At 42.0% G+C, this 502,717-nt stretch overlaps 13 protein-coding genes across 16 annotated transcripts; 7 read left to right on the top strand and 6 right to left on the bottom strand.

Annotated features, from left to right (window-relative positions):
* Nucleotides 1-15,654: 15,654 nt before the first annotated feature.
* TMEM181 (transmembrane protein 181) lies at nt 15,655-49,179 on the top strand. Of its 2 annotated transcripts, none has more exons than XM_058020889.1 (17): nt 15,655-15,844; nt 27,383-27,486; nt 31,390-31,445; nt 32,710-32,800; nt 33,340-33,458; nt 34,532-34,651; nt 36,259-36,339; nt 37,284-37,383; nt 38,097-38,227; nt 38,837-38,928; nt 39,986-40,043; nt 40,676-40,778; nt 40,875-40,926; nt 41,515-41,597; nt 42,670-42,759; nt 44,364-44,430; nt 45,325-49,179. In XM_058020889.1, the coding sequence occupies exons 1-17, from the start codon at nt 15,714-15,716 to the stop codon at nt 45,401-45,403; spliced, it is 1,557 nt and encodes a 518-aa protein (XP_057876872.1). In that variant the 5' UTR covers nt 15,655-15,713; the 3' UTR covers nt 45,404-49,179. The 2 variants fall into 2 exon arrangements, with proteins under 2 accessions (XP_057876872.1, XP_057876874.1); XM_058020891.1 differs by lacking the exon at nt 15,655-15,844 and adding an exon at nt 23,179-23,401.
* A 2,835-nt stretch (nt 49,180-52,014) lies between these two features.
* On the bottom strand, nt 52,015-57,113 carry DYNLT1 (dynein light chain Tctex-type 1). The gene is made up of 5 exons (XM_058020619.1): nt 57,017-57,113; nt 54,299-54,340; nt 53,014-53,137; nt 52,722-52,799; nt 52,015-52,425 (listed from the first exon to the last, which is right to left on the bottom strand). Exons 1-5 carry the CDS (start codon nt 57,041-57,043, stop codon nt 52,355-52,357), a joined length of 342 nt encoding a protein of 113 aa, XP_057876602.1. The 5' UTR covers nt 57,044-57,113; the 3' UTR covers nt 52,015-52,354.
* Nucleotides 57,114-63,444: 6,331 nt separating this feature from the next.
* On the top strand, nt 63,445-92,952 carry SYTL3 (synaptotagmin like 3). Its single transcript, XM_058021022.1, has 16 exons — nt 63,445-63,554; nt 64,961-65,176; nt 69,180-69,244; nt 71,806-71,857; nt 73,273-73,345; nt 74,229-74,301; nt 77,637-77,761; nt 81,220-81,360; nt 84,082-84,260; nt 86,403-86,505; nt 88,685-88,852; nt 89,071-89,167; nt 90,408-90,516; nt 91,307-91,512; nt 92,727-92,828; nt 92,921-92,952. Exons 1-16 carry the CDS (start codon nt 63,445-63,447, stop codon nt 92,950-92,952), a joined length of 1,851 nt encoding a protein of 616 aa, XP_057877005.1.
* A 962-nt stretch (nt 92,953-93,914) lies between these two features.
* Nucleotides 93,915-131,249, bottom strand: EZR (ezrin). The gene is made up of 13 exons (XM_058020114.1): nt 131,095-131,249; nt 113,556-113,639; nt 108,571-108,666; nt 107,506-107,780; nt 106,630-106,713; nt 105,827-105,973; nt 102,349-102,445; nt 99,115-99,278; nt 98,093-98,223; nt 97,268-97,428; nt 96,903-96,995; nt 95,746-95,997; nt 93,915-95,411 (listed from the first exon to the last, which is right to left on the bottom strand). Exons 1-13 carry the CDS (start codon nt 131,104-131,106, stop codon nt 95,247-95,249), a joined length of 1,761 nt encoding a protein of 586 aa, XP_057876097.1. The 5' UTR covers nt 131,107-131,249; the 3' UTR covers nt 93,915-95,246.
* Nucleotides 131,250-156,186: 24,937 nt separating this feature from the next.
* LOC131081060 (T-cell activation Rho GTPase-activating protein-like) lies at nt 156,187-224,195 on the bottom strand. The gene is made up of 5 exons (XM_058019918.1): nt 224,069-224,195; nt 222,415-222,565; nt 157,625-157,820; nt 157,063-157,180; nt 156,187-156,362 (listed from the first exon to the last, which is right to left on the bottom strand). Exons 1-5 carry the CDS (start codon nt 224,193-224,195, stop codon nt 156,187-156,189), a joined length of 768 nt encoding a protein of 255 aa, XP_057875901.1.
* TAGAP (T cell activation RhoGTPase activating protein) lies at nt 166,218-211,149 on the top strand. Its single transcript, XM_058020195.1, has 12 exons — nt 166,218-166,268; nt 173,572-173,660; nt 202,840-202,881; nt 203,308-203,392; nt 203,500-203,553; nt 204,138-204,204; nt 205,635-205,807; nt 206,842-207,003; nt 207,447-207,556; nt 208,242-208,437; nt 208,881-208,998; nt 209,191-211,149. The coding sequence occupies exons 1-12, from the start codon at nt 166,218-166,220 to the stop codon at nt 210,366-210,368; spliced, it is 2,325 nt and encodes a 774-aa protein (XP_057876178.1). The 3' UTR covers nt 210,369-211,149.
* RSPH3 (radial spoke head 3) lies at nt 222,287-230,007 on the top strand. Its single transcript, XM_058020196.1, has 8 exons — nt 222,287-222,440; nt 222,577-222,661; nt 224,058-224,211; nt 224,741-224,886; nt 225,462-225,665; nt 226,643-226,805; nt 227,866-227,952; nt 229,346-230,007. Exons 1-8 carry the CDS (start codon nt 222,322-222,324, stop codon nt 229,549-229,551), a joined length of 1,164 nt encoding a protein of 387 aa, XP_057876179.1. The 5' UTR covers nt 222,287-222,321; the 3' UTR covers nt 229,552-230,007.
* A 1,439-nt stretch (nt 230,008-231,446) lies between these two features.
* On the top strand, nt 231,447-275,954 carry PLAGL1 (PLAG1 like zinc finger 1). Its single transcript, XM_058020693.1, has 8 exons — nt 231,447-231,519; nt 248,783-248,825; nt 263,856-264,011; nt 265,076-265,188; nt 267,429-267,578; nt 270,995-271,114; nt 272,671-273,167; nt 273,564-275,954. The coding sequence occupies exons 2-8, from the start codon at nt 248,807-248,809 to the stop codon at nt 274,837-274,839; spliced, it is 2,331 nt and encodes a 776-aa protein (XP_057876676.1). The 5' UTR covers nt 231,447-231,519; nt 248,783-248,806; the 3' UTR covers nt 274,840-275,954.
* A 16,037-nt stretch (nt 275,955-291,991) lies between these two features.
* LTV1 (LTV1 ribosome biogenesis factor) lies at nt 291,992-300,591 on the bottom strand. The gene is made up of 11 exons (XM_058020201.1): nt 300,501-300,591; nt 299,709-299,840; nt 299,041-299,229; nt 297,903-297,990; nt 296,880-297,000; nt 295,956-296,205; nt 295,147-295,274; nt 294,520-294,659; nt 294,261-294,313; nt 293,359-293,559; nt 291,992-292,751 (listed from the first exon to the last, which is right to left on the bottom strand). Exons 1-11 carry the CDS (start codon nt 300,501-300,503, stop codon nt 292,638-292,640), a joined length of 1,419 nt encoding a protein of 472 aa, XP_057876184.1. The 5' UTR covers nt 300,504-300,591; the 3' UTR covers nt 291,992-292,637.
* Nucleotides 300,592-309,088: 8,497 nt separating this feature from the next.
* Nucleotides 309,089-412,807, bottom strand: PHACTR2 (phosphatase and actin regulator 2). Of its 3 annotated transcripts, none has more exons than XM_058021552.1 (13): nt 412,429-412,807; nt 354,856-355,023; nt 347,809-347,889; nt 344,806-344,964; nt 334,624-334,857; nt 330,721-331,267; nt 328,807-329,015; nt 326,164-326,320; nt 324,021-324,076; nt 317,721-317,782; nt 316,600-316,737; nt 314,226-314,302; nt 309,089-310,661 (listed from the first exon to the last, which is right to left on the bottom strand). In XM_058021552.1, the coding sequence occupies exons 1-13, from the start codon at nt 412,439-412,441 to the stop codon at nt 310,646-310,648; spliced, it is 1,917 nt and encodes a 638-aa protein (XP_057877535.1). In that variant the 5' UTR covers nt 412,442-412,807; the 3' UTR covers nt 309,089-310,645. The 3 variants fall into 3 exon arrangements, with proteins under 3 accessions (XP_057877535.1, XP_057877532.1, XP_057877536.1); XM_058021549.1 differs by lacking the exon at nt 412,429-412,807 and adding an exon at nt 382,370-382,474; XM_058021553.1 differs by lacking the exons at nt 334,624-334,857; nt 412,429-412,807 and adding an exon at nt 382,370-382,474.
* A 30,850-nt stretch (nt 412,808-443,657) lies between these two features.
* On the top strand, nt 443,658-455,700 carry FUCA2 (alpha-L-fucosidase 2). The gene is given in 8 exon segments (XM_058021554.1): nt 443,658-443,762; nt 443,765-444,030; nt 446,478-446,665; nt 448,344-448,683; nt 449,302-449,512; nt 450,841-451,031; nt 452,176-452,284; nt 453,602-455,700. Coding segments are annotated over 8 exon segments (1,551 nt in total). The 3' UTR covers nt 453,743-455,700.
* Nucleotides 454,898-474,979, bottom strand: PEX3 (peroxisomal biogenesis factor 3). The gene is made up of 12 exons (XM_058021555.1): nt 474,859-474,979; nt 467,654-467,785; nt 466,259-466,340; nt 462,340-462,383; nt 461,116-461,240; nt 459,736-459,802; nt 459,583-459,637; nt 459,158-459,314; nt 458,220-458,290; nt 457,293-457,415; nt 456,061-456,157; nt 454,898-455,697 (listed from the first exon to the last, which is right to left on the bottom strand). Exons 1-12 carry the CDS (start codon nt 474,929-474,931, stop codon nt 455,614-455,616), a joined length of 1,110 nt encoding a protein of 369 aa, XP_057877538.1. The 5' UTR covers nt 474,932-474,979; the 3' UTR covers nt 454,898-455,613.
* A 44-nt stretch (nt 474,980-475,023) lies between these two features.
* Nucleotides 475,024-484,824, top strand: ADAT2 (adenosine deaminase tRNA specific 2). The gene is made up of 6 exons (XM_058020291.1): nt 475,024-475,106; nt 475,275-475,379; nt 480,861-481,011; nt 481,552-481,658; nt 483,347-483,419; nt 483,535-484,824. Exons 1-6 carry the CDS (start codon nt 475,050-475,052, stop codon nt 483,573-483,575), a joined length of 534 nt encoding a protein of 177 aa, XP_057876274.1. The 5' UTR covers nt 475,024-475,049; the 3' UTR covers nt 483,576-484,824.
* The last annotated feature ends 17,893 nt before the right edge of the window (nt 484,825-502,717 follow it).

Here is a 502,717-nt window from a genome sequence, read left to right as displayed (position 1 = left end):
ATTCTCTGGTTTCTTTTAAAAAAAGGAATTTTGGGGACAAAGAAAACAAAAACAAAAGGGTGGTAAAGTAGCTTACCTTGCTTCATGAACATCCCAGCTATGGCACAAATGAGGAAATCCTGGCATGGATCCTCATAACGGACCTAGGTTACCATTGGAGTTTTGCACGGGTCTGTGCTGGATCCTCACCTCTACACCTTATTCATGGGTGGCCTAGAAAAAGTTTGAACACTGAGCTACAAAGTTTATTGATTATGTGAATTATTCAAAGTAGTAAAGGCAATGGGCAATTGTCAAGAATCTCAGGAAGTCATCATAAAACTTGACAATGAAATGGCAGGTGAAACACGGCATAGGTAAATGTGAAGTGATACATGGGGGGAAGAAACCATCCTAATTTCACATTTTCAATAGTGATATCTGCAGTGATCTCTGTTACTCAGGGGAAACCTTTCACCAGAATGATAGATGGTGCTCTGAAAACATCAGGTGCTGAGCAGCAGTCAAAAGAGGAAACTAAAATATTGGTAATGATTGGAAAAAGATTTGACAGCAAAGCAAAAGATGCAGGATCACTGTATAAAATTCCAGTTCACTGCACGTCACAAACTGTGCAGTGCTGGTCACAGAAAAGGGAAAGAGATGTAGAGGAGATTCACAGAAGTGCAGCAGAAGGCACAGATCAACATCTACATGAGGAATTGGTGTGAAGTCTAGAACCCTTCACCCTGGAAAAGGAACAGCTTAAAGGAACTGCTGGAGAACCACCTGGACAGGAGTAGTGTTGAAAGGTGGATAGGGGTTACCTGATGTCTCTTCCTGCAGGAAAACTAGGAATATGAAATGAATATAAAGTCAGGCTCTGGGAAGAGGAGAAATGAAAGACTCCCAACCTCATGCCTGAATGCTTTGCACTGCAGCTGTGAAAAGTCCTCTTGTAGCTCAGAGGAGTGCTGGGGCCCTGCCAGTGTTCATTAAATCTTCCTTAGCTTAGCTAAGGCATATACCAGGGTTATCTGATGAGTTTTCAGATCAAACTGACTTCTACTAAAATACAGAAATTATGAAATTAATAGTTAAGTTTGGAGACAGAGAAATGGAACAGAAATATAGCTTCTGGTCATGGCACTTTTCTTGGCCTTATGCTTTTTTGCTTTGGCTATAATGCCAGTGTTTACCTGAATTAGTATCTGGCCAGGTGAGCTGAGCTGATTAACACAGTTTCCTTATAGATCAAGGTTCCAGAAGTTTTCAGGTTTTTCCTTGTTTCCTTGTGAAATATATTGACTTAAAATGCAGTAATCTTCTGCTTCCCTGCCCTTTTTGTGTTAATTTGGGGGTGTTCCGGCAGCTACAGCACTGGTAATTGATTCAGTCGGAGTAACAATCTGTATCTGCTTGGCTCAAGGGAGCTGAGCAGGTGCAGTTTGGTTTGTTGTTCCAGAAGGTTGGTTTTGGAATGTCCCTTTCTGCTGGGTGCAACCAGCTAAGTCAACACTTGTCACTTGCAATTTGTAAATAAACGTCAGACTTGTTGCGTCACCTTCTCCACGTGTTGGAACGGGAATGTGAATAAAAGAACACTGAAGCTGTAACTGGCTCTGGAGACAGAGGAGGTACGAAAGGAGGCAAACAGATTTGGGGAGGTGGCTTGTTCGGGGGAGACAGCTACTGAAATTTGCCTGCCTGGAAATAGCAGGTGATGCAAATGCAAAATTTATCAGTAACAGGGGCTGCAGCAAACAAATAAAAATATAGACCTTTAGGAAAATACCCTAGGAAGGTTCCTGTGATTGTTTTCTTGCCTTATAGAGGGACTAATAGCATTTACTTATTTATGTATGATTGTAGTTGATAATAATACAATCTTGTTTTTATGGTTTGAGTGAACACAAGGGCTATTTATATATGCCAATTGCTGCCTGTTGTAGAGGTCAGGATGTGCAGGCACTGAGGGAACAGTATTTAATCTGGGGCTTTTAAAAGACAAGCTGGTAATACAGCAACTATACATATAATTAAGTTTGTATATACAATTTAATAACTACTGGCTAGATCATGAACTTTTTCACCAAGACAGATTATTGCTGCTGATGTTCTCTCAGCAATGACATATTCCATTTTATATTGCCATTCCTACCAAAATTACTATCGATAATAAAATAGCAATCTTTACTTACTGCTAATTTTTTCAGAAGCAGCCCAGCTTTCATTATACAATTTTAATGGGATAGGAAGCTGAGTAATTACCTAGTTGTGAGAGAATTGTACAAGATCAGAAAAAAACCAGAACAACCTGGAGCACTTCATACCAATCACAATTCATCTCAGACCTTTCATCTTGCTCCTATCCATTATAGATGTCTATTGCACATCCTCATTTTCTGTTCTGTTTAAAACTGACAAATTTCAAATCTTTGTTAGATCAAAGAGAAATCAATTCATCTGGGGGAATGTTTTGCTTTGTTGCATCTCCTGATACTTGTATCCTTTCCAGCTGTTCCGCATTTTCTTCCATTTATCACTTCCCCATGGATAAGGAGGAAAGTTAGATTTGAACTCCAGGAAGTAACATTTCTTTGTTCTCCTTTCTCATTGCTCTCTGTGGCAATAGTCCTCTCTCTTAAAACAAGAGTTTAGTCATTCCCTTTGTTGCACAGTTTTTGTGAGATTAATTTCTTCCTTTTTCTTTCAAAGCCATTTACCTATTTCTAACTTTTTTTTAATCTGAAATAATGTTTATTTTAGAGAAGAGTCTGTATAAGGCTGTTATAGCCAAAGGAAGATGCTAAGATGATTTAAATGTCATGGAGTTTTCTAATTGCCTCATGGAGAGGCAGCCAAATGCAGAGTCTCATCTGCAGAAGTCATGTAACTGTGATTTGACTTTTAAGTAACTTCTCTGTCTCATTTATGATTTTCCTAATGAGAGAAGCATCCTAGTTTTCATCAGATGAACATACCTTAGGATTTTTGTCCTTGAGCTGATGTGGCAGCTAGAGTCATCTGATGTGGCAAATGGCACATGTTGTCACTTGTAGTTTGTAAATAAACTTGAAGCTTCTTGTGTCATTTTAACAGGTTTTATTTGTGTGTCTTAGAGGGTCTCTAAAGCTGATATTCCAGTTTTGTTCATAAACCCACTGCTAGTATTGCTGTGATTTATATGATACTAATAATTTTATCTGAAGCTTAAACAATACACAGGTAAATCTGTGAATTTTAGTAGATTTGTGTCAAAAGAATACAAGTGTGAAAAGACAGAAGGCATCTTTTTAAAACCCCCAGCACATACATAATTCACACTGGAAGTTCTGCTATAAACTGCAGAAGTTCCCAATTCTGATAGTGTCCTCTCAGGCCATAAACTGAGAGAGCATCATCTGGAGAACTGCCAGAATCCACAATTAGATTCCACTTTTGGAGATTATGGAAAACTCAAGCAAGAGTGAGAATGACACAGACTGAGACACTTTCATCAGAAGCACTGCAGTTTGTGCATGACAAAAAAGTTCTCCAAAGAGCAAGGCAGTAAATCTGAGAAAGGAGAGGTTTCTGGGAAGTCAGGGAACATGTGGGATGGGGGACCAGTAGCATATGAGGCAGAATGTCAAGTAAGGACAAAAAAACCCTCCTGCCGAATGGAAGCATGAGCATAAATCACTTGTATTCAGATCTATTAATGCAAAATCCACAATGATGGTCATCCATGACATCATCACTAGAAAGACAGTGGCCATGGAAACTTTTTTTTTGGTGGAAGTTTTTACTGTGTGAATATTAAATGTGAAAAGAATCAAAATACAGATGGTGGGAATGATGGCCTCAAGTCTAAATATTCTGAAACAGAAAATGTTGCATACTAAGAGCAATTCCCATTCCATAAGAAAATATCTTCATTTATTCAAAGAAAATAATAATAAAAATATAATTTAAAAAAAAAAAAAAAAAAAAACAAAAAAAAATTAACAATCTCATAGAAAGATTGCTGGCATCCCTGAAGTTTATAAGCAAGCCAATGAAGAAAATATCCTAGATGTGCATCTAGATAGGTCTGAAAGATTAAAACATGGAATTAATGAAGATAAATCAATATTTATGATGTGCCAAAAGCTGTTGCTTTAATCTACTATGTGTGGATTCCTGAGTGCAAGACACAAAGTTGAAAACAATTTCATCAAAAGAAAAGATGATTAAAATTATTTTGACAACTGATGATGTCAACTCATCAGTCTTTAAATTGGATCTCTACATTCTTTTGGAAGAATTCTAGTGTGGCATGCAACTGAGAAGTCATCAGCTAAAGAAATTCAAAGAACAAGATGTACAATGAAATTTGTTCTGAAGATTTTTATGTTAGGCAATAATTACATGAATGAGTTAGTAGTCATACAGTGCAACTGACAGCCAAGATTTAACCTATTAACTTTAAGATAACTCATGAAGAGTTAGTTAGTATGACTTCAAAATATCAGGTGGGTGTTAAAACTTTGCTAGAAAAGTTTGAGGGCACAGTGGTATGAATGAGGCAGATGCTGTTAATCCATTTACTGCTCAGCCAATTTCCTCTCTGATGTTGATAAAATATTAAAGTCTGCAAAGTTAAGGAAGAACATCATGACACTGGGAGGAATTGTTTTAGACATAATTCAGCTGCATAGTAACATGAAAAATAGACATCCAAGTAGAAAATTAAGATGTTTTCAAGGACCAACAGAAAGAATGGAGTTGGAAAGTGTGGGATCTCAGCACCTCAGGATGAGGGTGCAGAGCAACCAAGACCACCCTTGGGGGGCTCGGGAGTCCTGGAATGTTGCCAGAAGTGTCTGGTGACAGGACTTTGATCCTACACAGGAGATGACACCTGTATGAGGACTGGGAGGATTTCACTGGGTGAATGGTGAAGGGATAAGTTAGTTAGAGTATAATACACAGGGTTTAGGATTTCTGTACAGGGGGGCCTAAAGAAGTAAGATGGAGGAATTGGGGTGTGTCCTGTCCTTCTTCTTCTTCTTCTTGGCCTCCATCTTCTGTGGTGATGGTGGCACTGTGGGATTGGTCTTTACTAAAAGTGCACCGGTTAATAAGAATAGAAGGTATTGGGGAAAAATTATAAATATTGTACACGTAACTCTGGGTATAAAGATAAGTGACCGCCCCGGAGGCTGCGGAGTGTGCCCATGGCTGACTTGCTGTGCAGACCTCTGTTGGGCTGAAAGAAAATCTTTTAGATAAACAATTAATAAACACCGAGACCGAAACAAGATCAGAAGTCTCTCCTCGTCCTTTGAAGCGCCGGGCTGCCCAAGGCCACTCTGGGCCTTTCCAGGTCTTTGAAACAGCCGAGAAACCGAGCAAGTGGCATCCCTGAGCTATCTCCGGACATAAATCAGCCAGCCGAGAGAAACAGAAAACCAACAAGCATAAATCAACCATAAAACAGAAGAGAAAGAGAAAAATGAAACTCCGACAGGAAAGTACTTGGGAAAGGACACTGGACGAATTTCCTAGGAAAAATATGAATTGTTGCACAACACAGAGATTAAGGATTCCCTGGGTATTACCGAGGCACTGGCAACACTGGATTGTTACAGGTATGATTCCTGCTGCTATCGTCATCTCTGTAACTACAGAATGAATTTTATCCAAAGAATGAAGTGATAGCTAACTGTTGGCACCATCAGGCCATTAGCACTAACCAAGTGAAATTTCAAAATTCATGGAATGTTTGATATTTCCAAAAGATGGCAGAAGAAAGAGAAATGTTCAGATTGATGCAACAGAGGGTGCAAAGCTTGTGTTCATTTCAAGAACAGAACTGTGGAAATTAGGAGAACATAGAACTGTGTGGCTATGGAAAAAGGTTTTTAATCCCATCAGCAGCCCAATCCTCATCAAATTTATGGCAAAACAGCTACAATTACCACTGAAGACTTACTTGTACTTGAACTTAGACTGGGATGCTGCAATTTTGTATCTTAGCCAGAACATCTACTTAGCCGATGATTGAAGTACAAGCCTGGACAAGATTAACAGGCATCTGCGAAGTCAAATGCTCCTCTGAGGCTGATGTTTGTGGATCTGAAACAGATCTGAAGCCTCTGTGTCTTGTTTGGGTTGTTAACACTGCTGGGAGTGAGGAAAATTTGGGAGGCAGAAAACTCATGCAGGTGTAGTACCAAGATCAGATGCCTTTGAAACACAGGTGAGGTGAAATCCTGTGGTGGGCAGTACTTGGTGTCACTTGGTTTCTTGTGACACTGAAGGGTGAAGTAGCCCTGCTGTCCATGGGCTATGTAAAGTTACACTGGAATTTGGAGGCAGCTCCCACAGTGCAAACCTCTCACTCAGTCCTGTAAAGTGTGGCCAAGCAAGTGGCACCCAGAAGAACGTGGACAGGGAGTGGATGTTTGGATCCTCCCCACCATGGCTGCCTGTCACAGTTATTGTCAGGTGTGGAGTCTGTGCTCACTGTACATGTCAAAATTGGTAATGCTGCTGCTTGAACAAAGAGCTGCAAACTGCAGCCCTCTGCAGGTGCCAGCTGCAACTCTTTGCCTAACAGAAGATCAAAATAAATACTGAATAATAACATAATTTCACTGAGATATTAAACAATACAGGGGAATTATTTTGTTTGAAATAGAATCTTACAAGTGTGTTATTGTTTCTAAACATGTTAAGGTAAAATACTGTGTTGTCTGTTTAGAATGCTTTTAAACAGTAAATGAATATAATTCTAATTATATAAATTGTCAATTTTGTTACAGATAAACATGTGAAGCTTAAATGTTACAATGCATAAAATAAGTTGCCTACAGACAGGGCACCATGTTAAAAAGCTTAATCATTACTTTGAAGATACCAAAGGCTGTAGGATCTGAAAAAAAATCTGGCAACACAGATGTCTTCAAAAGCATTATTAAAGTTAGCTTCTTCAAATGACTCCAGCATCTGAATTTTCTGACCTTGGTTCATTGACTCTATGAGCTGAATGCTACTACCAGGAGCTTCACGCACAGCAAGCTCACCAAGTTAGCTGCATATTCCCCCCAGGTGCTTCCTCACAATGATTTTCTAATGCAGTGACACAGAGAAGCCCTCTAACTACAGTTATCTGTGCTTGACTCAGAGTGATTGAATAAGCCAGCTTTTCAGCTCCACAGTGTTGCATTCTAATAGCTTCCCTTTTATTGCCTTGTTCTTTATTTCCCTGGATGTACTCATCGAGCCAATCAAAAAGGACAAAAAATTCAAAATAAAACCAACTTCAACACAACACTTTGGCTTTCCAGCTGTGTTACACCGAGCATACCAGAGAGCCTCAAAGGAATTTGATCTATTGGGATGGTTAGGGTGGAGGGGGCGGCAAGGGTGGCCAGGGCCTTTTCATGACACCACAAGAATGAACAATAAACATCCACAAAGCAAACAGCAGTTCCTGAGGTGCACCTGTGGTAGGAACAGGAAGGCAGGACTGTTCACCCTAATTCATTGGGCCTGCATGAATTCATTGAGAGGGGAAATTTCCTGTGGAGCAGGTGATGAACAAAGATACAGATTGCACCAGTAGAGACTGAACATAACCTTTGGAAAGCCAAAGATCAGAGAACTGCAGGCTGCAGGAGTGTCTTATAGAATGTCACAAAAATAAAGTGACACAAATCCTTGCTGCAACAGAAGTCACATGGGACTGCAAAGCAGTGGGTTTCAGCTAACTAGCAGGAGGAATACTCATTGTAATTCCCTGAGGGACCAGACAGTACACCCACAGGCAGCCAGAAGAGACAGCTTGGATCATCAAAGAATTTTGAGTCTTGAGAGCAGTGCTGAGATGTGAGAAAGCAAATTGTTATGCTGGATTGCTCATGGTACAGATGCAATGAGGAGTACCCAGGACGTGGATTTGGTATAAAGTGGGATCCAAAGAACTGTAATTTTAATACTTCTCAGCTCTCTCTTGTGGACAGCAATAACTGGGTGGAATCCTACTATAGCTTGAAACATACTGTACAGTCCCCTAATTAAATGTTTCTAAAGAAATTCCTTTCTCACATAAGAAAAGTATAGAGGCATTCGGCAGTGTATCAAGAGATTCAAAGTTCTGGAGCCAATTCTACAGTTTTAGCTCTAAAGAAAATCATCTCTCTCCAAAGTACATGAGGTACAAAGTACATGAGCTAACTTTGAGAAAAAATGTGGGAGTCTACCAGCTCTACTTTGTCACCCTGAGCAATGCAAGATGGTATCACACACTCCTTGCTGTGGGAGAACATATTGCTAGACTTGAGCACAGTTAACTCCTTCCTTCCCTTTATGCTCAAATACATGGGAAAATCAAGCATGTCAAGTCTCCTGCCAAACTCATTCCTCAGTATAGTTAGTGACTTGCAGTAGTAACCAGAACTGATCTCGGTCAATTCATCCTGTTTCAATCTTTTTTGAAGAGTTGAGACTGGACTAGTGGTACATCAAGAGTGGCACAGAGCAGGCTGAAGAGAATTCCAGCCAACTGGTGGGCAGTTTTCATGTATTTTATACAGTCTGTTATATTCTAGGAGCCTGACAAAATGCTTAGCTAACAATATTTGAAAAAGAATATAGACAGCAGGAAGTAGACCAGCCATGTGGGCAAAATAAGAAGCCAGATTGTACTGGAGTCAGTTGAAAACTGGAACATAAGGATGTAAACCTTGAGAAAGTATTTTAATGTTATTCTGGAGGAAAAAAAGGAGTTCTTATTCCACCATGTCCTTTGACACTATTTTTTGAGGTTATTCCCTCAATTTGTAGATAAAATTTCATTCACAGGACATTTGATAAAATAGTGCCTGGGGTTTCAATAAAGAAATTGGCAATAGCTCGTGCAAATGAGGTGGGCTTTAAATGGATTGTGAATAAAACTAGGGATCTTACAAAGTAGCCTGCAATGGAATCCTTGCTGAGTGGAGCATTTCTGGTGGGATTTTACAGAGACAAGTGCTAGATCTGACAGTAAAGAGGGCCTAAAAGTAGATACAGCACTGTGGTTGATCAAATCTGTATGTGGCATAAAACTGCCAGAAAGACGAATAGCACTAAGGACAAGGTAATAAAACAAGGCTGACAAAATGCATTTTTAATGCAGGCAAATGTAAAGCTATGCATTTAGGAGCAAGGAATGTGGCCATGTCTCCAAAATCAGTAATTTAGCTCTAAGAGCTGGGGAACTGATGGGAGGCATGGGTTAAAGCAGGCATCTCAATAGGAGAAGTTAGCAATCCTGAGATCTTCCTGCAAAAAGAGCTAGTACAATCCTCAGATCTGTAAGTAGGGCAGTGGGAGGAGGGAATTGATTCCACCTGATAAAATACTGGGTCTGCTACTGCTGGCCAGGCTTCTAAGCTGTCTTACAAGAAGGGAGAGTGTTGAAAAACTATAGTTCAAAAACAGAAGAAAATGCCTCGCAGCAAGAGTTCTGTCTGCTTAGCTTATTTCAGAGAAAAGCGTAATTAAGTAATTTTCACTATCTTAAAAAACTTAACTGAATTAAAATACTGGTATCAAAAGGCACTTTAATTTAGCAGGAAAAGGCTCAACAAGCAGTAATGTCTGGGGGCTGGAGCCAAGTACAAAAAGAAGCAAGACACACTTAATGATGAAAATTATTAACATTGGAACAAGCTCAAAGAAGCTGTAGATTCTCCATTCTATAAAGTGTTCCAAACAAGGCTGCTTCAGTTAGATGAATTTGGATAGATACAGAGGTAAATGTGTTAAACGTGCAATGACCAAAGGCAAATTGTCTCCAGAGGAACAGGCAAGGTCTTGGTTCTCCCATCAGCCAGATGTTGACCTGTCTGGAGGACACTGCTGCTCTTTCGCTGTCTGCATGCCCTTGGGAACACATGTTCCCAAGGCTGGGACCTTAGAAATATGCCCAAGTGCTGCAAATTAGCTGTACTCTTAAATGGCTGAAAAGGATACCCATTTGTTGGTTTGCACAAGAAAAAGCTAATTCATTCCAGTGGGCTGCAAACATGTGTTGAAACTCCTGTATTTTTAAAGTTTTTCCATTCGTTTGTAAAAAAAAAAAGTAATTTGCTATTTATAACAGGGTATTCATCTTTGTAGTTCAGAGCAGAAATGCCTGACTGGAGAAAGGAGACTTCCAAGCAAAGAATGAGGCCTCCCCTGGTGATGCTGCCTGTTTCTAGTTAGATCTAGCAGCACCTAGAGGGTCTCACTATTCATTAATGTGTGACTGCATATGTAGGCAACAATCAGCTCCTAAAAGGTGAGAAGCTTTCCAAAATATCTGTCACTTTTCACTATTTCCACATTAGTTTTAATTGCTTCCCTCGAGATGTACAGACAACAGTTCAGACAGGGAGGAATGGTAAACAATGGAAAAGTACCATGTAACCTCCTGTGTGAATAATGCCCTGCTCTATGTGGAGCAGGCAGCCAGGTGCTGGCAGGGGGAGCTGCAGGGCTGGGTCCTGCGGGAAGGGGACAGCGCTGCCCTGCAGGATGGGGACAGCTTCAGATTGGACCCAGCTCAGGACACAGCTGAGCACACACGGGCACAGCTGGTGGCACCTCTGTGGAAATATATTTAAGTTAGGGCACAGGCAAGAGGAGGGGACAAAAAGACTGGGTAGCAGCAGAGGAATGAGAGGAAGAGTGGGATTGTCTTTACAAACAAGCTGTGGGTCTGCTGGTAGGTAAAACTAGCTCTGGCAGATAAAAGAAACAATGGGAAGGATTCCACTGATTGATGAATGGAAAAAGATATTTGCCTTTGCAAATAAACTTTAGGTTTGCTGATAAATGAAATCAAACATTGAAAGATGAAAGAAACAATGGGGAAGAAAAACCCCTAAATTCTGTAAGAATTAAAAATTAAAAGGAGGGTTATACATTAGAGGGAAATCTTTGGTATTGAGCGTTTTGGGAAGTCTGTACCTCTTAAGTACCTCAGCCAAGGGGGAAAGAGAAGGGAAATGCAGCCGGGAAATTGGGATAAAAAGGGAAGCTGCCAAAGGCCTCAAAAAATTTGAGAGACCCCAGGGGAATGCCCCATGGCCTCTCCCTTCATTCGAATAAAGTAAAAGGACTCCTCTGTCTTCTTTTTGGACATAAACCTCTGATGTTTGTGTATTAATCTTCCTAACAGGAACACCAAGGTTGGAGGAGGAGGAGGAGGTGCTCTGTTGTGGGGTAGGCCCCCCTTCCCCAAAAGTCTGTTGTTGTTGTTATCCAAATCAGTGCCCAAACGTTTATCTCAATTGACAATAAATTAAGTTAATTTCCCTGAGTAAAGTCTAGTTTTCTCCCAGCAGTAATTGGGAATTGATCTCCCTGTCTTTATCTCTACTCATGAGCTTGTTTATTCTGCTTCTTTTTATTTTCTCCCCTATCTAGCTAGTTTCAGGGAAGGGAGTAGGAGTGAGCAAGCAATTGGGTGGGAGTTTTATTGCTCATCCAGGGTCAACCTACCACACATTTTTAGTCTGAGATGATAAAATTTGCATGATTATTAGTCAATCCTAATTATTCTTGAGAGATAAGACTGTTTCTCACAAGAGACACGAATTTCAAAAGAAGAATAATAGGCATCTCAAAATCAAAACAAAGGTGTTCTGCCTAAAATAGGCATAGTAAAAGTGCTGGATGTGTCATTACATGTATTTTCTCAAACATTGTGAAACCTTTTAGAAAAATACATCTATGTAGTTTGAACATAGTGTTTAAAATTTTCTTTGAAATACGCCTGCAGCAATATGCTGTGTGAGAACTGAAAAGTAAACATGGTGATCTATTTAGTGGACTAAGATAACTAAAATACAAGTCACTGCAGTTAAAAATATGCAGTTGGTCTAAAGCCTTCACTAGTTGTTATCTAGATATCAAAAGTTGTTGAGTTTTTATTTCCCTTAGTCATATTCCTTTTAATACCAGTGGGATATTTAAATTAATAAATGCCACTGGTAATTATTATTCAAGTGCAGTTGGCATTTGAAAGCCAGTAATCAGAGTGAAACACCGTATAAAATGTTATTTATATATAGGACAGGCAATCTAGTTATGCTCCCATTTCAATCTTCCCATTGCTCTCAAAGTGACAGTCGAGAGAAAAGCAGCCCAGGCAAGAGAAAAGCAATCCCAACCCAAGAGGGACACAGAGCATGAACAGGTGTGATCAGCATTCCTCTTTGTCTTCCTTGAAATCACCTCATAAGAGATTTCTCTTCAATTTTGATCAAAAGAGATTTTAAATCTTATTTTATTTTCTTGTTCTCACATCTCTTCAAAGCAGGATGGATGCAGGGAAGATTCATCTCCAAAGAGACAGGGAGGGAGTGCTGAGTGTTTCCTGCTGCTGCTGTGAGGGTCAGGACTGCCAGCTGCAGCCCACTGTGAGGAGCTTTATTCCTCCCAGCGATGACAAGAGCAGCTGCAGCTCCAAAGCCGCTGTCAGCTCAGAGATGATTTGTTATGGGTGATGTGCCATGGGCTGTCCCAGCTGTGCTTCTGTGCCACCTCTTCAAATAAAGGAGAAGCTTTGCATCACAGTGAACACTGCCCTCCTGCCGAACAACGTCACCTTGCTGTCCCCAGCACGCAGAGCAAGGGCTGCGTGACAGCAGCTGAGTCACGCCATCCTCACATCGCTGCTTGGCTGTGACAAAGCAGTCTTCTGGCAGGAGAAGGCAGCCAAGCCACGATGGCCTGGGCAAGGCAAGGGTTATTCTCCTCCAGAATTAAGGCAGCAGCGAACAAGAGGACAGGTGGACCAAAGTCACAGGTTTTCTGTGGGGCTCAGTATGGTTTCTGCTCTGTGGTTTGGGGATTCTCAGTGACAATGTCCGTATGTGGTGAGACTCAGGGGCATAAATGAATCTGTGTAACAGCAGCACAGGTTCTCTTATCTGGCAGTCACACACTGCAGGTGTGTGCTTGTTTCTGTATCATCTAATGTACCCATCCTTAATTCCAGAAAGGAAGGAAAAAGGCAGTTGCTCCTTTCAGCCAGCAGCTGCCACTACTGTCTTTCTCTGTCTCAAAACAGTTCTGAGGGAGAAAGTGTTTGTTAAGTAGGAGGACTTCTGTTTGTTTGAAGGGTTTGTTCCTTTACTGGAATAAAAAAAAAGGGGAAAGAAGGGGACTTGGCAGCATTTATTCCCTTAACTTCTCAGTACCAGCTGCTTTGCTTCTGAAAGAGTCCAGAGTAATAACCCTGGTGCTTTTCCATGGATTGCTAGGCTTTGTATTTAACCACTACCACAATACAATACATGTGGCTGATGCTGCAAAAGGCTCACTATACATAGGGGGAAAATGAGAAGGGGGACTTCTGATAAACTCCACCCTCAAAAATAAACTCTTTCCATCTTATGTGATATGATGCAGTGCAGATGTTGATTACACCTTAGTCTCAGACTCTTGGGGCTTTTCTCTCCCTCATGAAGTCCAGAAGTACTCAGGGGATGAATTCAGTTCCAAATGCTTAAATTCTAACTGAGATTTGTAAGACTCTCAGCAGTACTTTAGATTGGTTTGTTCTTAGATGTGGTTTGATGCCACCTCTCTTTTATCATGTGCTGTGAAAATCAGCAAAATCAGGCTGACACAGGAGGAGCTGTGCTTGGATAGATGAGCTGGGGTACCCTGAAATGAGTGGGGTAAGTCATGCCCCAGTGCTGGTTATCTGCTGGTGACTCTTGCACCTTATTTGCAAAGCTGTCTATGAAACCTTGGCCTCCCTTTGCTTTTACTTAAGTTGTGCTTCCTACAGAACCAAACAGGTTTCTGTGCCAGCCCAGTGCTGTGACACCACTGGACAGGAAAGATGCACAGCCAATCATGGGAGAAGAATGATCTGTTAGGTCTGCAAGGCTGGGGTAAGTGAGCAGCAAGCTAAAATGTTCCATTCATCAGATATCAGATCTTCACAAAAGAAAATGGATTGGTGGTTTTAATAGAAGTGTCTGTTCAATATTAAAAATATGTTTTAATGCTTCTCTTGTTTACTAAAATAAGGAAACCTGAAACTTCTTTGACAAAAAGGTTTGGATGCAAGCTAATTTTTTTTTACCTTAAAAGTGTTACTTAGGAATTGCATACAACCCTGAGTACTGCTTATTTTGTCCATGTATTGAAGTGTTGTGGAGATTCAAAATGCATTCTTGACTATCTTAGAGTCTTTTGAGTGTTTAATATGGACCACAATGTGAATATACAGTTGCTTGTGTCTTCCCACAAGTTTTGCTATTCACAAGCCTAATTTTAATACTATAATATCTGGTATTTGTTGGCTGAAACACCATCTGGTTGTTTTGCTTTTTTTTTTTTTTTTTTGATAGGAGAAGTTGGTGGGTTAATATGTGGTCAATGCTAACAGCTTCTCTGTGAATAGCCTGCCAGCCTTCCATAGAAGGTGTGGAACTCTCCCATGGCATTTGAGGTGTAGAGAGACAAACACCATTGGAAGCCAGCCTACGGAATGTTCAGCACAACAAAGAACATTGTGTGTCTGGGATGATGCTGCTCTAGGCTCTCAAAAAATGAACAAACCAACCAAAAAACCCCTTTGTCTCTGACTTAAACGTGCATGTGGCTTTTATATGCTGCTATGTCTTCTCAAGCTTAGAAATATTCATAGGTAGGAAATGGAAATTCTTGGTCAGAGATGAACCTTCCTCTCTCCCCCACCTGCTGGGGAAGATGAGTTGTCTGTCCCTCTCCCACTCTGCCACCAGGAGTAACCTCTTCCCAGCACACATTTGTGACAGAACAATTTAAGTAAAAATGCCTCTTCCAGTCTTAGTATATGATAAAATACAGACTAAGGGCAAGGCTGGCAAATAACCCAGCCCAGCTTCCTGAATGTTATGGCAAGATGAGCGGAGCAGTACAGAAGACTTTGATATTTATACCTTCTAGACACAATGACTGCATATCAAGAGTAGCGGAATTTTTGATTTTAATATGGATATCATCTCTGCCATTAATTAGTAGAAATTAAGGTTTCAACTGATTTAATAATTTAAACGAGTTTAAATGTGAATTTGTTTATGAAGGAAAGTTTAATATGAATGAAGCTAACATGGTGCTCTGTAAACTGACTAGAGCTCAGTTCAGAGATTCTAGATTTAGACAGTGTAAACAGCATCATTCTTAGTTTTGGACCATTTACAGTGTCATGACCATGAGAAGAGGATTTAGCATAGGGTTTCTTTTACATACCTGCAACGTTGGGGAAAAGAAGCAAAAAAAATCGGGGCATTTATTTTACACAGAGCCGGTATGCTTTTGATAACAAAACAGTTTTATTTTTAAAAAAAGGAAAAAGAAAAGAGATACTTTTGGCAGAGGTAATGCGAGCTCGTTGCTCGCTTCCCGGCGCCGGCCGCCCCTCTCCGTGGTGCTGAAGCGCTCCCGCCGCCCCCGAGGGTGCGCGCCGTGCGCGGAGGGCCCGCCCTGCATCCTCCGCCCCTGCATCCCCTGCTGCTGCTGCCGCATCCCCATTCCTGCATCCTTCCTCCCTGCATCGGAGGCCCCTGCATTCGGCCCCTTCCCTGCATCCCCCTTCCCTGCATCCCCCGCTCCCGCATCCGCTCCCCCCCGATCGGCCGCCGCCGCTGCGGCTCCAGCGCCGCCCCCGCCGCGCAGCGCCGGGCGGGCTCCGGCGGGGCTCCATGGCGGAGCGCGGGGCCTGAGGCGGCGGCATGGAGGCGGATTTCACCGCCTTCGGGAGCCCGCTGTGCGGCGAGGTCAAGCGCTTCTGCCGGCGGGTGCGGGAGACGTACCGGGAGATCCAGGAGGACCTGACGCCCTACAAGGATGATCGCTACTACCGGTACTGCGGGCGCGGCTCCGCCGGCATCGGGGCCGAGCGGGGGCGAGCGGGGGGTGGGTGCCGGGCATCACACGGGGACCCCCCGGCTGAGCCCCCGGGAGCGGCCGCCCGGCCCCGGGGCTGCTCCGGGCGAGCGCCCGCATCCATCCCGCAGCCCGGCGGCCCCGCTGCTCCGCCCGGGAGATGTGCTCTGGCAGAGCCCCCCCGATCGGACAGCCCCACGCCTCTCTTCCTGCCCTCACCTATTAACAGCCATACACAGGCAATTTCCATCTGCGTCCCTCCGTGCTACCGCTTTTCCACTGCCGTAGCAAGCGAGGATGTGTTCTAGAGGCAGCCGCGAAACAATCCTGGAACGGGGTAAGAATAGATTAGGAAAATGAGAGTGGTTGGCAAAGGTTGAGGTCAGAAGGGACAGATACACTGCCTGGGCTACACCCACATTTCTTCAGAGCCTTGCCATATCTGCTGTTTCTGTGACTGGCCAGTGATGGCTGGAGAGATGGATGGTTTGAGATTACACAAGGCTAGGACGGGCTCCAAGGGTATCGGGCACCTCGGTTATAAATGAAAACAATTTTTGAATTGGAGGAAGTTTCTGAAAAAGTCCAATGAACATCAGGAGAAACAGGTGCCAGGAACTATGCAGAGAATGGATGCTGTTCAGCTACACAAATACAAGCTGGGGAGGAGTTATATGACATTTTTGTCTTAAAAGGGTATAGAAATTATAATCTTTTATAAAATAGCCTCTTTCAACAATGACGTTGTCTTGCACACATGAAGAAGGTAAATGTACAGTGGAAGCATAAGATGTGAGAGTTACACCACCTACTTTAGTCAACACTCCAGACCTTAGTGCAAGCTATGTCCAATTCTGAACACCACACTTCAAGGGCCTGTCAGTGGAAGAGAGGATAAGACAGGGATCTGGATAATCAAGTCTTGAAAGCATAGCTTTGAGGAAAATTTGAGATTACTCCCCTAAAACAGCAAACATTGAAGTTGGAGGAATAGGAATTTCTGTAAAGAGAAACTTCATGTTCATCTTGGACAAAACAGTACAGAGTAATATTCACTGAGGCAATAAAAGTTCTTGTTAGACATCAAGAAAAAAAATCTGAATGGGAAGGATGGCAAAACACTACAAGAAAGGATTATCCAGAGAGACTCCAGCATCTCCATCATTGGAGGGTTTTAAAAACTTTTGACAAATACATCCCAGGAAAGTCTTAGATCCGGCAGATGCTGTCCTAAGACAGAGGGAAGGACGAGGTACCTTGTAAGGTCTCTTTCAGCTTTATTTTACTGTGCATCTGGGCAGTCTGCTTCTGCACAGCACTCCAGCTGTTCTGCTTAAGTCATTTGACTTCAGAATGTGGTTCTTCCCAGCGAAGGGGCAGGTGGTCCATTAGATTGAGTTTGTCTCATTATTCACAACATCAAAGACTACAGAGTCACAGAGCTTGGAAACACTGACAGCTTGGCAGAATCTAGTAAAACCATGGTCTTTCCTGGCAAAACAGTGGTTCCTTACACTTGAGTGTGGTGTAAGAAACCATGGGAGGTGATAAGGAGTGATGGCAATGTATGTACCTCTGTGCATCTGGCAGCACAATGAGGAATTTTGGCACTAGAATGGAGAAAGACGGGAGGCATTAACTTGTTGAATTAACAAATAAGAGGTCCTGGGAGAGGCATTTGTTCAGCTTTATTTCTAGAAGAATCCTGAGCTTTCCAAGATAAACTATTATTAATTCATTTTTATGACTTAAGAGTGTATGGCGGGACTTTCTGCATTGAAAAGAAAAGTTGCTACCTCAGTGAATCAAATGAGCTTGCAGAGTTAGTGCTACACTGCTCTTTCCTCAGTGACAATACCCCAAGAGGTATCATCTAGAATGAAATGGAGTTATACTGGACTCTTAGCATGGAAATAATACTTCCTGACTTACAAGTCATGCTAGTAATTCCCTGCATTCCCAAGATCTTAACCTAAGTGACCTGGTGTAAAGTGAGTTACTGCCACTGCATACCTGCTGTTCTGGTGAGTGCTTGCCCTCAGCACCGTGGGTGGATGTAGCAATGGCACCTTGCTTTTTAGATTCCTGGTGTGAAGGAGGGTTCCTTGATGCTACCACACAATCTCCCTACAGGCAACTCCCACTTACAGGAAGGAGAATTAGATTTTTGATCCTCTTGTCCCTCTTTGTTTTACTCAGGACGTTTGGTCAGGTTATAAATGAGCACACTCTGGGATGTAACGTGGAGACTTTACTTCTCAAGTGGCAACTCCCCTGCTTCTCTAAGGCATTTTGAGTAGACTATGAAAACAGCTTAGTACCAATTTTACTAAAACACATTTTTATCTCTTTGACGTGCTAGCAGTGAGATACCAAAGCTTACCAGAAGATACCAGGCTTCCCAGTCAGCTGACAGATATTTTTCAGCGGGAATTTCATAACTCTATCACCTAGCTGGTGTTGAAGAGTCCAGCTTGCTGGAAACATTTTGAAGAACTGAAGAGCAGGAGGGTGTCCAAATTGTGGTCTGACATCAGAGTTGCATAACTGCAACTTGGCATTCCTGAAAAATCAATTTCTAGGTTAATGAACATGTCCCACTGGCCAATCAGCTTATACAGGGAAGCACAGTGTTGATGCTGAATTTAATAATAATACTGAGACTGAGATAAATGTCCTTCAATCTGCCCTGCTTTACACAAGGGATAAACTTTAAACTCCTATAATGTAGTAATATGACATTTTGTACATCAAAAGGAAAATACTATACATAGGACATCACGAAAAGTATTTTTTAACTTGCAGCTTTAATTAATGCTTGATGTTACACAGACAATCTTCAAACCATATGGGAAAATTTCACTGACTGTGGTTCTGCTCCTTTGGCAAAAAGACCTGAGAATACCACATCATTTGACTCAGCAATAAAGAGAAGCTGTTCATTTTTCCTTAGAGAACTGGTACCTGTGTGCTTCTGAGGAGAAACCTCAAATTGCCAGAGAAGGCTGTTGTGATAAAATATACATTTCTTCACACCAATATGCATCTTCTACTAGGGCTAAAGTGCAAGTCTGTGAGAAGCCGTGGGGTCAACAAGACCCAGTCTAATTCCTGGAAGGTTCATGCTGCCTTCAGCCTTGACCCAGGCAGGATCTTCAGGCTGCTTTGAGCCACAGCTGGTACCCTTCTCTTGTTCTTTCAGGGTCCTGGCTGTTGGAAGAACCTGAAAAACCCCAATGGGAAGTATATAGCTAGGGCCAGAGGGCTTGAAACAGAGAGGAGGATGAGACTAACACTGTTGCTTTATGATTGCTTCAAGCTGCCATAAGCTGGCTCTGTGGCTGGAAAAAGCCATCGTAGCTCTCATTTCCCTGGTCACACATTTCTGCTCTTTCCTCATCTGCCTACAATTAATCCTTTATCTGCACACTGACTGAGCAACTGATTCCTAAGTGACCTTTAACTCAGATGATTTCCATTATTTGATTCATCAGTGCACTGCACTAACATGAGTGTTGGCAAAATTGAAAGAGCTCCAGCTAGAGAGGCTGGATTTCACCTGTTGTCACTGGAGCTGTGACTCTGTAGCTGTGAGCCATGAAAGTGTAAACTGGCCATGAAAGTACAGCTTTAGTGCTGAGGTGTTCAGTTTAAGTAGAATCCCAGCTGAGTGAGCATTCAGCCTCCTGTTGACAGCTCAGTCTGCTTCTCTTGCAAGCCTCATTCATCCATCACACACTGTCCAGCTCCTACAACCAATGAGGCAGACAGCAGCTGCTTGCACTATTTCATCCCAGAGCAGGTCAGACAAAGCACTCAGTGGCATCTTCTTGGAAGAAGCAGAGACTGACTGACTGTGAAGAGAGAGGAGTTTCACAGTGCCTTCCCACCAAGTGTTTAGGTTGTGAACTCAGTGCCAAAATTTTTACAAAAAATAGCATGAAATGTATATGTTTACAGTGTATTCACAATCCTTCGAAGGTTGGTAGAGAGCAAAGAGAAATGTGATCCCATGGCTATTTGAAGTGAGCTGGATTACAAGCTCTGCCACCCACACAGTTCTTCAAGTGACTTTTGGCAAGGCTCAGACTCTCTGTGCTTCAAGTTTTCCTACCTACTCAATGAGAATAATATAGTTTTGGTTTGAGGATAATAAACTGAGGTTAGTGAGACACCTGAGTGCCAGAGGGATTGGAGCAGTCCTTGGAACAGCTCAGTTGTGAGCACATAAATAGACGTGTAACTGCAGAGAGTCATAACTCCATAACCACGCTACCCAGAACACTGGGAATGGTCACAGATGCTGTAAGCACCGCTCCATCATCTTCTGGCTGGGGACAACTTGTTGGAGAAGCCTGAAGTGTTTGCTGAAAGCAGCACAATGCATGTTATAGTCATCCATGACCTAATGGCCAACTGTGGCTTGGCAGTGATGATAACTTGTTCCGAGCAGATACACTTTGTTAAGTTGTCCTGATTACTCAAAGCTTTATATTCTTTCCCCCAGTTAATTCCTGTCTACAGTTTAAACTCTTGTTGATTTAAAATGCGTGAACACCTTTTCTTCACTAATTGGTACTATGTATTTCTCAAGGCAGCTGTCTTTATGAGATTGCCAAGTGATCATCAGTGCTGTAAATGTATCCCATCACTGATGGGATAAATACCAGTATCAATGACTAAATTAATTCCCAGCATGATTTTAGGTTCAGTGGTGTTACACAAGAGTGGTATATTGGGTCCCACAGGTCACAAGTAATGACATAACTGCCCCTAGAGTAATGGAATAAAATTAATAATATTATTAATCCTACGTACTTTTAAAAAGGAAATGTAATAAGACCATTGCATTTGGACTCATCTAAGTAAGCTTTTAATGAAATTATTTAACCGTTGAAGAGATAATTTTTAAATTATTTGTTGACTGATCTATCTAAGCATTTCTTTGGGGGTCAATCCAAAGTGGTTCTGCCTTCTGTATATGACAAACACCAAAGCCAGGCAGTTACTCTGAATTTCATTCAAGACTACACATAAGGTATTCCCACATGTTTTAGTAACGGCGGTGCTGACTTTCTATGAGCAGATGTTAGAGTTATCAAAAATTAGTACAAAACATAGTTTGGCTAACCCTTACACCTTCCTACTCTTTGCCATCACTACCGAGGTTGACAATCTTTGTTGACTAGTCTTAGGACATTTAACAGAAATTCAGAACAGAAATCCAACTTTATCTTAACATTGTGCAAGAACAGAACACTGTTGGGTGTGAACTAGAGATTTTTATTACATAGTGTGTTTAAAGTAGTCGCTTACTCCTAGGATTTAATTTCTCTTGCTCATGAGCTGACTGAATTCTCTGCAAACACGACACATCAATCACATCCCTTGAATACCACAAAGCTTCGTGCAGATGACTGCAGTGACAGCATTTTAATTCCACTGAAAGAGCTGGTAAACAAATTGGTTATGACCCAGGTGGGCACTAAACATGTGAGTGTTCAGCATGGATACGTCACACTGGGCCTTTTGCCTAAAATTGACAGGTTTAGACTGGATTCAGAACCACTTCTGTGTCCCAAGTATTTTCTGTTTATATGGTTAAATTTCCCTCTGCTACCGGGGGTTGCTACTATTACAGCACAACCTGATAAAACACACTAGAAATGTGGAAAATACTGCTTTTATCCTGACACAATGACATGTTTGGCCCATAACCAACAGGATGAGGTTCAACTAGACCAAACTCTGGGCTCTACACTTTGGTCACAACCCCAGGCAGGGCTACAGGCTGGGGAAGAGTGGCTGGGAAGTGCCTTGGCAGAAAAGGACCTGTGGATGCTGGTCAGCAGCTGAGCATGAGCCAGCTGTGCCCAGGTGGCCAAGAAGGCCGATGGCATCCTGGCCTGGATCAGCAATGGTGTGGCCAGCAGGAGCAGGGCAGGGATTGTCCCCCTGTACTCAGCACTGGTGAGGCTGTGCCTTAAATCCCATGATCAGTTCTGGGCCCCTCAGTTCAGGGAGGACACTGAGGGGCTGGAGCGTGTCCAGGGAAGGGCAACGGAGCTGGGGAAGGGTCTGGAGCACAACTCCTGTGAGGAGCAGCTGAGGGAACTGGGAGTGTTCAGTCTACAGAAAAGGAGGCTCAGGGAGACCTCATAGCTCTCTACAGCCCGGTGAGGGTTGGTCTCTTTTCCAAGGAACCAGACACAGGACAAGAGGAAATGGCTTCACGCTGCACCTGAGGAGGTTCAGCTTGGACATTAGGGGGAATATTTTCACAGAAAGGGTGAGTAGGCATTGGAACGGGCTGTCCAGGGAGATGGTGAAGTCACCATCTTTAAAGGTGTTTAAGAAAAGACTGACGTGGCATTCCGTGCCATGGTGTAGCAGACACGGTGGTGTTAGGTCATAGGCTGCACTCGCTGATCTTGCGGAACCTTTTCCAACCTATCTGGTTCTCTTATTCTGTGTTACTGTCATTTTGAACCCGCAGGCCAGGACCAGCCGTGTGCCGGCGCTGCAAGCCGGCTCACCAAAGAAAAGCTGGCGCCCTATCGCACTCCCTGCCGAGGGGTCTCTCCCGAGGGATCTCTCCCGCTCTCCCTCTCCCACACCGGGTCTCTCCCGGTCTCTCTCCCGCCGCCCCGGCGGAGCGCGGGCCCGTGTCCCCTCAGGCTCGCCGTAGCTCCCCCGCCCCCCCTCCTCTGTTCCCCCGCGGCCGGGGCGCGGCGGGGCCCGTGACGTGTGGGGGCCGCGTGGCGGCCGCGCGGTGACGCACGCGGAAGGCGTCGCGCGGCGCCGGCTGTGCCACGGCGGCGGCGGCGGCGGCGCGCGGAGGAGGTGCCGGCAGCGCGCGCGCGGCCCCGCCATGGAGCCGTGAGTGGGGGCGGGGGGCGCGGGGGGCGCGCGAGCCTGAGGGGCGCCGGTTCGCGCGGGTCCCGGTCCGGGAGAACGAACCGCGCTCTGTGAGGGAGGAGCGGAGTGTTGTCATTGACGGAGTCACAGAACGGGCGGGCTCGGAAGGCACCGCGGTCATTGAGCGTGTGGTCCAGCCCGCCTGCTCCGGCGGGGTCCGTCCTGGAGCACGCGGCACGGGATTGTGTCCTGACGGGTCTCGGGTATCTCCAGGGAGGGAGAGCCCTCAGTCTCTTTGGGCGGCCTGAGTGTAATTCGGTTTATACAGGTTATCCTCGCTAGGGAAATCAGCTCGCCGAGGGTTAAATGAATGTTTCTGAGGTTGTGGTTCGCCGCTCAGAGCCCCCAGGGTGACTGCCCTTTTCTTTAGGTGAACGCTGTGAGTTTGCCTTGTACATGGCGAATAAAACCTCCCCCCAATCCCGCTATCTTCACTCTCAGATTGCTTGTTAAAAGAAAAAGAAAAAACTTGTTTTCCCGGATATTTCTTGGCATGGACCATGAAATGCATGACCAAGAGCCATAGCCGTGATTAATTATTCAGACTTAAATGAATACAACGGACAACAACTAAAAAAACAAAAAAGCCAAACCCACCCCGTGCACACATACAAAGGTAAAGCGTAGCCATGTTTATCTGTCAGTTGCCATGTAGATGTCCTATGTAGTACTGACAATGTTAATTTTATGCCTCTTTTTGTCTATTCATGTGCTGCCTTATTAGCTATTAACCCTTGTGGAATACATTTGCAAGAAGAAATTCAAGGTCTTCTGAGGGACACCAAAGCCGGCAATGTATTTAAACCATGAGCAAGTGCAGGGTGTATGGATAGCCCCAGTACTGTCAACGTAGGTAGAATATATAATTATTCAAATCAAAGTGGGTTTGATGGTTCTATTTGGGAGAGAGCCTAAAATAGAGAAGAGCATTTGGAGGCAGAGATGTTGAGGCTAGAAAAGCTGCCGTGCATAAAAGCAAGCTATTTCTGATTTTAGTATCAACTCTGTGCCTACATACTGCTTAATCTCAGTTTCACCACAGCTTTCCCTTCTTTAAAGTCAGTCTTTAGCGAAAACTGCTATATAACAGGCTCTGTTTCTCATGATGGTCTTCATGAAAGACTTTGTTGTGCAGTCATAAGAAATGATTTGAAGGTGAGGAATATCCTGAGGAACATTTTGCTGACCCTTTGGAGACTTTAGTCTTTACTCCAAAAGCAAGATGTAACCCTCCTTTACATCTCACATATGAATGGCTCCTGAAAGATTGCAGTAGTTTTGAGTGTGTTTCCAAAGTTAACTCTCACAGGCTGCACTAGAGCAGTTTAGTTTTACTGACTGCTATTTGAGACATGTAAGTATACAATTTCTCTGTTTGTATCTCAGTGTTTTCTCCTCCTTTGCAGTCAGTTTCAGACATAAGTTAATTATAAACCACTCTGAATTAGGGTAAAGCTGAGTGTAGGTGGTAAAAGCTGCCTGAAAGACCTGCAGACAGTTGGATGCCTAGTCTTGAGCTTTGGACTGCTGTGGTTGGGCTGATTAAAGTATCTTCCACTTGGCTTGGTAAAGCAAAGCAAAGCACAGTTCCTTACTTGTTTGAACAGGTGCATCCAGAGGGAGTAATCTTTTTTGATTTTCCTATAACTGTGTTTCCAACATTTCATTTCTTTCTTGGGCATTTCAAATGTAAGATAGAGGCTCTCAGTGGGGCATCACCAACTTGCACTTAGGTATGTTCATAAACTTTATGTAATCTCTTTCCAAAAGGCAGGTGTTAAACAGTGAACTCAGGGGAAGGTGGTTTGACCTGCTTTGTGTGTCAGCTGGTGGTAGGTGCAAGGAGGCACTTAAATCTGCTCAAGGAAGTTCTGCAGCTGCAGCAAGGGGCAATGGAGCGTGCATCACCTGATAGGAATGCTGTAAATTGTGGCTTGCCCTCATGAGAAATGCAGTTAAGGTTTGGCTGAGTTCTTACATTTGCTGTGACTAAAAGTGTCCACGTTGCCTTGCTGACCTCTAAAGCAGCACATTCAGTCAGGGGCTTAAATGAGACTTGAGGAGTACAGGTGTGAGTGAAAGGAAAACACGGGGTGTGTCCCTGCTCTCTGTCTCCACTCTTGGCTGGGGAGGTAGGTGTACACCTACCCATTCCAGCTACTAGGTGTTCACCATCTGGAGAGCAGCTGGAATAAAGAATGAGCCAATGTCTGGAACGTGTTCTTCAAAAGCTCACATCTGCTCTGGCTTCTGTGTAAACCAAGGTGCTAATTGCCAGTGGTTGTAACACTCTTGCCTGGGTGAGGAACTGGTGGCTTTCCTGTAAGGAGTGTGGGGAGGGAGCTGCTTCTCATGTCCACATCGTGCATTTTGAAATGTCTGCAATGCAAAAACTTTGAAATTAGGGAAGTTCTGAAAAGAACCAGGAACATGCACAGCAAGTCAGGAGTATCCTGCATCAGCCTGTAGCTGTCAAGTGGATGCCCAGATGTGAGCTGTTCAGACAGCACAAATGTATGTTATGCATAACTGCAAACATGATACCCTTCCAGCTGTCAGCTGTGCTCAAGCCATGGACTTTCCTGTGCTGACAGATCCTCAGTGTGTGCTCTGCCATGAAGCATTTGGTATCCACTTGAACTCTTACAGTTAATTTAGGCATGTCCACATTTTATGTACTGATTTTATATGTCAGGGATTTTCTTGCTAAGATTAATACTTTGGTGTCTCAAGATAATATCCCATACTTGGTGTGCTTGGGAACACCAGGTCATCTGTGGAACTGAAGGAGCCCCTGGAGCTGATGGAAAAATGCACTTTAATTAGTTGTTTTAGAACTATTACAGATTTAACAGCTTTAACATGGTTTAAGTGCATGAAGGCTGAGGTTTTAAGATGTTGATGTAATAAAAATACTGCAGTTGCATCCCTGCAAAAGTCGTGCAGACAAGTTCTGCTTTGAAATGCCTCTATTTTTGGTTTTAAAAGTCAACTTAAAACCCTATTTGTCTATGAGGCTTCTGTGTGCTGATCTGATATTACTTTTATGGTAATTACTTGGTTGTTTCACGTATGGTTTGCCTTTTTTGGCTGTATAGTCAGCTCTTCTGACCTCTAGACTGATGCAGAGTTTCTGCTGTGTGTAAAGGTTGTGGCAAGTGTTTTACAGGTGCTGTGCCTGGAGTCCTGTTTGTGCAGGCTCGTAACATTTGCAGCTTCTTGCTTGCAGTTCTCATTACTTCTGTGGGGTTTTCCTCCCTTTCCCACCTCCTTTCTGTGTTAATAAATTAAGATTTGAATCTCTCAAACTACAGTAAAGAAATAATGCAAATGGGTTTTGGTAGTGCTTCATTTGGGGAAAATGCAGTGATTCTCTAGAAAACAGAGGTTGTTGTTATTAAATCTTTGTAGTGGTTTAAAGTGATTGTTTGCCTTGCTTTAAGGGCTGCCATGCATGCAGCTCATGGTACCTGGTCCTAGAGTTCAGGCTGGGTTTATGGGGAGGATTTCACCATCTGTTCTGCAATTCTTTGTTAATGTGGTGAACCAGTAAGAGCACCATTCAGCTGGAGAAAAGAAGAAAGAAGTTTTATTGCAAGCTAAAAGGGAGTGCTGTCATTAAAGTCTTAAAGTTTCATTTCTTTCCATGGTGGTGCTCCTACAAATGTATTGAAAAACACCACCACCCCCCCATCAGCCCCCCCAGTCCTGCAGCTTTCCCATGTAAACTGTACAGATGCCTATGATCATACCTCCTGGAACAGCAGTGGAAAGTCAGGTATGTGGTGGCTCAGTTCTGGTGTAACTCAAGAGGAAATGTTTGCTGTATTTTGAAACATGGTGGATTTGTCCACCTTATGTAAGATTAGTTATTTATTCATATTTCCCTTAGGCTAACAGAACTGTTTTCCAGGGAATGCAGTTGGTATTTTCAATGCACACCACACCCCTGCCCCCGTTTTGTCTTTGCCCTAATGATAACCACCAACGCGTAGTGCAGGAGATGTCATTGCTTGTATGTGTATTTGTATTTAGGTGTCCAATTGCAAACCTGAGTTCAGGTTTTTATTTCCCAAGCTTTGGTGGAGCTCAGACAAGAGTTCAAAGCCTGAGCATGCAGATCTGGAGTTCTGCCCTGCTCCTTGTTAGGGATGATTCTGCTAGGTTGAAATATATTTATAGGGTATAGACAGCTCACCAAGATCCTGTGCAGGTAACTGAGTTGTCAGTGATGTCTGTCCCTTTAGATTGAGCTCTCATTGCAGGAGACATAGGGTCTTGGATGTTTAAGTTATTAATGTATGAAATAACACAAACAGCCTTTTCTCCCTTTAAGAAAGGCTTTCTGTTGCTCAAGTTTTAGGACAATAGAAAAAATTCATACATTTTGGAGCACAGATGTGTGCATACATACATGTGTTTAATAATTCCTGTTATCTTTGCTCTGTGAAGCAGCATTAATATATTTTCTGTTAGTGTTACATGTTACCTCAGTGTTTGGTTTAATTTTCTTTGTTGAAGAATGAATGGGGTTTATTTTCTGTCCCTTTAGAAATATGACAGACACTAATTCTGTGGTTTCTTTTGCTTCCTGTAGGCTGGCCCCGATGCGATTGTATACGCTGTCCAAAAGGCATTTTGTTCTGGTCTTTGTAGTATTCTTTATTTGTTTTGGTCTGACAGTCTTCATAGGAATAGCAGGTAAGGATGTTCTCTTTTTAAAAGATTACAGTTCTCATATACTTTGTCTAAACCTGTTGGTATTTACAGATGTATTTACATGCTAATGAGCTTACTGCTCCTGAGATGTCTGAGAAAGCCTTTGTCTTGACAGAGACAGGGAAGTTTTTCTTCTATCTCACTTTTTCATAGAAGTAGTGCCTACAAAGACTTGGTATTTGCAACTGCTTTGCAGGGGAGAGACAATAAAAGGAAACAAGCAGATTCACTGCAACATAACTTTTCAGAAGACTGCTACATTAATTGTTTTCCTTTGTATTTCTGTATGTAAGATAATAGTGCTAATACTTGATTTCCTGTGAGGAAACTCATAACTGTTTGTAAAGCCTTCTAAATGCTTGGGTGATAGATGCCATATAAATACAAAATATTTTAGTGTAAACATATGAACTTCACTTGTCAAATGTATATGAGCTTAGATCTCTGGTTTCAGAGATCTTTGTGAGAGTCCTGACATGACCTGGGAGGCTTAAGCACATAAAGCCTGGGTAGTCATCCTGGAGATCAGAGAGATTTGTGCTAGTCTGGTCAACAAAGATGCAGCATCACTAGGGAGTTGAAAAGCATGGGACCCTTCTTTATTTCATGCCAGAGGGCTTTTGCAGGGCTAAAACGTACTTGAAAAATAAGTCAGTGTGCTCGCCTAGCAGTGTTAAATGTACTGATACTCTTCTGTCAGAAGAGCTTTATCAGTACAGAAGTGACAGGGAGAAGGAGAGTGACTGGTGCTCATCAAGCAACCCACCCCTATATAAGAATTACTTTAGCTTGCTACCATCTTCCTCTGCTTTACTGCTGACTTCCACATCACTCAGCATGTCCAGTGTGTCCCTCTCTGACACTTTTTGGCGTGTTGGGTTTGTCTCTGCTCTGCCCTGTCCTTCACCTCCTTTAGAGTGAGAAGGGCTCCTAGGCCTCGGAGCCATCCAGCCCTGCCTGACTTGGAAAGAAGGGTGGGTTAATTGGAGGCAGCTGTTTGGGCTTTTTATGCCCATCTGTGCCTTGCAGGCAGTACATTTTTCATAATAGCCTTCAATAATAAAATTTGTCTGAGAAATAAAATGTTCTTTCTTGCTGTTTGATTTATTATAGTAGCCAAAGGTCTAAACTGGATTTCAGTTCATAAAGGTTAACCACTGATATTCCTGTGACTTGCTGAAGGGTGCTGAAGAGCATTATTTGGCCACTAAAATACTGCATCAACACATTTGCAAAAATGCATGTTATGATAAAGGGGAGAAAACCAGAATTATTTAATTTAGTGTAATTGGGCTATTTGGCTTTAAAATTGAACAATATTTATAGTTGTGTACTTATACTGCCAGGCTGCAAGAAATGAAAGAAAATTGTTTTATGTAAGACTAGGCAATGCTCCTGGAAGAGAAAACTGAGTGTTTTGTTCTTGATCAGTAGCAGAACCTGAGAGGGAGCTGTGCTGGTGTACTGTGTCTGCATGCAGAGAAATCCGGTGGTGTGGTCACCTTTGGCCCAGGGGATTTGGCTGCTGTAAGCAGCACTTGGTCATCTGTCCCATGCTGTGGTCCCAGGCCTTGCCTGTGATCCCCTTCAGGAGCTGGCATGGCTGTGGGATTCTTGTCCTTGTGAGACTGGTTTGCTGGACAGTTTGGCTAACAGTGTTCATTATTATAACTGAAATGTTTTTAAAAGAATGCTGTTTACCTTGGGAGGAGATCCACTGAACAATTACTGTGATATTCCTCACAGCTTTTGTTGACAGCTGCTTGGTTCCTGTGAGTAGAGGGAGGGGCCCTAACGAGAGAATGCTCCCTCGTTAGAGAGTACAGTCTGAGAAAAGCTCACCAAACCCACTAAGTAAATGAAAGTGTGGGAGATGCATCCATATTTTCTGTGCTACTTAAATGTGCCATTGCCCACACCCAGCATCTGTACCTGCAGTTTGGGAAGCCTGGCAGAACTCTTGATTTTCATCTGAGAAATCAGTTTGATTGGAGATGGATGCTGCTCTTACAGTTCCTGTAACCCAAAGCAGACACAGACTTGTTTGGACTTTTTTCCAAGTTGCACTCACTTTCTTTCTCTTTTCACAATGGGTCTGTGTTATCTTTGGGGTGAGACAAGTTCAGAGAAAATCCAAGGTGCAGAACTCATTTTGGTAGCTGTGCAGTTCATCAACTCAGGGTAGTTCTTTGCCTTTTTCTGTTATTATGTTAAGTGAGCAAGAGTAAAAGAAAAACAGTAAGTATTTAAATTAGTCTCCAATTAGTCTCCATGAGCCACAGCATCATTTTGTTTCAAAAGCTTTTATTTATCACTTGCTAGAGAACAAGCAGTTATAGCACTAGAGCTTCATTATTTGTTTGGTTGCTGTTCTTAAAAGCTTTGACTGTGATTTCTCTGTGCCAACATTGGTTCGTATCTTCCAATTAAGAAAATAAAAACCCTTAAAAAGGCTATTTCTAGTTGTTTTATCAATACCTAATTACTGATATACGATGACTTACCAATGGTGAGCACCTACTGAAATTCAGTTTTGCTTTTTAAAACAAAAAATGCCTTTCAAAAATCTGGTTTATATGTACTTGAGAGCTGAAAAGTTCAATGATGCTGAACTGACTTTATAGTGAGTGGCTGTTAGTGATGTTGCACTGCAATTATATGAAAGTCTAGCTGTGATGGCTGAAATTCTTAATTTTTTTCTTTTAAGTCTGTAAGATGGTTAATATTGTTATTAGAGTGGTTGTAGGAGCCCAAGCAGTGCTGCATGTTTAGAGCTGTCATGGCAGCTAATCCATCTTGGACAGAGTGATCCTATGCTGCTCATTTATAAACTTCCTTCTTTTCCATTCTTTCTTTGCAGTAACTTTGAAATGTTTGGTCTGTGTGAGAAACTGCTTTTCTTGCCTAATTTTTTAGTACTGAGCTTGCAATTGAAAGAGCATATTTTGAGGGTTAAAAAAATCCATTAAATTGCCAGACTAAATATATACAGGGAGAGACCATTGGGACAGAAGGATCTTCCTGGCCCAAGTGCACGTGTATATGTCTTGCTCATGTCCCTACCTGCCATACATCTTCTCTGTGTGTTCACAGCCTGCTGTGTAGACACAGATGTTTTCCTGCTCTTCCTTGTCACTTTCCTGGTTTAGTCCTTGTGTGTTTTGTGTACGTAAAAACGTGTGCATTCCTCTTGTCCTCAGTACTCCGTGCTCCTACATGCCTAAAGGGAAATTGTACCACTGTCTGGAACCACTTTATCAGGGGTTACAAAGAAGATGAGGCTTTTCTCAGAGGTGCAGCATAAGCTGGAGCAGAAGAAATTCCAGTTAGATCTTAGGACATTTTTCCTACTGTAGTGGTAGTTAAAAACTGGAACAGGTTTCGCAGACAGGTTGTGGGAGTCTCTGTCCTTAAAGATGTTAAAGACTTAACTGGACATGGCCCTCAGCAGCCTCAGATGATTAAACAAGGGGGTTCTGTAGCTGAGTGCTTTCATGACTGCATTCCTATAAAATCCTGGGAGATATATATACATATATAGATAGATAAAGATAGAGATATATATGAATAAAAAACTACTACTAAAATTGTAGTTGTTTAGAGTACACATTCAGGGCTTTTGACGTGGAGTTCTTGACTTATAATTTACTTTATTTAATGATGTGTAGAAATACCATGGCAGAGATGCTTAAAGGAATATGCAGGTCAAATTTATAAATTATATTGAGATATCTGAGTGCTTTACCCTTTATCTGAAAAGTGGAATACCATTTACCTTCTTTGCAGAAGGTATTTTGTACAGTCTTTTGAAAACCTATATTTACATCATCGCTTGTATGTATACTTCAATATTATTTTCTTTCTTCCTTCTTATATATTGTGTAGGTCCTAATGTAATTGAAACTTCTGTAGCAAGAACTGACTTAAATAACAGCCTAAAGGTAAGAGTTACTAAATATTGTTGGATTATATGAGTGGCTTTATTTGATGTTAGTGATGTTAAACATTTCTCTCCTTCCCCCCGAGTCATTTTAAATATTTAAACTTTTACTGCAGAATGTCTTACTGGTGCTTTCCAGTTTGAAGCTGATCATGCAATATTGTACTACCACTGTGTTACTTCATGAATAGGCAGCAGCAATTTCTGGTCTCTTACTGCTGGGAGCAGGTCAGATAGAGATTTCTGGGGTGTTTCTGCACAGCAGTTTCTGATAAAGAAGCATGTGAGTTTTCCTCTGGTGAATTAATGTTGGAGATTCTTGTAGGGGTTCAGAAATAGAAATTGAGAACATGCATTGAAAAACGCTGCACTCAGTGGCAACTAATGCTATCTCTCTTGTGATTTCCCTTTCTATCATCTGTAAAGAAATATTTCTTGTTAATTGTTAGCTATCATGTGACCAAGACGTGGGATCTGGCTTCCTAAGAGGAACGTTCTTAAGTGCTTTCGTATTTTGGTTCTCAGTTCTTGCATTTTTGTTTGTCTAACTCTTCATTGTCAACCTGATGTCTAAAGTATTTTTTGTGAAAGGGCTAAAAAGGTTTTTTGTGTGTTTTTTTTAAAGTGCATTTCCTTTAAATACACCGGGACACTGCTTTTTTTTTTTTTTTTTTTTTTTTTTTTTTTACCTCCCAGTCACCTATATGTGTTTGTATTGATACAGTACTGTGGGTGGGAAGCCCATCTTGGTTTCACATTAGAGAAGTCTTTCCTGCATGTAGGTTTCATCTGTTAATGACACCTTTGATTCTTTTGAACTCAGTGGGGAATTTTTAGAAAACCTAGTGCAAAATAGGACTTTTTTGTAATTATAGTTTAAAAAGTTTAAAACTGTGTAGCAGATAAGGCCCACAAATCTGGCTTTTGATGTAAAATTCTAAACATTATTTCTTAAATTCAAGCTAGGCCTCAGGATTTTGGTTTTCACATCTGAACTTTTCTGTTTTATTGCTGCTGCTTTTATAAGGTTTTGGTAGTTGTACCTTTCCTTACTTCAGTGCTTTGCAAAATATGTGTGCTGTTTAAGCTACTTCTGTGGAAGACTCTATGTGAGATGCTTATCACGCTGTCCACAGAGTAGCACATACAAATCTCTTCTCAAAAACATTGTCACAAACATAATTATCATGCCTTTCATTATTGTAACTACACATATGTCATGTAGCAGTGTAAAGGCTGTGCTAACCTTGTGGGGTTTCTTACAGCTGAAGCCATTTAATTTAAGTTCGCCACCACTGTCAACTTACAACCAGCAGCTGTGGCTGACCTGTGTGGTTGAGTTGGATCAGCACGATGGTGAGAATCTGACCTAATTCTCAGGAAACTGCTATAGCAGCCTGTCTGTTGTACTTTTAATTCCATCTGTCACACACATGATCCTGTTGCTTTCTGGCTGTGGTTGGTGGGTTCCTCCTCTGATGGGCTTTTCTTCCACCTCACCCCCCTCCCTTCATAAAGAGATGGACAGCACTGATTGAATTGTAAGCAACAGGAGTAGGGGACAAATTGTTTGTTATTTTTGTGAAAACAATAGTATCTAGATAATCTGTGTATTTCCTTCTTCATTTTGGGGTGAATTAGATGTGTAGATTGTAATGGTATTGATTTTTCAATACAGCTTCCCTGGATATATGTGAGAAATACTTTATTAGTAATTGTTAATCTGTAGATTCAGTACCGGCCTATGTATAAAAATACTGTACCCTACTCCAGTAATGTATAGCTGGTAAGTCTGAGTAGTATTTGGATAGCATGTTTTAAACAATTTTGGAACTCTATTTGAGGTTTAATTTCTGCAAGTAGCAATAGATTAATGTTTGCTGTTTTAATTGCAGTATCCCTCAAGAAGAATGTGACCATGACAGTCAGAGTGCTGGGAGTGGTGAAGGATGGCAGCACACCATACGTTAACAACCAAGTTCACAATCGGACGAGGTTACTCACTTGTGCACAAGTATGCACTTGCTTAAACAAAACTCTGATGCAGGGCATTTTCTTTAAATCTGTGTGCATGCTAATTTACAAATTTGCAAATAAGAATTTACCTGTTAAACATGTCTCAGGAAAGACTCTACGGGACAGTTTTATTTGTAATGGCAACGTAGGCAGTAATGCTGACAAGACACTTTCCTGTCCATCATTTTTCTGTTCAGTTCTGTGACTTGTGTCTGTTGACTGTTACAGACTCCTCTTGTTAGAGTTACTCTTTGTCAGGAAAGCAGTGGGTCCTGTTCAGTCACCTAAACAGGTTTAGCAGCACTGAAGAAAGGGATGTTGTAGCAAAAGATTTGATATGGGGTTCCTGAGGAGAGAAAAATTCTTCTCCAACACCTTGTAGAATCTGCTTGAAATCACCTGGCAACTGTGTTCTGAAAAAGCCACATTTTTTGCCAGTGTGAAGAAACATTTGGAGATTCTAATGTAATTTTCACTGAAATTTTTAAGCTTGAAGACATTCAAAACAGCTTCTCCAGATGCAAATCCTTTAGGAAGGACATAGCTGAAGTTTTTAATGATAAGCATATATAGTAAATCAAGTATTTTCTTTTTATATAGATACATGTATATATCTATGAAATTTGCAGAAATTAATTAATACTGCTCCATTAGATTTAATTACACAGTCAAGAGAGCAATATAATTCGCTTTTCTCTTTTCTCCTGTTAAGTTTTTAAGTGAGTTAGTGTAAGGTAGGCCCATCTCACCAGCGTGAGTTAGTGACAGAGTTATTTGGTTCCATCCTGGTGCTGCAAGCAGTTGCTGTCACTGGCTCAGGTGAAAAGCTGGCTCTTCTAATTGAGTTTATTGTTCAGCCACTGATCCACCTGACTCACTTTAGCAGTTTCCTCTGCTCTCTCTGGTACCTTTCAAGAAAGTCTTGATTAGACTGACTGAGAGTGGTGAGATATATAATAAATATCATCAATATTAGACCATTTAGGAGCAAATTTTCCAGCCTATACTAACAGTGCCTATTCTGGAATAATTTGAAGACTTCTAATTTCTGTTCTCTGTGTGTGTTCACAGAAATGCAGTGAAATCATTGTTGCTCACCTGGGCTACCTGAACTACACTCAGTACAACATATTTGTTAGCTTTGAAGATCGGAACAAGTTAGCATCCACCATCCAGAATATTACTTTCACAGTAAGTTTAAAGGTTTAGACTGTTAAAAAAAGTCTCTTTAATGCTGTATTAAAGTGTGCTTTAACTGTAACAAAAAAGTATCAGATTTTTGAAGATTAATAAAAAAATGCATAATAATTATTTTTTCTGTCACTACTGATGTCAGAGCCGTTATAGAATTTACTGTTGATAAGGGTCAAGACTAAATTTTTTAACTCCAAAAGGAAAAAAATTCTCTCAGAACTACTGCTGCTGTATTGTGTAATAGATAAATTTAGTCTGAATGCTGGGAGATATTTTTTACAATAGGCAAGCTAGATTAGAACATCCAGTTTTCTGCATTTGCTTATAGAGATGCTGCCTGTCTGCAGGATGTTATTTTTTTTTCAGCATCTCCAGTAGGTGTATTTGAATTAGCAAAGTTTTCCAGACTTCATAGAAGTGTGAACTGGAAAGGTTTAACTAAGTCAAAGGAAAATGAAGAGATTTTTTTTGAGGAGCACTGTGCTTATGAGGAAGAGAATTGGTTTTTTTCAGCTAACACAAGCAGGTTACTAAAATAATTCACTCAAATGCTCTCCAGTGGAATAACTATCTCAGTTAATAGTGCTTTATATAGTGTGTATCATAGTATTGGGGCATTTATAGTTGTACAGTTTTTTATCTTCCTTTGCAGGCTGCCTTTAAGGCAGACCTGTATGCAATCCCAAAACAACTTCAACCCAAACTTTCCTGCAGCAACTAAAATTGTCACATTTATTTCATTATTACAATTGTTTGTGGTGATCTCAGTTGAAATCAATGGATTGCCTTTTGTATAATAAGTTTCTCTACATATAATTTTCGTTCTACATTTACAGTTTAAAAAGACAAGACAGATGTTGACAGATTTAATACATTGAAAGGTAAAGCTTGTTCAGATGAGCAGAGCATGTGTTTGCCAGGGAGCTTACATTTCAAAAATGGCTTCAGAAGCATGCCAGGTATGAGATAAATTGTCAACAGAGCAGAGTTTATGTAAACTGACATGTTATAATTAATATCTATGCCTTCTAATAACTAGAGTAGAAGAAGGAGGCTTTCCTCCTTAACTTGTGTAAAGATTTCTGTGTTTCTGGTAAGCTACTTATCCTTCCTTTACATGATTTTCTCTTTTTGAACTTCTGAGACAAGTGAGTAAGCTTTAAGAACAGACTCCTGACAGGAAGTACACCTGTACCTTTCTGACTTCTTCATTATCAATTTATGCATCTGACCCTGGTAGTACAGAGCAACACACTGGATTTACTCATTTATTGGCATTCAGACTTTGATTGAAAGTGCAGTGAGATCAATGGAGACTATCCTATTTGTCCTGAGAGTGCTTTACATAAGACAGCACTATGTTAGGAAGTGGCAGGATAAAAGAGAAGCAAGGTTATTAGGCTGCTTTTCTTATCTTTTTGTCAGATTGTCCTGTGATTACAAATTTATCTTTATTTTTCCATGGTGACACAGTGGAATTTGGTTATACCTTTAAATTTTGAAAAGCCACAGAACTTTTCAGTATCTGCAGTAAAGTGCTGATTATTGATGTCATATGTAGTTTGTCAGAATATTACTCATTGGGCTCTTCTGTTTTCTTGTAGTGGAAGACCTACAATCCAACCTTTTCACAAGTGGAGATTTGGTTCCGATTTGTCTTTGTAGTTCTTACTTTTATGGTCACGGTAAGAGTCCTTTGCAGCTTTTCTGGAGTTTATTGTGTAGACAGCTGATAACAGTGCTCTGTGATGCTGTGTTTAGGAGTTTAACCCCAGGCAGCAAAGTTGACATGTCACTGACTGGGTGTAAAAATGTTTCTGAAATATTAATGTAGTTGCTGCTTTTATGTTTTTACAAGTGATATTGAAGGGATATTAAGAAAATAGGATAAGTGGGAAAACTTGTTTTTCTAAACTCTGGGTTTGGATTAAACAGAAAAAAATTGCTTAGACAAAGGAGATTGTGATGACAAAAGGAAAGTATTATTTTGCAGTGTAGGTAGGCTCAGGAATAGGATGGCCAGAGTGTGGGCTGCTTGACCTTGATCTAAGATGAAAGTTATCACTGCCTTGCATGTGAGCATGGGCCAGATGACCTCCAGAGGTCCCTTACAACCTAAATTATGCTATGATGTAGGTGATGTCTCCTCTCTAACCTGTCTTGGCTCCTGGAAAAGAAGTGTTTGGAAAAAAAGCCAGAATAAAATCAAAAATCCTGAACTTTCAGAATAGGGGCACCAAAGTACTACATGCTTCCATAGCATTTTTCTTGCAGGTGACGTTGCTCAGGTAATTGTGAATATAAAATGCAATCTGCTTTTTTAGTAAGTGAGTTCAAGTGGAAGTCATTGATAGTGTGTGATCAGTAATGAGGCAACATCCTTTTTTTCACATGTTGATTTTCAGGTACGGGCTGCTTCACTTCCCAGCTTGCTTGAGAAAAAAGTAATTTGCATTGGGGTCAGTGAGCAAACTTGAAATAGAAACTAGGTGACCTAGTGTCCATTTTACAGTGTTCTCAGTGCAAAGGCCTCATGAAGTAGCCTTGGCAGTGTGCTCAACTCTGCCCTAGCTCTGGTTAAACCATTGAAGGCTGTATTCCATCCTTACAAATTGTTGTTGTTTTACAGTGTCTGTTCGCACATTCCCTGCGGAAATTCTCCATGAGAGACTGGGGTATTGAACAGAAATGGATGTCCATCCTACTGCCTCTCTTGCTACTTTACAATGGTACTTGTATCCTTGAATTTTTGGAAAGGCACCATTTTAAAACAGAAGCAGAAAAGGAAGAGACAAAAAGAGGAGGCAAAATGGAATTTCTCCTTGAACTTATTAGCAGTTGTTTATAAAGCTTCAGAAAACTAAATTTAAAAAAAACCAGCCCTTTCCAAGTGTAGCAAATTCAAGGGCATGAGTGGGTGTATTTTGTTCTTCTCAGTCACATGGATGTCAACTATTTATTTAAAGCTCTGATTGGAATAGGTGCTTGCCATACTTAACCTTTCAATTTCTGTTTGTCTGCTGTCTTCATTTTTCAGATATTCACACTTTAGTTAAAAATGGAGGCTACTTTTGGTCCAGTAAAAAAATTCTGCACTTTCTAGCAGTACCAAAAGAATATTTGCATCTTATTTATACAATATTTTTTTAGATTGTCACCATTAACAGTAGTTTAATAGGAAGTCAAATAAAGCCTAAAATCCTCTAGAAATGTTGGCAACCATTCAAGATTATTCCTACAGCAGAGTGGATTGCTGCTGGAGGCACCATTTTCTTTGTTACTTTATTGAAAATAAAGGAAGCTCCAGTTTCATTTACTGGGGTAAATTGAAAAAATCTAGGCTTTTTTTTGTTCTGCTGAAGTTAGATTTTGGTTTACTTTTCATACTGAAAGGCTTTTTTTCTCTCTGTTTAGCCTTTTTTATGTTGTTGTTTTGTTACAGATCCATTTTTCCCCCTTTCTTTTCTGGTGAACAGCTGGTTTCCTGGAATGCTGGATGATCTATTCCAGTCACTGTTTCTGTGTGCATTGTTGTTGTTCTGGCTTTGTGTTTACCATGGTATAAGAGTACAGGTAAGAGATGCAACAGTATCTTCTACTTACTGAGGAGACAGGACTTGTTTTGTTCAGTTCTCTCAAAAGGTGACAAGAATGAAATCAAATTCTTAGAAAACAAACATTTATTTTATTCATAAAGTACAATGTGACATACGAAGCTTTGGAGTTAGAATGGTTTATGGTGAAGTAGATTATTTTGAGTCAACCAAGCCTAAATGCAATAGATGTGATAGTTGTCAGAATTATGGTGCCATTATGCTTCATTCTTGCTTGAAGAGTTTTGATGTTGTATGTGGTAGTTGATTGTTTTTTTTTAAACTAATTTAAAATACTACATAAGAGAAATAGGAATCCTGGAGCCTATGCCTGTATTTGCATTATCAGTGAAATATGTGGGACCTTATAAATAGGATGCTCCAACTCTAATTCATCTTATTAACACAAATGATGATACAATATAATGTCTTCTTTAGTCACTTGTGCAGGATAAAAATACAAAAGATGAGTCTCTTAATCCAGTTCACATTGAGTGAAACAAAGATGACAGTTATTTTACTTTGTAAAGAACAAATAAAATCTGAAGTATGGGTTCACACTTTCACCACCCTCTTGTTTTCTTGACAGGGGGAAAGGAAGTGCTTAACTTTCTATCTGCCCAAATTCTTTATTGTTGGACTGTTGTGGCTGGCCTCTGTTACACTGGGAATATGGCAAACGTGAGTAATTTCAAATGTATTGTGCAATATGAGCTGAGAGTGTTCAAGAATGAGAATACTGTGTGTACCTGGTGTATCTGTTTCTTAATGCTCGGATTGTGATACAGGAATGGAGTTCAAATTCTTCATCTTTCTGTTCTGCAAATTGTGACTGATTTGAAAACTGTTCTCCATGGACAACCTAGTAGAAAATAATTTCATTAATCTGAGTGTGATGTAGAAATCATTCTACTTTGTCAGTATGTTATGGCTCCCTACAAGAATCACTTAGTGCTATGACTCAATTAGCATTTGTAGCTAATTGAGTAGCTGAAGCAACAGTTTCTCTGTGGCTAATTATGACATAGTTTGACCAGACTTTCTTGGCTATTAAACCTGCACAACTGGTACTGACATGGCTTAGTCAAGCTATGCTGTCTTTGCTCAGAACTCTATTATTTTGCTTGGTTTAGTGGTTCTCCCTTTTTTCCAATTTGTTGTGTTAAAGGTGTCACTCTTCCCCACCCAGAAAACTTCATCCATTTTAGTACATTTATAGTTTTATACTGTTTTAGTTTCAGGTGTTTGTCCCTTATTTTATCTCTCAGAAGAAAGATACCTTCTAACCTTCTCCTTGCCGTTGTGCATTACTGAAAGCAGTGCAGTTGCAGGAAATGCTCATGCTATTAGTAAAATTGCTATGAAGGAAGGCCTCATGCCACAATTTTCTAAGGGTAAAATGTAGACACTGAATCATGAAGACTTGTAGAAATCTTGAAGGCTTGTAGGAATTTATGTGATACACATTTTCTAAAAAACAAGTGGGGAGATTAGACATGATCCCAATTTAAATCCTCCATATTTCTTCAAATTTAGTTTGCTGTATATGGTATTGTCATGACTCCATTAGAATTAATGGCATTGTACCAACTTACACAGCCAAACCTTTTTGTTATAAGCTGTACATAGTAACCTTAAACCTTTTCTTTGTGAGTTGGTTCTTGGTCAGCATGTCTTTTTAACCTTGTCTGGAATTGTGCATTTTTAATACCACTTTTTGATTTTTAATCTTTTCTAGTGTGAATGAAGTACATGACCCTACATATCAATACAGGGTTGACACAGGTAATTTCCAGGTAAGTCAAAAATTACTTCTTGCTGTCCAATTGTCAGGTACACTTAGGCAATATGAGGAGATACAGGCCTGTTCTTTTATAAAAATGTATAACACAGTTTAGAAAACAGAAAATGTTGGTCAGACAGTCTTATTCTGACTAGAGTACTTTAGTTTTTGCTTTAGATCATGAATACACCATATTGATATCTGTCCCATTGAGAAAAGTAAATTGTCTTGCAAATCTGGAGACTAAAATTGAAAGAAAAAATTTTTAGTCTTTTGTTCAGTTTTGTACATCTTAACTCCCGCCAAGGTCTCCATCCCTAGTACATTTCAGACTTTATTGTTGTAAAGGGAGATTTGATGTACATGGGTCCTTGTATTGTTCTTGGGAGCTGTGTTTTTAGAGAATTATTGAGATTCAGCCAACTCTGAACTCAGTTAACAAAATCCTGGTTTTTATTAAGCATCCTTTCTTTACATTCCCTAAAAACCTCCCTGAATGTATCACCATCCTTGTTTCATGAGCCTACTTTCCCTGAATAAATGGACCATTCTGTGTTGTGCTTTTGGGAACTAATTATTTCTGTTGACAGAAGAAGGAATAGATGAAATCTTAATAAATAATAAAGCCCAACACTTTCCTTATAGGGAATGAAAATCTTCTTCCTTGTGGTGGCAACCACATACATTCTCTACCTTTTGTTCCTGATAGTGAGGGCATGCTCAGAACTTCGAAACATGCCTTATGTTGGTAAGGAATACTTCTTCTGATTCTTCCCAAACAGGCTTGCTTCTCCTAGATGTAGGTGTAAATTCCCTGATAACAACTTTTCTCAATCTTTTTCAGATCTCAGGTTAAAATTCTTGACTGCATTAACCTTTGTAGTGCTTGTCATTAGGTAAGGCTTTTCAAAGTACATTTGTTAGTACTCTAACTTTTCTAACCTTTTTTCCAGGGATTTGAATACAGTTTGTTGTAATAAGTTAGTCAATGAAACTGAAGAATGCCTTTTAATATTATTGTGATGGCAGTAATTTCTTAATTTTTTAACCCTTCTGAGGTTTTTGAGCTAAGTTTATATTATTTTGATTACCATGGCAGTGCACAAGATTTAGAAGTTCACTTGGCAGAGCTCTTCTGGAGCTTTGTAGGCTTCACTTAGTCAAAGTAGAAGTTTACTGTTAATTTCTTACATTACTGTTAATATCTGTTTTCCCTACACCAAGCCATTATTTCAAATAGCTGTTGACTATTGGATTGTCTGTAGTGGATGAAATCTGAGGATTTCTGCTTTTCTCAGCTGAATGCTAACTGTTAATCACAAAAGAATCATTCTTAATTTAGAACTAGCTAAGCAAATGTATCTTAAAATAAGTGATCTGCGTGTTAACATAATTACTCTCTGGTATACTTTTCTATAAACCTGCTATTTCAATTTTGCAGCCTAAGGACACAGTACCTATATGCTTTATTTTTTTCCCCACAGCATTGTTATCCTCTACCTACGCTTTGGAGCACAAGTTCTACAGGACAACTTTGTTGCTGAGCTGTCAACTCATTATCAGAACTATATCCTTGTGTTGTGATAGTGCTCAAGTAGGAATGTTAATCTGTTTTCATGCAGAAGGTGCTTTAAAATGATGTACCTAGGACTGAGACCTTTGACTTCTAGGTGGACTCTTGTAGTTGAGTCTGTTTTGTTTAGGATTTCCTGTCAGCATTTTGCCATGGCTCTTGTAAAAGTTGTCTCAGTCTAGTGTGTCCACCTGACATGCATCACAACTGCTTGTGATACTCTCCAAGAGGAATGAAGTCTTAGATATGCATACCTTATGCATATCTAACTAATTTTAATGAGATATTGTGGCAGATTTGGCTGTGTTTGCTGCCTCAGTTGTTTGCTCTATACTTACCAGTTGTCATGGTGCATATTAAAATATGAGAAATTAATAGTTTTGATGTCAGTAAAAATACATTTGTGTATTGGTCCAAGTCTACATGTGATACAGGTCACAACAGAGAATTCAAGTGGCTTGGGAAGGACTGTTGCTGGTGTCTGTTGCCAGCAGGACTGTGACCTGTATTCCTGGCCCTGAACCATGAGATCCTTGCTCTGTATGACTGCAGCTGCTCTGATTGCTGATTAGCTTAGATATGAATTGGCAGGTAGGAGAAAACAATATATAAAACCTTTAGTATTCACCTAAAACAATGGCAAGAAACCATCTTCAGAGTTCTATCCAAATGTAGTTCCCTTCTTCATCAGTGTGCCAAGGAAGAACTTTTTGAAAAATAAACCAAACTAAACCCACCTGAACACCCAACTTACTCTGCTTTCTTTCAGCATTCAAGCAGAACTATTTGATTGACCATACACTCCACTGCTCAAGAGCAGACAGTGCCACCCCAAATGTTACTTGTGTTAAAGCTTTGTTTTCAATGGGAGCTTTACCTTGAGATAGGATGAGTACATTAGTTGTTATTGAATTTAAAACATGCAGTTTTGTTTAGCCACTCATGCTCACAAACTTGAGTAAGGTAAACATTCTTTCCATTGAAACAGCCTGTGTATGGGTTGGGTCTTGTTTCCAAAGTTAATATGTATGGAACTATATTGAGCAATATCCTTAACACTTAGTACCAGCAGAATTCTTATCATTTTATGGGTTATTGAACTTTTATCTCTACACATTAGCCTTTGTGTATTCCCCCTCGAAGAATGCACTATATGGTAAGTGTGAGCCATTGTCTGGCAGCCTGCGTGACAAGAGCTGCCATATTAGCAGATGCTGTGCAATGCCTTTGGATTCTGGTTGTCTCATTACTGTTCTGGTTTGCTGTGAGTTAACATAAGCAGAAGCTGCACTCACTGCTCCTGAGCAAATAGTATTGGAAATATGAAGGAACACATAAAATGTAATCAGCTGATTAGCTGGGCTTGAATTCTTGTGCACTTAGCTCAAGTTTACAGTCACTATGATGTTTGCATGTGATGCACCAACCTTTGAGGTGACTCACAGAGAGCCCTTAAGGAACAACATCACTTCATTTGTACTTTGTTCTAACAAAAATTAATACATGCATGCTGGCGAACTGGACTGTGAAATCCAAGTGCTGTTGGAAAAGTAGGAGTGAAACTGATCTCTAATACGGGAGAAATTTTGGAGAACTTGCTATGGGGAGGGCTGCACAGGGCCCACGTAAGGAGGGACAAAGGATTGAGTCAGTGGCAATTCTGGTTTTGCATTGTGATATAAAGGATACAGTCTGACTTACATGATGATTATAAAGCACTTCCCTCACCAAAAGATAAAGATCATTAAAATAAATATTTTTGCTGAGTATATTCTCCGCTTTAAGCATTCTGTTCATGGTACAGAACCACAGAAAGAGCCCAGGTTGGAAGAGACCTGGAAAGATGATGTGGCCCAACCTTTCATGGGGAAGGAGGCCTGAGATTGTCTAGCAACCTGTCCAGTCGTATTGTGTATGCTGAGAGCATGCAGGGGGAAGGCACTAAATAGTGGAGGTTGTTCTTTCTCTAATTTAGAGTTGAGATGGACAAAACTGTTCCAGAAAATGCTATTTTTCCATCCAGAATGGAAAAAGAACTGGCTGGATGCAGATAAAGCACCCAAAGATAAAGCACCCCTTCTGCTGGGTTGCAGAACTATTTGTTTGTGGACAGCAGAAGGTAAAATGCCAGGAAAAAGTTGCTATGGCAAATTGCTAGATCGAATTTTACTTGCATATAACTATGAACTGCAGCTAAGCAGCACAGATTATGCAAGAAATTAAGCCCTTAAGCTAGAGGGACTTGTCATAAATAGCAATTGGAAGGTATGTGCTTCTTTTCATCTCACCATAAAGGTGCAAGTTGTTCCTTCATCTCTTTCAAGGATAGAGAATAACTGGATAATCACTGACTTGCAGTCAAGGGATTCCAGCTTTGGTCTACTGTATTTTTAGCTTAGAAATTAATCAAGAGGTCTGTGCTGTTTAAATGCATATGAAATTTTGATTAAGAATAATCAATTTATGTGCAGGTTGAAATATGACATGGGAAATTGCACAGGGGAGGAAATGAACAGACAACATAGAGAATATTTATCTAAAAATGAGATAATTATGTTGTCTCTTTAACTCTTAAGAGCACTACAATTATGTGGCTGAAGGGTAGTGAATTTAAAGGAGAGAATTCCTGTTTGATATAGTTTTGTTGAACTGTAGTTGTGACTGCCTTGGAAGTTGTTGTGTCTGTTGCTACAGTGTTGAGTTAGCACTACAGTCATGTTCATTTAACACACTAAATTAACCCTTATTTGTGTTTTTCAGAATCACAGTTGAAAGACAATCCTGCTTTTTCTATGCTGAATGATTCAGATGACGATGTGATTTATGGGTAAGATTTAAAAATACCTGTGGAGAATTACTTCTGGTGTGTTATTTTTGTAATATTCTTTTACATATTAATTACGTGAAGGGTTTGTTATTGGAAGTTTTCTGCCTAAAGAATAGAAGTATAGCCTTTTCTGAAACAGAAATACAATGAGAATGCATGTTTTTTTCTTTTCCTTGGTTTCTAAAAGGGATTGCCATGGCACTGAAACAAACAGGTAAGAAGGTATTATGATGCTGGTAGCTCATGGAGTGAATGCAGTAAGAGCTGTGAAGGGAAAGGGCTTCCTTTTTACATTGGGAAGGACTGCAGGAGTCAGATGGAATTAGCAAAGAGCCATCTCATATGTAAATGCTTCAGGCAAGGAGAGTGGTGCTTTTTAAGTCTCCAGCACTTACTGAATGAGAATAATCAAGTCTAGCAAAACTTCCTTGACTTGGATGATTTTATGTGATATGAGAATTACAGTAGCACTTGAGACCCATCCCAATCAGGTGTCCTGTGTTGACACTGAAATACACCCGTGATGTTTTCACCTCTTACCAAAGACGCTGAAGTGGCTGGAACAGTGAGGATGGGACCAACACTGCAGTAACCTGAACAAGTTCATGCTGGGATAGCTTGCCTTTGGTTAGTTAGATGAGTAGTGGTAGTGCTAGCTTGCTTCTTGCTGTTCTGTGTGAAAAATGGCTTTCACTGGAATAACTTTTACTGTGCATCATCCTCTGGAGGAAAATCATGTGCTGTTCATAGCTCCCACAAGGAAGAAAAGCAGATACCAGCTTCTTACCCAAGTAACAATTTTATGCCTCAATGTAGTTTAGAACTTTCCTCTTTATTTTCAACTTCCTATCTGAACACCATGTTCAGAAGTTACAACACGTGTCTGTTTCACAGGAGTGACTATGAAGAGATGCCTCTTCAGAATGGCCAAGCTATTAGAGCCAAGTATAAAGAAGAGTCTGACAGTGATTGATTGACTGGTTTCAGTGCAGACAGACTTGTGCATCTGGAGTACAGCCAGTTCTGAAGTTTTCCTAGGTGGACAACTTCTTTGGGTTCCTACAGTCTGCTGTCACCTGAACACCAACTCCCAGGAAGGACATTCTGCTTCTATTTCTGTTTACAAGGATAAAACTGAGAAAACAAATGATGGAAATGGTTGTGGTGAAAACTGAAGAAACCAAAATTTTTACATGTCTTATAAAATGCCTAATAGCAAGATGTCTGTGGACTAAAATCTTCATCTGTTTCTGTTTTAAAGTCTCACAGATTGTATACTGAGTTTCAAATTGCTTCCTTGCTGCTTGGTTTTGGTTTGCTTGGTTTTTTTGTTGTTGTTGTTGTTTTTCTTTTTTGTTGTTGTTTTTGTTGTTGTTTTTTCTCTTTAGGATGATGTACAGCCTACTGCCATCCATCTGTTGCATTTTGCATTAGCTGTTTTGTATACTGTCCGCCGTGGTATGAAGTGCCTCATTTCCCTTTCAATTTTGTACCTTAGCCTTTTGAGCTGGAGGCAGTGAATTCAGTGTTTTGGGTTTTTTTAATCAGTGCAAGAAGACGCAAGTTTTCTGTTCTTCCTTCAAATAAGTGATACAGACTTAAGGCCATTTTAAAAATACATTTCAGTAAGTTTACCAGATCTGTAAGTGGAAGATACGGGCAAATAGGCAAGTTGTAGTGAGCTGAGCCAAAATAATCTCAGTGGTGCAAAATTATTTGTATAATTATGTGTTTCATGACATGCTTTACTGCCACAGCAGAAGTGTCTGTGTTGGTTTTTTTAAACAGCCCTTTCAAATGGAATGAATTATTTCAGCCACAACAAATCTCAGAGGGAAGCCAGTACTGGCTTTTTACTGGTCTTCCTGTATGCTGGAGGAGATTGTTACTTGCAGGGAATAGAGTATGAAAGTTTTCTAAGGAATTACAGTTTCAAACTTCCAAACATTTCATTTTTAGAGTTTTTTTCCTAAATCAGTTTTCCCTTAAGTTGTATTTCTAGATAGTTACTCTACATGCTAGGAACAGTTGTAGTTGCTCATGTATTGAACGTGCCTGAGAGTCAGCTTGTGAGCATGTTCTGTGCACATTTCAGCTGCTTTGTCATACCAGTCGCCACCTGTATGATGGGAACTCTTACTAGCACATGTTGTGATTATCTGTATTCCAGTCTGTGCTGGAACAAAGTTATATGGGAATTAAATATTCCTTGTACAATGCTGCTGCTTCTCTATTTAGAAGTTGGTTTTCTCCTACACCATTGTTCGGTTCTTTATTTAAGATGTTTGTTTGTAACTACTTTTGTTTTCAGATACTTGAGTTTTTAAAAGTATCTCCTTTTTTCATGTACTCACAATAGAGATTTACTCTTGTAAATTTCTCATGCCCTGCTGCTTTAGAAGATTCCCAAAAGCACTGTTAATCTACTCCATTATGGTGCTGGGTTGCACTAGGGAATTGTGTTCATCATTAAAGCAGTTTAAGCAGAATAGTGCAATGAAGTCCTGCTAGACTTGCTGAGTCACACTGGGGAAAAAGGAGATTTGTTCTGCTTTAATGCAACAACTGCTCTAGACCGTGCCCACTGCAGTGACCTTCTGGTGGCTGTTCAGGATCATGAAGGGGAGGCTGCACAAGGCAGCAACTCACTCAGAGAGGACCAAAGGAGCTCCAGCTTCATGTGGTTGTGCCCTTGCTGTCATAGAATAGTTCAGATTAAATCAGTGCTCTGCTAAAGATGTGTCCTGAGACTGTGCGTGTGAGAGAGAGAGGGAAAACTATCTAAAATTATATGGAGCTGTGAAATTTTTGGGGAGTACCTGAAATTAAAACCTTTTTGTGCCAGGGATCATTTCTTTGTTGGAAGCCAAAGCACTGCTGTATGGCCAAAGCAAGGAAATTGCTGGGGAGGAAGGGCAGGTTTTTCTCTTTACCTTCTTAGTCGGTATTACTTTAGAAGAACATATAGGAAAACACTAAAGAAGTAATTCAAGTTAGTGGTGGTTTTCTTTCCAGAAAGTAAAAGGTACCCTCAGCACTTCTTTTAAGCCTGTTTTGAAAGGGTGTGGGAGATGCTCTGAATCCTAAAATTGTAGAGTCCATTCTCATTTTTACTGTTTTTGAGATAACTCTCCGTATTTGAATGTGCAGAATCAGACTTGGCAACCAATTTGGCATTGTTTACATAAGCCAAATCCTTTCAAGTTCCATTGGAGTAACAGTGAGTACAGGAAGTGGGTTTTCAAAAACTGATATTTACATGATTCTTATATACTCAGATATTTTTCCTCTGATATTTTTTAATTCTCTCCTAAATTGTTATGAAAGATAAAATTTGACCAATGTGCAAAGTACACCAGTGTTTCTTATCACAGTCTGCACTGGTTGTTACAGTTAACTCAAATAGTGTCATGCCTTGAGATTTCATTTACTAAAAACATATTTTAATCTAACTTGGAGATTATTTTTTTCAGCTGTTTTCAACCCATTTCTCTTGCTGTTTTGTTTCACTTCACTACATCACTATATTCAAAGTGGAAATAGAAAAACTAAGATTGGGAAATGTGTACTTGAAGTATCTCACTATGAAAATAGTGAGAAAATAATTTCTGTGGTCATTTTTAGAGATTATATTTAAGCAATGTTTGCCATGCAAAATAGCTTTCTGTTTTGGAAGTGCTACAGTGTTATGGTAGCTTAGTTGAATCATTGTTGCATCAAATTCAATATACAGTAAGATGCCAAAAGCAGTGAAGCAGATGAGGAACTGATTTTGCTAGCAAGACTCCTCTTATTTCCGTGATTGGACAGCAGACAGTATTTGAAGAATATTCCAGTATGGGTTGTAAACAGCTTGGGAGTAGGTGGCATAAATTCACCTTCTGAGTAAAGTATTGAAATCTAAGGGTCAAACAGAAGAACTCTTTTTAAGAAGCTAGCCTGGCTTTCCTTTTATTACTGCTAAAGTAGTTATTTGCATCACTACTGCAGCTGTACAAAACAAGAAATGTACACAGGAAGGCCCCACAGCACACAGTGATCCTGGCTCTAAGGGAGACATCATCCATTAATTACTGCAAGACTTCCACGTACACAGTGATTACAAGGGATAAGAAATCAATAATTGAGTGCAAGCCAGTCATACCAACTACTTTCTGTAGTATTTGCTTTACAAATACAGTTGGTGTTGAAATTGGTGGAAACTTTCCTAGGAGTGGCCAAGAGGCAGCCAAGGCTTAACACCAGTGAGCAACAGCTTGTGCATTGGATCTGTGGTACCAATATTGGGGAGAACAGTTCCAGCTAGGAAAGACTTCGATCTGTAGTCTTTCTCTGAGCCAAACATTTCATCCATAGTCACCTGATTTCCCCACCCATTTCCTTTTGCTTATGCCAGTAATAACTTTTGCATTACTGTAAAACTTTTTTTAGGAGTTTGTAAATATGTAAAATGAAAATACGGAAAAATTGTATACCAAAATGGTATAAAAATGTGTAAGATAAATGCTCTGTTTAATGAGAAGCTGTAATTAAATGCTGCTTTGAGAAAGTGTGCATGAGGACATGTTAAATATTCTGTGTATCTGTAAGTTGTGCTAATAACAGCAAATTATCCATTTATGTTGTAAAACTTCATGCTAATGTGGAATATGAAGGAAAACGGAATATTTTACTTCAAGGAAGTTTCTTGGAAGACTTTATGTGCATAATCATTGTTAAATATGTTCATAATAAAATTTTATATCTTTATATTGTATCCTAGGTTTATTTTCCTTCTACTGAATTTTAGTTTCCTTCTCATAAACTGTTTCAATGACTTATACATATTTTCAGTTTATATGCATTTTAATGCATATTTAAGCTTGGTTAATTGCATAATGATGGGATCCAAGAAGCTGTGTTATTGCAGATGTTTTGTATTGTTTTTTTTTGGGGGGGGGGGGGCAGTTTATTACCTTGTCCAGAGTTGAAGGTGGAAGGACAGGTTGCTAAGTTTTTTTAATACACCAGCCAGGTTTCATAAGGGACCGAGCATTTTCAAATGGCTTCACAGTGGCTTTGCAAAGCCATGCTGGCAGTGAGAATTCTCCTGGTGGATGTTAATAGCAGTCATAAAAAACAGGTTTAGAGAGTGAAGATGCTGATGTCATACATCAACTTTTTACAGCTCTGTCTTCCAGAAATCTGCTCATAGCACATCACCTGCTGTTTGGGGTGATGCCATTTCTTGTAACAGCTCGAGGGGAGACTGAAATCTGTGCTGAACAAAATGGCCACAAACTTCCCTGTGCTCTTTTAGCAGCAGCAGTTAATCCTGGAGCCATTTCCCTAGGTTTTAGTTAACTCAGGTCAGACTCCTCTGTGGCAGCAACAGTAAAAGGCTTCCCCCTTCCTCCTCCTCCTCCCCTGCAGACTGGCACTGCCATGGCCCCCATTTCTGTAGCTGTAATCATATGAAGAGCCACAGCAATAAGCAAGTGACAGCAGAGACTGACTGTGTAATTACCTTGAATGCTCCATCCACAGTTTGGGTTTATTTTTTTTAAGGCAAATTAATTACCTAGAGCCAGTACTCTGCCAGCTTATCACCCAAATGCTTTACTTTGGGTGGAAAAAATGCTAAAAACTAAGGAAATGAAAATTTAAAAATCAGTTACTGCAGAACACCAAAACATGCAATTTTAAAGAAGAGCACTGTTTGAATCATGGGAGTGGAAACCAACACCCAAAAATCCACAGCCTCTAACCCCCTTCCTGTATCCTAGAACTTACATTGGAAGTACTGATTATTGCTCACATTTAAATCCATCTATAAAACTGTATCTGCCTTTCTGTAATGCATCTCCTGTTTTAATGCAACAGGGGTTTCTCCTCCCATGCAGCCTTTACACTGACAGGCATCTCAAAAATTTTTTGGGGTTTTTTTGCAGCTCAGCATATGCATGAACCAAAAGCACCAAAAGCTCAAGGGATTTGCTATTCTTAACATGAACAAAGGACAAGGAACGTCTGGATGACCAAGAAGCAAATAAAAACTCAAAGTGCACAACACTGTTTCTTTTAAGTGTAAAGAAATAGTTCAGTAGGTACTACACTGCCAGCATCATTCTGGCATGATGGAAAGGAGAAAAAGTATCTAAGCATCCAGATGAAAAACTTCCTTAGCAACTCAAGAGAGCAAAGATTTATGCTTTTCATAACAAGTTTCTCTCTGACCCTGATGACTGTTTTAGGCATGTTATTCAATCTGCTTTTAATATTTTCTTTTTACAGGTGTTGTATCATTTCTGACTGAAGACTGGATCTGTACTAAAGCTCTCTTACAGCAATGTAAGGGATGTGCTCCTCAGGCTAAGGTATATACATACACACTCTGTACAGCCTGCAGCACTCACTAGACATATGTGAACAGAATGAAGTGGCTTGTCATGAAGGAGATGCTTTTACAGAGCTGTCAGCAGAATGGAATGTCAGCAGAAATACAGAAGCCTTACAGCTCTATTAGATGTCTCATACACCAAGCTGCTGATACATACACCTGTTTTGTTCTTCTGACAGCAGATATGGATTGAAGAGAGTCAAAACCTTGCCTAGCACAGGGCTTTCCACAGTCTGACTACACTGAGCAGAGTTAGCACAGAGCACATAACACTATGGCAAACAAATCCTCTCCTGCCATTTGAATTTGTAGTATTACATCTCTCCAGACTGTGGAATCACTGCTGTATTAGCAACCATCTCTCTCTTGAACAGCTCTAGCTGAGAGCCAGATTCTGAACTCATTAGACAGGGCTTCCCACAAAGAAGCAAATCACAGATTGCTCAAACTGACTCCGGCCCAGAGATGCTCTCCCACATGGCTCTGTAACTCTTTCAGCTTCATTAGCAGTGAGCTACTGCTTGCAGAAGCAGAAAACCTGTTGGTACAGGTTTTCTGAAGTTCATAGTATGCTCCCATTTCTTTAATTAGCTGACAAAACATTACCCAAGCCTATGCTGAACACTTATTTACTTGTTATTCTTCTGCAACTTTACTCTAGAAGGAAGAAGACTTACTTTCTCACATGTCATTTAGTCACATCACCTCAAGGCAGCTTTTTCCCCTTTCAGAAAGGATCACATTTCATCAGCTACCAGAACTCATCACCCTCACTATCAGCAAAATTGACAGGGCCTGTAGCAAGTCAGTTCAAGACCTACTTAACACATGTAACTGACTGCAGAAGTGAATGATTACCCAGGTACAGCTTGCTGAGCACTTCCAGAATGGGAAAAAAATTTTTACCTGTCTTTGTTCAATGAAGGTAGTTCTTGTTCCATGCCCTAAATACCATACAAAAAGATTAAACAGGTCCCAAAAATGCCAAGTTACTTTTTGATAAACATAATCTAATTTTCTTGCAAAGTTGTCATGACTTTGGCAAAATTATGAAAGTGCTTTGCACTGCAGTATTTACCTTGACTATCTTGAAGAGAATTCTCTATCTCTGACTATCTTGAAGAGAATCTCTTCTCTTGAAGAGAAAACTGAAACCTTTTCCCCCAATAACAAAAGATCTAAGTTTAAATGAATCACACCAATGGTTATGAATTTCAATAATTTAATGCTAACCAAAAGTACAAAGTTGAAAGTCAGTGTTTCATTTATATTGGTCTAAGAAAAGAAATGTAGAGAAAGTGTTTATACTGCAGCAGACTTCAGTATTAGCACCTTGAAGAGAAGTTTTTAAGTGATAAAAAAGTATAGAAAACACTGGTATGGTACTAGGTACAAACATAAAACAGGTAACAGCATGTTTTCAAATTTCTACCTTTGAAGAAAAGTTACTAAAAAAAATGCCTTAAAAACAATTTCAGGTATTCACAGTTTGAGTGGAGATGGAATCAAGTGCTGGAATAGAAAAGAGAAGAATGAACAAGGCAATTATAATGCAAGTCCAAAGGCACTGACAATACAGTACATGGTCTTATTCTCCCATCTCACAGTGCAGGTTCCTGCAAATACAAAAATAAGGGTTTCAGAAACAGAAGGAAGTTGAAGTGATTACATGCATGCCCCTACATGCATTTTTATACTTGTTTCCTTTAAGAATCTTAATAACAAACCTTTCACAACAGCTAAGCATTTCATATACAGCCCAGTTAGCATCACAGCCAAATGGAAAAAGTACCCAACAGTATGCTATTACTCCAAAACTACACACTTGGGGTGGGGGGGGAGTGTGCTGCCTAGTCTTAAAGAGACTGGCATTAAGCTGCTAGTTGGAAAATCCAAGAGTTGTTGTCCTCACCATCACTGGAGTTGTCCCAGAAGCAAGAGCTTGCTGTATGCAGCCCAGCACCATTCTTTTGCATAATCACACAGGTCACTGTTAGTGAGTAGAGAAGTTTTGATTAATTTCTCACACACATTAATTACATTTAGCTCCATTTTTGCTCAGCTCAGCACATATACATACACAAGCAAACATGCATGCTTGTGAGCAGTTTACAGACAAGGCTCGTCCTAAGATCTTCCCCCACCCCTGCCTACATGTGCATGTGACTGTGCCAGCTTTCAGAGAAAAGGGAAGCCGAGCTCACCGATGTACTTGAAGGGCTTCCCCAGCTTTGTGAGCTGGCTCAGGGTTTGTTCCACCACGCTCGTTGTCCACTGGTTCACTTTGCTGTGCTGGTAGGCGTTGCCGCCGATAGCGCCCTCTATGGCCTGCGGGGGACAAGCAGGTGAGGGAGCTTCATCCACTGCCAGGCACACAGTGACCCTTCCCAACATGGACCCATAGCCACAGAAAAATCCCAAATGCTGCTGCTCCACACTGGCTCTTGGAAGTGTTTTCAGTTATTTAATACATGCAGGTCAGAGTCTGAGCCAGGCATAGGAGAAGTCATCATAGATCCCACACTCTGTTCATTTTGTGATATTTAATATTATTTGTGAAGTCCCACAGCCATAGTTATGAAAAGAGCCCTACATTTAAACAGTCCTGAAGAGAATTAAAAAAGGCACAGTTCATTCACACATATTCTTCTATGGAAATTAATTCCAGTTTTAGAGCAGAATCATTTTTGGGAAACAAACCCCCAGACTAAAACAGAAGACCCATATATAGTCGCTGGTTACTAACAGAGCATAAGCCTCCAGCCAAATAATCCATTTTACTTATGAGGATAGTTCCCCTTTTAAGATATAAATAAAAGTACACTATACCTACATGTTTTTCATTGGCACATTTTTTCATCACAGAGATTATTTCAAAAATAACCATAAAACTGAATTCAGAAGAGACAGGAGTATGTATTAAAGCATGTGTATTCAACTTACAGGGTTTGACCAAAATAGTTATTTCACAACAACAAAAAGACTGCACTAGTCTACAAGAGGAATTTCAAATCCTGCTAGAAATTTTCTAGACAGAAAATTCATGTTTCTTAGCAACAAGAATTGTTCAATCATTCCAAACAAACAATTCACTTTGGAGAAAAGCATCTTGAAAGAACACAGTAACACGCATATGCAGACAGTCTACAAAAAACTCCTCTATTTTACTAAAACATAAAATCTATTTCTACAGTGTTTAACATAAGACATCCCCCTAGAAATTCTAATAGGAGTGCACTGCAACCAGAGAGGAGTGTATGAAATTACTTTAAATGTCTCTTGGATTTGTAACATATATCACAGCTAAAGCTTGGTATCATTTCCACTGAGGTCCATACACGGGTTAAATCCACAGTTACCTGCACTTTGACAGCAACCTATCCAGAAATCTATTACATATCAGTTATCACATTTTTCTGAATGCCTTTTAGTACACATCATACAACATATCAAATTTCCACACCAAAAAAGTGAAAATGTTTAAATTACCTCTTTAATGATGCTGCTGACTTCATCAACAAGAAAGGCAGCCTACAAAAGAGAAAGAAGAATTTTATATAACGAGGGGACGCATTCTTCTGTTTATGATGTTTGAGCTCTGTTAAGAACATGCACTAGAAGTTTAATTTATCCCTGTCAGATTTCTGGCAAGTCAAAAGATACCAAGTCTGCCTTTATTTGCATATATATGTACTCTAGCTCCTTCAGCCCAGTCAAGTTCTTAGAAAAGTAATGAAAAGTAAGAGATGAACTGATATTGGCTGGCCTTTTGAGTAAAGAAAGCTTTCAAATTTTAACTTGGAGACATTTGAAAATAACAACTATGGCACTTGTGTTCACATCTATTCCCCTTTCTCCAAAGCAGTAATTGTCTGCACACCACAGTGGGCTCACAGAGGAACCTCAGCTGGCAGCTAAACGGAACCGACATCTCCAGGGCACCGATGTGGGCAGGATCTCAGCTCAGAGCTGAAGGAAAAACTGTCCTGACAGGCTCAGCCTAGGGCAGGAAAGCTGCTCCTTGGATACCAAAGGGGAAATGTAGCTCACTGCACCCTCAGCCTTCAGGGAGCAGAGATTAAGCACGTGGAATCAGACAGTGAAGGCCCCAGCATTTGACTGATCTTCCGACTACCACCCATTTACACGTAGGGTTAGTGGTTTGTGTGCTCTTGTTTTATTCCCTCTGCTCTTCCTGCTGCCTCCCATGTCAGGGGGAGAACAAGCAGCCACTGCCAGGGCCAGGGAGCAGTGACTGGGGGGACCCTGTGCTCACGGCCCACCCTGCCACTGCTGGTGTCTCACAGCTCACCTCACACCAGCACTAAAGAACAGCACCGAAGCCAAACTGATTGATTCCAGAAGACCCAGTGAGAATGTAAAGATGAACATAATCCATCCAACTGTTGATGGATTTTCACTGGGAGGTCAGTCAGCTTCCCCAGCTGACAGAAACAAACAACACTGTAATTCAGGATGCAGTTACACCAGTCTAGCCAGCTTCAATGACATGTGATATTCAGAAAGATGAGAGAAGTTGGTCATTCCCCACGACGGAAGGAACAGCACACCCTGGGAGACAAGCTGGGCAACTCCTTTTCTGTACCCATCTAGAAGTACAATTCAACATTTTAAAAAGCTTTTATGTGCTGTGGCAAATTGTTTTTTATTTTCAGCTTCTTGACTTGCATTTAATTTGAACACGCCTCATTTATTTTCATGGCATACTGCATTTTACAGGTGCACCAGTGTATTTAACCAAGTAAGAGCTACAATTATCAAAAAACACTCTCTCCCACAGAGCTTAAGAATATGCATGGCAGACATGCTATGCTGGCAGACATGAAGACTGCTGTCAAGCAAGATGCTAAACCACATACACTTTTCTTCTTCACAAAATCTGCTTAGGAATGCCAGAGTGAGTACAAACATGGTTCACACCAAAGTAAAATTACTTAAATCCAACCCAAATTCTCAAAGGTATTCTGAAATCTAATTTGTACTGAAACAATAGAGAGATCTGAGAATTCACTTCTAGGGCTGATGTCACTTTTCAACCATCTTCCTTTCTTGGAATGAGAAAAATGAACATAAATTTCTGATATCCAGATTTGGGATATATGTGCTGTAACTGGACTATGAAATAACACAACACTACCCGTTTTATAATTATGTCATCTTTTAATAAGAAAATTTTAATAATAAAATATTTCCTTATGTCATCTTTTAATAAGATGACATAAAAAATTTTGTATTAAAAAATGAGGAAAGAATCGGTTACTTTGCAGTTTCCCTGCCCTACCTCCCTGGCACAAAGCAAGCAGCCAATGTTTCCAACACCTTGTTTAAAAAGGGTGCTCCCAAGCAACACATGCAAACTGCAGAGCAGTACTACAGCCTATAATAACTCTGGAGACCTTTTTGAAAATAGCTGTAAGAATTATGTTCAAGTATGTTAATTATATATTGAAAAAAACCCCAGTCCGTGACTGTAACACAGGCCAGGCCCTGGACGAGGCTTTTAGAACAGGACAAGGCTGACACACCTCGCCCCTCTCGCTGCTTCGCTATTGTGTCACACCGCGGCTGTTTGATGGTGCAGCAGCTCAGTGACCCTGTCCCTCAGCTCAGTGGCACTGTCCCTCTGCAAAAGCAGCACGGGCTGCTTCCTCCTTAGCGGGGGGACATCGGGGGGTCATTTGGCACGATAACAGACTGAGACCCTTGATTTATCCCACTCGGTATCTCGTGAATGAGCCCCATCGGTGTGCCCGTAACACGCAGACGAGAGGCTGGACTCCTGTTTCCGCACAGAAACAGCCTGCTCGAGTCCTGCCCCGGCCCAAACAGCACCGGCCGCCCTCCCAGCACGGCGCTCGGCTGCTCCTGCGGGGCCAGCCCGCGGCCACCACACCCCTCACGCCTTTCCCCCGAGGGACCGCAGCAGCAGGGGTAGAAGCCGGAGTGGAGGAGCCCAGTGAACACCCGGACAGGGACTGCTCCCGGGGGCGGCAGAACAAAGGCCGGGCCCGTCCGCCGCCGGTGCCGGGACACGCGGCTCCACCCCGGGGGAGGGCGACAGGGATGGCGGCGGGGGATGCCGAGGGGTGGGAACCGGGGCGGACGGGCAGCGCCTGAGACCCTCCGCTGGCCCTGAAAGGAGACGCCGGACGGGAAGCTGCGCTCCGCCTGCTCCCCATGCCGTACCTCCTCTGCCGCCTGGAACTCGTCCATCTTCCCGGCAGAACCCCTCACGCCGCCACCGACCCCGGCACCGGCACCGCCCCCGCGCCGCTGCGCCCCTCGCCGGCCGCCGCCCGCACTGCGCCTGCGCACCAGCGCCCGCCGCCGCGGGGCTCTGCCCGGCGCCCGCCAAGATGGCGCCGTTGCCACAGCGACAGCGGCCGGGAGGCGGGCGGGAGATGGCGCTCGGCGGGGCGGCTGTGGTGCTGTCACACGTCCCAGAGCCTGTGGCTGAGAGAGGCAGGGGGCCGCTGTGCTTTTCGTACCGATAGCTTGGCATTCGTGTTCAGCCATCCGAGAAGTCCTTCCCTGGGAAGTCTTTCCCTGAGTGATCCTCATCTGCTCCCCAAGGAGGAAAGGAGGATCTTCTTCTTGTTTCTGGAAACAGCTTATAAAGAAGGCCTAGGTCACAAACTGAAAAAATTAAAAAGTAGAAAAACTCTCGCTGTCTTTTAATTATATTCCCCCCTCACCCTGCGCCCAGCCGGAGGGAAATGACAGGGCAGCTGTGGTGGGTATCCGACATTCAGACAGGGTCAGCCCACCACAGAAGAATACCCGAATTCTTAGAGTTCTAAGCAGATCACATGATTTTTAGCAGACACAGCAAGAACCAGGAGAATGAAATTAAAGGGCACCCTTGTCACAGTTCCTGGATGTTGTGGGTGTGTGGTGTTTACAGGTTGCCCGAATCAGTGATGCTCCCAGCCCCTGAGTGCTGCTCCGGGCAGTGGGAGAGGCTGGTCAGGCTCAGAGGGGCCTGGATGAACTGCAGAATGAGCCTGGATGGAGGAAGAAATAACTTACTGGGGACAAATACAAAGAGCTGTATGGAGGCTGGAATAACCAGCTCTACAAGTGCAGGTTCAACTCACTCAGTAGCTGTTCCATAGACATGTGGAGTAGGGAGGTGTTTAGGTACAATTTATCTCAATTTCTCATATGGTGCTGTTTTAAAAAATATGGGAAAAAAATTAAAAAGAGGACATAGATCCTGGAAGCAGTATTCCTATTGCCCTCTCTGCAGTAAGGCTGCACAAGGAATACCGTGTCCAGTTTTGGGCATTGTATTTCAAGAAGGTAGAGGGAGTTACAGCTCCTGAGTGTGCTGACTGAGCAGTTTTGGTCCTGTCTCCAGTCCTTTGTCAGGCTCTGCCTCCTGTTTTTCCTGAAAAAGGAGACCCTGACCAGCCACTTCACTTTGGGGCTCTGTGGTCCCCCTATGGGCAGCCGCAGCTCCGCTTGCTCCGGGGGGATGCAGTGGGAGTGCGGCTGGGTGCTGAGCACATCCTCAGCCCCATTCCAAGTCTTGTTCTCACTGCTTCCAAAATACAGAGACAAAAAGTGAGGACTATGGGAAGAGTGAACAAGTGGTGCTTGATTATGTTTATACAGCATAAACAACTGTATATTCAGTTATATTCTTAGCATGTATAAAATACTGTAGCAGTTTCCCAGGTCCAGGAGTGAGAGGGAAAAATGCAATGAGTTAAATACGTGGCAATTAAGGCTTTGATTAAATATTAGGGGGAAGCTGGTAGTAGGGCTAATATTCCACAGTCTGGATTTGGGATACAGTTAATCTGTCACTGTGGGTAGTTAGAATCCTCAGGTTGCTTTTGGCGTCTCATTCAATTCAAGTTTTGCCTAAAATTAAGGCTCAAATTACCCAAATATGGTGCATACCCGCATAGCTCTATGCCCCACTAACAGCTGCTTTCTCTTCCATGATGCAGTTGAAGAAGGTAATTAAACTTGACATACACAGGTGGAAATGTTTGAAACTATTTAGCTTGATGAGGTTATAAGAAATGCAGACTCTTCAACTTTGCCATTTGAGTAGAATTGCTGTGCTTTGTTTCATTTTGACTAGAAATCACAACTCTCAAAACACCAGTTAAGAAGGGCTTCTGTATCACATGCACAGTTTTGTAGAGCCAGGAACAAGAAAGGAGCTTGAGCTGTAAGAATAACTTCTTTTTTTTTTCTCCAGACTTAGAAATAATTGGTATGTAATTTTGAACTTCATTACTCACACTTGATTCTGTGATAGACTTAAGATGTCCAGTCTGAATAATGCTTTGACTTTCAGTTGTTACCTGAGATCAGATTTCCAGTTGTGAGGTAAAATAACTTTCTTCTTCTTGCAGATGCATAAAAACTGACTTCTCTTGAATTTTTATCTATGCTAATTGCTTTATCTTATAGACCTAAGAAGAAAACTGTTTTGTTTTCAGGAAAGAACTCCTTATGATACAAATCAAGCTTTCTGTGTAAGTCCTAGAGACATTGAGGTTAGAAGCGTTTTCACATTTACGGTGAAAAAGAAAAATGTATAACTCAAAGCCACTTCTCTTCCTGTGTGTAGCTTGAACACTGAGCATATTTTGGTGTATCAGTCAGCTCTTGTAGTCTCTTGTGCTGAGTCTCCTTTTACTATTAGAAAAACAAATATCTTTGCTTGTTGCTGGTAAAAAAACCAGAGATCTGGCAAAAGCTGTTGTAACACTGGAGCTCTTTGTTGAGTGCATTTGCTTTCAGCTGTTTTAGGGTGCTCCTCTGAACACCCATCAGTGGTTTCGGTGCACAGAGGAAGGAAAGGGGGTGGAGAACAGCCCCCAGTTTTCTTAAGGAGAGATAATTAAATAGTAAGACTGCTTCTCATCTTTTAAAAGCAGTTTACTTCCTGGTGTCTCTCTTTGATGGTTGCTGAAAAGGTAAGGACATCATTTTACTCTGTTCTGTATGACATAGCACAGGGGGATGCATTTTTGTTTACTGGCATGTTTTTTTTTTCAAATTGGAAAAGGTTTAATGGAAAAACCACACCTGCAATGTAGTTGTTTGTGTTGGGTTTAATTATTTGGTTTTATTTTTACTCTGAATTCTGGGATGGGAAGTTATTAATATTAGAGTCTTGATTTTGGTGAAGCATTATCAAGGACTTAATAATTTTCATGTGTATATGTAGGCATGTAAAAACTAAACTGTTGCAGCTAGGTAGTACCAAATAACGCTTGCAATTTTCTTAACTAAGAATGAATTTATGTGATTGGTCTCAGCAGAATAGAAAATGGCCACAAATTGCAGTAGCTTTTGGGACTAGTTTTACTCTAAACCTTCTTAATCTGTTCCTCACTACTGATGTGTTACAGTCATCTTCTGGGTTAATGGATAAAGTTATCCCATTATCTTAAGTAAATGAAGACTATGACTTTAGAAGATATATTAATTTATAATTATTTAATTGCCATTGTTTTGTTGAAGCTTAAGGATCTGAAAGGAGATCAAGTAATACATTACTTGTAAAATTACTTTGAGGAAAATCTTGCTAAGCCAGTCATTTTTCAGTTTAAAATCTTAGGAAAGAAGCTGTTTTTGCAAACATAATCTAGTGTAAGGTATGCTTTTTCCTTGATCTTCAGTGACAGAACTACATGCTATTTTATCCTGATAGGAAAAAACATGTTTTTTTGAGGTTGTACTCTGTGCACGCATGAATTTCTCTCGAAAAGGGTAGCCCCATTCGTCATCCCTTATCCCTTACAATGGCTTTGGGATTTGTTATGATATTTTCAAGAAGTTACTGAAGGTGCCTGACCCTGCATTCATTTAAATACAAAATGTAATGATAAATATATAATTTAAGAAGTGTTTCAACAGAATCTTTTTGTGAACATTGTGCTGAGAAGGAAGAAGTGTTGTGGTATTTACTAAAGAGGTTGCTGCTACTTTTGGTTTTATGTAGGAGATGGTCAGCTTTGAGGTTAGCTGACTGTGCAAAGCAGCTAGCTAGCTGGATTCAATGGGTGAACTTGAAAGGAGGGCATCCCTGAAGGTTTATGAGGTTTTTCCTGTCAAAGAGGGTCATTACTGAAAACACTATTACTGACAAAAAACTGCTCTAGTGCAGACAGCTTTGGTGTAAGAGAAGTTCTTATTTCGCAATGGTAGAGAACTTTTCAGTCCGGTTTGAACACCTCTGTGAAATAATTACAACTTCAAATTTGTTGTGGGGTCAAGGATTAGCTCTCATTTTGGGGGTTGTAATACTTTTAATACTTTTATAATACTTTATTTATTCTTAAAGCTACCTCATCATTCAGCTAGATATTTTTAAAGAATTTGAAGGAGACATCAGATAGCAACTCTTTCTGTGCTTGCTTAACTGCAGGTGTTGCTCTTTGTAACTATTTTACTGTGGCACATTCTTAATAGCTCTATAAGACATTAATGTATTTTCTGTAAGATCACCAGAGCAGAGTTTTATTGGATCCACTTAGTATTGTCTGTCATGCAGTTAATTGCTGCTTTACTGGGATTTTCTGGTGGTGTTCTGGATATGCCCAAAATCTTACAAGTTTATGGCAAATGTAGCTTTCCCTGTAATGGATGTTTTGGTGCCCTGTGTAAGGAAGAGACACCAGAGTTTGTACTGACTCCTCTTTAGGTTATGCTGACTTAAATGGAGTTGATGGTTTTAAACATGCTCATTAATCTCAGGAGGTATTCATAAGGTAAAAGATGAAAGCAAGTGAAGGATGCAGGGGCCTTTGAAAATGACCTATATTGTGTAAAAAAAAAAAAAAAAATTGCTCAGCCTTTTTATGTTTCAAATGAGTAATTTCCTGTGAAATTGCAGTTGGTAAGGAAATAAAACATGACTATGCCTATCTCTGTCTCTCTTGTTTCCACAGGAAACCAATCTTTTTTTTTCTTGAACAAAAGCTTCTGTGAAATGGTTTGTCCTTTTGGTGTCTGTTGAAGGGTTTCATGAAAAAATCCTCATAGACAAATGGAATGCAACCTGTTTATGTAGCCATGTTTTCACCCTCTCTTTTTCTGGTGGAAAATTAAGTAACTTAATTGGGGCAAGCTGCATGTAAATTCCCTGCACTGACAAAAATGCATTCTCACTATATAGCTGAAGTTTTAGTGGGTTCTTTTGGTGGCTTAGCTGTTTGTTTTAAATTTAAACCTTAGTATTTGAAAATAATGATCCAGCAATGCAGAAGTTGGTCAGATTCTCAGCTGAGGTCCATCAGTGAAGCATCAGTAACTGCTTTGGGAAAACTTTGCCCTTCTGTCCCAGTGTCTACACCTGGCTAGAACTTGACCTTGTGTATCTACTTCAGATAAAGTCTGAAACAAACCAGTTTTCATATATCCATCTTTATTATTGGTGTACCATAAGTGGACTTGCTTTACATTTCTACTAATATGCACTAAATCTTAGGCAGTAATATCTAAAATGAATATGCTGTGTAAGCTGGTTTAGGTTGAATAATTGTGTTCTTTCTTGACTCTGCTGCAAAGTATATTAAAGTTACTTTGTATTTTAGTGGCGTTTTGCAAAAGTGAAGGTCACTGTATGCAAACTACAGTTTTGATTCTGTTTCAACTTTATACTTGCATATATTTGCACTTTATCAATTTGGGACCAAAATCATTTGTACACTGAGCTGGAAATAGTATATATCTTAACATTTTAGTCTCTCTGTGTATTAGCAAAGATAATAGCATTATTTGGTATCAAACTGTTTCTCTGGACTTAACATACACAGGTAATTGATGGAAGTGACTTAGAGGTCTTTTTTCCTCTTAGTCTTGTGATGTCTTTTCAACAAAATGAGATTATAAAAGGACATTTTTTTCTCAAAATTTTTGTCTCAGGCAGTATGACAGTCATGGGACCTGTAGGCCTGTATTCAAAACTAACTTAAGCTTTTTTATTGATTGTTTTATGTTGACTGTACAAAAATATGAAGGTATGTGCCTGAGTGTTATGGACAATATGGTGAGCCTCTCTGAAGAACAGAACTATCTTAAAACCTCTCCTGTGTCTGAATTACTGCATGAAAGGTTTGAGTATAACAAAATATGTCCTTCACATTTTTTGAAGTGTCTTGAAGTGGTGAGAAGAGATAATGTTTGGTTTTTTGGTTTTTTTCCCCTTAGGCCCAGAAACTCCAAACCTAGAAGAGCAAATAAAGAAACCCAAACCATTTCTGCCACTCCTTTACACTATCTCTTGACGAGTTGTCCCTCTCTCTGTTGCCAGTTCAAGCCCTATCTGGAGCATTGCTGCAAGCTCTCATCTTTTTTGGAACTGCTTTCAGTGGAAAAAAGAAAAGGAAGTTAAAGGACCTATGAGAAAGTCAAGACTGCTGTGTCCTTGATAACTGTTCATATTCCCTGTGCAGCAGAGACACTTAAATGATGATCCGTGTGAAGACAGACAAAGTTATTTTTCTTTTCAGGGGTATGACACAGTGAAACTCATCAAGTGGGAGTACAGGCATTTAGGAAACACCCAGACCAGCACTCTGGATGAAGTGGAGCCCATAAAACAGGAGTTTATGAAACAAGTGAAATAGTGAAATTTGGCAAAAATGGCGTGTGAATTTAATCTGAACTTCCTTAAGGAATTAGAACGAGAGGCTGTTCTGGAAGTCCTATACCGTGACCAGATGGTGAGGAAAACGGAGGAGGAAAGAATAAGGTAATGCTGTTCCCCTATTCCTGTTTTCTGTTGTTTTTTGTTTTGTTTTTTTTTCATTTTAAATTACTCTTCTTCCTCTTGTTGTCCCAAATGTACTCCTCTTATAGCTTCTTGTTAGCTAATGCCTTTTTATTCTCTGGAAAAATCTAAGGTTATCCAGAGCCTCTTGTTTTTGCCATTCTATTGACTCTACATTAAAGATCAGCAAATCCTGTTCACTGAATAATGTACTTGGTGAATTTTACTTCCAGCTTTCATAGAAAGTTCAGTTGCTGGCTGCATTTTTTCTGTGAAGGCTTTATGGCATTCTCATCATGTTCCTATGTATGCATATGTGTAGTCTTGGTAACATGGAACATGTTCAGATCTTAGGCTGGCTTGTTTAGCTTAGATTGTGCCAAGACTGGAGTTTAGAATCATTGGATACCTGCTCATTGTGCTGAATCCATCACTGCTCCTCCTCACACACAACAGGCAGTGAGCACACCACTCTGCCTTGGAGGATGGTGCTTGTGTCAATTGGTTAGGAAAGGATTTTATTTACTAATTTCACACTCTGCCAGTGAGTGAGGATAAAGGAAAATTTTCCAGCACTTTATTTGTTTTATGTCTTGGCCAGGACCAGGATTTCCTAGTACCTTGTATCCTGCTTTGTGATATTGCATCCCCCTGTAAAACTAGGTATTGGTGTGGGTAAGATATACATTTTTAGTCCCTTAAATGTGGAAATTTAAATTTTGCTTACACTAAACATTTATATAAGGATAATGGGACACATTAAGCATAAAACAATATTAAAACAATAGTAATTATGTGAAGGGCTATATAGAAAGTCTGAATTGGTTAGAAAATCCTTTTCAACTACTGATGATGTTACTATCAATTAAAAACATAGATCTTGATAATTGGTACATGCAATGGAAGCAAAGTTAATGACAAGGAAAGGTTTTGATATTTTAGGCTGTGTGCTGTTTTTGTTTGGTTTTTTAGCTTTCAGATGATGCATTTGTTATGATTATATTTTTTCTCAGTAGAATATTTAATTCTTGGATAAATATGGTTTTAAAAAAATAAATGGAGGGGGGCACCATCTAGTCTCAGTTTTCGGAGGTAAATGCATAATCACTTGCATAACATTATTTCAGAGTGGAAAATGGGCCTGAAATGAACAAAACCCCATTTGTACTAAACTGTTTCTCTGCTAGTATGCACAGTTCTGATCACACTGCAGAAGTGCTACATGTGCAGCTTTTCAAACAGTGCTCAACAGAGGTCACACTGGAGGGCATATCTCCCACTAGAAATGGCACTGCACAACCAGGGTATTGCTAACTTGTGCTTTCCATGAGGATTTCGTCCTCTGTAATTTTTTTCTTTTTTTTTTTCCTTTTTACCGGTGGAATTAGGAAAATGAAGCAGCAGCTGCAGCAGCTTCGGTGGAAGGGGGCAAAGAGCACAAGGCACGAGTACCAGGAGAGGTGCTGTGCTCGCTGCCAGAAGTCTCTGGGGCTGCTGGTGAACAGAGGCGCCGTGTGCAACGGCTGCAGCCACCGCGTGTGCTCCGAGTGCCGCGTCTGCCTGAACGCCTGCCTCTGGAAATGCACCGTTTGCTATGCTCATGGGTGAGCAACTCTGCCTGCCTGCAGAGCCACTGGGGGAGTGAAAATGTTGGCTGAGGTCCTGGTGGTGATGAAATGGATGGAAATTTTGGGTTGTTCCTCACATGGCGGATGTTTCCCTTCCTGTGTTTAGCAAAACGGAGCCTCAGGGTAGGCCAATGGTACTGTGAGCGTGACAAAGATGATAATAACAAAGCATAGAAACAGTCATGAATCTGAGCCACTGAGAGAGCTCCTTGTTAAGAAAGCAAAATCTCTAAATACAGGAGCTAAAGTGATATCCTCAAGTGGGCAAGGCGACAAAACCTCTGGGTCTGCCATTTCACCTCACCTTATTCTGTGTCAAAACAAACTGTAGGTAGGATGCTTTTGGTTCTGTCACTTGATTTGAAAGCCTTTTAGGTATTTTAATGACTTCTTTGTAAGTAGCAATGCAGACAATTAAAAAAAGAATCAGCACTCATATAGACTGTACCATTAATTTTCATACCTAACCAGCTCAGTATTGAACCAGTGCATCCTCACAACCTGCTGAAGGTGCTGTGCTTTGATGTAGTATAGCAAATTTCTTGACAATTTCCTCATCATTTTCTGCCTCTTACCACTGGAGCAAGAAATCTGGTTGACAAATAATTTGAAGTCATGCTTTATAAAATTTCAAAAGGCAAAACCAATTAGTAACATTACTATGGTTTATTCAAGTATGGTCAGAAATACAAATTTTTTTACTTTGAATTAGTTGCTTTTTTTTCTTTTACTACACCACATTTTTGTATTTCAGGATTCAGGAAACAATCTCTTTTACTTTATTGATACATTTTTTTTTTTTTAAATATCACAATATTCTCCTAGTCCATTCCATTAAATGCAATCTTTAAAATGGTTTAGAGATATTTTCCCATTTGATGAAAAATAATACGTAGGTGAAGAATGATAGTTGGTAAAATTGTTCAAAAGCTCTGCAGGATGATAAATATCCCTGTAGAAAAGGGTGAGGGTTTGGATGAAAATTTACTTTATGCCAACACAAGATGAATCCACCACTCCACTCCCTCTGCAGGTGCCAAAAGGAGATTAAAATAGAGGGAAATACTAGGCAAAGTATTGGTCTCAGTCAAGCAAATGTGTACTAGTTTGAAGTATTTTTTTATAGTTTGGAAGAGAGTTGTAAACTATCGCAAACAAGGTATTCTCTGAATCTTCAGCTTATTTTGCAATTAATATGCAAAATAGGGAGTTCAGCTATATTTATACTTGATACAAAATATTTACTAGATTTTGATTTGTGTGTTTTGCTGTGTTTCAAGCTATGTGCACTAAACTGAAAATTCAAAAGTTAACTTTCCATATGCTTGTCTAGATAACCCTCCCCACCTCCTCTTGCTTTAAATTAGTTTCTAGTTATTTGGTGGAAATCCCCTATAGAGTCCTTGGTTGTTAAGCTGCTTTGTGTAGTGCTGGTGCTGCACATCCTTAATTATTTAATTAGCTTGTCCAGATATTTAATGGTAAAACCAAGAAAACGTTATCTAGATTAATTAAAAGACCTTTTTACTTTTCCTGCAGGAAATTACCTTTTTTTTTAATCTTGCTAATACAGATGGATATGCCAGCTGTCATTGAATTTCTCTTTATGTGAAGAGAGAGTACATTTGGTCTTTAGTCATGATGTAAATCAATTAAATTCAGACTTCTTCCTTCAGTGATCTTTACGTCAAAGCTGCAAATCTCAAGAAGGGTAAGGGAGTGCAGCAATGTGGTAAATGGTACTCAGCCCCGTTAGTTTATCCTGGTGAGGGAAAATAGGATGGCAAAAAATGGTAAGAGCTAATTTCCAAGTCCCAAGTAACTGTAATTTTGGGTCTTACTTATCACTACAATAATTTTTTTCCTGAACCAAACAGCAGCAGCAGCACTATGGGGGTTCTCCCCTAGATTCTGGGGTCATGTTTGCAAGGGATGTGCTTAAACACCTCAGTGAAAGAGCATGTAGGGACAGGCAAATTTTGTATTTCTTACAAAATAAGAAATTTTGAAAACCTTGTGAACTGAAAAAGTTTGTATCTTTCACCTGGAAGAGGCATCTTTTATGTGAATGGAGTTGGTATAGTATGTTGGTTTTTTTAAAGGAATCCTATATTCTAGGAGTCTAGAAAGGTGTTTGTTTTGGAGGAGTTTGGTCTATTTTACCTGACAAAGGGTCTTCATTAGCTTTGTTTTCATACTTTTGGTCATATCTTAGTACACTCTTTATTTTAAAAAAAGATATTTTCAGATCTATTTTCATTCTGTGTGTGGTCTAATTGTCATAGAATGGTTTGGGTTGGAAAGAACCTTAAAGATCATCTGGGTTCCACCCACCCTGCCAAGGGCAAAGACATTTTTCTCTAAGACCAGAGCCCCAGCCAGCCTGGCCTTGAACACCTCCAAGGAAGGCATGTCTGGAACTTCTGTGAGTAGATTCAATTATCACATGGATCTGTGCAGAAGTGGAGATTAAACTCTGGAAGATAACCAGGGAGAGGTGGGAATAATATAAAGGGGGGCCTGGGGTTGAATGGAAGTCAAGGGACAACCAATGCAAAGCCCTTGAAGATAGAGATTTCAGACATTTATTAATTAATAAATCTGCATCCAAAATTAGTAAGTATTGCATCTCAGTTATTTAAACCTAATTTTAGACTCATCTGTGTTCAGTTATGCACAGGGGTCTATGGTTAGGTATGAAAATTAATTGTACAGTCTTTATGGGTGCTGATTTTTTTTTTTTTTTGGTCTGCATTGCTACTTACAAAGATGTCATTAAAATGCCCAAGAGGCTTTCAAATCAAGCCAGAACCAAAATCAAGCCAGACAGAACCAAAAGTATCCTACCTACAGTTTGTTTTGACACAGAATAAGGTGAGGTGAAATGGCAGACCCAGAGGTTTTGTGGCCTTGCCCATTTGTGGATGTCACTTTAGCTCTTGTATTTAGAGATTTTGCTTTCTTAAGGGAAGGTAAGCCCTATATGAATTTAAAGTTTGTATGCTATTGCCAGTGTCAAGCAATTTTGGCTGAGGGAATGGTAATAAAGTGATTAATTTTATAGAAGGAAAATCAACAACTGGGTAGACAAAGTTTAGCAGTGCCTGTGCTGAGGAAATCTTTGCGGCGAGACTCCATCTTATAGTAAGCATCACAAAATTGGCAAGGAAGGGAGATATTATACATGCCTTAAAAATTAGTAAGACATTTAGATGAGAATTTGGAACCTGAAGGATCCAGAGAATCTTATCCTCAGTTCAATTTTTTTTGTCTTTTTAATAATGGGTGAGTTTAAGTCGCAGACTTCAGGAAGAGTAATATTTGTTGAAAATCTGATTGTGACAGAGCTGTTTAATTTGATATAATCTTGTACTTGCTAATCATTACTTTTCTGTTCCTGTGATCCTGGTGCCTTTGTAAGACATTGATGTAACTGATGGTAGTCTCCAGAAAATGGGGAGATGGGCCATGAAGCCCCTGTGCTGCCAGGGCTGTGTAGCTCAGTGCTCCCTGGTAGCCATCCTGAGTTCTGCCAGGAGCCACGTCCTCTACCATGGACATTGCCAGCTTCTCAGACAAGGCTGCAGCTGTAAGCAGCCAGCTCCCCACTCAGCACAAGTGCCTGGGCTGCTTTGTAAGTTGGTTGTGCAGACTGGAGTGCACCCAGGGCTCTCCTGCCTTCAGAGCAATGGCCAGAGCAGGGTGTATCACTTTCCATGGCCAGTCCTACACTGCAAAAGGGAAAAGAAGCTATCAAACAAAACCCCCTCCAAAACCAAAACAAATGTCCCCAAAGGATTCTTGCCCTCCATGTTGTTTTCAGACCCACTGCAAAACCACTCAATAGGTTGAGTAGTCATGAAATCTTAGTTTTACAGTAAGATTAATAAAGGATGTTGGATTGTTACATGGTAACTGAACATTTAAAGAAATGCATTTGCAAACATTTTGATTCTAATCTCTTTTGATTGTTTTCCAGAGATGTGAAAGTGAAGGCTGGTGAATGGTTCTTTGAGGAACGAGCAAAGAAATATCCAGGTGAAGGTAATCACTGGAACAGATCATGAACTGCTATGTAATGTGTAGTTGTCATCTAAGTCAAACACAGAATGTAGTCTGACACTGTATCCAGTGTTTCTTCCATGCAGTCCATCTGTCTGTGCAGTAAATAAAACATGAACACAAATTAGCAGAATGCGTTTAAAAGTATAACTTATTTTGTTGGAGTAATAAAAAGAAGAATATTGCTGGCCATATTTGAATTAAATTTGAATTCATGAGCGTGTAAGACTTCTAAGAAATACAATGATGTGAAATTAATATTGAAATGTTATATGTACAGGAAGAAAATGATCTTGCATTCATCATTTGTCAAAGTTTTAACTTCAGTTGCTTTCACTGAGGAGTTTAAAGAAAAGAGAATGGAATAAACGTCCCCCATGTCTAGCTATAAATCAGGAGAGAACTAAACACTTTTGTTACCTTCATCCAGCTGGCTGTGCCATTGCCTTTTGCTGGGCCTTTTCAAAGCCATTAAAAGTACAAAATTCTAAAAGAAATTATAGAGGATGTGGATGGAATGCTCTATGGAGAATGTGTTTTGCCAGCAAAGGAGCTGTTAGTGTTTGTTTTCACCTACAATAACTAGCAAGGTGGAGAAGACTTGTTTTCTCTTTCCCTTGAAGTGCTGCTTCAGGTAGGCATCTACTGAATTTTGTACCTGACTGTAGTTAAATTATACAGTTTCACTTCCAGTATCTGCATCTATGTTTGAGAGTAGTTGGTAAAATGGAAAGAGCCAGGCCTTAAACCTCTATTGGGAAGCTTGAATAGGAAGAATTTTATAAAAGGAAGAGCATAATCAGGCAAATTTTGGGTGGTAGGTGTTTGTGAAAGGCAGCAGGCAACATATTAAGCAACTAAACTAAAGTTTAATTTCCTGTTAAAGTTTTGTTTTCCTGTTAAAACAATTCATTTAAAATTTGAAAGATTTCACTAAAGTCCCTTCCAGCTAACACAATTTTTGATTTTAAAGTGTTAGCTGACCGATCTTTTTAAAGCACAATTTTATCCAATAACCATTGACAGTAATTTCCCCTCATTCTTTTCAATGAGTACAAAGCTGGTAGTTTTATCAATCTCTATTAATAATATATTATTATTATTGGAAAAGGTTGTTCTTGGATATCGAATCTCATAATGCAAGTTACAGACAGTCTTCTTTTCCAGCAAAATAAATCAGCTCTCACTTTGAATTATGAAAGCTTTGTGGGTTCTAGAAGCATTTTGATTAGTTGGTCTAATGGTAATGCTGTTGACATCACAAAGATCTAAGGATATACAGAAGATAAACCTGCAGGGAGAAATATGTTTTGTTTAGTTCCTTTGATTAGACCAACTGATATATTTAAAGGAGTTTTTAAAAGTGACCAATTTTGAAACACAGCAGCCTTTATGCAATCTTCAATCCTGGAGGGACAGTGCCCTCTTTTGGTTTGAAAATATAACTAATGTAATTGCTAGAAGGTAAGTTGAACTGAGAAAAAAATTTTTATAAGGAAGTTTTCTCATGTTGTGTAGTAAAAAAAATATAAACACATTGTTATGCTTTTTAATAATGTTTTTGTATCTTCTACCTAAAGAATGAGATTAATATTTTCCCTAAAGTGGTAGATTACTTTTCATGACTAATCAATTTAAAATCTAAGATAGCAAATGTTATTTTTCAATAAGAGAGAATTCTAGAGTTCTGATTGAAAATTCTAACATCCTTGAGCTGTTATTGTTTCTACCACTGCTAAGGTCTATTACTTTCGTGTAAGTAATCTTATAATTAATGACAGTAAAGCATGGATCACATGTTGCTTACTGTATCAGGAATTACTAGTGATTAAAGTCACGCCAGATAATTTCAGTTCACCATTTGTTATATTTGTGATTTCCCCCAGGAACAAACAACAGTTTTATGAGTCTTCATTGTTGATGCCTGATGGAGCTCTTGCTCCTTGGTGTCTCCTTGGTGTCAGCCACATCCTGTGGCTGCTCAGCTCAGGGATGTGCCATGGTTGCTGTTTCCCTGCAGGGATGCTCTTAGCAAAGGCTCTTGCTCATGTTTGTGAGCTAGTCAAGCATTTTCATCGTTGCTCAGGTCTCTGGTAGGAAGAGTGAAAAAAAATTCACGAGGTGCAAGAGTTGACCATGTGCCTATTCTTGTAGATGTTTTCAAGCTTCCCTTGGCACTTGAGTTTTGTGGCTGAAGTGTGCTTTAGCGCAGTGGGCCCATGCACTGCCTGCCTCCTGCACCCTGGGAGGCTGACAGCCCTTGGAAACCTAGGAATGGGCATGTTGGCATCTCTGTGTGATTGTCCTTAGCATCTGTGAACAGTTATCTGTGTGTCACCTGCAACAGGGGAGGGTGGAATCATGGTACAGTGTCAGACTTGTGCGTTGCTTGATGTGTGTGCTGATACATCAGCTGGGAACTGACTTCATTCCTGACTTGTGTAAGGCCAGTTCCTGAAAGGCACTGGTTTTAAAAAGTGTTATACAGGCACAAGTAACTGATGTTGCTACTAAATTATCTGGGTTTTTTTCCTCCTTCATAGGCAGACATGAAACAGTTGGTGCAAAGCTCTTGGAATCTTACCAGAATCTGAGGTAAGACTCCTAAAAGGACAAACAGTCCTGGGACACAGCAAATTTGTATGGCTGATATATTTTATTATAAACCAACCAGTAGTTTGTATTCCTTTATTATGAAAAAGAATCAGTACTTTTGGAGTTCAAATGATAAAAGCATAGAAAAATTTTCACTTTTAGCTGGCAGCAATCCACAGAATAGGTCTCACATACAACAGAGAGTAAGTATCATGTTTAGAGTAATAGTGTCTTCCTTGAAATGAAGGGATGTGCATTATCTTTGTTTTATCTGCTTATATTTTTTGCTTAACTATTTATACAATTATCTGTTAAATTTGCCAAATACTTCTAAATTATTGTAGATGAAAGTTATTTTCTAGGTGTCATAACAGCATCATTATTTGTTCAGTGGGAGATATTGCTGATATGATAGTTTTACAATAAATGGTAGACAAGAAGTTAGACACTTCCACTTACCAAACTTAAAAAAAATTTAAAAACCTAGTTTACAGTGAATAAATATTTTGACTGGAGGGCAATACATGACCATCCTTAACTTATTACCAGTGATATATTATGAAGTAACAGTCTGGTTATTATGTTATGAAAGGAGCCTCTGCTTTAAAATAAACCAAACCAAAAACTACAACACCAAGCAGCAACAAAAACAACTACTACCAAAATCCAAACCAACAAAAAAAAATCCCCAAAAGGCCTGTGTAAAATAAGATATGAAGAGGTGATATCAATTTATTATAATTGTTTGGCAAGGCACAGCTGCATAAGAAAGAAACTTATATTCAGCTGGATAAGATCCTAACCAAGACTTGCTCTTACCTGGATGTGATAAAAATTAAAAAAGAATGAAGAAGCAAGTTCACCAGCTACCCTAGGGTCCGTGATTTTGCTGTGATAACAGAATCGGGCAGATTTTTTTTTTTTTTTCACAGACCAGGACTATTTACCACAGATGGAATGGCAGGAATGTTTAAAGGGTCTTTAACAGTTCTGAACCCAGGCAAGGAAAGATCCTTCTAGTATTGTAAATAAAGATGACTACCTTTTGAAAACATCTCTGAGCAAGACATGGGGTGCATTTTACAGCAATTGTGTTTTAGGATTCAGGACACAGACTGTGATACTCCCAGCCATATAGAAATCTAGGGAGCTTGTCCTAAATTTGATCTTCCTGATAGTTCTAATGTAATAATTTTACCTGGAGCACCCCAAGATTGAGAAGGTAGAAAGGTAGTCCTAATTCCTAAGAACAGGCGATAAACCTGTGCTGCAACTGTGACAGACACAGGATGTTGACCCAGACCTTTATAGAGTGCAGGAAACATGGGTAATGAAGGTATTGTGCATGAACATGTTTTATTCATCTATTAGCATCATATATTAATTACTGCACTGTTTATCTCTTAAATTTCCAGTAAAATTTCTGTTGTACCTCCAACTCCACCTCCTTTCACAGAATCACCAGCAGGAACCAACGTGATGGGTAATGTATGTATCTGCAGAATATACATATGAGGGCATCCCTTAAGGTGTCATTCATATGAAAAGGTCAGCCACAGAAATGTGGCAAATAACTGCTGCAACATCCCTCTGCAATATAAATGCAGCCTTTTGCTACTTTGTCATTATTTTTATGCTGCATGGGTACTGGGAGAGAAAGTTTAGAAGCTACGAGGGCTATTTTCAATTATTTTTCAGTTTTTGAGGGAAGTGGTTAACCACTCTACTTGAGATTAGAATGTTGCATCTGGTTATGGTGCCTCATCACAGGAAGACTGGACTGAGATCTGAGTTCTACTCCAACCTGAAGGATCTCGTGTTCCTGTGACATTCAGTGGTCATGTGTCACTTTCATTACTGAGTGAGAAACAGTGAATTTGATGGCTGCCTTTGCATTCCAGTTTCTAGTGGGCAGAATAGTAGAACATGGCTTGAAACTCACAGAAATTGCACGAAATTACTGTTTTGTTTTATTTTGGACTGGCTCCTCAGGCCCTGCCCTGGGTTTTGAAGCCCACTGCAGTTCTGTAAGCATTCTTATGTACGTACCCAGAGTTTGATGAAAACTCTTTGTCCTGTAATAGATAAGAGTATTAAATACCTTACCATAAATCAGTGATGTAATTAGCTGTATTCATGAATTTATGATGTGATCTTTCTGTGAGGAGTTCTGCTTATATGTGAAAGACCACAGAACTGAAAAGATGATTTTCCATACATCAATGTATGTCCTCAGATATATTTGTCTACAGAAGTGAGCAAAGGGCTGCAGCTTTACCCTCTGTCATGAGGTCTGTAGATATGTAATCATGGCAACTTTAAAATTACAAATATTTTGTGTTTTCTTCCTCTTTGCATCTCCCATATGCAGGAACTTGGAGAGTCTAAAAGGTTTAATAAATCTGTGGAAAACTTGTTTTTGTCTCTCACAACACATATAAAAAGTAAGTAGCTTTCACTCTCTTGTCATTCCAGGATAATGTAGTCAAATGTTTTGATTTTTTGGCCACAGTGTTGGCCAAGAAGTTGTTATAGAAAAGGCTCTCAAGTAATGGCTGAAACTATTAATGCCAAGGTTGTGCCAATCTGAAAAACAATACAGGAAATCTGATTTTCCTTAAGTATTCTGCCAGTTGTTAAATAAACTGATTCTTTCAAACCAGAACACCTTTCTTGTAAAGATGTGAAAAGACTGTGTAATTTTTTCTTTTCATTTACCAGGTGTTCAAATCCAGTATATTTAATTCATATTAGAGTAATAACCAATTTCTGATCTTCATGTTATCTGGCTGAACCCCAGCTGACCTAGTTAAAGAGTCTGTCATTTAACAGGAGTTTAATATTTTCATTCACTGACAGTATTCATGAGGACTTCCTTCCTGTTTCTCAGTCTAGTTGTCTGGAATTTTTCAGTGCACATTTCTGTGCTTTCCAATCCTGACAGCTCCTGTTCCCTTCTGATGCTTTTGGTTCCTTTCATTCTCTTACACCACCTGCTGTTCCTAGGGATGCAGACTGTGTGTGCACCTCTAAGGCTGACTACACTGAGGACAGTCAGCCTTTTTGAAAAACAAATTAAAGGCATCAGTGACCAGAGGAAAACAACTTCTGAGCTTTAAGAAGATTACAGGGGCTTGTGAATTTGCATGGATTTGAACAAACCGTAGTATTTTCTTGCTGGCTTCAATTTACACAACCCCATATGTGAGATTAGACCTGAACAAATCTGACTTCAGTGCCTTTCTGCCTTTCCCCCTAACTCTTCTTTTAGTTCTTGTTTGGTCTTTCCTTTAGCTTCTTCCACCCATCCTAAAGACCTATTCTCCTTGAACTATGCAAATTTAATGTTGTGTCTGCGAGAACTCATATTAAAGCTATACAGAGACGTGGTGATTTGCTCCTAAAGAGAAGCATACAGTGGTGTAAGATCCTGGAAACAGTAATGGTTGCAGCATAGAACTGGATGCAAAGTAATTTATGCAGCTTTCTGTTAGTTTGAAGCCTGGCCATATCCCAGAGTTACTGGTAAAAACTGTCAGGACTGCAGCAAACTAATTTATTATCTTCCTGCTACCAAAAGGAAGGTTCTACTCCACTTGCATCTTTCTTTTCTCTCTGTTTCGAGCCTTATGCTGGTATAATTAGCATCTGGAACCTTCTGGAAATTGGTTTGTCTAGGTTAGTATTAACCTAGACAAAACACATAGGTACCTTTCTGCTGTTTTAGTGAGTTAAATGGGATCAAGGTAAGATATATGTTGGAACATGTACAATAGACAGTGCTGGTCCATGTGATTAGGAGCCATATCAGGGATGGAGAAGAGCAGAGCAGGCATTCCAGAGGGAGATGGAAGCAAGCTGTTAGCTCAGTTCAGCTACAGGTGAAACCCCATTCAGGTGCTCTCATCCTCAGTTAATGTGGAGCAGTTTAATTTGGGAGAAAATAACAGGCTGTTGCAATCATTGAAGTCACTAGTTAAAAGAAGTGTTACAGAGAGAAAGACTTGGGTTTCTTGCCTTAAGAAAGCAGCTTTTTCAGACAGTATGGCTTCTCAATGAGATCTGGTACTGTGCTGATAAATGTTTTTGATCACGACAGTCTAAAGTTGTACTCTGTATCTTATCTAGATAAAAATATCCTGGTTTGCAGAGGTATTTAGTACACCCAGCTCTTGTGTGCTGCAGTAAATAAACCTGGAGAAGCTTGCTGTGCCTCTGACTCTCTCACTGGAGGCAGCGTGTGTGTGTCTGAGCGCAGCAGGAATGAGGGATGGGTGTGTGCAGCACAAAGCTGCCACTGTACATCTGCTCCTTTGTGCTGCTGCCTCCTGTTCCAGGGGCTTGGCAGCAAGAGGACATTCTAATCCAATGGTTGCCTTTTGGTGAATGGAAAATGAATTACTGGTTGTAGTTTTATTTGCAGTGAAAAATTGCCCTTGGCAGTAGAGAGAGTGTCAGTCTTAATGATATTTGGGTAGAGGAACCAAAAGAGGAATAAATATGAAAACGGAACATTTGTGTTTTCTCACACAACAACCTGTTCTGTAACCTGTTCCTTGTAAGAGAGTGTGAGGCAAGGCTGGTGTTTCTGCCTCTACTGCTGGTCAAGCTCCTCAGATTGTATCTATTCCATTAGAACTCTCAATTCCAGTCTCTTTTATGATCTCTGATTTCATTGTGTATGTTAAAAACCTGGTTTCGTTTACAGAGATGGCTTAATTGAGCCTGCCTTTGAATGGGTCACATGGTGCCTTAATGGTGTACACAGAGTACAGTAAACATCTGAGGACTGATTGCTGCTAAGAACAAAACTAACCCAGAGTGTCTTTAAAAATCACACTTGAGTGCCATTGTTTTTGAATACCATAATGTTGTATTGTCTGCTGTCTGAGGTTCCTCCACAGAGGTTCATGTTGTGAGAGAAGTGTTTATTTCTTCTGTATGAATTAAACATATGATAGCTATTTCATGTGCTACTTATAAATTTTTAATTCTTCATGAGAGTCTATGTGGGACTGACAACAAAGTATCTGCAGTTAAGCCTGCTCATATTCAACTTCAGAAGTCATGGATGAGTGCTGCCCTTCCCTTTAAGCAAAATTCTGAGTGTACACTAAGGAATAAGAAGTGGAAAGTGGGCCATCAGATGTTCAATCACCCTGTAGATTTATTTGCCAATAAACTAAGTGCAACTGAAGTGCTAATTCAGTGAGATGCTTAAGTATGGACATAAGCTTATCCATATGAATAATGTTGTTGAAGTCAATGCAGGCTATTCAGGTTCTTAAAATAATATGTGGTTTGGGACCAGAGTATGTAACAGCCTTCCTTTCATCCATATTTTGGGATACATTTCTAAATATTTTCCAATATGATCTTCTTTCTACTTCTCATTGTCATGTTGCTTTATATTGTTGTAATGATTTTGCTTTTATCCTGAACCAAACCAAACTGGTTTACAAATCAAACTATACATAGGAGCTGTAGTAGCTGCTTCTGAGAGGAAACTGTATTTGATGGCTCACCATTCCTTGCAGCAGCTATAATGATAGGCAGCAAGGAGTATAATTTCCAGTTGAAACAGCATGAAAGGTTTAGGCAGGCAAATATAATTATATACAATATGACAACCACTTGTCTTCCCAGCTGTTTCTTACTCTTAGGAGATCAATGCTAAAGGTACAGGATGACAGTTTGAAAGCTACAGAATTAGCCTATGAATCTATAGGATTGCTTGCAAAGTTTGTTATAGTGGCTTTTCTCTTTATTCTATCTTCAGAAATATCAAAGTCCCAGAATGATATGGCTGACAGATGTGTCCTAACCACAGATTATGGGAAGAATGTGGAAAGAAGAAAGCAAAGAAGGAGCCAGTCTGACACTGCAATCAACATTACAAGCAGGGTATCCATATTATTATACATAGTCTCTAACTGTAAGAGCTGTTTCAGGGTGAAATACATTTGTGAGAGCAATCATGTGCACAGTGGAATTTTTCTTTTATTTTATGAACAGGACATAGCTGATGTTCACTGACTGGTCAGAACTCTGATTCTTCACAAGGTTTTTCACAGATTCTGTACAACTGATGTCAGCCCAGAGTCGAAATGTTAACTGGGATTTTTAACAAGGGAGGGAAGGATGGCAAGGATGGGACATTTTGCTCTCAGGTGCTCACAGATTCTCTTGAGGCTGAATTGATACCTGCTCTATGTGACTGTTAGACTGAAGGGAGGTGCTCTGTCTTGTCTTCTTCCTGCCCCTTTTGCTGCTGAACAGAACAAGCTATGACCATCCTGATATTTTCTGAGCATTTTTTAACTTGTCAGGGAAAAAGCATTGCTGTTAGTTGCTATGCAACCTCTCTTTTCCTTTTGCTTTGGTTACAGTCTCTAGCTTTCAGTGTTTTCTTGGGAAGTTTGGGAAAAATCCAGTCAAATGTTTTCCTATAAATTGTGCAGGGCTGAAGATGATCTCCCATTTCTGTTTTAGAGTTACACTGAAGATTGTTTTGTACACTCTCAGCTCTCAAGTGACTGAACTTTGTCCATACTCCGTTTTGCACATTGTGGTCACTTACTGAATTGCCTTGTTAGTCTGAGTGAGGTCAGTGTGGTTTGCTAAGTGCCTGGATTAGATGCTGAGAAAAGCCCTTGCTTTGGGCCAGATCTTGTGGCACACATTGCTCACAGCTCCCATGTGCACTTTTTCATTTTCCTCAGAAGTGTTGGGTGCTGATAAATGGAAGAGACAGGATGTCAAATTGCAGGGACTGGGCAGGTTGAATTGGCCCAACAACATCTGAGAACTCTGTGAAATTAGTTCTGGTATTTGTATTTGCAAATAAATTATCAATAGAATTGGCAACAATTATTGGTTACCTGAGTGCTGCTTTCATTGTGTCAAGCCACACTTTGGTATTAGCTTTATTCCACAGGCAGAGAACTGCCTCTCTAGTGCATTGAAAAACATCACAGTTGGAGGCAATATGAATTCAGACTATGCTTCACTGCATGCTGATCACAATCAATCTGCCACATTTAAAAGATGGGTATGGATTCTTTGGCTTAAGAAATTAATTAGTAGGGGAATCCAAATTATTTGTGTGGGTTTTTAATTGCCTGTTTAGAAATTTAGAACTTATGTCCACGATTTGCATTGCAGGTTTTGAAAAATAGGTTTCAGTGTTTCTGTGCCAGAGTGCTATTTCTCTGAGTCATTTCATCACTGGACTATATTTAAGCTAAAATTTTAGTTTTGTGAGAAGTAATGTTGATTTTTTTTTTTTTAATTGTGAATGTCCTTCATCTTTGTTTTCCTTTAGAAAGTTATGGGACAGAACCTGTTTTAAATTACACTTGCCAAACAACTCATTATATTTATAAGAAAATATCATGTTGAAATCTTACTTGTTATGATTTCCACCCCAGAAAAAGCTTTTGTTTTCAGAACATGAATCAGAAGAGTGGCTTTCCCCCTTAGAAACTGTTAAACTGTTTTTTTTCTCTAAGGAGTGACTGTGAAGTAGTAACTGTAACCACAAGTTTGAATTTGCAGTTTTTAAAACTGGGGCACTATTTAAGCCTCAAGGATGATATCTGTTTCTTAAGTTTGTTTTCTAAATTTGTGATGTGTGCAGAGCTTGATTCCTTTGGATTAAAATTGAAAGAGATTATACTTAAACTCAGTATTAGTGAGAAAACCAAATCCAATGGCAAGAAGTACCAGCCAGTGTAAAATCTGGATTGTGAGGGCCTCTCATCTTTAGAATGCCCAAGTTTACTAAGGAAGTGCAGCTATCCCTGCCTCACTGGGGAGCAAGCAGGCATGAGCCACGTTTGGGAGCTGTGTGTGGTGCACTGGTAGCTGTGGGATTACCTCTCCTGTGGCAACAGCAGCAGACATGGGCTGGGCTGGGCTCTGTGAGCTGCTGCTGAGTTTAGCACTACTGGAAGCTGAGTTGCCTTGTCAGCCTCTTCTGTTCCGTACTGCACAATAGCACAGTCTTTCTGATCCAAGTAGAAGCTAAAATTCAGTGTATTCAGCTTGTTTTGGTTAGCAAGTGAACGTCGCCTGTGTTTCAGGTTTTATAAAGCAGAAGACACTTTCTCTGCTAGGAAATACTATTTTGGGTTTACTTGGGGGTTTTTTTGAGACTATTCTGAATGCATTTTCTGTCTGTTTCCCTCTCACAAGGTAACTTAGTTCTTGCATCTGTTCTTAAGGCAGGGCACTTAATAGACATCACAATTTCTGTGTGCTATAGTAACAGCAGACTGGTTAAGATTTTGCACAACTTATTTTTTTCAGAAGTAATCTCACTGAATTATCTCGCCTCTTGTCCTCATTCTCTAGTGCTGTCTGCTGCTGTGCAGGAGGGATTCTTTCACATTTCCTGTTTCCTGTGTGCAAATAAGTCCTAATCCTTGCTATTGATTCAGTCACACTATATTCTCTTTAGTCTTTCAGGTAATCTGTTACACACCTTTTTAAAATAACTTAATTTTCTTAGATCCTAACCATGTAAAATTTCTTACTTTGTTTTTTTCCTATCCATTGAGATGTCAACATACTTTTCATAGATTGTATTATCCCCAAGAGGTGGTGTGCCACAAACACCAATATTTTGAGCATATTTCCAGCCCTATGTATTTGTATTTCAGCACTTCATTCTATTAGCTGTTGTTCTTGGCAACAGAGGTGGCTGAAGATAAATCTCAAGGACTTTTGATTAATATATATATAGATATATAACTCAGAAATTATCAGGGTTTTCATGGGAAAATTTGAAATGTGAATGGACTTAGTCAAAGCAAAGTCAAGAACACCTTGGAAATTTAAACTTTTTCTATAAACAAAGAAAAGAGAACTTGTCAGTCTGTTTCTATTTCCAAATCTCTTTCAACTTATGTTTATTCTTGCATAAGTAAATATGGGCATGTGTCATGCATATTGCAAAACACAGTTTTTAATTTCCTGGAGGCAAGATTATATTTTCTTCCAAAATTACTGTTTTGTTAAGGCTTAATAAGGACTTTTATTAATATATTGCTACTTTTGGTGTGTTATTAGTAGACTGCTGTTAGTAATTGCTAGTGATTGAGGTTGTGACCCTTAGATTAGCTGGTGGTATGTTGATTTTTAAAAATTATTAATATAATGAGTGTACCACTAACTGGGTTGAGAGAGTTATAAATCAACATTTAAATTAAGTTGCTACATTATCTTTGAAGGTGTGCCACTTGCATGACCTTAATCAGAGTCAGTTGTAGATATTTACTGAGTTTTTTTCTGATAACATTCTTGAATCAGGACATTTTTCTTAAATTGAAAAAAAAAATTACTTTCTGAATTTCTTACAGATGAAAAGTACACCCAGTCTGCAACAGCTCATCACTGGGGCCCAAAATGACAGTGAAACTCAGAGCAAAAGTAGTTGCAAGGAAGAAGACATAACAACCAGTCCCACGAGTGATACAGTTTTCTGTGATGGCAAAAAACATGTAAGTTAAAGGTGAAGCCCAACAGAAGAGGTGTTTAAAGGGAACTGATAGAAAAGCTTGTGCAGAATGTTGGTGTATTTTGGATTATATCATAAAAAGAAGGAAGAATTGCACTTGAGTTTGTTTCTGATGAAAGACTGATGCCTTTGACACAGTCCTCATAGTAACACTGTGAACCTTTTGAAGCATGAGGCAAATTAATAATGGATAATTGATGGATATATCATCCACTGATAATGAATAATTGATAGAATAGCTTCTTCTGAATTTTGCCAATGCAGCTAATATTCTTCCCATTTGATTCTTAGGATTGGGATTATGAATGTGGTACTTTGTCACCTGGTATCTGGCTTTTTCTCTTCAAGCTTCATTTACCAGAAGGGTTTTGTCAGTCTGCAAGAACTGTGGTACTGGAAATGTCAGTGGAAATTCAAATGTCAGAATGCCAGTGAATGAAGTGGGAACTGACAGTGATGGAAGCCAGGGTAGCAGTTCATAGGCTTAGGGGATGACATTGAATCATCCTCTGTTGGATGGCATTTTGAGTACTGCAAATGAGAGAGAAGGAAGCTGGTTATAAATGAATTCAGCACAGTGCTTTAAAGCCTCTGTGATTAACTGTGGAAGCTAATTTCTATATATTAGTGATGAGGTTAAGCAAGGTGAAGTATACAAAGAATTCCTGACTGATCTTGTAAGGAAGGGAACTCAAATGACTTAGGGACTCACAGTTAAACCAGGCTGCTCACTTGACAGAGAAGCAGAAACACACACCGGGACCTGGGTGCTCTCTTGTAGCTCATTGCACTGAGGAGTCTGAGGTGTTCAGCTGACAAATGGAAAACAGTTTTGTGTTGCATTTGTGATTCTAATGACAACCATTTGAGCTGGGGTGCAGAAAGCTCAGTCTTAGAACTGAAATATTTTCTGCTGTCTTATAAAGGTGGAGGTCAAAATCCATTAACTTTCTCTTTATGGGTAATTGTTGGATGTTGAAGGACACTCCATCAAAAATGTATCTCCCAGAACATCAGATGGCATTGCTCCCAGCCATGCCAGCAGAAGTACAATATGTTAAGTCATTGCTAAATCCCTGCTCACTGAACCTAAAGTGGTGACTTCCACATAAAATGTGTGGGATGCCTGATCAGGTGGGAGATGTATGTAGTGATATTCAGTCCAAAAATCATTAATCACAACCTATCCAGCCTTCCTAAATAAATAGGGTGTTCTGTGGAATACGTATGAGGGACTTTCACAGAATTTTGGTTTGGGACATGTGAGCTTAGGACAAAACTGTTTGCATTCCATTGCCATAATAGGTTTTGGTGGGAAATAAACATTTTCTGGTCTGGTGAATAAAAATATGTTCGGGAATGAAAGTGCAGAGCTGAACAAAGCTGCAAGTTAGACTGATTACGCTGATACACTTCTTGTGAAGGGAGCAACATTATTTGTGACAAGCATCAGGTCAAAACAGTCTTTTAACTTCCTCAGTAAGCATTCTGACCCTTCTTTTGACACGTGTGTGTTGCTTAGAGCTGAAAAGAGAGAGCAGATAGCCCCTTTAATAAATCCCTTGGTGTGAAATGAGTATTTGGCATGCTGTACAAAGGAGGAAAAGCATCTCCACAGCAGGGAGATACGATCTTGCAAACATTGCTTTGCACTTGTAGCTGCTGGGTTGTGCAATGCAGAACTCCTTGGCCAACCAGTCCTGTGTGGGTTGGTGTTTGTTTTCGGGGGGAGGAGTGATCTAACACAGATATCTTAGCAATCTAGGGCAGTGTTGCTGAGAAACTGATCACAACAGTGGTGCCTTCGTGACAAATGCTGTGTAAAAAGTTTCTAGGGCTCACCTTAAAGAATATCATTATAAATGAATGGAGATCAAACTGTTCTGAGTTGATAATTTGTTGCAGTGAAGGCAATAGCACCCTAGAGTTACGTGTCTGGACTGAGCCACCCAAAGGATTGATCTCTTCCTGCTTTGCAGAGTCCTGCCTTCTGTCAATGCTAGATGCAAGTGCTCTTTATATGTGGTTCATCCACACATATAAAGCATCCACCCCTTTGACCCAAAGGTGGAAGTAAGTGAAAGGAGAATAAAGTAGCTGAGCTCAGCTAGGGAACATATTTATGCACCTACAAGCAACAGCTGGAAGTATTCATGTTTTAATCTCTCCTGAATGGTCTGCAATACAGAATACATAATTTTTATATGGAATTGGGACATCTTGTAAAGCATTTACTAGATACACCGGCCACTTTGGTATTTCCTCTAGTGCATGGTAGAACCAAATGTCTTGATAGTGTACCCTACTATGAGCAATGTATTAAAAACAGTCTAATTCAATGGGGTTTTTTCATGTTTTTAGATTTTAGAGGGTTTTTTTACTCTCAGATACTTAGCCCATTTTTCTCATGGGAAGCAACATAGCAGTTTTATTCAGAAACAGTTTCTAGATCCAGAAGTTACTTAAAGCATTTTCTCACCCTAGAAAGTTTACTGAAGAGGGCAAAGCAGTAGAATTGCAATTACAGTTGTGATTTTCAGGGATGTTATGGAAGCAATGGAATGTTTTATACAGATTACTCTAAATTTCATGATTTGCAGTAGCTTTACAGTCATATCTGTAAAAATATTGACTACTGATGGAAATAAATGTTTTGTCCTGTTTGATCTGAAGCTGCATTTACCAAGCATTTGTCTTTTCTTAGGGGAGCTTGTATAGTCTTAGCAGCACTTGCACTGAGTCTGGATATTTTGGCAAGGCTAACATCACAGGAGAAATAGAGTTTGCCTTAAAATACAACTTCAAAGCTTGCATCTTGGAAATCTGCATCAAGGGATGCAAGAACCTGGCTTATGGAGAGGAGAAGAGGAAAAAGTGTAACCCGTAAGTATTTCTGTAGAGAAGAAGGAACAAAAGGAAAGCATTCTGGTTTTTACAATACTGATGCATGTTCTGAGTGAAATGGATTGATAGATGATTGTGTGCAGTACTGGCACCTTCTGAACATCCAATATACACACCAACCCTCTGTACAGATGCACACTGCAAGACACATAGGTTTCATACCAGTTCCTGTTCCATTGTGACCATTTTCTGCTAGGAATTCTCTTTCCCTGCCTGTGAGCAGGAAGCTGGGGATGTCCTGGGGCCTCAGGAATAGCTGTTCAGTTTTCAATTCCTAAGTTGTGGCTGAAACATGAGATATCCTGTTTCTAATTCATCTGCTGACCCATTGTGGGTCACTGGGTGGTTGCTGTGCTGCTTGGGTGCATCCATCTTCTCTGATAACATTTCTTCCATTTTCTGGAAACATTTCAGCTGCTACAACATATTTTTAAAATCTAAAGCTGTTTAATAATTATGCACCATTGTAAGAGGAAGCAGTAGATATTTCTGTGCATAAAACATGCCACAGAAAATCTTGGTTGGATAATTAAACCTTGGTGATTTCTCTGTTTATCACTAAAGAGTCCTCTCTGACCATGCAGCCACTGACAGGAGATGACCAGGTAGGATCCCTGACTACCTGTTCTAGCCCCTGCTGTCTCACTGTGTTTGAGCATTTGAGGGGCCTACATTGGAATTGTGGACTTGCAATCACCTTTACCTAGAAGGACGATGGATTTTGTGCAGATCTTGCAGAGAATGCTCATAAAGACAAGCTTGGTGATGAGCAGTGCCTGGCTGGAGGAGCAGCCTGTGGAGAAGGGCTGTTTGGAGCACTTCAGAAGTGGGTCAAGGTTCTCTAAGTCCCCTGGTAGTTAAGCCAGGCAAACAGTTGCAGGAAGCCTGAAAGGCAATGAGGGAAGTGCTGTGTAGTAAACATTATGTTCTCTATGGGTATATATTTATATACTTCTGTTGGTTTCCAAGTCAGATGAAAAAGTACAGCACACTTATTTGACATGCTTGCTGAAAAGCAGGCTTTTAACTGATGTTTAAAACCTGATTAATTATTTAGCTTATTTGCTGGTTTGAAGTCTGGCTGGCTATGTTTTAATTAAAATGATCTGGGCTCACAGAGCAAGAGGCTAAATCTTCTAGTACCTGTATATTTTAGAAACTAGCTTTACCTATGGATCAGTTTGGAAAAAAATAGGGAGTATGTGTAAGTTCTGCATTGATGATATGAGATACAGCTGATTTTATCTGCCCAGTAAGTTAATCAAGAGGCTCTTTTAAAATTCATTTAAATCATAATATCTGAAATATGTTTAAGTACAGTTTAAAAGTATTTTGTATTGTGTAAACAGCTGCTCCTTTACCTGGCAGGCTAGAAGCACTCTCTATTGCTGAAATTCTTTAGTTTGGAAGCCATAACACAAGTATAGCCTACTGAACTGATATTAAGGGAAATATTTAAGTATTAGTGCTCACTTGACCTACACTTGAGAAACTTTGGGTATGAGTCATTGGTGCTTGATATTGGTTCAGCTCAGCTTCCAGAAATTTTTTTTGGCTGGTTTTTCTTGAATCAATGTTAGGGCAATCTTGAGCCCTTGAGACAATCTCCCATTTTTGTTCTAGTTGCTGTTAGAATAATTAGCATTTGTAAGACCTCCGAGTTATTCTGTATTATTTACCTGATGTGAAGATGAGATTTTTTTCATGAATGTTGGGGGACAAGTAGCAGTGATTCTAAAGTTGATTAAGATCACATTTTTTCTTTGAGCACATAATATGCTGTTTGTTTTCATCATAAAGCTGTCACTACAACTGACAAAGTGACTTCTTTAGGGGGCTGTTTTATCAGAAGCCAAGAGTATGACAATAGGATTCCTATTCAGATCTTAATCTCTCCCCAGCTGTAATGGAATTGAAACTCATTAGCTGAATGGTACACAAAGATAGCTGAATATCCACAAGGATATTGAGAAAATATATAAGTAATATTCTGCCATTTCATTGCTTGGGAACTTCCAAAGTTGCTTAAGAATTAAGAAAAATCTCCTCTCATCTAATTGTTTTTTTCATTTGATCCTCCCTGCTCCTTGTGATCCCTTTCCATATATCTTTATCTCCAAGGTATGTGAAAGTTTATTTACTTCCTGATAAATCTCCTTGGAGTAAGAGGAAGACAGCTGTCAAAAAGAGCACAGTGGATCCAGAGTTTGATGAGACTTTGAAGGTATGGTTTGCAATCCCATGCTGCTAACTTGTGCATTTCCATGGTACAATCCTGCATGTTCTGAACTGACCTGATGGGACAAATTTAGGAATCACTGAAAATAAGTCTAAAAATTATGGTTTTTCAGTCTAAATAAGAGAGAGTTGCTTTTGGAGCTGCAACAGTAAATGGCAAACCATTAGAGAAGTCTGCCTTTGTCCAAGAAAGGACTTTTAGTGAATACTGGTATTGGTCTGATTTACCACATGGCAAAAGCAAAATGTCTTCTATAGATGCTTTTTCTTGTACATTCAGAAACTGGATGAATTGGAGAGCAAATATCCCTTTCAAGTGACACCCTTTGGTCAGTGCCACTTGAAGTGTCTCTCTAGAGTTAACTGTGTCCCAGCTGAAATCCACCATCTCTAAAAAATGTCTCCTTCCTTTTCCCTCTGCAGCTGATGCCAGGCTGTTTCTTTGTACTGTCTAATTTCAAACATTAATTATCCCATAGAGAAGAGTAGTTATGATTTCAACTCCATAATGCCTTTTAGTATTGCTTCTTGCATCCTTGTTAGAATTGTGTATAAGAAACAGGAATCATTATTCTTACCTCCCAGACACCTCATTAAATACAAAGCTGAGTGCTGTCAGCCAGGAGAGCCTGCCTTAGTTCGGTTGTTCCCAGCTTTCCCAGCTCCACTTCTCTACTCAGATCACTGTAAACCATTTTTTTTTTTTGTGTGTGCTTTGGCAAGCTGCAGTAGGACATAAGATGATGAGTTCTTCAGTTGTATATTGTCTTGGAAGTGATATGACACAAAGTCAGTGGAGAGGCAAAGTTGTGTTGCTTCTTGAACTACACAAAATTTTCAGTGTTACCCCCAGTTCTTGGTGTGAGTGAACATCAAGAATCAATAGTGAGTGAAACAAACAAAATGTTCATAAAGGCAATAGTTAAAGTTTGATGATAACATAAAAGGATTTTTGTAAAGTATGTGGTTCTTATACAGCCCAAAGCCTATCTATAGGGTTTAAACTGGCAGAAAAAAAAAATGGCCAGGAATTGAAATCACTGGTCCTAATTTTATAGTCATTTTTCCATGCCAGTCATGCAGAAGTGATTAAGGAGAGTGAGAGCCATGCCTGAGCTGGCTGCATAAACTCTAAAGGTGTTTACTTGGAAATATTTAAAAATTGTTTAATTATTAGTTTATCCAGAGTATCACAAATGGTCAAAGGTGCATAGCACTGCTGCAGGTGAGCTCCATCATGACACTGACATCTAACTGGGTGGGATTCAGCTGCAGGTTAAGGCACCTGCATTTGGAGGTAGCTGCATGTGTGAGGGCTGTGTGAGTGCCCTTGGGAGTCACTGGAGCCCAGGGTGACTCAGGGTGATGAGCTGCAGAGCCCACACCCAGCTTGTGATTCAGCAGCCTAAATATGGGCACTGATTTCCTTGCCTGTGCCATTGCCTCCAGCTTTCCATGCAGGTCACCTGTGGGCTGGGTTTGGCAGTCTCAGGGGTGTATTAGATACCCAGCAATGTCTCAAAGGGCTCTAACTATGTTTGGAGAGTGGATCAAGGCTTTCATTAGTCATCAGCTGAATTACTTCCTTCCCCCTGCTGACTGCATTAAGTAGATGTCCACTGACCAGAATGGGAATTTACGAGCCATCATTAGGTGTCTTCTTCTTGAACTGGCTTCCAGTGCAGCCACATTCTGCTGGGAGTGTAAACAGAAATATATATATAAATATATATATAAAAACATATATATGTATATAAATGAAACATGCAAACAGAAAACCCCAAAAAACCAAACCCAAGCAAACCGAAAACATGCAATCCCCCAAAAAACCCCCCCCAAACCAAAAAGAAAAAAAAAAAAAACAAAAAACCCCAGCAAAAATGGTCAAGAGTTATTTAAGTTCTGAATTTATAATCAAAAACTTTAGCAAGGCAGGTCAAGGTATTCCTGGAATGTTGTTTCCTATTTGAATGAGCATTATTCAGCATGTGTAATATATAGGTAGTTGGGTTTTTTTCAGATTGCAAAGCACAGTCAGACAACATGGCTCTGTCTGCATCCAGAGGCCTTCAGTCATGCTGTGGCTGGGCTTGCTGGGAGCAGGTCATGAGCTTGGGCTGCATTCATGCTGTGCACTGCTCTGTAAATGCTGTTTGTCTTTCTAGTACAAGATTGAGCACTCCCAGCTGAGAAGTCGGCAGCTTCAGATCTCTGTGTGGCATGCAGGAGCTCTCAAATACAGGGTGTTTTTGGGGGAAGTGGTGATTCCTCTGGCAGCATGGAATTTTGAGGAGGACTTGATGCAGTTTGACTGGTACCCACTCAAACCCAAGGTGATTTCAAGTTTTTTGTGCTTCATTGTCCCTTAAGAGCAAGATAAGGTGAAAGCTGTGAGAAAGATCACCCCTATGAGATCATTGGGGGGAAGGTGCTGTCAATCCAGCCCATTAGCAAGATATGTTGGAAGCACAAATAAGCTGTGAGAAGGATGTGAGAATAAGCTGTGAGCATGATTGCAGTAATGCAGACTTCTGTGTGTCCCTTTCTTCAGCTTGAGAAGCCTGAAGATCTTGTCCAGTACAGTGCTGAACTCCTCGTGTCTGCAAGGCTGTCGGTACCAGGCCAGTATCAGAACCTCCAGTCTGAAGGTATGCATGCACAACTGCTTAACAGTTGCTCTGTGATCCTAATGATTTAGTTGCTCAAGATCCTAATCAGCAGATCTTCTAATGATCTTAGAGGTCTTTTCCAATATAAATGATTCTGTGAATTCCTTGGCTAGAAAAGAATCCATCAATGAAGGATGGGCAAAGTGTCCACGTATGGGTTTTTTAACAGCTACAGCAAATGGTGTTTTATATCTTAGGTTACTTAGAATCAAAGCATTTTGAAGATTTTTATTCAATGCATGTTCTGTTTAATGCCAACAAAAGTTGTTCATTATAATGGCAGCAGTGTTGCATCCAGCTGTTTTCCAAACTTGTGCCTGTCATGATGTTACCAGTAAAGGTTATTCTGAGGGTGAAACAGCAGTTCTGCTGTCCAAGGCAGAGACTGCCAATTTGGGAAAATTTGGAACGGAAGTATCTGCAAGGATACCAGACCAGCACCCTTGGCTTTCTCCAGTGGTCTCATCTTAGGGAGACTGTTTCACTTGAAAGGTGTTAGGTTCAAAATGTATAGTCAGGATTTAGTTTCTAGTAATGAAAACTTGTAAGTACACTAAGTATTGCTGTAGTATGTCAGAGCAAGCACCTGCTGCTGGAGTGAAATAAACACTTTGGGAGGGAGGGATGGGAAAACCTCCTTTTCCTTACCTCCCTAGACCTCAGTGAGGTGTACAGACATTCAGAGCTCCAGAAGTGCTCTCTGTGTCAGGACCACAGCAACAGGTAGAGACCAATGGGGATCTCTAATTAACTGTTTTGTTACTATTGTTCCCTTTGCTTTCCAAATGACCCCAAAGTTACCAGCTCTATATCTTCTGGTTTTCCTCCCTGTGCAGGCCTGTGTTTTGGGTCTGCTCTGTGCCTTGAGCTGTGAGTGGAGCAGTGCCACACCATGGCTTTGGCTCTCTCCACTGCTTCTGACTGTTCCAGAGAAATGCTTCTGTGTGTACTGCCCTGTATTTGCTTTTCACAAACACAACAGAAAGCTTTGTCTTTGGAACAGGGATCACAAAGCAGCCTGCTGCTCACTGCTTGGTTTGCTTTGTGTGTGAATCATTCACTGTACAAACATTCAAATCTATGAAATGTTCCTAGTCCAGCCTTATGACTCCTTATCTCAGTAGTGCCACTTAGGCATTCCCCTGCTTACTTTTAGCAGCATCTTAAGCTATGAGCTGAGCTAACTGGCCATTTCATGTGATAAGTGCTCCTTTTTCAGGAAACAAAGACCAAGGAGTTCTCAACTGCCAGCTTCAGGTTATGATATTTGGGGCCAAGAACTTGCCCGTGCTGAGATCTGCTGCAATGCTGAACTCCTTTGTTAAAGGGTATGTCTGAGACCTAGCACTTCAAATAGAGGCTGTCACATGTGTTCCATGCAAATGGACATATTAACATGTTTTCAGCAGGAGACTGGCATGGGAAAGTGGCATTGCCCACACTCTTAATTGGAGTTCCTGGAAATGGTGACACTTGGGTGTCTGCAGAGCAGCAGCAGTTTGCAGGGTAGTGATGGGAAAAAGGTGCAAATAAAGAGGCTGTTGTCACAGTTTCACCTGTGCCTTTGCAGAATTAAGTATTGCTCTGGATACATTGAGAACTTCTATCCTCTTCTTGACATTTCCAAAGCAAAGGAGCTGAATTTTTCTTCAGTGTGCTGAGTAGCTTGTATGTGGGATTGTTTTACTTCCTTGCTGTCAGGCATCAGATGCCACTGGAAGGACGATACTGGGGTAAACTTACATCTCACAAAACCATTGCACCTGTTGTGGCCCCCACCTTTGGTGAAATGGATGGGCAAAAGTTTGGTTTGAGGCACTGTTGGGTAGCAGCACGTGGAGCAAAGACCCCTTCAGCAGTCAGTGACAACAGAGTCAAAGCAGACTACAAGAGCCTATTTGCACCTGCACTAAAGGCTGGCAGGAAAAGGTGCAGCTCCCAAAATCAACACAAGAGCACCTTTTATACCTTTCACTAAGGCTGAACTTTTTTGCTATTTAGGGCAAACCAACGGGCTCTAGTTAAGCCCTCTAACCTCTATTTGGTTATCAAAATGTTTTGTTTTCTGCTTGAGAAATCAGTATCCTTGCTGAACTCTTTTTTTTTGTGGGGGGGAAGTTGTCTTATCCTTCCAGACCAAGCAGAGGTAAAGCAAAAGTCTCCTGTCCTGAAGAAAGAAACTTGTCCACAGTGGAAACACTTGTTTGTCTTTGATGGTGTGACCCCAGCTCAGCTACAGCAATCATGTCTGCACCTGACTGTCTGGCACAAGTCAATTTTCAGCTCAAGTGATCAGTTCCTAGGAGGAGCCAAGCTTGGTGCAAGTAAGTTCTCTGTCACTGAAAGTTGAATGTAATTTGGGGAAAATGCATTTAGTTTACATCCCATGCAATAATGAATTATACTGTGCTATTTATTACCTGCTTTCACATGCCTACACATGCAGTCCCAGCCTCTGTCCTGAGCAACTTTCAGTCTTGGGCTCTGATCATGCAAGAATTGATACAGGTGCTTCTGTTCAGGTCTGTGCAGAAGATCAAGGTTGTCAGTGGAAATTTTCAGGAAAGCCGTTTGTTAGCATGGTGATTTTTATGGGTCAGAGCCATGCTAAGACCAGCACAGAAATTGTGTGCTCTAACTCACACAGAGCTCTACACATTTTTAAAGACTTATTCCTTTAATTGTTTTCTATTAATTGGCTTACTTTAAATAACTTCCCATCAAAAGGAAGCAGGAGAACTGATCATCCCATAGACTCCAACCTTACTTATGTCTGTGCTTATTACTTTATATCCACAAATCAATCCATATCCACAAATCAATCCAATCAATGAAATACTGGAGGTGACACTTACTCCAAAGGGGCTATTGGATGATGTTTGTCTAACCTATGAGTGAGCTTTCCTTCTCAGGGCTGAGCAATGCCTGAGAAACCCTCTGCTCACTAAGTAGGCTGTGTTCACTGGTAGTTGAGCAGGGAAGCATTGTCCCTTTGAAGGCTGCTCAAAAGTTCTTCTCCCAATGAGTTAAGTGCCCTGGCTTTCAGTATTTGAGAGGAGAGGGTCAAGTGTTTTGGTATCAGCCTGCAGTTTACAGGAGTATTATCACTAGTGGTAGCTCAATGTCATGCAGTTGTTTTGCATGAAGTTGTTTTGCTTATCCTTATCCAAAAGCCAGCATTTGCCTTTCTGCTAGAGCAGGGACTATCTGCTTGTAAGTGATCCAAGTCTTAAACATGGAATGAACTGAAGCAGGAGGCTTAGTGCCCTTCTGCTATTATGAGCATGCACACTTGCTCTTCTGCTTTTAGTCATACAGCCAAAAACTTTTTCTTTGCTGCAGGTTGCACTCTTCAGAAAGTGCTCCCAGTTTAACAGGATGTAAATAATAGTTCAAAAGTATAAATCCCATTTATTGCAATTAGTGCCTCAGGAGCTACAGAACAGCTGAAATTACTGAAGTGGGTGAAAGGGTTGGCCAGGAGTTGGGTAAGGCCAAGTGAAAAGTAACTCTGATCTTTCCTTTTGCTTTCTTGCAGAGGAATTCTTTGGCTCTATGGACCTTGCTTCTCAGGGAGTGCTCCAATGGCAGGAAGTGCTCCACAACCCAAACACATGGATGGACTTCACACTTGTACTGCATTCAAATAAGGAAAACTTTAAATCATGAGAGATTATCAGACAAAACCTTTCCTTTCCCATGTCCGATATTTTAAACTGAAGTGGTACATACACTTCAGTTCTGGAAAAAGTACACTGCAATAGCACCTGCTCCAGTTATTTTGGGAATAGAATTATGTGTTTGAACGTGTGTGACATTCTGAATGTGTTATTTCTTCAGAAGTTAAGGCTTTAGCCTGTGTCTCTAGCTGGAGTGTAAGGATGATATTGTTTCTTGAGGAGTGACAGCCTCAGTTTGAGATGCCTTATCCTGTTAAAGCAACAGGGGCCAGACAATGTGCAGCTTTCCATTTCTAGGCCTAGCAGAACTGTTACTATTTTATTTAAATCACAACTAGGACTACTTCTGAGAAAATGACTGTTACAACAATAAAGTTACATTGTTTCACTCTCACATTGGTGTTTTAGCCACAGAATGCAAAACCAGTTTATCTTTGTCTGCTAGCTGCAAATGGGCGATGCTAATGCCTCTGTGCTTCAGCATTAACCACACTGCCACTTTATTTCACGTGATCCTAAAAAGCTTTGGCCTGTGGCCACGTCTCTCAAGTGTGCGCTATAGCCTGGTGCTTAGAAAGTTAATTGTATAAATTCCCTGTCAGTAGCAGGGTGGGACTACAGCCAATGGAATAAGGGTGGGTGTAACAAGTCCCTTCTTATCAGCTGCCACTGTAAGACAGAATTAACAGCTCCGAGCCTTAGGGTGTACAGCACATGACAAAAGTTGAGCTCAGTTTATCATTCCTTCATGTGGACAAGCTTAGGGCCCAACTCCTGTGTCAGTTTGCCTTGCCTTGGGTGTAGCTTTACAGGCAGCAGGAACTTCTTGTGTACAACTGCAACTTGTGTTGCTGTGTTATACTTTTAGTCCTTTCTCTAAGTATTCCCCCTCCCTTTCTCAATCAATGTGGCTTTTAAGGATTTGAGATTTAAAACCACAGGGATTCAAAAGCTAAGCTCAGGAACTAAAAGCAGAAGCACAACTTAATCAAAATACACCCCACACAAGAAACACTCCACTCCATCACCTTTGTTACTTTGCAGATCTTTTATTTAGATGGTTGCTGCTGCAAATAAAAAAACCCCACACAAGATTCAACTCAAGTATAACGCAGCATAGATATTGTAAATGAAGAGGTGACAACATACTGTATCTCACTTTCTAACAGATTTTCAAGGAAAAAAGGGGAGAGTGGGGGAAGGATGGTCACAGAAATGCTCTCTACTAGAGAGAATACAACTGTGATATAAACAAGCAGTCCCTTCATCTTTGGAGTCTGAAACTTTAAATCAAACATTTAAAAAAATTAGAAAATTTGTTAGAAAAATAGGTGCAGTAAAATTGTATATATTGGATCATGTGTACATATAACAGTTTTCATTAAGTAAAAAAAATGATCTTTACAAATAATGCTTTATAGTAAATAATCAGCTGCACTGTATCAGACTACAGTCTTGCTTAGGCATTTTTACAGATGCAAGTCTTATTAAATCTGAAAAGTAACAAAATATACAGAGCAAAACTATTTCCCTTTAACTAGTACTGCAATTCACATATTGCATGTTTTATATATATATATTTATAAATACTACACTACAACTGATCAGTAATGAAGCTGGAATGCAAACACAGTGGTGTTGTAGATTCCAGAATAATTTGCTACTTGTTACATGAAGAGGGTATCAGTGTCCCTATGCCACTTTGAGCCATCACTGCACCATTTCTCCAGCTGAGAACAGCAACTACAAAATATCTAATTTCTACACAAAGAAGTTCTGAGGTGTTGTCAGTTCTTTTGTGTGGGGGGGCAGGGAAGGGGGAGCGTGGGCATCAAGACCAAGGAAAAACCAGGATCTACAAGCACCTGTGCGTGGATGTACAACACACATACAGGTGCTTGAAAATCCTGAGTTCCACAGCCTGTCTTCTCGTCTGTTACACTTTACACTGTAGCTAATAATACAAAGACATATGGCACAAAATTCACCCACAGATGCTTATCTTTTAGACCAGGCTGAATCCAGCACCTGCACAGGACACACATCTTTAAAAAGAAGCATGGCCTGTTAAAATTTGTCTTGCTTAAAGAGAGATGTGACATAAGGCCTTTTGGCACTAAGTAAAGGCATGAGCAAGTTACCAGGATCTGTGGTACAATAAGTTTTAAACTATACCAAATTTCACAGAAGGTTCAGAATAAAGGGGAGATTCAAACACCTCTGGGTTCAGAGAACATTGGTTAAGTGTCATACAGTGACCCCTCCTCAGAGAAAAAAAAAAAACAAACCAAAAAACCAATACAACAAAAACCCCAAAACAAGAACACAGCGTTAAGATCTGCCTTTCCCACAGTCCTGTCTTCTTCGTACGAGCATTTTTACATTGCCTCAAACTCGTCGATTCTCTGCTTGGTGTTGCCCTGCCGGATCTGCCGCAGCGTCTTGTACTTGTCCCGTCCCTGGCGCATGTTCTCCGAGTGGATGATGTCGTTCTGGGTCCTCTTGTCCTCGTGCCGAGCCTGGGCCAGCTCATCTGTCAGCGCCTGCAGTACACAGAACAATAAATGCAGGTTATTGTGAGAAGCTCTCAGCTCCTGTCAGTCCTGTTCTCTGGGAGAGCTGAGAGTTGTGAATGCTTGGACAGAGAAGTGATATGGATAAGACCTGGCCTTTCCAAAACCATTATGGATGATTTAAGCAATCTCAAAGCTTGAGCAATGAGAGTCATTTTTATATACCTTGCCTTTACTTCAAACTTCCTACAGGAACTGTAAACAAAGAGAAACTGTCGTGCTCTGTGTGTTTAACCAAGTGGTGCTTGGTTCCTGCTCTCCAGGACTGTTTCAATCCCTCTGCCTCCTCCGAGCAGTGCCTTACCCTCAGCTGGCTCTGCACGCGCGCGTTCTTCTCGGCCTCGGTGATGCGCTTCTCCTCGTTGCGGTCGTTCCTGATGCCCTCGCTGGAGAACTCGGCGCTGTAGGCAGAGTACTCGGAGCCCTCATCGTGCAGGTTGTCGTGGACGTGGTAATTCACCGGCTCGTACACTGGGGGTGGGGGTGGAGGTGGAGCAGTCATCACCAGGTGTAACTCCTCCTTGGTCTTCACCAGATCCTCCTGGGCTTCCCTGGCCTTTGGGAAAAGAGTGGAACGTATTTTAAATGCTTTTCTTGCTTTAAATCAGCTTAATGAAAACTTAAATGCTTATCTTCCTAGTTTGTTCCATCTACTGTGAAAAGCAAGAGAGAAAGAAATGTCTGCAGCTGATGGTTCTCTGTTATTAGAGAACTTTTGTTTTTGCTAGGGATGCTATCATCATCAGCCACTGAGCAAGGGGGTGTGAACAAACACATGTGCAAGGGGTCTAAGCAAACAATATTCTTCCAATAAAACAACCCAGGAAAAAGTTCTATGGGAAGCTACAGTTATCATCATTCGGTTCTCCATTAGAAGAGCTGCAGGCTGGAGACACACCGGTTCCACAGAGCAAGAATTTGGGAATCTCATTTGGTGTTTTTAGTGCAATTACACAGCAGGCAGTCACCTTCCCTGCTGCTGCAGTGGTTCTGCCCTCCCACATGTCTTATATTGCACTGGGAGCACCAGCACTCCAAGCCTTGTGTGGTTTCACTGCAGCAGTTGATTAAACTCTCCTGATCCAGGGACCAGGAAGCCACCAACAGCACGTGCCCCTCAAAACAGACACCTGCAGTGTGGCTGCTTTTGCAGCATCTTCTCTTGACTGATGTAATGTTTTCAGACATTTTATCATGGATTACATGCATCATTTATTCATGTGCCCCTCTCTCTCCAAGGCTCCAAGACAATTATCGCATTTTTAGGTTTTATACAGGTTTTCATTCTGACTTTTGACTGAAGGGTTGTTGGAAGAAAGGTGTTTTTGCAGATGTATTGCACATTCATGACAAGTTTGATCTTTTTCACTGCTGAACAGATGTTTGCTTCCACACGTTTGAGAAGTCACACCAGGCTAAGAACCACAGAATTTTAGAGCAGCTGGTAAAGCAGATACTCACTCTGATTTGCCACTCTTCAACCTCACTCTCTTTACGCTTCCTTGCCTCTTCAAGAAGTGCTATCTTGGCTGTATACTCTGCAAGCTCTGTAGCCTGTTGAATAATAAAATCAGAATTACAGGGACTCTTAGAAAAAACACCAACCCAACCAAAAAACCAAACACAATAAAAAATACTGTTAACTCTCGTAGAGACTGAATAAGAAACTAAGAAGTAAAAATTAGATTGCTTATGATAGAAATCAGTGCCACAATGACAGCCCACTACATCACTGCACTGTTTTTCCCTGGACATGATGGCTTTGCCTTACTCAAGGGCACAGTAATATGCCTCTGCATCTTGTTCTCAAAGTAGCTGAGTCTTACCAGCTGTTCCTGGCTCTTTATCTGGTCCATATTTTGTCTCTCCAGCTCTTCCTTGGCCTGCAGGGCTGCCAAACGTTCAGCTTCCAGGCGTTCTGCCTCCTCCTGGGCCCGTTTCCTCTCCTCTTCCAGCTGAATGGCTCTTTGGATCTGATCTGACAGCTCTGCAAAGAGACAGATCAATGTGGTTAGTCCAAAAGTCTGCTCAAAGCTATGGAACTTCAGTCTCTTAGGTAACTGCAGAAGTCAGGACTTTATTCCAGCTTGCAATACTCCCTTCACTGTGCTCCTCAAAGTAATAATTTGCATAATACACCAAGTAACTGGATTCAGAAGTAGTCAGATGCACATTGCAATTAAACCTTCTGTGAGATGTTTGCACTGAAGTCTGTAACACTGACATGACTCTGCTGCTGTTAATTGACAGTTTGCTGCGTGGATCAGATGTTGTGTTCTTCTGTGCATTGAAACAGAAGCTTCCATTTCACTGGAAAGATTTGTTCCCAAAGTACTTTTCTGTTAGGAGTGAGTAAAAAGTACTTGAGGGCTGAACTCTTGCTCACTGCTGGAAGAGGCTGTGCTACTTAAATCCTCCTGGCAACAGGGGAAAACAGAGTTCCTGCCCTTTCGTTTCCAAATAAAACCTGCAGATTTTATGCTACTTTCATCCTTTGGATGCACATTAGTACATTTAGCTGTATTGGCAGACTGACATTAGTAAGTCTTGCCAAGCCATCCCAGTGTCACCAGATTTAGGCAAGGCATGGGCAACAACCCATACACCCCCTCTGTGGAGCACAGTACGTGGTCAGCCAGGACATACTTTACCTTTCTCTGCTTTCTGAGTCTTCACTTCATACTCTTGTAGCCTCACCAGCAGCTCCTCCTTCTCCCTCAGCATTTGTTCTTTCTCCCTCTCAATTGTCTCTCTCCTCTTCTTTTCATCTTCTAGTTGTTTCCTGTTAAAAACACATTTCATGCTGGAAGCTCACTTTCAGACCCAAGCTACTGCCAGACAAGAAAGCTGGCTGGGAACCTCTCCAGGCAGCTCAATGGGAAAGTGGCTGCCACAAAACAGGAGCCAGAAGACAGAAATAGGCTGTTCCTTCAACTCTTTAGAATTTTTGCTCTGTTTAAGATACCCCATTTCATAATAGCATTTGTATTTTTGTTCGTTGCCACAGAAATTTAGAATACCAAGTAGCTGCTAGACCCAGAGAGGAAAAAGACTGGCATTGCAAGGCAGAAGAGGTGTAACTTTGTTACTTCTGCCATATGGAAAGTTAAGGAGGTGTGAAAACAACAGGACTGAAAGAACAGAGACAAACAATCCACAAGTTCAGGAAAAAAGCAGCATGATTTCTTGAATCATAAGCAACTGCAGCCAGTGGTAGAATTGCTATTCCTTTTTCCTTGCCTGTAAGAGATCTCCCAGTTCCTTCTGTCTTTACAGAGTACCCATATGTGCTCCCTGTGAAGGCTACTCCCTACTCCCAAGCATCCTGTGGCTCAGCCCATAAATCAGATGCCAACATTCCAGAGTCAGGAAAACCCTTCTCTAGGAGCACACCACCACACCAGAGCCTGCTGTGCCTTTACTTGCACATTTTCTTGCAGCTCCTGAGGCTGCAGCCAGGACAGCTGGAAGGGCAGGGTAGGGTAAAAGAGTCCCACTGCAGGACACCCCAAAAGTCCCTGCCCATAGTCCAGAGCTCCAGGGCCACACGAGCTCCCCCTGAGCCTGGGATGGCTCAGGGCCTCGCCCATGGATGCAGCTGCTTGCTGAACCCTGGCACCTGGGTGTCATTTACTTCTGCCATGCCACACCAGCTGCCTGCATCCAAGCCCACCTTTCCAGCTGTTTCTGGTGCTTCTCCTCCCGGGCCTGGGCCTTCATCTGCTGCACCTCGATGGTGTCGGGCTTCCTGCGCCGCATGTACAGCTCGTGGTTGCCCATGCAGAGCTGCAGGATCCTCTTGTTAATTCTCAGGCGAGGGGCATAAAACACAAAGTCCTAGGAGAGAGAGACTCCACAGTCAGTTTTTCCAAACACTCTTTCTCCTCCCAGCTAACTGCAGACAGAACATCTTGTCACTAATTTAATTCGAATCCAGACATAAATGCAAGACCATTTAAACACAGCAGCAGAGACTGCAAATATCATCTGAAGCCAAAACTATTGTGATTTATATTCTCCATTTAAAGTCTACATAGAATGTGCAAGTTACTCTTCTAGATAAAGCATCTTTTAGAGAAAATCCCAGATAGATGAAGCCTCATTTAAATAGAGATTATTAGATGTTGCAGAAGGTTCTGGGTTGGCAGGTAAACATCTGGGCAACACACAGGCCTCTAGTGTTGAGTAGTTTTTCAGTTTGCAGTTTTGTGACTGAAAGACAAAGCATAAACTACAAATTTATAAATTTCTCAATCTATCTGAATCAACATTCAAGGCCCTGTGTGTTTTTTCAGATAATTTCTTATTATCTTAGATTAATAAGAATAATTAATATCTTATTACTTCTTTCAATATAATTCTTGTCCATTCCATGGCATTTCCTAGTTAAGCTGACCTAGGCTGTTAGAAGAGTGTAAAATAAAAAGTAATTTTTTAACCACCAGCCACATGGGTTATTTGAAATATCAGGTTGCAAGCAGTGACAAAACAAATGATATTCTAAAATTTCTGGTTCAGTAAAAAGGACACTCCCAAATTTCTTATTACCTGTCCTGTAGTCAGACTTTTACAGAAATTATAAATTAGACTAGCTCTTCTAGAAGAAAACCAACTAAGGAAGGGATACAGAGGGCCCAAGTTCACTACCTTCCTGATAATATTTCTGAGTCCACAACCACACACATCTACAACACAGTGTAAACTTACACAGTGGATAAACATCCTTGTACTTTTTCTGTGTACTACATGGATAGTGGGCAAGCTGCCACATGACCACCATAAACCAGTGCCCATTCCTTGGAATTATTCTCCTATGGATTGCCTCACTGTTAGCAAAAGATGGAACCAGGTATGGAAGCAGTGACCATGTTTTTAATTGCCTGAGCTCAGAAGCACAACTGTGGCTATCTTTGGGAAATCCAGAAGTCACACTAAGCAATTAAAAGCTCCCTAAGTGGCATTAAGATGAACATGCTGGCAAAGACTGATTTTCTCCAATGCATTTCCCTAATGCACACTGGCTGCAGAAGAGGCAGCCAGGGCACTGTGCTGTGCTCTCCCACTAAATCCTGCTGGAGCCATTCCGAGGCTCACAGGTCTGATCCTGATAATTGTGACTGCAAACTGCTCATCCACCCTCCTACTTCTGAGAAGTAATTGTAAAAACAAAGTTTGTGCCCATTGCAATGAACAGGTCCTATGCTGAGGCAAAGCTCACTTCCATGGAAGTAAATACTGAGGGTATGGATGGCGCTTGCATTTGTCATTTAAGGCCATAATCAAGGGACACAACATTCAAATATAAATATAAAAAAATTCCTTTCTTTCCTCATCCCCAGCCTACCCCAGATCTCACACAATGGGAGAACTGCACTTTGGTATTTTAAAGATAATGTGCTGAAGATCTTGGAGTATATGGGCAGACAAAGCCCAGAAATTAAAAAGCTTATCCTGGGCAAGGTGCCACAGGACTCTGCCCTTTACATTACTGTAAATTTAAACACAGGCATACAGAATCTTCCAAATTAAGAGAGACCTTCCCAACCTACAACTTGAGTGGACTGAGTATTTTGCTGTAGTTATGATGCCTGACTTTCTAAAAGGAGATACAAGCACACAAAAAAACCCAGACAACTTCCTGAATACTCAAAATTAGTGCCCAGGTAAATTCTTATTTTAGGCATAGCTTTAAACATACCTTCAGCCAGAGGGAAAATAATAATTGACAGGGAAAGAGGAAACATAACTGAGGTTTTCAGTGCTAACACCTTTCTGTACCAGCCTTTTGCAAGCCTTCTATCTCAAACTCAGATTTACTCTTTGGGGAGTGGGTGGCAAGCTGAGATCTGTGTTTTGTAATTATGTACAACACATGCAAGAGGCTCTTCTATTGAGAAAAGCATGCCTGACAGTCCAGCTTTCTATCTCTGGGGAGTTCTGTTGTTTTCACTAACAGCATTACAGAAAATAGCTCCTCTCCCCCAGGTTCTTATCTGGAGGATGGAAGAAATCCCTGCAGCACACAGTGCATTAGCATCCTTTAAATTACTGGGAGGATCTTTTGCTGTTAGAGATATTTATAAGCCATCATCCTTTGCCAAAGCCAGGCTGCTTATTATTTCTCTGGGCTGCACTTATCCACCAAGGCCAAGTACTGGGGTGGGGGAAGAGCAGAGGAGATCTTTCTCAACTACTCCAATAATTTCACAAGACTGACACAATGACATCCAGCCATACCAGTTATTCCACCTTATGTTCTCAACAGGTCAAAGTAAGTTTCTAACTCCTCACTAAAATAACTCTGAAAACATACTTTTAAGTATTGAAAAGCAACATTCACAGGTAGCTACATTTCAGCTCTCCACCAAAGTCATATCCCTGAAATTTACCTTGGTGTTCAAGAAAGCCAATGAACACCACATTTTACTTTGTCAGAATTGTGGAAGTGGGCAGTGATGGATGGGAAGCCATATATACCCATGTGGTTTTGCAGTAGCATTTGAACTACTTCTGTAATTTTTTTAATGTATGGATATTTTTAAACGAAAAAACAAAAATAAAATTTACCTATCAGCTTGCACGCACTGAAAGATATGCAGAGAGGCCTCACAGAACTAGCAAACTAGCAAAGAATCTCAAATTTGAGCATGAAGTTACCCAGTTTGCTACAAAAAAGGACTCTGCAGTTGTAAAATCCTTATCTTTTTCCACATTAGCTATCACTATCAGCCCTTCATTTATGCTGCATAGAAAAAACAGCAGCTCTGAATACACTCTAAATACAAATGCTTATTTTGCATCTAGAATATCTGTGGCTTCCTCCTCTCCCAAGACTACTTTATTTTGAGATGAAACACTATCAGTTTTTCATATGCAGTATCCAGGAGTCCCTTCTGGATATACTTACTGGTGCCTTCTTGTCAATGGGCTTTATAACAAACTTCTTGTCATTGAAAGAGATGTTTCTGATTTCGCTCCAGGGGAACCCAATCTTTGGGGTTAGTCTGGAAAGAAGAAAAACTTGTTTTAAGGGATGATGCAATAAACATTTTTCCCCCATATTGCTTCCAACACACAGACTTGGTGGAATGCAATGCTTCACAAAGCTTTCCCAAAAGAGAGAAGACAGTAATTGAACCAGAATACCACAGGGAGTAGGAAAAGAAGCACAGTAACCTCTCTTAGTGAGTCTCTTCTCATTCTCACCACCCTACTGACCTTTGGCTATGTAAATAGGAATGGACTCTGCTGAAGCCACATGATCAGCTGCTTCTAAGCTTATTTCTTTTAACTCTGGTCCCAAAATCCACAGCATGCAGAATTTATGTGCAGTGCTTCCCTGCACAGACCTCTCACACATCATGGGAGGCATGAGCCAAAGTAACTGAGCTGCTCCCCACACATCACAGCACCCACAGGCAAACCCACCCTGCTGTGGTACAGCTAGCCCAGTTCACCTCCATGCTGCCTTCTCTGAAGTGCTGGGCAGGCACCATTGGTAGGAGAAGATTTATTTTCTTTTATTTCACAGAATGGGTCATGTTGGAAGGGACCACAGTGGATTATCTGGCCCAACCTCCCTGCTCTAGCAGGTCATCCCAGAGCACATGGCACAGGAATGCATCCTGAATACCTCCAGGCAGGGAGACTCTACAGCCTCTCTGGGCAATCTGTTCCAGTGCATGGTCACCTGTACACGAGCAGAATGCGAGGAAGAACTTCTTGTGCACAACACAGAAGTTCTTCCTCACATTCAGGTGGAACTCCCTGTGCACCAGAGCCTCTCCTTGCCCCATTGCTCAGCAGCACTGAGAGGAGCCTGGCTCCATCCTTTGACACCCTCCCTTCAGAAATCTCCTCCCCTAGACGACAGGCAAGGTTGGTAACAAAGGCCCTGTTCTCTCCTTCCATACAAGCTGCTCTTTGAGCCCATCCCATGAGTCACCCAGCGGAACTTCACTCGCTGCTCATGCCATGAGCTCTGTGCCACGTGGCTCCCACCAGTGGAAAGCTCTCCTATGAAGCAAAGGGCAGGATTCAGACTCCCAGCTCTTCCTCGCCGGTGAGGAGTCCAGGTCTGCTGGTTTGTTCGGAATTTTTCTATATGACTCACTAAACACTTGATATTTTCCTCTGCCTTAATTTCTCCAGAGTCTTACATACAAAAAGTTTGTCATGAGATCAAATGTTTCTGAGCTATTCCAATACTTCACCTTCACACACCTGATCAGCTCTGCAGCAAGTTCTAACATCACAAGGACTTGTGCATGTGACTATAATAAAGTCCTTTAATTAGCCCAACCAAATATTTTTTTTAAATATTTAATATCACATTATTATTCTTCTCTTAGCAAGGGACGGTATATTCTCTAGAGATAGCTGTTTATGATTAAGAACTATAATAATTGTGTCTTACATAAAAAATAATGACAACAAGCAATCTTCTAGTTATTCTCTAACCCCTCCAACATATGTGTCTCTGTCACAATTATTCTTGCAAATTATTTGAAGACACAAGTATTTCATGTTTAGCACTTACAGAAACGTTTATCATCACAGTGGACCACTCAAATTCTGTAAGAATTCTGTGGAGCACATTGATTAAAGAAAAAGAGAGCAATTTTGGGAGGAATTTCCCTCATTGTCAAAGAGATGGAAAGCTACTACATCAAAAGATTTTGCTGGGTCCAAGCACAAAAAAAAAAAAAACAACCTTGCTTCATTTAAATTCAGACATCAAGAATAAAATTCACCCTCTTCAGAACTATCCACTCCCTAATCTCTAACTCAACTGCAAGATTATGAACAGTGTGTGTGTGTGTGTGTAACATTAAGAACTGTAAAGAAAATTATTTGATTAGACTAAGATCAACTAATTACTCCAGCCTCCATCACATTAGTACAAGTGCTTAAATCCTAGATAATACAGTCTGACAGACAACTAAAATAATTCACTCATTAAGTAAGTTCTACTGCAGATTCTTCCCTTTAATGCAGGGGAAGAAAAAGCCTGAATATACCCAGAAACAGGACATTGACATGCACTGCAGTCTAGAGGCTCACACACCTACAGCACAGCCTCATTTTCCTCGTGTTACACTCCAACAATGAAATCTCTGCTTCTTCATCTTTGCCCTCAGTCCCCAAACTTTACACCTACAAACCAGAGGTGCCATACACATTACTATTTCTAGTCCCCACATCTGTTGGAAAGACTTAATTATATAGTGGCAAGAGTCACAGCAGAAATAAGCAGTTTATTCCAGCACTGTATTTGTTTTGCAAACGCTCTCGATAGGCCTCCACAGTCAATGGCTACACTCTGATTTCTGCAGCTCGAAAAACCTGTTTGTGTGACCATGGTTACATAGCAAGACCAGTCATTCAGGACTGAAGTATTACATGAGCGAAACTACTTCTCTTTCAAGTGACACTCCTTGTTTTCTGGGTGACAGCACATATTAGCATTGCAGAAAAGACTGCCTTTCTCTTTGCCTTATCAACAGAAGATGCAGAGAGTTCCAATTAATATTTGGGTTGCATTCAAACCTTTTTGGAGGCAAGGATGTAGAACAGGTGAAATCCGTTCTGTATTTCAATGATAGTCTGTTACAGATTAGTGACATGAAACAAAGATGGGAAACATAGGGGAGAGGAAAAGAAAGCAGTCTAGACAGCAATGCTCCATCTAAAAAATAGATATTTTTAACTCCCTTCAATCCTTCAGTGCAGAGTATTAGAAGAGACTAGCAGGCTTAGACACAGCTGTTCTCACCTTCTTATTATGTTTATTTATAGATGTAGTCTATCATTTCCCACCTACTATCCAATTAATAATGGCTCTGCCTTTACCAGAAGGGCTGATTAAAACTGTGTGTACTTCAGCAAGCCCTCATTTCATTCCTTGTTCACAGTAACTATATAGGTTAGCCTCTCCCTGGGCTCTGGGTGTCACCCAGCTTTGCTTTTGTGTCCACCCCATAATCTGCCTTTTTCAGAACCGGGCAGCTGCACACACATTCATCATTAACTTCAGGACAGGAGTTTCCTTAGGTGTCTGCAGATGCCTTCACCTAGCCAGGTTCTCGTTGTGGCCACTGATGGCAAACCTGGTGACCTGACTCAAGGAAAAGCCAGGTGAACGCCTCAGTTCAGGATTCAGCCCCAGCACTGTGCACAATTATGAGCATTGTACAACTGACATCTCTCTTTGAACAGCAGGTAGAGTTAGCAGCTCAGGAAAGACATGAAAGCACAGGGGATGCGAAAGCCCATTTCCCAGCTTCACCTACTGATCCAGAATTGGACCACAAGCATTCCTGTAAATGAGAAATGTCCCATACCAACTCTCTTTGGAAGATCAGAGGCAAAAACAAAAGACTTACTTATCATCCTTTTCATAGATGTTGAGCCCCAAGGCATCGACTCCCAACCAAAGATCAGTTCCTTTCTTATTCTTGATTTCAAAGTAGTTGATTCCATACATCTCCAGGTCTTGGGCAATCTTCAGGTATTCCAGCATGGCATTCTCTCTGATTGAGACAAGAAAAAAAAAACAGATAAATGAGAAACCAACATCAGCTTTAGCTCAGAAAACACAAACAGCTCAGAAGAAAAAAAAAATTTCCTAAACCTCACTTGAAACTCAGAAGTTAAAACTGAACATGCACCATTAGGATTCACTTTAGAAGTTACGCGAGCATGTCTACCAGCACACACAGAGAATATTTCCATATACCAATCCCTAGTACTTCCAGGCAGAAAATCAGCAACATTCACCTCCCTCAGCACTCACAGCTCTCATCCTTGTCTCAGGGTACAATGAGTAGGAAAGGTATAGGATCTGAGCTTTCCCCATCTGTCAATGCAAATCCTTTAGTGACTGTAAGGTTTGACAGCACCTTTACTCTTTTCCCCACTCAAAGCTGTCACTAATCAAATGTGCACAGGTCCAAGATCTTCAGGAAGCCACACTGTTCCCAGCACCAGCACAAAATATACCACTGTGCTTTACCATGTGGTCCAATACTGAACTAAAAAATACACACCAGGAGCAGTGTGTATCACTCACACAGGCAACTCAGGAGTCTAAACCCAGACTAACAAAACCATGTTGTAGAAATGCAAACTTAAGGTAACCAAACAAGCAGCAGGGTGATCAGCCCAAGGACCAACACAAAACACTCACTTGAGCATGCCACTGTGCTCAGCGTGCCACACCTGGATCCGCTCCTCCCACTGCTCTCTGGAGAGTTTATGCTGGTCCATCACCCTACACAAGGAAACAGATATCAGCAAGATTAGAGGTTCTGCAGAATCCACTGATGGTGATCTTTGCTCTCACCCTGGTGCAAGCTTTACTGTAGCCAAAAGGAAAACCCTACTCAGCCCAAAGGTGTTCTCTGTGAAGCAGGGCAATGCAGAATGGGCAAAAAAAACCCTCTGCAAAGCCTTTCTGGTCACTGCCCAGACACATGAGAGGTATAAGCAAAACTCTGCAAACGAATCACACACATACTGTAGACACCAGGGGATTACAGCAAAGCAAAAGTTGGTGCAATCCCTGGCATCAGACATTGCTGCAGTGTCATCAGGAAGAGTAAACAGAAGGCATTGTTCTGATAACATCCACTGATCCTGAGTGAGGATGGACTGTGAAGCCACAAGACATGCTTTCCACATACAAGCTTTTTAGGACTGTACTTTAGGATTAAGAACACACAACCCAACCTTCTTCAAGAACGACATATTCTTGACTTAATGCTGCTCTTTTCTTCTTAAAGAAGAAACATTCATACTGCCACAGTTACCAGCATGGCAGCAGTTTTTAAGAAATAAAATCTGAATACAAAACTGTATTTCCTCTCTAACCAACACAAGGAGAAGCAAAAATATACTGAAATATGACAGATAGAAGTGAAATAAGGGAAAAGCCCAATTATATGCAATTCAATTAAAAAAAAAAAAAAACAAACCAAAGATACTTTTAAATAAAACTCTTTGCATTTAAATAGAATTCAAACAAAAAAATAAAAAAAGAGACTGCATCAGCCAATTTCTTCACCTTTGGGGGATCAGACGCTCTGAATTGAGGTATCCAGGCTTGTGCACGTCTTTGTTGTAATCTCCAAATTTGGCCTGCACAGCATAGGAACCAAGAAGTACTGCTGTTTCAGGAGGACAGTAGATCTCATCACTGAGGATCCCTTCCTTCACCTGCAGGAAGAACAGCTTCTGCGTGATGTCCTGAATCAGCTCTTCAGACACATCCTCTGGGAAGAACTTGGCACGGAATCTGAACTGGAGGGGATTCTCCTTTCTGATTTCTTGAGCAGAAACCTGAGGACAGAGGTGACACCACAACTGAGCAGGTGTTTTTCTGCAAACAATAGAATAGAGTGCTTTAAGACAGAAAAAAGAATTTGGGGCATTTGCCATAAGAGGTGACTGGCAACTCTTTAGTGGAATTCCTTAATTCTGGCTGCTTACTGATACGAGAGAACATGGGGGAGATGCATTATGTTTTCCAACTAAGCCAGTTAAATCCTGTTTGTACAGCAAACACTGGTCACTGGAGAATGATTTACTGTGCTGTATCAGATGGCAAACCCACCCAGTACTGTGTGTGTTTGACAGAGAACAGCCCCCTGACATTAAACAGGTGTGTCAGCGACTGCCCCACCAAGAAAAGCAGCCCATGCCCTCATAAGAGCTGGGAACACAAAAACAGGAGCACACCAGAGGCATCAGCACTTGGCTGCCCAGCTTGGAAGTGCCTCTTTTCCAATTAGGACACACCTGATCCTGCACAGGCAGGGCCTAAGCCCATGCCAGCCAAGTGCTCCTCCAGCCACAGAAAGTGCAGCTGCTTCCTCCCAACAAAGCACAGTATCCAGGTGCTGCTGCACACGTGGCAAATGCTTCCTGCAACTCAGAGAGTGAAAGGGCTTCTACCATGTCACACCTCACCCATGGAGATCACAATGTTATCTCTAAAAACAATCCTGGAATTATGAAAATTAGGGCACAATCAACAGCAGGCACAAGGTGTATGAAGGTGCAGCCAATAACACATCAGGAAACATACAAGCTTTAACCTTTGGCCAGCAATTAGCCCAAAGTCTGTTACCTTTTTATCAAGCTTCAGCCAAGTTTGGAATCCTTTGTTGTCCACATACTGAAGACCAAAGTACCACACTTCTCGCAAACCTATGGTTTTAACCACCTGCAACAGAAAGGTAAAAAAGAAAAAGCTATTGCAGGAAAAACTTCACTTGAGGCCCAGGTATCCTTTCGAGTCCCACATCACCCGTGATGGTGCAGGCAAGAGCCTAAACCTACTCATCTCTTAATTTCACGTTGCAGACAAGGATATACAGCTGCATTGCAGATGACGATGACAGCACAGGCTGAGATACTTGTCCCACCCAGTTTTGAGAAGATGATGATCTTGGGGAAAGCAGGTGAGACAAACAGCGAGTGACAGGCCACCAACTGCTAGACTGACACACTGGCAGCAGGTGGGGCTTCTGCTTGCTTTTATCTACTGACTCATCTTAAAATTGTACTTAGTGAAGCAGATGAGTTATGTCACCGAAGTTTTTGGTGGGATGGTCTCTAATGGTATTAGTACTAATTACAACTAGTTAGCAGTAATAAAATGGCTCAAGTGACCTTGTCTGCCAGTCACCAGAGACTATTCCTTCTGGAGGAAGCAACTGAGAGGTGCTTTATACTGCTGCTGTGAGGCTCTGAGAATTAAAACAAGATGCAAGTATTCTCAGTCAAGGTTATTATTTCTTTAAACCCCCCAAAAGGCTGAGTTTATGAAGGACAAGAATACATTGATGCCCCCACATTAGGACAAGTTTCATTTCATATATTGTAAATACTAACCAGCTGAAAGAACAGAAACACCATCCATTGACTGGGTGGTGCCCTTACTAGAAAAGCAGTCCTGTTTGGACATGTTACATTGCCTCAGTGGAGGACAGAGCCAACAAGTCCCTGACCTTCACCTGCTCTTGAGAGCTTGTTCTTATAGCCAAGTGCTTGGCTGCCAGCTGATGTACCTGTAAAGCTCTAGACACAGCCAAAATCTGCAAAGATCAACCACGTTCACAGCTGCATCACTTCTGTTATGTTATTTGCAGAGTAGCCCCACAAAAAGTGATGTAGGCATCACTACAGGGAGCTCAACTGAGTGGAAGGCAAGAAGAGTTAAAAACCACTGAGTGAGTTAGGGAAGTGTGACAGACTTGGGAATGTGTAGTTAGATGTGCTTCAAGCAAGTCTAAGATCTCAACCAAGGATCTGTTTCACCTCCACATTTAAGGTATTGCTGGAGACACTCTGGCTGGAGAGCAGACTTGAGAGAAACAATGTCATGTTAGCTAAGACTAACTAGAGTTTATCACAAAGACAATAAAACCCACCAATCCAAACAAACAAAAAAACCCAAGCTCCCACCACGTTCTTTTAAAAAAAGAGCTGGGCTCTGTAAATAATTCAGCTTTTACTTGACTAAAATTCCTTTTCCCTCCTCCCTCACAGTGACTTGTTTCATCATGGGAGACCAGTTTTCTGACAGCTGGATGTATTTTTATGAAATTTAACAGGAAACCAGGGGTATGTTGAGTGTGGTACTTCCTGTTGCACAAAAGAATGTTGCAACTTTGTTAAAATAAAAAGTTACATAAATCAAGCAGTTATCAGGTCATTATCTCTTAATGTCTCTTACAAGAGAAAAAGCACACTTCCTATAAATAGAGTTAGAAAGTTTTCAGAAATCATGACCCCTCAAATTCTTCCCAAACCTAAAAGCAAGGAAGGATAAAGTATTAAGCTAAACTTCATAATTTGACTGTTTGAGTTTCAATACAAAGAACAAAGAAGGCTTTGGCCTGTACTGGGAAATGCTCTGTAAACTTCCTCCACGGCAAAACAAGGAAGAAATAAGAAACAAGGCATTATATACAAGATGAAAGACACCTCCTCTGCTTCCTCAAATGCATGAAGCCGCAAATCTTGAGTCTTCCCATTCCATGCAGTTATGCATTCACTCCCAGAGAATGCCAGTTACACCCTCCTCCATTTGAATTTCTTTTACACATGGTCAGGAGGGCACATGGCCACCTGGGAGATACTCCAGCCAGCAGCAGAGCCCACTGGGCTGGTCCTTGGGATGCCTCAGACCTCACTGCAGCATAAACTGCACAGGACTGGCTTGGGTGGAGAGGAACTTAATATTCACAGGTTTCCTTATTTACCCTCTCCTGTAAAAGGAGCTATAGAACACCTTACATGCAGGATACAGACATCTAGCAAAGCCTAGCTCTGGTTTTTGACAACCAAGCCAATAAGTCACCTTGTAGTTTTTAAAAATAGCTTGGTTCTTCAAAACCCCCACGGTGGTTCTGCAGTTCCAGCTGGGCCACTCCCCATACCTGTGAAAACCTGTTGCCTCCACAGGCTTTATCTGAGTGTAAACTCCACCCGAGATAAGGGCCTAGTGAAAGGCTTGCTCAACAGAACTGAGGAGAGAATGCGTGGTCTTCACCTTTTCTGGTTTTGTGCTGCTCAGTTCTACCTCAGCCTTCCCTTGATATGCTGAAGTATCCTCCAACAAGGTATGAAATATGGATAAGAATTTCCAATCACATGCCATGGGATGTAAAGGAGCAAATCTCCACGAGGTGTAGGTCTATCCCAATAGTGCACTAATCATTCTTCAGAAATCCCTAAGAATCCAGACAGCAAGCTAAAATAGAAGTATCTGGAATCTGAAACATCCTGCCTTTTCCATGTTCTCAGGATTTTGAACTTCTCAGCAGAAAGCAGAGAAAGTGGTTTCCCTTCTGCCAGAGAGACAACCCTGACTCTGAACAGATCTAAGCATTAGTTAATATATATGGATGTTGAATGCTTGTCATAAGGACATACTTAGAGTCTAACCTAAAGCATTGCTTTTTAAAACCTGGCTTTCAGTAATTTGGATTTTCATACTGATGGAGATAAAACACAATTTCTCTGTTTTGGATCAACATGAAAGGGCCAGGGGAAGAAATTACTCTGATGCCATGGTGATCAGCATGAATGGAATCATAGAATCATAGAATGGCCTGGGTTGGAAGGGACCTTAAAGAGCATCTAGTTCCACCTCCTGCCATGCACAGGGACACCTTACACTAGACCAGATAGCTCAGAGTTCCATCCAAGCAGGCCTTAAACACTTCCAGGGTTAGGTCATCCACAGCTTCTCTGGATAGCCTGTTCCAGTGCCTCACCACCAGCACAGTAAAGAATTTCTTCCTTATATCTAATCTAAAGATGCTTCCTTCAGTATGAATCCATTCCCTCTTGCCCTGTCACAATATGCCCTTGTAAATAGTCTCTCTCCAACTTTTTTTAGGGCTCCTTTCAGGCACTGGAAGGCTGCAGTTAGGTCACCCCAAAGCCTTCTCTTCTCCAGGCTGAATAATCCCAATTCTCAGCCTTTCCTCATAGCAGAGGTGATCCATCTCCCTAATCAACTTGGTGACTCTCCTCTGGAAGATCAAGCTGCAGTTACTGTTTACATAAAAATACAGGTTTCAAATGCACTTCAGCAAATCTCCAGCCACAGAATCATAAAATATTCTGAAGGAAGGGACCAACAAGGATCATCAAGCTCAACTCTAAGATGAATGAACCATATGGGAATTGAACCCTTGGCCTCTGTGTTCAATGAATACTTGATGTTTATCCCACATCACTAGTAATCAAAAGGAATTAAAGTTAGATTTAATGCTAAATACAAGCTGGACTACTCAGCTTTGTACTGTGAAGCTCTGCAGTGCTTAGTATTTGATTTCCTTCTTTCATTCCTTTCAAGAACTCACTAAAAGCTTTTTTCCTGTTAGTTTGTTGGGGGTTTAGAATTTTGTTTATTTTTAACTGATTTGTGGGTTGTTTGTTTGTGGTTTTTTTTTTTTCTGGATCTTCTTTTTAAATACTTCTCAATGCACAATTGCCATAAGGCCTAGCAAGTTCTAGTTAACTCACTGAAACAAGAATTGCACCAACAATACCCCAGAAGGAATGGACATTGTTTAGCCAATACTGCCTACCTGAGTAGCAGTAGCTACTCAAGTACAACCACCCTTAGCTATCAAGGTTAGTGGGTACAAGGGAAGAAGTACAAATAATGGTTTGTGAACACGTTAAAATGTGTGACTGAAGTCTGCATAGACCAATTCTTGTTTTTCAGGTCTACAGCAGAAATGGTTAGAAGCAATTCTTTTCTTCTTCTTTTTTTTTGAGTTGCAGAGCAGTAGGTAAATTTTTTTCTGCTAAAATCTAGGCCTTGCTTCAGTTTTATAACAGCAAGCTACTTAAGTTGATAATAACAAAATTTCACAAATAGCACACAGTTTGTTTTAGCTGTCTTTATCTGATCTTTGCAGGTCCATCTTCAAATAGACCTGAATATTGTTCAAGCAGTAACAGGAAGAATAACAGTACAGGAGGAGTCTTGGCCACTCAAGCTCTCCACTTCCCTGGGAATCCCTGAAGGCAGGGATCCCTGCTCCATCCTGCTGCACAGGGGCTTCTTATGAGGCATGCTGTCTGTAAATGTTGCACAGAGATCACAAACTCTTCTGATTTTCCAGTATTTTGGCAAACTCAAACCCCTGTGCTAACTCAAACCCAGCATTTGAATGAATGCAGTCATGCCAACGCCCTCATCAGCCACCTGAAGACCTGATTCTGAACAGTTTTATGCACAAGAGCAACATTTCAACCTTAAAAGTTAAGAACTATGTAAGAGCTAAGCAGTATTTCAAAGCAAGATGTATATTTTTACATGTTAGTTATGCTGTCTAAATATTTTAGACAGTTCATCATCCAACATGCTAGGAAGACAGGTTTCACTGGAACATAACATACCTGCAAGGGTTTTTGCTTTTTTCTTTTACTGTGAAGGAATTTAGAGATCTTAGTTCAGATTTGGGCCGTTTGATTAGGAGGTAGAGAGAAGAAAGATAGGTTTGGAATCCAGTCTTAAGAAAACACTACAGTCCAAAACATACTCCAAAATCAAACAACAAGAGCCCACAGGAACCCTTCACTGACCTGGTCGAAGAGCTGCTTGCCTGTAGTGTTTGGTTGGATGGCAAACTCCAGCTCTGCATCCATAGTAACAACTCGAACGTTGATCTAAGGAAAAAAACAAAAAGCATTGTTTAAGATGCACTGAAAGTTACTTCTAGGTGTTAACAGAGTCCTTTGTGTACAAGAGTCTCCATGCTTTGATGCACTCCTGTAACCTCTATAATAAACACACTTAAGCCTCAATTAGAATCGTGTTATCACACCAGCAAACTTAATTGGGGCACTCATTCTGCTGTTTTAACCAAATTGCTCCACAGGTTTTCTTACTCAACACAGGATTGGACAGATCTTCTGGTTCAACAGGAGGGTATTTTAGACCTGACCCTTTCCAGGCCTAAACCCTCCTGGACTAAGAGCTACTGTGGATACACATTATAGCTGCCTGCAGGCTATCCCTTGGATTACGAAAGGCCCTAATGACTAAATTAAATTTAAGACTTATAATTTAACTTCCATTTATATTAGAGCTGGAATTAATCTGAGGTTTTAAAGGCAAAAGGCTGCAGATTATTCTTATAAAGCAATCAGCATTAACCTGATAAATGTTCATTCTTTCCCTCATAAAAATCTGTTCAGCACATAAAAACAGCAGTAACAGGTACTGAATGATTCTGCAGGGCAGGAGTTCAATAAGCTCTTGCTGTCAGTGAAGAAACAACATAACTAGATTTACTGCAATGGCACTAGACTGCAAGAGAGGGGTTACTACTAAATGCAGAAGGCAAGAGTGTTTAATGACTAGAAAAAGTCTGTTAGCAGTTAATCAGGATGCAAAAGCAGCAACTAATCTTGCAGGGAATGGCATAAGGACCAGTAAAATGGCAAATCGGGAAAGGATTATCTCCAACTGTTCTGAATACAGCTTGTAATATTATACTACTTCTCAAAAAACACCAAAATCCCCAAACAAATCTAAAAATCCCAAATATGTATGATTGTGTAGTACAGTTATGCTACAAGGCCAGACAACATGTAAGGTACAGGCAGATGAGATTTCTTGACAATTTCCCAACAATTTGGTAATGCCACATGACAGAAAGCCACGGTTAAGAGACCAGGACAGCCTGGCCCACATCTGAAGAAAAGAGAAGTAAAAGAGGAAGGAGAGGAATAGAATCACTCACTACAAAGCTTCGGCCTTCAGCAGTTCCCAGCAATTTAATTATGTATGTTTAAACTCTAGGATAAATGTCACATGTAACAATGTCACAATTAACACAGAATTGTGAATAAAACAAGTTGCTTCAGCTAGTTTTAGTAAAATATATTTAAAAGCTTTGCACTCCTTTTTCAGTGAGACACTGAATGTTTAACCAACCTTCTTCAGTTTAATGGGTGGACCTGTCAATGTTAGGTTAATGGCTGAACTTGTTCTTAGAGATATTTTCCAAACTAAATGATTCTATGAAGGCACCAAGTATCTTAATAGAGTTGTTTCTTTTCTTCTGCTCCCATATGACAGAGTATCCTCCCAAAGAAAGATGACTGAAGACACTTTCCAAGTCACAGGACCCCAGAACTAAACCAGACAAGATGACTTAGTGATGCCGCTTTTAAGCTGTGTTTTTAAAGCACTGTCCTTTAAAAAAATTCTTCAAATGTAAGATGGAAGAACAAGCAAGAAGGTAAGAGGAGTTCTTGGAAAACCTAACTAGCATTCGGGATCATAATGGAGCACAGAGTTATGCTCAAGGTTTTCTTCCCATGCCTTAAGAAGCAAAGGTTTCCCAATAAATTTTTCCAGTACAGGAAGGTAGGGGAAGTTCAGATATCAAATTCTTTGGAACAGCAAGTCTGCAATTCAAAGATGTGACCTTAAAAAACACCTGTTGCTTAATCCCTCTCAACATTAAATCCCTAATCATATTCTAATCCCTTTCTACCCACTTCAAGAAAACATATGCTCATCGTCTTAGTTTTGTGCTGAGCAAGTTATTTGTTCTTCTGGCTGAAACACCATAGAAGTGTAAAATAAGTATCACTTTACAAGCTAAAGAACTTAAAGGAGGTGCTTCTTACTCCTTACCAAAAACCTGCAGAATGCTGGCTGAGTTCAAAATTCCAGCTCATACCAGCATGTATTTTCTTGTCTCTCTCTCCTTGGTGGTTATCTGCTAGTAAAAAAAGTTAAACTCCCTAGTCTTGCTTCACTACAACCCTCAAAGACTGTAGGATCAGCTATACAGTGAGCTACTTAGTGCATTTAGCTGCTACATATTTCATTAATTATTTTAGTATTAAGACCAAAAATTGTAGTCATCTGCTTTTCCACTTCAATCACTTAAAGTTGGAAGCATGCAGGAACATGACTACTTAGTTATCCACAAAGCTTTCAAGGACACTTGTGGCCTGCAGTAAAGGTTAATTCCTGTGTCCTCTAAGGGCTACGTAACCATCAGGACAAAGAGGAATTTCCCTGGTGCCCTCAGACAAACTGCCAGCCACAAGACAGGCACAGCAAGAAGAGACCTTCTGTCCCTTCAACGTGTTGATGACTACCTGGAATATCCTTTCAGTCTCCTTCCTGCCCTATTAAGCCCTCCTGCTTCTCATCTCCAAACCTTAGCCTTGACTTCATGAACATAATGATTTTAACAGTGTTTCTAAATGGATGTCCTACAACCACTCCATACATGCAAGCTTTTAGCCACAGAGAAACTCTTAGTAAAGCAGCAAACAGAGCTTAACCCACATGAAACTCTGGTTCGGACAGCCTGAAGAAACCTCGATGTCTGCTCCACTGAGAGTCGATCAGTTTGGCACTCAGCTGAGACCAGATGGAGCTCCCCACGGCGCCAAGACGATTAAATCAACACCTAATGTGCTAACCAATTCAGGCATTGTTGGGGAGGAAAACAACCAAGAACCCAAACTCATTTCCATGAGCAACAAAAAGAAGAAGACACAGTTAGGACAACTTTCACAAGTGAAGTCCTGCTCACCCTGTCTAGGCAAGGCATGTCCTTTATAAGATCCTACCAAATCCTGGCAGTAACCCAGGACAATGTTGAAGCCATAACCAAAATGAAAACAGCTTTTCATTTTTAAGAGCACAAGGGTGTGGAGAAAAGAGAACAGCTATAATACTGAAATAAAGCTTATATTAAAAAATATGTGCTTTTATGCACAAAACACTCTAAAAATCATGGACAGTAAGATGTAACTTCTTTCTTGATAGGCCAATGTCATAACACTTTATTATTCTGGGGGTTGGAAATAGATTATATTTAAGGTCCTTTCCAACCTAAACTATTAAATAATTCTACTTTTATGTCTGAGGCTAACACACTTAAAATGACAAATAGGGCCCTTAAGGTTTCCTTGTGCATACAGAAACACTACAGAACACAAGTTTTTCCTCTTCCTGTCTTAGGATGCATAAAATTGCTTACAAATTTGATCCAGAAGGGAAAAAGCACGTTGTTGAAAAGGCAATGCCATCTGCATTAAAATGAAAAACTCTCAATGAAGCTGAAGAATTTAGTACACTGAAAGACTGAACACCAGTTCCATGACTTCATACTGGACTGTAACGTCTAGCTACCTTACCAACTCCAACTAGAGAATAGAAGATGAAGGCGAGAGCTAGAGAGAACTTCAGAGTACAGTTTAAATGATTGTAACACTATGGAAAGCAATGGTAGTTAGAATGGAATCTTCTGTGCTTTAGCAATGCCCTTAAGTCATGCATTTGTTTCTTTTGTTGCCGATAAAACAACATCTTTTCTAATGCTAAGTCAGTAGATCAATCTGCGGGGCAGGTGCAGCCTTTCAGAGTCCACGCACAACAGTAGAGTAACTTGAAAAATCAAAGCGCCCTTTGAAAAACATTCAGAAGACACTCTCTTAAGGAGGCAGCACACTGCCAAGCAGCTGACTGGCACCATGTCTGTGGAAGGATCAAGACCTAGACAGGAACCCAAGAAGACATTGCCTCTTCAGCCCCATCCTCTCTCAAACACCCAGAAAAAACTACAGCTGTGTGTTCAAACATTGGATTCTTGAGCACCTTGGTGCAGAACCACTATATGATTGCAGGCAACACGGTATCTTTGAAGCGAACCATCCCTCTGCTGATACTGCAGCTCTACTGAAAAGCATCCCACACTAAAAGGAAAAGGGCAGGGAGAACAGGGAAAAAACCCCACAGCTGTCAGACACGCTATGCTATTGTGGGTATTTTGCACTCTGACACATGTAATCGAATAGTTCACTTGCATAATAAAATAGTTCAGTGAAACCACGAAGTTGTGCAAGTCATTTAAATAAGACCATACAATTTAATTTCAGTAAATACATATGATAAAGGGCACTAAATACCAACTTTTACCCATTAACACAGGACAAACCGGTACTTAACTGTGTCACTTATCATTGTCATTAGGCAGGTCTAAATGCCTTAGACAATGCTCAGGAATGTTTTCTCCCCTTTCCAAGGAGGAAGAAAGACCCGAGTCTCCTAAACAGCAGGTTTCCAAGCACGGTATCTTTCCAAGTAGTGGCAATTGGCAGTGGAGAAACCTAGACAGACATGCATCATTTCTTTAGTCACTGGATGTCTGGAAATCCCAGGAGTCACTGGTACATTTAAGCAAATCAGCCACATTTTGAACTGCTGTTCTGCACAGCACATTCTATGAAAAACAGCGTGCAGAGCTGTTCAGCCTTTTTGCACACACTCTGACTGTGTGGATATGGACTTACTTGTGCTGAAGGAATACAGAAATCTTGACAAGGAGGACTCAGTGGCATTAATAATAATATTAAGAAAGTAGTAGCATAAATCCTCACTTCTGCAGGTCTAGTCTTTCACCAGGCAAGCAGCAGCTACTAATGGAACAAATAATAGGCAAGCTTCTTGGACTGGGCAGCAATGCATCTGCAAGGACAAAGTAATCTCATTTTGACCTTAGCAACCAGAGCTGTTCATAGACGTGTGGAGTGATTAAGTATCTGGTAATAGGAAAAACAACTTCATGCAGCAGCATCAGAAGGGCAATGAAACTGCTCTCTATTCTTCCACATTCCATTCAGTAGTGTTCATTGGTTCCAGGTCCAGCAACAAAGAAAGATATTGTCCTAACTGATGGAGTAACTGTTGTCCCAGCTCCTGGAAACTGTTATGGGAAAACTTTCAACTTTGAGGAGGGGAAAAAATCCCAGCAGCTTCAGAGCTCAGAGGTGATCTGCTAACACTTCAGTATCTGCATTCCTCCGTCCTGCATAAGTTACTTAAGTCAACAGGTAATGGTTCAGAGACTGTGCACAGAAGACAACTCTGAGAAGATAAGTAGTGCAAATAACACAGAAGCAACTGCGGAAATATTAGTTAAATTTATGGTATACTTTTTAAGAATGTACTTATGAACACCAGCATATCAAGAACACAACGCCTGGAGACAATTCTGTTTCTTCACTGACAGAATAACCTGCCTGACGGATCAAATAAAATCTAATAACATATTTGATGTGGTGCCATACAACACAGACTAGGCATACAACAAATCTGAGTCATGTGAAATTACAACCAAATGACAAGTTGTGCACCTACGTTCTCCATAGCTTCTTTCAGAGCAGGAGATAAATGTCATGAATATCAAGCAAATGGTCAATTCCATTCGCTGCTGCAGGATTGCCAGATTCCAGCTTCCCTCTCAGCTGGGCTCAGCACCTTCACCTTGCTGGAATTACAGCAGGGACACATATTCTGACCTTTTCATGTCAAGTCAAGGTCTTGAAAAGGGGATGTGAGTGGGGTGGGGTTGAGGGAAGAAGAAAACAAAGTTTTCTCACAGTCCCTGGAAGATGGAGTGCGCTTACAAGATCATTAACAGCATCTAGTCAAGAACAAATAAGTCTTTTGGGAGGACAGCACTGGAATTCAAGGATGTTGGTAGGTCTGAAAAATAGCTGCAAGTGTTACACTTGGAGAGGTGAGAACGGAGAAGAGGCAGAGATGAACAAATTACAGGCTTGCAAACAATGGGCTACAGCAGGACTGCAGAGAAGGATGTGGTTTATTATAATCCCCAGAAAAACACCACATTTCCTGGTGTGATGCTATTACACAGAGGGGAAAATTACATTCTTGAGTGTATTTGTCACCGGAAGCATTACAGCAGGTGACTATTCTGCTCTGCCTGCCTCGATGACTTGCTAGATGGAATGCTGTCACCCAAATCTGAATGCTTCTTTTGCAAGGGGGCAAGTTAATCAAGGAAAGTCTACACTGACCTACAGGTCAAGTGTTTCTGAGTTGGTTGCCAGTTGGGGTTTTTTTAATCTGTGTGTGTTTGGGGCTTTTTATTTGTTGGTGGAGGTTTTCTGTTTGTTTTCAAACTAGATTTTATTTTTAAACATGTCAGTGATCCCTTTCCAAATGGGAGTTGTCTGAAACATGACATGTTTTATATAGAAGACTATAAAACCTTCTAAATCCACATGGAGAAAACCAGCAAAAAGTCCTCTTATTGCAGGCTGGGTACCATGACAAGAAACAATAATTGCTGGAGTGGTAAGACATTATGATATTATGTAGCCACTTCCACGCAGCCTTCAGAAAACACAGGTCCAAGTCCTTCCCAGTGCTACACTTTCATGATTTAAAGGACGTCCAAGAACCTGAAATGGGAAGGCAAATGACAGACCCACCATTTCTCTTCTGGGGGAAGGAGAATCTGGTTCCTATGGGAATGGGAAGAACCGCACAGCCCAGCCACGAAGAAAGCCTTTCACAGCTCCTCCCCTGCTCCCATGGCAGAGCCTTTCATGCAGTGCCTGCCTCACACGGGGCACTTCAGGGAGGGCGGTGGCAGCACAGCACAGCACAGCACAGCACAGCACAGCACAGCACAGCACAGCACAGCACAGCAGCCATGAGCCCTCCCCTGCACACAGTTTGCTGACAAGGAGGAAGGGAGCCTCAGCAGCTCACAAAATGTGAATTTTAGACGGCCTCAGTGGCCTCCCCCTGGCTGACAAGGCAGGCTGGTGGCATCCACTTGAGCGACCCAGTTTCCCAGCATACCATGCTAAATCAAAATACCCCTCTGTGAACTGAAGGACGCGTTCCATTTCAGATCGCATTGTGTTAAACATTGCTTCCTCATTGCAAATAAATGGGAACATTAAGTCACGTTCCAATGGAATTCCTCAGAGTCTATGAAGCAGTTAGGTACTGCTGCATTTGCAACAGGTAAAATTAGAGCCGAGCAGGCTGGTCTTTGTTCCTCAAAACCTTGCTTACCTTCCCAGGAGAGGGAGAAATACCACTGAGGTTCAATTGAGGTGTATATAATAACCTAGAATCTAGTAGTTACTTTAAAATTGTCCAGTACTGTTGTAAGCCTTAACTACTAGTCAGCTTTAATGCAGCAGCTTGCAGAATCATATTTTTGGGGGTACTAGTCCTCAGTATTTAAGAAGCAATAGCTATATCAGTTATACTTAACTGAGATTTCTTAAGTTTAGTCAAGGCAATAGGAGCCCAGTTACTTGCTCTCATGTATGGTGAAAACCACAACTTCTTTTGCGGCAGTTTTTCGGAAGAGAAATAAAGTACTTTGAGAGGAAGCCAAGAAAAACTTTGGAGTGAAATGTGAAAGCTAGACTTCTGGATGAAGTGGAGGGAGGGGGGTTCATGTGAGCAGGAAAACCTTCAGCACCCAGATGTGGGGAGTCATCCAGAAATTCCAGTTTTAACAAAGTGGTAGAATTTTCAGAATGAACTTCCCCCTCCCTGCCTACACTCACAAACAGGTCACAAGACAGCAACTCCATGGAGTTCAGTATTGCTGCCATGCCACTTAACTCTTCTTTGTAATATAGCATGAAACTGTCCTTTTAATTAAACATGAACATAATCCTAGAAGGCAAATTCAAACTTTTTTATGTTTAGATGGGCAGAAGATGCCAAACTAAATTACATGCCTATCTCAGTTCCCTTAATGAAGGCCTACTATCTCCTCTGTCAGCAGGTAATAACTGCATAGTAGGCATCTTCGTGACAAATCAAGAAGCAGCAATGGCTGCAATTCAGTTCTTTATCTTAGGTCAAGCAATGACACTCTGCATGCCAAGAGACCATGAAGATTTCATGCAGGTGTGGCAAGTGCAAGTGACAGTACATCTCTGATAGCCCTGGCTCCCAAATGCCTAGGCCCCAGACAGACTTCCAGCATTCTCCACCTCTGGTCAGCCCTGTATAGTTAACAATAACTGCTCAGTGAAACAGTAAAACCAAGCACTCTACCCAGAAAGAAAAAAAAAATATTTAAGAATCTTTCTCCAGTCACCGAAGATTCCTCCCAACTCTTTCCTAACAAGCAAACAGCATCATTCTGTCTCAAGCCAGGAACAAGTTGAAAAGCTGAGAGACAGAGGCCTATCTAAAACTTTAAAACTCAATTATTTTTTTTTTAAATGCAAAATTCTCTAGGCACAGCTCTATGCTCTGGCAAGACATAAAGCAACGCAGAGTAAGTCTGAAAGGCCCCAGGATACTGCCCTTGAACAAAGCCCTGTACACTCAAGGAGCCCAGGTGTTTTTCATGCAAAACACTTGCCCTCACTCTGTGTGAGGGATGTAAGAATGATTTACTTTGAACACAATATTATGAAGAAGTAGGAGGGCTTATGGTGTTTCATTGAAATACATTAATGTTCACTTTAAAGGCTCTCTGATGCTGTATAATACTCCATTAGCATTTTCAGAATATCTGTGTACAAGCAGCAGTCTGCTCTTTAAAGGAGGAACACACAGCCAGTGACAACAGGCTCAACATAGCACCACTGCCTGGATGTGTCACTTGCCCTCAATGGATGCTAGGATGGATTTAGGAACACAGAGTGCAGCAACAATAGCTCCTTTGTACATAAAGAATAAATACAGAGGAAAGCTAGAGGCCACTGGATCAAACTCCTGCATACACAGACTGTTTTATCATGACAGCTGTTGCATCTAATTAAACATAATGAAGTTGTGAGACTAAGGCTTCACACATGAAGTTTACAGCAAGTCCCATAAACAATCCTCAAATAAGCTTTATTTCAAGAAGTTGCTCAGAACCCAGAATGGATCAGATCTTCTGCTGTCTTCCATCAGAAACATAAGCTTGGGGCCAAGTGCAGATAATATAGAGTTTATCAAGTTTTATCATAATTGCAGGGTCTTCTAAATAATTTAACATCTCCAATATTTACAATACATAAAGGGGATTCCATCCTTCTGCAATCCCCTTGAGAGAATAGAAAAAAAAATAGTATCTTACAGTCTTGATCTGGAACACAAACATAATTTTATGCCTCTGCTTGGCTTTTTCACTTGGAAACAACAAACACACAACGATTTCAGCAAACAGTGAACTCCACAGTACAAACTCACAACAACCAGGGCAGGATCTGAAGCGCTGTGAATAATCTAAATAAAAGCCACAATAGCCTTAGAGCTTCCCCTGAATCTGAGGCACTAATACTGGTGCCTTTTATTCCAATGCTTATGCAGAGATCTATTTTCTAGAGGGCAATGTGCATGGAAAACCCAGTGCCATTACAGTCAGAAGTCTGACAGCAGGAACACAGCCTGACAGCACACAGCTCCCAACACTTTCAATAGACCCTGTGGTTGTTCTTCTGGGGTGGAAGAGCAGCACATTGCAATGGAACAGGGTGGGCTGAGTGAACACAAGGATTACCTGTGACTTACTCTCTCACAGGACTATGACCTGGGAGTTTAAGGCATCCAAGAAACAATTACTGGAGAAATATTCTCAGTAACTGTACTCTTCCCAGACAGAAACTTTACAGGGTGCAAAGCCATATTTTCATCAGATGTGAACTGGAAGAAGATCAAGGATGCTCAAATAATTACCATGCAAGGATCAACTAAGCTAGCTAGGACTTCTCAGTTTGGAAGAAAATTAACTGAGGCAAGGACATGAGAGCATATAAACTCCTGAGCTACATGAACAGACTAGACAAGGAACATGTGTTCATGCAGCACTGTAGCAAAGAGGTTTGTAGATAACTTTACAAACAATGTGAAGGTTATCTAGGACACAGACTTTGTTAAAGTATACTACGGATGCTGGAGTTCACAGGGTTTTAAAGCAAGACTGGACAAGTTCACAGAAATCCATTTAGTAACTCATTATATAGGACTTTTCAACCTCCAATACCTCAGAGGAAAGCACCAGTGCATATCTTTGAAATACTCTTCCTCAGGCATCAGCTTTTGGCCAACATCAGAGGTGTTCTATTAGGCTACAAGGGCTTCGGCCTGACCTACAAGGCCAGCCATGTTCATATAGACATCAAAGTGCAGAAGGAGAATGAACTCCATTTACTTAGGGAGAAATAGCAGTGCAACAAGTCACACAAGGCCCAGTAATGATGTTTGTTCATTCTGCATTCTAGATACAAATCCTTTTGTCAGAGAGATTTTTGTTTGATATTCCACCCTTCTGTTTTACCTGTTCCATATCAGCCTCTTTCATTTTACTCAGGGACTTCAGTGGAACACACTTCATGGCATTTGTGAAATTTCTTAGTGGGGTTATGTGATGTGATCACCTCTGACAGCTCAATAATCTGATCTATGTGCAATACACTACAATGCTTCAACTTCTCAAGCAGGTACTTCAAACAGCATGCAACAGGCACTATTTGCTCCCAGATAAAGGTAGGTCATGGCAAGTCCTGGAATGTCACCTAAGCACAAAGGCATTGCTCTTGCTCTTACAAATCATAAAGGAAAAGTGATTGCAAGGACTGGCAAAGGACCAAAGTACCCCTTCATAACCCATAAAACAGCTTAAGGGCTCCTGAGATGAAACTCTTCCCCCTCCCCTCACTATCGACGTGTGATGGCAAACAAATATGCTCCAGTGGTTCCCAAAGTGTACCTTGAGCACAGTGACAGCAGATAAAGCACCTTTCAAGAGTTTGTCTCACAGCTGTGACACAGTTGTTATGGAGGAAGATCTATTCGCCCCCACACTGAGATCAGCGAGTATCAATTATGCAAATCACCCCACCACACACCACAGTTTGTGCAGCAGGAACTCTGCACAATCACTTATCTCTACAGAGACAAAAAGTTAAGCCAGCTAAGTGTACTCAGCTAGGTGTTGAAGAACAACTTTAGCTCCTACAAATAACTCTGAAGGCCAGAACTTACAGTATAGGCTTGAAGTCATCTACTGGGCTACACAGGCAAAATTCAGGTGCCTGGGTTCAAAAGTGAGATTTTTTTAGTCTCTGCTTCTTTAGGTAGCAGAGAGCTCACAGACCTCTCTCTGCATCTACACAGCAGTGGTCTCTTGGCAGAACCGAGCCACTCTAGAGTTTTGTAAGCCTGCTCAAGATTCGGCAACAGGACATCCATCCACTCATCCCCAGAGAATTCTCTCTCACACTGAGAGTTAGTTAGAACACTAACTAACATTTCACACTGAGGTTAGTTAGAACAACTACAGCAAACATGGACTTCTTCAAGCAAAAACAAGAAAAGAAGAGATGGTGACAGTAACACCTCAGAGTTTTACCCAATAGCTACAGTAGTTGCTCATGAGAGGGAGAAGTAAATGCACACAAACCAAACAGGGCAACCACACACTCCCCTCTCAAAGGAAGCAAAAGGCTGCAGGCCTGGTGTAGGGGAGTTAGCATCTCTTCCACTGAGCCTACGCAGTAGATCGCCAAATACGAGTCCATGGTCATCAGCAAGAGTTTTTCTTACTTAATTAGAAAGCAGAGTCCTGCATGTTAATTCCTGGAGTCAGGATTTTTCCTTAATGGACAGCTGTTACTATGAGGTGTCCATCGGCCTCAGCTGAGCACCTCAAAGATGAGAGCGGATGCAGAGAAGGCAAGTGAATTTCCCCACTATGAAGTAGGAACTAGAAAGAGAAACAAAATCTGGATCTGAACAGATGAGCAATATGGAGGCAGCAGGGTCAGTTGTTACACTGAGCTATGCCTTGTTTCCAGCCTCATACAGGAACAATTTTCCCCTTTCCTAGGTGCACCCACTGCTGTTTTTTTGTAATTCCCAGCTCACAGAGCAAATGTTATCTGTTGCAGAAACCAGGCTTGAAAGCAAGCACACAACACAGCTAAAAGCTAAAGCACATTACTTAACAGTGTGCAGCGAGGTTCAGTGATCCTGGGCAGCACTGCCTTCCATCAAGGTCAATCGAGTGATTATGGGATTTACAGCGCATGTAAAGCTCTCTGGGCACAGGGTGCCAAACAAGAATGACACTGATGTGGGAATCTTCAGTGGTCATCAAGAAGTCTTATTCTCAAAAAGTCCTGACATATCACAGCTTTTTTTTCCTGGACAAAGGAAGATGTTCATGTGGGTGGAGGAAGAGAACAGAACAGGAAGGCTTATCTCCCTCCTTTTGACCTTTAAGAAGGTTAAGAAATTCTTTAATTAGTGACTAACATAACAGTTAACACCCTTGGTTTCTCTGTAGCAGCTAACATCCCACAACAAACTGCCCTCGGAAATGCTTACTCAGCTTACACAGTAAATAAGGGTTTTGGCAAACTGTGAATTCATTCTCTTATAACTTTATTCACCTCCTTATATTTACTACTTATAGAATCCTCCACCTTTCTTTTGCAGCAGTGAGTGACACATTTGGCAAATGTAAGGGAGTTCTGGCATTTGGCAAATGGAAGCTTCCTTGGGTTTCCATTTTGCCCCAGAGTGAGTATACATCTCCTGGTATCAAATACACCATACACTGTATCACATGATGGACTGCAACTGGTGCTTACAAGGGTAATATTTTATTCTTGACTAAATCTATAGCCGTCCATAAGCTGAGAGTATATTAATTGATTGTGAACACTTAAAGCCATTAAAAAGTATTTTTATTTCAGTCCACTTACAGGAATCTGCTGTAAAGAGCTCTGAGATAAAACCACTATGTGTAGTTAGAAAACAGATAGTGAAGAAAAATTGAGAAGATCTTGGAACAATTAATAATTTTAATTGTTTATATTTAGAAATAAATTCCTGTCACTACACTTGCATATTTTTTTGGCTGGCTTATCGAAAGCTTGTTAAATTTTAATGCCATAGTCTGCTCACAGACAGATAAAGGTTTGGCAGAAGACCTGTATTCTGAAAAAACAACTTGAAGACAGCATGCATGTATATTCAACACCAAACAGGTACAGAGGACTTGTCTAACCACTTCATGCCTAGCACACACCAGCCCATTATTAACAACACAGGGCTGGGAAAACCCTTTTGAGACATCAGTTCCAGCTCCCCACTCCTACAGGCAGCAGCAATAAATTGTGTACTGTCAAATTTTATCTTAAGGATGGTAGGTCTTGGAATAGTCTTCTAATAAGATCAACAAGGAAGGGGAAAAAAATTTCTACCCACTCACAACCCCCTCCCCATACATGCTTAATTGTTCTAAAAGTTTAAAGTCTCTTAAACCACAAATTGTGCTTAAAGCAATTCTTTCTCCTCTTTGGCATTTAAATTCCTTACATTTTACTACACAGGTGAAGGAAGAGATAACTCCTTGAATTCTACCAGGCTGAAATAGCCAAGCACCCTCTTATCTTAAGGTGGAATTTTGTCTGTTGTCATCCCAAACCCATTCTCTAGGTTTTGCTTTGAATTTGTCTGTCCTGGGCACAGGTAAGTACCTTCATTAAAGGAAAGCTCTCACTAGAACCTTCTATTGATGCCTTCTGTTAGAAAAGCCCTAGGCATTGCAGATGACATGAACAACAGCACAGTTGTACCCCTGATTAATCCATACATTGATTAATCCATCTCCTTCTAACCTGTTTAGTGAGGGACCTTCTTTCCCCACCCCTCCAAGTTTAACTCTATGCAAAGGGAACTTATTACCCCAGTCCTTTAATCCCCTTTATATGTTGGCGCTCTGCATCAATAATGCTTCCCCCCCAGCAGCATGACATGAACAGATTTCATTACTGTGCTCAACTTTCTGACCACAGGCCATTAATAAAGGTATTTTTAAAAGGTGCCTCTGGATATAATTCACTTGTATTTTCTCTTTAGGACCAAAAGCTGCTAGACTGCACTTACTGCTGTCCTCTCTTTACACAGTTTTATACACATTCACACAAGTATTAGAAGTTCTTGTGTGATATCACATCAATCAAATGCTACGCTGCAAAGCTAACTTAATTTCTTGTGAAACTTTACATTTTGTTTTTTCCCTCCAAGAGGAAACAAAAAAACCCAAACCCAAACCAACCAAACAAAAAAAAAAATCCACCTTCAATAAAGTAACCAAGAATGCTGGTAGATCAGATCAAATTAACAACTCTATAGACCCGAGATCACATTTCCTCCTCCTTCGGTAAGCACTGTTCATTAGCCCGAAGCCATGCTGTTCTGGCCACAATTTATTAGATTGGTTTGTTTTGCAAGAGGATATAATCCACCTAAAACACCATCAGAAATAAACTAGAACCATGAATCTAGGAAAATGCACAGAGCACACAGACACTCCAGTAATGAAATGAAGCAAGGCTGAGTAAGTAAGTTTATTTAGCGTTTCACTCATTTCCAGATAACACAGCAAGATTTGGACAAGATGACACCTTTTGCATTTCCTTACAAAACAATTCACTACCTGTAAAGCCCAATGAACCTCTGTACAGACTAGACAGAAATCATGCATCTGGACTGCTGATGAACTCCCAGCCATAAACCCTCATGAACTGGGTATAGGTTATATATTTATAGCTTACCTTGGAGGGACCTCATTACTTTGTAACTGTTACACATGGCAGAATGGCACTGTTAAATTACATATTAACACGTGTCTATATTAACAAATATACTTATTTCAGTAGTATTTTCTAGACTTTTACTAAAATTTATTTTGAGCATGGTAAACATGCATCAGGTACAATTAATTGTGACCAAATGTTACCACAGACTTGGGAAGCCAGCTTTCTAGCACTTTACTTTGGTACTCAATTAAGATACAAAATCACTAATGTCCGACTATTAATGGATTTACAGTTGTTTACTGTGAAATTATAAATTACAAACATGATCCGTAAGTTTTGTGGGCACATTTATAATTTTTGTTAAAACAATAGTTTCACAGAAAGGTTTAGCTTATTGGGTTGTGGGTGGAGGGGCCAGAGGAGAAGGTGTTGCCAAAATTTTGCTTTCTGTCATCATAATCTTTACTTGTAAATAACTGATGACCAGTGTGTGAGACTTCACACAGCAGCATGAACTCTGCCAAGCAATACCATATTTACTTATGCCATGTAGACAAGACATATGCAAACAAGCACAGGTAATAAATATTTAGCATCCATGCTAAATACCCAGCAGAAAAACACTGCTTCCCTGTGCATCCCAAGAGGTCGTGCTATCATTCCTCACACCTGCCAAAGGCTGTTGTCACATTCGTCCTGAGCACAGTTCTGCCTCTGGAGTGACAGCTTTACATCCTCCCTCCCTGCAAACTGACACGAATCCTATTTAGCTGTATTAAGATTAAATGAGCTGAGTTGGGAAGGATCCAAATCCAGCCTCAGTCTAAACCAGACAGAGTGAACAGTGTGTTTTACTAAAATAGCCTCTGCAAAATTCCTCTTTTCCGTTTACAATAAGGTGGCAGTTAGCCCCACTGAACAGCAGATTAAATGAGAAAAAGGCTTATATTTACAAAGTATTGACACAGAGTCCTGTCCATAAATCCCAGCCAGCAGGTCACATCTCAGAAGTCTTTACAGTGCTACTGTCCTTCCCCAGTGGATGGTGGTTTACACCATCCACCCTTGTAATTCACTGGCCACTCAGCTAAGAAACAAAGAAAAATCACCATCTCTGAGGGAATACGAACCTAGCACTGCCAAGCAAAAGGATAAACACAGCTGTATTTTTTTAAGAGATTAAAGAGTTTTTGTACACCTATCCATGGCTTCCAGCGCGACTTAGTCCTAAACCAGGATTTCAGATTATTCTAACCAGGATATTTCAAGAAAGCACTCTGTAATTAGCAAACAGCTAACAAGGCAGAAAGAGATTATTCACACACAACCTTTTATATCCATACTTTTAAATTATATATTTGCTTCCCCAGTTACAGAAGGGCCCTCTCAGTTAGTTGTTATTATATGCAGCAATATGTCACCTCTACTGATGAAATACAACCAGAGAGCCTGAAGATTTATCAGTTCTTAGGACTGAGCAGTGTGGTTTTGGAGTGTTTTTGTCTTTTGTTGGGTTGGGTTTCTTTTTCTTTTTTTTTTTTTTTTTTTTTTGTAGGTTTATAGAAACTGCTATGTAAGTTAACCTAAATGCCTAAACAAAAAAAAGTTCAACTAACTTCAACGTTATGGTGACAGAACATCAATTACTTATTACCAAAGATAAGCTTGTTTGCTCTTATTTCACATTTCATTTAAGTGAGCTAATACACAAGTCCTTCACTGCATTGCAATTTAAGAAATATTGCCTCTATTGAAAATAGATAGTAACAACAATCTGTTCTGATCATGCTCTTCAAAGTTCAAAAGTGCGTCTGCTCCAACGACTGCTCGGAGCTCCGCATTAGGCACTCGGCTCCCCAAGGGAATTACCGTCTCTAACCGGCACAGGAGCTGCAGACTTTGAAATAAAACAAACAAACCCACTACAAGGTCGGAGGAGGAGGCGCTGAGGAGGTGGTGGTGTCAAGAGAAAGAAGGAGGGATAAAAAAGACCGTTCAATTGAAAAAAAAAAAAAATCCAACCAAAAAAGGAAACAGGTCTTCGGTAATGACTGGTAAAGACCAGCGTGGAGAACTTTTTATTAAGAGTCCCTAGCATTTAGTTTTTAGATCGCAAAACAAGGAGGGAACAAGCGTTGTCCTATATTTACAGATGCATACATGCTTCCTGTAGATAAATGCACAGGCCACAAGCATACTAAATGGCAGCGGCGCAGTTGTATCATTTCTCGTTAAGCGGGAGCGTGATGAAAGCTCTTCTTTCGAGAGTTACTCGGCAGCTCTGTGCATGTCGAGCACGGAAGCGCTGCACAAGACGGAGCAATGCACCGCCTGATCTCTGGAGCACGGAGATCCGGGGCTCCGCGCTCCCTTTCCCGGCGGCGGGACGGCGAGGAGATCCCGCAGCCCACCCGAGATCCTCGGTCCCGCCCGCGGCCCTGCGCCCGCAGCAGCCGCCCTGGCGATGCCTCCGTCCCTCCCGCTCCGAGCGGCCGCTGATGTGGCTCCGGCGCGGGGTGCCCGCCGCTCCCTCCGGCGCCGCGCTCGACTTCCCCGGGCGCTCGAGTCCAAACGCCCCGTCCAGTCCCGGGCAGCAGGGACGGGGCTCAGCCCTTCCAGCCCGGCAAAAGCCCGCGCCGCGACACCCGGAGGTGCCCGCCCCGCCGAGCGCCCGGGCTAGCCCCCGACGCCCAGCGCCGGGCGGGCGGGCCCCGGTGCGGCCCCGCGGAGCGCCTCCCTCCCACCGCGCCCCGCTCACCGGCTTCGGCATTTTGAGGGCTGCTGGTGCTTCTGCTACTCCCGACACAAACGTTCATGCAGCGCCTGCCGCGCCTCTGCCGAGCGCCCCGTGCGGAGGAGGTGCAGGAAGAAGGAGCCGCTCCCGGCCACGGCGGCAGCGCAGCCCGCGAGTGCGGCGCCGGCCGCCCGGCGGCGGGTTAAGTACGGCAGGTGGGGCCCGGCCGTGACTCACCGCCGCCGGCCATTGCCCGCCGCTCCCCCCGGCGCCTGCCGAGCGCGGCACCGGCCTCGCCCAGCCACGGGGCACCCCCGCCGGCTTCGCTTCGACGTGCCCGGCGCGCAGGGGGCACCGCGGCCCGCAGCCTCCGGCAGCCCCCGAGCCCCAAGCCGTGAGGGACGGCCGGGCGGGCGGGAGACAGGGGCGGGGGCGGTGCCGCCCCGACCCCCGGGCACGGCCGGGCCCCCGGGGCCTGTGCGGCCCCTCCGAGCACGGCCCCGGCCCCGCCGGAGACCCCCGGCTCCGCCGCCCTGCCCTGCCCTGCCCTGCCCTGCCCTGCACCTGCCGGGGCCGCGCCGGGCTCGGCGCTTCCCAAGCCAGTGGATGGCGCGGGGAAAGCGTCCGTCCGGCACACAGGTGATGCCTTGGGGATGGTCTGTAATAGTTGCTGTGTTTCTTGAAGTGCGAGGTCAGAAAATATGATTACTTAACAAAACACACAGGCTTGCTTTGTGTAGTAAAGCATATTTTCAGCGATGTCAGCAAAAGAGAAAACTTTGAAAATGCATCTAAACTCAGAAACTATAGAGTATACTTCAGGTGGTTCTAACTTTTTGTAAAGTTCATGCAAGTAGAGTAACAATGAATAAACACACAGAGATAACAAAATTTGTGTCTCTGCCCCTTGTTCCTTCTCCCTCCTCACCCATGAGTGTAATGCACTTCTGTGGATAGCGTCTGCCAGGAGCTGCTGGCCTCCCACTGCATCTCCTTGCTTGGCTGGTCACAAGAGCACATTGATTTACATAGTCATGGGCAACGAGCGGCCTGTAGGACACAGCTCTTCCACTGCGCCAGCAATGGCACATAGCTGAGCTGTGAGATTGAGGAAATTGTGCGGCCTGTCCCCAAGCCGCTGTCTGCAACACCCCACTTCAACCACTGTCTGTCTGTTTGGCATAGGACATAGGATGGGAACAGGCAGGCACAGAACAAGGAGAATAACACCCACTACATGGAAAATTTATAGGGCAGGAGAGAGCCTGGGAAATATCAAGGGATGGTGACAAAAAGGATAGCCCAAACAATACAAGTCTTGCTTTGGCAGAGTTCCAAATGGTGTCTTCCCCCACAGACTCCACCAAGCAGCACTTGGTTGTGCCACATTTAAATAAAAGAATCATTACTGTGTCAGGTCTGTGAAAGAAAGGGGAGGGGAACCCAGTTGGAGGCTGAGAGAATTCATGGTAGTGTTCCTTTCCTGTTGCATGATCCTCAGAGATTAGAGACGGCTTTAGCATCAAAACAGCCATGGGGGTGGCAGCTTGCAACAGCAGGTGAGAAGAAATAGTCTAAGCTGAACAGCTTCCAAGAAAAGGGCCATGGGATCAAACACCCTTGGGAAACAGATATGGCCTCCTTTTTCAGTTGAAACAATTCCACTGAGATTTACTTGGGTCAAGTTAATTTAACAAAATAAGCTGACACTCAGTTGGATTGGGTTCGTTTAACAGATATATGATTTGTGAAGACACTTTCTTTGCTCTTCTGTTAAGCAATAAGTTTATGGTGGGATTTCATGCTTTATTCAGCAAGATGACACTGGAAATGAACCAGACCAAATTATCACAGTGCTTTGGATAGGCTGCCAAGCACAAGGAACAACTGTTCCAAGTAAGAAATACTGTAAGAACCCAGCTTCTGCAGCTCTCACTCAGAACCCTAAGTGACGTTCTTAGATATTTTGGGAGGGATGGAAAAGGATAGAGATGAGATATTTTCATGCCATAGCTTTAAAATCTAGATTTGGCTGTGACTGGAAACAGAAAAGTCAAAACAAGTGTATGTGTCTGCATCCCCTTGAAAAAAAGCATTGCATGGATCTAGTGGAAAACCCATTTCCATTTTGGGAGATTTTCATTCCCAAAATCCTTTCTTGTCCATAGCTCAACATGAGCTCAGAGACCGTCACCCTGGGTTTCATGTTGAAGAAACTCCAAGTCAGAGAGATGTCTCATTTAATACATCATATTTAGTCGGGTAAGTATTTGTTTCCATATGCTAGTTACATATCCAAGCTTAAACCCCTGTTTTTGTGGGGTTTTTGTTGTTTTGGTTTGTTTTTTTCCTAACACTCACCATTGCTTCCTAAACACACAAACCTAGGGGCAAAAGGAATTTAGGTGACTAATAATTAAGTGTGGCAACGTACAATCTCTAGGTTCCTGTTTGCCACAGCACATAAACTTGTGCCATTCTCCCACAGACACCTGCAATCCATGGGGAAAGGTAGATACCTCAATGGCATCCATAACTACCAGCTTGCCCAATACCACTCCACCCAAAACCAGCCACTGTGAACATACTGAGCTTACACAGGAAGAATTGTCTTCAGTGGAAGGAACCAGAACAATTGCCAGCTTGAAGTGTTTGTTAGACACCCTTTGCTTCCTTCCTGGGCTTTTGCCTCGTGCTAGGTGTGCTTTCAAACCCTCTTGCCTGCAGAGCTCCGTACCTTATTGAAGACTTGGCTAGGTAGGTGTCTCTGTGACAGTACAAAACTCTCTTCTGCAGCTGGGTTGTTCAGCTCCTTCCTTGTTATTTCTCTCCCTACCACTCCCCTAGAAGTATGGGAATGTATATAATGCAAGCCCCTTCTTCCCCTTTATACAGAAGTCTTCTCATCCTTCCAGACACAAAGCAGTTTCCCTCTGCTCCAGAGTGGGGGTAAAAGCCCTCAGTTCTCTGGATTTCCTGAGATGTCTCTGAAAATCAGTATATTGAATTTTGAGAGTATGGACATCATGTATAAATCTAAGCATTGTCTAAGAATGCTTAGAGACTGGATCCCCTTTGGAGTGTGTGTGAGGGAATACTGAGAAGGCATGAAATCGGCACAAAACAATCAACCCACGTCAAGATATCCTGGGGCAGAAGTACAAATATAGAAAAAACAGATAGAAATATGCAATCTGGGGAAAATTCCACATTAAAACTCTATGGAACTTGGTTACTTCTTGATTTAGATATTAGCTAAGCAAGAGAGAGCTTTTATGGCCACCCTAACCACATCATCTTCGGTCAGACCTCACAATTAAGCATAAGACCCAAATCAAAATGAAGCCTTTAAGTCACAGGATTAAGATCTGCTCTGATCCAGCACTTACTCTTAACCTGCTTTATTAAGAGGATAGCATTACCAACCATTTACAGGAATTAATAAGGCAGAGGAGGTGACGAAAGAGTCCCGATTGCTCAGCAGGTCAGTAGCAGAACCCAGTTTCTGTCTTCTTCCCTGTAACAGTTCCTGTGACTTACTGACCCCTAACCAGACTGTGTCATCTCATCAAGTCTGCCTTCCCTGTTTTAGAGAGAAGAACAATTTGATTTTCCTGTTATACTTTAAGCTGTAATTACATTCAAACTTGATGTGGATCATTTATGAATTCCAAGTACTTGCCTGGGTTTGCTCAAGCAAGTCCTATTGCTAAAAAGTGGCATTTGCTTAACAGGCTTCATGCCAGTCAATTTTTAGTTAACATAAAACTTCCTAAGTCAGATCATCCCGGAACTGGGAAACATGGAATCTTGTGCCCTAAATCCACCATTCTTTGTTGCTCATGCAGAATCAATAGTCTCAAGAACAGACAGACCTAAACTCCCTGTTTCTCTGAATACAAAGCTTCATCCAGGTTAGGTAAGGCATAGCTGGAAGAGTTTTGCAGATTCTCTGCTGGTTTGTTTGCAGATTCTTTAGTAACAAAAACCTATAGTAGCTAACTCTGTCCTCTTGACAACTCACAGACTACACATTTAGTATAGCAGCTAGAAGTAAGGACATTCATCAGAGTAGTTAATGGAAAGGTTGCCAAATTCTGAGACATATATAGATTTAAGGAGATTTGCTGTCATGCAGGACAGTCAGGAGACTTTGATTTTCTTTGTGAACTGGAACAGCTGTAAAAGGAAAAAGAACCACATGGGATTACTGACAATAGTTTCTTTTTCATTGTGCATAACTGAATAAGCAGCTTATTACCCATTGCACATTCTGAAATTTTGGCATTATAATGCCTGAAATGTCAGACTTCAGGAAGAGTGACCAAGGACATGGTGAGTTGTAGTTCTGCACCGAGAGCTACTTCCCCACTACCCACACTGAGCTTACAGAAAACCTGACAGAATGAGGTCACAGTGGACCAGCATCTATTGGCAAAGCCTCTTGAGACATTCTCTGAGTTTCTTATGAAGGGGATAAATGGTGTAAAAGAGTGCAAGGCTTGTGCCTCATTTTTGCTTGTTCCTATGAGAAGCTGCTGCCAAGTTCAGTTGCTTGTTGTTCCTACATGAAAAGCTGCTGTTGCCAGGTTCAGTTGTTTGTTGTTTTGCTATTTTTTTTTTTCAGTAAGCATAGATTTGGGGTTTTTTTCCTGCACCAACAAGAGGTTAGGTGCATTCAGGCCTGGAAATAAACCTAATTCAATGATCCAATGGTTATATGCTGGGAGATCCTTATTTTTGCCATCCTAATTGATGACCCTTAATCATCATTTTGTCTTCCAGCAGCACCCTCAAGTAGTCTTTGGGATTATTTCACTCTTTGAATTACCATCATGGAGCCGTACAAGGAGAAAAGTATATATGATGAAATTTATGAAGGATTATTTTAAAATGTAAGAAGGAAAATAATCAGACAAGACTTCAGGCTTTTATCTGGTTTGTTCTTACCCATCATAAAAGGAGAGAAAAACTTAAAGGGGATTATGTTTCTCCTCAATAAGTTTTAAGAAGTCCCAAACACAGTTTGCTTTCAGTTCCCATGGGAGTTGTCGTAGTAACCTCTCTAGTAACACATTCTTCTTCCACAGGAAACTTTCACAGGGAGCGATGCAAAGTGTGCAATAAAATCTTCTTTTCTCCTGAAACAAAATATAATTTGGCATTTACATTTTGTGTACACCGAGACTGAGAAATTATTTACAATGGATGGGGAAGGCAAGACTTAGTGATAGGTAAAATACAGATAAAATATTACTCAAAGTAAAGGCAGATTTAAACATGAAAGTGACCAGGGAAGGAAAGTCTGTGGTAATCATCTTTGTAACTGAAATCCACAATGAATTATTGATTTACCAACAAATAAACAAATAGAAAAAAAACACTGAGAGTTTTCTGAATCTCTTGAATGAGAACAATCATGTCACAAACCATTGTTTAAAAATGTGTGAAATGACGAATGAAGTTCATGACATACTGAATTTGTAGAGATTATACCGCATATGTAAATCCAGCCATGTTTGTCCAAGGCTCAAAGCAAATGGAAACTAGGGCCAATACAGCTTTTACGTCTCAAAATGAAACTATGATCTTAATGCTTATGATAAGAAAGGAAAGAGGAAGGGAGTTCCCCTGGTTAGGTAATCTCTATTTCACCTTGATATCTTCCTTTGTGCTTTCTATTTGAAATCTGATTAAAACCAGAGCTGAGTGCCATATACTGCAAATACCCCCCACACATCCAAGCATTTTCAGTACTTTCTATGGGACCAGCTATTTTAGTGGCTTTTTTTTCTTTGTGGGTTTTTTGTTTGTTTTGGGTTGGTGGGTTTTTTGTTTTTTTTTTTTTGGTTTTTTTTGGTTTTTTGTTTTGTTTTTTTTTTGTTTTTTTTTTTTTTTTGCTGGTGGTTGGTTTTGCTGAGTTTTTTTTCATTTGGTTGGTTTTGCTTTTTAACATCAAAGTAGAGATATGTTAAGATGGTGCTGACAAAAACTGCATGTCAAATAACATTAACTAACTTAATTCATGTGCTTTGTGGACAGAGCACAGATCTGTGTTTAGAGCAGGTGAGAGTGTAAGGAAGGTGGAGGCAAAACAAATGCCCACTGGTTGATAGAGGGAAGAATAGTTCATAATCTACTTACAGTTGTTATTCTTATTCCAAGTTGTTTTATAATTACATATATTGCTGGCATTTGTATTGCTCTGACTGTGGGAATGAGGATGTAAGAGTTCAAAACCACAAGTAATAAGCTATTTCAAATTAACTAAGAATGCCCAAACTCAGAATTTCAGGGCTAAGAGTGCAAAGTTCAATGTACAATTTATAGACAGGGTGCCTTTTCTTTTCCTGCGATATGATACTGACTCATACCTTTTAAAATCAGTTTTAAAGTCACACTGTTTGACTTTCAGCATAAACCAAGCTCATGAGTTTCACCTGGTGATTCTCAAATCCAGTGTGTAACATTAGAAAGGCCTTAAACCCCCGTCTCAAGACTGAATGGCAGTGATTCTACCTCCTCTCCAGAGCCAAGTGCTCTTTCAGTGTGAGCTTTGCAAGTTGTTTGCATTGACTGGTACTTGTATTTCTCATTCAATTTCAGAAGCTGCATTACCTATAAGGCAATTCACAGTTAAATACTCAGCAAAAATAAAACATCTAGCATGTCCCTTGCCTTGGTTAAGTCAGTAATATAAACTGGGCATTACTGTGCAATTTGGTGCCAGACCATTTTCTCATATTTTTCTCTAATTGACACAGAAAAAATTTTTGACGCAGAGGTTACTAGGTAAAGTTCAGATGTCCCAAAGATCACTCTAGCCTATTCTGCCATTCAGGACTAGCTCTCTCAGATATCTTCTCATATTTTGCCTAGCCGGATTTAGGTGCTCTATGCAACAAGGCTCTCTCCCTTTGAACATTAGAGATCAGGTTTATTTTTTAGTGCAAGACTAGTGAACCTTTTGTAGTGTAACACTGGTGAAAGAATGCATCTAATAGTGAGAGAAACAGAAAATACGCAATATTCGGGATGCGGTTTATTACTGGTCCATACATGATCTCTCCTGCTCTGCATCACTTGTGTCTGCTGCAGACATGAACAGTTCCAAGTGCCATTAGGAGATGAAGTTGGTTGTTCTCTCCTCAGACCGCAGCTTCCCAACAGCAGTGCAGGCTGCACAGGGAGCTCTCAGCACTGAGTAAGGAGAGAATATACTGGAATATAATGGAGATTCTTCACACAGATAAAGGAGAGTAGTTTTGACCTCAGTGTATCATGAGTAAGACACCAAGCTGGAGTCTGAAGTACAAGTATCTACCTGTCTCTTGGGAAATCCTCTGTTTGCTCTGTGATAAAAATAATGCTGAAAACAGGCGGGCACTGATGAAGACGTAAGACCAAGTACAAGGGAGGTGCAAGCAGGGTGACATTTCTAAACGAAGTAGAACACTGCCTACTTTCACCAGACCTGAATTTTAACTCTGATAGTTTGCAAGGGCTTACCTGGAACTGTACCTCAATTAAATATTCATTCGTGAGAAAAAAATATTTGTGTTTCATAGCAAACAGCTCATATACAATTTACAAATGGCTACATATATCCTTAATTTGTTTTCAACCACCCTGTAAACACTGAGGGCAAACTAAATCCATTTTATGTCAAGGCTGCAGATACACAGTCACCTTATCTAATCAGCCCCAGCTGCCTTAAAGGCAGTAACTCAGAAACAAAGAGGCTACCAAACCAAATAACTTCTGTGAGGCCTTGCTGGAGGAGAAGGGGATCAGGTTGATTACTGTTCACCTGCCACACTGAGGCATGCAGGTAACCTGAAACAAAGGGAGTTTTCAGTGCTTCCCAATGACACACCTACCCTGTGAAGTAATTACCTCTGACGCATGACACAAAAGATAAACAAGTCTTGTAGCATGTTGGCTAGCAACTCACCAAAACACTTTGGAAAATATCTGTGTGCCTCCTTTAAAATACTGGGTGAATTTCACCTGTTTACAGCGGGCAACTCAGGACCTAGGTATTTACTGAGTAGCACTCAAGCCTTCAAAATAAAGCTGACATGCTGCCTGGGATGTAACTAGGATGTCATACAGACTTGATTTGTTCCTAGGAAGAACGCAGCTCAGCAGTTCAGTTATTTAATAAGCCAGTTATCTTGTACGAGTGGCATGATGAATTCTTTGGTTTCTATTAATAAAAGAGAAATGTCAAGATGAGAGGGGAAAATCTGTCATATGTAACCTTATGAACAACTTCTGTGCTATGGTTTCATTTTTGTGATGTCTCAGCATTCACCAGCAGCACCTTTGGAGCTGTTTTTACCTTCAAGTGCTTCCAGTGTGGGAGGAGAAGGGTGAGGTGCTGCTGGACTCCAGAAGTAGGGTGTTGTGTCCTGGTATCAGTTGAGGGTGAGGATTAGGTGACTCCAGAGCTGGTGCTTCACGAGCTAATTGTTCAGTATGTTTAATTATCTTGGAACGGTAAAAGCATTGTTGCAGCAATCAGAAATGAATTAGAGTTTCTGTATCCAAGAAGGCTGGCTGGTTTTCCTACCCATGCTATTTGGCCTTACGGATCTTGCTTTTTGGCCTTATGGACTTTGCTTTGGGTAATTTGATACAAACATATATCCACTAAAATCTTCATAGTCGTACCTTGGATCATCTCCAAAGCCAGGCCCAGTTTGTTCCCGAGTGAGACCAGGAGCACAAGAGCTGGGAACACCTTGTAGTCCTGGATGAACCATATTGTCCCTAAGGCATGCCACGCTGTTACGTGCAACATTTACCTGTGAGAAAGTGGGATGTCCTTTGTTGTTCTCCCTGGCTGTGTTCTGCCTGCCATGGCAGATGCAGAGGGAGGGGGAAGTACAGCACCAAGCTGCGGCCTCCTTTTGCAGCGTTCTGATGTAGGGCCATTGCTGTGAGCACTGGGGCTGCTGTCACAGTAAAGGCTGTGCCAGGGATCAAGGCTTGTTTGTGACCCAGCATGTTGAAGTGTCCAGGGCAGACTTCAGTGTCTGAGTGCTCTGGATTGAGGGATGCAAGTGGTTTCTTGCCTGCCACCCATAGGGAATGTGGTCTTTGAGCCCTGTTTGTGAAAGCCTGCAAGGAGGGCTCAGCTGTCTCCATGTCTGCATGTCATGACAATGGTTCCCCTGCGCAGCCCTGCACTACAGAATGGGAAAGCTGAGAGTTCTGGCCACTGGCCTGGTTTCCCTTTACCTGTTTGACATGGTGAGGCAGGAAAACACCAAGAGGGCCTTAGAGATGACAGCAAAACAGGGTGTGCATGTACAGCTGATTCACAGGGTAGAGCAACAGCAGGACACCCTGGCAAAGCAAGACACTGGTCTCATAGGTGGGGACTCTTGTAGAGAAGATGTGCCTGGGAGGGTTCAGGAACCTCCCGGAGAACTGCACCTAAGGTGCTCCCAGAAGGTCACGTGGACAGGACTAAGAAAAGCACTTCACACACTTTATTTCTCTCCAAGTGCAATCATGTCTAACAACACACAATTTTTTCCCTTTGTGTTTGAAGTTATGGGAACTCTCCTAATCCCACAAGCAAGAAATCTAACAGCAAGGAATAATCTTCTAATGTATTATCTTTCCAGATATCTAAATGTGCTCCTTCCCTGCATTCCTCTCAATGCCCTCCACCCCTGTCGTCTGAAATAACTGCTCACTCATCACTGAAGTTTAGCCATGCTGTGCTGTACAAATCCAGAGAGATAAGAAACAATATTCTTTAGATAACAGCACAGAGTATTGCACAATGTTCTTTCTTGTCTCAGAGTTCAGTCTGCACCCTTAGTTAAAAAAAAAAAGGAATGTCAAAGCAAAAAACCAACCCCTCTTTAGAGAAATTGCCTCAAAATGCAGTGTGCAATATAGTTAGTGCAGTGCTAAGGACATTTGAAATAGTGGTGCTGTTTCAAGTAAGATTGTGGCCACCATTTTCACCATGGTTTCCAATGTGTAGTATTTGAAATGATGTCTTTTTCTGTGCTTCAAGTAGCAATTAAGTATTGTGTTTCAAATGCCACCACACATGAATGGTGAGTAAATAATGGCTTAAATAAGAACTAAAAAAAAGGTTTGTTTGCTTTTGCAGGTGTTAAATTTCAGCAGGACAATCTAACTCAAACAAAGTCCTAAACAAAAGTTACTGGAATTCCTAACTGACAACCTGAGTTTCACGTTAGACAAGGCAGATAATCAAAATAATCTCTGCTGCCTCTAAAATCTCTAACCACTGATTCTTATTGTGGCTGTAAATTTCTGAGATTGAGTTTTTTAACTTTAGTCAAAACAATTTTGTTTAAATTGCTATTGCATGGGAAAATGATTGCAGAAACTGCACGGGGTTAAAAGATTTATTTTGTAATGACTATCCTTAAAAAAATCCAAGCAGTAAAACTCCCACTGAGAAGTACATGCAAGATTTAAATTTGGATTTAAGTTATTTTCTTGTTCTTTTGGTAACTTGCTTATTTGTCCCTTGAGAAGAAATGTTTCCAGTACCCCGATGGATTCAAACTCACACCCTGTAAGCTATCACAGAATATCAGGAAAAATATTAGGAAAAAGGTAATTGAATAATTTTAGACACAGTAATTAATTCTGTGTAACCCTTTTATGGTAAACTCAGCTGCAGTGAAACCCTGCTTGTGGAGAAGAGAATGAGAGCTGGAGGTTGTTTCAATGCAAGCTAATGTGCCTGTAAGTGAGCCCCTTTCCCCAGGACTCAAGCTTGCAATCCTGCCAGAGCCCTTCAGTCAAGACAGTGGGACCAGGCCTGTAACCGAGAGGTTTGGTGGAGAAAATTCCATGACTTCACTATGACAGGCTTCCACGGTAATTCTTAATTGGTTACTTTAGATTAGCCTCTCAGCCAACCCTTGTTAATGTGAAATGATAACATTGAACTGTGCTCATGGTTTAAGTATAATCCAAAGACCTGCATGAAGTGCACAGGGACAAAGTCAGAAATTATTATGCACTTGTGTGAGGACTGAATCAGGCTGATTTTGTCAACCCAATCACAGGATCACAGCAATCCAGCTGTTTATGGGCTTTATCAAACACCAGATTAAGACTCCATGTCTGTGCCAGTCATATGTTACCAGCCTGATTCTGCTACTTTTAGCCATGGTGCCATTACCTGATTTCTTATGCAATCTTATTTAAACACATGTAGAGATGGGAGAGGTCAGTTCTATGTTTCTTAGGAAACTTGAGATGACATGAATGGAACAAGTTAGTTGGTCAGCAATTACAAAAATCTGAGGTAATCGGGGAAAATTGAAATGGTCCTGGTCAGTACAGTTGTTTGTCTTCAACTCAAACTAAATGCCTATGCCTGTTTTTTGTCCCAGACAGAGACAGAAGAGAAAATCTTTAAAATAATGGATTCCTTTCAATCTGATATGTATTGGAATGATTCTCAGGCTGGCTCCAGATGTTCTGGGCTAGAAACAGGCTGCTGTAGGTTGTGCCAGGGCCTTCACTAGAGCATGTGCGCAGGGCAGTACATGCAGGATGCAAAAGGGTGTGCTACAGCAGTCAGTAAACTTTATACTATCCTAAAAGTATAACGAGTTGGTTTAACTATTCTTCATGTCCTTTTTTTTTCATTAATCATTAATATTCAGTTAATACAGCAGTGAGCAGAATGTACCCACAGATCTATCCATAAAGGAAGTAATTTACTGTCTGCTCTACAACAGTGTTGTGTAAACACTTGAGATGCATTGAGTACTGCATTTCTGTGGGAGTAGTGGCAAATTTGGGTGAGCAAACACAACACTTTAGAGAAAATTAAGCGCTTTCAGTCCTGCCCCAGACTACACTGCTACCAGCCTGCAACAGTGTAAAAATAAATCAATGTTACTAATTAAAAAGACTGAGGGAGTGAAAATTACCCCAGCTCTTTAAAATTCAATGTTTGTCTTAGTTCCACAGCACTTCTGCTCAGTGCAGCTTGAATACAGCATTAGAGAGACCCTGGTCTTACTCCAAATATCCATGGATTTCATTCAGTCAGGGTCAGGCCCAGGATGGCTACTTGAACAGACGAGGTGAGGAAGGAAGCCCAAGGGACAATCATTACTTCACATCATCAGGGTGGTTTCTGACAAATGCCTTAAAATACTCTTCAAAGTTAGAAGTATTAATAAATAAATAATTCTACAACCCTGCTATTGTCCTGTTACAGCTACCTCTGGGCAAGCTAGATTGTTCTGTTCAAATCACAGTTCAGGTTTCAAATGTCATTATTCAATTGTTTCTTTCTTGACTGATGTAATGCTGTTTCTCACAGTGCAGCTTCACTGCTGAACAACGAATGGAACTGACCCACATGGAGGATCTGCAGGATCCTCGTTGGATCTGCAGCATCCCCATGCCTTAATGTGCATATCAGAACTGTCTCTGGGAGCCAGTGGCAGGGTGTGTTGTACCTCACTGTGAGGCTGCTGACTTCAGCCTTGCTGGCATTCTCCAGGATTCAGTGAAATTACAAGACTTGTCCTTTAAAGTCTTGCTGAACTGGAGCCTGAGTAAAGCCCAGGCCCAGCAGGCATTCCTGTACATGCTCAAGGATAATAGTTGACTAATGAGTTCAGGGAGAGCTGATGGACAACTTATAGTGACTGTGATCTTCAGTACAGCCAATTTACATCCTTAACATTTTTAGAATTTCAGTATGGTGTCTGTACATCAAAAGTCACCGTGGCATACATACTGCCCTGTTTTCTTGCAGACATAGGAGCTTCAGATTCTTACTCTCAACCCTCCTACATTCCAATGCAATTCCTTTCCTTAATGAGCATGCACCCAAAATGACCTCGTGTTCCATTCTGCAAAATGGTGCACTGTTTCCCTGAATGCTGGAGCTCACGTTTTCACACCAGAAGTTGCAATTATTTTTCTGTGCAGCAAGATTTGCAACAAGACAGGCTTTGAAAACATATTTTTGGCTTCTCATTAGGCTGACAAGAATTTGGTCAGTCTGGTAAGAAATCTTTTGCATATGGCAAATTAATTTTATTGAAGCACACCTTTGCATTAATCTTTTAAAAAAGCCTTTTGAATGCAAAGGCACATACTACTCCTCAGTCTGCCCTTTCCTGTGCTTTATAAATTTTTTTATTAATGAGGCAGGTAGAATCTGACTTCGTGCAATTGATCATGACATTGTGTTAACAACTGTAATATAAAATTAGCTACTTTCATGACTATAACATAATTTCAAAACTTTTCTCCATCACATGCTGTTCCTTATTTGTTACAGTTCATTCTTTGTCATTCTGGAGTCTCAGAAAACGGTGTGCTGTGCACTACAGTGCTGACCAAGGCACTGGCAAGGCAGAAACTGGATCCATCTAATCATTAAGCACTACTCAGCCTTTTCCCCCCACAGCAGATGAGATTCACTGAGCACAAAACCTCATTGACATTCCCTGATGATACCTTTGATTTGTGGTGGTGGCAAAACTGCTTGTCCCAGTAACCTACAATTACTACATTTAAGTGATAAAACTCACACAAATCAATATCTCCACCAACGATGCAGTTTCACTATTTTAATGTTGCAGAACTACTTGCATTTTACTTTTGGCACAGGTTCTGATTTAATTCCCAGTTAAGTCAATGGGAGCTTCAAGAATCCTCCTCTGCTTCAGTGATAGGAAATAAGCCCAGCAGTCAAGGTTTATTCTCCAAATATTAGCAGAAATGCTCTGCTTATCAGGCAGTTGATACTGTTAGCTCAAAGGCAATAAAATCTTTGCATCCAAACATAAGCTTTTGTTAGATCTTAGTTGACAGACGGATTTATAAGTTGATAATACAATCTTGAATTTCTTCTTAAACCTTGTTAAATTGAAGCTTTTGGGAAGTGTGGATCTTTCCAAAATAGCTCTTTGAGGAACAATACTGAAATTGTAATGCCAGTGAACTTTGACTTTCCAACCATTGTAACGTGTCATTATAAGACTCTTATAAAACTGGAATCTAGTTTTAGTTTTGTTTGGATAAAACAACTAAAGACACATGGACAAGGGCAGAGCTAACCAGATATCAGGTATCTAAACCTGCAAATTTAACTTTCTGCTCCCTTCTAAGCTTTTTCCCCAGTAAAGACAATTTAGCAGTGGGCTTTATAAAAGATTCCATGGACTTTTATGTGCTGAGGGCAGGTCCTCAAGCACTGTGACATTCCTGAAAAGACTGTCATAGACTACAATGGACTTGTAACCAAGCTCTCAATGTGAGCATGAAGAAATTGCCCAATTTCAATTTCGAGATATAGTAACAGTGGTGGAAGTGCCCAACTTTGTGAAATGTGTAATTCTATAGTAAGCTGTTGTATATGGCTCAATAGTGGTCCGAAAGTGGCAGCTTGGGAACACTTCTAGAATAGTACATGTTAATTCCTGAGTGAACAGCTTTTTGGAAGTAGATTTTCTTTTAATGAATTAATGAGCAGCAGCTGTTGGGAGGAATGCATTTCTCTTTCTTTCAACAGTGCTTCATATGTAGAACAAACACACATAATTTCTGCTGGTACAAGAATGATATGCTTCTAAATATATGGGCAAAAGACATAGCCAAGATTGTTCTTAAGACATTACAAAGCACTGCCAGGCAAACAGTAGCATAATCTTTAGTTTAAACAATTCAGTACACCTGGAAATAACTTTAAAGCCATAACATAAATGGGTTCTGAAACCCTACAACAGGACATGGACAAACAGAAACAGCTTCTGCAAAGTTTATGTATTGCACTCTACTTGCCAGAAATGCAGTCTAAGTCAGGAAAAGGTGTGAACCAAATTGTTCAAAGTGCAACTAATTGATTATTTACTATTGCTGCTAGCAGGCAAGGAATGTAAAATGCCATTCCTGGTCTGTGTGCTTAGCATGTGACAGACCTGTGATCTGGCAGAAGCTGCCCAGGAGTCTTTTGGCTCAGGCTCCAGATTAACACAGATCTTGCCTGCGCAGACAAAATCCCGTGGGCGATGAAGGGCTTACACAAATGACAATTTCAGGGCTATGCCAATATGTTGCTGCTTTTCCAACCTGCATTGCTCTGAGAAGATGCTGGGAGCATTTTTTTCTACTGGCTGTAGAAAACTGAGGATTTCAGATACCCAGCTCCATGTAGCTTGATTTCTACATTTTTCTGAGAGTTACATCCAACAACTTTGGGGATGATGACTCCTGTAAGACTTAAGGAAGGCAATTTGCACAGCTTGTTCCATCCATGCTACATTTGCCAAGCCAATAATTGCACCTTTCCTAGAGCGCTGTCTTAGCTGAACAGTTTGGTGGACTGGAGAAACTTCCACATTAATATAACAATACTGGGCAGTTTGATCTTGACACTACTTACTGTGGGGCTCTTCAATCACATGAAATGGCAGTCTGCTCTTTCACCTCTCCCCGTGGAGTTTTCTGACTCTCCTCTCATGTGTGCACTGATGTATCCACCAGGCCTGGAGAACTGAGGGACTGCAGCTGCCAAAAATCATATATCCCACTCATCATCACTGTCTATATAAATGGAGCATGAAAGTCACACATGGCTTTTATGAGTAAGGTGTTCTAGTGGCTGTTTTTGAATGGCACTGAGTCCTGGAACCATTCAGCCCATTTGTTAAATGTTTACAAAGCACTCATGCTATATGCAAAAAAAAAAAAAAAAAAATTCTGCAGTCACCTGAGCCATCAGACTCTGTGCCATCCTGTCATGGAGGGCATCCTCACATGGGGATGTGAGGATGCTCCTATCTAGAGCTCCAAATCAGCAAAACTGAATTAAGGTATTTCAAGGTCCAGAAAAGGGCAATGAAGCTGATGAAGGGTCTGCAACACAAGTCCCATGAGGAATGGCTGAGGGAGGTGGGGTTGTTTGGCCTGGAGAAGATGAGGCTCAGAGGAGGCCTTATCGCTCACTATGATTCCCTGAAAGGAGGCTGTAGCCAGGTGAGGGTCGGTCTCTTCTCCCAGACCCTAGTGACAAGGCAAGAGGACATAGTCTTAAACTGTGCCAGAGGTTTAGGATGGACATTAGGAGGAACTTCTTCACAGAAAGGGTGATTGGACACTGGAATGGGGTGCCCAGGGAGGTGGTGGAGTCACCATCCCTGGAGGTGTTTCAGGGTTAGACTGGATGTGGCACTGAGTGCCATGGTCTAGTTGACAAGGTGGTGTTCGGTCACAGGCTGTGCTCAATGACCTCAGAGGTCTTTTCCAGCTTAGTTGATTCTGTGAAGGGAGCCCGTACACCTAGAGATGGACCCAACCTGGCCGCTCCCTGCCCGTTCCTTTGGCTGGTGTCAGGGGTACCCAGGTGCCATGGCACACTTTCAGTCAGACCAGCGCCAAAGGCAGCTGTGCCTGGTGTCACCGCTCCCTCACACCCAGCTCCCATCACACTCACACCAGAGCCCAGCTGCCAGCCTTTCAGCGCTGCGCTGCCCGACACAGGGACAGGCGACTGCCGATGTTCTCCTGCTCTGCAGGTCCGGCTAAGGATGCACGGCCTGAAGAACCTCTGGCACCCTGCCTGCAGGCCCTGCCGATCCCACCCTCGGGCGCTGCTCCCCTCCCCGGCAGCAGCAGGCGGGAGCTCCCCCAGCCGCGCCATCCCGAGCGGGCAGCGCCAGCGCCCGGAGGCGGCAGAGGGGCCCGGCCAGGGACGGACCGCATGTGCCCCTCCCAGGCGGCAGGGACCCTCGGGGCGGCTCGGAGCAGCCCCCGGCCCGGTGCCCGGGCATGCGCGCAGAGCCCGCCGGTGCCGCCCGTGCCCCCCCCGGCGGCGTTGGGAGCGGCCCAACGGACTTTGCCCCGGGCGCGGCGGTGCCGTCACGCGGCGGCGCCCAATGGCCCCGCGCGCCCGAAATAGCGCGCTATAAATGGCGCCGCCCGCCCGGCCGGCCGGCCCAGGTGTGGCGGTGCCCGAGCGCGGGGGCCGCCGCCCCCGGCCCCGCCGCCACCGCCCGGCCCTCCCTTCCCCTCCCCTGGTCGCGGCTCGCCCACGCCCCGAGCGGCAGGCTGGGCGCGGTCCCGGCCCCCGGGAGAAGCCCCGGGGCAGGGTGTGGCACCCTCGGGGCCCTTGGTGCCTGGCTTTGTCACTTTGTCCTCCCTCAAGGACTCGCTGGCTCTTCCTGCAGCTCTTGGTTAGTTCCTCCCTTCCAAGCGTGCGCTTCACCTGCCTCTGCAGCAACCGAGGGGAGCCGGTGCCACGCCGTCCTGAAAAACCCAAAGCTCTCCTGGCAGCGTGTCCTGTGTGTGCTTTTAAAACAGCATCTGTCTGAGAGCTGAGACGGCCTGTTCCCGATGAAGGAAGCGGGCTGATAAAGCTTATCGCCTTGGCCCGAGCTCTTCCATCTCTCCTGCATTAGTCTGAGCGCTGGTGCCACGGGAGAGGCTGCAGAGATAGCGCAGGGCCAGGCCCTCTCTGGGCAGGATGCTGCAGGGAGGACACAGGCCTGCCCTGGATCGGGCTCCCCACCCGATTAATGCACAATGAATGCAAAAACCCAAACCTACCAGTGGAAAAACCCTAGGTGGAATTTTCTTTTTATCCCCTTTCCAGCTGGGAAAGATGGGGGTGCATCACCAGGCAGTTAGGAGAGCAGAACTGTGAAAACTGAAATGACTCAGAATGAAAGCAAATAGTCCCCTATTTGAGGATGTGTGCCTTTTTTAAAAACAATGCTTAAAATATACCAAGTTCCTGGCTATACTCAAGACAGCAAGGGCTATAAGTGCAGTGGACCCCTTCCAAGATGTGTCCCTACTTGCCTGAGCTGGGCTGGTTTTGTGGACATGCTCCCAACACATGTTCTCAGTCTGCACTGTGCAATTGTACCTGTTCTCACCCTGCTGCTTGGACATAGTCCTTTGCTACTCTCAGATAAGTCTCTGCTGTAGGATCACTGAGTTTGGATTTGGGGTTGGTTGTTTTTTTGTTTTTGTTTTTTTTTTTTTTTTTTTTTTTTTTTTGTGTGTGTGTTTGGTTTTGTTTGTTTTTGAGTAGTTTTTTGGTGGCTTATTTTGCCTTTTTTTTTTTTTTTTTTTTTTTTTTTTTTTTTTTTGTGAGACCTTGGTAAGATAATAAAGAATATGCATTTTCTCTTGGGGAAGAGTATCTTGCATAATTTGTATATACACACAGACAGATGTATGATTTCATACAGCTGAATTCTCTAAATAGGAAGTTTATTCTCTTTTTCTTGTTGCCACTGGATTCAAGGAGAGGTATTTACTGAAATGCTTAGCATAAGAGCTGAGGAAGAAGAGTGATCATCAAATCAAACTATGAGGTGGCAGGTTCAGAAGAAGGTACCTCTTCACACAAAACAGATCTTGGAAGTTACTGCTACAGGACGTCAGGAAGCAGTTTAAGGAGCAATTAAGCATGATCATGGAAGAAAAATCTGCGCAGGGATGTTCAGCACGAACAGCTCTGATTCAGGAACTCTTTGAGGTGCAAATCCTCATCCTGCGGAAGCATTTTGGGGAGCAGCCTTCCCTGTGCTCATGCTGTCATTAGGCAATTCCTGTTGGCTGCTCTGGAGATAGTCCTGGACTGGACTTGAAGTGCTGCTGTTTGACCCAGCACAGTCATCCCTGTCATTTCTCTCAAGGTGGGTTTTTTTTTTCCCACAGTCTTTAGTAAGTCATAGACATCAATTTTTGCAATAAATCTTTGTGACACAGAAATGCTCTTTCTTTATGTTCTGTACCTCTCTTGTTCTTTCCTGCCTGTTGCTTCAATTGAGGGATGGAAGTTGTTTCATTGTGTGTTTGTATAACACCACATTATCAAGCTGAGCGCTGGTCCGTGCCTGTATTTCCTAGTTAATTATTTGATATAAATAAATATTAATAATCTGTATTTCTGAAGGTGGCCCTAAGCCAAAAGGCTTGCTGCTTGTTTAAACACTCGAAGTAAGAAACTGTGGAGACCCAGTCCTCGTGTGCTGGCAGAACGAGAGAGATGGGCCATTTGAGAAAGTGATTAAAATACCAGCAATACCTGCCTAAACTGTTACAAATTCCACACTCCACATCTGCAAGGGCTTGTGTTTATTATCTAGGGCACAGGACCAGGCCTTGTGAGCCTGCTGACACTGAAGGGTGAGAGCAAGGATGAGGTGCCAGTGCTGTAGGGGGGCTGAGTGATGCCAGCCCCCCATCTCTGCCCTGAGCTGCCTGAGCCTGGCTGAGAGCCCATGGGGAGCTCCTGTTCCAGCCTTGCTGCTGGAAGGAGGTGGATTGCCACCTACTCTTTCTGTTGAAGAGTCAGTTTGGGCATATCAATATTTGCAGTGTTTTTTTTTTTCAAAAACAAGACAAATTTTAGGGTTCAGGAGTGGAAGTGCCCTGAGATCACATGGAGAAAAGGAGCATGATCATCCCAAGGTATTGAACAATATTCAGGCACGAGTCCTCTGAAAAAGATTCCTTTCCTGTCAAGGCTGGTGAACCTCTATAGAATCTCATGTGCTTTTCTAAACATAGTGGAAATCCAGTGTGTCAGTCATAAGGCAGGGGGGAATTACCTGAGGGAAGGCCATTTCTCTAAGGAGAAGTGAAAAGAGGACCTGTTTCTGCTGAGGAGAATCCTTGCCATATGGATTGCATTTTATAGCAGTGTACGGCTCTTGGGTTGGAGGCGCAACTTCCCACATGTACAAGGGTCCAGCTCTGGATGGATGTGGGCAAAAGCCAAGCAGTAGAGCTGTTGTTCTTCCTGTTTGTCTCACCTGTGTTCCCATTGCTCTGCTGATTGATGGCAGGTCAGCGAGAGGCTGCATATGGAATGGGAGACAGCAGCTGCTTGCAGAGATTGACAGTGCAAGCCCATCCTGCTGAGAAGTCATTTCTTTTACATGACTGCCATCTCTGTTTCTGATAACCGTGCATATTGTGGTTTTAGCAGCCCCTCAGAGACAGCTGTTTCATGAGGATGAGGAGTTCTTCAAAAGCTGTTTAAATATGAAACTACCTTGGACTTTGTATAGTGCTTTTCTCCAGAAGTGAATTAGCATATACTGTAAATAAAGACAGTAAAACAAAATTTATTCTTTAGTTGGAGGACACAGGCCTGGAAGGGATGGAATAAGGAGCTCAGTCCCACAGAACCAGCAACAGGGATTGGGCTTCAGCCCAGAAAAAGGGCTGCAGAACAATTATTCCACCCGCCCCACACTCAACATACATTTATACCACATCGTCTGCACTGCCATAGCAACCGTCTGTACTTCCCAGTAACTTTTTAATGAGCCTCAGACTGGTAGTAGGTGTCCAAAAGTCCCAAGTCTGAAGTCACACAGGAAGAATGGAGAGGTCAGGGGCACTGGCACTGCATCCCTGTGGCTGATGGGTTTTCCAGTCTCAAGTCCCACGTGCTGTGGCACCTCCTAAGCTCATGCAAAGTTCTCAGAGTACTGGGGAAGAGCTCTCCCAATTCCTGTGAGTTTCAGCTCGTGACTTAGATTCCCTTTTAGTTTTCCTTCAGTTCATCCAGTCCATTCCCACAGACACTACTAAAGCCCTATATTGTCTGCAAGGCTGGGCAGCTCCTGCAGCCCAGGTACAGGGTGTAGGTTGTTCCCACAGAGCAGTTCATCAGCACTTCTGTAGGGACTGCAAGTCACCCATGACTGGGATGGCAGGAGATCTTGTGTCTCAATAGCATTGGAGGGTAGCAATGTTTTCTTGGAGTGGGGCAGTAGCTGACACTCTTTGGAAGAGGAAATCAAATTGCCTAAAGGTACAGAGGTGGTGCTACACAGGCATAAGAAAAAAAAAAGAAACTTTTTTTTTTTTTTAATTTTCCAGGAGAATGACTTATTTTTATTCACTGGTATGTCTCCAGACAGTGCTGATTTATAGGCACATATATAACATTTTCATTCTGTCTGTGTTTTCCAATAACCAGAACTAGACAGTTCCTATCATTTGGGCAGTTATATACATGAAAATACATTAATTTGAATTTGTAATTTTTACATTTTAGTAAATTATATTTTTGCTCCTTATTTGGTGTGCCAAATCTGCCAGGGGACCTCAGGCACAAGCACTGTGCTGTAAGAAGAAGAATGTTGGCAGAGGTAGCTCCCCAGCCCCTTGGAGAGCATGGGGATCAGGTAAACCCATGCTGGAGCTTTCTCTTAGTTCTTAACCTTTGGCCATGTGAGGGTTTGGGCAGGCAGCTTGCTGCTCCAGGTTGGTCATCCTGGAGTAACCTCGCTTCTCCAGCCTCAGGACATTCACTCGCCTGTGCTGCCCAGCAGAGAGCCCAGGGCCAGCTGTCACCTGTCAGGCACAACTCCTGCACCCTTTGGCACCCCCAGCTCCCTGCCCACTTGTCAGCTTGTCCCTGCTGCACGACTCTAACGCTGCTCTGTGCAAATGTTTTGGGGCAGGTGGAAGGAAATGCAGCAGAACCTGCCCAACCACTGATCTGTCTACTAGCAAGATGCCCTCTCTGGGTCAGTGCAGTGCAATTTTATTGGCATAGGAGCCTGTCTGGCTCCTAAGTAAATTCTGTTGCCACTGCTATCTTTAAGTTAGAGCAAACTTAAATAATTCCCACTACTCAGCTGAAGGAATGTGACTGCCAGGCTGACTGCAGAGCCCAGTCGTGTCCTTTCACCGAGTCACTTGCAAAAGGTGTCTTGGGAATGGCCATTATAATATTTTTCTTTTAAACTTAGGTACACCTTATCCATGTGAAGAAATATTTTTCATCAAATAAGCATTCCTGGTGCCTATGCTGCTGTTATCATTAAACAAATATTTCATTTAGGGGGTATGGAAACAGATTTATGAGGTTTTTTATCAAACACAACCATTAGCTGTTGACAAAAGAACACAGATTGCACCATATTTTAGGGTTAAGAGAATTGGCTCTCCTATTCTAATATATTCTCCAAATTTATTGCAAGGTAATTTTTGCCTTGCAATAAATTGTAGTAATATTTTCGTGCTACTTTTTTTTTTTCTTAAATACAGATTTTGAAGTGTGGGTATTATTTACAGGCTTGGATGTATTTGTGAATTCTAGTGATGTAAAAATGGCACTCATTTGAATGATGCTAGAGGAAAAATATCTACATGTAAGTTTTCACAAAACTTTCCACAAGTGCCCTCCACCCATACTGCAGCAGGTGGGGGTGATATCCCAATTAGATGAACCACCTTAGGCTGATCTTGTAGTCTCTTGACAACTTCCACAACATAAAAATCCAAACAAACTCTTCACACTCTACATTTAAAAAAGAAAAAGTGATATGAAGTCAGGAGCCTGTCTTTATAGATATAACCAAACTTTGCTTTCTTTTCTCTACTTGTGAATTGTTCGTATCACTTCAGGCAGGTGAGGACAGGGACTCTCTGAACAACACTTTTAATGTTATGTGAAGATTAGCAGTCATGTACATACTTTGGAATTTCTCTTCAGAGTGTTCTTGACCTTTCATAAACCAATTTTACTGATTTAGTGCAATTGTATAAATAATTAATTTTTCTAACAACAATTTAAGAATAAAAATAACATCACAGATAATTTAAATACTACAACTCAACACCCTCTAATTAAATTTTTCAGCCAATAAAACACAAGGTAGAAATGGCAGAAATTAAAATCTTCCAGTTGACAATTGTTCCTTGGATAATTCCTAAAATAAGTATTAAAGTTAGCCTTCAGTGGCTTGAATCTTTTTGCAAATATCCACACCAATCCTCCTAGTGCTGCTAAGTCTCTTGTAAAGGTATGAGAGGACATCCAGTAATGAGTAATCCCTAAAACTGATATTTAATATTCCACTAAAGAAGCTAACATATTTACAGTTCTCACATGCCACACCTTAATGTCCTTTTTATTTATTTTAAATCAGATAAAATAAGCCATAATAAGACTGATTTATATGAAGTCATGATAAGAGTTGCCATTCTCATGAAAACAAAACCATTGTAATAAAGCCCTGGTCCCATTGACTTCAACATCTAAACCAAATTTTCACAGCCAGCCTTTGATTCCCATCTAGTGTGTCACCAAAAAGAAACAGAGCAATTGTTCTCAAATACTAGCAAGCAGGTGGGGTGAGCATGGACGATTCTAGTTTCAGAGAGGTGACATCTATTAGGATACTTGTAGGAATTAATGATAAATGAAACATAGAGCACAGTATGTTGAATTACTGTGACATAAACCCCAGAGTTTACAGAGGAACAGTTCACCTTTAGAACATGCTAGCCCAATTTTGACCTCAAACCATTTGACTGTAGACATTCAGTTTAACACATTCAAACCTGTTGATCCTCTAACCACCAAGTGGATTTGTTGGTGGTTACATCTCACTGCTTTTTTCTGATTTTTAGCCACCCACAGAGAGGGTGACACCTTCCAAGGGAGCTTTTCCATCTAAGCAAGATCTGCCCTGATTATCACTGAGTAGTTCTAGCCTAGGATGGGTGGAAGGCAGGGCTGCCTTTGAGGTCACATATCTTGGTGGTCCAGGGAGGTCCAGTGGACCCTTTTGAGGGTATGGGGTGTGGCTCAAGTCCTTGAATGGTGTCATTCCTGATATTCCACTCTCAGACTGGGATCTACCCTGCTAGGTCAGCACATGTGGCAGACAACACTCTGATGACCTTTAGGAACAGTAGCCTTTGCTCCATTGCCTGCTGAGGCGCCTGTGTGAGACTGTCAGGGCTGAAGAGGCAGATGTGCTGATAGCTTTGCTGTTAGTAATTTCTCAGCTCCCTGTCAGCCCCCAGGCCCATCCTAGCTGGGTCTGTCTGTTCCATTTGCCTTGGGCAAAGGGGAGAGGGTGGCTGCTGGCAACCCTGCAGTAGCAGCCACATCAATCTCCTTGATTGTCTCTCTAAAGATTATCCTAATCCTCTGTTGCCCATTAGAACCATTTTGGTCCAAGCCCAATGGTAGAATTTTATTACCATTTCAGTTTTCAGGTTTTTGATTTTTACCCTAAACTATGGAAAACTTGGGTTTTGGTACCTTGCCAGGTTGCATCAGTAAGCCTGGCACTGGTCTCCTGGTCACTGCCACAGCTGTACATTTAGGGAAGCCCACTCCCTAAGACTGGGGAGATCTGGAGAGAAATATTATACAGCCCAAAGTGTGTGATAAGCAGCATGGATGCCAGAAAGAGCTTTACACTGAATAACCTCTGCATGACAAATGCTAAAGTAATGTCTGCTACGTCAACCACCCACGGCCATGGTGCAGACTGTGGGCAACAAATATGTGGGTGTGCAAGCCTACCTTTGAGGGAAGGCTCTAATCTCAGGTAAAGGTGCTTTGCTTAGTGTTATCAGTGACATCTGGTGGCGACAGACAGTAAAGTAGTTTCAAACCTTTTTAAAGGTTGTATAGGAGTTTGAATGGCTCATCCCAAATGAAGTATTTTTGACAAAGATGTATTTCCCAAAGTGTATTTCTTTCTGACAAAACCACATGGTGACCATGCTCCAAGCCAGGAGCAAACACTAAGCGAATCTGTATATAGCATGGGATCTTTTGTTGGTGGAAACACTGGGACCAAGGAAGCCACCAAAATATGTAGTGTGCCTGAAAAACAGTTGATAAACACCTGATCTTTGTTACTGTTAGCTGCATAGAGCCTTGTAAGTGTTCCAGATCTCACAGCCCTTCTGAATCAATGAGCATGGCAACAATTCAGCAGCTGGCAAGGAGGATCATGAGTGCTGCTGGGGGTTAAGTGGAGAGTGGGCTGGACTGAGACACCACAGAGGCCCCCACAGCCCCTGTGGGGACTGCCAGGGAGAAGCTGAGCACTTATCTGGACCCTATTTCTGTCTTCCCAGCCCCTTCTTGGGCTGGACACCTTCTGTGGAGGACAGCATTTCTCAGCGACGTAGTTCTTAGCTGAAAGCAGCAGAACCAGTGCACATGGAGACACACCTTCCTTAATTTTGCACATAACCTCATGGTGTAAATTGAAGACTTTTTTGTTTCAATACCTTCTGTGAGGAGAAGTTCCTTTCTCATTTTGGCCCAGTTTTGCAACAGAAGCTTTGTTCCTACAGGAGACTTGTTTTGACAGTGGCTGGGGAATTTGCACCTCTCCTTTTCCTATTTGCATGGCCACATGTACTCTTCTTTCTTCTTGGGTGAAAAATGGAGAGGGTTATCTCTTCAGAAAAGCACCTTCTCACTCCCTGTGTGCACCTCACTTGCTGCTCTTCTGAATTCAGCTCTGAAAAGCAAAAGTGCAGGACTTTGCTGTGACTTTTAAACTTGACAATTCAGTAAGGTAAGCATTATCCAATAAATAAGCAGTGAAATGAAACAAAACCCAAAACTTAAAACACCACTAAAATCATATATGAGGCATCTGTGCATGTTGTAATGTCACATTCTCTGTAACATGTTCTGCTCTTCTGAAATGTTCTCTCTTCTTGAGAGGACATTTCACATCACAGATTTCTGGAGCCAGCATTGAAACTTTCAAGTTTCATCTCACCTTGAAGAGCAAACAGTTCTTGAAGCAGTTAACTTTGATAAGGCAAGTGCAAAAAAGGACAAAGATAGGCTATCAGCTGTACTGAAAATGTGTCTATCTTTTCATAGCCTGTTCCTCCTGAGAAGCAGTGACAAAATAAAGACTTCTAGATTTGTTAGGTTGGGAGAATGATCCTCTGCTTTAAGCCTGCCAGAAAGGTTCTTGAAATCTCAGCATATCTGTAAAAAATTGTACTTGAATCAGATGTTTAACATTGGGATTTAAGTCTGGATTGTGAGTGTTGTAATTTTGAACTTTTGGAAGGCATTCCTGTAGAAAAACACTTTATTAACACATTGAACTGTCAGCAACTCTCTGCGTTTCCATAGATATATTCACATATCAAATTCAATAATTTGGCCCAGTTTGTCACATCCCTAGCCCCTTCTCATACCTGTGGAGCTGTCTGTGTGCTCTGGTGACTCCTCAGCCAAGGCACAGGCAGGGAAGGCAATGTCCCCCTCAAATATTTCCATGCAGTTGTTTATGAGGAACTCCACCAGCACTGTCACCTGCACACACAAAACAGCCCATTTCAGTCAAGACAGATTGAAAATTCTTTCCCCACCCTGTCTGCTATCTTTGTAGGAAGGACAGCACAGAGCACAGTGGCTTCTGCCAAAATCCTGGCTTGAGGCCTAAGGGTGAGTCCCCCATGGGGAATAAGGCCCAGTGCTGCAAACAATACAGACAAAACACCATCAGCCACAGCTTTGGCCTTGCTGCCCGAGGCCCAGGGGTGACAATGGCCACGGGTGCCCCTGGCCCTCCACATGCAAAGGCTGCAGGAGCTGTGCTGTGACTGTGGGGGCTGCAGGGCAGCTGCTGCTTTTGCTCAGCACCCCCAAGGCCCAGGGGTGCTGCTGTGTTCAGCTGCTGCCATGGCCGTGGGATGGATCCCTATGGATGGCTCTCAGTTGCCCCGAGGGAGCGGCTGCTCGGTGAGTCCAGCGCACCTTGTCGTTCATCTCCTTCTGCACTTCCAGCGGGAGCGCGCTGTCCGTGCCTGGGCTCAGCAGATTTGGGCCAATGCAGATGGCCAGGTTGCTGGAGTCCATCCTGTTGGTCTCAGCATTTTGGCTGATGTGGTGGAGCAGAGAGAGCAAGAGCTTGAGCAAGACGAGGTTTGGTCTCGGCAGCTTGTCAGCCACCCTGTGGGAACACAAACAAAATGTCACGTTAGTTGATGGTGCAGAGGCCTCTGCTTCTTGAGTTGAGCAAGTCTCAATTAAACTTAGAGTGATACCACTTCCTCCAGAAAGGGGCATGTGTGTGCTCTCTGTATCTTTCAGAAATCCCCATCTGCAGCTGAGTGTGGGGTTATTTATAATTATGAGACCTTGAATGACAAGGTCTTGACTGAAAGGCAGCATTGCAGAAGTCCATGTACTGGCATAGATGAGGTGACATCAGGAGATGTCACTGGAGGCTTCCCAATGCCTATGGTTGTGCTGTGGGGCTTTCAAAGCACTCCCAGTCAGTCCCCACAGCTACTGTTCCTGAAGAGCAAAACACGGTGGTGGTCTCCATGTGACCAAGCTCACCCCCAGCAGCTGTGGAGGCCCCGTGTCAGTGCCTGTCCCACAGCACCGTGACTGTGTTAGCTGAGGCACTGCAGCCTCTGCCCTGTTCCTACACTGTTCTTTTTTAGGGCAGCCACCAGCAGGATCTGCCTTGGACAAAATGGAGTGACTGGCAAGGCTGTTTTCCCATCATCACCAGTTAGAGGCTCTTTGAGAGTGTTACAAAGTATTCAGAGGCACTTAGATAAAGCAGAACACTGTAAGCCAGAAATGCATGGAGCCAGGGGATAGCAACTTGGAGAGGGATAGGGACATCCTCTTCAGAAACCTATGTGCTGCCACCACTAAGTCTAAAACCAAAAAGTCATTCAGATCTTCAAGAGGCTTTAGAAAAAGAGACTGTTGATCCATCACCCCAGAGCTGAGGAGACACAGAAAGGCAGCTATGTGGTTGGATGTAGGTCTTGGCTTCCAGGGGGCTGCTGCTCCCCATCTATGGGTCTGGCACACAGCCCTGACTGCATGTGGGGCTGCACAGCCCGGCACGGGTGCTACAGGATGCCTGGCTGCTGCAGAAGTTGTCAGCTGCAGGCTCTTTTGAGCCTTGAGGAAACTTGCACTTCTGGATATGTCAGCTGGAAGGAAACAGTTTGGACTTTGTGTTTGATAAGAAGTCTGCCTCCTCTACAGTGTGGATTTGATAAGAAGCCTTTCACTTTCTCACAGGACTTCTCCTCCAGTTTGGCTGTGCACACTCATCATGGCACAGGGGAGGCCACGGGGGTTTCCAGTTCCCGCTCCCTGCTCGGAGCCGCGGCATCATCATCGAGTGAGTGAGGCGGGCACGGGGGAGCGGAGCGAGGCCGGAGGAGCGGGCGCTGCAGGCACTAGAGGGCAGGACAGCCCGCGGCAATCCGCATGGAGAAACGGTGACAGCAATGTCACCTATTGCACATGGCACACCTGCACTGTGACACCCGTCTGAACTTCCCTCCTCTGCTGAACCCCAATGGTGTCGATCCCTTGGAAAATCTGGCCATACTTTAATGTCAGGAACCAAAACTTTGGGTCACCCTACACTGTCCACAGTACAAGCACAGATTCAGAATGGTTTGGATTAGAAGGGACCTTTAAAGTCCAATGCCCCTGACAAGTCCACATGTCCTCTACTCAGTCCACACCACAGTTGTGGGTTCCAGGGCTTTTTAACTGCAGCTGCTGAATATTTCCACACCACACCCCAGCTTTCAAAAAGTTCAGCAGAGCTGTTTCAGCCTGTCCTTTGAGATTGGAGGAAAAAACACATTATCCTGCCTATATTCAAACATCTTTCTGGATGTCCCAGTAAGTAGCCCTTGTCACCTTCTTGCCAGAATTTGGTGTTTTAGCCTTCTGCCACCATTATGAGGTGACTCAGCTGAAGGTGAGAGAAATTGTGTGCCACAGCTCCAGCACACTTTGTGAGAGTGAAGCAGAGGCTTCAGCACACAGATTGGCAAGATGCTGAATTTCTGGGTTTTTGTTTGTGGTTGCCACAGAAATCTTCCTGCAATATTCATGAAGAAAAAGGATGTGGCTAAATTAAACCACTGAAAACCAGAAGTTGTTCTCTGGAGCAAATCTTTCAAAAAGTTTGTATCCCACATGGGCTGCAAAATAAAGCTGGGAAAATTTTCAGAAGAGCTCAAGCTCCTGGGTGCTTTGAAAATGCATCCAGGAATGTTGTCCATGTGGAAATCTAGTCCCACAGTCCAGTGGAAATGACAGGACACCCCCTTCTTTATACTGCTTAACTTCTGAAATCAAATACACAGACTCAAACCCCAATTCCATGTAGAGCAGCCTTTATAAAAACAAATTAAATTAAACACTCAACAGCCACCTGCAAAATGCATGCTGTACCTCAAAAAGCGCAGATTATCATGGGCTTATTACCAAACCCTGTGCAGGGATCAGCCTTGTTCTGTTTTCACACTGCATTAAACTCATCTAGTCTGCAGTCCCAGAGCTGCCACTGGTGATTCATTTCCTCCAGCATCTCTGGCTGCTTTCCCAGGAGCAGAGCTCCCGGCACAGACCCTTGACACTGCTCCTACCCTAGTCCCCAACTAAGTAGCTGCCTGCATTAAACACCAACATTTTCCCCTCATGGCAACCTGGAGGGACAGCTCAGCAAGCTTTATGCAATGCACTTGCAGCAGTGTTTCCAGAAGGAATGCATTCCTGCTGTCTCACTGCTCAGGATTCACCAGCAACTCCTCTGGTGTTGTGCTTTGGCCTCAAGGGACAAATTCTGCCTCACCCCATGCTGCCTGATGCCAGATTCTCTCCAGACCATGGGACTGCTTTTGCAAGCAGCTCTTGCCAGTCAGGGCTGGAAATATGAAAAGGATGCAGATGTGCCTCTTTTCCAGTGCATATGTGCTTCTTTTCCTTCAAGATACAGTTCCTGAGCAGAGTTGTGGAACATCCTGGCATGTGCAGATCCAAATAATTTGCAATGCCTGATCTATGTGCAGCAGTCCTGGGTGTGATCCATGACACATCTCCACCTAGTTAGCTGACCTGAACAGGAAAGTCCATCTGGGGATTATATGAGCTCTGGACTTGGACATAAACACCAGAACAGTCCTTCAAGAGCAACTGGAGAGCTGAGCAAACCAACCCAGGCACAGAGGTTGCCTCAGCCACTCTACAAGGTGCCGGCCACCAGCTCTGCAGGGAACATTTCCCCAGGGGTAAAGTGTTCATGTGGCCCAGTGCAAGAGTCAGGTACTCTCTGTTGCTAAATCTCCTTCCAGCAGAGACCTTCTGGGCTGCAGAGGCACACCCCTGCCCCCAGCACTCACATGGAGTAAGATACTCCTTCACTGCATGGTCCCTGCCAAGGGCTCAGCAGATCCCACTTCCCAGCCCTCGGAGCAAACAGCACACAAAGGAGAGGCTGCACCTCTCTTTTAATAGAAGCTTAGGGAAAGCAGGATTATGGTGTTTGTCTTCCCAAGCTACCATTACACGAGCTGAGGCTCTCCTTCCCAGGGTACAGTTGGACATCTGCCTGCTGATGGGAAGCGGGGAATTAATTCCTCTTTCTGCTTTGGTCACATGCACAGCTTTTGCTTTTTTTATTAAACTGTCTTTGACCCTTGAGGTGTTTTTTAACCTTATTTTGTCCAATTGAGGAGAGGAGGTGAGAAAGCATCCAGGTGGGTGTCTGGGAACCAGCCAAGATCAACCCACCAGTCCTTTTCCTTGGGCACAAGATAAAGGCAGTTTTGATCTGGGTGTACTGTAGCTGCCGTAGGTGATAATTGGCAGGGCTCTGCATGGCACACAGGGCTCGCTGGATTTACAGTGTAACAGAGCCTCAGGCTCAGCAGTGGCTGCTTTCAGCTCCTCCTGCTGCAGTGCTTATCTCTGGGTTTCACCATGCCTGGGAGCATTCTGATAAAGCATAGCCCTGCCTTGGCCCTGGCACGGGCACTGCTTCTGTGCCAGGAGAGCTTTCCTGAGGAGAGCTGAGGGATTGCACCTCTCTCTTCCCCTCCGGGACTGATGTGCCTGCCTTCCTCTCCAGAGCTCCTCACCACATCCTTATCTAGGCTGCTTGATTAATGTCATCTTCTTGTCATTTGCATAGAAACTACTTTTGGTCTGGTGTTACAGGGAACCAGTTTGCCAGTGAGGTGACAAGGCTTTGGGCCACCGATCCCTGGGTGCCTTCATGGTGTGTGGCAGGACTTGGTGGCTGCCTGGCGGCATTATCACCTCACATAGCCTGTGATCTTGCACCTCCACAGGCATGTTGAGCTGGCACTTGATTGAAGGGTGCCTTGCCTGCTCCAGTGAAACCCAGCAGCTCTTGGCACTACACTGGGGCTTTCCTTGTGCTTCTTGAGCCTCCCTTCAGCACCATCAGGGGAACGTGGTCGAGACAGGGATGTAAACCACATGTGGCAACACTTAGCAGTCAAAAAGAATCACTGGATGCAGAGGTAAATGGGTCCATACCAGCAATTAGTACAGGAGCAGGAGGAGGAGGTGTCTGATCAGGCAGCTGGTCCTTCAGCAAGGCAAAAAGAGGAGGAAGTGAGAGAAATGACCGGCTCTGAAACTTGGGCAGACTTCAAAATATGCTGAAACATTACAGCCACCAGTCTGGCAAGAAGATTACTGCCACTAGCACTGAAGAGGGCAACCAGTATGTGAGACTACTAGCAGTGCTGGAAAGTCCCTACGGTGACCTGGATGACAACCATGTCTCCAAAGATGCAGATGGCCACTGTACATGAGAAAGTGCAGAAGGGTTGTCTGAAATTCACCAGCATTATATTCCATCTGCCTGGAGACAATGGACTGACCAGGCTTGAATATATGAGCTGTGAAGAGAGCATCCCACTTACTCTGACTTTTGCAGGAAACCTGTTTCTCTCCTGTCCCCACAGGTCAGGGCCTTGGCCATCAGGGGCACTCAGACACACGCTGTGTGCCACTCTGGTTCCTCCTGAGTGAGCTCACAAGGAAGTGGGATGGTGACCCTCCTCCGAGTTAGGAGCCCATGTACACAAGTTGGCTGGGAAGAGAGATGATGAGGAGGGCCATCCATGAGTGCTGTCAGTTCAGCTGCTGTTGAGATGGTGGAAGGCAACCAGCAGTCTCCCTGATATAGAAGAGGATTAAGAGCGCCTCTCTTGATTTTGGTGAAGGAACTTTTGGTCTGATGCTGCAAGGGTCTCCAGCCTAGAATAGAGGGTCACTGCCTTTGATCAGGAGGAGGAGAGGGGTGACCAGCTTTGTGGAATTGATGGCCTGGCACACTGGATCCATGGAAGTCTAAAGTATTGCTAGACACTGGTGCACAGCGTACCCTAATGCCATTATGGCATGTCAGAGAGGAACCCATCTGGATTTCTGGATTAACAGGGAGATCACAAAAGCTGTCTATACTGGGGGCTGAGGTGAACTTAACAGGAGACAAATGGCAAAAGTACACTGTTGTGACCAGCTCAGAAGCCCTGTGTATCCTTGGCATAGACTGTCTCAGGAGAGGGTACTTCAAGGACCCAAAAAGGCATTGATGGGCTTTTGATGCAGTTGCCATCGATTCAGAGAAGTTGGAACATCTGCTTGCCTCGCCCAGCCTCCTGGAGGATGCCTGTGTCGTGGGATTGCTGCACATCAGAGAACAGCAGGCGGCCATGGATGCCATGATGGCACACCCTTGGCAACACACACCCCCCAAGGCTCCCTGCTTGCCTTCCATGATTCACCAGCTCCAGAGCCAAGGAGTGATCAGGAAGACTCACAAGCTTTTCTTTAAATCTACTTTTGTCCCCCTGTCCTGCTCAGGAGGGAAAATGAGGAAGCATCTGGGTGGGCATCTGGCAGCCAGCAAAGGTTAACCCAGCGCACTCAAACTCACAGGCTGGTACATATGCTCAGGTACCTGAATGTACATATGTTCTCCTCTGAGCTGATTCCCTTAGGAACAGCAGGCAGAGGAGACTGACTCAGCTTCAGGTGGTGCAAATAAATGTGGAAGAAACTTCAGGTTGGAGAATTTACATCAATTCTTTGAACTAATTATTATTGTTATTATTGTTATTGTTAATAATAATAAAACCAACAATAATATTTTCGCTGTATTGCATAAAGCTTCCAGGAGGGAGAAAAAGCCGTGTTGAGTGAATGCCAGTGAAATGCCATCCCAGTCCCAAGGAAAGCCCGGAGCTGGCACAGGTCCTGCACTGTTCAGGTGGTCGGAGCGGGGCTGCTGGGGACACCTGAGGGGAGCTGTCAGCACAAGCGATGGCAGCAGAGCCTGGCTCTCAGCACATACAAGACGTGGCAGATGGAGTGCAAAAGCAAAGGGGCTGGCGAGCAGCAGGGCCTTTGGTAATGAAGCTCACAGGAGCTCGCAGACTCCGCTCTGATTTTACTGGGCTGAGTTCCAGAGTGCGTCTTCACCTTTTTTTTTTTCCCCTTAAGTATCCGCAAATGAAAACCTGCTAAGCTCTTGGATAAGTGTCTCTTTAACTTCTTGGTCTCTTTTGAATTTCAAATAGCAGTTTTTTATTATCTTAAATGGTAAGTGCCTGTTTTAGTTAGGCATCCCAGTTAATCTTAGTCTGTTTAAACATATGAGGCTTTGTGCAGATCAAAGTGGTTTCTTTTTTTAGCATAAGTATCAAAAGAAATATGAATTGTAAGAAATAAGATGACCATGTTTGCATTTCTGATTTCTCTCACTGTAGTCTTCAGCTGTCACCTTTAAATTAGCCAGTATTTTACACGCCGATAAGTCCTGCCCAAGATGTTGTGTGAGCTTAGTAAAATTTTCTTCCCTTTGCAGCAATACAGAAAACATTTCTGATCCAAACAGCAAAGCAATGGTCTTTCTCACTTCTCTGGAGGTCTCTTATCTGTTCAATTCGAGCTAATGTAAAATAATAAACACATTTGTAAATGCAGAAATCAATCACTGCTGATCATGCTGTCCAGGAACATATTGCAACTTCCTGAAAATCTGGCCTGCATTCATGTCCTGGAGGGCTTAACTGAGTCTTCACAATAGTTGCAGTGATGATGCCAAATCTCACGTAACTTCCCTGTTGATTTTTTGCAGGCTGCCAGAGGATGTCACAGAGCGGACCCAGCAGCTTGAAATGAACTTTTGTTAATATTTGGTACAAGTGATGTTCTCAGTAATAAAGCTGAAAAAATACAAGAAGAAAAAACCCAAACAAACCAAGAAGCCCTCCAGAAGTCCCTGAATCACACAGAGCCAGGAAAGGGAGGAAAATGCTGGCAGAACTAGGTAGCTGATTGGCAGCAGCTGGCTGTACACAAGCAGAGGCAGAGCTGCTGTCATTCGAAGCAACTTAATGCAGGGATCTGTATCTACCTTTCCTTTCAAGGAAAATGGGTTTGAAAGTGGTTGAGTGGGTTTGAAAGGTGCTGTATTTTGCTGTTTTGTTTGGGGTTTTTTTCCCTAAGGAGTGCCTTGTGAGCAGTCAGGGACGTGATACTTCATCCCTCCCCCTCCTCAAGGACAAACTGGTGCTCTTATTAACCAGCCCAGATTTGACAGGACATTTGTCCTACTCATGGGAAAGAGCAGTTCCTATGCTTTTTTTCCTCGTGAAAATACCAAAATCCAGACTGCAAGAGCAAGTGTCCCATCTGGAGACAATTCATCATTACTTGAAACAATCCTGCAAATTTAGCTGCCAAGCAGCACAACTCAGTGAGAACAGGTCACTTGTAAAATATGATGGTTACGTACAGGCAAATCAGTAGAAGAAATAATCCACTTTGAAGCGATAAAGCTTCCCAGCACTTGGGTCACTTAGATTTCAATAAGGATATGGAGAACATTGGGTAGCAGAAAGCCAGTCTCAGTTTCTTAAGAGCTTTGTGCCATTCTTACCAGAATTAAAAAGCTGATTCCCCAAACCTATGCCCAGGACGATGAGAATGTCCTGAGACTGAAGTGGACACTTGTACGGATGATGAGAGAATTACAGAGTCTTCACATCCAAGCCAGTGGTGACACAGACCCCTATCCCTTATGCCACTTGGTCCCATCCCTCATTCCTTCATTCCTGATGGACGCAAATTTCGTCTGCAAGTTGCCCAGCCCTGGCGCTCGCTATGTCTGACACCCTGCGGTGTTACATTCATACCTGCCACGCTGCCTCAGGAATAGTCCAGGCAGGGAGGGCTTGGCTGTGAAGGGCTGGCTGTGAAGAACCCGCGAAGGGTCTTCTCTTTGTAAGTCACTTCTCACTTCGTTTCTCCCCTCGCCTATTGATTTTTGCCTCCCCTTATCCTGCAAACGCTGCCCGCGGACCCCCGGGGTTTGCTGCGGGCGGCGGCGGCTCCTCCCTCGGCGGGGAGGGCCGGGGGCGGCCGGCGCGGGGTCTCCGCTCACTCGCAGCGGCTCCGCGCCCGAGGCGGACCCGGACCCGGACCCGGACCCGGACCGGGCCCCAGAGCGGGCGCTGCTCCGGCGCCTCCCGGGGCGATGCCAGGGCCGCGGGCAGGCGGCGGCAGCGGGGACCCCGCGCCCGAGGCGGTGAGTGCGGGGCGCAGCGGGGCGGGCAGGGCCGGGGCAGCCGCGCTCCTTGCCGGGTGTGAGAGGGGATGCGGCTGCTGCTGCCGCGGGTGACCTGGGCATAGAGACAGCTCAGGGTCTGCCGGGGTCTGAGCCTGGTCCCGAATCTGGTGACAAGCAAACCCCAGGACTGGAGATGGGGCACGGGGCCGGTGCCGGACTGCTGGGCTCAGAGGGGTTCGTGGTCCCTGCCCCGCAGCGCAGAGCTCTCCTCATCCCGAGAAAGGGGTCACGGGAGCCGGGTGGAGGCAGGGTCAGATGAGCAGAGGACAGGTCGACTTGCAGTCCCTCCCTTCTTGCCAGAAATGGGATTTAAAGAGAGTGCTTGGCGATGTCACTGCACTGTCAAACTGCTCTGGCACCGTGTTAGGGCAGCAGTCTTGAAGAACAGAACAAACAAAACAAACATTTACTCAGCCACGAGTAAATGGACGTTGGTAAAATGAAGCTGGTGGGTTTCTTGGCTATATCCATGTGAGGGGAAGAGTTTAAGATGTTTTTTTTATTGTTTTTGTTGTTCTGAAGAGGTTTAACATCGTTGTAAGAAACACGTTTCCCTTTAGATCATGCTGTGAACGCTGTCCCATAGCACCTGGTAGTGCGTGTGAGCCCAGGACCGAAGCCTGGTCCCCGGGGGGGGGGTCTCAGCTGCAGCGAACGCTGCCGTCAGCAGGGAGAGAAGCCCCGGCCACCGGCCCATCGATTGCGGGGCCAGAGGGGAGCGTTACATCATTTAGTCTGACCTCAGACAGGAGCGAGGTGCTGGCTGGAAAACAAAAAGAATGTTGCTGAGAACTGAATCTCTGCATTGAATAGTGACATTTCTTCATGACATTGTCAGCTCTGACATATAGACTTTTCTGCAAAAAATGAGGGGCTCTCTGCAGGGTTTACCTTTACACAGAGATGTGTGGATCTTAAGTGGTAGCTTCAGTGCTTCCAAATATAAAAGTTTGTCATTTTACATGACAACTGATCTGGTTTTCCATTGTTCCTCCTGCTCTTCAGAATGAGGGGGCCGCTAGCAGAAATGGGCTTTTTATACAATAAGAAAGAGTTTACATTAAAAAACTAAACCAAAACAAAAATGAGTTGAGGAAAAAAGAGAAACAAATAATAGTTACATTTTCTTCAAAGTTGTTTGCAGGAACATTGTAAAAAAAAAGAAAGTTTCAGATATGCATATTTTCCTCTCTCTTCTTCCCATTTCTTTCTTTTTAACCACTCTTTATTTTTCTGTTTCTGGCGAGAAAGTAGACAAGAAACAAAAAGAAAAGAGTAGGTGATTGTTTAGCAGAGAATGTTGGGAAGTTGGTGGTGGCAAGATCAATTTTTACTTAGCTTTATTAAAAGGTAACCTTTCAATATACATTGAAAAATATTGCTATTTTCTTTAGACATAACACAGTCCCAGTAATTGCACCTATAGCATGGACATAGATCCATTTTGCTGCGCTTTGAGACTTCACTTTGAGTTTTGTGGATCTATTTTGCTTAAGCCTGATGTTATTCCAGAATAGCAGTAGCCTCTGAAAATGGAAAAAGAGAGTACCAAAAAAGGCTCTTCACCTTACCTCCCACTTTTGTGGATTTTAACAACATCCACAAATCCCTTGCAATGGCACAGGAATGGAACATCACAAGGAGGGCCAGGCTGTGCTGGGACACGATCCCAAGGGGCAAGGAGGGTGACCTGCTTCCCCAGCCCTGTGCATCCATCAGCCTGGTGCACCATCTGCCACAGACCTGTGGGCTCTCCTGGGAGCCTGAGAAATGTGTATGTGCTGCCGATAGTCACAGATTGCACGGTGCGCCAGGAAAAGGGACGGCGGGGTTTGCGGCTAATGAGGGCCAGTGCAAAGCTGCTTCCTGCAGTAATTTATTACCTTGGAAGGCAGGGGTGTGATGCCAGACAAATAACTGGCCCCGTGGGAGGTCAGGACACCAGGAAGGCAGGATCAGGAGGGTGGGAAGATGAGGGGGAGGAACAAGGTCCCAGAACCACAGCCGCTGTCTCCAGCAGCAGTGCCCAGCAGAACTTGTGGGGATTTGTCACAGCTGGGTCTTGGAGAGCCTTCAGCAAGGCCCCTGTGGAGACTCTAAATCACACTGATTGCACAGTCAATAAAGGAAATCTCATCAGTCCCCATAACCAGGCTGCCAGCTTTTAAACCTATTTAGACAAAAATCTGTTTATTGCTGTGTTGTTAGAAGCCCAGAGTAACTGTGCTGATTTGAGTGATGATAGTGGCACAAAGTAGCTATGGAAGAGTTTTATTGTGGACCAGATAAAGGCAAATTCCTGTCTGGTTTATTCTGTGTAAGCCTGGACCCACACCTTGGGCTGGTTAGTTTAAATTGGCTGCTGCTGCTTATTTCAGAGGGACCATTCTGCCCACGCTGATACAGCAAAGACCAGAAATCCTCCTCTTGCATGTATTTGTAAGTTCCTTCCCAGGCAGCTTGACTGAGCCAAACAAATTCTTAAGGGAATATCCATGGGGCAGCTCTCATGGGTACTGCTGGGGGCAGTGAGGCAGCAGAGCACCTAACAGATCCCAGGGGGGTACAGAGGTGCCCTTGTCCATGAAGGACAGAGGAGACAGATAATGCCACCCATCTGTGTGTCACTGGGAAATACTCACAGAGGGCTGCTCATCTGAAATGTCAGCTAGTGGGACTGGCTGCAGAAATGGCCAGTGCATGCACTACTCAGGGTTTTTCTGCATTAATGGATTAGGAAGCACTTGAGAGTGCTGCCTGGCACTGCAGCAGAATTATCTAAAATCTGTATAAATTATAATATCACACATAAACTGTTAAAGCCAGCCCTGAACCCTCTTTGGCCCATGACAAATAGCACTGCCATGCTCAACCTCTTCAAGGCAGCAGCATCCAGGGATGTTCCCAGTGGGAGCAGAGCCATGACTCAAGATGAGCAGCACTGGCTCCCACAAGCATATCCTGAGCCATGAAACCAGGAGCATCTGCAGGTGGTTTGGCAGTGCAGCAAAACCAATGTCTTGAAGAGTGTTTGGATGGCATCCTCACACCTCTTGTCACCTCCTTGCTAGTGACCTCATGTGAGAGACAAAATTGGGAAGAGGTCGAGGAAAAAAGTCATTTAAACTACTCATTGCCCTCAGGAGCCCCTTTTCCTCCCCTTTTTGGCAGCCTCATCTGCTGGGCTGGTCACAACTGCCCCTGTCCCAGCCTCCTCTGCATGTGCCTGTACATGCCATGACTGGGGAGAGTCCCTGGGAAAACTTGGTTGAGGAAAGGCAGGTTTACCTGCCACCACACCTCCTGGACATCCTCCAGGCTGTCCTCTCTTCTTCTGCTTTTGGTGTCTTGTGGGCTTTGAAGTGATCACTTCAAGTGAACTGATGTTCACATTGAGTCTTCCTGCCATTGATGGATTCTTTCAGGAGAAGAAGGGCACAATTTTCACAAAGACTCTCACCTATTGTGGTAGAAGAGGGTGAAGAGTCTTTTTGTTTTTCCTTAAGGACTGTAAAAGTATGTTAGTAGATGTGAGGGCATTTCTAAAAGTCATGAAGAAACAGAAGTCCAAGGTTTTAGAAATGGCATTGGTTTTCATCTAGTGCTGGCTGTTACTTGCTGAAGAAGCTGGCCACCCAAAAATCTCTTCAGATGACATGTATACACACTTTAAAAGGCTTTCTGAATGAGTGAAGACAAGCAATGCATTTGTGCCTATAAACCAGCAGGATATGGTTAGCTCATCTGAAGAAGGATGACTGAACTCTGGATTTTCAGGGTTTTTGGTGGAGTGCTTTGAGATAATAAAGGAGATTTGATTTCTGTGCCAGTTGCAAAAAGGAAATAATTCAGTGCAAGGGTTGTTGTGCACCCTCAGTAATCTATATCCCACTACAATGTGCAGAGCACTGGGATACTTTTCAGACTTTCCCTGCTCTTTTTCTGGTTATGGTCGAGTCTTCAGGCAGATCTCCTTGTGGGTGCCTGGTGTGAAGCCTTTGCCTGGGGTGAAGCCCTTGCATGGTGGATGTAGGTGATTTCCTGGAGCAAATGGCTCCCAGTGAGTGCTCTTGAAGTTCTGCCATCTGCAGATGACATCCTTGCATTATTTACTGTGTGTCTCAGAATGAGAACAGGTCACAGACAGGAGTAAGAAGGGCTGGAGCTAAACTTGTGGCAGAAACTGTGATATCCTCTGTTAACAAAAAAAGATTTCTGTTAAGTGGAGGAAACCCCCTGAAGAGAGAAAGTATGATGTAATTGATAGTGAATACTGACATAACTGTGTTCAAATTCTCCCAGGTCTTGGAACACAGGGCAAAGTTATTTTGTCCTCTCTGCACCTGCTGCAGTGTTAAGTAAAAATCACATGTAGTTTTTTTCCACCAAAGTAGCAGCAACACTGGGGAATAAAGTTGTTCTTCATGACATGACATTACCTTGTTCAATAAATCAAACAATAAGTCCCTTGTATTTGGAATGAGAGGAGGAACATCAGATCCAATATTTTCACTTATGTCAAAGTGTGCATGTGTATACATTCATCACTTGAAATACACAGCTTATTTAATCATGTCTATATGCATTTGGTAGATGAAATTGTAGTAACTCTAGAATAGAGTTAACATAAGAATAGCAGTAACAGAAATAATTTGCTTTACACTGATCTGAGGAGAGAAGCAAAACAATTTTTCCCCACAGTGCAGAGCTCTTTCCTTGCTGTCCTGCGACACATCAATCCAGGCACCCTGAGCATCCTGCTGCCACCAGCTGTAACCCCCATGCCCACTCTGGGTGGGTGCTAGCAGCGTTGCATTTCCCTGAGCATTCCCTGTCTGCTCTGCACAGACAGTACCTTTTGGCTGGTCCTAGGTGGGCTCAGAAAAGAGTCCTGGCCAACCTCTCAGATGTTGCACTAGATTAAGAAATAGTGTCTGCCCTCCCAAGGGCATCTTGTTTGGGAATCTGCACTGAGCAGTCCTCGTGGATTTAAAAGGAGGCAGGATGACAGGCAGCACTGATGTGTTATACGCTGGTGTGGTCAGAGCTCAGAATACAAGGGAATAAACTGGGGAGAAAATGGGCCTCTGCCTGAGTCAGGATTCATCCTCACTTCCCCTGGAGGGTGCAGCTATTTCCATTGCTTTATCACTAGGCTGGTGTTTTATCCTGATACTGTAAAACCAATGATGAATAGACCATGCCTTCCATACATACTGGTATTTCAACTGGAGCTAGAGGACTTCCCCAGCCAGAGTCCCAGTGGGCTCAAACAGGAAGACAACACGCTACAACATCTTAAGATGATCTTAGAAGGGTAACCTTTCTCCAAAACACATTTAATTCCATGAGCTCAGCAGCGACTGCTGTGACAGCAACATAGGCTTTGTCATGTACTGACCTTTTGTTGAGCAGCACCTGCAGAAGAACTTCTGGTAATAATGAGTCAATACCTAGAAAAGACTTGATGCTCTGATAACATATGTAATTAGTAATTTCAAAGTTCATTTCTTTGACTTCAGATTGCATATATTTAGGTATTTGTAGACACCAGGTAGACACCAACAAGGGTCATGATAGTGCAGGCATGGGAACAAGCACTGCCTTCAGATACCAGCTCCCCTGCAGGCATGAAGCAGTGTCACCTACTCCTGTCACACAAGGTCCCACATACACACACTGGGATAAATATACCAGTGTCAAACTGGTATAAACCAGGAGTAAATATACAAATCTCTCCTGTCTTTCACTGTTGCCAAGAGGAAGCAGTTTTCTAGTATCCCAGTGCAGTACTGCTGCAGCTTCATGGCCACGAGTGCTGGCACTTTTCACTGCAGCCAGAGCAAGGTGACTTCTCCTGCTGCTGCTGCTGCTTTACTTTTTTCTGCTAATAATAACAGGGAACATCACCCATCTCCTCTGGGAAACTGCATTTGCTTGGCTTACATGGGCCATGGCACCATGGGGTGGCCTCAGCTGGGTTCCCTGTCACCCTTCTCAGGGTCTCAGACACCTTCAGGGAGCACACGATGCCTCCAGCTCTGCTCCATGTGGTGCAGGGCCTGCCCTTTGTGCTGGGCTGGTTTGCACTGACTTGGTGAGATTGTGGTAGAGGAGATCTGCAGACACCCCCAGCAGGGCTTGTTTGCCATTTGTGTACTGCATGGGGTGGTATGCTGCTAACATACTTTAAGGAGTAAAAATTGAGAGTTAGAGGTTAAAGCTGATTAAATTCTCATGAAATTGGAACAAAGTTCAATATAAAGCAGATGGTGATTTTAATCATTCCCTTTCCACTCATTTAGTAAGGCCAAATGTTCAGAAAGTTCTCTGTAAATATATCACCCTGCTTTCCAAGTATCTCAAAAAAATTCTGTAACTACAACTTTAATAAGACAGGCATCCTCCCAAAAGGGCAGTAACCTGCCCTTTATTGGCCTCATGTCAACACTTGGCAGCAAGGAGCCATTTCTTGCCTCTGATGTTCCTCTGTTGTGTCACTTGTTCCTAAAATAGCCTCTTTCCTTAGCACTCATACTTGTGTTCAGATGGCAGGCAGCCACACAGAACCTGCTGTCCCAAAGCACAGATTGCAGGGATTTTAGATTTTCAGGAGGCTGGGAGCTTCCCTGTGGATTTGGAGGAGGCAGTTTACCCACCTCTAATTGGAACCAGCTTCGTTGCCTCTGCATGCTGGGCTCACCAAGCTCAGCCTCCTCTCACCCTGCATTACAGAGTGTGGAGGTCTCTATCCCACCCTTTTGGTCCAAGGGCCTTTTACAGTCAGGACAGAGAAGTGGGCACTTCTGGGAAAGGACATGGCTCCTATTCTCCCAAGCCTGCTGCAACAGTGGGGAGGGAAGTTTGGTGCCTGCAAGTGTCCATGCCTCCCCTCTCCCTGTAAAAGGAGCTCGGGTTGAGCAGCCCCTGTGCAGACACTGGTGCTGAGGTTGCCCTAAGTGACACCTGCTGGGGTGCCTCAGCTGGTGGCCCCAGGGCTTTGTCCCCAGTGCTGTGGCTGTGCACCTCCCGAGCTGAGCTGGCCCTGTGTGACAGCAGCTGTTGTGCTGACCACCGTGGGGCTTGGAGCCTTCACACTTGAGGGGAAATTTGGCAACATCCAGCAGTTAAGAGCACAAACACATATTCTCCTCCCATAGACAATTTGTAGCAATGACTCCTATAAGTACTCAAACCCCTCAGCTTTGTGGGAGCTTTGCTGTAGGATGGAAACTGATGACAAACTTATTCTTGTTTTCAGCCCCTCAAGACTGTTCCTTCCCGTCGGTGTTCAGCGCCGTCGCTCTTATTCAGCAAAGGGTTGAGCAAGCCATGGCTGCCTTCAGCCAGGTAGGTACATTGAGTGACTGCACAGGGGGTTGATGCCCAGGAGCAAGGTGATGCACCCTGGCTTGCCCATGCTTGTGTCATGGGGCTCTGCCGTCAGTGTCCTGCGCTAGAGGACCCCGGGAGAGTTGCAGGTGTGGGAGTGTACCTGTGGTGCCTGAGGTGGCTGGGCTGGCAGAGTTGTGGCTCCAGCAGTGGGGAATGCTGGTGTAGATGGGATGGGTGGGAGAGGTGGTGGGAACTGCACTTCCTGCTATTGCACCCAGCTGCTCTTCTCGCCCTCCCACCAGGCCTGTGCAAGCCCAGCAGGAGATAAGCCTCTTCCCTCCATCTCTCACACCCCATGCCAAGGGCTACCATGCTGGCTCCTTGTTCATATTACTGTCACTAGTTTCTGCTAGTGCTGTTGAGAAGCCCCCATTGGCAGTTTCTCATTGGTGCATTCTGATTCTCTGTTTTCCGCCTGTTTTTCTTTCTTTTGGATAGCAAAGCCTTCAAAACAGGCAGAAGAGTTGGTTGTGATAGCATTTATTGCCTCATTTCACTACAGGTCACAACTTACCTACACAAACCAATGGGTGATGTTAGTGGCAGTGCCTCCTTCCTTGATTAAACTATTTCCAATGAGCAGAACACTGTTATTTGAACTGCAGCTATTTCACCTCAGTACCCTGATTTCCCCTCAAATAAACCCAGTGCAGTTAGTCAAACAGCTCTGCTAACTGGGCATGGTGGTGTTGCAAGTGGACTCATTATGTGTTACAAAAAAATCTTCCCGGGGAAAGGCAGAAAGGGAGCCAATATCTTGAGTTTTCATTTTTCAAAAATTCAAGGCCTTGAGCATTCCTTGCATGGGGAAGGGACAAGATGTGCTGTGTGAGCTCTTATTAATTATTTGGCTGTTATGTCTCTGTTCAGAGAGAGCACATTTTTTTGCATTCATTTCTTGACATGAACATCAGGAGCTGTCAGACTGTGAGAACGGCTGAGTTTAACACATTTTCCTTTTGCTGGAAACATTCCTGATTGAAGTCTGTGAAGTGGCTCTGTGTGACACCTCCTGGCTTCCCATATGGCTCCATCTTAGAGCCCAGAATCATCCTACAGCCCAGGAAGATAGGAGGAACTCAAATACTGAAGGAGTGCCTAGGGCCCACTGCTCTGTTTTTTGTTGATGCCATAATTTGCTAGGTGTTACGAGTGAAAAATACTATCACACACCCCACCCTACCCTCCTCCCCACAACAGCTACAAACTCCAGACAACTGCAGGAAAAAGGGGCCGTTAGTGCCACTGAAGGAAGGAGACAGCAGCATCCCTGTGTTAGCTGGTGATAAGGGTGATCAGCTGAAGGAGCAGTCGTGCCTCTTGTCCAGCCCTGAGTTCCTCCATCCTTCTCCCTCTGGCTTTGGTTTTTGGACATCTGTCTATGAAAACAGAGTGTGCTGGGCAGGAAAGTTGTGCCAGTGCCTCATCCCCACTTCATGTTTAGCATGGGCCCTCCCTCTCATTTCTGCAGGAGGCAGCATTTACCAAGCGCTCCTGCAGAGCATTCTCAGTGCTCTAATCCACATTGCTGCTGGTGCCATCAGCTAATTTGCAGCTCGTGCCAGCCCCTAATTTGCTGCTCCAAGAGGTGGTTCAGCAGTAGCTGCCACCTCCCTCTGTCCTGAGCCTCGCCTCCACATTGTTCTCCAGACAGTGTGGGCAGGAGAGCTGTGATGCTTTTCACACTCTTTGCTCCTGTGGGTGGCTGCCTGCTTAGCCCATCCCTCGAGCTGTGCTAATCTCAGTAGCCTGGACAGAGCCCCAGTTTATTCATCAGCATCTGCCTCACAGCACTTATGGCCATCAAGACCTTGAATCAGCTCATCTTACAAAATGAAGTATCATTTCTACTGAATGCATTAGAGTCAATGAATATACAAAACCTCTGAGGTGCAGAAGAAAGTTGTGAAAGTCAGGTCAGACCCAGCTTCCTTTGTGCTGCACACACAGTCCTTCCCTGAGACCTCACAGCCTCGTGACCAAGCCACTGGTGGCTTCACTGTGATGTGAAGCAATGGAAAAGGCCCACAAAGCCGTGTGGAAAGTGATTTTTTGAGTGTGTGTGATCAGCACAATCTAATCAGCCTTGAAACAAAAAATGTCAATTGTGTCTCAAAAAATGCTGCCATCTTGGGCAAACCCCCAGACTTGCTGTCTGCAGATGTGGTCTAAAGCCCCTGCACCTAGAGAAGCATAAAAAGAAAAGAAAGCCTCTATTACACTTCACAGCAGAAAGGTGGAGTTGTTACAAGTAACCCACCTTCATGAAGCTGTCACCTTTCAGGATAGAGAGCAGTCACAGATGAAATATTCCCTGATTTTTTTCTGTGCAGGCAGTGAGCTATGCATATGCCATGGAGCACTTACTGGAACACTGTCCTGCATAGCCACAACACAGTGAGGATGAATTTCACATGGCAGCAATAGCCTTTGTGAGCTGGTTGCCAAACTGTGAACCGTCCACTCCTGACTGTTCTCAGTCTAAATGTGATTTTTTTCTTTCCCTTTCAGAATTTCACAACTAGATTGGGCTAATGCAGGTGATTGTTGGAGTGAACCATTAGTAATTTCCAGAAAATTGATAAATTTGTTATTCCTGCAGGTTCAATGGTTTAGAAACTGGTATCATCCAGCCCTCAAACCAATTCCTTACTGCAATAGCATGCAGGCTATATTCTAATCAGCCAGGGCAGACCCAGACATTGCATGAAGAGTTGGCTCATGAGATAAAAGTCACTGAAGTGTCTGGTTTCTGAACCCATTGAGAAATTATCATTAGCATTAGATAAAGGTAACATAAGCATAATCCTGTTCTTACTTTCTGGTTATTAGTCAACAGGCCAATCAGAAACCCTTTGGATTTATGTTGGAAAACTACCAATGACTAACTTCAGGCAGTACATAAGGCAAATCTTTTGCTTTAAAGGAAACAGCCTCCATTACAAACCGAGACCCTAATGAAACTTATTCCTTGGGATATATAGAGGATATTTTCTGAGAATTGATGTTTAATTTGTACCAGACATCTTGTGTACCTCTGAGGCTGAGTTTGCATATTGCTCATTTGGTGCTAACTTCATTGCCCACTCCTGACAGGGAAGACATTAATTAACGTGCATCCTCTTCAAATATTCATGGGGGCAGGATTCCTACCCCACAGGGTTTTCACTGAGATTTCCACTGATGTCATGTTAGAGATATCAGTGGACACAGACTAACCCTTGCCATGACTGCAGAGGCAGTTGCAGGAGCTGAGAGGAGCAGTGTATTGAAGTCAACACTTCACTGTCTTTCAGGAAAGTGAAGCAAGTCTTATCTGCAGCCTTTAGTGTGACATTTGGGAAAGTCATTTAACTAATGACTCTCTTGATTTCCCACCTGATAATGAAGGTGACACTGCATTTCCTTGTGGAGGAAAACATAATTATGGGGGGTTCTTCTCACTGAAAGCACAAATAGTGGGAGAGCTTGGGCTCTGTGTGGTCTTTTGTGTGTTACCCATGTTCCTTTTCCTGCCCAGGTAGCCAGGTCTAAGCAGGGAGGCACAGCATGTGCTGAGCTCTCCTACAGAGATTCTGGATCCTGTCCCAAAACTGAAGATCTGATTCCTGTCATCATGCAACCCCATTTATTTGCCTTTTTATTCTTGCCATGAGAAGCTGAGAAAGCTCAGGCAAGTGTCTGCAGAGATGCAGAGGGGGTGAGTCATGCAGAGCCTGGGGGCTGACAGCGGAGACCCCGGTGTGGAAGGCTGTGGTTAAGGGAGGTAGGAAGGTTTCTGGCTGACCACAGAACTAAAGTGGGCAGGTGTCAATGAAGGTTACTGCAAAACACAATCTCTGAAGGTGAATTCAGTGAGGTTGCTGGTAACACCACGGAGTTTTATGGGTCAGCTTAAAGCTTCAGTTTCCTTTCCATACCCTCCCACGACTCCTTGGCAGCTGTACTGCTCCTGCCCTTCACTTTTCATTCACTTTTACTAACTTTATTTTTCACCCTTTGTGCACTTATAGTAGCTATATGTTTTAGCTCCCTTGTGTAACCAGCTGATAATATACTGTGAGTTTTCTTTCATACACTGACCAATGGGAAATTAATGAATAAAAATGTAATACTATCAGAGGACCAGCTGAATGGAAGCATAGCAGTCAGGGTGCTGCTTTTAGGAGAAGAGTGGGCATGCACCCCCTGCTCTGGTTCAGACAACATTCAACATGACATTTCACCTCTGCACCACAAGTCCCCATCTGTAACACAGGGTTAATAATGCTGCCTTTCCTCATAAGGATAACAATATTGTGAGGAATGGAGAAGTTAGGAACTCAACAGAGGGATGGGGATGATTAATTTGGAGTTAGGCATAAGACAATCAGGGACTGCAGAGACCTGGAGCAAACTCAAAAGATGAGGTTTCTTCAGGGTAAGATTTGTCTTATTATTAACCCTTAGCATAGCAGGGCTCTGATCTATGCAGGATCCTTCTCTTTTTATAATACAAGTAATAAGTGAAAGTACTTCATATTTATTAAGACCAATTTCCTTGAGAAAGAGTTTTGTGAAAACAGACCTATTTATAAACACAGAATAATGTGTCTAGCTTCTCGTGTGGGTTGGCTCAAAACAATTAATAGAAATTGTACTGCTGAGAAACTCAGAGGCTGGCTGACATTATTATAGAACATGTCTGCTTTCTTTGGAAAAGTTACATTTGTTAAAAAAAGTAACACCAAAAATATCACTCAAACTACGAAGTTTCTCATGGGGAAATATATGTCCTTGTTGGTAGAGATCTTTAAACTTTTATTCTACCTATGACCTAACTTAAATTTGAGCTTCAGAAACTTGGCCTGTGATTCTTCATTGTGCTTTTGATAAATTACAATTTCATGAAAGCTGCAACCCAAATGCATTCAATAAACTCCAGAAACATGGGAAGTCAACATGTTTTGAAACAATATTGCCCTGACAGTGGCTGATGTTGCCACAAACATACCTGTGACTCCAGGAGCAGTGCCAGTGGGCTCTGACTAGAAGAGTTCAGTGGGGTGAATTGGGAATGTGTCCCACCAGGGATCAGCCTGCAGCAGGATGGCCTGCAGAGCCCACACAGCCATGTGACCAGAAGTGTCCCAGTGCAGTGGGCCATAAAAGCATCCACGCAGCTTTAAAAAGACTGCAGGGTCTTCAGGTGTTACAGCCCTGTTCCCAATTAACACCATTCCCTGTCTGGGGGTTATAAACAGCAGCAAAGGCTGAGCAAAGGGTGCTGTGGTACCAGTTCTGCTATTTCTGTATTACAGTGCTGCACGATGGGGCTTGAAGTAAGCTGGAGACTTCCCACTGGAGATGAACTTGGAGCACTCGCTCTGTTTCACCTGCAGACTGGTGGGAGCAGAGTACTCATGAGGTGGCCAGTGACAAGCCACACCCAGGGCTGGGCAGCAGCTGCTGCCCTCACAGATGCTGACCTGAACAGCTGCTCCATGCAGGGCAGAATCCGTACTTCCACCAACACACCTTGTTAAAAACAACTTTTATTTTGTGTCCAAGCCTCAGTCATAACCAGCTTATCTCTAAACAACTAAGAATTTAATTTTACTTCTAAGTGAAACTCTGAGGTTTTCATGACCTTTCTTCACACACAGAGCTATTCCCATCTACATGCCACAAGGAACATGCAGCAGCATGTGCAATGTTGCCTAGGACTTAGCTGAGTCCACCAGCACTGCAGCCCTTATGGACAAACTCCATAAATGGCCAGCGGTGCTCATGGGATGCTAGTAGAATACAGGCTTCTTCATTGCAATTTAAAAAAATTGCACCTAGAGAAGACCTCAGAGGGATGGGGGTTTTCAGTGCTGTGACCCTGTTAAAAACTGGGTCTGAGAGGGAGCCTCAAACCGAGAGACGCACTGATGGAAATCGGGAGCATCGCGCTGTGCGCTAATGAGCACCCATGACAGCTACATCCTGTGTGCTGCTGGAAAGGAAACACGCTGTGGGCGTCCCCAGGCTGACACTCACGCCTGCCATCTCCCCCTGCTGCTGCTGCAGGCTGCGCAGCACAGCCAGCAGTGTGCCGGACATGCAGACCATGGGCACTCCAGAGCCTCCATCCAGAACCCTCCCATCCTCTGCAGCATGAGGCAGCCCCAGAGGTCTCCAGAGCAGGACACCTGCTCTGCTAGCAAACATGTTGTTGTCAAGGACTTTCCCCATCACTCAAACAAGATTGTCCTTCTCAGAAATTGCTCAGGGGTTCCCAGCACAGCACAGCTCGGCCCAGGCCAGCCAGCCCTTGCCAGCAGCATCTTGACACCATCTGGAAACTGGCACAAGCTGGACAGCCCCAGCAGGCAGCTTGGATAATGTCTCCTTTGCTTGGGAGGGTGATAGCCTTGGACAGCAAAAATGTGGACTGCCCCATGCCAGGTCACCACAGAACCAGGCTCGTGCCAGTGTTGCCATGGTCAGTGTTTAGCATCTCTCACAGCACCAGGTGAGGACACTGTGAAGAACCACCCTCTGCCCTGAGCCCAGGGTGTGGGTAGGGCCCAACTGTGCCAGCAGTGCAGCCCTGGTCTCTTTAGCTCCCTTCTCCACTTCCAGCCATGAAAGGACATTGCTAATCTGCATAGACCCACTCCAGTGCCCCCAGCTGACCTAGGCGGGATTCCAAGCTAAAGCCAAAGCAAGCCAGACTAAATGTTTCAGGCTTAGGAAAATTTGGAATTTTCCTTTTCCATATTACTTCCAGTCCCACATGATTTCCTGCATGCCCAGAGACAATTCACTTTGTTGTCCTTCTCAGCATCCTCCCAGGGAGGAATACTGAGATTATGGGTGAATGAAAAGCAGATGAGAGCTGAGTCCTGTTGTTACCCCAAAGCAAAGGCACTTGGCACGTCCTTGTGCAGCCCACTTATGACAGTGGCAATGGGCACCTTTGAGATCAGGAAAGACAATGGGCTGCAGGACCATCTCAATGCTGCAAGAAGCCCCAGGGCTGAGTTGAGCCACGTGACACTCATCCTTCCCTTGCTCAGGTATGCCTGAAGCAGTTCCCTGACAGGGAGTCTTTGGTGTTTATTGAAGCTAGGAGAGCCAGGGTGAGGTGTCTCCTAGTTTGTTTGGAGATCAACTTTGAATTGTGCCATGATGTCACCAGAAGGAGTGGAACCAGAGGGTTTCCTCCCACTCTCTGCCTGTGGTCTCACATTTGGCAGGGTTTTTAAGTTCAATCACACAGTTATGCAATGCCTCTACTGCCAGGCAATCTCCTGCTACCCAGGCCAGGAATACTTAGCTCCCAGGTTTAGCCAAGCATGGGTGCCTGTAGCCTCACATGGCTGTGAGGGACCCAGAAGGGCTCTGTCCTTAAGACAGCCAAGGTCAAAATGTGTAAACATGCTCAGACAGCTCTTACTGGATGATACTTGCTACTCCCACTCTTTCTCCTTTCTACATATCACCTCCCACAAACAGCACCTTTCCCTTCAGTCTCCACAAAATTGGTTAATAGTTAAAGGTCAACCAAAGCAGCAAAACCTTTGCTGTTCTCAGCAGCCCTGAGCTCCCTGCCAGCACTCAGTTGGCACAGAAGCAAGGGCAGGGGAGGAAGCAGTGTGTATGTGGGTGTCCTCTTGTTGCACGAGAGAAGGGATTAGTGGAGCATCATCTGTGATTTTCATTCCACGTGTCACCATGTCACCTGCCCTGCAGAGGGAGAGGGAACTAGGCAAGCAACAGGCAGATGAAACTAGCTGGCTGCTGAAGGAGAACCTTCTTATGCCTTGGAGGTGTGCTTCACATTGTGTCTCACTCTGATTCTGCTCTCTTTGAGGTCCCTGGAGGTGTGAATGTTACCTGGTATGGGAACCAGGTGTCAATGAGATAGAAAATACATTTGCACTTCTTAACCCTGCATGAGAGAGGGCAGACTGGAAGGCACAAGATCCTCGGTTGGTCTCAGCCCAGTTCCCTTGAGGATTTGCAGCCATGGAGGGACCTGCAGCTTGCAGAGGTGAATGTTCTTTCTTCCACTCCTGCAAATGCAGGTGTCTCTAGGCCACCCAAGCCAATGAAGGGTCCTGGTATACTGAAGACAGGACCAGGTGTTTGGGTTTTATGTGGCAACACAGATCTGTTAGAGTCTCAAACCCCATCCTCTTCTCCTCTCTCATCCCAGGCAGCAGTCACTTCCTACTGTCCCCTACTGGAAAACTAAGTGGCAGGCCCCCAGCTTACAATCAGAAAAAACCCAGGCACTGAAGGAACCAGGGCTGAGGTGCAGTCACAGAAGTTCCACTGCTCCACATACATTGGTAGATTAATAAGAAGAGACACAAGCATGGAAATTAATTAATCCCACATAGGTGTTGCCTGAGGAAATGCTGCTGGTTTTGGCACATAAAAGAAATAGCAGTTGCTTAGATTTCAAGCATCCAGTGAAATGCACAGGACTTGAGAAGCTCCCAGGGGAGGATAAAGTATGACTTGGTGCTTCCCATGCAACACTCATACATCAGTGGGTGAGCTATTTAATTTTAAATCTGTCACAGCCATAAAAGCAACATTCCACTTACTTTAATGGCAAAATGGAGTCTGAGTTGCCCACCTCTGGCTAGGAGGAGGGATTTTAGCCAAACTCTTGGCATCTATTTCCTAGCAAACAGTATAATTTCCTAGTAAACAGTATGAACAGAATATATATATATATATAGTCAACTATTGTATTTCTAAGCCTCTTGTACTGTCTGATCCCACAGAACTCAGCCAGGAGGGTGCCTTTATCCTGTCCTCACTGTGCACCCATTGTGTGCAAGCCCTTAAAAATGCTCTTGGTCAAAAGGACTCGTCTACTCTGTGAGTCAATTTCTACACTCTATATCTGTATACAGGAGTTTTATCAACATTATTCTACTAGGGTATGAATTTGGGTTTCCTTGAGACTGCTGGTGTAAACTTTCTGGAGGTCCTGGCATCCCCAGAGTCATGGGAAAGATGTCTCCACTGCTCCTGCTGCCAAAGTCCACAGCATTCTCTCTTCAGACCTGTCCACCAGTGTCTGCATGGCCCATGGCACCTGACCTCAGGTCTCCTAAGGAATAGCAGAGCTCTTTTATCCTCTGGGTGTCCATGGTCCATATCATGCTTTAATTAAGGTGGATGATGGAAACTGGAACAGGTAACTTGTTTTAAAGCATCTTTCACGTATTTATTACCCAGACAACCACTTGTAATGAAGCTTTTATTTACTCAAAGCTTGATGTGACCTTTGGGTATACACAAAGCAATTAGCAGAAGTAAGGAGATTAATTTTAAATTAGAAAAGTGTTTGAAATAGTGGGACTGAAGGATGTCTGACGCATTAGTGTCTAAGTTTTTTAAAGGATTTGAAAGCTTGATGAAACTGTAGAAGGATCTCTTAAAAACTGTGGGAAAGGTTGAGAAAGCCCTGCAGAATGAATCTGAAGGATACTAGCCTGGGTAAAATAGTAAAAGGAAGATCAGAAGGTGACTCGGGTTATGTGTGGGTGTGTTATTGTAGGGGAAACAACTGCAAGATGGGGCTCTTGGAAGTAGGTGAAATTGGTATTAGGAGAAGAGGTAGATGTGCAAACTGGGAAAAATAAAATCTGAAAATAACCGTGCTGCCAATAAGCCATTGTGAAAGATTGAATCACAGTAAATCACACATTGCTGGCTGGGTTCACTCCAAGACTAACCAGATGAAATTCCAGTGTGGATATGCAGCCAGACTAGATGATTTAATGGACTGTTTCCCAGCCTTGTGGATGAACCTATGTGTTCATGTTACCTGTTTTCCTAAGGAAAAAAAAAAGAATGTGTTTCTTCTGATAGACATTTCCTCATCCTGCAGTCTCACCTAAGCATAATTTTCACCAGCCTCTTCAAAGTGTTGTTCACACAGTTCTGTAAGGCCCAGGCCAGATCTCACCCTTGGCCCTTCTTCCAGCTCAGAACATGACTCTGATGTGTCACTTCCAGAGCTTCATTGCAAAGATCAAGACCTCCTTGGAGGATGGCAAAAGAATAAACATCTAAAGGCACAAACCCATCCAATATGCATCTAGAGAGACAATTCCTCACTTTCTTGGGCAAGCAGCAATATTTATCAACAGCCAGCCAGCCAGCCAGCCAGGGTTTCCACAGTTCTAAGTTTTGACCCATGGCAACCTTGTATCACAGCTTCCCAGAAACCCAGCAATGAAAAGCCATCTCGCCTTTGCTAATAGCAGTAATCCTACTGATGATGTCTCATAAATATAAAGTAAAATAGATTGTCTTACATCTTATATTTTCTTTTTTTTCATATATCTAAAAATAATCCCTGAAACCCCCCATTTAAAGTGTTTCTTGGGAAATAACAAAAAACCCCAAAACACCTTGTATTCAGTTATAAACAGACAATGGGAAAATCCTACACTTGACTAATTGTAGTACTGTGGCTAGGCTTTGTGTTTGGGGATTTCTCAAAGTTTAACTTCTGCACGAGTGAGCTCAAAGCCAAACTGAAAGTGAAAGTCAGTCTCTGCTTGGAGCCATGCTGAGCCAACCACCGGTGAGCTGGGTGAATCTGCAATTCTGCTTCTGACCCACACCAAGACAATCAAACAAGTATTTTTGGAGCTGGCTTGAAAAAGAAACTTGAAAGGAGCTTGATTTCTTAAGAACAGCTGCTCAAAATCTTATTTTTGGCAGGCTGCTGGGAACTTTGGTCCTGATATTGGAAGAAGTGTAAGAAGTTGTCTCACATTTTGAATAGCTGGCGTTCAGCTGAAGAAATGCTATTTTTTTCAGTGAAAGAATTTAATGTTCAGTTAAACTTTTCATAATGCAGAAGTAATTTTTAGAACAGTTTCAATCTTCCCTTCATTTTGTGAAGAGACAAACCTCACCTATTTTTCCTCAGCAAATGTCCCACTTTGGCCCTGCTGGAGGCTCACATATGGATAGGTGGCTGGGGGAGCAGCACAGTCAAGTGGCTGCAGCTTTGTCCTCAGCACCTGGCTCATCAACCTGGACCTGCTAATGGGCATGTCACTGCGCCCAGGGGATCTGCCCACATCCTAACTTCAGAGAGCCTGCTTAGGACACAACTCTCCAGGCTGTTATGCTTAGGTTATAAAAACATTTCCCAGGAAACTGGTAACAGGTTCTTCACATGAAAAGCTGGAACCTTCTCCTTGCACAGACCTCAGGTACCTGTTGTTCCAGGCAGAAACCTGGTCCCTGTGTCTCCTGGGGTGCCTTTATTTGGCTGAGCCCAGGCCCTGTGTTGTAATAAGCAAGGTCAATAATAACCATGCTGGTGGTGAGATCAACAACAGCAGAGTCAATCAAGCATGCCCACCCTCGGACCACAAACTCAGCCTTTCTATATATACATAACATACTGACGCAGAAACTCTTCCCTAACAAAGCAGTCAATTGACTCTTTGTAGAATCACAGAATCACCGAGGTTGGAAAATACCTCCAAGATCCTTGAGTCCAACCCTTGACCTGATACTGCCAAGCCCACCACAAAACCATGTCCCCAAGTGCCCCATCTACACATCTTTTAATTACCTCCAGGGATGGGGACTGCACCACCTCCCTGGGCAGCCTGTTCCAGCGCTTGACAACCTTTCAATGAATCTAGCACTTAAACATTCATCAATGAGTTTCAAATCAGCCATCTGATGTTTCTAGATATGCATGAAGGGCACAAGCTTTCATTTCAGAAGAGCAACTTGCGTTAAATCTGTGCTCACCTTGAGTTCTGAACTGGAGTTCAGCCATGGTCAGCTTTCTTCCTTCTCCAGCACTACTTTTCTGGTTCAATTTCTCCACTTAGACCCTGGTAATACAGTCTCTGGTTCAGATGCTATCTGATGAGCAGATCCTTTGAAACAAATGGAAATGAGAGAGACATAATCTCTCTAATTTGAAGAAACTTTGAAATATAATCATTCAGGAAGACACTAAAGGCAGAAAGGGAATTTCCCTGGACAGTCTTAGTGTGAGAGGGGCTGCTAGCATAACTCCAGGGAAGTTCACAGCACAAAAAAGATTAAGTTCAACATTTAAATGCATATCATCTGCTTCACATATCATAAATGTTTCTCTAGCCCATTTGCTGGGTAAAATGCTAATTTCAGGATCCCAGCTCTTGGGTTTTTTTGTAAGCTTCACAGGAAAGAGGAAAATGGAGGAGACCAGGCACCCTGAGGGGAACAATGGTTTTAAAGATTTTTGTCCTCTCAAAAAAAATGCATCAGGAATCTAGGACATGGTAGACCATTATTCAGAAAATGCTGCCACTATAAACAGGTGCCAGCTGGATGCATTGAAATCTAGTGTGTAAATCAATCTGACTAGTGACCCTTAGCAAAGCTTTTGCCCAGTGGACCAGGACAGCTCCTTTGTAGTAACAGAAGGAAAGGCTTTCTGTACCCTAGCGGGCACAGAATGTGTTATGAAGTATGATGTTCCTGGCACCTGCTGTTTGTTTTTTGGTTGGGTTTTGGGGTTATTTTGTTTTTTCCTCTAACTGTTCTGCAGGCATACATCTAAACTCTGTGTAGCTCATACATGCAGTAAAAATGATGGCATCCTCCTGCCCAGGTAACTGTGCTGCATATTTAGAAAACCACCACTACAAATCAGACTAATTTTCCTTTTCCTGTCAGTATTGGAGAAAAGGACTTTGATCATTTTACAGCACACAAAGAATTTGGTTTGATTCTTAGAAAGATTCTTTCCTTGACTAAAATTTTAAGCCTAAGCTACAAATTCTTAGGGAAGAAAATATACCAGCTTTTCTGAAAGACTTGCTGCTACAGTCTTAAACTGCAAAGACCCCTGAACAGCCTTTCTCTTCTCACAGGCAAAACATCCAGCCCGCCCACAGGTCAGTCAGACCACTGCATTCACTGACTTTTTACTCTCCTCCTACATTCTACAAGTTAGTACTTCTTTGTAAAGCCCACACTTCTTAAATTAGTCAGAGGATGAATTAATTTATCAGTCTGAAGGGGTGGGAAATAGCAAAGGCTGCACCTACTGATTCAGCCTCAATTGCAGTATTTGTCATACTAATGGTCAAAGAGCATCTTCTGCTTCCCATCAATGCTCTTCATGTCTGCTGAGAAGTGACTTATCCGAGAGAGATGACTGAAAAAGAACAGAAAGACATAAATGCATTCTTATTAATTTCTTCTTAAAACCAGCTCAGATGTAGTTTTTCATTTCCATTGTTTAGAGTAATTAAAAAGTTTCAGTTATTGTTCAGTTATTGTATTAGTGCATCAGATGCACTTCCTATGAGACATTTCCCTAGAAGGCACCCAAAGGCAGAATTCCTAAAATCAATTTGCAATGCCAATTTTGTGATACCATGGTATAGGTCTGTGTTTTGGTTTTTTGTTTGTTTTGGTTTTTTTCCCTGAGAAACACAAGAAAGAGCAGCAGTCTTTCCTAGTTCTTTGGGGTTGTTTGGTGATGGGGGTTTTTTTCCCATTAAGTTTTTTTCCTGATAGGTCTACTGGAAATTGGAAATCTTTAAGTCTTTATTTTTATTGGCTGCTTCTCAGGCGGCTGAGGGAAGTGAATGGCAACACAGCCGTCACTCAAAGAAGAAAGGCTGTGCCTTTAATGGAAATGTTTTAATCTACCTTTGTTAGCAGACAGCACAAAAAAGTATCATTTAAAGGTGCCTTTGAGGGAGAAATAGGGTAATTAAACAAAGAATGTTGAGTGTAGGCCCATTCAAGCATTTTTCATCTTGCTTTTGTTGCATGAAAAGACTAATGCATTAAAAGAACACATTAATTCACTTCGTGAATGTCCTCGTTCTTTAACATGACTGTATGCTGCTTTACAGAGAACAACCAAGGTAAGGATCTTTCTGGGTATGGCAGAGAGAACAGAGTGCTGAGAAAAGTAGAGGCTCTGGCACAAAAAGGCTCTTCTCCCTTCAAGGGCAGCAAGCTCACAGTCCCACTGCCAAGGCATAATGCAAAAGGGCAGCATATGTGGGACAGTTTGCATGGATTACACAAAAGTTTGTAGAGTGATTCTACTTTGGAGGGTAGAAGGTGCCCAGAAGAATGCTCTGACTCCCTACCAGCAATCTTTCCTTTGAACTTTCTGCTCTTCTGCTCATAGGGACAGAAGGTGATGCACTGGTAAAACTGGAATTGTTACCAGTGTACTATTATTCCAACTCTTTATAGGAAAACAGTCTTTAATTAAATAAGAAACTAAATCAGCCTACTCCTGTATGCTTTTCTCAAGAGTATATAAAAGTAATAAACTAGAGGCTTGGAAGAAAAACATTCTTATAAAGGTCTGCAACTATTTCTGTAACAAGTAGTTTCATTTGCCATTAGAGAGAGAAATCTGAATTAGGTGAATAATTCAGGAGAATAATCCAGCCTGCTTATTTCCTACATTCTTATGTTTTTATGTACACTAGTTTTCTCCAACAGAATGGCCCAAGCTGAAAACTCAACTGTGTTCAAGGCTTCTATGAGCCGCTGAATATTGGGGTGTGGAGGTTTGCTGTGGTCATCAGTAGGGGCTTACCACCACCACACATCTTCACAGGTCTTGGTTTCAATCACAACTACAAGCAGAAGTTCCAAAATAACCCAAGAAAGGAAGTTCCCCAAGTTGTTTTTAAAGTCAGGAAGTAGAAGGATGCTACTAAAGCCTCCAGAGTTAATACAAACGCTAGTCTCATTCACAGGGTATGCCATTCTTAATGAATGCTTCTGTAACTCAGACTTTTTGGGCTTCCCCATCCTTGAGTATATTTTAGAGACAATGTAAGGAGACTGTGTTTGTCTGTTCAGAAAACCACAGCCCCGAGGATCAGACTGCCATGAAGAAGCTTCAGATTAGGCATTGCCTGGGATTTGCTCTGCAGACACCTCAACACAGTCAGCATGGAGAAAGGGCAGGGTAGTCCCCTTAAACAGACACTGGATGCTCAGAACTAGTATTGATGTGAATTGTAAATGTAGTCTGCCAATCTGCCCAGGATGTCCTTATTTTTTTCCTCCAAGTACAAATGACAGAATCATGTAAGCATACAAACCCTGCCTACCTGTGTATATGGATGTCTGGGATTGATTTGTTGGGATTGATCCTGTTAGTTTTTGCCTTACACAGTACATTTTTATCAGGAAATAAAGGTAATACTCAGAGAGACTCTGGCCAGCCTCCTCAAAATGTAGGTTTTCTTGGTCAGTTTGGGATAATTTAGAACACCATCAGCTCAGAGCAGTGGCCAGGATGTTGTCTGTTGCAGTTGCTGTGCATCCAGTGTTGTCTGATAGCCATGGAAAACCTTCCTAAGGCTGGGAGCACCGTCTGCACTTCCCAGCACAGAGTACACAGGCTGATGGCAGCTGGTGTCTTGAGAACCAGTTAGAGCTCCCTGACCTTCCTCCTTGCCCCAGACATTAGGGACCTGGCTTCAACATCTTCTAGGTTAGAAAATATTTGCAAAAGATTAGGTTTCCTACTCTGAAAAGAAGATTTGTTTGTTTGATCACTTTTGCTCTGCCTCTGATGATGCCTCATACTGCAAAGAAAACAGAATCATGGAGAGGTCTGTGAGCTGGCTGGCAGTGGTCCTGGGGACCAGCCAGGATCTGGGGAGATCTGGAGAAGAATGAAGCTACCTCAGGTCATGTCTTTCTCACCTTGCCTTGCAAAACCCATATTCTCCATCTGTCTTTTGTCCTGGAAGTGGGGAGGATGGCAGAGGTGCTGCTGTTCTAACATTGCAATCAAATGAGGCTCTCATCTGATGGGACACTGAGGCACCTTAGGAACATGGCCAGACACAGAATGTGCCCCAGTGACTTGGACTGATAAATGATGTTCAGCATATTTTATGTACAATCTAGATAAGTGTTATGTCACAGAAGAGTTATTTGTATTTATGCTGATGGATACAGGTGTTAGTGTGTATGTGTGTATGCGTGTGTGTGTGTGTGTTTTTGAGTTTCTGAAGGTCTACAAAGGAAGTCATCTGTGAAAAGGTTGAAATCCCCCAAGAGAAAAATGTGAAAAAAAAAAAAAAAGCTTGAAGTCACCCAAGGTGGTATTGACAAATAACTGTTTCCCAGGCATCCAAGAGAATTTTTGCCTTGTTTTGGGCTGACCGAAGGCTAGTGAGTGAGGCATGATTGTGCAACCATTCTTCTCTGTGTTACCAAGTAATCTGAAACCTTTCTCACACTTTTTCAAATGTATTGTGGTTTGTAATCACAAACCTAAGTCAGTCAGCTGCTGAGGCTGATAGAAGCAATGGTCATCTCAGCACTGGGGGAAGACCCAGTGAGGCAATGATGACCAGCATGTCTCAGAAAACAGAGAATTCTGGTCGTGGGAATGATCAGTTCAGCAAATTTCTCAAACAACAAAATGCACACAGTTGCTTTTCAAGAGAAAAACACAAGTCAGGCTTGACTGGCAACAAAGTAAAAGCAAAAGCTCAGTAAAAAGAAGTTGAGTGTATCTGAGTTGTAGAAACCTTTCATGCTTGCATCTGAGTTGTAGAAAACTTTCATGCTTGCACAACAAGGCACTGGGTGTTGAGGCAAGAGACCGACCAGCTGACACAGATCTTATGATGCTGTCTGTCCCGTGAACCAGGTTTGCAGAGAAAATCCCTCTGATGTGCCTTTGAGATAGTTACTCAGAGATCAGCTGCCATGGCCCTGGTGGAAGGCTTTCTCTGGCCCTCACTTTGTATCATTCTGAATGCTTAAACTTTTGCTCTCAGGAGCAGCCTTAATGAGAGAAATGGGCAAAAAACCCAGTCTCAGCAAGGTGAATGAACCTGGGCAAACTCTTACCTATCTGTACTCTCTTGTAGATTGTTGCAAGTCTAAAAGTTACTACAACTGGTCATATTAAAGGGACTGTTTTGTTCCTGCTTCCTTGTTAGTTCATTGCATGGAAGCAGACCCCACTTGTAGTTTTATCAGCCTCCCACACACAAACCTCTCAGAACCTGCCAGTTCCTCTTTGAGGAGGAGGATGATGTGAAGAAATGTCACCAGTGATTACTTTTTGAGTGCACAGTGGGCTGGAACATCCTCTCACTGGCACCTGCTATTATGTAGCCTTCACAGGAGGCCCTTGCTGACATGTGCAGTCCCATCTGCCAACCTGCCTCTGCTCTCACTCCTTTTTTGCCTGCTTTCTGCTTGGTCTGGAGGCATAAACCCAGCTCCTGTCCCGAGAGTGTTTTGCACGCTGTGTCCTGGGCAAAGCTGAGATCTGGACCCAGCTTAGGGCATCTCCAATGGAATGGCAGCCTAAGGCAACTATTACAAAACCATCAGGAGAAATGAGACATGGGAATCCCAGGCTTCTTTTGTCATAAAGGAGGCATGAGAATGGTATGGACTCATGCTGCTGAAGGGAACCTAGGCAGGTAAATGAGATGCACTTCAGGGCACAAAAGAGCAGAGTGAGAGCTTCTGCTGGGAAGAGGAGTTTAAGAGCAAGGTATTGCTGTTGAGTACTGTGAGCAGTATGGGTGGAAGGAAAATGGTGGCGTTATTTCCTAATTGTCCTTGACAACATTTGGTACTTTCTACCTCCCCATTAGCTTAGTGGGCTTGAAGAAAATAATGCAAAGATATTTGCATCACTCTGTCTTCAGGCCTCTTCTACAGAGAGCTGCAGTCAGCAGGGACCACAAAGGTGTGCTACTAGCTGCTCTTCAACTGAAGTGTAACCATTCTAGGAGGTGTTGAGAGAAGTGTGAGCATACATGCACTCTCCCATAGGATAGCTGGTAAGCAGGATTCAGGTTAGCCAGCATTAATGGGGTGAGGCTCAGTGACAGCTGGGGAGTCTGTAGGACAAATCAGCCATGATGTGTGCAAATGCCACTATCCATAGTCAGATGATACACTAGGATGGCTTCTTGGTTTTCTCTGCCCTTCTGTTATTATTTTGTATTATACGGGAAGATCCCAACACCTCCTGAATTCCTGCAAGATCTTAATGGGATTTGTATTTTACACTTTGCAGTGTAACACTGTTCATGAAAGAAAATTATACCTTCCTCATTTTTCTGGGGTCATGTGTATCCTTTTTTTAATGCAAGGCTTGTGAAGAAGGAATGGTTCCTGCCTGTGCACAAGATTATTAGTATGCCAAAGTCCTGTTAAAGGCTTATACATATGGTACAATGGTGAGGATGTGCCAGAGGATAGCAGTGATTCAGTGCCCACTTACAGTAAAGGATATTGTACTAAGAGAACCTCTCACTGTGGCCCCATAAGTTAGTCCAAGGCAGAGTTCATTCAGAACATCTACTCTAGGGACAATGAAATCTCTCCATTCATAAGATTTTGTCTGGAACTAGATCTTTGAATCATACTCATTTTTTTAGAGACTAGTCATTGACTGAAAGCATTATTTAGAGCAATTCATCTCTGAATCCCAGCTTTGCGATGTTTTGTGCCATATTTCTGTGACAACTCAAATCAAAACCTAGATGCTGAGCCACATCCCTTTTCTATCTGCGTCCCTAGACCTAGAATTCCAGGCAAGCACCCTGATATTAAATCCATCCTCTATATTATCTGATGCAGTCTAGGTCATGGTTATATTTTTTTTTTATATCTATTTTCTATAGAGGTGATCTGGGGGCTGTATCAGGTAGACTCCCCGTACCTTTCACTGGTACTGAAAATCAAAAGGATCAAATGGAAAGCACTGCCTAAATGCAGGTTAGTTTTATCTCAGCCATGCTTAGTGCACAGTAGTCATGAAGAAGAGCAAACTGCAAGGAGTAATACCTCAGGCTGCTGGAGCCTGCCTGACCTCTCCCTGACACTAACCTCATCCAAAATTTGCCAAGGCAGTTAGATTCTCAGCTCCTGTTTTAATTCAGGGTGAGTGGGTGATTAAAAAGGCAATAGGTCCCTAAGCACCTTTGAGGATTTGGTCTTTGGCTCCACTTCCTCACCAGAATCCCTAGTGGTAACTCCCCAGCACAAGGATTCCCACAGCCACCAAGGCCAGCTCCAGCCTGCTCCCACTGAGATGGTGTGGAAGCTAGGGCAAAGGAGATAAAATCCCACCAGTGGGCATGTGCTGTTCCCATACCCTCTTCTCTTCCAAGGAACAGGGACCAGGATGATACCCATACCATACAAAGCAGAGCGCTCAGACATGTATCATTGTGAAACCCCCATTCTGTGGTTCCTAATGGAAATTCCCCATTTTGAGAACAGAAGTTCACTAAAAATAATAGACTATTTCGTGACAGCAGACTTTTATAAGTGCTCTCTCAAACAGCCACAATCCAAAAACAGAGGCCTGGGATTTTTTCCCATTTTCTGTGGAAACTTATCCCTGTTTAATTTTGAACATCACCTAAACAAAATGGTGGTATTTTTATACCTGGGATGCCTGGAGAGCCAGGCTGTAGGAATGGGGCCCTATTTGGTTATTCCTACACAAGTACAGAAACAGCCACACAAACCACCGTGAGAGAAGGCAGTTTTGGCGGGAAAATTCATTCTGCAAGACCGGTGGTGTCTTGCACATTGAGAAAAAGAGAACAAACAAAAACTGAATTTTGAGGAACTAAAACTTGGATCTGCTAAGCAATTGTAAAGAATAAAAAAGAGAAGGAAGAGAGGAGAACAACCAGTGTCTGACTGTAATTTCCTTTTAATGAATTATCTCTTTATAAGAAATTAGGCAACTACTTTCAAGCTGATGAAACTTTTTGATTTTTTTTTCAGTAAGTACAACATCATCCAGCATTTAGAAACTAAACTGGAAAATACAGGCATGAGGGTTTTTTCTTATTTTCATTAAAATCACTTTATCTACACAGAACACTGGCCAAACCACATCCAAATTTCTCTAAGGTAAGCCAAGAAAAAACACTGGTTGACCAAAGAGAGGATATTGTTCCCATTTGTTATTGGATTCTTCCCCTGCTCTAAAAAATAAGCAATCTCTGGGGTATAAAATGGGCCTTGTCTCTCAACCAAGTACATTTTCAGTGTACTGAAAATGAAAGAGCAGAATTTCAAGCTCTTAAGGGATACATTAGCCCAAATGCAATGATTTTCATTGGTTCACGATAAGAGTAGAGGAAAGGGACAAACCTACTAATTACAAGGAGAAAGCAGTGATTTCTGCCTTGGTACCAAAAGTATTTAGTTCATCCTCCTGCCCAGAATTTCAGCTAAGCACTTTTCTGTGCACTTTTCAGCAAAGTGATGAACTGCATCAAATACTTTGGCATACTGAGCATCTCAACCTTCACAAGATGGTGTCACAGTGGTGGAAAGGAGTGTTCACTGGCTTGTCATTGGGATGCAGAGCAAGCAGTCAACCTCCATACATATATCCATCCAGTCACTGTCCCAGTGATTTTTTGAAGATTAAATATGAATTTTATGGAATTTGCAGCTACCTCTTACCTTCAGCACTTCTATGTTGAATATATAAGGCAAGGACCTTCTTAGGAACTTGGAGATAAAGTAGTTGCAATTACTTCAGTGCCATGCAGCTCTTCCCAAGCTTGCATTGAGGGAAGCAACTCCTGATAGAGCATGTAGACATCAGGTGACACCATTTCCACTATCAGCCTGAGGATGAAAGCATAGCCTCTGCTGTGACCATGCTGGAGCCCCCATGTCAGATCCCCTGCCAGAGGCCAGGCAAAGAGAGGGGAGTTCATGCTCAGAATGTTTCCAATTACACAATCCAGACAAAATGGCTGGTTCAGTCACCATATTGAATGTTTATTTCATTGGTAGATGATAACATGTTGTCACATTTTCATATATTATCCTACCATAAGCTTCATGCTTAAAACAAATGTGTATGTGACATGGCCAGAAGGTGACTGCTACATTCTGATGTGGCAAGTAGAACTGCAAAGACCTTGGAGGGACAAGCTCTTGTCCCAACAAATAGTGCCCAGACAAAAATGTAATTTTCTCATGAGTGATGCACTTCAAAACATACTTTTATTTGTCAAAGGTTTGCCAGTAGGGCTAAAATTAAGGTCTTCTCTTTGCTGTATAGTGCATAGGAGGCAGGAGAGGGAATACTGAACTATTTACAGGCTTCTCCTGGATGTACCAGTTTTCAACAAAAGATACCAAAGCACGTTATGCAGTAGAGTGACCTTTTATTTTCAGCCCATTATTAATAAGAAACTGAGGCAGAAAGAAAGCAGGCTACCTTTCAGATGTTGCATGGAAAATCAAAGGGCAAACTGAAGCATCTCCCAGAGTTCACCTGCAAAATTCCAACACGAAGATGCAATTACAGTCTTTGGTTAGTCTGAAAATTCCCTAACAGGGGGATTACTGTGTTGTAGCTTGTTTACATTTAGGGGTTGATTACTGAGTGCTGAGTAAGCATGTTCCATTGTTAATGTAATGACTTTTTCCATGCTTTGACGTTCATTAGGACTGTTCCTTTAAGGCCAGAATGAAAATATTATCTGCATTGTTTATTCATGTCAGTCTCACAGTTATGACAGGTTTATGTTGCAGCACACTCTCATCCAAAGAAAACTGTGAGAATGCTTGGTTCTGGAAGTAAACAGAACCAGGGAGGAGGGAGGAGGAACAACCACTGGGACATAAGAAAGGCCTTGCAAACTCCTTTTCCAGCAATCCAGCTCTCCTAAAACAGCCCAGACAGGTGTCAATTACTATGATATGTTGTATCTTCAAACATTGTTTTGCTGAGTGTAGCACTGGAGGTGGTAATGTAATGATTCCAAAAGGTTAAATTTGAAAGATAAACTCTGGAGATTTTTGTATAATGCATTGATAGCCACTTTGCCCTGCCACGTACTAAATGGAAGAAGAACTCCCTGACACATGTACCGTCATCTTCAGTTTGGCATAACTTACAGGCTAATGAGTGTTCATGTTTATTCTCTGAATACTAAGTTTAATTAAATTATACAAGGAAAATATCAGTTCACAGTGTTGCACAAGCAGAACTAAGATTCTGTAGTAAATATGGTATCTAGCTTACTCAAATGTTACAGCAGTTGCTGAACTGTACATCTTTTGGCTTAGCATTTTGAGATCTTTTGGTACCTAAAGGAAAGAGGATTTCATCTCTTTGAAAAGATCCTTCTTGAGGTACTTCTGATCTTTTCTTAACAAGTAACTGATCAATGGATCTGGTAAAATTCAGAGCATTTCTTCTCAGCTTGTCCTGAGAGTGAAGACAGACATTTCTTTTCAGACCTGAGGAATGGTTTTGTAGCTGTATCATTTGGCTTGGTTAAAGATAGATCCTCCCCTCACAAAATTTCTTGCTATTTCTCAGTAAAGCAGTGTGTGACTGTAAGAACACACAAAGGGACTGCTTTCAGAGAAAAAAATCCCAAAGAAACATCCACTGCTGAGTGGGAGAAAAGGTAACGCTCAAACACAGCACAAACAAACCTTTAAAAGGAAATGGAAATGGAGAACAAATTCTTCCTTTCAAGCCTCCACCATCACTGAACAGGAAAATGAACATTGTGGCATGCAGGGTACCTTCTCTTCATACTCCTTAGTGTCATCTCTGTGCAGTGACTGCAGGACTGGAAGCAAATGCAGGGTCCAGAGCAGGCACACACAGGCAGAATGAGTAAAGGCAGTGTAACAGCACCTGGTTTGCATGTCAGCAGCACAAATTAATGGCTGACTTTGCAGGAACGCAGGCCTGAAGGGAACAGCCTGACCTTCAAGCTGGGCCCTCTCCAGCAATGGGTCCAACAGCTGAACTCAAAAGTTTTTGTCTTCCTCTGACCCCACTCTCCCAAGGGGAAGATCCCAGCTCCTGCTTGCCCTGCAGGGTGGGAATTTCTCCCTTTTTCCTGGCCTGGAAGTGTCACTGTGCTTTTGCAGATGTGAAGGTGAGGACGTGGCTGCCCTGGCTCTGGGTGCAGCAGCCCTCAGTGCCCTCCAGTTGTGCTGGTTGGGGCTGGTGCCTGAGGCCAGCCTGGCCTGCCCTGGGGGCACCTCCACTCCCTGCACGTCCCTTCCTCCCAGAGACCTCGTGATGCTCTGCAGCAGGAGGCAGAGCCCGTGCCATGAGAAGCATTTGCTCTCAGAAATCCTCATAAGGTAGTCATGCTTTAAAATGGGATAGCAGTACAGAAGTGGAGTGTTTATTTAAAACACTAACGGGGCAGCTGTTGCTAGTAGCAACAATATGGCAATCACCAGCTAATATGGAGATGTTTGTTTCAAATTTATCATCTTGAGTTTGATGGGTGGCCAAAACTTCACAGAACATTTTATTTTGCAGTGTGTGGATGTGCAAGGACAAGGACAGCACATGACAACAAATAATCCTTTCGAAGCATGGGGTCAAATGTGCTCAGGGGAGTTCAGCTGTAGTTAGCAGAGTTGTCCCTGGAAAGATTTGCTTTGCCTGACACTGCTTTTGCCTGGAGAATGAAATCTAGATGTGTGCTCATAAAAGTTCCTATTCTTGGTGGATTTAGCGGTGTTGAGGACCTGGTTACTGGCAGTTGTACTTATTACTTAGGAAGCAGGTGACAACACAGGAATGACAAACTCACAAGGGCAAAACAATGATGAAGAGTTTGGGGATGCTCCCATCAAACCCCTGGGGCTCAGAGCAAGCTAGCTGGAGAGAAATGATGGGCAAAATCCAACTACTTCTGGTTGTTTCTCCTGGGTACCTATAATAACAGCTGTATTCATGGCACTTGCAATGCTTGGAGCCAGGGCAGTGGTAAGGTCTTGCATTGCCAAGCCTGCCTTTCTTTTCTAGTTTCTGTATCAACGGGACACACGTACAATGAAACCCCAAATTACATTTCAACCAGGTTTTCTTGGTCTTATTCCAGACTGACTCCTAGGCCAGTGCCAGTCTACAGATCATAATAAATGTGAAAGTGAGATGACTTATGCCTGAAAAATCACATGCAAGTTAGAATTCAATGTCAAATCCAGCTTCTTTTTTGTTTCCCTTAATTCACATTTTCAGATCTGAGAGAATTTTGATGCTGAAATTCAATGCAAATCAGAAGGTGCAGAAACAAGATATATACAAGCCTATGTTTAAAAAAATCTAAAAGAAAATATTAGTGTTAATCCTGAAAAGTAAAATCAAGATTTGCACTGCTCTGTATTTGGTAGGAAGCATAATTGGTCCCTGATGGCAAATGAGCTTGGCAAAAAGTCCTATCTCATTTTCTGATTTGCAAATGAAGAGCATAAAGAAGCAAATTAGGTGAAAAACCTGCTGGAGTAACAAAAAAAAAAAAGTAAGCATATCACTTTTCAATATTGTTTGAGTACCTTCAACCAGAGATTTTGAAAAGAATAGATTTCAGACTGAATTATACATGCTCTCTACTATTTTCGTGTAAGTAAGCAAAAGTTTAGCTCTGCATCTGCTCAGTCAGAAACAACGGGCAACTTCAATTCCTTTGGGCTGATTCCTTTGGGCTAGTCACCTCAGGGAACCTAAGGAATGAGTAATTCCCAAGTGCCACAGAGATACAAAAGCAAGCTGAATGCAGAAGAGCCAAACAGCAGCAAGACCCTTTGGAAAAATGGCCCATATGCACCTGCCCTCCACAATTGAAAAAGCATCCAGTGGACCCAGTCACCTGAGGATGAGTAAAAACCTTTAGAGCTGCCAACTTAGTCTTGGGGGAAGCACCCATGAAAGAATAAACAAACCATACTGCAAAGCAAATGCAACCAAAATGGTGTCATGGGAAGGGCATAGAATACACCCTGTGCTGTATTTATAGAGTTATTTTTTATTTGTAACCTTTTCCCATGCAGTAGTAGCACAGTGTATAGAAGGGTGGTGCAATCTAACCCACACTGCAATCTAACCTTGATATCTAATTTGGAATAGAAATCAGCTGAACAGAGCTGGGAAAAACTGACAGTGCGTTTCACTTTCCAAAAGCATGAGCCCAGACTCTACCTGACTAAACCTGTAGGAGTTCAGCACTGGCTGGATTGATGGTTTCTGCTCTGAATTGTTACAGGTAGGAAGCAGAGACTGATCTGATCAAAGGTCTGTCTGACCTCTTTTCTGTGATCAAACCCTGAACCATGTCTATGCATCCCACAACAGACTCTGGAGAGTGGTAGGAAATCAGAGCTGCCTTCAGAAGGCATCTATAAATGTGGCCTCTTTCCAGGAACGCAGTTGCCACCTTGTTCTTTGAGCTCGTGGACAGCTTGTACAGAGCTTTCCCTTCCAAAAAACAACCAACCCAACAGCTTTCTGGGTTTGGCACAACTGCTTTCCTTATTTTGGTAAATGTTCCTATTGTTCCCTGGGGAGACTGCAGCTGTGGCAGTGAAGACAAAATGGGAATACAATCCCTTTTCCACATGGAGAGGCACTGATGAAGGCACTGCTCTATATGGGCTTGAAAGGATCCCTGCTCCAGGCTCATTCCACCGTACCCTCCTCACAGCTATGCTCCCGCTGCCTCCTTGCTGGTATGATAACAGGGCAAAGGTGAGTTTCAGGATTCATTCACACAGTCCCTCCTTCCTAAAAGCCATGCTGTCAAACATTTGCAAAAGTAAGAGAAATAAACAACAGTGAGCTGTGGCTGGGGTTTTCCCATTTGTGGTTTGATAAGGAGAGAAGGAAACAGTCTCCAGTCACAGCAGATTTATTCTTTATTTCTTTTTTCACTGTAAACTCCTGGCTTCTTTCTCATGCCAATCAGTGTTGCTCTTTCATTGCTATTGTCTAAAGTCCCTCACATAGCCACAGTGTAAGAGAGAAAAGAGGAGAGAATGCCTAGCTTGACTGGCGCTCACACAAAGGGGACAATCACCAAAAATCACCATTGGTCCATGTTTGCAGCAAGTGCTACATAAGCCTTCTCTCCAAACACTGGCTGGGCTGAGGGCTTGGGAGTGGACCACAAAAGCAGCCATGGTCTAGGGGGAGAAAGGGGCTGGCTGGGATCAGCCAGTGGAAGCAGAGGCATCAAACTGTTATCCTGGAAAATGGTTCACATCTCAAGGGGCAAATACAGTCCCTAAGAGGGCTGGATCCACCCAGGCTTGTCTGCTCTGCAGGACCTCCCTGCTCCTGCTTTCTTTCCAGTGAATGTAGAACACCTCAGGAGAACTGAGGGAAGCATCCTGGTGCACAGCAGGGGAAGAGCTTCTACACAGGCTAGTCCTACAAAACCCTTGCAAATCCACTGCCTCTCCCAAGCCTTGATCTTTGTGTAAACATCCAGTGTTTTTGAGGGACAGTGCAATCACTTAGTCAGGGATTGACTGGCAGAAACACATTGACTGCAAACAACTCCAGGTGTACCCCAGGCACCTGCCATCTGTTCTCCTTGCCCCAGGGCAGTGGCTCTGGTACAACAAACACATTGCTCTGATGCATCGTGCTGTAAGATCCGTACCAAACTGAGGGAGGAGTGGACCACAGCAAAAGTTTCAAGTCTGCAAAGCAGAACTGGGAGGTAGAGATGGAATCAGCCTCCTCAGGGAGAGAAGTTGTTCATATAAGGGAACTTAACTTGTAAACACCTCATATGACAGGCCTTTTCTGTTAATATTCAGGGTGGAGACTGGCTTTGGGGCCTACACCCGTGTTGCCTTTTCCATGCTGATGGGGAAGCTGTGAAGCTGCTCTGACAAGTAGGTGTGAGAGCAGCTCTTCTGACCCTGGAAGCTTGCACACAGCTCTGTTGTGCTTGGCAGGAATCAGCACGTGCTTGCTTACTGCTTTTCACAAAAACTGCCAGGATTCCCTCTGTGTTACCATACAAGTATTCTGCCAAACCATAGCATTTTAGGATCACTGCTTATTTGTAATAAAATAGGCTGCTCTAAAGTAATTTTGGCATGACTTAAGTGTTTGTGACACACACCATAAAAGAGCTATTAAATAAAGAATGATATAAGGAGGGTAAAAAAATCAAATTGTTTTTCATATGGGCAGGCCTATACACACACCTTCCACATACAACAGCCATTATATCCCCACAACTGTTAATGGATAAGAACTAATTGATAGAGATACAGCAGTGTGTGCCAGTGGACAGCCTGGTGATGTGCTACCAATACATCACCCATTACCGTATTGTCCCCTGGGAAACACAAAGCCCAGTGCTCTGTGTACAGCTGGTGCCAGAACTGAAATCTGAGCTTCTGGCCTGGCTAAGCACCACCCATTAAACTCACAAGTCACACATTTTCCAGATCAACCCTATGTCTTAATCATGGAACAGACTGAGCTCAGACGTATTTGTCTGTGCAGAGTGCTGGAAGTGAGGGGAAAGCAGAATTGAACTGCATAGGACCCCTCCAAGATGCTTAACAGACAGGTATGTTTGGATATACATTTAACAAATGTAATGAAAAACAGATCTTTCTTGTTGAGGAATCCCACTGAAACTATCAGCAGTGATGCTGCAGCTGCCAAGGATCCTTAAAAGAAATTCTCAGGAGAAAGTGACATAGGATGACAGGATGACAATATTTCTGCAAGCATGTGCAGCAGCCCATGGAATTTAGTTGAGAAATTACAAATGTCATGGGACTGATAATTAACAAAAAATCAGCTAGAGCAATGAGTAAAAAAATCAGTGGTAAATGCACAGGGCTGCAGACTAGTTGATTGATATTGCTGTAAGTTTCAGCCCCAAACAAGTCACCAGACCAGTGCCACTACAATAGCATGGAAATGATGGGCCTCAGGAGGACTTAAAAGGTGACTATAGCAACTCCTCCCACAAAAACAGAGCAAGTCTCCATTTGCTCTTCTGGACACATCTCTATCGAACCAAAAGGGAATTTGTGCTTTGGATTTCTGCCAGAATCAAACCGAGATCACCCCTCTGTTCCTTTTCCATTCTGCATGAAACAGGGTCAGTAGTACCCTGACTGGGTCTGATGTGGCTACACAAAGAGGCTTTGAGGGTGAATTCAGCAGCAGATGTAGCCATTACGTGCATCTGCAAAGAGCTGTGCTAAGACAGCCCCATCCTCTGCACATGTGAAACAGAGCATCCACGAGGGAAGCAGCAGAAAGGCCACAGTTTTACAAGGGTGCTTTCCACCTAAATCCACTACTGAAGAATTCCCAATCTTGACTCTCAGCCTTAATTCCTCCTTTTCATAAGATCAGTAGACTGACAGCCAGGGCTGTAATTTACCTCAGTCAATAAATCAGTAGAAATAATATCATATGTTTAACATCAAATCTTAATGAATTTTCATAATGGCTGGTAGAGCGAGTGCTGTATTCCTGATATGCTCAAGTTGGGGGGCAGTCAGCAACAGAATGGTACAAGCAGAGGTAGATTTTTCCTAGTTTTTTTTTTTATCTCTTTGGTTGAATCAAATTTTAATATGTGCACACAAATATGTCTTACTGAGATTTATTTTAAACAAGACTTTTTAATTACATATTGTCATACATTACTAAATTACTACATAACACCACTTTGTCTATAAATGTCCAGTAACTAGATTCTCAAGAACTACTTAGTACTGACAAAATGTGTGTCTACATCTGCTTGTAGACAGTAAACTGTTGCAACTAGCTTTAAAAAAGTTATAAAGAAACATTTCTCTGAATCTTGTCTATTCCATCGCCCCATTGTTTTCACTGCTCTTAGTGTAGCTTGATCTGGCAGTGCATTTTAGAACTGCCAAATCTAATGAGTCTGAGCAAAGGACAGACTGTACCCACTGCCCTTTAATGGTAAAGAGAAGCTGCCCACACTGCAGCCCCCTCTGCACATCTCACCTCATGCTGGTGATGATAGCTGGAACCTTTACCTGGCAAGTGTCTCATCTTTTCCATCCATAATAGCTACCAGAGTTTCTTTTTTTTTCTTTAAGGCGGGGGGGAAAACCCAGAAAAGCATCTCCTCTAAAAGGAAAGAGGAAGCCATAAATTCGGTAGTGTCTCGGTCCTGCCCCATGATGCTTCTTCCTGCCTGTGAATTTCCACCTGCCCCTTCTGCATATATAAGGCAGTACACGCAGTATGCACTGTTTAGTCGCTGCCTCTGTCCAAAGGATTAGTAGCAGTGGGGAGTGATGCTGTTTCTCCTTTCCTCTGCAGTTCACGGGAGGTGAAGGAGCTCTGGCTGGATTCACTTCTTGGGTAAGTACTGCCTTTGAAAAAATCTGTGGCATCATGGTTGAAATCAGTGGAGAGCTTCAGATGCAGTTGCACAGAGATGTACAAAAAAGTACATGGGGGAGAGGTGCACCCACTAAGCATAGCTCATGGGCAGAGCTGACGGAGTTGCTCAGCCTCGGGTGCGCAGATTAATGACCATACATAGCTGTCACCACTTGCTCACTTTTTGCATGGATTAAAAATGGAAAACTGCTTTTATTTTGTTTGAATCAGGAGGCAGATAGGGCAGCAGGGCTGAATGACCTTCCAGAGAAGGGCTTTATAGTTCCCTTGTGTGGGAGATCTTGCTGGTTCAGGATCATACACGCTAGATTGGCTTGCAGAGGAGAAAGCCAAGCAGGGTGCAGTTTTACAAGACTCTTTGTCCATTCCCTGTTCAACAAACAGGCAAACAAAAGGACTGAAGGAAACCAGACTGTCCAGAGCTCCTCCAATCAAACTCCTAATGAAAGTGTTAAGCAGCTGTAATACTGTGAGTATCTTAATTATTTCAGCTCTGTCAACCTAGTGACTTTGAAAAGCTCTGATTTCCAAACTGTGGGATTCAGTTGCTCAAAGTGTCTTTGTTTTCTTGCCTAGTCAAAGACACTCAATGCTGGGAACATGGAGAGTCTGATTGAGTGCCAGACAGAGGTAAGCAGCCCTTACATTTTCCTGGATCCTTCGTGGGTACTGTGTGAGATACCTTAGCAAAGTGGGGGTGACTCCTCCAGCAGCCGCTGGCTGCCTACCCTCACCCAGGAACGGGCAGAGCTCTTCAAAGGCGCCTCTGTGCCGCACTGAGCAGAGGGAGCAGGGCATTTCTGTGGGCAGTCTGTGCATTCCCCTGGCTCACCAGGAGTTTTGCTCAGGGATTTTGAAGGCTTCAAAGCCATCAAGGCTCCCCTGAGGAGTTTGGGAGGAAATTTCCGGTGCCGGGGAGGACACAAAAAAGGAGGCTGTGTCCGACTACGGCTTCTCTGGATCAAAAGTGCAGCTTGACAGAGCTCAGGGTTGTGACCTGCCAGCATGACTGGGGTGTCTGGCTGCAGAGTTTAACACAGACCCCTCTACCAGGCTGCGAGGCAGTGTCAGTCCTGGGCTGAGGCACACCTTTAGCAGGTGTTGGGCTTGTCTGGTTATTCCTCAGAGCCTCCCCAGATTTCTGAGGAGCTGCAGCAATTTGCTGGTGGTTCTCACTACTGTGGCAGCTCTGTAACCTAGCATATTTTTTGCAGGCTGATGCCAAGAAGTGTCCTCTGTCAATCCCAGCAGATACTGAAGACAGACTCTGCCTCTCCAATGGTGAGTTTCAAAAACAAACTGAGGAACTGCCTTCTTATATAACGTTTGCAAGCGGGCACTTGTGCAAAACCACCCGAAACTGCCTGCTCCCCCTCCTGGAGGGCAAGCCACAGTTCGCACCCAGGAGAGGGCTTAAGCCCTGGAATGCCACTCATTTGCAAGCTGCTTCTTTCCTATATGCTCACTGGCAGAGTGCTGAGTGCCAGAGGTCTTGTATTCCCGTTCCCTGGTAGCAATAGGAAGTAAATGTGTTTCTTTCTCACTCAAGCATCGCCTTTGAGGTGTGGCAGTTCAAGTGAGTACTGAGTACTGTAGCAGATGTTGCACACCACAATAAATAAACTCTCTTGGCAGCAGCACCAACACTTGTTTTTCCTCACCATGCAAAACCTCAGCAGCTGTAAACAACCCAGAGCAGACCATTAATAGGGCAGGGTCACATTTGGAGCAAACGATCATATCAGATCAGTTTTTAAGAGTATCAGAAACGAATATTTTAAATTACACTATAATGTTAGGTGACTTTCTCAAATTTTTTTAACCCCTACCTACCAAGAGCTTATGCTAAATCACAAACAGAGGTCCTAAGAATTTCTCATCTGGGTAAGACAACTTAATTTTGGAGTAGAAGGCATGACATTAATTGCAAATTTGCAGAAGGCAAATCCTTTAGAAATCTTTTTCACAAAAGGTTCCTTCTCTCACTGTTTGTGAAAGGGGAAAAAAGGCACACCCCACCCCAATACAACTATCCTCTTAAAATTCCTGGCCCTCCTCTTGATGAAGCAGATGCAAAACCCATGCTAAGAGATTTCTAACCATGAAGCCAGTGAGCACTTTGATGCTCCCATCCTCTGGAGCAAGTATGTTCCTCTGGCGGGGGGGCAAGCACCAGCTCTAGGAGCATTGTCATTAGAGCTGGCTGCAGAGCTGGCAGAGCTGGAGCCACATGTTTTCCTTTCAGGCTGTGAAAGAGGTCAAAAACTAGAAGCCCCTACTTCTACTCCTGCCCTAAGGCAGGGGCACAACCAGAGCATGTAGTGAAAATTGTTGTCATTGCCAGCTGCTGAAGCGGTATATCTGCCTCAGAGTTATCAGAGAAACTACTGCAATATCAAAAATCTCTATAAATGTTCTGTGCCTTGTATGTTCCCACTCTCTAAGAAGAAACAGTGACTAGAATGTAAAAAGCACCCAACCCAAAACAGGAAAGGTGGTGGCCTTAGGGCTATGGCCACAGTTCTACAGTTTAGGCAGTTGTTTCCCTAGTAACCACTTAGTTGTCTTTCAGTTTCCCCCAGTTTGGTTTGTTTCAACATACATCCCTGCACTGCACACAAATGAAAGACCACATAGTGCTCTGGGTTTTGTTTTTTTTTTTTTTAATTTTTAATTTTTAAATTGATCTTTTGTTTCCCTTTTACTTGCAGCAGATGCAACAAAGAAAAGAAAGAAGGTGATATCGCAGTCATTTACTCTGAGACAAAGCCTTACCAAAAGAAATTCCTCAGGACAGCTAGACTTGGGTGGCAAAATCCCTCTGTTTGGCCATCCTCTGGCACATATCTGTGGGGAAGATGACACACTGCCCCAGCCAGTCCAGGTAAGGAGGTACCATTATAGTGGAACTGTTTACAAAGGCCTGAAGTGTCAGGACAAGAGGGAAATGGCTTCAAACTGACAGACAGCAGGGTTAGATTGGACATTGGGAAGAAATTCTTAGCTGTGAGGGTAATGAGGTCAACCAGAGAAACTGTGGCTGCCCCATCTCTAGAAGTGCTCCAGGCCAGGTTGGATGGGACTTGGAGCAACTGGGTCTAATGAAAGGTGTCCCTGCCTATGGCAGGGGGTTGGAATAAGACAATCTTTAAGGTCCCTTTCAGCCCAAACCATTCTATGATTCTGTGATACCTCTGACTTAAATGTGAGGCAGGATACCCAGTACTTCTGCTGCATCATCCAAGAGATGATACTGGTGTTTCCCAACACACACGCCCCTGATAATCCCAGGGCCCATCCCAGATGTAGAAAGAGTCAGATCTGAGGGTTTTGCCCAGCCTTCACTGGAAGTAACTTGGAATGTAGAGAATCCAGGACCAGGAATGAAAGATCTGCTTCTTAATATAATCATCCGTGATCTTAAATAAGTAATTTAAATAAATCTTTCAGAAGCATAAACTTCCAAGGATTTCTGTATTTCCATGAAAAACAAGCGTTCAGCTATGGACTGTCACAAAAAAATACCTAAACAATAACTTCTGAATAAAAATGGTCTCGTAACAGTTCTTCCACTGAACTGGCTTTCCCAATAGACATGCATTTGTCTCTGCTAAGTAATATTTGCCTGGCTTGTGAGACAGGGAATGTGAACTTAGATTTAAGCCATCCCTTGCTGCCTTCTAAAAGTCAGCAAGGATGGCTCCAGTGAAGTTAGTGGAATTCGTCAGTTCAAAAAGAAGGTGGATTAAGGGAAAATCAAGACTACTTCCCATGTAATGTACTTGGAACAAGAACTAGATACTGAACTAACCACAGTACAGTGTACCTCCAGACAATTTTTCTTCCATTTCTAAATACTCATCTGCTACTTCCTTCATCCATGTAACTGTTCTTCCATTCCTGATTTTTTCCCTGCAGGATCTCCTAGCCATATTATATATGAAAGGACCTTCTACTGAAGGGATATTCAGAAAAACTGCCAATGAGAAAGCACGAAAGGAGTTGAAGGAGGACCTAAACAAAGGCGGGAATGTTGATCTGAAAAGCAAATCTGTGCACCTGCTGGCAGTGGTTTTGAAGGTGAGTAATTCTGAGCTACACTGGAGGGAGGACATTGCTAATATGCACAGGATCAATCCAGTGCTCTGAGCTGATCTAGGTGGGACTCTTGGCCAAAGCCAGAACTAAGCCAGACTGAATTCTTCAAGCTTAGGGAAATTTGGCCTTTTCTACCTGATTGTCAGTCCTACTTGTTAGGCTGCTGATTTCCTGAGGGAACTCACTTTGTTCTCTTGCTCAGCATCCTCCCAGTGAGCAATAGTGAGATTTGTGAGCGAAGGAAAAACAACTGAAAGCTGGATCCTGTTACTACACAAGTGCAAGTGCACTTGTGCGTTGTACTTCTCTGTCAGTGCTGATGGTTAGGTAGCTCAAGTCAGCCTGCTAGAGCCCAGATGACAGTAATACCCTCTCTGTGCTCGGGGATAGTGTCAAAACTTCATCTAAATCTCTTGGCCTTGCAGGATTTTCTCCGAAATATTCCCTCCAAACTCCTATCAGCTGACCTCTATGAGAAATGGATGCAAGCTCTAGAGAAGCCAAGCAAGCAAGAAAAAATTGAAGAATTGAAAGAGTAAGTTTTTCAACCAGGAAATTTTGCAACCAGTGCCAATGTAATGGAGCAGCTGGTAGAGGCCAACAGTGTCTTTCAAAATCAAGAGTCTCACTTAAAAGCCTGTCATTTGTATCAGCTTGCTATTGCTTCACGGGGCTTGGTTTAGAGGGCTCCAGCAGCAGCACTTCCTGAAGTCACTTCAGATTGCTTTATGAAACCACCAATGCAGGAACAGGGCAGAGGCTGCAGTGCCTCAGCTAACACAGTCACGGTGCTGTGGGACAGGCACTGACACGGGGCCTCCACAGCTGCTGGGGGTGAGCTTGGGCACATGGAGACCACCACCGTGTTTTGCTCTTCAGGAACAGTAGCTGTGGGGACTGACTGGGAGTGCTTTGAAAGCCCCACAGCACAACCATAGGCATTGGGAAGCCTCCAGTGACATCTCCTGATGTCACCTCATCTATGCCAGTACATGGACTTCTGCAATGCTGCCTTTCAGTCAAGACCTTGTCATTCAAGGTCTCATAATTAACCCCACACTCAGCTGCAGATGGGGATTTCTGAAAGATACAGAGAGCACACACATGCCCCTTTCTGGAGGAAGTGGTATCACTCTAAGTTTAATTGAGACTTGCTCAAATCAAGAAGCAGAGGCCTCTGCACCATCAACTAACGTGACATTTTGTTTGTGTTCCCACAGGGTGGCTGACAAGCTGCCGAGACCAAACCTCGTCTTGCTCAAGCTCTTGCTCTCTCTGCTCCACCACATCAGCCAAAATGCTGAGACCAACAGGATGGACTCCAGCAACCTGGCCATCTGCATTGGCCCAAATCTGCTGAGCCCAGGCACGGACAGCGCGCTCCCGCTGGAAGTGCAGAAGGAGATGAACGACAAGGTGCGCTGGACTCACCGAGCAGCCGCTCCCTCGGGGCAACTGAGAGCCATCCATAGGGATCCATCCCACGGCCATGGCAGCAGCTGAACACAGCAGCACCCCTGGGCTTTGGGGGTGCTGAGCAAAGCAGCAGCTGCCCTGCAGCCCCCACAGTCACAGCACAGCTCCTGCAGCCTTTGCATGTGGAGGGCCAGGGGCACCCGTGGCCATTGTCACCCCTGGGCCTCAGGCAGCGAGGCCAAAGCTGTGGCTGATGGTGTTTTGTCTGTATTGTTTGCAGCATTGGGCCTTATTCCCCATGGGGAACTCACCCTTAGATCTCAAGCCAGGATTTTGGCAGAAGCCACTGTGCTCTGTGCTGTCCTTCCTACAAAGATAGCAGACAGGGTGGGGAAAGAATTTTCAATCTGTCTTGACTGAAATGGGCTGTTTTGTGTGTGCAGGTGACAGTGCTGGTGGAGTTCCTCATAAACAACTGCATGGAAATATTTGAGGGGGACATTGCCTTCCCTGCCTGTGCCTTGGCTGAGGAGTCACCAGAGCACACAGACAGCTCCACAGGTATGAGAAGGGGCTGGGGATATCACCAACTGGGGCTGCTGGGCCAAATTATTGAATTTGATATGTGAATATATCTGTGGAAATACAGAGGGTTCAAGATTGTTGAAGCCCTCTTCTGAACTCTCTATGTGTATTTCTCTTTCATCCTCAGGTGGTCAGCGAAAACTACTAATGTCTGCTTTCTCCCCACAGAACAACTCTGTGCAGCTCATCAGAATGACTCTGCCTATGACAGCCCAGATCCTGAAGCAGAAGGCAGCCCCTGTACCCCTGAAATGGAGCAGGCCAAAGGGAGGAGTGCTACTGTGAGCAGAAGATATCCAACAAATGTCTCTGCCCCTTCCCTGACTAATTTCAGAAATGACATCAGCATAATGGACAGGAGGTACTCAGAGTCAGACCTGTCCTTCCAGAACTGCCTTGATGACACAATAAGGAAACAAAGGCTAAACAAAAGTGAGGACAATTTTCCAGTTCAGCAGAAACTGCTATGGATGGAGGCACTGGAGGAACGTCTTGCAGGCTTACCTTCACAATTATCAACTGACTCTCTACCCAAAACATCCTCCAGTTGCTCCCTGGAGAGCTCTGATGGCTCAGTTTTCACCAGCTCCCCCATAGTTTCGCCCTCTAGTCCCAAAAAAACCTTTTTAAATAGGCCTCAGTCCTTTTCCACCAAGGCCACTGAAGATGGCAGTACACCTAGCAGAGAGATCAAAAAGCATTCCATGTCATTCTCTTTTGCAAACCGCAGGAAAACACTAATAAAAACCCAGAGCTGGGGGCCTGGAAAACCCATGTTTTTTCAGAGGGACAGTTTCACAAAGAAAGAAGATCAGTTTTCCTGTAGAATTGTCCAGGAGGGCAGCTGTAATGATGACAAGCAATTGCCTGTGGAATATCAGCAAAGGCCCCGTCTCAGATCGGTTGATGAAGTGTTCAGAGAGGTAGACCAGAAAAACCCTAGAAGACCACCCTCTTATGAAGAGGCTGTTAAAAACTGCCTGGCTGCTAAAGTTCCCTCTCAAAATCTCACGGTTCAGACTCTGAGATTAGCAGCATCAAACCAGGATGTTTTGCTGCCTTATCCATGCAGCCACAGTGCACAGGACACAGCACATATGGATCTGAGGGATCTACGCAGTGCCAGAATTTCTGCAACAAAGGATTCTGACCTGGAAACTGAAACCTTCAGCATCACCGTAGGAGTAAACTCCCGTGTAAATTTACCCGTGACCCCAGGAGTCTACCGGATGAGAGCCATGTCTGAGTCTTGTCAAAAGAACAAACTTGAATATGTGGCTCGGAGGTGCAGCCAGCCAGTTTTTGAGGTGGAGCAGATCCAGTATGCTAAGGAGTCCTATGTATAAAAAGCCTGTCCTTCCTCTTTGCACTGTACAAAGTAAATATTGTAAAAATAGACATCTTGCTAATCATTTGTAGGATTTTACTTTCAAGAGACAAAGAATAAGCTAGCTCTGCATAAACTTTTTTTTCTGAAGTGTCAGTCAGCTTGACATGTCACATCCTTTCACCACAAGAGTTGTTGCTGGTGAAGACCTGTGTATATTATGTAAAAATATAAGTTAGCATGCTGTATATAACCTGTTGTGTGGGAAGACTAGTTAGCAGATGATAAACAGTGTTGTGTTTGTTTTCCTCAGATGACAATTACAAGGTTGGCAGGTCCAGAATTTGTCTCACCTTCTTCTTGTTTTCTGTATGGTCACAGACCCTGTACCATTTTCCATGTGTATGTTGCCAGGCTGATGCAGTGCTCTGCTGATATTTTGCATTAAACGTGGGTTGGCAGTTACCCTAATGGGGGAAGAGCTTTTCTGTCATCTAGGTCACTTCAGCGCTCTTCCCTGTACCTGCTGCCATTTCATCTTCCTGCTTGCTGGTGATAGGAATGATCTGACCACTATGCAGCATAGTGTTGTACACTGAGCCTGGGGTTAGAGCCCTATGAGGTCATCATGGGAAAGTATGAAGTAACCCTCATGTGTCCTGAGGTGCTTTTAGACTAAATAAACTGGACAGGCAAAGAAAGGAAAAGCAAGAAAGAAAGCAAGAAGGAAAAAAGAAACCAAAACTCCTACAAGGAAATATTCTGGATTCCAGCTTTAAATAGTTATAGTTAATTGAAAAAAAAAAGACAAAAAAGAAAATAGCAGGTGTTCTTATAAACTTGTAAAAATTACTGGAAGTGCAATGTGCTTTTATGGGTCAGCATAGCCTTAAACCAGAAGCAGGGAGACATTTTTCTCCTGTGTAACTTCACTACAATAAAACATTTTTCTGCATGAATGCTTAAGTGTCCATTGTCTGATTTTAAAATACCCAGGCCCTACTTGTACTGTACCTCCTTTTCTACAGGTACTGCAGGTCTGCTTGAATGATGTGGCATAGCTGCGTAGCAGGAAGCAAAGTAAATGACCAGCAGTATCACTGCTATTGTTGTAAGAGGCTGCAGGCTACAAATCCCTCTCTGACAGGAAAACAACTTATACTACCATGTAAGAGCAGCTAAGCTGCAAAGAGGTGATGCTGCTCCAAAAGTGAAACACATTAAAAATGGCATGCCATCTTCTCAGGACTTATGTTTTCCAGGTGTAGGTGTTCCCAGGACACAGAGAAGAGGGAAGGTGGCTGCCTGACCTGATAGAAGAAATTATGAGAAGGACCATATTGGTAGGCTGCAACTAGAGAAATCATCACTTCTCTCAGCCACCTGAACAGTGGCATTCTGCTTCCAAGCAAGCTGAGAGAGGGCTCTGATGCAAAAGGTGTTTACCTTTTTCTAGAATCTGCATCTCCTGAGTCACAGAACCAGTGAGGCTTGAAGTCCTCCTGTACAACCCTACTGCCCAAGCAGGGTCAAATAAAACAGGTTGTCCAGGATTGTGTCCAGACAGTTTTTGAATATTTCTACAGATGGAGGCTCTACAACATCTCTGGGCAATCTATTCCTGTGTTTGACCAGACTTACAGAGAAAAAGTGTCTCCTTGAATTCAGATGGAATTTGATTGTATTTCAATTTGTGCCTATTGCTTCTCGTTCTGTGTTAAGTGGAATTATATTTTTCTTGTGTAAAAAACACAGTTGTCTTACCCACGTGGCACAAGTATGAAGAGATAGTCCATGTGCAGTGAAAAGGCTCAGAAGCCACAAAACAGAAAACACAAACCTTGAAATGTAATCAAAACCCAATACAGCTCCTTCTTTGTTAAGTGACTTGTTCCTTTTTGACTGTGAGAAGACTAAGTCGCCCAAGGAGATGCCTGCTTTGTAGCCACACCAGAAAACCCAGGGTGAATAAGCCCAGTCACTTCACCAGAGATGAGGAAAGTCTCTAGGTCTAAGGTGTCCTAAGGCATATATGACAATCCCACTCAGAAAGCTTACCTGAGCTTAAATATTCAGTATAGATGAGTCTAAATCTTCCAGCTTCTGGATAAGAAGGACCATTTGGAAAAGATCACCTTCAATTGGTGAAGGAAAAAGAAGAGAGAGAAGCTCTACAAATTGTAAACAAAAAAGGACTAAGGTGAAGGAGTTGTATAGAAGAGTGGCCTAGTCCCTCTCATCCTGCTCTTCCATTTCTTGAGGTCCAGAGAACACCATGATTAAAGAAAATGGGAATGCAAACAGACCCCAAAAGATACTTACCTCCTCATTGACAGATAACTTTTGACTTCCTTCATCCCTTCAGACTTGACTGTTTACTCAGCATTATTTTCATGTCATGTCTCTCCACAGAAGTGATTTTTCTTCTATACAGGCAGATAAGAGACCTCAAAAGACTAGAATGACACAGGAAGTAGAGAACTTTGCTTTAGCACTTACTTATCTACCTTTGGTTGAGAAAACCATTTAATCATGCTACCAGTCCACCCTACCACATCCTAGGATCCAGACCAATTATCCAGGACTCCAAGAGTAAGGTCCTTTAACTCCTATATCCAACAAGTGGGTTATCTGTTTTACAAGTGCTGTGTCAAAGCTGCCTTTGACTCCTCAGCCAGAAAGTTCAAACACCCATTTACAACTGGGTCAACTGGAGATGGATTTTGGAAGAAGAGTTGAATGATGGCAGCCAGCCTCCCACTCTCCACAAGTTTCTCCATCATCAGTATTGCACCACTTGCTTCACACACAGCATTTTCTAATTAAATTTCATGACGACACTCCAAACGTGAATTTGGAGGTAGGACTGGAAGAGGGGAAAAAAGCAATATTAAAGCAGGAAATCCAAGCCATTGCCTTGTTAGGCAATGCTGGAATTAAGGCTAGTGATGCAGCTTGAATTCAGTCCCTTATGTTTGCATCCCACTGTTGTCTTCAAACACATGGTGCACTCTGTTCTTCCCCACAGGATTTTTCCTTACCTGCACTGGTAAGGAAAAAAGGTTGTACAGCAAAGGAGAAAACTTTAATTCTGGCATTCCCCAGTACAGTTTGCCTAGCAGACATCCAGGTTTTGGACATACACCTATATCTCATTTGCTAGGATTTGAAAGAACAAACAGAAGACCAAAGGAGTTCCTCATGGAGTACCTCTTTCCATGTTGTGCACCCGGAAGTTGCAAATTCGTTCCCTGCCACTTGAATTAGGATGGCAACTTAACAGAAAAGGGATGATGGTATCAACTCTATGTCCAAACATTGGTGAGGATTGAGAGAAACATCATGCCTGCAGGTTTCACAAACATTCAGACTACAAGAATTCAAATACTCAGATGCAGAATGCAAATGTAGACACATACATTTATTTATCTGTATGCAAGGCTTATATTTATGTAAGCTTGTGCTTTATCTTCTGCACAGTCTGCAGAAAATGAGGCATAGGCTCTCTGTGTCCCATTTCTCTGGATTCTTGGGACTGAATTGAGTGCAGGTAGAACACAGTTGTCTGAAATAAGGTGTCCCTTCAGGTCATTTGGATATCTTAGGACCACAGGAATTTCCTAAGACATCAAAAGTGGATACAAATCCTGATACTTAGGTTGTAAAATCCTTTCCCAAAGTCTTCTCTGTCTGTGATGTGAGCTTAGACTCCCACCTCACACATACATGATACATTTATACCTTGAATGTAGGTCTCTATAATCTAGGGCTGACATTTTTGCTGCCACCAGAGAAACAGTAACATTTGGGATTTTAGGCACCATCTAAGCCTTCAAAAGAAGCCTTCTTGTACTTAAGCTCTCATGCTTACCTCCCACCCCAGAGTTTGGCGTTTTCTGCTCCATCCCACCATAGAAAACTATGACTCAGACCTTTATCTTTTCCATCCCTACCCCTTATCTCTGCCTCATTTTCATTCCCTCTCCATTCCCAGCCTCCATTCCTGATCTCATCCAGCTATTTCTCTTTTAATTGAACAAGCTCCAATCTTTGATTTCCTCTCAAAGTCACAATTTCATTTCCTGTCCATCCCTTGACCCACTTTTTTCAGTCAGCCAGTTTCAGTTTACCCCTTCCAATTCTCCCACATTTTCCTGTCTTACCTGCACTGGTTGTTATTGCAATAAGTCCCATCAAAACTCATCTAGCCTCAGTTGCATCCACATGCTCCACCTTGTTTTAGTCTCTGTAAATACAGAGAATCAGAATGAGAGAAGGAAAATCCCAGGAAGCTACAAGAAAAAAAAATACAGAATTCATAAAGTCCAGTGATGACCTCAATTCACAGCTGTAACCATAGAAAGCCTCAGGATGAACCTTCCATGGCTAGAGGTCCTTGAACTTTTGGGATTTCAGCAAGTGGTCTGCACATCTCTTGTTGTATGGAAATATGGGCTGTCAGCTAGGATGGAAGGACATTTGGAACTAGGTTAAGTTGAAATAAGGAGTCAAAATAATCTGTTGCCCCTGTGCTTCATGAAAGCAATGCATCAACTTTTCAGTAATTTTCAGCAAATTTTCAGTAATTCGCTCATATTCTCTGAGAAGAGGCATTGTTAGGAATTTTTTTTCTGCCTCTGCAAGCAGGGTCTTGGGGGAGAAGCCCTCTCAGGGTCTGACCTCTTCTCAGAGCTGTTATCTGAAGGGCACTTATTTCTGGGAACTGTGAAAACTAAAGAGATAATGAATTCACACCTGAGGAAAAACAACTTCTAGTTACTTAGCAATGATGCACAAGAGAATTGTTACTGCCATGGTCACTTTCTGTGATAGTTGCCTTGACATAACCCAAGAACCAGTGGTTCTGTTCCAGACACAGTCACAGAACAGAACCACTGCTCTACATAAGATCTTTCTTCTGCCTCTTCCTCCCATGATTATTACCTGTGTATCCCAGGCACAAGATGCCACATTGATGTAATGTTTGCTGATACAAACCCATGGCAAAAATATTAGTGAACAGAATTTCACCAACCTTGTTGCCCACACTTTGTATTTCATATTTACCACCTTACAACATGAACAGTTGGCTTTCCCTTTTGTGTGTGTGCATTTGGCTCTTCAGAGTTCCTTAAACTGTATCCAGTTTGATGAAATAGGACTTGAAATCTTCTTCTTTATGCATCATGTAATTGATGGACAAGACTGCATACCCTGCATTGACAGGGAATGTAGAGCATCCTGTTGATCACACAGAACTCTGTTGCTTTTGAAACTGAACCACTCCATAGGATGTGACTGTGGTCCACAATTCTGACACTTATAACAAAGCCAAAAACTTTGGAATTTTTTTTTTTTTTTGTAATGGGATTATATCTCTTCAGTCTTTTGCTTAGAACTAGATCTCTAATTTCTTCTATCACTAAAGCCAAAATGAATAGTTTAGGGATTCTGCTTGGGTAATGTACACTTTAATGTTAAAAAGCTAATACTGATGTTAAAAGCTAATAATAAAATTACTGCTTCACAGCTCAGTTCCATATTGTAGGGAACTCCACACAGTTTTTATGTATGGTTCCTCTTATAATATTGCTATCAAATGTCTCCAATTACAGCATGAAGAAGTATCACAGATGATAAAACCCCCATCTGTGTTGTTTTTTATCTGGGAATAGGAGTTCTTATTTCTGTACTGACTATTCTGGTTTTGGTGCTGATACATCACAGGAAACCTGTGATGGTGGTTTGCTGCAGCACCACACCAGATTATTCCATAAACTGCAAGTGACAATTTCAGCTTCCCATTGTACCCAGGCAGGTCTCTTAACCTGAGAAGAGAATATTACTTTTTATTACGGTGAGGCCACTTGGCCATCACAGGGGTGAACTCTGAACAAACAAGAACATGATGCTACTCTGGTAGCAATGTGGCACACCACAGTGAGTGTGGCTATTGTGTGTTTCCAGGAGGACAATTTCTGACTACAGGAAAAGGAAACCCACCTTCAGTAGGCTTTCTGGTTACATTTTTCTCTGAATTTTGTTAGCAGTCACTCCTTATCACATGTGTCATCAGAACAGAGTGAAAACTTCAGAGGACCTTCTGAAAGCTAAAAATTCAGAAAAGGGAGCAATTTTTAAATAAAAAATTGACAATGATAGAGAAAAAGATCCATGGGAAAAGGGCAACCACTGTTGGAGAAGTGATGGAATGCTCATATGGACAGATGACTATCATATAGGTAGCTGCCTGCAAGTCTCTGTGGATGCTAGGTAAAATATTGCTTTTTCTGCCTCCCTGCTATCCAGAAATGCTAATTATCTTCTAATATTTTTCTATAAATAAATTGATTTTATTGTTTTAATCAGTCTTTATCATTCACTGTGATAAATACAACAATTTAAATCTCACTTCTGACTGAAACCCATTCCAAGTTCTACCTCTTCTTCTACAAAAGGAGAGGAAAACAGATTATTTTGTTCCTAACCTGAGGTGGCAGCACATAAATCTGAACGAATGGTTCACAAACTCTAAACACGGCTGACTCCATTGAGCTCTGCTTCCTCTGCTAGGTAATAATATGAAAAGATTTTTGTGAAGGGTTTCACACTTTCTAAACAAAACATGCTCTTCAGCCAACGAGTCTATTTACAGAACTGATCCAACGGCTGCTCAAAACTCTTCCTTCCTACAACCCACAAACCTCCCACCAACTTCCTTGACAAATGCAACAGTTCATGTTCAAGCCCTGCACCTTCAGTATCCCACAGGTTATGCTGAAAATTATAAAACTGTATTTAAAAAAAATAAATTTAAAGCCAAATCCAAGTTTCCAAGTCAGGTGATCAGAGAAGATGTTCTTATAACACATTAGGGATTTTTCTGGTTTTCCACATGCTTGCTGCACAGTCTTGGGCCACGCAAGTCTCTCCACCATGAAGATTTAGCAAGTGCACCTGTGCAGCTGTGCCTGTGATTCACCTACCAGATTTCTTCAGCACAACTGGGACCAGGTGAGAAAGCAACCACATTATCATTCAACAACTTTGCAGGGCTGTACTCTGAGGCGTACACAATGTTACACAAGACAATACAGAGATGCACACCCATCTTGCGAGCTACAGACACCATGGCATTTGAGAAGTCCTGGGGTGTGAGAAAGAGCACAGCAGCCACTATTTCTCCACAGGTCATCAGGAGGATGATTTTGAGATGAAGACCAAAGACATGTAGTTAGGAAGTTCAACATCTGTATCTGCTTTTTCCAAAAGACCTCCTACCCAGTGCAGTTTTGGACTATGCAGCTTATCTCAAGTTAAGCATGGGTGATACTGATCTGCCTCCCAGAGATGTTAAGAAGGGCAACTTATATAAAGATGAAAAAACAGCATGAACTACAATGAAGGACCAACAGAAGCAGATCTGTCTTGCTTCTTATTCTGCAAGTTTAGTGCAGTTGTACCATTGCCCTCAATACAGGGAGATGCAAAATAAGGAGGCAGAGCTTCCTGAGGTGAAAAGATGGAGAGGGAGAGGCCTGTTCAAGGCAGGAAGAGGTGAGAAGGGGCTGGAGCAGGATAGCAGCACACAGTCTATTTGAGCTTAAATAGGAAGGTCGCCAACAATTGATTTTCCATTTGATAGTCTAATGAATGATAGTTTAAAAGTCAGTGTGCTCCACTCTCTAAGGTACTTTATCACCCTTTCATAATTTTTCTAGTCACTCTCTCTGAAAGCACATGGTGGCAAAGAATGCAGCCTGAAGAGCAGGCACACTGAAAAACAAAGCTTGTGGGGAACGTGGAGGAAAAGCAACCTAGGGAAAATGGTGCTGCGAGTCAGAGGGTGAATTGTAGGGGAAACAGCCTTGTAAATTTTGGCTGGGAACCATGATTAATAAGTTCTGTTTTTTCACTTGTGTTGGAGAAATTAAGGTCTTGAGAACTGAAACTTTCCAGTCCTGCCCAACCCCACAAACTCAGAACCAGAGTCAAGAGGAAGCTGTGCTGCTACACAGAAAAGGAAGCTCAATAATTTGGGTTGAAGATATGAGGGATAGGATCTCCTTTCTTCTCTATTAATGTTTATGTATTACTATTAACAACCCTTATTAAAAAATATTGATGGCACCAGCAGAACTCAAGCTTAGATCCGGTATTTATTTTTCATGCTGTGTCTCTCATCTGGGAGTCAAAACTCCAGGTTGGCACATTATAATTTTTTTAAGCTGAGTATCTCCCTGTTGGGACCAGGCCTGTTTATCTTTGATGCTCTGAGCCCAGCACCCCTGAACAGCAGCAAAGACACCATTGGCTGGCAGACACCAGCGATACAATACTGACACAGTATTTGCTAATTCTCTTTGATCACGTCACTGCAGCAAGTTGAAACAGGTTTCAGGGCACTTCTATTAATTGTTCTCTCACAGCATCAGGACAAACAGTACATACACACCCCACTTGGGCTCTGTGATTTTTTCATCTTTGCAGTCACACTGACTGCATGTCTGTGCTCTTTGTGTTTTCATCAGACATCTCAGGGCATGGATTAGCAGTGGTATGATGATTTCTGGTATTTTCAAGGCTATTTCAAGCATCTCCATCCCTGGAGATTTTCAAAAGCTGGCAGGGGAAGGCCCTGACCAATCTGATCTACCTTTGAATTTGTCCTGGCTTAGGCAAGAGGGTTACACTAGAGAGCTCCAGAGTCCTTTTCAGTTTAGATTGCTCTGTGATTTTTGATGTCTACTTGAAAGCAATGGCATTTTGGCCTCAATCAGAATTGCTTCCAAGACTGGGTAGATCCACATCTTTAACTGCAGGCTCAAGGGGGTAAGACTCACAGATTAAAGTTCCATTTCAGGACCATGGAGGAACCAAATCTAACCCAAATTTCATATAATTACACAGTTTTACACCAGGGAAGCATTCCTGTGATTTTATAAGCAGCCATGGTCCTCCTCCAGACAGAAGGAGGACCAATGCTCTAGCAAGGCATTATGCCTCTCCCTGTCCTTTTGGACAATTAAGCATTATGCCTAGATCCATAAACCTCCTTCCCTTCTTAATTTTGAAATGCTGCAGAAAGTTAAGGTGGTGGAAACTGGACTCAGCTAGTCAGCTCAGCATTGTATTGTGTAATGAATTGTGGCAGAAGGTCTCCCAGTCTAGCAGCATCCAAGCTAGGGCCCCAGGAAGACCCAGGCTCAGCATTGCAGATCCCTCATATTGTATTTCAAGCTGTCATTCACTAGTTACAGATGCATCCCGAGTGCTGCAGAAAGAGTGGGTGTACATCTTCTGTTACTACACACTGACACCTTCACATTTGCTTTGCTGTGAATAAACTTGTTTCACATCCAAAAAAAGAAAGCCAAGGGCATGCCATAAGGCATGGCAGAATGCCAGGAAATTCTTATGAAAACAAACAAAAACCTAAGTATGTTCAAAGCCACAGACCCACAGCAAACCTGGAAGGAGATAAAGCCCTCGTTCTGCAGCTTTCAAGTCAGCTGAAGGCACTTCAAAAGACCTTTCTTAGCTGCCATATGGGAGATGGGCTGATTTATTCCTTGCTAGCTAGGCGCATTTCCCAGGCAGCACCTCTGGCACTGTGATTGTGCAGGGCCAAGAAAAACCTCCACAGAATATGTGAAAAAGCCATTGATACTGTAAGATCCAGAGAGCAACAAATGGCAGGAATCTGATTATAATCAATGTGGTTTTGCATCCTGCTCCACTCAGTCTTGTGATGACACAAAGTGTTCCAGAACTCACCATGTATTTTTAGAAAAAAAAAGCCAACCAAAAAACAAACAAAACAAAACAAAAAAACCCAACCCCCCCCCAAAACCCCGCAAAAGCCACACTAAAAAACCAAACCAAACCAAACCAACCAACCAAATCAATTCCAAAGAACAAAAAAACAAACAATCAAACCCCAAAAACTCAAACAACAACAACAAAACAGCATAAAACAGGGCAAGGGAGAAAAGCTGCTTTTTTTTTCTGGGAATGGGTCTGTCACTTATAAACCTGCAGAGACCTTTGCACTGAACTGGTAACTCAGGAGGCAGCAGTGTTTCACAGCGATAAAGAGGAGAGTTGCTGCCATTCAACCAATGAACACATCAGGTGAATGAGAAATTCCCCCAAAAAGTGAGACACCAGCTGGGACCAGCCTAACAAAATGAACTTGTGATGCAACATCTTCATCTTCACAAGATTTGTGGGCAATAAGGAACAGGCAACTACTCAGGAATCTTTGCTCCAGTGGTAACAGGCTGTTTTCTTTTTGTCTTCCTATCCAGTCCATTCCAGCCAAATTTCTAAGGTTATTCATCAAGCACATTCTGGACAGCTTTAGACTGATATTTTTTAGGCTATGCTGCAGCTGTTTTTCACATGAAGAAAAACACCAGATCCATAAAAATCCTGGAAAGATCTACCCAGATTTCAAGTCGCCAGTCCAAAAGCAGTAGAGCCAACTCTATGACCAAACTTAAATTTTCAGCAAATATGAGTCTGGTCTCCAAAATCAAAGGATTGTATTGGTTCAGATCAAATTTAAGGCCCGTAGTTCTCTGACTTGGTTGGACTGAGAACCCATTCATTAACTTTGCTTGCCCAGACACAAGCAAATATTGAAGGACTACCTCAATAGGGTTTTTTGTTTGTTTGTTGTTTCTTGAGGGTCCTTTTGTTTTGTTTGTTTGGGTTTTAGTTCAGGGTGGGTTTCTCAAACTTGTTTTTCAAATAGTTTCTCCTGCTCCACAGCTTTCCCCATGCCTTTGAGGCCTCCTGTGAAGTACTCAGGGCTGCAGTGGAGCACAGATGTCTCAGCAGTAACATAACTGAGCTGAAATAAATAGAATTTAAAATAAGAATTTAAAATAAGAATTATATTTAAACCAAAGGATTCAGAAACAAAGGGTATGGGCTATTTTATATGCTAAGTCTTGTTAAAGGAATCCCTACCCACACAGGTTAAAAAAAGGGCTATCACTGTTTCAGTAACCCTTCAACGCTTTCATGTTTCTCTTAATGGAAATTTTTCACAGAGGCTGAAAACGCGTGCTCATGATTTTTCCTGGCAGGGAGCGCAGCTCACCACGGGTGGGACAGCACACTGAGGACTCACCTCATCTTCCCTCTGCCATCATAGCACACCTTTACAGGATCCAAATCTCCTGCTTACGTGGAAAACACAAATTTGGGGCGCAGCTGTTCGAGCCGGTGCTTCCAGGACGCCGGTACTGGAGCCACCACCACGCCACCCAACAGGGTTCCGCGTCCCCCCACGCCAGTGCCAGGGCACCCCGCGTGTCCCTGGGGAGCTGCGAGTCCCGGGGAGCTGTTCGGAGGCGGCGGGAGGACGGTGACACCTCGCGGTCCGACGCCCTCATTGCCTCGGCCGGGCGGGCCCGCAGCGCTGCCGAGCGAGCTCGGAGCCGCTGTGGGTGACGGCGGCGCTTTCCCGGGCCCGGCACGGCCCCAGGCCCGCGCTATGTCCCGGCAGGAACACTCCGTGAGGGGCGAGGGCCGCGCACCGCAAAGGGAAGGCTCCGGCGTGGCCTGCCGCTTTCCAGTACCCGAGAGCCGACAGGAGGGGGACTTATTACAAGGGCATGTAGTGACAGGACAAGGGGGAATGCATTCAAACTGGAAGAGGGTAGATTTGGATTAGATACTAGGCAGGCATTGTTTGCTGGGACGGTGGTGGGGCACTGTAGCAGGTTGCCCAGAGAGTCTGTGAATTCGCCACCCTGAAAGTGTTCGAGGTCGGGCAGGACGGGGCTTTGAGCACCCTGTTCTGGTGGGCCGTGTCCCTGCCCACGGACGATCCTTAAGGAGCCTCCCAGCCCCGGCCGTTCCGCGGCCGCCGGCCCGCGCACGCGCGGCGCGTTGCCCGGGAGACGGACGCCGTTAGCGCTCCCTCAGGCGCGCCCGCGGCGCGGAGCCGGAGCCGCAGCATGGAGCCCACCGTGGGGCCCGTGCAAGCGGCCGCCGACGGGCCCTACAGCTACTCCAGCCAGCCCCGCTCCCTGCCTCCCCGGCCCAAGTACCGACAGCAGTCCAATGGCTCCGAGACGTGAGTGCCGGTGTCCGGCAGGCCGCTGCCCCGCTGCCTTCCTCGCCTTCCCCCGGGCCCAGCGCCCTTCCCCGCTTTGCCTTTCTCCCGCGGGCCGGGGGAAGCCGCAAGCGGCGCTGTGTGTGCTGTGCCGCAGGGAGAAGGTGCGCTACGGCAACATCATGGTCGACCCGAGGGTGGTGCGCGGAAACGTCCTGTCCTCCCGTCCGACCCCACCGCAGGTACGGGGGTTCGCTAAAGTGCATCACGCTACGGTTTTGTTGGAAAGCCATAGGTAGGGCGGCGAAGCTGTTCCTCATCTATAATGAAGCTGTAATTGAACTTCCAGTGTTTCACGTAAGTCACAGGCTCTCCAGTTAAACCAGCCTGTGACTGTTATTAGCTCTTCTTTAAAACACTCGGTTTCATATGAACTTCTGCAGTTCTGATTTTTTTACCCCCCCATTACATACTTGATGACTTTATTTTCTTTCTCTGTTTCTTTAGGGTAGTGGTCCTGAGCACGAGTCATTACTCGATAATCTTTTATCATATGCAAGGTGTCATCAGGGGGAATTGCAGCTCTTGGGAAGTTGACTTGTGGCATAGACTTTGGTTTATCCTACCACAGAAGCAGAGCTAAATGGTCCAGCTGTATGCAAAAGCTGCTTGTGAGGATGCCAAAGTATATTTTTTTTTTTTTGTATTACTGCTATATCCTGATATAATAGTAAATCATAGAATCTTAGAATGGTTTGGGTTGAAAGGGACCCTGAAGATCATCTAGTTCCAACCCCCTGCCCTGGGCAGGGACAACTTCCACTGGTCCAGGTTGCTCGGAATCCCACCCACATGTGATACTTTGTTTTCAGAGAATATTTCTACATAGATAATTTGATCATATAGGAATTTAAAGCAGTATATTTTAAAAGCTACTGTTTGAAAATAGCTTTGTGTTGTTCAGTAGCCATTTCTTAGAGTGAATTTTACGTAAGTTTTGTTCAAGAAGTTCAAAGCTGATGTTTATCTCAATCTATAAGTAGAATACTGAATTTAAATGTTATTATGAGTTTCTTTTGTTTCATTAGCAGTAATTGGTCTATTATATAGACCAATTATATATAGACCAATTGTATATTAGTCTATTATATAGACCAATTATATAGACCAATTATATATTAGTCTAATTTTTATATTGTATATTAGTCTATTATTATATAGACCAATTATATATTAGTCTAATTTTTATCTAGCAAACAATTCTGTTCATAATATGATAACTGGACTTAAGTCCATTTGACCTCTCAAAATTTGAAAACATACCATTTTAATATACTTTATCTAACAAAGTTCTGTATACAATATTCACTTTCAAATAAGAAAATAATTAATTATTACTCTTAGCATGAGATGCCGTTATTATGTGCCTGTAGGCAGCTAGCATAACTTAATAATTTTATGCCATACAGTCTTTAAGTCTGAAAATTTAGGGCCAGGACCCAGGAAAGTAAATCCAAAATACTAGATAGCTATCATTAAGATCAAAGAGCAACCTTCATTTTTCTGTAGAGGCAATTGAATATCAGTTTCAAGTATAAAGGGTGTTCTGTTTTGTGGGTATCTTCCTTCTTCACCCAGGCTCAGAGTACCGAGCCCCTTGCCATTGAGGTTAAAAGGCCGAGGAAAGCATCGTATTCGAAGCACACCCCGGTCAGAAGGCTCACGCTGGAGCAAATTCGGCCAGGAACGCCGGAGCCTGTGCCGGGCAGAGTACATGTTCACGTGCAGACAGGTAAAAGGCTGCATTTTTTTTATATCTGTCTGAAAACAAAAGCTTGTTGATCTATATTTACTTGCTAAATTGGTGATGAAGTTGGTAGAATCGCACATTTTAAAATCACGGAATGCTGGAATCAGAGGTTCTATACTTGTCTAATTAGTGACATTTTCCCAGAAGGTCTATTTTTCAGTGTACATTCTTGAATACTAGTCAAGACTGCTTCATTTACTCTTTCCATTTTCAGTATTATTAGAGAAATTTCATATATGCTTAAAATGGAAAGTTTTAAAACTTTTGCTTAAGGTGAACTACTGTTTTTGGAATCACTTCTATGAAGTGCACCTGACATTACAGAGAACACAGCATCAGATGGCCTTTGCAGCAAATTGACCTATGTTTTGAGAGGCCTTTTTTCTAACTTTATAGAAAGCATTTTATTGCACTCTTTGGATGTAATTCAGAATATAGAGTCATCTAAAACAGTTGAAAGCTAAAATGAAAGGAATCCCATGTTGTGTATTCATTGTGCTTTTGTTTCTAGAACTGTATTTGGAAGAGATTAGTGATCGGATAATAGAGGTTGATGGAGAGTGTCAAACAGATGAATTTTTGGACAGACCTCCCACTCCACTCTTCATACCAGCCAAATCAGGAAAAGATGTGGCCACTCAAATAGAAACAGGAGAGGTATGAAATCAGGTCCACAAGTGCTGTCAAAATATCTCTTCCATCCAAAACACATTGCTGATACAAAATTGAAGTAGAAACAGAAAGAAACTAATCCTCACGGAACATGCCAAAAAAGCCCCCACAAACCACCCAAACCCAGCTCACCAAGGTTTGCTTTGAGGTTGAGTGCAAAATCAAGGAAGTTGTGGTGCCATGTGCACTGGTTCTGCTGCTTTCAGCTGTGATACAGTGTTGAGAAATGCTCTCTTCTGTAAAACATGTCCAGCCCAAGAAGGGACTGGGAACACAGAAGTACGGTCTAGGCAAGTGCTCAGCTTCTCCCTGGCAGTCCCCACAGGGGCTGTGGGAGGCTGTGTGGTGTCTCAGGCCAGCCCACTCAGGCCATCCCACGCACCCCCAGCAGCACTCATGATTCTCTGTGCCTTAGCTGACACTGGTCCCCCACCTCCACTTCCCCAGCCTGACTTGAGTTCAAGGGCTTTGTTCATCCTCCTTTTCTCCTTGCCAATCCTTGTTAAGAGTAATTGTGATCAAGAGACATTTCTCTCTGTTTCTCTGACTCTCATCCTCAGTTGTTTGACTTTGATATTGAAGTTAAGCCGATCCTGGAGGTGTTGGTTGGAAAAACAGTTGAGCAGGCTTTGCTGGAAGTCATGGAAGAAGAGGAGCTGTCCCAGCTGTGGTCACATCAGCGTGCCTTTGCAGAGCTGCGTAGTGCAGAGTTTGCTGAGTTACAGCGCTTGGAAGAGCAGGACAGGCGGATCAGAGAGGAGAAGGTAGGACTTCCTAAGGGACTTCCTGTCAGAAGGGAGAAAAACATTTCCAGTACTGAACAACAGCCTGTGATATAAGCTGGGTATGCCCAAAAGGGTACTGTCAGCTTTGACATGCCTTAAAGCATTTTGATGACATACAGCTGCACTCTGCCACTTGCTCTCATACAACAGCACCACACTGTTGTGCTTATTTGGAGCTGTCATGCTTGAGTGACTTGGTCAAAAAGTCAAAACTAACAGCATTTTCTTCTGTACCTGGTATAGCTGTTTCTTAAGCCTGTTCGTTATAATAAGTGCTAAACAAATAGTCAGAGTGCTTGGAAGTAAGAGAGACACCTCCTGGTCTTTCACACACAATGCATGCTCTACTCTGTGTGCCCATCTCAAGATTGCAAAGTATCATGCCAAATTAGTAATCTTTAGTAAATAGGAATAAACAGAGAAGGCAAGTGTTAATTACTTACTATTTATCAGCCTTGTATAATTGTGTTTTCTAATGGTTTTCTGAACCAATTTGAGTTTTAATCTTTTGGTATTTACAATATTATATAATATTGGAAGATAAAAAGTTTGGGAAATACTTATCTGAACTTCATCCTATTCCAAGGCAAATAACCAGCTTGATCTGCAATAATAAAGCAAAAAGTCATGAGATTAATATATATTAAGGCATCAGAGAAGGGTTTCATTTGGCCAGCTGTGATGCCCTTATTTTACAGACTTGTCAAATTGAAAGAAAGGAATACTACAGAAATGTGTTTCTTTGTAATTTGGTCTAATTGATGAAGTACAAACTTGCTTTCAAGCACTCTTTCATGTGAGGAATTTCAGTGGAAGTTAGAGGCTGCAAATACCAGGTAGAGATCATACTATCTTTGCTATTCATGGGACACACACTGTGATAATTCTTCAAAATCTGGATCAAAGGAGTCACAGCTAAAGGCCTCTAAGTTTTACATGCATAATTGCCTTGACAGGAACGTCGCAGGCTGGAGCACCTGGAAAAGCTGCGGAAACAGAAAGAGACTGCAGAGAAAATTGCAGCTCGGGCATTTGCTCAGCGTTACCTGGCTGATCTCATTCCCTCAGTCTTCAACAATCTTCATGACAGTGGATTTTTTTATGACCCTATAGAAAGAGGTTTGTTTTGTTTTTTTCTTTTTAAATACGTGAGCAAAGTTATATAAAGTTATAAAGTTATATAAAGCTAAAAACAACCATGAAGCATAGCATATTATCCTATTATTTAGAATAATGTCATAAGACTATTCATTTACATTTGTGGCTGAACACAAAAAACCTTATTGCTCATCTGTACAAATAGTGAAGAATAAGCAAGAGCTGGCAGTGTGACAATAAGAAGAGCTACTTTGGAGCTAGACAGAAATAAATGGATGGTTAGGATTGGGAGAGAGATCCAAACTGAAGTACATGTATTTTTATAGATCAGACAAAGAAATCAGTATGTTATTCTGAATATTTTTTAATGATTATCAGAGCAAGTGAAAAATTAGTCAATTAGAATTGAAAACTGAAAATAATTTTGGAATTGTATATCAGTGACTTCCAAGCCCTTAGAATCAGCAGCATTTCTTATGAGTTATCTTGCTACACCTCACTTCATCAGTGTCCACAGACCACAGCTTGGGAATGGTTACACTCTCTCCAGGGTAAATCATGAGATCAGTGCAGAAACTGAGTGTGTTTTGCAACCAGAGCAGGCTTTGGGATTACAGTGTTCAAAAAGTATCATTTGAGAAGTACATAAGTGACCAAGAGCTCCTTAGTCAGAGAGAACAAATGCCTTCAGCAGACCAGAAGCCAAATGTCTTTGGAAAGCAAGGCAGGAAATGTTATTCTTCTGACTTGTTCAGGATAGTTATTTGGATCTCACTAGAACATGACTGTGTATCTCATCTGTGCTGAACCCTTCAAGGGTGCCAGACCTCTTTGAAAATAACTGCAGTTGAGAGGACTCTGAATCTATAATGATCATGAACCTCAGTAAGAGAAGCTGGAGATAAGAAAAAATAACATCTGAGAGATTTCATGTGACTCTTACAGAACAAGTGCCTTTTGGCTGGGTGTGGGGTGTCATCCCTTAATTGTTGTAGCAAATAAAAAACAGCCACCAAGTCCTGTTGGTCATCCTTTATAAAGTGACATTTTCCCTTTGTTTCTTCCTCCTAAATTCCGACAGATATTGAGACAGAATTCCTTCCATGGCTGATGTCAGAAGTGGAAGAAGAACTACAGAAGAAGGTCCTGGGAAGAATAATGCTTGACTGTAAGTTACCAAATCCTGGAATGTAATCCAGGCTGCCTGATGTTCTTGATTGTTTTTTTGCTGGTCAGAACAAATGTCACGTTTATATGGTCACTGTGGGTTAAGGTAGGAAGTGTCATTTTAGGAAAACCTCCATGTTTTTTTGTGTTGGGAGTTTTGTTTGCTTGCATTTGTTTGTTGATTTGGTTTGGTTTTTTTACTATATTAACATATTTTAATGTTGGAAAATTACTACTACAGACAACTAGGTAACTGATTTTCAGCTGAAATAATGGAAGTGTCAGTCATGTAGCACTACCCACTCTCTTCTGACTTTATACTGTTTGAGGTTTGTTAATGCTGGGAGATACAACACCTATGTCAGGAACAGAATGGTTAAAGAGCACAATGTTTTTTGGCTATAAAGCTTCTCCTTCCTCTGTGTTACACTGCTGTAGTGTTCTCTGTAGTGCACCTGATTGTGCCAGTGGGAAACAGAAAAGCCCAGCTTGTGTATTGCCACATGTATACCATGAAAGCGTCTTAATTTGTTGTGTAAGCTCATGGAGCTATGGATTATTTTCCTACATTAAAAGGAGAATGATGGTGGGCCATGGTTGACTGAGAAGTGAGGTGACCAATATTTTTCATCAAAACAAGGGCTTACCTCCTTATCAATCAATAATAATGTCCTTGCTTTTGAAATAGATTGAAATATCAGTCTTCTTTGGCTAGTTCAAGCTAAATATTTGGGCTCTTTTATTAGTTTAGAGGCTGTAGTTGGAAAACCTGAAAAACCTGGATTCTGTCTTGTGTAGGAACACAAAAGTATGGTATATCTGTGCTCAGCAATGTGCTCCTAGATCAAACCACTTTTTTACACTTGCATAACATCTTCATTCCTATAGTTTTCCTCTTGCTGGGATTTTGGGTTTGTATTACAAGTATGTTTACTTCCTTTGGTTTATTTTTAGTTTAATTAGGACCCTGAATTTTACTTGTTAAGGTATAATATGATTTGGACAATTAAAGCTGGTGTGTTAGGTATTTTATGCTGATTCATGTACACTCAAGGATCACTTCTTAATGTAGCTCTTCAGAAGGAAGGGAAATGTCTCTTCTTTAAGAAAAAAATATTGTATGTGACTACTGAATAAACATCCTAAGGAGAATGTTGCTGCAGGATATAATAGTGATAAGAATATCTATTGTATTCTTGTTAAATCTGTTTAAACTTTTAACCAGATACCATTGTCTTGCTCCAGTCCTTAGCTATTTCTTCATTTTCAGAGTTATTTCAGGGTTATTTCCCTGAATATTCCCTGGATTTATAGGCCAGTAATATATACAAAAAAATTCTCAAATTATAGGGTTTTTCTTCTGTGGTTGTAAATGGTGGCTATCTCTGTTTCAGCTTTGATTCGTACGGTGGTGGAAAAGCGCTTAGATGAATTTAGCCGTCCACCTCCACCTGCTCCACCTGCTGAAGAGCCTGGGGAAACAGATGCAGCTCCCAAGATGTCTGGTGAGGAGGGTGATGCTGACCAACCTGTTGCTGAGGAAGAAGAGACTGACCAACCTGAGGAAGGTGCTGAGGAAGAACCTTCAGATTCCAGTTAGAAGAATAAGGTCAAGAAGGAGCAGCAGATTTGGAAACTGAGTAACAAACAGGCAAGTCATCAAGTAAATGGAGACCAGTGGCTTAGAAATAAGGAATTAATTCCTATCTATTTACAGGTATTGTGCCCTAGCCATTCTGAAGGGTGAACCTAAGCAACAGTAGAGCATTAAAACATGTTTTCCATATGCTGGAGTTGCTGATTTCAGGCTGCTAGAATCAACAGAGAAGTTACAAGTGCAATGAATGGCACAGAAATTCTGTCTCCTTTTACACAATCCAATCCATCAAAAGTTGAAAATGCTGTCCCACACCCTGTGCTAGAAGGTCATGAGAAGGATGTTGAGAGCATCATAATAATCTTTGTAAATGCTTTGATAATGTTCTTGGAACAATATTTCCTTACTTTCCTTGTTTTGAAAGGTAGTTACTACAGCAATTAAATAAATTGCTTTTGACTCATGTTAGTCTTTTCTTTCCTCACAATCTTGAATGGACATCTCAGCAGGTAATAGAGCCAAAGCAGCTGTTCCTCAGCCTTGCCAAGTTCAGATTTACCTGCCCGTGGGAGTTTCTGCCTGTGCAAAATCCTCCTCAGCATCCTCTTAGAACCCCTCCTGGAGGTGAGGGGCTGGAGCTACACGCTGAGTCCTGTCTCGGTTTTCTTTGTAATCGTCCTTTCCTGCCGGTTCACTGGAAGCAGTACCAGACATGACTGACAAAACGTGCCTTCACTAACATGTGTAGTTAGTTAGTTGTCCGTCCACAGGCCAGTTCCTCAGGTGGGGCCGTCCCCCTCACAGAAGTACACCTGTGCTACATTGCAGCAGCACCGTGCCTTGCTGAGTCAGTGTTGCCAGCAGCAGCTGTCCCCGTCAGGCACAGGGCCGCAGGGTGGACAGCTCTGCACGCACGGGGCCCGGGGGGTGCACGGGGCTCTGCAGCTCCTGGGGGCGTCAGTGCAGCAGGGAGCCGAGGGAGGCCGGAGGGAGCGGGCGCTGCAGGCACTAGAGGGCAGGACAGCCCGCGGCAATCCGCATGGAGAAGCGCCGGGAAGGACACTGCTGGTGTCACCTTTTCTCATTGCACACCCTGCGCTAGTGACGCCCGTCGGAACTTCCCTCCTCTGCTGAACCCCAATGGCGTCGAACTTTTGCAAAATTTACTCATTTATAGCATGAGAAGCCGATACTTGAATCACCCAGTGCAGTCCACACCGGCTCATAGAACGACAGAGTAGTTTGAGTTGGAAGGGGCCTTTTAGATCATCGGGTGCAATCCCACGCCTGCCCTGAGCGGGGACATCTTTAAGTAGGTCAGGTTGCTCAAAGTCCCATCCAGCCTGGTGGTAACGGAGAAGGTGGAATCATCTCCTCAGGGCTGACCCGTGACAGTACAAGAAACAGACACTGGTTCCTTCAGGGGAGGTGCACGCCAGCTGGGGTGCGAGTCTGACACGGAATCCCAAGTAAAGGGAGCAAAACCGGGACGTGCGTGCAGGACATTCTAAATGTTGTGAGTTGCCTTCCCGGGAAGTTGCTAACCACCAGCAGTGCAGGTCAGGACGTTCTGTGGATCCTCACAAGCACGGGCAACTTCGCGGCTACGGCAGAGAAGGTATCGACAGCCGCGGCACCCGCACTCCCCTGAGAAGGAGCTTCCCGCTATCGCCGCCGCATAGCGAGCGCCGGGCACCGGCGGCGGGGCCGCATCCCCGGGCCGTCCCCGCACTCCGCCCGGGGCTCACCCCCCGCCCGTCCCGGCGCTCCGCAGGGGCGGAGCGGGCAGGGGAGGCGGCGCGGCCGCCCCTCGTCCCGGCCCTCCCCCGGCCCGCCCGCCGCCGCCCCGCCGCCAGGCGTCTCCCGGGGCCGGGCAGCGCCGCGGGGACGGGAGGAGCCGCCGCTGCCGCCGCTGCGCTCCCCGGCCCGGCGCTGGGGGAGCGGGCGGCGCTGGGGGAGCTGGGCCATGAGGTGAGCGGGACCGGCGTGCGGGGCCGGGCCGGGGCGCTCCGCCGTCCCGCAGCCGTGCCGGGGCGCTCGGGGGAGCGGGGGCCCGCTCCGGGCGGGGCGCTGGGGGGCGGGCGCCGAGCACCGCGGCTGTCGGACCGGGCCCGCCGCCGCAGGAAAACTGTGCCACAATGTGTCCGCCTTCAGGAGGAGAGTTTCGTCTTTACTTATTTGTTTTCCACTTGCCCCCCTCGACTTTCCTCACGCCCCGGGCGCCGTGCAGGCTCTCCCGCTTGTCCGCCCGCAGCGCCGCGCATCGGAGCCCCGGGATGGGCGTCCGCTCCGGCCCCTGTTGCCTCTGGGCACAGAAAGGCCGCAGGACCGCGAATTTGGAGGAGGAGGGGACATCTCCTCATCTCTCCTTGGTGTCTCTCTGCAGCCCGCAGCCCTCACGGCGCTTTCAGGGCAGGGCGTGGGGCGGCGGGCGGTGCGGTGACCTGCGGGCGGCGGTGGCACCCCCGTGACGGGAGACACGGGTCGTGGTCCGGGAGGGAGGTTTGTTCCCGCGTGGAAAAACAACTGCGGCTCCAAAGGTGCGCCCGCCGCTCGCACACGGGTCTCGACGGCTCCATCAAACCCCCGCCGACAGAAGCCGCCGCAGCAGGGTTTACACAGTTCTCCATCTCTCTTCAGGAGGCTGACAGCTTGCCGAGGTCAAGCCTTGAGCTGTCATTGACTCCTGCGGGACACACAACTTTGTAAAAATTTTTTAAAATTTTTTTATTATGTGGAAGGGGGATTTACTATATTTACTACTTTCTACTACATAGGATTTGTTTTTTTCTTAAAGCACTTAACTTGGTTAAAATTTAACTTTCAGTTATTTATTTTTTTCTCTATTAGAAGTTTCTGTCCCTTAGTCAAATGACAATTCATTTCTGAGAAAGGGGAATATTGGACAGCCAAACTTTTCTCTGGTGGTTGTTGCTTCCTGTCTGACTTTAACAAAACAAGTATGTCCCACCTTGCAATGCATGGCCAGTAAGGAAAACTGTTTTTGTAGAAGATATTTAAAGTAGCTGATGAAGAGCAAAAGTACTAGCTGCCTTTAAAGTGTGAGTTAAAACACAATCTTCCCACCTCAGCTGATGTTTTTAATTTATAAAGCATTATATAGGACAGAATCCAAACCATGTTTTTGCGTACATGATATATCTACATGCATGTTTGTGGCCACTTTGACTAACATGATGAAGATCTTCATGAATAAATAGAAATGACATATACGTCCTATTTCCAGGAATCAGTAGGAGAGGATGTGCCTGGCATTATTACCAGGAGATTAGCAATCCAGCTCTGACAGAACAGGGAAGAGGTTTCCAATCTGAACACTCAGATTGGATTGCATTGCAGTCACAAAATTAACGTCAGCAGGTATAACCTGATTCTTCTTGGTTGTCCCAAAGCTTAGCAGAAAATCTGGCTCTTTAAGTCTGAGATACCTTGTTACATGCAGCAGCACAAGGTGTCAAGCAGTCCTGTCCCTTCTTAGCGCTTTGCAGGAGTGTCACTTTTTTATTGTGAGGTCTTCAGTATGCCATTGACCCTGCAACATCTCTCTGTGCTCTGACCCTTCATCGGGGAGAAATAAAGATGCTGTCATTGGGAATTTCCCTTCCCTGGTCTTCCCTTCCCTGTTGTTGTTTGGAGAAGCAGCTCAAGGAGCACTGCTCCGCCTCTGTGCGTGGGGAGTGGTCACACAGTGCAGCACAAAATGGGGCTGTAGGGAGCAGGTGGCTCTGGGTGGAACACAGGGACTTGTGCTCAACAGAGGTACAGGTACAGTCACAGGACTGGTGACAAACTGTGCTTTTATTCCTCGATATTGTGTGTGCTTGCTGCCCTGGTGCCACTGTATCTGCAGTATAGTTTCCACCATTAGGGTGTTACTTGCCCTGAATTATAAGTCAAACCAGTCAAAATCTCATTTGCAAACCTAATGGGAGCTGAAATAGATCCTGGGGTACTATCTGAAACAGATCCTGGGGTACTATAACTGTGTAATGTGCTGACTGCCGCTGCTTTTTGAATTGCTCAGTGCTCTGACATGCAAATAGAAGCTGGTTGTTCTGATCATGCAGATGCTGAAAATTGATAATAGGATTATTTGTGTAAGAAGCAGAAGATGGGATGAGCAGAAATAAAAGAGAAATAAGATTAGAAGGACTGTACCAGTCCCTCTGGACCTGTGTATCAGAGTGGGAACAATAGTGGGAGGTTTGGAGAGTTTGGTACAAAAAAATCACATAAATACAAGAAAGTAATTATTTATTTCATAAAGGGATCCATTAAATCATGTAGTTTATTCTCTAAGTTTAACCAGGGCAGGTCACAAATTCATGGTCTCTAAAGTCAATAACTTCTATTTCCTCTAATTTCTATAATTTTCTCTGCATCAAGAACGTCCTGTTGTGAAGTTCTGTGAGCACTTGCATGTCCTTTTTCAGTGCTCAGTGGAAAGGAAGCATCATAAGATAATTCCCCTCCCCTTGACTATTGAGACACATTTAATCTACCATGTATTGCCAGGGCTGGGACCTGATCTGCTGTCCCTCCCTCAAATTCCTAATTTCTTGAGTGATGATTAAACCCCAAAAAACATTGAATCTCACTCTGCCCATAAGGGAATACACGCACTATACTTAAGGCAGTCATTGTAAGTTTGATGTGTTTGAGCACTTGACTTTACACCTAACTTTATGAATCTAAATCATCCTCTTCAGTAAGAGCAGCCTGGCCCACAAGATGTTTTCAAAGCTAGAGTATTGCCAGCTAGTTCCCTACTGGCCCCTCTGAGCTTTTATTTTAAGATGTTCCGGCTTTCACAGATAAGCATGAAGCCAACAAGACACCAAGGGATCAGCAGTCACACACTTCTACTTCAGCCTGTGCCACCTTGCAGGCAGCTGCATCTTTTAATTGTCACTAAACCCAGAGGAATCTGTTTGTTCTTTTCTTGTGTTGTGTGGAAAGAAGTAGGAAATCTCTTTGATTGATGCCAAGGATACTGCTGTTTTGTGATAACTAGCAGGAAATAACAAGAGTTAGGACAGAAAGAAGGTCAGTTGACTTGAATTCTGTGTGGGAAAATCTTGAAAGTTGATAATAAAATTTAATTGCACACATATCCTGGAGATAGTCAAATAAATATTTTGCTTCTAATTTTGCTTTTTTTGCTGATTTATCTCTATGTTCCAATGCATTCTTCTGTATATGGGCTATTTGCAATTTGCTGTGAGAGAGTGTTTTGGGTTTCAGATGTCTCTGACATGACAATCCAGAAGGAAGAGCTATTTCCAATGGACGTTACTGTCTCTATGTTTCTCACATTTCCTCTTTTTCTGCTTGTACTGATTGATCTTTTGTAAAATGGCATGAGTTTCAGTGCTAAATAAGGATCAAGGATGCCTTTGTAAACTAGTTCTGTCTTGGAGGACAGAGTAGATCTGCTTTTATCTTTCTGTGTCTTGCACCTAGAGCACTATTTCAGAAGCTGTTTCACAAACAACTTGGGATAGAAAAATATAAGCTTAGGAAAGCACTTAGGAAAATATTAGTGTAGCAGTATTTAACCTGTGCTAACATGCACAACACCAAGGAAATGTAGTGCATTGAGCAATATTAAATTTTGCTCTTCCACTCACTCTCTTGTGTCCAGGTTTCTGTTGCTATTAATGGTGTTGAGGGACTCTTGAGGAGAAGCAAGGATGTCTTCTGCATGAGTGACACTTGTCTTTCAGAGAGAACCACCACAACAGCAACAGTCCCATGTGGTTTTTTTTTTTGGTCATAAACTGTCACTGCAATTTTGTTGGTGTACTTTAGCTGGAATGTTATTTCAATCACTGCAGCTGTAAAATGTGATGGACAGCTTTGGTTTGTCCTGTCCTGCAGAAATAAGTAACTTTAGATTCAGTATGGCTTTTTTAAAGATTACAATAAAAGTGCTGTAAAATTGAGCAACAAACAAGTTGTTTATATGGCATTACAATTCTATTTCACCAGTGCCTTGATAGGTTGATGCTCAAAGAAGACACCAAGTGTCTAATCATTATATTGTCCTGCAATAATAAGCGGTGGAAGGACTGGTGAAGAACATATCAAAGACATAACTAAAGTAGTTCAATACTTATTTTGTCCCTGAAGAGGTAGAAATTACTTCTTTTCCAGGTGCAATTTCCTCTAGAGTCATTGTCACAGTTATGGCATGCAGAGAACCAAGAGGATTTTGAAAGGAAGGGAAGTAGAGATGCTAAATAAAGATCTGCAAAGAGGGAGTAAGCAAAAGGCAGAGGGAAGATAGTAAAATGCTGGAAAGTATTAGCTGAGGAAAAAAGTTACCAAAAACATAACTGATGTTTGATTGGCATAACAAAAGAGAAACTGGTAGATAAAAGTACAAAACCCTCAGAGATATGTTTTGTAATCACAAGTTCTATTTCAATTCAATTTTCATTTAGTCTTAGCAACCAGTTTAACTTTCTGTGCAGAGAGGCAGCCTCTGTAATGCTCCAGAAATATTCCATACAGCTCTGGGATGCTTTGTGACTTCTGTTTGTTTTTTTTTTTAATGTGCTGAGAGACACAAAAAGACATTAAACCCTTTAAAAGTGGTTAAGATAATCCAAGAAGACGTAATGGAATCTTTTTCTGCTTCAACTGAACTTAGGTATCACTTAGCAATCACCCATATTAATTAGGCAAGTGATCTCTCACAGTAAGAAAGAGCAGCAGATTATTTGCCTGCTGAAACACTATTTTTTTGTATTCTCAGGGCTCAACCAAGAAAAGACCAGAGCTGCTGGTCAGAATGAGTCCAAATGCACTAAGACAAAATCACTCCTCCCTCTTTCAGTGGAGGAAATTTCAGAAATTTGAAAACTAGCACAGGAAGTATCCTGAGTAGGTGCATCATCATTTGCTTCCTGTAAACCTGGCAGCCAGAGAGCCCTTCCTCATCCCAGTGGTGCCAGGCACTGGAAAGAGATCACTCAGTGTTGGTCCTCAGTGATGGATGCCAAGGAAAGTAAGAAAAAACGTGTCAGGTGAGAATTTCCACAGTTAGGCTGTTAGACCCCAGATGAAGATGAATTAAATTTCTCTTCTCCAGAAAAGGGCAACAAAGCTGGTGAAGGGTCTGGAGCACAAGTCTTACGAGGAGCGGTTGAGGGAGCTGGGGTTGTTTAGACTGGAGAAAAGGAGGCTCAAGGGAGACTCTCCACAGCTGCTATAGCCCACTGGGGGTTGGTCTCTTCTCCCAGGCAACAGCAACAACGAGGACATTGTCTCAAGCTGGCCCATGAGAGTTTTAGGTTGGACATTTGGAAGGAATTCTTCACAGAAAAGGCGATTAGACATTGGTATGGGCTGCCTAGGGAGATGGTGGAGTCACTGTGCCTGGAGGTGTTTAATAAAAAGCTGAATGTGGCACTTAGTGCCATGGTCTAGTGGACATGGTGGTGTTTGGTCATGTTGCACTCAATGATCAGAGCTCTTTTCTCACCTAGTTGATTCTGTGATTCTGTAACTAACAATTTCAGCAAAATGTAGCACAGCCTGGAGCACCAAGTCATCACAAGCCAGTGAAACTGATACAAGTCTGCAAAATGTTTTGGTTTCAGTTAACTCAGGGTATTCAGACAAAAATAAGTTCACTGGAAATATTTTGACTTGTTCATGACTCACTTGTTTTTACAAATCTAACACTCCTTTCCTCATGAAGCAAGTAAATATGCAGGCAAAGCAAACACATTTACTATAATATCTGTGATACCAAAATTCTGTAGTTCTGAAAGGTATTCTCAGCCTGCCCTTATTCGAAACCATTTGAGGGGGTCAGGGAGGTGCTCATGTGGTGACAGTCACTATGTCCTGGCTTGGAAACATGTTGCTTTGGATTTCTAGTTTTGCTTAGAACAAAGGATTGGCGAGGCATTTTGTGTCTCTTGGGGGTTGCAGATGGATTGTAATGATATTCTTGTCACTGGTTGTGCCCAACAGGGCTTCTGGACCTTGTTACTTCTCACATAGCAGCTGCCAGGGACCAGAATAATTTTCACACTTGGAAATCATCTTTACTTGACTTGTGCACATTTACATGCTGCTCTTCTCTCTGAAATACTCTTAGTGTAATTGATAGAAGGAATTGTCTCCCTTTTAAATCATTGCATTTGCAGATTTTTCACTGAGTCTGTGGAGAGCTCTGGCTAATAAAATGCATCCTAATTTTTAAGCATTTGTTGAATGAAAAGAAGAAAGGCTGCCCTGGCCTAAACAGAGAGACTGACAAGATAGAAAACAAAGCAAGGATAAATGGGAGATTAAATTGCTTTCCACCCTTTGTCTTTCTCTAATAGAAAAGATAAGGCTTGAATTTTTTTTTCCTTTAAATTGTTCTTATTGTTTCAACAATTTGTCAGTGTTCATGCCTGAATCTCAGAACACTTCAAGTCTTTGCAGGCTTCTGGACCTATACAACCAAATATTACAGATTTGTAGAACTCTAACAAAAATAAAATACTGAATTACAGAGTGTATACTACGATGCTAGAGGTCATCAAAGTGACGTGATTGAGAAGGGGTTGTGGTCTCAGTCCTTTCAAAAATAAAATTACCAGATTTTTGCTAAATTTTTCATACCACTTTTCTCAACATCAAAAATCTCAGCATTATAAAATAATTTTAAAATAAGATATTACAAAAATGAGTACAGACTTCTAAAACTAACAGAAAACAGAGAATATAAATAAGATTGTTTCATAGATTTTTTACCCAAATCAAAGAAAGCAGTTCATTAAATAGTTGAGACAATGTAGTGTCTTTTGTGATCTGTAAAAATATCAGCAGGATATATTACTTTGAAAATTTTTATTTGTCAAATTCACTAATTTTTTCAACTGTATAAGTCTCTGAATTATCTTTGTGGTCAGTGATTTGCACTGATAACTTTATAAATTTATTAAGTAATCATCTCATTTAGAAAAACCCATATTCAGGTTATAATTTTTAATATTAAATTCTAGCCTGATAGCAAAAATGGTCGCACATCTACTGAGGTGTTATAGTTGCTATCATACTTTTAATAATATATTTGAGTCCCAGAATCTGAAATTGCATTAAATTTTAATTTGAATATCATGTGTTTTGATAAGGATATTCTTCCAAAGTTGAATCCACAAAGTTTATCAAACAACTTAAGACAGCATAATTGTGGAGAGTGTGACCTGTGCCTAAGTTTGTCTCAGCAGAGCACTGACTCTTGAATCATATGGGTTCTCCCAATGTGAATATGGTTAGCAAGTCATTAGCAACCATTTATTAGAGATCTGTTAGCTTGTTATTGAGATTGTAGTAAATGTTGGAGATTAGAATGTCATGGTGCAACAAGGAAAATGCACTTTGGTAGCTGTTGACAGAAAACATCCAAGTATTTGACAGTGGGCACTTTTAGATAACCCTAAGTTCTTCCACTTGCAGACCTCACATGCTGTATAAACATCTGACAGAGTATGTTCATGTAGGTTTTTGTAAATGACTAACCCAGCCTTCTGGTAACTTGGGGTGAGCATCTGAGTTGTTTCAAGTTACTTTTCATTAACTCACAGAACCATACTAAATGGATGTTTCAAAAGTCAGAGCTGGAGTAAGAGGTCATGCAACTCAGTGAAGGAATGAAGACAAGTGCCCTCTCAGTGAATTTTAATAAAAGGTTGGAGATCACTTAGCTTGTTTTTTTCTAAATTATTGTAACTTTTCTATGTCAAGATCACTTTTAAATGAAGAAATGGTGTTCTTTGCCTCTGTTGTTAGAGCACATGGAGAAGTTAATCAGGTTCCAAGGCTGTCTCTGAAAAACTGGCATACAGACAAGTGACTGCAATAAAAATGCCAAACTGCTGAAATACAAGGTGTATTTTATATCAGCCTGCACTTGGCATTCATTAATCTGTGGTGCACCCTATTCCAAGCTCTTTATTTGGTACTGGCAGGGGATTTAACAGTGACTTGTTTATGTTTTTGTCATTCTGTGGAGGTAGTGGCTCTTCCTTTACTTTCAGTCTCCACATCATTGACCTTGTTATCCTGTTTTCATAATTCCTTTCATATTCTCTTTCACTGAAAAAAGAGCCTTGTGTAGAGAAGAGACAGTCTCCTTTAATTTATTCAAGTTTCAGTTTTGCTGGACAAAACAGTAGAACAACATTGCCCTGCAGGATGAAATTTTAAATGAGTATGAACACTGTGCGTGTAATGCCACATTTTTTTGGCTTCTTGTTTGGCTTCTTGTTATGTGCAAGAAGTGGCACAGAATTCCAGACAGGTTTGTATACCGTGCAATTCCAGGTCTGCAAGTCCAGACCTCAGAAGGACAGGAGTCCAGTTATAACTCTGTGTGACCAGTTGTCAGTATGGGAGAACAAAAGGTTCAATTAATCTTTAGTTGACAGTGGGGAGCAACATTTTATCTCCTTTTTATCTGAGAAAGAGGTTACCTGGCTGAGTATGAATTGTCTGCATTTATCTCTGCTTTTATTCAACAATAATCTGTGAGCCACAATTTGCAGATCTTTGGAATTATTAAATGGCTTGATAACCAAAGGAAAAATTAAGGAAACAGCCAAGTAATATTTAGGAACATGCGTAGCTTTCATTATTAAAGCATATATGCACCATTTGGAGGATTTGGTTATTATTAGAGCAGTGCATTCTAGGCACTGCTATGAAAATATAACCCCTAAAACAAACATACTTTTTAAGAAAAGGCAATAAGAAATCACTCCTCGAGTTACAGTTTAGTTCCAATAGAATCAGTCCCTGACAATTAATGTGATGGCTAGTTTCAGTAAATTAGTTCTAATAATTACCCCTTGCCTCTGTGCCATCTGAAGTGGCAGCTTGTATTTCCCATGCAGTATCCTGCTCCAGCCAGTCCACGTGTGAGAGCGGGAGGGAAGGGATGTGGGTGGTTTGGCTGCCGAGTTTGCCACTGACAGGTCCAGCTGCTGTCCAAAGGAAATCTGAGCTTGCAGGTTGAAGCAAGCAAACAAATGGAGCAATGTGACAGGCAGCTGTTACCCAGTGTAAGTCTTGTAGTGTTAATTGAAACAAATCAGCTCCTGCTGTCTCTGCCTCCAGTATTAAGTTCTCAGTGAAAACTTTGCCTATGCTTCAGAGTTATAAGGATGTACTTGTGTTATCATTGCCTACTTCTGGCAGCTCAAGCAAATCTCTGAAGTATAGAGCCTTTGGGAGTGGAGAGGAAAAAGAAAACATTTTTACTAGCCAAGAAGCTGTTAACAAACAGTGAGGCATATTGTGGAAGAGCATTACTTATGCTTTGCCACATAATTTAGGTATAGGGACATCCAGCTTTTATGAAGCAACTAAAGAGACTAAGCTGCTAAACCCCTTAGAATCACTGTAAAGATCACTTTGCATCTAAAATAACCGAAAAATACCAATATTCTTGACCCAAAATCTTTTTCAGATGAATCTTCCTCCCTTTCTGAATGAAGTCATTTCACAGCATTGAAATTTAAAACTACTGAAAGTGTATGAGAGTGAGCAAAACAGAGAAGTGAAATTTGACCAAATAATTTGTGAGTGTTTTTATAACATAGCAGCAACATTACACATTGCATCACCTTGTTGCAATAGTGCTTAGGTTGCATATGTTGTAGATAATGTGCAAGATTGTGAGCATTTTGAGGGTGGGAGGTTTTAGATTACCATAATCTAAGCAAGATGTGTGAGGTAAGGTGTTGGCTTCTAGATGATAAATCTGTTTTTATGATTTCCTGAAATTTACTGACATTGCCAAAGTACCGACTAAAAGCATATCCCCCGCTCTGGTCACGGGAGTGACTTTTGCACCGTGTGGGAACTTGTCTGTTTGTCTGTCTCTGCTGTGGGTTTTGCTCACCACATTTGGAAAGTTTTCAGCTGCTAGTGTGTGTTATTTGTATCAAACTTATGAAAGAAGTGAGTGTTAAACCCCAGGTTTTTGTCAAACCTTTTTTGAAGCCACAGACTTGTTGACTCTTTGGGGACAGCTGCTTGAGGGTGATTGCAGGAAAGGGACAGGAAATCTCCCTGCTGGCCAGTCTGTCCAGCAGAGGAGTGGCAGTGCCCTTCCTGAAAGAAGTGTTGGGATGCAGCCTTGAAGTGATGAAAAGTTTAGCTAAGGTATTGAGGGAGAACAGGAAAAAGTGCTTTTTCACGTGACCTTGTACAAGTGGGTTTGGTGTTTATTTTATGCTGGGGTTCAGTCCTGAGTTTCAGCCAGTAGACCAGAGTCCTCTCCAAGGGCTCATTGAAATGGAAATGGTTTTGCCCTGCTACTGTGGAATGCAAATTATTTTAGGAATGTTCCTGGGTCTTGAGGCTTTCTAAAGCTCACACTTACAAGATTTATTTTTTTTAGCTCATTTTATCCAATTCTCATAGGAAAATAAGGATCCAGAAAGATGATTGGTGCCTTGATCCTGACCCAGCAAAATATGAAGTGTAGGTTTGTCTTCATGTGTACAAATAGTTCCCTTCAAGTTAGTGGTGGGAAAACATGGGAAATGCAGAATTGCTTTGCTGGATTGCAGTCAAAATTCTGAGTGCTTTGCAAAGCCAAAAAACAAGAGCAGCCCTCAGTAAGGCAGGCTGGCATGAGATGCTGTTTGGTATCTTTTCCTAGGAGTTTGTCTCCCTTTTGTTACTGTCTCTTTTAAAAACAATCTATATAATAGCTTTTCTTGTTATCAGGGCACTGGAGATGGGCAAAGACTTATGTTTGATGTCTTGTCTGCCACAGATCTTCTGCTGACCAAAATAGGCCAGTGTCAAGTGATACAGGCTTGGAAAATATGGTGAGAGATAGTGCCATATTTCAGAACAGGAAGAATCCACTTTGAAACATGGAGTTTGTTAATCTTTGTGTTTCTGGTATCAGGGCACAGGATATAAGGTGTATTTACATTTAATGAAAATTGGGGTTTTTTTGCTTTAAACTGAAAACAGACTTGGATAGATGAGTTGCCTGTGTGTGGACCATATTTGCTGACGCTACATGTTGAAGTGATCATAAGCTGGTTAGGGTATTGATTGGTTGGTGGAGGGAAGTAAGGCGGGATTTTTTAATGTATCCAGATTTAATGCTTGGTATAGCTTTGCAGAAATATTAGCCGAGGGATCCAAAAATTTTCAACAGGATGACTCTTGAAGTCACTGGGAACTGACAGGGATCTTAGTTGCTTGCATACCGCTGCATTTAATCTGTGGAGATGTGTATATAGTTATAAAGTTTCCTTCAGCAGCAGGACCAGTTTATGTACTTGTATAATGTTTGTGTGTCTGTAAACACAATTTAAAACATTATCATGAAGGTATACAAAATATCCTTAGTTAATACATTAGAGAAAACATCCATGAGCACATGACTTTTGTCCATTCACAGTCTGCCTCATGATTTTGTACAGTTCTTTTACCTCTGCATAGTCCTTTGTAAAAGAGAAAGACATTACGTTTATAACATTGGGTTTTCCTTATTTTTTACACTCACAAATGAGACTTAGGGGCCTTCTGCAATATTAGTGAGTCAAATTTCTGGATTGTGGACACAAGCTTTCATATGTTGTACTTCACAACCTTTTTCGCTTGATCAAGGGAAAAGATGCAGAATCCTGTACATAAAGAAAAATATGATGGCAAATCAGTTTTTCTCTTTTGCAATTATGAAATAATACCATGACTTGAAAAAAAAACCCCAAGTAATTGTAAAAGTACAAATTATACTATTTTATGTTGTAAATAAAGTGATTTATAATTTCATCTATTTTCCTAGTGAGAGACTCTACATATGATAGACTAAAACTGCACAGAATATCACTGTTGATCAGTGACATCAAACAAACATAAATCATATGTTTGAGGGGTTGTACTTAGCATGGACTAAATCCTGATATGGAGGTACATGTGGGACTAACACAAACTTGAGAAAATCTATGTGCGTTTCTTTACATGAAAATTTTGGCCGTGCATATAATCTTTCCTTGCTAGTATTCTGTCAATCTTAAGCAATTTCTACATCATTATTATTGTCTTTCTTGTTCATGAATTTGGGAGAACACAAACTATGTCAGCAGTTAGCCCAGCACAAGCACTAGCAGTAGCCAAAAGAACACAAGCAGGGACATCAGTGGAATGCTAACGCTGTGTGATAGATTCTTTGTCTCCTGAAGGTGTTTTCTTCTGAGGGATTGCAACCTGAGTCATCAGGTGTGCTGAAAGTTAAACCCCCGCAACTGATTTCTGTGGTGGTGGAAGGAGAGTCCTTCCTGATTTAATCTCAGTGTAAGTAGGTTAAGTGTGGTTTTCCTGTCACTTCTTTGCTTGTGCATTTTAGACATCTGCAACTCTATTACTTACCATAGAGTCTTGAAAAAATACATTTCCTTGTGTTTTTTACCTTTACTCAGTTAAAATATGATAAAAGGTACTTAGATAACAATGTCACTTATATGAGGCTGTTGTGAATCTATAAATGGCTTGTGCTGGGCATTTTTCTGAGTATCCAAGGGATAGCAGTGCCCCTTTTCAGCTGCATGAGTAAGGTGGACAGATGACTTCACATGGTGAGATTAGTCTTTTTTTGTTGACTGGTTAATTAATGTTCCTCTTTGGTGGGCAGCATGAAACTGAGGTGCATTTGGGGGCTGTATAACGTCAGATCACTACAAAGGGTGTGCCTGTGTTGACAGTTGTCTTTGTTTTTGGACATTCTTTTCATGTGGAAAGCAATGTAAGGAATTCTGTAATAACCTCTGAGGACTTGGTGGGGGGCAGAAGCTGACTGGTCCCAAACAGCCATGTTTCAGCTCACAGTGGGTTCATAATTCAGAGGCTCTGATTCAAGTCTTTGTCTCTGCATGGCGCAGATCTCTTTTGCAGGCAGCGTGTTCTCTTGTTATCTACAGATGGCATCGTGTTGCAAGCACAAGGTATCACCCCACAGTGTGAAAGCTTTTCCTGTTGCTGCTACTTTTGTCTCTTCCCATATCTGGGCCTGCTTTTCCCTTGGCTTTCTGTGGTATGATGCCAGGGAAGATAGGTGTACATCTTCTGAAAGAGAGGTCAGTGCAAGAGCTCTGTCACATGAGCCCATGTGAGAATCCTTGGGTGTTACATGCAGGGCAGCTGTCTCAAACAGCAAGTTGTGGTCTTAGGCTGCAGAGATTGCAAAGGTGCCTCACACAGCACTTTCCTGGCTTCCCTTGCCGTGGAGTTTGTCATCTCTGGTAAAGATGAGCTTCAAGGTCAGGGAAACAAGTGCTTTTTGATGAAACCTTGTCATCCTCCTGGAACTCTGCAGTGACCTGCAGCAGCTGGAGAAGGTGGAGTCTATGCTGCCCTTCTTGCTGGCTCCCAGTGTGAACACTGGTTAGCAAGGAAGTTATCAAGGTCATTGCTGGCAGCCTTCATGGATGTCTTGTGCATCATGAACACATGGGTCCTGTGCAGGCTGGTTTTCCTTACTGCGCATTTCCTTGTAGACTGCACCTTTCCTCTGGTGTAGCAGTGACTTTGATCCTCTTTATAGATCCTCCTCATGGTTCCATACTTCAAAACTACTGCCTATTTTCATTACTTCCATGTCTTCTGCACCAGAACAGAGCAAGTAACAGGCATTTTATTTCCCAGTGTGGGCTCTGGAAATATCAGGACTGTCCCTTGAGACTGGATCACCATTATATGTATCTGAGTCATACATGCCCACAGTGTGCCCACTACAATCACGTATAAAACATAAAATGCATAGACTGAATTTTTGCCAATGGTGGAGCAACTGAAAATAACCCAATCCCTAAAATCCTGTCTCCTACACAAAATACACTGTGACACATCCTTCTAGGCAGTGCAGAACCCATCCCCACTTCCTCTAATGGGTGCAAACCACTTTCCACCACCACAAAGCATTGAACTTCTCATCATTCAAAGTGCCTGTAATCACTGCTTTGCTATCTTTTTACTGTTAACTATCTATTATATTTAACCCATCAAGTCTTCCTCAGCCTAAATGAATAAGTTATTTTCCTGATACCTGAAAGCCTGTAAAAACCTCATTAAACTTTGCCTCACATTTTCTAGGCTGCAGTTTTCATGTATGGGAAACATCCCCCACCCAGCTTCTCTTCCTCTTCTGCCCATTCATTGATGAGAAAGGAGGCTACTTAAGAGCAGCTGCAAACAACTTATTTTGGCTGTGAGGGCAGCACAGCAAATTTGGGCAGTGTGGTTCATGGCCAGGCACCTGAGTTTACATGTGGCCAGAAACTGCCTGGCACCGTGCCTGCTTGGCACAGTATCTATGGCTGGCACAGCTCTGTGTGTCTTGGAGCCCCCTGGGTCAGAGGGCAGTACACTGCACAAGGGGAGCCCTCATACCCTTGAAGAAGGAGAGGGATTTACAGTATGGTTTTGTGCAGCTAGGATAATGGGCAGCTCTGGGTCCCTGTTGAGGATAACTGCAGGTAAGAGCTGACATAGCTTATGAAAGAGCTTGTAGTTCTGCTTAAACTCCCCTGCCCCTGCAAATGCAGGTCAAGCTTTGTTGTACTTATCTTCACCCTGTCAGAAAGAAAGTCTGAACCAGCTGTTGGGAGAGGAGCAGTTCCTTGTGGTGGTGTGCCTGCTGTTCTTCTGTCCTGAGAGTGGGTTGTGTTGCAGTGACTGGGATGCCCTCACAGAGGTGCTCCCTCTTGGTCTGTAGTTTCTGTGCCCTTCCCAAGGGCTGAGCTAGGGCACTTGGGGTTGCTGTTGCTAACACTGTTTCATCATAGAAATGTACAGGGGGAAGAATTTCTCAGGCGTCAGTGGCCTGTGGAGAAAAACGTTTTGGTGATTTACCTCCAAAACGACATCATAGAACAACTCAGCCAAAACTTAATTGGAATGTTCATGGACCACAGTGTCACTGTAACAATGGAGGATATGTGGGGGCCAGAGAGGGCACGGACTGAAGCTGCACTTCCTCATGGCAGGCCAGTGCTGCACACCAGATGTGTGACAATGAAGCTATACTACTGACTCAAACCATATGGACAGGAAGAGCTTGTGTTTTGGTGCTTTACCAGGTAATTACCCTGCAGATTGAATGCCAACACAATTAAATAATTTTATCACAAATCTAGTTATTGAGTAGGGGAAATGAAATCTCTATTAGTTGATGGCACTGCTTTGACAGTGATAACATGTAGCCTGCTGTTTCTGGGGATGACAGAGGCTGGTGTGTGTACAGTCACATATGGATGCCATTAAAGTCCACTGTTCCCCCTGCAAGGGCTATATTTTTAGAAATTAACACTCCAGACAAGAGTCTTGCTCTCAGCCAGAATGGCATGAAACTGCAGAGTAGATTTTTTTCAGAAATAAAGTATTTTCTGGGTGATGGAAATCAGACCAGGACACTTGCTGCTTAGGAAGCCTGCTGTCAGCATGCCTATTTTATCTGGAAAGAGGACTCACTGATGTCCCTCTAGCATGTGGGCCCCTTTACTTCTGCTTTCTCTCAGCACAACTCAGTTCTTCCTACCAGCCCAAGTTAATTTGGAAGTATCTTAGTAACTATCGTTGTATTTTTAAAAATGAAGATTTTTTTGGACCCATTTCAGTCAATAACAAAATACAGTTGTCTTCATCAGAGTCATGTTTTCATAGAATAATAGAATAATCTAGGTTGGAAAAGACCCTTCAGATCATTGGTCCAACAATTAACTGCCATGTCTCTAAGCACCATATCTGCATTTTTTTAGAAAAAATCTACAGAAATGGGGACACTTCTCATGGCAGCCTGTTCTAGTGCTTGGCAACTCTTTTGATGAAGACTTTTCTCGTAATATCTAGCCTAAACCTCTCATGGCACATCTTGAGGCTGTTTCCTCTTGTCCTGTCCCTTGTTACTTGGGAGAAGAAACTCACCCCACCTGGCTACAACCTCCTTTCAGGTGTTGTATAGAGTCATAAGGTTTACTCCATACAACAGAACTTCCTTTCCCCATAGCTTCCTTTTCTCCAGGCTAAACAAAGCCAATTCCCTCAGCAGCTCCACACAAGCTCTGTGCTCCAGACTCTTCACCAGTTCTCTTGCCCTGAACTCACTCCAGCCTCTCAATATCTTTCTTGCAGTGAGGGGCCAAGAACTGATCATGGGATTTGGGGTGCAGCCTCACCAGTGCCGAGTACAGGGGGACAATCCCTGCCCTGCTCCTGCTGGCCACACCATTGCTGATCCAGGCCAGGATGCCATCGGCCTTCTTGGCCACCTGGGCACAGCTGGCTCATGCTCAGCTGCTGTTTTCCAGCACCCCCAGGTCCTTTTCTGCCAGGGCACTTTCCAGCCACTCTTCCTCAGCCTGTAGCACTGCCCAGGGCTGTTGTGACACAAGGGCAGGATCTGGCCCTTGGCCTTATTGAACCTCTTTCATTCACCCTGATTCATACACACACACACACCTTTAAACACTGCCTTAAACACTGCCTGATTTATACAGGACATAAAATGGCATACACTGATGTGATTTGTATTGTTATTTGTGGGTCCCCTTACTAACACAGGCATTATTATTTCTGTAGCTCCAAGTAGCCTTATTCAGTCATTGGGATACCCGTGTGTTGGGGATTGCTCAGACAGCTACAGAAAACTCAGATTCTACTCCTGTGGTCAAAAACCAGCTGATGAATGGGAAGGGAACAAAATGAATGAGTTCAGCAAAATCCAAAAGCCTCCAGAAGTCCTTCAAGAGAGCAATTAACATGTCTTGCCTTATATTTGGTTAATATTCTTTTTGACTCTGCAAGGGTTGGGACTGTTAGAAATATGAGGCCTAAACACAGAATAGCATGCAATGGGGTAAAATACACGATGCTTGAAAATTCTCTTGTAATTGATGCCTGGAAAATACATAATAATAAATGTTAATGAAGATGTGGAATACAGTGAACTGCTCTTAATTAAAATGCATTACATTAAGATTGTCAGTTTACATGGTCTGTGAAATGAAGTGAAATCAGTTTTTCTTCTCCTCTAAAAACTGAAGTTTTTCCTTTTTAGATTTCTGTAGCTATGTTCTTATTTCCTAAAGAACTAAAAGACTATGCATATGATTATTAGCATGAGATATAAACATGAATAGCCCTAGTTCAGAAAACTGATAATTCTTTTTTCATTTATTTTGTGTAGGTTTCCTTTGCCTGATCTGTAAACATGTCCACAGACCTGCTCTGTAAGTACATTTCCATCATCCCACAGTGATTTTTTCGTACCATATGTTTTTATCAGATTCCCAGATGTACTTATGATTGATGTCTTTTATCTGAAGTATAAAGTCTGCTTTTACATTTGCGTTTCTTCTGGGACATCTGTGAAACAATATTACCATTATAATCAATGAGATTATTCTTGGAGTAAAGCATGACTTAATGTGAGTAAAATTGAAAAAATCTGGCCCAAGTATAAGAACAGACTGGTTCATTGAGATTTAAAACTGTAATTCTCTCTAAAATGTTTTATCTATCTTTGGCACAAATACCATCCCAGATTACTGCAGAGTGATGTGCTCGGGGTTTTTTAATCATCTTGGGAATTTAACTCCTGTGCTTCCAAGGCATCATTATCCCAGTCACATCCAAATCCCCTGCTGTATCACTATAATTTGTTCTTCTTCTTAACAGACAAGTGCTATATCCTTATGCTTTGCTGTCGTGACTGCCATGGAAGGTTTTGCTCACGTTTCCCAGATACTTGCACTCTCTCACTCCAGCTTAAGTTATCTGAAGCATTAGGCACATTTTTTTTCTGCTTGTTGATCTGATCTACATGCTTTCTTTTGGAGTCCCTCCAGTGCCTCAGCTGCCTTTTTTTATCATTGCCTCCAAGGGCTGCCCAGCTGCTCACTGTGCAATGTAAGAGATGGAAATTTCAGACACACATTTTATCATTCTTCCGTACTTCCTTAGAGGAGCAAGGAAAACAGGATTGGAGGTTTATTCATTGAAACTGCAATCAGTTAATAAATATAAAACCATCAGTGGCTTAATGGAAGGTAGCAATTATGTGTGGAGATCAAGTTATTTGTTAAAATGTATTTTTAAAGTTTTTACTGTAAAATGGAAATTTCGAGGCATGCTTAAATGCCATTTAGATACAGAGAGAACTCTAAAACAAGGAAAGTAATATGCCTGACTGTATTGTATTCAACAGGCAAAACTATCATCAGGAATGAAATATTAAAGAAAGCAGAGGGCAGGGTGACTGCACGGGGGTTGTGGTCAAGACTCCTCAGCTGTACTCCGATGTTTGTCTCTTTTAGGAATTTTATCCACTGGCAGTTTCATTTTTCTTTTATTCAGCTCAGCAACAGTGCCTTTCTCGTGTTCCCCCAATGACCAGGGAGCTAGAGAAGTTGTCACCTGCGTAGAGGCAGAAGGAGTTGGGTGTGCTCTGCTCAAAGAAGAGGAGGCTCAAGGGGATCAAGTCATGGTCTTGCAGTACAGAAACGTGGTTATGGAACAGGAGTTAGAAGCAGCCTTTCCCCAGGCATGCACTGTGACAGGACAAGAGGCGATGGCCACAAGCTGGAGGAGATGCTTGTGCATGCAAGGGGCATTTTCAGTGGGGGATCAATCAAACATTGGAATGGACTGCTCAGGGAAGTGGTGGAGTTGCCCACACCAGAAGTTTTCAAGATACAGCTTGACAAGGCCCTGGGTAATGCTATTAAAGGACCTGCATTCAGCAAGAGTCTCAGCTAGTTGATCATTGCAGGTCTCCTGCAACTTCAGTAATTCTGCAGTTCTGTATTTCCTTGTGTTCTCAGCTGTCTTCTGTGCAGTGAGCCGTCATCCCTACCAGCTGTCCCTGGTCTTCTCAGTATTGTACTGCTTGTGCTGTGCCAGATCCTGTGATACTTGCTTATGTTAGTGGGATAGACATTTGTCTTCTCACTTGGAGACGTGTCAGTGGCCTGGAGGCAGTGCCAGTGCTGAGGGAACTCTCCAGGTTCCAGCTGGTGGGTGTTTGTAACAGCCTGGTAGTGCCTCCGTAAAACATCAGTGCACAGAGAATGCTAAAGAATGACACGGCAAATCTCTTCAGGTGTGAATTGACTTCAGAGCTTTATGTCTGTCTGTATATAAATAAATATTTCAGAGCCAGCCTGTGAGCTCCGTACTAGCATATAATAACAAGCAACAAACACTAGGGTGTGTGTGAGGGATAATATCTACCAGACTGTGTTCCAGTTAAGGAATTTGGATATAACCAAACTGTTTGTGGGGGAAAAGAGAAGGAGATGAGGAGCATTTAGACTTGTGGAGATGGTGCCAGGTGGTTTCAGCACCAGGTCTCTGGCTCTTACTGTTTAGCAATAGATGTGAAGCCTAACCACCAATCCTTAAGCTTGACCATGACATTGTCTTTTTGTTGGATACAAAGTCAAATTTTAGCATTAAAAATCTTGTTCCAGGTTACAGGAATGAAGACAAGATGTATAATGAAAAAAAAGTAAAAATTCCACGTAAACTGGAACGAACCCCTTTAAATTCCTTAGAAGAAACCCCACTGCAGTCTAGGGCAAATTGCACAAAGAAAATATCATGGTTGCACAATACAAGGGCTGCTGCAGCTAGACCTCAAACTCCAGCAGCTAAGTCTTCAAGCTTGTGGAAATAAATCAGAAAAGCCAACATTCCAGAGAAGTTTCAGCACAATGAATTTGAGGTAGCAAACATTTCTTCGGTTTAGATGGAGAAGCTAAGGAAAAAAAAGACGTTTATGAAGAGTCTGTCAGCTACTGCGGTTCGGCTGGTCGGGGAAGCAGCAGACTTCCCTTGGAGCTTGTTTTTCTTTTTATCCTTGGATGAGCTGGTGTGCAGTACATTATGCTGCCTGAATGTGGGGTTTGTCACGGTTAGCGCCGGGGCTGCCCCAGGAATGCAGGAAGGCGATGGGCGTGAATGGAGCGTGCAGCGCTCGGTGGGGACCGAGCCCACTCCTCAGGAAACCTGTTGCTGCTCCTCTCAGCCCAGCCGGCCAAAGCCAGGCAGGAAAGGAGGTGGGTCTTTGATCTCTTTGTTGTAGCTGCTCCCTGGGAATTTGCTGAAATCAATGCCCTGTTTTCCTGAAGAAATGAATGGCTATGCCTAACTAGCTTTGTGAAGCGCTGGGGAATTCACTGCTTCTGTTTATTGACAGCTGAAAAGGAGCACATGGTCCTGAATGGGTCCTCCTGGCGAAACAAAACAGAGCAGAGTTAGACTTAGTTGAATACAGGGGCATTTGGAAAAGTCTGCCGAAGGAGGATGACATGGTTCCTTACACCCTGGACTAGCATAGCCTGACTTTTTACTAAAATTTCCATTTAAAATAAGGTAAGGTTTGTTTTGATTTCCCATATGTAGTGCGATTATGAAATGTTTGCAGTTCTGTTCTTGAGTGCAAAACCAATGTTTGAGTTGTATTCTGTCATGGGAAATACCTAAGTAACTCTTGTGCTGTTTCTAGCCTCTGTGTGAGTTCATTTGTTCTTTATCTGGTGGTGATTAATGAATATGAAAAGTAATAGAAAATCAGTATTTGGGTCTTCCAGTCAGGTCCTGAACATCAATCATTCATGCACGCTATGATATGTAATTTTTTGTACCTTTGAAAATCAGCTGAGTTGCATCAGATGATTACTTAACTGGTACAGACTGCTGTGTCAATACTTACGCACAGGGCAGTGACTAACAAGGGACCCTGTCTGGCAGACAATCTAAGAATCTCAAAATCCTTTGAAATGTATTTCCGAACCTCTGTTTCCACGTGTGGACTCCGGGCAAGAGGCAGACTGACCACAATGCTTGCTGCTGGCTTTACGTGTACGTGGGTTTTTTATAAAGACAGAAAAGAATAGCAAGAGGATGATGATGAAGAAGCATTATTTTCATTGTGCAAGCTCAGAACAGTTTATTAGACCAAGGGCATTTGGTGTGTAATTCATATGTAAATTTTCTACTGAAAACAAGAGAACCAATTGCCAGAGTTTCTACATTAGTTTCTGTGGTGAGTGAAGGAAAAGATTTCTGGGCTCATGCAGCTACAACTTCCAGGTGTGGCCCAATTATGATAGCAGGAAAAACCTTAAGTAATGTCACTTCTTCCTGTGTTATTTTAAGTGTGAGGGCAAGCTCAGAGCAGAATAATTGCTGCCATGCAGCCTTGTTCTTACATGGCAGTAGGAATTGCTGGGGTTTTGTTGCAAACCCTATTAAAAGTGTCTGTGCATGGGTGCAGTAGTTTGAAAACTCTCAAGTTGTCCCCTCATTTTGAGAGAAATGCTTGGGAAGTTTCATGTTTTGTTGGAATAATTTGTGTTCCTCAGTCTGGCATTTTTTTCTCCGAGTGATTTTGAGCTAGTATTCTTAACTAGTTTTGTTGCATTTTGTGCTTTTCCCAGCAGATAACTTGTCTGTTTTTCTTGGAAGAGTTTGGGCTCCATATGCAAACATGCTTCCTTTAGATTACTTTGTGATCCTTAAAATGAAAATACATTGCTTAACTGTAGAGCATCAACATGTTTGCTTGTAGCTTCTACTGTTAAGTTTCCAAGATTTTCAGAGAGAAAAAGCAAAAAAAAAAAAAGCATATGCATTTATAATTTTGACTAAGATGTGGAAACACTGAACTCAAGCAGGCACATATCAAAGTTTGTAGGCTCTGTTGTCATTATTGTTATCCAAATGTGTCAAGACTATTTTTGACCTCACTTAAGTGTATTTATGCATGATAGGCATTGGAAGCCATTAAAATGTAAAGCTAAAGCTAATATAAAGTTAACATTTAAGTTGGACATGAGATATATTTGTAGGTCCTTTTAGTGCTGTAATCTAGATGTGTTATGAAAACATTGACCAGTGAGGGCTCCTGGGTACTTGTGGAGTGGTGCAAATAGAAAGGAATTGCAGTTGCGGAAAGCGCAGTTGATCGGGGCTTTTTTAGTTGGTGTAATGGGGAAGCAAGTGGGTGATTCATGTGTGACACGGAAGGTGGCACTTGTTCCCTGTTCCCTGGGCGATAAGACAAGGCAGAGTGTGTTGTGTTTGACTTACTGGACTGGAAGGTGCTTAGGCAGATGTGAGTGGGGAGGTGCGTAGGGATGTTCTGGCAGGACAGCTGTCCCTTCGCCTCTTCCAACATCTTCATAAAATATGAAATTGTTTTTACCTGTTGGCAGAGTTGAAGGGAAAGAAGTATAAAATGTTGGATTTCTAACCAACAGATAAAATATACCAAATACAAGGTGAGATATGTAATCATACACAGCTTTAAGTAAATATGTATGTTAAATAACCAGAGTTATGTAAATACGTATCTGAGGAATGGTGCATTTCTCCCAAGGTGATGCCTTTAACATCTGTTCATCTTGTTCTTTGAGCTAGGAAAGTATGAAAACAGGAACAGATTCTTTGCAACTTTGCATTGCAAGATTGTTTCTTAGATTCATGTAAGAATTTATTTGTGTGTGTGCGTGTAACTTTTACAATTTTTTTTTTTAAACTACAGATTAATCAGAAATCTATAAAAAGTGAATTTTATTTGATCTCAAACTAAGATGACTCTCAGCAGAATAAATATAGCTGTATGGAGATACTTTATAATCTGAGTGGAGAGCTTAATCTATAGAAAAAATCTACAATTTCTTTAAACCCACAAATTTTTGCAACACTTATGCAATTCTCTTATAATAATATATAATCATCTACTTTGTATTTCTGTGTCTTACAGGGCTGTTCTTGTGCCTCAGGAGAATTGTTATTGTAAGGAAAATGTACTACACTGCTGTCTAATTTGTTGCTGCCAATCTTATCAGCCTTTTTAAATCGGTCTGTTAAAGAAGTGCAGGTAGAGATAATTTCTTTATTACAGTATCAGTCAAGACATTAGCTAATTATCATATGGTTCCCCATAAAAATATTTTTTGTAGGAAAAAAATAAGTGTTGGATCTTAGGAAAAAGAAAATGAGTGAATGGAAACACAGACATGATACTTGCACGTGTGAGTATTTTTTCACAGAGATAAATTTTTGTCTGTTCAGCAGCAGAGCTTCTCAATGCCTATGTGGTTTTTTTTAAAGAAATCACTTCATGCCTTAAAAGAGGAAAATAATTTAACAGGGTCATAAAGGCTAAGGATGAGAGTCTCCTACCCATGTTGTTCCCAGAGAGGCTGGGAATCAAGCATGCTTTTCCTGTTGGAAATGAAGCAAGGAATAACAGAAGTTGTCTGTTATGAAGGGGATGCATAGTAAGAACTAAAGCTGTTCTGCTAAGCTGTTAATGACCCTTCATTTACAAAAGCCAATTCTTTTAAAAGATGACTCCTTCATTTTGGTATTTTAGATATATACTTTAGGGTTCATTGAGAAGAAAATAAAAACCAACTTTTTTTCTCTTGGGTGAGTGGGAATATCAGCAGAAAGTTTGGATGGCTCACTGAGGAAGTTAACTAATTTTCCAGTTTTAATAATAGCTTCTACTGAATGTAATATGGACTGGAGTATTCTTTTAGGACTCCAGGGTCTCAGCCCTGATCAGTCCTAAGTGTCTATGTGTTCACTTCTCCACATGGACTTCTTTCTTCCATAATGTGGCTACTTGCACATCACTGGAGCCATGTGCACAGACTAATACCTGCAGAAGTGGGTCCTGGGGTGCCAGCACTGCACTTTGATTCCCAGTAGCTGTACTTGCTTCATGTTGTTGTATGTGCCTCTAAAGACATCAGCTTCTGCAGCCACGGGATGAATGTGGTATCTCTACACTCTGCATGCCATGCTTCCTCTTTGCATTCTACAGTAAACTCATGTTACCTGCTCCAAAGTGGAAATATGTCTCAGCTGCTAATGTCTTTGCTGGTAAAGTTCCCTCAAGTCCATGTTGAAAGTCACCAATGGAAAATAAAAAATTGATTTGGGCTGGTTTCCTTATGAGAGGTAGCTTTTTTCACCAAATTTTCCACCAGTCCCTTCAATGCAACATCTGGATTTGCTGGCCACTGACAACCAAGTTCAATGAAGGAGCAAGAGACCCAGTCTGGGGTTCCCTTTTAAGGGAATGTTGCAAGGCTTGGAAATATTTCAACTAATCGAAACTAAGCTTTAGTTATTACAATTGCTGCACTTCCTTTATCAGAGTTCAAACTGTGGTGTTGACCTGCCATCAATAAACCTGCTGACAGTATTAGTGCACTTAATGTGGTGTGTGTGTGGCTGTGTGGATGTGTATTTATACATATATGCATTTAGGAAGATCTATTATATGAGGGTTTTTCTGCTATTACAAAGGTGGACGATTCTGGTGTCTGTGTTAAACTGCCACAGTAGCATTCACATTTTCCACTAAAACACCTCACACTAAAATAAATCAACTGTCCTGCCAAAAAATCTCTCCAAAAGGAAAGTGCTTGAGATAGATAAAGTGCTTCTGCTGTGGTAGGTAGAATTTGTGGTGTGAAAGATGCAGTTTAGGGGGTCCAACATGCAGCCCAGGAGCCACAGGGTGCGTATGAGCAGTTTGAATATGACTCTCCTGGTGGCTGTCTCTGTTTCTGTGACAGGGGGATTTTAGTCTTGCCATCTACAGTATAGAAGCAGGGCAGTTTGGACAGTGCCAGTGAAGACCTAAAGCAAGCAGAAGGTGTCACAGACAAGGAGCCACAGCCTTGCACCAGGCTGGACTGGTGCTGGCTGCTGGGGAAGAGTTGCAGAGTGCAACAGGAAAGCTTCCCTCTCAGAGAGCTTTTTGCTGGGCATTTCATAGGACCATGCTATGCTGACTCAGGTTCTTTCTCATAAAAAGTAGTAGTTGTTTCTGTGAATTTGCTGTTAACCTCCTTCCCTGTTTCTGGATCGAATTTTATATGACTTCATGCCAAGACAGTGGAGGGAGAGGGAGAGAAGGAAAAAAAAAACGCTGGAAAATCCAACTGGATTTTTCAATATGATTGTTTGAAATGTGCTCAGCTTTCAGCAGAAAGAGAAGTCTCTTTGTTTGCACTGATTAGAAGCTATTACATGTAAACTACGGGAGGTGACTTCACTTGAACCGTGCTCATTTATGTGTATGGGTTCTGATAACAACCAAACCCCATGTGGTGTACTGGAAATGGGACACCTAAGTTTTATCCCAAGAATAACTAGAAAATGATTATTTTTTTAAATTAGCTTTCAATCAATCAATGCATTTTTTGACCTCAGGTCATTTTTAGATGAATGAACATACCAAGAGCTTTGGTAAGCAAGTTGATCAGACTACAGTGAAGTTTGCACCTACATACTTTCCCTCCTGTTTGGTTTGTTGGGGCTTTTTTTCTCCTTTAGTTTTGCAGGAAAGACGTGTTAAGTTACTGCCTTTTCAGGTGTTCAGGCAGTGAAGGTAACTTTTTTCTGTGGAGTTTGTAAGATGCAGCAGAGCACAGGTGTGCTTTTGCTGCACATGTTCATGGGAACATGCCAGAACTGCTGAATTCCATAGCCCAGCTGTGCTCCTTGAGGTTTCTCATCTGTTTTGCTCCTCAGATTTCCTAGACAAAATGAGCACAGTAGAAAGCCTCATTGGGATTGGTGTGAGACTGACTTTTTACTGAAAGCTGTTTAAATTCCTCTGGGCTATGCCTGTTGTAGTACTTCATGCCCACCAGGTGAAAGACTTACTGTTCCCAGATGAGCTTGATTATCATCGTGATTGCTCCCTATTAGGAACGAGTAATGAATCATAGTGTTTGTTATCTTGTATGTGTTTGTATAACAAATTGTTCTGCAGCTTGGAGGAATTTACATATTGGAACTTGTGCCAGAAGAATGGACATGTGCTTTGTGTGAGGTTTCTTTACAGTCAGATAAGTGCTGAGCCACCCTTCTAGAGGCATTCTTCCATAAGAGCAGCTGGTCAGGATCACAGTGCTGTGAGGAAGGAGCAGGTGCCTTGACAGATGATCTCCCTCTGCTGAAAACCCAAGGGTGTAACTCTTCTTCCAAATCTTCATTCTTCTTGGGAGCAAAGACGAGCACAGGGAGGATGGAGGTGAGGTGAGGGAAGGTGTCACAGCACATCAGAGGCTGGGTCAGGGTGCTTGAGGGGCAGGTTCACCTGCAGTGCTGGGTTTTAGGGAATCAGCCTGACTTGCAGGTCTGACTGAATGTATGGGGTGGGGTGGCAGTAAGGCATGTTTGCTGTTCTCTTTCTCTGTTTCTGTCTCCAAATATAGTAACTCCTTTTTAAAGTTTTACATTTTAGTAGAGTGAGGTCATGTTCCCATGACTATCTTTAATGTTCAGGATGATTTCTGGGATGTTTGCAAACCACCTACTGTTCTCCTTCCCAGGGAGGGGGCCCCAAGAGCAGTAGGCATTTACGTGCAGGGTGCCACTAATGCCTGAGCAGGACCAGGACTCCCCCTCACCCTTCACCTTTGTCTCAGGAGCTCCCATCCTCTCACCAGAAACCCTTGGCATGGCAGCACAAGGCCTTGCTAAGGGGCCAGTATTGCCCCAGCAGCGTGTCCACAGTTTCTGTGCTGGTGGTGCCACCAGGTAGGGGCTGCAAGGCTTCAGGGTTTCTGTGTGTCAAAGACAGAGGAACTCTGCTTGAAATCTAAAGTTTCCTCTCAAGCACACAGGAGTAAAAATCTGCCTCCTTTTTTTTTTTTTTTTTTTCATTTTCTTGTCAGGATGGTGTTATTTTTGGGTGCCAGGTTATGGAAAACACTGCACCTGCTTCCCAAATAATACAGTGTCATGCACAGAAGTGCAAGTCTTTATTCAGGTGAATGATTATGATTGTAAAGTCAGCCTGTAGTGGGCTTTCTTGATTTATGTATTTTTTCTTTTTTTCCATGCAGAGCTGAGCAGTTGTACGTCTCTGCTAATACAAGGTTTTGGTGTATGACATAGAAAAGAGATGAAAAGGAGACATTGAGGAAATGTTCACCTGTTTTGATGCTGGACTAGGGATCAGTTTTTCCAGTTAACAAGTAAAGATCATTCTGTAGACAATTTAGCATAATAAAATATCAGAAGTTAATGGGATTTGAATACAATTATTCTGAATTCTGGTAATTACGACAAGTTCTATTTTGCTTCAATATAAATAGAATCAATTATTAATCAGTTAAAAGCTTTGTTTTGCACATCCAACTTAGGCTATAAGGCTTCTTTCATAAACTTTTTTTCAGAGAAAATGTGTGTCAGTGGCCCACACTAATGGGAAAATAACTGTTTGCTAATTGAGTACTTTGACTTTTTTGCCAAATAAATTGTGGAACAAGGATTTCAAGTTTCCCAGCACAGAGTGCTGCAGAACAGACCTCAGGCTGGAAACCCTGTGCACCTTTGGCTAAGAGAACCAAGACTGGCCTGTGCAATGTACTTCAGAAAATATCCAGGAGGTGTTTTTGCAGCGTTCCTCTCTGTGAAGGCTGAACAAGGCTAACGGAGTGCTACAGTTTTACTCTGGAATAAATTACTGTTGTTTGCTATGCAAATCTTATGATTGTAATTAGGCTAGGATTTCAACTGCTTGTGTACACTGATCTTTGTTCCCTCTGTGCATGGGAGCTAATTCTAATGCTGCAAAACAGCACAGCACATGCCAAGGTCTGCTCAGCCTCTGATCATTTCTCACAGGGTGCATTTGCTCCAAGTGGACAACTGAAAAGAAATTATTTACCTCTGCCTTCACAGGGGACGTAATTGCACCGCAGGCATCTTGTGGGCCGCTGAAATGTTCAGGTACTGTAGAGTCTCACTTGAAAGCAGGGGTGGGAGAAAAGGCAGGGAGGAGGTCCTGATAGGCATCTAGTTTTTAGCAAACTGGGTTTAAGAAGCGACGTTCTGCTGGTGACTGGCTGAGGCTCGGGTGGCATGTGTGAGCTGTCAGGACAGTGATTGCAGTTCCTGGCATGGCTATGTATAGCTCCCGTTATCTGTGCAGCGGGGCTCTGTGGAACCGCAGCCCGTGGCTGCTCGCCCACACTAATGAGCTCTCCCCGAGGCCGAGCCTGTGCCTCTGGGGGTGGGTGGCACAGTGCTCCAGCCCTGCTGCTGTTTTGGAAACCAGTTTGTTGACTGTGCTCAAGTCCAGCTTGCCCAAGCTGCCGTGCCGGCTTGGCTACTGTTGGCTGCGGGAGCTTGTCCCAGTGCAGCGTGGCGGCCCCAGAGCTGTGTGGAGGACGAGGCAGGCTGGCAGCTGGGGCTGCAGCAAAGGAGAAGTGTCACCTAGACCTGGACTGGGGCGAAGCACCAGCATGGTGAGGCCGGTACAGGTGAGCCACACTCACAGCCACCAGTGTCCTGTCAGATCATGGGGTGGGAGCGCATCCTGCGGGCAGCGGGTCTCAGTTTTGTGATGGCCCAAAGAGCAGGGGAAAGCCAGGGGGTGCTGCTGCCAACCATGCCTCCCAATATGTGGGAGAAGTGGGAGCAGAGGCATTCAGGTGCAGGGGTACCAGCTGGGGGTGTTGGGGAGATGTACCCACCCTTCCCTTAGCCCCTCCATGGTTTGTCTGTGTGATTGAGGTGGTGGCTGCGCTCCTGCAACCTGGTCAGAGCCTGCACCTGCTCCAGGGTTGGGCTCTTCTGTATACCTGCCTCCCCTCTGCTGCAGGATGTCCAGCAAAATAAAAATCTTAACTGCAAGATCTATTAGCTTGTGCAGTTTTATATACAGATAGATAAAAAGGCATTATTTGGAGTTTTTTCAGAATCATTGAGAGGACAGAGGAAGAATGAAGAAGTACCCTCTAGGGGACAATATAGCATTGTTTTTCTAAGGATGTAGTAAATGACACGGTCTGGTTTTTAACAGCTTGTAACTCCTGTAAATCTTGTTTATTTCTTTTTGCTGCCTACTCATCTAAATCACAACAAAGCAAAAGAATAGTGGCAGTTTTACTTTACTTTTCTTGCATGTTTGCACATGACCTTGAATCCATTAATTTTATTTGTGTAAATACAATTTAAGGGAGCAAGGAAACTGAAAAAGTCTCGAGGTACTAACGTGCCTAGCAAAAAGCAGAAGAAATATTCTTTGCAGAAAGTAATTTTTCTGACCAAGTGTTTTTCATTTCTAGTGCTAGTACAACAAACTGTATGTTGTTTCCATAGCTGGATGAACCCCTATTTCAGAACAGGTTTGAGTGTGTTCTGAAGCTATTGTTGAAAAAATATATTTTACTTAATTAGCCAAGTTAAAAAGTGGCATAAAATCTGTGTGAGCTTTACAAACTCTGTGCTGTGGCTCTATGTACACTCCTTTGTCAATGGCATCTGTAATTTAGCATTGAAACATAAAGGATCATTAGTTGGCCTGTAATTGTCTCTGAGAAGGAATGTGAACTTGACAGTTTTGCACTGTAAGTTTGGGGGAGAGAAATTACAAAGATCTCAGTTTCCTTCAGTAGCTCTTAAAGTTATTCTATTTGCTGTGTTCTAATCCTGTTTTTCTGGTACACCTGGCAATTTTTAGAATACAGTAAATTTGCACTCAGGGTACAAAGATATTGGTATGGTGTCAGAAATGCTGTGTAGTGAATGTAAATCCTGTATGCCTGTTATTTAATAACTTAAGTCATTCTTAAGATATCTTCATGACCTGTATACATAGAAAACCTTACAACAAATGTTGGACAGCTCTGGATATTTCACAGAATTGCTGAATCTTCGAGTTGGAAGGGACCCACAAGTGTGATCAAGTCAAACTCTTAGGTGTACAGGGACTGAACGCACAGCCTTGGTGTTGTTGGCACCATGCTCTAACCAACTGAGCTAATCTCATATTTCAAGGTGCTGGGCAGCTGTGCCAGGTCAGAATCCCAGGCCGTGCTGGCTATTGAGGTGCTCAATAGTGCTTCCAGCTCTGCAGGTAGTTTGGTGCAGGGCTGGCTGATGTTTTTGTGCTGCTGCTGCTGAGGTGTGCTGTGGGGCTGCTCAGCGTGGAGACCCTTGCTCAACACCCGGTTAGATGCAAAGCGGTTCCTGAATTTAGAGGAGAGCCTCTCTACTGCCCATGTGTGAATCATTTCAGACCTTATGTCCTGGATCTGGAGGACCAAGGTGGGTTAGCTGATGGAGAATTTGGAAGCTGATTCAAGGGATGTCCTTTTCCCGCTGCTTTCCCTTTCCAGCTTTCCTGGGAGCTGCCCACCCTGGAGCCTCGGAGGTGGGCACTGCCTTGGGGCAGCTGGAAGGTTTGCTCAAGAGCTTGCTAGTGATGAATCACAGAGGAATGGCATAGATTGATAAGGTCGTGTACTTATGATTAGACACATCCTTCCTCCAACAGCGGTTCTTTGTCTCCATTTTGCTTTTGGTAATGTGTTTCGGCCGTTTGCATACAATGACTCTCCAAGCAGGAGCTGTTTGACTTGAGACAAAGTCACTATTATTCCAAGCAAGCTCAGGAAACCCTCATAATTTTGTTGCCCTCAGAAGGGTGAATTTATTTAAAAGCCAATTAAGTTAAATCACCAAGGAAATATTTTTATTTTCTTGCAGCCTTGCAGCTGTAAAGGGCTTTTGGGTACATAAACAAATGTATAACAAGAAAAATATACCTGGCAGCTACATTGTTGGGCTTTTTGTGCATTTTAAGTGATGGCTGTAGGGGGCATGTTCTTTATCTGTAGCACTAGCAAAAATAAGTAATTTGATTAATTTTGAGCTATTCACAGTGCAGGTGGGTAGCCTGGAAGGCACGGAAGAAGAAATTATTGAAATTATTATTCCACATTAGTCCACAAATTATTGAAATTATTATTGAAATTATTATTCCACATTAGTCCACAAATTATTGAAAAATACTGACTATTGTAGTGCTTACAGCCTGCCCAACACACAAGTCTATCTATGTCCTCAGCTGGAGTTGATGGAGAGCCCAAAGCAGTAGGTAGGAACACTTTAGGCTTATCTGGGGAGATTTTGGACTAGACTCTCAAGGTGCATGATTTAGTCAAGTGCCTGCTTGTGTTTACAAACAGAAACCTTTTTGGGGTACCCTGAATGTGACATTTCTGGTGCTGCTGTCCTTTTTCAAAGACCATCTCTGATGTCTCCCCTGGCAGTGTCTCCTGAGCCCTTGATGCCCCTTGGTTATGATCCCCTGCCTGTGATGAAGCCTCACCTCTCCTGCTGCAGTGCTCCCTTGGGCTCTCCTGGCTGTTCTGGCTCCCCTCCTCTGCTCTGTATTGTCACTTACTGAATAGACTTGCTCAGCAGAGTTTTCAGAAGGAAAACAAAATGAGGTAGTCATGGATGACCAATATCAGCTTTTCTTTTTAACTCAGTCATAAAGCATTGTTGGCTCACTGGTTTGGCTTCTACTGTCTATAAAAAGGTTTTGTGCAACAAGTCCCCTTTTTCCCATCGCCCTGTGTGACACCAGTGCTGAGATGACCTTCTGCTGGAAAGTCTCATTGCTCAGTTTTGTCACTGCTCTGTATGAGTTTCCCTGGCAACCAGTTTGAGCTGCATTGAACCAAAAATATCTCACTGTGCTGGGGGAAAGTCAGTTTGCAGACGTGTATTTCTCTTTAACGGGTTCTCTGGATGGTCCATGTGTTCAGCCTGCAGATGTCATTATTGGGAACCAACAGCTGGGAGATGCAGTGTGCCCCTTTTCCTTCCTTCCACAGGCAGAGCAGCCTGTAAGGAGGCTGCCCTTGCATGATTGTCAACTGAGCTGTGGCTGTAGGACCCATCATACTCATGGTACCCTGAGGGTCTCATCTTCTGCTGAGAATGGTCTGTGCAGCAGACACAAAGTCTTTCTTGCATTCCTTGGATCTCTGCAAATTTCAGAATTTCTTAGTCACAGAATGGGTAAGATTGGAAGGGACCAGCCTTACCTAGGTTATTGCTAACAACTTTGTCCACATTTCTGTATAAATACATTCATCTTTACAGCTGGACAGGCACTGAAGTCCAGTTTTGCTCCCATCCTAGTCTCTAAAGGCACCTGAATGAGAATATGTATAAATCTTTGGAGGTCGAGACGCACCAGTTTGCTCAGGAGAGAATGCGCAAACTGGAGGTGTTATTTTAAACCTTCCCTGTTTAGTTTTGATTTGCAGATAATCTTTTCACTACCTAATGTAGAAGACTGATGTGAAGAAAAGCATTCGTAATTCCAGATGTGTTCTCAAGATGACAAAATTAGAAGAGACAGAATTGGAAAGCAGTTGGTCATTTTTAGTAACAGGCTCCCTTTTCTGGATTTGTAGGGTGTGAGGATTGCGGTAAAAGCCTTATAGGAGAGTGCAAACTCCACGGACCACTCATCAGGGCTAAAGATAGGGTCATTCCCAGCCGGGCCCGCCTCACCCTACCTCACTACCTCACTCTGCGAGTCTTGGAGCTGAGAGCTGGAAACCAGCAGAGTAAGTACTTTAGCTCTTTTTCCCACATTTGAGAAAAAAGGAGACAAAGACACTGGCCTGTTTTCATGAGTAACTCAAGGCATAATCATTGGGCATTTGCGTTATGAAGACTGTTTTCAGCTGAGCACAGCTAAAGCTCACAGTCAGCCACTGTTTTTTGTGACTGGTTTCTGGTAACAGACACATCAACTGATGGCAGGACATTAGCCAGAGCTGGTGTGACATTTAGCTGTGAACAACCAGTTAGCTCTGTTCAGTCAGTCCAAGTTTAATGAATGCTGAATTTGTATTTAATAATAACAACCATGCACTACTACTTTTTTTTCTCTTTTCCCCAAGCATGCAAAACAGGAAAGAGTATTCAATGAAAGGTCAGAAACAAAATGGTAAATGACATCCCTTATCCACCCCCTGCAAACTCCAGAGATCACAGGGGGGTAATTTACCTTTTGCAGCATTTTCAGTTCATATTGTGGAAAGACTGTTGTTTCCTTGTGAAAGCAAAGCAGTTTGAATGCCCAAACATGAACAAAGGAACGATGTTCTTAGTGTGCAAATTTTCCACAGCTACCTGTGTATAATTAGTCCTGCCTAGATTGCTTTTCAGACAGAGAATGACAAGATGCCTACACTGTCACTCCATTGATCTGGCAATGGAATAACCAGAATGATTAAGAAGGCTAATACTGTGTTTTTATAGATTCTTTCCACTCTTATTGGGAGAGAACAACCTCCCAAATTATGCCAAAAGGCAGAGAACTACAACAACATGGGTTTGTAGATTGAGAAGTATCAACACGTTTGTGTTGCATACTCAGTTTAACATCCTGTCATGGATTTTTGGTAGTTTTTTATTCAATGTAGTTCCCATTAAAAAAAAATCAGTACCTATTTACATCCTTTTTAGATTCTTCACCTTAGAATTATTTAGTGGGCTTATTTGTCTAGGAAAAAAAATCCATGTGTTCTGCACTATTTTGTCTCTGTTTTCACAACTGTAAGCATACAAGAAATAGTTTGTGATGTCTGTACTAATATTAGACTGCTCTTTGTTTTCTTCACAGTCCTTGGTGTATTTGCAAAGAAAGTAATACAGAAGAGAACACAATTTGGCCCTTATGTTGGTCAACTGTCCACAAAACTGACCTGCTATGATGAGAGCAGACTAGTCCTGCAGGTAAAAACCTACTGCCTTTCTATGGAGTGCATGTGTCTTTAGCAGCTCATACTTATTTAGGTATTTTAATCAGTCAATTTGCCATCTGATCTAGTTCATTATTTGTACTTTTGATGTGTAAGTATGAGTGTAAATCACATTATTAGGCAGTACAGAATAACCTGAAGTACCCAAGTGTTCCTGTATACTGTGTTTTCTAGAAGTTTGGTTTCCTGCTTTCTAGTTTTACCATTTCTAGGGTGTTAAGCCTATCAGTCTGATAGCTCTTGATAAGCTTTTCAGGGAGCATGGCTACTGAACTTTGTTCCCAGGTAACACAAAAGGATTTGTGCTTTGCACCATACCACTGGGAGGTTTGAGTTTGTGCACTGAGTTAGTGAGAGTGACAGAAATATGCACTGAGGCACTGGCTTAGTAGGGAGAAACAGATAGGGAAACACTTCTTAATTATTATAAATGCTATTGTTATTAATTAGTAATAATTGTTAATTTATATGTAGACTTTGATGCACAGTGCACTACCTCAGTTTGTTTAATCAGATTGTTATTTAGGGCTGGTACCTTCTGTTGCTGCACACATAGGTACTGACTGTTGCACCTGGACCATGACACTATTACTTGTACTTTATCCAGCAAAAATCATGGCCTCTCAGGACTAGCCCAGCTTAGACAAATGTACATGGACATCCTTTCCCACAGGAATTCCTTGGGAGTTGGTTGATTGCAGTCCTCTGGGCCCCAGTCTTTGCATTTTGCTGTCAAGGTCGTGGCTGAGCACAACTCTGTGTCATACAATGAACCCATGGTCAAGCCACAGCCTGTGTCAGGAGTTCCCAACAGATCATGGCTCTTCCAGAGTTTGCAGTTCCTATCAGCCCCCTCTCACCCCCGAACAGAGAGGCACCAGCAGCAGCTGTCCTGTGACACACTCTGTGTCTTCATTTGAGCTTTCTCCAGAGGCCTGGGGCTGGAAAACGCTGTGTTGTGAGGAAATACTTCTGAACTTTAGTTTGAGAGCTTCAAAGCAGTCATAACTTCAGTAGTTGCTGTAAACTTGATTTGCACATGGAAATCATGGGAATTATCTGCCAGGAAAATAATGCTGTCCTTCTATGGGATTTTCATAGCATGTGAACACCAGAAAAGGTTTGTTCTTCTCTATTACTAAATATCTTCAGTCTTTTGATTAGACACCGAAAATGTACTTCTCTAACAATGGATGGATGAGCTAAGCACCCAGTTCCTTCCTTTTCACCAAGCCATTGTAAACCACACCCTATCCTCTATCAGTCAGCACCATTTGCTTAAAAGTATACAGTGATAAGCACAGCTCTGGCTGATGAATGGACTGTTTCTTCAGAGGAGGAGATTAGAGTCCCAGATTTCCTACATGACAGCAGTAGCTGCCTTGACTTCTCCCTAGCATGAGTATGTGACCAAACTTGTCCAACAGGCAGGTGCTTTCATTGGAAACATGATGAAGTTAGATAAAATAGTTCCCAGAAGCAATGAAAATGCAACTTTTTTTTTGCAGTTACTCGCTCAGTTATGTGGTTAGTAGAACAAATACAAACTGTGCTGATATCAGTTATGCAGCTTTGTCTGTCCATGTTTGAGACATTTTTGCAGAAAAGCAATAGTCTTGTTTGAGGTCGGTAGTTTTTGCCTCATAGGGGCATTCTCTTGGAGGGGAATCTAGGAAGAATGAAGTAAAGGAAAAAGAAAAAGATCATTCTGGCACAATTGTTCATTTGTATTTACTTTTGCATTGTTAAGAGGAAAAAGAGAAGACTGTTAAAATGCCATTATGTTATATGTTACCTCTCTGGACTTATTAACACAAGCTATACAATTGTTCCATGCAAAATGTGGTAGCACTGAGGCTTGAGATTATCGAGTGCTCAGGAAGTAGATTAAGGCATAAAGCTTATCTTTCTACCTGCCTGCACTTAGTTCTTAATATTATCTTTATATGACATAAAAATGATGAACTATAAATGGAAAATACATACAAAGGCCTACAGTTATTTTAGTAGCAGGGTGCTCAGCAGGTATCCTTTCTTCACTTTCTTTTGCACTCAGTGTTCATTAAGAGTGATCTATTTCAAAACAACCATGATTTCAAGGGACATATGACCAAGACAAGATAGATAACAGATTGCAAATTAAAGAAAACTAATGTGTCTTTATACAGGACTTGGTTTTATCATATTAGTCCTGTTCCCCCCACTTTGTTTCAGGTGTTGAAAGATGGAGGGAAGTACTTTCTGGACACTCCCAATGAGGACTGTGGAAACTGGATGATGTTTGTCCGGCTAGCCCGGAACCAAGAAGAACAGACTCTTGTGGCTTATCAGCACTGTGGAGAAGTCTACTTCACAACAGTCAAGGTAGTTAAACCTACATTGCTCCACCTGTCATCCAAAAGGAAATTTATAGACAAAGGTTCTGAAGGACTAACTCTTTTACAATGACAGATTGATTCTATTCTGCTAACTGGATCATTACTTACATACCACCTTTAATGTCATTTAATCTGTAGTAAAGCAAGCAGTGTATGGAGTTTGTCAGGAAAAGGTGTTGTGTACTTGCTGCTGTGGGTAGTGAAGAAACTGAGCTGAGGGAAGATAAAAAGCATTCCTGCTGATAATGTTTAAACTAAATGCTCTTTAATGCCAGGAAGGTGTATATAGTGGGATTATTTGGCATTATTACATTCTACAGTACTTCATTCTGGAAATAACAAAAAAATTCCTTTCTCTATTACATTTCTGGACACAAATTGTTTTCTGAGCACATTGCCCTGTGCTCAGGAACAAGGTGTTGAGTGAATCTTCATGTACAATTTTCCTTGCTCATTAAATCTGAAGACTTAACTGCAAAACTTAGACTACTGCAATGTTGCCATGAAATGATCAGTTTATGTAAGAGATTCTGAACTGCATCTTTGTTTGAAAAGAGAGAACAAGGTACTCTATGTTTATAAATGAGACTAGAACATACAGTCTTGGTTTTTATTGTTTTGGCCATTTTCTTAGGCAGAGTTGGTTTCAATCAGAAGTAACTCTTTTGCACACTTGGGAAAAAGAAATCTATCTGTTGAACATAATGCTTGTATATCATTGTGAGCAACATAAAAATTAAAAAAGAAAATAATATTAGTGAAAAGTAGTTACTATGAATTAAAATCCAGTGTTTCAGTTTCATATCCAAGATTGGCACATATTTCTGTGGCATAGTAGTATTTACATTTTTTATTCCATTTTTGTTTCTCCACCTGCACAGTGAGAAAAATATTTACTGTATAGTGGTGATGAGAGAATAACATTTCATACCTTGAAGTCTTTTATAACAGTATGGAGCATAGTTGATTCTAGAATTAATATCAACATAATTATTAAGAAAAAAAAGAAAAATATAAAACAGATATACTACCCTGAGACATATTTAGGTTGTGTTTGAGATGCTCATGCAGTCCATATTATTTGAGATTTCAGCTTGATTTGCAATGCATTATATGCTTGTAAAATTGACAGGATTACTAATACTATATTTGGGAAGCATGAACTTTTCCAAGAAGTAGTTGTTATAAACTAGTAACTTAAAATTTCCAGAATAATTTAAATTCTATTGAACCAGCTCTCTGCTGACTTCAGCAGAACTCTGCACATTGGCATTAATGAAGGGTTAACTGCCTCCTAGACACTGACACAAAGAGTGTCCTAGGATGATGCATGTGGAACCTTTGCTGTGCTGTGGGTCATAGGGCATTATTTGCATTTTATTTCTCCCAAGTCCCGGTATCGTTCAGGGTGCTGTGGCATCCAGCAGATCTTGTCATGGTCAGTGAATGCGATGGCCTTGTGCTACACTTAGGCACACCCTGCTGGTCATGCTGTGAGGCTGGCTTAGGGCTCATTCTGAAGATACTTTCTCAAAACATTTTTAGTAAAGTAGATTAAGATAGGAGTAGGATTGGCTCCTTTCCCCACTATTTTACAAAGAAATGAGGTTTCAGTGACATGAAAGTACAGCTACTAAAGCAGATGTGTAAGTGGCATTCTGACACCACCATTAGCTTACTTTCTGACCTAATCACTGCAATCCTTAGAAATAAATGCTTTAAAAGATATGGAACTGTGGAGAAATAAAAATAATCCATGATTGCTCTTGGTCTGATCCCAGGAGAGTCTCATGTGTGCACTGCAGTTCTCTTATTGTCACTGGTGGCACAGAGTAAGACTACTTGTAGTGGATTTGCATATTGATATTTAATGTCAGTTTTACTGAGATTAGAGCTTTTGAATTACTTGACTGTTTCACACACTGATGCACTTGCTCTCCCTTCAAAGTCACATTGACCAGCTCTCAGCTTTCCATTAAGGAAATGGCTGCTGGTCCAGGAATGCTGGGCAGAAAGCAGTGACAGTGTCATGCTGTGCAGTTTTTTTTTGTGGGCATCAGTCTCAGCTGTCACAGGCCAAGCTCCCAGACATCCTTAAACATTTGTCTCACAATGCATGATGAGCCTCCTCCTTAATGGCTCTGCCTCATGTCCTTAATTGAGTGGAGAATTCGGGACAGACCATTTTTATTTAGGCCAGGTATTATCAAAATGTACACCCAACCCACAGGGGTTGTAGTTGGCAGGCAGGTTTGTGCCTGGGAATACAAAATTCAGTTTTCAGCATGAAACCCACAATTAACCCCTCACCTGTCTGCATTCACAATCTACATTGTCTTTTGCCTACTATGCTTATCCCACACCAATATTACAGAATAAGTGGATTTTATGATGGAATAGGACTCGGCTGCTCTCTTTCTAGGCTAGTTTGCTTGGTTTTTTTTGTTTTTTTTTTTTTTGGTGGCACGTGTTTATCTTAGTTAAAATAAAACTACAAGTACAGTGGTGCAGTTTGGCTCTACCCTTGTTGCAGCAATGATAGTGTTTATTATAGATGAAGAGAATTGTGTACAGGGTCAGGGAGTCATATAAATCATGTTTAGTTCTCTCCTTTGCATTTAAAGAACTAATAGATCTTTAGCCAGTGAGTGTAACCATGCCTCTCCTTTTCTCTCTGCTATATTGTTGACTGAAAGTATTTGTCAGAAGAGGTCATAGTCCAGTCCAAGGAGAGATTTGGGCAAGCATGACTGGATGGGAGACTGCAGATTATGGGCTCCTTTAATCCTGTGGGGGAAGGCTTCAGTGGAAGGAGGGCAGAGTTACAGTAAAGCACGCTCACAGCAAGCCAGGCACATCAGAGCCAGCCCGGGGAAGGTGCCAATTTGCCTTGCAGTGCACATATTGATCAGCTCTGCACCCATGCTCAGCAGAACATGTCCAGGAGGCATCCAACATCTTGTGCATTCACAAGGCATTTTTCCTTTGCCTGTACCCTGTAGTTAAGTGTTGTGTCCAGAGGGCTTCCAGACATCAAGGAATGGCCATGGGATATTGCTTGGAAAGACCGATGGATGTCTCAACATCACAGGCAAATGTATCTCACTGAGCAAAGGTTATGAGCATTGAGGCATCCCTCCTGCTACAGGGCCCCCCTGCCTCAAAACTCTGTGCATACACAATTCCACTTTTAGAAACAGAAAATGTCAATCAAGAAAGCAGGCAGTAATGCTCAAAAAGTGCTTGAATCTTGAAACTAAGTTACCAATAATTTAAACAGAGTCAAAAATGCAGTTTGGATAAGGACAAAACACTGCACACCCCTGTCCCTCCTGTTTTTCTTATTGTTTGGTTTAGGAAAATTGACACAAGTAAACATGTGCTGGTTTTTTCCATTCACAGCCAATTGAACCCCACACAGAATTGAAAGTATGGTATGCTGCCGATTATGCCAAATTTATGGAAGCTTCTGCAATCTTCATTAAAGAAGAATCAGATGTCTCTCCTTTGCCTCCAGTAGCAGTAAGTACCTCTACTCTGCATTGAAGCCATCACTAGACATAGTAAATTATAGTTTATTTACATGTTTTCTTTGTTTGTATAACTCTAGTAATGCAAGTGTAGGCCACAGAGTGCTTTTAGCAATTTTAGCTAAGCAGCTGCCCAGAGAAAGGCTGTTCTTCCTGTCCTGTGTTTGTAATCCAATGGAGCCATCAGATACAGTCAGAAATAAATGGCACCACTTGATGTATTGGAAAGACTTAAGATGGGCACTAATTTTTGGATAACCAAGCTGTCAAGCCTCAGAGTTTTTTCACCATTTCTCATTCTTTTGCTCTGACTGATTGGCCAGAGTACCCACTAATTATTTCAGTCTTTCCTGTTCAGTAACCCTTCTCTACTAATTCAAATACCTTCCCCTCTGTATCATAGCATAAATCCTTAAACAGATAGGAGAAGTTTGTTAAGTGTTGAAAACAGGGCTGTAGAAATCAATACTTAATCTAGAAAGAATGTGAAACAAATGAACCAGGAATACAAATGAACCAGGAATTCATGTTCCAAGAAGGCTTGTGAGGTGTTCAGAATATTCCCCAGAAGGAAGGTGAGGGAGAGCCACAGCATCAGGCACAAGTATTAGCGGAGAGGAGAGCTCAGTTTGGTAATAAAGAGGGATTGGATACAGCCTCACCGTGCTCTCCAGAGCAAGCCACCCCAAGAGCAAGGGAAAAGGACAGTTTATGAGAAACTTACTTATGAGAAAAACAACTTATGTGAAAAGGTAGATGAAGTTGAGGAGGTACATGGTCATGCATTAATTGGAAGTATATTTCATCAGTGATAGGAGTTTTTTGGTAATTGTTTTTCATCTGAATGTTTATAATGTCAGTATTTAAAGTGAATTCAACTGAATCCAGTAGAGCTCTTATTTCCATGGAAGTAATACTTCCAAATAATACCCTGTCTGGAAAAAAAAAAGCTTTAAGTCACGATAGGCTTGAGATCCCTAAACCTAAGGTGTTTCTTATCCAGTTAATGGAAGTCTAATGCCAAATGTCAAGCTAAGTGAGGAAGCCTCTCCTGGAGTCGTTGACCATTGCTGTGTGGTAAAACATGGAGTCAACCCAAGACACAAGGAAATCTGTATGGCTAAACTACATTTTTGTACAGAAACCCATTCCATTTTTGTGTGGCTGGAAGAGCAGATAAACTCTGTCAGTCCAAGGATAAAAGTACAATTTACAACTGTTTATGAGTAATTTCATAAATGCAACAAATGTAGAGACTTTGAAATTCAGTAAGCACAGATAAACAAAGGTGAAGAACTCAGGACTGTTACAGTAAATGCTAAACAAAAACATATGAACCAGTATTTAGCCAGCCTTACCTTACCTTTGAGTTTTTACTCCTAAACACAATCTATTGCCAGTCGAACAACTAGGCGGTAGTACATGGAAGTAAATACCATCAGGAGACAATGATGGGTCTTAGAAAACCACAGGAGAAGTTGAATGAGAAGAATATGACCCTTCCTTAGAATGTTTAGTAAGAAAGACCTGTCTCTGTTCTCATTGCAGAAAGAGCCTGTAGACTCTTGGATATGCTCCAGCTGTGGAAGCACTTTTGCAACTTTTGCTCTGCTGGAATCTCACCAGTGCATCCATAAGGACCGAGTCCTTCCTACAAGGTTCAGACCACCAAATAAATTGGGACCTGTAAAAGCAAAGAACAAGCTCAAAGGGAAACTGAGAGGAGCATCATTAGGCAAAAGCATTACTCAATGCTTTGGGACCATTTCCTGTTCCTCTGCTGCAAAGTTCAGCTGTGCCAGCTCAGGAAGCACTTGTGGTGCTCTCGTGAGGTTTATACCTAAATGGAGAAATGGTCGGTCTTCACTGCTGAAGGGAAAAGAAGTGAAGCAGCCAGATAGTTTTCCCTGCCGACTCTGCGGGAAGATTTTTGATTCCATTGACAAACTCACGGTCCACACTTATGCGCACAAAGGGGAGCGTCCCTACAAGTGTTCCCAGCACGGATGCACAAAAGCCTTCATTTCCAAATATAAACTGCTCAGGTACAGCTCTGAAGGCATTCCTTTTCTACTGGGGGTGTGTGGGGGGGGAAAAGACATCTTTTTCCTTTGGGTTGTTCCAGTGACGGTTAATCCTTGAGGTTCAGTTTTTATTATTACTGTTTTTGGTAGAATTGGAGACTAGTCTCCCTTAATTATGGTGGCTACTCAAAAAGATTATGTTGAGCAGTTTTAAGCTGCTCTGTACTTTATGATTAACACCTTCCTTCCTGCCTACAAAATGTAGGCTTTTACTAATAACCTGAGAAGTAGTGAGAATGCCTTCCTTCAAGAATTCCAGTGTTTTCAAGTTTTGAGGCTGCTAGAGTAAATGTACTAGAATAAATGTGAACACAAATAACTTTTTTTGTATCCGTGTTTTGTTTCTTTTCCTCTTAGGCACTCGGCCACTCATTCTCCCCAGAAATCTCACCAGTGTGGCTACTGTGAAAAGACCTTTCACAGGAAAGACCATCTAAAGAATCACCTTCAGACTCATGACCCCAACAAGATGGCCTTCAAGTGTGAAGAGTGTGGCAAGAAGTACAGCACCAAGCTAGGCTACAAGAGACACTTGGCTCTTCATGCTGCCACCAGCGGGGACCTCACCTGTAGGGTGTGTGCCCAAGAGTTTGGTGGTACCGAGGTTCTGTTGGAGCACCTCAAAAGTCATGCAGGGAAGCCGACTGGCAACATGAAGGAAAAGAAACATAAGTGTGACCACTGCGAGCGTCACTTCTATACCCGCAAGGATGTGCGACGCCACATGGTGGTTCACACAGGCTGCAAGGACTTCCTGTGCCAGTTCTGTGCCCAGAGGTTCGGGCGGAAGGACCACTTGACACGCCACACTAGGAAGACTCATCCCCAAGAACTGCTGAAGAGCAGGTTGCAGAACGGTGACTCAGTGGGTCTCCTTGACCAACTCTTTTCATACAGACTGAAGGAAGATGCCAGCATGCTGTCCCCTCTTCCTGAAAGGGTCCCTGTGCCAAATGGGATTGTGAATAGTTCAGAAACAGAGGAATACAACTGTTCACATCTTCATTCCCAGTCAAGCTTACAAACTGCTCTTCCTCTTGAGTCTTCTCCTCACTTGCAAAGGATGGGCTGTGCAGACAGCCTCCCGGCTGTCCCTCCCGCACCATGTTCAGCAGCTGTCCCTGTCAACCTGAACCTTCATCAGCCTAACAAATACGACCTTAGTTCTACCTCATTTGCTGCAGGAGCCCTCAAGAATCTGCCAATAAAAGTGGATGTTAAAGGTTACAATGTGCATCTTCTTGAGGACCTGCCGTTACCAGAACCTCAGTCTCTCCACAAAATCAGTATGGAAGAAGCTTCCTCAGGGCCTGTAGGGGATACTAACAAGTACCCAGTGCACAAAGAGACAGAGGCAGCAGCTGAAACTGCAAGCCTGCCTTTCATGGATCTCACTCATTTGATGGGCTTCTGGCAGCTCCCACCAGGTGACAACCAGAACACTATTGGGGACATCACAATGGCGTTTGGCTCAGAGGAACCATCACACAGGCTGAATGGCCTTGGCCAACAGCAAGGTCTTCAGCTAGCAGCTGGTGGGATGGCCATAAACCAGCTGCACCATCTTCCTCGCTCCTTTCCATCCACTACAAATTCTGTAACATTGCCTCACTTTCACCATGCCTTCAAGTAACAATCATCCTGTGTGGGTTTTTTTCCTTTTTGTTTTTTAAGACTGTGCTTCTTACTTAAATCTGTTAGGACCGGGGTGTTTTTGTCTTGTTTTGAAGAAAAGCTGCCCCAGATGTTTTCAAAGCACGTTATGAACATGGTAGTTAAATTCAGGATGTTAATAAACAAGAAGCTCTATTTTTCATACTGTTAGTTTTTTAGCATATGACAACAGTAGAACTAACATGTTTCCCTCAGCTCCCTCTATGTTTTTGTTTCTTTTCATGCAAACAACTGAATAACTATCTTCAGTGACAGCAAAGTATCATAACAGGCACAATAAAACTATGGCTGCTGCAATAGGAGAAATATGGTTAGGGTGATTGGGAAGAGGGGGGAAATCACAAAGAAATCAATTTAATGAGCCATAAATCACAGCAAATTTGTACACATGGCAAATGTAACAAACAATTTATCAACATCAGATAGATTTCTATTAAGCACTTAATTAATGAAATTTATTAATCCTTAATTTAAATCAGAATCATTCCAAGAGTAAATCTTACGTCCTTGTTTCACTTTCTTCAATGAATTTTATCACTCTTATGTTAAACTAGATTTTGTTTTCCGGCAGTTCAGCTGTGTGCCTTTTTCCTGGGGCTGGAAATAACCACCACTTCTGAATGGCTGTGTAAGAACTGCAGTCTTGGATACATGCCGTTCTCAGAATGAGAAGTGAATTGTCTCAAGTTAGAACAAAACATTAATTTTCATTTAGAGCCGGATCTGTCAAGACATCAGACATTTCTCTTTCTCTCTCTTTCTCTCTCTCTCTGTTTCTAGTAAAGCATTTGAGCATTTGCTTAAATTTAAGCTTATGGTATCCCATTGGGTCAACGGCTTGATTAATTCAACACTTAATAAAAAATAATGCATCCTACCTAAGGGGCCTTTATTCACCTTTTGTTGATAAAAATGGCCATTGTTTAGTTGGGGAAATGATTAATAATTGCAACCATCTGAAAATATGGGCTTTCACAGAAATCCAGCCCTCATCCAGGGGAGCCTGTGCTCAAGTGGTACCCCTATGGAGCCAGGAACAGGTCCATGCACAGAGGGGCTGTGGTGCTGAGCTGACACTGGGCCCTGTTCAAAACCAGGTTCTGAACCTGCCTGACGAGTGTCAGCTGAAATTAGTGGGCATGATAATGGAGGGTTCTGCTCAGAAACATTGGGACTGCTGCAGTTGGACTCCAGCCTTTGTTTATTGCAGACCAGAGCCGTGGGGAATTCTGGTTGTTTCCTGGGGTAAATTGTCCATGAACAGTTCCTGTGGACAGTGGGTTGGTGTGACAGTCCTGTGCATGCATGGTGTGACAGTATCTGATGCATGAACAAGCAGAAATTGTAAAGATCACATTTTTCAGTAATGACATTATTGAACAAAGAAACAAACTCTTCACAATTTAGTTTGTTGCCTAACAAACTAGTTATAAAAAAATAATAATGGTTTTAGTGGATGGCTCAGTTACTAATGGATTCTGTTTCATCTGAAACAGACACGGAATTTCTGAATCTGAGTAAATTCTCAAACCCCAAGAACTACTGTTCTGTTAAATCCAAAGAGAGTTCATAGTACCAATGGCCATTACTAATATAACATGGAGCAAGCATGTTCTCCTCTCCCTCATTAATCGCAGGAATATTTCCAGAGAGCTTCAAATAAAAAATAATTCTTAAATTATTGATGTTTTGCTGTTACTGAGCTACAGATCATTGTAGTTGTACAATGTCATTGAATATTCTTACAAGTTGATTGGTACTTGGATTAAGGATTGTCTTATTGCAGCTCATGAAAGAATATGTTCTGCAGATGCAGTGCTGAGGGGATTTTTTGTCATGAAAATTTTTGGCATAAGACAAACCAAAAGGAATTTTAAGGTCCTTCCTGTAATGACAACAGCAGGAGGCAAACAGGTACTTCATAGTCATGTCCAGTGAGTCGTTATTTAAATTATGAGTTCCAGAATAGGGAAAAGGTTGCAAACAGTGTTACATGCACATTCTACAGCTAGGCTTGTATTTTCATCTGGACTCGGAAAGAGGTGTGTGTGTATAGTCACTTAACTGTATTTTTTTCCTTGTTTGTGCAAATTGTATTCGCTTGGCTTCAAGCAAGCTTATGTACTTGTAAAAAAACACAAAAAAACTAAATTACAACAAAAAATTCTTTGCTACAAAAAAAAAAAAAAAATTTGTAGCACTGCCTGATCATACACATTTTGTCATTTTGGTTTGTGCTTTCATAAGGGTTGTCAGTAATTACCTAAATACTTGTCCTTGAATTTAAATGTAATGTTTAGAAGCAAACATTATGCAGACACTGAGCACGTTCTTCCAGTTGATCTTTCAGCCCTGGAGCATGGTACCTGAGCTCTGGGCTGCCAACAGAGGTGCTGCTGCCTGGTTTCAGCCTCTTCCAAAATATGGAAAGATGATAAGCATTCCTTACCAATGCATATGTAACTACAGATTTGTCCTGGTTTAGGACAAATTAGGGGAAATCTCCAAAAGGGAGCCCCCCAAAACAAAACAAACCTCCAACCACCCCTCCCCCAACACCGGGTTCGGGAAGGAATTTCTCGGAGGAGCAAAGTGGAAAACAAAACCTATTTATTTACAAGTAACAAAAGAACACTCCCCAACACAAGAAAAGGAAAGAAACAGACTTTGTGTATGGTGAGGGCGTCAAGCTTCTCTTGCAAGCTCCAGGTGTCCTGGACGTCTCAGGTCAGGTCCGGAACCGGTCCAGTATCTTCAGGGGAGGGTAAGAAAGAGGGAACAAAAGAAAAGGAAAAAAAAACAGCGCAAAAAGCAGAAAGCAAGCAAGCAAAGCGGCTAGCCAAGCCAAGCAGTAAAAAGCCCAAAAGCCAAAAAGGCCTGGTCAAACACTCCCCCCTCTCTTCCCCGCCCCGCCGCAGCAAGACGGCCGGGGGGGGGGGAAGAGAGAAAAGGCACAGCTGCCAGACACAACACACGATATTGGGATAAAGGCTGTCAACCCACGACAAGATTAAAGACCGTCTCATTCAAATAAAAAGAAAATAACCACTTCTGATGCATTTTAAAATACTTTAAAAGCACACAGCCACGGTGTCTGCAAGTAAAGCGCAGAAGCAAACCTTAAATGTGCAATGCTGCTTAAACCCATCAGCCCATTCAATTTTCTTTTTCCAGATTCTTGGCATCATAGATGTAGCAGAAGCTGATGATGTCCCATGACAAAGAAAGGCAAAAAGTTTCAAAAAGTTATGTTGTCAAAAAATAGTTTTGTTTTAAAATTCTTGCAACTCAAGAGACGTGAGATACCCCCGAGTCATCTAATACTGTAAGCAGGACTGGACCTTCTGAATGTGTTTGTGAGGGAGACCTCTGTAAACATTTCTCAGAGGCCATCAGTGGCTGAGGCTCGGGCTGCAGGACACCTCTGGTGGCCCTGCCTTTGGCTCCTGCAGGGCTGTGACAGCTCCAGTGTGGGGAGAGCAGCCCCACATCCTCTGTGGGTACGGTGGGGGAAGGCAGCAGCCCCAGCACAGACCAGTCCTCCTCCACAGGTGAGAAGGGCATGTAAGGGCAGAGAGCTGCCATGGCCGTGGCACAGCAGGTAAGGGATCTGGGAGATCTTAGGATATTTTACCTCACATTCAAATAGAGATAAAAATACTCTTTTATCTGAGCTCTGCCTGAAAACCTGTAGAAGCAGAGCAGTATGTGGTGAAGAAACAACAGAATTACTATAATCAAATCATACTGTAAAAGAACAAAATTCAGTAAACATTTGGTCTCATAAAAAGAGTATTCTTTTTATGAAAGAAGAAAAAAGACTGGAACCTGCTGAAATAATGTCAAGAAGCTAAAATTATACTACATGGAACAAAAGACTGCATCCTCTATGTAATCCCAAGTTGATCCATTGCTAAGTTCCCATCCTCTATCAGAAACCAAGTTCATTTCTTTTTCCTTCAGTTTTATTTATGAACTTTTCCTTTAGAACTTTCCATTTCCTTAGTCAATGTTTGCTGTTAGTTTCAGAAAATTTTTCATAGCCAGTCTGAACTGGGGTGGTACATTCCATATATTAATAATTGGTTCATTTCTAGTGGAATGTTTAAAATGCTTTTCCTCAATACACCATTCCTGCCCTTATACATAAATATATATATATTTTTTTGTAAGATACAGGAAACAAAGCTATGAAATCCTACACTTCTGTAAACAGACAGAAAATAATGGGGACACACACAGAGCAGCAAATACAGTAAAACTTGCTCTAAATTTGAAGATTCGTTTATTTGGTTGTTAAAGAAAGTAACTGTGGTAACATTGCACAGTATAGTTTGGAATGGGTTTGGGTTTTTTTCCCTTTTCTTCCTGGACTGAAAGAAAGGCTAAGCAGCACTGCTTTAATATATTGGGGCTACTGTCATGCCTGCCTTTTCTAGCTCTAGGAGTTGCAGTTGCTTCAGTGTCATCCTTTCTGTATCCATCTAATTAGCTAGAGTCTTAAATAGTTCAATTAAACTGTTTAAAATATGGTATTTATTACTGCTATGTCCAACTACTTTTCATCTTAATTTACTTAATAAGCATTTAATAGGTAAGAAAATTCCTTATGGATTTTAATTGAAAGCCTTACTGAAAATTACTGGGCTAAAAAGCCCCTACTTGTTGCATCACTGAAACTTATGGAAGGTGATCCAAGGCTGACAGTGGATCCAGTGACCAAAAAAAAAAAGAAGGGATATACCTCTACAACATTTCTGTCTTGTTGATGAATTTTTAAAAGCAATTGAAGTGCTTAATGCAAGAATGAGATTAGGTTTTAGTCTGAAATCAAAGTGATTGAAGAGATGCACAGCACACATGGCCATTTCTCATGTATCAATCACTATCATTTATTGTTTACTGGAAGACTGTATTAAATATTCACATGAAGTTCCACAATGTCCACTTGTCTTGTTCAATATATCAAAGCATTAGGGCAAAGAAAAAGAAAATCACATGGTACTGCATCTTCCTGCATTTTGTTAAAACCATTGAATGAACTGCTGGTAATGTCCACCCCTTTAGGCAATCATTTAATTGAATCTTGGCAGCAGATGCAAATAATCTCACAACTTTAAACAGGATAGCATAGTAATATTTGTAGCCTAGAGAGAAAAAGCCCCTATCAAACCTGAGCCAATGAATTACAGTTTGGTAATTTTATTGGTAACTGTAGCATTTCAGGGGGAAGTGGTGCTGAAAAACTGCTTTGCTTAAGATCTTCTGCTTTCCAGCAGAAAGCCTTAACACATCCTTGCCGACCCGTCACTCTTATCTTCTGTTGTCCGCTTGTGGTCTAGAAGCAGCAACAAGCCATATACTTGCTATTTCTTATTACAGAAAGAGCTTTTATATTTTACTCTATTTTCTCCAAGAAGATTAAACCTGTATTCGTGGGAAGGTGATGGAGCAGCTCATCCAGGAAACCATTTCCAGGCACATTAGGGATGAGACCATTCATTTGCACCACTCAAAGCCAGTTTCTCACATCTCCTTTCTCAGCTAAAAAAGGCTCGTGGGTAGCTCTGAAACTGATTTCTCATCTGCCCAAAGTGCTCTGTAAAGCACTTGGCAAAGCTCAAGTGCTACAGAAAATGCAGCAGCAGTTGCCAACACCCAGCACCTGCAAGCTCACCTAGACCAGTCTTTTTCACAGTTCCACTGCCCTCTATTTCAGATGTGAGTGTGGATGTCTGTCCCTGGGACGCACTGGGGGCAGTGGCTGTCCCAGACCTCTGCAACTACAACCCCAGTGATACCTGGACTAGCCAGTATCCCCGGGGAAAGGAGGTGCCAAGCCCCAGGTTTCAGAATTCAGTGACTAAACCTTGAGAATGGTGATGGTATCAATAAATCCCTGCTGGTGGGTGCAAGACCCTGTGTGACAATCAGAGGAGTTACTATGCTGTTAACATGGTCCCAGGTGACACCACAGGGTACTGAGGGCAGTTTTACTGTGGTGTCAGGAGGTGGGTAGAGCTGACATTGGCACTGTGGGCTGGACACTCCCCTGCCCATTGCAGTCTCCCCCACAGCTGAGGGATCCAGCCACTGACCAGCAGCAACCAAGGACAGTAAAACTGCACACAGAGGAACCTGCAACAGCTCTGACTGTGAGTCTCTGCAACTGACTGTTCTGTGCACATTCCTTTCATCCCATGCTCCAAGGACTCTCACAAGCGTCTCTCCCAGGCTCAAAATATCTTGCCAGCTACAGGGAATCATTCTTGGCTATATTTCCTGCTAAGGACTCGTGTTCTGCAGCTGTATATATTTCAGAGGGGTGCAAGATGCTGACCATCTGAGCCATCCTCTTGAGCAACTGCACCACAACCACTTGAATATGGGCTGGAAGGGCTTCTTCCTGCTCTGACATGGCTTGGCAACCCCGTTGGGAACCCCAGTGACTGCATGGTCCGAGGAGAAGGAGCACCAAACATCATGGTCTGGGAAACAAAACATTAAGGAGAAGGAAGAACCTCCACACTGTCATCCTGACATAGCTGTTACTGAAATGAATGCTTGCATCTTCCACACGTGGACAATGGGAGAACATTGCACGTGCACAAGATCTGCTGGAGAGGTTTGCGGTATTGAGAGGCAAATCCTCTCGAGCAGAGCACAGTCACTGCCTACTTGGGATGGGGCTGTTCCAAATCAAGGAACATTCAACACCAAAATTAGTATTCTCAGCAGCCTACACTGGGGCCCTGAGGAGCTCTGCTACAGGTTTCAGTGAAATTGATTACTTCAGTTAATACAAAGGAGCTCATACTGCAAACACTGCAACAAGGTATTCTATATAACCAAAGCAAACAAGTTCTTTTTGCATTACAATATTGAAATAAAAAGTAATAATAATTTCTTACCCAGTCTTTCCTGAGGATCTTCTCCCAGCAGATACACTCCTAGATTTTTTTGTTTTCTTCAGTGTTTCTGAAGAGGCCTCTGCAGATCATTATTTTTGAAATTTACTTGCCATAAAACATGATAATCTACATAAATTCTCAAACCTTAGAAATACAGGGATCAAAGATACTGATACATGGAGCAGTGTGTATTATAATTCACAGGTTATACTACAAATAACCTTTAAAATAACTTTAAAAAAGTCTTCTAAACATAGACTGATACAGGTCATGATTACCAGTAGCAGTGGTTCCTATAAAACATATTATGTGGTATCCTGCTTAGAGGGAACTATTTTAGGAAGTGGTGATGTTAATTTTAAAGCTAAATCTTCAAGGGCATTTGGAAAAAAAACCATACACAAAGCTTTGTATCTCATCCAAATGGACTTAAGGTAAAAAGGATGGAATAAATCTCAAAGTTGAAGAGCAAAGGTTATGGAGTTCTTTATGGGCAAAAAGAACTTCAAAGCCAGACTCTGTATTTTAGGTCTATATAGATACTTTTGCTTGAGAGCCTCTAACTCCTGAGGTCCCTCTTGAGGAGCCAAATGAAAATCTCTGTGCATACAGTCCACACAAGGGATCAAGATAATGACCAGGAAAGCCATTCACTACCAACAACATCCCCTTGGAATCTTTGTCTTTTCTCAGTTATAGCAAGTGTTGTGCAGAAATAAGTTCAGGATTTCATGTCAAGACTTGCAAAAAAAAGCCCAGCAAAAAAAGTCAAACTTTATAATTCTACATTATTCTATCAGAAAACAGGATTCCAAAGCCTAGGATCTGCTTTAAAAAATGCCTCCCCCACCTCAAATACCTCAGGGTTTGTTATAAGAAACACATAAATATGACTAAATGAACTCTTTGCCTGGCTTACGTTTCTCTTTTTGTATTCTCTCCAGAAGTGCTAACACAGCAGGTGTTAATGTTGGAGTTTTTCTCTCCATCAATCGTTGCTTGTCCTAGTAAAACAAGATGCACAGTCATCACTCAGCTCTAGCACCGAGCTTATGGACCCTAGTGAAAACTCTCCAAATTGCAGTTGATGCAGTGCTAGGAAGGAACAGGCCAAAGGCCCACCCTCTCACATTTACAAGCCATTTTTCCTGCTCTGAATAGGTGGAAGAGTAACAAGATTTTTCAACATATTTAAAAAAATAATCCAAACCCCCCTAACCAGCAGTACTCTCCTAAAGGAACTGCTTATATTATTCTCTTATCTATAACAAAACAGGATCTCACTTCAAGACACTGATGGTTAGCTCTACTTTTCTGATTCCCCCAAGGGGCTCTGCCCTTTGGTCTTGTGTCTAGTGACTAGGGAATAGCAAACCTTCCAACAGCAGGGAGCCCTAAAGAACAGTAAGAGCTTTCTCAAAGCACTGCAAAAGCTGCCAGGTATCTCATTCTCTACTATTCCAGCTGTTACCCTGGAATATAACTGCAGAAGAGTCTGAAGAAGTTGTTGTCCCAAGTTTTTTGTACTGTCATATTCTGTCACTTTTTTGATCAGAAAAAGAGCTCCAGTTATGGGCAACTCCCAGATGATATTCAGCACATGTTCTAAGAATTTATCAACTTCTCTGGAATTTCAATTCTTATATTAATATAGGCCTTTTCTGGCCCACAAATTACAGTTTAGCAAATCTGCTTCCAGGACAAGACAAGTGTGACTGTGTTTGCTTACCAAAGCTTGTCTGATGGAGATTGCAGCATAGCCAACAGCTTGCTTCCCAAAAAACTCCATGTCCCTCTGTCGGGGAGCCTCAGCAAACCTTTGAGAGCATAATAGACATTGAATATATAGACTGACAGAAAGACAGGAACAGCTTGTGTCACAGTTTATACACTACAGGAGAGGAATTCCCCTGCTTTTCTGGAACACTCAAGATGCAGTTCAACACCTGGTCCCACCAGCAGGTGCCCATGATGAATTCCCACCAGCTTCCAAAGTACAAACTTAGCAGAACTACAAAACCTTCCTCTAGAAAAACACTTGAGACAGTAAAATGAATGCTTATGGTATCAACCCTGCAAACAGTAATTGCTTTCAGGAATAAATCCTGGGGATTAATAAAAGCAGATTTTATTATCTTTGTCCTAGTCCTACCCCTTCCCAACCTCACAATTAACTAGTCTGAGCAGAGCTCCTCAAGAAACATGTGAATATCCAGGCCTCTGGCTGCAGGGAGTGTCTGAGCCCAGTGTCGGGTGCTGCAGGACAGTGGGGAAGACACCTGCATGCACAGAGACCTGCTCAGCCTGTGGCAGAGCTTAAAGAGGAGGTGGGGAGGCTGAGAAGTATCAGAGAGTGCAAAAGAGATGTAGACTCAGGATTGCACCCTTCCAGCCCTGAGAGAAATGCAGTGGATGGAAGATCAGCAGGAGTCTGAGGAACTCCACCTCTCTTGCTATCAAGATGAAGGAGGAGACTTAAAAGCAGGGAAATGGAAACAGGTCCCTGCCCAGGGAGGCAGAAGAATTCCCTGTTGGCTTCCCTTGCCTTCCATGGGGCCCTTACAGAAGAGGTGTGAAGCCTTGGATCCCGAGGGTCAGGCAGACAGCAGTGGAGAAGCAGCTCTGTCAGGGGGTGTCCCAGATCCGTGCAGTCAAACAGAGGGACAGACAGACAGATAACAACTACAGGGAACAAAAAAGGGTGGGTGGGTGTTTGCTAAACAGCTCCTGAGGGGAGCTGAGTGTCCTGTATGTCAACCAGACTTATACCATGGGGAAATCTGCTCCTTGCTGGAGCCTGGGTAAGGGATATTACTTGGAGGCTCTCTGGACTAAGTCAGCACACAGATTACTACACACCAGTGACTGTCCAGCTGGGCAGTGACAAGGACATTCGGTCATAGGTTGGAATCTATGAACTCAGAGGTTTTTTCCAGTCTAATTGATCCTGTGATTTAGCAAAACACTGCTGCAGCAGTTGTGTCCCATCAGCTGAGGCACATCCAAGAGCCAGGTTTCTGGGTGTGAAGCAGCATTGTGAAGAACATGAAGTGGTGCTTTCTAAAATCTCTTTTGGCAGTATTGCTGTCCTGATTCTGCTAAAAGCTCTTCAGCAGCTGTTATGGCAGGTACAATCCAACTCATTGCAATGAACCACCAGTGTTCAGGGTCACTGCAATCACATTCAGCCATTACCCTGCCCTTGATGCTCTCAGACCCTTCCTCTGTGTCCAGTGCCTTTCACAAAAGCAACTCAAGTGTCCTTACCTTAATACTAAAGATACAGTGTGTTTATAAATTATTTCTCTCAGTAACAATACTGAAAATATGGCCCAAGCAGCCACCAAAAACCTGCTCCAAACCAGTAGCATGGGCAAAATGGTTCTGAGCACAGGGGAGGGGATGATGAGACAGGGCAGATTCAGGGGTGCAGTGGGGATGCCTGGAACTTCAGGGAAGAATGGGGAATTTTGGGCTCTATCTGGAGGAAGATCAGATGAAAACTAAGTCTTCCTCTCCTTCCCACAATCCATGTACTTTCTCACCAGTCCTGTAGTATAGGATATACACCCCCACTAGAACTCTCAGCAATTTGTCCTTCCTAAAAAGCAATTCTCCAATTTCTTTCTCCACAACTACTGCTGCTCTTGCACAGCTTGGTTTCCTCCAAGAGGGAGAAGGAAAGGGAGGGTCTGCTCTTAGAGTTGGTAAAGTAAGACAGAAATAACAGAGTCATTAAAGCAGCAGTGGAAATTCAGAGAGGAGCTTGACCCTAATCAAGGAAGGAAGACGTGTCCTGCTGCTTATATTGCATTGCTGTCATCTAGGAGAGGAGAGAGGCTGGAATCATGGCAGCTGCTTTTGCTATCAGTAATGGATTCCTGCTCCAGAGGGGACCCCAAAGAGCCCCCCTTCTCCCTTCTGCCCTCTGCCTTCCTAAGGCAGGCAGGACTCCACTGACACCCTTCTCAAGATTGCTCCATCATTTTATAAGCCACACTATCATGAGATATTGTCCGTGTGTGCATCTTTTTGGAGCTGTGACTTTTAACACAGGGAGCTCTGGGCAGAGGCTGAACTTGGTATTAAGTAATAAAACAGACCTGTCCTTTTCTAAAAGCCTTTCCCTGCCTGCAAAGCTGGCTGGAGAAAGGGACAGTGGAAAAGGCACCCTGTGAGAGTGGGGAAGCCTGTGTACACTACTTATTTTGATTTGAGAAAGGATTTATTTCACCCTCTGTTATAGGGTAGTACAGCTATCCTGACTCTCCTCCTGAAGTGTTAATATCAGACATTTGCTGCCTTTAAATTCAAAATGGTTATGTTAGTATTGTCTTCCATCGCCTCTGCCTTGCATCCTTACTCAATTCAAGCCAAAAAATAGAGCTGAAAATCAGAGTTTATGGAGAGAATTAATATTGTGCCAAGGGTGCAAAGCCAAATCCTATCTGTGGTTAATAAGATGTCACTGCCTTATCAAAGATCAGTACAAGAACCACAATAAGAAAGCAGACCACAAATCTGGATTGGTGCTTGGTGGGGGAGAAGGTGGAAGGTGGCTTCCTTCACAGTTTTTGTGACCTGCTTGGCTGATTGAACAGTATTAAGAAATATTCATAAGGCTGCTTCCAGTTAGATTTCTTCCCTGGCTGTTTCTGCAATAGAAACAGGAGAAGGCACAAACTACACTTCCCTCTTGCAAGGGACAGAAATATCTTAGAGCAAGGGTTCTTTTATTTTTTTTTTTTTTGAGGGAAAGAGAAAACATTAGAAAAAAAAGAAATTTTCATTTTTTGAAAGGCGTAGGGAAGCTGGTTCAGCCCTTCACTGTCTATTGACAACACCAGAAGAAGGACAAAATAAACCAATGCACTCCAACAAAATACCATGGTCATGGCAGACCTAAGAGCACTTAGGAAGAACCAGAAAAGACATTATTAGAAAAGACACCTTCCCTTCTCCCTTTGTCACATTCTTTAAACCTTTGTGCATTTCTCTTTCCTGCCACAACTGATTTTAAAGGACATTTTACAACAGCAGTCGACCAAATCAGTAGTGAATTGGCATCTCTGGATAAAATAATATCCATGCATGTCCATGTGTATTCACCTCCTCCCTTGCAAAATTACTTGTTCCAATAAGAGCTTAAGCATCCTTTCCCTCCATCTCTGGTAAATAAGTTCAGCTCAAACACATTTTTAATCCTTCAGTAAAATGGCAGTGAATCTCTGCAACTTCATCTCTGAAAGGGCAGCTCTCAGATTCAACCTTGGGCATTCATGCATCATTGAATCATACTCTCTTTCAGATTTAGGTGAAGAGAAATCTATTAGAGATTCACATTGTCTTTAAAAATATACATTTGAACATTTACTCGAAGAGCAGAGACACTTATGTGCCCAGGGCAGACATGATATCTACTGATTCGGCTCTTCATGTTGTCAAACACTAACAGGACAGGGAGGGGGAGGAAAGAATTTGGCACCCAGTCAAGCACATATGTGACACTCATCCACAACTTCCAGGCTTTGTCCTTGGAGGAAACAATAATGTTACTGGATGAAAGACTTCATATGGAGATAACACACAAACACACTACAGTTTTAACTATACCCTTTGCAGGGGCTGCTTCTTCACAGTGGTGATTTCTCTTTCCTATACTCTCTGTCTCAAAATGCTGAAGGGCTTGCACTTCCTGTTGAAGGCTTCCTTGGAACACTGGATCAGCTGGGATGCAAAGAAAAACTTTTGCTTATGGGTTGGAGTGATGCTTTGTTAATGGTACTTTCTTACCCAGGCTTTAAAATAACTTCTATCCAGGAGCAGGGAGCTGCAGCAGTATTTGTTTTGGGTTCAGTTTAACTCCTGAAGGATTTCATCAAAACTTTCAAAAGCTGTCCAAGTAAAGCTGTGGTTCAACACAAATAAGAAATAAAGGCTATTTCCAGTTTATTCTGCTCAGGAACAGACTGGAGAGCAGTCCAAATGTTGACGTGCAGACAAGAACAGATTGGGTCTGTGAACAGGAGCTGTCCCATTAGACTCTCCTCACACACACCTGTTTTTCTTTCTTTCTTAATTAAGGTGGAGACCAGTCTGATCCTGCTCAAAGGGCCAATATTTTCATTATTAGTTCTCTGAGTTTAGATGTATTCCAGAGTGGGGTGTTCCCTGACAAACAGCAGTGGTGCCCATCCCACCAACCTCACTGAGAGAGCCACAGCCCCAGGCTGAATGGGAGCAGCTTCTTACCAGCACCTGTACCACCTGACAAAACAGAAGGAAAGCTAGGGATAGCACCTGCAGCTGGAAGCACTGGAAATTTTACGTAGATATAATATCCACTGCCAAATTTGTATAAGGGCCATGCCTCACAACAGATGAGGTTGTAAGGTTCAGACATGTCTCGGATTTTAGCATCACTCTCACTCTTCTGCAACAGGACGGGCAATGCCCTTTGTAAAGAACACCATGGAAGCAAGGACCAAACTAAAGCCTCTTTCCTGTACTGTGAATTGCATGAGTCCATCCACAGCTGGTAAATTAAAGGCCCTGTTTGTATCTTATTTTGCTTACTCACCCTTTCTTCTTCTCAGTTATTCTCTTGATCTTAATAATTTCTCTATGCTGTCCACTCTTTTTCCATAGTAATTAAATGGATACTCAAGCAAGGCATTTTGGTTACAGCTCAGCTGGACTAGAACACCCCTCATTCTACAAAAGCACACACTTCCAAATCCTCATTTCCCTTTGAACCTTCTACTCCTATGACTCAGGTCCTTACCTTCTGTTTCTAGACATTTTTGACAGCAAACTTGAGAGGAATATTCCTCTGCAGTACTGGAAGTGCAGCAGACACCTGTGCCCTGCTCACTGAGGAGCAAACCAGTCCTGCATCACCAGGGCACGGAGAGCCACTGCAGGAGTTGGATCTCACACCAGTCATGGTGACACAAAACTTCTCACCTCTCTCATAACACACAGCTCTTTCTTTTCAAACTATTTTGCTAGATAAAACCATTATGCTCTCCACAAATCTTGAGATACCAAACATGGGACTAAGGCAAAGTTATTGCACCTTTGTCTTGGTTCTTGCAGTCACTCGGACTTCAGTGTATTTTTTGTTTTGTTTTGTTTGGGGTTTTTCCTTGCCAGATCAGGTTTTAGCCCTATTGTAGGGCTGATCTGATCTACCACAGAGACACAGGATCAGTGACACAAACTGAAGAACGGAGGGGTATGTGCACAGCCCCACCCCTTGCAGAAAACCCCTGCATTTGGGTTGTGCCAGGCAAACTGTGCAGTCACGCATTCAGTTTGTAATCCAGGGATCAGGGAGGTCAAGGGGAATCTTTTCATTCACTTCAGCAGGCTTTGGAACAGAGCCTGGTACCCACACTATGCTGTCAAAGGGACTAGTTATGAGATGGTTTATTAGTCTATTTTTTCCAAGAAGACTGAAATAACAAATTCAGCCTAAAACCCTGGAACAAAAAAGGAAGCTGTAGGTTAGTAATTTATGCCTCACCAAGAGAAAATACATTCTTTTAAATTCAGTGTACAGTAAACATGGTTTTGGACAAGCAGGTAAATTAAGACAGTGCAAGACTGAAGATGAATTCACAGTGTGTCTGTGCACAATAAATCCTCTAATCAAGTTCACTAATGGAAGCAGTTACTAGATAATTTACTGTTTAAATTTGTTCAACTCACTTCTCTACCAGCAGTCACCTCCTCCTTCCTCAGTGCTCATTACCCATTTCAGCTAAATGCATTGAAATTCCCATTAAAAAGGAGGAGTTTTTACCACAAACTATGCAAAGTGTTTTCCATGGGTTGTAGAAGGAGCCAGACCTTGACTTCAGGCAGCTGTGCAAAATGCAAAGCATGCAAGAGCCTCAGTTAGACAGCACAGGATGCCATGACCGTGGCAGAGTCGGCACTTGGACAGGGCTCTTGCTTGAACAACACTTCACTGTCAGAAAGGGGCATCTCCACAGGATTACAGAATATCCTGAACTGGGAAGGACCCAAGAACTATCAAATCCAACTCTTCTGTAGCATACCAGGGTTCCCTTTTGCAGAACTCCCTCCTCATGTATCCAGCTCCAACAAAGCACAAGCTCTCCTTTGCTATGACAGGCAGCATTCTGTTTTCCACATGACTGCTCAGGTATGTGCTTTCACAATGACATCACAGTTGGCTGAGGAGATGGTGGAACAATACTTACGTTCATCACTGCCTAAATTCAGGGCAGGTGAGCTGCACCCACTCAGATTTATGGTTTGGATGTCAGCTAGTGGATACCCAGTAATGGCTCAGGTAGAAAGTGCCATGCAAAGTGTGGCATGATCTTCATTACTAAGGTGGAATGCTTCCATGATATGCTAAACAGCATTCCAAGATGATCTTATTTTGTAGATGTTAAATTTGTTGAGATTTGCATTTAAATCATTTTTTTTTTTTTAAAGTAAGTGTTAAAGTTACATGGAAAGTAGTTTCAGGCCCTTCTAACTCCAAAGACAATCACTCATTTCAGAGCAGGGACATGACTTCTATAAAACAAAAACAGCCTTTAGAAAAACTTCAGGAAAAAGTCCTTTTCATTTGACTTGCAACCTACAGAGGTACTTCATTAAATTAACTTCTGTAAGGACTTCTCATGGAAGTGTTCTTTACCTCCTCTTGCTAAAACAAAAGAAATCCTTGTCTTGCTAAGCAGATGAGTGACTTCTTTTGTTTTTTACCTTTTCCTTGGGATTTTACCACACTCCAAATCACTGTTAAGGTTACTGCAGTGTTTCACTGATTACAAGCGAAGAGGAACAAAGCAATTCTGAAATCTGTTTGACTCCTTTCCTATTGCCTCTGATTAAATGTCTTTCCTCTTTTGTTTCCAAGTCACAGCTGTGTCTGTCCTTAATCCAGACTCCACTCTTCGTTTCAAGTGCCTTCCTCTGCCTCCCCCACCTCTTTTTTCTGTTCTCATTCCCTCTAGATGTTTGTTTGTTTTCCCTTTTGTTTTTATTTTAAAGGACTTTAGGTATAAGCACAGTACCACTGAATCAGTGATGAGAAATCTAGCACAGAACGTGTGCACTGCTTTAGTCAGACTGTCCTTTTTGGTAAACCACAAAATCACATTCCACCCCAAAGCACTGAACAGCATGTTACTTACTTGTTCCATTGAACTTATTTCCTTGTATCTGACTCACCTCAACAGACTTGCTTCTCAGATTTCCTTTTCTGTTTTGCTGTCAGGAGTCATGAGTACTGGGTGGTCAGTGTTCCAGTTACCACAGTCAGTGATTACACAATTAGCAATTAAGACACAGGCAGATCCCACTTAAGCTTGTCAAACACATGAAAACTAGTACAGGCATCAGTTAATGGAAAATGCTGAAACTTTTTCTAATCTTACAGATTATTTCTATTGATCCTGTTAACAGACAATTCTAGAAAATGAAGGCTTAATCTAGATGTGTATACTGTACATGACACTTTAGCTTTCTGAGCAGTGATCAAGACTTGCAGATTCAGATGCCTCTTTATTCCCTTCTCCATAATCAAAATATAAGAGCTTTCTTCCAATAAAAACAAGTATTTTGAATTTTCTGTACATTAAAAGTCTTTATCAGTCCCTATTAGCTCGTTTCCATCTAGTATTCACACAGCTATGGAAGGAATATTGAAGATGCTTTGAATGCACCAGTAGTCAGGCCACTGCACTGATGTACTGCTGACCATGTCCCTTCCAGTAAAAAGGTTAACTTCTCACATAGAGGTAGAAGATTGTCTGTAACATACAGACATAAACCTGAGGGGGATTTTATAAATACAGAAGGATTCAGGACTGACTACTAATCCTATTGATTTCACTCACATTATGAACCAGTCACTATCAAAATAATTCATGTCCACAGTACAAACATTCAAGTTCACACCAAACCTACAGATTTTGGCCCTCAGCTCATCTTTAGAAGTTTTTACAATTGTAGTGGGTATTAAGTTTGTATTCCAATTAAACCAAGTTAAATACAAGACCTGAGGAAGGGTATTCTAGAAACACCAAGATGGTGACTATCTGCCACACACTTTTCATCCAAGCATCTGCTGCATGTTTGCCATCCTACTCAGACTGAGTAATTCCAGCAAAGCCAATTCCAATGGCAACATTAAGGGTCACTGACTACTGTAACTGCAACACTCCTTGGGACAGATTTTATTTGCCAGGAAATATAAAACTCGGGTTAGGTAACAGTGATGTCTAACTGCAGAACAGCTTTTCAGACACCTTTGTTTACAAAAGGGACCCATCATAGTACCAAAACAATAAATAATCCACCCAAAAAAAAAGAACCACGGAGGAGTGGGTGTAAACTCCTTGACTTATAAAACTGTATCATATCAAGCTACTATATTCAACCATCAGTATAAGAGAAAAGACATAAATGAAAATACTGTTTTGTAAACTGAAATAATTTAATAGAAGAATCTAATCAGATCAAATCTGTAGGATTCTGCTGATTTGTTGAATACATTCAACAAATATATATAACTCTGTTCAGTGATAACTTGTAAGAAAAATATTCGTAATTTTAATACATTTCTACTGTAATGAAACTTTGCAGCTATTGCAATGTCATTCATTACAGAACAGATATCACCAATACATTATTTTATATAGAATTTCACTTCAGAAAAAATGACAAATTACTGGGTCTTGTTATAGTGAGATTTGAACAATCCCCTTTGAGCAGGACTGGCAAAGGTGTGAGTTAGCAGTTCCCTTCTCAACACAAATGTAAAAATAGGGATATTTCCATAATAAGTTTCTCAGTTTCATCAGGACAGCTTCAGACCTTGCACATTTTGTTTCAGATTGAGCAACTCTTTCTCTTGTCTCGTTTTCTCCTGTTTGAAGGCCAGCTTGTTGGCTTTCTTCTCCATTCGGCGTTCCTGTACATAGGAATAATGAGAAATTTACAAAATAGGAATTAACATGCAAAATCAAACTATTCCAATTGACTCTCCTAGATCATGAAAATAAGAGCAATCTGGACAACAGTATTATTTATGGCACTAATTATTGGTAGCCAAATTAATACATGTACAACCAGGATAAACATCTTTAGTTAGCTGAAGCTTCTAATATGCTTCTAATGGCAATTTCTGTTCCTACATAAGACAGCTAGGATTTCACTGTGACCAATGAGGATTTTCCACATTTTTTTCAGATATGATGTTTCAGATCACACAAAGTGAAAAGTAACTATTTTCTTTGCTACTCTAGATTGCAAGGAAATCTGATGTTCCTCCAGCCATTGTATCTGCAGTAGTGGCCACAGACCTAAAGTTTTGATACTGGAAATCAGAAAGACAAAAGTGCGATGTTAAAAAAAAAATCTACTGGAAAGAAAATTAAGAAGCAATAACTAGTCCTTTGAGACCATCAAGATTCTCCCATTACCTTCAGACATGACAAGTGAGTTTTAAACAAAGTTTTTAAGACAGAATTCAGGTAACACAGAATGCTCTGCATAGTTTTATTTGCAGTCAGGTGTACCTTTCTCTCCTCCTTGATTGCCTGTTTCCTGGCTTTGCGATCCTCTCTGCTCTCAGCTTTGGAACGGGGCTGTGTTGATGCTTTTGGCAGGTCACTGCCATTTATCATTTGCATGCGCTCCACCTGCCTAGCAGTGAGACCTTTCTGAGGCAGGACGTGTAGGGGAATTCCAGTCTTCTGAGAAATCTTGATTGGTTTGGGCTGAAATAGAGAGTGCATGGGAATTAGTGGCCCCTAGCTTTCTCTTCAGGAAGTGCACATGGCACTGCCTTATCAGTGTAAAAACTTCAAATCCAGATTTAACAGTAATAAATGTTAAGCATCCTCATACTATTTAACTCCCCCACAAAAACACACATTAATCCCAAAGTAAGAAATAAAAACATCTGTGACAAAATCTGGCCTTCCAGAACAAGAAAAACATTTTCCCCTTCTATTTAAATATTACTGAAAAAATAAAGAACTCAAGCAGTCACTTAATATTCCTTTATAAGTTTGCAAAAAAAAGGTTTAATTTCAAATTTGGGGATACCAAGCTATGCTCTAATGATGGGCAACATATGGAAGACCAAAGAACTAGAATAAACTGTTCCAGACCATAGGAAAATAAACCTGAGCAAGTATGTGGCTGTGAGACACAGATTACACAAATCTCACAGATAACAAAGGAAATTCCTCACTGTTTCTGCCTAGCTATTACAGAAACTTTTAAGTGACTCAGTTTTCCTTAGAATAAGAAAAAATATATCCAAATTCCTCTTTAGTGAAGAAATAATGCCAGAGCCCTCCCCAACCCTCATTTCTGCTCCCTGTCTTTTAAAACACATACCCATTGAAAAAACAAACACATTTATCTCAAGTTTTCCCAGTGTTATTAATCAGAGTAAGTTTAACAATTTTACCTTTGATGGCTCCTTAATAAGTGTTGGGTGATTATATAAGTTTGAATAGGTACCTAAGTCGCAAAGAAAAAAGAAAGTAGTTAAGAAAGGCTTGCAAATAGCAATTATGAATTCTACTGCTACTTAGGTTTTGGGAATTTCTCCTGTTGTGCTCAGAGAATAAATCATTTTACCTGAAGCACTGCCAGGGAAGTTCTGAAATCACCTATCATTTACCTTGAAATCCTAAGAAAAAATAAGCAAACTCTAAAATACTTACTCAAAATGGATTCACAATCCCACTTTTCTTTTGGCTCCTCTATAACTACAGTTACTATTTCTTCCTTTTCCTCCTCACTTTCTTCATTGACAAGAGAGTCCAAATCTTCATCAGGTTCAAGAGCATCCAGTTTCACACAACTTTTTCAAAGTTCAGAAAACAAAAAAATATGTTTTATCTCTTATTGAAAATGTATAATTATTTAAGCCCAAACTCCCTTAAGTCAAGCCCCAGACCCAATAAAGCTACTTCCAATGAAATTTGCAGCAAAAATGAAGTTTCCATAAGTAAGTCTCCTCAAAATAAACTAAAAACATTAGGACAAAGACACAGTCAACAAAAGAAGTATTTCTGCTTTTCAAGAGGATGATTGCCTCTAAGATACTGCTTACATTAAGTTCAACACAACTATATAAAAGGAGCATAACCTACTCAAACCAACAAAATTCCTCCACTTAATTTTATCATGCAAATGGATGCATGATAAAATGCATGCAAAAGCAGCTGCTTTTATTGTGGGATGCAATCTTTTGAGTAAATGAACTTGAAACAACACACCCAAAACCTCCATGTAAACAGAGAATTACAGAACTACTTATGTGAAGCAGTACTTCTGAGAATACATACTTCTTTGCTTTCTCTCTGTAGTAATCATCCAGGACTTCCTGCAGCCGAGCATTGTCTGTGTTAATGTAGCCTTCTAACTCCACGTTATCTAAGGCTCCAATCTCATCTTCATCAAATTGTTCATAAAACTAAAATAAAGAAGTGGGTATCTGTAATTAGACCACATTTGTCACGCAACTTCTTGACAGCTTAAAGAAGAACCTCACATTTCTTTTTATTTGCCTCTTTTTCCTCTCCCCTTGCATTTGCTGAACAACTGCCAAACACATCTGCAGTAGGATTTCCTTCTTACTGTCAGTGCTCTTTCCACACAGAACTCCACAAAGTTATCTTATAATAATATAAAAACCAGCTTCTAGAAAACGTTTTTTATTCTGATGCATTATTTCAATCTATGCCTTAAGAAGCCTGTTACTGCTCAGGACAAAAGTTACACCCTACTTCCATGCTCGGTTCGTGAATGTATACTTCACCAGGGACCTGTAAATGGCTTGCTGTGTTGAATTGAGCCTCTCAGACAAAAGTGTAACACTAATTATGAATGCTCATACAGTCATTGGAGTAATTTTGTTTACTTCCCATCAGTGCTAGGCCTTGCAATAGCAATTAACACTACAGCCTAGGTGACACAAGCCTCTAAATGTACCCAGGATTAAATGCAGAATACATGCAGAGAGCAGTAGCTCGATGCCCTGACTGCTAAAAGCAGTAAAATCTGCACAGGTACACAGGACACTGTGTGATGAAAAAAATCAACAGACAAAGCAGCATTTATCACTCTTCACAGTTACACTTTTGAGCAGCCTCACCTTCTCAAATCTGTCATCCAACAGGGTTAACTGCTCATTCCGTCGTATCACGGAAGATGTCATAGAATATTCTGTGAAACGACTCCTGGTTTCTTCTTGCATAAAAAGGAATTCTTTAGCCTGTCCATTAACCTCACCATCTGACAAAGCACCTTCTGAATCATAGTCTTTATCAGTACTGCAGCTATCCTTCTCATCACTATCATCTTCCATATCTTCCCATTCATCTTCATCCTCAGCATCTGGTCCCCTGAACAGAAGCACAAAATAGTTTTAGAATAACACATGGACCTTTACATAGCTCTGGCCCATGCTGGGTTATCTGAAACAAATTGGCAAAAACAGATTTAAATCTTGAGTGAGACACTTGTCTGAGAGCTGAAAGCATTGCTAGCTGGACCATGCATCTGTGCACTGAGACTGAAGTTATTTTTATATTCAGCTGTACATGTCAAAGCAGAAAAATATCAGCTGCATTCTTGACTATTAAAACAAGCAAAAATTCTTACTGTTCATGAAATTATGAGAATGATACCACACCTAAGCAGATAAAATGCAGTGGGGTATCATATAAAGCATTTGTAAAGGGTTCAGAAACACCCATTAGCCTTCATCAACACTATTACTGATGTATTTTACATGTAATAGATGACAATGATTTAAACAGTTCAAGAACACTATTATTCCAAATACTGCATATAATCCATAAGCTCAAAGTAACAAATGAATCCCACTTCTTGGATAATGTAATAAATTTCATTTTGCAAGCTGCCATCCAAGCAACACAAGGTAATACTTTTTTCAACACACCAAAGTTTTCAAGTTGAAATCTGAAACCACTGTGGCTTCCTACACCACCACATCCAGTAGCAAATAGCATCTCTCCTATTTACATAACAAATATTTCAACAAAGCTCTATCTACCGCTTCTGTGGTTTATTTGCTTGCAGAACAAAATCATCTTCCAGGATATTTTCTGGATTGTCAAAGTCAAAATCATCATCAAGAGCTGCAACAATATCGGGGTCAAAATCTAGCCGCGGTCCTAGAAAGTTGAAAAAATGAAATGTAAATATTTACATTTCTCTGACATTACAAAGCTACTTTCCTGGATAAAAACCAACCCAGCTGGACTGTTAATTTGCAGTAAGGAAAGCTTAAACTAAAGAAACACAAAACTCCTCAAGAATATCTGTAGATCTGATAGAAGCCAGGGCATGCCACCAATCTCTTATCAATTTTTATCACTCAGAAAAAAAACATTTCCTAGAGGTCTTCCATAAATGCATTTTAATATAGAATAATGTAAAAGAAAAAAAATATCCAGATCAAAACACCACATGATCAGCTACCCGCACTAGCTCCAACCCTAAAATTCCCTATATTACAAAAGGTTAAAAAGTGTTTCTCTGCTGCAATTAACAGAATTGTCTTCAGCATCCTTCTGTCAGGACAGAGAGAACTGCTACAATTGCTTACTGTTAAGAAATATGGAGATAGCTGTGGAGTCAATGTCCAGTGCAAATGTGGACACATAACAAAAACCTACCTCACAGCATGTAACACTGAAATAACACTAATGAAGGGGTGTAAACACTACTCAGCATTTGAAGAGAAACTGAGTGAGAATCCAGTTCCAGACTCGGATTCAAAAATACAGAATAATAAATTAATAGTATTATCTACAGTTTCCCCCTGTTATTAGTTTGTATTTGCTATGCCATAGTAAGAGATCATGGATTCACCCTCTCCAAACAAAGCTAAAGAACTCTCATTAGTCAATCACAGAAGTAAGTCTCAAATTGAAACATGGGTCTCTGAAAGATCATTCCTCATGTCTGCTGCTGAGCCTGTTCTAAGCCAAAATAAAAATGACATCACAATAGAAGCCCTAATTACCATCTATTTCCTAGATGGCAACTCACATCACAAAAAGGTGAAAAATACCTGAAACAGGAGCAGCTTTATTTAGCAAGCCCACATCCTCTTCAAACTCTGTGGCAAATACTGAGGAAGGCAACTTAATGGATGGAGCCTTAGAAAAAGAAACAGAAAAACAGGATCATAATGTATTTGTTCTCAGCTTCCTATTTGAGCTCACATTAACAAAAATCATGCAGACACTCCTGTGACCAAAATAAACTCTGTTAGTGCCACTTAAATGTTACAAGTGCTGCATTATCTACACCAAATTTCCAGAGCTATACAATGATAGCTGCATAAACTGCTAGCAGCATCAATTCTCATATTGTCAGTATTCTCCAGGTGCAGGAACAGTATTTTTTGCATCTCTAAAGCTTTTAAGAGAATAGTTGTACAGCAGTCACATGGAAATTGTAAAATGTTTTTGGCTTGTTTTGGAGAACACTAGCACAGATTTGAATTCACCTCTTTATTGAAAGTCTTGTTAAAAGCTTCACAACATGCACATCTATCCTAACTTTAAACCTTATGTAGTCTCACCAAGCTGCACCTGAAAGGTACCTCTGACTAAGACCATTGGTTTTGACTAAAATGACAATATTTGATTAAATCAAACACCCTCAGCTATAAGTGACTGGCAATGGCATGCTTCACTGCTTTAAAGCATTTACTGTTTTTCCACTCCAATGTGATCCAGCATTGTGAACTTCTGCAAGTTATGCCAGCAATTGAAAAGTTTGCTTTTATTCTGTCTGGCTTCTATTACATTTCCCTTTAAAAACATGGTGTGCTGATAATACAACCTGGCATATTCATAACTCCCAGAGCATTCAGAAGTTCTAAGAAACCTTAAAAACAAATGCCCATGCCAGAAAAACACACAACTTGTTCAAACAAACACCTTTGCAAGCCATCTCTGTAGAAAAAAACATTTTTTTTGTGGGTACCTGAAGTGTTTTAACACTATCCTAGCAAAACAATGTTCATCAGTAAATGCCAGCTTGTCAGCTTCTGAGTTTGTTTGTAGGAAAGTCAAGTTGGTTATGGATCAAAAGGATCCTTACACATAAATATAAATATATATACACACACACAATGAAAGTGTCTAGAAAATGTTAATGCTCCAAAGAACAGTGTTACCATCAGCAAAAACACTACTTACTGAAATTCTCTGAATTTCATCCTCTATGTGCCCCTCACTTGTGATGACAATTCTGCTTTGCTGTCCCCGCACAGATGGGACAAGCTCAGAGGGACCAGAGGCTTCTTTGAGGTGCTGCAAATAGTCATAGTCATCATCAAAGAAGACACCATACTTGCGCTGCTCTTCTCTTCTCCGCTCCTCATGCCCCTAGGAAGAGGGAGGAGAAGAAAATAATCAAAAAGAATACATTTAGTTACTTAAGTCCATGTAAAACTTACTAGCAAAAACAAAAGCAACACATCTACTGAGTGTCTGACTGTGTAGTCCTCTCTCCACTCCTTACCCTAACCCACAGCCAATTAGAATGTTGTAATCAGCTGGTTCCATGTCTGGGTGCTGTCTGAGCAAGACCTTTCCAACAATGCCTGTTTTATCACAGTGAGTCAGGCAAGTTTCCTTGTTGCTTCTTTAATACATTTACACCTCAAATGCCAGTTAAGTCATTCTTCAACGATCAGGTAGTAACTCATAACTATGAAATTCCCTACAACATCCCTTTTTCAATAAGCTGAACTAAATACTACCTTCTCTCAGGCTGTTTTTGAACTGTATAATTGCATACCAACTTTTTTTCTCCAGGGTGTTTCTTATGTGAATGAACCTCAGTATTAAAAGCGAGTATTTACTTTCTGTGTGGGCAGCAGAACTCTCTGGGGTGCAGTATCATCAGCAGCAAGAGGATCCCTCTGACTTCGGTGCACCAAGTGAAATGTTACTGCTTTCTTCTTCTCTATGAAGGGCTTTTTCTTCTTGTGAGGCTGAAAAAAGGAAATTTGGTTAACTGTTAACAAAAAATTAAATATTAAATGCACCTTAAGAGAACTTGTAGTGTGCTGTATTCGTTTTAAGGCAATGCCTCACTAACAAATGCTTGAAGACCGGCGGGAGCTTAACTTACCTCCCCACACGCACAACAAATATTTCGTATGTTCTAACAGCAAACACAGCTTATTCAGCTGCAAAATGGCAATGCATGGAACAGCACATATCTGATAACAGCACACACAGTTTAACATACAGCCCTAGAAAAGAATTCTGCAACGCACTTCATCCAAGAAACACGGGAAACTGATAAGGAGATTCATCTAGACACACCTTGTTTCGTGCTTTGGACAGCTGCGCCTAGAGCAGCAGTCCCACTCCAGCCATGAGGGCCATCGGCAGCACCCCTAGCCAGGCACAGCTCCAATATCGGCACACACCGGCGGGCTGGATCAACAAACCCACCCAGTATTCCAAGCGGCTGAACGCCTTTCCTGCGAGTTACCACACCTGACCTGGAAAACACTTCCAGCAAGGCTTCCGGCTTTACTCACCTAACAAACCGCGCTACAGCCGATATAGGATACCCGGGGGCGGCCCTATCGCTCTAACCTTGTTCCCCAGGCAATTGCGCGTACAGAGCACGGCACACTCACCATGGCGCTGTCCCCCCGCCGCTCCCGCTGAACCGAACCCCGCTCGCTCCCACGCGGCCCAGGCGTCAGCGCTCCCGGGCTGTGCCCTCCATCTTGGGAAACACCAGTGACCAACGGGGGGAACCAGATAAGCCGCCAGTCCGGCCAGGTTTGTAAGATTTTGTCTCCCAGTTAAAAAAAAAACCCAACAAAACAACGAGACGGAAACAAAACAACGGACGTCTTTTCTCAGACGGAAATAGTATTTTGATAAAAGAGAGGCTCAGTGGATGTTCGTCGGAGACACATTTTCCCAGTTCTCCCCTCAAAATTGTGGGAATGGTTCGGGCCGCCAGCGCTCCCAATGGCAGAGCGCGGCGCAGGCGGCCGTGGAGCAGCGCGCGTGCGCAGCAGCCGGGGCGGGCTGAGGGGACGGGCCGGTTGTGGTGACGGGCGGGCTGTGGGGGCAGAGTCTGAAGGACCGGTGGTAAATAACACGTGTTGGTATTAACAGTGTTTTGCCATGCTTGAGTTATTATTTCGGACGAGAAATGGCTGGGGGAACTGGGCCTGTTCAGAGAAGAGACGAGCAAAGTGGGGGACGTCATCAATGTCCATAAGTATCTGAAGGGAGGGTGTCAAACGTTTGGAGCCAGGCTCTGCTTGATAGTGCCCAGCAACAGGACAAGAGGAGACAGACAGAAACTGATGCACGGGAAGTTTTACCTGAGCATAAGGACGAATCTCTTTACTGTGCGGGTGATCACGCAGTGGAATAGATTGTCCAGAGAGGCTGTGGAGTCTCCCTCACTGGAAATACCCAAGAGCCGCCCGGACGCAGTGGAGTGCCATGTGCCTTGGGGTAGCACTGCGTGGGCAGGGAGGTTGGAGCAGATGTTCTAGTGTTGTCCTTTCCAACCTGAACCATTCTGCAGTATGACACTGTAGCTGTATAAATGTTATCTACACCATGTAGGGCTGGGCAGAAACGTGGGCACTCACGTACAGGCTCCTTGCTGAGAAAAAGAGAAGTATGCTGGGTATTTTAAAACCTGCTTTGTTACTTTTCAAAGGAAAGTATAAAACAGAGGAGCAGTTTTTTCCCATGTGTTTACAGGCGACTAAAACAGTAACAAGCTAAGAAGAGGTTTTCACTGAAAATTCAGAAAATTGTCCACACTATGTGTATATGGATGCAGCTAAATATATATGCATTCATTTACCTTAAAGTATTAGCTTTACTCATATTTGGGTGGATTTCACTGGTTTTCAGTAGGTGTCACTAGAGCTCCGAAAGAACCCAGATTTTCACTCTTCTGGCTGTTTTCTGGAGTCCTGAATCGTTACCCACTTTCATCACACCACTCTTGCAGAAGTGCACAATCTGATTTGATCCAGTCCATCAGCTGAAATAACTCCCGTACTCGGAGGATTCAGATTATCTCTGCCTATATCTGTGCAAAGGCTGGACTTTCCTCTGCCTTGCAGCAGGTCTGTACTGCCAACCCAGCGACAGCTGGAATAGCAGAGCTGGATTTTCGCAGAGTAATTAAAAACAGTCACTCAGCTGTTGAAAACACAGTACTTAGCATTTGTTTGTGGGGTAATGATGTAGATTAGATTACTCCTTATTGCTTCCAAGTTCCTGGCATGCCTCTCTGGCATCCACAGAAGTGCATGTACATAGACTTGGTGACAGGATTACACTTCACAATCCCCTGAACCTGGCACCTCCATATCTTGGTGCTGGCAGTACTGTCATTCCACACACCTCAAATCTGGTATAGGAGCATTGTGTCAGTTTGGATTTGGGAAACATTAACTTTTACTCTCAGCTGTTTCCTACGTATAAGTTTGCCTGTTAAGTCTCTGTTTTCTGTTTTTCTTTAATTTACATCCTTCCCCTGAATTTCCTGGTTAGATTCCAGGTATTTAGGGAGAAGGATATGTATTATTTGTTCACACAGAGATTAAGACAGGTTCCTCCCCATATCACAGAAGATTGCTAATGTATACTAACAGTAATATATCTCTATACTTCAGTAATACATCTGGGGATGAGTTTGAATCATGGATTAGCAACAATAGGCACCACATTGCCTCCTTTGTTGATACCTCAGGGTGAGTCATCTCCTGATTTATATCAAAGTTCAATATTTAGCATTACATGTATATAACTGTGTATGAGTGTCTCGGAGACTCTGCTGAAGCTTCTATTTCAGCCAAGCCTTACAAGGCCATCCATCCCACTGCACTCTCTCACTCTCAGATTCTTTGCAGAGACTGCTAACAGAGCTCAGCAAAGAGCATCTACAGAGACTGAGGGGGTAAGTGCTCTGGTCACTAACTACTCCTTTTATGCTCGCAGAAGAAAAATGGTCAGTATTGAAACAGTCTCACTGTCAAGGCAGCCACTTAAAAGATAATATGCTGGAAGCACCTCCTTAACATAATCATCAACTTGCCTTCTGTGTGAGGAAATTTATGTTCATTTTTGTTCTCTTAGTTCTTGCAAAGAAGAAATTATTTCAAAGTAATTAAAACCAAAAGTTATTGTCAGTCACTTTGAAAGTTAAAAGATAGGCAGATGCACTGCTGTCTAGGCTAAACCCTCTGCTGTGCAGATCAGTTTTGTTCCTCTGCAGCAGGTGTATTTCCACTGTAAATTTGCTGTCAGTGAAACTGCTAAGAAACACTTCTTGCTGATAAAAAAGGGGAAACTGGGAGCACAGGTTAGGTCTCCAAACCATTGAGCTACAACCCTAACTTTGTATTTTTAAACCAAGTATCACGTCTTTCAACACACCTCTCCACGAATACACCACACACAGGGAATTTACCACATGTGTTTGAAGGACTGCCAGAAAACAAAGGAAGGTTTCAGGAAAATTCTTTCATTTCACTTCCACAAGGAGGAAATTTAATTTGGCTTCTGGAGGCTCTCTGAATTTAACTCTACTATGTGTGCCCATGTACATGCTAGAGATTCAAGAAGAAAATATTTTCAGTAAAGATTTTCTGAACAATTTTCTAGAGGTGATTTTTTAAATTTTCTATTTCTATATATTCATTCATATATATCTATAGTTCAAAGAGCTAAACAATTGTCTAAAGTGCTTGGAACTGTGCACAGCAGAGTATCCTACAGTACTGTACAACTAGGCAGCACACTCAGTTTCCTTGTTTAATACAAACACCATAAAACAAGCATAACATATGTACTGTATATACCCCCCAATACATTCTTTATGTTTTTCAGGTGATGATACTGGACTATATTTGTGTGTGTGTGTATATATATATATATGTATATATATTACATTACAGATAAAACCTCAAGAAGTAGCTATCATTAATTTGTAACAGTTACTGGCATTCACAGGTATCACAGACCTGTATAAAATGCAGTATCAGATCTGCCACTTCTTCAGAGTTACCATATTCAATCACACTGAACCAAGTAGCATTAATTTTAAAATTGTAACAAAAAATCCACTCTGCATAAGCTGAAAAGTTGTTGGTGTTGATTCTCCACAGCCTTCCATCTTTTGAAAGTAATGAAACATGTAGAAAGTACATTTTAGAGGGACAACAATTCTAAGCTGATAATGTTTCAGATACATTTTTTGTAGTTACCAGTAACTATTTAGTTACCAGTAACTATTGAGCAATGGGGAACCAAGGTTTGAAATTTTTTTTGCCTTACTTGACTTGAAAATGGGAACATTTAATCAAAAATCAAAGGAAGTTACAGAATAATTTCTCACTATTTTTCACCGAAGTAATAGAAAAAATAAAGTCTAAGAACTGGCCCAGTGTGTATGAATGGGTGACACTCTGTATGCAAAATTTTATTTGCAATGAATTGACGTGACAATTCCTATGCAGGTGATTGTGGCTGCCTTAGAGCCTATTCAGCAAGTAAGAATCTTGTGGCTGTACTGGACCCTTGGAAGACCATCCTGGAGCTCAGCAGCCTGCACTGCTGTGGATGTGTGATCAAGCCGTCCTTACTGGGGTCATGTCCATGAGGGTTTGCTTGGAAGAGGCAGCAGTGCAGTGATTCCTACTGCTGAGCCTGTCCTGGTGTACTGCAGCTCTGCCAGAGAAACACAGCTTTGTGATCTCCCAGCCTTTAAGGTGCAGCTGGGGCCAAAGCAGAGCACACAGACCTTGCCATGATTTACTGTTTGAGCTATTGAGCCACAGAACACTGGGAAGGGACACAAACTTACCAGCTTTGTCAGCTCCTGTATGCACAACAGTGTCTGTGCTCTGCAATCTTCTTGTGCCTCTCCCAGATTTGCAGTTCGCTTGTTAATGGAATTCTGGTTTTTTTTGGGTTTTTTTTTTTTTGGTTTTTTTTGTTTTAAGGAAAGCCCCTCTTTCCCCCAAAACTTAAGAGCTATCTAAGAGCTAATCTAAGAGCTATCTACACTTGCAGGCAATTAAGCATGTGCCATCTTCACACCCTTCCCCCGCTGCCCATGCAGTCGAATGCCTGTTCAAACAAGCCATTGATATTTTTGTTTCAAATCACACCAGCTAAAATAATAATTATCTGAAACACAGTATTCCTTTAATTCCAAAATTTGTACAAGTTTACAAATCAGTATGCTACCACACAAAGTAGTGAATGGAAGATATGTTTAGCAATGTTTTAACATTTTGCTATATCATAACAATGTTCAAATATTGTTAAATTTGACATAGTATTGCAAGATTTTTTTTAATATAAAGAATTAATGCTTGAACAAGAAGATACAGATAATACCATTGCTTTCTTTGTTTCTATCCAGTGCAATATGTAGCTTCTATAAAATATTGGTGAAATGCTGTATCTAGTTCATATGAGCTTTATTTCCATTAAAATCTTGAAATGGGAACACAAAGTAAAACAAGACCTTATTAGTTATTAGAGTTTATAAATATAAACCTGTTTGAACATTACAGCAAATATATGTTAATTTCACTTCATTTCTCCCTTTCCCTTTCTCTGTATAGATACAGTTCCATAAGTTTTGGTGGGGTTATTTTTCAGATTTCTGTTAAATAGAAGTTTTAAGCTATACTGGGGGCTGCTTTTTTTTTTTTTTTTTTTTTTTTTTTAATTTGACCTTCAAAATATTTTTGTATCATCCTTATAAAATCTTTCAGAATATATATTTTTTCTTTTTATCATAATCTATGCCCCATCAGTGAATATTGCACTGATCTTGGTGTAATAAGACTACAGCTAGCAACAATAGCAGAACTAAATGTGGAAGATCCTAAAGGCAGGAGGCAAGTTTATCCATACTTGCTTTTTCACCCTGAGTATATTTTCAGTTTAGTTTACAATGGTGCAGGTCTTAACTCCTGAAGATCATTAAAACCAGAGGACATGAAAGTGTTAAACACACGGTTCATGTGCACCTGTCAGTCTCATGCAAATGCAGGCGTTCAGCTTGGTTTTGTCATTGAAGCATTAAACAGACATGAAGACATGGGCCAATATTCTGGTCTCTGTTTAGGATGTCAACAGTGCTCACACAGGCCTGTCCTGCCAGGTACCCAGGTGACAGAGTGGTTCTCTCTACCCTGACTCCAAGCCCTGCCAGCTGCAGACAGTCAGGGAGTTTTGCTTGATTCCCAGGCTGCCAGACTGGACTAGATGTTTTTAGCCTGTTGCTGGCTGGATCTTTTTGCACTTTGTGACCATACAAAATCGGGGGTCAGACTGAGTTTATAGTCAGGTTATAAGTAACTGTTAATTTGAAACAAACTCTCTCATATTATTAATTACAGGTCTGAGTTTGAAGCATCTCTGCAGGAAACCAAGCACTCACTTCACCTGGAAGGAGGGGTCTAATTTCTATAATATCAGGGATACTTAATCCCTTTGTTTCAAAGCTTTCATTTGGTTTTCTAGTTAAAACATGGGTGCTTATCTGATGTGGTTTTTCCATGTCAGCACTGAGGCTGTGGTGCTTCTCTAAGAGGTGCTCAGCTTGGCCAAAGCAGATGGTAGTGTGAAGTCCACCACAGTAAGGGTGGTGGAATACACAACTGTAGGTAAATGATAAACCCAACAAATAAATGTAGTCTGTAGAACTACAAGTGGCCAAGAATATTTTCAGTGACTTTGAAGAGATCTATCTTCTGGTCCTAACATGTTTCAAATCACCAGTTGAAATGGTATTAGCTTAAATAATCATTAGCTTTTTTTTTTTTTTTGATACTTGTTGAGTCAACATATATAGCACAATTAAAAAAAAATCCAGATAGACTGTATCTGAGTTACAAAGACTAATATGTGTTACCTGAAAGAGGAGAGAGATGAGACACTCTAGAACCATTTCAATTTTTTATGTGAAGAAGAAATAAGGATTTGATTAAGTACCCATTCTTTTGCACCCACAGCAACATACTATGATGTGTGATTATACTGATAAATATTATATGTGAGATAATTTCAGAAGCCACTTCAAGCTGCTCATTTTCTCTTTCTGTGGATGTATACATACCTGACTCTGTGGGAACACAGGTATCCTGTGTGTAAGGTTTGTCATGTCTTGTGCATGACATTTAAATGATTCATCCAACTTGATAAAAATTATCATACTGATCCCTCTTAGCCAACTGGACTCTACTATACTTTGCATGAAAAGTTCTATTTTTTCTTTGCCTGTTTAACATCTTTTTATTTTTAACTCTAGGATTATTAATTCATTAATTTCTCAGGACTTACCCTTGTAGAAGGCATGCAGCACCAAAGCAGGTATATGGTGTAGTATTTCCAATGGGTTGTTGATACAACTGGAAAACATTTGAACTTATCAATACAGACAACTAGAAGAGACAGCAGAAGTTGCTTCAGGCTTCTTGAAGCAAACTTGCTTCACTGCACATGGTGACATACCAAATTCTCATTATTTTTTATTGCATGGACAACGCTTTACAGCTATTGTTTTTCTGCCAAAAAATTCTGCCACAAAATTCTAAATTTATAAATTCAATTTTTCAATTTTAAAATTTAATTTTAATTTCAAAATTCTAAATTCTAAGTTCTAAATTTTGTATTTAGAATACAAAAATAGTACATACAATTCTGTGTCTCTGTGGATAGTTTGAAGTTTTAATTCTGCTACATCTTATAATAATGTTATGTAGTATACTACATAAGATTTTACATAAGTTCCCATAAAGGTAACTCTTTTTGTCCAGTTACATAAATGTGTTTAATTAGTTCACTGAACTGTGGGCCACACTATGCATCTGATTATTACCAAAATAGTAAGAAATTAAAAATTATTTCAGCATCTCTACCAAGGCTAGAGTCCTGCAACTAGAAATGGTTTGGAGGGAATACTTTAAAAAAACCCCTCCAACCCCAGAGGGAAGATAGGAAAAGCCTAAGTGATACCTCACCTACACATCCTTATTTTTTATGACATAACTTCAGCTTGAAGAAGTCTGAGCCAGAAGTTGTATCCTCATCTTTGTGTTATTACTCTTAAAACAATAAGGTTGGGACGTGACTTTCCATCCATGGTCTAGGCCTAGTATAGAGGAATGTCTTGTTGCAAAGTCAATTTTTTCACTTCATCCTAAGAGTTTAACAAGTTTTAGTTTGCTTGTGTAAGCACCACCTTGGCATGGTAGTGGAGCTACTGTCTTATATAAAATATTTATATTTTTATATAAATAAAAATATAAACCTTACCTTTGCCCGAGTTATTCTGCCTGTGTAACAGCTGTCTTTCTGCCTTCAGTATCTTGGCTGCTTTCAAATGTTTCAATGGGATTAATGCAACACTGAGATCTATTTCATTGCTCCTCTCATTTCCTTTGAAGTGAAATACTGTGTTTTATACTTCAAAGTCAATATAGTAGACCTTTATATGATTTTGGACACACATTCCTACATCACACATTGGCAACATCAGCAAAAAAAAAAAGTTTAGGCAGAACTATTCTAGTGTAACTTTTGAGTTTACTCTTCAAATTCTAAAAATAAAAATTAGCATTCTACCAGAATTGCTGACAAACCTAATGCCCTGCTAATTCCTGTATGATTTAGTGCCAAAGAATACATTTTCACTGCTTCCTTGATGTCAGAGTGGTGTTTCTATATTTATAAAATGATGGACTTTCCAGAAGCTTATTGTCTGCAAATGGAATCCTAATGGCTCTTATTGATTCCATTTAAAAAGGAAGGTTCTGCTTCCTTTTCTTTCCTACAAGCATGTAGATGGATTTTTTTATTTGGTTATTGATATTTTGTAGCTTGTACATCATTAGATTTTTACCAAAGTGTAATGGATCCTAAAAGTCATTTAAATTTTACCTTTTTTAAAAAAGCTTTTCCAATGTCTTTAAAAATAATAGAGTGACAGAGAGTGGCAGCTGTTGGAAAGCACTCTTCTGTTACTAGAAGTGTTCTTCATTAAAATAATCCACCTCATTTATGCAAACCTGGTCTTGTTGTAAATAGCTCTAAAGAGGGATATCTAATTTTAGCCACCAAATTGCCTTCCTGCCTTCAGGCTGACATCTCTAACAACAACCTTCAATTTTATAAACTGAACACATTCCACAAGAATCTATCAGAGGATCTGAGGTAAAAATCACATCTACACAGATCTTTTATTGCCAGAAAAAGAAATACTTACACTTCATAATTAAAAACTGAACAGGACACATAAAAGACAAAAAAAATTGTAATATGTACACACATTAGAAAGGATAAATAGCAAATATATTGTAATACTGCATTAAATGTATGCATATGTGAATTCCAGGACCCCCCCCCCACAGTTGTGTACACTAATTCAAAGGATAAATAAGTGCTAATATAGGACAGAGAATTTCTTAGTGTAAACAATGCCACAGGCTTTTTAATAGGCCTTTGGGCCAATTTAGAAAAACCATGTATTGCCTTTCACACTCCATACCACTTAATTTTAATAGTATTCTATTCACATGTACAATTTCAAGATAGTATAAAAAATTAGGAATCTAAGACGCATTCTTCACACTCAACAAAACCAGGCTGGAGACACTCCAAGGGTTTTTCTTTCACTTTTAAAGGACCACTAGCTGAAGACACACTGATTCGTTTGGGAGTTCTTCCTCAAAGCAGTGCAAGAGTCCTTAAATGTAAAAAGTTACATCAGTAGTCACTGCTCAGCCCTACTAATAAAGACTTCTGTGCCTAATTTCAATTCTGACTTTGGATTCACACTAGCATGATGTCAAAGTTGTCACTACTGCCTGCCATGGATGACAAAGATAATGATCCCTCTGGTTTGAACGGCAAGTGACAGACAGCAAGGAGTGTTTCTAAACACAAAGCATTTCATTGCATTCATAGTGTCACATGATTTGTCCTTCAAATCCTGTTTATGTATCTCTGAGGATCCAGAGTATGTCAACATTAAAAAGCCAAAAAATATATTACTTGTTCTGTATGAATATTCCATATGTTTTCCTGAAGCATGTGCACTGGGATTTAAAAAAAGACAGTTGAGTTATACTAGGACTAATTTCTGGCAACTGTATTTACTGGCACCAAAGAAAATGACAGTTCTTCCTAAAGTACTGATGACACAAGGACTTATGGCTTGCTATCTTTTTAAGACAGGCTGCATCCACTGAAAAAAACCTACATGCACAGTTGCTTACAGTCTTTCTTTTAAAAAATAATTCTTCCCACTGGCCAAATGCATTGTTGAGCAGTCCCATCGATTCCACTTAGCTCTGTGGACTGACAGACAAAGTCTCTTTTCCCCCAGCTCTCAGTTCTTTTGTCACGCCAGCTCCCCCTTTGTTCCCCTCAGTCCCAGCCCCATGAAGGCGGATGAGATCCTGGCAGTCGGCTCTCCAGCGATTGTCCTCAGCACTTCCTGACTCGTGGAGCTCTCACAAAGAAGTCCACTGGCTTGTCCGTGTGGGCTGGCCACAGAACCGTGGTTTGTCTGGACATGGACAAACGCTTCCTCTGGGTTCTCCTCCTAGACTAATCATTTGTCCATTGACAAAGACAAGGGCCACTTTCTTCATTAGCCTCAGGGTAAGCTGTAGCACACACTCATAATCAAGTTCCAGTGCAATTTCAGGTCTTCAGGACGCAATGATTTTCCCAAAGAAAATTGTTACTTGAAATATGGGATGCAGTCAAACAGTTATGGACGATGAAACCTGAAAAGATAAATTAAAATCTTAGAATTATGTGTATTATATTTCAACTGACAATGACACTGATCCTCATCCCATTCTCACAGCTGTTTCCTTCTGTCGGCCAGTTATTCCTGATTTTCCTGATCTCTATTGGTTTAGAGTCAGACCTGTTATTTCCTGCTGTCCATCTCTCTCTGCTTCGTAAAGCAAACAGAGATTTGGTGTGGCTCAAGCACTGTCTGTCTGTGCCATTAGCCTGCCAGTGTGGTCACTGGCAGTTTTCCTTGGGTCAGCCAATGCTTTCAGGTACTGCCTGGGCATGGCTGGGGTTAGCACAGGACAGCAGGCAGGCTGGGAAGGGGGAACATCACCCTGTTTTGAGGTGAGGGGAACAGGTTAACTGCATGGATTCAAGCTGTGCCAAGCTTGCTGGCCTCAGGGCCAGAGAAGAGTGTCTAGTCTGTTTGCCAATACAGATTTAGCTACAACTGCATCCATTATTTGCAGATACTGTCAGTAAGTATTATCAGAAAAGCTTTGCTAAACCATAAAAATTAAAATTCTGGGGTTTTAATCCTTGTGCAAAATGAGGCTAACAAAAATTTTGTATTTTCTTTTAAGTAAGCAGCAAATTTTATAGCATTTCAGATGCTTTCTTCTTATTAACAGCAGCGAACTGAGGTACATGGAGACCCAAATATACCTCACTTTTTTAGGCTTTTAGGTAGGGCATGTACATCACTCCAGATTGCCTGTATGATGGCTAGAGAAGTGGGTTGCACCAAAAGGTGTCACCAACCCTTTCTATAATAAGTTGGGAACCTACAGCAATTGAAATTCTAAATCATGTTAAATGTAATGAATCCAAGCAAAAGGGTAAGGAGGGCACCAGTATCAGGTTCTCGGTGTGTAGACATATATCTCTGTTTAAATGGCTTTAAAAATTTATCTGTCCATGAAGTAGTAAAAGATGCAGCAGCCTGAAAAAGGCATAGATAACGATACATCTACACAACAGATTTACCTGAGTTTTTGTTTGACACATTTTCTCTTAATACTTCCACACATTATCCCTGTAAGTTGATTCAATCCAATACAGGGATGGACTTCTCAAATGAAGATGTGCACAAAGCCTGACATTCACAACTATGCAGCTGATCTGCTAAATGAGGGTACAGAGGATTGCTAAAAAGACACAGGGGTTTTGTATTTTGTGGAAAAACAATATACTGGACTATATATAACATTTTCCTTAGAAACTCTTCATCAACACCTGCTAATATGCTCCTCCCAAACTTGTATTGATTTCTTTATTTTTAGAAACTAATTTTCTTGGATTTTGTTATGAAATAACAGAAAGAATCAGTCTAATTTACTAGGACTAGAAAACCAGTCAAGTAACAGTCATTACAGTAAATGATGAACAATGAAACCCATTGTTCTTTCTTTTTCAAGTTTGATATAAATTTTTAATATTTCAAATATATTGTAAATACTGATTATAATATTAAATCATCTATATTTAATCTGCAATAATATAGGAAACCATATACTAGAAACTACTTTTGTTTATTAAGCACCTTCCTTGTTTTCTCAGTCTATCACAGAATAGCCTTTGCTAATCAGGTGCCAATGCAAGTGTCTTTTGGTCTGCATAATCTCAGTGATCTTGAAAATAATTAATGTATGAGAAATCAATTCTCTGGCTAGAGAATTCTGTATATGGTTTCATTAAATCACTTTTGTTGTATCAATCCAATATTATGTAGCAGAAAACATAATTTTTAGTGAGACGTTCCAGGGAAAATTAGATCTCTTTATTTTCAAAATTGCAATTGACTTAAAACATTTGCATGTTATTCTGCTCTTAATTAGTTTTTTCTAGTGTTACTCTTCTGACTTCTATATAGTAACTCCACAACATGACCAGTGAAACAAAAGAGCAGGGTTAAAGAACAGAAAAAAACTGACTTCCCTCAGGTTGAAATTCTTTCAACAACCTATAGAATCATTGCCTGCATTGATCACAATTTGGCTGTTCCTATTTTTAACTCCATTTTCAAAGGCCCTCCTTGAAGAAAATAATCCACTTTTTTACTGGTTTGTCACTCCACGAGATTCCTGGTTCAGCTTTCAAGAATCCAGTTGTAATCAGCCTCAACTGTTCTCAAAGCTCATGAAAAAATATCCAATTCTTTTTGTATGAATCATGCCTGTCTGTACTTAGGCTTCAGTATTGCAAAGCAACTCAAGAAACACAACAATATAAGCAGGGGGTTGGTTTCTATACCTGCTATTTTTATTCTCTCCCTTGGGATGCTCTTTTTTTAAAAGTAGTATTTTTATACATTCTGAAAAAGATATACTATGTGCTACCTAAAGAGAAAATGACATCAGAAGCCAAATCAAAAGATGCATCTCCATGTTTGAAAAATACATTTTCTAGTGGTCAGAATGCAACACTACATTAAAACCCTGCATCCTGGTTCATCTTCTGGCTTAGGTTTGCTGTCTGTGAAGCCGGTTTGGATTTTTAAAAATGAATTTGTTTATGTTGTATCTACACAGAAGTGATAAGTTATTATTTTTAAAAACTCCATGTTTTGGGGAGAAAGAGATCACTGAAGTTGTGAAATCAAACAGTGAAGTAGCAGATACATGAAACACCCATCATGAATTTTCCTTGTGATGCATTTTTTAATTTGGTGATTCACACTCACTAGCTCAGATCCTGAGTTTGGTTGAAACAGTAGCAGGAAACAGAAGGGACCCAGTCTTAGACAATTGGTTCTGTCTGACAATTTTCAGCAGAAGCAAAGACATTAATACTATGGACACAATGTTGGCCAATCTAACATCAAGTTTTGATTGCTGGTGGCAATTTTCAGGCTTTGCAACTTCCAAGAAAAAGGAACACAGCCATGGAGATTTCAGAAAGTGTGTCCCTCCCCCTAGGAATAATTCTGCCAAATTTGAAACCCTGCTAAAATACTGTGGACACTTCAGAGCTTCTTCAAATAACAATGCTTCAGACAACATCTTGATGTTATCTGAAGCAAAGAACAAAACAAATCCACATTAACACATTAGAAGTGGCAACAAGGGAATCTATCTTGTTCCCCAGAAACTGCTGCCAGGAGCCTAAGTGACCCTTAGAAAGCTTGCCAAGACACTGGTGAGCTTTTCTGAAGTTCAAAGCATCATCTAATTTTCACTTACAAAATGCATCTACACAAATGTATATTTTAATGAGCAAGGGAGTGCTGCCAGAGAAGGAAACCCCTTTTATTTTGTGTGCTTGAAGATCACTAACTTCATCTGTAAGAACTGATGGGTTCTTGCATAAGATTATTTTTTAGATTCCCCAATCTTTTTCTACATAGTGACCAATCCATTGCAGTCACCTGCACTGCTGTATAGAGATGGCACCAGCAATAGTGGGAATTCCAACAGAATCAGTGGTGGGATTCAAGGGGACTCATGATAGGAATCCACACAAATCATGACACAACTGCAGAGAACTTGCAGGAAAGCAGAGGGTTGCTGTTGTTTCTCACACTTTCACAAGAAGGGAGATTCACCCACCTGGTAAATTGCCGACTTTCCTCGTGTACTTCCATTTCTGTGCTTTTGAATTCATTCAGTTCTTTCCGTATTGCTGCCTAATAAGCCATAATGACATATGCAACCGTAAGAAATATGAATTTTCAGGAAAACAAAGAGTCTGAAAGAAACGTGGCCCTACCATTACACTTGCCTTACAGTTCCCATTTCAATTTTTCCTTACTGTAATCCACAGCTCTCACACATTTCTGATCACCAAGATGAATGACTTTTCAATTAGAGCTGTTCAAAGTACTCATCCACAACAAAGAAATGAAAAGCATCAAGCACCAAAAGTAAACCAAGAAACACCAAATCAACTGCAATGGGTGAACAAAGCCCACACTGAAACAGAGCACTTCTACTGACAAAAATGGGCAAGGGGTTGGGTTACCCTGACAATCACTTGCTGAGTAGGCAGACAGGAGGGGATTCTATCTCCAGACACAGCCCTGAGGAGCTGGTGAGTCACTCTGCCAGCACAGGCACTGTGTGCATAGCAGGGTCCTTGTATCTCCCCTCTGGAGACAGGACTTCAGGAGTGCAGGATGAAAAGCATTTTATTTTTCAAGTGGAATTAATCACTTGGTTTGATTAGTTTTATTTAAAATGATATTAATATTTGGACTTTTCAGGCTTGGATTTTTAGTTGGCAGATACTAAAGAACAGCAGAAATCCAGTACAGTTTGTAAATGCCTTGTTGCTTGAGACTGATAGCAATTTACCTCATCAAGTAAATACAGTTTCTGAAATATTCTAATATATACTACAAGAGGTTTTGTTTCTATGCCACACACCTTTCTACCTTCACTGTTAAAGGAAATGACAGTTTATTCTTCCTCATTCTTTCATCAGTTTAAATAAAGACAATATCATTTCATTAATCCCTAAAGAAACGTCATCTAGTGTGCATGCCTTTCAGTGCAGAGCAGACAAGCAGCATGATAAAATTATAGCATCAACAGGCTGCAGTCTTATAAATTATAAACGTTGCTTTAAGCAGGGGTGGTCGTGTTTAGGCACAACAGCATGCTTACATGAGGCTGCTGTAGAGCTAGTGAAGAGACAGTGACTTCTGAGCACCAAATCAGCATCAAAGATAGCAGAGCTCCAGTTCTGTAATAGAGCTGCAGCACAATTTTCTGCTCCTACTGGAATTAGAAGAATGATTTCTCTTGGAAAAAAAGGACAAGGGAGTTTTCAGGCAACCGCAAGTCTGCTTTTCTGCTAAGGCCAATAAACTTGGGGCTGAGAGGATCAGCCTTGGGCAGCTGTTAATTACAAAATGAATTGAGACTAAAACCTGCTACCCTGAAGTAGGTAGGCAACTCCATTGTTTTTTTCTAGTGCAGTTTACCCTGGTTGGACCTCTGTCCAAGTGGAGGTGCTGGGTCCTCTAACCTCCCACAAACTATGGGAGGACTAGACAGTGCTCAGCATCTCCCATAACCAACATCTACAAACTCTTCTGACTACATTTTTAACTATTTCACCTTGGCCTGAGACAACTGTCAGATGAACTGGCAATTTTTAAATATTAAACTTTAAAATACTAGCTGAAATAAAATCAGTGCTTCACTACCCTTAGCTAAAATAAAGTGGGCTCTTGCACACACCACTTTTCATATCAAGCACATCTCACAGGAGTTCCATTAAGTCCACAGGTCTTGGTTCAGACCAGTGCTTTAAGACCCAGCACTCTGGGCTACCTGAATCTTACAGCTCTCCTTTCATTAAGTAATGTAATAGGGAAATGGAAGAGTACCTTATGGTAACCTTTGACTGATGTTTTTTAAAAATGAGAATCACAGGATAATTTATCTCATCCTTTGTAGTCAGGCAGCAGAGCTTTATTAACTGTAGGATGTTAGGGGCAGTCTTCCCAAGAAGCTCTGCTGCATGCACATGGTCATTCCCTGCACTGGTGGTCATGGCCAAGAACCTTGAGGAGGATGGAGGAACTTCTACCTTTTTTTCACTCAAATGAGTGGCAAAAGCAACTCCTGGTAGCAGTGACGCAGACTCCTGCCTGCAAATCCCTGCATGAATTCCCACAGATCAGGGACACCTTTGGTAAACTTTTATCTGTCTTAGCAAGGTTTTAAAAAATAGAAAACAAAAATTAGAAATTCTGGCTCAAACTGTCATAATGGAGGTGTAAAATATGCTCATAATAGGCACCTGAGTGGGTTTTCTTAGCTGCAAGCAGCAGACGCACAGTAGCGCCATGACAATCTTGCTGTCACCAGCAGATGTCATTTGTGATGCTGGCAATCAAGAGAATGTAAACCAGAGGAAAGCTCCCCAAAAGTGACAGATGAAAGCATTTTCTTATAATCTGCATTTGTGCCTTGCCTTGTCTGCAGGAGTTAGCCTGGCCCAAGGCTTGTCAGCACGACGGTCGTAATCTGGAGATTCCGTGACCTCCACGTACTCGTTAAATCGAAGGATTCTTCTCGCTTGAAGTTCAGCCACTGTAGGCCTCAGACTGAGCTGTAAGCAGGAGGCAGAAAACAGTATGCTTAATAAGATGAAATGAAATAAAAGAGGAGGGTATGATGTAATCTCAAGAGAACTTTGATGGTATTTCTAAATAGGGTCACTTTCAGGTGTCTAAAAAAAGGCACCACCCTGGGAGTGCTGTGCAGGAATGGAGAGGCAGCCTAACCTGATTTCTTCAATTATAAAAATAGTCTTTGTCGGGCAGGTCACAGAGAATCATGACAGTTATCCCTGGAATTTTAATTGTGACTTTGCAACTGGCACTACCCCACTAGGCCATCTGCATGAACAGTTATACCGTGTTAAAACCGTAATATCAAAAATACCTGACATTTGGAAGTATCTGCCCTGGTTTTGACCATCTAGTGGTCATTATAATGCCAAATTGTTTCAATCACCTCAAACAATATTCACTTTAATTAACTAAGGATGATCATATTAAGGAAACTGTATTTTTGCAGAGACGGGCAGACCAGGGATACTTATGAAAACTGCCCCCATCCTCTCCCAGAACAGACCTGTAACTGCTCCATTTCCAGGGACAATGAGCATGATCCCACCTGCAGAAGCTAAGACCACTGATGTGGTTAGAAAAGCACTGAAGGGATGTCATAGGGGTCACATTGTTTTGCTGCCCTCTCCACTGCTCTAGGGAAGAGTGGATCTGCAGGTGTGGCTGCCCCTGATCATATGTGACAGGGGTGGTCCTGCTACAGAGGAAATCTGTCACTTATGTCCCCTGCTGAGGAACAGCAATATGGCCAGACTCGGTATGCTTCTCCAGGTGTGGGCAGCTGGACAGCATGGGGGTTCCCCCAACAAGGGCTTGGCTTGTACTGCTTTTCAAGCAGATTTCTAATCTGGGGAAAATGACTGATGGACATTTGCAGCAATGTCTACACACTGATTTTCAGATTCTTGTGAAACATAATTCTATGTACAAAAAGACACAATACAAAAAAGCACATCATCACCTTTCTACTGAGTCTACGTTTTATTTCTCTTTTGGCTTCCTGTTCCTCTTCTTCATTCTTCTCTGTTTTCAGAAGAGATAAAAAGGAGTGAATATTTAAGTATTATAACTGCACATACTGTATTTCTCTTGGTTGAACGCTTCAGAACTCCAAGTCCTGGCTCATGTTTCCTCATATTTCTGGATGATGCCGCCTGTGTTGTCTGCTTTTTGGATTTTGTCTGCTCTCATTCTTTTCCCTATCCGCATTTCCCCTGATTCTGTAGACATCTCAAGTCAACTGTGGGTCATGAGCACAGCAAAGAGAAGGTGCCTGTCATTTCCTTTCTGTGTACCAGCAAGCAAGTACCCTGAAAGAGTTGCCTGATGTTTCAGTAACTTATTTTAGCATTACAATCACTTGCTTTTACTTCCAACATTGACTTTAGAATAAGAGCCTAATTTATAAATGCCAAGTGAAAATTTTACTCTGAGTATTTGAATTACCCAAGTTCCTTCTACTGCTACAGACACGAATCAATGACATTTGTTCCACTGTCATTTGTCAGCAAATTGGTTTTATTATATAAATTTTTTTCTGATTTTACAATAGGGGTATATGATCCAACACTCAAGCCCTCTTGGTTAAGGGCCACTGGCTGGACCAGATGAACCAGTACAGCAGAAAATTATGTCCATTTTTAGGATGTATTTGGGCACACGAATAAAACAATTTCCTTTTAACAAACTTCTGTTCTAACCAAACTTGATTTTTCAACTGCCAGTGAAAAGCACACTTAGAAAGACATGTTTGTGTGTGCTCAGCATATTTTTAAATTGATGAATGGTTCGAAGGACAGTATTTGCCCTTTCAGTCCAACTCTGATGGTTAAATGCAAAGTTTTGTGGCTGAAATATCCCACCTAGAGAAATACATAAAATTCTGATCCTGTTTTATTCATGGTTGGGGATTACAGACTCTGCTTTACAGTTCAAGGCTAACTTTAAATTTAAAGAAATTCATTTGTTCTGGATACAGCCAACTTGTATAGATGAAAAGGGAGTTTTAAAACCTGGTATAGTTGTATCTGCCCTGTTTCCTATGGCCAGCCTGCTGTCTTAGTAGAGGTGACCTGGCCTGAGGAGAATTTCTGTGTAATGACTTTCACAGTGGAGAAAATGCTACGACAGGACATCTCATGGTACTTGCAGATATCCTTTGCTTACTCAAATGCTTTCATTTAATAAGAATATCAGGGAAAGGAGGAGAGGACAAATTATAAAAATAAAAAAGTAAGAAGGTAAAAAATAGGAAAAAGGCAATGCTTGCCCAAGATCTTCTCTGTGAGAAGATTCCAACACCAACATCAGGTTTCCAAGAGCAAGGTGCAATCGCACAGGCTTGCTGCCAGGATTAGGTTGGATTTCAGGTTGATGGTGATGTTACTGAGATACTGAAATATGGATGTAATTTATGGTTTATTAATTGCTTTCCTGTTAAATGGAAAAGAAATGGATAGCCTGTTTCCATAGAGGAACTGTAAATGGACTCAAACTGAAGAATAACTAAGTGGAGAGTTATAGATTAATCTACATTTTAATTTTTTTAATAATGTATCTATCAATACATAAGTTGGGTATTATTTAAGGAATTATAACTTTAAAGGATAACTAATCCCATAATATCCTCATCTAAAAAAGTCAAAAGGTCTCTAGCTGTTTTGAGACAGATAAATCATCTGTAGGCTTTTGTTTAAACATCCTCTCTTTGCAATCAATAGACACAGCAGCTGAGGTAATTAAACACAAACTATTACTTTGGGGTTCCGTTCACTTGGGAATCATGTGACATAAAGAAATTTTGTCCCCTCATGAATGGAACTGCTTAAGTCCTACCTCAGACAATCTCCAGTAACAGGAAAAAAAGACAATTGAAAGTACACATCACTATACTGCCCTTTCCTTACTTTAGTTTGTAAAATATGCTGTGCATTATTCATATCTTGGCCTTTCTTTTCTATCTAAACTACAGTGTTTCCTAAGATGCTTCATGTAAGAAACAAGGGCTCACACTGCTTAATGTATGCCTTAAGGAAGAACTACCAACAGCATGGCACCTGAAATAGTGTTTCTCTGTATTTTGGGGGAGGATAAAACACCTTAAAAATCTTTCTCTAGACATTTGGGAAGGCTGAAGGTTAGCTGCCTATTCCAAGATGTGAAGCCAGATCCCTTTGGAGAGCAGATGACTGCACAGCAAGATGGGAGACAAGGGAAAACCCCCCAAAAAGGGCAAGCAGGTTAGTGACTGGGCAGAGGGTGTTGGTACCCCTTGCAACAGGCCATCTTCTGGAGGCCAATTCCAACGTGAGCTTCCTTAAATCCTGGGAAAAGCAGGAGAGGATCAAACCCATGGGGAATAGACAGTCTTCTGCATGAGAGGTCAGGGACAGGATTTTATACATTCAAACTGGTTTACTTCTAGGAATAAAAGTCAAGAGCTAAAGGAAATGGACTGAAATCTTGTGGCTGCTAGTATTATACTGAATCTGCTGTTTAGCACATGGGCCCCTGTCTCTCCACTGACTTGTACCTAAAGCACCAATTTCCCACCTCCAGCCTGCTGGGCAGAGTCTTGCTTTAAGCCTGGTGCTACAGAAATGCTGCCTGGATACAAATACCTACAAACAGTAAAAACTACAGTGTGTTTTTGGTCTTTTAAGGTAAAAGTTTTGAAAGTTGCTGTAGGGAGTTAAGAAGATGTGTGGTGCTAAAAATAATGGGTCTGGTGCTCCTGGTTCCTGTAGGTGTTGTGGAAAATTCCAGCCAGAGGGCCAAGATTTGGCTGCAGGTATGAAGTGACTCACTTGGCCAAACAGGAACACATTAATGCACAGGAACACACTTATCACTGCTTTCCACCTTAAAAGCAGATCTAATCTGTGTGATGTGGAGAGAGAAAATATAAACACAGCGTTCTCAGCTGCAAGTCCCCTCCTCAGATGTCCTGCTGCTGCCCTACTGGCAAAGAACCAGCCCAGCAAGCGCCCTGTGCTTGCAGAAGTCTCTGATTAGATCCCAGCAAAACTATGGCTTCCCTCCTTCCCTCCCTGCAATTCCTAGGAGGTCAAACTGGGATTTGACTCCTAATTGAAACAATTTTGTTTAGCATCAGTTATTGTGGCTGTCAAGTTAAATAATCCACCAGTCAAAGCCAAACAAGCAGCTTCCCTGTCAACCATATATTATTGCTCCTGCACTTTTACCACATTACATCTGGTCACCTTCTCTGGGACATCTGTTTTGTAGCAGAAGACGAGAAGAAAAAAGACAAATTTTCCTGCCTGAGGACTGCTCCATTCTTGACCAAAAAGTACTCCTGGAGCATAAAACCAAACTTTCCATTGTGTCCCTATGGGATTAGCTATGTTTAGAGTTCTCTGTGGGCTTGCTAAGGAAAGAGAAAGAAAAGACAAACAAAGCACTTGCTTCTTGCAGTGCTCTGAAATGCACAAAGCTGCTTCTCTTTCCTGGTCTTACAAGCAAAGATAACCATTAATATTCCTTAACAAGCTTTGAGAGCTAAACCCCATTTTCTACAAAGCCATTACTGGCAGGCGTGCAGGTGCACTGTACAAGAAATTCACTGTCCCTTACAAATACAGGGAAAAATTACAGTTATCTTAATCTGAAATTCTTGGAAGACTAAAAAGTTTCTTTGCCATAATGCAATACTATAAATACTGTTGGTTCAAAGCCAGTGTACAAGAAGCCTGCCTTTATAAAAAACACAGGGCTTTATGTATTCCTTCAAGTGGACTCTTAAGTTGTCGTAACTTTGTTTTAGTGTGGGAAGTCTCAGAAGTCTGGATAGTTTTATCCAAACAGTTTTTAAACAAATCCGCCTGCAATGTCTTGCGATGGTACTTGGAAACAGGATTTTCAGTAACTGGTTTATCTGGAAATATTATCAAAACAAAGCTTCTTGCAAAACAAACTTGCTCACTAACTGGAAATACAAAAAAAGAAAAAAAGTAGGGATTTTTTTTCTGAACCTCTTAGAAGATTTGGGCTGAACTTTATCCTGAAGTAAACATTTGGACCTTTACCACTTAATGTAACCTCAAAGTCTGATAATATGACTCAAAACAATACATCCCCTTAGCTGCAGTTTACATACACACAATAATATAACTCTTTCTCCCCATCCACTGCTTAAAAAATACGAGGAAGGAAACTTTATGAAAGAAATCCCAACTTACTCACAAAAGCTCACTACACCAAGAAAGGCATTTAAGATGTGCCAACATTTTCAAATGATCCACAGTAAGGAATAGCAAAAATTTTGATGTAAAATATAAGTGCCTTATGGTTTAGAGAGAACTTGCACCCTGAAAGGACTCTGAGTCAGACTCTCATCACAAACCCTGTCTGGGTTTTGGTTTGCTTTAGTTTTAATAGATCACTTTCAACTTGAAATATTTTACATCTCAGTGATGAGCAAAAAGCAGTTCCTTCATGTGCTCACAAGGGCCTCTGTGATTTTTTTGTGATTTACAATTCTGCTTCCCAGCCTTCATTTTTCGCTCTCCCTGGCCTCTTTAAGACACCCCCCAGCAGCAGCAGGGGAGGATGGCAGGAGGCACTGAGTGCAAAGCCTGGTGCACTGCCAAAAGCTTAAAGTAAACAAGCTGAAACAGGAGAGGAAATCTATTAACTGCTTTCCAGTCTTGAGCTACTTATTGCAAGAGCAGTGAATGGAATAAACACTGGCAAAAGGGGATATTAAATACATCACAGGTTTGCTGCTGGCTTGGTCACCTCGAGATAAGCAAGAAAGGGCAATAAGGGAGCCCAGCTGGTGCTCCCAGCCCAGTGGCTGTATCCTGGCCCACCAAAGATGCTTTGGATTTATGCTTCTCACACAGCCCAGCATGAGCAGTTTGTCATATATAAAAAAAGTTCTTATTTCCAATTTTATTTTTATTTATCTTTGAAATTTAGAGGTTTGGAAATTACAGTTTTAGAAAGTCTAATCACATTATGTGCTGGACAGGAGTTCCCTGATCCCTCTCCTGTGCAAGCATGAACTGTAGCTTCCATTTTCAGTAAGATATGGCACTATTTGGCATTTGAGAACTCAAACAACAGCAGTAAGATTTTATTAGCATTTTATTGTCAGGATGGTTTGCCTGAAAGCCAATAATTGCCCTCTCCCTGATTTGCTAGGCTGAGCAAGTGACACAGTCATCAGTCCATGGATGCTGTCAGGTAAACATCCCATTTTCTTTTCTTCCCTTCCATTAGCATGCTACACATCAGGGCTGACACCAGACCTGCATGGATGAGCTCCAACTCTACTGAACAATTGCTGGAAATACCATAACAGCATCATACCAACTCTTTGATCAGGTGTGAGAAGTTCTCATGCCTTAAGAGTTTTTTTTGTTTGCTATTTGTGTGATTTTTGATTTATTGCTATGAAGTGTCTTTTCTTCATTTATTTCTTCTACTTAACCATCAAGTACTAGCCATCTCTGCAGGATGAACACAGGACTAGGTGGAGTTGGGCATGGCACTGTGTGTTTAGGTAACAGCTTCATTGTGGAAAGATTCATAAAGGAGGACAAAACAATGCTTGTTCTGAAGAGTTTGCCAGCCAAAGAACAGAAGCAACATAAGTAAATGGCAGAATAGGTATAAATAGTAAATATCTAGTGTACTTCCTCCACCCTTGACTATTTGAATTACAGACTTTTTTTCAGCATAGATATAAGGAATGATTTAATTAATGGGAAGATATTCAGTGAGATTCTCATGCATGTTACAGTACAGAAGACATTTATGTCAGAAGTGAATATGAAGGCCAGCATGCAGAAGTAGCTGACATATACCTATTGACTTTCTGCTGAACAAACACTTTGCCTTTCTTCTTTCTACTCCTCCTTTCAACCTCTGCCCTTCCATCCCACCTGCACCTCCAACTCATATTCCTTTCTCCTCCTCCTCCTAAAAATCAGGGGGAAGGTTAACTAGCCTAGAACTATTTCTAAAAGGTATCCAAGTCATTCTTGGTCTTTGGGACCAGCTTCAAGAAGCGAGATTGTGACAAGTAAAATTTGGCATATTCAATAAATGGAATTTTCAAAGCTACAATTACAGGTTAGTGTATAAATCAAGTGTTGAGACATTATTTTCTAGAACATCATTTCTCTCTAGTTATGGTTCTAATACTGTAGCAACAATGATGGATTTCCATATGAATCCAACACCTGCTCCCTTTCTAAGCAAACACTGTGTGAAACCTGAATGAAATACTTACGCTTCAGGATATTTCTTTGCTCCAGCTCTTCAGTTGTGGGCCTCTGGCTAAGCCTCCTGTGAGAACAAAGTAAATGACTGATTTAAAACCAGATCTAAATGACACATTAGGATTTGTAATACAGCTTAAAAAATGTAATTTCTGGAAGTAATTTCCAGGCAGTTATAACAACTGCTTATGTAACCAGAGTGGCCATTTGTTTTAAAAGATGTAGTGTTGTCATTTGAACACATGAATAACTGATACTTGAATAATATTACAGAATTTGTACTAGCAAATTTATAGTCTTCACAGGTATAATTTTATTAATAAATCCATATACCTTTTTTGTTTCCAAGAACCATCACTATAATCAGTTGTGCAATTGTTAGATTATTCTCAGGTATTTTGAATGAATTTTTATATTTTTGATATTTTGAAGTCTTACTAAAGTTTTTTAAAAAAACAAAACCAACAAAATCCATAAGCTGTTCATTCCTCATTAATTTGTATGTACAATACAATTGGGAGCTTCACCTTTAGCTGAAACCTAATTTTATTTAGTTACCTAAATATAACAACTGCCATTACAAAAACCCCAAACTGAGATAATAATTTTCTGGTTTGTACATGATTGATGTTATCTCTGCGTTTACTAAACAAGTCCACTTGTTCACTTGAGGAAAGGAGCAAGAAAAATTTCAGCAGTAAAACTTATTTTGCATGTGTGTTCAAGACAGGTGTCTATTCATCAACACTCACACAGCTCACTACAAGCTGTCTTTAGCCTCGTGACACTCATCCAATTCAAATCGCTCTTGGACTTACAGATTTGTCCCTGGGGACCGGCAGGTTTACCACAGGTGACCAGTCCCAGGTGTAGGAAGTCCCAGGTGGGGACCTGACTCAACCCTGACTGAGCTGTGGGAACAGATTTTCCACCAGACCTCGATGCTGCCAGGTGCTGACCGCCAGGCCAGGAATTTTTCAGAAACTGGCATCAAACATGGATGTGATTTTGGGTATGAGCACAGCCCTGATGTACACAGATCTTTCTCCTGCCACCAAAGCAGAACTGTGTGCATTGCCTTTCAGCTCTCCAGCAGAACCCCAAAGCAGCTTCTGCAGTTGCAGCCTCCAAGGGAGGACGGACAAGCAGGATGTGATCACCAGAGCTGGGATTTGTTCAGGAAAGTGATGACAACAACCACACCTCTTTATTGGCCGGAGAAAAATGACCCTTGGGCTCTGCACAGTAGATGTACCACTCTTACAGTTCAGTAATGAAATAGCTGCCTTGGCCAGACACCCAGTTCACAGAGCAATTCAGCTCAGCTTCTGGGTGTTGATGCAGGGCTGTGTACTCTGTACTGGAGCAGTACCAACAGGACTACCCTGTATCTGGGAATCTCCAAAAAACACAGGACATCCTCCAAATCTGGACAACATTCCTGAGGCAAACAGAAACAGGGACAGGTCTAGCAAAATACAGGCATGTTGTAGTCTATTCTCAGAGACCACAAAAGCCAAAATAAACATGAAGATTTTTTTAAAAAAACCTGTAAAAGGCAAGTGAATTTTTAATGCAATGTTCTCAATTCCAGAAGGAGAAAGTAATATACATCCCACAGCAGTTTAACAGTTTGAGAAGATGTGTCTCAGCACTGGGTACAGTAAAACACTAAACCACTGACCAGCTCAACTTCTTTTGCTGGAATCAGCATATGATTGGAGGACTTGGAGAGCCAGAGGAAGAGGAGAAGGGTCAGAATAGACAACATGCAGGGGCATGCTCTGTGGGTCAGGAACTAATGCTCTGCCTGAGATGGGTATACAAGTGAAAGTTCTGCTAACAAATCTGAGAAAGAACCAGAACCACAGCATTGACTGTTGTGGACTCATTCTTACCCTCTTCCTCTTCTTTCCCTTTTTAACCAAAGTACCCAAAACTCCAAAAGCTCTCCAGTTTTGTTTCTTGCAGAACAGAAAATCTATTATTGACAATTTAAAGTTTTGTGAGAAATAAAACCACCATTTTCCAGACAGTTGTACCACAAAGATCCTGCAGTGCACATTGGGCTGCATTTAAAACATGAACCCAGTGTTCTCAATTCTCTTCCTCCATCTCCACCCAGTGAAACCACATTGACCCTGTGACTGATACCTCACAAGCTTTGTTCCAATCTGATGTCTGATTTCCTGCCTCTCCTCTTCGGATGTACGCTGCAAGATGTTTTTGTCTTCTAACTCTTTCTTAGATGGTCTGTTGCCAAGTTTGATAGCAAGAGTATCCCTACGACGAATTTTACTTGCCAAAGAGCCTGAGGAAAGGAGGAGTAGGGTAGATTTAGTTCATTCATGCTCAGGTTACAGACACAAACTCCCAGTGAGAACTTTAATACCTCCCCAAAGCAACCTTGTTCCCACATGCAGGAGAGGAATTTTAATTAACATCAAAAGAAAAATTTTAGCTCAGTTCATGAAAATAAAAAGCTAAAAGGCTTGGAGGGAAAAGCCAAATTGATACAAACATCACTTGTCACCTGTGAAGTGATAGGATAAAAATGACAAATCTACACTAAAATGTCTTTGAAGTCTAATACATTACAGGTTGGCTTATTTATCTACTTAATATATTTAGCAACTTGCTGCTCGTTTTCTTCAGCCTTAAGTGGCTTAGTCTCATTCCATCATCATTTCCCTCATTCTTTCAACTTTTTTTTCAATCAATTACCACTTAGTTCTTTTATAGTGTTTTCCATCTCTAAGTTATTTGTAAACTAAACCAAAAAATACAGCTTAGAAAAGTGCTCTGAGTGCCTGTAAAATAACCTAGGCAGGAACCCCCAGACACTGCAGCAATCTGTTCTGCATAAAACCAACACTCTAGGGACAAGGGCTTTGCAGCTTGGCCAGCATTAGCTTCAGGCAGCTGTGGAAGGAATGACATTTTTCACAGCCTTTATAGTATTTCCCTTGTGTCTTGACATTCTGACCAAGGTGGGCTACAAATGCCTTAGGTGGCAGATTTTCCCTGTGTAAGGCAGTTTGGTAAGGCCACAGGCTCCCAGCTCACTTTTCATAAGACACCGTGCTGCGGTGTGAACACAATAACTTTTGGTTTCTATCACTTTGGGTTGTATTCAAACCCAACAAAGAACTATAGGAGACTTCAGCCTCTTGAGCTACCTAGCACTTCACCTCCTCCTGCACCAGTGGCTAAGGAAAAAAAACCAACCAAAAACCATGTTCATTTTGCCTCATGCCACTTTGGTACACTGGACCGTGGCGTTCAAACCTTCTTTGTTGAGCACAGTGAGGCACCTCCTCCAAAAAAGCTGTGAGCAAGGCTCTCAAACCATGGCTTGATGGTGATTTCATACTGACATAAAGCCACCCCCGAGGAGGTAGAGGGAGGGCTGCTCTCCTTTGTGCTCCTGACAGCCTGCTGCTGCCACCTTCTTTGCCCAAGCAAAGGAGAAGCCTTTGTGTGAGCTGGATCAGGGAACCACAAATTCTGTTGAAAATCAGCTCAACGACAGCTGCTCCTACAATAATAAACATGAACTCTACCCTAAGGGAAAAACAGCTGGGAGAAGGGATTAGGCAGAATGGGGGCAGGACAACCCCTTCAGCACCGCAGGGCTTCTGCCCAGTTAAGGTGATGATAAGAGTCATGAAATTTCAAAGCTGTAAAACTTAGATGTAATCTACTGTGATCTGCTCTGCCTGCTAAGGTTGCTCCAATGCTTAAAACATCCTGATCAAAGAGGAACTAGTGACTTTCAGACAGTGAAGCTGCTGACTGATGGGCCTCCTCTGTCATGCACCACACCTGTAGCTCCCACAAGGAACTCATGGTGTGGGCAAGCCAAATGAATGGCTTGTGATGCCCTAAGGTCTCCACCTTGTCCCTCCCTGACATCCTCCTGAGCCTGTTCCTCCCACCTCGGCTCTCCTCCCTGCAATGATTGATCTGCTCTTCTCAGGTTTCTGTGCTTGAGATGACCCCGAAGTATTAGAAAGTATTTCCCAGCCTCGTGACTGAAGAAGTCGAGCATTGTCGGTTCTGCTTTTCAAGGTTGTTTATTTTTTTCTTATCTATTACATTCTTTCTCTGACCTGCTGAGATCTGTCCAGCAGGTTGGGCTGTGGCACAGCACCTGGCCTTGGGGTGGTCTTAACATTTTATACTACAATCTATGTGTACTTTATTTACAATAATTTTCCAATATCTATCATCTATGTCAGTCTGTTTCTACTCTAAACCAATCAAAAAGTGTCACCATCCCAGCAGAAGATGGAGGACAAGAAGAAGGGGAAGAAGGACAGCACACACCCAGATTCCTCCATCTTGCTTCTTGAACCCTCATTTGAAAACCCAAAAATTCTGCTTTTTCACCCTGTGACAAATTAACTACTATTCTACTCAAACTGTTGTGGGTTGTAAATCTTCAAACAAAGTTGGTAATTTTTTCCATGGAATAAAATTGAAGGCACAGATGTTTTTGACTCTGTGCCAAGGTCTCTGAGCCCCCTGCCAGGGTCTCGAATTACCCAGGGCAGCCAGAGGAATGTCCTGGGTCCCGACATGCTCTCACCCATGCACAGGCCTCAGTAGGTTTCTGACTGTCATTGCCTGGGAGAAGCAGGGCACTCATTTCTCAGTAGTGACAAAATACTAAATCCCCTTAAAAGCATTCCCTGCAGCCATTCCTCTCTCTGCCTCACACTGGCATGGATCAGGCACGCTCACAAAACGCAATCTGTGAACAGCAGCCTGCAGCATTTTGAGCAGGATACTTACTTTCAGTACTTGCATTCTCATCATCATCATCATCATCATCATCGTCATCATCTGTGTACAGGATCGGCCCGTCTGAGTCCGAGTCACTGCCGTGGCTGTCTCTGCTGCTTTCACTCTCAGGAGGGGGTGCAGCGTCAGAAGCCTCCTCCACCAGCTCAGAGAATGCTTCATCTGGAGCCTCCCCTTCCTGGTGTTCTTTGGGAGCCAAGCTGTTTATTCACGAGCAGGTAGGGCGACACATCAATGCAGGCAGAACAAAACACCAATGAGAAGCAATTGAAAAAGCAAGGATGAAAATAAAAGTTCTGTTAATCAAAGTAATTCCTTTCTAAAAAACATACATATATAAGACATCTTTAACATAGGCAGATATGTAAATGTATCTATGTATGTGTGTTAGGAAAAAGGATACAAACAATCCAGAATTATGTGCTGTGAAGACTGCATTAAGAACAGTTCACAAAGCTGGGGATGAGAGGACCAAGTTGGAGAGCAGATGGGATGGCAAAGTTTCCTCTTCTGGAAGCCTAACCCTATTTATTGTAGATACAGTCTCATTGCAGTTGAGTTCAAAATGTTCATGCTCATTACTAATGAATTTGGGGATCAACAGCAGGTTGCCCTTTGCCTTGGGAAAATCTTTACGTAAAGGAAGGGTAGAGCAGGGGGAGATGCTGCACTAGAATGTAGAGCTGGCAACAGATGTACCAGCAAGAATTTAAAGGAAGGTCTCTAGGCTACTGGCATTTAGACTAAACCCTCTTGGATTTATATAAAAGATGCTGATTTTTGTGACAGGGAAAAGACAAATTAATAAGCTAGTTTCACTTTCCTGCCAACTGTTTTGCTTAAAAAACGTAATTATGACTCTTCTCTTGACCAGTTTCTACAATACCTGAGATTTACACAAGTTATTAGGCAGTAAAAAACCAAACACCTACTAACTGAAGCCTGAAAGAACCCTCATTTTCAAGTGTTCAAGCAAATTCAGCTATTGAATCGAGAACTTTAGCAGTGAGATATTTAATGACATCTACAGAAAAAAAAAGACATCTACAGAAAAGAACCCCTTTATAATTCGGCATTATTTCTTGTTTGCCTTTATGAGAGATAAATAAAAGTGTCACCAGCTTTGAGCTGAACTGCTGACCCCAGTGCCAGCCACACAATGAAGTAAGAGACAGGTCATGAGCGACGACCTTCTGGGGAAACATGAGGTGCTGCAGGTGAAAGGCTTGAAGGCGCTGGGAGGGAACAAACTGTGCTGGGGGCCACACAAACTGTTCCCTATAGCAGGCTCCGAGCTGGCTAGGGCCCCATGGAGGGCCGAGGCTTAACCATAGGAATTGCTAAGTCATGATGAAAGAGCAAAAGAAGCTCCTGTCTTCCGCCTTTTGGACCCCAGCTTATCTCTGTAACCCCATAGGTCACTTTCCCCTAACCCCTACTATTGGACAAGTTTGGATCCCCTTATACCCTATAAAAAGGGGCTGTTTTAGCCCATTCTGGTTAGAAGAGCCGTTGCTGGAACCCTTCACAGACCCCTCAATAAAACCAGCACTGTGGAACACCAGGACATTTTCTTCTCCTCACTCACGTCTGCTTCCCGCCTAGCCTGGACACCTTAGCAAGCTCGAGCTGAAATCCTAAGAGAGCTGATAATCACTAAAGAGCTGATATCCACTAAGCTTGCTAAGGTAGCCATCGTCTGAGAGCGGCCTGGGTACTCGGACGCTCTGCCCCCGTGAAGGACTGAGCTATCCGGCCCGTGCTGCCTGCTTGGGAGCAAATCAGCCCAGCAGGGAGTTGAGATTAGTTCCCAGTCAGCAGAAGCAGCAGAAGAGATCCCCACGTGCCTACAGTGCAAACAAATGTGGCTTCCTTGGCTGTGCTCTCACAGCCATACTGTCTCACCTTTCCGTGCGGTCTCCTCTGGCACCTGGAGCGCTGCCCGGGGCCGCACTGCTCGGACTCGGGTCTGTGCCACGCTCGGTCGGGAGCAGAGCCTTCGTGTCCGAGCCTGGCGGCCCTGCCACAGGGCTGTCTGACACATCCTGCCCATCTGAGGAGCCAGCAGGCTGCTGAGGAGCTGCAGCGGGAAAAGGAGGTGGAAGTGGAGGTGGAGGAGGGGCAGCGGTGGGAGGAGGGGGCACAACAAGCTTGCTGGGCTGGTCCGCGTTGTCCATGTCAAAGGTGACTGTGGGAGTTTGCTCAGCCTTGGGTTTTTCTGCCTTCGCTGCCACACTGTCGGCCGTCGCACCTGAGGGGGAGGAAGCAGCCCCGTCTGGTGCTGTTCGTGGGGCTGACTGCTTCCCAGGTTTTTTCTTGCCCCTGGGAGTCCCTGATGTGCCAGATTTGCTGGAAGTCTCCTTAGAGGCTTTGGGATGAGATGATGTGGACGAAGGAGATGGTGATGAAGAAGACTTGGAGACTGGTAGTTTTTTTGCGTGAGAGGAACCAGCTAAAACAAGAAAATAAAAGGCATTTTACAGTCTTGCAATTATATGATTTTTGCACTGTATTTTCTGCATGAATTGACTTGTGCTGGTCTTAAAAAAAATACATTTGATACTTCTACAATACATTCATGTAAATGCTTGAGATGATTAAATTTTGCAGTTCCAATTTCACCTTTGTGTGGGAGACACTGAAATGATGAATACTTGACCAAGAACAGCAGAGAGGACCAACCTTACAAATGGATAGGAGTTTGTTTTGAGCATTCTGAATTGGCCTGTTACACCTGGCCTGGACATCTTCTAAGAAGTCCACAACTTATTCTAAAAATATGTGTAGTGACTTAGCTAAAAAAAAATTTTACTGCAACTGGTGTCCTCCTATGTAATGACAAACAGCAGAGGGGCAGAAACCACTCCTGCCACTGTGCACAAATGACCTTCAGAAGGGAGCAGGCACTGGAGGCCTCCTGTATGTACTGGAGGCCTCCATCTCACCAGTGACCAACTTGGGCAGTCTTGAAAATGAAGTGAAACAAGGTTTTGACAGCAGCTGTACAAACTGGCCAAGCTGGCTGTTTAATCCTGTGATGCTCATCATACTGAAGCATATATGTATAAAGAATCTCACTAAAGATTTCAGCTAGCCCACATTTCCATGTGCATTCCAGCCACATTTCCAATTGCTGTGTCAATGTCATGCTGTGTCATCACCTGAGATGGGAGCTTCAAACTTCTGACTTCCATTTAAAAAGCAATAAAAATGACAACCACCTAATGGTTCAGTCCTTTTCATCAAAATGCATCCAACTCAAATACTTCTGATGTAATTCTAAAAATTCATTAAGTTCCAGAGAACAAATGAAAGCATTATAAAGTTAAATAGCAGCCTTCTGGCTAAGCTTACTGAATAAAACAGAAAGCTGTAATAGAAATCTGCTGAAGGCCCTACTTTACTTATAAGCATTTAAATAAAAACAACCCCCCAGGAGACTGGGAGAGAATCAAAGTGCAGATACTGGCCATAATAAGTTCATGATATAAAAACAGTTTTCACAGTTAGACTGTTCTCAAAGGAGATGGAAATTAATTCAAGACACTTTACTGTTCTCTTCTCTAGCTGTTATGGTTTAAAAACATTTAGAGAACTGTGAAGCTTTCAGTGTATCTGAAAAAATTTATAGAAACTTCAGGCAAATCCCTGTTCCTCTCTGCGCTCCCAGGTGACAGTAAAGGGCACTGTCCTGAATCAACTGATATTGTACTCATCTTCCCACATCAAGTAAAAATCACTCAATTTACATGCAAAACGAAATGAAGCAGAAAAATGGCATCAGCAGAAGTTCATAATTACAGCAGAAATAGATGGTGGTTCCAACCTGCATATTATTTAACAGAAATCTTACTGAGTAGGTGGATGGTAGAAAGAAAAGGCTCTGGTTCTGATGCCTTTCAGCGCAGGCTGGAGGTCAACAGAACCAGTTACATGCTTGCACTTAAGAACTGCAGCACAGTACAAATATATGGCCACACAGTTATGGCTGAGAAAATGTCAAAACATGTTTCCATTGTAAAAATCCTTACATTATTCTCAGAACCTCCAATTAGATACAGAAACTTAAAAGATTTCTCCCACAGAAAACCCCCCTACATGTCCACATGGGTCAAAAGTGCTATTGCTGCTGTTGTTTTTGACTGGGCTGGCTGACAATTTTCTGTCATGCCTCTTTTTCAGTAGAAGATTTGAATTCCGATTAAATGAAAAATTTAATGGCTGTTGTTTGCCTTTTGGCATACATACACCCCTCCATTTAAGTCCCATTCTCCCAGTTCCACTATTTCAGTATGGAAACTTGCAGGAGAGCCATGGCTCCGCTGTTACTCATATTCCTCTCCTCCTTCATGGGGCTTGATCACTAGCTGCATCATGTGCTCACTTTCATGGTGATTGACAAACCCCTTGTACTGACACTGTTCCAAACCAGTTCTGCTTATTAAGTACTGCCCCATTTTGAATGAACACAATATATTTTTAATGTTTTTAATGGAAGAAATTACCAGTAGAATAAAGAATAGATGTGGATATATTTTACATCTGTATGGTCTGCAAGCACTGGCTGACATTGCAGCAAGGCTAATAGAAGACAAATCTGGAACCTGGAATGTATTTTAGTCTAAAAAGTCAGATACCTGACAGCTTGTTACCAACCACTGGTATAAACAGTTCTTTATGTGATGGATTGCTTTATTTCTGAAAAGTCTGCTGTTACAAGGCTTCATCTAGGAAGAGCTGAGTTTCCCAGTTGCATATGAAATACAAGTAGCAAATTCTGGATTTTCAAAACGTTTATTCTTGTAGTCGTCTGATGTAATAGGGACAGTTAATACCAAGTTAATGGATATTTTATGGCAAAGTTATTATTGTAATTCTAGAAGTCTTGCAATGTTTTCAAACAGTCCTCTTCTGTATGCTTCAAATACAAAATGTGCCAAAATGTACAAGCTGTGAAGAGAAATACTTGCAGAGAAAACTGGAGGGACTGAAGGGCTTTGAAAGACAGAGAATGAAAATACAGGGCTTGTATAAGTTTGCCAATACAATATGGAGCCCATTCATCACAATACTGCTTGTGGTCAAAGTATGTTTTAATTATGGTCATTGTCTCCACTGCAACCATTCAAACTCACAATCAGTACCTTAAGAGCACCCACCTATAATCTTAAATCTTGCATCACTGCTGACTTTTGATGTAATGGTGTGGTGATAAACACATGCTTTGTGCCTGATGAGTGATATTTTCCATTTCCAGTATGTACTTAGAATCACATCACCTGAGGGAAGCCTGGTCATTTCTAATGGTGTCATTTTTTTTTGGTCAGCTAAACCAACTGCTATTCAACAATCTTTTAAGATGCTTCAATGGTTTTATTCTTAACTTCTTTGTGATCTTGTCATATTGTCAAATTAATTGGAACAGTTGATACTTCCAGTAGAAAGTTACAGCAATATCAAATTAGTTTTACTTAGGGGTAACTTGTGCTTGGTTTCAGAAGTCACCTTCTATCCTGCTTATTCTTGAGCTGTTTCTCTGGGTCATTTTTTTGCCAGCTTTCACACTTGAACTGGGAATTCAGTGCTCTCTCTGCTGTGCTTGGTGTTGTACATGGGTTCAACATGTAGGGGGTCTGTGTGTTGTCTGGGGTGTTTGTGGCCAGCAGAACCAGAGCCCAGCAGGAAGCTCTCTGCAAACACCCACGCATGCTCCTCAGTAACACTGCTCTGTCCAAAGGCACGAGTCACCGAGCCAAGCAGCCCCATGCACATGCACCCACGGCAGCTGCACTGCTGGGCAGTACTCACCAGCTTCTCGATTTGCACTGGCACCCGTTGGCTTGGGTGGTGGGAGAGGAGGCTGCTTAGCAGGAGCCTTTCCCTTTTTTTTAGCGTGAGGTGCTTCGTTACCCTTATGGCTGCTGGCGGTGGAAGCGGTAGTGGCATTTTTTGGTGGTAGCGGAGCTTTTTTAGGTTTAGGCTTAGGCTTAGGTAGTGGTGGAGCATGGGATGTCAGAATTTCTGGGCAGTGACCAGTGCTCTCTATGGGTAAGAAAGTGAACAGAAGCCAACTGACACAGACATACACCACATAAATTCAACAGCAAGCTTCACAACAGTCACTATTTCTGCTGCTTGAGCTCTTGGGAATCAGGAGAGACTTCATCTGCCTCTTAAGGCAGTATTACCTCAGAAAAAAGTTACTGTTTACCTCAACCCAGGATCTTCTCATGGAAAATATTTACCTTGAACTTTGCTCAGACTCATCTATTCTAGACCTCCAAGGATCTGCCTTTACATTCAGTATCCCAAACTAAAGTTTGGGATAAAAACTAAATGAGGGAATGCTATTTACTTCTCTAACAAATCTCCTCAGCTTCTTTTCAAGCCTAACCACCCTAAGATCAACAGTTTGTAAAACTCAGATTCATGTGAACCTGAATGTGAACAGGGCCATTCTCCCAGCCACAGGCTTGCACATGGTTATGCAGTGGAAATTTTCCCAGTTTTCTCCTGGAGCAATTAATTCTTCTGAGCTGCATATTTTTTGCTCTTAGCAGCTTTATTTTGGGTAACTCCCTCAGAGTACTTTTACTCTTCAGAAACAAATGAAGCTAAATAAGATAAGTCATCATTTGGCATGGAAAGGCTCTCCCCTCCTGCAGGTTTTTTGTTACACAACTGCACTTTCAAGAGTCTAGAGTTCATTAGTCAGCAGGAATTTGGTCTTTATCTAAATTGTGCTTTGCAATAGGAATGGCTCTGCAGAGTGAAAGAGGTAGCACTGAGGATCCAATAGCCACAATCTGCATTTCAGGATTTGGACTTTCTTCAGGCTAGTTCTGTAGATGAACTAGTGGTGGAGGGAGTACAAGTTCCTGAATGCATCTTTTGGCTTAGTTTCTTCCAAAAACACCCCTGGTTTGTTTGTAGCCTGCAAACCAAAGCAGGGTAAGTGGGGATGACCAGGAAATTAATTTAAAAAGTGCATGCCTAATGCCAGCTGTAATGTTAATGTAGGTGAGCCATTTACAGCCAATGTATAATTTTGCAACATGATCACTACAGCTGTAAAACTTGGTGCTCCCAGGTGGAAGAGCTGAAGTTCCCAGAGGGGAATCTTTATCCATTCAACTAAACCAATTCTATGCCCATTTTGTCTCAAGATAACCTTCCCAAACCTTTCTGAAAAGGGATATTATAGAAGCCAGAGCATTCCATCAGAATCATATAGACTTTGTTTGCATGTTACTGAAAACTGTGATTGGGGAAGAAAGGACACAAGCTAATACTGAAAAGACTTTTAACAGTCTCTTCTATCACTCAAGAGAAAACCATTTCATTTCTTGCATTATGTTCCTATTAGAGCCTCACTCTTCACACACATTAAATGGACTTTCTCATCTCTCTTCTTTCCCATGTTAAAGATTCCCAAGAGGTAAGCAACACATTTTAATTTTAAGATTAGTAGATGAAAAAACAAATAATGTGCTAGACAACAAAGACATTCTTCCTCTCAGAAACAAAGCCTTTCCAACCTCTAGCTTAAGGCTTTTTAACATGAACCTAATGCATCACCTGCAGTTATTGTAAGCAACATGCACACATGTGTCTTCATGAGCTGAAGGAATCAAATGTCCAGTGTCTTCCTCCTTTATTTCCAGCCTATTATAAACTAATATGCTTTTGCTAAAGCTTTGAAAGCACCATCTCATAGAAACATTTTACAACTTTCAAACAGGTTTTTTTTTTGAGCACAGATTCTTGTACCATCTCTTTGTTTTCCATAGAAAGACTTTGGATGGAGAAAGAAACATCCTTATTTGTTACATTTTGACCTCCTTTCACAGCAAAAGGGGCTCCTTGTGAAATTCTACCTACCTTCATTCAAAGTTGAAATGGCGATATAATTCTGAAAAAGCAGGACATTTTAAAATTTGAAGTCCATTAATAATAAACAGGGTAAGAGAAGATATGATTTTGTATTTTGAAGATCCTGAAGGACATGATGATCAGAAATAATATAAGTGTAAACAACTATGAACAACTATTAACTAAAGATCCATAATGCTAAAATTTTATGGACCATTAAGAAAGAATTTAAAACTTGTTTACTTATATACCATTACTGTGTTTTGTTTCAGTTCATTAGTAGAGAAAATGTTAATAAAAAGAATGACAACCTAGAAAAACTAATACAGCATTCACCATATTCTAAAGTAATACAGTCAATCTACACTAAACTATATAACTGATTAAATAATGTATATCAGAATTTATCTTTTGAATCAGGAAAAAAGGTACAAAATAAAATATAAGGCTAAAGCTTTATTTAGTTGCAAATAAACACATCCTAGTGACAACCTATAATTTTCAATTTTTCTCTAGACAAATAACTAAAAACTATAAATGAAAACCAAAACCACAGCAGTTCATTCACACCAAAGTTCTTGCTTGCAGACTTCATGTGTGATTAAAACTGGCAGTTTATATAGCATTTATTTTAACAGAAATGCCTTGCCATTACTGGAACCCTACATTTGTCTAAGACAGCTCTTTTCATAGTGTTATGTACCTCATTCCAAAGACTGGCAGACTCCTGCCCAGCTGCATCCTACTTGCTCAGATAGTTACACCTCTCATCCAGTCTTGACTGCCCCTTGATTACAGCAAACCTTCTTCTTACTCACAGCCAGGAGGAAATCTGTGGTGAAGATTATTGTCTTTGACCATATTGTTCCTCCTGGCATCTTATTGGCTTAGTTGCTTTTATCTTTGTAAGCTCCATTTTTTTATCTCACTGTCAGTCTGATTTTGCCCATGGTACAGTTTCCCATTTACTTGAGACAGAGATTTCCAGTTCCTACCTGACCAGTCCATTATATCAGCTTTTGACAGTGACAAGCCAAGTTTGAAGCAGATGCTTTTCATTGCTTTTCCTCTGCTGACCCTCAGGCTTTGTGAATATTCACTGACTGTCCTCCCTTAAACTCCCCTCTGCTGACAACATTTAGGCTGCCATTATTGTGCTTTTTTCTCTGGTCTGGTGTCCTCTTGTTTTTCAGTGCCTAATCATAGTGTTCTTTCTTTTACTGCAAGTCCATTGGAAAATTCTTGTGGTTTTCTGCATCTATGTAAGATGTTGTAATAAATGTCTGGTATATACAGTAACACTGTAGTAATATAAATAACGAATAACTGCAACAGGGGCTTGATCTTGAACAGTGACAGAGATGGTCTGATGTCTGTAAATGATTGCAGATGCAATTATGTTGTAATTGTACCTCCCTAACATGATTCTGCTTGAACACGGACCCTTGGTCTTCATGCCTGCTCTTTCTTTTGCCAAAACAAGGGGGCATCTGAATCAGTTCAGACCCATCTATTTGTTCAAACCAATCCCCCAGGTACCTCAGTACCAGCTGCAGCACACTTTTATTGCTGTTGTTTTTCTTAATTTAGACATCTGTTCATCAAGAACTGACCTTTTAACAAAAAGTCTCTGAAACATATCAGATAGGAATATCTTTTATCCACTGCTGCCTTGGTAGAAATATCTGCTGTAGAAGCAACTTGCTTATAAATTACATCTTTAACAGGAAAGCAAACGTTAATATCTCATTAAGCATTTGGATCGATGATATGTTTATGTTTAGAATAAATTTTCCAAAGGCCAGATTTTCGACAAACCTCACTTTCAGACCAGATTTTCTTGTTTCCAGAAATTGTGATTGGGGCCAGACTCTTAACAAAACTCTGTTCTCATGTAAACACCTAAATGATGGTCAGAATTACAAATTACTCAGTGTACAACAGATCTTGTGGGGACTCAAATCTGAAAGACTTTCAGAGAGATGCCAGTGTGCCACATGCACTAGAAAATCAAATTACTTATTTTGCAAACTAAAAGTGGGACCTTTTGCAAATTCTGGACCAAATGAACCTATGAAAATGCTGGGCATACTTTCAGAGGATAGGTTGTAAAATACAACAATTTTTTCTTTGCTTCTGTGAACTTGTAAGGAACACGAGGATTTTGTCCTAGAGCACTGGTATTTTTGTTGGTACAGTTCGAGCAGGGCCATGGAGTTACCTCACAGAAAAGCAGCACTGCTGCAGCACCAGCGTATGATCTCCTTCAACTGCAAACCACCCTCCTCCTGGAGGATGAACACAACACATTGGAGAAACACTATGTAAAATAAAAGCTGGAAATAAAGTGTTTGCTGTCTTCTGCAGGATGACTCCCTGCACAATGAAACTCTGTAAGAGTTTTGCAGATGGTGAGTTTCCTTTCCAGACTATGCAGAGAACTACATTTTGATTAATCAAAATCCAGGAAGCTGTCAGTCAGGAACATGGGACACAGGACAAGACAAGGTGTCTTTTGTCACTTTTTTGGACTCATTGATTGTGCTGATGCAGGTGGTCAACTCAGACAAATCCTTTCATAAACTTCAGATTTAACCAGCTCCATTTTTTGTTCCTGCTATTGCTAATAAAATTCTGTTCAAGAAAAGACCCATTCTAATTGTTAGAAAGCTTCCTTTAATTTCCACTCTATTTCAAGGCACTGTTTATTCCTTTCTACCTGTGCCAGCATTGTCCTTCAGCCATGCTCTCTCTCCTGGCTGTTTACCAACTCGAAACATTCATCTAATGCACTCTGGCTCTCGCGGGCTCTGTTTTGCTACACTGAACCAGGACAGCTGTCTCACAATGCTGTCTGCACTCTCTCTGCAGTTTTGAATTCATCTTTCATTAAGATGGATAAGCAGATCTGCAAATCTGCAGACATCTAGATCTTACCGACTCCATAATTTCAACAACACCAAGAGCAAGAGGCCTTATAACAGAGACGGTAGAAAACAGGAGAGGGGAGAAAGGGACAGGTGTAACATTTCACCTGAAGCAACCACATTCAGGTATTTTGCATTAGTTTCACAATAAAAAAGGCAAAAAAAACCCCACCTGACTATCATTCTACATTTTTAACTGCTCAATCTTTGTGTAAGAAGTAAGCTGCTAAGAAAAAGAGAATGCCTAAGACATATTCAGCTGATCTGTGAGAACCTTGGAAGGTGGAAGGCATGGAGGTTTCTACATTCTCTCATACTTTCTGTAAAGATAGATATAAATAATTGAATAGTTAGTTTCTAAAAAAAAATGCACACAATCATAATTCTGGAACCACACTAGGATATGTTTCCTATAAAAGAAAAAACCTGAAACAAACAAAACAGCTTCACAAGTCAGGAGCTTTCTTTAGGCACTCATTTTTTTGGTGAAAGCCTGTGCCTCTCTCATCACTCTACCAGCATGAGCCAGCCCTGCTGACCTAGTGGATAGGCTCTGGCCAAACACAGCTGTATCTAGCTTTCCTTTTAAGAATACTTGGATTCAGCCTCATTTACATAGTTCAGGTGATGAATTGAAGATATACTATTCTTAGAAGAACTGGTTTTGCCCAGCAAATAGCTCAGCTGGAGTGAGAGATTCTTAGGGAGTCAGGCAAAAAAGCCCACAGCCTTTTCTGTATGCTGCTCATATCAATGATCTACAGAGCTCAGGAGTGCAGGAATCCAGCAAGGCACACAAGAGGGATGAAAGTCTTCCCAGTTTCTCACAGTGGCTGGTTTGCAGGTTTAATCTTCTGAGACAAAGCAGGCTCTTGTCTGAGACCCTGGAAGATGAGGGTTACTACTTTATATTCAAACAGCTTCTGTTCTGCTTTGAGGAAATAAAGAAAAGATCTCTGAGAAAAGGAACCTAGAAAATTAGACTTTGAAGAACATTCCTTGGTAGACAAACTAAAGCATTAGAGAGCAACTATGCATGGTTGTAAGACCACAGTTTGTGCCTCCAACCTTCTTTCCTTTGGTTACCCATAAGAGAATATTCAATTTAACAGCAGACTTAAGGACAGCAGACAAAATATAGAGGAAAGAACCTGTAAACCCAACATACTAAGGCCTGGAACCTTTTCCAGCTCTCATATGAGACTTAACCTCTTGGGGAAAAAATATGCACATGTAGCCCAACAGTTCGTTTGGAAACAGGACTAAAAACTGTTTCCTTTACCCATGTTTACTTCAGAGATGAGGAAACCTGAGAAGATTGATCTCCTGCAAATGTCCCAGGAACATTCCAGAAGCTTATGCCCCATATCACCCACAGCACCTGTAACAGAGCCTGGCTTTCTGAGATGCAATTATTTATCAACACAGCACCTAACACACCTGACTGATGGTATGCAAAACAGAACTTCTTACTGTTTTTCCAGGCAGTATCTTGCTGATGGTTACTGAGCCTTTCACTTCTTCAAGCCCAAGCTAACTATGAAATCTGGAACCATCTGCAAGAATCATTAAAAGATTTAGCTTGCTTTGACAAAAATGAGTAAGACTGAACTTTACAAACTGAACTTAGATTAAAAGTAAGGGGTTCTCTCGTGCATCTCTGTGCCAGAGACATCTTGGGAGGTTTGAAAGGAGAAAAGCATCTCTGACATAGTACCTGGAGGCTTTACCATGTGCAGCAGGCATGCTGCATCACCACACTAGTTCCTGATATCCAGGGAGGCAAACAGTGACAATTTTGACACCGATTCTACTGATGTGGCTTTTGATCTTGTCCAACACTGCCACAGGGGGCAGGAGGCAGAGATCCCCTTCCTTGGATCCCCTTTGCAATGCTCAGACTCCCCCTGGAATGTGGAGCTCTGGGCATTGCTGGGGATCCTGCAGCCCAGTGCAATGGCTCAGGAGCCCTGGCACAGTGGGAGATTTCAGTCTGCTGCCCAGACACCCAGAGTTGTCCTTTGACATTGGTGCCTGCCCACTTGCTGCTGTCAGGCTCACAGATAAAACAGCTATACTTTGGCTCTTATTTTCTGCAAAAGATGCTAGTGGCTTTTCTTAGTCAAAACAATAGAATTCAGAAGTCAACCCAGTGCAAGCACAACATGAATAAATGATCTCAGAAAAAGATTCATCTGATTTTTCAATAGCAAGGCTTTATCCATCAATTAGCTGCTTTATGTTAAACTGTCACTTGTTTCTAATCATCCTGCAATAAAGGAGAAATTTTCTTTTAAATACCCTGCTTGTATGACTGTCATTATTACTACAAAGAGTAACAGTTACACTATTAAATTGCCCAAGAGAATTTTTCACCACATATAAAAGGCACCTGTGAGCTGATAGGCAGCAGATGGGTACACAGCTTATGGAACTGCCTGGCAGCAAGGGGAACAGCTTTCAGGGGCTGTCTTCTTCACTTGCTTCTGCTTTACTCATTTTTATATGCATGGCTGAGCCTATTGTTTGCCTTGTGGATACTGTATTTCCATAACTCACGCTGAAAAAACTTTCCTCCTTTAACTTGTTTTAACTCCTAATATATTCCACATTCTACAACCTGCTGCTGCCAGCTCTCACCATACTATCACAACGTGCCTGTAACATGTGCTCTTTTTAAGCTTCTGGGTCCTGCAGCCATCACAATTATATGAGAAAGCCATTTTCAAGACCCAGTTGAACAAGAGGGCAAATAAAGACCACTACCATTTCTTAAGAGCATTTTAAAATAACCTTATAACTTCACAAGGCTGAGACGCATTTTTTGGCAAACTTTGATTCATTGGGAGCTGGAAATGCAGCACAACATTGCGCTACTAAGCAGGAGGAATTAAGCCTGTCTTTGGGTCTTACAAACGTGGCAGGTGCACACATCTTCCCTCAAGATTTACACCTGAGTTCATGACTTTGGAAGCCTCACATTAGCCTCGCTGAAGATGAACTTGCAGCCATTACTCCTGAGTGTCAGGTAGTGTTCAATCCACCTATCTCAGTTCTCATGATGGAGGGCTGTGATCTGAAGCACCAGCACATTTTTTTGGTCCTAGCAGAAGAGTATTCATGCTTCAGCTCTGATTTGGGTGCTCAGTGAACATGAGCAAATCTCCACTCTGCAGCTGTGGATTCCTTGCTCTGCCAGTGGGTGTGGGTGTAATGCAAACCTACTGCATGTGCCATAAAAAAATCACCCAGGATTAACCTGTCAGGTGAGACGCTGTGGGCCTTACTCTTCCACTGAGTTCAGCAGGCTGGCTCACCTTCTTGCCTAGTGTGCTACATATAAATAAAGAATAACTGAAGTGTGCTCACCATGACTAGGGGTGGCTTGTACTGGGTCTACACATTGTAACATTTTCTGATGTGTGGAATTGATCCTTAACAACTTTTGTGGGGAGAGTATTCTCTGCAATAAATCTACCTCCTTTTGTTTCAGGGGACTCCAGATGTTAACTCCTAGCAGAACTTAATGTTTAGGTGCAAGAGGAAAGTATACTTTAAGGGGTTTGCATCTTCTGGATGCTCATACTGAGATTCAATGAAGCCTAGAATACCAGTTTTGCTCATTTTTTTGTTTTTCTCCATATATTCTTAACTTTCTGAGAGGGACTGGAGTGATTGCTATACTTCTTTTGTACTGAATCTCCTTCTGTACAATAATCATTCTTAATTTCTCCCCATAAGGTCAAAAATATATAGAGAGTGCAGAGTCTAATAAGAAGTTGAAATAGATATTGGACCTCTCCTGCTTCACTGGAGTTCTGACATTCTGCAAAGTCAGCTAGAGGGGATTTCAACACAGTTAGAAATGTGTATTTCTAAAATAATAAACTGTACCTTAGGAAAACTTCCAAGTCCTGACAATTCTAAAAGGCTGTATTTAGTGATGCACAAAATAATAAGTGGTCTGATCTAACCCCAAAGTTAAATTGAACCATTTTAAAGGAGTTTTCCATGGCTTTTATAACTCTTTTCCCCTGACCCAATACACATCTGGTTCTAGTTGGCACCAAAAGAAAGACATATTTAAATGTCATGACAAAGGCTAATCTTGTATTTCTGCCTTGTTGGGAGACAGGAAGTACTAGAAATCTCATAAGATTCTCCTTGCACATCTATCCACTTTTTAAATAGTCAAGTGATTTACGTAGCTCTGAGAAGAATTCAGATTTTTTCTGTTAGCTGAACTGACCCTCTCAACCTCCAGAGGATCATTCATCACTAGGTAGAGTTTAATAGAAGACATTGGAAAGGCTGCTCTGTCCTGCCTCCATGGCTTCAGCCAACCATGAAGGTCTTGATCTTTTGTATCTTTCTCCTAGGAAAATCCAATAAATGAAATACTGGTTAAGAACACTTTTAGACAGGGGAAAGAACGGGTGCATTATTCAAGAGGGTAGAGAAAGAAAATAAATTTGGTTCAAATCCTGTGATACCGCAATAATCTTAACATTTCCTTTACAAGTCAAACTCAGGTAGATCTGAGTAAAGGTAGCACAATTAAGATAGACATTGGGACTGCTAAATAGTTACCAGTGTTTACTACAATTCATCTATAGAAAACCCTATAAAGTGGGGTTTTATTTTCCAAAAATGGCCTAGTTTTTGATTGCAGTAGTGACACAGCCCCTTGAATGTGTGTGAAGTGCTGGACTGCAAGTGTTTAAGATTCCATGAAAACCAACTGGAATGAGACGCTGAACTTACTTTCAAAATGATAGATGGTTTCCAAGTGACTTAAACACTTTTGAACATCCAACCCCGAGCCACATCTACAATGATGCTGCAAGGTGATGCATATGCACTCAGTGTGCTATTTCATAAGAGGAAACCCTGACACCAAAGCTTGGCCATGGCTACAAGGAAAGGCCCACAGTGAATTGAGAAACCGAACCTCCCTGCATGCACTGTGATGTTCAGATCATGCTTCTCTTTACTGCCCTACCACATGCACAGGAAAAGGCATGCCTACCAGTGAGGGAATACTGGTGTTTCACAAGTCTTATCTTCTCAGCAGGTTCTGCTGGCATCCTTGTGGCAGGACAGAACTCACAGCATGTATAGGTGCTAGTGGAAGAACACGTTAATGTTTAAAGTATGCAAAAAACAACCTGTGAAGAATACTTTAATTTACCTTTCTGATCTTCTTTTTTTCCTTCTGATGCTGATGCTTTCTCTGATAAAGTGCCATTATTTCCACTGGCTTTTACCAGATTTTCCTCCTGTATGGTTTCTTCACCAATGGCTACAGTGTGTCCATTTGAAGTTTCAAAATTTACTGTTACATCACCATCTGAAATGAAAATTAAAGAGTCATTGCCCAGTTTAACTACTTACTTAACACCTACTTACAGCACACAGCATCCCTCTGCTTTCAAGCTTCTGTGGAAGAAAAGCAGAAAGACTTACTGAAACGTGAAACATCAGGCTGTAGATCTGCTCTGGAAAGTAACTCTGCAAAGAAACTCTACAGGCTTTCATGTTCTTTGGGTAGACACTTCTGCAGCAACAGGCTTGGAAGTCCATGCTAGTTTTCTCCTTCATGTCTTTCATGAGTGTTCTGCTCTCTTATCCCTGCAGCTTGGTTTACACAGCAAAGAAATGTGTGCATGGACCACAACAAAGCTGTAACATATTCCAGCATGTTCCAAAAGTGGACAAAGGGGGCCAGAGTTGCAGAACTACTATGGTGCATTCTCAGCATGTAAATAAGCCAGGAATTTGGACAGAACTTCTCAGAATGTATGTGCCCAATTCCTTCATAAAAATATGCCACAAAGACATCATCTAGTCTTAAGAACCAAGGTGAAGTCTTCCTGTATCACACATCATATCATAATTAAATTCTGCAAGTCAAATTCTTTCTCAGCTTTGATGATTCTTTACTCACTTACCCAGACTAGCTCAGTTTCAGAGGTTTCCTGATTCTGAAAAAAAATTATTTCCCTATTTGTCTCTATATTGCTGAAAAGTGCTATTCTTGCTGGCTTACAGCTTTCTCGGTTCCATGAACTTTAAAGTTGCTGCTGATTTTCTTCTCTGGTAATTTCTTTCTGCAGGATTCTCTTGCTGTCAATACAGAAAGTAAGCAAATCTACATGGTATCTCTTCTGATTCCTCGCATTGATTCTTCACTAACTGTGGCAATTCCACTTCTCTTCCTTGCTGTGCATTATCAGACCTGGATGTTTGGCACTTCCCTGGTTTCAACACAATTATGCAGCCTCTGTCCTGCCACGTTGGTGCCCCCACTCAGGTGATTATTTAATTACCTTCTGCACTCTAACATCGACTTTATTTGTAAAAAATGAGTTCTGCCTTCCTAACTTTGTCTAATTTACTACAGCTGACACTTGTACTTACCTTAACTGCAACATTCAGTTTCTTCAGCTTCTCTCTTCCAGGGTTTCTGAAATCCACTCTTTCCTCTCCGCCTCCACATACGACACTGCCACCTCGTATTCACGGCTTGCTTCTCAAACACCTCCTGCCTCCGAGTGGCACTTGCCACTTTCCACTTCATTCTTCTTCACTCCATGTGAAACACTGTCACTTCTTCACATTTCTTACCTCTCACTTCTAAAGTCTCCGTGTAATTTCCTCTTTTAGCTTTCATCCTCATGGCCATTCCTTCTAACTACCTTCACACTCCTCAACTGTCTTTCCTACCTCTCTATTTTTAGCACCTTCAAACTAACCCCATATTCTTTCAAAATGTCCTTAAAAATTACGATTTTCATCAAAGATGAAGTACAATGTGATGAAGATAACACAGACCAGATTGATATGAGAGGAAGAAGAGAAATTTGTTTATACTTGTATCCTTTTCTCATTTTGCTCAATCCCTGTAAGGAACTCAAAGTCCCATTCCCTTTAAGAATGGAAGAGAGGGTCAAGGACACTGCTGACCCAAGCATTCATACTTTTATCACAAATAACAGTATTTATGTTCAGACTGTAACCAACCAGAGAAGTTACCACATTTCATTAACTGTTCCCACTGTAAATACAATTTACAACCTTCAAAGGACAAGGTCACACAGGTCCCCAGTAAAGCACGTGGCAAAACCCACAACAAAGCCACAGATGGACAAACTGATGTATGGAGAGTTTACAAATCTTGTTTTAAGACAATGACAGTAGCAGAGACAAGTGCAGAAGCCAGCCATGCTGAATGTCATAGTCTGATAATTAGCCAAACTCTGTATGGACAGGGGATGTCACACATCAACAAACAGACCCTTTACTGCTGAGTATCTATGGGTATGATACAACCCATACACACTCATACCTCACTGACTCTTCAGATCACACAGAAAAACACAACTTCTAGGAGAGAATTATTTTTTGGAAAATGTGGAGTTCTTAGACTCTGTGAAAAAATGACAAATGGTTTAATTTAAGCTACAGAAAATTATTTTACTTGCTTGACTTTTATTTGATCTGTATTGATAAAAGATCAAGAATATTAGAGAGAATACCACTAGAAACATAATAGGATGTAGCATAGATGTATCTACCTAGGCTTACTCATGCTTTTCAAAATGCAAACTGTGGCTAATGCCAGATAATAAACCTTAGAGCATTTTGAAACAAGTGATTTCTTGCCCACTGTTTAATGCTGGTACCATTTGTGATTGTGGCCTGTGTGATAGCAGTTGGATCCATATGATCCCAGCACTGGTACTTTTTGCTACCTGAAATGCATTATATTGATTTTTCTGGGTTCCAAAGCCCCTAAGTTTTCAGTCCAAATTTCTAATTTTTTACTCTAGTGGAGTAAAAAATGAGAAATTTTCTCTTTAGATCACAGACCTTGACTCAAAAATAGATCTATCACTAATTTGAAAAAAATTCTGGCAAACAACAGGCAGGAGCCACAGAAGTCACATTATTTACAGGGAGCATTAAAATATTTCAGGATATGACCAGAGGTCAGCTGGGGCTCCTATGGCAGAAGTAGTTACAGAGCACAAATTCCTTGACTTAACTTCAGTTGTCAGCTGGCCCAAATTACCTCTCATACTTCTCAGTTGGTCTCCTCATACCTATTTATACTACAAGGAAACAATGCAACAGTGTCTTTATTATACATGTTTAGTGCTTTGTAGCTAAATTTTAGTCAATGTGTTATCACCTTGCTCAGGCATTTCCTTCAGCACTCCCCTTCTTATCAGCTCCTCTCTGCTTTGTCTTGTCGAAATCTTCCTTTCCAACACTAAAGAAAAAGCACAGTTAAGAACAGATTTATTCTCTACTGCTGATGATGGTGAAAAAATGTAGAGAACTATTTTTATTTTACAGAAAGAAACACTTGTTTCCTCTGGTTCTGCAGAAGAAGTGGTCTGGGTTTTCTTGGACAGTCCCCAAAAATATTGCCCTGCAATTTCAGGCACAGAAAGTGGGGACTCATAAGATCCAATATCTTCAGCTCAGCAAGTCTCCTTGAGGCTTCTTTTATGGTCAGTGGAAAAAGGTACTTTCAGGGTGAAATTGAACTCATCCTAGCATAGGCATTTAACATGTAAAAGTACATTTTTCCCACCGACTAGACTGAGTAGCTCAGTTGGAGATATCTTCACCTGCTTTATACAGGTTTTGAGAGGCGAGACACAAATCCTGCTCAGAGAAGGCAATTCACAGAGTAGCTCTTGTGACATGCAAGCTGTTTAAAGGGAAAAAAGACATGTAAACAGAAACAACCTTTAACAGAAGCCAGAAAGTTGTGTTCTAAAAGGAAGTAACACCCTCATCGATTGATGCTGGTTGACTTTCATGGAAAAAAAATACAGCATCCTGTTTTTAGGTAAAAAAACCCCAAACAACCTCATACGCAAAACCCCCAAGACTGTGGCACGAAGCATTCTAATTATTATGTTTATTTCCCATGGGAAAATTGCTGAACAGTTTTATAGGGAACAGCATTTACAAATGTTAGAATAGAATAGTTCCACATTGCATCCCATCCCCAAACTGATGCAGTGATCTGGGAGATTACTGTAATGATCCACGGGACAATGGTGCATAATGTTCACAAAATGTGAGCATCACTTGTAAAGTCCTGTCTCCCCTGTTAGGAAAAGGTAGTCTCACACTTTCCCATCTCGATTCTGTTATCATACAGACATCAAAATCCATGTGACATTTGGACCTCAAGCTGAGGGCAAGTGGTGAAGTCCAGCTGAGCTGGACTTCATCCTATTAATGCTATGGGATAGGGCTATTTGTCTCATTAACCAATTCAAACACTCTCTAGGGTCAGTCTATTTGCTGTATGCAGAGTGATAATACCTTGTGCAGTGTTTAATCTCACTTGTGCCAGCCCAGCTGGAGTGGCTCAGCCATACAGGGGAGCGACAGGCTCTTGGGAAGGCAGGGAGAAAGGCAGTTTGACTCTTTGGAGAAAGCTGCCCTTCATGCCCAGCAAAACACCTTTCCCAGCAGCAGGTGCTCAGCTGCTGGCACAACCAGACTGGCTGACCTCAGGTGCCTGAAGGCACCACTGGTTACAGCTCCCCACTCCCCTTCTCCACCACTGAAGGGGATGGTTGAACAGAATGACAGAATTTGGGTTTCAGCTGGAAGGGAACTTAAACCATCTCATTCCAACCCCACTGCCATGGGCAGGGACACCTTCCACTAAGCTAGGGTGCTTAAAAACCCATCCAACCTGGTCTTGAATGCCTACAGCAATGGGGCATCCACAACAACTCTGGGCCACCTGTCCACTGCCTTACCACCCTCAAAGTAAAGAATTTCTTCCTAACATCTAATCTAAACCCACTCTCTTCCAGTTTAAAGCCATTTCCTCTTATTCTATCGTTACACACTCTTGCAAGAAGTCCCTCAGATTCCGTGCTCCCTGGAGTTACAGTACCAGGTTTATCTCTCATACTGCAAAGTGCAGGGATTCAGCAGCTCCTCAACACAGGAGGCATTTCCCCATCAAAACAGCACCAACTCCTGGCAGAAGAGCTGGAGGGAGTAAATATTTTAACCAAGTCCAGCTCCAGCTACTCCATGCCTGTGAGACCAAGAGCTCACAAATGCAAGCATTACTGGCTCAAGAATGTAAGCTGGCATTAAGCCTGTGTCTATACACCCAGGTACTTTGAGGGATCTGTCCATTAAAGGTCAGGGCTCTGCAGCATTCACATGTGACAGCACAAAGGAACCCATGAGCGTGGCTGCAGACTCCCAGTACAGCCAGCCTCCTTGGGGAGAGTGTGGTAGCCTGAACTCTGATCACGTTAGGCTGCCTTGGGTCCCACACATAAATTACTCACAAGCTCTTCCAGTTTCTCCCCTGCATATTTTAAAGCATGTGCCTTGTCACACACACTTGCACAGGAACACACCCCAGGCTTGCAAAGAGTTTTTTTGTGTAGGGGAGCAGTCCCACAAGGACTGTTTTAAGAGAGATTAGGGGTCATGGAAACAGAGGACCATGTGGGCAGGCATGGATGGAGTGTCTTGGTCTTTCTAGAGAGCAGGTGCATTCACAAGCAGGGTGAAATCTCCTTTGACACAGCCCTGAAGGATGAGCACCTTACACATGCACTTTATACTTGTTTTGTTGCTGGCACTCTAAATATTATTTTATTAGTATTTCAGCATAACAAATATTATTTATTTCCCACTTTTTTTTTTTCCTCTCTGCTTCCTTTTTACATCTCTTTTCTTGGAGACTGTGAAACGAGGTGATCTCTTACACATCTATGGGACAATTCAATGCCACCGCAAACAACAATGCTTTTTCCATCAAGTTAAGAACATTGGATCAGACCTTGCCTCATCAATGTCTCTCTATTTTTCAGGATGATATATTTTTTTTCAGTTCTACAACACTGAATTAACAACTGTATTGAATTAATTATCATGGGAAATGAAAATTGTCATTAAAAGGCATGAACCTCTCACACTTAAACTAAAAAACCTCAAAGCATTTCATAAATTACACAGGTTTCATAACAACCCTGAGACATAACTATCTCCATTTCACACATTAGCAAATTTGTGAACAGATAAGAAGCTTAAGTCCCAGTTCTCCATCTTCAAAAATGCTAGCCATGATTGGTGGTTTTATTTAAACTGATTAAGCTCAATTAATTCAGCTTGAAAAGCTAATTTATTTTAAACATTATTGGCCCCATGGAAAAAACATAAAAAAAATCAAGCTAGTGATCACCACTAGTACCATAATTTCAATTCATACAAAGAAAAAGGCAGAATCTTAATTTGAATCAAAGTGGCAAAAAAATGTCCCCTTGTATAAGAGGAATGAGTAGCCTGTCAACTTAGGAACTTATATTGGGCATTATTTAGTTAGTCTGGACTCATCATAATAATTTATAGTTTATTGCAGATTATACAATATATTTGGTTTATTTTAGATTGTGCAATATATTTCACATTTACTGTGTAATTTAAAATACAAAAGTATTTTGTGCCATCCTGTCACCCAGAACCATCATTGAAACATTTCCTGACTTCTGAATGCTTGACTTTGTAACTCTATCATTTTAGGAGAGCTTACTGAAACATAACAATAGTCAAAAGTAATTAGCTCAGCAGACTGGTTTGAGATTCTTAAAACTCTGTGCAATTAGGCTCAGTGACCAGCTGATGCTATCAGCACAAATCTTTTCTGCAATATGTGTATATAAGAATGTATGTTTATCTATCTATGTGAATATATATATATATATATATCAACATGTCTGTCATATATATGTGATGTAGATATATATGTGTATATGTAAAGGTGTCAAAAATATATAAAATTTCAACATGAACACCAACATACTGTTTCTAACTTTAGGCAATGATAAACTGTAAAGAACAATTTCTCTGTGTACATGTATGTATTGAGATTTCTTACAAAGAGATCACTCCTGACTGTGAGAGTAACTGGTTATGAGTCCTTGCCTACTGAAGAAGGCTGAGGTGAGGCAGGCAGGCAGTCTCCAGTCTCATGATCCAGAAGAATCAGAAAATTCCAGGTAAAAATCCTTCCCCTGCTGCAGTCAGCAGCAGAACTTGCCCTGACTTCAGATGCAACCATCAGAAAGGATGTAAATTTATTGTATTGTATGCAACCCTCATTTACTCCAGTAAATCTTACTGCCCTTCACGAATATTTGCTGTTTTGCCCAATACAAATAATAACAACACTAATAATGGGAACAGTTTACCTCCAAAAGTAATTTCTCTCTCTCTCTCCTCCGTTCCTCATCCCCACAAAAAAGATTGCTTAGTGATGGTCAGCAGCTGCAAACCTCAGGCAGTCTTAAAACCCATTCTTTGACTTGAAGAGTGCTGTGGGATTCTGGATACTCTCCAGTACTTGGTTTTGTTCTTCTAAGAGAAGCTTGAGAGCATTCAGATTATTAAGTTTTCTCTGACCTAGTAAGAGCTAAAATTGCCTTCTGATCCCTCTCTGTATATACTTTTGCAGTGAAGCTTTGAAGTGGCATCTACTTTGTGCCAAGACACAAACTGCTGTCCTTTCCTTCGCAGCAAAACATTGCAGAGGAGAGAAACCTTTGAGATGATGGCATTTTATGTTTATTTTTCCTTGGTTCTGAAAGCCCTCCAGGCAAAAAGCATACAGCCAGTGCCCAAAGAACAGACTTTCTGAGATAGAGCGTGGAAAACACGTTGCTAAAGGGAAAAGTTCCAACCATGATTCCCACACTGGCACAGATATTAACATCTAACATCTAAACATCCCTCCTTTTTTGATGCTTGTGGTATTTGCTGTTTATGAACATCTTCCAGTTGCTCCTAAGACAAAAAGTGCTCCATGGAACATGTCCTGGCAAGGCCATAGCAAGAACCTATTTCAAAAAGCCAATTGAAAACCCAGAGAAAGTAGTGAGAGTTCCTTCCAATAGCCCACATTCTGTCTTAGAAGAAACCCTTTCTTCAGCTGCATGTGGATTTACCACGCTGCAGCCCTGTTAGGGGACTGGCAACAAATGAGGATCATGGTGCTCTCTCCCATGGTCCCAGGCCAGGAAATGGGCTTCCTGCATGTAAGAGGCAGGCACACAGACAGCCCCCACTTGGTCATGAATATACACCTCTGATTGAGTACTGTGAGGAAGAGGATATCCTGTAGGATTTTTATTTTGAATGGATGTCTTCCCGTTTCCTTCTCAAGTTAGATAAGCAAGTTTCTTCTGCCCTGTCACTGAGCAAGCAACAAGGGGCAGCTTGCCACGTCAATGCCTCTTCTCAGTCTCCATTGGTCCTGGGTCTATTTCCTCAAGAAATACAGGGAATACTATTTTTATTCATCCCTGAAATTACCATCTAAGGCAGGATGAATGCAATTCAAACTACTTCTCAATTCAAGTTCCAGCCTCACATGAAGCACATACACAAACACATCCCATGCACAGTTTAAAAGCAAATCAGTGTCTTGAGGGACCACGACATCATGAACACGACCAGCAAATTAAGTAGAAGGAGTATCTAAGGAGGCACTTTTGGAAATGTTGACCTTAATTTCTTTGTGCGTAATTTCCTGCTCTTGTAAAAGAAATACTAACACCTGCTCTGCCTTGGTATTACAAGAATTGATGTGTCATGCTTGCAAGACTGGATTCAGGCCCTCAGAAGAAAGACAGTACAACATAAGAAATACAACCTTTAACATGAACTTACCAGATATTAGTTTTTTTAAAAAAAATTGAAAAATGATACATGCGTTATTATTTAATGGCATAACAGTTTCACACATGCTAATAGGTTGTGAAAGTTTAGGGAATCTGTATACATAGCTTATGAATGGTCATTACTCTGAAGAACTTGTTGCATATAAAATCACATACCTGTCCAGGAGAAGCTGCAGAACATTCAGGAGTCATTAACTAGAAATAACTTTACTTTAGCAACATGATAAAGTACTGGGAAAGCTGAAGGAAACGGGAAGCCATTAAGGAGATTTCAGACTGATGGGGTTTTCTTTTAATTGCAGTAACAGAAGAAATTGTGAGGGGGTTGTTGCAGGGGATGTGGGAAAATGAAAAAAAAAAAAAAACAGAAAAAGGAGAGAAAGAAGGATTTGAAGATCTCAGAAATCTGTTCAAAACTTCAGCTGGCATCTGGAGTAGTGATGAAGACACCAGAGAAAATGGCTTATTTTTCCTTTTTGTGTAAAAGAATTTTGTTTTAGAAGTTTTGCTGTCAAACCATAGAGCTCCTTACTGTAACTGTCAGGGGTTGGTATGGGTTTAAAATGTCAAACAGTGTACCTCTAAGAGTTCAGGGGAGCTACTGAAAACACTTCAGGACACTAGAGCTGGCTTTATTGCCTACAGCCTTGGAGGACAGTAGACAGAGGGCTTGCACAGTGACAATGAATCTAAAGAGAAGCTCACTGGACTCTAATTAGATTCAAGTTTAGGAAACCACAACATCAAATGTTTGAATCCCAAACCAGAATTTTGGGATTTTTGTAGAGAAAGTTTGGCCAGAGCAGTGACAAAAAGACACACACACACACACATATGCAGGGTGGAATTCAGTTTTCTAAACATGGATGTCTACAGCCACTTCAGATGCCCCAGAGTTTTGGAGCTGTCTGCAGAGGGATGACAAATATGATATCAAACCTTCTGGGAGAGCAGCCAGGACACCCAGAGCATCTCAGGTGGCCCCAAACAACTATGTTTGGCTAACTAAATTCCAGCCTTTAATACCCCTCTTTTCAGACAGAATATAATGCAACCACAGCATTTGATTTCAGACCTTGTCAGTCAGTAGGGAAGTGAAGGGCCAGAGCAGCCTCTGTGAAGGCAGGGGCTGCAGAGCTGATCCTCGTTCTTCTGCTGGGCATGGCTACATCTGCTTCTGCCCCAGACTTCTGTCCCCACAAAGGCAAGGTTTGTTTCATAATTCAAGTCACTGACTACCCAGAGGACAGAGAGATTTTCCAATATATTTGAGGACATGTATAGTAAACAAATCAGCTGTGTATTTTAGGGGATAGGTTCAAGACAGAAGCTGAACAAGGTATGGTTTTTCCTTGCCAAGGATCAAACTGTTTTTCTGTATGTCAAATACCATGCCTAAATAATCTTTGCCATCTAACAAGTTCAAAGAGCTTTTCAAATACTACCCTGCAAAACCATCACAGTGTTTTCTACTCTTTGCTACCAAAGGGCCACAGACATACCTGCTGATGTTTCTCTGAATTTGTCACTGGTCTTCTTCTTCCGCCATTTCCAAGGTTTAAAGATTTTGCCAATGTTGGAGAGTTTGCCCTTCCTCTTGAAGGGGGGAGTTTGGGATCCTGGGGCTGGTCCATCTGAGTTAGCAATTGAAGCCTTGTCCAAACCATCAACTGTATAAAGAAAAGAAATAAAAATAACTGAAGGATGGAAAATGAAATAGTACCAACAGCTAAACTCCACCACTACCAGACTGCAACAGGCTGTGTGTGCATCAACATGGATTTTTCCTGTTCCAGAAGGCAGCCCTGGGCTTCAGTGCTTCTCTGCAACTGCAGCTGTGCAGAACTTGCATCTCGTGATGCTCATCTGGTGTATTTGCACAGTCCAGTGGTTTTCTATCACTACAGGAGAATTTCTTCCAAATTATGTTTGGGTGAGTTTTTCCCAATCCATGGTGAAGTTGAATAACTAGCTATCATCACATAGAAAACAAAACCCTTGCAATGTGAAAACATAAACGGTTTCTTTTGGGTAAAATTAATCCTTTCTTAAACAAACTCTAAAGATAACTGTTCTGGCAGTGGAATGGGACCAGGTCTGTTTGATATCCCTGGTAATCAGTCCTTCCCAGCACAGCCTGCCATGAGTCAGGCTTCTTACTCACAAAGCGTATTTAACAATACGCTTTTGAACTGGAGCCAAAACTTATAGAAGGATTTCTTTACTGCAAAAACATATTGAATTATATGAAAGCCAATACTTAGCAAACTTTGAGTTTCATGAACCAATTAAGACACATCCCACAATGTCCTGTAGCATACAGTTAAACTACCCTGACAAATCCACTATTATTTATTTCTATTGAAGAATTAGCCTTCCATTTGTAGTCCTGCAAACAATTCCAATGTGCTGAATTTTACTCCTATGAGCAACGAAGTAACTGCCATTACTTAGAGAAACAATATTAATCATGGGCTTAACTGTTTCTGGCATATAGGCTCTGTAATTGCTTTCATTCATCTAAAAATTCTAATTATAACCAATTCGGAACAGAGTTGATGCCACTCTTAACAGTAGCAATGATAATCATAGATCATTAAATCAGAAATGCTATTCAAAGAAAGAAATACCAATGTCCCCATTTCACAGATGGAAAATATGAGGCACAGAATTGTTAAGTGTTTAATTTTATGTTTGCCAAATAGCTTCCTGAATCCTGGTCTTGTGACCTAACTGCTAAAAAGATACATATTCAGCCACATAATATCATGGTGCAATCTTATGGTGCAATCTGTTTCTCAGACAAATGACATGTAATGAATCCTATATTTGTCCTAGGCTTAAGATTGATCCAGGATGTTAAAAAAAAAAAAAATTCTGTGAGAAAGCAGATGTAATGCAAAGAGAGTCCAAAAAACTTTATTTCCAATATTTTGAAATAAAGTACTGACAAGAAAGATTCATTATATAATTTCATTGAAGTCTATGAAAAGTAGTGATAAACTTCCTCACCTGTGTGCCCTGGAGAACAAGGTGAACTTTAGAGAGATTTTAAATGAGACTGCCTTAAAATAAAGCAGCTCACCCAGCACACCTGAGAAGCCAGGTGAGAGATGACAAGATCACCAAAGGCTGTGGGCAGTTTTGCAGAGAGGCACAGGGCAGCACAAGGAGCCCTGCACAGGTGCCTTGCCTGAAATCAGGGATTGCAATCCCCTATGGAATGCAGAAGCCTCTGCTGGAAACTGTGGATCTAAGGGAGAATTACAGTTATTTGGAGTGTACGTACAAAGACAAGAGAGCAAAATTTATCTCTGCAATTCCAGCTGACATAAGAAGGGATGAGTGCCACAGTTTGCAGCCAGGAAAAGCCAGGTAAAAGAGGTAAGGAAAACACCAGCAGGAGTTGGGTAGTGCAGCACTGGATCAGGTCCTAGGAGGATGTGAAGGCTCAGGCAAACCTCCAAAGCTCCTTCTGGGGCTGACCTCACCCACTGTCAGGAACAGTCCTGCTCCAAGTAACCTCCTGAGTCCCTCCCAGTCAATATTCCCATGGTGCTATGGGATGCAGAAACATACAGTTTCTCTGTGAAATCAGCACCAGTAAATCCAAATACTCAGAAGTGAAGCCATGAAGAAAAGAGACCAGGATCTGTTGGCTGCAGAGTCCTGTCCTGGGGCAGGAGCCAGGCAATATCTCACTGGCAGAAGCAGTGAGATATCAGCTCAGGGGAGTGAGAGGACACCCACCCTTGAGGCAGCAGGACAAAAGCCATGCTCTTCTCTCCAGTGGCTCAGAAAGGCTGTGCTGCTGGTGTGAAGAGCCTGCATCCTGCTGACAGACAGCATGGGCTTGTAAGCACTGGAACACTGACTTTTTCAACTGCTCCTGAGTCATGGAGTACAGCCCATTGCAGGAGACCACTTTCACAAAAACCTCATCCAGATTTTTTCACCCTCTGCCTAGCAGCAGAAATGGAGGAGAATTAGGGCTCCAATAGCTCCTCACAGAGAAATAGATTTGCAGTGGTCCCTGTTCTGCCCTCTGCTGAGAAACTGGTAACTCCAAAATAATCATATTCATCCTAGCTACAGAAATCTGTCTGCTTCAAACTGAGCAAATACATGAAATTCATGGAAAATAATTCTATTCCGGAAGACTGAAACTTTTGAAAACAGATGTCAACATTAATTCCTTCAGACAATAAAAGGCAAGGAGCTGATTTATCTAGTGAGTTCAACAAGTGTTCAAAATTGGGAATTTACTAATCCATGGACCTTGCACCAATTCCCTCATTTGAAATATGTATTTGAAAAGAAGGAATAAGCACAGCCAGATATCACAGACTAACTTTAGAAAAAGAAACTTATTTATATTCAAAACTGCATATATTATGTGTATACATATATATTCACCAGCTAGCACATTTTATCAATTAATAAGCTATTTAGAAAAAACCCCACAATTTCAGCAAAGATATTTCAGAACATTTATAGAAAGATCTTTACAAAAGTTATTACTCCTCTTGCTTGAAACATTCCACAGGAAACTGATGCTTCAGACGCACGTTATTTGCTTTATAGGCCATGTACTACTTAAGAATAAAGTGGTGTGTTTTTCACCTCAGAGAACTTATCTACCTTTTATTAATCATTATAAACATACATATTCACTGAGGGGAAAAGAAACATCTTAGCTCTCTGAGGTTTAGAGGAGCTTGCTGACTTGTACTACTCCATTATTTGCATATATAGTGTCTTGAAGTCCCGCCTTCTTCAAAAACCCAGTGAGTCACATTGTTGTCTTCAATAAACATTAAGTTTGACACTAGGAGTTCTGGCTATAGTACCTGCATAGTTTACATGACCATATTCCAGTCCTTTGCCCTAGGTGAAGATTTTCCAGCTGCGGGATCAGCTGGGTGCACAAGAAGGACAAGAAGTGAGGATATGAACCCTGCACATCGATGTCTCACAACAAGGAGATCTTGCTCAAAGGCCAACAAGGCTTGCAGGGACACTACAAAGCTGAATCTTGCCACATGGGCTGTCATCAGATGAAATGTACAAAAAGGACAGCCTCTCCTCAAGCTTGTGGGCAGCCAGAGAAGATTAGATCAGCCTGTGGATGAGCCTGACTTTCCTACAAATGCTTAGAGATGACTGAACACGTCTCATCCCAGGAAGGCTACTTGCAGTAAGCAGCGCTGATCTCTGTAGCTGCTGAGGAAACATTTTAGGGCTGTGAATGATTTCCAGAGATGCTGTGGTTCTGAGGCAGGTGTGTGAAACCATCACAGTTTTCCCAGGGCATGGTACACTTCAAAACTAAGACGTCAGCACTGACACACACTAACACTTTTTTCAGATAAGAACTTACAGCTAACTTTATAAGAGCAAAATGCAACAGAAGAATGACCCACCAGATAACTTCAAGCAAGTCTAATGTCAATTATTGTAAACTAAACAGTGTGTTTCTGCTGGTTCCAGGCCTTGTGATCAAAATGCAGCAAGACCATTTTTTAAAAACTTTGAATTAAAGAAATTTATTATCAAAAGAAAAGAGGACTATATTTATGACTTTGGATGTTCTGTATTTTTTGCTTCTGTATATTTTTTCTCTTGGCAGTGAAAATGAAAAGCCAGCAGAAGAACCTAACCTTCGCTCCCCTCACCAGCACCTTTCTACACAACTGATCTAACCCAATCCTGCTGCAGTACTGGTATATATTTAAGGGATTCTTTCTCACAGCAGGGCTCTTAAGTACAAGAAAGTGCCAGCAGAATGTCAAGTTCTCTCCTTTCCCCACCATGCTGCTCCTTTCATGCTGCAATCCCTTCTCTCACCCACATCAACCAAGGCTTATCCACCTGCACTGCAACTCTGCTCTGGATCCCTGTCATACAGCAAGGTTAAAAGTGGCAAGATGAAGGAAAAGTCCTCCTCCTACAGCTGGACAACATAACCAAGAGGGAAAAAGGCACAGAATCAAGTGCCCCACTGATACCAAGGCACTGAGGTAGCATAATACTTTCACTAGCAATAGCTCTCTTGCAGTATTGCTGTGGGATCACCACATCACTCTTGAAGCATGTGAAGAAAACCTTTTCATCCTGTCAGAACACAGGTGACTCAGGGCATTGCCTCATCTAACCATGAATGAATTGAGAAATGCAGCAGAAGGTGCCTTGGTCCCAGTTCAGAGTTACCTTACATGTGGATTTGGATACAATTTCTCTGCTTATTAACTACCAGTTAGCTAGCACAGTTTTTTTTTCTCTTCCTCCCACTGCACCCTGCTGCCTTGCAGGGATATGCTGCAAAAGTCCTCTTGGTTGATTGAGGCCTCAAAACCTCTTCTGACAACAATATGATTTTCCATACCACCTTGCCAGAGGGCACAGAGTTGGAAATAGTGGTTTTTATGCCAGCAAAATCAACATGTTTTTGCAGCTGACTATAATCCCCAATTAGCAGTAAGTCATCAACTTACTATAGAATATAAGCTGCTTATTCCTCAAGCTTACTGGCAAACTTCAAGACACTGCATGATAAAAGGTTTGATGTAGTCATTGAAAATCAGAAGTCATTCTGACACAATAAATGTCATTTTCCATAAGTATCTCAAATTATTATTTTTCCTGACCTGAACCAGATGGATTTTTTTTTTCTTTCTCACATTTTTGTTTTGTGGGTGGTTTTGTTTTGTTTTTTGTTGTTGTTGGTTTTTCTTAACCTACTTGAAAGGGAAAAATACAGCTAATCCATGGTGGATAAACTGCTAAATGGAAGAGATATAATCTACCTCCAGGCAGCACAATGAATTGGCATCTCCATGCTTTTGCCTTGCCATACATCTGGAGTATAACTTTGGAGAAACTCTGTCATGAGCTAATTGCATTGATTGTGTTTTAATTAAATGAAAGGAAAAAGCTGGAGTTCAAATGTGGGCGGCAGAGTGGTAGTTTCCATATGGAGCTGCCAATGTTGCCAAATGTTAACTGGACCTCCTGCTGGCAATCAGCTGAACAGGCTGGGTAGCGGCTACTCCATAGGGAGGCTGGCTGCTGCCCTGGAAGAGCCAGAGGGAATCCTCCTAGGATAACCACAGCAGGGATGGAGATGATGGCCTGAATGCACACAAATGCCTCTGGGGCTGCTGGAATCACACTTGGATCAGCAGTGCCAAAGCCCAGAAAGGGTTTCAAGTCTGAACCTTGCAACTCCCACTGCTTCCACGGGCAAAATGTTACCTTGCTGCAGAAAGTCAAACCTGGCAAGAGTGGAAAGCTCAGCTCAAAAGACCACAATCTGTTCTGCCTGGGATAAGCCCCTACCTAAGCTCTGCAAAAAGCACAGGTACAGCTACACAGGTACTTCAAAGGAAAAGAGGGAAGCCTGTGCTTCCCTGAAATTCATAGCATGGATGCTCAGGGCTCCACGTTTCAAAGAGCCATGTGGCTCAGAAAGATGTTCAGCCACACTTGTTCTCTTCTGCAGTGTGCAGAGAAGAAATCTGACCAGAGTTCCAAACAATGATGTATTTATTTAGTTCTCACTTTCTTAGCTCTACAGCTGGGATTGACTGGCTGAAAAGCTTATTTAGTTATCTGTCTCTTAGGTAGAAGGCCCTAGTCCTAAGAGACAATGATCCCAGCAAGCAAGCAGGAGACCTGACCTGGGTTTCCCACTAATTACACAGGAAACAGGACATAAAACAGGGTTAGCTTTAGGGTTGGACATGTGCCTGCTGCATCATTGGGGTAAAGTGCAAAAAATGTTGCTTTTTCTTTTTCCTGGTCACAATAACCACCTCAGCTTAAGTGCTGGTGGTTGGTTTGTCAGGTTCCAGGCTGTCATTACCACAAATTGTCTCTTGCTAGTGCATCCCAAATGCAGATAACACACTTGTAACCTCCAGCTTCAGCACTACTTTGCAATATAGCTTTCACTCCCACGGGGTTAATTCTACAGGGAAAAAAAGCTAAGTTATGATTTTAGGACACTCTGTAGAGACACTAAAAATATCAAAGGCAACACAGCCAGTCAGGGCTGCCCAGCCTCACTGAATTACACTTCCCATGCAGGAACTTCATGGTTCAGAGCTCATCTGCTCTATCTACATTGGCATCTGAGCTGGGTGTGCTCTACAGCACTTTGAGCACTGCAGTCAGACCTCTACAATCACATCACCTCTCTTCCCAATTGTTTCTTATGTCAAAACACATCAGGGATTCTCTTAAGGTTTGGGGAAAAAAAAAAATCTGACCTATGTTTGCAATATGCCCACAAACATGTGTTTGTGAAATAATTATTGACATTTTGGCAACGTGCAGTCCTTATTGGAACAGCTACACAACTTCTTCCTCCTCTTCAATAAAATGCTTAACTTCCACACTTCCAGCTTCCTGAAGAAGGAACAAGCAAATGCTCAGCCATCCTGTTATACAGGTTTGAAAGCAATCTGGCCAAAAATCTTCTTGCTACCTCCTCTCTCACCCTGGACACAGCTGGCTCCAACCAGAAAGAAAGGGATCATAGGTTTAATGCAGGCTGCTTATTCTTTTTTTTTTCAACCCCAATACTTGAGGAAAAAATCAGCAAGTAGAAAGTTTCCAGACAGTTACATTTTCCAGATATATGAAACATCATATCAAAGGTCAAAGCAACTCCTCCACAAAAACGGGGGAAAAAATCCAGGCACAATAACAGAGATGGAGGGGGAAAGAAAAAACAACAGCTAAAAGCATTGTACATAAAAGAGCAACCTAACTACTTTGACCAACGGAACTGCTAATTGAAAATTAATGCTTCTTGTGTCTGAACATTAAGGGATAAATCTCCTTGGACTACAATGGTATATATTTCTATTTATAGTTCAAATATTTTTTGGATGATTTTGTAATTTCACCTAAAAGTAAGGTGCAGGTACTCATCTTATTAAATTCTGTATTGATATTTTAAAACATCACATCTGAAAACCAGAACTGCAAAACTGGAAATACCTCTTTACTGACTTTTCTTGGCATAGCCTTATTATGGGGGAGAAATATAACTGCAATAAATTCACAATGAATCTTTTTAGCTGCAGGCAAGTGGTAAATCTCTCCAGCAGATATTGGCTAGAAGTGTGAAAATAAACTGAAACACCTGTGGCCCCTCTTCAGTGTGGTGATAAAGAAGAATTAAAAGCAACCACCTTTGCAGTAGTTAATAGGTGTGTTATACCAATGCTGAGATAAAACTGGGTGAGGAGAGTCACAGAGAAGCCTTTGGCCCTGGTTTCCACCACCCCAGATGGCAGCAATTTACTCTCCATCTGCCCCAAACAGGCCAGGTCAAAAACCTAGGAAAAGAGTAAAAGCATAGCCAAAGTCACTCTGGGCTGTTTATCCCTCCTCTCCTCTCCCTAAGCAAGCCTGAGGCTGTCACAGGTCTCAGCTGGCTGGCTCCTCTGCACGTGTACACCATCCCAAAGGAGAAGCTGCAGGATGTTAGGAGATTATTCTGCTAACCCCCTACTCTGCATCACTGGCTAAAGGACTCACTGCTGACCTCCCTTCGATGCCTTTCAGCCATGCCAGATGCACTTGGAGACTCAGAGGCATTTCCCTGCAGACCTCTGGCTGTGTCCCCAGAGGCATCACCCCTGCAGGCAGAGGCAGCACGCAGGTACAGCTTCACAGAGATGCTGGCCACACAAGTGGCCTTCCAGTCATCTCAGCCTGTGTTTCTGCACCAGCACAACAGAAACCCTGGATGAACCACCAGCTACGCTGGTGACCATTTGTAAGGCTGCACGTTACTGTAGGGGGATAGAATATAAGAAAATAAAGATAGTGTAGAGAGTAATCTCACCCCTAAGGAGTTGCAGCTGATTATCAAAGATTAGGAACAGGCCTGACTTTAAGAGGCCACAGCTGTAACCAGAGAGAAGAAAAGTGCTATAAAAGAGTGGGGTAGCTGGTTGAGGAGGAACTGGAGTCACTTGGCTGCTCTGTGAAGAAGAAAGAGTCAGTGCTCTGGGGAGATGCCCACAAGAAACACCAAGAAGGTATGAAACTTTTGGATAAGGAGACATCAGTATGGAACCCCTGCAATAAGATGACAACATGTTATCACTGCACCGAGACAAAACAGCCTTTTGTCTAGGCTTCTAAAAGTGAGTCAGCTCCTAATTCTCAGCTAGAGAATGTACCACTGAGCTGGGACAGGAACAGAACGGGAGTAGAGAGAAGTTTGTGAAGAGAGGGAAGATTTCTGCCAGGAGGTGATCACCTGAGCTGACTGCCAACAGGTGTGAGAGATGCTCTAATGCCTTCAACACATCCAGTGCTGAAGCAATGACCACCTGAAGAGATAACATCATCAGCTGTTTTCCTCTTCACATGAAAAAGGTGAGGAACCCACTCCAACTCGTTCCAGACCAGCCAGTGCCCTTGCCAAGCACAATTATTTACAAATATTACATGTGGTTTTCCCTCTATTATTACTACTTTTAATCAAATCTTTCACAATTAACATGTTTATGTATCTGAAAGCAGGTTTGGTTTTGTGGGCTCCCATCCCAATGCTTCCCCACTCCTATGACAAGGAGTTCCTGATCTACAAATAACAGCACATGAACACACCCAAAACCTTAGGAGCAATTTGATCAGTCATGTAATTAAATGCCTGGGACAGGACAGCCCAGAGCTCATTGTGCTGCCTTTCAAGAGCACAATTTTCTTCTATACTGGCACCATTTCAACACCTTTTTTCTAGCACAGGAAACAGCATACTGCATTTGTCCACATGTGTGCAAGTCAACCTCAAAGCAAATAGACTCTTTATGTGACCTTGCTGGCCTGAGAACCTGCCAGGGAGGTCAAGAACACTTTTAAACCCAACCAACAAATTTCTGATTGTTGCTGTCATTGCAAATATTTGTACAGGCTTTTAGCTCTGCTGTCTTTGTAGAACTATGTTTATTTTTAAGTTCAGTTTTTAGCTGCCTTTAAAATGCTCATCTTTGTTGCTAGACACCAGCTTGAATAAACAATAATAGTGAAGCTCCAAAATACTCAGAACAACCTGTTAATGATTAAATACAGTCTTCTTAGTCAAAATACTAATTTTACAACTCTAAAACCACAGCCTATAAAAATCATTTGGTACCTATAATATCATAAATCTTAATACAGTCTAAGTTATCTTCATTGCTATGAGGAAAAGGGAGTTGCCAAGTTGCAGCTGACTTTTATTCTGCATCATGTTTCATTACCCTCTTCATCCCCAGCCACACAGCAAACAGCTGTTTTACTCCCTGTAACTTGTTCTTTACTAGGGCCAAGGTGGGGAAAATCAGGCACAAGCTGATATATTTGTCAGCTCAGCTGCCCTTCTCAGCAGGGCATGTTCATGTCCTTGTCGCAGGATGAGTCTGTGCAACTGCGATGGGATTCAGTTTTACTTTAAAAACCATTATGGTCCCTGTCCTACACAATCAAGAAACAGTAATTCCATCAAGCAAGGTGATGGCACTGTAAATCACTGCAGTAAAACCCAGTGGAATTGTAGTACCATCTTCATGAAGGTTTGAGGCTGTATTCATGCATATTGTTTTTACTTCAGTCTTTCCATGGAATCAGTGTTTATGGAAGTGAGGTGCTGGCAATAAAAAGACCTTTAGCTGGAACAAATTACCAATGAGCAAGCTGGTGCCCTGCAGCTCATTGCACTGGGATGCTGGGCTGGAGCCTGCCCTGCTCACAGCTCACCTGGGGGCACATGTGCCTCTCACTTGTGGAGGCAGGGCTGGAAAACAGGATCCCTCTTTCCTGTGGGAGAGCCAGCAGCGCTCTCCTTTTAGATCCAGGCACCAGCCCAGGACGAAGCAGAGCATCAAACACTCCTGGGAGGGAAAGGGGCTAAAGAAAGGGGCTTGTTGAAGCTTCAGGTGGGGAGGTGTCATCTTGTTGTCAGGGAAGGCACTGAGAACATGCTTTGCTCTCCCAGTGGATTCTTCCCTTAGGGGAAAACAACTGCTCTGTAAGAGCATCATTAACATGGCAGATACATAATTGATACCTTCATTTCCCCACTTGGCTCTTCCTGATGTATTTGGGGCCTTCCACTTCTCTGCTCTCTGTTAATAATGAATGACTGCATTATCACAGTGCTTAAAGAGGGCTGGCCATAGATCAGAACCTCTTTGTTTAAAGAGCAGTATGGACAAACACCAGAAAGACCATTCTTGTTTCAGCTCCAAGTATAAAATGAGAGACAATAGCTTGAACAACAGATTTCTGATTTTCATTGACACCTGCTCAGCTGTTGCATTTTAAAAAAAATCAGCTATCCACAAGCCCCTATGAGTTTGTTTGCCAGCATGTCCCTCTCTAACTTTCTCATTCAGACACTGGCATTTTAAGCAATCATAAAATACATCTTTGCTGTCTGCAGACTAAAACAAAATGCCAACTTCAACTTTTATATGCCAGCTTGAACTGAACTGCTTGAGCTGGAGTTGGATGAGCATCCCTTGAGCCAGAAAGCAAGCACCAACAGAAAAAATGCCAGACCCCATCTCCTCCCCAGCAGTGCTTTCCAGCACTACACTCCCCCATGGCCTAATATATTCATTCAGTACTTAGCTTCAGCACACAGAGCTTCAAAGGGCACCAGAGCAAATGCCTGTTTGTCTGTCAGGGGCACCTGAGCCCACCCAGCTACTCCACCATGCATCAATACATTGCCGTGCAGGAAAACTTTTCATTTTTCTAAGTGGCATTAGGAATTAGCAGTCATTGTAGCCCAATGAAACATTTTAAGCCTTCCAATTACCATTATGATGCATTCAGGCTGATTGTGAATCAGATAATATATTAATTTTTTGCTTTGTACAAAACCCAGTAAAAACAAGAAGAATAATTTAGCCTATTTTAGTGAGATTAATGTGGACAAAGGTCACTCCAAACTGTACAGAATGACACACTTCACTGTATTTTGTATTTTCTTTAAGACTGTCTTTAAACCTTTAAACAATTTAACTTTCATTTAAAAATATTTTTATTATTCCTTATTTATTTAGAGGTAAACCAAGCTACATTACCCTTGAGTACTTACAAGCCAGAATACAAAACAGACATGAATTACTTAAAAACCCAAATGAAACAGAAGCTGTTCTCACAATTATCAAGTTTCTTTAGTTTTATGATTACGAGGGCCATGACCTTGTTGATACAGATGAATTGAGCACAAAAGCTTTATTATTTACCCATGTGCTTAAGAGTGCCATAATAAGAACTTGATTAAAATGAACGAGGTCGTGCAAAAAAACCCGAATATGACTGGCAAGCCCTGGACCTATTGCCAGCAACTCCAAGCAGCATTGGAAATTCCAAATCCTTGCAAATAAAGTATGTACAGCATCAGTCTTCACCAAATGCATCTTTGGCATTATTTAAGCTCTATAAAGCTTTCTTTTTTAAACTACTACCAAATGTTTTCCTAGAGAGGGAACAGCGTGTGCCAGAGTGCTCGCCTGTTTCCATCGGTCCCTGGGAAAGCAAGCTGTTTCTTAGGAAAGCCCACAGGAATACTTCAGAAATTCCTGCTTGCAGTTTCTGCCTGACCCTACTGTTTCTCATCCTGGGCTTTCTGCAACTCACCCAGCAGCCGATGCACCCAGCAAGGGAGAGAAAGAGCTAATTATCAGCTTGGTTAACAATGAATCGACACATGGCCAAAGTGTCCCACAAAGGAAGGAGCAATCACTGTTTCCACCGGTGGTACTTCCACTTCCACAGGGTCTCTCTCTAAGGGATTGCCCAGAGGCGAGCAGCCCATCCTGGCAGGCAGGGCTTGCTTGGGTTTCTGCTCTTCCCAGACCCAAAATAACATCACTGTGGGGATCCAAGGAGGGAAAGGAAAGCAGAGATCCCACAGGTGATGGATGATCTATTCCCCATGCCCAGGGAGCACAGAGGGAACACTGGAATGGCAAGCAGGAGTCAAATCCAGTCCCCGAGCCCCTCTGCAAGGCACAATGTCTTCACAGCCACTCCCCAGTGTTACTTGCACTGTGTGATTTGGAACCTGTTGAGCTCCAGCCTCAACTGAAGGAGCAGAGGGCCTTCCTGCAATCCCTGGAAATTTACCTCCCTCAGGAAATAACTCATGAACAATTCTATGCCATACTGAAAAAAAACTGCCTTGTAATTCCATCTCCAGTGAAAAATGCTTTGTATAAGAACAGGTTTTGAAATAGAAAGGTTAATAACTATTCTTTAAAAGAGCACCTTCAAGTAGCTTACAAATAAATGATGGCAACTGTATTGAGCTTAGCAAGAAGCTGTGACATTTTGGAAATGAAAAGAAATGATAAAGAGTTCAGTCATTTTGCTTGCCTTGAAAAAGGTTTACAATTTCCCTTAAACCTCCCTCCCACTCTTGCTAACATTCAAGTACTTGGCACACATTCACACACATATTCAACATTTTTAGAACCTGTACTCACTTTTCACCCTAGCTGGATGCTGAACTTTGGGAGAGAGTGGTAATTTTAACACCAGGAGAGACCCAAAAAGTGACTGGTGCATTACACCATGCAAATCCTTGCTGTGGGCAAGCGTTTCTTTCACATGCTGTGCTCACAAGAGCTATGGTAGATCAGAGAAAAACCTGGAATTGTGATGAAACATATATAAGCCACGATAAGCAAACCATAAGATTTCTGTATCTAGTAGGAAATTTTCTGTATATCAATACAAATGAAGAATACAAGGAACATAGGTAAGCACAGCAGCACAATCAGGTTGAAGAAAAGTGCTAGAGAAGCACCACTGACCTTCACTGAATATTTTCTTGTTGTAGAAGGAATGAAATTAAATTAAATCAAGTGTTAACTGGCTCTTTTTTTCTATTTTTTTTTTTAATTCCTGTATAGGATCATGAATAACATGCTAAACTGGAAAGCACAGAAATGCAAGAAGTGTCCCACTCAGAAGCTTTTTGACAAACTTTATGACATTTCATGCATTTGTGAATAGTGGTAACTGAGAATCAGTTCCATAAGTATTCAGTGCATAAATAAATAAAGTATATTTAAGCTTCACTTAAACCAGAAGAATTTAGTTTCATGTTTGTGAACACGTACATGGCCCATACAACAGGGCTGCACACAGCCTTGCATTTCAAAGGCTGCCTTTAGCTTTTGGCCAGATGTCAGCACAGGAGGAGCAGCCTGGCCAAGCACCCAGCTGGTGCTGGATGTAAATCAGCCCTCGCCAAATCAGCTCAGCAACACTGGAGCAGCCAGCTAAAGGCAAGGTCCATGGATTGTGTCAAGATACCAGGGAAAACATGATCCTCTTTCAGGTAACACTTGCTCTGAGGAGGATGAAAAACCTTCACATGTGTCCTCAAAGCTTCCAATCCAAACAGCTCCATCACCAACATTGCCTTCCCACTTCAGTCAGCCTCTCTGCTAACTTTAAACTTCTGTCTTCTAGACCACGTGGGAATCAAAGGTTTGAGTGGACTTTTAATTATCTTTCATGCCAACACAGGCTTTTAGAGAATAATTGAATTTTGTGGGAAGTTTAGCTTTGAGAAAAGTTAAGGAGAAAAAAGAGATCAATAACAAGAAAAAAATTAGAAAGATTACTACAGCACACACATTTTCTTCACACTCACAGCAAGACAAAACACTGTATTTGCCCAATTTGCTCATGTGCTACAAATACTGCACACTTTTATGCAATAAAAGGGGCAGCATACAGGCTGGGAATGCCCCTGGCTGGAGTGTGGCGCTCACAGGGATGCACAGTTCCCTTCCCCAGCAGGGGCAGCACTCCAGGCTCAGCACCTGCTCCCCAGGGAGGCAACTGAGCACAGAAAAGCACAAACACAAAATATGAAGTGACTCTTGTTAGTCATACAGAGGGAAGTGCCTCTTTTCTAAATACTCTGGAATCCATGGCCCTGCATGCTGGCTTTTAGAAAGGACCTTTGACTGTGTATCTTTTATATAATATTTTAATAAAGCCACCAATTTCACAACTAAAACAAGCCAGAGTGTAAAGCCAGGGCTAAATGTGCTAGAATACTGCCCATGATGTGCTTTGGTCAAGCTGTTGAATGTAATCTCAATTTTATATGAAGTCATAGTACTTGTCCGGGCTGCATCTGGATGTTGTTTTTATAAGTACAAAACTCTGCTGGTAGGAAGAGCTGAGTAATTGGTGAAAATACTGCAAGTACTATAACTAAAAAACATGTAGGCTTTTGTGCAAGGAAAAGTTCTCATTACTAATTTCACTGACATGCAGTTTAATGCACGGTGCTCTTTTTCCAGGCAAATACAGACACAGTGAAGGAAATGCAGAGCTGGATCCACAAAATTGAAGGATCCAATTTACTTCTTGCGGCACCTACTCAGAACTGGGGAGGCCCAGAGCAAACCCCTGCTATTGAAAGGACTCCTAACCTACCAGACAAGTCCTAAATCTGCCTTGTTCTACTATTGGGGAGCTCTGCTCTATCTCTCACCTTCTCTCATGTTCCCTTCCTACAGCCACAAACAATTGCTAGCACCAGACCTCCGGCTTCTCTATTTTCACAGACACAACAAATATTTTTAAGAATTGTCAGTTCTCTTGAAAACTGTGCTATGGACATTAACTGTGCTATGGACATTAACAGCAAAATATAACATCAATCCTGATGTTATATTTTTAGTCTGATGCTAAGAACTTCAGTGAGTATATGTGACTCCACGCATGTGCACCACTCAGTGAGACTTCACTCATAATTCCTGAGTTAGAAGAAAAATGTTCCTGCTAATGTGTCAGAAGAAGAGCCATCAATATGGTACCAACAATATCACTGAAATAACCTAATGGTTGTCTTTCTCATCTAATTGCTGCCAGACTAAAGAGGGCTACTGGAAGCCCTCATAAAAGACCTCCTACTTCACTACCCATCTCCTTGAAGTGTCATCTCTTGCACTACCTCAGCATCATCCCAGTTTCCCTCCCTTCTCTCTCAGCTCAAACACAGTCCTTGCTTTTCTTACCCCACAAGAAGGACATTTTTTGTCTCAAAACTTTTGCAACCACTCCATACATTAAAAAATAAAAAAAAAAAGGCACCAAACATGGTAGGTGCAAAGACTGAATTATAAGGAAATACACACAGTAAGAAAAAATAAACCTCTACATTTGCAAGTTTTCCCTGAATTGGCATCTGCCATGTAAGTAATCACTTAAACCAGAAAGAATGGGCTTCATGCTGATATTTTTTTTAATGCGACTGAAGTGCCTGCTATTTGTTTTTAGGAAATGGTTAATTTAATTAGCAGCATCTGTTCTTCCTTTACTCTTCATTCAGTCTTTTGTGGAATTTTCTGCACAAACAAGAAAAAATCTAAACTGAAAGCAAGAAACCTCTGGGCCCGTATAGACAGAGGATGTATCAATTCTGAGGGCGTTAAGAAAAACTCGTCTGTGCCACCAGACACCTCCCTGCTGACATGAGGGCACTGGTCTCACTTCTGCCCTGCTGCTATATACAGGCCCTCGGGGGAAAAAACCAGGTTGCCAAATATGCTAACCAGGAGCATTCCCACCCAGGGACTGTCAGGGTGTAATGATGTTATCTGCTAAACCACAGGCAGGCAGGGGCTGAGGAGCCTGCTCCCCTGCAAAAGCTGAATAAAGAATTAACCACAGCAGTGGGATAATTCACTAACTGTCTTCAGCTGATTCCCTCATCACAGTGAACTCACCTAACAAAGGATTTCATATAGCAATGGTGTTTTGTTCATCTCACCTTCTGCTGGTGTCTCCTGCAGTGTTTCTCTTCTGTGGTTGAGGAAACCCTGAGTGCAAAGTAGGATGAGCTACAGAAAGAGAGAGACATGTTTTCTCTACGAGCAGATCCCTAAGGACAGCTGGTGGAAAGGTAAAACCACCAAGATCCATGGCATGACTTCAACCATTTGTTGAATCACTTACATCCATGGTGTGTGACTGTCAGGTCTGACATGATCCATCTGCAGCTAAGTGGGGAGGAGGGGAAACAACATTTAATTATCACACAAAACCCATCTTCAGGACGGATTAATACTCATGGAAGATTTCAGAGCTGGGTGACATGAACCCTTCCAGATGATGCTAGGGTGATTTTCTGTGGCCTTTATTCTCACGTGCTATCAGATCTTGCTGATTTTGCACTGAGGCAGCTGGGAAAGGCTTGTACCTTAACAGGGCTGAGCCATTGCCAAAGTGAAAACTGGTCTGTGCAACAGAGACAGTGTTCAATGACACAGATCACATGTTGTGTCCAGCTTCTCCTACTAACTAGAGAAACCTGCAGAGTCCCAGCCTTTAGTTAATGGTTTAAAATGTATTGAAAATAATGTTTTTGTATACTTTCTAGTGGCCTAAACTTGTATTCTCAAGGGTTTTCATCATTCATGGGTCTCAGCTAGAAAGGTACATTCTTCTTCCTCTTTTTCTCTTTAAAAATACATCATCCTTGATATCCAATTGTGACATTAAATGCTTTTTTTCCTTCAACACATTTTTTGCTATGCACTTCAAACTAAGCTACACTTTCCAGGTGCATTAAACGTTTCAGAAACACCCTGTTCATCTTGCTGGATCTGGCTAAAACATGTTCTCCTCCTTTTCTATCCCCTTGCCTCCGGTAGCAACAGGAAAATTGAATCAGCTGGAGGAGAAGTGCAGGGGGAGTTAAGAGAGAGGTGCTGCTGTAAGTGTCCAAGATTTTTTTTTTCAGTTTCAGGTTTCTGAGAATTCCCCTAGGCTTTTCCAACACAAACTTTCTTCCTCTTTTCAGAATCATGTTTTCTCTGTAACATGACACAGTTACATGACAATTCTGCCCAACAAAAAGATTTTAAAGCAGAGTGACAGTCAGGTAATTTCTACAATGCTTTGTAGTTAATATCTCTTTCTTTTTCTTGCTGGCTCATGTTTTGCTACTCTCTTATTACTTTCTCCTCCAGCTAAAGTATATACTATTTCTGCTTGGTCTTTGTCCAGCTCTCCAGAAACTGGCTTTATCCCCAGTCTTAGTTGTCTACTTAACTGTTCATTCCCTTGCACAGACACAGCCTCTCCTACATCTCACTTATTTCTTCCATACACTACTTCTGTGTGTCAAAAGCAGCACTATTCAAGCAGGAATAAACAACAACATTGTTTTTCAAAGAAATCAAATCTAGTGTACTCTTATAAGAGTCAGATCAGCCTTCCAAAACTTTCCTTCAGGAATTTAAGCACAGGAACTACTTTGCAATTACTGCAATTGTTTTAAGCCTTGTACGGATTTTTAGCTCTAATTAATATTCTCCTTTTTTAATCAATCACTTCAAAAATTCATGAGAATAGGAGAGTTATGCATGGTGGTAAAACATGTAAGGCAGGAAAACCACTACACCCTTCTCTGTATCAACAAAAAGGAGGCCAGATTTGCAGTGCACTAGAACACTGCTTCACATTTTCAGAACAAGAATATTCTTAGCATCTGTGCCAAAACCAACATTTCCTTCCCCTCAGAAATGCAATAAATCTATAAAACTCCAAGAAACAAACCAGTAATCTTCAGACACATTGAATGAATTTACAGGGTAGGAAATGTACAGCCGGTTCTGAATTATTAACAATGAAATAAATTATAACACATTATAAATGCATCATTTAAATACATCTAATTTCTTGGCAATGAACTGTTTGGGTTTTTTTCTTCTCATAAAGACAGATAACATCTAAGAATCATTTCCCAGCAGCTTAGGGGGACTTTAGGTTGTAATGTGACTCAAATTACTTCATTGTATCCCACTAAATCTGTTCCATAAGCATGCAATGGAAGTGTCATTTCTTTGCTGATTCATCCAGGATCTTGGGGGGGGGAAAGGGAGGGAAAAGAAGCGCACAGAGATTGGCTTTCAGCCTGGGTAACTTTATGTTGCTTTTTATGACATAAATGCTTCAGGTGAGTTGATCTCTGGGGTTTATAAGCAAGGCGAGCAATTGAGAGAGGAGTCACAAACTGGATCCTCTCCTACTGTCCACACCCCACCATGTTTTTAACTCAGGATGCTGCTACTGAGAGAAATTCACTTGTTTGGTGCCCAACAGTAGAGGTGAAAGATGTACAAGCCACGCTGAGGCTTTCCACGGGCTCAGGGGCAAACACTGCCTAGGAACATGTATCCTGGGCATCTCACTCCCTACAGGAACTGCAGCTGGGGCTCTTCCAGGAGCTCCTGTTGCTCCAGACATCCTCCCAACAGTATTTACACTGGGGTACACCAGCAGAGGCTGCAGCTGGCTGAGGAGGCAGACATGGACACTGGCACATCATGCTGGCTTCGCAGCCCTTGGTTTGAGAGGGAAGATCACTGCTGCACCCGACTGCAGTAGGCTGAGCTGAATGCAAAGCCTGGCTCTTGGAATCAAAAGAATGTTTGGGGCTGGAAGGGACCTGAGAGATTATATAGTCCAAACCCCTCTGCCACAGGCAGGGAACCTTGCACATCCTGGCGTCCAGGCTCCCATTGAGGTAGTTTGTTTCTTCAACACACCATCCTCTTCCCTGTCAGGCTGAGTTTTCCTGGGCATTCAAACCAAACTTCACTCACAACAAATGTTATTTTATTTAGTTGACTTGACTACCAAACAGAAATTGGAATCCAAATTGCTTTCCTTCTGTTGCCTTGCTCTACAGCCATGCAGGCAGAGGGCACAAAGAGCCAGCCCTGTCTTCCTCCTCAGCAGAAAGGGTCAAGTGAAACAACAACAAGTATTTAAGCATGCATCAACAGTGTTGCAAGCCCCAGAAATAAAACCAGCAGTGACAAATCCCCAGTCAAGAGTTCACTTTCTGAGCTGAAGCTTCCAGCAATAAAGAAAAGTTCTTAAGCTTGAAAAAGAGTCCCTGTGTGTGTCTGAGTCTTGTCAGCAATGTTTTAAAGTGAAAGTGTAAATTACCACAGCAGTGAAAACACCGAGTTTCATCATATATCACAGTTATTCTAACTGTGCAAATCACTAAGTTGGCTAAAATCAATAATAGTAGAGATTTTCTGTATTTTTTGCAAATTAGATCATAAACTACATGATCTGTTTGCATAGATCATGCAGTAGCCCAGGCTCTAAAGCCCAACCAGCATCCAAGGCCTCTGCACCATTCTTGGGCTTTTACTGGACAACACATTAAAACATTCAGATTCAGAAAATACAAAAAGGATTAAATAACACTGAAATTACTATGATACATCTACCTGATGAGGATTTGCTAACAGTTTGGGCAGATGGTCAGAGTGAAGACATGCTAAAACCCTAACAAAAAAGCACATTCTCAGGGGTGAGGAATGGAGGCTGATCTTTGGGATAGAACCGGCTTTGCTCATACAGTTTCAAATGTTAGGACAGCTGCATCACAGCCTAACTCTGCTAGGCAAAACATCATTCTAATACATATTAAATATGCAGGAATCAGAGAAGGAAAAGGCAAGACAGCCCTTATCTTTCATATGAAACTTCATTTTCACAAAGCTATCATTGACACAGATTTGGCATTAACCCTCTGATGATCTGTCATTCTCATTCTACTGACATGCAACCTGACAGCATACCCTGTATTTCCACAGAATGATGGAGCAGCCATAGATCCTCATTTCTCCCTAGCTTTTTCCCACTTACACTGATTATCACAGTTGTACAAAGCAGAAATAGAACAAAAAGGTAAATAAAACTTTCCTTCTGGACAGAGACTTTATTTCCAAGTGTACATAAACCAAGTCAGGGACAGAAGAAATTCATGTTCCTTTGCAGTGACCTTGTATCATGCCTTGCAAGAAACTAAAGTCTTAAATCAAATTTCCCAATAATGAGCTATCATAAGATTAACAGACGTGATTTCAAGGTCCCTGGTGATTGCTAGCCCAAACCACTATGGGGACTACAAAGAGGCAAGGTTAAATTGATTCACATATTGTAATATTTAAACTCAGAAAAAACCTTCAAACCCAGAAGAGAGGACACCCCATCCCTGTTACCCATGTGATTCTGGTCAAACAGAGTGAGAAGAAAAAACAGTCCATCTTCATACCCTGCATCACCTGGATATCCATGGTGATCTTCCTACCTAGTTCCTACTGAACCATTTCATAAGACACTACAGGAAATGGCATGCTCCAGACCTCACCATAATTTTACACTTGCCCAAAAATACACTTGACAGTGCAGGGCTTGTAGAGTTCATGTACAGGGGGGGATACAAATTACTCAGTGTCACTCTTTGATTTGGCTTTGGGACATGAAAAACTAACAAAAAGCACTCCTTGTTATCTGGCTTCTTTCCCTGCCCATGGCTCATAGTCACAGTTTCTCCTGGCTCAGAAGGGGCACCAGCAACCAGCCTTACTCTCTGGGATCTGCTGGGGGCAAAACAGACCAGAGCTACCACTGCCTGTTTAATTAGAGTGATTTTGTCATCACCAGCTAACTACCTGCTTTCTTTTTTCCTAAGCCTAGCACTGGCCCGACTCAAAAGTCAATCCTTACATATCAGAAAAAGAACAGGATCAGGAACCTGCCTTGTGCCAGCTAGAGAAGACAACACATGGACAGCTCAGAAATTACTTCTCCACATGGGACTTAATGGCAGCTAACTGGAGTATTTCTGCATATCAGAAAAAAACTTCTAGCCACTGTTACAATTTTAATACAATAGGTAGAAATAAGTTCTGGGAGGAGGCTGCTTGCTGAAGTATTTTTAAAAATCCATCAGTGATTGACCCAAGGCACTAAGAGCACTCAGCACTGTGTTTTAAAACAATTAATTCAGTGAAAAACAAATTAATACCAGCATCGATTCAGAAGTATTTTTCTGCAATGTTACGTTTTTCAAACCTCAAAAAGCATCAGTGTCCAAAATGAATAAAGGACAACTTTAGGGAAATACAAAGATATAAATGTGTAAGTCCTTTCTGTTTTTAATAGGCTGGACTATTTGATATGATGCAAACACTGATGAGGATTTGAGAGCTCTTTGGTTTCATCCTGGCTACCTTAGGTGCTGTCCTGCTTACTTCTGATAATTCACAGAATAATGAGGTTGACAGAGACCTCTAAGATCATCGAGTCCAACCTATGCCCTAACACCTCAACTAGACTATAGCACCAAGTGCCATGTCCAATCTCTTTTTAAACACATCCAGAGATGGTGATTCTATCACCTCCCTGGGAAGATCATTCCAGTACTTTATCATTCTTTTGGTGAAAAATTTCTTCCTAATATCCAACCTATACCTTCCCTGACGTAGCCTGAGACTGTGTCCTCTTTAAAGGATACATTTAAAGGACTGTGTCCTTTAATTTAAACTAAGGAATTAAATAAAAAGGACTGGAAAGCATTTTGAAATCTGTAACAGAAAACACCAGCTAAGGATGAGGCCGTATGACTCAGGAGAAATTCCTCAGGGGTAAGAAAGCCAAGGAGGAGGATCTAGGAAGGAAGGACAACTGATCCAAGGGGTGGCTGGGATCCAGCGGCGTGGGATCAGTTGTCAGCGGGGCTTAGCACAGGGGGCTCAGCAGGAAACAAGATCTTTTCATCTGGGGGAAGTGTCGGGGTGGTCATCTGAGAAGACAACCCCCACACAAACACAGGCAGCCAGCAAAGGCTCTGCCCTGCCCGGGAGCCCCTGCTCTCCTCATGGCAGAGGAGGAAGCTGATGATTAACGCTGTGAACAGGTGATTAGTGGCTACCAAACATCAGCACATGAAGATATGCCAGCCAGCATGCCTGACGTGAAAGGTCACGTACCATGGCAGCCAAACGAGGAGACATTCTGGCCATGCCTGAGGCAGCCGCAGAGGGAGAGGAGGTGAGACGCCAACCTGTTGAGCACTACACCTTTGCTGTCACACACACGTGGTCCCCGTGGCGCGGCTGGTGCCCTGTGTCCCTGTGAGACCCGTGTTCTGGCCGTGCCCCAGGGTGCAGGCTCAGGTTGCGGCCTCCTCTGCAGAGGGGAATTGCTGCGGCTGAGGGGCTCCGGCGGATCACAGTGCGAGCGGCAGCACGGGCACTCTGTATTCCACACACATGCTGCACTCAAAGGGTGCACAACTTTTTCTCTAGAAATAGTGATCCATTCCACACGCTTACATTCAGACCCTCACCAAGAGCTCAAATCAGAATCATGGTGTTGGGAACATGATGAGACCCACACTTTCAGCAGTTGTCATTGCTTTTCATATTTCAGCTCAATAAACACAAGCATCAACTTTTAAAAAGAGCTCTTGCAGTTCTCATTAGTAGCAGGCAACTTCATGGCTACCCATTCTGTCCAAAAACCTGGCCTTTTTGTACCTTTGACCAGGCATCCAAAATATCCACTCAATCAGCCTGAAGTCTAAGGCAGATTACATACTTAATTAACCCAAATTCTGAAGCTGTCACAACTGTAGTCCCATCTGACAACACTGGCAGGGTGAAGTGTTTCCCAAAAATAGCTGAATAGCTTTGGATAGAAATTTAGCACCAAATGAAAACAGTACACCTTTACATTGTACTTAAAACTCTTGCATAACTTACAAAAGCATTAAAAAACAGGGAGAAATGAATAGGATTCCCAAAGTAGTCTTACGAGAGTTCAGCCTCGAAGTCCCAAAGCAATTTAAATCTCAGGGAAAAAAATAAGGAATATGAGGCTCTTTGCTAAGAACGTCCTTTGTGGCTGTGGACAAGTCATTTAGGGCTTCACATCAGATGAAACTTACCATTTCATCTCAATAGCTCTGATTTCCACTCTTTCAAGTGCAGCAAAACCTGAAATGACCAGCTGACAGGTGTGCTGGGAGTAGCTCACTTCACCTGTAAGTGCTTTGAAATGCCTTCCTGTAAAGTGCAAGGAGTTTCAAAGTTCTTCCACTTTAGAAAGAAAAAACAGCCAGAGGAGAAAAAACAATTTCCTTTTTAAACCCTTTAAGAATTATTGCTCTAAGGGCTTTTCTACACATTCGGAGTCATAGTGGACTGAGTCAGGATGAGAATTTAGGTCTCTGGCTGAGCATCTCCATGTCCAGCTCCTCAGGAACAGGAGGGCTGGCTCCACAACAGTGCCCTCAGCAAGGCTCACAAGCAGCTACTAATGCAGAGCACCACTGGAGTAACAACTTCCACTAGACAAGTCTTGGAATTTCTCTATGGATAACCAATTAGTTTCTTTAGCAGCACCTAGAAGGGCTGAAGCAAATATTAATTTTCCATTTCATTTCAGGATTATGACAAGCTCGCCCAGTTTACACAATTACAGTTCCTCTGCACAGACACAGGTGAAGTTGCTGTTTCCTCGTCCATGAACAGGAAATCCCATAAAGCCAAGAGAGATGAAAAGCAGCAGTCTGAGAAACATGTTCACTGCTGACCTATGAGAATCATTTCACCGAGTGCCAAGGTCAACAAACAACAGGATCCTACCAGGGACTGCTTTCATCTCATGGGGGGAGCTGGGTGGGAAATGGTTTTCCTGTGCTGTTGAAGTACATTTTCATGCCCTTGAAAAAAACAAAACTGTGTGTCTGTAAAAGGATGAAATGCAAGCCAGACAGTTTGTGCTCTGTTTCTGCAAAACGCATGTGAGGAGAGGAACTCCCCCAGCGCTGAGTAGCAGCCCTGCAGATCTCATCCTTGGCACAGCAGGTCAGCGCAGGGCTCTGACCCCAGTGAGCACCCTGACCAGGGGGGCAAGAGTTTCCCGGGACCTTCCCTTTGCAACTTGTCCTACCCTCTGCTTGTGCTCCACATTCCAGGCTGAGCTGCCTGACCTATTCCTAGGAACACTAACAAGGTCTGTTTTTACTGGAAATTTCATTCTTGAAAAGGCATCGCAACTCAAGAAACAACAAAAATCTTTTCCCACCTAACTAGTTCAGCTTTGAAATGCTACCTTCCCAATATGCTGATCATGTCTCCACTGTTTGTTTCTCTGTGCTATGGTTGGTACTGAACTACGAAAGAAGAAATCTAGAAGAGAAAAGAGAAAAAAAAAAAAAAACCTGAAAAAAGCCCACAGCTCTACTGCCCTTTGATAAGCTGTAGATCAGAAAGTAGAAGAGATAGCTTTTGCACACAATGGCTGATAACCCCCAAAAGCACTCAACTCCAGCCAGTAAATGGGGAGAGATCACATTAATGAAGTCCTGCCAGGCGTGGGAAAATCAGAGAAGAGGAAAGAAAACGAACAAGGATATGTGCTCCCCATTATCCACATTATCTATATTGTCTTCCCAAGCTCCTGTTGTGATTGATGTTTGTTCACATTTTCTAACCATGGCAAATAACAACAAGCTTTAAAAAACTTTCTAAGTGGCTGGAAAGGTGTCATCTGGGAGAAGGAGCAAAAGCTGCTTATGGACACCAACCAGGCAATCTAAGGCTTGCTTTGCTGCCTATCTACCACTCATAGTTATGAGAGATGATTAAAGCCCAGATCCTCCTGTCCAAAACACTTCAATACCCACTCACATGCAGCTGATGGCAAAGTCTAGCCCGACAGTATGGCTAAAGAAAGTTCCAATGGAGTATGAAAATCTGAAGTTCTTCCTCTCTTTATAGGCATGCTAATCCATCTGGTATGAGTCTACATCTGCCCAGTAGAGAAGGACTTTGAATTTTATGATTAGACCTCAGTCCTGCCCTTAACCCAACAGGAAAGTGACACTGGGACCTTGATCTGTTGAAATACTTCAACATATATTTACATTTCCAAGAGTAAAACCTTTAACTTAAAGCAAATCTTAAAAACCCAGCCCTTCAGGACACTGGCTGAGGTCCATCCTGAGCATTGTGTTATGTATTAATTTTATCTCTTCTAAGTCACTCTGTGACTTTCAGGAAAAATCTTTTACTTTAGTTTGCTACATCAAACCATGTTCACTTGAGCAGTCTACCCAAAGGCCCCGTGGTGATTTATCAGTGGTGCCTCCCCTGCACAGAGCCACAGCAGGGCTCATGGGGCAGGGTCTGAGCCCTGCAGGCTGGCATGGCTGGAGGAAAAGGGAGCAAACAGGCAAGCAGCTCCTCACAGCTGCTGTTGTGTGGCTCACTGGGGATCTGAATGCACTATTGATTCCCTAGCACTAAAACAGATTTGTAGCCCCTGCGTGTGCAGGACAGATATCTCCTTCAACTCTAATCTCCAGCAGCTGTCAAAGACTTAAATGGCTTGGAGCTGCCTGGAACACCAAAATCAATGAAGATTTTAGGCCTGCTTGCCTAAAGGGCAACCCATGGAACAGGAACCAGTGAAAGTCATTCTCCTGCCCTGATCACACATGGATAGGGCCTCCCAAACTTCACAATGGATTAAGCATCCAGATCATGTCAGTAAAAAAGACTAGAGAAAACAAATGAGTGCACCCCATCCATGACACCCAGAAACCCACTTGCCCCTATCATTCCTTGTTGAAGATACACCCTACCAACAATTTCAACAGCAATAAAAGTGCAGTGGGACTACTCTGCTAGAAACCTCCCGGGGGCACTGCCACTGTCTCATCACAAACTGCAGTGCTCTTAAAATGAAGATAACTAAAATTTACTTGGCAATATTGAGGCAGCATCATTGGAACTTTCATCTTCAGATACCTGTCTCTCACTGCTCCTGACTGAAAATGTTCTTTTCAATCAGGAAATAATTCAACGGTGATTATTTTTTCTTTGAGGCAAAGCTAGAAATTCGGCGCAATTATTGTCCATTATCAGCCAGCCAAGCAAACACAGGCACCACAGTTATCCTTGGTCAAGATACAGGCCCCCCCCAAGGCAAAATGCTCTCACAATAGACTTCTGAACTCGAGTTTGGTCACTGTTTTTGTACAGGAAGTTTAACAAAAATTTTTAACCAGTCCATCTGTTTCCTTACATCTGCTTTCCAATGACTACCTTGAAACAATCCTAACACACTAGCTGCCGGGTGAAACCTTCAACAGGATGGTAACATTTCTTGGAAATGGTCCAATTTTTCTTTCATGCAATGTTTGACAGGTGAGAAAACCATCCAAGGTTTTGACTGGGATGGTGTGACTAGGAATATAACCAAGTTTGTCTGAAAATTATGTGTTAATACTAAAACTATTCTCTGGAACAGCAATGAAGGAAAAATAAAAGGGGAAAAGAGAAAGTTTGTTGCGCTGTCTCCCATTTGACAAAACATTCCCACATTAACAGCAATAAGCAAATTAAGGAAAAAGTTCAGTCTTCAGCATTAAAGTCCCCAACAGGATTTTTGTTGGTTGGGGGTTTTTTTGCTTGGTTTTCAGTTTGTTTGTTTGTTTTGTGGATTTAAAGGAAACAGGCGTTGAGGAAAAACAGGCATGCAGGAATTTCGCAGGAAACTTCAAATGTCGCTCAAGTTAATTCAGATTCTACATCCTATTATTGTGGGAAGAGACCCACTCTTCAGTAACTAAAACACACCGGATTATCTTAACAACATTCCCAAGAAGCTCGTACTACCTTCAAAAAGTTGCCAACAGCCGGGACTGCTTTACTGGGGGGATGGGAGTGGGGGGATGGAGGTGGCGGGGAAAAGGACCCGAAACAGTTCCACTCACACGCTATTTATTTATTTTCAACAGTCTGCTTACACATAAAATGTCCTGAAGCTAAAAGCAACCAGCTGGGCGGGTTACTAGCCGCGCTCCTGGGCGAGGTGCCAGAGCTCCTTCCCTTTCCCTACGAAAGGGAAGCCTTCGTCCTTATTTATTTAATAACGGGAGAAGAAGGAGCCCCGAGCCCCGGGGAAGCTGCGAGGCACGGCGGAGCCTCTGGCAGTGCAGCGCCGGGAGCGGCCGCGCCTCGCGTTCCGCTGCGCTCCGAAGGCACGGGCACCGCTCCGCCCGCCCGGGACCGCGGGCACTGCTCCGCCCGCCCCGCCACCAGCAGGGACCCCCGGCGGGAGCCCCCGCCCCGCCGCCCCGGTACTCACCGCCGGCCGGCTCGGGCAGCGTGGAGACCGAGGTCTGGCCCATGGCTCGGCCGGGAGGCGCTCACGCCGCCCGCAGCCTCCGCCGCGGCTGCTGCCGAGGGCACATCCCGGGGCTGGCCGGGCCCGCGCTCCCCGCCGGCTGGCGGGGGGCGGCTGCTCCGGCTGCGGGCCCGCGGCTGCCGCCTGTCATCCCGCCGAGCCGCCCGGACACCGCCGCGCCCCGGGCCCTCAAACCCGCCCCGCTCCGCCCCGGCACCGCCCCGGCCCCGCCCGGCCCGCAGCAGCGCCGCGGTCGCGGGGGTCTTTAAGAAAGAAATTAAAAATATTTAAAAATTGAAAATAAAAATATATCAAAGGCAGAAAACCCCCCTTTAGCTACACGGAGTTTCCCCTTTAGCCACTCGGAGTTTGGGAAGGACGGAGCGCTACCGGCGGGGCTTCCCGCGCCGCTGGCGTCCCGGTCCCTGCCTCCCCCCGCCCTGCTCCAAAGCCTTAGTCCAGACACGGAGTTATTCCCACCCCTTCTCATCCCCTCTGAAGGTACAGGGGAAACTTGAGACAGCCTCAGGGAGCGATCCCATCGCCCTGGCTGGCTTTGCTGTCGGGAGCAGTTTCCAGGCTGCGCTGCCGCCACGAGTGGAAAAGGAGCGGCCGGGCAGGGCATGGGATCCTGACCAGGCTCCTTTGGCTGTGGCTGAGCTCTGGAAAAGTGCCCGGCGCTCGCCACACACTCAGGTACATAATGGAAGACAGGACTACTTTTAGTTTTGGGAGAAAGAAGATAGCCAAAGACAGCGGTATCCAGACAGCACTCTGCCGTAACAGGTGACAGAAGGGACAGAATAAATGGGATAAACTTATGAGCAAGATGGGGGAAAACAGACATTGTGCATATAGCTCTAGGGCAAAATAAATTATTAATTTGTCTTCCTTAAAGCATAAGCATCATCCAAGCAGTGATACAAGCTTAACGCTAAAGCAAACAAGTAACTGTTACCAAAAATAAAATAAAAAATAAAAGCCCCCAAAAACTTGAGCACCTAATAGCTATTACTATGCAGCATCTAGAAATAAGCAGGGAGATGCATATATATCACAGGAGGACACCTAAGACCCACCTAAAGAGCATCTATTAGCAAAACAAGGTGAAATTGCAATTTCCTAGCGGTCTGGAAGTCCCAGAGGAAAATCCTAGAGGGGTTGAAGTGTTTTCTGGCTAGCTGATCTTTGCCTGTGTTGGCACTGTGGTGGTGTTTCAAGGATGGAGAAGTGTGTTTGTTAGTGTGGGGCCCATACCAAGGACACAAAAGGAGCACAAGAAGTTGCTGCTGCCTATGTGGTAGGCAGAACTGTGATTGTCAGCTAATACATGGAGAATACAACTAATGCTAGTCTTCATGGTTTTTTATAGAAAATAGGTCCTGGTAAACAGCTCTTTTTTCCCCTCATTTTATATGATTATGCATTAAATTGCCAGAGGCTTGAGTGTAATAGACTTCTGCTAGGTGCTTGATTTAGTAAGAGAAAAAAAGTGAGTACAGCACAAAACTAATAAAGCACAAACAGATGAAGAGCTAAATGAAAAGCAGATCAACTGTCCAAGCAGCACTAGCATTTAATGAAGATGTTGGTGAGCTGCAGGGAGGCTCTTCAGAGTTTTCATCAGTAATCTAGAGAAGTATTTTTTCAAACAGCTTTAAAAAGACTAAATAAATCACCACTGGCAGCAGTTTTAGACAGTAAATATTAACAGAGTGATAATGAGAACAAGGCAGTCACAGAGTTATCTGGATTATTTAACAAACTCAGGTCTTTCAAACAAGTTTTAATAGAGTCAAAATGAGAAAAAAGTCAGACTTGGAGGATGAAACCACACAACCTATATGGCCAGGGAATGTATCTTTGAAATTCACGCCATACAGGAGCTTGGAGAAATTCAACGTGAGCTCCTAGTGAGCTAGTGCTGGTGGAAAAGGGATTGCTATGTACATATAGCTGTGCAAGTAGAAAAGGGTAGGTAGAAATCCCATTGCCTTGTTGTGCTTTTTATCAGACAAAAAGTGCTGTCCCATATCCAGTGTTGTTGTCTCTCCCTTAAAAAGATGCTGTGTGGTGTGAGAGAGCTGGAAAGAGATTCATAAGATAAGATGGAAACCACAGAAAGCGGTCTCCAACAAAAGGTGTGGAAAAAGCCAATGCACTTGGGAAACACAGACATGCTGCACTTTAACTCAAGAGTGCCCTTGCAAGGAAACAACATGTTGAAGCACTGAAGGAAGGACTCTGACACCCCCAAATCCAGGTTCCATACAAAGCACAGTGTTGAGGACAACTGAGTGGAGCTTATGCAGAGAACCAGACTGAACTGTGCAGTGGGAGCCAAAGGCAAGGGAGATGGCCTAATGGTCCCTTTGTCCACCCAAGAAAAGGATTCCAGAAGGGTGGCTTGTTGTATTAGATGACTTCTATCATTAATTTCTCAGGATTTTTTTTGCATGCCATTTGGCACATTCATTTTTCTTACCTTGAAAAGTTATTTTTAAAGGGTTTGTTTTGAGAAACTCGAGTTACCTCTTTGGAGTCTCTTGTAAACAGGAACATAAAAGTTTTCCTGTCTGCCTCTGGTGAATCTCATTAATTTTATCAAAGGAAATTGTGTTCCCCTCCTGCGTAAATGCCCAGTTTACAATGCAAAAGTGTATACCATCTGTCTGCAATGCTTCATGTGACGTAATAAAGTCCTTAAAGTCAATTCATGAGCTAAATAAATGAAATTTAGTTACCACATCCTTCATGTAACTCAAGTAGTTGCCAGTTTCCTTTGCTTTAGATGTTGTGTTTGTTTCTGTTTTTTTCTTCCTAAGTTAACTGATGGTGACAACTTTCTTTTCTGTGAATGGTAAGGGATACTGGGCTGTTGAAAGATATATTACATTTCTCATATGCAGGGCTATATTTATGTAATTGCCTCCATACAGAAAGATTCTAGCATCCTACTGACATTCACATGTGAGCATCCACACAAAATACACACATTTAATATTTGCTTGTCTGTGGACTTTAATTCTGCAGTATGACAGAGGTGTTCTCATCTGTGCATTAGGTTTCTTGCCATGTTGATAGCTGATGGCATGTAGAACAGTTGACAGTTTAAGGATATAACAAATTATTCTAGCAGAGATTTAAGATTACAATTATGTAGATAGAATACACTTTTATCTGGTATACTTGTCTTTTAGGATGTAGATGATCCTATGATATCTTAAGCTGTATATTCCACTTTGCATCTAAACATCTAAGAGGGTAAGACGCACAAAGAACTTCTAAGCATTTTGCAGTATTTTAGTCTTCTGGGGTTTCTGGAAATCCACAATCGCAAGTAAAGCAAAAACAGGCAGGGAAAGATTAAAGAAAGAATTTCAGGATTAAAATTTCCATGATCATTTTATCCAAGGTTAGTCTTGTACTGAAGGAAATTCTGCAAAAAGATGCTAAAATATGAGTGTTTTCCATCAGGTGGTGAAGCAGCAGTTCAGCTGATGGGTACAAGAGGTGCCAGTAAGTCATGCCAGACTGTTCTGACACAGCAGCATCAATGGGGTTCCTGGAACCTGTGTCCCAGGTAGATTTGAGATCCAATGTGAGTAATAATGTCTGATTGCTACAACACAGAACTCTTCGCTTCTTGCCCAAAGTTAGCTCTTGCCCAAAGTTACTGCGTTGATACTGTGAAGAGTACTCTTAAAGAGGCACTCTGTTGAACCTCAAGAAGGGAAATATCCCACCAAAAGGAAAAAAGTTAGCTTCTCCCTGAATTTCAGAGGTGTTTGTAAAACTAGAATGTCTCACTTGTTGAAATGGCTGGACGAGGTCTCTTCGTGGAAGATGATGTAAAACTTCCAAATTTTTCCAAAGTCAGAGTGAGATAATGCACACAATGATCTATCTCACATGTGAAAGTGTAAGCTCCTTCCCTTCAATAAAACATCAAAGACAGGTCTATTTCAGTGTGTTTACTATACTGGGATGATGGATGGCAATAGATGATTTACAATTTACAGCATGTTGTTACCTGGTCTTTACAGTTCTATAGGCTCATGTTAAGAGGCATTTTAGAAAGGGGAAATTGTATTTCTATTCTCTCAGTTACCAAGATTAATTTATGGCCCTAAATATAACAGAAGCTATGAGGAGGGTCTATCACATTTAATCCCAGGTTTTGTAATGCAAGACTGGCAAATGTAACAGGAAAACACTATTTCCCAGGTGCTTATTAAGAAAAACCAAGAGGATGGCACTGAGTCCAGAGCAGGAATGATCCAAACAGGTCATTTCTTATGTGTTCCACTCACTCACAACTCTTGCAGAACTGCTGGAAGATGATCAGCCTGGTCTCTGGCAGGCTGCAGAGCTGAATGATCCAACAAACAAAGCAAAGGTCATGGCATGGAGCAAACATGAGCAAGAAGCTGGGTCCTTTTTTTAGCCATGGTCACAGTAAGGTGTGTAACAATGGTATTGAATTTGTACCTGTCCGTAGAGAACCTGCAGTCATTAGGGGAAGAGTTTGGGGAGGATACCTGCACAGTCTCTTTGCTTGAGACTGAAATATCAGCTGTGGTTGAGCAAAAAGCTAATTCTGTTTTCTGTGAAAAACTGAATGCAGTTCTTAAACAGGCACCATCAAAACCAAGTCACAGGCCATATTAATGGATTATACAGGGAGCATATTGGGCATTTAGGCCATTTCCTTGTAATAACCAGAGACTTTTCAATTACTCCAGAATCTTCTCTCATTTGAAAATGTTTATGTGTCCTTTTTTTACTTTTAATGGCTTAGCAATGCTGTGCTTTCACCAGTGTCACCTACCATTTTCAGTGCCCAAGTGTAAGGAAAAAAAAAACTTGAAATCTTCCTTAAAAAAGAGGCTGTTGGTTTTGTGAGTGATCATCACTGGTTTTCCTGCCACAAAAATCCCCATTGCATTCTGTCTACATAGTAGAATGGAAGGCAACTATACAGAACTGAGAGGAGCTTCTGTAGTTCAGTCTCCAAATTTGGAAGCTAAGGGTTCAGAACTTTAGGTCACAGGAGGAGTTAATATGCAAATATGGGTTATTCTGATCAAAACATACAGCAGAAGTGTTTTGGATGAGATTTGTTTGTTCACATTAAGATTGCCCTGGGTGATGGTTAGCAAGGCCGTCACCTGTGGAAGATCTGAGGGGCTCAGACTTGTTTAGTATTCAGATGATCTCAACTCTTGTTTCAATGTCTGTTCTTATTTATCCATACTAGATCTTTGTCATCTGAGGCAGGAAAAACAGCACAACTGGGCAAACCCATTCCTGGTGATTTGGCGCAGACGGGTTTTCTTTCTGCTCACAAATTATCTCCAAATTGGTTCTGCACTTGCAAACCCTTTTGCTGCTCTAAATTATTCACCATAACGGTTTGCAAGCCAGTTTTGAACACTGAGAAGCAGGTAAACAATTCATGGCAACAGGATTTCAATAATTTATCACCCAGGCTGTGTGCTAGGTGCCCTCAGCCATGGGCATCTCTTTGTGCTCTCTGTCTCAGGGGTTTTACCTGTGCCTGGAGGAAACTTGCATAAAAACACATCAATATGGTCTTAAAAGGTTAGTAATGAGTGCTTATGGATCTACTTGTGTGGTTTTATCATCTGATCTGTGGCTTTCTTATGTTGTATCCTTTAACTTGACATTGTTCTTTCCCATATTAAGTAGCTGTTCAGCAAGTTTTTCTAGGAATGACTTTTACAGACTTGAAGAATGCAAGTACATTTAAAAATCTCCATTGTCATTTTAATAACAGATTGCAGTTTCTGTGGTATTGTTTACACTGGACTTTTAAAGTAATTCACATACTGTGTGTGGTTGAAAGGCAGAAAATAGGAAGAAAATGGTCCCAACACAAATATTTAGTGAGTGGTGAAGAGCAGACCTGCTCCTCTCCTGTGCATATTCCTCAGCTGCAGAAACTGCCCTACACACCCACTGTGCTTTCCTCCTACATTTCCATTTCTACATGCTTCATCCCCAGCCAGTTCTGTTCCACAATATCTTTCAAACGTTTTTTCTTTCCCTAATGTTCTTTAAGGGCAAATTCTAAAACTTTAAATCCCTCTGAGATTTTAGACCTCCATCCCACACTTGTTGCTAATGTTTGTTTACTTTGCTTGTGATGATCTGGAGCCAGTTCCCTTGCTTCACTTCATTAAGCCTGGCCTATGCAGGAACCTTCATTTTCTCACAGACTCAGAGTATTTCACCAATTGTTTGGAGTACTATTATGTTCACATCTATTTTTTAAAAATTATCAGCTGCCCAAAGACTTCTGATATAAGTAGTAGAAGTGGTGTCATGCAGATTTTGGAGAAGTACTTGTGTAATATTATGGAGGTGAAAAAATTAGAGATTAATCAGACCCATCTGACACAAGTGTTGGAGTTTTTAAATTTGAATTTACTGAAAATTAATATGTTTTAAGAAATGTGTGCTCTTCAGGATAAGACTCTTGCCTTCTTTAAGGGCTAAGTAGTGTTCACTTAATGCTGGAAAAAGCTACCTTCTGTCTTTGTTTAAAGCATCGAGGGGAGCTGGCATACTGGATCACATGATGTCCCTAAGCCTAAATCAGATATTCCTAAAAAAGAGATGAAGAACCCCCCAGTAGGTGACATGACATATTACCCAAAGTCTGTGAGGTCACACCCTAATATTTAATAATGTAAATTGCCATAAAAATGCCACCGTCCTGGTTTAAATTTTACACCTTGAATTTTCAAAAACTCTTCTACATGTTTATGACTGTTAGTTGCAAGAACTCTTGATATTAATGTACTTCATACATGATCATTTCCTCTGTGCCTCATTCTGGCTCCTGGATCCCAGCACCTCCTGTTGTGTGGCAGCGCTGTGACAGCACAGGACAGAATTTCCTTTCCAGGCAGAAAATAACCATCAGACATTTTCTAATCAACAGTGTGTTTGTCACCAGATTTCAATTTTGTCCAGGGTTCCAGATTTATGATGAAAGACAAAAAAGGACTACATTAGGAATTATAAATAGCATCCTGCCTGTCCTAGTTCAGGCCACTGGGGAAGAAGAAAGCAGTGGCATAACAATGGCACTTTGGAGTGTAGAGTTCCTCAATAGTCGGGTTTCTGCCAGGTTTTCACAGGCTTTAGCTGCTGCTAGAGTTTGTATCAGTAGCTACGATAAACAGAATGAACAGGCCCCTTTACTGATACAAGCTGGCATGTCCCCAGCTGGGAAAATGAAGTAGGGCAGCTAAAGGCAGCTGGAGGCCTGTTCTTTCTCCAGGTCACCACCTCTCCTCCTCCACCTCTTCTCTCAAGGCCTGTTGCACCTTTCATTGTGGCATGGTACTGGAGGTCCCTAATTCATCATTCACGGAGAGGCTCCTACCAGCAGGACCAACTCCCCTTCACCATTTTGCATTTTTTCTCTCTCCCCTCTGGGCCTAACAGCAGCCTCTGGCTGCCTTCTGGCTGCTGCTGCTGCTGCAACAAAGCCAAACTACCCAGGAGAATTCCTGTGCTCTCCAGCCTTCCCAGCTGAGAGAGAGAAGCAGCCATGACACTGATTCAGCTGCACTAACCATTTTCCTTAGAAAAACACAGCTCTCTGCTCTTCGGGGCACGTGTGGTGGTTGCTGGCTGTGGTTTTTCCTCTGTGTTTCCAAGCTCCTTAATGAATCACTGCTTTTTGGCGCTGAAGCAAAATAAACACATCATTTTGGATGCCTTTGCCAAATGTATGTACATTTGGAACAGGTTTTGAATGATAGAAAGCAAAAGGTTTAATGAAATGTGCAGGCTGCATAGTTAAAGTTTCAAAAGAGCCAGAAAATATGAAACTGAGGGTCACAACAGTATCATCAGCCCCCAAGTTGTTCAGATTTTGTGAATTTTCTGGAATACATGCAGAGGACTTACTAGTAATGTATCCACTAGAACTCTCAATGGGAGAAAACAGTAATAGAAAGCAGCACAGGGGTGCAGGATCACTCATCAGCATGATGGTTGATGCCTGCCTCTTTCCTTTCCATTTCCCTTCCCCTTTCCATTTTTCTTTTCTGCTTTTTAACTGATTCAGTGTAACTACACATAGCACAGCGGAGTTTTGCACTGATGCTTCCTAGCCTATGTGAAGGGGAAAAGATATCCAACAAATAAATTGGCAGCTGTACTGAATGAAGTTTCTCATTTGCTCAAGGCAGTCGTGTGTACATACTTTGTCCTGCACTTTGGCCCTTCTGAACTGCATCAGCCTGCCCATGATTTCAACAGTATTCGTTTGCTCTTGCTGACTTGAGTGAGAATTGAGAAAAAGTTTCAAAACTGTTTGGCACCAGTGTTCTTCTAGTTCCTCTCCATTCAATTAGATTTTAGAATGAATGCAAATGTATTGCTGGACTATAATTAGCTCTGAAGGACAGAAGTCCACTGGGGACTGCCTCTTTTGTTTTTAAATGGCCAGCTGTAAAGACACTACTTTGAACAATATCCTGAATGTCAGCAAAGTTTCAAACCTGGAGCCATGCCTGATTAACTTCCAAAAATCAGAATCATCTCTGCCTTTGGCAAATCAAAGTCCTTCCCTATGAAGCTGGTTTACTACAGAACTATCTGGACCAAAATGCAAGTTTCAGCCTTCAGTTTCCCTTCCCTGTATGTTTCTACTACTGTGAAAATGTGGACTTTTTTTTAATCCTACTGGGAAAATGCATTTTTTCCACTCTCCCATGACTCAAAAACATCTGAAAGATTCTCCCTCCAAGCTGAAGAAAAAGAAGAGGGAAAAACTTCACCTTTTGGCAAAGATACAGATGGAAATTTTTGACTCAAAAGAGGATTTTCAAAATAAAATAAAAGAAGCATGTGAAAACAAGGGGTTATAGTGGAAACTATTTTCATAGCCAGCTCTAAAGTAAGCATTGCTGTTCCAGAGACACATGGTACTGATGCAAACATTGGTTTGAAGCCAAAGCCCCATGCATGCTAGTGGAATCCGGAAACACTACAATATTAAATGCACCTCAAAATATATGTCAGACATCTCCCCGTGTCTGTTCCACTTATTCTTCACAGCAAGACACCGTGCACTTAATTCATCAGCAGAATAAAGAGCTGGTGGTGGACATTCTTTCCTGCACCACACTCACCAAACAGTCTTCTGGAAGACTTTGGGCTTATTATTCCCATTTTGCAAATATTGAGCCAATATCCACTTTCCATCTGCAGCACTTACACAGCACCTATTATTATAGCATGTGAGCAGCTCTTGCTGGTTCGAGGGAAGTGTTATTATCCCCAAGGTACCATTTCCATGTTTCATTTGGGGTGATGGCAGGAGTGAGTGTGCTACAAAAGGTGTGAGGGCATCCTGCTCAGCTGCACACCTCTTTGGCAGACTCTTTCTCCTATCTTTTGTCTGCTTCTTTCAGATGCTATAAAGCAGTTGTCCTGGCCCTGGACAGTTTTCTATCATGGCAAATCCCCTTTGTCTGCTCTGGTGAGACCCCACCTGGATTACTGTGACTCACTCAGCACATGGAAGACATGGACCTGTTGGAATAAATCCAGAGGAGGGCCATGTAGATGATTAGAGGTATGAAGCCCCCTCCTGTGAATACAGGCTGGGAGAGCTGGGGTTATTGTACCAGGAAAAGAGAAAGTTCAGGGACACCTTATAGCACCTTCCAATAAATTAAAGGGGGCCTACAAAAGAGCTGAGAGGGACTTTTCACAAGAGTATGTGGAGATGGAACAAGGGGGCAATGGCTTGGGTCTGAAAGGTAGTGTGTTTTGATTTCATGTTGGGAAGAAGTCCTTCGCTGTAAGGGTGGGTGAGACACTGAAACAGTAGCCTGGAAAGCTGGTACTTGCCCCCATCCCTGGAAATATTTAAGGCTGGACAGAGTTTTGAGCAACCTCATCTAGCTGAAGATGGCCCTACTCATTGCAGGGGTGTTGGACTAAATTACCTTTCAGAGGTCCTTTCCAGTTCCAACCCATTCCATGGTTACTTTTGCACCTACCGTGATTAAAGCTGTGGTGCTTGTTCTACATCTTTGCTGATCTGTAAGAAAGCCCACAGCCAGTTACAAGTGTCCAAAACAAAGGTGTAAAATGAATCTCCTGCTTTTGTGCAGACTGTCTGTCAGATTCACATTCTCTGAACAGAGAGAGACAATTCTCTCTCTCAGGTTTTTTCCTGGAGAAGCAGAAAAAAGAATGGTCAGAACAATTCTTATCTCATTTGCTGCCCCTGTGTTTGTGCACAAGTGGAATGTATTATGGAAGATTGTTACCAGGGATCTGGTAATTGGATTCTGGTGTGAGTGTTTTGTTTCCTTGACCAATCTCTGCAAGGTGTGTTGTGATGGTCAGTCAGGAGAGAGTCACGAGATTTGGTTCAGTTGAGTTCTTGTTAAGTTTCAGTTTAGATGTAGTGTAATATAGTGCAATATAGTATAGAATAATATAGTATAATAAAGTAATTAATTAGCCTTCTGATATCATGGAGTCCTGCTCATCATTCTTCCCACCTGTTGGGCAAAATTGCACTGATAACTGTCTTTCCTGCAGATTTGAGGCTTTTGCTCTCAGGTCTTGCCTCTCAATCAAATGCAAACACTAACTGATATTTTTCCCAGGAGTAGGCTGGTGGAGCATCCCCTTTTCACTTGTATTCCCAGAGGTTTAACAGGGAAGTGATGTCCCCTCCCTGCTGGCTCTGTCATGGTCTGGATGGCTACAGAGGCACACCAGCACTAGCAGAGCACAGGCTGGGGCTGTTTCTTCTCTGCCTGTCGGGCCCCAGCTCCCCACAAGGCTCTCCATAGACAGGACCCACAGGGTTCACAGACGCAAGCAGGTGGGGCTGGCAAAGCTCCCAGGCTGCTCTGCCAGGGATTCATGGCACCTCTGGAATGGGAATGTGTTCTGTGAGCGTTGGCCCTGCTGGCTGGGCCCTGTACTTTGAGCAGCAGTGTCAGAAAGGTGTGACTGATTCAAGGATACCATCAGATCCAATTTCATGCTAACATGCACACCATGCACCTCTCTCCTCTCCCAAGCACTTGTTTGGGGTTTTGTTTTGAACCTTCAGAACCAGCCACTTTGATTCTCCTAACTGGAGGTAGCTGTGTTTGCAGTAGGTTTTACACACCGCTTGTTTCTAAAGCCATCCTTGACAGTGGGAAACAGATCATGCCTTTTTAACTTCTGTATGACAAAGTGTGCATGGCTGTGCATAGAGAGGGCTAAGAACAGGTGGGTTTTGCGCCCTTGCCAGTGTGCTGGGGCAGAATTGTGATCTGGTAACCTGCTAGCATCTCCCTGCTGAGGGCTGCCTTCAACGGGGCAGAAAGCCTGGTGAGCTGTGCCTCCAGCTCCTCCTGTGTGCGTGGCATTTGGTCCTTACATGGTGATTGCATAAATCAAATGTCAATCTGTGACTCTCATTTTGCTATTTAAATCCTTGTGTGTCATTCATTGACTTGCTGGTGGCCAGAGGAACCAGCATGCTTTAACCACGCTGCTCCTGGGGGTCTTTTTTGTCCTGACTTATTTTGGGTTCTTTCAGTTGCAAACCCACACATAAGGAAACGAAAACAATTGTATCAAATAAGCCAGGAATGGTTCTTGGGAAAAGTGCTTTTACCAAGACTAAACATCAATCTTACACATTTTTTTCTCACTACTTTTTAATACAGCAGATTATTAATGCAGCACATTTAGTCAGTTCAAATGAAAAAATATCATTAAATTAAAATTCAGAAACATTAGAGCCAGATGGGTTGTAGGGGCAAAAATGAGGAGACTTTTAAAGCTAATGTAAATGTAATATTATTGTTTTCAGCTACAATCCAATTAAATTGGGCTGGCAGAAGAAATGCCCAGGAAGATAGCTTCTCTGTGGGGAAAATCCATTTAAAAAATAGTGCATCAGATGTTTTCATGGTGGTGTGGCTCACTGAATTACATTCCAGTATAGACACAGCAAAGCTGATATGGGCGAGCCAGTAATAAGACCTTTACTGGTATGTCACTTACTGGGAGACAAAGGACTTAATTTCACAGTGTTTTTGCAAGTATTTAACTGTAGAAAACATTAACCCAAGAAGACCCCTTGTGAAAGGAAGAAAATACACATTTCTGAAAACAGGACCTACTTGGGGAGCTCTTGTGGCCCTTTCCACAGTCCCTGGTAGCGCTGGGAACAAGCAGCAATGCCAAACTCCCTCTAAAATCTCGCGTGGGTGCAAGGCACAGCCCCATGCCATGCAGAAATGCCTTCATGTGCGCTGCAGATAGCTTGTACTGGGCTCTCTGGATGGAGGACAAATGCCTTTGGTTGTGGGGTATGACCCACAAAATCCAGCTTGGCATTATTTTCTGTAAAGTCACTTGGAGAACTGTGCTAGCTGGCGGTAAAAGAAAAGGTATCCTACATAAGACTCCCACAAGCACTCCATTTCTCTTTTTAAACAGTTACCCTTTCCAGAATACCTGAGACATTTCCTTGTATGTTCGCTGTGTGGCACACTAAATAGTTGTTTCCCCCAAAAGCAGTAAGCAAGATTCTGTATAGTCTCACCTGCACAGGTGATGGAGCAGGACGAGGGGCACTCCAAAGAATTCTCAAGCACAGATCCCACTCACTTAAATTACTAAAATACAACACAAGATGTCTTTAGGGTTTTCCCATGATCCCATTCGCTGGAACTACTAAAATACAGCACAAGATGTCTTTAGGGTTTTCCCATGAACTGCACAGTAATTATGAACCACAACCTTGACTCACACATGGTGATAAAACCCAGTGCCTGTAAATCTGTGAATGTAGCTGGCAGTCATAAAGTAAATTATGCAGAGCTCAGGTCAATGGTCCCTTCTGTGTTTATTCCTCTTATTTAATGGTCCATTGCTGGAGACAGACTGAGAACTTTCTGAATGTTTTACAATGTTTTTATGCGACCAAGAAGGGTGCCCTGTGCTCTCCATCCCCATTATCCTGACATGTTGAACATAAATCAGAGTGCAGTACGCAGATTAACATTTGAGGAAAGCAAAGAGCACTTTTTAGGTTTTTAAATAACGTATACAGAGAAAAAATGTCTTCCTTTCTAGAGTAGCCCTTAAGAGAGATCATCTTTTGGTTAAGGGACAAAATAGGGCCACCTTCATTTTGTGCAGTTGAATTTCACAAAAGCTCAGTGTCCCAGTCTGGGGAGCCAGGCAGACATCCATTCAATTCAAGACAAAGTGTGGTTAAAATAACATTACCTTGTCAGGGGTCAGATCCTTGCAGCTCAAGTGAATAAAAGTCAATTTTTTTAAAGGTACAGAGACTTAACCCTTGTTCAGCACTCAGTACGAACTCCTGGCCTCACAAGGCAGGTTGTGTTTAAGTAAAATAATTCATTAAGTGAATGTATTTACAATTATGCATATATCCATGTATAGATATGTGAAATGAGTGCAAGTCAGTTGCATGTGCTCTCAGGTAAAAAACTGCAAATATTCCTGTGTGGCCAGCATCACTGAAAACCTTCTCAGTGCATAGACATTTGTGTTCAACCATCCCATTCATCCTACAAAATTTTTAGAAGTCTGAAATGGAGTTCCAGCAGCAAGACTCCTTGTAGTTCAAATTTATGAACCGTAAGAAGTATAGAAAGGAAGACATATTAAAGATGTTTATTTACCAGTCTAATAGAAAAAAAAATCTGCATTTTAAGGTATTTCATTATTAAACTAGTAAATTAAACACTTTAATAAAACTAGTAGTGTTATTAAACTAGTATGGTGCTAGTAACCTAATCAAATCTGACATTTCTTTATGATACGATAAATATTAGGTGTTTTATAAATAATTTGGCCTAACAAATTAACTAATATGTGACAACTGGATCCACAATTCATGCAAGGCATTTTTTGTTGGTATGAGTTGTCTAGCAACATTAGTTAACTGATGGACCATAACACTTCAGTAAGAAAAATCCATACATTTTCTGACTTTTTTTAGGCTTGTGTGTTAATTTTTACACTGAACATAATTTGTCTGACTGCAAACTGTTCCAAACAACAAAACATTACGTTGCTCTCAGGTTATTGCTTGCTAGAAGCTGAGTCAGTCTAAAGGACAAAAGACAACCTGGAATGTGGGGGAGGGTGACCTTCTCCATGGACAGAACATTTCCGTGCACACATCAGGACCTGCTGCCAACAGCCTGGTGCTGGGCTGCCAAACACACTCACCATTCTGCTCCTCTTTGCTGCTGTTTCACTCAGGTCCCTACAATGTATTTCACTGACAGTAAGTTTTGTACCTAATATGCTACAGATTTGCTGGTTCACTAAAGACTGCTAATGCTCAAGCACATGTGCAATGCAGCAGCCACATGGGAGCTCTGGGACTCCTTGTTTTTCCCTGGCAAGGCACTCAATCAGCATTTGTAGCCTCAAATACCATGCAAGGCCCAGGCTGTGTATTTTTCACACACACATGAAAACCCTTTCCCCCCATTATAATTGCAATCAAGCCTTTATGAAAGCTCTACTACCTACACCAGGCTATGCATTTGCAGAGAAGAGATGTATCAATATAACTGACAAGTGGTAAAATAGCAGAAAAGAAAACAAACATTGTGTGTCCTTAGATATAAAATCCATTTCTTCCTGGAAGCTTCCAAGTTTCAAGAGTTACAGCAAAGTTCCATGTGCTCCATTTTATCCAATTCTCTTTCTTGTGCATTTTAATCGACGCTTAGAAAGTTGGCATGTTTTATCACATTAGAATTCAATGTAAGAAACCTGAACACATGCTCATGCTTCACTGCCCAGTGGTTATTAGAATAATCTGCAGGAAACACCACAATAGGGCATTGTTTGTGAATGTAAGCAAAAGGTTACAAGGAAAGCCTGCACCCAGAGCTGACTCCTTGGCTCCCATCCCCTTTGCTGTGAAGAATGCACATGTTATTTGGTGGCTATCTCCATCAGTCAGTCTCTTCTGCATCCCAGGAGGGAAGAAGGTACAGCAAGAGCACATTTATCCTGAAAACCCAGAGTAGCTGGAGCACTGTTCTCAGTGAGAGGTGACCAGCTATGGCATAAAGCAAACCTCAGGCTCCTCCTCACTGCAATATTTGAGTACCCCACAGCACCCAGCAGACAGATCTGCAACACGCGTAATATAGACCCAGCTTTGTGAGAAATTATTTCCTTTAACTGAAACTTGCTTTGATCTCTCAGCTCCACAGTCCTCAACCCCCTCCTTCATTGCTGCCCAGCCACACAGGCACCAGAATGAGCCGTACACTGGAGCTTTCCTCCTTGGCAGCTGAGCATCACCCTGGGAGTCCCACCACAGCAATGAGCTAGCACTCACACTGGTGGAGATACAGTGCCCACTCCCTTTTGAAGAGCCCCAGAGAGTCCTGAAGACTCTTCTTGCTGAGGAGCACTTTCAAGTGACCTGGGGTTGTCCAAAGAAGGCATGTTTGGGGAAAAAGCTTCTCCTCTCTCCTAGAATCTCCATCTCAAGAGATCAGCTTAGATAGCACAGTGCTGGGTAGTGAGGCTGTCTGTCATCTGTGTTACAGGAACTCTATTTCCAGCCTAAATCCCACACAATACCAGCATTTAGATGGAAAGACTCTGTCCATCCATGCAATAGCTTGGGCGGGACACAGAACAGTTTAGGGGGTGGTTCTTGACTCAATATTATTTTCTGCTTGAAAGGATTAATTCCTGCTTCTCTGACTTTCCAGTGACAGAAACAACCTGATCTTTTTGCTGGTACAGTACCAGTATTTCAGGACTTTTATCCTACCAGCTGGGATTAGGGGGAAATACTGGTCATGTTTCTGCATGGAGAATAAAGTACTGTTAGCATAGTGGCATAGGGCTAGGCTCTTGTGTCTAGTTCTCCTTGCAAAAAAACCTCAAAAATCCAACAAAACAGCAAACAAAAAAACCCCCCAAAAAACCAAACAAAACAAACCAAAATAAAAAGAAACCCAACAAAACAACAACAATGACAACAAAATTTCTGCATTTTAAGTTGGTGCAGAGAAGGGCAGATGAGGGCCCTGATCAGCAGGCTGTATTATCATATACATTGTCTATTTAAGGCAAAATGAGCTGCTTGTTATTTTAGGCACTGTGCAGTTTGCAGACACTGCCTGTGTGCTCCAACAACAGCGTTCACCCTCACCACAACCCACCATGCTTCTTCCAGCTCTTCTGTCCCAGGAGGCCTCTTCTGGCAGGGGTGACCTGTGGTGTAGGATTCTTAGCTGCCACACAAAGAATGACATCGAAAACTCTGGATTTTACATGACTTGATTAAAAAAAAATTAAGAAAACAATCTCTGGAGTACCCAGGAAAAAGCCACAGCACCTGCACAAAGCAATGGTATTGACGGGAAAGTGTTGCCTTGCAGTTTGAAGAGCAGCACCAGTGCCCTAGAAGTCAGGTTTAGCCAGTGAAACCCTCCTGCTAGGTGTAACACCCAGGCAGTGCCTAACCATGGTTTCTGTGCAGCTGTGTGAGTTCCAGCTACACTGCCAGGCTGACAGCAGCACTGAGAAGCAGGGAGGGTGCCTGATTTCAGAGCTGCTGGGATAATGCCAGGATCTGCCCCTCCATTGGTGTGAGTGGGTATAAAGGACTGAATTGGTTCTGGCTTACCCGCGCCTGCCCCTCTTGTGAGCAGCTACCCCTTGAAAGGAGCAGGAGTGAATGCTTTGTACAGGATCTCTGGCTCAGGCTGGCTCTGGGGTGACAAGAAAGAATTAAACTTCTTGCATTTAGCTACCTGTGCACTAAAAAGCAGTACAATGGGCATCATTTCAGCAAGCTTTCCTGGTGCTGGGAAGGCAGGACAGCCAAGGCTCGTGTGTGCCAGCGCTGCTGTTCTGTTGTGTCTGACAGGTGGCAATTACAGCAGAAGCAGCAAGATCCAGGGGAAACAAAGCCTTTATTAAAACTGGAAGGAGAAATTCTGAGTGGGTATTAGGAACCATCCTGCTGGAGGCTTTCTAACACCTGGCACCCCTCATTTCCAACCTTGTTAGCAGTCTGTCTGATGTAAGTTGCACAGTATTGTTTTTTACTTGTGCAACTTACTAGTCACCTTCCTTTTTCAAATTTGAAATAGAATCAGCATCACCAATGACCACTGTTTTTAAACTTATATAGATACACACAGACATATTAAAGTACATATTTATTGTTGCTGCCAACAATATACCTCTACAGAGAGATCTTTATGATATTTCTTCATAAATGGGAACTAAGAGGTCTGAATTAGTATTGTCCAGTAAGAAGTCATGGAACAATGTGTAGGATTATTACAGTCAGAAAGCTGCAAAGGGATTTTAGGGCTAGGTGCAAAGGAGATTCAGAATTTAAAAAATTTCTTTCACAGTAGCTCAGATTGCATTGTTACAAGGCTTCCTGATCCCTCCTCAGATTTTTGTGTTTCAAGGAAGACATGGGACACCCAGGATTACTTAGTATTCCAGAAGCAGTCACTCCAGCGCTCCAACTAGAGCAAGACAGCACCTTTCAGTGCTGCAAGTACATGTGAGGAGTGTCTCAGCTCTCTGAGACAGAGCTCATCAGCTGCACATGTGCCTCCAGCATAATGTCATTATGCAAGTATTTTCAAAAATGACTGCCTCTCAACATTGAGCCTCCCAATGTGTAACTATGATCTAATTAGTCTTGTCCCTGATTATATGGCCTTTCCTTTGTCCATACTGAATGCATTCGTTTCTTACCTAAATATAATTTTGTATTTTCTTGCTAGTCAGTGCCAGTAGCACCATACAGCTGGAGCAAAGGACCATCTCTTGCTGGATGCCTCCCCGATGAGTGGAATCACACCTGATGAGTGAAAACAATTCCCAAAAGGCACTCGTATTTTGAAACCTGGCATTTGGGTACAGAAGAACCCATTTGATACATAGTGTATAGGTTTTGCATCATTTTAGGTTCTACAAATCAGAACTGAGGCAAGCATCTTCTCATGCAGCAAGATAGATGTATGAAATATTTCCCTCAAACTTGTTTTTCCTCCAACCCGTGTTAATTGAAATTATTTGTGTTCAATCTCTTAATTCTTTCTGGCTCAGTCTCTGTATCATCTGTTTCACATTTTTGCCTGGGACTGATGTCAAGCTCACTAACTAATGCTTGTAAGTCTACCTCATTTACTCTCTTTAAAAATTGTTGCAAGCCAAATTTATAATAATTTCTTCAAGAGCATGCAGTTCTCTCACAAGGGAGACCAAGGGGACACATTGTCAACCTTACCTGGTTAACTTCAGAATGTTCCTGAGCCCAGGCCACTCATTGGCTCCCCAGACCTCAAACACAAGGCCAGAAAGCGTGCCAGCTCCATCTCAGGGCTACAAAGTGAATGTCAGCTCTGTGCCTTCGTGTGGACAGCTGTTTGCAGCTCTTTTGCAGCACTGTCCCTACTCACCACTGCTACAGACTGACACAGTGCAGCAGGCTGGGAGCTCCCTGCCTCCCTGCCATACTCACACCCCTCCCATACACACAGGAAAGATGCACCCATTCCCTCTCTGAGAGCCTCCAAGCACTGCAAACTCTCCACAGGGTCCAGGCAGGGGCTTCACCCATGCAAGTCAGTCCTGCACACGCTGAGGAGTGCATTGGTGTGCTTGGGAGTCATCTTTGTTCCTTTGTGTTTGCAATGTCTCTTGACCTGCATAGAGCACGTGGTGCAGCCATCCATAAATATCATGAGAACACAGCTTGTTCTATAAATGAACACATAATGGAATTTGATTTAGTACCATGAAATAGGAGGAAAATATTGGGAGCAAAGTGGAAATGTTCATATGCTTAAGAATGGTAAATGTCTTGGACTAGTCACCTTTGACAGGACAAAAGCTGAAATAGGTTAGGGGCCACTTCTCAGCTGTGGGAAGTCCTTTCATACCTGTGTAAAGAATCTCTAATTTCTCACATTTGGATCGAGACAATGTGACCAGGGAGTTGGCAAGCAGGCAAATCATGGAGCATGTGAAAATTTTCTTTGCTTTTTCCCTTGGCTGAGAAAAAGCCAAGTTTGATACAGGTAAGTGTCGTCTTACAATTTTGTTTCTGTTCCTAGAAACCAAGCTAATATCTCCCCTACTCCCCCCTCCAAATAGTATGAGACAGCCAGTGGGTGATCCCTGTTGGCAGCAGTCTAAATCAGCAATGCATACACTGAACTGACTCAGAAGACTCAGAAAAACCCTGGATTTGAGCACAGCAACCTACTTTCATGGCATCAGTTGCAGAACTGGAGCTCTTGTGCAGAGTGCAGAGCAAGATAAAGGGAAGTACAGAGCATAAGCACTCCAAATTCCTCTGCAAAGCCACGAGAAAGCTTCATGGTTGCCAAGCTACTAATATCTTCAAAATACTTTTTTTTTTCCTTTTTTATTCTGCCTGTAATACACTATGACTGTGAAAATGGGGAGAAGGAAAAAATAAAAAAACAAAATAAAAAAGAAAACCTAAATCATGCAGATTCACACAGAGCATGCAGATCAGCATGAAAATGTGAAAGTGAAGGGGACCACAGTAGCTATGGGGACCAATCCAACAGAGTAGCAGACAATAGGTTCTTTGCTGTGGGAAGCACCACTTTTGCATCCTGTGGGCACTTGGGTGCTTTCCTGAGAAGCTGTAAAAGGCAAATGTGTAAAAGACTGGTGTGGTGTGCCAGAAGCAGAGCAAAGGAAAGCCTGAGGTCACACAACTCCATCCACCCTGTGCTGAGAAGTTTATTTGTGGTGCTTTTTCAGGCAAGCACTTATCAGCTGCCGCGGTGGCAACACCCTTCTCCATTAGCAGTCTGATCAAATGCATGAGGCTGCACTTATTGCCCTGGGGGAAAAGCTTAAAGGCAGAGCAGAGGAAAAGGAGATCATGGCAAGAGGCAATAATGACCCTAAAGTGTAGTTAAATGCTGATCTGGGAAGGATTTTGACTCCTGCCTTCACCTTGCTCACCCTGAGAGTGCTCCTTTGAAATGGATGCACACCCTATCTGCACCTCAAAGATGTACACAAACTCCAACACTGCTAGAGCTGTCTGCTCTACCAGGGCGAAAAAACTGAATTTGCCCTCAGAATTTAAAATTTCGTTTAAAAAAAACCCAAAGAAGTCTAGCTGTGGTTGCAAGCAGTGATGAGGGAACTTAGGGCAATCTTGTCCCCAAATTTGCAAGCCATTCCACAAAGCAGCTAACTGCATTTCTGTCACAACAGGCAATGGGACTGTAGGGAGAAGCAGACTTCAAGGCTTCACTGATGCCCACACAACATTACTAGTGCAGTGGAGAAACACTGCCCTCAGAAAAGTGTTCTTAAACCATAGCTGCACAAACTGCCCCCTTGGCTTCAGTAGCATATCGCTAGCTTCTTCACCTGCAGTGCAGAGTAAAGCAGGAGGCAGGCCACCACCTGGGAGAGGAAGGGGACCCCACAATCATCCTTCTTATTCCTCCCTGGGAGAAGATAACATCCTGGGAAATAGCACTGGCTCTACTCTTTCTCCTCCAACAACTCAAAACAGGACTCCAATGGTGCTGAGCAGTGCCCCAAATTTGCCAGTTTGTACCCCCCTGCTCTTCCTTGCACTCAGGCTTCCTGAGACACAGATAAGAGAATCTACACAACACTCAGAGAACCTGAGGGTTTGCAAACATGACAGAAACTTGTGTGAAAATGAAGAGCTTTGTGTGGAGTTGCTGCATCTCCTCTAGTGCTTGAGTTAAAGAATTGTCTCGGTGTGACAACATCCACAGCTAAAACAAGGAACATTGATGGATATTACATTATTTTGGGGACAATATAATAATATAATGCACTGCCTGTCACCCTCAGATGTTGCATAGTAAATTGTTCATCTTCAGGGACCTCAAAATCTTGCTCAAGACTTCATCACATTTACTTTTGCCCTAGAACCTCCCACTTGTAGGTTAAAAAAAAGTATTTCTTTCCCACTACCTAGACTATCTAACTTCAGGAACTGCTTAGATACTCTCACATGTCACTGTGTAACCTTCCCAAAGTTTCTAAATTAGACAGGTAATTCATCAGGGTGAATAGCACCTCCAAAACCATGGGCAGGGGTAGGCTCTGAGGCCTGTCTGCATCAGTTAACAGCACAGTGGTGAAAGATCCTCAACTGGAACTGGAACTAGAACTAGCACTAGAACTGGAACTAGAATTAGAACTAGAGCTAGACCTAGAGCTAGAACAGCTGTGTCCTGAGCGGGATGCTGTGCAGGTGTAAGACCCTGCATCCCACCTCACCCCAGCTGGATCACCAGTCGGGGTCCAGCCCCCAGTGCTGATGTGGCTGTGCTCTTTAGGGGCTCACATTAATGTCTGCTGGCACCACACCACACCACGCCACACCAACGGGCTCAGAGCTGCCTCAAGGACCTCCTGTCACCCAGAGCAGACACGGCCTTTGCAGGGTACCAAAAGAGAGAAGAAACAAACAAAACACCCCATTGCTGAGTTTTGCAGAAACACTGAGAAAAGCAAATTCTACCATGGCTTCCCATTTCCCTTTTAACCCCAAAGCCATCGTTGTTCCTAAATTCTGTGGTGCTTTATGCCTCTTGAAGCCCCTCATGCCAAAGTAAACAGCTACTTCAACTTCTCATGGGTGCCTTAAGCTGTTTTGTAGGAAATGCATGTTTGTGCCTTACAGAAGGCACATAATACATTACAATCACTGTGCTAAGTGACACAAACTGGGGGATTTGAAAGTTACGTTTGGCAACCTGCCCTTACTGTGCTCTAATTATTCCTTAATATCCCAATTTAAGGGCAGCATATTGGCCCCATTTATAAATTGTCTGGCTTTTATGAGTTTGTGTCACAGAATTAATGTTGAACAGTTTTCAGATTCTTTATTGAAAACTGCTGATTGTGTATTGCCTGACAAAGCAAAATGTCTCCATTAGAATAATGATTTATTGTAAATATGGTAGTATTAAGGCTGACTATTCTGGGTATTAAAAATGCAATGGAAAAAAAACATTGTAAAAAGTGTTATGTGAGCTGTCATAATTTGTCAGTTTAATATCTTTGTCATTTGCATTTCTTTTTAAAATGCCAAAAGCAATTAAACCTTATCTCACCAGTAGAAGTTGCCAAATTTCACTTGAAATTAAACCAGAATAATGTGTTATGTTAGTTATTTTAATAATATTAAACAATAAAAACAGAATCAGAAAAGAGAAGAAAAAGGAGACATACAACAACTGCAGCTACAAAAAAAGCAGCTAAAATATATAGCCTGTTTTTGTGATAAAATCACAGTCATGAGCTCCATAGGCTTCTTCCATCAACAAACCATTTTCCCTGACAGTAGGGCTGTAACAAAGTCTTGCTGAACTATGATTTAAATGTCAATAAACAGCTCCCAGAAGCACAAATTTTATGCCTGAGATCGCCATATTTTCAGTTCATCTCTCCACATGGTTACCAGGCAAGCCTCCATAATGAAATACCCCTTGTTTTTTGGACTCACTCAAGTCCCAGTGAGAAAGACAGAAGGGACTTGTGAGTCAGCAGGAGCTGGAGCTGGGATGAATCGATCACAACTTTGTCTCCTGTGGAAATACCAGCTGCTGTCATATTTCTGTTGGAACTACATTGTGCATGCCCTCTAGCAATGGTCAAGCCATGGGTGAAAAAATTGTTTCTGGGATGGTCTCCCACTGTGCCTGCCTCTCTACAGAGACATAGGGTTGACTTTATCATGAAATATTCTGTTGCTTTTCAGAAATACATTTAAAGGGAATTTCGCATACAATAAGTTGTAAAATAAGCAATCTCTGGTAGCTACATTACAGAAAAAGTGCTGTGGAGAAAATTGAGCAAACATTTGGTCCTGGCCAATTCATTTTCTCCTGGACTTTTGCTTTCTTTGAAAATTAGATGTTAAGAGGGACCAAATTCTTCACTCAGGTCCACTATTTGACTCATATATTTCCAGCAACTCAATACCTCATTGCTGACAAGCCTGGGTTAAGTATATCTCCTCTGGGAGGAAAGCAGACAAGTCACCCCTTCTTGTCTCCTTTGCAGAAGTTCCTGTGCTGGTACCACTGCCCCCAGGGTGCTTGGAGGGGATGCTTCTGTACAGGTGTCAATACAAACCCCAGCAGCCTCAGTCTCTCAGTATCTGCAGTCAAGGTGATAGATCTGTTCAAATGGATGTGGCTATGTAGGGGGATAGAATATAAGAAAATAAAGATAGTGTAGAAAGTAATCTTACCCCTAAGGAGTTGCAGCTGGGGCTGGGCCAATTATTGAAGATTAGGAATAGGCCTGACTTTTAACTGTCCACAGCTGTAACCAATGAGAAGAGTGCTATAAAAGAGTGGGGTGGCTGGTTGAGAATGGAATTGGAGTCACTTGGCTGTTTTGTGAAGAAGAGTCAGTGCTCTGAGGAGCTGACCATGAGAAAACACCAAGAATGTACGAAACATTTGTGATAAGGAGACAACAGTATGGAACCTCTGCAATAAGATGACAACAGCTGTTTCCTTCTTCCTGCATCCCCAGCAGCAAATGGGACATCCCTTCTGATGTGGAGCTGTGCCCAGAGTCAGGCACACACAGCTCTGTGGGTGCAGGATAACAAATCCATTTGCCCAGTCTTCTCCTGCCTCTCCATGGGCACCAGTTGGGGACACTCGCTTTGGCCTGGGGACCTTCATGCTCACCCTGGCCCCACTTGCCAGCAAGAATGATGAGACACAAACTCAGCAGTTTTATTCAGGATTTGCTGCTGTCTGCTGGGAGAAGGTTGCCGGGTATTCTTATAGTCCTAAGCTACTTACAGTTTTCAATTATACCTCAGGAAGAAGTCTCGTAAACATTTTATGTGAAAATATAAAAAAGGCTTAAATAGTGAGACAAAGGGAGGGGGAAAATAGAGAAAGTGAGGATTTTTTTGGTAAAATTCCATCCAGTCTACTTTTTGAGCCCATAGAAATACCCCTGCAAGTCACCCCACAATTAAGTATCACATTTCATGCAAGATTCACTGTTAGAGACAATGAATGATGGTGAAACAGCAGCAGACTAGGTCCTTATTATCAGCCACCAGCTCTTTGATCATGCAATCTTGCTTTCCCCCTTGTCACTCTCTTCCAGCCCCCTCAGTTTTGGGGTTCAAAGCCCCTGTAACACACGCTGGTTTTCTTGGAACGATTTGTGCCAGTGCCTCTTAACACAGCCTTTCCTTGTCTGGACTTATTTCTTGTACTGTCAAAATAATTGGCTCCTGCAATTTTGGCTTCATCCTTGCTAGAAGCATACGGAGAAGTGCTGCCTCTCAAACTTGGATTACTACGTCTGTGCACAGCACTTGCTTCTTCACCATAGGTGGCAGTGATGATCCAGAGTGCAGAACAGAGGTCTGAAAGGCAGCAGGCCAAAAATGCCACACAACCAGCAGATGTAAACATAAGACATGAGCTCAGAACCAGATGGTTTGATGCTTGCCAGCTTTTACCAGAAAAAAAGAATCACAAATTATTTGTAAGTAAAATCAGTGTTATACCATCTCTCCAAACCAGCTAGAGTTCATGCTGCTTCTCCATAAGAAGCACTGCAGCAACTGGAATCATTGCTTAAAATATCATGAGTGTGTGTCAGCACAGTGGAACCGCAGCATTTCTAGCTAAAGAAAACCCTTTGAAGGAGGGTGGGTGGACTATCTCCACATTAGAAGGTGCTCCATCATTTTGGTGCTGCATGATGTTTGGCTACCTCTAGTGCAAGTTCCTATGTAATCATTCTGTGTGCTGTGTGTATAGAGACTTGAAATTAACACAGGGAGCAGCAGCATCACAAGGAAGTTTAATCCTCACAAAAATGTTTTCCAAGGTCATGGATTTATAAGCACACTATGCCAACTCCTGGGTAAAGGGGCAATAAGCCATGAATAGTATTCTAAAATTACAACAAGAAGAAATTCAACTTTCTGGTAGACAGTGACCTGTGATACACTAGTGTTCACTTCAGCCGGGGGCATGGGTGAAAATAGGAGGCAAATTAGAATACACAATGTAGTATAAAGGAGTTGCTTATTGCTTTTTATCTTATTGCTCATGAGCAGACAATTTTGTGATCTATAGAACATGCCAAATGGACCAATAAAAGCAACATGGCATGGATAGCCCCATTTACATAAGAGTGGGACAGAGAGAGGAGGTACTGTTGTCCCCTCTGAAAACACCTTCACACTTGGGGAGAATATGGACAAGGCACCATCAAAGATCAAAACAGAAGCTGCCAAAGGATGTGACTGGTTTTGCCTTTGGAGTCGGGAATTGTCTCAAGGGCTCACAGACCTGTGGTGACACTGCTGCCGTCTCCATTGCAAGTGGTTTTGTTTAATGGGTTTCCTAATTCATAGGGACAATTCAGACAGCTTAAGCCTTAGGTGGCCAAAGGATTTCAGAGCCCTTTATGGGCAACAAATGAACCTTACAACTCACTGAGATTGTTATCTAGCCTAGTTCTGCACACAGATCAGCTCAGCTACATCAGAGGTTTTTGAACACTATGAATTGATGAGAAATCAGGGTCATAAGCTGAAATCCTCCTCCCAGTTTTGTTCTTCTGCCTGTTTTTCTTTCTCCTCTGTATTTTAGAAATATTTTCTAAAATATGTATTTTAGAAACAGAAAACCTGTTTGCCTCAAAATAACAGATAAGACATAACAAAGAGTCTGTAAGGTCAAATCCTCAACAAGCATTCAATCCCAGCAGTCTTACTGAGTGCTAAATAGGTCCTTTTGACTTATGGAAAGACAAAAATGACTACTTACTTCAAAAGCAAGGGAATTTCCATCCACAAATGGTTTCCTGTGTCTCTTACCCTTCCTGTGAATACATGATGTCATGCAGAAGGCTAAAGTGGTCACTTGCTATCCTTCCCATCCCACATTATTTCAGGCTTAAAGTTAAATTCTCACCTCACTATAGTTCAAATACAAAGTTTGATGTTGCTACTGGATATTCCTCAGAGATGGCCTATACAACAGAGAAGACCTCCAGTCCCCTTAAAACACATTTTTTACTTGAAGGCATAGCCTGCAGCCACAGCTGCAGAACCTACATAATTCAGGGTAACAATTAACCACAGCTAGCTCATTACTGCTAAAATAATATTTCAAGTGCAAAGAAGTCATATAAATCCCCAAGAAACATGAAACAAGGCCTCCTGGTTTTGTTCACTGCTGGTATGGTATGCATGACACAGGATCTCACCACGGAGTCATTCACCCCCATGAGATTCCTCCCCAGGCTTTTGGCACCTCACACTGGCATTCTTCTTGGTAAGAATGGGTGCACAAGACTTGTCTGCTTTAAGGTGAGATGCCTGTCTGAGCAGGACACAGCTGACTAGGAGCTCTGGGGGAAGGGATGTTGCTGATCTCACTCCTTAAAGGAAATCCTCCCCCAAATGCATCACTTGGGAGCACTTCTGTTTCCACAGCTTCTTTCTTCCTGCCACTCCAAGTTTCTTGCTTGGTTTTATACTTGCTTCCCTGCCCCCCCCGCTCTACCCCACAAGTTATTTCCAAACCTTCCTATTTTTTAAAAATGAGTTTTTACATCACTGTTACATCACTGTAATGATGTAACTCATCAGTGATGAGTTACATCACTGCTGTCCCCAGGCCTGATGTGTTTGCCCAAAGTCGATGTGTGCAGCAAAGCTGGAGCCCAGGACCTGGCAGTGGAGGCTGCTGGCTACCCTCCCCTGCCCAGATCAGCAGGCAGCCTTGCAGCTGGATACCTGCAGACAGCCTGTCACAAACAGCTGATGCCAAAATAGGCAAAAAACACAACTAGAACTGTCCTGTTGTGCCCTACACAGATGGATGAATATTTTATTGTTATTCCAGGAAAGGCTTTTAAAAGAACACACGAGACAACAATTATGTGGAGTTGTCTCGGTACACAGAATAAAAATAAGAGCAATCTAACACTTAAAGGAAAGGACTTTTAAAATGAACACATTGTTTCTAAACCCCACAAAATGGCATCAACCATAGCAGCTAAAAATGTACGCAGGTGACTTATTAGCAACACCGATCTTTTTAAATGACAGTTTTGGCCAGAAAATAATTTTAATGATGGCAGAGGAGAAGAGTGATGAATTACAGAGATATTTCTGTTATGCAGAGCAGAAGATGGAGTTTTGCCCAACAATTATCCATGGTCTGACTTTGAAAGTCTCTTCAGCAGCTTGATGAGTTTAATAACAGAGGCCTGATTCACTGACACTGATACTAAATTGTTATTTCTAACACTCAGTAGCTAAAACACGCAGCTTTGCTAATATTCTGCAGTTCTGTATCGCCAGAAATAGCATCTCTCAAGGAAGAATTCGGGCAGGTATCCAGTTTATATACATCAGTGTGTTTACATTTTAGTTGGCAGACTGCTGAAGAACAAATTGATCAGGCAGTTGGGCTTAGACATGCAAATAATCCTGCTGCTCTGTGATCTCATAGGTGCCCCAATGACACCACAAGGGTTTTCAAAGGTGCTCTCCCATCCCTCCAGATGTCTGAGGGACAGGACAGACATACAGAGGTATTCAGCTGCACAATCCCCACACTGGCATCCCAGTCAGGGATCATGAGCCCTCAACATTCCTCTACAGACCTGGCTGTGTTAACCCAGCGCCCTGTGGGCTCTTTGGAAATGATGTATTCCCAATACCACTCTCAAATCCTCTGCCTCTGTAAGGCAGGGGAAAGGCATTTAGCAAAACCTTTTCCCAACACTGTTTCCCAATACTTTCCAAAGTATGGAAGTGGCAGGACTCTTAGAAGAGCTGCCTGGAGAAGGGAGGGTGTCCATACCCCACGTGGGGCTGAAGCCCTCTGGGAATTTGGAGCAAGCTGACCACAGGCAGCAGGAAGATCAGTGGTAACCACGGGAGAAACTGGATCACAGCCTTAAACCCTGCCACGATGTCTTCAATATGGCTTGGTTTCATCTGTTGTTGGGTTGGTTCGTGGCTTTTTTTTTTTTTAACAACTAGATTTTAGTTATTGTCTGAAAGGATTATTTTAACCAATTTTAATGGTATATAGGTTGTTTTCTACAAAAGGAAAGCATCAGTAACTGTTTCCACATGAGAAAAATAATATCTGGAGTTATTCAGCAAACTAATGTTGTAAGAAGTGTTGAGAATAGCTGGTAAGTTGTGCAGGCATCAAGTCTTACCTATTTTAACTTTTTTCAGATAGTAACCAAATTGGATTCTTCCTTAGGACAAAAACCAAGAAACAACATAAAAACTAAACAAAAAACCCCAACCAACCAAAAAAAAAAAAAAAAAAAAAAAAAAAAAGGAAAATCTGTTTCTATGGTTTTCAGACACTAGCTTCCCTCTTCATCCCCCCAAAACTGGCCTTTAAATAAATATGACTCATTCCAGAACAGATTCTTATAGCTGGATTAAAGTGGTATCTCCATCAAGTCCCCATTACTGTTATTTGTTGATGGTGAGGAGTGTAAAAACCTGGAGGTTTTTACAGGTTTTTTTTAGTAGCTCTGCCTGCCAGGGTATCTCTTGCCCACAGATATTGTGTGTCAGAGAGCAGGAATCCTTCTCCTCCAGCAGAAAATTCTGCCTCGTCATGCAATATCAAACACAAGTAATTATCATTTATTATGTTAAGGCTCCCTAAAAGCTAGCCAAAGCACCAAGTGCAAAGAGTATTGCTAATCTTATTTATTTCCAGAAATGAACATTTTACTAGGACCATGCCAGGTTTTTTTTTATATGCTGGCAGTGTAATTTTCCATGATGTTACATTTTAAATTCTAGATTTTTTTTTTTTTTGGTCCTGGACTTTATAGAAATTAAGGCAGCAAGACCCTTTTATCTGTTTGTCACAGAAGTTTATAATGGTACATGTGAGCTGAGAATGACCTGGGCAGCTTGGCAGACATAAGCAAGAGTTTTACTTCTACTATTTAAAAAAAAAATCAAACCAAACCACCCACAACCTCCCAAAAATCACCGAAATCTACCATAAATCTTTGACACATGCTGTAGAGGTAATTGTCACTTTTAAGGTCAACATTAGACAAATCTGATGAGCTGAGCAGGTTTCAAAGGGCACTGAATCTACTGCAGATACTCCTAATATATATTGCATTAGTTCCAATAAATTTGTGAGGTCTTGACATATTCAAGTTTCACAGCAGTTAAAGCAGCATGCAAAATAACTGTCCCAAAAAACTCTCTTTTTTCTCTGCCTCATGATACAAGGTAATGCAAAAGGGGAATGCAAATAATGTATTTCATCACCAATGTAAATGATGTGTGCTCCTCCTTAGAAACGGTGAAGTGCATTATTTGGGATGAAAATGCATGATCTAAAGTTGGAAGATCAAAGAAAATAAAAAGTGCAAATATATTCAGTATTTTATGTACCAAACATGAAAGAGAGTAAGGCATTATTCAGAGAAAACAGAGCCAGCTTAAAATGAGACAGATGGGAGCTAAATATTATCTACTTTTTGTTAGCTTTATTAGTTACCTATCCACACCTATTTCAAACTGTGAGAGATATTTCTTTCTGAAGTACACACATTTTCCCTTCCTGCCACATTTCCTGCATATAGCTTCCAAAATAACACTGAATACCTTAAAAAGGCAGATCCTACATTACAGTTTAGGTTCACATTTCCAGGAAACGGAGCAGAAAAAAATCAGACTGTTAAGGGGTTAACAACTTAAGTGTGTCACATTTTAGACATAAAGATTTGCTTTAATAAAGGACATTTAAAAGAAAGAAGCCACAGAGGCTAAAGAAACACATCTCCTGCAGCAAGTGAGAGAGGATACAGACGAACCCCGGAGCTGCACTAGGAATGAGGATCTGTTTTATTCCACTTACCGGTATTGTCCATTATTCCCTTTATTCCCTCTCGGCATTCAAAAAGCACAGTTCCCCAGAAAAGCAGCCGGCACGGTCTCGGGCTCGCTAATGAAGCTGGCTGCCCTTCTCCTGGTTATTAGACCTTGCTGGCAGTCAGAGCATACTTCATGTACTGACTGCAGTAGACATCACCAGGAAATTTATATCTCCAAGGATGACAAACAGCCATTAGCTCCATTATAGGCTGATTAAGATTGTGTGAGCCTATCAAGTAGATACGTAAATCCCCCAGGGTTTTGCATCCATGGGGGGGAAAACAAAAGAACTCCTAGCCTGTAATACTGAATATTTGTTTCTGAAAAGTAAAAGTAATGCTGACGAGGAGAGCTTTAATGGGTAGGAAGGCAAAACCTTAAATACAGAAGGGATTTATTACCGAGCAAAGGGCTGTTATTTATCAGTGACGCAACAGCAAAAGTTTTAGGGAGAAAAAAAAAAGGGGGAGGAATCTGTGGCTGACGAAGTGTTAGGTTAGGCTACAATTTGAGCCATTAGCTTTGTCTGTGCTTTAAATCCTGCAAGTTCTGCACCTGATGTTCTCTACATCAGGTGTTCTCCTTTTTCTGAGAAACACAGTAGATGTGCTTATCTGTGAATGCATATCAATATATTAATTGCGTGGAAACGTACATTATTATAGTGATCAAAGCTGAATGCAAGGAAAGGGTAAAAAGTAACTACAGGGCTTTACTTCTTTTAAAGTCAAAGTAAAAAACACTGGATGCTGGAGGGATTGGGCTCAGCAAAATCTGAGTGACATGCTGAAATGAAGAGGTATTAATTCTGAATTTTGAGACTCTGAAGAACAGACTTTTCCCCCGCAGAAGTAAACAAACAAACAAACAAACAAAGTACAGACCCATGAAAATTCCCTTGTACCAGGATATTAGGGTTTCATCCCCTTTTGGAACTGATTGCTGTGTAACCCTTAACTAGGCATTTTGTGCCACAGTGTTTGCTCAGTGGTGACAGGGGCACCATCACACACATGGCCTTTAGTGAAACAGAATGCCACAAAGTACTGACACTTCATAAATGCTGCACAGTATTTTCTCAGTATTTGTACCTTCCATTAGATAATTCGCTCCAGTCCTCTTCATTGCAATGAAGAAGAAGGAATACAGGTTTTTTATGTCTCCATTATATTGACCCTCTGCCTCACAGCATCACATGAGCAACAAAATATATTTTAAATTCATCGCCCCTTAAACGTCCTTTTGATGTAATCTGTCTTTTAAAATTTTTAAATAAAAAGAGTGTTGCAGCCATGATCTATTTACACTGATTAAGAAATTGAAAGAATCAATGGCTGAGAGCTAAAAGTCATCAGCGAGAATGGAGAATATCTAGGGCACACTGGATATATTTTGTATTTCCAGAAAGGAAGCGCTTGGAGGGCTAAGGAGAGACTAAAGATTAGAGATCTGTCACACTTCATATTAAGCTTCTATTTATAAGTGGCTTATGAAGAGCTTATAAAAAATAGAAGTTAGCATAAGCATGTTGCATTAGTACATGCCACAGATAGCTACTACCACACTAATACAAAGGGTTAAAGATAACCAGTAAGGAGCTTATTCATTTGCTAGATCCTGTATCAGTTAATGGCAATTGATTAATGTGCCAGTTTGGGTAATTGGTTAATGTGCATTTGGTGAAATCTAGTTGCAGAGGAGCACTAAACTGGAGGCTGTGTGATGACCATCTGATAAAGGCAAGCACTTTTCTCCAGCTCCTGTGTGGGAAAGAGCTGCCTTGGAGTGCTGGGTTCCTGCAGAAAAGAGAAAAAGTGCAGGGTCTTGGTGTGCCTTTAAAGTCCCATGAGTCCTGGAGAGAGCTAGGGGATGTACTACAGAGCTGGCAGACTGCTCAGGAGAGAAAGGCAGAGGATTGTGCCTTTGTGCTAGGATGCTACTGCTCTACTGTGGAGCCAACCCAGGGAACAGCAAGCTGCCTGTGTGAAAAGAAGAGATGGCTTGGTTTGGAGATGGGGCTCTGCAGAAGAGCAAATGCTACAGGTGCCTGAGCTCAAACAGCCCTGTGGGATGGTGACAAAGCCACTGCAGGGCAGAAGGACAGATATCTTAAACCCCACCAAGTATGCAAATATCTTGTGCTGACTAAAACTAAGAGAGGTTGGTTTTGAATCCAACTTGTTTGCTTTGAGTTTCACTGGAAGTTGGAAATGGGGAGCTCTGCACTTGAGAGGCCACCAGGCAAGGGTGCAGCTCTAGGAAACCAGTCCTGGCCCTTGTGGCTGGGGAATACAGCTGGGTAACTCCCCCTGCCAGGGACCCCAAAGGAAGATGCAAAGCTGCACCCACATAGACCTCAAGGAAGTGAAGAGCTCCAGACAGTGACTATTTCTATGTGCAGAGCACTCCGAGTGTGCATGCCATGGCTGAACCTCAGCTGCAGGGCAGGTGGCCTTCATGGTGTCCTGCAGGGTGCTGGTCCCCAGTCACACAGATGAGCAGACCTACAGGAGCACACCACAGCTCCCCTCCTGCCCACATGCACGGCTTTCTTTCCAAGGATGCCCTGGAAGAGGAGAATGGGTACCAAGGTCCCTGCCTGACATGGAATTCAGATTCACAGCTTCAGGTGAGATAAGGATCAGGATTATAAGGTGCTAGCTAGAGTATGGGAAGTCCCAATTGCAACAGCATTGAGATTGGGTGCTTCATTATGGCTGTGTGACAGAACTGTTAATGAAATTAACTATTGTTGGAATTTATTAACTCTTGAAAGCTAACTATAAATGGAAATTTCATACGACATGTGATGTAAATCTCCTCCATTTAAACAGAAATTATCTCACCAGGGAACTTAAAAAAAGAGAAAGCTTTACAAAATATGTGAGTTAGGGTGGATTTTAAAAAATTATAGGTAATTAGATTATTGCATAGAAATCAACAGATGGGTATAATAAGATGCCATTGTTACAGGATTAAAGCAATGTTGGCCTGACTGAACATGGGAGAAAGAAAGCTACAGATAACAGATGGAATTCAACAAGGAGAATGTGATTGTTATTTAGAAGTAAAATATACATATACTCCAGGCATACATTTACTGAATTTGTGAGTACAAAGCAACCCCATCACCATACACAGCTGCATGACACCAAAATGGCTCAGCCTTTTTAAGGACAATTTTAGGTAAGGGCTAAGAAGATCAGATCTGCACAGGTGCAAAGCTCTCTGCTCATCTTGCAAGAATCTCATACTCCACCAGACTGTATCCTTGTTTTCTCACTTGTGAGGCTGTCCTGTCTAACAATCCTTTTCAGCCACAGGCACTGAAGACCTGGGCTCAATTCCTTGCTCATCCTGACTTTGTGCAGGCTCCTCCAACATCTGACCTAGGAACAGCTTGTACCGTGCTTGCTTCCCACACCTCAGCTGTGAGGATAAACGCCCTGGAGGTCATGTGAGACCCCAGTGCAATGAAGGAGCTGATGAAGTCAGCCAGATAATAACCCAGATAATCAGGGCCAGCCCCTGGAGAAGAAAGCATTGCAGGGTACATTAGTAGCACTGCTAATTACACAAACCCTAACGATCCCGCTCTCCAATATACCTGATGTACACAGCCTGCTGCAGCAATGACATTTCCCTCCCAGGAAAATCAATGAGCATTCATGGAGGCACAGAAATCTGCCCAGGTAAGCAGCAAATAGAGAAACCAGGGTAAACAGACACCTCAGTGCCCAGCCATCAAAAACACTTAGAATTGACAAACCTGCAGAATCCATGGACAGCTTCAGCTGTGGTGTTTCCAATCATGACAGAGATGCCTAAGAACACATTTAGAAAATGTGAAATCTGGCTCTGTTCAGTGCACATTTGTCACTGCAAAGATCTGATTCTGTGAGATGCCATTTCGGGCAAAATGTTTCACTTCCCTTTCACTGTGTCTGTTCCTTCCCACACAGAAATCATCAGGCAGGTGTCTCTGGGATAAGCTCTACTTGTTTTTAGATGCTGTGGGTTTGAATAGTCATCATCAATACTCTAAATAGACAACTTCATGCAATTCTTGTAAGTATCCACCAAGCCTCAGGGCAACAGCTCTGCGGAGAACAGTGGGTCTGTAGCCCTCCAGAAGGTATTTCCTTCTCTGAAGTGCCTGTCCATGGTGACATTGCATGTCACCAAAGGTGAGGTGGTTTCACTGGGAGGGAAGGAAGGACACTTTGAGAAAGAAAGGGAATGACAGCAAAAGCTACAGACATATCCCAGAATTTCAGTCGGTAACAGAGATTGATGCTTGTCACAATGTGGCTTTGGTCCTCAAGAACAGCACCAAAATCCAGAATTAGTAACATCTATAAATACAGAGTTGCTAGATACACATTCTTCAGGCTTTATGTGTATGAAAGCTGTCTCTGGCACGCTCTTGAAAATTGCTAGGCAAAAGGGAAAACCTCTTGAGGATATGCTGGGCAGTAAGCATGGAATAGGCTTCCCTGGGTAGGGGCTGAGGATTTGCCAAAGAGCAGATGCAATCTCTAGCAGAAGCCTTCCCTAAGCCTCACTAACATTTCTCAGCAGTGTTGGGAAAAGGTTTTTGCCAAATGCCTTTCCCCTGCCTTACAGAGGCAGAGGATTTGAGAGCAGGACAGTTACAAGGATGCTCTTTCCAGGGAAGAAGCTCCAGTTCAACCTGGAAATGTTGTTAATACCAACTGTAAGTGCAGAGAGTGCTTTGTTTTGCTGAGCAAACAGCAGGAGCCTCTTGTTCCCCAGGAAGACTTTATCCTTGAACAGCCTGGGCAGATGCAGTGGCTCTGACTCTTGCTGGAAGCTGCAAGGGGAGAAGCAGCACCTCTGAAGTCAACAGCTTTAAACTGAGAAAACAAGTAGAGAGTGGGATCGAGACAGCAATATGGGGTCGTCGTAGGTGGGGAGTTTCACAGCACAGATGGGTTTTCAGAGGGAGCAGAAAGGGCCTGGGTGTATGTTGAGCTCAGTGCAGAGAGAGTGGCAGGGCTGAGTGAGAGGAGACAGAGGAAGTGCAAGGGGAAAGCAGGGACATGGGGACAGGTCAAGAAATCGGTTTCAGCATATTGTAAAGAGCGCAGCTCAGCAGGAGATAAAAGCATGGACAAGAAAAACATCTCTAAATACTTCATTATTTAAGAAAATGGTAACTTTTTTTCTGTATCCTGGATTTTAGTGAATTCATGTCTACAAAGCAGTATGGTATGTGTTTAGCTTGAAATACCTGGAAAAATAGACACAAGTTTTTCCTCTATAGCTTTCTCACTGATTCCTTTATGGAGGCTTTGCATGTGCTTAACTTCCTACCTGGCCCTGGGAATCTTAAGAGGATTTCTTGGATTTGGATATTCTTGAATGTATTGTGCCTGGCATGGCCAAAAGTAAATATATATTAACTATGTGCTGGTGTCACCAAGAGCACGGCTGCACAGCTGGTGATGGGGGCCTCACAAACACGATGTTTAACAGCTTCAAGCATTTTTACTACTGTTAAACCAGCTCAGAGCTATTGGCAGGCTGTGTGCCTTCAGAAAACAATTTTGTCTACTCAGAGTCAGGTCTAATTGACATGCTGGTAAAAATGCCTCAAGTCTCAGACTTGTCTGTGCTCCATCCTCCTCGTAGCCAGCCATTACTGCTGCATCACTTGCCCTTCTTCCCTTGTCTTGCCCTCTCATGAGCACACATCCACACACAACCCAAGCTGTGGTTATTCCTCTGTGCCCTGCCCTTCCTGCAAGTCAGACTCTCAGCCATGTACCAGCTTGAGCAGAGCCAAGGGTGGCTGCTACAGAGGGAAGTTCTGTAGATCTGAAACTCTCACATGTCTTCCACAGAACTGCCAAGCATTTGCTGTCAGAATCAAAATGTGCCCTTCTGTTTGCTTTTTAAAGTCTCCCAAAATTGGAAATTACTTTGAAAGGCAAATGGCTACCAAAGGGGTTAGGGCTATGATTTGGGAAGGTCCAGAAGATGTACTTTCCTCTCTGTCAGAAAACTGGGTAAGTGTTCCAGGTGAAAGGCTACAAGCCCTGGGCAGCCATTTACAGTGCTTGGCGTGGGTGTTCATGCATTAATATAACATATTGCTCACATAAATGAATTCTGTCAAGCAAACTGAAATAACCTCTCTCCCTTTCTCTTTAAATATCACAAACAAACGCTTTGGAACAAGTTACTATTCCTATGGAAACAGAGATGAGCTCCAATCAAAACCTTACCTCATGGCATGGCCTTTGCTACCCAGAATGCTAAGCTAAATCAGGTATGGAAATAGGGAAAATCCATTCAAAATAGGAATTTTAAAGTGTAATTTTAAGGTATCAGGCTCCTATAATCCTCAGTATTATATTATTATAACAAAGAATAAAAAAATTGCTTCCACATGTCCACAGAAATAATTCCACACTCAAACTCCATTTTATGAGCTGTAGGCTTTTCACACCTGAGCCAGACAGTTACAGAGCCTGTAACAAAATGTTCTGACTTTGGAAATCTAGTAACATCTTTAAATGTTCTGAAACAATTACAATATTTGGCCAGATCGAGTGTTTGTCTCAGCACAGATTTGCTCCAAAGGGGCCAAGCTGAAGCTGTGCATGCAGAGACAGCCAGTTTTGGGTCCCACTTTGCCTCTGTCATTGTCACACTGAGGCTGCTGTGGTGACAGCTCCATCTCAGCATTTGGCTTGTTTTACAACAAGCAAAACTACTTCAGCCTTCTACTGCAATGTGAAAAGTGAACACACTTTTGAGTCATTGGGACCAGGGCACCAAGAAGAAACAAAATGCCTTTTACTCTCTCAGTGGAAGTTACAATAAAAAACTGGTCGAAAACTGAGACTAAGCATGTTCAAGTAAAAACATGTATCTTTTGCAACAACAAATGTTATTAAGTTACCAAGGCTATCAGTGGATTTTCTGTCTCTGGAGGTCATCACATCAGGACTAGATGTCTTTCTGGATGAAACACAAATCACTGAGCTCAACAAAAGTGTTAATGGTCATAATTTAAGGGCTTGTATCACACAAGTCAGACCTAATAACCCCTCTGGCATTAGTGCCATGAATCCATGTAAAAAGGTCAGTCTTCATTATCCTTGCTGAAGTGAAATGTCAGATTTTTATCATGCCTTAATGACTGCATACAATAGATTTATAGAACATTTTACCCTACTCCTTATCTCAGAACCTTATTCTTACCATCTGCCCTCCACTTTTCCTCTTGTGTCTTCTGTAGATTTTTCTGTTGCAATCTTATGTACAATAAAAAGAGAGTGACTTTAACCTCACTGAAAGGCATAAACATGGCTCTATTTATATTTTCCCTTAAAATCTGCTAACAGATAATCCAGTAAAGAAAAAAAAAACAAGGAAAGACAATATATCCTGGTCTGAGGATCTGAAGTGATACCAACTTACAGTGAAGCCAACAGCAAAACTTCCACTTAGTCAGGCCAGGACTTTGAACATAAAACATGTGGCCACATTTATGTTAGGGATAGGGAAGATTCTAGGGTCTTTCTGTTTGTTTTAAGTAGTGTGATTCAAAATACATCAATAAAGTCTTAGGCAATGGAATAGGAGACTGCATTTATTGGCATTTGTCTTAACCCTGTCTCCCAGCTGAAGTAAAATTTAGGAAGGAAGAGCTAGATAATGATCACTTAAATGTCAAATGCCACCCTTAGGAAAATGAACAAATAATTACAAAGAAAGAAAAAGCTTTTCAGACTCCAAAGGCTGACAAACAACTGCTGGTGTGCAGCCATGTGCTGTACACAATGCACTGTACATTTAGCCAGACAAACTTGACCATCTCTTTGTGGTTAATGTTTTGTAACTTGCTTTTTGAGACACAAATCCAAGCATACATAAACTGGAATCAGAGGACACACTTGACAAGATGCACTAGAGTGAGATATCACTTCAGCTTGTTACCTTGCTGTCTCTTCCCTCCTGGTACTGCTAGTTGTCATATAGATCTTGCCACTAACCTGTATTGATTTTGAACTCCATAGTGCACATTATTGAAGTAAAATCCATTATCCAGAAGTGACCATCAAATAAAGGGCCACTATTAGGTGCTGCCAGATATTCTGGAATAGTTGGAAAGGAGAATGGCAGAAGAGCCTAACTAAAGCAGAGTGAAAAACACTGATTGAGCATGTTTTCCTAAATAACTGTTAAAAATGTCTCTTTCTCTATATTTATCTATTAATTTGCTCTATATTTTACCATACTGGGACTGCACCCTCCCTTAATTTATCACAACTTCTGTTCCACATGGAAGGGACTTGCTTTTACATACCCACAGCCCAAGCTATGCTACGCACATGAGCAATCAGTGTCTCTACAAGGTCTGATGGAATTACATCCCATCTCCTCAAGCTCAGGGTTACTCTTACTTCAGTCCTTGGGTTTCCATGGAGTTGCAATGATTGCTTTTCTCCTTCACTGGCAGGAGCTCAAGCTGAATGGGCTGTGTAACTGCAAAGAGTGCCCAGCATGCCTGAATGGGATCTGTCCGTGTTCTGCCAGTAGAGACCCCTGAAACAAAACATCTTTTTTTCCCCCATATTTATTTCTCCTGCTCTTTCCTGACTCAAAGGGAGAGATTTATGATTGAGAACTTTGTCTGCATGATACACCTCCTCAAGGGATCCAGCTGGACTAGAATCACAGCTCCAGATATTGTACAAGGTGCCTCACACTCACACCAAAGGATATTTCTTTTAAATCACTAACAGTCAGAGATTGACTTCACCTATTCAAGTGCTTAAAGTGTGGTGGGTTGATTGCTGGTGTATGTGTAACTTAACTCTCAGCACTCTGGTCCATTACAGGAATGTCTGATCAATTTGACTTCTGCTCCACTCCTGTCCTGAACTTCTCTAGGTGCCACACAGAGGACCACTTTAGCTTGTGCAGCTTGGTGATATTCTAATACCAGCAACAGATGTCCAGATGCACCTCAAAGGTACTGAAAGGATGAGTATATTTTTATTATTATACAACACATATTTTACCTGCAGAAGATCATTAACAACACCAGTTATTTTAATCTTGTTTGGTAGCTAGTGTGCTTGCCAGAACTTGCTGTAAAACATGTGTGGCAAACACAGAGCCTAGCTGATATCAGCAAAGTACTTCAGGCAAATTCGCAAGTTGGAGATGTGTCACATGCAGGTGTTGGGAAAACATGCATTAGAAAGAGTTTGCTTCTGCTGAATGAATAGACAAGGTGAATATTTTCCACTTCAGGATGTTTCTGTGTCACCATAGGCTGTACTTTTGTTAGGCCACAGCTAGCCAGTATAGCAGAAGCAAAACCCTGGAGTTGTTTCAGGTCATAATGCTGGTAATTCAGCATCCCAAGAGTTTTTATTCTGAGTCAAAACTCCAACTGTACTCCACTGTAGGATGGAGCCAGAGGATAAACTACAGTTTATACAACAACATAAAAACTTACAGTGCTGAAAGGTGCACTACAATGAAATAACAACATGTTGTAAATCTGATTCAGACCAGAACCAGATTTACAACATGTAAATCTGCTTGGTTGCTTTGCACAGAAGTGTGCGTATCTGGGGAAGAAAGGCAGAAAGGCCAGAGAATTTGACCAAAGAGGCAACAAGGAAGCCAGGGGAACTGGAAATGCACCCCGAGGAAAACCTATGGCCAAACACCAGCTGAAAAAGACTGTGCTACTAACAGTGAAATGATGCCCTTTTGTTTGACTCCTGCTGTTTTTGGGAAACAGACTTGGTGTATCGACAGAGAAAGAAATTGAAGACATTTCTGTTTCTATTGTCAGTTTTTCATCATAAGCGAAACAGCACATAACGTTGTGTGAAAGCTCAAAAAGAGGTCAAATCCACATGGCAAATTTGTGTTTGAAGTTTCTCTCCTTCCTTAGCTGTTACCCAAAACACCCTGTCACTGTAACATGCTTTTCACAAGGCATCCCTTCCCAGGGTGTCATGCAAGGCCATTTAATCCCTTTTGTGGCAAGCAAGTCAGTGCTCTTTTCCTGGGGTGGGAATAAGATGTAAAAAGAACCCCAAAGTGACATTTGTATGGCATTGTTCCTTTTCTTTTCCCCTTACAATAGCACCCACTGGCAGTTGCAGTGCCTATTTTGTGCACAATCTGGGATGCTGCAATTAACTTCTGAACACAGGTCTTTCCATAAAGGCATCAACAAAGGGGTAGGAAGGGAAATTATGTATCTTGCTTTTTATTTCTAAAAATAACAACATTTCATCAAGAACATGATGCTTGAATTTGCCTGGAGAGCATATTTAGATACTGCAGGGAAAGGTGCCCTCTTGAGAGCAAGAAGAAAAAGCTCACTAAAGCTGGTGGTTGAATATTTCAGAGCTATGTTGCCCTTCTCTTTGCATTGCAGAGTGGTGAGACGTTTAAGCTTCTTTCCTTCAATAAGAAAGAGAATATTATAGAAGGATGCTGACAAAATAGTATTTGAAATATTTTATTTACCTTATTAATAGTGGTTTCATTATTAAAATGTAATGAATCTGAAATAGGTAATTATTTTACTACTACTGTATTTTTCTTTTGTTTCTGAGGTCAGCCTTGACAATGGGATTGCAATGAAGATTGTTTCCTCTTTGATTCCCCGTTTTCCATTGCGGTTTTAAAGCACAGGTGTGCTGTCTTTCAACAATTTCCTTCCTCCAATTTGCATTCAGTTCAACAGTGTGGGTAAAGGGCACAATCATATGCAGTCTTAATCTCACAACTCTTCTGTTCTCTACTTGTTCTCTCAGGTTGCAGCCTTCAAGTCTGGCAAGCCACCCAAACTACAAGTATTTTGATGAAGCCTTGAAATAGTACATTTCTTGTGGTTAGTTTCAGCATTTCTCTAAAGCAGTTTTTCAAATATCTTTAAATCCTTGCAAAAACTTAGTATTGGACATAAATTACTTGACAGTGACTAACCTCTCAAGTGGCTTGGAATTTTACTTGGATTTTGATAATGTTTTCTTTGTGCACCCTAGTTATATGAAAATCAAACCAAAAGAAGAGTATATCAATTGACAGAAAGCTGTATTACCTCTTTCTTTGAATTTGTCAAGACATTTTGACTCCCAGGGCTATCCTCTACAGTGCTTGCAACTTTTCTGGCTTGGCAATAGCTACAAAATTTGCAAGAATATTATGTAATCCTACATTCAAATCAAAACTGAAGCATTGAGTAAGAGCTGGGCCAGGGGCTGCCACATGAAAGACCCAGCAGGAGATGCCCTTTTGGACTGACAGAAAACTATGGATACATATTTTTGAGAGCAATTTATCAAACTGTTGTACACTTACTTCATGAAGATAATATCTAGGCCATGTTTCCATGACATTGATTTCTGAACTAGTCTACAAATACAGGACAAGTTTAATAGTTACATTTCTATTTTATAAAGGAAATGTCAATTGAAATAGATAAACATTAATGTGCTTAGTCAGGATATGAAGATTCTCTGCTATAAATCTCCCACAGGTTTTTAAGTCAAACAACCAACCAACCAACAAAAAAAGCCTAAACAAAACAAACAAAACCACAAAACAAAACAACAACAACAAACCCCACACAAAATAAATTAAAAAAACCAAAACTAAAAAAACTCCAACCAAAACACTGTGGTTTTCATCCTGACATAAGAATATGATCAATTACACATTCCAAGACCTGGATGGAATTGCACGATGCTATCTCCCACAGAGTCCAGGAATGAAGAATTTCTAGCACCCTGCTCCACAACAGAGCCTGCCCCAAAGCTTTCAGAAAACCTACAGCAATCCCAGATATTCCTGAGCCACTGGAGCTGAAACACACCAAGAATTTCTTGTGGATGCTGTGGAGGGAAGGAACTTTGGCTCCTTAGTCTGGCAGGTGCTGCAATGGTTACTCAGATGTGGCAGGAGGAGTGTGGCAGCTCCAGGCTTGTACTCACCTGGGACCTGACTGAGAAAAGCTATTTAAAGGTTTTGTTTGGGGTTTTTTTTTAAGTTTCTCCCTCTCTCTCCATATTCATCTGCACATATATGTGGGAGATGGCCAGGACTTAGACATGCAATTTTCTAAACATGGATTACATTCTATCAAATGACACAGTCATTTTTCACTGAGTCACTTTTTATGATAATTTCAGGCAGTATTGAATAAATAACAGAGAAATGTTTTGGTAAGTGAGTAAGAGTGCTCTTTTCATGTTTCATTTGGTGATATGTCATGGGAAAACTGCTTTAGCTTACTTTTAGTTATATATCTACTATCTATAATCTTTTTTACTTCATGTAGAAAAAAATTTCTGTTGCAGATGGACTGGTATACATGAAAACTTTGATAATATCTTTGATACTTATCAATTGTATATGAACCACTTAACATTACCGTGGGGTTATTTTTCATGAAATACACTCTAAAAGCAAAAATCTACCAGGCCCTCATCCTCCAAGAATAAAAGAAAAGAAATTGAAAAAAGAAAAGAAGGAAAACAAAAGATTTTTCCTGCAATAAAACTGTTTTGAGGTTGGAAAGAATGAGTGATGTCTCTCTTTTAGGCTTCTGGGGAAAGTCTTTCCAATGTTGGAATTTCCAGGCTGGGAGAAGGAATTACTATTTTCAGCCTCAGTCTAGTCTAGGGATTCTGCATCTGCCCTTAGAGCTGCATGTACCAAATCTAAATGTCCACCAGGCCAGGAAGCCATCAGGGTACTTCAGTGCACAATGCTAGTCAAGGCCTAAATGCATTTCTGAACACATTTTATATAGATCCAACTGAATTTTGCTTTAGAAAATAGTACTTCATGTCCAGCACACACAGAAATTTTAGTCCAATTATTTTAATGATTTCTTTCTCAGAAGACTATGTAATAAAGGTGCAACTCAGACTGAGAGTCTGCCTTTGCAGACTGGCTGTGGACTGGGGTCAAAGCAGTCTGCACAAATACTGGAAAACCTGGTGCTAATTAAAGCCAGATTCCCTCATAATGAATCAATATCCAAGTGTGCAACAGGCTGCTGGCAAAACATAGGAGTTTTGTTAGTTCCCAAACAACACAGACAACAGACCTTGCTCCCCCACTCCTCAGCAGTTTCTTTGGCAGGTCAATGCAGAGCCCACAAGCCCTGACCAAAGTACATCAGAATCAATACAACAGGGAGATCCAATTTCACCAGCACGACTGATAATGCCAAGCTTGCAGCATTACCTTGGCTGAGGGAAGAGCAATGGCTGATAATAACATTTTGTGTTGTTTAAATTGACATTTTATTGATTAAAAAAAAAAAAAAAAAAAAAGGGCGGGCGGGGAGAAGGGAGCATGAGGAAATTTAAAATGCTGACACACCATCCCCATCCCACCCCACTCCAGCTTTGTGCCTTTAAAGACACTTAAGGCACTGAAACTAATGAAGACCCTGCTGTGACTTCCTCTGGGAAGGAGCAGAAACCAGGCAAAACCAGCTCAGGGCAACCTGCTGCTGCTCACTCCCTACAATACACACAAGCCTGTATTTCAGATCCTGGCTGGGGGCAGGTGCCTGAGCCAGGCAGAAACCCAGCACAGAGAAGCAGGTTCTGCAGGATGGCAGGTTCCGGAGAGAGGCAGGTTCTGCAGCTCAGCAGGTTCTGCAGCTCAGCATCACAACCGCTCCATCTAGTGTAGCAGCCCCGCACAGCAGCGCCTCCCTGACACAGAACCTCCCCCCGCAGCCCCTGGCAGGGCAGGTGAAGGCACCTAACCAGGCTGATGGGAGACACCCGTGATGGAAGGCACAGCAAATGGGTCTGAAGGCAGAGGGGGAATTTGGGAGCACACGGTGTGATGCTTTCGGTGTGTGGCTGGGCTCAGGGAAAGCTCTTTGGGCAGTGACAAGGCAAGATGCTGCAGTAATTACATTAAGGGTGCTCTTAGCCCTATCAAAAATGACTAGAATAAGGAAGATGTAACAAAACAGGAGGCATAAGGGGGTTAAATCTACCTTATTGCTGGGCAATATATTCTGTTTTTATCATATATTGATGAACATAAGCATAGTCACAAAATCCAAAAGGCTTGGCTTTTCCAAATTTTTCCCATTTCCCTCCCCCTGAAGGAAGGTCACTGAAGCTGTTGGGCCTTGTAGGGCAGGAAATAGCACAAACAATAGCAGAAGAAAGCTCCATTACTTTACATCTTCATTACACAGGGAAAGAATGAAAAACATTGCTTACATAAGGGATGCTTTCTTCAGGCAATTACTATGACACAAACAAATTGTTTAAAGCCACCAACCTCTTCGTTTGCTGCTGTCTGTCAATATTTTCAGACTCCTCCACAGACCCGTTGGAAAATCTCAGTCTATGGACAATTATCATATCTATAGCAGAGCAGAGCTGGAGCTGGTAAGGGTCCAGCATGTCGTCTCTGCTGGCCACCACAGGAAGATGGACTCCTCCAGTAATTGTTGCTAGATGGAGAGCATCCCTACTTTTCCCACACTTGGTGGACATCATAATACAAAAAACCTGGAGAATAAAGATTTTCCACTGAACAGCAATCAGAGATGCTGAGCCAAAAGGTCATTTGTTGGAGATAAAGTGAAAGAAGCAGAGCAGAATCAATGGATTTTTCTAGATAAAGAAATCATTTGCTCTGATTGTGGACATCAGGGCAGATTAACATAAAAAAGGTATCAACATTTTCAGTGAAGTATTTTCTTCTGTTTCTGATGGGGATCTTTTATATGTTAAACTATTTCAAATTTTCTTAGCTATATGAGTCAGTACTTTTTCATCTTGATTTCTCCTGGCCCTTCCTACTCCTCTTGGTACTATAATAAAAGGCCCAGCTGTGTGGAGGGAGATAATACTGCTCACACCAGAGAAGAAGAGCTAGTACGCTCCTCTGTCCCACTCACATGCAGCAGAGGAAGTGAGTCACAGATAATCATGGACAGTCCCGTCCTCTTTCTGTCCTTACCTGAGTAACAAGGAGCAGGAGCAGGGCTCTCCTCCCATGAGGAGATCCTCCTCTCTGAAGGCTGCCTGCCTGCAGACTCCCACATCACCAAGTGGACCTTCACAGGGCTTTCACAGGATGAAGGTAGAAGCTGCTGTGTATTTTTATCTACTGTGGAATTGCTCTAGATGCTTTGTACTTGCTCTTTGTCTAATTTCCTTTGGAAAACAATCTCACATTTATTTTGATCCTTATTGACCCTGGCCAATCACAAAACCTGTTAATGCATCTCATCCCTGTTAATGCATCTCATCCCTGCTTGCATCAGGATTTTCTTAAGAGGCTGGAACTGAAAAAAGCCAGTCTGCTCCCAAAGGGACTTTTGCCTTCTACAGGACTGTGATATTTAACTTCAGGTCACCTCATCTTTGTTAAGTGTTGTAAAGAATCCTTCCTGGGATAAAAGCTGCAGCAATCTATTCCAGCCCAAACCTTTGCTTTGACCCTTTGGAGTCAATAGCTGCACTGCCAACCACAAGTGCACCAACATCATGAATCAAGCCTCCAGGAACATGGAGATGCAGTAGAAAGCATATTATAACTTCTCTTGGAATAAAAAAAAATGCAGTCATTTTTCTGTCTCTTTCTCCAAACCTCTGAATGCCCAAGCAAGGGAGAATTTTGTTTTCAGAAGTCTTCAACACCAAGGAAGTCCAGCAGCCACTGGAGGGGAAAAACCCCACAACTGAGAATGTGAGTGTAAGAGCCAAACCAAAACAATGTTGAGCACTGGAAAGTCACAATGAAGTCACAAGTCCAGACCCATGGCATCAGCCTTGACTGGCAGGGCACTCCTGCCTCTCAAAGGGGCTGCACAGCACCTGGCAGGGAAGCTTGGGTGGGATGCAGTCCCAGTGAGGGCTTGGCTGGACCTCTCTGGCTTAGCCTGGGTGGCATCCTCACTGAAGGGTGCTTGGTCCACTGGAATTGCTGCATCTCCTGCTCTCAAAGCCAATGCAGTTGCTGAGAGATCAGAAAGTTTGTATTATCTACCCACACTACCTCAAATCACAGAAATGGGAGGGAAAGATGACAGCATAGACTCAAGAGGGAAAGGAAAGGGGTGCCCAGCCCCTTTTCCTTCCATGGCAATCTCAAAGTGCAGTGACTGCAGCCTGTTGCCCTGTTCAGAGCAAGGGTCCCTGTGGCCAGTCATCAGCATTTCTCTTGGAGATATTCAATAGCTAAGCAATTCCTTCCTTCCCTGTGGCTGTGTACCTGTATTTTCTAGCAGAGAAAGTAAGGCCCCACCAGTCTGATGTTTATATTTCAGTGGTTTAGAAAAATGTCACTTAAATGGACTGCAATGAACTGAAGCTGGGTAGCTATTTTTTAATATATACACACATTATCATACCCAAGAGCTCTTCATTGCCTATGTACAGGACACCCTTGACATGCTCTTCTTCCTCGTGTGCTGTGAATTCCCAGCAGGAGAATCTACTGAAATTTTACAGAAAAAAAAATACAGCTAATAAAAACTGTCCTGCAGTTCTGTGGCAGCATTTATTTCAGTGCCTGCTGTCCACATGACTCAGCCAATGTTCAGTGCTATTATAAAAATTCCAGGGCTCAGAGAAATCCACTTAGGGATGTTACATCCCTCAGACTGGCACAGAGGGGAAGTATTTCATTACAAGACAAACAAGGAATTTTGGTTCCTTGAACCATACCAGCCTTTATCCTATAGGAATCTTCAACATCAGTTGAACTTGGCTTCTGATCTTTCCCTGGTATAATTATTAGGCTGGCCAAATTGCAGGACTCCCAAATTGCTGCAAAAAAGTTACTCTTAAAACTCTGCTTCTATAGATTAAGCTCATATTAACAAATGGAGTTAGGACTACTGCCAAGTGTGCATATTTTGATAGCTGTTATTGACATGTAAAATTATTAGAATCAGAAAACATTTGAATGTTTTTTTTAAAAATCCAGTCCTTCTTATAAATGTGCATAATTTGAAGCATCTAATTCTGAGTCTGAGAGAAATGCATATTGCCATTTGCAGAGTTCTTTCTGGATTTTTTCCCCTCTCTCCTATTATTATGATAATCAATATTTATATGAAAACATTTTGTATCAAATATCGCTTCATGCATGATATGCATGAAGTTTAGTTTTCTGGGATTTATTTTCTCTATGGGCCATATATAACTGAGACAAGTTCATTGAAGGAGAAGTATGGAGTTCTAATAAATATTAGAATTCACTTCATTAATTAGTGCCTGAATTAAAATCTCCTTAATATTTTTAAAGAAGGTGACATTCTTAGAAAGCAGAATAAGCTTGTTTATTTAATTTAAAGTACTTCTCACTGTCAAAACCCCCTCATCTAGAATTCATCTAAATATTCTAAATATTCACCCACAATCATCTAAATATATATTTATCTTAAGCTTAGGATAAAACTATGTGTAACAGAATTCCTCATCCAAATACTAAGGGTAGATTTGGCTTTGTCATTTCGTTTATCTAACTGTCAGTTATATATTTGCTGCTTAGGAGAACTCCTTTCCATCTCTTTCGCTTCTGTCTGCTTTTAAAGGAGGCAGAGAGGACACTGTGCCACTGAGGGTGGGTCATGGATGTGGCTCTTCCATCCACTAACAAAGCAAGATCCATCTTTATTTCCTTTGCCCCCTGAGTCTGGCAGATGGATGGCTTGTATACTCAGTCCTCTGTCCCTCTGCTGCCATTCCTGACTTGGCCTAAACACAGCAATAAAAAAAACAAACCAAAAAAACCAAACAAAACATTCACGACTGCAAAAGACCCTGCTCATTGTTGCTGTAAAAAGTTTATTTTCACATACTTTTTAGTATGTTTCCAGCTCTGGTTTCAAGTGCTTCCAGAACTTAAGGGAGAGCAACTTTCATTGTTCCTCCTGGGAGGCCATTTCCCAGCCCAATAAATCTCACTCCCAAGAAATTTCACACATCCCCTCCTGTGCTTACAGCACTTTTCCAATCTTGGCCTATCATGAGCAGAACAAATATCTTTTTCCCCACAGAGTTTATATAATAATGCAATAAAGTTGCAAAAGCTGTGCACTCCACTGAGTTACTTCCACTCACCAGAAATTTATGGGATAACAACTTCTGTGTTGCCAGTAAGACATAATTTAAAATGTCAATGAATTACAAATTTCTACTGAAACGCAAAGCCATCCACAACAGACAATATTATTACAAACCTCACAGAAGACATAGGAAATGAAGCATGGAAAATCTTTAAACTGCTGACACCAAGGTAAAGTCTGATGGGTTGCTCTCCCGATGTCTTGCCAGCACTTACTCTGTAATATTTTCTTTCTCTTTTTGAAAGACAAGCAACTGAGTTATTTTAGTATTTATAAAACGAAGTGCTTTGGTTACATTTTGCTTAACCTAGCTTGAATTAAAAGTGATTTCAAAATAATGCTTTAGCTGGTGTTAGGCAATTACCTTGCCATCTTCCCTCACCCAAGGATAGGCAAACCTGTGGAGCTGCCTGGCACTGCCTTCATGGCAGGCACTGAGAGAAGGGCAAAAAAAAAAAAAAAAAGAAAAAATATCCCTATGGAAATTTCAAGGAGGAAAACTTTCTTCCAGGGTCTGGTGATCATCAGGACAGCTATTTGATAGAGAGCCAAAAAAGGGGCAGGCAGCACATCCGAAGTCCTGAAGTCTTTGGCCCCTGTAGCTGAAAGGAAGTCATTCACTCTGCTCATTCCCTCCAGGCCTGGCAAGTGCTGCACTGCAAGGGTGTAGCTTTCACAGCTTCTTTCAGGTAGACCACTAAATGCAGGAGTGTGTACAATGCTCTCATTTACCATGTGGCCAGTCATAAACATCTGCACCAAAGAGAGGCTGGTGGCTTAAGAGCTGAAATCGCCTACAGAATTGCACACACATTCACCAGTGTGCTTCAGGAAGATCCCATTCAACAAATCCCAAGATGACCAGCTAAATATGAGAAAGCTCTGAAAATTACTGCATCAATTTTTTGAAAATCTTTCTCCAAAATGATTTTTGTGATTTGTAGCCATTGTTTATCTCAACTTCCAAAGAAAGGCAAAATTCATAGCAGATTTGTCTCCAAATACTTAAAGAGCTGGGTGGCAGACTTTGCTTTTTATTTGCTATTCACTAAAATAAACATGATGTGAAATTTGCCACTCAGTTTTGTTTGCAGGAAGACATAACAGGAAGGCACCATGTTTTTTAAAAAAATGTTAAGGGCTCAAAAGTCAGACAGCTGGAAGAAAGATGCCATGCCCTTGGGGAGTTGTAATTCTCTCTCTTGGCTCACTCCTAAGGATAGAGAGTTGAGAGTGTACTCAGAAACACAGGCAGAGGTACCTATAAACCTAAGCAACAAAGGGAGCTTTGCCATGCCTCATCCTTGGAACTGGAGCAGTTCTTATCCTGGTTTGGGATGTCCACTAGTCCCTGATCAATTACTCTGGCCCTGGCTGTGTTAGCAAAATAACATATTTCAAATCCAACTCTTCTGATCTTGCCAAAACTGCTTTAAATCAGAAAAAAAATTCGGAATTATGTCTTGCAGACTCTGCCTTTTTGTGCTGTTCCTTGGTATCACTAATCTTTTTTCAGATAAAAAGTCACAGTTTCATTGGTGTTTAAACCACTAACATTTACTGGCAGCCCTGACACTGGGCAAGAGAGGACTTAAATTAAAAAGTGGCAAGCAGAAGACTGCTAATTATCCTTTCACTCATAAAGTTTAAATATAGCTGCCTGTGTTTGAACACAAAGAAGGCCTGCAATTAGGGCACATTCAATTGCAAATACACCACAACCCCTCTTTACTGTGCCTGTAGAGGATGCAAAACAATACCTCAATACCAATTCTACTTAGTGGCTGTAATTTTCTTCAGTAATGTGTGTATTAGTCACAGACATATGTTAAAAACTGTGATTTTACCCCCAAAAACAAGAAAAGCAAACACACATGCTCTGGAGGGAGAGCTTTGCTCAACATGTTCTTTTCAGTCTGGTTCTCTGATATATTCAACATCCTTATTCTGTCAAGAAGGCATTTGCACGTTTTGATATCCAATAATTTGTAAATGAATCTGGCAGTGGTTACCCTTGCCTTGGAAGGGTGTGCACTTGATGGACAGGATCCCTCAGGATAATCACATTTCTGTGGTGGGGAAATTCTGGCACTTCTCTGCTGCGACAATTCCTTTTCCTGATCCCCAAACTAGAAGAAAAAAAAACCTACACCAAAAATCTGTATGATGAAAAGCTATAGAAACCTCAGTTAATTTTTTGAAGTGACAATTTACCATTTTCAAAATTTTTTGTCAGATATTTCTCCTGAAATTAATAAACATGCCTGAAATTAGGATCTTCAGAAAAAAAGGAAAAATTGATTTTCACAAAAGTCTTATCAGGAAAAAAACTGTATTCAAAGAAACTTAATAACTTTAAATAAAGTAAGGATGATGCTAGAGTTCATGTTTCCTGATCCTTGCCATTGTGCCAAGCTTTATCTTGGAAAGGCTCTGAGGCACTTCTCCTTCATTCCCAATACTCAGCAACCCTTTCTTTTAGAATTTTTAGGAGACCTTTTACCCTTTCCCAATGAATTCTTAACACTGAAGGAATCTTTGCTTGGCCTGTACAAATTCTCCTCTGTCTCTCTGTGACAGACAGAAAATAAACTTACTGTTTATTTACTTGATGTTATTAATTGCAGGTGATTGCATTATTATTTTATAAACTTAATGTCATTAATTGGGGGATCCTAGTCCCTTCACATCTCAGTGCATTAAACTCAGATGGGCAGGATGCAGCAACCTCACATGTACCTATCCAGACCTCAACAGAGGATCACCCAAAGTGATGTTTAGGCTATCAACACAATATAAATGACATTAACTGGAAGCTATGGAGAAGGCAGAAAAGAAGTTAGTAGGAAAGAGGGGGGTGAAAGGGCAGAAGATGAAAGCAAGAATTAGTTGAAAGGAAGAAAGATGAAAGAAAGAAAGAAAGGAAGAAAGACTCTTACTTCCAGTGCAGTTTGGATAGGCGCATCCTGCCAAAGGCGCCAAAACAGAGCTGCTGGCTGATGAATCCATCTAGGGTAAATTAGTGTGTGGTGCTGTGCAACTGGGCAAATTCCCCAAGTGGGAGACACCACAATTTTTGTGTGAGACTGAACTCATGCCTGAAGTTAAAGGGAAACAAAAAACAACTGCTTTTAATGGGAGTCCACTCTCTCTAAACAAATTTTCTTCTGGATACTGTAAATTGTGCAAATGTTAGAAAATGTGGGCCAATGCACATATTTAATTCAAAATAACTGTTAAATGCTACATTGTCTGAAAAATATTGTAAAAATATTATCATTATTTTGAAAAGATTTTTTTAAAATGTTTTATCTCATGTGAAGTGTCACCACGCTGCCATCTGTGGTTGAATGCTTCCTCCTCCACATTTCCCTCCCAGCCCCGCCCTGTTAGGTCCTGTATTTCTCTGAATAGAGCCTGGCGTGAGAAATGTGAAGGGCAATGCAGGATGTGTCAGAAACATGTATGAAATGTGAGAGAAATGGGAGAGGGTAGAAACGTGTCTCATCAGCAAAGGATGCAGTGGTTTAAGCTGCTCTGTAGCTCCTCTGTGGATCTCTCCCTCCACCTGAAAGCGTGGCCAACTTGCAAAGCATAGCAGCTTTGCAGCTTCAGGCTGAATTCTGAGCCCATTGTAATAAATCCTTGATGCTGATAAAATTTACTAATATTTCACTGTTTCAAAACTCAAAAATCGTGACAACATCTAAGACACAAACAGAATTTGTACAACACACCATCTTAGAAGTCCAGTTCTGCATCAAAACCTCGCAATGGGAACAAGTTTTCTCAGCTCACCACCAAGGGAAGTACCTACAAACTCTGCTTGCATTTCAGGAAGATCACAGTGCTTTCCACATGAATGGAGAGCAAGGGCACCTCTTGTTGTGGTGAGATTTAAGACTGACAGTTTCAAAGATAAAGTGAGAAGTGAATGAACTCAGAATACTGAAGTCAGAATTTTCTATTTTCTTCTGGATATTTTTCCTTTTGTGCATCCAGTTTGTACCTGAGAAAAAGCAATTTCTGCATTTGTTAAAAGTAGCAACATGCTAGGTAAAATCCTAGGGGAAAAGGAAGAAAAATAAATTATCACTAAAAAGATGTTTGCTTTATGATAAAGCATATTCAATGAGAATTTGTGAAAATTCAGAAACATAACTAGTATTGGTGTTATTGAAAGCTGAACTCTTACAGGATTTTTGGCACTGGAAAGATTCTGATTTCAAAAAGTCTAAATAAATTTTAAAAATGTAAATTCTTCATGAACCTTTAAAAAATCTGCTAGTTCTCCCCAGTTTTTTGACCGTAAGTTGTGCATGCTTTTTCAGGAAACAATGGCAAAAGGAGAAGGACACGCAGGAGTGGGGTGGGAAAGAAAGATAAACTATTTACGCTAATGATGAATTTGGCTAATTAAACATTTAGGTTTTAAAACCAAAACAAAAGCTTTTTTAGAACAAGTTGCTTACATACAGTAAGAGAAGAACAAATTTTCTTCAGCAATTCTTTGAATCACTTCTTCAGCCCTCACACTTGACATGTGGTCTGATATTAAGTGGTTACTTGCTAGGAGCCACAGAGCAGCAGGAAGTGCTAAATGCCAAAGGGCCTTGAGAAACTAAAATACTCAGCAGCAAACCACTAAGCAGATCTCACCATCAGCTACTGGTCTAGCTGCTGCAAAACATGCATTAAATACTATGCTGCAGTTCTTTGGAGTTAAATTTCTACTTAGCCAACCATGAAGATTATCATCACATGTAATTTCTTTTTTTTTTTTAAGCCTGAACCCAAGTCTGAATATATTATTATAAAGCTTTTGCCTCAGAAACTATGCCATGTGTAAATGACATGTAGAACCCATGGTTTATATTTGTAAACCATCATATTCCCAGGGTCTCCCCTTTCACGCTAATCAGGCTGGGCTAATTACAAGAACCTACACCAAATATGCTGCATGAGTTGGTGGGGAATAATGTCTTTTAGTCCAGTACAAAACAAGCAGGTTCTTATTTTGTGTATTTTTTGGTATAAACTCACATTAGAAATGGCTGACTATATTCTGACACATGCTTCTTCTCTATATGCCCATCTAATTTATAAACGGAATTGTTTTTCAGGCAGACTTGAACTTTGTCAATGTATGCAGTACAAATGATTCCTAAACTTTTCCTCAGCATCATTCTGAAACTACAAGTTACATGTAAGGTTGACCAGGATGGGATGTAACATTACCACATGATGGCCTAAATAGATTATTACAAAGTAGCTGCTTCAGTTCTATAAGGCATAAGGCAAATTTCATTTGGTTACGCTTGTTGCCTCTTCCTGATAGTTTGAATTTTAAAATTGATGCAAAAATATTAATGTGAACTTAGGACAGGATACACTAACTCTTGGTAATGACCTCGTCATGCTGAGTTGAGTTTCTAAATCCCCCCAAATTATTATTTGTCTTAACTTGTAGTATTGATTTCTGCCAAAAATTGTCTGCCTTGGGCTTCCTGCAAAATTCTGTACCTAAATTTATGTAGTAAACAAGCCTTGCTTAATATGATGGAGAATCATGTTTTCCCATAACTCCCATATTTGCATAAAATGTATCAAAATCAGCTGCTTTATTTATCGTGTTCTCCCACAGCATGAATATTCTCCCTCATCAACCCCATCTTAGGACTGAAAAACAACATTTTCCTAGCTCCCAGACAGCTTGGTAGGGCTCTTTGTGACTGGAATCTGTAGTTTTTTGGGGGAATACAAGTGCAAAAGGAAATACAGACACACGTTAACAGCTACCCACCCAAAATTTCCCTTTTCCCCTAGATTCCACACTCCCAGATAATCAATGTCTAGAGTGTATTCTGGGTTTCACCCTTTCTAGATTCTCAGTTTCCTTCTGCTGTCAAAAATGTGTCCTCTGCATCAACCAGAGAATTTTTTCAATAAAAAGAGAATCTGGCATTTGTTATGTTTGCAAAGTGGAATACCATATTCATGAAAAGCTTAAGTAAGTCCAAAAATCGTAAATTTTCTTCTCATATAGCATCAGCCACTTTGATGCTCTGATCACTACAAGAAAGCTTCCCCAGTTCTTCACTTAGCTGGGGGATTTTAAGTAAACTTTTCACCCACCCTACTTTGGAGTCAGCAGCAGATGGCATCATAGATGTCACTCATTATCATTTTGAATAAATTAACCCACAAAAATAGCCAAAATCATCCTGGGATGTACAAGTTTTGAGGCAGGACTGCCATTTGCACTCAGGCTTTCATTTTCTTCTTCAACCCAACATCTGGGCTAAAGCCTGAGGTACTGATGAATTGCTGTCTGAATTCTTAGGTAGGTTTTATTTTTGTCTGTCGTCAGAAGGGCTCAAAGAACCCATGAAAGAAATGGAAAGGTGTGTGAGTAGCTCACCCCTCCATCTGAAAGGTGCATTTCTCACTAATGGAACAAATTATCTGAAGCTTCTTGCTGCCAAAGAGCGAGACCTCAAGAGGAACTGCAACATTTCAAGAGCATCAATCCCAGAGCAGAGAGATGGGTGGTTTTCTGACTTCTGATCTGAGCAGCAAGGTTCCCTTTTCACCAAGACGTGCCTCACCACAGACCTCACCGCCTTCGGAACAAAGTGCAAGGCTGTACAACAAAACCCACAACACTGAAAGGAGAGCGAACTGGAAACTGCACGGACATGCAGATCAGTGCAGATAAAGAGCAGGCACCGTGGCAGCCTGAGGTCTGTCAGGTGCCTGAGGGCTGTCACAAAGAGAACCACTGCCACTGCTCTGCCATCGGATGTGATGTGAAACAGCACCTCTTCCACCCTGCAACCCAGGACCCACAGCTCGTGCTGACAGCTACCTTCAGCCTCACAGACACCAAATCTAGGTTTTGGATGAGTTCTGGGAAAATGTTTGAACAGGGTCTTTTTTTTCCAATCGCAGTTCTGTCCCCATCTGTGTTGGACACACTAAGAAACTTGACTAAATTGATCCACCTTTAAGGTGGGTTTAAATCTAGTCACTAAATATGGAAGACTGCTTAAAGGTATGTAATTCAAGCAGCTTTCTGCAAGTGGCTCTGGTGTTGGCCTGAAATTTTAGAAGAGTATGTTTTGCTTTACTCATCTCTTTCAGATGCTCTGACGAACCAGCCAGCTGTCAGCTGGGGCATACCACAATGTTGAAGTGATGCACAAGCTATGCCTGCCACAGAGGTTTTGAACTTTGCTAACATTACACTTTTCCAGGGTCTAAATCAAAATTCTAGATCATGCCACCCATACTCGCGATGAGTATCACTTTGCTCCTCCCAGGAGCTTACCACAAATAAAACACTGACAAAACAGTGGATGGAGGTGATAGCCCAGAGAGAGAAATGAAGTAATCTTCTACCACTAGCATTAAAAGAAAGGTCAGCTTGAAGAAGAAAATCCTGAAAATATATTGTCCTCACATACTGGATAGAAGCTAATGAAGTGAGATGCTGTGAAGTGATACCGGGAAGTTGCTTCTGTCAGTGTGTAGGAGCAGCAGAAGGAGGAGTGGGGCTAAGAGAGCACAGAGAGCATAAACATGGGGACCACCCGACCAGCCTCACTGCACTATCAAGACACATGCAGTACTGACCTAGAATAACAAACAGATGCATTTCATGGACCACTGCCAAAGCTGCTTTACAAAAAGCCATTATATTTCCCCTAGCTAGAAGGGTCTCTAAAAATACTGCCTTTTAATAGCTCCTGCATTGAGAACGGTGGATCAGAAAGTGGTAAAATAAATGAGTGTGAACCTCTACAGGGATACCAACCCATCACTGGAAGAGTGTGAGGAGACAACATCTTCTCAGCACAATTCATGTCAGGTTCTAGAAAATGGAAACAAGCATGCAACAGAAGCTGCCAACAGTGGCAAGTGACTCAGTCTCGGAACAGGCATAAAGTAAACATTTTGCAGGTTAGTTAAAATGCAAATTGTTCTTCTATACATGCAGCTGTTGGAGCACAGGTAACATCTGATGTAAATGAGTCACCTACTTTAATCAAATGATATGGCTAGAAAAAAAGGTAGAAGCAAAAAACAATGACTCATACTGTTTCTTCACTTTTCTGCCCCCATTAGAGTTGTTCTCCAGGTTAGTAGGGGAATGAAAAAGCAGGTTATTTTAATGGCACCTCAGTATAAAGCCAATTCTCTAACCACCATATTAAACATTAAACAGCTTTGCATCTTTAATGCATACTTTCCTTTTTGAAGACAGAATCAACAGTTGTGTGGCCATATGTAAGTGTTTTTGTGGTGTCCAATGAGCAACTGCAAAAAAATATTCAGGAAGTAGCAAGGGAGAAAATATACAATTAAAAAATATGACCAAAAAAAAATTAAAAACAAAGAAAGCAACACTTGTTCCCTACTGGCAGGAAGCACATCCTCAAAATTAAAATAAAAAATCAAGTCAGGAAATGAGGATGCTAAATGTCTTGTGTAAGAAACTACAAATAACAACACATCTTTGAAAACACTGTCATTTAACCTCCACTAGATTTGCCAGTCTCTCAAAATGACACCTCAGTTCATTGTCAGGTGTCTTAGTACTTAAGCCACCAACCAACAGAGTCTACATTGGCATGGTCTCAATCTTGTCAGTCTCTGTGGGGATCCCTCTGGATCCAGGGTGTACACATCCAGTCATAGGGCATTGCTCATGCAGCGCTCTCCAGGTGGTGCTGAAATACACCTGAAAGTAGTCCTTTTTGAAGAACTAGAATATCCTCCCTCCTCCCTGTCCCAAATGTCCTTCACCATAAATTTTAAGCAGGCACAGAAAAAGGTAAAACAGAAAATTATACAGAAAATGGCATCCTCTGGCCCCATAAGCTGAATCTACTTGCTCCTATGTGACTAAGCAAGTTTTCATTCCCTCTCTCCTCATCAGGAGGAGGGAATGTGTGCACTTGATCTTCCCCAAGCAAATGTTCTACTTCATCTTAAGATTCCCTGAGGAACAAACATAAGAGAACATTGTGGTCCATTTCAGGCCCAACCACGCACTGCACTGCCCTGTGCTGCAGCAGAGGAGGTCCCTCAGCGCACTCTGGAGCTTCTCTGATGGTGTTTCATGGGTACCTCTGTGCAGCAGTGTGTGAGTGCATCCAAAATACCAACATCACCAGGCTGTGTGTGCCTACAGACTTTTCTAGTCAACAGAGCAGGGCTGACTTGCAACTGGGCAAGCACACATTTTCAAAATGTGCTCAGCCCTACAGAGACCAGAATTTCATTTTCCTTAGTGCCCTACCTCAGGAAACAGATAGAATAAAGCACAGCCCAGCCACTTTGGCAACTTTCAAGTTTCTGCACTGTACACTAGGACCCTCACTTCCTCTCATTTTATACAGTGAATCTTCTCCAAATCCTGCAGGAAGCCTACTCTGTCCCAAAGGGCCGGCTTCCACCCCCAATCATCCTGTGTGCACTAGCAGGGATTGACTCCTGAAGGAAGATGGTGGGATTCTGACTTACACAGTGGCTTTTCTCACCTATTAAAATCCCAAAGCAGATACAAGGGCACGAGGTAAAATCCTGACATGCAGTTGAAGTGTAATGTGTGAAGCAGCAAGATGAGGGGCTTTGATGTCCTGGCAATACACCCTGAAGCTTTCATGAGACTTTTCTGCTCTTGCAGTCAGAGATGCTTTGGCACACGGATGTGAAGCCACGATGCTACCAGGATTCATTCATTCATTTGTGTGAACATGGGTATAAAACCCTGGAACTCTCCAAACATCTTATCAAGGAGAAGATCAAGCACCGCGAACCCCAGAAATGCACACCGCCGGCCACCGAGAGAAGACAGGTCCTACGCCTGGGAGAGCAGGACAGGGTATCGGCGAGGATGTCATTCCCCAAATTCCCAAATTCAGCTCGGCTCCGAGGTCTCGGACACACGGACCCTTCCCTCCCTCCCCCTTACCTGAGCCGCCCACGTTGGACCGCAGCAGGCAGGTCCTCCGGGAGGAGGAGAAGGAGGAGATGTCGCTTTGGGAGCGGCCGCGGGGACCGGGCAAGGACCAGACGGGCAGCGGGGCCGTCCCGCTGCTCCCCGGCCTCTCAGCCATCGTCGACGGGCAGCCGAGAAGGGCAGCGAGGAGAGAAGAGGACGGAGAGCGGCGGCGAGGGAGGGGACAGGGAAAGTTTGCAGAGGAAGAGCCGCCCCTCTCCTCCGACCGCCCCGCCGGGACGCCGGCGGCGATTTTGGGTCTCTGGGAACATAAATTTTGTGTTTGCACAGGGGCAAAGCAAAGTGGGGGGCTGGGTGCGCGGATGCACCCATCCCCCAGGGTGTCTTCATGCTCCCGCCATTGCCATCTCTCGGGGGGGGAAAAAAAAACGGAAAAAAGGGAAAAGAGAATCAGTTAAAAAGAGCCGAGTAACCCACACCGCCACTTCTGTTTTGTGTAACACGGTGCGCTCTCCCCCGCAAAGCCGGAAAGTTGCACAAGGCACCGCATCCCTGCGAAAGAGCCGCGAGAGAGACGAGTCAAATATCCTCCCCAACCCATCACCTCCCTCCCCATCTTTCTTAAGGATTGGGTTGCATGTCAGAGACTTAACTAACTTCGGCAGGAAGGTACTGCCTTTCAGATCAGCCACACAGACCTAGACAGAAGCAAAATCAAGCTTCATGGTTTCGTTTCCTGGTGTTTTACAGAAACCCTTTTACAATAAGATGCACCTTTAAAAGGAAATTTTATGCTCACTCTGCTCCTTACAGGCAAGTCATATTACATTCTACCTTGAATAAAATCCTCGCTGCTGTGCAGCCACAATGACAAACACAGAAAAGACTGCACCCTATATTTTTAATTCATCCAGAGTTGCATTATCTAGTTATCCAATGTGAAAGTCGCATTCAGGCTGCATTTTAACAACTACGACTCTCCAGGTCTGAATCAAAACCTATCAAGTGTGAAATTTGTCCACGTGAAATTCAGTTTCTGGTTTCTGCTTCCACCCAGGCAGGCGAGTGCCCTCATCTCAATGCCGAGCCCGCGCAGCTCCCCAGGCGCAGGGGTTTTGTGATCTTCCAGCCGTCACCCTCCGCATTTGTCGAAGCAATTGATCCGGCACAGGAGTCTCGTATGTCAGCCATTAGTCAGGTCGAAAGGTCTTTTCTGCTCAGCTTCCCTCAGGGGATTGCCTTCATTATTTCCTCTCCTTGTTCCCTCTGCTGACAGGCCAGCTTGCTCCTTCCCCAGCCGCAGAGCTTTCCCAGCGGGACCGTGCTGGGAGAGGGAGAGGCACGGGCTTCCCGCAGGGCACGGCAGGGAGATCCACGCTCACAGCCCCTCTCACGGGCCCAGAGGCTCCCTGGTCACACGGGCAGGAATCTTGTACCGATGCTTAGAGAGCTTTCTGCAGCTGCACGCCAGCCCCGTGTTATTTACAAAATCTGACAATGAGCTATTTTTATTATTTACCCTTTGCAGCTTGCATCATTACCAATGTGATTGTACACCAAAGACCTTTTTACCCAACAGGGATTTCTGTACCTCGGCGTGTGTGGGCTGGTGACATTTTCTGGACCTCTTTATGCTTTAATCAAAAGTGTACTCATCACTGCTGTTTACTGAAATGTTTGCCACTTTCCTTTTCCCTTCCTTTTTAAGAGGTATGTTCAAGTTTAATATTGAAATATACAGTCCCTGCTCCAAACCTCACCAAAGTTTATGGCAGGTCAGCGAGCTTTGGGTCAGACTCTGACTTTTTTTAACATCATTTTTTCTTCCAAACATTTTGTGCTACAGAGCAATTGTAACTTTGTCATGCAGTACAGAATGTATGCTTCAAAATTCCCACATTAAGGAGCTGCTCAGTGTCTGCAATCCTTTGGTGCAATCAAAAAGGAGAACATGAAGAAATCGAAAGATAAACTAGAAAGGATACCATACAAGAGGTCAAAGGCATCTAAAGATTCCTTTTAGAAGCAAAGTGACACCTAAAGGGGTGAAGCAAAAAGAAGACATAAAGTAGGTCAATGGTGAATGTAAAAGAGATATCAAGAGGCTCCTGTTGTAATATCAAAGTGCTTTGGTAAATCAGAGTAATGTGAACAGTCAGAAAGAATAATGTGCTGGAAATCACAATGTTTTTTATCTGCCTGTAACTTATTATCTTAATCAAGGTATAGAAATGAAAAAGTTACAAAATCATGTACATCTTGTTTCCACAGCCCTTTAAATATTTTTTGAATTAGATGTAACAGCTGTGGTTAATGGCTCTGGAAACTGAAGCTCTGCTTCCATAGAACAGCAGTAAAGTATATGTCCTTCCCAGTTGGAGAGAGATTAATTCAGTTCCCTGAATTAATTTCATTCATTTTTGACTGTTCTGATGAGATTGCCAAAGAAATTTCTATTTGTGGTGCTGATTATGAAAAGTTAGTATTTGCTGATTAAACCAAATTATTTCACAAAGTCTATCCCACGGCATCTGGGGGTGAAGTAAAACCTCAAAATTCGGGCATCAGGAAAGACCGGAGAAGCACCAGGGTGGGCAACAAATTGCTGGAAGATGTATCTTTTAAAGTATGTGCCCGCTACCCAAAGTGACACAAACGCCAAGTGTCATCTACTGAACTGAGGCAGCTTCCGCACAGGCCATGCTAATGATGGAAGAGAGAAATGTTTCCTTGACAGGCTTTGGGCCACCTCTCTGCCTGGGAAGCCTCCACGTTCAAGTCGGCTGGACGGAGCTGCAGAGCGATGTTGCACCCTGTGTTTCTTGGGAGGACGGGGGAAGCTGAGCTTGTGGTCGGAAGCAGGCGGGAAGGGCAGACCCAGCAGGTGCCGAGCCCACCGCCGGAGCGGAGCGGCCGCAGATCCAAGGCCCGGGCCCGGCTCCGGCCGCAGATCCAGCGGACACCGTCAAGCCGCTCTGGGGGGAGGAGCCGGCGGGGCGGGGGAAAGCACGGCGGGACGCCGGCCGAGGCATCAGCCAGTTACTTCAATTTCTTAAAATCCTCAAAATCCAGGGGGCAGTTTGTGCTCCAGCAGCCAGATGGAGCGGCTCCGATGGGGAAGAGCCCCCAGGCGGCAGGCGGGCCGGGGGAGGAGCGAAGGGGCCGCGGGGCCCGCCCTGCCCGTGTCCCGCTTCTTTCCCCTTCCCTTTCCCAGCCAAGCCCAGCCCGGCCCGGCCGAGCAGCGCCGCGAGCTCCGGCCCCGCCGCCGCCATGTCGGGCCCGGGCGGGCGCGCCGCGCTGGCGCTGCTGCTGCTGCTGCTGCTGCTGGGGCTGCCCGGGCTGCCGCACGCCCTGCCCCGCTACGAGCCCACCTGGGGCTCGCTGGACGCCCGGCCGCTGCCCGCCTGGTTTGACGAGGCGAAGTTCGGCGTCTTCATCCACTGGGGCGTGTTCTCGGTGCCCAGCTTCGGCAGCGAGTGGTTCTGGTGAGCTGCAGCCAGAGCGCTCCGGTCGCACCGGAACCGCCGCGGCGGACGGGCCGTGCCGGCGGGCCCAGGGCTCTGCCTGGGAAGCAGCGCTCGGGGCAGGCGGGGATGGTGTGGTGGCCTCCCGGACAGCGGAGGTTTGGGTTGGAGCCCCTCTGCAGGCTGACCGTAGAGCTCAGATGTGTGGGAAGAGCTCTGTGCCCACCCGAGTCACGGACTCCATGGCGTAGCTTGCAGAGGAAGTGGAGTTGGAGGTGCCTCTGGTGTGTCTGAGCGCCTGTCTGCCCAGCCCCAACACTCCCGAATACCCCTGCTGAAGTGACTAAATCAAGCAGAGAGCTGGTAGAGCTGAGACAAGGGCCTTGCGGCACAACAGTGCTGGGGAGAGGTGGTTGGTGAAGTGGCCAAAAGGGCCCTCTCCAGGACCACCATGAAGGGATGGGTGAAGGGGGTCTCCCTTGTGGGGACAGGCGTTTGGGACGTGCCAGCCTCTGGAGCAGCCTTGTGCACCTGCAGGAGTTCTGTGGGGAGCACAGAGCCCATCACTACCCTTACCTGGCAAGCAGCCTTGCTGTGTTCTTGTGCGCATTCAGTGCTGCTGATGCTTTTCTTCTCTTTTTTTTTTTTTTTTTTTTTTTTTTTTTACCGTTATTACTATTATTTAAGAGTGCTTTGCACTTAGGACAACCTAAAACTCTGATCCTTCAGATAATTTTAATTCAGAGGCTCAATGAAATCTTTGTACTGTGAGCGTTTACTGGTTCAAGCCCCTTATCTGTAAGCATGTTTCTGCTGTCACCTTTCCATGCTCTACCAGGTACTTCCTGTGAGACTGCAAGTGACACACATTATTATTTACAGTATGAAGATAAGGGTAGCTTTATGGCAGAGCTATGGCGAACCTTAATTACTATATTTGCAAAACAAACCAACATGTATCTAATCAAACCAATGTTTTCTGACACCTTTTCAGAATTAGGGTCAAGTGTTTCAGCGGGTTTTTAATGCAGACTACATTTACTAATAAATTACTTTTAGAGAGCTGGGACAGAAATAGGTTTGGGTTCAAGCCTCACTCAGAGTGCTGTACTCTGATAGTGGTGTACAGGCTCAGGATGGAGCATTTGGTTTTTGACCCCAAAACTTGAATTGTTTTTTATATTCCTGTATTCTCCTATCCCATGGCAGGTGTGGGTCTAGAGCTGCTTCAGGGCCTTCTGACAGCTTGTGCAGTCAGATGACTGAGGTCCTGCATTAGCAGTGTCAAATAGAAGGTTACAAACTGTTATCACCCCTCCTGTGTGCCTTCCCTTAGTGCTCCACAGCCTTGGTAAGGATGTTTCTAGAATCTAATCCTGTCAGCATGGAAGTGTTCATGTCAGCAAACCATGTGACTATGGGAGAGAAGCAAGGTTGTTACTTTTTAATTTAAGAAATTACATACTTTGAAATCAGAGGGTTTTTTTGTTTTTAATTTTAAAAAAATTTTTGCTTTATTGTTATTTCCTCTGCCCTTGGCTCTTTCAATGAGGAAAGCTGTCTCAGCCTCTTTCTTCTAAGTTTTTTTTCCCCTGTTGGCTGCCAGAGATTGTGTTGGTTTATGCTGAAGTGTTTTTGGGAAGGTTACAACAATATTCACACTGTGATCTCAGAGAACTGAGGTCAGAGTCCAGCTCAGGACAGGAGAGAGAAATTAATTTCAAACATTCAAATTCTGGCCTGTTTTATTTCTTCACTTTACAATCTATTTTCATATAAGTCTAAATTTGACAAGAGGATTTGTGCTGCTTGGTTTATTCATAAAGAGGTGACAGAGGTGCATTTGTAAGTGTGTGGTGTTCTTGCAGGGGCAGGTTTTGGATGGAGGCTGTGCTTTCTTCTGGCAGGGTGGCCTTGCTTGCAGGGCTCAGGTGTGCAGAGTCTGCAGTGACCTGGTCTCAGCCCTCTCTGGCCCTGGGGCTGTGGACATTGGGTTACTCAGCTGCACTTGTGTAGAGGGCTTGTGACTGTCAGAGAGGTAAAGGTGACGATCCCCATATCTGTGGGTGGCAGGGATTGCAATGTTGGGGGCAGAGCAGAGATGCCTGATGGCTGAGGTGTGAGACTTGAGGAGGTGAGACATGCAAGTCCAGGAAAAATGCACTTCTTGTGCCACCTGAGCTGCTTACACAGACTGTCTGTGGTCTCTAGTACAGTTTTGAGATTTGGGTATTGACCAGCACTGTAATTTTTCCATTCTCAAAGTGTAGCTGCTTTTTTCATTGCTTCAAATGAAAAATTGAAATCCTTGCTAATCAATACTCTTCTGGAGCAATTTCATCTTATCACCAGTGTCATGTACCTCCAATGCCTCTACCTCTCAGTGTTGAATAGGAGCTGATCATTTAAATTCTCTTTTCTTTGCCAAAAAATACATCAGCAGACATGCTTTGTTCTGTATTTTGTAGGTGGTACTGGCAGAAGGAAAAGAGAGAGCCCTATGTGAAATTTATGGATGCAAATTACCCACCTGGCTTCAGCTATGAAGATTTTGGTCCTCTGTTTACAGCAGAATTCTTTGATCCCAACCAGTGGGCAGATATTCTGAAGGCTTCAGGTGCAAAATATGTTGTCTTAACTTCAAAACATCATGAGGGTAAGTGGAAGCTTTGTGAATGTTAGTAATTGCTGCATTTCTGTCAACAGATGTAAAAAATATGTGACTTTTTTACCTTCTAAGAGACAGAGAAAGCCAGGCAGGCTTACCTGCCCCACCACAGCCAAAGAGGAAATAAAAACCCCCCAAGAGATGTGCAGGTGTTTTCCTGACCTTTGCACAAAAGCTGTGGCCATGGAGTTTGCATAGGAGGGGCAGTAGATTGTGCCACTGTTCTCTTGCTGTAGGTAAGACAGCCTGAAGTGGTGGTGGCAGCTGAGCTTCATGCAGTGGCCACAGTTTATTTTTTATTTCTGTGCAGTTTATTGCTGAAGGAGCCATAAAAGTGAATTCTGCATTGTTTAATATTTGGAGAGCTGCTGTGAGCAGGCAGTTAGCAAACTCCCTTGGTTTCTCCAAGGAATTTAGGAACATGTTGCAGGAGTCAAACTTCAGATTTAGGAAGGTATAGCTCTTCCTGATGTAGTGAACAGAAGCCAAAACCTTGAACCAGCTCTGTAGCTTTTCAGGCACTATTTTTTTTTAGCATTGTAATTGTAAGGTACTTTGCAGAGAAAAGTAAAGAAAAAGAAGGCTTCTGGAAGGAATTACACTAGCAAAGAAAGTATAAAATATTAAGATATTCTACAATACATCTAATGAAGTTTGTTCATCTTTTTGAGATGTGGGTTCAAGGCTGGCAACTTGTGAAGTGTCAATTTTAATCTCAGCTCTGACACACATAATTCTGATCTTGAATTTCACTTGTGGTGAAATTCCCAGTGACTTCAAAAAAAACAGGATTCATTTAGTCTGTCCAATAGCCTTGTGCATGAATTTTTAAGTTGTTTAGTCCATACAATTGCATGTATCCAGTTCACAGAAATAGCACAAGATTGATCAGACAGTGAGTAAAGGGGTTAGAAGGTGAGAGGGGAGCTCCTCTGGCAGTGGTCTGAGTCTGCAGTGCAGTAGTATTTGTAGGTGGTTGTGCTGGACTGATGGATGTCTGAAAGGTCAAATTCCTTCTGATATTTAATCTTGATGTTTTAACAGCTGTTTCAGGAGTTTTTGGTCTCTCCTCATACATGTACAGAGTAGCTGATTGAGCTGTTATAAATATCAAGGCAAACAAAAAGTGAACATTTGCATAAGATGGAAACAGAAAAGAGAACAGTCTTTGAATGCAAATGATAGCTTGGGCATTCTGCAGCTGAGAAATAATTCTATCTTTCACTTGCTGATTGTGTATTTACAGTTCCCATTTGATGTAGATGCCTCAAAAGCTGCTGTATTTTTGGGTAATTTCAGAGTTGTAGAGTTAGAAAATGCATTGTGTTGGAAGGGGCCTTAAAAGTCATCTAGTTCATTTAATTGGCACATATGAATAGACTGAATAATAAAAGAGAAGGAATAATTATCCTAAGCAGTACAGAACTGGAAAATATAAATGTATATGCATACATATAAAAATACATGGTGTTCTGATATTAAAACTACTACCTTTTTTGTGCATTTACAGGTTATAGGCACACCTTATACCATAACAACAATATTATTACAGATATAATTTTTATTATTTTATTTTTTTTTCAACACTTCCAACCACTTTCCAGAAAGAACTGTAATGTCCTCGCTTCTTCTTTTCTTTCTTATCCTCTGATTTTTCTCTTTTTAGGCTTTACTTTGTGGGGGTCCAAATATTCTTGGAACTGGAATGCTGTTGATGTGGGACCAAAGCGAGATCTTGTTGCTGAACTAGCAACATCTGTTAAAAACAGGACTGACTTGCATTTTGGGTTATACCATTCCCTGTTTGAATGGTTCAATCCTCTCTTCCTTGAGGATGCCACCAATGCCTTTAACACAAGCAAGTTTCCCACCAGCAAATCATTACCAGAACTCTATGAAATTGTGACCAAGTACCAGCCAGAAATAATTTGGTCTGATGGGGATGGAAATGCTCCAGATACTTACTGGAACAGCACTGGTTTCTTGGCTTGGCTCTATAATGACAGGTACCTAATGATGCTGGTTTAGCTCCTTATCTGAAATTCTGCTGTGTCTAGTTTGTTTCATTTTCTGTTTGTTTTTTTTGGAACCTGCTACTTCTGCTTAAAAGGACTTTAAAAAATATTAACTCTCCTGAAATACAGAATCCAGATCTTTCCTAGAACTATCAAAGCTGGCATTCGAAAAAGACTGTTTTGTATTTTTAAAACACATTTGTAAATTAATAATTTAAAATGGTATTGGCTACTCTGCTTAATCACACTCTTCCCTAAATATTTGCTGTTGCACAGAAACACAGGATAGCAGGACAATTTGAGAATATGAGTACATTGTTGTCATCACAGGCTGAACATCTGGCAGCGGATATGAAGTGCAGAGGGATTTCTGGCAGAGCTCCTGTTAAAGTCTGGAACTTATTTCCCTAAGAAATTCTGATCTGGACCTTTTATTAGCAAAGCATGAGAATAGAATTCCTGACGTTGCACTTAATCTTATTGTAATAAATTAATAGTACAGAAGTCATCCAAAATGTTAGTTCCTGGGAGGGATGCGCGTGGGAAGGGATTACACTGGCTGTGACCGCGTTTCATGGAATAAAAATAATAAAACTCCTCTGTTCCCAGCCCGGTGCGGGACACAGTGGTGACCAATGACCGCTGGGGAGCGGGCAGCATCTGTGCCCATGGCGGCTTCTACACGTGCAGCGACCGCTTCAACCCCGGGCGCCTCCTGCCCCGCAAGTGGGAGAACTGCATGACCATCGACCGCGGCTCCTGGGGCTACCGCCGGGACGCGCGGCTGCGGGACTACCTCCCCATCGAGGACTTGCTCAAGGTACACGGCCACAGCAGCTGCTGCCGCTCCCCGCTCTCTCTCCTGATTGCTACACTGTGCTGTTTAACATATCGATTGTGCATCTTTTTTTATGGATAAGATGATTTTAATTCAATAGTGAATCCATGAAACAATAAATAATATTGTTAATTTCCAGCCTTAACGCTGGCAGGATGGAAAACCCATGTAATTCTTAACCTTTCTCTTAGCTGTTTCTATAGAATGAATTTCTAGTAGAAATTCAGTCAGTTTCTTAGAAGCTGTTTTCCCTGTGAGTAACTGGCCAAGGACTGCTCTGGACAGTCTCATAATTACCTTTTTGTCTAAGTTTCTCTGGTAACTGATGGGAAGCAAAGAGTTTCAGTTTCACAGCTCCTGTCTAGGAACTCCTGCTGGAAGGCGACATCTTTCCCCCTTTCTACAGATAGAAACAGTTTATGACTCAGCAGTAGTTTTACTTTGTAGAGAGAAACTTTCCTTACAGAACATACAGATAAACACTACCAAAAGCAGACTGCTGATGTTGTTAAAACATTGATTCTCTTACGAGGCTGAGGTATTAAAAAAGATCTGAATCTTAGGAAAACTGATCTGTCTTCCAGAATAATGCATTCAGTTGCAAACTTCAGCTAGTAAGGGAAAGGTTGTTGCTGTTGCTTAATATTGTTGCTGTTTCTAGTGCGGTCCTCACAAAAGACAATTTGAAATTGAAGTTACCTCTTTTCAGAGGCAGAAGGTTCGAATTAATTCAGCAGCATGTGTGCAGCTGTCTGTTTCTCAGACTTATGCATCTCAGTCCATGATCTCTGGAGGGCAGTGTGGATGTGAACACAAATTTTGTAGGCTGTGTAGGACGCTTCCTTGTGTTTTACAGATGTTTCTATAAAATAGGAAAAGCATCAAACAGGAGGAAGGACGAAGTTGCTTTTCTAAGATTCAATAAAGATGAAGTAGCAACTATTCACCTTGTTCTACTCTGGTGCAGAGAAGACATCTGTCCTATTAGTAAAACCCTCAATACATTTTTGCAGAAGCTGAAATGATAAAGAGTTGCAGGATCTGATTCTAATGTAGATTCAGGCAGACATATTGGCACAAGAAGGTATTTGGGGCTGGTTTTGGATGTAAAAATTGACAGTAGAGCTTTGTTTTATGAGAGCTTAAGTTTTGTATTAACTTTTGGGATGAACTCCCATGCCACTGCATGCAGCATTAGCATAACTCGTGGTTTATCATTCTGAAGCAGTACAGCAGACTTTAGAAAGTACTGCAAATATGTGATTTCATTACTCATAACCATGTGCTCTGTGTGTTTAAAAACACTTCAGCAACTTGTAGAAACAGTGTCTTGTGGAGGAAACCTCCTGATGAATATCGGGCCCACCCACGACGGTCGCATCGCTGTTGTGTTTGAGGAGCGCCTGAGGCAGGTGGGCTCTTGGCTGCAGGTCAACGGAGAGGCCATCTATGGAACAAAGCCATGGAGAGCACAGAACGACACTGTCACCCCTGGAGTCTGGTAAGTCTGCTGAGCTAAAATGCAGGCTCTGGAAAGCAGCACCAATGTTATGTGAAGCTTTGAAATCCCTAAGGACTTGATGCTACAGAAATCACCGTCTTAGTTTGTATGTGGTGAAGGAATTAATGCCTTTTTTAGTGTAAGCAACTGCATCTAAAATGTTTATAAAGCTGTAGGTAGAGACTAGTTTTGGGATGATGCTGAGGCTGAAAGGAAAGCTGCAAGCATTTCTGTGGTCATCTTTTGCTTCTTGGTGTAGGCTAATCTATTAGGTAATTCTATTTGCTTCTAGTGGGCAACAGAAATGAAAAAAAATCTGGAAATACAAGATTGTTATGAAGTGTTTATCTGAACAAAGGAATACTCAATGTCACTTGGAGTTTAGAAAGTGGGAAGATAACAGCAATTATTTGGTTGCTAAATACAGTCAGTCTCTGGCCTCCCCTCCGCCCTTGTTACTTGTAGCTTCTCTAACATCTTCATGATCCATCAGGGTTTTGGTCTTAGCCCTCTTGTCTCAGTGGATGTTTTTATTCCCATTCCCAGCAAGATTTGGCCATCTGGCTTTAGCCTGGAGATGCTCAACTGTTGACTGTTAAGTAAAATCCCTTTCAAGAGCAATAAAAAACTGTAACTAAATAGGAAGGAGGGAGGAATGTTTCAGGGGTATGCCACAAGATTTCCAATGGCATAGTGATGAAAATAGGAATTTTAAAAACTAGCTACGCAAAGTGGAAACTCTGTTGCCCATACTATTTTTAAATTCTTTTAGTCTGCATGTTGGTGTATAGATGGGAGTTACCATGTCTTTCTGAATATAACCTACAGTTATCTGTTAATGATTCCCCATCCTGCAAGTATCTCCTTCCTTCCTATGGCTGAGTTGATACACTGTGCTAAAGTTACAACAGATGTTCACCTCTGAATTCAGTTCTTTAATAGTTTTCATTACCTCTAGTATGTTGAAAAAAATTTTCAAGGAACAGCACATTATTAAAGGGCCAGGTGGTTATGTGTGTGAAAATGTAATAAATCCTGACCTTTCTAATCCATTTTTCCAGTCTTGAAAGCACTCTTATTTATCACTTCTAAAGATTTCCTGGGAAAAGCTGACAAAGCCCTTTTGGTCTCCATTTCCAACCAGGTACACTTTCACCCCTAAAGAAGGGAATGTCAACGCTATCTTCCTTAACTGGCCAGTCTCTGGGATTTTGGAACTTGGTGAGCCACGGGCTAAGCCTGGAGAAACACAGGTAAAAGAGAGTCCCTCCCCTCCTTCTAGGATGTGTCATGTTCTATGTTGTTTATTAAAGTTTCTGGCATCTTTGGGAATGCATAGCTCTTGGGACAGAGTACTTTGGAAGAGACCCAGCCAAATGTTTGTTTTCTTTCTGGGACCTCCTTGTCGTAGTCCTCTCAGTGGGACGTTTCTTAGACTGAGATGTCGCTGGGATATGTTTTAGCTTGCAAACTAAGAATCACAGAGGCCAAGGAGCAGGGGAAAAAACTGGGCCACCCCTCCTGTTTCCTGTGTAGACTCCTAACTCAGCATAAAGACAGCTTTTCTTTAGAAGCAGCTGTCCTCATGACTTTGGTGATACTGGAGTTGCTGTAGTGGTGCAGCTTTTGAAGTCAAAGCCTTGCAGGAAGGGGATGTACACAGAGGTTTTTGTTGCCCAGGGAGGCTGAAGAGCAATCAGTGTTACTCTAGATGTGCATCTTATACCAAGTGGAGGTCAGTGATGCCACACCTACACTGGCAAGTAGCAAGTAACCCAATGGAAGCAGAAGTTGGTATCAACTCTGTGCATTTAAGGGAGATTCACTTTGGTTTAGCTCTGCTCTGGTCTCATGCACTGCATGTCCATTAGCTGCTGAAATGCATTAGGAATGTTTCGGACTGCCCCTTCTGGTCTAGTTCCATATGAAAGTAGTCTGATTGGTGCCAAGACAGCTCTGTGATAGGGGAGAAAGAGTAATTTCAGAAGTGATGGAGATACCTCTGGAATGTTAGGGGGGCAGGTAGACTCTGTGTGCACTAGAAAGTACTATCTTCAGCAGAGAGACTGGTCTGCAGCCACTCCAGCAGGTCACCAGCTGGTGTAAGTGACAGCTTACCTATCAACAAATCAACCTATTTGTGGTTCTTAGCTTTCTCTGAGATACCTGGCTTCCCTCTGTAAGAAACAGTCATGCTCTTTCAAGACTACAAGTTTCACCATGGGAAGCAGGCAGTTTGGAAACAGGGAATGCAAAGCTCTGTACTGTAGCTGCTAGATCTCTGCTTAGACCTAAATCCTACTCCAAATGCTTCCCAAAGGTGTTTATTCACTTTCTACAGCCCTAAGTCCTTCTCAAGACCCAACATGAGTAGCTTTTTTACTTGCATATCTACTTGCAAATGTTTTCCCATTACCTTTAATAATTATCACTCATTTGGTTAGTAAGTGGCATTTTTAGGATACTTGGTGAGTAAGGTAGCTATGGATCAATAATTACTTTGTCAATATTGCACTTATATGTACTTTGGGAAGGCACTGTTCTAACTATAGTGTGTGTTTCTATTTTAGGTGAAGCTGGCTGGATACAGGGAACTGCTGAAATGGGTTGCCCTGGGAGAAAAGGGAATGGTTATTGCTCTACCTCAATTGACTCCTCAGCAAATGCCATGTCAGTGGGGCTGGACCTTACAACTGACTGATGTAGACTGAGCCATACTCTGCTGGAGCCCTGGCTAGCACGGAGTGCTGATGCTTTGCTCTTTCTTATCACTGGTTTTAAACTTGATTGACTGAGAAAGACCAATAAATTCACTTTTTTTATGAAAAGTGGGATGTTATGAAAGGATGGAATGGAACAAACCTCACAAAGTCTAGCACTAGATAATTGATCCTTTGCACACAGTTTGGTTCTCTGAATTTGTGTGAAATATTGAGCAGCTACCTCTACACTTGGTTTAGTCAGTTTCTGGCCAAGTTATGTGAAGAATGAGGTGGGGGGAAACAGGCACTAGACTTTCAGAGACAAAAGAAGGAATAAAGCTCAAGCTGGTGTTCAAATGCACATAACTCAGTGGTACACCCTCTTTAATGCAAGAAATTTACCTTCCACAAAAGTGCACAGTAAAATCTGACAGTTTTAGAGAAAAAATATTCTTTTTCCAGGTGTGTTTAGCTAGTAGTAGCTGGCAGTTTCAGCTGAATAAGGTAATGTTTGCAAGAACAGGCCTGTAAAGGTTAGAAATTAATCATAAATGCATACAGGCAATGCATATGTACATCATAATTTCTCAGCATAGAAGTCATTAATTTTACATGTTCCTATTATTGAGTAACTCCATCCATTATTGGCACACAGGTGAACTGGGAGAGGGTTGGGTTTTTGATATTTTGTATGATTTTACATGGGTAAAACTTGTCCCTTGCTTACACCCTTTGTTTATACACTGTTACCAGGGTGCCTTCTGTGGACTATTAAACAAAATATATACTTCAGTGACTAACTCTTGAAAAAGAGAAATAATCAGGAGTTGCTAAGGATCTTCAACTCTGGCAAAGAGACAACATTTTAAGCAGAGAGTAGACTGCATCCAACTTGAAAAATTTCCAAACTCATCATGTGTCATGATTTGTAGGGATAGACATACAAGGTGAAGCTTGCAAAGAGGAGGAGATAAAGGACAATAAAAACCATAAATTATTTCTGTTTCAATGTAGAGACTGAAGATTTATTTTCCCTGAGTAATGTTTGTGAGTGCAAATTAAGTACTGTATAAGTTAAATTTATTCTTTCAACTCTGCCAGGATTTTGAGTTGACTGGCCAGTCAGGTTATTCTCTTTCCTAGTAATGTTAATACACACATAAATTGTACATTAAAATATTTTATTACAATACAGACAATTGGGCTCAAAATTAATACAAATTAAGATAAAATATTTACAAGGTAATGTGTACAGTGTAGCTGTTTGAACAGCATAAACAAGAGTATGTCTAAAAAACCACATTCCTTTAGTATTAAGTAACAGAGAGAGCAGACCCCCAGCTTGTTCGAGGGGAACATGCATCCATTGGCAAAGGCTTTCTGAAGAATGAGAGACTTTGGAACAAGATTTGTAAAGTTAAGGGAAAAAAGATTTACTTTATAGAAAGAAAAATCTGGGGGAAGAAGAAGAAAAAAGCATTACTTCATTCTGCTGCTCTGTGCTATTCTTAGATGACTATCATTAGTTCTTCCCCAAACTTACACACCCCGGGCAAAAAAATGGGTTTTTAGTAACTTGCTGTAATACTGCCACCAGATGCCTTTTAGATGCAATAAAAAATAATCCAATGAATTACAGAAGAGTTTAACCACTTTTTAAATAGAAAAGTCTTCATTTACCATGTTTCTTTCAACAAGAATATTTTTAATGGGTGAAGTGTAATTCAGTTAGAAGAAAATGTGGGCTCACTCCCACTTTCCTCAGAGTGCTCTTTCTGCTGGTCTGCCACTCCTACACCATTATAAAATTAACCCAAGTCTCATCAGTAGTCACCAGGGAATTGTTAGAAATACACCATCCATTTGTAAAAATGTGCAGGTCATTTCTCTAGTTGCTGAGGGGTACTAAAAGCTTCATAAACGTTAGCAGCAAAATCTTTCACTTGTTCCATCATCAACAGGTCCTGGAAGAAATGTATAAAATAAACTTCCTTAATCAAACACATTCCCCACTATTCTGCCTGTACTGCAGTACAGAATTCCTAAGAAAAGCACCTGGCACTCCCACAGGCACAACTCAAACTTCTTGCTTTAGGAGCAGACCTGCAAGTAGAACCAAGGCCAGAAGTCTGTGCTTCTGCGCAGTTCAGCAGAAGAAAGTTATAGAAAAACAGTGTATTTTTGGAAGATACAAATTGACAAAAAGTTTGTTATAGCAACTGTTTTCAATTTATTTAAGTCACTGAATTGAACAATTATTAAGAATAAATACACAACATTAATTTCAAGATTTTACTTGGGATACTGTAAATAAGGCAGATTCTTACCTGAACAAAGTGACTGGGTGTTTCACTGCATACTGAATGGATCTGTCCATTTATTATTGGAATTATCTTGGCTAAAGGAAGACTGACACTGGAAAGACTAGGAAAGAACAAAAAATACTGACTCGCTCAGACACAGATGAAGCCACTAAACTGTGATTATATAATTCTAAGTAATTACACTTAAAAAGTAAGAATTGAAAGACTGCAAACTAAAATGTATGGATGAAGGGATTTTTCTCCATAACAAGGTTTTCCTTTAATATAGAGAAGTACCAATTCAATTCCAGTCCACATTCCTATTACAGTTTCACACTTGCTTCTCATGCAAGAATATTATGGTTTAGTCAGAGTCTTTGCATGTATGTAAGTAGACAGTTCATGGAAGTGCCTGTCTACAATTTCACATTATTTCAAACTAAACCAGACTTAGGCAGATAGCCAAACTACAGACTCTGGGGTATTTTAAGTGATGTAAATAGTATATATTTAAATTAAAACATAACTTTCTGAAAGCCAAGTTACTACAATAAACATACATAAACCCAGTTATCATTCCAGGTTTTAATTTTAATATTTGAGAAAGATTATTTCAAGGATTTGTAATGCTCTCACCACACTGCTTAAAACTCAAGTTGGCTTCAGATTAAAAGCTATTTTTAGACATTCTTCTAGGAGGATGTAGAAAATCCTACATGTAACTGCATTTTATCTGCATACCAGTGAAACCTAAAGCTCCATGGCAGCTTTGGCTCCCTGTCACTGGATGATCAGGGCACTGCCCACCCCCCTTCCTTGGGAGCCACAGGAACTGATGGAGGCTGGGGTGCTTGGAGCTCCAAAGGGGAGGGTGGGGAAGGGCTCTCCTTCTCCCAGCCTCACTGGGCACATCTGTCAGGAGTCACCAGCACAAGGAGAACCCTCTCCAGCCCAAAGACAGCCTGCCTGTAGCCAGGCAAGACGTGGGCACAGGTCGTCTGATCTCTACTTCTAGGTGTGCAAGTAATGGTGGGAAAGAACGTCACCTAATTCTAGGGAGGGAGGAAACATGAATCCTCCTAGCTGCCTACTTGGCCAAAGTGAGGAGAACCCAGTGCTCTTTGAAGAGCAAGAAGCAGAACAATATTTCCAGCACAAGAACTCCAAGAAGGCAGGAAAATCAAGAGCCTTTTTGGAATTTACTATGAAGCCAAAGCATTGCTGACATGAGAACCACAACAAAAGAAAATATTTACCTATTTACAGAGCTGTTTTGAGAAAGGTCTTTTTCAGTAGGTCTAAAAAATTCTGCCATATTGTCCAGCAGCCGACTGAATCCTCTATTTAAACATGTGCTCAAAACTGTACTGAAGTCTGGACTAAGAAGAAAGAATAATACAAAAGAAGATTTTATTCCTAGGTTTAATTTTTTTCAAACTAAAAAGCCCTACAAGTGTTCAGTGCTATAGGTGTACCTCCCCTCACAGGTGATGTGTGAGCCAGACAAATGCCACTAGCATTGCCACCTCATGAAACACCAGCTCCCTCAACAACCTGAACTCTGCCCTAAGATTACTAAAACCCAGATAAACCTGAAGCATTCCTCACTTCTATTCCTTACTAAGTAATAACATAGAAGGGATTTAACCTTGAAGTGCCCCACATCCCTAGCAGCCAAACTGTAAGAATAGTTTGACATTTGCCTCAATTCCCTCATATCCTATGTTTATCATAGGAGCCTCACTTTAACCAGCTCTCTGGTAAATGGGCACCTACAACCACCCTCAAAAGCATGCCTTAAAAATAAATTCCGATAAGCCAAAACTGGTGTTCACTTCATCAAAGCAAGTAAATCCAATACAATTACTCTCAATTTACCCTGCTTTAGCAGAAGAGAAGTACTTCTCTGTTCCTACATTACTACAGAGTGGGTAAGGAAGAGATAATAGATCTGATTGCCAAGGACATTCTGGGTATCTCATTAAGGCAGCATTATTTCTTTAAAAGTTTCAGAGCTCACAAATTTTAATAATCCCAGCCTACAACTGATAAATAGAAAAATTTAATGCAGAATGGTCACATTTCTCAAATGAAAAGTTGTCAGCTTTTCGTAAGGAAGTAATTTTCTTACATAAACAAAAGTTTTGAGGAGTTTAATGTGAATATAGCATATTTCTCTATACCTTTCTAGCATATCTCTAGTTTCATTCAATAATTTAATTGTAGCAATGTCTCTTTCTGTGAGTCCACAGGCCTAGAAAAACCAAAGACAGACACCATTAGCAAGTGCCATCAGCAACCAGAAGAGCAGAAATAGGAAAGTTGAGTACTGTGGTATTAAGTAGAATGTACAAGTCAAATATAAAAGAAATTATTGTTGTAAATGAGATTCTTTATAATTTGTGTTTTAAATGGTCACTGTAGGGTTTTAACTAAAAACAATACTAGCAGGAAATACCAGACTGTTTGAGGAAGTAATTTTTCCAATTCTGACCTTCAATACTGAAATCATCCCTGCGTATCAGATAAAGTTAAAGCAATAAGTGCATGTAGGCACATGCTGAAGCCCAGGTTTCCTCATTACACCACTGTAACACCAAGTGCAGAATGAGTTTTCTCCAGCCCGTGGTGTGGATGGAGACAAACACCTTCACAAAATTCAAGAAATTAGTGTTGCAACTGAGATTAGATACACCTTTCTCTTGACTCCTGTTCATTTTTCAGCCCAGAGGAGTCCAGCACACCATTCTCTTGAGCACCAGCCAAGATGCCCCAACACTCCATGAATATTGCCAGTACACAATTGTGGATGACACAATTTATCTCAGGGCTGAGTTACGCTGTGCTGTGTCACAGCTTCTTTCACAGCCTAAAGGCAGTAACTGGGCTGCATTTCTGAGCACAAAGCTGACATTCTGAGGGTGACACTTGTTTTCTATCAAATCTGAAGAAAATATAACTGTGCCTGGATTAAAGAGATAAGGACATTTGATTTATGACGGAAGAGGCTTCACCATTTATTAAAGACACAGATGCCATGGTGCACTAGAGGACTGTTATGCACCCTTCCTTCCCCAAAAAAAGCAGAACGAAAAAAGGTGAAAGGAACTGAATCAAGTACCTGGCTAGCCAAAGGGTTTTCTTCATCTGGCATCAGATAATGACATAAGGGAGAATAAGACGCAATCTGATCCGAATCTTTATGTTCCACTACTTCCCTGATATCTTTAAGTTTCTGTTCCAGTTCCAGAAGAGACAGGGTCTGCTTAAGGGAAATACTGGAAAGGAAAAAGACTACAGTTTTGATTGAAAAAATGAGTAATGCTGCTTCCTCTTTCTACCAATAACATGTTTACAAGTAACAATTTTCCAATCAGCTACGTGGGTTTGCACTGGCAGACACAGCCTGCTCTAATAAAAACATTGTTTTGAAAAAGTCAATATGCCTGCTTTTGTTTCCCCCTAATTCTTACAAAACTCTTTATTTTGGGAACAGTCATCACAATAAAACTTAAAAGCTAACCACAAAGTAATACAGGCTCTTACCTTCCAAAAACTTTATGCACAGCTTGTTTAACAATAGTTATTAACTCAGTCAGTCCTAGAAGTAAGAAAGTAAAAATTATTCTAATGATTTGTTCAAGTCCCAAAAAAAAGCAGAATTTTCTAAGTGTAGTTAGCTCTTAATAAGCAGCATACCATCTCCCAAAAGGTGCTGAATGCTTGATAAATATTGCTGCTGGACTTCAGGGGGTGCTAGTGGTGTCTGTGGGGGAAACAACCAACAGTTCTGTAACATGTCAACAGTAGAAAATGCAAAAATAATATCCTTAATCTTTGTAATACTCTTCAGCAAACAGATTGCCCCACTCTCTTCAACTTTGTACTGACTCTTCCTACCCAGCAACCCCTGTATGTGTCATAAGTCTTCTGGCATTCTTTTCTTCAAACCTAGACAGATTTCTCTTCCATCTTCAGTGGCACAGAAAAATCTTTCACTTTTCATTCACCTAAAGGAAACTCTCTTAAAAACCTGCATTGCAAGTGAAACTAGACTCTCCAGCACCCCAGAAATTAAATCTAGTGGAGTAAGTTATTTATGCTGAAATCTATTAAAAGCTTATCTGACAGAAAGAAGCTTTCAGAGACCAAGACAGGATTCCAGTCAGTCCAATGGAATGCCTCAGAGTTGGCCCTGTCAACCCACTTCTCTATGAGAAACTAACAGAGGGGAAATGTTTCTAGTTCAAACTCATTCTGCCCTTCTAAAACAGCTTTTTCAGGTTTTACAAAATGAAGCACTACCTCAGTCAACTCTGGCCTTCCTATTGAAAGCTCTTCTCCATCCTGCATTGACATGCTGTTCCTTGACTCTCAGCAGGAGCTATCACAGGGGGGCAGATGAGAACTAATCAGCTTGTATCCATTATTTTTAGATGAGCCACCCAGCAATTTGCAGGTCCCACTCTCTACAATGGGTACTTGCTTACTGTGGGAGTGATCTATTTTTACTGAGCAGTGATACACTATATCAACAAAAACCAGATCTTCTACCTTGCTTGACCCCACCAACAGACATTTATGTAGATGATCTTTCGGAGCAAAACCAAACAGTCAAAATTTCAAAGACAACATTTTTCTTCTTCAATCTCAGAAAAATTTAAGTGGAGAAATTAATGTATGTACTAGGAAGACCTAATATTATTATATACATTTGCTTACATATCTTGAATCATTCATATAGTATTACCATTTCACCAAAAAAAAGCAAAGATAATTGCATGTTGGCATTTAGATAGAGAGCAGCCCTCTTCAGGCAAGACAAATGCAGACAAAAGGCATTCTCCAATATTGCTGGTATTCAGGTAAGCAACAGTATCACCACATCATCCAAATTTAGATGCTATTAAGGACATCAATATATCGCACTGCCAGTAATGCTCCCACATACCCCCCCCTTGCAAGGAGCCTTGTTTTCATTGCAGTAGTCCTGAACTACACCCCACTCATCTCACCAAGCAATCCTTTCCCTTCCAAGGGAGCGCAAGGCCTCCCTGTGACCCCAAGCAAGACACTTACGGTGCCGTTCTTGCCGAGCGCGGCGTTATCCAGGTAGATGTAGCCGCCGATGATGTTCAGCTGCACCCGCAGGAGAACCACCAGCATGCAGGTGCTGTACACAGCCACGATGCTGCGGGTGAAACCTGGCAACACAGCACAGGGAAACAAGGGTGAGCCAAGGGCAGACAGTGCTCCCCAAGACTCAGAAGTGCTGATTGCTTTTAAATATGCAGTCACATTTCTCTCACTCGTTTTCACAACATGTTTTCACAACACAGACCCAAGATAATCACAAGTCTAACGTGCTGGATCTACAGCTGAAGTGTCCCATTTAAAGTCCTACGTTAATATCACTTTACGCATTACACAAAGTTACACAAAACATTAACAAAGCTATTTCTGAGAAAATAAAAATCACAAGTTGTTCAAGAAACAAAATGTTTAGTGTCAAAACATCTTTCTTCATTAGGCCAGGAAATACACAGTTTATATATTAGCCCTCATCATGCAATCTAGACACAACTTGCAGCTTGTCAGAGTTACCTAAGACAGGAGCAGCTAAGATCTGAAGAAGGAAAATTAAAATGAGCATCAGTTACCAGTGGCAATGAGGGTGTGTAGAAGAAGCAGGGAATAGCAGAAGGGAAGAAAGGAGTCAGAACAAAAGTAGGATCTGTAAAGGTGTTATGAAAAGGAGAAAAGACGAAAAGGAAGCAAAGAAGTAATGGTAGAATTTCACTGCATAATTATCTGAGTTTACTTTTTTTTCCCCTTCCACTGCTTCCATCAGCCAATAAATAAGATGATCCAAAGGCTTCATGACCACTGCTATAGTGGTTCTCTCTAAAAGGCTCAAAAAGAGGGAACTGCTGGCCATGTAAAGGCTAACCTACATTTTTGATTGAATTTCCACTACATTCAGCATAGAATTTCTGAAACTAGTTTTATTTTATTGTAATGACACAGAAAGGTCTCACAAAATTTTATTGAGTAGAGTAGCAGGAAGGCCAACAGAATTCTTCATCTTGGTCTCTGAACTTCTAACTTCCCATGGAGCTAGGAAAAGTTCCTTCATGAAAAGCCTTTGGGGGTGCAGGGACAGAGAGGAGGTTTGCTGTGTGTGTTACACTGTCTTCATATCTACTGAAACAACCCAGTGTAAAGTTTGTTTTAAATGGTGTGAAAGAGATTATAAACCTACACTAAATAATTATGCAGACATAATCTTTGATTTCCACTTACTTATTATCTTTAAATCCTCCCAGATTTCTAACTTGTTTGCTGGCCTATGGGAAAAATAAATGGAAATATTAAGAATTGTATTTACTTGGAAATTAACAAGTATGGAAAATGACATAGTAGTGCTTTAAGGCAAACTTATTTAGCTACCATAATTACTCAAATCATACCCAAGTCTATATCTCATTCAAGAAAGGCCTCGTTCAAGAAAGCAGTATATAAACAGCACACTATAAAGGCACAGAAAAGATATTCAAACATTAATGTATAAATGCAGCATTTAGTAATGTCAATTACACACTTACATGATCAGTTTTGAGTTACTACAGTATGCAGTCAGAAAAAGCCACTGATGGTACAAAGTGGTCTTTTCTGGGCCCTTGACTCTCTGTATTTAATGTTGACTCAGTTCAGCAGGACTTTCTGTGTGTAATAAATGCAGGATCAGAATTTCACTGTCCTACTCTCCTGCAAGATTTACCATTGCCTGATGTCTTTTAATTCATGTATGATCATCAAAACCAAAGAGATCACAATCATCTATGGAAAAGAAGTCTTGCACCATCCACACCAACACATGTTGATCTTTTTTCTTGCATTGAGGCGTGTTCATTCTTTTGACTGACCAGTTCCTAGAAGTTTATATTCTGCAGTCAACAAAGCAGGACTGTAGATTGCATGGATACACCTGAACTGCCTGAAGTACATTGCCTATTTACAACTACTATTCAGAGGTAATCTTAGCAATACAGCAGCAGTAGCAGCAATAAGAGCAAGCTAACCACCCAAAATTTTCACCAGCCATTCTCACCTGTTAAGCACTGTCAGTAAAGAATGGCTGCTGTATGTCTATTGTGGAGGACAGATATTGTAAAAGTCACTTAGGGAAACATTTGGTAATTTCTTAGGATCAGAATTAACACTAAAGTATTTAGAGCCAAGAGTTCAAATTAACCTATACTTTACAGTAACCCAGTTTATTAAAAAAACACCCAAACCTCAGCACTTCTCACCAGAAATCATTTCTCCTTACAGGCACAACATGTGCACTTTGGCATTAGTTTGAACATTCTATTACTTACATATATAATTTTTTTTTACTTTCACCACTAACAAATAATAGAAATAAACTGATACAATAAACTATTAAGTCTACAACTCTGAAAACTAAAGAGACAGATTAAATAAACAGTAGCTGAAAGAGATACATGGATCCATGGCAAACATAACCAATTCACATATTTGTTGCAAGCTACTTTGCAAAGCTTATCTCACAGAAAGAAGCTTTCAGAAACCAAACAGGATTCCAGTCAGTCCAATGGAATGCCTCAGAGCTGGCCCTGTCAACCCACTTCTCTATGAGAAACTAACAGAGAGGAAATGTTTCTAGTTCAAACTCATTCTGCCCTTCTAAAACAGCTTTTTCAGGTTTTACAAAATGAAGCTTTTTACAAAAAATTACAAAAATTTTTTTAAAAATTACAAAAAATTACAAAATTAACTGCAAGCTACTACAGCAAGTTCTTAAAGCTTTGCTGAAACAAAACAAAGGAAGAACTTTATAAAAAAAATACTGTAGTATTTCTATACATAAAACATATAATGGGACTCAAAGCTACTTATCAGGGCTAAGTTCTTCATGCAGAATGAAGAGATGTAGAGAAGCCAATACATCACCAGCCAACCACACTTGCACACACTATATCAAAACATTTTCTAGAGCTTACAGAGCTTCTCCTTACAGCACAAGGCAGCAACCAGATAACAGTTAAAGTCTGCAAGTATTAAGCCTAACAGTGGAAATTAATTTTTCATCTCCTGCAATTCATCTCCTGCAATTTACTAAGACTCAGCTGCTACGCAAAACTCAACTTTTACTTCATAATTATTTATTTGGAAGGCTGTTCTCACTATGGAAGGAAAGAGCAATGCAGACAGAAACCAGAGGTTTGGAATAAAGCTAAGTGCTGAAGATGTGCAACATCTGCAAGGCTGCAGAAGGAGGGACTTCACCTTATCTCATCCAATCACTGGGCTTTAAAAAGAGGAGGACAGATCAAGCAAGAACATCTGTGGTCTTGGGTGCTGATACCTCTTCAAAAATTTCTCTGAAGGTCTGAAAACTTCAGCTTCCTTACACCCCCAGTGTACCACTGGCCACCTCAAACTTAAGGAAATGAGTGGATTTTAAGTTAAAGGATATTACCTAAAGTATAATATGATGTGTAACATATGATAACACAGATCCATAACATGTTAAGCCACAACACAGATTATGTGAGAAAACTATACATTTTCAGGGACATGAAAGAAAGGTAAATCTCCGTGTCTGCTCTTTTGTATAGTCAACAGCAGCACTCAGGGATCTGGAGCTGTTTGGTTGATCTCAAATGGAAGTGGAAAGCAAAGAAATCGATATCTCCATGCATAGCAGAGCTTCTTCAAAGAATCACTTCAAAGTGGAGTGAGCTTTGATGACTGATTCCATGATTTGTGCCTTCACAACCCCTTCCCTACATTTTAGTTCAAAACTTTCAAGCATGCAGTTAAAACTTCCTCAGTGTTAGTAAAATAAGAAGCATTAAGACACAAATTCCACTCTAAATGGCCATCCATGCTTACAGAATGTTGCATGTAGCAAGCATTATTTTTTTTTTTTTTGTTTTTGTAAGTGCATATCACTAACAATGAAAAAGCCTATCTCTGTTTTCAGTAGGATTGTTGGAACTCAGAGGTGCAGCAATGTACCCCTATGCTGTTTCAACTGGTCAAATAATTTAGAGACAGGAGGTGTATCTTGATAAAAGGTTGCTTGTTACAGAGAACAAACTAAGGTACTATTTGTCTTCACCACTGAACAAAGGATTACAAAGTGTTGCAGACTATTTGCTGCACAGTTCAGATGACATATCTGGTGACCCACAAGCTCTTTTGTTCACTCAGTTTAATTTTTTCATCGAATAAGACTTTTGTTATGATAAATACATTTATTCCATTAAAATTAACTTTTCCCGATTTCTTGTTGTTTGGGGTAAATAATATTCAGTAACAGTTGCAAATACCCAGAGTTTATTATAAAAACATTCAGGCTGCAATTCCCCCTTTAAATCAGGCTGCTCTGTTGTGGAAGTTTTTGGACTGAAAAAAGCAGTGACTGAATAGGTAACCTGTTAAATGCTGGACAGCTGAAGTTATAGCTGTATAAATAAACTAGCTGGAGGTAAACTAGTAAGACAGTCTACAGTGGGTCAGAAATCCTGTGGTTAATTGCCTACATAACACTCTTACTCTGTGCCATATGCCAAGCAATTTAGGTTTAAGATATGCTGTTATGTACTTTATGTATTTAAAAACAGGCTATTTGTCCCTGCAGTTGCAAGGAATTCCAAGGTGTTTGTTGACAAAGAAGCATTTCTGTTAATGTATGACATGTCCCTATTTGTTCAACTTCAAAAATAAATTTTAAAAAAATTACTTTTCATCACTTACATGCATTTGCAATCTCATCTTGGATACTTTCCACTACTACTCATGTCTGAACTTGGTAAGATTACATAAACATTTTACAAACACAACATCAACAACTCAGTCATACTCTATCATAATATTCTGTTCTGTTTAAGAGAGAACTAGATCCTCCAAGTACTTTTATCTACCTATTTTATAACCATTTCAACAAAAAACATGGCTCTCACTGCAGCACATTAAAGAAAGTATTATTTCCTGTAATTTTTGGAAAATGCCATACTTATCAAAATACATGTAACATGACAAAATATTTACACAGTGATTTCAAAACACCTTTAGACTAATGATTCAATGGGACACTAAACCAAAATTCTGCATACTCTCTACATGATATAAATTGAAAAAAACTTGTCATCAAAACAAGTGGAGTTCAACTCACTTAAGACAGTCTTACCTATTTTTAAGAAGAGATGTGAGACTCTCAGAGTTTAACTGATGCATTAAGGCATCCCTCAGTGTTGGAAGCATTGACAGTACTGTTATTAAAAGGAAAAAAACCAAACAACAAATCCTGTTAACATCAACAACACAACAAAAAAACCCCACATTATAAACCCATCCTCAGCTCACACTCAATAGCTGCTATGGGATGCACATCCCAGGGCTCAACAGGCAAAGCTGGGAGGAGAAGCAAAACAGGAAGCCCAGGAAGTACTCAGAAGGGCAATAACCTGTGTGCCTCTCAGGAGCTGGGGCACAATGCTGCCCTTATGTGACCATGTGGTTTTACTGGCTCAGCTGCAGATGTGTATCCACATCCTGCACATACATGCCTCCAACGCCCCAGAAGAAAATATGGCAAAAACCTTCACTGCTGCATTTCTCCCAGTGAGAAGAAAAAGATCTGAGGTTTGTTTTTTCTAGCAAGAGAAGTGGAGAAAGGTATGTTATGAATGACAGAAAGCCAGTGGGAAAAAAATCTTTTCATTTCAGAATAATGTCTACTTGACAGGAACAGGAGATGGAAAACATGATAAATACTAAGAACAAAGTATGAAAAATCTTGTCAGGAATGCATGCTGCCAAACATAAGATTTTGCACAAAGAAGGGCAAAGAAAAACCTAATCCTTGCAGTAAGATCACTCTCAGCAGTACAAAATGGAAAAGATGAAAATAAAATACCAATTGGTCAGGGTAAACAGGTTGGACTTACAGCCACCCAAGAAGCCATTACAAATTTAGACAGAATAAGAAAATACTGCCTAGTTTGTTTAATAAAAATAGTTTTGAATGGCCTGTATTTACAGTGATGAGGAATTTGTTAAAATTCTTCTCTGTCATCACCTTTCCAAAAATCCTAAGACTGGTGCTGTAAGAAAAAGTACTTTTTCTTTTTGCACTCCAGCTAGACAGGAACCTTCACACTCTGATGGCTGATGTGCTTCTTATTAAAAATTGCCCACCATGCTCTCCATGCAGCTTACTAACAACGTGATATAATGAATAACAAAATCCTGTTGTAAAGTCAGTATTGTTTGAATCTAAATGCTGTTTCACACCTCAGTACCACATGCAGTTTAAGGCAAAAGGGTCCTGGTCCAAAAAATTGTAACCTGCATGTATACTTGTAGATTTATTGATGGTAAGGGTTCAGATGCCCCCTAAATTCCCTTTAGTCCTCTACTCTTCAGACTCTTTATCTGCAAAACAACTCTATTTTGTACCAGTATTTAATTAAGATTTTGAATTTACCTACATTTCTTATTCCTCTTCCATCCTGACAATATGTAGCATAAATCCCCAAACACCTCCCCCTTATCTAAACCAGTAGCTACTTCTTTTCCTTACCTGTCATATTGCAAGTCCTCTGATTACTCTCAAAATGGTACTGCCTTCGTGCCTGGGCAATGTACTCAGCTGCCTCTCGCTCCTGGATTTCTCTGATTTTCTTCTGCCCATATTTTCCCAGTAAATAGACTCCTACAGAGAAACAGTCATATTAGAAAAAGCTTTTAAAAAGTGAGAAAGGTCCTTTAACCCCTTTATTTGTTTTTAAAGCATAAGGGTGCATAGTGGTTTGGGGTTTTTTTTGATATGGGGGTCTTGAGTACTTTAATAATTATTGGCAAAGCAATACTCAGAAAGAATGTTTTCAAAATTAATTAAAATGTCATGGATTATGACTTGAATCAGGAGAAGAAACTTTCCTGAGAAGAGGTATCTTGCCATTCATAGAAGACATTTTTGGTACTACTGCAATGTGAACAACTAGTACTGAAGAGACTGAAACAAAATAGAGAAACAATGTAGGGTAAGGAAAAAAAAGAGATAAAGCAAACAGAAATGCACAGGTCTAGAGATGGATGAAAATGAAAATATTTAAAAATATATATTTCTAAAATTAGTAGAAGTTAGAAATAAAATTCAAGTACTAAAGATCACAAATGAGAAAAATGTTATAGGATCAACACTTCCTTCATTTGGTCCTGAAACTTCTGTAGGAAGAGCCTGATTTTCAATGGGGCTTGACTGTGCCTGTTCACACAGGCACAGACCATTCCTACTTTCCAGTCACACTCTTGAGAGTCTGACCATCCCTCACCACTCTCACTAGGAATCTTCATTTCCATTAAGACGCATCAAAAATCTTTGTTTTGCATTTTCATCTCTTCCAACATCCACCCCTGTGAAGATTCTCCCAACTGCTTGTCCCACACCACCAGGGCTTCAGATATCCATCCAGGCTGCCCACAGCCCTCTTCCCATCTTGCCTCATCTCTGCCCCCTTTCCTAAGCCATTTCTCAAGATGCCACTACACCTTCCAGGCTTATCCTCAGCACCTTGGCCCACTGTAAGCTGCTTTCCATTAACTGCTGCCCCTCCACCCAGGCCTTCTTACAGCACCTACCATGTGTCAGGCTCATCTGCTGCCTCCTGTATGCACTGGCAGCAGCAGGTTCCTACTTGGGTGTGTAACCAGGGTTCTCTCATGAAAGATTTGGAGGGGGCACAGAGACAAGGGAGGAACAAACCCATGCGAAAAAAGACAACAGTAGAAGTACAATAATCTGCTGTCTGTGTGGACTAATACTTAAATTACTGAAGCTCCTCTACAGACAGCCAGCTCCACATCTGCCAGGTCAGTAACAGCACACAGAAGAAATGCAAGTAACAAACCAAGTATTTTTAATTTTTTTTTCTCAAAGTACTTTCTAAAGTTGTAAACACAAAGTTGTCTTCAAAGTGCAATTGTGAAGCCAATATTGGAACAAACGAGGCATCTAACAGTTGCTGAAAGCTGAAAGTTTCAAAACTAATTTTATAAACCAAATCTACAAAAACTAAAAAAAACAAACAACCCTCCCCCCCCCCAAAAAAAAAACCCAACCAAAACCAAACACACAAGCACCATAAAAAACCCCAAACTTCCTAAGGTTTTGAATTCAGCTACATTTTTTAGGTAATTAAAACCTTCCAAAATACTCCCCAAAACTATTATCAGTGTTTGAAAAGCCTTGTCACTTTGTGCTCCATAGTTGTAAGAAAATCCAGCTATTTAATACTGGCATTATGTTTTCTCACAGGCAACAACAAGCCAGACCAGTCTGGAACAAGCACAGTCACTTCCATTTCCCAAAAGCCTCATAAAATAGAAATGGGTAAGTCTCTCCCTCACTTCAGCCTTTGGGCAGACTAGACTGCCCATCTGCCACATGAAATACTCACTTCATTAGATGCAAACTTTAATATTATGGGTCCATGTACAAAAAATGCAATTCCACCAATTAATTGTTAATCAAAAATGAGACTTCACAATCAAGATTATTTTAATCTAAAATGTTACCAATTCCTGCCAAAGATATCTATTTAGAATACAACTGTCAGGTTACTGACAGGTTTTTTTCAGCTAACATATTGAAATAGAAACAATTTTGTAGCATTACTGATCAATTCTTGAACACAAGATTTTCTCAATCATTTTACCCCACTACGTTTTTCACATTACATTAACATATAGTCATTTGTCCAAATTACTACTTTTGTTTACTTTCCCTACACCCCAAAATAAATCCTTTTAACTTCAGGTTTTGTAGCAGAAAAGTCATAAGTAGAGCCTATTTATCTCAAATCCAAGTGTTGCTTCCAGAGGATGTAGGTGCTATGGACCCCAGGGTGCTTCCCAGCTGGCAACTAAAGCACCACAGAGCCACTCACACACACAGAAACACAAGATTTCCTGAATGCAGACAGACATGAGTGTCATACAGTCATGCAATCAGTTCAAGAAGAATCATGTGTGTGCCTGGAGGGATGCACAGGAGCAGCAGCTCTGAGACTGAGACAGCAGGAATTGCCTAACACTGGATTGTCAGGGCTGTGTGCCCACTCCGTACTCAGAGCTGCTGCGGCCTGGGAGGGTACAAAGTCGCTCTCACTCAGGTTTAACAAGGAGTCTCCACATAAAAACACTTGTCCAGAACAACGCAACACATCGTTTACACAATACAACACAACAATACAATACAACATTGTTTCTCCCTCCCTTCCCTGTACTAAAGTATTAACTTTGACCACTGTTAACAGATGGTGCTTGATCCAGGATTATCCTCTTCTCTGGAGAGTGATGCATTACAAGTTAACCAAAGGAAAAGCTGCTGAGCACCACCCTCCCACTCACCCACCTGAAGCAAACCCAGCAAACAGCAGTAAGCTTGAGGTATGGCTGCCAGCAGCAGGCTCCCTCTGTCACCAGCTGCAGGGCTTGTAAGTGTAAGTAAGTACCTTACAAGTGGCCCGGAGGACACAGCAGTCACTTGTGAAACTCAAGTCTCAGCTGTGACAATGAACTTTTGCCCACTGCACTCACTCCTGAGAACAGCAGTGGAGCCTCTGCCAGTCTCTGGCTTACGAGACATTTCAAGGACGGCCATCTGGGGGCTTGGCTTGCATTTTTCTTCAGGACAGCCATGTGTATCTATATTAATTTGTTGCATTAATTCAGAGGACTTGACAATGATACAGACTCTAAGTCCAGAATGAATGCATCACATGAAATCATCATGTGGAGTTGGAAGCAGGACCAGAGAAAGCCACATCCTAAAACTGCCATGATGTCAAGTCAGCTAACAAACCTGTAAAAAAACTAAGCTGACATTTTGAAAGTCTCTTGCTATAAACATGCAAAGCCAATATAAGCTTTTTATAATAACTAATATAACTTAGTTTTGCTGCTCAGTATAGGATAGGAGGTCTGCAAAAAGTTACAGCAGCAAGATATATTCATGTCTAATGAGCTAAACTGTTGTACAGGTGAAGTTTCATGCTGAATCTTCCCATATGTTTCACACAAAACCAGGAATTAAGAAAATTCAGAAATAGTGAGGCTGTGCAGGAGATAATGCCTACAGAAACTTTTTTCTATCTTCATCAAAATATGAACTACAGAAAATACTATAGTCTCAACACATCTGATTTGGAGGGTTCAGAAACAGATGACTGATAAAAAAACCCCATCACCTGAAGTCAGATGCTTCAAGAACAGGAACCTCAGTAAGGATCTCAAACTACAACTGATCCTGTTTTACAACTGATCTAGAAGTGAAACATATTTACATGTGCACTGGCTGTCTGTGCTGGATTTGGCTGGGATAGAGTTAATCTTCGTCCAGAACACAAACAGCTCCATAAGTTGTGGTTTATCCTTATGTTCAAGCAAGCCATGCATCAAGGCACATAAAATTGTCCTGTTATGGAACCATCTTTTAAACATGCAGGTACTAAAGCCTCATTCTCTGGGTAACACTGAGTCTCACCAGAGCATACTTAATGCCCCTGTGCTTACTCACAAACCAAGCCAACTTTCTCTGCTAAGTAGAGAGATTTCTGAACTGAAATGCTTTTTCTGCAGGCCAAAGGTTGCAACAGATTAAATTCAGCAATAATTAATGAACCACTGAAATCAGGACCATACATTCCAGACACACCCTGAGCTTGTTCTTCCACTGTAGCAACAGAATTTCAATGGTGAATCATTTTGCAATACCTACTGAAATCTACCTTGAATGCTGAGAAATAAAAACTACTTTAATCAACTATCCAATAAAGACCTGAACCTAATGCGTCCTTGCAGCTCCATCATGCTCTGTATCTCTCCACTTTCCATATTTCTAGTGGGTTAGATCACAGACCACTAGATTTTGCTGGCAAGAAGAGATTTAAGTCTTTTCAGTATGCAATGTATTTTATATTGTCAAAGAAAAAAACTTCTGAAGAAATGGTTTGTACAGGGTCTTTGCTAAGGTGAGGCCCTCTCAACCACACTCTGTGGTTAAGGGGGAGTTACACATTTTTCAGTTGCTTTTTCCCTCAATTTGAGCTCTTATTTAATGAGATTTGTATCTTCATAAGTAGTAAAATCTGCTGTAGTGTTGAGATTGAAAGAAATTGTATGAAGAATGACAGCCACTGATAACACACATGGAATCCACTTCAGTAAAGAGAGAAAAAGCTAACAATCAACTCTGATTTTGGTGCAGTAATTCAGTAACACAACACTGATACAATACTGTATCAGTAATAATGTAGAAACTCTTCTGTATTGTCTAATGAATCATTAAATATTCACATTAATCTCTGACCATGTGCCAGTTAAGGACTCAAAATCACTAAATTTTGTAATGTCCCATTTTCCTTGCTACACCCTCCTTCCCAGAATATGCACCTGTAGCTCTCAAAAAAACACCAGAGAAATGTAGATTCCAGGCCCTGCTATTAAGGCAGCAGATTTGGATACTTCCCTTAAATCATTCAGCCACTTCCAAATATTCTTTGTTTAAAAGCAGTATGTGAGGCTGCATTCCATCCTTCAAGATTCAGCAGTACTTTTTGGAGAGTCCACCACAGATCTCAGAGTTCTGATTCACTGGTGGGGGCATTGCTGTAGCTTGTGGGGTTTTTTCAAGATCTGACCCATACCTATGGAGATGACCAAAGCACTCAAGGTTCAGCTGCTGAACAGCTGTAAAGCAGCACTCTGCAGTAATTCACTCCATCTCCCTGCCTCCCTTAAAACACATGGTGCAAAGCTGCTGCTGGTGGCAGCTAATGGTGCTCACCTGCTTGTGGAAACCCAGATTTACTTCAGTCTCAAATGCATAAAAAGCAATTCTCTACAGTCCTCAAATACTACATGGCCTGAAGAAACAGATAATTGATCCATGCTGCAGAAAATGATAGCATAGTTTACATTAATTTGGGCCATAATTATTAGTTTAAGCACATTTCAGTGAGTAGCATTTTAGTGAAAGGGACACTGAGCTGTATATAAACAACACCAATGATAAGGAAAAAAACTGCAAACTCAGTTATGCTAGCTTGGTTTGCAGGCTGGCAGAAGGCTGCTCATGCATGAGGAATTTAAGATTTCAGACTATGAGAGCCCCAAGTTCCCAGATACCTGCTTTCCCACTTGGGAACTGATCCATGTTTAGTTGTTGAAACTGGGAGAAGTGATTTTTTACTATTCCACCACTCTCACACAGACAGCTGAAGGAGAGAGAACATCTTCCAGGCGACAGCCTGGTGTGTGAAAGCAAATCTGTTTACTGAACACGGTGGGCTGCAAGTGTGGTGGTAAACATGACAGCTCTGCACTCACAGAGCCACCAAACTTGCAGGTGAGGGGGTGAGCTGGAGGAGCAGCCTGATCAGTACGGCAGTAACCATCACCCAGCCTGTTATCATGGATTAATTGGCACTCTTTGGAAAACCCCAGAAGGAATTAATGATGAAAGAACGCAGATGACACAAGAACCACGGCAAGCCAGAAGTAAATGCAATTCACCTTCACAGGGGACTTCACCTGAATATATGACAAAATGTACTATAAAAGCCCTGTAGCCCTCAGAACATTCACCTGTTCAGGCAAGTTCCAGTTCTGTGTCATTTACACTGGGTATAAGAACATCTGAACACTGAGTGCACAAAGACTTGGCTGTGCCTTTTGAGGAGCATCTAATCTCCAGCTGCACAGCTATGCACTTCATCATTAAACAGAGAGACAGACCCAATGTGCTCTTTTAAATCTACTTCCAGCTAAAAACAAACCAAAAATAACTTCAACAGAAGGTGGAGCTTACTAGACCATAACCACCCTACAGGTTCTACAAGAGCCTTAAGGGAGAAATTGCTTGAATAACTAATGCAAATCCTCTCTGTGAAAGTTTTGTGTCTGCAACTGATGTATATTTGTCCAGAGAAGGGCAACAAAGCTGGTGAAGAGTCTGCAGCACACGGTCCTGTAAAGAGTGGCTGGTTGGGGGTGTTTAGTCTGGAGAAAAGCAGGCTCAGGGGGAGCCTTATCACTCTCTACAAATACCTGAAAGGAAATTGTAGCCAGGTGGGGTCGGTCTTTTCTCCCAGGTAACAAGTGACAGAACAGGAGCACACAGTGTGCCAGGGGAGGTTCAGGTATGCCATTAGGGATAAGACATTGGAATGGGCTGCCCAGGGAGGTGGTGGAGTCGCCGTCCCTGGAGGTGTTTAAGGGAAGACTGGATGTGGCACTGAGTGCCATGGTCTAACTGCCAAGGTGGTGTTCAGTCAAAGGTTGGACTCCTTGACCTTCTTTCCAACCTAATTGAGTCTGTGATATTTCACAATTCACCTCAACACACAAATGACATATGAAAAGTGGAGGTTTTCAGCCTCCATCCCCAAAACAACACCAGTGTCACCCACGCTTTGCGCGCTTCAATATTGTTTCAAAGTAACGCCACCACCTGCGGTGCGAGCGCCTGGGCAACCCGAGCTCCTTCCCGTCCCGTAGGGCTTAAGGGACGGCGCGCAGGTTCCCTCCCAGCCTCGGGGGAAAGTCCTGCGGGCTCTCTGGGGGCGGACGGGAGCACTCCGGTGTCCCCAGAGCCCTCCAGCCGGCGCGGGGCCCAGCGCCAGCTCCGAGGGGCCGCTCCGGCGGGAGCCCCGCGGGGAGGCCCCAGGGCCGGCACCGCCTTTCCCCCGGATCACCGCGCCCGCCCCCCGACCGGGCACTCACCGCCAAGGAAGGTGCCAAGGACCAGGCATTTCTTCTTGTGCCGCTTAAGGAAACTCCAGAGCGACCGGAGCATCCTGCGAGCCTGGCCCGCCCCGGCGCGGCCGCCCCTCGGGTCCCCGCGGCGGCGGCGGAAGGGGCGGAGGCGACGGCGGCGCCGCCCGCGGTGCCCCGGAAGCAGCGCCCGGCCCGGGATGGCGGAGGCGGGGGAGGCGGCCGTGCTGGCCTGGATGGACCAGGCGCTCGACGTGGTCAGTGCGCCCGGGGCTCCCGCCGTGCCGCGGGGAAACCGCGGGGAGCCCCGGGCCCCTCACGGCAGCGGGGCGGGGGATGGGGCCGGCGGAAACTCGTCCCGCTGCTGTAACGCCGTCCTGTGCCCCTCGCCAGTCTGTCCGACTGTCTGTCTGTCCGTCCCGCAGGCTAAGGAGGCGCTGGAGAAAGGGGAGGTTCCCGTGGGCTGCTTGCTGGTCTACAACGGCGAGGTCATAGGCAGGGGCAGGAACGAAGTCAACGAGACGAAGAACGTGAGTGCCGCGGGCCGGGGACACCGCGGCTCGGCCGCCCTGCCCTGGCTTGTGCCGGGGCTGGCTCTCAAACGTGCTCTCCTGAAGTCACCGGGGTTAGGAGTGAGAAATGACCGTGCAGCCTCCCCTGATGAGGTTCTGTCCGCAGGCCAGAACAAAAACTATTTCCTGCACATTTTAGACCTGTTGCAACCTTAACCAACTATAACACCTGGTGCTGAGAGACCCATTAGTGCCAACAGGGATTTTGTACAACTGGAAGTTGTGGATAAATTAATCTGACTGCAGGATCTGGCTGTAATTTATGTTAGAGGTCTCAAATCTGAAAACATAATGAAAAGTTAAAATGAGTCTTCTAAGCTGAAAAATATAACAGTAAAGATGAATCATTATAGTAATTTGTTCTGCAGGACAATCTGTAATGTATTAAGAGAATTCTAGTACAGCTTTAAGAAAGCCAGGTGAGAGAAAAGTTAGGTGTCTCATGTTACACAATTGTAAGCACTGTGGGGAAGCAGACACTTCTTGGCAAAATCATGCTAGAGATAGTAATATTGTGTAGAAATCACATGGTAATAAACAGACAGAACATAACTGACAAGACTGATTACAAAATCAAAATCAACTTCAAAATGTCAGGGAAGCTTTCAGGCATGTTTTGTGTCAGGGCTGTCTGAAGGTACAACTAAAATGCAAGGAGCCTGATTTAAAATCAATCAGCTGGAGTTTGGAAACAGTAATCTGTTAATATCTCTGAAAGCCAAGCTTTTTTCGAATTGCTGCTCAGCTCAGATTTCACTTCTTTTGTGGCTCAGTTTTCATGAATGTTTATATTATAGTGATTGGAAATGCTGGGTACTTAGTGCTTCTAAATTTTTTATCATTTTAATTGCTCCATGTAGTCTGAAAAAAATCTAAGCTTGAAAGCAGTACTTGTATGAAATGTGAACGTAGGAAATTGTTTTCAGTTTTCTCCTAACGATTTCTGGCATTATTTAGGGACCATCCTGGAGAAAAAAACAATCTTCTTGAATCATTGAGGCAGTTCCAAGCAGACATCATAAATGTCAAGGTCTGTTTTAAAACTAATTTATTGTCCCACCTTATACTGAAGGACTTCTCCAGAACATCATCCCTCAGATGGCTAAAAAATGTCTAATTTCCAGTTTCAATTTTTTTTATGTTCTGTTTATATCTCCCTGTTCTTGTGCCAGCACCATCCATTATTTTACATAGCTTGGATGTATTTAAAGTCTTATTCCTTTTCAGCTTTTGTTTTTCTCAAGCCAGCTGTTTAATTTCCTCTCAGAAGACAGGCTGGCTTTCTGTGTTCATTAGAATAATTCTTTTGTATAGCCATCCCAGCTTTGATTCATTCTTTCTTGAATTCACTTAACCAGAACTCTTAAGAACACTTAACTGGAATTTTATTCCAGATGGACTTGTGCTTTGTTTGATAACAATAGTACTTCACATTCTCCCTGGAAGAAAGTCCACCCATGTTTTCTGGAGCTTCCTTGGTCCTTTATGCTGTTTTGTTGTTCTTCATTTGTTTTTGTTTTTTTTTTTTTTTTTTTTTTTTTTTTTTTTTTTATTTTTTTTGTAATTTTCTTTACTCCTGTCTTGAAGGTCATCCACCTCCTGAATGACCCTCTCACCCTGTCACTTCTCGTGATGTCTTTCATCGTACAAAAGACATCACATCATCAGCTGCTTTCTGTAGGGGTTTTTCCAGTCAATGCCAGTGACACGACTGGAAACATTTAAGCCAAATGATCTTTGAGTGTCTGTGGTAATGAGTTCCCTCTGGAAAAATATTTCCCCTGTCAGTGCAATGTCTCTTCTTTTCTTGCTCACCTTACATTCCTTGCTTTAGGCTGTTTTCCCCACTCATAGTAATTTCACAGGTTGTGCTGTGCCAGATGCACTGGAGATGTCCAGAGAGACTGATGTTTCTCTTGCCTAGAAAAAACATTTGTCAAAGAAAGTTACTAAGTTAATTTAGTCTCAGCTATCTTAATATCTTAATTAACTAAGTTAATTTAGTCTCAGCTATCTTCTTGTTAAATTTACCTTTTATAAGGACTAGCCCTTGTAACACTACCTTTAAAGGTTTGTTATCTTGCCTGCTTTACTATTGAGACCCTCCTGGATAGGTATCATACAATCCTGACACCTGTCCTTCCTGGTTTTTATTTCTGTGACTCTGTTTGCTCTGAAGGTTTCACTCATTTAACACTCTGCCTTGATGCATTAAAGCATTGCTATGAGACCGGCAGTTTTTAGGCTGCCAAAAATGCAGCTTTATAGCATACTGACTTTTTGAACTCCATGAAAACTTTGTTCCTGCTTTGAAGAAGTGATCATTTATCTAATTAGATCTTCAGTCCTTCCCTGCAATTCTGCCTTTGGTCAGGAATCAGCTTGCCTCTGAGCCTTTTGTCAATAAATTCTGTCTTCTCCTTAAACAGGTCCCTGCATCCTGTGATGTAATGGGCTGAAGTTAGGAGCAGGTAGTGTCTTCTTTATGCCCTCTTTCATTATGTTCCTAAACTGCTCATTTTGGCAAAAAAAAAAATTAGTTGCCAAAAACTTCAGTGTTTTCAGGCTGTCTCTTGTCACTCTTGTCACCCTGCATGCTTTTTTTTTTTTTTTTTTTTGCCTGCCATGTCCACATCAGGACACATTCATGTCAGAAATACTGCTGCTTACTCTGTGGAAGGTATTTGCAAAATTTCTGATCATTGCAGTGTTCTGTGAGGAGTTGATTTTGGGAGAAGGGAGTTTGTTTACAGCTGTGTTTGCTTTATTTTTTCAGGAGCATGGCTGTGGCATCAGCATTTCAAAATAGACATGACACTACTTGTCTTCCTTGGGCAACAGTGCAGCAGGTGTCTGTGTAAGACATTGGGTTTGGACAGCCTGGCGATTCGTTCACAAGCCTGTGCCAGTGCTGTGTTCCCTCTGGAAGCTCCCACACTTGCTTGTTCACAGTCTTGCCTCAGGCCAACCTGAGAATTTTCTCCCTTACAGCATATGTGACCCTGCCCATCAAGAAATGTGGTGTTGGCATCTTTATTCCAACATGTGATCAAATAATTCACTTCCCAATAAAATGTTCTCTGTCCTAGGTCCTTTGTTGATAAACACAGACATCTCTCTGTTCTGTTTCCTTGGGTCATGTTAGCAAGTGTCCTGCAGGCACTGTAGGGGATTGAAAATGAAGTATTGTTTTTGTAGTGAAGCCACAAAATAACGCAGAGATTTGAGCTTTGGAACTCTTTACTCTCACTTGTTAATTATGGTCTAAAATTTAGAAAGTAAGCTTTTTAGGGCAGTGGTGATACCTTTATTGTCTGTGAAACGTTTGCCACAGTTTGGGGCCCTGTCAAGGCTTTTGGCCCATTATGTCAGCTTTTTTCCCTTGGTACACCATTTGCCACTCTGTAACAATTCTCATTTTCCCTTGCCACTCTTAAGCTGCTTTTGCTTTCTTGGCTTTAGAATAGTGTGTAATATTTGGCAAGTTAAGCTTATGAATTGAATCAGTGATTCAAAATTAAAATAATCTGTTACTTTATACACAGCAAGTCAAAAAAAGGCTATCTAGTAATAGCTTAATACAAAATAAAATCTTAAGACAGACCTGGAAGGTCAGTTTTTCCCTTTTATCTTGTCTTTAAGATGGACCTTTAATAGGTTGAGTAAGGAGGGAGCTCAAAAAACAAGTGTAAACCTTCCCCTTGTGCATCCTTTCCACTTCTGGAAGTGAATAGCTTTGGGACTTCCAGAGTCCAAGGCTATATCTGGATCATTGTTTCTGGTAGCTATCCTCCATGCACATACCCTCCATGAATTTGTCTAAACCTTTTTTGATCTCATTTTTGGTTCTGGCTCCCATAGCATCCTGTGGCAATGAGTTTCACAATATAATTTGTGAAAGAGTACTTCCTTTTGTTTGTTTTATATCTGCTGCCTGATAATTTCATTGGGTGCTCACTTGTTATGAGAAATAATGAATCACAGTTATAACTGTGATTTTTCCACATTTTTCTTGATTATTTTAGAAACCTCTACTGTAGTCCTTTTAACTTGGAAAACTATTGACTGTATCTGTTAAGAGCCACAGTCTAGTTAGTCTCTAAATGGAGATGGTTTTGTAACTTGGATAATCCTTTCTCACCCTGAGGTGACTTTGTCCTGATGTTCCTGTGTCTTCAAGACATGGCATGACCAAAGCAGTGTTTTACTTAAGATATGGGTCCACTGGTGTGCAGTAGTGTTCCATGTTAGTGTAATCTTCTCTGTGTAGCTGTCTTCTATTACTGCAGAAGCTGGTAGGACCTGCAGCAGCTGCATGGCCTTTCTTGGAGGTTTTAAATGTATTTGAGCAATATTAAACATAGCAGTAAGTTATGAGCCCTTGGCCGTGTATTGCAGAGCATCTCAGTGTTACCACCATAGATCTTCACAGTGCTAAAACATTAACCCAAGTTCATGTTATGAGAGGAAGCTATCAAGGGTCGTGTAAGGACATACAAAACAGAAGTACAAATATAATCTGGATTGATTAAGTCTTACTCTAATGCTCATATCAAAAACATCCTTTTTTCACAATAGATAGAAAAGGAAGGAAAATACTAATAGTCTTCATTCAAATAAGCATCAGGTTCTAACTGAAGAGTCCTTTCAAAACTAGTCCTTCCTGAAATTTTTGCTGTCACATTTCATTGGTGTAACACAGTGCTGCAGACATTTCGGAGTGCTACTGGGACATTGGTGATTGTTTTGGTCTCTCTGCTAATAAAGTCAACGCTTGTGTTCACATTTTTGTGCCATAGATATTGAGATACTAATCATTCAGTTATCTTAGATGAAAAAAGAGAAATTAATATTCCTTTGTCTTTTTGTAATCAGTCATATGCTGAAATCCCTGTCTGTTACTTGAGGGACTTACTGTACATGTATCCCCAGGCAGCATTAAACCTGAGGCAAACTGTTCATAGTGTATTCGTTCCTTGTGAGCACAGGAATATTGTCAGAGGGAGGAAAAGGTACCAGCAAGGAGCATTTTGTTAATATTTCCAGAGAAAGTAATCCAGCCTGTATTCTTGCTTTTGGAAGTAGAGCAGGCTATGGGCTACGTCAGGTGTGCCAGTGAGCTTTGTGTGTCCCTTAAGCCTCAAGCAGAGCTTTCATGTCCTGCCTCACTGTGCTGGCATGAGTGAGAGAGGAGAACAACTGACCGTGCTCCTCTGCCTTGGAAAAAGTAGAAGAAAAAACTGTCACTTGTAGCTCTTGTGTGCTACACACAGGAGGTTGGAGTTGAATATTTTCTTTCTTGGATTGAGTATTTCTCCTGCAGTCTGGGTGCTATAAAATGTCTTTTGCAACTTGAAGCAGCAAAGAGCATTACATTACTTCTATAACAAAAGTGAATAAATGCAAACTTTAAAGAAAATACTTGTTTTTATCTTGTAGGCTACCCGACACGCAGAAATGGTGGCAATCGACCGCGTCCTTGAGTGGTGCAAGCAGCACAAGAGGGATTATCGGGAGGTGTTCCCGCAGCTGGTGCTGTACGTAACCGTGGAGCCCTGTATCATGTGTGCAGCTGCCCTGCGCTTGATGAGTATCCTTTCCTGCTGACTCACTCTGGGAAGCTGGCTCAAACCATTGCTCCTTCCACGGTGGGCCCACAAAGAAAGGCTGGACAGTGTCAGGGAAAGCCACGAGGGGTGGTTTGAGGGTCTGCACCCACCTCCATGATGAATGGCGAGGGACTCAGGGGTGACAGAGATATGGTGCAGTTAGGGCGAACAACTGTTAGAGATTACAAATACATTTTAGAGATGTTTGTTAGGATGTAAAATGAGTCAAATGCAGTTCTGTGTTCAGCTTTGAATGTTGTATCAATCAGTAAACCATGTCTTTGTATGACCCTGCTTTGGAGATTCACGTTTCCCCTTTTCTGAGAAAGGCTGGATGTGCATCTTCAGCAGTACATCTTACATCATTCAAAAGTAAGTTCTGATTTTACAAAGGAGGAATTGTAGCTCAAGCTAATTTAGTTTGAAGAGTTCTAGCACATTTTAGGAAATTTGATGACTGCCTAGATCAGGCTTCTGTACTTCCTGCTTGTTTTTCACTTAATACCTTGACTCACTCCCATAAATTCCACGGGTCGTGTACGGCTGTCGAAATGAGCGATTTGGAGGCTGTGGCTCCGTTCTGAGCATCTCATCTGATGATATGGTGGACTCAGGAGACCCATTTGAAGTACGCTGTAAAATGTTTCCCTTTGTTTTCCAGCTAGGGTACTGTGCCTGGCTTTGCCACCAGGATTTTAGAATCTTATGCATCACTTTAAGAGTACATAGATGGAAGATGATCAAAGTCAAGTAAAGTTGGCCTAATCAGAAAATAATGTAAAAAAAAATTAGGTCCTAAAAGAAAACTGAGGAAACCTTGATGACAGTCTTAAATTATTTAAAAGGATGTGTCAAAGGGTAAGGGAAAGAATTATGCTTGTGGGACAAGGTAAGAATTAAATATATCTAAAATACGTGTAATACTTAGAACAGTAAATATATGCTACAGGAAAAGATGGGGGGAAATGATTTTAAGTTGCAGAATGTACAAATACATAATCAATAAATATCAAGTAACAGCAACTTATAAAATTACTGGGTTTTAGCTGAGCCACTGGAAATTATTGTATTTTTGTTTTCAGTCTGTGATTTTATGAGGTAAAATGTATTAGCTTAGACTTACTTCATGTAGTTCAAATCCCAAAATAAATCTGAACTGCAACAGTAGCAGAGGAAATTCAGTTTAGCTATCAAGAAACTTTCTGAATAGTAGGGATATTGAAAGACTGAGCAGTGTCTGAGATACTTTAGGCATCTTTGTCATGTGAGAAAGGGTAGACAAGCATTCAGTGGAGGCAGAGTATAAATAAATCTAGGTGCTTTACAGCATGATACTACCTGTGTACCCATACATAGATGTAGAGATTATTTATAGCATTTTATTTATTACATTATTCACAGTTGTACATGATTTTGCCTTAGACAGTGATACTGATTCCTGGAGTTCTTTTCCACATTTCACATTAATGACTTAATGAATGTAAAAAACAAGTAGCGTATTTCAGCATTGTAAATAAGCACTAAAGGCTCAAGGCTCAAAGAATTTCAGTCAGGAAAACAATACTGGTTGGCACTCCAGTGTAAACATATTAGGCATCTTTCTGTCAGTGTGTCAGTGAGACTAACATCTGAATTAATTGGTGTAGTTGGGACTGGAAGAGTGTTCATTTGCTAACATTGGCATGTGGTATTTCATTTTTTAATACATTCAGAAGACAGAAAGGAGAAGGTTCTCAATAATATGAATCTTTTGTTTCTGTAGGCAACTGCAGTGGTATGTATAGGAGTAAATACTTGTTTTCTAGCATGGGTGGAGATTTATTTAGTGTGAGTGACATTTAAATGCTTTGTCATTAGTGTTCATGGCATAGAAAAGTATTTTAGAAGGACCAAAAAGATCTGAAAGGTGACTGTTAGGAATAAAGAATAGATATGTGGATGAGTGTTTTCTATCAGGAATCTTATCTGCAAATACCTAGGTGTATTTCTCTTATGTTTCCAAGTGCTTGAGGAGTATGGGAGATTGGAAACACATTCATAAGAAAGAAATTGTAGATTTCATAAAAAAATTTACAGAATTTACTAAGAAAGTTTGTTTTACCTAATATTAAGTTATTACGGAAATTACTTATTCTATTAAGCCTCAACATAGTGTTTTTAAAGTGTATTAGGTATTAAACCTGAAAAAGAGATTTTTTTTGACCCCTAAGTTGACAGTACAGTTGTTTAAAATCATTCTGTACTCAAGGCATTATTGTGAAGCATGGAATATGTTATTCTCAGATGTGCTCACTAACATCATTCTAATTTGAACAGTGCTCTTCTGGCTATCGTGCTGAAGAAGCAGTGGAATTGTTAAAAGCTTTTTACAGACAAGAAAATCCCAATGGTAGGTTTTGCATTAATGCATCCATTTTGATCCCAACCTAATTTAAAAGAATGTTGGCACTGGAATTACTGTAATTCACTTCTGATGATTCTTCTCCTTTCCTGTTTCTTGGCAGCACCAAAATCCAAAGTACGGAAAAAGGATCGTCGTCAGTAGCCCTACACTTACCAAACAATAATATGTGAAGGTTTCTTCAGCATGCTGCTTTTTGAAAATGTGCAGTTCAATCAAACTCTGTTTAATTTTCTCTGCAGGGTTTTTACTAATAGGATACTTAGTACCTGTTCCTGCATTTTTATATTTATGATTTCTTGTTATCATGACAAATCAAAAGAGTAAATGGCTGGTTTTAGAAAGAGGAAAACTGGTGGTTCAAGTCCACTTGTTTACAGACAGATCCATTACAATGGTGCTTCTGTACAGTACATTCTAGAATATTTTTTGCCTTCTGTGTGTGGAGAAGCATCTTGCTTTTCAATAGGAAATGTTTGCTTAGGCAAGCAAGCATCTCTCTTAGAAGGTTACATTTGTAAGTCCTTTACAGTCTCTGTGTGTGTAAATTCATTCAAAAGGCATATAAAGGAATTGTACAGTCCTTGAAGACTTAAGACCATTGCAAATGTTTCCTCATTTTTTTTCTACCTTAGCACCAGCCAGATTTTCAGAGGTAATTTCTGAAAGTCACATACCTGTGTAGACAGGGACATACAGACAATCACACGTCCGTTTGTGTCTGCTGTTGCTTAATAAGGATAAGCAAATATCACTTGGCTGCATAACACCTTCATACAGAGTTGTGGAGAAACTCCACAATTCGCTTTAGACTGTCCACTCCTCTTGTGAATATAAGCATAAGAAATACTTCATTTTTAAGAATCCATTAAGAAGTTGTTCTGAGCTCCTAAATTATTTACTAAATATATATATTATATATATATATGTTAATGTATATATATAATTATATACTAAATTATAGTAACCAAAATGGCCAAATACAAGGGAAAACCCAGAAATTAAGTTGGTAATAATATGAATAAAATGTATTTAAGACACTTTTCATAGTGTTGGTTGGCTTTGTCATTTCCGTGTACTTTGCCTGGCCATGCAGTAATTTATAATCCAGAAGAGGGCCTTCAAGTTCCACTAATGAATTAAGAATACGAGTATGGTTCAGTCTTGATTGTATACCTCTTAGTGGATACTTACATGAAGGATGAAATTGTTGGTAGTTTATTTGGCTGTTACTCAGAAATTTGAGAAATGCTGTAGCTTTTTTTATTTTATGCAGAAGAGTGTTCGAAATTTTATAACTATAAAAACTAAATACAGTTAAATTTTTTCGGTATTTCAAATAAATGCTTTCAAAAGTGTTTTTAAGAAGAATATTAAAAACATTACTTTGTCACCATTGTTCTTAATAACTTGTATTTTATGTTTTTACTTAATGTTTACAAAATGACATGGGAAAGAAGCGTTTTTACCATAATAGGTATTTTCGGAGTTTAGAAATCATATTTCTTTGCTTAAGCCCTTTAACTGATGTCAGTAGCCTGTCCTGTTCTCCTGACCATTACTTCGAGCTCTCTTGAGTCTTTCCCATTCCATAAACAAAAGTTATGACTGTGTTTGTAGATTTAATCTGCCTCAGAGCTCGAAGGGCTTGTGAACCAGACAGCTAAGCTGAAAAAGCTATTTAGGAACAGACCATTTTTAATGACTGGGATGGCTTTATTGGAAAGAAACAGGCATGCCTGTGATGATGGTATTTGGCTGGTGATAAAAGATGGCAAGTTATCACTATAGATATACTCACATCTCAGCTGGACCATGATTTTGCTTATACCTTGAAGAAATCACTGAAGTCCAAATTAAAGACATCAGACATCTGGCTCGTCACTGACATCAGTGAGGGTAGGAATCAGAGCCTTCATACTGTTTTGAACCAGGACCTAAATCTCTCAACATAGTTTCCTTTTCAGAGGGGCTATGAATACTTTCCTTTCTCATTGCTTTCTTTCACAGAAGGATGTTGTTATTGGAACATGTGGGACAGTAGGAGCCATGTAAATAAGTAGAAAGATTACTGGTAGTAGGACAAAACACATTTTAAAAGCTTTGTCCAATTTTTCAACCCTTAACTTGGAACAGATTTTTTTTGTCAGTGGTAACCTGTCACTTAATAAACAGTTCAAGTCTTGTGCAAAGCCAAAAGAGGCTGAAGAGGATGAGAAAAATAAAAATTTCTTTTGAGAACGATCAAGGCTAATAATGTGCATCCTGGAACAGAGGCATGGAAGAAAAATAGTGTAGCACAATAAAAACAATCATTTTTCAGAAAGGTTATAGAAGATACTTCTGTTTAATGTAATATGTAATCGAAAGAAAAATGGTCTAGTATTGAGGTAAGTTTGGATGGGGGAGGGGTTTGTTTTGGCTCTTTTGGTTGCTTGGTTGGGTTTCAGATTTTTTAGCATAATAATTAGCTTGAGGAACAAACTGCTGAAAGATTACACTGGAAGCAAAAATGGAACCTATTCACCTGAAAATCCTAATACTTAGCCAACAAATGCAGATACACAGGTATTTTTATAAAATAAACAAATCAGCTCCTGCGTGAGCACGAGCCCCTCCTCAGAGCCGTGCAGCTGGCTCCTGCTCCCCAGGTGCGCTCTCTTCCCTCCCTGCCAATAAATGGCCCTGCCACCACGCTGCGGGGGCCCCGGAGGCTGCTCCTGTGCCACTGCCCTCGGAGGGGCCTCAAGCTGCTGTCCCAGCCTGCTGGGCCACAGCTCTTCATAGCCACGGCTTTCGAGCTTGCCAGCATGTTTTAGAGTCAGGTTTGCGACCTTGAGAGATCCACAAGGAATTACAGAGATCCTGGGTAGAAGGTTCTAAGTTCAGGCTCATAGAAACCTCCCCGTGACTAAGCTCATTGCAGGGGCTGGAAAAAAGGCAAGAGGAAGCTATGGAAATTACAGCCTGGTGGGCTCACTGGTTTCAGTGCTCTACATCACAAAGTGAACTTAACAAGAGAATTAGAGAATACAGAAAGAATGCTAGGAAAAGAATCAAACCATTCTTGGAGGCTTACTCAATGAGAAGATGCTTGGTCATGGCTGCAGAAGCATAGGCTGTGTTTGGAACTGCTGCTACCAGGTGAAATCCTGCAACAAACTGGGTTTTGGAAGAAGTATTGCTGTCTGTTTGCTGGGAACCTGGTGGCAGGCTTTGGCTCTAGCTTTAGAGGAGTGTCAAGAGCAACAACTTTAATTGTTACTGACACCTGGAAAACTCAAGAACAGCAGCATATAAATGGTGCTATTCATTTTCACAGTGCTTTTATTTATTTTTATCTATTTGTTTCTAGGTTGCCACATAGCAGACTCAAGAGCAGCAGTAAATATATTCAGCTAGTTTATTTAAAGAAGTTCAAATGCTTCACCATTTTCCCCTTGCTGCTTGATAAATAAGCGTTTGTGCTTCAGGGTTACATTTACCTTGAACTGCATTTTTGCCAGTTCATTACAGGTAAACATGATTTTATTTCAGCCTTTGGTTTGCTTGTCAATAGTCTGACATCAAAATATATTGAACCAGCTAGGAGGGCAGGAAGCAAAACAATACAGCTTTGTCTCTGCTAAACCGATTACAATTGACAATCCAAGGCTATAATAAATATGTCTTGTGACTTGCACACTAGAGGAGAGCCTGAATTTAAATTATAGCTTTGGGTTTTGAAATGCTCACTGATCCATTCCATTCCCATTAAGAGTGCCTTCCGCTCTGCAAAATTAAGTGATATCTTTACATGACAGTTTAATTTAATTAATTTGTTTTTCGATAGGTACATTTATGGAGTTTCTCCATTAGGCTTTTGAAATGTCTGTAGGTCCTATGCATTAATGTAAATGCGCCATGGCCCATAATTACCTTTGGCAGGCTTAGGGCACTGATAAAAAGATTATATTTTTAAAAACTAAAGTCTTCAAACTTCCTCAGTGCTTGGCAGGAAATCTGTTTCTGTGTTTTATTTGGAGCAAGGCTGTGGAGCCTGCAGCCAACAACTCCAGTGTAGGCAGTAACTGTTACATTTTAGAAGAAAATACATTTGAGGCTAAATGAGAGAAAGGGAGAGGACGACAATTAGTGCAAGAGTACTAGAAGCAGCTGTTTGTGTGTTTTGCCTTGTGGCTGCCAATATATACTCTTATCATTAAAGTGCATCTAGAGACAAGGTATTTTCTATGAAATTGCTTCACAAAACATGGATCTTTGTCTTTTTAAGAGGCTGCTCCAAAGTGAGTTTATCTTCCTTTTTCACAATAGCTCTGCACTAGCCAAGAATACTGGATTCTCCCTTTGCCTCCTCCTCCCTCCTTTCTAAAAATGAACTTTTCAGGAAAATAAGGAATTCAGAGAAGTTTGAAGGAGAGCAGATGGCCAACAGTGATCCAATAGGATGTAAAACTTCAGTTAGGTAGTTGCTTGGCAGGCAAGTGCGAGTGAGCCTGTGATGTTTCCATAGTGATGTTTTCACATGGTGCCTTCCTTTTGTCTTTTAAAAATCTAAGTGGTTTAAAAAAAGAAACGGGGGGTGTGGGGGTAGATGAGGGGTGGGGAGTAAAATAAAATGAAGGGCTCTGCCAGGGGCAGAAACTTGGGCTCACCTCTGATTTCTGCCTGGGCAGTGATGCAGTGTCCTCAGCTGCTGTGGTGCCTGGGTGTGCTGTCTTGCCAGATAAAGCAGGAGCAGCTTCTGAAATTATGACTGAGATTGTAGTGTTCTTGGAGGGGCACTGATTTTTCTGGTGCCAGCATTTTCCATTTACCTGTGGGGCGAGGTTTGCCATGGCACTTTAACCCTGAGAGCTTTCTCTGCATGCAAGGAGGCAGTGCAGTAAAAATGAATGCTTCCCCTGACTCAATTCCTACTCTCTCCTCTCAAGCTTAGAGGTGGCCATCCCAGCCACATTAGTTTGGGAGGATATAAACAACAGCCATTATCTGTGCGGTCTCATTGCGAAAGAGAAACAAGGTTTGCAGGGAGGGGCAACATCTTCTATTGAGCCAAATGACAGTCATCAAAAAACAGGCAAGATTTTCAACATCCAGCCATAGGGACACTGAGTTCAAAAGCTTGCCAGCTTTTTCCACACGTTTAAAGTGAAATGAAGACAGTAACAAGTGTTCCATCTCCCTGCAAAACCTGCTTTTCTTGAAAGAAAAAAAAAAGACAATTTGATTGTTTGCTAGTTTGAGCAGGAGAGGTTTGGTTGGAGGCTGGACTCACAGTCAACTTTCCAACTCTGCAGCAGAACCCTCCCCTGCCTATGCACAGATGTGTCAGCACTTGTGCCAGCACTCTGTGAAGATCCAACAAAATTTTCCCTTCTCCAAAGCTTCCCAGCAAGGTGCTAAATGCAGCACTTCATTCACTGAGCCCCTCACCCTTGAGCAAGCAAGACTCTTCTGGGGAGAAGCAGGTTCCTAGAGGGAATGCTGTGGGACAGGGGGAGAGTGGTTCACATTACGAATCACATTCACATTATGAATCCCAGCATGAACTGCCCTGGATGCTGAGGTACAAGCAAACAAAGTCAGTTTATCCTGTGAACAAAGTTACCTGGCTGCTCTTCTGTGCTCTGCCTCGCCTGTGCGTTCAGAGCTGCTTGGCAAGGGAGCCTGCTGCTCCTGTATTCACCAGCCTGTGATTACCTGGCCCTGGAGACAGAGAATATGTCCTTTCTTGCCCCCTGCAACCTCTTTCCAGTCATGCTGTGCAGCACTTGCACTGGCAGCAGCCTGAATGAGTCATTCAAAGCTATACCTGTTTATTGCACTTCTAAATATTTCGATGTGTTTATCCTGTCAGGGTGCTCCATAAGGATGCTTGAACTACCTGTGATAAGGGGGAGGGCTGAAGGCTCTCAGCCGTGGCAGCCACAAAATTACAAGGTAGGACACTTCAGAAGCATTTCCACTGCACGGGAAATCTGACAGCTTTGGTGTGGGCAACTGCAGCTCAGGGAGAGACAACCTCTGGATGGACCTACAGATGCAGCGAGTCCTTGCAGTGCTGCTGTGCCCCAGAGGACAGTTCTGAAATGGCACTGCAGTGCTTGCAGCCGGGCAGAGCTCAGTCTCCTGCCCTTCTTTACCTTCACCGTGTGCCATGGCTGTTCCCTCAGCACTCACTCGCTTTGGCATGTTGTCCTGGGAGTTTGTCTGCGAGCCTTTGATGTGCCTTTATCCCCCGCGACAGCGCTGCAGAGCGCTCCCGTTCGGAGGCACGGCCCGCTCCCGGCAGCTTTCAGAGCAGCCTGGGCAGCGCCGCTCGCAGCCATCAGCACCTGCCGGGGCTGCAGCCGCACGCCGAGCTCCGGGACATCTCCGTGTCTGCTCCGCGACGAGCTTACCTCGGCTGCACCGTGGAACACGCCCCCCTGTTGATGTCCCCTGGCATATTTTCATTTTGTGCCCTCATCTCCCTCCTGCTGCCCCCCGAAAAGCAGCCAGGAGCTGCATGGCAGGGAGAGGAGCTTCTTCCCTCCTGCCTTTCTGCTGCTGCACTAGAGTAATGCCAGTTACCAAGAAGGAATAACTCACAAGGAGCCTAATGAAACAGCAATCTGGCATTAAGATGTGTATATAGTTGCCATTTGTTAAATTGACAGATGACATTTGGAACATGCAGCCCCTATTCATTTTTTGAAGCTAAATACTCTCTTGAAATAAAGTCGTTGCCATTAGTGTAAAAGCTGATTTGCAGCCCAGACAGGGCCAGCTGTGCTTTTACACATTTCTGGGCACCAGGTCAGATTCCTAGCAGCTGTAAGATTTTCTTTTGTATTGAACTGGACAATTCATGAACAAGATACCCCAAATTACCTCAAGCTCTACCTTTATTTTTCCCTTCCTACTTTTTCATGCAGAATTCCTTTGACAAAGGAAAAACAGGGTTTTGACAAACAGATTTTAATCAACCTAAATTTCATCATCTGCTACCTAGTCCCACTCCTCTACATTTTTATGTGCCTATAATAACAAGGTGCCAAAGAGAAGTTCCAAATCCCTTCAGCAGTAGTTCAAAATTTATTCTTAACCAACAAAAACTCAGCTTTCTTAGAGACAAATACCTCAGACATTGTATTTTAGGAACAGTTAAGAGTGTGGAGGGCTCAGCTCATCCATTTCAAAAACATAGAAATCATGGTAAAGATGCAGTATTCCTTTACACCTTCAAATTGCTGTCAACACTTTCATGATGACTTCCATTTCCAGCTCCAGAAATACTCAGAAGAAATAGGTGCCCAAACTTTATCAAAGTTGTACTTTTAGACAAGAACTTGGCTGTTACCTCATATGCTGCTTCATCAGTTGCATCAATAAAGGCCCAGAGAAGTCATCTGACGTGTTCATTTAATGTTTTTTCAATGTCAATCCATTTTATCACCAGGATGTCATTCCACTAATACCACTTCAACTTATTTTTGCACATAAAAGAGCAAAAATTAAGCCTTCCAATATGCAGAAAAGCTGGTAATTACATGGCTAGTATTGGCTGAAGGAAGTGAAACACCTTCCATGGGTGTATGCCAGGCAGGAGAGTGTAGAAGAGAGCAGAGCTTCACCTCACATCCCTTCAATGACTGACCCAAGGCTGGGAAAAGATAAGGTCTCTTGGCAGGTGCTTTCTCCAGCAGCTAAGGCAAGAGAAGGTGAGAGCCTAGCCAGCAACCTTCCCACTCTGATTTGCCAGGAGACACAGATTTCCTAGGAGTCACAGCCACACAGGAGCCACAAGAGGAGCAAGAGCCTGCAGAATGTTTGAGTCACAGGAATGTTTTCTTTCTTTAAGTTAAAAAAAAAATCTTAAATGATTTACATATGAATTGCTTCTAATGAGGACACACAAGATCAGTTTTCCAGCAGACTTTCAACAAGGCCAAAATTAAGGATACAATTACATGGCAGAATACTAGACTGAGATCTTCATGGTTTTTATGTCAACAGTGAAGTCAGCCACTGCTGGTGGGTGGGAAGCAGCTCTCTTTAGGGATGTTGAGCTGGTTGATTTTCTGATTACTTCAGAGAATTTTAAAAATAGCAAATTATAATAACAGGCCTATAAGACTCTCTAGCAGCTTTCTGATTAATGTCAACCCCAGGCTATATGCTGAGTTCTTGTCCATAAGGTACTCTTCTCAGACATTTTCTAGATGCTGTTTCAACCTGTGTCTTCTGAGACACATTAGTCAGAAGAATTGGTCTGTAATTTAATTATTGAGAATGGTGCATTGCTGAGTTATTTCCTAGGAGAGAGAGTTAAGAAAACCCAACACTGCAGTTAATGTTGAAATGGAACCCTTTTGCTTTGGCCTTTTGAAAATTTTTCCACATGTCAGAAGCCAAGTGAGACTGAGAGAGTTTAGAAAATTCTATTAGAAAGTCATCTTCACCCAGAGCTTTCCCAGAGACCAGAGGTTTTATGACTCCTTTTTATTTCTTCCTCTGCTTTGGGATTACATAACTCTTCCTTAACTTTCTGCAGAATTACAGGTATTTCCAATTTACTTCAGAGACCTTAAGTCTGTTCAGCTACACAAATGACTCAGACTAGTTAAGGGATTTTAGAATTCAGGAGAGATGTCTTTAAGGTCCGCAGTGTTTGTAGCTTGTACAACAGATGACCATCACTGCAATCATATAACACCCTGTGCTTGCTTTCCTTCATGAACTGCATGGCCAGCAGTTCACAGACCTTTCCTCATGGCTCTTATTTTCTTTTTTTCTACTATTTTCTAAACAAAGGATTCTCCACTTTTAATTCCTATAGAATTGGAATTATGGTCTGAGCCCCAATAAGCAAGAGATCCTCACTCTATTGCTTCTGGTTAACCACACAGCTTGAAAACTTAGAACAGAAACATTTAGAACCTGAGCAGATTAAACAACAAAATCAGCAATATAAGGGATTCTCAGTGGGGTTCAGTTCCCAAACTGAAGCAAGAAGCCTGGGAAGGGTTTCAAGTGCTATGAAGTCCAAAAGCACCATGAGGTGAAAAGCACAGCATGCTCTGTGATGCAAGCCTCCAACCTTCCTTCTATGCCACTCTCTTCCAACTCCTCGGTGCAGCTTCTGGGTGCTTTGGGCCATCCACACTCTGCAGATGAAGAGCAGGCCTTGCTGCCCCTCCGGGTGGGCTGAGATGTGGCCATGCCTGGCTGATGCAGACACTCTGGGACACACGCTGAGCTGCAATCTTGTCCCTTCAGAGACCTGCAGGGCGCAGCCTGCAGCCATGCAGCGCCAGTGCCCCGAGCTGTGCAGGTGCACACGGAGCTGGGACAGGAATCAGCTCCAGACCCTTCTGCAGACACCTGTGTGAGGACTCTGCCCCTCAGCAGCATGCCTGAAATGGGCTTCCATTGCCTTAGCTCTTCTCAGTTACTGCTCTCCAGGGATATCATTGCACACAATCCACGAAATAGCTGTGATGCTTCTTTTTGGCCTGTAGAGTGTGTTTGTCTTCTGTCTGACAAAACAAAAAGATCAGAAATAGAAGGGAATTGAAAAAAAATGACAGAATAGAAAAATCCAAATAAATGCGAAAGATAGGGCAAGAGAGTGCTACAATGCAAAATGCCAATATGCAACATCTCTGAAGCCTTGATCCTGTGACATGTGTAGGACGTACATGGGAGCCTGCTTTACTCACAAGGAAAGGAAACAGTCCTATTTTCAATACATTGATTTTCTGACTTCCTTTTGCTAAAAACATATTTTTTTTTAAAGTATTTACATTGGGAAAAGGCAAGAGAAATGGGAGCAGTTGATTTGGAGGAAAAATAAATTCCAGTTGGAAAAAATGAAATGTGTGCCTACAGAACATGGTGGACACCAGGTTTCTCCTCTTCAGATACTTCTGTAAGCTGAAGGAGAACAAATGGGGTGAACTGGTTCTTCCCTTCATAGCTGGTTGAACCAGAAGATCTGCACGCTTTATCCTCCAAAGAACAGAGGAAGACACAAGGAGATGTAAACATAATGAGCCACACAATCTACACATGCCAGGTTTTTTACTTCATTTTAAAACATGCTGCTTTTGGAAGACTTGAAGCCTGGCATGCCAAAGCTTGTGGTTGGACTGGAGGCAATCTTTCTGCTGTGGCAGAGCTAGCTGTTGAAAACTATGTCCAGCAGGCTCTGCTCTCCACCACCTCTAGCCACTGTCTATAAACTGGTGAGCTGGTGCCTGTGCTGGCAAAGTGGCTTGGCTACTCCAGGTGGACTCATAGTGGGAAGCTATAAAAATCCCTTCTCTCTCACCCCCTTTCCCTTCTCTCTGCCCCTAAAAGCCCTGCAGGATCAATGTATCTGCATCCCACTGGAGTCAGACATATTTCTCTGGTTGCATCCCCAGCTCCCTCCAGCGAGTGTCCTGCAGCCAGGCTGGGCTTTGGGGGTCCCACTGTGCTGGTTCTGCTCTGCACAGACCGGCCCAGAGCCTCAAAGGTTCTGACCACCATGCCTGTGTTTAGTTTTAAGAGAAATTCAGACTTGTGCTTGGCTCATCTAGCAGACATAGCTTTTGTTTCCAGGGTACATGTTTTCAGTGTGTCCTACCTGGCCACAGTTTTCAGATCAGGCTGTTCCTGTGTTGCAGTATAATAAGCAAAGGCAGATGATCCAGTCCTCAGTGGTTTTGCCTGGAGAGATATAAATCACAGTGTTGCTATTATTTCTTCACATGTTGTGTCATTTGCTGAACAATTAAGTGCGTGCTACTGAAGGATTAATAAGTGAGCCAAGGCTACAGAACATAATGCAACTCACAGGAGGAGATGACAATGCAATTTTTTAATACTGTTATTATTTAATGTAAAACCAGCTGATGCAAAAATCAATTCCATGCTAAATTGTGTTTTCCTCTTTGATCCTTTTAAACTAATTTTAAAAAATGGGAAAGGTACCAACAGCCCATAGACAATCTCTAAATAATTTGTTACAGACTGATGGTAAGTGGCACTCTCACAAACCCATACTTATATTAAAAAACCTCATATGTGTACATTATATAGACCATCAATTATAACAGCTGAAATTAAAGTAAATGTTATGACTGTGCATCTACTTTACTATGCATTACATCTCATCTTGAGAAAATGGTATTGTTATTCTAAGCTATATACCTCATAAAGTTATCACAGACAAACTGTACACTGCTGATACTGATCAGCAGTATCAAAATCTAAATACCTACATCCAAAACACGCACAATTACAAAAAAGTGTATCATTAACTATATTTAAATTAAGAAAACCCATTCGTTTTAGGCCTTTTCTCTGTGTAATTCTATTTATCATATTTTGGCAGGTAAATTAATAGATTCATCCACACTAAATTGCACTTCTTTCAATAAAGATGAGTCTCTGGGGTGTGATTTTGGATGGTATGTTTATAATCTAGGGCAGGTCAACATTAAGACCACTGGAACCCAATGAGGGTAAAAACCCAATCAGACAGTTCAAAGGTTCACACTCATGGCTCTCTTTTCAATAAGTGCATGAGGCCAAAGGGTGCTGGTCCTTCCCAGCTCCCAGGGTGGAACCACAAGGAGCCCGTCCCTGCAGCCAGCACTGGCTCTGGCAGCCCCTGCTTGACAGAACCCAGCAATCACCTGTGGAACATCGTGTGGGTGATACGGACAGTGGGATCAAACACACCCCAGCGAGTTTGCCGATGGCACAAAGCTGTGCAGGGCAGCTGACACACAGAGGGAGGGGATGGCATCCAGAGGGACCTGGGCAGGCTTCAGAGGTGGGACTGTGGGAGCCTCATGAAGTTCAGCAAGGCCAAGTAGAAGGTCAGCACCTGGGTCAGGGCAATCCCAACAGATACAAACTGGGCAGAGAATGGATTGAGAGCAGCCCTGAGGAGAAGGTCTGGGGGAGATGTTCAACATGACCCAGCACTGTGCACTTGCAGCCCAGAGAGCCAGCCTTGACCTGGGCTGCATCAAAACCAGCGTGGCCAGCAGGGTGAGGGAGGGGATTCTGCCCCTCTGCTCTGGCGAGACCCCACCTGGGCCCTCAGCATAAGAAGGAGATGAAGAAGGAGATGAGACCTGTTGGAGCAAGTCCAGAGAAGGGTCACAAAGAGGAGAGTCATCAGAGAGATGGGCATCTCTCCTGTGAAACCTGGGTGAGAAAGCTGAGATTGTTCAGCCTAGAGAAGAAAGAGAAGGCTCTGGGGAGACCTTAGAGCAGCTTTCCAGTATCTAAAGGGAGCTACACAACAGCTGGAGAGGGACTTTTTACAAGGGCATGTAATGGCAGGACAATACAGAATGGCTTACCGTAGGTTTAGATCAGCTATTAGGAAGAAATTCTTTACTATGAGGGTGGTGAATTACTGGAACATGATGTCCAGAGAATTTGTGGACGCCCCATCCAGTCTGGGATGGGCTGGGGCATCTGAGCAACCTGGTCTAGTGAAACCTGTCCCTACCCATGGCAAGAGGTTAGAACTAGATGATCTTTAAAGGTCCCCTGCAACCCAAACCATTCTATGATTGTACGAAATCACTGTACCCTTCTGGCAGAGAGTGTTGCTCCCTTCATCTATGGCATATCCTCAGCTGCTGCCAGCAAAATTACACTGCAGGAAAATCCTGTTCCAACTAATTTAGTCTTTATTTACTCAGAAGAAAAAACTAAACAGTTAGAAGGTAAAGGCTGATGAAATACCAGTATGGGAATTATTTTACAGGAATAAAATACTTGGCCTGTGTCTAAGAGCACAACACCGTACACAGGTCCTGAGAGAGTCCTTCACAGCAGGATTTCCTGAGGACCTTGTATGTGTTGACATAACTTTATAGTTATGGGAAAGATGCTGGTCCATCATCATGTCCCATCACAGTGAGAAGGCAGGGTACAAGTAAATTGAAAGGACTAGACACAGCATGTGCAACTGGGGAAAGCAAGCAGGCAGAGAAAACGAGTAAGTGCCTTTTATTTTCATGTTAAGATTACATGCAAAATGAGTTTTGAACCTGAAGCTGAAAAACTATTCCATATTCCACCTCTGTTGGTCCCACTGTTTGTCTAGTTTACAAAGCTCCTTCTCACATATTTGCAATGTTTCTCATTTGGCTGCATTTTTAATCAGTATCTTCATATATAAATAAGCTAATTTAGGATATGTCTTATCATGTAACTGGCACAGTGAACTGGGGAATAAGCATGCTTGCCAAGTAGTACCAGGAGCATAGATCAGGCTCCTGGCAGCAGGGAGGCTTTGGCTATTCATTGTGATGACACCTAGGAGAGGAATGATGCAATGCAGAGCTCGAGGCTTTCATGCCTTGCCTCTGCCACCATCTCTCTCAGACAGGGTGAGAGATACTCAGTGCCTTCATTTGCTCCTCTGAATTACAGCACAGTCACTAACACATCATCTGAGGGGTTTGAGGCTAAACTCCAGTAAACCAGTTTTGATTCCTTCCATCATGTCTCTCATTAAGTGTAAAGTGCCTCCAGGGAAAGGCAGCTGATTAAACAGATTCCTCAGTGACATAATGAATTTACAAAGCCCTCCGGTTTTGCTGGGGATGTTTTGGGAAAAATATCTTCAGCCACCAAGGGCAAAGTCCACTGAGAGGGGAGAATCACTTTATTTCCTCTGCCTTGGGGCCTGAGAAACATTCCCCACCCAGCCTGGGGGCTGAGAGGAGATCATTGTTGGGCATTGGAAGGGAGGAGAAGGGGCAGGGACATGACTGACCATCCATCCATCCATCTATCCCAGCACACTCTGTCATCACATTGAAGGGTGGGGGTCACAGCCTCCTTGCTTTCCTTGGCAGCCCAGCTCTGCCACCCTTCTCCCAGCAAAGCTCTCCAAGGCAAGCTCTGCTCCCAGAGAGGTATTGCCTCTCAGCACAGGAAAGAAGTATGAGGCCTTTTCCAGCACTCAGATCTGTTTTTAGTGTGACTCAGCTCTGCAGAGTCCATAAGGAAGACACGGGTTGTGCTTTATTAGCACTTAGGTTAATGTTTGGAAATAACAAGACTGATGGTTTTATCTGTTTAATCATTTGGTGCTGCCAAGAGCGACCATAAGCACAGCCCAATGGTGCATGAAGGGAGTACAGCCTGACATTAGTTTCCCACCACTAAAATCCAAACATTAGCACACAAGTTGTGTAGCAGGCTGGCAGGGGCAGGCAGCCAGATCATTGCTATTGCAGTGACTCAATGATTGTAATTTTTCTTCATGGAGATTTTGAACCTCCTTGCAATGGAAGGAGATGGGGGCAGATTAGGTGGGCTAATTTTGAAGTTTGGCAGTCCAGTTTGTGTTTGCCCAGCTTTTCTATGCCCTCAGCTGAACTAGGCTACAGAGCTAAGGACTGAAAGACTTCTCTAGATTTCCCCAATATTATTTCATGTGTTTTTCGGTCCCCCCTTTTTTTCTGAGCTCTCCTCAGGTACATTCTTTAGCAAGCAGCAGCTGCAGTGCAGATTCCCCAGATGTAACCAGGCAATGCTACTGAGCTGCCATATGCAGCCAGCAGCAGCTGTAACCATTCATCACCAAAAAAGCAATCAGAGGGCTGGATCCTGTGGTCAGCTGGCACCCAGACAGCACTGGATGTGGCAGATGCCATCAGTGCAGAGAGCAGAGTAAGAGACAACAGGAGTCAACAGACACAGGGATGTTTTCTTAGCAGAGGATAGCTACTTCAGATAGTGTTTATCACCATTTATCACTAAAGAAGTGCAGCTGTTAGACCCCCAGATCCTTTGAAATGTGTGGAGCAGAGTTTGGAGAATTTTGGCAGAGTTACTCAGAGCATCTCTCCTTCTGTACACAAAATCAGGGGGAGAAAAGCCACTGAAATAATCACAGTGGAGCTGTGCTCCAAGTAAAAGCTTCCTTGGACGTGCAAACACACCTCACCCACTGCTGGGAAGGTGTGTGGCTATACACACCATGGTCTGGCTGCCCAACACTTCCAGCAAGGGCTGCACGGCTGGCACAGCACTGCAGAGCTCAGAGCTGCCATGTAAAGTGCTTTTTCTAAAAGCTCCTTAGGGGCCACAGAGGTGGGCTGTCATGTAGGGGACTGGCTAAAAGAGACAGGGAGTCTGCAGGGCTGGCAAACCTCAAAGACCTGGGACTCTTAAAGCTTCCACAATTGCCCTGCATCTGATTTCTTTCTCCTGTTTGTATTCTGCTGGTATTTACACTTTCCAGTAAAAAAGGGCAGTAGCAGCACATGCCCTTGACCACCTCATATGTCTGAAGATGCTGTCAAGATCTGCCCATAGCTTTAGCATGTCAGATCAACACTTTAAATCCTTTTTCCTCTGCCAGAGCTATGCTGTTTGCTAGCACAAAAATAAGCAGAGCCTGAGCTCTGCCTACTCTTCCTGCTTTTCCTCAAATACGTACCAGAAAAATAGCTGGAGCATAACTCCCACTCACTGTACATGATCCAGACTTTAGCAGTCCTAAAACAAGCTTTTTCCTGTCCCAAGCCTATGCTGGAACTAGTCAAAATTTAACACTTGCGAGATCATAACATTTTTAGAGCAGAGGAGGTAAGGGTGGGAAATCCAAATAAGCCTGAACTCAGCCAAAACATGCTGCCACTTCCATAACTAACAGAAGCCCACAATGCTAAGCTAAAATAAAAATAGAATAGTCTTATCACCTCCTCTTTAACCCTAACCTCAAGGCCACCTCTGCTCCACAACTACATAGTTTCCCTCCAGGTTCACATTTTCAGCCTTGCCATCTTAATGAGAAACTTCTGCCAGCTGGATCCAGCTCCCAAAGCACAGTCTGTAATGAGGACAGGCACCTGGGGACCTACCTGCCTCTCTCAGGAGAAGAATTTGGTTTGTCTTTCCAATCCCCCGCACTGCAGAGTCCTTTGAGGCTGAGATAAGGGAATGCCAGACCACCTGGCAGCAAGAGCAGATGCAAAGGGAGGGGACTGATGAAACTGAGATGTGGGTGGTAGCCAGGTTGGAGGAAAGGGTTAGAATTAGAGAATTGTTTATCAGAAGGGATGTCTGAAATTATCAAGTTCAGCTGTTCACTGCCAAGTCCACCACTAAGCCATGTCCCCAAGCACCACATCCACATGTCTTTTAAATACCTTCGGAGAGGGGACTCAATCACTTCCCTGGACAGCCTGTTCCAATGCTTAACAAGCCTTTTAGTGAGGAAATTTTTTTTCTAATTTCTAATCTAAACCTCTCCTAGTGCGATTTGAGGCCATTTCCTCTCACCCTGTCTCTTGTTACCTGGGAGAAGAGGCTGACCCCTACCTGGCTACAACCTCCTCTACATAGTTGTAGAGAGTGATAAGGTCATCCCTGAGCCTCCTTTTCTGTAGACTAAACACTCCCAGTTCCCTCAGCTGCTCCTCACAGGACTTGTGCTCCAGACCCTTCCCCAGCTCCGTTGCCCTTCCCTGGACACACTCCAGCCCCTCAGTGTCCTCCCTGCAGTGATGGGCTCAGCCTCACCGGTGCTGAGTACAGGGGGACAATCCCTGCCCTGCTCCTGCTGGCCACACCATTGCTGATCCAGGCCAGGATGCCATCGGCCTTCTTGGCCACCTGGGCACAGCTGGCTCATGCTCAGCTGCTGTTTTCCAGCACTCCCAGGTCCTTTTCTGCCAGGGCACTTCCCAGCCACTCTTCCCCAGCCTGTAGCCCTGCCTGGGGCTGTTGTGACACAAGGGCAGGACCTGGCCCTTGGCCTTGCTGAACCTCGTAGCACTGGCCTCAGCCCACTGCTCCAGCCTGTCCAGATCCCCCTGCAGAGCCTTCCTGCCCTCCAGCAGATCAACTATCCCACCCAACTTGATGTCTCAATCCCCTCATCCAGATCATCAATGCACATGCCAAACTGGCCCCAGCACTGGGCCCAGCCATCCAGACAGCTTTTTGCCCAGTGAACAGTGCACCAGACCAAGGCATGAGCAGCCAATTTCTCCAGGAGAATGCTGTAGGAAATAGTGTCCAAGGATTTACTGAAGTCCAGGTAGACTATATTCATAGCTTTCCCCTCATTCACTAAGTGGGGTCACCTTATTGTAAACTTAAATCAGGTTGGTCAAGCAGGACCCATCTTTCACAAACCCACCCTGGCTGGGCCTGATTTCCCAGTTGTCTGTGTGTACCCTGTGATGGCACCCATGATGATCTGCTCTACAACCTTCTCTAGGACCAGGACTTACAGGCCTGTTGTTCTCTGGATCCTCATCCCTCCCATTCTTGCAGATGGGTTTCACATTTGGTAACTGCACCTCCTCAGTTAGCCAGGACTGCTGGTGAATGATGGAAAGTGGATTGGTGAGCACTTCTGCCAGCTCCCTCAGCACCCTTGGGTGGATCCCATCCAGCCCTATAAACTTGTGTGTATCTAAATTGTGTTGCAGGTCACTGACCAACATCCCTTAGATCATGGGGGCTCCATTCTCTTCCCCACCCCTGTCTTCTAGGTCAGGGCACTTGGTGCCCCAACAACCACTGGTTATATTAAAGACTAAGAGAAAGGCATCAAGCACTTCAGTCTTCTCCTCACCCTTTGTCACTTTCCTTCACATCTAAAAAAAGATGCAGATTCTCCTTGGCCCTCCTGTTGTTGATGATGTATTTATAGAAATATTTTTATTGTCTTTTACTGCAGTAGCCAGATTAAGTTCTATTTGAGTTTTGGATCCTTCTAATTTTCTCCCTGTATAACCTCACAACATGTTTGCAGTCCTCCTGAGTTGCCTGCCTGCCTCTTCCTCTAAAGGTCATAAATGCTCTTTTCATCCCCAAATTCCAGCCAAAGCTCTCTGTTCAGCCAAGCTGGTCTTCTTCCCCACTGGCTCATCTTTCAGCCTACCCCCACACCTTTGGGATTTCCTTCTTGAAGAATATCCAGCCTTCCTGGACCCCTTTACCCTTGAGGACTGACTGCCATGGGACTCTGTAACCAGTCTCCTAGACAGGTCAAAGTCTGCCTTTCAAAAATCCAGTGCCTTCTTGGCCTTTACACAGATTCTTATCCATAAACACTCAATCTTATTGCCATCATCAATAAGCTTCAGAAAATCTAAACAGTCCCTAACATACAGGGATACCACACTTCTTCCTTGCCTATTCCTTCTGATCTGTGTCCTCATATATGAGCATCTAGTTTGCTCTCAAGCCTGAAAAGAGGGTGTAGGGTGCTGGTGCCCATTTGGCAAGACCACTTTTTTTTTTACAGTTTTGTTTCTTTATTATACCTTTGTGTTTTTTTCCTCTTTCACTTGCTGCTTTTAAGTCACAGCTTGCTGGGAAGGGAAGGCTTCAGTTTCTCATGAAGTAGAGACTGTTCAGTCAAAGCCCAACTTTAAAAATACATTTTCTAAATATGCACTATTCACTGGTGTGCTCAGTGATTTGATTGGCAGAAATAAAAACTGCAAAAGTGGATCTTGTCAGTTATTCTTAAGTCTTCCTTAATATGGAAGCAATCACCTCCCATTTCAACCATTTTCTGCAAGGGACACAGTGGGCTTGACAAAATGCACATACCTGCAGTCTCAACTTATTTTCTGGTAATTTTTTTTGTGTGTGGATTGCAGATGTGCAAGGGCAAGATAAGAGACCCTTCCCTGTGACATCTGAAAACCCATCCTGGCCTATATTCCATCATTTTCTGGAAATGCTCTGCATGTGTGCACACTGGCCCATCTCTGAGTGTCTGTCTCATGAGATCCGAAGGACAAGAGTACACAACCTCTATGTTGTGCAACACCTGCTCATTTCAGACTCATCTTTCATAAGTGGTGAACATCCATGGTGCTGTCTGTACTCTGAGATACATTGGGACACCCACCAGCTTTTAAAGAAGACCAAGGTGGCCTCATACTGAGGTTCCAAATTATGTTTAGAGAATGGTCCCAGAACTCTTTTTTTCCCCATCATTAAAAGACCTCCTAAGGAAGAATTAAACTGGTAGTGCTCTATGGTAAATTTAGCTACAGTGTTTCTGGGACAAGATGTCCATAGAACAAGCATCTCTCATTTATCACCCGAACATCTCAATTCTGACCTGAAACACAAATTTGGTGCCACGTGTAGCAATGTGTTTGTGGTCTGTTGCAAATGCCAGCCAGCAAGGCAATATGTTGGTTTAAGGCACGCAAGTAAAAAGCACAGCTTTTAAAAGCTCAGCTTCATTTTCCTTTGCTGGGAAAGGAAATAATTATTCTATTTATTTTGCTCCCAAGATG

This window comes from Melospiza georgiana, chromosome 3, assembly GCF_028018845.1.
Source record: "Melospiza georgiana isolate bMelGeo1 chromosome 3, bMelGeo1.pri, whole genome shotgun sequence".
Taxonomy (NCBI): domain Eukaryota; kingdom Metazoa; phylum Chordata; class Aves; order Passeriformes; family Passerellidae; genus Melospiza; species Melospiza georgiana.
Note: the sequence above shows the minus strand (reverse complement) of the source record. Positions and strands in the feature narration are given on the sequence as shown.

Excerpts from the sequence above, each read along its gene's own strand:
- DYNLT1 (XM_058020619.1), bottom strand. The coding sequence starts at position 57,043 with ATGGACGAGTTCCAGGCGGCAGAGGAG. Across the intron at positions 52,800-53,013 it reads GAAGCCCTTCAAGTACATCG|TGACCTGTGTGATTATGCAA; the intron begins GTGAGCTCGGCT and ends ACTCACTAACAG. Across the intron at positions 52,426-52,721 it reads CTGGGACAACTCCAGTGATG|GAACCTGCACTGTGAGATGG; the intron begins GTGAGGACAACA and ends TTGTATTTGCAG.
- SYTL3 (XM_058021022.1), top strand. The coding sequence starts at position 63,445 with ATGGCGTGTGAATTTAATCTGAACTTCCTTAAGGAATTAGAACGAGAG. Across the intron at positions 63,555-64,960 it reads ACGGAGGAGGAAAGAATAAG|GAAAATGAAGCAGCAGCTGC; the intron begins GTAATGCTGTTC and ends CGGTGGAATTAG. Across the intron at positions 91,513-92,726 it reads AGGAGCCAAGCTTGGTGCAA|AGGAATTCTTTGGCTCTATG; the intron begins GTAAGTTCTCTG and ends GCTTTCTTGCAG.
- LOC131081060 (XM_058019918.1), bottom strand. The coding sequence starts at position 224,195 with ATGTACTCTGCCCGGCACAGGCTCCGGCGTTCCTGGCCGAATTTGCTC. Across the intron at positions 222,566-224,068 it reads CCTCAATGGCAAGGGGCTCG|CACACACAGCGCCGCTTGCG; the intron begins GTACTCTGAGCC and ends CCTGCGGCACAG. Across the intron at positions 157,821-222,414 it reads GAGCCATTGGACTGCTGTCG|GGTGGCTGACAAGCTGCCGA; the intron begins GTACTTGGGCCG and ends GTGTTCCCACAG.
- RSPH3 (XM_058020196.1), top strand. The coding sequence starts at position 222,322 with ATGGAGCCCACCGTGGGGCCCGTGCAAGCGGCCGCCGACGGGCCCTAC. Across the intron at positions 225,666-226,642 it reads GGCGGATCAGAGAGGAGAAG|GAACGTCGCAGGCTGGAGCA; the intron begins GTAGGACTTCCT and ends TTGCCTTGACAG. Across the intron at positions 227,953-229,345 it reads GGGAAGAATAATGCTTGACT|CTTTGATTCGTACGGTGGTG; the intron begins GTAAGTTACCAA and ends TCTCTGTTTCAG.
- ADAT2 (XM_058020291.1), top strand. The coding sequence starts at position 475,050 with ATGGCGGAGGCGGGGGAGGCGGCCGTGCTGGCCTGGATGGACCAGGCG. Across the intron at positions 481,012-481,551 it reads AGCTGCCCTGCGCTTGATGA|AAATTCCACGGGTCGTGTAC; the intron begins GTATCCTTTCCT and ends ACTCACTCCCAT. Across the intron at positions 483,420-483,534 it reads CAGACAAGAAAATCCCAATG|CACCAAAATCCAAAGTACGG; the intron begins GTAGGTTTTGCA and ends GTTTCTTGGCAG.
- TAGAP (XM_058020195.1), top strand. The coding sequence starts at position 166,218 with ATGCCAGGGCCGCGGGCAGGCGGCGGCAGCGGGGACCCCGCGCCCGAG. Across the intron at positions 202,882-203,307 it reads TGGCTGGATTCACTTCTTGG|GCAAACAAAAGGACTGAAGG; the intron begins GTAAGTACTGCC and ends TTCAACAAACAG. Across the intron at positions 204,205-205,634 it reads CAGACTCTGCCTCTCCAATG|CAGATGCAACAAAGAAAAGA; the intron begins GTGAGTTTCAAA and ends TTTTACTTGCAG.
- PLAGL1 (XM_058020693.1), top strand. Across the intron at positions 265,189-267,428 it reads AGAGCAGACTAGTCCTGCAG|GTGTTGAAAGATGGAGGGAA; the intron begins GTAAAAACCTAC and ends ACTTTGTTTCAG. Across the intron at positions 271,115-272,670 it reads CTCCTTTGCCTCCAGTAGCA|AAAGAGCCTGTAGACTCTTG; the intron begins GTAAGTACCTCT and ends TTCTCATTGCAG.
- EZR (XM_058020114.1), bottom strand. Across the intron at positions 108,667-113,555 it reads GCAAGCAGCTCTTCGACCAG|GTGGTTAAAACCATAGGTTT; the intron begins GTCAGTGAAGGG and ends TTTCTGTTGCAG. Across the intron at positions 95,998-96,902 it reads TTGAAGAGTGGCAAATCAGA|GCCAGGGAAGCCCAGGAGGA; the intron begins GTGAGTATCTGC and ends CTTTTCCCAAAG.
- TMEM181 (XM_058020889.1), top strand. The coding sequence starts at position 15,714 with ATGGAGGCGGATTTCACCGCCTTCGGGAGCCCGCTGTGCGGCGAGGTC. Across the intron at positions 31,446-32,709 it reads ACTTAAATAACAGCCTAAAG|CTGAAGCCATTTAATTTAAG; the intron begins GTAAGAGTTACT and ends GGTTTCTTACAG. Across the intron at positions 37,384-38,096 it reads TCTCTTGCTACTTTACAATG|ATCCATTTTTCCCCCTTTCT; the intron begins GTACTTGTATCC and ends GTTTTGTTACAG.
- PEX3 (XM_058021555.1), bottom strand. The coding sequence starts at position 474,931 with ATGCTCCGGTCGCTCTGGAGTTTCCTTAAGCGGCACAAGAAGAAATGC. Across the intron at positions 467,786-474,858 it reads CCTTGGCACCTTCCTTGGCG|GAGTCTATTTACTGGGAAAA; the intron begins GTGAGTGCCCGG and ends GTTTCTCTGTAG. Across the intron at positions 455,698-456,060 it reads CACCCAGTCACTTTGTTCAG|GACCTGTTGATGATGGAACA; the intron begins GTAAGAATCTGC and ends CATTTCTTCCAG.
- LTV1 (XM_058020201.1), bottom strand. Across the intron at positions 297,991-299,040 it reads ATGAAATTCAGAGAATTTCA|GCTCCATCCATTAAGTTGCC; the intron begins GTAAGTAGTGTT and ends TCTTTTTCTAAG. Across the intron at positions 293,560-294,260 it reads TTATTAAGGAGCCATCAAAG|CCCAAACCAATCAAGATTTC; the intron begins GTAAAATTGTTA and ends TCTCTATTTCAG.
- PHACTR2 (XM_058021549.1), bottom strand. The coding sequence starts at position 382,412 with ATGGGCCAGACCTCGGTCTCCACGCTGCCCGAGCCGGCCGGCG. Across the intron at positions 331,268-334,623 it reads CAGTGCAAATCGAGAAGCTG|CTGGTTCCTCTCACGCAAAA; the intron begins GTGAGTACTGCC and ends TTCTTGTTTTAG. Across the intron at positions 326,321-328,806 it reads TGAGAATGCAAGTACTGAAA|GCTCTTTGGCAAGTAAAATT; the intron begins GTAAGTATCCTG and ends TCCTTTCCTCAG.